Here is a 576,716-nt window from a genome sequence, read left to right as displayed (position 1 = left end):
ACTTTCGCGCTTGGCCAGGTGTTGGATCTCGTCAAGCCCTCAGAAACGCGTTACGTGTTCCAAACGGCATCCTCACACACACAAATTGCAGTGGTGTGTACAACCAAAATGCCATGCAAACATAAGTGTGTGTGTGAATCCCGGAAAGTGGAACAGACCGTAGAGTTCTGGGGGCACCTCAGAGAAAATGGATTTGTCACGTGATCTGGCTGCTCGCTAGCACCCTGCGCAGCGGTTACGGCATAGATGCCACGTTCGCAACCGCACAAGCTTAAACCGGTTAAACAGCCCTCTTAGGACAGCTGCCAGGAACCAGCAGTGCAGAAATGGAGCAATCAGGGTTGATCAAAGTACTCTGCGCCACACCTATTCACGTGAACCCCTGAAAAGCACCCTCCAATTAATACCAGAGAAGCACTATCCAATCAGTGGTAATAAATATTACACAAGGTTCATTTCGACAGTTTGATTTTTTCCCTTTCGAAGGAATATGATATGGTCTCATTGGATCCAGGGAGACTTAGTCAGCACTCACCTGACTGATAAGGATGCCCGTGACGATGGCCAGCTGGTGGAGCGTTCCCAGTGCGCCTCGATACTCCACGGGCGCGATCTCCCCAATGTACAAGGGCACCAGCCCAGAGGACAGGCCTGGGACACAATGCTCCAGTTGAACAGGGCCAATCGCGATGTCATGATTCACAGCAATACTGCAGGGAAATTAAGTTAAAGGGGAATTGCACTTCATAACACTTCTGCTTCTCGTGACTGATATTGTCCTTCTAATGAATGTGTCGTCCTTCATTTTTCGATTAGTTATTTCATTTTAAATGTCTAACGTTAGAAAGAAAGACCTTTTTTTAGCGCAAGTCCACATAGTACGGTTTCCGGGTTTTTCTTCTTGTTCAATTTAGTTTTGCAGCAAAATCAAGAAGAAGCAAAGCAAAACATTCCGTTAACTTAGCGTTGGAATCGAACAAATCAACATTCTTTTGTTTGATGCGATTATCGGTGTAATAATGAGGTGCATTGTACCCGGTTGTTATAATGCCCCCGTTAAACTTGCCTTGAAAGCACATTTTCATAGTTTTCCACGCGATGCAACTTTGTGCCAGACATGGCTGGATGTAATCAGACACCCCAACATAACAGCTGAAGAAGTTCGCAAACGAAATGCAGTGACCACTTGAAGCCACCGACTACCAATACGACCGTCTGAAGCCTGGAGCTGTACCCACCGTTGGTCGAACCGCTCAAGGTAGGTACTAAGCGGGCTGGCTAACGCTATAGCGTCTGTCTGTGATATAGGATGTCTACGGTAACAGACAGCTTGCTGGCTGTTGTTATAGGGTTGCCACCATCCATTTATTTCGTCCTCAGACATTTTCGCTTCGCTAGCTGGCAGTAATACAACACTTTTTCTACGACCAACCCAATGTTATTGTCTGCAGGTACGCCCACATCAGAAGTCGCGCAATGATATGCATCCTCGAGTTCGACACTAAACTGCCTGGGTCTACTTCCTGCATTTGTAAAGGAAACCAACAAAACAGCATAAAATATTAACATAATGAAATAACTAATCGAGAAATGAAGGGTGACATATTCATTAGAAGGACAATATCAGTCATGAGAAGCAGAAGTGTTATAAAGTGCAATTCCCCTTTAAGAGCTGGCCTATTCACACTGGCAACCGTCACAATTCAGATAGCATTAGTGCAAAATGTTCCATTGTGGTTTTTTGAAGTACCTTGCACTCACCAGAGGAGTCACATATAAGACTTCATAGGGATTTCTCAGAACCCACTAGAATCTAATCTTCAACAACTTTGGTTACAATTTATTGTATCATGTACTTGTGGAGAGTTCCCCCAAAAATGCAACCTAATTCACTGAAATCGAAGAGCAGAAAAACGTATTTGATTTTTATTTTTTATTTTAAAGGGATGAGTTTCTGAATTATGTGTGAATCTGTCCAGATTCCTTACCGCAGTAAAGTCCCATCACGGCGCGGCCTGAGATCACCATGAGGTGAGGCTTTCCCAGTATGGACAGGCCCATGAGCAGGCCTCCGGCAATGGCCAGGACATTCACCATCAGCATCCCTTTTACCCTGCAAAGGCAAACCAATATCAGCACTCCCTCAGACTGGCTGCCAATAATCACCAGACACAGTTCTCCCCATGAACGCAATGAGCAAACCTTTTCCCGCCCATTATAAAATAGTCATGAAATGTAACTATTTTATATAAAATTAATACCCATAATACGCCATCGCTGTTCGATAAATACCATTTAATTAGTGTTTCTGGTGGTGAACTAACTGTTCTTAGACTGGTATTGCTATCTCATTGTCTACCCTTGTTAATATTGTAAATATATAGCATTTAAAAACCCAACCATATTTTACTGTTGTACATTCCCACCCTTGTGTATCTGGATGCATATCTTTCTTTCAAATAAATAAAAAAAACATTAAAAAGAAATATGTAGAACAAATTGTTTGAAATATATTAATATATTGCAGGTTGTATGAAATACAAAAGAATTACATATTATGTCAATTACTGCCATACATAAGGGACGGAAGCAAGGTAGTCCCTGCCTGCTCATCCAACAATGACTCCTCTTGTCAGTTGGGTGTCTGCAGCCTTCCTACACTAGCTGTGTACAATACAATATATTATACAATATATTATATGCTTATATTGTATTCCACATTAAAGGCTTCAAATTTCACTTAATAATAAAGAGATGTAGAGTTATATACATAGGCATAGGGAAGGATCAAATGTATCTTACTTGAATATGAAATGGGCTCAGCTCAGATCATAAAAAAATAAGCTTAACTCTAATGCATCTGCATAGCACAGAAGAAAAATTGAACAAGCTCCTTTAACCATTGTGTTGAATGCCTGTCAGCCCTCCACATACAATGGTCAAGGCACAAATGATAATCCATTGCTAAACCTTGCAGGGCACCTACTATTGGACCGTTCAAGCTTGCAATCATATGTTTTTCTGAAAGAGCCAAAACAGAAAATACAAGCCCCAGGGAAAGTGTTTAGCCTGACATACCATACACATTTCAGATGCTGAGTTCAAAATTTTGAAAAGTGTCAGTCGAAGAGCTATTCAATATGTACTGAAAGTCCATAAGAGAACTGAAAACATTGGACTGAACCTACCATCCTGTATGCTTAATTTCTGAGGTTTAGCTATTCAACGAATCCTGAAGTTGGTCCAGTTTTTCTCCAAGAATTTTAAAAAGCTCTCACTCAGCTCCTTTGATAATGGGGCAGTGCTGTCCTTACCTGCCCCGTAGGTCTCCCACAAAACCCACCAGGAAGGAAGAGCACACGCCCCCAATGGAAAAGATTGCCACGGAGAGGGACCAATACATGACAACTAAAGGATGGGGCTCCTCATCTTCAGTGCTATTGAGGGAGCGAGTGAAGTTCTGTGGTAGGACACCAAGTGAGCGCCCATAATGCTTCTCTATGACCTGCAACCAAAGGGCAAATGGAAATGCTTTTAGAGACGTAATAATAATAATAATAATAATAATAATAGTAATACTACTACTACTACTACTACTAATAATAATAATAATAATAATAATAATAATAATAATAGGAGACCCAAATTCACTTTATAGGAAAATCAGGATAAGCCACACAGTACATAGGACTAAATAATAGTAAAAAATAATAAATAAATAAATAAATAAATAGATAAAATGAGTAAATAATACAAAATATTAGGTTATACAGAGAAACAGTAAGAAAAGAAACTATGTAAAAATGTAAAATTTTTTAGTTAAAAACGATAATGTATGCATGTGTGCGTGTGTGTGTGGTTAAACGTCTTGCATGTATGCTTGTCTAAATGAGTGCGTCTTGAGTGGATTATTCTCAATGTAATTGAATTCTATTTTTATCTTTGTCAACTGAAATAAAGACCAAATACATATTTAGTGTGCTACAATTCTCAAAGCTAATGTGATTAATAAATGGCATTATCTGGGGGAATACCATTTCATATTCAAAGTTACAAAAATTTTACATATTTTCAGATACATGCAATATGATTTACTCATATCAGTTACAGTCGCTTTTACATTTTATTTTACATACATATATTAATTGAAATTCTGTACTCACACTTTTCAACATGGCTTTCAAATTATGTATGACTACCCGTGCGAATGCTTACCTTCTGGGGCGCGTTGATGACGCCAAGGCCATATCCATACTGCAAGGACCCAAGCGTAGCGGTGAACACCGCCAATGCTAGGGTTCCGGAAAGCTTCTACATGACACAAGCACAACACAAGCCTGTCAACGGATATACATCATCATCACCCAGACGAATAGTCATGGATATGCTGAACACTGACTAATCTTGCCCTTGAAGATTGATTTTAGCTGGAGTGGAGAGGGAGGGAACGGGCAGATAGCTAGTTACGGGTTCTTCTGCTGCACAGAGAATGTCGTGCCTTGTTTACCAGCATTTAGCCACATGCTCAATTGCCAGAGGTCTCAATATATCCCAGGCACAATGCAACAGGAGATTCATGTGGATATATCACTGCTGTACGAAAGGCTTTGGATTTGGCATTTTATTTGACATCATGTCAACAAAGAATTCTGAAAAAGCAGCAATGTATCAGCTGTAGACTAGCCTATAATAGTTAGGTGCATTTTTGGAAATAAAATATTTAGTAATGTTTATTATTTAGACATATATTTACTTTAAGTGCTGAAAACACACACAACTTTGTTTCATTGATTGATTAAATGATTTTAAAATAAGTGCTGTTGAACAGCGGATGTAGTTGCTGCATCAGCTCAGTATCTTTTACAACAAAGTATTTGATGAAATATCAATGAATTCTCTGTATTATATCAAATATTCACAGCTCAAAAATTGCACTTCAAGATATTCATTTTGTTATCAATTTATTTTATCCTAAAGCTTAACCAAAACACCAGGTAGTTACAGAAAAGAAGTACTTTTCTTGGCTTTGTTAACCAGTAACATTTTCTGCAAGCAAATAAAGAAATCCATTTACCTTTCCAGAATCCATTTCTGTGGCTAGGAGCTTAAATCCACCTGTCGTGCTAATAGCAGTTCCAAGGTTCTCTGGAGGGACAGATTACGGACCCCTTAGCTCAGATATTTTGGATAATCATCAATCCGGCTGATCACGCCGCATCCACGCTATGGCCGTGTGCACCTGGCGGGGTCTGCCTTCCCTACCTTCAGCCTCACGCACAGAGAAAGCCTACAATTACAGCCATCTACAAACATTCATTTCATTAGCTAATCAATCATCACAAATAATGCGATTTGCTGGACTATGCTTATTTGTAGTCCATTATGTTTGTATCCTCTAGTTTCTTTTCTTTCCTGAAAGATTTTAAAAGACAGCCACAGCCACACTGCTGCACCTTGTGGGAAAACTGAGAATGAATGCACTATAGCAGATTAACAGAAAAAAGAACTTACTACTGAACGAACATTCACAGTGAATGAATTGATTTGAACCAAATCAGCATTCCTCCCACACCCCGCCGTCCAAAAGTCCTGGGTAAAAAGTTTTTAAAAGCTGACAAATGCAGTCAGTGAAGGTGTACAGGGGGCATGGATTTCTTATAGAGTTAATAATACACTGTTAGGGGCCAAAGTCCTAGGGTCAGCTTAATCAACATGTTGCTTCAGAACAACAACATCAGAGCCCTTGTAACATCACTGCATCACAGGCACGAGGGGGAAGGCATCCACATTTAAAAAAAAAAAAACCAACACCAAAAATGAAAAGAGAAAATTCAGGTACCACAGCAGTTTTTTATTATTCTTTTTTTAGAAAACAAAACAAAAACAGGACGATACTAATGCTTGTCATCTGAAAACAAACTGTGACACCGCTTGAAATAAGTCAACAGATGTGAGTCCAAGTGTAAAGTAAGCTACAACCATCGACCATGTTCTGTTTCAAAGCCTGCGCTGTCTTTATAAAAGTATCATCGCCCCAAAGCAAAGGCCAGTGAATTGTGAAGTGCCCGTTGATTTTCTCCACTGGCTCACACTGTATTCCCACCAGGACAAAACAAACAAACAAAAAGAAATCAATTTAGACAGCAGTAGTTTATTGCTAAAACCCTGTTTTGAAGGTCGCACCCACCCCACCCTCCCTTCCCCCGAGAGAACAATATCTGAATTAATCGTTTATTTATTTACGTCTCAAATATAAATATCTATACTGTGCAAACATTACCAGTGACCCATCATAAAATGCCTCTATTAGCATTAAAATGATTTTTCCTTCCCAAACTCTTACTACAAACGTTGACAGGAAATAAACCTACACAAAAACCCTAAACATAAAAAAATACAAAATCATGATACATAAGTATGGCACAGCACTTATTTTTAGACAACCATGATGTGCTCTACATTTAATAGCGTTCAGAAACTTTCAAACCCCAGGAGGTCCAACAAGAGTGCTTTTGTAAACCAAACAAACTGTCTTCGGGTTTCTTTTTTTTAACACACCAGAAGTACACAATGACAAAATTAAAGGTGTGAATAAAACCATTGGCAGCAGGGAGATATGGTCTTGTGGAATCCTGTCTGTTTTGGCAACAAGGGATTCTGGGATTTGTAGGCCTCAAGTACACAGGACAGTAATTTTTCTTAGGGGTGTGACAGTGGATCCCCATTGGTTGCCAGCTGATCCTGGGAATGTACAGGCGATTTCTTTTCCCACAGGTGCAAGCACTGATGAACGTGTAGTGCTTTGTGCACAAGGTAGGAATCAAAATGTTCTGTTGTGTTCTCATTAAATTTAAAATTTTTGATTAAAACAAAATGGTCGAACCTTCTGCCCCCTCTGTCTAAAGGAATTCACTAATCAAACAACTGATTTCAGGAAGTGTCAGTGTCACAAATGTAAGAAAATGTAACATTCAGCACAAGACAAACACATATGGAGAAATACACAGGCAATTTTTTTCATAAATTTCTCACCAGCGAACATCATGTTAGCTCTTCTAGATGTTAGCTAGTCTGGAGACTCATGTTTCTCAGTAGTTTTAAGTAAAATCCTGCATCTCACAGAAGAGAGATATGGTGTAACACAGTGTTGACATCCAATGATAAAACTAAATATTCAAAGCTGCTGAATTAATAATTGAATATCAATTGGTCTCCGTCTCATCTTACAACATGCTATACTCTGTACAAGAAACATCCTTAACTGTTAGGAGACTGGAAAATGGGTGGAAATAGAAAGAAACAAAATAATCTTAAATGTTATTCTTAAAACTGTACAATGGAATTTACACTTATCGATTCTGCACAAAAAGTATCTGAAGTTCAAGAACTGGACATTTGTCTCGTTGGACATCCTGGCTTCAGTTGCTCCATAGAAAAACAGAGCACACTCCATTGTCACATAATCCACTATTACCAGTCAAGCATACAACCCTCACACCTCTCTTCAGCTTTCAAACCATTGTACAAATCAGATTAGTTTTGAAACTACAAAACCAAGTAATTCTCACAAAATAACGATTTAGACAGACAGCAACAGTGTGGAAGATGTACTCAGGACAATTCAAGGTGTTTCTAATATTGTTTTATCATTCGTCCAGTTTAACTGATACAGCACCCTTAGTGTTTAAAGGCTTAACAGTGAAGAAGGGGTTGGCGCTGTTCACAGTAAAATTGACTAGCCTAAGCCCTGATCTCGTCTCTTGCTTTGCAAAGTAGCCTTTCTGGGCTGTCCTGTTTCCATGACCTGCCAGCCTGAAAGGGACCCAAATTTATCCGACATGCATGAGGGCCTGGCTAAAGTGACATTATCTCATCAAACTGAGGCACACATTTACTAAATAATGCAAAGCACGATTCAAATTACCCCGGCAAAGAAAAAAAACAAAAAACGAGGTAGGTTAATAATAGGAAGAGCGACAAAGAATTTAAGTCAGGTTTTTTGTCCTTGTTGTTGCAACAACCAGGTGGCCACGTCTGTAGCTAATCTTAGCAAAACATGAAATCCTCAAAAAAAGAAAAATAAAAGACATGAATGTTACAAAGATTTTCTGACCGGTTTATGTAAACCAGGGTTGAAACTATTTTACAGAGCCTAGTAGATATCTACAGGTGACACTGGGGAAGACATCATGGGGGGTGGGGGTGGGGAGTGGGGGCCAAAATTACCATCAGCAGTGACCACCTGGGCTGCTGTTCACAACAAAGACTGAGCACCCAGCACAAAAGCCATTGAACTCTAAGGTTCCATGTTGACCTCCATGTTGTTACATTGGTAATATTGGTAATGATCTGACCTCTCCTCCAACCAAAGGGTATGACTGATGACTGAACCCAAAACACCCCTCTACGAAACAAAGACGTTTTGCTGGTAAGACCTGGTGCTGTGAATGAAAACCACTGAGTTCCTGGCTGCAATGGCTGTGGACTTCAGTCTGGATGACTGGGGTTCTCCATAACAGTCTAAAGACATCTACGACGTCTGGCGGTGGTCAGGTCAGGCTCAGTCAGAGAGAGGGACAAAAAAAAAGTACAGGTTGATTCACAGATTGTATCAGGTGAGGTTCTGCTGCGTTGCGCAGTCATTATTAAGTCCCACAGGGTGACGTCTGTGGTTTGTGACTGGAAACGGCCAAGTCTGCGGGCAGACGGTGTGATTGCAGGCCGGCCAATCCCGGCCGCCGTAACAGATGCCGCAACAGAAGGTGACAAAGAAAAAGCGAAGCGCCTCTTCGGAAGCCCTTGTGAAAAGCCCAGGCCCGCAGGGAAGGGCGTGGCTGGTCTCTCGGCCCCTCCTCCCCAACCCCCCCTCTCTAAGGAGCGTTTCCACAGTGGAGAATGGCGTGTCACTCCATCTGGCTGCTTCCCCGACTCTCCAGACGGTAGAGGGTGGTGACCTCTCCTCCTCTACACAAGCTCCAGGTCTGGATCTAAAGAGCTTCTTTCTTTGTTTTCTTTTTTTTCCCCTCCTTGTTCTTTTCATCAGTGTCAAATTGTACCATAGGTTTGCATGTGTAACTCTGAAAGGACCACGCACTGGGATGAGTTGCCCTGGAACATTACCAGTTCATCATAGAGTTCCTGTTGAGGGTCATGAAGAAGACTTGGCTGCTGCCCCCGGATCGAACGGAGGCAAAGAAGACCTGAAAGGACACAGAGCATTGCATTGAGGTTAGTGCCCTTCTCCTTCTGAAGCTTTCCCACTGAGGACTGTGGAGCATGACAACCACCAGCACATGATGTCATCTTAGTACAAGAGAAGACAAAATCATAGCAATGAAAGGAAGTAAGACAAAACATATATTTCATGAGAATATCACAGATGCAGAATATTGCTTAAATAGATCATTTTTGTTCTGGGTTTTAAAATATGACTTCAGTTTTAGTGTGTTTTTAATGGGCCCGGACATTTTTCATGCGCAATAAAAGGTATTTACAGTTTTTGATAACCTGACGAGCAAAACATTCTCTTCAACTAACACATGAGCAGCTTTTACAGTGAAGAGGCAGTAGCATTAATTTTCAAATAATGAACACAGACATCCATTTTTATGTTCCAGTACTTCTTTCCTCGAGTGTCAGGCTGCATGTTCCATAAGAAACATAATGTGACTGTACAAGCTGCTTTGGAGTTACATTCTTGCTTTAGACCACAACCCCATAATGCCGCTGTACCAGCAGTTTGTGAGGAAGGCGGAGCTAAGGGAAGGTGAAAGGAGGGTGTTGTCAGAGGAAAGAGGCCAGTAGGTGACGATCCTGTCCTGTCCTCTTACCTTGTCGTTCCTCTCACAGAGGAATTTCAGTCGCTGAGCCCGCTTGTGCATGAAAACTCCGTCGAGGTGTCCCGTCTCCACGGACCGGATCTCAATGGCCTTCTCTCCCCACCCCATGATCTGGTTGGAGTGAATGTAAGCTGCAAAGAAAAGGAGGGAGCCCTGATTATGGTGCCCAAAGGTGAGCGAACCACCACTCCTCAACGATTTCTGACAGCAACCTTGAAAACTGACTCAGCAAAGCAAGCGACTTGGAGAACGTGGCATATTATTACAACAGTTTCTAAGTGCATAAAAACACCCTGTCCTGACCCAGCCATGGTCATTCTCTCTTCGATTTAGATCAGGAGAAAGAACCGGGAACGATGTAAAATACACAAGACCACCTAAGTGCTTGGCTCCCCTTTCTTCTGGGACTTCACAAGAGAGATTTACATTATATATCAAGACCTTCATTACCAGCTACAATGACTTGATAGTGATAGTTTCATGTTTTTTTTTTACCCTGCACAAAGACCCAGATAATAAAACTGGATCCTTCAGAAAATTACCATTCTCAAGATGTTGTAGTGCCCGACTACACCATTAGGTGGCAATAGATTACTGTCCTTGTTTTAGCTAATGAATCAATAAAGATCCCAAGCTTTATATTTGAGCCTTTAGTGCCTGTCATGGCCATGGGGCATACTGTGTTAGCCAGAGAGAAGATTTGAGACTTTAGTTTGCCATTCCTGGTCTTTGTCCAACAGACGAGTAACCTTACTTCACCTTGCCTGGCTTAATATAAGAGATAACAAAAAGACATCGGGCTGCTTCGTTCCCAAAGTACACAAACAGAAAACATTAAATTAACTTTTTGCCTCAAGGTCCCTTCTTTAGATTTTCTATAAGAAAATCTAAAAAGAAATACATGCAATATGAAAACATCCACAATAAGATTATATTACTTGCAAGGTGACCACGATTAAATAAACATATTTCTTAACTTGAATATAAATGAAAGTGAAATATTCATTCTTCGAGCACAAGATAACGGTGAGATCATAATGCTAACTAGTCACAAGACTCATTAAACTGTGGCAAAAAAGTTTCATATATCACAGTGAACTGAAGTTAAAGATGAATGGCGATTGAATCCAGGCCGATAACAGCGAATGCCAGAGGGAAACAATCGAAGGTGCTCGATAACCCGTCGTAATACGCAAAGTAATCTCCCGTAATACTCCTCTCCTCCCCTATATCTTATTTGCAGTCCTCAGGGTCCAATAGAATCTGCTTGCCTTCACAACTCAGCAGCACATTAAGGCCTTTAATTGGGTATGCAGAAGAGATGGGGACACAAACCGGTCCGGGAATTAATTGCAAAAGGGGACGTTAAATTACCACGAGGATGAAGGACAGAGGCCTGCTACACTCCATATATCTCCTCGTCCATCTATCAAAGGGTAATGACAATGCGGCCTAAATCATTAATCAGTCGGCTAATTAGCCGAACTCCTGGGGGGGATTCCCAAAAATGGAATGACCCCCAAATCCCGGGAGAGATGCGAATCCACCGGCCCTGCTAACAAGGCTCTGCCAGTGTTCTGATGAACTGCTCTTGAACGCGACTGCTTCACAGAAACTCTCAAAGAATCAAATCTAAGGCCTCCAGCAACAGTAGCCATGTGATATGCTCTTTTTCACTTCTAAGAGCATCCGTGCATCTTGCATGGATCTCTCCCCTTGAGTACGTTACTGCTTGAATACTATTAAACTCTCCCTGAACTTGAGAATCAGTATTCCTCATGGCATCATTTATTATTCCTAGTTGACTTGAGCTCGCAGTCTTTATGAGGTATAGAGACTCTGTAGAATACTCGCATGCAAAGGGAAATTGATGGTTTCAACTGCTTTGTGCAGCTTATGTTAAAAAATTAATCGCAGCAAAATGGGTGCAAACAAAAAGGACCATACATAACAGGGGAAATTAGATAAAATGGAAGCTGTCAACATGGTAGACGAGGGAAGCTGCATTGAATTTAGGATCTGGTCAAAACACTTCACAAAGAATACTAATTCAAAAAAACTCATTCAGAAGAACAGAATACAAATGGCAGGGTTAGGTTTGACCGGGTGGCAGTGGGGTTTGAGAGTATTGGGGAGCGGTGGGTGGGGCGTTGTGTAGAGGAGCTTGAGGGGTCACACTGTGCGAAAGAAAATGGGGGCGGAAAGGAGTGGGAGGAGCGTTATCAAACCTACCGACAGAGGTGGGCATCTCCCCCCACTGGAGCACCACGTCTTTGGTGATTCTGCCATACGTGTTCACGTAGACCCCTTCATCTTCGTAACACAGAAGCATCTCCATCCCATCGGTCTTGGGGAGCACCACAATGGCGTGCGGGGTGATATTGCTCTGAATCTGGGGGGAGGGGGATGGGAAGGGAAATACGTACGATGACCCTTTTAAATCGTGAAGCATGCCGTCAGGTGGCACTCAACCCCCCCCCAGCACATTCTTCTCAATGTCATCTCCCACTCTACCACAGCTACGTAGCATGAAGCCTGTCCACTCACTGCCGGCACTGAAAACATTCTGGTCTCTTTGTTGCATTTGCCTGTCTTTCTGCCACCCCCCACATTTTTCTGTGGTACAGGCTTGCCAAAGGTCATATTGGGGAGAAACAAGTATCACTGGTCCTTTATTTTCTGTTTTTGAATGTAGCCAAATGTCTGTACCATAAATATGCAAGGTAGCAACACTGACAGCCATTACCAGCTAGGACCACACTATGAAAGCTGTTCCATTTTTTGCCACTTACATGGGATGGGATGTAGATGTCGTATGGGTTTCCGGAATCCACGTCAATCACGTGAAAACCGATGCTGGACCCGAAGATCACCTTTAACCTTTGCCCTTCCTCCACTGTCAGGTCCACCAGCTGGGGTCTGTGTTGGAGATCTGTGAAAGACTTGAGAGTAGAAGGCGACATATTGAGTTCCCTAACCACACCAGAGACTTCCACACACACCCGATAACATGAATGTTACACAACCTCCAAATGTCATTTGGGTTGCCAACTTTTCTTCAATGAACACTACTCATACTCAGTTCTGATTGGCACAGAATCCACATTTAACCGCTTTAATTAAGATAAGATCAGATGTGTTGCAAGTTTGGTACCAAGCAGTGAAGAAGATACAATAATACCTACGTATGGTTGACAGACAGAAACCTTGTTTGACATTTTTATTATCAAAATTGTTAAGCAGTTTACTGTAATGTATTTTGGCAGTAGGCTTTCTTCGATGCAAATAAATATTAGCTATTTTTCGATACATGTGAAAAAAAGCTTTTTTTTTCTGGCAACTATCCAGATTAAACTATCTCAGACTAAAGGTTTCTTGTGCTTCTATAATTTTCTTGAACTTTAGAACCATCCACCCGTACTAATCACGCTCAGAAACTGATAAGAAAACAGCATTCGACTGTTGAGAATATCTGGCATAAAATGCTCATAAAAAGCATTTCCCTTCCAATTATAAAGCACTAAACTCTCTGGAACAGACAGGGTGAGGTCTGAACAAGCCTCAGTTCTAAAAAAGTGGAAGCACATTTGGCCTAGCCTTCTTGAATGCATAACTGGGAAATAATATTCCATGAATTATTTTAGTGAGCGCAATCAAAAATCAGAGAAGACATGAAAGATCTGTCCAGCTGTCATAAATGTGTCTTGGAACCTTTCCAACAATAACTATTGCACATATTCATATCTTTAGGATCGCTCGAATAAATGCTGTGGAGCACAAAGCAAATAAACCTTGACATCCGCATGCGGTTATTGCGGCAGACAGCACAAACCCCGAGCTACAGCCTCGTACCTTGAAAGCCATGAATTTGTGGTACGGCTTTGGCGCCCACGCGTAAATTTCCACAGAGTTCTTCAGGGCGATCACCAAGAATTTGATTCTCTCGTATTTCACTGGAACAAAAGTGAATCAATATTTCTGTTACCTGAAATGCGAGGGCGAAGATTTATAAGCACAATTCATTTGCTTTATCGCCCCGCCCCGCCCTCGAATACTTTGCCGAATGCTTTTAGTTGTCGCTCGGTCTCCCTCGCTGTCTCTCTTGGGGTGAGGGGGCATTAAATCCATGAGAATGGAACACCCAGGCGATGTGTTTGGCAGGACAGGGCAGGCATGTGTAATATCAGTCCTATAAAGCCTATTTGTTTCGCAAATGTTCATTCTTTCCAACTAAACATATCACCTGTAATGCTAATAGATCTTTTCCCATAAATCTTCAGCTTGGTTTCAAACTCAGATTACAACACAAATATATACACATATACATACATATATATACACACTAGGGCTTTTGAGTGGCTCAGCCATTGTATACATTAATCACAAGCGCAGGCCCAGACCGATGCCCTAGACAAAATGGGCTTACGTTGGTGAGGGCCCTTTAGAATGTAGTAAAGTACCCGCCAGGCATATGCAGGTCACCAATTTTCTTCAGTGACACCAATTTTCATCAGTTGTACCTCGCCAGAAATCTGTGTGGTTTTTAGTGAGGACATCAATAACTGGATTTTGCAGATGTACTGGAGCAGTGCACTTGCAGCTGCAGTACTGGATGGGCACAGGCAACATGATACCACAGTAACAAAAAAAAAATCTAATAAAAAAAGTGACTAATTACTGCACAGAGAGTTCCCGTAGTGCCCTTTCAGTACAGCCAATAGTATGTATGTCAGCCAATGTAAATGGGTTGCCTCGTCTATGGTTGGGTCTAAACCTGATGTTTCTAGACCAATCCAAAACAGGAGCTTACCATTAGATTGTGGCTATAGATTGTACAGGCAGGAGTTTCCCCGGGCGGACATACCGACTTTGTAGTGGACGCAGCCTTCCAGCTCTCCCACAGTGATCCAGCCTTGCTTCTTCTCCACCTCTGGGTCATTGTGCAATATCCTGTTCCGCAGCCAGGAGAGGTAGTACACCCTCAGTTTGTTTTTCTTTCCTGGGAAGAAACGGTTTCTGTGATGAATCAGTAACGAGAAAGGGAAACCAAAATGAGAAGGAAAGACATAGCCTCTTCTGGATTGTTCAGCAAAGGCAGCTGAATCATAGGGTGGATTTTCAACAGGATCACATCAGGTCAGGCCTGGCTGGTGCCATTGGACAGCAAGCCGTAGAGGTAGCTTGTTCCAGGTTTGGCCCTTGTTTTGGTCCTTTTCCACATGCCTAGCATTCATTGGTGAGCACACCAAGTTGCCCGGTCATCCGGCGGTCAGACCTACCTGATATGGTGACCAGGACATTAAGGCCTTCCAGGACGTCCATCTGCTGGAAGCGCCTCCTGGTGATGAGGTTGTAGACCTTCCCCTGACCGCTACGGTCCAGCAGCATCAGCCCGTTTTCTGTCCCCACCAGCAGGTTCACCCCTGGACATTCAGGAGGAAGAAACGCGTGAGTGTTACTGCAAGCCTCCACCAGGAGGCGCAACTCACACTTCTTTCAGAGGGTGGCTCAGTCAGCAAGACTTATTTCAGAATTACTACACTGAAGGACCGAGATCTGAAATAGTTAATGTTGAAAACTTTGGCTCATATGCTGTAAATAAATGCTACCTGAACTGAGAATAGTTTGAAGACACTTAAGACTTGAAATGATAACTGATGTATCCATTGGGTCTATGCACCATAGTTTTTATTTCCAGTTTTCACACACGCTGTGTTTCATGTCATTTGATTTCAATGTATTTTGTGAGGGAACACAGCGAGTCCTTTGCTCTTCCCTTAGCTACAGAGTGAACAGGAAACGGGTAAGAGGAAAGAGGTCTCACCCCAGAGAGCGGCACAGAGGATCTCCGAGTTGAAGCGCTTCTTGTACTTGCGGATCTCTGGTGTGTCGCTGTGGGGCCGGATGTTGGTGGGGTTGACGTTGACCACCGAGATCTTGCGTGCCTCGTTCAGCTTGGCCTGCTCCTGCCTCAGCAACTCGTTGGCAAAAAGGGCTGAGGAGGGGAGGGGAGTGGTGAGAGGCAAAGGCACCATCAGCCTGGAATGTCCTCTGTATGCATTGTTCTCTGAAAACTGAATGGCACCCTGGGCTGTTTTGTGAAAAGCAATGTGTATTCACCCGACTGTCCTGGAGGGCAGCAGAATGTTTGTTTTTTATTTCTATACACTGCTGACCCAAAAAAACAACCGAGTTAACAATGTAAAAAAAATGTTTAACTGATCACTTGAGAGCTGAACAATTACAAAATCCAACAGATTTTGCAGCCCTACCTACAGGACCAAAACTGAGGACACCCTTTTAGTGGGGTTTAAGGAGGCCTTTCAACCTTAATCAAGCTCTTATGTGCAAAGATACAGAGTGTATCCTTGGGTGCAGTCCTCCAAACAAGCAGGACATGACGCAGGGGTGTGAAGTCACTGGTGTTGTCGTCCCTGGCCTCCTCCCTCACCTGCAGCTGAGTTCTCATCATCATCATCCGTGGGAGAGGTTTGGTACACTCGGGGGTCTACAAATGGCGTGAAGGAGGCTTTCGAGCCACTTCCCATCCCGTACTGTCAGACAGGACAAGACAAGGTAAGCATAAGTTGACACTGCCCAGAAACCCAATGCACCCCCTCTGATCTTACAGAAATACATCCTTGCGACACTGCCAGTGAACATATGAAGGCATGGGCTTCTAAAAAAACACAGAATTCCCTTGCCTTCCTGGCATCCACATGTTTTCTGAACGCATGTACATTACCCGAATACTCTTCAAAATATATCTTATTTTTGTTTGAAATCAACAATGCATGAGACCACAGCGCTCAAGCAAAGTATTTGAACAATTCGACAACTGTTGTTTAAGTTTATAATTGTGAATAAACCGTATAAAATTAAATAAGTTCATTTATTTAGCCTCTGGAAACAACATCCTGGTACAAGCTGCTTTGGAGTAAGGTGAAGTGTATTTTCCTGCTTTAGACCACAAAGCCCCAAATACCCCAATATACCAGCCATTGTAAAGCCGACCAGTCATCAGAAGCTTCTGTAAAATACCCTTTATTGCCCATAAAAACTGTCTGGGCCAGTCAAAACATACAGTAAAACTGAAAAAATATCAAAAGGCTCAGAATGTGAACTATCCCTCTAAGTACTCTAAGTAACTGTAATGAGAGCCTTTATTGACACACAATATTCCAGTTCACAATCTTGCTATCTGCATGCCGTCCGTGTATGTGTTCTGCACCTTATGATATTCTCTTTGAGGTTTGTTGAAAAGAGTATTATTGAAATAAACTGACACATGGAGCGTGAGGCAGGGTAGGGATATTTGAAGTTGAAGGCAAGCATGAAAACAGCCCTCATTCAGTAAATTGCCAATAAGGAGTAAAAGAAGCAGCACACAAATAAAGAGAAGATCTGGATGGGCAATAAACAGAGGACAGGGAAGATAAGGACTTCTTAGAGGTTAGTTGGTCATTCAGAAATGTGCGTGGTTGGGGCTGCTGGGCAGGTCATTTGCTGAGCACCACGCTGGTGAAAGAATGAGCCTCGCGGTCTCGGATGGAATTCAGACCGTGCCGGCAGCACCAAAGTGATGACAGTTGCTGACCACGGTTAGCAGTCCACATTTTATTGCTCTCTAGCGACCCTCGCTGGTTGATCGGACACCTGTGAACTGCACGTCCATAGTTGCATATGAAAGGTGTTCCTCTGACTCAATTCTATGCAAGCTTGGTTGCGGGCTGCGATGTGAAAAGAAATGAAGTCACACGGCTACTGACCTCGCCGATGGAGTCCATGTCCTGCGCGTGCAGGCTGGAGAGCCGTCCCAGGCCCTCGGTGGGAGTTCCGGAGGGGGAGTGGCTCTGCTGCACCAGGTCCGGCAGGTTGCCGTGGCCGGCGAAGCCGTTGCTCTCCGCGTGGCCCGAGCGCTTCCTCTCAGCGAGCGTCTGTGGAGTGAACACAGGAATGGGGTTTAGACGGTGACCGCCTCCTCCACGACCACACCCGGACCACATTCACACGCGCAGCCGCACCAGTGACTGTACCTCTCTCATCATCAGGGTGCCGTCCTTGGATCCGTTTCCATAGGAGTCACCTTGGGAGTCGTCATGGCTGCCTATCAAGCCATACGACTCGTTGCCTCCCTGGACGGAGGGCCTGCGTGAGGTAAAAAAAATAGAAACAGTCTTGTTAGCTTGTCCTTGTGGTGAGGGTGCAGATTAACTAGTGGGAATGATTGCGTGGCCCTGGTCACGGGCGCACAAGGGAAGGGGGCTTGCGCGCTCACATGATTCGCGGGATGTCGCTGACGGGCACCGTGCCGTCCTGCGCCTCGTTCTCGCCGTCATCGTCCTCGCTGCTCTCCGAGTCCTCGCTGGAGGAGGAGTAGTCTGTCACCTTGATGGGCGGGCGGTTCGTCTCGTCGATCCGTAACTCCCTCAGCTCTTTGGCTAAGGCGGTCAGATCCTAAGAGTGAGAGAGCGAGAGAGAGAGAGAGAGAGAAATAAGACAGAAAGGCAAGGAGAGGCAGGGATACAGATTGATAGAAGAGTAAGAAAGTGGACAGGGAGAGAGAGATATTGGGAAAGAAAAGAGATAAAAAGAGAAAGAGGTACATTCTGTTAGATAAACGGTTAGCCTGTGGAGTAGCAGCATGGACACTGGATGTGCTCAAATCCTTAATCTGTGCACAGCAAGAACACACTCATCTCTATCCAGAGACCAGCAAACAGTGACTGCTGGTAAGGAAAAGAGACCACTGGTACCACAAACAATGCGGATCAGTAAGCACAAGTCACAGTCTATGTCTCTGAGGGTGGCAGATTCACTCACAGGAGGTAGAAAGAGGAAAGTCACAGTCATGATTATGGTAGTTCTTTTTTACAAGTGGTATTTTGCTGTATTTTTTGATGGTTCTGTAATTTAAGTATAATTTTTGTAATGTGCTTTATTTTACTGCCTCCACTGGTAAATATTTAAAATGAGCCTTTTATTTAATTTTGGTGGGGAAAAGAGGCGAGAGCACTAGATACTGGATACAAATGACCTCTTTCATTTAGTATCCCACTGGAATATTTTTTCCATTGAACAGTGGAAAAATAGAATATGTGTTACATTTAAATTTATGGTAAAGTGTTTGCTCCAGAGCTGAAATTAATTCTGGAGTTCTGTTAATGACTGTAAATGACTCATACTTTCTGTTTTCTTCAGTTCAGAAATGCACAAACACTCATGCAGGTTTGAGCTCTTCATAATCATAGATGATTCAAGTGGCCACAAACAACAAAGGCCTTCTACTCCTAGTGAATGATTCTTACACTACGCTGATTTAGTGTAGATTAGATTACACTATAATAATTTACGTTACAAAGACTTTCACATTTTTTGATAATTTGCATCTCTCTGTTCTTGGAAATGCACTTCTTGCGCAAATGTGTAGCAGGGACAATATTACCCCTTTGTAGCAGGAGGACCTGATCAATCCCACAAGACCTCCAGTTATCTGATCAACCATGATCATGACCAGGGGAGTTCTGATGTATTCTTTAAAATAAAGGATTACTTAAAGAAACAAGGTACTAGCTCACATCTGGCCAGGAGGGAGTTTGGGTCATGGACATAATGGGACAGCGGCCCTGATCTCTCAGGGCTTGCCCCACTACAACATAGCATGCTGGGATTGAAGGAGGTAGGAGGGAGGGTGGACTCTCTTACCAGTTCCTCCTATCAGTGACCAGTGCAGCCAGCAGAGGAGCAGTGGCCAGGAAGAAAGAAACCCCATTTAGAAAACAGAGCAGTTACCCGTATACAGATCTTAAATGTAAATATGAATTTGCATCTTGCATTATGCTACTGGCTCTAAATGCTGCTTTCACTACTTGTTAAAATACCTCCGCAGTTTTGCACATTAAATTTAAATCTAAGTAAATATTTTTTGCATCTATTTTTACATGACGTTGTCTGAAATGACCCAAAATGACCCATTTTGGAACACAAGAATTTTAGGTTGTAAATCTGACCTTACAGTGTCTTTATTTTTCGATGTATTTGCTTTTTATATTTTTATATATTTACATTTATTTTTTAATTAATGAATTAAACAAGTGTGAAAGTATTACGTGTGAATATGACAAATATAAGAGACATTTTCACACATTTTTAAAGCTTTCAGAGACAACAGTAGGATTTGGGGATTCGAGGAGGCCTAATGCATAACAAGAGGGAGGCCTCCATACAACGCCGAGGCAAATTATGCGAGAAAGAACTGTGCCAGCCGTGTCAAATAGAAGCCATTCAGAAGCCAATAACAGGCCAGCACAAAACAAAACATGCCACCACTTCGGACCTGTGAGGAAGTCTGAAGGGGGGTGAAAAGGCGACAGGCATTTCTTCAACCAGCCCAGAGAGTGGGACTGCTTTTCAAGGACCCAACATCATTTTGCCCAGCATAGAAGCCTCGGCAAGGTTAGACAGAGAGAGCGAGAGAGAAAGAGATAGAAAGAGAGATAGATAGACAGACAGACAGAGAGAGAATGTGTCCCTTTATCTGAGACCTCAAAAGAAACCTCTGAGCCCAAGAAAAACAAAGATTGTAAACAGCTAAAAGCTGACAAAATCCCACCCCCCACCCCAAAACAAACAAACAAAAAAACTAGAAATTTTAAGCACATACAAAATAAAAAATGCAGAGAAATACAAAAAGTAAATAAGAGAGAGGGGAGAGAGACCGATAGAGAAAGAGAGAGAGGGACAATGTCACTACTAACCTCATCTATGGCTTTCTTATAGCTCTGAGGGAGGGTGGGAGTCGACAGCAGAAGGAATGGAGGAGAAGAAAGCCAGAGGAAAGAGAAGAGAAAGTTAGAGAGAAATGAGAAATGGTTAGTTCAGAACGGTAGGTCAGATTTTTGCAGTGAACCACTGAAGCAGAAAGTACTGCTTCTCCTGTTCAGATGCTGCACTAGCCTGAATTCCAGCCTCACAGGTGGATCCTCAGTCTTTATATATATTACAAAGAATAGGTGTAGAGAGTGAATGGATCAATATTCAGATCCAGGTCAGAGAGGGGGAATACTTTTTATTATACCAGGCAAGTACTTCACTCTGGTGCTGTGACTCTGAGGTCAGCTAGAATCACCCGTAGCCCCTCCGCAACTCTGAGCTGTTCCCTGAGTTCAGCGTACAGCATCAGTTGGTTTTTAGTTTGCCAAGAAATGCACTGCCGTTGAGTCTTCAGCAGCTGAAAGTAGCAGGTTTGACTTGCCATAACTTTACAGACTTGGCCTAGACTTGCTGCATGAACTAGACTTGATTTTCCTGGCCATGGATAACTGATACTTAATGAGAACTGTATCTGATTAGACCTGTGTTCTGTAGTTGTTCCAATGACCTTCAATATACTTACTGCCGCTTTGGATAAATAAAACTTTATGTAAAATGTAATGTGAAAAAAGAGAGGTCATGCACAGTGTATTTGAATGAGAGAGAAGAGTGGAGAGATCGGACGTGCTCTTGTGCCATGATACAGTGACCTCAGTCGTACACCCCAGAGGCACTGTTAGCCTGTTGCTGAAGAGCTATGCCTCCACATTATTTGATTTGATTATATAATTCAAAATACATGCACACTCACAGAATCTTGTGATTTGTTCAAAGGTGACACTGAAGTCCACATACTGACAATTGGAGGATGATGAACACAAAAAAGGCCAATTTTCATTTTCTGCTTTCAGGACAATAGAGGCAATTACTTCCTAAATGGGCCAAATGTTTCCATCAAGAGAAATCCACTTTGTGCTCTCTGTACAAAGACACATCATTTCTCCATGTCACCCTTCAAAGCCTGCACCACCGGCAAGTCGGTAAATGTCCATAAAAAAATGGATTTAAATAAATACCCACAATCCTTTGCCATGTAGCTATCTTGAGACATGCAGGGGAGTGACAGTTCCACTGAGTTAAAAGCAGCCTTTCTGTCGGTCTCTAAAAGCCTGCTGTCACGCTCTGAGCTCCTACAGCAACCTCTGCAGAGCAGTGCTGACCCAGACAGCCTAGGTCCCAAAATGGAGGAGGCTGAGTACTGAGTGAGTCACCCTCAGCCTGCAGCACAGAATCCAGGGAAGCAAGCAAGTGGGGGGGATGGGTGCTTTGCAGTCTGGCTGGTTCGTGTCCCTGCCTCACCCCAAGTTTTCACAGGACTGATGCAGTTGGTCACGTTCCTAATGTCCTTGGTGTCTAGCCCTCAAGCTACTTTTAAATTAACCAGAATCAGACAAAACTTGCCTTTTCTGAGGTCATCATTATGCATTCATGCAGAGGTATTACAATAATAACGGAGAAAACAACATAGGAACAGATGACTGAGGACACTGCTGTTTTCTCTTAGCCTTGTGTTGACTCAATATGATAAATTAGATCTAAAGTGGTAATAATAACAGGAAACTGGAACTGAGAAAATAAGAATACAGTTTTCTTCCAAGAGCACTGCCATTTCATATTTTTACATAAAAATGTCCAGAGACACAGAAATTAGTCAGTTCAAACCGTAATGGTTTATAACTCAGTTCTAAATCAGGGAGATATTATCAACACTGTTCACCGCACAATGAGACAAAGCACAACAGGCAACATAACATCTCACTGAGGACATTCGAAATTTGAAATCTGATTGACCTGAAAGTGAACCTGAAGCTTCCAGCAGTTCTTTTCTAATGGTGATAATCCAAAGGGGGGTAAATTCAACTGTCACTGTATCTCAAAACACTGCAGTGAAATATATGAAATATATGACGCTCAACTCAGAATTAAGACAGCTTGCCAAAATGAAGCTCTTTAGGTGCAGGGTCAGATGTACACATAATTGAAGAATTTAAACCTGCTTACCAGAAGCATATTGGAGCCACTGTTTATGAGGGCTGTCACTTTTTGTTTAATAATCGAACTAGTTTGAATCCCTCTGAAATGTAAAATCTTTTTAATATTTAGGGTTTGAACTTGTAGTCCTATCGCCTAGGTGAAATTAGGAGCCTTGTTACACTCTGCACTCATCCATGTTGTACTTACGGTAGCTCTCAATATCAAAGAGACCGATAAACAACAAGCCCTGTTATTGTTCCGTCTGGAGGGTATATCATTAAGTAGCCTAAACATAAAGTTCATGTGCGGTTCATGGCACCCAGGTAGCCTGTAAGATATACATTCTAAATGAAGGAGCCAAGAAAAATTATAACTCCACTGTGCCTCAGAGACGCAGTCTGGAAATACTGTGTGTTCAGTGCTTGCATTAACGCAGGATTCAGAATTTTTTACTCAGAAAAAAAGAGCCAATGGGCAGGGAATACATACAATGTGTCCTATAAATGGAGATATTCCAAGGTCCTTTTTAAAGATTACAATGGGAGATGACCCAGACTTCAAAGAGAAAGCACTTAATTTCAATGAAAAGTGGAAAACAAGACATCACACTCTAGCTATTTTGCTCACCATGAGTAAATTAAAAGATAAATTACAACTAGGTTTGTTATTAATATTAATAGCCTGTATGGAAAAAACTATTTTTGATCAGAAACTAAAACATTATTTGTATCTTATTGCATCCTGCTAATCCCACTATTTCATCCCGAATCTGTCTGAATAAAATTTGAATGACATAGCCTACATTTATTGTATTATTGAGCTGGCATATTAAGGCAAACATAGTTATTCTTATCAGAAAGCAAGAGAATTAAGGTTAAAAAAATAGCACCATAATAATGATACATTTAGGCATTGTTTTATTGAAAATTTGAAAGTAGAAAATTCAAACAAATGTATCTTATTTATCAGATTAATTCAGACTGACAGTCCTGCTACAAACCATTTCCCTCCCAAAGGGCTTAACAAAGAATTCTTGAAAAAAATGTTTTTGAAAATCAAAAAAGGGATGTTATTGTCAATCAAATAAGTAAAATGATTTTTTGTATTTTAAAAATTGTCATTGTACAACTGTATTTGTATCCAGGGTTTCTTAGTTCAGTGCCCAAAGTCAGTGTCTATTTAGAAGTATCCATCTGTGACTAACAAATCGTGACATTATGCATTTATATTGTCTACTGAATAACCGTTTATCACACACTGATGAAGGCATGGCTGAAATGCATTTGTCTGTGACACCACAGGGGACTGTACCCTCTCTCTTTCTCTCTCTCACACACACACACACACACACACACACTCAAACAGGACAACAGCTTCACTGTATTCCAAAAATCACAGGGGACGATAGGGTCACTGAATCTTAAACAGGACTACAGCTTCACTGAATCTCAAACAAGACTACAGGTTTACTTTCACTGTATCCCAAACACAACGGACTGTAACTTCACTGAATCCTAATCAGGACTACAGCTCCACTGTATCTTAATAAGAACAACAGCTTCACTGTGTCCTAAACAGGACTACAGCTTCACTGTGATTGCCTACAAAACACAACAGGGCAGCCTCACTGTGGTACAAGGCAAGGCCCCACTGGTAAGACAGTGATATCAGATGGATGGTTCTTGACTGGATGCTGGTGAGGGTGTGTGCCATTTGACTGGGTGGGATTTTGGTGTAGGCATAGGTGGGGTGGGGGCCGGAGGAGGCCAGCTGAGAGAAGGGGGTAAGGGTGTGTGCTGCAGGTTCAGAAAGTAGAAGTCCTCCCAAGTATTCTGTTCCAATCACCCGGATTTGCTAATGAGCACAATTCGGAGATACAACTGATTTGTTAAGCTGGCTGATTTAGAGTTCATGGGTGGGAGAAACACGTGGCAAGACTTTTACTTTCTAACCCCTGGGCTGTACAATACAGTAGGGGGAAAAGGACGTGGACTTTACTTGAGGGGGTTACTCACCGCGGGCCGGCTAGGCCGAGGGGCCTCTCTGCCCTCCTCCTGCTTGGGTTTGGGGAGCTCCTGGGGCACCGTGGGGGACCCCTCACCCTTACTGGACCCTGCCAATGACAAAGGGGTGGGGGGAGGGAGTTTAACCGTGCTCTAAAAAAACAAGGAGACCGCTGGCCGGCTTTTTCAAAAACAAACCGAGCTCTTCCATTAGATTTCTCCACACGGTCACAAGCGATTAAAAATGCATTGCGATTTCCATATAAACTGAGCGTGACACAGTGCACTGCGGTTAAATTCTCTCCGGGAGCCGCCACGCTCGTTAGCAAATGTGCTACTGAGACGGCGGGAGCAACGGCGTCCCTGAATCCGCAATGATTTGCGACAGAACCCCTTAAAAAAAAAAAAAACTCCAGGAAACCCAGCCGAACCTTCATTCTCTTGTACACGGTGTGCGTCTGTTTATAAACGCATCATTTGCATTCTGCCCGTCGTCGGTACGCTTCCTCCTAGGAGGTTCTGAGAGGTCGGGGGGCCGATGAGGCGGCACCGGCTTGGCAGAATGCGACGCGCTTCGCCCCCCTGCGGCTCGGTGAAAATGGAAAACCCCCGACAGCGCATCGCGGCCTCCTGACGTGACGCGGCCGGCGGTGAGGAGCCGTCGCCAGTCTGTCAGACTCAATAATGCAGGAGAGCAGCTGTGAATTGGCAACATCTCAGCCGTCACAAGGGGCCTGATGAAATCTGAACACGCGTGCAGGGGAATGAAATTTGATTCCTGAAGAGACGAGCGGAGACAGAAAAAGGAAGCCTCTCCGTGGTTTCCCCCAGTCGAATGAAGGAGACGGGAGGCTGCTTATGCTTCTGTTTGTTTCTGTGCTTCTTCTGGACAAGGGAACTTGGTGCGACAGAACTATCTTGGCGTGGGCATGGTAGTATGTCTTTACACATGTTTTCTCAACTCGGACACACAGGCCTTAGGCACTTACATTTTTTTAGGAAGACTGCCCAGCCCTGCACCTGGGCTGGTGCAGCCACCACATCAATATTAACACATATTCAAAATGAACACACACAGACACACACGCACAGACAGGGACACACACACACACACACTGCATTTTTTACTTCAGTTTCAGTGAGGGATATGAAATATAATAAGGTTTTTTGCCTTTCAGACGTGCTGGCAATCAGTAAATTATAAAAGCCTAGAATTGTAAGCCATGTAAGTCATTCAGGATACAGATATGGGCATCTGAAAACTATAACTAACACATAAAGACACACATACATACACACACTTACCTATCATATATATTATGCATCATATATATTAAGTATCAATATATGATTATAAATAAATCCTCGGTTTTATTATATTTTGCATTTTCTTTGTATTATTTTACAATAATAATCCCTTCCTCCCTGCCTGCACACCTGTTTCTGACTCAACTTGATTTCTGTGATATTTTTAGCCTCTCCATAGGGGCCTGAGGCAGAGGTGTTGTTCCTCTGGGCTACAGGATGTGTTGTATGGTGGCTAAGGGAGGGGGAACAGAGACTGGCACACAGGCTGGTGCTGAAGAGATGCTTGTGGAAGCCATGTTTGGCCCATCGGCCTCTAACCAGGGTGCGGGGTGCCTCACCTCGGACCCGTGTCCTCTCGCTGGACCCCGCCTGTGAGCTGGGCTGGGACCCCCCCTGGGAGCTGGGCGTGCTGGAGCTGGAAGACCCCCCGCTGCTGGTCCTCTGGAGCACCGTCTCCATGGAGACGTCCGTCTTGCGCAGGTCCGGGTTACTGAGGTAACACAAAGGCGGGAGGAGAGGTTGGCGGGAGAATGCTATCCGTCTCACTGTTTTCCACAGGAGTTATGTTGTACATTACAAAACGCAACTGCTGGCTTGTGTACAGCACACTAATATTTAGTACTGTCCCTTAGCTTCAACCTTTCCAGACCACGGGTGCAGATGTAAGAGATGCACCTCAAAATCTAAGGTAGTGTCACCGTACATAACAGTGGACCTCCAGCCCTACAGTAGAGGGCAGTAGATCTGGGCTGCTGAGAGTTCCCACCTGGCTCGGATGAGCTGAGAGCCCGTAATGGGCCCCAGGCCTCCGCCGTTCCCCGGAGAGTTCTTCCTTACCAGGGCTGGGGAGATGGAGGTGGTCCGCTGCGGTACCTGAGAAGAGAAAAGCTCCTTCAGCAAGGGTCCAGTGCAGACCCAGTCCGTAACCCAGTCACTGCTGCTCTCATCATACAGCACACTCATGAAAAATGACTGGGTCTGACAATCACAGCCAGACCCAAATCTGCCTTGTGTAGACCAGGTCAGCTTTGTGGGTAACACGCACATCCTGACCGAACGCTTCCCTTGGTATTCACTTTTTATTTTAAGGAAAATTCTATTGTTCTAGAGCAGGGGTCTCAAATTCCAGTCCTGGAGACCCACAGCCTCCGGTTGGTTTTTGTGATTTCCTTTCAATATGCGGCCAATTTACCCCTTGGAAACGAGGTGTGCAGACTCCTTAGCCAATCAATGACTTAAATTAGGCATTAAGATCAGGAACACATCACAAACCAGCAGACACAGCAACCTTCCAGGATTTGAATTTGAGATCCCTGTTCTAGAAAAACTTTATGAACTGACTCTAGCTCCTGTAAGCTCATAGAAGCAAAATAATAACCATGTAAGTACCTGGTGCTCTCTAAAGTTAAAGAGCCCCTAGAGTGGGCCAGTCCCAGTTATTCCTGCCTAATTCTCACTTTGGGGGGAATGTCATCCTCCTGTCTCAGCCAGGAGCTGCGCTCAAACTTGTCCTCGCGGCTGGTGATGCGGGGCGGTGGCGTGGGTGTCTCCGAGGTGGGGTCCGAGTTTTGGCGAGGCATCTCCGGCCGATGGGATGCCAGGCCCTCCTGGAAGGCAGACACGCCCTTGGCGGACTGGTCATGTAGGGACTGCGAGCCTGACATGGAGGGGCTGTGAGATTTCACTGGGACCAGATGGGCCATCTGAGCCGGGGGTAAAAACAACACATGGGGGGGGGGGGGTGGGGGAAGCATGGTCACCCGTTTGGTTCATTTATCAGAGGATAATCACATATCAATACGAGTTCTAACATGAATAATTGAAACTCTTCATTAATTAATTAATTAATTTATTTATTTTAACATTTTTCCTGCATTTTCCCCAAAATTGGAAGGCCCAATCATGCTTGTGCTACACTGCTCACTGTAACCTGTCCAGTCTGTACGGAAGATCACATGCAGCTCAGCAGGTGGACTTGCAAGTTCCCGATCGACCAGCAGGGGTCGCTGTCGTGCAATTTGATGCTGTCATCCCAGCTGCCCAAAACCCTCTGACCCCTGGGTGATGCCAGAGCCAATCACATGTTGCTTTTTTGATTGCTATAGATGTAGCCTTATGCACTGCTGCAGCCGAAATCACCATGCTGGAACACCAGGTGACAAAGGATAGTAGGTCTATTCTTCTATTTCTGTCTCTAGCACAAGATAACCTGGGGCAAGAGGCTCAGAAACTGGAGCCCAGGAACCCCTGAGGTCCAGAAGGGTAAATACGGGGTGGGTCCTGACCAAGCAGCCAAAACCTGGGTTTTGTTTTTGAAGCTCACTTTCCTGGTCTTGTTGAGTGATGTTGCTCACTACCACCAGTGCACTAGCTGTTGGCTCCAGTATAGGTGTTTCAACCACTAATTTCAATGGTAACAATACCATCAAAATATGAAGTCAATAATTTTTTTCCCACAAGAAAATGTAGTCGCAATGTGTTTTTCCTTTGTGTACTGTCTCCCCAAGATATTGTGTTATTTGGACAAAACTGTAATATTTAGTGGATGAATCAGGGGCAGTTTGCATTACTGCCTAGTCACTATGTCACGTGCTTAGTGAATGCCAGAATTCATACCCATATAAGGGTTCCACTTTTTCCAACAATCTCTGGCTCCAATTTATACAACATGGAGGTGCCCACAAACTGCACTGCCCAGGCTTCAAAGTGGAGAGTCAACGGGTGATGTCACAGTGACTTTCACCATATTTTACCAACAGTCTATGGCCCTGACAAACAATTTAGCATTAGCATCTAAACAGGCGTGGGGAAGGTGTTGCGACTGCAGTGCTGCTCCTCCTCAGCCAGATGAGGGAAAAATACAGCATAACATAAAAATATCTGGTGGTCTCAAAATAGTGAGGAAAACAGCAGAGGGAGAAAGCAGGGGAGAAGAGGAGTGGGGGAGGAAGTGATGAGGGTGGAGCCCTGGGTGGGCAGTACCTGTGGCTCCACGGGACGGTGCATGGGTGGGGTGCGGGCCGGCTGGATCCCACCGCTGCTAAAAGACTCGGACCGCGGAGGTAGGGATGGGTCCGATATCCGGTTGGCGACTTTGTGCTGGAGCGCCGGGGAGCTCTGCCGATTCAGTTTGGATCGCTCTTCCACCTGGCCAGGCAAATGGGCATCAGAACCAGACCCGGGCACCCTTCTACAGTCTTACATTCCCACAGAGACAGCTTCTCCAGGCTCATAGAGGACCAGCAGAGTAAACCACTTCCGGTTAGGCTCAAGGGCACAGCACAGTATTTTACTCTCTCCATATTTCTCCCCAATTTTGAACACTCAGTCATGTGGGCTACATTCACGCTTATTCTGTGGTCCCACAGCCAATGTGAGATATTATAGACAAGTGCACACTCTCCTGCAAAGCATGTGATGTCGCCAGCTACTTCTTTTTGCACGACGTCCCACTATACACTTCATGAGTAGTTTTGGCAAGAAGACCGCATAAGCCCAATCAATCAGCGGGGATCGCTAGAGAGCGATGGGGTGCGGATCCTGGAAAACGAATCCCTCCACAGCCCTGGGTGACTCTGCTGCCAACAATTAGTCGACCAGCAGGACTACCGGCCACAGTCAGCACTGCACTGGCATGGCAGGGATTTGATCCCAGACTGTGGAGCCCATCCATGCACTAGGGCAGTGTCCTAACAGGATGAGCCACCCAGCAGCCCTGGCACCGCATTTCTCATCTTTCTAAAGGGAAACTGGTTAAGTCTAACGATAGTGAGAATATGTGATCCACACATCTTTGCCTACTTGTGCACAATGCTTAATAATGACTAATACATTACTGACTTTTAGATCACACAACAAAAAGAAACAGGACAGTTTTCAAAATATTTCTAAAATAATTTTGAAAATGAACCTATGATTAAGCGGTGTGTGACAAGGACTGACAAATATTAAATAAACAAACAAGAATCCAGATGTTTTAAGGACTCCCAATTTGAATCAAGTGCATCCCACATTGAGCTGGAAAAGCTGTCTGCTGTGCCCCACAGTGTATTCATTTGGTGCCTGATTTAAAGGCATCCATGGAATCCCCAGTTAGCCAGCGAGAGGAAACTTTTAACCAGATCATTCAGCTCAGACAGAACACCAGGAAGACCGCAGACCACCCTGACTTCACTGAGCCGCCGTTATGAGACAGAGAGACGGTTTCATGGCTCCAGAACTGCTTGGCATCATAAAATGAGAGCCAGGTAGGGACTTTCAGACCGATGCCACTCGGAGTGGCTTGGTAGAGACAAACCCACATCTGCAGAAAGTGCTGACTTACGCGGGACTAAATAAGAAGGCCCTTAATTACTCCGTCGGTCAATCCTCGCAAGGAAACATCAAAAGGCACTGGTGTGTTTTGAAAACAGAAAGATGGATCTATGTCATGAAAAAGAAGAATCAATAGCAGTGATTTCAGCAAACGGCAGCAATTTCGAGCATTTCATTTTGCTCGACAGTGCTGCGCTACTACTGCATCAAGCCCGTAATTGCACGATGAAGCCGTCTGTGATTCATGTAGCTTCCAGTGAGAATCAACCGTGACTCTGATAGAAGCTACCAATGAAACAGACTCAGATTATGCAGAGTGAGGCCCAGTACCTATTGAGGAGAGAAAACTGCAGTTAAGTGTTATATGAGCAAGCGCCTCCCTTCAACATGGAAAAGGATCTGGGTGTATCAACCAATGTCAAGCCTGAACCAACAACAGAATGTGGAGCAGGCACTGCAGATTACAGTGCTCCTAAATGGCTCTGCTTTTTCAGATCTTTTAGACCATTTCTAAGAAATGGGTTTTGTATTTTTTAAAGACTTGTTTTGATTGATGTCATCAATTCCTGCCCAATATCCTGTGCGGCATTTAATATATGCATATTCACGGAGCAAGATTCCAGTTTTACTGCTTCTGCCGCCACAACTAATCTCCAAACAAATGAGCTAGCTGGCTAGTGATACCACTCCAGCTTGCCCCAGTTGTTTTCTGTGGATCAATGATGCATGCAAAAATCAAGCACTTTTGCTGATGGCCTTTGGCAAACCTGCACACCCAACACCCTTTCCACAGAAGGAGGCTCTCCCTCATGCACAAGCAAGGAGAAAAAAGGGACAGACGTCCAAGTGAGACATGGCCTGGATTCTGAGGAAAAAGAATCCCCTACCCAACAAAAAGATGGAATCAACAGACAGACACAATGCGTAAGTTAAGACTCCGATTCTCATGAGGGGCGGGGTTAAATCTGACCGCTAAAGCAGGGATCAAAAAGGGAGAAATACATCCTCATCCACAGGCCCCCCCAGGACTTGCCGATTAGTACGAACATGGCAGCAAGAAGGACATTGTCAGGGAGTGCAGAGTGTGGATGCAATCCTAAGGACTGCTAATGCACCTAACCGTGTTAAGTGAAAATGGTCCGACATTTGCCTACAAATGTGAAGCCATCCAAGATTCATGGTGTTATGCGTAACTGCCGTCGAGTGCTCGTAACTCTACTTGGGTTAGGAAAAGTCTACCTGGGGGATACATCATTGACTGGGACCCCAGCAAATCAAACAGCCACATCACAGTGAATATTTAGGATAAATGTTTCTTGGAGGGAATCTGCACAGTTACATGTGCCTCAGAGTTGCTTCTGCATTGGCCCCTGCATTTGACAAAAATCACTTCTCCCATACATGGTACCAAGAGAGGAATTCTGGGAAACTCTCATTCACAGAAAAAAGTGGCAATACATTGACACCTCAAATCAGTTTTGTACATCCCTGTTGGGGTTTGCTTTGATTATCAAGTTAAATGATAACTTTGCAAGACAATATTCATCACTTGTACATGTGGCCGTTTGCTAGGGTCCCACCTTCTCGCATCAGGGGGCAAATTAGATGGCTGAGCTAATTTGCTGTTAGTTAGGTGGAGCTCAGGACGAATGATGACAAAAGGTGTGTCGAACTGCCCCCACCCCCTTCCCCCTAACTGCTTGCTGCCACAGGAGACCCACAGGAAGCTCCTCCACCAGCGAAGGTTCGGAAGTAAAACCATAAATGACAACCTCACAGGAGCCGGTCGGAAGGGATCTGGTCTGTCGTCATACTCAGAGTCGATCTATCCTGGTGATGGCTGGAAGCTGATGTGGTAGGCAATGGTTGGAAGGGAAGGAGGGGTGCATCCATGGAACACTGGGATTTCAGCAAAGATCACCATAGTGGGCATTGTGGGGATTGTGAGAGGACCACAAGGGTGCTGACAGTATAGATGCGGAGGCACCAGTGCGGGTCGGGGTGGGCAGGTGGGATAGTTGGGGTAGGATGTACCAGTGGGTATTATGATACAGCTGTACAGCCTAACTGCCAGTAGAACTTGAATATGCAAGCAGATATGCATATGTGCAGCACCTTATACAGTTTGTGCAAGCACAATATGAACAATATTTACATATTTATATATTTATCAAACATAGAAGCTTCATTGGTTATATGGAATGGCATGTACACTAGCTCATAGATATGTACAGTACCAGTCAAAAGTTTGGACACACCTGACTGAATGTATGTTTCTCATGATCTTAAAGACATTTTGATCAAAAGGCTTAAGCCGAAATTCTCTAAATTAGTTTCTTAGACAAATATAAATAGTGAAGTTGATGCCTATGTATGAATGTCTTCACAAAACTAAAAAAAAATTAAAAAATATTTTTTGAAATGCACCCCCAACAAGTAGTTTTCATTTAGAAATTCAGTGAAATTTAGGGGTGGAGAATGTTGAAGCACAATGATTAAATCATCATTTTAAAGGCACACAGTTAATTAAAAAAAGTTAATTTGTGGAATGTATTTCCTCATTAATGCCTAATGCCTACCAATTGTGTTATGACAAGGTAGGGTGGGTGTTAAATAGCCCTATTGGGTAGAAGGCCATCATTTCTGGTTGTAGTAGTCCGTAATATGGCAAAAACAGCTCAACTTAGCAAAGAGGAACGACAGTCCATCATTACTTTAAGAAATGAAGGTCAGTCAATTCGGAAAATTACAAGAACTTTGAAAGTTTTTTCAAGTGCAGTGGCAAAAACCATGAAGCACTATGATGAAACAGGCTCTCATGAGGATCACCACAGGAAAGGCAGACCAAGAGGTACCTCTGCTGCACAGGATACATTTATCAGAGTCACCTGTCTCAGAAATCGGAAATCTCAGAAAGACTTTCTTGGGCCAAGGAACACAGGCAGTGGACATCAGACCAATGGAAATCTGTCCTTGGTCTGATTAGTCCAAATTTGAGATTTTTGGTTCCAACCGCTGTGTCTCCATGAGACACAGAGAAGGTGAACGGATGATGTCTGGATGTGTGGTTCCCACCGTGAAGCATGTGGGAGGAGGTGTGATGGTGTGGGGGTGCTTTGCTGGTGACACTCTTGGAGATTTATTTAGAATTGAAGGCACAATTAACCAGCATGGCTACCACAGCATTCTGCAGCGACACACCTTTACATCTGGTTTGCTTAGTTGGGCCGTCATTTGTTTTTCAACAGGACAATGACCTAAAACACACCTCCAGGCTGTGTAAGAGCTATCTGACAAAGAGGAAGAGTGATGCCTCCACAATCACCTGACCTAAACCCAATAGAGATGGTTTGTGAGGAGTTGAACCGGAGAGTGAAGGAAAAGCAGCCAACAATTGCTCAGCATATATGGGAACTCCTTCAAGACTGCTGGAAAAGCATCCCAGGTGGCTACCTCATGAAGTTGAGATATTGCCAAGAGTATACCACGCTGTTTTGAAGGCAAAGGGTGGCTATTTTGAATAATGTAAAATATAAGATAGTTTTGATTTGTTATACCTTTTTTTGGTCACTGCATAATTCAATTTGTGTTATTTCATAGTTTTGATGACTTGACTATTATTCTAAAATGTGGAAATTAGTAAAAATAAGGAAAACCCCTTCTGTGAGTAGGTGTGGCCAAACTTTTGAGTGGTACTGCATATACTGTTATTTATAAATGAAGCTGTCCTCCGTCCAGGGAAGGGTGGGTGGGGGGGGGGGGGTGGTGGCGAGCAAAAATATTGAATAAAATAAAAATCCATGACGAAAACACCACTTTGCCAGTGTGACGGCTCGCAACATGCTAAGTGCCAGCCGGAAAACAGAGCACATAATATTTTTAATTCAACTCCAGCTTTCATTTTCAAATGTTGTTGAGGAAGAAACTGGAAAAGGGAACACTTGATTAAATTTGGTATTTAAATCTTGGGGATTAAATGGAATGCGGTAGTGAAACTACAGAAGGAAAGGACTAACAGATGTCCTTTACAAAAACAATTTTTAGGACAGGCCTGCTCAATCCCTGGCTAAAATGACAACAGGGACAGCTGACGCATAAATTTGTGGGTTTGTGGGCAGTAGGAAAATACTCTGCAAATGCTAAAGTAAGTGAAAGGTAGTTCAATGTGAATGGAAACAAATTTCGTTATCAGGTTTAGTATTTCTAAAACGCCTATACATGAAGTAAGCACAAAGGTCTATGTACAATGCAGGGAGAGGGGGAAGGGAGTTTATTTTCTAGTATAACGAATAGTGAGGTCTGTCTGGGAGGAGAAATAGGACTTGCTGGATAAGCCTATGGGGGAGCTGGACCTGGAGCGGCACGGCGACTGCGCATGGGAGCCCCTGGGGGACAGACCAATCCACTGCACGTCGTGGAGGTCTTGGTTGGACATACTTCTACGCCCCCCGCTGAAGCCAACCTGAGGGACATTCAACAGCACCTCCTGCCCGCAGGAGGACCCAGAGCAGCCTACTGACTGCACGCATGGCTCCCCCATGAAGCTAGAGCATTTTGGAGACTGGCAGTTCTCCTCTTCAAACACGTCCCTGTGCAGCCCGGGATTGACCAATGGCGGCCTCAGGAAGCCTCCGGCCGACTCGGAGCACGAGCGCCTCTCCTGCGGGAACATCTCCTTCAGGCTCTGCTCTGGGGCCGAGCTGGAGAGACTGAACTGGTAGGACCCAAAGGGCCCCAGGTCCCACGGTTCAGCCAGGTTGCTATAACTCGACGCACCCTTCAGGTTGGGCTGAGGGTACCTTGCGCCCTCGTCCACGTCCACGTCTACCCTAGCAGTGGGCGAGTGGGATTTAGCCCGCAGGATGGGGGCGCACTGTCGACTAACCGCTTCGTGGGCTTTTGTGAGGTTGCGTCCCCGTGCGTCGGCCTGGGCCCGCTCGGCCTTCAGCTCCAGGACGTGCTCGTTGATCTTGCGGGACAGTTCCTGCACGTCCAGCTCGGAGGAGACGTGTATTTTTGGGATGCTGCAGGAGGAAGGCAGTTTAGTGGGGTGGGAGCCTGCCCTGCGGGGGGCGTGCTGGCGGGGGAGGAGATGGGATGGGGGGGCCTGCCTGCGCTCCTGGAAGGAGGAATGCTTCTGCACCGAAGGGCGAGGGCAGTTACTTTGGGGCTGCCTCATGACCTGAAACGTGGATCATAAAGGGCATTAAAAACATGGTCCAGACCAAGACAAGACGGCAGCAAACATATATCTGACAGTACCCACATCACACAAAGAGGACACACAGGCATATACGACACACAGTACAAGATGCAGGACATACAACCCGTCTTCACCATACCCAGGTGGTGCTGAGAAATGGCGTGCAGTTTTGTAACAAAATCAAGAACGCGGCACTGTCGGAGAAAAGTTTCCGTTAATCGGTGTGACTCCCACTGATGATGACAGAGCCTCCACAGACGTGCCCGTCCCACTCTGTCTCAGGACTCGAAGACTGGTCGTGCCACTCATCTGCCAAACCTCCGACACCCAGCCCTGCATGGACGACTGACGGGAGCAGATACTAGCATTAGAGCATTGCCTCCTACCTCCTTGGCCCAGGCTGGCTTGTCATTGGGGTTGACAGCGTCCTTGTAGTGGTAGAGCTGTTTCTTGTCTGTTGGGCGGGAGTCCTGCTGCTGCTGCTGCTGCTGCTGCTGGAGAGACACCAGGTACGCCCGCTCCTGCTGGAGTTGCCTCTGGAGCCGCTCTGCCTGCCTCTGCTCCTCCAGCTGCTTCCGCTTGTACTCCTGTACACACATACACATGCACGCACACACACACACATAGACAGACACAGACACACACGCACGCACGTACGGACACACACAGACAAGTACACACATACATAAACACACAGACAAGTACACACACACACATACGTACGCACGCACACACACACACACACACAGACACAGACACAGACACACACACAGACACACGCACACACACACACACAGACAGACACAGACACACGCACGCACGTACGCACACACACAGACAAGTACACACACACATAAACACACAGACAAGTACACACACACACACGCACACGGACAGAGTGGAGGGCGATCAGCAACTCAGTAACATTATTGGCACACAACACAGAAGCGTAAAGAAGACACAACACAACGCGAGCCATGCACTGGAACATGCGCATGGGCACATGACATGCACAGAACCAATAGCAGAGGGATCTCCGGGTCATGTGAAACAGGCCAAACAAACATGGAGGGCTAGGAAGGTAGTAAGAGTCACACCAAAAAGGTTCTGCATCTGTCAGTTAAAGAGAGAGGCAGATCATTTTGTGCGACTCCTACCATGTGGGGTTGCCACACCAGAAAACAGGCCCAGCCTCCAGGTTTGGCTCTGGCGCCTGAGCTGACCCAGACCGGAAACAGCGCACAGAGGGTCCATTCAGCGTGAGTGGAAATGAAATGAAAGCTCTGAAGTCGGTTTCTGGCAGTCCTGCTAAGTAAAACGAATCTCCCCTCTGAAGTGCCAAAATGGGGCTAGCGGCAGTGGTGACAAAACCTTGTCCTGGACAGGAAGCGAAGCCCAGGGGCTGATCTGAATACAATTAGATCAGCTAGCATTTGCATCTGCGCCGCGACAGCTGAATAAGTAGATTTAAGACACCCGAGGAGAAAGAAGGGCGGCAGCAACATATGGGGGCTTCGGGGATGAAGGGAGGGAAGGAGGAGGTGTCGTTCTTCAGCAGTTCCCACAGGAAGCGAAATGCTGAAGAAAAAAAAAACAACCTCAAACAACCTGAGGACGAGGGTCAGACCACGAGCAAGTCAGCAGACGGCCAGGGCAGAGATATCGTCCCCGGCTGAATTTAATGCGGACTGCGTTACTGTGCATATCAGAATCTGACACCGCAACATTCTATCCTGACAGCCAGCACGGCGCTTTTCAGTTTAAAAAAAAAGAAAAAAAAAGGGCCACACGAGAAAAAGAATGCTTAAGGGGAAAGGGGTGATATGTGGCAGAGGCCTCTCTGGCTCCGATTTGCGCACTATTTAGTAAAACTAAACAAAGGGGCAGGGTGCCCTGGGGGCTGACACAGGCAGTGTGCTAATACACTACCTGAGAGCGGCCCCTTTTGTCATTCTCACCTGACACCGGCTTAATTAAAGGAGAGTTTTATAGCCCCGCTGCCGATTGAGCGCAAACCGCTCTGTGCCCGGAAGGCTGGCGGTTACCGGATGAATTGGGGGGGGGCGGAGAGAAACACCTTCATGTCGCCTTGGCACGCGAACCGCCGGCGGCAAAGTTTTGGCTGCAAATCACCTCAGCGTCGTACTCCCACTGAACCCGGGACATAACAGCTGAATAAATCAGCCCTCTCCGTCTTAACGCCGCCGGCCGTAAAGAAGTATAGATGGATCCCGTCAAAAGCCTTTAAAAGGTGATTCGGCGCTTCAGAGAGAGTGGTAAATAGATGTAGAGGTGTGTATGTTTTGACGCTTGCTACCAAAGCACACGCAGTACCTGTGGCTGGCTTACTTCAGCTACTTTTTCAGCATGTGCCCAACGGCCAAATACACAGGTGTTTTAGGCTTAGCCCCTGTAGACTGATAGTGATCGAAAGGGGGTGAAATTTATCATGAACGGGGGGAGGGCTGGGAATGAGCAGGAAGTTACACACACACACACACACATATATCTATCTATCTACATTTATATACATTTATATATATTTTTTATTTTGCTTGATTAACAGGTGTGACAACTATGTGAATAATCCATTGGCAAGTCTACACTGTAGCAAAAATGCAAGTAAATGGTACAGTATTGCACAATAATGGCAAGGGAACTGGGCTTGAAACCTAAAGGTTTCCGGGTGCGACACTGCGATTGTACCCTCAAGGCAGGGTACTTAACCTCAATCGGTACAGTATACTGTATATCCAGCTGTATAAACGGATATCAGGCCTATGTAGAAATTCAAATGCTGTGCAAGTCGCATTGGACTTGGGCAAATACTGCACAATTTAATAATGCAAAGAAAAATAACCCTACCGTAAAATGAAATTGAGAAGAATTAGCTATATCAATTTGACTTGATTTCACATCATGAATTGCCTGATTGTTAATCAAGGAAAATAAACAGAAACAGGCCGAGGGCAATTAGTTTACATTTAAGAATTCTGCCTCCTCCATTTATAGCTCACCAGGCATCACTGATACATTATTATAGACACACAGCCATTGATACATCATTGTCATTACAGCACTGCTAACTTCATATTGGTCAATCAGCCTCTGCTTGCTCCTCATTCTAGTGGGGTGAACACACAGGCACAGGGAACAAGCGCAACACAAAATGGGCGAAATCACAAGGTCGGACGGGGGGCGGAGTCATGAGGTTGAGAGAGGCATGGCCCTGCTCCTTTACCAGAAGAAGAGCCTGCTCCTGTAGGAGCTGCTGCTGCAGGATCTCTAACTGCCTCTGCTCCTCCTCCAGCTGCCGCCTGATATACTCCTGCAGCCCCGGCCAGCGTGCGAGGGAGAGGGGAGAGAGACGGCAGTGATTCACACTGACAGAACCACCCAGAGGGAGAGAGAGAGAGAGAGAGACAGAGAGAGAGAGAGACAGAGAGAGAGAGAGAGGACAGAGAACGAGAGACAAAGGGAGGGAGGAAGAAGGAACGAGGAATACAGGCACATCTCAACAGACTTTTTTCCCCTTTCCATCGAACCATCTCGTGACGTGAGAGAAGCTGTAGGTGTGGAGGTAAAAGTCAGACAGAGAGGAGGGAGAGAGGTGCATTTTAAAAGCCTTTTTCCACCACTTCCTTTTACGGCATCTTAGGGAGGGACAGACAGCGAGAGAGCAAGGGGCGAGAGAGAAGACGGAGAGAGAGGCACACAGAGCTTCTCCTTCCATTAGGGAGAGAGAGAGAAAGAGACAGAGAGACCGAGAGAGATACGGCATACAGCAAGGTATTCGCCCCCACGGCCCAGGAATGCAAGAAGTAGTGAAGGACAACAAGGTCAGGCCGGTGACACTCCCGTACCGCTTTTTTGAAGGCTGTGCCAAATTAGAGAGCGGTGAGCCGGCGGCAGAGACTATGAGAAAAACAAGAACCTTTAGCCCTGAGGTTGCCACACTGCTACGGCAGCGCTCCTGGGGGGTGGGGCTGGGGCCAGAAGACGAGCCACTTTGACCATTTCACGGCTGCAGCGGCTAAAAATCAGCGGTCAGGCCCCTCGGTGAGAGCCATTGCCATGGTTCGCAGTGTTAAGGCAAGCGTTAAATGACCCGGGGCTCCGTGTGATTAGTCACCCATAAAGTGCTGTGGCAGTCGTGCCATCTCAGCGCACGTATTTATTCTGGGATGGAAGGGATCTGTATAAACGGAGACAGTCAGAGGCCGCCTCTACAGCTATTTTTAAAAAACCTATTCACAATTCTGTGCTGAAGAGCACAGAGCTAAATAACCATCTGCAGGGGGGTGGGGGGTATACCTGAAAAAACTGAGGACGTAGGTTAAAGAGAGAGAGAGACAGACAGAGCGCGAGAAAGAGAGAGAACACTTTAGCAGCACAATTTCTTTAAGGTTGTGCCAAAAAAGTGCTCAATTTCAGTGGTCGCGATAATGCAGGATTCAGCGTTTTTTACGCAGAAAAAAAGGCGGAATGCAGGGAAAATACACTATGTTCTATAAATGCTGATATTCCAAGGTGTTTTTTTTTTTTAAGATCAAGACAAAATCTGGCAATGACCCGACCCGAACCACAACAAAATAATTGCACCCGTTTCTTTGAGCCAATCATCTTTTGGCGTCCGACATTCGTGTTATTTATTGATCATTATATGTACACAGCCACTGCTAGCATTGCGAGATTCAAAAAGAAAGCACTTAATTTGAGTGACAACCCAAAAAACGAGATTAATTAAATGTATTATTGAATAAACTGCGACACGTGACAATATATGGGCAAGCAAACAAATTATTTCCGCTTCCAGATATTGCAATACATTAAGCCCCTGTGGAACAAAGTTGACACATTTGCGGTTGCAGCATATTCCATTTTCGTGAGGGTTTCTCCCTTCATTTCGCTTTCCCTCCCCTCCGTCCCTTCTCCCCCACGCTCCGTTCCTGACCCCTCCCTCTCTGGAAGCAGCGGGTTATTAAAGCCCGGTGACTCAGCACGTGGCGGGAGGTTGCGCCAATAAACCCCGTCCACAGCCAGGGGCTTATCGCAGGAAATGGACAGCGGAAAGGGCTTATGTGGCGAGCACTGGCAGGGCAGATAGGAGCGGGCTATCGCCAGAGGCCTTCGCTCGACTTCCGTCTCCACTCTACAGCGACCGGGCCCGGGAGCCTCATCTCTCCCGGTAGGAGTTACAACTGCACTCTAAGCCCGGCGTCGTTGCTAACGGTATCTGATGATTATGACATCATAGACACGTCCTGAAATGCCTCCTGGTTGTGAATGGTTGGTGAATTTAAAAAAACTTTATTTTAACAACTGTTCAGAAAAAGAAAAAGTTGGCCTGAAAGGGCACATTGTACAATAGTCATGATATATTTTTTATTTTTCAACGCCAACCCGCCATTTTCATACTCTGACGAGGAACACAACGGGAGAACTGCAGCATTTCAACACCGAGATTCAGATTAAAAATCTAATAGTTAATAACAAATAATGAACAGAATATTTGTCTTCAAACACTCATTAAACTCAACATGTCAATATCGCAAGATTAAAAGCAGAGCTGTATTTTATTTTTCGTGTTTACTCCCAAGTGCATGTGTACTGAAATTCTCTGGGGGAATGCAATAATGTCTTTGTGCTTTATAAAACCAGGAATGAGTTACCGTGGGGCATTCTGCTCAGCAGTGCGGAGCGCTTTATTGGCTGTTGCAGATCTGTAATAGAGCTGTGAATTCAAGGGAGTGACTAAAGCTCTCCACCAGGGCAGATCGCATCACAGAGAGGAGGATGTTGGGCTGTGTGTTTTTGTGTGTGCGCGTGCGTGCATGTGTGTATGAGACACTATTTATGTGTAAGAGAGACTACATATGTATCTGCATGTTGTGATGACTCTGGTGTTCCCCGATCAGTAGGCGGAGTTAAAGTCGTCATTGTCGACGGGGTGCACCTGGCCTGGCGCATCCCAGGTAATAAAACCCAATTTTCCTTTGCCAGGGCTCCTCCATTCCTGTGCCTGTGTTTGGAGCTGGGGGCTACGTTTTCGCTGTCTGGTTTGTGCTCTTTGTCTTACCCCTACAACACCTCACACGTGTACGCTCATTTACATCCAAGAATCCACATGCACTGCTGACAATACTGACTGCCCCACTCCACTCTGTTTGTCTTCTTTCATTAATGAATTTGTGTATTATTATTTTGGCAACATTCAGTGTGAGGTCTCCCTCTTTTGCCATGGCTTACAAGCCGCCCAAGACAATGTCTGTATTAAGTGTGTGTATGAGAGACTATGTACGTATGTATGCATGTAACTATGTATCTACTGTATTTACGTGTCTGTGTTATGTGTGTATGAGAGACTATATGCATGTATATATGCATGTATGTACGTGTCTGTTATGTGTGTGTGTGTGTGTGTGAGAGAGACTGTATAAATGTGTATGTATGTGTCTGTGTTGTGTGTGTGTGTGTATCAGAGACTGTAGATGTGTGTATGTATGCGTTTGTGTTATGTGTGTGTCTGTGTTATGTGTGCATGTGTGAGAGACTGTAGATGTCTGTATGTATGCGTCTGTGTTATGTGTGTGTGTATGAGAGACTTTAGATGTGTGTATGTGTGTGTCTGTGTTTTGTGTGTGTGTGTATCAGAGACTGCAGTTGTGTGTATGTGTGTGTCTGTGTTTTGTGTGTATCAGAGACTGCAGTTGTGTGTACCTGCTCACGCTCTGCCTGTCTCCTCTCCTCCTCCCTCCTGAGCTGCTCCATCTCTTCATATCGCCGGCGCTGCTCCCGCTCCTGCTGCTTCCTCAGCTCGCGCTCCCGACGCTGTTGCTGTGGGAGAGGAGGAGGAGGAGGAGGAGGAGGGAGTCCGTTAATAAAAACATCCACACCCTCTGCATCTGCTGCACCACTCAGGAGAACTCCAGTGCAGATGTAACCAAGAGCTACAAAGTGGCCTGTCTGGGAAGGGACCAGCATGGTGGCATGTAGTTGTGTTCCCACAACAACACATGAAACACGCACCCGCATGTACGCTTGTACGCTTGCACGCACGCACGCACGCACGCACGCAAGCACGCACATACACACGCGTGCTCATGTGCCCACAAACGCACGTGCAGGCACACCTGCCCATTTCAGAGAGAGAAGAGAGAGGCTACGTGACCACTGGCCCAGCTGAGGTGATTGACAGGAAGGTCTCTCCAGCCAAATTTAACCAGGATTTTACAGCCAATAATATACAATAAAAACACAATAAATGTCATTCATAATTTAAATATGACACCTATACAAATGATGCGTCAGTGTTGTGATCAAAACAAATTTTGCCAGATTAAAAAAAACCTAGGAGCGATTTCGGTCTTAATTTACTCAAGCTGAGCAAGCTAGCTAGAGCATGACATCTCGTTTTGTACTTCTCACTCAAAATAACTGTTTTTTTTTTCACTTTTGCAATGCTACCAACGGCTGTGTGAGTATTACGATCAATAAACAACGCAAATGTCAGACACTGAAAGATGACCGGCTCAAAGAAGCAGGAGTAATTATTTTTTGTTGTGGTTCAAGTCTGGGACTCCCAGGCCCAGGGAATAGACTTCCGAGCAGGGAGGGCGCGATGGCAGGATGATGCGAGGAGGCTTGTGGGAGACGTGTGAAGGGCGGGCGTTTTCCTCCGCCCCCCCCGCGCTCCTGTGCTGAGCGGAATACCAATGGCGCCGGCGATCCAAAGGGCACGCGGCGCTTAAGGCGAAGGAGCCACGCCCAGTACCGAAGCCACGACCGACAGGCCGCAGCCGCTTTCGAGCGACCCAGAGAGATTTAAAAAGCGGAAGCTTTTTAAATGTCCTTAGATTCAGAGCCAGATTCAGTCAAACACACTTAGACAGTGTAAGGGCGTACGCAGCTCAGTCAAACCGGTCGTATGCTGTTTCATATGAAATAAGATTTTAAAAAATCCTCAAAGCTCTTTTAAAACAGTTAAAATCCAAGAAACAGGAAAAGGCACAGCCAGACGATTGTGGTGCCCAGACAGGAGGTAGGAGCTTTTTTTTCAAGAAGCAAGTGAGCTTATCCTTTGTAAAAATTCTTTGCCCATCTCCAACTTCACAGTTCTCAGTTTTTTATACAGTTAAGGAAATATAATCAAAGCAGTTTAAAAATAATTGAGTGAATCGAGGAATATCATCACACTTGATTCATGCAACATCTCATCAAAGATATAAAAAGCAACGAAATATGAGTCGTGTCCCAGTTTTTCTTTGAATATTTTGGACATTAGTAGATATTAAAATTGTTTTTATAGTAATGATGAGGATGGAAGCAAAAAAAGGTCATTCAAAATAAGTTCTTCATAGTGAAAGGTGCTGTTCACAGTAGAATTAAATATTCAAATGTTATTAGCGGACTACAGTATTCTATACAATAACTTGAATTAATATCAGGTATTAGGTGATATTCTGTGATAAATGATGATTAAGGAGTTCACCTTTTGTGCATACATATGGTACATGTATTGACGCATATGCCCGGTTAAAATGGTTAGCCACGCTGTGTCTACGTCTTGAACATTCACAACAGACCAGAAGTTCATCCTGACTTTCAGCATGAAATGGTGGGTTTTCCAAACATGGTCTGAGCAATAAATTACCACCAGGAGTGCCATTCAATGAAGAAATTAATTGGCACAAACCTCAAACTTCCTCAATACCATAAGCAAAGTAGACTTTGTTGAGATATGGTGCTCGAATAATCCAGAGGGTTTGACCGAACCGCTTATGTACCTATAAAGCCTTGACTGAAAAGACAAACTGTCAGAGCAAGGAAACAGATTTTCAGTGACATCATTCATCAGGGTCAGATAAGGCTTTTTGTTACAACCATGAAAAACCCCCAGCTCATGAACGACCCCCCCATCTCTCCAGGAAGACATGACAACAGTGGCGGGTGACTGTGGGCATAAACACGGCCATGCGCGGTGCCTTGAAACGAATCATCTGGAAACACCTGCAGGCAGCGGCCTGGATGCCTTGTCGGCTGGTGAAATCCAGTTGTTTTGTTCCCTTTGATCGTCGCTGGCAGGTCGTTCTGCTTTTTTTTGGCGGAGGTTTCCGGCTCTTTTGCATGGGTACAGCCGTCCCTTTCTGACTTCTTCCTCCTTCCTTTTGAAGGGCGTTTCTGCTGAGAACCCAGACTGGCCTCGCCGTTGTGTTCTTGGGTCTTGAACTCTGTGAACTTTTACACTGTACTTCAAGGAGACCGGCCAGTCAGTGAATTGAGGTTTTTCCTGTCTAAACCAGGCTGGGGCTGTGCATGGTTTCTTTGTGTGTATGCGTGTGCGTGTGCGCGTGTGCGTGCCCGCATATGGTTGTAAGGAGCTAGGATGCTTTGGCTGTCTACGGAAAATTAAATTGTTATGCTGAATCAACTGCACAATCTAATCAGACAAATTGTACAGTGGAATATGATTACATGTGTGTGTGTGATGATAATCATTTAAATCTGATTTCATATTTCCCTGTCCGTATTCCTTAGAAGTGGCTAATTGTCCTGGCTTTCTAACAGGTAAATGGACTGCATTTAGCAGGTAGCACTCAGCGGGCTCGATTCAATCAAATGTACTTAGACTGTTCAAAGGTATATGCAATTCAGTCAAACCCTCCGGATTAATCCAGTGTTTTATCTCCATAAATACTACTTGGCATGCCCAACTGAGAAACAGAGACCAGAAGGAAGATATCTGTGCCAACGATTTTAGTCTGAATGAAGTAACCTCTGCCAGCATGCATTATGCACAGTGCATCAGGAAGGAGCAGTAATGTGGCTAGCCATTTTAACCAGGCATCCGCTTTAGTGCATATAGCCTATGTACCATTTCTGCTAAAAAGCTGAACTCATAATTCAATATTGCGAATCATCATTCAACACATTAGAATACCGCCAAACACATTATTCATTAACAGCAAGGCACACTGTCACTAAATAACATTTGAATGGTTAATTCCTCAGTTAGATTTCAAAAAGCATTTACTCTAAATAACTCATAAGACTTACCAATGTTTGTTTTCCTTTGCTTTATTATTACATAAAATGATTTAATATATACCATATGCCAGAAGTATAAAAGATAAAACTGGGAAATGAACACCGTATTTCGTATCTTTAATACTTTTAGTCCTAAAATGTTATTCCTCTATTCAGCAAATTATTCAACTTCTGTCTTTAATTATATTTTATTAATTGCATTCCAATTCACATTTCCATGAATTTTCAGTCTTAAATGTTTGTTGGACTGAATATCAAACAACTAGATTCTAATTTGATTGAATCGCACGTGCCCTTAAACAGGCTAAGTGCATTTAATTGAATCTAGAGGAATAGGTTTCACACCATTGGTCTAAATCTGTCAAAACTGAATTGTGTGCAATACAAACAGGATATTAAATCTTGACCTGGTGATATTATTACACATATTCAGAGAACATGTCCTGTTGAGTAACTAAAAGTGCCCACAGTGAGCACTGTGAAATAACATCCCATCAACGTCTGGAGAATATTAGAACGTGCACTGTAACGCATGTAAGAAAACACCTAGAGAGATTTGCTGTTACAGTCATGTTCAGGATTTTCCCCATTTAAGCCTTTGGTTTATGGTGGAAAATTTGTGCTAATATTTAATAAAAAAATAAATAATGAAATGTCAACATAAATAATTAAATAAAAATGTGTGTCCACATTTAATTATGTACATGCTAATTTTATTTTTTATTTACATATTTAATGATGTAATTATTTTTTAAATAAATAGTGTTTATTATTTAGTTATTTCCACAGTTAATTATTTCAGGATTGTTGGCTAATGTGTGCACTAAAAAATAATTAAATCTGTCAATATCACCAATCAAAGCTGGTGGGCAGAAGGTAATATTGTATAGGCTGAATTTTATAGACCCACTCTTGAAAAAACCCCTTCAGCCTGAATCAGTCGATTACCGAGATTGAGAGCTGGTGATTAGAGACAAGCTCGATATTTATCCTTAGCTTGTTGCTTATGACTACCAAAGTAGTAACCTGCCCAAGTTGAATAACATAAATACATTTGAACGTAACATAAATTATTTAGGTACCTAGCAAGATTATAATGTCTGACATTTATCAATGCTACCTAACGTTGGTCAACCCATAGTCTACCACAGTCATAACGTAACGTTGGCAGGCTCGCTATCAACAGCTGCTCACATAATAGACTATTTTACTATGATGGTGTGATTAGTATTAATCATCTCATATATAAGAAAATAAACCACAACAGGCAGTCTTATTACTGGAAATTAATGTAAAGTATGACAAGGGTGGTGATTCTTGACCACCCCCAAACCACATTATTTTCCAGTAACAGAACAGACAGCCTGGAATGGTTTATTCCGCTTTTACAATGGTCACCAAAAATAATTATGTATTAGTTACTTTTATCTTTATTGATTTTTATTGACTTAATCAGCTGAAATTGAAATTTTCTTCCACGGCCCTTTGGACATATTTTTTTTACCATTGTCAAGCAAACCTCTAGTCGCAACGGTCCAAACAGAACTATCAACCACAGTTTTGCTTGACAACGGTAAAACCTCATCCAACTTGGCAAATGCCTTATTGTTAATATCGCAGTCCGGCTGGTGACTGTTGAAATTATTTCAATGTACTGCTTAACCTCGTAACTAAGTTGAGGTTTGTAGCATTAGCTTCTATAAAAAAATATCTCTCGCTATAAAGCAAGAAAATACACTAATCGCATCAACATCCATAGCTGGGTCAGTCGCAGACGATGCAATTCAAAATACACCGGCAAAAGCAGGCAGGACGAATCAACCAACCAATTGGATATTAGACTCTGCCCACCGGTTTTGATTGATGATGTTGACAGATTTAATTATTTCTCAGTCAATTATTTCACATAAGCCAACAATCCTGAAATAATTAAATGTGGAAATAATCAAATAATTAAATGTGGAAATAAATAATTTAAGGTAAAAACAAATTTAGCATTTAATAATGTATGTACTCATTTCACTTTTTATTTATTCATGTATCTATTTAATTAACTATTTGCTTATTTTGAAATTAATATTGACAAATTGTCCTCCGTATCTGTTTTCCCCCACTTGCCCAAAGGCAAAGGAATAATGTTTCACTTTGTGAAAAAAAGCTCAGTTTTATATGTAAAAGAATAGCATTTGTGACCACTGGCAACAATTCACTGAGAACGAATAAGCCAGGAGACTTTCAGCCTCCCCTTAAACAACACGATTATTATGGCTTTTTGTGCACCAGCCCCAGCTGCAATAGGTACAGACTAGTCTGTAATAATGGAAACTAAGCTCCCCTTTATAATTGTGAAAATATAAAAGACATTTGTTCCACAATAATAAAGCTGCTTTCTGGATGAATTTGGATGTAATCAAAATGGTTGCAAGATGGGGACGCCAAACTAAGCGGAGGGTTTCGATAAATGTGGTTTGTTTGTTTTATCCATAGTCTACAGCACAACCAGACACACACACACACACACACACACACACACACACACCCAAAGACACAGACCCAAACATATATTCATATACACAAGACACAAGCGTACACACACACACACACACACAAATATCCAGGCTTTTGTGAGTCTTATATTGTTCCAGAAACAGTCAGACCTTAAAGCAGAGATGCAGTGACCAGTACGCAACGCTCAGCAGCGGTGGGTTACTTCGCCCTGACTCACCTCCTCCAGTCTCCGCCTCTGCTCCTTCTGCTCCTCGATGCGCTTCTGCCTCTCGGCCAGTAGTTGGCGCTTGTGCTCCTCGTTCTGCTGCTGCTCCAGCTGCTGCCTACGCAGGGCCTCGGACCGCTCCTTATTGGCCAGCTGCAGGCGCAGGAAGTCCCGCCTCAGAGTGGACTCCCCAGGGATGTTGATCAGGGAGCTGAGGGAAGGCATGACAGGACGATGGGCGACCCCAGCGCGCTTTCTCAATTTTAAAATAACCTCAAAACCTCACCCTCATGTCCTTAATCTAAGGCCTGGATTCAAATGACGGACTGGCAGCAACACAATAAGGGAACAGAACATTTCTTCCAAATCAGGTGATCTGATGATGTCACACTATTAGTGACCAAATTGTTCTCTCAAATGTAATGGAGAAAACATTCAACAAATATGTACAAGAGTTGCCTGCAAAGCATAGTTAGGCAAAACTAGATTATCGAAAATGAAAGGGAGATCAAACTAATTGTAATCGGGTACATATAACTTTCTTGACGTGGCTTTTTTTGACCCCAGTGCCCCTTACAGTCATACTCATAGTGTTCTGCTATCCTGGACAGAGACGGAATTAAAACCCCAGGCTTTTTGCCTTTTACTCTTTGTGTAGGGTCCCTGGCATGCACTGGAGGTGGAACCGTACCTGGGCTCCCCCATATCGCCCCCGTCCTCCTCTTCCTCACTCCCACTGTACTCGTACTCAGTCTCATCTGCAACAGAGAAGGGACGCACCCTGTGAAACTGGGCTCAGGATGCTTCTGACCTTCACGGACCGCCACATCTGGTGTTCCTCAGAGGAAGAGCTTCATGTCAGTGCAAGAACACGCAGGCGACTCGGAAACATCAACAAATTAATCTACAAATACGAGGTCACTGAGGCAACTGTATTTTAAACTGTGTTACGCCGATTGTCTTTAGGGATGAAACGTGTCAGTGAGCCACATTAATCATTACTGGCCTTTTTGGCCGCGGGTATAGCCATTAATGATGCAGAGGGCTACAAAAGAGCAAAAAAAACACATCTGCTTCAATAAGCGCTTTATTGGAAGTTCGCCAACTGTCCATTATACTCAGAAAGTACACTAAAAATACAGAACCGTGTCGTTTTAAAGCTGCATTTATCTTGTCTTGATAAAAAACCACAGAACAGCCTGTCAGTACCGGTTAAACTGAACATGGAGACTAACTGCAGTGCAGCTACTGAGCTAAGTGAAAGGCTTCTGGGGAGTGTGAAAGTTTTGGCACAACACTTGACAGGGTGTATTTACTTCTTGCTGATATTTACAATTTCTAGCCTGTTTCTTGTTGGTAAAGACCAGCCTTGGACTTTCAACTGTGTGAAATACCTCCCTATCCTCAGGTCTTGGCATGGTGCAAATGGTCTCAAAGCTGTGTGATACACTCACCCTTCTCCCCCCCTTCTTCTTGGAATGATCCAGGTGGGCTCAATGCCATGGGAAACACTAACCCTTCCCACCTTCCTCTTGGTATGATCCAAGCAGTCTCAAAGCTGCGTGAAACACTCACCCTTCTCCCCCCTCCTCTTCTTAGTGCGGTCGATGTGGTCCTTGAGCTGGATGCGGACCTGCCTCTCGTTGGTCTGCTCCCAGATGAAAGGGTGCTTAATGAGTTGCTCGGTGCTGGGCCGCTGCCCGTGGTTCTTCACCAGGCAGCTGTCGATGAAGGACTGGAACTTCTTGGACCTGTCAGGTGTAGGATGCAATGTAGCCCGGAACTCAGACACACTGAAAACACACCGGCTCTCACTCTCACCATCTCCCTCTCTCTCTTTCTCACTCGCTCTCTCTCTCCCTTTCCAAAGCAACAGAAAAGATTCAAGCAAATGTGTTTTTTTCTTTTTCTTTTTTTTTTTACACGTAAATGCCCTTCTATAATAACACAACAAATCACAGGATTATTATTATCATTCACAAGACACTCTGCAATCTGTCTGGTAGGTCTGACAGCCAAATTCTCTGGAACCAATTTAAAAGAAGTGTTTCACAGTGATATCAATCACAGCTTGCTGAAGATACCAAGCCACCGAGCCACCAGCCATGACGACATCTGTAAGAGAAATCCGGCACATCTATAAGAGACGGTCAGTAGGTCAGTAGTGGGCTCACCATTTCTTGGACTTGAGTCTGGGCGCTGGATTTCGGGGGATCAGAAACAGGGCCCTCATTGGGTGCATGTCACAGAGGGCTAAAGGGAAGAGGGGAGACACACTTGGTCTAAAACTTTCCCAGGAGATTAGAGCCAGCTGTCCAGGTCAGGTTTTTTGAAAAAAGGAAACAATATCTGTGAATCCTGAGGAAATAAATATGCTTGGAACCCCAGAAGGATGTTTTTAATGACGTGCCAACTGGAGAAACAGCAGCAGTGGTTCGATACCCTCGAAGTCCAACTTTCAGAGTAGGATACCACACCTCCCTCCATTAGTGTTTTTTGTAGCAGACAGCTATTTCACATCTTTTCTTTTTTTTTTTTTTTACAGTTGGGACACTAAGGTAAAATAACACAGGCAATAAGGGTGAAGTACATGATTATGCATTCACACAATGTTTATTTTGTTTGTGACCACAAATATTTTCTCTCAGTATGCAAATCCAAATCAATCCATTTATACAACTATGAAATAAACGTACTTTAAAAACAGGGCGTGGGAGTGGACGGCGGCAGTTGAGGGAGACCAGCTACGATTAACGGGTGAATTCCAAAGCTGTTAATCTGTATAGAGACCGCCATTCCTCGCTATTGTCTGGGCTCTAATGGGATTCTATTCGCCATTTAAATGGTTGAAATCAAAGTGTACTAGTGAGAGAACTTCTGGACTCAACAATACAGGGTTCAGAATTTTCTAAGCGCTGTTACGCATCTTGCTTAGTCTAACATTACTGTGCATTACATTACAGGCATTTAGCAGACGCTCTTATTCAGAGTGACTTACACAACCTTTTTTTTTACATTGCATCCATTTATACAGCTGGATATATACTGAAACAATGCAGGTCAAATACCTCGCTCAAGGGTAAAACAGCAGAGTCTTACCCTGGAATCGAGCCTTTCGGTTGCAAGCTCAGCTCCTTACCCACTATGCTATGCTATCGCCCCAACATCTTGCATGTGATTTATAGAACATCTGTGCTGACACAGGGGCTGGAAACTCTATGTCTCATTCCTGCGGTGGAGGTAGCTGTGGCTCGATGGCAGGTGACACGACTCTTGTCGCCTTCAGAATTTATTACTTTGTTCTGTGACTCCTGTACAGGCTCAACACCGAGACCAAATTGCAGCACAAAGTATTATTTGGGGCCCGCTATCATAAACAGCAGGCCTGATCACAATTGATGCTGCATTATGGGATTTGTTTCCCGCGGGCTGGGTTTCTACAGAAACACTGCATCACAGCAGCGGGACGCACCTGACTCTCCACAGAAAGCTACTGAAAAAGCAACACCTCGCCCCCGTGCGCCATTGGCTCCCTTTAGCACGAAAGGAAGCAAGTCGGACGTGTTCTGCGCCCGCGCTTCCTGCTGAGCGGCTCTCTCCACGCGCTCTCTGGCGGTTCCGGGGAAAAGCTGCGGTTGTGCTCCACGCCGTTGGGCCCCCACATTTCATGAGAGCTCACGAGTGTATGTTCCAAGCCAGCCAGCCGGCTGTCAAACACGTCAGTGCACCTGGAAGGCGGCCAGGCCTGGAGGGAAGGGTGCCTGGCCCCCGAGGGCAGGCAGGTTCCACAGAAATGGCCGAGGGAGGGGGCCGGGGTGGGGATGGGGGGGGGGGGGCGGGGACGTCTGTCAGTTTTGATGCATTTATTTACTTTATCAGCGGTGTTGATTTGGAGATTAATTTGGATGGAGAAACGAGCACGGAAAGCAATTTAAAAATCAACGAACCCAGGTGACGCCCCAGCTCTGACATATGCACACACACACACACCCCAACACACACAGAGCCAACACAGACATGCATGGTGAAGGGGTACCGAAACAGCCACGTTTCACATCAATATACAAAATCCAGTCAGAGAGGAAAAACCTAAATACATCCACCCAGATACTCAAAAGAAGGACAAAAAAAGGTGCAAAGCAGCCAGGACAGTGATCAAAAAGAATTTCTTTACCCAGACAATGTCTCCAAAGGATAAGACTAACTGAGTAAAACTGGAGTGTGTAGATATATGAGTAGCTGTATAAAACTTAATTTCATGGAACAGGGACAAATAATCCAGACTGACATTTTGTCTTCAGAGTCTAAACATTGTCTTATACCAACACCCCAAACCCGCTTTCACTACTGTGGCCTTTGTGTAAACTACAATAGTTTAGACTACATGCTGAAGTGTCAATGAGGTCTTGTGCACGTTGGACAGACAAACAAAGCCTTAACGTTATGCATTACAGAACACAAGATTTCCTTCTGTAATAATAAAGTGTAATATGCCATTTCGTGGCCAATTCAGTTCTGCCTCTACCTTTACATTTTGGAGCACTGAGAAGGGCACACAAACACAAACACACACACACACACAAACATGCGCATACACAAGCACACACACACACACACACAGCACAAACTCTGTCTATTAAGCTGTCTATTAATCTCTTGCAGCCTGTTGAACCATTATATAACTGTAACTGAAAGTCAGACGTACTCTAGTATGAACATAAATTCAGTTACACAACAACTTCATGAAAAACCTGTTGCACCAACTTCTTGAGCTTTTTGAAAGATTGGAAACTCCATGCAGGACCCTAAGAATATAATTCAGTGCGGTATACGTCAGCAGCGTATTGATATTAACATGCACTCACATAAACTTTAATATTACCCAAGATAAGAACAGAAAATAATAATAATAATAATAATAATAAATTGATTTTATATAGCGCTTTTCATGAACGCAAAGACGACTACAATAAGTGGTACATAACAGAGGTTATAATACAAATTACTTTATTTCATACTACGTCAATGGTTGGAGAGCAGTACAAATCAAAGAAACAAAACCACTGTTAAGGAAGTCAAAAATACACTACATTTCCAAAAGTATGTGGACACCTGAACATCACACCTGTATGTACTTGTTGAACATTGCAAAACCATGGGCATTAATATGGAGTTGGACCTCGTCCTTTGCTGCTGTAACAGCCTCCACTCTTCTGGGAAGGGATTCACTTCCATTCAGCGACGAGAGAATTAGTGAGTTTTAAAGGTGTTTGATGGGGTAGAGGTGCTCTGTGCAGGCCAGTCAAGTTCTTCCCACCAAACTCAGCAAACCATTTATTTATGGAACTTGCTTTGTGCATGGGGGCATTACCATGCTGAAACAGGACTTCCCCATACTGTTACCAAATTGGCAAATTTGGAAGCGAATGGTAAATGGTAACTGCATTTATATAGCGCTTTTATCCAAAGCGCTTTAAAATTGATGCCTCTCGTTCACCAGAGAAGTTAGGGGTTAGGTGTCTTGCTCAGGGACACTTCGACACGCCCAGGGCGGGGATCGAACCGGCAACCCTCCAACTGCCAGACAACCGCTCTTACCTCCTGAGCTATGTCGCCAATCTAGAATGTCATTGTATGCTGTAGCATTAAGATTTCCCTTCACTAGAACTAAGGGCCCAAGCCCAAACCATGAAGAAACTGCCCCAGACCATTATCTATTACCCATTATGGGTGTGTCCTCTACCAAAAGTTACAGTTGGCATTATTTGGGCCAGTACAGTTGGTACTATGCATTCCGCCAAACCCAGAGTTGTGCATCATACTGCCAGATACTGAAGCGTGATTCATCACTCCAGAGAACGTGTTCCACTGCCCCAGAGTCCAAAGGCGGTGTGCTTTACACCACTACAGCCGACACTTGGCATCAGGGGTGTAGGAGTGAGTTTGACATTGGAGGGACATATTTGCTCCCAGCCCCTACCCCTGCCCACCACCACAATAAATATTATAGTCAGTGGAAAAGTTCATTGGTTCCACCAGAGCCAGCTATGGGTATTAAAGATGTAGACACATGCTGGTCTCATCCATTCTCACCTGCAAGAGCTGGCTTTGTTGTTTGTTTATTGTTCTGTATGTATGTGAGATATCTCCTAGTTAGGGTTATGGTTAACAAGCTAACAGTAGACACCCTCAAGAATGACCCTCACCTCTCCTTCACCTCTCTATCCATCTATTCAAACCCTCTGACATCAGAAATGATCAATTCTATCAAAACATATTTATTTACATATCTGAGAAGTATGACATAGAGAAAGACAAAAAGATAAGATAAGTCTTCAAGTGTCAAACAGTTATTTGAACAATGCAAGCGATGTGTCTGAACAAATCATTTGCGAACAGTAAAGCCAGTTCTGAACGAGAATCACAACACTTCATTTGCCCATATGGGGGTTCCTATGTCCTTTGGGGAAGTGAGAATTACTGAATCGAGTGAACAAACTGAAAGGCGAGTTATTTTCACCGAACAAACCGTGCGCAAAACAGTCAGGAAAAGAAACAAAGTTCCCATCACTACTGCAAACTTCCTCGCGAAATCTTGAGGTGCACGATTTGAATGGGGTGATTTTTAAAGACTGATACTGTACCATTCAATTATCCGATCGCAACGTACAGAGCCTACTTTTTTTCTTCTTTTAAACAAGCACCATTGCCCTGAATATCACGCGGCAATGTTTTGGTTTGGAATTATTTATGGTCGACTTAGTTAATATGTAGCCTAAGTATCCACATGGAACTGAACAAAGACACAGCTTTAGTTAAAAATCAACTAGTTACAATGTAACATGTAGTGTTGACTTTAAATTGTGATCAACCTTCAGTTATACAGGTGCAATATGATGCTGGCCTTTTTCCTCTGTACAGCAGAGTGGCATAGCCACTGGACAGGTGCTCATTTTCAGAACACACACTGCCCTGTGCCACCAGACCATGCGGCGCAAATGGCCACAGCTGTCATTCATGCTGGAGCAGCCAGCCTGCAATGGCTGCCATGACAACAGCTGCTTTCATCTCCCCTTCAGGCTGTAACCCACTGGGAACAGGTGTCTAATTTGGGGTCACCCACAAACACACTTACAGACAGACACAGACAGAGACGGTCAAACCGACAGACAGACAGTCAGACACACACACACACACATATGCTCTCTCTCTCTCTCATCTCAGTTTCGGACATCTTAAAACCACCAGGGACTGTTCTCTGAAAAGTTACCCATAGTTTACATCAGTGTAGACTAGAACATTGCTACTCACGTGGAGCTCCTTCTGCCATTTCGATGGCTGTGATTCCTAAGGACCACAGATCGCTCTGAAACAGAAGACAGAGAGGGAGAAAGAAGACAGAGGGTCAGGACTCATTCAGCTAGCACAGTAAAGTGGCTTTGCGCACGCACACACACACACACGCACACACGCACACACACACACACACACACACACACCAAAGGCCAACACAATGAAGTCCGTAAGCCAGCACAATGAAGTCGGTCTAACACAGGGCAGTGTCTTCATTCAAGCCAGGCTTTGAGGATTCACGCGGAGCGTTTCACATCTCCTCAGAGCGCCAGATCGTCCCTTAACACCCGCGCGGTCCCGTAATAAAAGCTCGGACCTGCGGCGGCCTCGTTAAAAGCCGCGCAGACACAGGGCAGGCCCGCGCCGGGGCCGGCTCCAATTACTTGGCACACTGACGGAGGGCTGAACGCCGCCATCTTGCTAATTTGATTCTCGGGAGATCTGAGCCAGCTGCCCCGAAGTGCCCTTTGTGAGAAAGAGACAATCACTCAGACTGCTTCGGTTCAATCTCTGCCGGGCGTCCAGGAGCCTGTTCATTTGCGCTGCACACCCAACGCCCTGCTACGCAGTGCCCCTGCATGCTAAAATATTCTGTTAGCACACCAAAGCATGGCTCTCTTTCCCCCCTCTGTGACACTCCCCCCGTGGGATGAGAAAGTTAATCTGACTCAGACGTGATAAGAATTGACCTGGTAACGATGGCATGAGCCAATGGAGAGCCAGGCCTCGCAGACTGTCTCAGGAGTAACGTGCGAGTGACCTGGGGGTGACCTTTGAGCGATGACACGGGTGCGTCAGCGTTCCTCTCAGTGTTCCTCTCAATGCCAGCTACCCCACGCCACTAATCCCCTGGTCTAGACAAAGACACTAGTGCTTTGTCCCCACTCTGTTCCAACAGGTCCATTAAGCACGAATCTAGCGCTGCGCCATCAATCTTTGCCCCACCTCCTGTCCCACACTATGAGCTCTGAGGCTATTCCACTGAATAAGACTCTATCCGTGCCAAACTCCTCCCACTGATCAGTACACTCATGTGAAAATGTGGTTTTCAGAAATGCGCTGCAGAGAGTCCACTGTAAAACACTGTAAATGCAACGGCCGGGCTTCCACAATGACTGTTAGGAAACCAGAGCAAAAACTGTCAATATATGCGATCTTCACGTGTGATGAACAGAATCAAGCACACATTTCCTAATGTTCACTACAAGCTATTCATGAAAAAGGCCAAAAAAGAAACCAGAACATGAAACTGAACAAGCGTCAGCCAATCACAGAGCAAATCCGGTCATTGGTTATTCGACGCACAGCACGTTACAGCAGATGAAATAATTGTGATGGAACTCAGGAGCTGGCTGACATTCCGCAAAGGTCGGCCGTTAGCTTGGGCTGCGACGGCCGCGCGGTCGACGCCCTCTCGTTTCAGAGTTATTGGTTTTTGCATTACCTCGTCGTAAAGTGCGGCTAATGAGGTTACAGCCCTGATTCGACATTCCGAGGTTCAGATTCTCCTGGTAGGGTACGGCGAACGTAAAAAGCTGGTACGACTGGCAAAACAGGAATGGGGAAGCGACCTAAATGACCACGCCTTTGGCAGGCCAAAGCCTTTCAGGGAGGGCCGTCGCTCAAATGGGCCCGAGATGAAACGTGAAAACAGAAATGAAGTTTTTTTACTTTAATCACAGTTTATTGTTTAACCAGATCTCCTGAATAAAATACTGGCTGATGGGAAATTCATAGCATGTGAACGGGGGTGAGCGCCTCAATAATTTTGCCTTATCACATTAAAATGAACAGTTGCCTCCGCCCTCTTTGTCAACATCCCTATATACTTATTAAATGAAACCAGAAGAGACAGTTGGAGGGAAATGAACAGAAAGCCGTGAGTTCGGCGTGACAATAACAGCTTTCACCATTAAAAATGTAGTTGTGGGATCTGGCTCTAGACTGTGGGGGGTATTAATATTTAAAGAGCTGGGAAGGGATTGGGGCCTATTTCAGCATGGTGGGTGGAGGGGGTTGCGTGAGTAAGGTACAGTGGTGTTGAGTGTGAGTAGTGGGGTGGCTGGGGCGGGGGTGGAACTGCTACTCATGTTTGCGTGTCAAACATCCTAGAAGAGGGCGTTAGAGAAAATGATACGCAGATTTCACATGTGATTTATCAAGTGCGCCCTTTCTTAGCCAACATCCTAACGCCCTTGCAGTTAGCTGGGAGACCAAATGAGTATGTTTAAAGTCAATAACATTAAATGGGACATAAGAAGTCCTCGTTACTAGACCTCACATGGCAGCCAATACAGGAAGTGATATCACACCAAACCAATTAATAGCATGTGTCCTTATCCAGGGAGATCTGTACGTTAGACATCATCCATTTAAAAATCATTCATCTTGCTAAGCGGTACAACAGTGGTACCCTATCGCCACTTATCTGATCGCTATTCTACTGTCCACTTTACTGACATGGGCCTCAGTGCTGGTTTACAAATAGAATGCCCATATATGGATATGTCCTTGGCCGCATTCACCTCGCTAACGCTACCCAAGCACTCCTGATATTGACACCACTCTCCCCTACCTCCTCTTGGTACAGTCCACATCTTTAAGCTGTGCGACACGCTCCCACTTATTACTATTAGTACTACACGATCGCGTTGAGTAGCAGTCGCACCCAGGTCTTTGCACTTCACGCTTTCCCTGGGGGACGCTGGTTAGCGGTGAAGGGCCGCTCGGTGAGAGGTGTGCACGGACGCCGCTTCGCGACGGCGGCCTCGGACAGCCCCTCTCCAGAGCACAAGGGCTCTTCTATCAGGGAGCCACTCGAAAAGCGGAGGCATCCGGTCATCGAGAGACAATCGTGCGGTTACGATGAGGAGGGGGGAGGGGCGGGGTGGAGGGGTTCGTGAAAGTCACAGGCAGAGGAAAGTGTATCGCACAAGAGGCGGCACTTACGCAAAGTGCTTGGAGAGAGAAAGGCACACTGTATCGTCATGCTGGAAGCGGTAGTATTTCAAGCCCAAAATCTCTACCTGCAAAGACCGCAATCAAATTTCAAAGTGGGGTTTCTGCCAGGCGAGGGGTTTCAGGGGCCGTTAATTGCGCTAATTTCGGGAGCTCTGGACTCTCCATTTTTGGGAGAGGCCGCGTTCATCTGAGCGAGCGGCCAGACTGCAGGGCCGAGGACTGCGGTGCGGTGCTAGGGCCCGGCTCGCTCAGGCCTGTATTTCAGTGACCTCCAAACGGAGACGCGATCGCAAAGAGGCGCCGGTCCGAGCGGACGTTCACCTTGAAGTCGTACGTGGCGTCCGGGTTCTCGTCGCAGGCGATGACTTCGGGCGCCATCCAGTACGGCGTGCCGATGAACGTGTTCCTGCGGCCGACGGTCCGGTCCAGCTGGGCGCTCACCCCGAAATCCACTGCAGACCGAAAACGCACACGCAGATTAGCAGGACACTTATTTACTCATTCTGCAACAGCTGGATGATTCATGTAAGCAGCGATGAGGACGGAAGTTATTATTTAAGCATTCAAGTAGGCCGCCTCAAGTTGTTTTTTTTGTTTTTTTTTTTTACCATGAAGATTACCATAGCAACAACAAAAAAGTAAAGAAAACCAGCAATTAGTTCACACGTTCACATTCAGCGAGGGACTAGCAGGCTGTTGAACAATTAACAGCTCAAACCTGCTGTATTGAACGCTTGCACCAGCTCTAGAAAGTGTGGCTAATGACGACTGTGTACTCGGAGAATAGCGCGTTCACCCTTTATACAATACATCTGTGGCTTTCACACGCAGACACATAACTTAACAAAGCAATATGTACTTTTCCCCCAAAGATATGAAAGGAAAAATAGTTTAAAATGAGCATCAAAATAAAGCTAGACCCTGGGCCAACCGGGAATTATTTTATTCTTCAGTTAACACGCTAATCCCAGTAAAAAAATAAAGGTCTCTTTTCCAAGGGGAACACTAGAATTCACCACAAATACAAAGACCAACACTGGCCCGCAAAGCAATAAATAGTATCAAATGAATTTCAGTCTGTTGTTTTTTTTTTTTGTGTATAAAACCTAAAGCCAAAGTATTCACCAGAGATATCATCAATAATCACGCTTCTAAAATCTGTCAGAGGCTGAACCTCGAACAACGCTACAGCGATGGCTTCATTCCGCTTTGTGCGTCTTTAGCGAGCGTCCAAAGAACGGCGCACAATGCAGCCGCCTGTTATTTTAAGCGAGGCCTCTCCTCGTAAACTGGTGCAGGAGCAACGAGCCACGGCCTCCCCAGCGTCCTCATAAAGGAAAAATCTCAGACCCTGCCGTCTCCTAGAAATTGACAATTGTTTGGTGGAAAAGAGCGAGTTTCAGCAAAAACAGCCCCCCCCACCCCACCCCACCATCACATGAAAGCAGTTAAAACCAGCAAAAGATAAGTACTGCAGCAAGTGAAGACTTCAATCTCTTCTGTTCAGTGCCACCTATCAATATTAGTCGATATCAGCCACATTCCTGGAACAATACCAGGATTTATTAGATGAATCTTTTACCTTGACCATAACAGACACTAATTAAAAAAAGGAAAGAGGACTCTCTCTCTCTTTCCTTGCCCCTCAAAGGTGATTTATCTGCTGAGTAATGAAAGGAAAACTAACTAAATAACTGCATAAGCAGTAAAATAACAGCCGTAAAATCTACAGCAGAAGAAAATCACCTGATAATTCTGAGGAAGCTGTTTTATAACAGAATGGAGTTGCAAGGGTTAGGCCTGCGGGTTTTCCAGGGGGAAATTTAGCTATTCTCCGCAGGTGTCCTGTGGTACTGTAGGTTTTTATTATTTTTTTAATCTGTGCCTTTTTATCTAGATGCTTTCATTTCTTTTGAGGGGATAGTATGAGATTGCGGGTTCATCTGTAACTGCTAAAGATAACCAGCTGCAGTATATCAAGCCGTGATGAGTGGCTTATAATCATATTCTCACCATCACGTATAGCAGTGATTATGAATGCTGTGCATCTCATTATCTAAAATCGTAACTGTGCAAAATACTTATGACCATTATAAAGCACTATGGCCCTTGTCACAAAATAATTGCAAAGACCATATTGAAAGCACTACACTACTTGACCTTATAAGTAATTAAATTAACACCTGAAAGCATCATGAGTGTTTGTAAAGGTCATCATAGGTGATTATATTAAGAAATATGATTATACTGAATTAAAATATATTTATAAATATGTTCATAATGCATTATGGAAACTGGCTTTAGAAAAAACGTTAGCAGAAAGCCTGTCCCCTTTTTCTTGCTGGGCCACCTGTCCCAGAAGGCCTCACCTAATTTGACTTCTGCATTTTCTGTGAGCAGGACATTCTGGCCCTTGATGTCTCGGTGGATAACTTTGTGGTGGTGGAGGTGCGTCAGACCCTGCAGGGGAGGACAATTTCAGAATGAGGACAGAGTCTCTAAGGGTACACAGACAGAGTCCATAGAGAGGAGACAGAGTGAGTGAGTCAGTAAGGGGACACAGAGTGAATTAGTAATGGGACACAGAGTGACTTGGTAAGGGGACACGGAGAGAGTCAGTTAGAGGACGCAGAGAGACGAATACAGTCAGTAACGGGACAGGGAGAGAGTGAGTGAGTCAGTAAGAGGACACAGAGAGAAGAAAACAGTCAGTGAGGGGACACAGAGAGAAGAATACAGTCAGTGAGGGGACACAGAGAGAAGAAAACAGTCAGTGAGGGGACACAGAGAGAAGAATACAGTCAGTGAGGGGACACAGAGAGAAGAACACAGTCAGTGAGGGGACACAGAGAGAAGAATACAGTCAGTGAGGGGACACAGAGAGAAGAACACAGTCAGTAACAGGACACAGAGAGAAGAATACACTCAGTAAGGGGACAGAGAAAGAGAGCAATACAGTCAGTAAGGGGACACAGAGAGGAGGATACTGCAGTAATGGGACAGAGAGAGAGAGAGAGAGAGAGCGAGACAGAGTGTGTGTGTAAGGGGACAGAGAAAGAGGGCAATACAGTCAGTAAGGGGACACAGAGAGGAGGACACTGCAGTAATGGGACAGAGAGAGAGAGAGAGAGAGAGAGACAGAGTGTGTGTGTAAGGGGACAGAGAAAGAGGGCAATACAGTCAGTAAGGGGACACAGAGAGGAGGACACTGCAGTAAGTACAGGCCTGCAGGGTCAGACCCACCTTGAGTATCTCCCGGCAGATGTAGGCTGTCCACTCCTCCTTCAGCGAGTTCCCCTTGGTGTTCTTGATCAGATCTGTCACAGAGCCAGCGCCACAGAATTCCATCACCAGCTGTGCGGGGAGGGGAGGGAGAGCATCAGTCTAAATCCCTATATGTGTGTGTGTGTGTGCGCGCGCGCAAGAGAGAGGCGTGAGATACAACACACTGACAAAGACTCAGTGGTGTGTCCAGGTAAAGCATCAGTCCATTATTTAGTGAATGACATGCCCAACAGGCACGTACACCAGGACAGCACAAAGAACACAAATAACAAAAATATGGATTTGGGATTGCAGCCGGCTGTTGGGAGGCTTAGTGTAGCTCAAACCTGTGGCTAATACTCATCTGAGCTTCTTTTTTAAAAGGCAGTCATAAAGACAGTGTCAATGGCTGTCTTTGCTTGGGCTGCTTCTCCAATAAATGATCGGTATCCTACAGTTTCTCCTACACTTGTAGTTTAATATGTCTACGCATCATTTAAAGTTACCTGAAAACAAAATCAATGGAGTGTATAGGAATGAACCTGGGGAAAGTTTTTATTTGGACATGGAAACCAAAGCTGATTCCCAGAAGCTGTGCTCGTCCAGCCAAACACTTTCCGTCGGTTCCTCCATCTTCACTTAGAACCACCCTGGGTTCTCCATAAGGCAAAAGAAGCCTGCTTTACATATCATTCATAATCAGGACACACAAAAAGCTCCACAGTACCTCAAACCGACCTCACAAAGTGTCCCCACAAAACCGCCTCTCCTTCATTCACTTTCATTTTCACAGAAAAGTAAAAATCAGAAGGTCAGGAGAGTACTCAGAAATGTGCTCTGCAGAAATTGTGTCAGAGAGTGAAAAAAGCGGTCAAGAATGAATTCCAAAAAAACCTGTGAAAATGGACAACATCCGAACAGCGAAATCCAACAGAAGACATCCTCTCTCATGGCCAAGAGCACCTGAGAAATGGATTGTTTTGAACAATGCCAGACAGTTTAAAAGCAAGGACCTTTTACAACCAATTTAAAGTTGCGGCGTACAGTCTAGTTTCCCAGAAAGATAAAAGAAGTAAGAAATATCTCCACCTTCGACAGCCTCCCGGTACTGTATGTGGAATATCTACAGAGAAAAACACACCTCGGCCCTGAGTATTATTCATTATTATGGAACAGATCCTGGAGTTGTTAAAAGATGAAAACAATTGTAGTGTTTCACACTGTCCCCAGCACAATGGGGGGGGGACTGGGGAGAAGAGAGTAGATAAATCTACAGGGAAAAATAAATCTCTTTTCCAAACAGTGCTCATCACAGATGCGCATCACAGTTCTTCGCATTTGCATATACTCCAGGATGTATGGATGAATTTCCTCGATACATAAAAACATGAGATATGATTTTTTTTTTATCAGTCGGATCCCGGAGCGGAGCGCGATTCGTGCGGCGGGCAGAATTTCAAGGGGAAAAGTCTGGAAGCTACCGGCGCGTCTCCCCGGCGACGGCCTTCCGGCAAATGGGAGTCACCTGCGATGTCGCGTAATTGAATAAGCATGACGGACGAGGCCCCGTCCCCTCGAACAATCGCGGGGGGAAAAAAATGAATCCACTTACCCTTTCACGTAAAGGTCGGCCATGTCATAAACGGCGTCCGTCTGACGGGGGGGCGGGAAATGACTGAAAGGCCAAAATCTTATTGCCCCAGACCACCTTGCGTCGCGCGGTAAATGAAATGTAAATGAAAGAAACCCAAAAATATTGTGACAGCCACGTCCGCCTGAAGGCTATCAAAATGAATGAAAGAACGTAAGAGGCATTACAGGATTTAATTTTCCGTATAAATATGCCTTTTCTCATCGATATAATCACTTGTGCATATTAAAACGGTAATCACGTTATTTTGCTAAAAGCATATTACGGTTTAGTATGGCCATGTAATAGCAGAAGAGTTATTCACCTGTCAACACTTTGCGTGGGAATATTTCACAAGTCCAATAGTACGACAATAAAAAAATAAATAAAACTAGGCTGCAATATAAACAGACATTGTGCGCTTGCCTGTGGCAATTCATTTTTAGAATTTGTTTTGTTTTGGCAGCATTGAACCATGACTGGATTTGGTAATATAACCTTCTGCAAGACCTTTTGCGAACGTCTCCTGCTTCAGAGGAAATTCTTCCACCTCTTCCTTAGATTGACTGGTAGAGCTGCAGATTGCTGACTCCAATCCCAAGCCCCCTCCCCCCAAGAAAAAAGACCTATAACTCCGTCTTGCTTTATGGATGAATTCCTGAGCCATCACAAAGCCCGTTTTGTGATGGCCCCATCCCACCACCCCCCACCCCTGCAGCCTGCATACGTCGGTCTGTCTGTCTGTCTGTCTGTCATTATGGCAGTGGCATACTGCCAGCTGCACTAACGGAAAGTGGTCTCCGATAACGTTTTGGCGATTCATGCTACTCCCGCCGGCGCTGCCGTGAATGTTTCCACTGTGCCACAGACGCCGCCCGCCTTTGCACTTTTTCACCAATCCGCCTTCAACCGAGCCGCTTCCTGCTCTTTCAAGATAAGACTCTTGGTATTACTAAGAATATAAAAAAAGAAGTGGGCAAAGAGTGGGTGATGGAGGAATTTTCCTGGTTAATATGTAATTGAGCAATTTTGTCACCCCCCCCCCCCCCCTCCCCTTTTCCCCTTTACAGCCAGGGAGCCTTTTGGTGAAAAATGGCCTTTGATAAATAACTCAGGAATGCTCCATTATTAAAATCCATTTTCCTCGCTGTCGCTGGACGCACTTAAAGCAGGAAAGTGCCACAGAAAATGTGTAATTGGGGGCGCGGGCAGACGGATCTTTTGGCACGTAATGAAAATAAATTAGGAGAAAGAAAGCCATTTCGGAGCGGCGCGGAGAATCCGGGGAGGCATTGAAACGTGCGCTAACGTGATTCAGTACCGCGCCCCGGCCCCGTGAAACAGCCCAAGACAGGCCAGGGAGAAGGCCGTGCGCACGCAAGGAACATTACGAACGCGAACCGCCATAAATAAACCAGTGCTTTGACCGTCTAGCACGTTTCTTTTATCCGTGTATGCATTACCACGCAGACTTGGGAATGTAATCGAATAGGCCCTGGCCCCCGCCTCACTGTACAATACCGCAGCGCGCCGCTGTATAATAGCACCATTAGCTCTTTGTATGAGTACTGCGCCAGGGTCAGCCGCTCTCTCTTTAGCGGGGCACAGTAAAGCCAGTATTCGCTTTTCACTGACCACAGCAGGAACCTCAAGGCCGCCGGGATGCCGAAGACCAATCAGAGGCGATCTCTTCCCGTTGTGTGTCAGAGTCGGCTCAGAAAGGCAAAGAAGACTGAAGTCTGAAGAAGGGCCTCCTTTTACCCCTCTGTGTTTTTAATGGGGATGGAGAGTTCTGTGATGCACAGCTTTTTAATTAGCATATGAATGAGCCTGTACCAATGACCCTAACAGCACTGTGCTGCCGCTCTTGGTATCCAGCTTTGTAGTTCCTGTGCGCCGCAATCGAACTGGATTTTTGTCTGTAAAATGGGCTGAGGAGACAGCAGAAGGGGAGGGTGTGAGGAAAGCATATTACATCTAAATCTTTCTTATTTCCAAGTTGAACTATGCGGTTGTTCCCTGCACTTGGACCGGTACTTCTCTCTAGGGTTCTCGTCATACTTGTTCCTGGTTATGGTTATGGTTATACACTTTGTCGTACGTTGCTCTGGATGAGAGCGTCTGCCAAATGCCTGTAATGTCACGTCTTATTCTGTTGTGTATTCACTGCAAAAGGCGTGGCTGAGAATTTAACCCCCCCCCCCCGGCAAGTTCGGCTGCCCAGACTGGTGTAACCCGCGGTGCCACTGGAAGGGCGACGGCACCTGCGCCTTACTCACTACGCCACCTACTCCTCTACCCGCTGGAGGAATTGTGGGATATGCCAGGGCAGTCCACTGCATGTCCTTTCTGTCCTATTGTTATTCTCATTCGAGGGGCTAATCTTGGAAAGTGACTCATTTTCTTAGAGGGGCCCTGCTGTACGGGGGGGTGACCTGCAGACAGAGGAATGGTGCCAAAGTCCCATGATGCACTTCAGCACATCTCGTGGAACAGGACCGCTGAGGCACAGAGCAGCCAGCGTCAGGGAAAGGAGGTTTGAGAGAGTGTGTGTGTCTGTGTGTTTTTTTGTGTGTGTGTGTGTGTGTGTGTGTGTGTGTGTGTATCCGTGCGCATTTGTGCGCTGTCAGCTCTCTGTGGCAGTTACAGTTATCATTGCTTTATTATTAATCTAAGCAGATGCCCTTTCCCTGGGTGGCTTACAGTAAGCAGTATAATTTACATGTTGTATAATACCCCTTTATATGACCACATTAGAGGGGCCAAAATAGGCAATTAAATCTGCTGCCTTCTGATTACTGTTGCAGATCCTTTATCACCACTCACACCAGCACCATGGAGGGAAGAGTGGGAATTCACAAATTAAACAGCACGCAGACACGCACACATGCACATACACACATATACACGCACACACACGCGCGTACACACACATATGCGTATACACACGCACACAGGCACGCACAAACACACACACACACACACACACACACACACGCACACGCAGACACGCACACATGCACATACACACATATACACGCACACACACGCGCGTACACACACATATGCGTATACACACGCACACAGGCACGCACAAACACACACACACACACACACACAGGCACGCACAACACACACACACACACATATGCGTATACACACACACACACAGGCACGCACACACACACACACACACACGCGCGCACATACAGTGCTGAGTGCACAGCCTCAGCAGGAGGCTGATTGGAGGGTAGCGGCTGTGGTAAACGGGCATATTTTAAAGCCCTTCCCCCGCCACCTCCTCACCGTTTCACCGTCTCTGTCCGCGAGCTGGGCTGGCAGAGGACCGCAAAGCCGAAACGAACCGCTCCTGAATCTCCAAACCGGCAGAACGACGCCGGAGCGCCCCGAATAAATCACCCGGAGCTTAATTAAACCTCACGGCGGGATCCGGACGCGCGCGTCGTTTTTTTAAAGCGCGCTTTTAAAACGGGCGGCCGTGAAGAAAGCGCTGATGCCGGGCGGTGCGGGGGGGCTCGCCGTTCCGACCGAGCGTCGCCGCGGCGATCTCTCCCGTCAACACTCCGGACGCGGGATAAATGCCGCCGTCAAGTCCTTGAGCCTGAAAGCACTTACGGGCCCCTCAATCACGCAGATGTAATTATCCCCAAAGACGGGGGCGGGCTTCGAGTGGCCCTGTCCGCGCCCACCCGGTCCCTGCGTCTCCTCAGATCCCACCGCAGTCCCTCGGCTTAGTAAAGCAAGCGCGAATGCGGAGGCGTTAAGGGAAGTTCTGCATGTGTTTCAGTACCTGCATGCGTTCATTACACTGCTTTAAAGGCCACCTTGGGCTTTCCTGTGGGACAAACAAGCCAGGCGCAGACTTCGGTTAGACGAGCTCGTGAAACTGCATTGCGCAGGTCAATGAATAGCATTCCCGGGGGTTCATTTCAAGTAATGCAAAAACGGAAATCACACAAGCGTTTCAAATGAGAACTGTAAGGTAAACTAAATAAGGGCAGATTGCCGGTGAGTAACAGTGTGCTCTGTGTGAGAGAAAGAAAGACAGAGGCAGAGTGAGAGAGAGAGACAGTGAGAGAGTTAGACAGAGAGAGAGAGAGAGAGCAAGAACGAGACAGAGAGAGCGAGATAGCAAGAAACAGTGAGAGGCAGAGTGAGAGAGAGCAAGGGAGAGTGAGACAGAGAGAGTGAGAGAGAGTGAGGCAGAGAGAGCAAGAGCGAGCCAGAGAGAACATGACAGCAAGAAACAGTGAGGCAGAGTGAGAGAGAGCGAGAGTGAAAACGAGAGAGAGAGAGAGAGAGAGAGTGAGTGAGAGGTCCTGTGACACGACCAAATAGGACTGAATCCAGAACAGCGCCCTTCATCAGAAAGGTACACAGCGCACAGCGACCGCGGCCACTCGCCGGAATGTCACAGACGAGCTTCCCGTCCTCCCGATCCCTGCCTATGTCGGAGGAGACTCTGCTCCCCCTCCACGCTAACCGCCATCAGCCACGCTCCAAGGGCTGGTAAGCAAAAACCGCGGGGAGGGGAGAACAGACGTAAAACTGCACCGGGACGATAGAAAAAGCCAGAGAGGGAGAGGAGTGGGAAGCGGGACAACAGCAAGAAAGAAAGAGAGCGGCAGAGTGAGGGACAGGATAGGAGAGAGAGAGAGAGAGAGGGAGTGAGAGACAGAAAGGTGCGGGCGCAGGTGCGGGCAGAACAGAGCCCCCTTCCGGCACCTTTGGCGCTTCACACCCCGCGGGCAGCGCCAGACGGTGCCCGTCACCGAAATGGGAGTTTAAAGGACAGCCTGGGCCTCAATAAAACCTCACAGACACCAGCCCGCGGAGGTCTTTTACCAGCTCGCCTTTAAAAAAACGGACAGGCTCCTCGTTTGAGGGAATTATGGGATTGGTTTGTCCACTGTGCTCCTTACGAACTCTCCCCTGAAACTCACAGGAGACCAGGACACACGAGCAAGCTTGGAAGAGGAACTGCGAGCTGTGAGCGCGTGGAGAGGAACAAGTGCGGAAATTTACGGAGGGTGACTACAGGAAATGCGGAACCGCGTACGAGTCACGCTTCCTGTCCGATCTGCGGTGCGGATGACACCGAGGCGTGTCCCGTTTCCACGGCAGCGGCGGCGGGGGCGGAGCGGGAAACGAGCGGGGGACTCACCCACAGCTGGTCGTCGATTCCCGGCGGGTTCTTCTTGATGAAAGCGCCGTAGTAGGTGGCGATGTTGGGGTGGTGCGAGTACTTCTTCAGCATGTTGATCTCCTGTTTGATCTCCTCTTCCTCGTCCTGCGGAGGGACACGGGTGTCATAATTAACAGCCCCCTCGACCCCCCCACCCCCACCACCACCACCCCACCCGCTGAGATGCCTCCATCCACACACCCCACCCCCCCACCCCGCCCCCTTCGCGACCGAACCGCCCGCTGCTCCCCTGGTGCTCTGGGTCTCTGAGGCTCTGACGATGCTCAACCTGGAGCTGCAATCCCGCAGGCCTCGTGGGCGGTGCATCGGAGACCACAGCGACATGTCAAGCGCGACGTTGACCTCAATCACAGCCCCCGACAGGGGAGCCATCATACTGCAGAGCTACCGGTGGGCCCCTCAGCGAGGATGTAACATGGATTTTAACCTTCCATTGAGTCGTCACCCGTCATGCCACCCCCCCCCCCGCCCCGAACCAGATCAGAACGCTGCAGCGCAGGACGGGGGCAGAGAGAGCTCTGAGAAATCGCCCATATGAGCGCTAAATTCGCCTCCTGCCAAACACACGCATTCTCTCAAGCATCTTGGAAAAGGGTGGGATAAATCTGTCCCCCCCCCCACCCCCCCCACCCCCTCCTTTTCCCAGGAATTGACAAGCCAGCCGCTGCAGGAGGCCGATATCCCCGCAGCGGACAGATGCAATTAGCGCGGTCCGCCGCGGAGACAGAGGGATGCTGGGATAGCGGGCGATCGCGCCCCGATCGATACCCAGCCTTTCTTCCTCTGCGGCAGCCCTCCCCGGCGGTTCCAGGGTCACCAAACATCGGCTCCCCCATTACCCCCACACCCCCCCCCCCCCCCCCCGAAAACCCTCAGCTCACATAAGGCCGTCTCGAAAAGGGGAGGGTGCCCCATTAGCCGCGGTAAGCTGGGGGGGGGGGGGGCGTCGGCATTTTTGGCAGGGCGCGGCACTTCGCTTCCGAAAGAGGATTTGGGGTTTTAATGATTATCTGCGGGGAGGACGAGCACAAAGCAGGCAGCGGGATTCCGCGAGGCGCGGAGCGGGCGGATAAACAAGCTCCGCCCCCACGCGGGCACCGAGCGGACTCATCCCTCCCGCGCGCCGGAGAGAGCCTTAATTGAGACGGGGCCGCGAGGGCAGCGCTCGGGACTTTCGGCGCGCTGCGCGTCGCGATAAAGCGGAAGGGGGGGCGTACTGCGAAGCGACGCCGGGCGGCGTTACGGCTGCCTCTCCCGCCGCGCGGCGCCGTGACCCCGCTCGCCGACGTTCCCTTCGGCCCGGCGAGCCTGCCGCAGAAGGGTGAAGGACACAGGCAGCGCGTACGCGGCGAGCGTGTAATCTGCGGCTGTGGGAAGGGGGGGTGGGCTGGGGGGTGGGGGGAGGGGCTGGCGGCAGTAATGTTATCGCTGATTCGTCTGAGTGCGCTAAACCCTTTCGGGCTGACGGGAACTCTCAAAGCTGCGCCCGGACCGCAGCCCCGTGGAATGTGCGTGTTCAACCGAGGATGTGACAGAATGTGACGCGTGTGTGTCCGCTGTGTGGTGTGGGTGTCTGTTGTATGTGCATGTATATTACGTGTGTTCACCTGTGTATTTCATGTGTGTGTGTGTGCGCATGTTTTGCATCATATGTTTGTGCCGTGTGTATGCGTGTGAGTGTGTTTAATTGTGTGTGCTGCATCGTAAGTGTCTGCTAAAAAAGGGAAAGAAGAAGCCTCCTCACCCCGGCGACATCCATGACCTTGATGGCGGCGAGCTGGCCTGTCTTGACATGGCGGCCCTGCAGAGGGACAGAGATCAGAGAACAGGGTCAGACCTCAGAACCGAAGCCTCGGGCTGAGGAAGAGGCATTCAGAGACGCGCTGCTCCCTTCATCCTCCTACACCAGTGAAACAGAGCTACACCAGTGAAACAGAGCTACATCAGTGAAACAGAGCTACACCAGTGAAACAGATTCCAGTGAAACAGAGCTACACCAGTGAAACAGAGCTACATCAGTGAAACAGAGCTACACCAGTGAAACAGATTCCAGTGAAACAGAGCTACACCAGTGAAACAGAGCTACACCAGTGAAACAGATTCCAGTGAAACAGAGCTATACCAGTAAAACAGAGCTACACCAGTGAAACAGAGCTACACCAGTGAAACAGATTCCAGTGAAACAGAGCTACACCAGTGAAACAGAGCTACACCAGTGAAACAGATTCCAGTGAAACAGAGCTACACCAGTGAAACAGATTCCAGTAAAACAGAGCTACACCAGTGAATCAGAAGCTATACCAGTCAAACAGAGCTACACCAGTAAAACAGAGCTATACCAGTCAAACAGATTCCAGTGAATCAGAAGCTATACCAGTGAAACAGAGCTACACCAGTAAAACAGAGCTATACCAGTGAATCAGAAGCTATACCAGTCAAACAGAGCTACACCAGTAAAACAGAGCTATACCAGTCAAACAGATTCCAGTGAATCAGAAGCTATACCAGTCAAACAGATTCCAGTGAATCAGAAGCTATACCAGTGAAACAGAAGCTATACCAGTGAAACAGAGCTACACCAGTAAAACAGAGCTATACCAGTGAATCAGAAGCTATACCAGTGAAACAGAGCTACACCAGTGAAACTGAGCTACAGCACTGAAACAGATTCCAGTGAAACAGTGCTATACCAGTGCCTGCACAACATACTCAAACAACACCCATCTTCTCCAAATTTGAGATAACACCTGGCTCGCAAACATTTTATCTTTAGCTTAATTAAAATCATTCTGAACTTGAAAAGGGTGAAGAAACACACGCACAAAGCTAAAAAAAAAAAAGCATGACTGTGCAAAGAGAGGCTAATGTTCTCATTCCCGTGCACAGGAAATGTGACAAATTACTGGCAGGGATTACACACAGCATTATTCAAATGCTTCTGTAACCTTTCAGCAACGTTTCCAGGTTGCAGAGGAGCCATTGTTGAACAGGGAACTGGCCAGTTAACGCAGGACTCCCTAATTTAGCTGGCCAAGCTGACAAATTGGGAGATTTGTGGCACGAAAAGCTCGCTGCGTGCGTCGTTTCGGTTTTCTTAGTCCGAGAGCATCTTGGCATCTTTTTAAAAACTCATTGTGGAAGAATAGAGTCTAAAAAAGGGCCCATTGACAGTCTAGTGCTGTAGGCGGGCAGACTGTGTGCGATGACTAACGATTGTGAGAGAGACAGGAAAAAAAAAAAAAAAAACCATTCACACGGAACAGCCGCAGAGGACAACTCATTGCAGATCGCGCAAAGGGGGAGAACAAAGGAGAACAAAGTGATAACCCTCATACTCACAAAAGGAGCAGCGACAAGAGTCGCTTCGCAAATTTCACACGCTACTGTATACGCGGTTTTGAGCACAGCAGAATAACTGCACCGATCACACTTTACTGGCGTTAACATGACAACAGAAACATAATTATATCCACCGTCCGCATTCGATAGGGCGAGGCTTCACAAAAAGATGATTTCAATGTTTATTCCGTGCAACAGAGCTGCTAATTTATAAATGAAATGAGGACACAACCCCCTCCTTGGACAGAATGCTAATTTGTCACAATGCCATAACCCACAAGCAGCTTTAATACTGGGAGCCAAACACGGAGACAGCTGGTGCCTTTTTTAATGTTTTCATTTATGCATTTTAAGCATGTTAATTACAGGGAGATCAGAGAGCCGATTCCCATTCAGGGGGCCAATTCCATCACGCACGCTGCAGCAGAAAACTCATCTGGGTAGACAGGAGCTGTGCTGGCAGGATCAGCCATGAATCAGCGCTTAACCAGGAGTCACAAGACCCGTTTTCTTTCTCTGCAGTCTCAGTCAGCGATGGAATCAGAAGACCAGCCAGCCCACGAAAGCTACAAACCCCAGCTTTTGACGTGAACAATAGAGCCCTTTGACACGGAGCGGCAAGTCACTGGTGAGACGGTGCAGGGCCGACGAACAGGCCTCGGCCATCATGTGACATTGCCGGGATTACCGCAGCTCGCTCGCTCGCTCGCTGTTCTTCCCTCGACACCGTCATGCGAGGGCCTGAACGAGAGCGCGTCACCGCTTCTTCTTTCACGCGCCTCCCTCCCTCCCTCCCATCCCCCGTTCCGCCCTGCGGCTCGCAAAGGTCCTCGCTGACATCACATCCTGTCCCCTCGTTTCGCTCGTTCGAGCAAGGCCCCAGCCGAGAGCCGGGTCGCTGGGAGATGGGTAACAGGCGGCTCGACGCGCGGGCCGCCGCGCCGCCGAAAGCGCTCGGATTAATTAGAGCGCGCGGGGGCGGCGCGGGCGGGCCCCAACCTCGGCCCTGTCAGGCGCACGTCAGCTCCGCACCTCTTCGCCCGAAAGGGGAGAAATCCTGACAGTTTAATGCAAACCGGAAAATCGCCCTTGTATAATTGTGTCCTCAGACATGTCTGGTGTCACCGAAAAGAAAAACAGCGCTGCCCTTGCGCTGTTCGGGGCCTCGGAAGACCTTGTCGGCGTGGCAACGGACAGATCCGTCCCAATTATTACCGGCCAACCTAAAAACAGCAGTCGGCTTACCACGTTCCATCATTCAGTACAGCGCCTCAATGGACGGTTCAGACCATATTCATTTGAACAGTGGGTAAATCCACTTGCCATGGCCGTAATTCATTAAAACCTTGACTGGTAAAGAAGACTGAGAACTGGGCTTCCGTGATCCACCAAAACTAGGACTGGGATCTGTTCTCCACTTTAATTTGAAGTTCCACATTCCACTTGGAAGTTCTTATCGGTTCTTGATGGTGGTGTTTCTAAAGCGGTTTCTTGAGTCCCATGACGCTCCCACAAGTCAAAGACATGAAAGACACTGATTCAAGACAGTTATTTGACAGCTGCCTTTAAATGTTCTTGAATTAACATCTGAAGACACAAAATACTGTAATCCATTGGATAATGCCCCTTTAGGAGGACACAGTGGGGATTTAGAAGAAATGACAGTAAAGTCTGTCAGAGCGTCACTAGTACAGTGTCTCAACAGTCACTGGATATATTCATCCAAACACAACCCAGATGCTGACATCCCACAGTCCCACTGTGGATCAAAGCCCAGCCTGTGATAAGCCCCCAGTAATACAGAGAAAGATCTCCATAAATGAAGCATATTGTCTCTTCATCCTAAAGCCGTGAATGGGAACGAGAGGACTCAGAGGACCTCTGTCTGAGTCAAAGCCGTCCTTGAGACACCGGAACGGGAGCAGAGCGCATCCGGCGAACGTAATCTCCGCGAGTCCATAACTCTGGCAGTGCCGAAACAATGAACAGAGGGGAGAGGGTAAGATTAATGGCACCATCTTCCAGTTTCCTGTAATATATGCTCCTTCCTCTTCACACTACCTTCAGAGAGAGAGAGAGCAGATAAGAACGCGGATGGCCTCTTATTTTCATTAGCATTATTTACCTCCCCCTTATCCGGGGGAGGCTCGCGGTGCCGAGCGATGCTTTTGGTGATGCCTCAGCCGAAGTATCTAAGCAGCCGAAGATTCGCTGGACCGTTACGGGTAAATGACCCTGGTCAAGGGCGCTGCACCAGCCACGGACAAAGCACAGCCATCGCCAAGCCAATCACCGGCCTGGCGACTTGCAGATTCAGTTTGCCGAGCAATTTAATGGACCTTTTCAACAAGGCTAGTTTTTTCGTTTGGGTTTCGCTTTTTGGCAGCTTCCTAACGTGCGCCTTGGAAAGCGTCCTTCATTAATATATCCAAACATATTTCCACAAACTCTGCCAATTTCTCGATGGCAGCTAAACAATACACGACAGCAGGACGGTCAGGGGTGAGGATTCTGGATTTTGTCCTTTTTCCTTTTTTTATGACGTGACCGTATTTGGTCGCTTCGAGGTCTCGTTCCTGGGCCTGGGAAAGTCTGAGCTAAGCAAAGGAAGCCGGGAGTGAGGTAGGGACCGCGCCAAATTAGACCACACAGCGACAAGAGCACAGAGGCTGAGCACGCACTCCTGAGCCCGGGTTCCCACCAGCCGCAACCAAATCAATGGAAGCGTTAACCAAAACCTCCGTAGACTGACAGCTAACGAGGGGCACAAAATTTAGCTTCCCCTCTTATGGTCTGTGAAAAGCGAGCCAACCTTCAACGGTGGGAAACTCTCCTCTCCTGGCTTCTGGTTGCTACGCTGAGCCGCCTCGCCACGACCTGAAACGCTCATTACGCTAAGTGTCAGAGCGAGCGCAATCTTGCCTCAGCAGCCAGTGCAATCTTGCCTCACCGGCGTCAGGTGACAGGGAGCGGCTCCCGGTTGTTAGTGAGAAACTGCCTGCGTCACAGAGGCGGCGGGGCCGCTCGCCGCGTCACAGCCGCCGGCTCTTCCCTTCCTCGCGGCAGCGGACAGGAGTCACGCGCGCGCGGGCGGACCTTTAAGATAAGCGCCTGTTCGGCAGCCGCTCGCGAACGGGCGCCCCGTGTCCTGGAAGCGCCGGGCTGAGGCGTCCTCAAGATGGCCGCCCGCCAGGACGCAGATTACGCTTACATAACCTTGCTTCTCTGCAAGACATGTAAAGCTGTATTTCACAGAGCTGGAAGACCAAAAAAAAGAAAAAGAATGGAAAACAGCACATAAAAAAGTGAATAAAAGAGGAATTACAAAAGCTAGCGCGGTAAACTCTGCCGCCCAAGAACAAGGCTCCCGTCGAGAGCACCACCTTGATATGTGACTTTTTAAGATTTACCTGCGGGTAAAAGTGCTGAGTGCAAGGAAATAAAGGGCTTTTCTGCAGACTGAGGAACGCCAAAGCCTTCCTCCATTACACACTTATCAGCAAATGCGGTGACAGTGCACTGAAGGACAGTAAGAGGCCTGCTTAAAACCCATGAAATGTGTAACCCGGGCCCTTCTGAGGGAGCCGGGCCTGAGACTCAGCTCATTTGAAGGACAGAAGATTTGCACAGCTTGGCTATAGAGCACGCTGCTCAACATCCTGAGAATTTAGCCTCTTCTGTCGCCAGAACGCTTTTCAAGCGCTCATATTATGTAACAAGCTTTTGCGAGAGTACCCAATAGGCCACTCTCCAAAAAGCTGTAACTCTCCAAAAAATTAGTAACTTCAAAAATCTGGGGCAAGTCTCTACTGAGTTATCATTTAACATGCAGAACTAACAGGGGTGTAAAATGATTTAGGTACACATTTGAAAAAAAGCCCCGGGGTAAGATAGACAAGCCAGGAACACATCCGCTAAGTGGCCTATAAAGAGAAGGTAAATATAAGTAATATAAGATAAATATCCAAACCTATACGTTCCCTCTTCTTTCACTCAAGACCACCCAGGATTACATGATGATAAAAAACAATCAGAAAAATCTCCCTTCCTAAAGGGTCAGACCAACAGATCAAAGGCTGGTGTGACAAGAACGGTGCACAATGCAAAGCATGCTGGGAGAAAAGGCCAGAGTGCTACAATAATAACTACCATCATAAAGGCAATCAGTTTGACTGTACTGGCAAACACGAGAACACCAAACACACAAAAGAAAGCACCTTCCAGGAGAACACAGCATAAATGAAGGAAGATCATTTTAACTGGTCTGGCAGGACCAAGGGCCATATCAGTTAAGTGAGTTCTCTTCCCCTGAGCACAGTGCAAATAACGAACATATCAGAAAGGATCCATTCACTTCAGAGAACTGGTAAACACTAAGATGGAGAAAGAGGTGTAAGCAAAGGTAACGCATAAACAGAGCTTCACACAGACAGCCTTTCTCAAATGAGTGCGGAATACCAGCAGATCTATGGGTGATTAACAACATCCAAGCAAACTTTGATAAAAATACAATGGAGGTGATTTTCCTTCAACTACCTCTGGTTATACACTATCCTATGCTGTGATTAAAAAGTAAGACTCTTAAGTCCTCACTTTTCTTCTTTGTTCAGTCACCTCTAAATATTCTGAATCAAGGTTCAATTCATCAATAAGCCCTCAGGGGGGCTTAAACCGGAGTCTTTACATATAACCGTTTCCATTTGTTTCCGAAACATGTATATCAGAGCTGTGCATGATAGGAAATGTAGTGTGCTTTCCTGGTGAAAGAATGATGGATAGACTGGTGTTTGCTGCTGAAAGTGTGATTCTCTCTAGCAGGACACAAGGACAAGAGCAGAGGCTACCACCTTCATGCTGTAAACATCTGTCTGTGACATTCTCAGCACAAACAAATACACACACACACACACACACACACACACGCACACATATACAGTGGCCATGTTTTTCAGTTTGGCTATGGCTACACAGCTGCACCTCTCAGCCCTCAGGCTAGATATTTTATTTGCCTGGATTGTATGGAGGCAAATTTTACCACTTCCAAAACATAATTTATGTTAACATATTCTGTTGCCGGCATCTCTTACGGAATAAATTTTTACATTTGCCAAGAACGTAACCAGGGAGACATGACGCTAATGAAGAGCACTGACTTGTAGTTCCTCTCCCTGCTGTCAAGTTTTTGACTTCAAGCAAGAAACTGTTGCAGCATGCTGATGGTTCACAACACAGCTTCATAAGCACCACGAGGCTGAGTCAACAGCAAAGCAGCTGAGTGAGCTCCATGCTTTTCCTGTCAGCACCCTGCAGGTGCCTGGAAAGCTTGGAGGGCGTGAGGCTCTTTCTGTGCTTGCTTTGCCCCCCCCAAATAGATTTCTGCCACTGTCATATCTGCCCTGATGAGGTCAGTCCACTGTGTCAGAAGGGCATGTTAGAACTTCTTGCTCGATAAATTCCCAAATCCTGGTCCATCTCTGTGGCTTGTGTTCCCCACACTGCTCATTTTTACAGCTAGATACCCCACTGAGCTTGAGAGCAAGCCAGGTTACATAGTACACCTTGCTCAATGGCAGTGCTCAAGAGAAACCTTCCCTTGTTGCCTAATCATTACACCTCGTCAACATTCTGCAGCGGATTCTGCTCAGTAACTACCCTGAACAGCCGTTAGTAATGGCGGTACCATGGAGTGCCCTTGAGAGTCAGAGCGCACGGATCCCAGCAGGTGAGCTGCGCACACTGCGCCAGGGGGCTAAATTAGCTTTAGCATTCAGAGAGTATCACCATTAACGCATGCATCTTTCTGCATAATTAAAACCCAGCCGGCAGACCCCGGCCATTAGCGCAGCGCGTCAGTAGCTCTGCGGACCCCTCAAAAGTAGGTCAGGCAGGAGCGTGGGCCGACGGGAGCCGAGATCTGGCGGAAAATGCCAGCCCAGCTGGAAAGAGCCGGGCCGGGGGCCAAAGGCGCAGACCGTCCCAACCTCTTTGCAGTGGGAACTGGACGCGTGACCCAGATATTGGGGAGCCGCCCTCCAAACAAGGGACCGAGCTAAAAGCGGTGGATTTGGATCCGTTCCCGCCGTTTCCTCAGTGAACCGCGTAGTCTGGGACTCTGCCACGCCGTGTCCCTGTGATGCAGGGCGGTCCTCGGGGGGGCCGGCTCACGTTCCGACCCCGATCCAATCACAGGATTCACCCTATCTCACTGCGCGGCTGGACCCTCCGGGGGCGGGGCCATTTCTTCCCCCCGTTGATGGACAGTTCTCAATGTCACTGCCATGCTCCACTTTTCAGCGATGTCTACAGAAAGCCCAGTGAAATGCAGCTCCGCCGTGCCTCTAGACTTGGGCGCTTTTCTTCCTTTTATTGCTTTGTGTGCTGTGGGGTTGCAAAGGCGACGCTCATCTTTTCACCTGCTCCTTTCACCGCATAAAAGTCCTGAGCTGAAAAACGCCACAGCCGCCCCGACACAGCCTTGCTTTTCATTACCTGAGGCATGAGATTCACCGGTGAGAGGATCATGTGACCGCCCACACATGCCTGTCTGCTTATCTTATCTTATCTTCCGTTTCCAGGTAAAGATGAAATGGATGATCTGGATAATACTTGTTGGGACTGGTAAAGTTTGCATGGTCTGGTAAGGTTTAAGGGGTTCATTTGAACCCACACAAAGCCAAGTCAGTGAATTGTTGGAAGACACCAGTCAAAATATATATATTTTTTAAATGTATATATATATAAAAAACATATTATTTAAATTCAGCCAGCTAAACAACAGTTGCACCCCTTGATGCTGATATTAATAATAGGTGAGAAAAGCCAAGCGCAATAAACAAAAACATATTTTCTCCAGCTATCATACAATAATTGGGAAAGCAGTCTGGGACGGCCATATCTTGTCTGCATACCAATTTAATTGTGTAGAGGGTGGAAGAACATTAAAATGCATGGTACTTCCTTACAGTAGCTTAGCAACAATTGTAGCGGGGTTTTTTTATTTACAGTAGCCAACATGAAGTCGCGTGTTCTTGTCTTTCTCACACTTGACCAGCCTGACCAATTGCTTGGTCAGCTCAAGGCATATATCTGGAACCTTCTGTTACAGCCCTGCAGCTGAACATGTATATTTAAAGATGCTCAAGACTCCCAAACAAGTTCATTAAACTACATAGCAGGGGCAATTACAGTGGAAGGAGTGGTCCCTGAATTCTTCATGGTCAACATGAGATGAGATCAGAGTAGCTTGGATCAGGCCTGAAATTGAACCCTAAGTCTGACCCCGACCGATCTCACTTCTGATCCGGAGCAACCCTGTGAACTGCAGACCAAAGCCTGACCAAAAAATTTTGACACTGACAATCAATCAACACACATGCTATCATATCCCCCAAATCTCTTTTTGAATTTTTCCATTTTCACAGTTCTCTTTGGTCATGGGCAATTCCCAATTCCAATAGGACTACCACTCATCTACATCACCCAAACAGCCATAACAATCCTGGAGGGCGGAGCCTAGCACTAGCCTCCTCCGGTGCTAGCAAAAACCAGCCACTTCAACCGGTTTGTTGCGACTAGTTACTAGGCAACGTGACACACTCGGAGCAGAGTGCCACTTTGCTTGTTAGGCGTAACTTCCGCAGGCACTGCACTGCCAGCAGGTGTTGCTACAGATTGAAGAGAGGGAGAGAACAACCTTGACAGTCTGTGGGGAAGAGGCAGGATAGTTGCGGGGGGGGGGGGGGGGGGGGGGGGGGGGGGGGGGGGGGGGGGTGGGGGGCATTCCAAGCAAACATATGATCCATTGAGACTCAAACCTGCGATTGAGTCTAGACCTAGGGAGCAAGAAAATCTGCTGCCGTCAGTGGGGAGCCTCCCAGACTTAATACTTTTGCAATGAGGTTCAGCTTACTGTGTGCAAAAAATAAACTCCAGTGCAATTCAGCCAATTTTTCATTCTCTGTCGTTCTGGCTCCATTTCAAGCAAAATCATTATTAGCAAGAATTACTTCTGATCAATGGACACCTCACTCGTAAATATGTCATCATAGTCTTCACAATTTCTTAAAACAAATCCTTCTAGCCAAACCACAAACGTGGCTTAATTAAGCATTTTCAAGGGGTCCATTTTATCACGCAGTCAAAATAAAACAGACCCAAAGAGGTCTGGCGTGTTCTCATCAAATTAAACTAAGCATGGCAAGCAACAGTATGCATTATAACATATTTCACAAAAAAATGTTGAGAGCCGTTGTGCCAAGTGATATTAAGTGTATATGAGGCAATGCTGTTCTCAAACACTGCCTGCCCTGATCTGATTTCTGGTTCAGAATCTCAGATCTCATCAAGGAGGCTTGTGCCAAAGCTCAATTTGTCACCACTTCTCCTGAATTCCATTAATTTAATCCACCTCAACCGAACTGCGTGGGTCGTTGAGAGAAAATGACCTTTTATTCTCCAATTTCAAAAGTGGATTGAAAGGACTACGTGAAAGAGCACAATCTTGGAGCTAGTTAAAACACAAACCTGTCCCAAACTGTCTTATTAATCATCCAGACTTGAATGTGTAATTTGTAACTTCATCTAAATTAAAATTAGAGGGCTTCCAACTGCTGAACTTTAACACTACGCATTGAGGAAATGTCGTTATACAGAGGAAATAAGCTTTGCCTGCCTGCTCATCCTAAGAACACTTAGTATCCATAGGAAACACACAAACACACAGAAGTGGATCTGTGTGCTTGTGTGTTTCCTATCATATGTGTACTAGCATTGTACTGAAAGGATGTCAGTATGTATGTGGCAGTGAGGTTGTGCGGGGGGTGCTGCTTAATAGACAAAATAACAGGAAGTTCCTGCTCAATTCACTTTGTACAATGCTGCGTAATGGTGACTGGCTGCACTGGCTGACCAAAGAGAACAAGAGACAGGGAGAGGAAATCAGCAGGCTGAAGATATTTGCAGAGGACCTGGCCCTTACTTTACGTGTGTGACAGAGATGCTGAAGTTGATGATGTGGCTTCTCTGTTTCAAAGGGTTGCATCAGAAACGCTGACAGCTCTGGAAAAGGGGCGGAGAGCCAGCCAGCGTCAGCCAGCAACAGCCTGCGTCCTATCCTGGACCGCACATGACCGTGAGGGCTCTGAGCCCCGCCCTGGAACTGGTGACCCAGAATCCCGTCGCTCTCCGATTCCTTTAACCGCAGACCTCGCGTGGACGGTGATGAGAGTCACGCATCTCAGAGTGACACCCGGCCTCGCCAGGGAATGCTCCGGTTCGGGGCTAGAAATCCCCGCGGGCTTTTAAAATTGCCAAAGCGGAGCGTTGACCGGTGAGAGCCTGGCTTTTCTGCCCTAGTTCATCTCATCAATCCCCCACAGGACCCAATTCTTTCACTTCAATATGGACAGCTAAGATAGGTACCGAGCGTAAAAGATACTAACCATATACACCGTGTGACCCGTGATGTCTGGGGAAAGAATATCATGTGTGTGCGTGCCTGGCTGTGTGCATGCCTGTGTGTGCAAAAACAGCACACGCTCTCCTTTCAGAAATATATGCACAACTGAACCTTTCCCGCTGCCAAACAGAATTTGTGAGACAGACACTGGTAAAGTTTTATTATACAATGCCGAACCCGTAGAAATATTCTCCTGAAGTATGTTGTCTGAGTCTAAAGTTCGCTGTCGAATCGTCACTGCCCTTCTCTGTGCTGCCACCGCACTCAGGCTTGCTCATACCGAGGGGATATTTTCACAGTTTTCAGCAGGGAAATCAAAATGATATTCACACCTTCTCACAAGACGCAGTGGCAAAACGAGCCTCTCGCTTTTTCTGTGTGCACTGAATCTGACGCCGCTGCTTTTCGGTCTGTGAGAAAGTACAGAAAATTCACTACTATTCGCTACACTGTCTCTGCTACCTGAACAAGCCAAAATCAAGGTCCTTTAAAACACATTCTTTCAAGTAATACCCAATAACACAGATGTGAAAATATGTAATTGCATATAACCTATTAAACAGAACTGCAGTAATATCACTATTCATACCTGCCTGCAAGCTTAGTTCATAGCTGAAATACACACCATTCAAATGGCACTGACAATAGTAAGAGCGAATGTTTCTTTTGAGCAAAAGCTAGGCAGGGTAACTGGGTTTAAGTGCAAACTTGTCGTTTTTTATTAGCGAGAGGGCATAAGATGGGAACACACAAGAAAAGACATGTGTGCTTTTGTTTGCCAGTCTTAATTAGCTAAAGGAGGTTTCAGGGAAAAAAACGAACAAACGCAGTACAGAACGTCCCATTTCTACACTGGACCCAGAACCACAGCGGTCTATCCGGGGGGCTGTTTCTGTGCCAGTCTTGTCATCGGGGTCACAGAGGGGGCAAGGGAAAGAGGACGGCTATGCGACGAGCGAGAAACAAGAATAAAAAAAACATCCATTCCCTCTTTTCTCATTTCAAATCAGCTGCTGTGGGCTGCGGTTCCAGAAAATCAGCACGAGCGAGTATTGATAGTGTGATTCATAACCACCTGCAGCTCTTCTCCATTTAATGGAACAAAAGCAGTCAAGCTTGCAAAGTAATTACTGTAGAGGCAGAAAAGGACATGGGGGCCAAACCAGTGACACAGCACTTTAAGGGCAGTCACACAGGAAGTCACTTTGGGACAGGAAGTCATCATGAGACAGGAAGTCGCTGATAAGGAGGCATTTCTGTGAAAATGGTGGCAGAAACCTGCTGAGCTTATTGATTGAGACACAGAACGTAAAACATTTAAAACAAATTAAAATGAGAAGGAAATGAACTCTTTTTCATATGTCTGAAGACTGATTTGTTATTGTTACTCAAAAATAATTATAATTTACTTTTTAATTTAGGTGTCATTCTTTCACATTTTATCAATTTTGGGCAATACAACATGTGTTCACCGCATCAGTGCAGCTCATTTGAATTTGACTAAGCTAAAGGCAACATCGTCAGATTAAGCTTTGTTCCTACACATACCGCATGACTACAATGACATAACCAACATCCATGTGAACCATGGATTGCCATGTCTGTGTGTCACGCCCATTGTTCCTTCCAGGGAATCATACCTGGGGAACAATTACCTGGGTAGGTTCATCATAAATAAAATCAGGGCGTGACATATCCATGCATTGGTGTCAGATTGAATTGAAAGATGAAGTGAATTCCATTTAGCACCAATGCTTGGGAACTGTACAGTCTGTGCTACAGGCATTTTTAAGGCTCCACCATCCACGGTCAGATTTTTGGATGAAAAACGTCAGTGTGGCCAAGCCCAGTTTCAACCAAGCTGCATCTAAAGTTAAACAAAGCACCGACTGTCAAAGGAACAACATTCTCCAGTAACAATAAAATCAGTATGATGAACAGAACTCAGGCTTGACCTCCATAAAGATTGTCGGTCACAATCATACTGTACACTTCCCTAGGTAAAGATGGACAGTGCGGTACTCTGCCTGTCCAGCATCACAATGAGATGCTACACACGACCTTGCCGGGAAAGAGAGATTAAAGACATGGGGCTCAGCAGACGACTGCTGCAAATCTTGATGTGAAAGTTGTGAGCACCTTTATATAGCTTAAAAGACAAAAGCAGAATCCTCTGAGAATAGCAAGAATAAAGACAAGTGTCGGAAGCAACTGCAGTGAAACCAAGCGGAAACACCTGCCTCATTTCAACATTTAAAACTGCACATTCAAAAAGGTCCTTAAAGGTAACTACAAACAAAGCAGTTATAAATAATTAGCTGTTTTTCATACTACTGCTGATTTTTATCACCATTACAATTTATTTTATTTATCTAGTGCAGGGGTGTCAAACTGAATCCCAAGGGGGCCAACTGCTGCCAATTAAGGTCTTGAGAAGAAGGTGTGTGAATTTCTTAGCCAACCAATGACTTGTGGAACATTTGTGACGAGAGCACCCCAAAAACAGCAGACATTTAGCCCTCTAGAAGACCCAAACTGGAGTTTGACACCTCTGATGTAGTGTCTCCACGATTTACCCATGATTGGTAGAACAGCAGGTTCTATTCCACATTCCATACTATAGTCATAATTTCTTTTTTCACACCAGGACTGTCATGTATTGTTCCACCGTATGTCTAACATGGAAGTGACATCGTGCATGTTTTTGCTTATGTATGGGTATTCATCCAGTGTACTTCATGTCTAGTTTGCATTATGGATGCACATATTTTCTGTACATGCTGTGCCAACTGTGATTGTGAAGGTGATGGCAACTGTGAATTTTTCCGCACTGTTGGAAATATTTCGATATGAATTTTAATTTCTGACATCAATAAAAATTAATTTGAATCAGACATAGCTAAAGGTAGCGGCATCCCACAATGCTTTTTTTAACCCGCAGGTTTGTAGCTTCTGCTCTGTAGCAGGCTTGGGTATGGAAGAGCAGGTCCCTCAGAGGCGGTGGTCCCAGCTGGAGCGTACGGGGGACGGGAAACACAAGCGCGCACTGGCAGCTTAATTACCGCCGACTCTCTTTCCAAATATCCGCAAACCAAGCCGACGCCTGCCTGAGCCAGCTGTGGAGCAGACAGCCCGGAGGACAGCGGAGATTTTCACTCTCAATCCGCTCTCGTCACGCTCCCGTGCGTCTACCTGCTCCACTCTTCTCTCTGTCTGTTCCTCCTTCCCCCTCTTCTCTCTTTTCCTGTTCTGACTTTCTTTCTCTAATTCACTGTCTTCTCTGCATTCCTCCTCTCCTTCCGGGCATTCTTCTCTTGATCACCACCCTCTCTCCCCCCCTCTCCTTTCTCTATTTCTCATTCTCTCTTAACTACACTCCTTTCTCCTGCTGGTCTGTTTCCTTCTCTTCCCTTTCCATTGCTCACGCCTTTAGGAAGCAGCTCTGTCACTCCGTCTCCAGAGCAGAATCGATAATTATGGGATTTGTAGTGTCGTACAGGAAGCTGGATGCCCTCCCCATCCCCAGCTCAGACCAGCTGCAGTACCCATGATGACTTTCAGTCAGAGCTCACAGCCACTGGTAATGCAGGCACCATGATCCTCTTAGGTTTCAAAAAGGCTAATCAGATGAAGGAATTCAATTTGAATTGGAAGGAAGGAAGAAAAAAACACAATAGCCCATCTAATCCCTAAAGATTCAGCACAATATAACCATACTTTTTTTGTCCCCTCAAACCGTAATGGGAAGGCGTCCCTCCAAAACTGATAATCACTAAAACAGCAGATCGTTCTCATGGCGCGGGTTTCGCCGAATCACGCGGCGGTGCAAATGGACAATCCAAAATGATACCATAAGGAGGCACGAATCGATTCAGACACTGGCAGGAATAAACAATCCTCATGGCAGCCCCCTCGCTGGAACGCGTTGCCCCGGCAACAGTCATGTTTGCATCGATTCGCGGGCTGGGCCCCGGCGTAGGTGAGGCATGACAAAGACTGTCTGGGGCTTTAGGTTTTTTTCCTCTTCGTTTATTCACTCTGTCGATTCCTGTCTGAACACGTCGGGGCTGCACGCAGAAAACAGGCCAGAGCGGCCGTGGCCTGCAACACGCCTATAACATGCTTTCCACGTCCGCCTCACAGCCTTCAGCATCCTTCCAGCCCTATTTTACCTAACAGAAATAAACAAAATGCACTACCAATGAATATCTACCAATGTTTATCGAAACCAAAAAAGTTTACCTTTCAGATTTGACCTACTTTATCCAATAGAGCTTACTTCACTATCCCTTGTAAAATGCTTAATAATAATAATAATAATAATAATAATAATAATAATAATAATGATAATAATAATAGTGGGTGTATGGTGCATTCCTTTATTATTATTATTATTATTATTATAATGACAATAATAAAAAAAAGGAATAATACTTTGTCACTCCCAAGCCACGAACAAACAGAACAACACAAACAGCAGGCTTCAGCGGGACTCCATTCACACCTCCTTTTCTTTCTGCGCCTGGCAGCAGGGCTCCGCACCCTGTGGCAGAGCCATTTTCTTCTGCTGCAGCACGCGTCCATTCGGCCCTGCTCCCGGGGCCCCGGAGCCCCAGAGCTCCAGCAGGAGCGCGCGGTCGCTAGGCAGACTTCAGCGACGCTTTGAGGGGACGTCTGGCCTTCCCAACCCCACAAACCGCCACCGTCACCGACACTTCAAAGATTTTTGTTGCTACTTTGTTCACGGTAACCGACAGTTCATCTTAAAATAAAATAGGCATACATATGTACAGTAATAGGCGACGAGAACAGAAAGGGGAACACTGAGTAGGTAGGCTCTAAATACCGCAACAAACAAAAAATAACAGGCCGGGGTGATGGATGCCCCTCCCCCCCCCCCCCCCCCCCCCCACCAGTCAAGCCCAATCCTCTTTTCTGGTCAGGAGACGGTGTTGTTGAATGGGGCCGTATGGCACACACCCCTAATCCCCCAAACAGAATGAAGCGGCAGCCCGTGGGCCTCTGGGTGAATTCCACCTCCCGCAGACCAGCTCAGACCCACGGCCTGCCCGGGGGTGGGGTTGGGGGATGGGGGGGGGGGGAGGGAGGCACACTGTAATCCACGTTAGCAGGACACAGAGCATCAGATGGCGGGATGGAAAGTGAGAAAGTGGAAAATGAGCGGTAAGTGCGTCTGTTCCGTTCAAGAAGGCCCATCCAGAAAAACACACACGGATGAGAGATGGAGTGGGACGGAATAAAAGAAAGCACTTAATAGGTTTCTTTTAAAGGACACCAGAAGGAGCAGAGACAGAGAAATGCTTTGACAAAAGCAATTTCAAATGGAGCCCTTGTGTTCTGTGTGTCATTTCAAGTACCCGCACAAACTAACACCTCTTTCCTCCCCGGCACGCATAACCCTCCCCACAGCATTACCCACTCACTCTTCTGTCCAAGATCACACTTTCATACTTTTATATAAAAACCATTATTTTGGTATTATTCGCTGCATTCCAGAACCCCCAGCTAAATGGGGGGGGGGCTCAGAGGCTCTTTGAGGCCACATACATAAACTCAAAGTCACAGCATTGGACGCTGGAGCACCATCGATGTTCTGCACCGTGCAGGGTAGCCGAAGGCTCACAACACCAGGGCCCACACAGGGACGGCTACACACACGACATGCCAGATTTGCTCACAGTCGGAGGAAACTGAGAGGGCGCCAGACAGTGGGCCGTCCTTCGTCAATTGACTGGCCGCTTGTTTGCACAAGCTAGGCGGTTATTTCAAGACTCTTCAGTTGATTTCTAAGTAGGTCTTTAGAGACAGCTGGTATTGATGGAACTATTGACATCAGGCATGGGATAATTGACCCTCTGCTAGCGATCACAGCGCGGGGATTGCATCATGCCTAAGTGGGGTGAGGGCCTGGAGGGGAGCCGGGCACAGAAATGGGTTAATGAGGGGACCTCTGCCATACAGGCATCTGCCTGCCATGAGGGAGACATCTGTTGTTACTACGGTGACATGAAATGATTTTCAGATAGGTCAGTTGCCAACCCTCATAGTTTGTACCCGTTTTTAAATGTTTATGGCTGTCTTTATACTGTGGTCCCGGTGGTGCTGTATTTTGTTCTTTATCTTGGAGCCGTCTGTAATAAGAAGAATGACAATAAACGCAACTTAAACAATCTTTTCGTTTTATTTAAAGTGACTGTAGTTAAAATGATAGCTACTGCACCGGCACAAATTGTGAATAGACTGCATTTATAGTTTGATGATTAATGCAATATTTTGAGACAATTTCTCTTTTAATCATAACACTACCCTATATTTATTAGTCATAGTAACATAACTGAGCAGTCTAATGTATCTTACTGCTGAAAATGTTTTAATCAGCTGGAACATGTATTTCTCTGTACACTATTTTTCTACATAAAATGACACTATTCGTGCAAAGAAAGAAAAATGTTTTTTGCCCCACGGAATGTTAGGACTACTCGTGGCCAAGAAGACAACTGTTTCAAATACATTTTACAGATGAAAATGGCTCAGAAAAACAACAACAGAAGAAAGGGCACAAATAAATGTTTTAAGAGAACTAAACTGCACAGTGTTTCTTGCATATACAATTTGTGCCAAAATTGTATATGCAAGAAACATGCATTAACTGCATTAGTTATCTCCGCCAAAGTTTTAATTTAACATCATTTGGTAGTGCTCAATATCAAAGAGACCGATAAACAACAAGCCTATCTATTATTGTTTTGTCTGGAGGGTATACAGTTAGGTAGCCTAAAAATAAAGTTGAAATATGTGGGTCATGCTATCCACAGAGACTAAAATAATAGTCAAGGAGAAAGTTGCCAGCAATGCCTGTTTTTTTCCCTCTAAAGGAAATTGCTCAGGTCAGTTAAAGGAATCCATGCCATTTCTGTGAATTAATGAATTATTTCACAACATAATATTTAAATAATTTTTTCTTTCATTTGGGCAACAGTTCATAGCAAGTCATTTTACTGCCGTGAACAGGATCACAGGCACTGTCACGACCTTCTCTTCCTACGATCTTTTGTTTAATAAAACTTCAAGACACGGTTGTCATTATTAGTTGTAGCATAGTGTCTTTAGGTTATTTAGCTATAGGTTTAATGGGGAACTGGCCCACAATAAACATTTAGGCAATGTTTTATAAAAATTCTGATGGAAGAAAATTCAACCAAATTCAAACATACATTACTATTTATGAAATTAGTTTCAATTCTCAATTTTTGAAAAAAAAATCCCACAATTTAGAATTTCAAAAACTCAATTTTTGAAAAAGTGACAACGTTGCATCTCCCACCAAAGAGCATCTTGTGAGAAACATGTGATTAGTATATCCTTATCCTAGTCTTCCACTGCAGTCGTAGATTGTGGAACTTAGTAGTACAACTTGCGCAAAGTGTGCAGCGCCCAACGGGAATGAAAAGGCGTCATTTGATTGGCTATGAATGCATCCAAGCTGCAACACACCCACTTATAATACATTCAGGATAATCCAGCCCATTTCCCACCTGTGCCGTGTGCTGTGAGCTGTGCCTTCCTCGCCTCTGGTCATAAAAATAGCAGCATTCACTAGCCACGGCCAGTGTGCCATGAGAAAAGATTCCGAAAAATACAGCCCTAAGTGTGCACGTGTATGCGTTAGTGTAGCTTTATGTATGTGTATCTGTGTGCACACTGTGTGTGTGTGTGTGTGTGTGTGTGTGTGTGTGTGTGTGTGCACGTGGCAGGGCTCTATCGATTCACTGTTCAAGGTCTTAAACATTTGTCTGGACTAGCTAGGCTCATTTATGTCTTTACCTTCCACACAATGCACAAAAACCACGGGTATAACACAGGCTTATAAACAGGGATCATAGATAAGCCTCCTTTAGTATTGACTGGAAAGAGCATTCAGCACAAACATTCAGCTGCACAACAGTGAGGTGAAGCTGGGTCAGCCGCGAAATATCTATTGTGTCTGGAAAGTGCCCTTTATTAAGATTTGCACCTTTACCGTAATGAAAAAGCAAACAGCCTCAATGGCAAGAAAAACCCATGCCCTACACTGTATGCAGGTACCGTCTGAATCAGGCAGTTAACTGGAGGATGACCTTGAGCAAATATGCATTTCATATAAATTTGCTTACGCTGACATACTTGTTTATACAGCTATATCCACTCTGAATAGAGCCTTTTAGGAAAAAGGTGTGAAAGATCGACTGAGAGGAGAACACAAGACATAAATCACCCATAAATTGAGTGAAATCATATCCAGTGACTAATTTCCGTAACTGCTCCCTTTCCAAAAAAAAAAAAAGTAGGCTCTCTGCCTTCTCCTTTCTTTATATACCGCACTCACTCTCATTTTGTTTCATTTAGAAAATTCTGAAACCAATTCATCATATATATTGCACTGCATCCATGAACGCTGAAAAGTACAAATTACGTGTGAAATTAAAAAGCGGGTGATTGAAGGGCTTTGGAATGTGCTGTACTGTTCGTGAAGGTATTGATGAGGCTAAGGACGAGGCGAAAGCAGCAGCAGTTTGGGGACGGAAAGTGCTGACGCAGTCCCGGGCTTCAATCAGGTCCTTGTCTCAACCTGCTGATGAAAGGCCAAGCAAATCCCTGGACTCGGTTCAACCGGACACCCGGTGATCTGAGGGAACGTGGCAAACCTCCATTCCCGAGGCTCCCGTGCCACAGCCGCTATTATCGTCCGCGACATCGTCGCCACCGCCTTTCACCAGCGTATCATTCATCACTATTGATCACATGTATCATCTTTGTAGTGATCCTCCTCGCACTGCCATCTCCGGATTGGCAGCAAACTACAGCGACGGGCTGGCTCAGGACTTTGCTGGTGCAGGCTGGATTATTATCTTCCAGGGGAGGAGTCTAGGGCTGGGTGCTTTATGGCCCTTCAAAGTGAATAAATCGAGCCTGTGCAGTCCATTAAAAAATACTGATTTAGTGCACATTCCAGCCCGGAGGCACCTCTGCCCTGCTCCAGGACAAAGCTTCCCAAAGCCCGCTCCGCTAGGGGAGAACGAATGGACTCCATCCCACGGAATCATTCAGACGGGGCGCCACGGCCAAAAACCATGGAAACGCCGCGCCGCGAGGAGGGAATTCGGGGCTGGAAAAGGACCCGAAGCGAGCAGCCTTGTGTCCTCCAGTCCCTTCAGCTCATAGTTCAATCACCATGGCGACCACGTCAACTTGTGTGTCATTCATCTTTGTGAGTTACAATCAGTGACGCGAATGTGTTCTTCCTCCCTGTTATGTTCTTCCATGTGGCTGCTTAAAAAAGTACATAAAATAAACATGTAAACTCCAAGTTATATATACCTATTTACTAACACAACACAAACCTGACAAAATCACTTTTATGTCAACATACCGGTACAGACTGATGAAAGTATGTAAATGCATGTCATTAATTCACCCCAGCTGGATGTTTAATGACCTTAAACAGGAAAACCTCAACATATGCGTACACAATATCCATTTTTGCCATAAATAAGCTGGTAATCCAATGTCCTTCCCTTAGTCGAATTTGGATATTTTTGCCCTGATAAGAGTACAGAGCAGTGTTAAAGAAAACAAAATTGTTTTCCCCTACAAGAAGATGGACACTATGGCAGAGGTGTTCAACAAAACCAGACACACTTGGTCACGCTACACAAGTGTCACCCACCAAAGGGCAGACAACAGGCCAGCCCCTCCATTTCTGTGGTACATGATTCCTTGCCAGCTGAAAATGCTTCTGTAAATGGATCTTACCCTTCCAGGGGTTTGAGACATATAGATTTGACACACACACACACACACACACACAAGACACAAGACACAAGACAGAATAAAAATAATGCACAGCAGGGCAGGAAAGAAGACAGAAACAAGCATTAAGAAATAATAATAAAATGAATGAATGAAAAATGGGTCGATGAACGATAATTACATAATCAGAACAAGAGTTCATCAAAATCTTACTTCACATAACAAAAATTGAATTAATTCACAAATTAGTAAAATGAAATTAATATAGTAAAAATGATAAAAGGTTACAAAAACACAAAGTTCAAAAAAATTCATCCTACAACATTCAGTATTAGCAAGCCTATAAAAGTGTTTAAAAAACATATATATATATATATATATATATATACACACACGCACATGCACACGCACACACATACAGTTCCTCTTACAAGTTCACGGTAAGAAGCCTTAATCTCCACTTTGTTTATGATCTGTTCCTGAAACGTGTGTTAATGAGATTACTACAGCACGGTGGATTGATCATTGTGGCAAAACACTATGATCTAAGCTTTGGTTCCCATGAGGGAAGGGAACTGCCCGGTAGCAAGGGGATGCTTGTAGCTCCGTGGGAAAAAAACATCACTAGAGGCATTTAGGGTGCTTAAAGGCTTACATGAACTGGGTGTGGTGCAAAACAAGCATGCAAATGACCCAGCATACTTTCTGGATTAGCACATAAATCTGCTTTGAAAGTTTCTGAGGTAACCTAACACATACCAAGGTTACACTTCAAAAACATTGTGCTTTTGGTGGTTGACCTTTCCAGTGAGATGTGAAATGCAACCGGAAAAGACCTGAAATGTTTTACAATAAATATGCAGGAAAAAAGGTACTACTGATGCTTCATAAACTGTTCGCATGACTTGACATTACAACTCTGAAACAGCAGGCGCAAGCCAGTCACAGATGCATAAAACACAGGTGTATTTATCCAGGGGCGGACGTGGTGGCTGCAGTAACCAGCATAGCCCTGGGCTGTTATAAGAGAGGGAGCACTGATACTGCAGAACAGATATTTTCTCCCACAAATGTATTCAGCGTCATTGAAATGGAGGCAGCAAGTCATCTTTGTCTCAGCAGCTCGACTGAGAGACCACAGCAGGGGGGAAAAGCCATTTTCCCCACGAAAAGCTGTGCCTTCGAGCAGACAGCCGTTTATCTGCTAAAAAAGTACAACACGGCCGACAAGAGAAAGGAGTGGAGGATGGGCGACTTTCCAGAACGTTCTACTTTTTTTCCTCCCAAATGCCTCCGCTTGGGCTCAACTGAGGACACAGCAGCCTTAATAAACCTAAAACCTACTCTATGAAGGCACAGGTTAGACTAGCGGTACCCAAGCTGGCCCATTTATCAAGCAACGGTTTCAGTGACTGACTCCTTATTAAAATACAGTCTAACACATGATCAAATATAGGACTGCAATGCTTTTTAGATATTTTAAAACAACTGACCGTAGACTATGCACCATTTATTTGGACCAGTGTGAATGTCATTGGAAAGTGACGATAGTTACTTGTATCTCAGAAGCCATCTCAACCCCTACCACAATCCACGAGTCCTGACCCACAGTTTGGGAACCGGCAAGTTACCCTGACAGACCCATCATCAAGATTTTGCCATGTACATCTCAGAGATGTCAAGATGTTGGTACCGATTCCTGCTGCTAGAATCTGTTATAATCGTTTCAATTTCTCAATAGAGATTAAATAAAAACTCAAAAGGTCAAAAGTTTGATTTGACATTTTGATCATTTATAAATCAGCTTACACGGGGCCATGTGCACTGTACGTCCAACTAAGCATGTCCTTTGGGCTTGTTTTCAAGTAATTATTGGCTCGTGTCAGAAAACTTCAAACTGAATTTGAGGTTGAATTTGACATTCACAATTAATGACGACTGTAATGGTGACGCACAGATCTAAGAACAGCCTGATATCCCTTTAGCGCTAGATACCGGAACCCTGAGGAAACGTAAGCAAGCTAATGTGAAAAATGGATTATGCTGCTGACTGAATGCAACACTCTGTCCGCTCTGATGCTAATGATTTCTCATGACACAAATTAAGAAAAATTAAAGTCCACAAGTTCCATTCCAGGAAGAATCTGAGGAGCCACATTTTGCCAATACACGAGCACAGCCGAAACCCTTGTTCCTCTGCGGTGTTGTCACCGATTTGTACGTCAGCTTGCCTGCCGTTAAACTCTTCTCCTAAATATTTACAGTTTGGGGCTGGGACCCAGCAGGCTGTCATGTAATGTTATTAAAACCAAAAAATAAATTCAAATAAAAACAAATATGCACAACGACAATAGGGCGTCTATGTACTTGGCTCCATTTAGCAAACCAAGTATGGGACTGGCTTTCTTTGTAAGGCTTCCCTCTGCTTTGGTGTCACTGCAGGCGATTTGCCTGGCCAAAAGAACTTGAATACAGTGCATGCTATGGCGCATTACTGCCTCTCAGCTGAAAAGCACTGTTGTGTAGAAACCATCTGTTGAAAAAGCCTGTCAGTAGGCCTGCGGACAATTGCTCTACCTCAAGCCCCCGAGAAATCTTTGGCGTGGCATTTTCTTTATGTTACTTCAGCCACGTATACGTTTCAGTGATTTAGCAAACAAAAGGCCAGTAAATTTAAGGGGAGATGGAGACGGGAAGCAAGGGAACTATTTAATTGCTTTAGCGGCAGGGCAAACAGGGATGATTTGTTGTGTAGTCTTTTCACATTATCTGCTTTGTTTAACCAGTGTCGGCAGGGCCGTGAAGATACACACAGAGACAAGCGGGCACACAAACACACACACACACACACACAAATGTGTAGACACAAATGAATTCAAACTGTGAACACAAACACCCTTAAAGCATAACTGCATTCACACTAGGAAGACTCAAACAATTCTACCAGATTTTTCATTTCTTAAATGAAATACTCCACAACGACATTCGTTTATGGGAACGGAACAAGAAAGAGCTGTATGGCACCGAGGCCAGTGGAACCAGGCTAACCAAAAACAGGCCCCTAACCCCACCAAGATCCTGAATTTATAAAACAAGAGACGTAGCAAGAGGTTTCAATCGACAAGCCAGAGTGGTCCTTTTTAAATCTGCTCCAGAAACCCTTTTCACACATGCAGACATACGCATTCATGTTCTAGAATTTTGCCATGATGGGGTCATGTGTGAACAGGAGCTGGAGTTTTAATTAGATTCCAAATGATTAGCTAGGCCTCCAAGTTTTTTCCCAGTCTTTTTTAGCAAGGTACTAGGCAAATTTTAGCTAACTTCTCAGGCTAGTAATCCAAAATACAAAATTATACCGCACTGGGCTTGCTCAGACAACATTTAGCCAACTAGAACCATCATGTGTACATGCTATCAAGCAGGTAAAATACAACGGCAAAATAAAATGTGTTGCAAAAGCCTCTTGTGGTGGCCATTTTGAGACAGCGGGGCCCACAAGGCCTTGGTCTGTCACATTCCAGTGGACACTCCCTGTATAAATGCATGACTTTTTAAAAAGAGGCCTTCAACACAGGAGGCTGCATCAAATATTCAGAGGGAGAGAGGAAAAAATGTTCAATAATTAATGTTGAACAATGTTTTTCTATTTTAAGAATTTTCATGAAATCTTCAAGGCGATATAAAAAAAAAAGTCTAACCTGCCTCTCGCCCCAAAGTGCATAGGACCTGAATCAGGAAAAACACCTTGATTGCAGGGTAACTCCATGTCAACAAACTATATGCATAAATAAATAAATAAATAAATATATAAATAAATAAATAAACAAAGCAGGGACAAGTTACACGGGTGGATTTTCTGACGGGCGGGGCTAGGGGAGACCCAAGTTACTTGTGCGTGTATGGGTGTGTTTGTGTATTCGCCTGTTGTTATAGCCCAGGACATGTTTGGGCTTTATCTTCCCCCCAGTTGCCACAAGGTGAAGCAGAACCTAGGTGGCTACCTCACATGTGGAATTTGAGACAGTGTTTCATGTGATACAGTAGGGATACAAGGCACTGCTGTACTGCACATCACAGTTAGTGGGTAGTTATTACAATGCAGCATGTGCTCTGCATTCAGTCTAAATAAAGGAATAATCAAGAGTGGGTGGGGGATGATCTTAACCTCTAATTTGACACACGTGGGAGCTACAGCCATACATATCTTCAAACAAAATTCATACAAAACGAAATATAAAAAAATCCCAAACAAACAAGACAAACACCTCTGGTTTTCAGATACACCATTTTGGTAAAGACTGTAATTCCCCTACTGCCCATTACCCAGAACAGTAGCAGAGCTTCAGGTGCCTTTAAACAAATATTTTGTCATTTAAAGGTACAGTATATACGTTTGGAGAAACAAGCAAGAGATAGCTAGTTTTTGAAAAAAACATTCTGCCATCACAAACCCATCCCCTCAGCTCTCCCATCCAAAGCCCCTCCCGGGAGTGCAGCGCATCATGTCTCATTCATACGTAGAAAACACAACATCATCACAATGAACATAGCTTTCCCTTATTGGAAAATGTAGTATTTTGATGCATTAGTGGTAGAGTTAGCGTTAGCTGGTGCGATATGCCATAACAAAGCTTAAAAAGCAAGAAAGTTAGCAATACTGCACAGCCAAACATTATTATTAAATTAATTATTATTTTTGCTACAGCGCATTTAATCCATATTATTTGCCGACAAAGCAACTAGATAACCATCTAGCTAGCAGCTACCTGGCTACTTGACACACACACGTACAACAATATAAATGAATCCATAACCCTTTCACACCTTCAGAATCATACAATTGAACCAATAGTATTTACACATTGTAAGCTTTGAAGTTCTTTTTCCCTTTGCCCTCTTTAGAAACACTCGCACGAATTTGGGAATACACAAAACTTTTTCTTCTTTACAGCCTCATTCATATTTCATACCCCTTTGCCCCTTCCACTGCTTCCAAATCAAGTAACCTCCAGTGCCTGTAGTATTTACAAACTGTAAGCTTTGAAGTGCCTTGTACTGTCTGCGCTCTGGTCTATTACCCTTTTGCCCTCTGTGCAGAAATACACACTCAGTATTAACATTTGATGTCTTTATACTCATTGTGTGTGTGTGTGTGTGTGTGTGTGTGTGTGCATTAGGGTTGTCACAATAAGAAAAAATGTGTACACACAGTAACACGAACACGCACACACTAAAATAAGGCAGAAAAAGAATTGGTGGGGAAGTCCTTTGAGGGAACACGGAGCTGAGGGAACATGGGGCTGAGGGAACACAGGGCTCTAAACTGGTGAAATTGCATTGAAGGAACTTGGAGCCAAGGGAACATAGAATTGACCCCCTCCAAAGCCTTGGGGATTGGGGGTGACGGTGTATTATTTTGAAGTGCATGAGCAGTACATCCAGGAGCCTCTCAGTCTATCACCCACGGCAACTTAAATTTGATCATTCTGCTTAGGGACCAAGTACCAGGGTCCAATCACCATGATATGCACTTTTGTACGTCACTTTGGATAAAAGCGTCTGCTAAATAAATGTAATGTAATGTAATGCAATGCAAGTACATCAGACATACATGGCCACGACATATGCAACATAGCCCATCTTTGTTTGTAAACCACATGAAGTCCTTTAATAACAGCTTTCACTTTTTCTGATGTGAGGGATGAACAAGAGAACTTCAGACAGTTCTAATTCTGGTTTTAAGTTTATCTAAAATGCTGATGAGTTATCTCAATGTCTTTTTGTCACATCGACACGATGAACGTCTCGAGCCAAATGGTATTGCTCTCTGCATTCGAAGAAACACCAGAATGGTGATAATGGTCGGGATCGTCCCCATGCCCAACAGTGACGGTTCAAGCGAACACACGCCTTTCTCAAAAGATTTCGGCTCTAATGCGATGCTGCGATTCTTGCAAACATTCTTGCAAACTCGCGGCTATATTCTGTGGATGCTATCTCTCACACGGACATGGCGGCAGCTCTGCCAAGACTGAAAAAAAAACAGTAAAATCACTTCTGGGAGTCTGTTCTACTTTATGTGAGTTTTATTAGCTGTAATTCACATGCGAGATAATCCCTTGACTTGAACAACATTGTTTTTACAACTGACTGGTGTAGTTCCTTTCTGGGGAAATACTGGCAGTCAGTACAATTAAACCATCATCCAGAGAGGATTTTCTCAACTGCTGTATGTTTGCTAAAGAATTTAAATGAAAAACGACATTTCTGATGAATTAATCTAAGTGAAATGGGTGGAAACATCTGATGAGGTCCAAAGGACATTACTACAGAATTTGTGCAACACTAAACAACAAAAGAAATTGGGTGCAATGACATGTCAGAATTAAGTCCACATTTATGTGGCTCAATTTATCCCTCAGCTCACAGAATGTGAACCGCATTTGCTCAGTGACACAGCGCGAAAATAGGTCAATGTCATCTAAAATAACTTCAAAACCACACCGCTCTTTTGTCAACCACAATATCGTCACTGAGCAGTTTCTACGGAAACCACGTCCCTCTCCTATTCTGAATCCCTTGAGGGAGAGGGAACTGTAATAACATTAGTAACAAGAAAAAACAGAGCATGACCTTGTTTAATAACCAGCAGAGTTATCACAAAGGAAGACGTTTTATTAGGTGAATGATTTAAGGAGCAATGTGTCTCAGTCCAAGGGGTTGTATTCAGTGATCAAAAACCACCTTGAGGGTGGTTCTATCAGAACATAGCACTCAGAAAGATTATATGGTTGAGTGTACCTCATACCAGCCTCATATTATACATACTATTTGAACTTAAGAGAGTATACATAGTACAGTAGCTGACATCTAACCTCCCAAAGGTTAATTTCTAAATGCATAAAAACAAACTCCAATTAAGATATTTATGTTCAAATATTACAACAAAGACACTGCAGAAACAAGCCCGCAGTCCCACTGAAGTTTCACTTTTATTTGAGTCAAATTAACTATATTAGTCTCTTTTTCATTCTCCTGGTCTAATTTCATTGGCTGTGACATTGTTGCTTGGACAAGAGAGATGAAGGCCTCCCCTTCTCATATTCCCATCTACATCTCTGTCTCTCTCTTTCTCTGACTCTCAGATTCTTGCCGCCTTGCCATTCTCCCTAATTCAAGTCCATTGCATAGAATACAGATTCTGATCTGGGATCAGCTTTGAAGTGTATACTTTATATAGCCTAAAGCATGGATATGAAGCATTTCAAGACAATCACCATTAGCACTTAAATACACACTCTATCAAACTTTTTTGACTTTCAAAATTGTTCAAGTACCTGATTTGAATATTTTAAATTTGGGGACTGGGGTTTTCAAGGAGCATATGGAACATGTTCAGAGTGGACACTGAAGGCCAAATTAAAGCCCGATATCTTTTGACATTTTGAACCCATCTTTTAACCATTCCACACGTCCACTAGAGCTGGTGCTAACCAAACCATGTGTGCCCTACAGGTGGTTCTAATCAATCCACACATCCACTAGAGCTGGTGCTAACCAAAACATGCGTCTACTTCAGCCAGCGTCAACCGTTCCCTGGGTCCTTCCGCATGCACTTGGCGCTCTGTGGACCATTTGAACCCCAGCAGTAGCAGAAGAAAGGACAGGCCCTTGGCACAGACACAAAGTGAGCGCAGTCGAAGCCATACCACCGGGCTGCCGCGCACACGGTCTGCGGCTATCGGGGCTGCTTCGCCAAACCCTGTCGTTTCCCCTGGCCCTTTTCCCATGAACAGCAAATCTTATTGGCAGCTGCCTTCAGAGAGGCGGGATCAGAAGGACGGCCTCAGCGACCCATCCGACTGGCCCGACACCAGACCGGAAGCACCCGCCGTTCCCGCTGTTAGTTTCTTAGCCCGGCGCCGTTCCTCGTTCTTCGCCCGCCGCGCCGCGGCCGGCAGTAAACAACCCGAGGACGTCCCCTTTCCCTTAATCATTCGGAACGCCCCGCCTGATCAATCCAGCTCGGAGCCGGGCCACGTCCCCGCTGTCATGAATAATTACAGAACCGGTTAGCGCCTCGTTCCGTTAACGGCGTCCTGGGATACATCGCGCGGGATCGGGAGATTGTAAATTTCTTAAAAGGCGCGCACCGCACTGCGGGCCCCGTCAGTGGGCAAGGGCACCCTGGGACACGGCGGCAGCTGCAGGCTGAGGTGAAGCGGTGCGACTGCTCGCTCGGTAGCTCAGCGCTGCGTCCTCCTTATGTCTGCACCTCCACGTCTCTAGAGCACTCGGTGACGTGAGGCAACCCTGCCATAACAACACGGGCTCATTAAACGCTGGCTGGATAACCCCAGCTGAACAACAACACCGACAGGGAAGTGGAGCATTTAGTCACGGAAGAGGGATTTTCAACCTTGGTCCAACCTTGGTCCAATTCATCTACTGTATTAATTGCTCTTGATTAGATGCTTTTAATGTCTAATGAGGGATGATTTATAATCTTGCATTGTTTTAATACGAAATAACAAAAAAACGTAAAATACATTTTCAACAACCTTAATTGATCAATAAATCAGAATACACCAGAAGTGCCCCTGGACAGAGTTTGAGAACCCTAGCACTGGTCCTGGACTCCCTCATAACTTCACAAGCAGGGCCGCAGGACCACCAGACGCACTGTGCTTCTGCCGACACACTTTCAGGGAAATGATCAAGAGCCACACAATTCCCTGTATCGGTTTAATGTAGACTGAAAAACATGTTCCAGTCACCCTGTTCTGCCAGCGACACCGCTGGTGGCTACAGTATCTACAAAGAGAGAACAGAGACAAAGGGACTTAATGAGAAAAGTGAGATAGCGAGCGGAGGGGGTGTGGTGGGGGATTGCGGGGTGGCAGAGCAGGAACTAGAATAACCGAAAGTGCTCTATCTGACCCCTCCCACCGCAACAAGCTTTGAGACAGAGGGACAAGACATCTGAGGTTCCCTTATCACATTATTCACACTAAAGAGTTCATTTTCAGCCCTATCTAACAGCTCCTCCGGCAGGCTGGCAGGCCGGCCCCACCGTCACCCCCCCCCCCCCCCCTTTTTGTCTGAACAAAATGAAATTGAAGGCTGCCTGGATCCCGCAGGAATGCAACAAAAGCTGCTTTGCGACTTCTGGAGCCTTCTGGAGCGTAAACGGGCCAAAAAAAAAAACCAGATCGACTCTCTTCCTCACGTTAAAGAACGCGTCAGTTCACCCCGGCTGAACGCTCCCTCTGCCTCCGCAAACTGGACCCTGGATTCCACCACGTTTTTTTAATTGCGTCTGGCTGCCTCCTCATAATGGGCAGATTCTAATCATACCGAAGCAAAAAAAAGAAAAAAAAAAGACAAAGGTCTCTATTAAGCATTAACGGATCGTGACTTAATTTTCGAGAGGCAAAGAACAATTATTAAAGCTGTATTTTTTTAATCTATTATTATTTTTTTTTTTTTTAAACATTATTATTCATGGGAGTAATCTGACGATAATTTCCCGGACAAATGCTAAGGTAACGGCATGCATTAAAAACTGTAAAGCTATTAGGGGAAACTTGGGAGCGTGGGATGCGGAAGTCAATATATTGAAGACGTCTTAGGACTGCAACACGAGAATTTTGAAGCGGGGCCCCCATGAGGAGGACAGGCTAGCAGATGTGAGGTGAACAACTTCTTTTGAACAACAAAGAGGAGCGAAGCCCCTTGGGTGGGACCAGTTTAAAGAGGCCTGGCTGATGCCTACTGTCAGAATCCCTTCGCATATCAACTCGATAAAAAAACCTTTTTGCCTTTGAAAGGCAACTTTGCCCATAGTAAACTTTTTCAGTGGCGTTAGGGCATGGGAGAGTTTTTCTTTTTTTTGGGGGGGGGGGGGGGGGAAGGGGGGCAGTGGCATTGGCAGGTGGTGAGAAACCCCAGGATGTTTCGAAAGCTTTGAAGCCCAGGACCCCCCCCCCGCCCCCCGCTCATTTCCGAAAGAATGGCTGACTTTGAAAGTGGCGGTAGGGGCCCGGATCCGAGCGGCCAGGAACACGGCCAGTGAGAGCCCCTTGGAAGGACGCCATTAAAACCCAAAGCAAAGCTAAGCATAAGTTTAAAAAAAAAACAAACAAAAAAAAAAAAACTGAGAGCTTTCAGCCAATGCGCTCTGAGGCCTCGAAGGACAATGACGGTGGAGAGGCGACAACTTACCTTGTACACCTGTCCATATGTCCCGTTACCCACTAGCTCCACCAGCTCAAAGATCCCAGCAGGGTCCTGAGAGAAAGGGACAAAGGTAAAAAAAATAAATTAAAAAAAACGGTATGAGAACAGAGCATCGCAAAAACACACCGCTGGCAACAGAGCAGAAAAACAGGTCAAACGTCCCCCAAATGAAACTCAGTAAGAACACAGTGCACACATGAAACAGACAGGGAAATTATGTGTAATAAGAGCACGTACTGTACAGCAATTTCGTGCAGTTCATGTGATGCCGTGGCAGTAAGTGGGAGAGAGCAGGGGCTCAACACGGATGTTCAAACTGTTCCTTGCTCCACCGATAATCCCCCGGCATGTTAAACTTATCCTTGGTAGCAATGTCATGCAAAACAAGATTTGATTATGCTCACTGTAAACAGATCCTGGGAGTGCTTCCAAATCGACCGGTCCTCTCTTTGAGTTTGCACTAACTCATCACAGCTAATACCTTACATTACAAAGTCATACCACTGCCAGACTATCATTAGATACACTGTTCTGTTGGTACCACATTATATCTATTATGTTGCCTACCCATTCACACTGCTTTAAAGATGCAGTTCTGAGGCACTACTTCTCCACTTTTTCCACACAGTGTATTCACCAAAATATGTCAAGTGCCTTGCCTGATAGTCCTCTTCTGCCTACTGAATAGACCAAAGTGAACTGGGTTGCTGCTGTTATGAGTAGAACTGCCATTCTGAAGGTTTTGCAATATGCTGAAATGACTTTTTGTAGCTCAACACTTCTCAGGCTTCCATTGTGACATTAAGATAGGCAGCTGTTTCTGTGCAGCGGAGTTAGCCAAATCGGTAGTAGGCTATTTTCGTTCTGACCGCCTACATCAAAAATGGGTCACAGCAAAAACTGCATTCAGGTGTGCCATTAACTAGATCCCTACAAAGGGGCTACAGAACAGACCATGACTGAGTTTAGTGGGGAACGCAGTGCTCCAATGTAACCTAATCAAAAACCCCCTACTGAAGGAGATTCATCAGCGTTCAGAGAGGTACAGGCATGCAATGGAGGAAAGCCAACCCCTTCACCCGTCACCATACAAGCTGGATCTTATCTGTAGTTCACTGGAATAAAATTTCTAAAGAGCTCATGACTCACGCTTCACATGGAATTTAGTAACAGCAGCATACGGATCCAAAAATCTGCCATGGAAGATTAAACAGTACACCGTGACAATGCAACGAACAACAGCAGTTATTGTCACCATAATTCAGCTCCCCGAAAGTTGTTTAGTAACGCCCATGCCAGACCAGACAAAACACACTGGGAAAAACAAAACAAAACATTCATGTATTATTTGTATGTATTCCAATGTGCATTTTATAAACAGCATTTTGTGAACTCAATTAAAAGTGAAACTCCAGGAAATTTGTCAACAACCTGTTCAAACCCAAAACATCAAGTAATCATTAGTTTTATATTAATTACTAATTTATAACTGCAGGAAATATACTATTTTTTCGTCAAAATGCTACTGAGTGGTTCATAGAGGAACAGGGAGAAGCTCCACCACTGGGGAGCTAGGGTGGAGAAGCTCCTTCTTAAAACATATTCAAACAAAGTGAAATTCAGAAAAATATCACCACAGTTTTTTGCATTTCAAATTATTTGCAGAAGACCCTCCGTGATATTCTGCAAAAGCAGAGAAATAGTACTAACCAATTCAAGCTAAATTGAACCAAACTACAAGTCACTACTGATCAGACTGGCTTAATCAAACTAAGAGCAACAGCACATTTCCAATGACATTCAAAAAGGGGCCTGGGTCGATGTTTCAAACTCTTTGAGCAATGCAAAGTGCAGGAATTTCGAAAGTAAGTGAGAGTGCAGCTTAAGTGCCACTGGGATTTCCGTTTTTTTAAACACTTGCGTTGGGTATCTGCAGCTAAATGGGAAATCCCAGAATCCCGCTGAAAGACTGCCCAGCCATACACACGCTTATCTCCCTGTATGCTCCAGAGACAGGAGCTCACATGCAGGCGGTTTCTCTGTTCTTGTGCTCGAGGTCTGCAGACCTGCCGACCCAACAGAAACACAACATATTTTTATTTTCTAAAACAAAAGAAAATGGCCCCCTGGCGTTTAACATGTGCCAGACCATTTTTTGATTCAGCACAGCACAGCGGGTTTAGCTCCACAACAATGGCAATGGCCAAAAGAATTATGAAAGATTTAGATTTAGTATGTAGCTCCTTACATTACATTACAGCTTAACAAGATTTGCACATTGAAAAGCAGGGAACCCGTTCAGCAGTGAAATTTCCCCCGGTGATGAGAACGCACGCCATCTCCGAATTCCGCAATGGGTGAGTCGTAACAGACCCTTTCATGACTCCATGAATCCAAGCAGTCCAAGTACTATTCTCCCAAGTCCTTTTCTCCTCATATATGCTTTGACGGCACCCAATCAGACGGTTGCTCCAAAGCATCCAAGTGATTAAAACTTTTTACTGAATATTGATGTATGTTAAAACTGTTTGTAGAAAGTGAGTGTACTTGACTGACTTCCCTGTTGCCCCAGTCCCCAGATACATTTTTGAAGCTCATAATCATGACAATATCACCTGTTAGCATCAGACTGGTAGCAATCTGCTAAAAAGTAACACATTCAAATCCTTCATGGTAAGATATCTTAAAGGTTAAAGACTATCTACAAGATAACCCAGAGCCTGCATTTATGTGAATGATAATGGTGGAACGAGTAACAATCATGTGATTTGTCAATGTACACTAATGCAATAAAGGCACGGCAGAAAATATTCTATTTTTGAAGTAACCATTTAGCATTACAGAATTCCGTTTCAGAACAGGGACCGGAGTAGCATTCCATACCAAAACGCAGAATGCAAGGTGACAAATGACTGAAGTTCCTGCTTCCTGCTGCAGCATTCCAACAGTAACTGCCAAACGAACATATCCAAGGAGCAGAGTCACTTTCCCTTTGCTCCTATTGTCAAACAGGCCCTCATAAAACACAACCCCATTCTCCTGGACCGTGTCCCAGGATTCACAAGAGGCACAGGCTGAATTGTTATATTAAAAAAACAAAAAGGCCGTTCATCTTTCAGCAGGCTAGCATAAACATTAACGCCAGCGAAAGGCTGACTTCTGTTAAACGCTATTGGAGCCTGGCAAAAAACACACAGAGGTGTCACAAAGTCTTCCCACTCTAATTTGAATTGAACCACAAAATTCAATCGCACAGTCAGGAAACTCAATGAAGGTAAAAACAGTTTAGACGGCTGTCTCAACTGGTGGTAAATGAGGAGGAAGGTGCTGCTTGCCCTAAGCTGGGCTTTAAAACCAGCTGCGGCATCTTGTGCTCCCTCAGTGTAAACGCTGAAACCCGGGTCAGACAGAGGCGAGGCGTGGCCTGACGCCATTGTGGCCTGTCGGCGGAGAGCCGGGGACCGCCGGTGACATCAGGTGTGACTAAGCGGTCGTGAGGGCGGGGATGCTTCCAAAAGACCAGCTCTCCGCACAGAACAGACATGCGAACGCTAGGTTGTTGGAGTATGTTTTTCCCAAGTGCCCGCATCTCTGTCCACCTTATATACATAGTCCACCTCTTCATTTCTTCTTTTACTTTCTACACAGTATTTGAGTGAATACGCATATGCATGTATACTGCATGTCTGTGTACGTGCATACACGCATGCGTAAATACATCTCCGTTCTTCTCTCGGTCTTTCCCTCTCTCTCTCCGCCCGTCTCTCCCTCTCTCTCCCGGGCCATGCCAGGCCTCTCCCTTGTCGTGACTGTCGGGGCTGTCAGAGGAGCCGTGTTCTCCGCAGCGGGCCCCCGTGTTAACGGAACGTGCCGCTGTAAGAGAGCGAGCGGTGCGTGTCCTCTGCGCGCTGCTCACTGACGCGAGGCCCCAGCTCTAGCTGTCAGGCTGCGCGGCGCGACCGCGCGCGGGGCTAATGGAGGGCGAGGGCCTCAGGAACGCGCGCCGGTGACTCGACGCGCGTTAGCTACAGCGAATGCCACGGAAGCCGAGACCTGCCGCGCCGACCTTCGCCGGCTGCTTTCAGTTTGCCGCAATGCCTGGGCCTCGCGAAACCTGTGGCGCCTGATGGGAATCGCGGTTTTCTGAGCCGTCAGCACGGGAAGTGGTATTTAAAATGGAGCCGTGTCATATGTTCAGGTCGGTGTGTCCTGGCTGAAATATCCAACGATCTACACGCTTCCATTTCGTACTCTACCCAGTTACAACCGCTTGGTGATTGGCTTTTCCTGCTAAATTCTGCAGAATCAGCTGCAGAATCAGCTGGTCAAACAATATGAAGGCCCGGTGGAACCCGCCATTGGCCCTCGTTGAATAATATTTGCATTCGCTGACATTCCAGCCACCGCTCTCCTACTCCAGCAGTGTCTTTGATTGAAGATCCAATATGAAAGGCTGACATAAACTGATCCCTAAGAAAGAGCTTCTCCAAACAAAGAAAATGGTATCCCGCCGATAAAGACTACAGCGCCCAGACAATCTCAGAAACTGAACCCTTCTTCCAACACCGATGTCAGCCCGACGTTTCCCTGCTTGTGGGGGAAGTCACTGGCCAGGTCCCCCAACATTACAGCAGCGCTGGATGGGGCGGGGGGGGCGGGGGGGTCAGTAATCACAGAGCTCAGCTGGCATGGAGGGGCCGGGATTACAGGAAGCGTAATGGCATTGGCGATGCCCTACTTCCAATAATGACCCAAAGGCTCAGGGATAAAAATATCACTATACTCATTCATTCTTTATGGGCTGGAATGAAGAATGGATTTTATAGAGATGGTTTTGTGTGTGTGTGTGTGTGTGTGTGTGTGTGTGTGTGCGTGTGCGTATGGACATTGGGTCTGATGGGGCTTATTCATTTTGCACAGAAGGGTACTGACAGTCTGGGTTTCAGTCTTATGCAGACAGAATCCCAGACCGATAGGACTGCATAAATGCACAACGCGTGATACATTATGCAGGTTTCCTTTGGACTTGACCGCACGGACATGACTTCCTATGACTGCGCGGGCTACAGCAAGCCAGAGACGGAGTCTAATTTCCAATAACCGTCCAGAGTCGACTTAGCCACCCATGCATTAAACCACCCTAATCCCACGTATCAAAACCACCTTTCATCTCCTCACAGGGAAGTGACATCATTACTTTTATCTGCCTGCTGATAATGAGCTTCAGTCCTGCTTATGATTTCAAGGTGTGTGCCAACCACAGAAGGACCATGGTGGCACCCTAATCACTGGCAGCCGGACAGGACAGGACCTTATGTGTTTGGCAGGTGGGGTACATTATGTTAAATGGTGGCCCTTCCTGAACAAACCGTTTCAGAATGACTGGTGTACAGAGCCCTTCTATTATTTTTTTGGAGCTCCTTTCAGAATTGCAAACAGGGTGGCCTGGCTCCATTTCCTAAAGGTAAGCCGCGAGCTCTCAAACACATGCACGCATGCAGACAGATGTGCATGCACTATGCTGATTTATCATAGTGCAGGCACATGCCACAGTTCAGGTTGTACAGATTTGGAATTTGTCGTGTTTTCGGCTGCCTCAGCTGATGGCGACTCGCTCCCATTAGACAGACAGAAGGGGAACATCCCGGCAAGACATCAGATGAGGTATCAGGTGGGACCTGTCCCTCATCGCAACCCTCCCCAATAAACCCAATGAGACCTGTGCAGTCAGTACTCAGCTGCGCCTTCCCTGGTAACTGCCTAACCTCAGGGGCTGCAGACCTAACAGGAGCAGCTAAAGTCAGTGCAATTAAAATGGCACTGGCTACACGGAGCATTCCATTTCTGACATGTAATTACAAGGGGTTCCCAGTGATGGAAAATAATTTGGATAAATGCGACCCCAAACTCTGCGAACATCATCGGTGCTCTTCCGTACCTGCAGCAGATTCTCCACAGTGCCTCGACTGCGAAAGCAGTAACCAATTATTTTTATTACGGTAGTAAAATATGCTGCGGAGGAAGGATCTGGCAGAAATATGTATCAGAATATACGCCGTATCTGTGTCGGCAGCAGAAATGGATTTTTTTGGAATTTAACTGAGCACATTTTCAATTCTAAGAGTGCTTAATTTTCCCTTATTTATCAGATGAATCTCCAGTGAAAAATATGTCACTCAGTAAATTTCACGCATGCCAAGATTCCTCTACTATTCTAGAAACTTACAAAATTCCCCAATAAAAGGGGATGTCCCCCCCCCAAACGCTGCCAGCGATTTAGAACAGCCGGGGTTAATTAGGAGTGGCCCAGGGGAGCGGGGCGGTGGGGGTTTTTCTGGGTTCATTTTGTACCGTGCGAAGCAACTGACCCTCGCACGCCGCGATGTAAAATAACACACGCTAAAGGCGCACGAATTAGGAAAGCTCCCTCTGTATTAAAGCGACGGCAGAAACGGTTAAAGTTTGGTGACGGGTAACGGAATATTTCTAAGGGGGGGGGGGGGGGGGGGGGGGGGGAGCCTGATCCCGCTCCAGAAAGAGGCTCCGTAAATAAATCAAAGCCGGGCCTGATTAGAGCCGCAGCTGCGGAGCGAGCGCACGGTTACCGTATGTCTTCCCTGGCAAGAGCCAGGAGCTCACAGTCACTGTGCAGGTGAACACGCGACCCACTTCACTCACTCCTCACTCTTTACTTCAAGTTTACCGCATATACCATGATATGGGTCTAGTGCATTCTTCCCGTCAACACACAGACAAAGGTTAGGATACGCTGGAAAAGCACTGCATTAAATATGACGCAAAGCGACGCGGACAAAGACAGAAGTAGGCAGAAGTACTTGAATTAGCCTACGCGTTTCCTTTTAACGGTTGATGGATGAGTGCCACCTTTGCCCAGAGCAGTTATTTCTGAAATTCAGATTTTCCTCATTCTGCGTTGCCTTCTTTCACAGACACTCTCTCCATTACTGAGTGTAGACACGCACTCACACACACATACACACACACACAGACGCACACACGCACACACACACACACATACACACACAGAGACACACACACACGCACACACACACACACACACACACAGTGACAAACAGTGTTCCCTGCCGGGACACCGAGATATACCTCCCTCTTTGATGCAATAATCTCAAAAATAAAGAAAGACTTATAGCTTTATCCATCATGTGACTCCAGGGTTTTACAAAAAATGACAATACTTCATCACCCAAGGTCACACCGGAAAATAAAAAATAAAAGAGAATGAATATAATCCTCTACGTTATCCACAGAAAAATATTACCGTCAGACAAACAGAGAAGAGGATACACACTACAAACAGAGAAGAGGATACACACTACAAACAGGGAAGAGGATACACACTACAAACAGAGAAGAGGATACAACCACTGCAGTTTACTGCAGGTATAACACAACCGCCTGGTGCACATATTAGCAATGAAGTCTTTAAATAAAGTACACTCACCTCATACACATATCATATCACAATGAAAGTATGCAGATTCAGCTTCATACAAGATATCACCACAGTTATCAAATGTAATATCATAAATATCATTGTGAAATTGTGTCAGATGAGATAGGCCTATCTGAAGATAAACAGGCCAGAAGAACATATTGTTCAGTAGGAACCATTCTGTTCTGAAAATATGTAGCCTTCAGGACAGGTACCCAATACCCACAATCCTCTGCAGCTGCACAATATTTTTTCACTAGATCGGTCCCTGTAATCTCAAGTGTTGTAAAAGCAAAATGGCTGCTGCCGGGGTGTCTTTTACAGCACGGGGCTGGACCTACACTTATCACTGTGTCATTTAGGCAGACGTGCTCCAGAACAGTCTTTAAGGACAACTAAATCCAGGCTTTATGCAGCTATCCTTCTCTGTTCATCTAATTAGGCAATGGACTACAAAAAAATCTCAACCGCACAGGAAGTGGGTCAGTCATTGTCAGCCCCAGGCAAATGGGAGGAAGAGGGGGGGGGGGTGGTAGAGAGAGAGGAGAGTACCGGGGGTAAATTCAGTCCTTTCTGAATGGTCCACCTTCTCCGCCTTAGCCAGACACAGCCCCCAGGAGCAGGAAATGGGTCAAAATTGGTTTAAGCCCGTGACAGAACGTCCTTTCCTCCGTGAAGCTGCACGGAGAGCACGGCGTGCGTGCGGCCCGCTTCGCTGACCGACCTCCGCTCAGCCACGGATAAACCGATGGCTCTCCGGAACCTTCTCCCGACTGTTCATCACAATTAACAAGCGTAATGAATGAATGCTGATTCACAATCAGCAGGTCCCCCCTTTATGCTCCGGGCACCTAATGGTGTTGTTTAATGTCAGTGCCCAAGTGCACTTCACGTTTAATAATTTCAATAACAATAAAGCAGTTCATTCATATTAATTATTTCTCATTAGGGTATATAAAAAAACAGAGCCTGGCTGGCATTACCTTAAAATGAGTTGTGCTTCAGTTGATTTAATTTGACAAAATATCACAGATTCAGACCAGTAATAAAAGACAGCTGGTAACTGGTGATTTGTTTTTTTTAATGACATCGATGACAAACAGACCTGTTGTTACTGCCAACCGATCAGGATCCTGATAAACAGTTGGCCCTGACCACACCCCAGAAGGTCACACTAGCAGAACCTGCCTCTTGTTCTCCCCCTCCCTCCCTTCACCCAACAAGAGCATTGGCCCAACAAACACAGCCCTGCCTGCCTCTGTAACGCCATAGTTTGCTCTTCCTGTATTACACCTGCCTGAAATTAGGAAAGTGCCATAACTGCAGCTGCAAAGGCAGTTTTTCAGTTTACAGCTGAAAATGGCTGCAGGCCCAAATGGTGCCCTCAAGGGCCAACCTATACGTCTTTAGAAGTCTGCACTTACGCGTCTCTTCATTCCTTGCAGGTTTCTTTCCACGGCTCCCAAGATCTAGAATTTTCATGGCTCACGATTTCTGTTTTTGCTTTGCGTTCAGCACGGAGCACTGAATTAAATTCCAGATCCGTCTCTATGAATACGGAATCGCTGTGAAAACATCTTCATTCAGTCACACTGGGGCAAGCAAATGAGAATCATGGTGACAAATAATCGCTTACAAAATTTTTTTCCTTTTTCATGGATTTCACACATTTCTTGCGCTTGTAAAAAGAACAGAACTTGGGGGTTCTTCATAGTTTTTTAGTGAAGAAGGTCTTATTAAAACTGACTCAAGAAATAAATAAATAAATAAATAAATAAATAAAAGAGTGAGCCTCATAACAGGGCTTCAAACCACACGCACTACACGCTCACTTAAACGTCAGGCGAGCCCGAATCCGTGCAAGGGCACCGCCAAGGGAGAGACCGACCGTCCGACCGAGGAGGGCGAACGAGCGGGGGCGAGGATAACCCACGGCGGCCTCCGGAGCGCAGTGCGGACCTTCTGTGCGTTAGCCGTTAGCGTGGGGGCGCCGGGCGCTCGGCTAGCCCGCTGTGAAAGCGGGTGGGAGATACCTGGCAAACACGGGATGGGGGTGGGGGTTGGGGCGGTGTCACGCACTCGATGGGCTGAATAGGGGGTGGGGAGGGGGCGGCCGGGGCGAGGCTCGGGCCCCAAGCGGAGCGACGTGCTGTCGCGTCTCGCGGGTTCGGCCCCGGCGCGCGCGGCTGAAAGGCTGTCACCGGCGCCTGGGCGGGACGATGACGAATGGGAGGCGGGAGCGGCGGGGATGTTAATGGCCGATCTCTCGTTATCGGTGAGGAGAGAGCCTGGACGGGGCTCGTGCCAATCAGAGTGCCAGACCCCTCTCCCACACAAACACGCACATGGGACTGCTCTGACGTGGGCTGAACGCAGGTTAACATAGAGGTCTAAACACACATGCACTAACACACTGATGCATACTCACACTAACACATGCAGATTCATGCAGGAAAATAACCATTGGACACAAGCACACTATCACAGATGCAGAATACCTATTAGTGGAAGGACACACACACACAGAGACACACAGACACACACACAGAGCTACAGCTTATAGTTTATCCATACAATTTCACACATACACACACATTATAGGCCCATTCATTTATGCACACAGTATGTAGGTGAACTCCAGCATTTAGTGTGCACTGGCACCATGAAGATGCGCTACGATCCAAAACGCTCACTCTCTTCATCGCTGTCTGACCTGTTTTATCCAAGCTGTATTCTAAAAAATGGATAAACAGAGGGAACCAGTCAGTGCAACTACAACTGTCCTTTCCACACAGGGCGACTTTCCATTTGCATTAAATTTCCCAGTTACATAACTAGGGGTCTACGCAAGACCACTTCTTCAACCAAGCTGATAATTGACTAAACAATTGGACACGCTGCTCTTGAGCTTGTATTTGCTACCCCTGAAAATCTGCATCTCGCATCTGTGATAAGAAGCGACTTCATAGTTGAGTTAACAGTGCACGTCTTATCGATTTGAGGATTCAGTTTTTTCTTTCTCGCGACCGTGCCTACAGTCTCCGGCCAGCTCAGCCCTGGCACCTGGCAGAGCTGGCGAAGGTCGCCAAAACCAGAAGACCGGCGCTTCGCAACCGTGGGTAGCCTGTCGGAGACACGCCGAGCAAACATGTCGAGCCTCTAGGACTTCTGAGGATGGAGTCGCTTGTTTGAGAAGTCAACCTCCCTGCAACAGGCCAAGATCGATCCCTCGCTCTGCTCTCGTCGTGACGTGAATATCCGTACGCCAAACAACAGAACACCGTTAAACTCAGCGCTGTGGTCGATGCCACTCCAATATGAGCAGCTTAATGCTGTAAATATCCATTTCATCAAGGTGATATCAGTTTGACTAGCCTACAGTATGTGTGTGGGCGCATCTTCCTGAAGCTAAGGTCACCTAATGGAGTGTATGCAAGCATGTCTGTCGTCATTCTGGGGTGGCCAAAACTTCATTCAGAGGGTCAGCTAGATAGGCAACAGCCAGAGTAATATCAGTGTTACATTCACAAATCACAAATTTGACATAAATTCAAAGTCTGCACAGACTCATAGGAGAGAGACATTGTAAGCTTTAGTGGCAGTGCAGTATAATGGGTAGGGAACTGGTCTTGTAACCAAAGGTTCACAGGTTCGATTCCCTGGTAGGACACTGGTATTGTACCCTTGATAATGTAAAAAAAAAATGCAATGTCAAGTCGCTCTTGACAAGAGTGTCTGCTAAATGCCTGTAATGTAATGTCTTTACTGCAGAAACACTAAATCGTGTCCTCGAAACCCCAGCCATCATGTGTGAAAATGTGAGCCAGAGTGAACATACAGATTATCTGAGTATTCAGCCATGAGGTCAGTCATTTACTGGGAGCTAAAAATCTTACTTTTTCTTAATTCTGCCTCATCAATATTCATGAAGCACAGCCCAAGTACCCTGCACATAATAGATAATTAATTGGTATTATTAATTACCCAGCCTGAGAGTGTGAATTCAGGTCATTTCTACACTGAAACAGAATGGGTTTCATCCAGTGCTTTGTTTTGGAAGGTGTACGTGTAACAAGGTTTGATTATTATACAGTTCAGTGTCGGAATCGTAGAACGGTAGAACATTAAAACGCACATCCCAGCTCAGACAGACAGAGCCCCAGCCTCCCCCGGGGGCCGGCACCAGACAGAGAGTGTCCCGTAAATGACGCATCTGTGCTGTGGGTAGGGAGTGTGCTGGGCCACCGTGCCCCCCTACCCTGCACAAGTACCGCACGCGCTCCGTTTCTGGGTGACCTATTTTCCCCATGTGCGTTTTAGGATACTGGGAACATAGTAGGCTGACCTCATGAACACACACACACACAGGCACGCACGCACACACACACACACACCTTTACATGGACATAAACACAGGCAGACATACACACGGTCGAACCCGCAAAAAAAAACATTAAAATATACACAAATACTCGCCCAACATGAGGCAATGTTTATGCAGGAAATGTGAACCAGCCTACATAAAGCCCCAAGCGGAATGTATTATTCATGACAGAAATTCATAGGAAATAGAACATGAAAAAGAACAACAAAGCAACATGAAAGCTCTGATTAAGATACATGCTTAATAGCGCATTTAAATAGACCAATTAGGAAGTTGAGATTTCCCACAAAAAGAATGAGAGAAAGGCTGGAAGCCTACTTTGGTTACCATGCCTCAGAGTGACCATAGGTCAAAATCACCATCTCCATCCCCACCAAACCCAGATCAGCATCACAAATAATCTTACATCTTGACTTTCTGGTCACTGAAGTAGGGTTAGTGGGAGGAACCATTTCAGAGTGTGGACAAGAAGCTGTCCTGTGACACCACTGGCATCTACATCTCCGGCCTGGTTGATGACGCCGTGTGCAGCGCTACTGCTTGGCCACGTGTCTATGACACCAAAAACAACACCGTCCACATTCCATGTGTCTATGATGGCAAAAACAACACAGTCTATATTTCCGCAAAAGGCCCTGATAACAAATGCACATAAGGACACAAACAGCTGCCCAAACTCGGAAGTGTGAAGAAAATAATGCATGCAAATAATCCCTGCTTATCGATTGATGAAAAGATTGCTTTGAGGTTTATCTGGTGCTCCATCCAGAAAGGAACGCTAATTTCTTGAGTCATTCTAGCATCTGTGCTGACTCGGTGACGTAAGCAAAACAGAGCAAGACAGGGGAACATCTCAGTTCTTCAGTACACTCTCAGAAGAAAGGGCTTCAAAAAGCTCCTCTGTGTCTCCATAGAGGAACTCTATCTAGCTCAAGGGTTCTCTATCAGGCAAAATGGTTCAAACTGGGAGCTTTCACACTTTTCCCACCTACCATAGAGGGGTCCATAAACAACTAGAAAAGGGTTCCTCAATAAGGACCCCTTTTTCTGCAAGTCCACTTAGGATCCGTTTTTGGATGTCAACAGAAGTATTCCACTCAATGAGCGTAAACTGAGTGACTGAGTGTAAAACACCCAAGGATAAAGCGCATGCTGGGACAAGGACATGCTGCACACCTACTTTCCCTGGACGAGTACGTCTCAAGCACTGATTCATAACATCACAGGCATCTGCCACAGTACATTTCAGTGAAGGTTTAGGGACCTGGGAGGACACACAGTGTTCTTTAACATCCGTTTCCACTTCAAAGAAAATACCAAGACAACAGGCACAATAGATAGCAAACAATAATAATAATATAATGCAAGGTTATCAAGTGGTAATTTTACCGTCCTTGGTTTTGTCATCTAGCCAAATTATCTTCACTCACTCATTCACATCACCTTAACCTATTCAGGAAAACTGCACAGCTAAGAGGTAATTAGTTTAGAGAGGGCCACACAGCTCAAGGGGGTTACAGACGGGCTTCCTATCACAGGCCGTCGGGTAACAATCTAAACTGCCACGGGGTAACCTAGCTCTTCCTGACTGTAGCAGTTTACCTTTCCCTGATCTGAGGCGTAGCGTGAACACACCTGTCCCTCATACTCAAAGAAACCATGCACAGCCCCAAAAACCCAATCACATACAGTTCCCCTACACTGAAAACAACACTATCTAAGCAGCTGGAGACTGCTCATTAATATTTTCTAACGTTTCCTGTACTGAGACATACACATGCAAAGAAACCTAATTATATATTTATAATGAAAATGTCTGTACCTCTTAAAACTGTAAAATTGTCTCTGCAATCCCACACGAACGTCTACAAAATACTTGAAGCCGTCCTTTAAATTGTCTGTAAAATTGTTACAGGTTCCTGTTGGGCTGCAAAGCACTGTAATTCTCATTGCCTAAAGAAACACTCCTTACAAGTGACATTCATTCAAAGAAAATGAAGAAAAACACTCTTGCTTTACAGCAAATCAGAAAACCTTGCACCTTTTAAGCTGAAGTATTTTATTTTATTTGATGGAATGAAAATTCAGCCCTCAACCAAATCTTGTTCATAAATCTTGTGTGCTTTTCTATTACACGCATCAACCATTCAACTTTTTAATTGTCATCACATCACAATCCACCCACATCAATGAGAGGTGATAGGTCTAATGCTGCATAACGTCTGTTCTGAATAAGACCAATAAGTTGTCATAGAGCTGCCATGCAGTAATCATCACTCATTGCTGCCAGGACTGAGCACTGCATCTAGCTGCAGATCAGAATCCCATCAAAGACTTGACAGTGAATTGCACAGCTAGTGCATTACGGAGCAGTCTTTTCACACTGTGCAAACAAAAGAACCGCACTTCATAACAGATTGGTACAGTAAGGGCATCGGTGCAGTGGAGAAGCAGAGGGGTTACACAAATCCATAGTATGTGTAAACGTGTGAACAGGACAAAGTGAACATTTCACATTTCAATTAAAAAAGAACACATAAACGTAGACCGAGGATAAACAAAATAAAATAAATATTAAAGTTTGAGTCTTAACAATCGGTTAGTAATACAAAAAATATTTAATTCGGAAAATATCTATTAGAGCTCATTCGTTTGAAAGTATATGTGATGGAATTAGTATAAAATAAATAAATAACTACTACTGCCTGAGTATGACAACAAATGTAGCTAGAAATTCGGCTTTGCTTGCCAGCGCATTGGACGTACTGCGCTGATGCATGGACAGCAACATCACACAATTCCCTCCTTACATTGGGAGAACACCGAACAAAACCATTATAAGCTTCTCGTAATCAGGGTTGGGAAGTGAGGTTTACGGATTAAAAACTGTAGCTTTATCTGACGGCATCGGATTAAATTCAATTCAGCAGTTAAAAAATAACTTAAACGTGCCCCGCAGGTAACCAACACTTACAATACAATTACACAGCTACAGTTTCTACTGACTGATGTTTAATGTTAGTTACAAAGGAACATAAATTTCACACACATAAACATTCCTTTCGTTTCTAGAGTTTGTATTCTTACATGGCTTCTTACAATAAATTCAAAGCTTAGAAAGCAAAAAATATGCACAAAATAATACTTTTTTCTGGATAATTGTGCTGTATTCCATTTTTATTATTAACATGTGAATCGATATATTTAGCCTTTATGCTACGATTTTTGCCATCAGTTCCTCTAGCGCGTGCATCTGAGTCGGAGTGGGTTGCACAAGCTTGGTCAGGTGCACAGCATTCACACATCAGCCCCATTTTCTTTCTCCTCACAGGGAGTCTGGGGGGAAAAAATCACGGACAATTTTGTCGGCTTCTCGTCTCAACTTACCCTCAGTGCAGAGAGATCTATTTCATCCAGACTTCGAGCCGGAGAGTCGCTTGCCATGTTTTAGTATACAAATTGTACACAGTATAAAAGAAATAGCTAGACACAAAAAGATGGACCAGACCAAAATCCCCTTTGGCCACTGGTCTGGATGCCCTCGGTAGTAACAAATCCCACCGAATGGTGTATATGAGGACTGAGAGACAATAAAAGAAAATCCCTCCCGATATCTGACAATCTCAATAAAATGCAACGGCACTGCAACACTAACGGTGTTTCATTGATGTATGTAGGAAGAACATGTTCTGCACCGTACACATACCGCTTGCACTAAGCGTATGCTAGGATGACTTAGGGCATCTCAAGCACACACGCAAACATAACAGATCTGCAAAATAGTGTCAATCAGAGTTTTCTGGGAGTGGTTATGCCGAGGGGCGGGCACATGCCAACAGACACGCCCATAACCCTCGCCCCTGTCTGAACAGAACAGTGGGGCATTGTGGAAATTCCTTAGAACAAACTTAGGCTCGGCATTGTGTGTGATATTAATCTCAGTAAATACATTTGAATGTAGAAAAATGGCATTTAGCTACATGTAGCGTGCACGTAAGCTACAGCGTTAATATTCTCGATTAGTCAGGAAATGGACATCAAAACATTATCGAAGAAAGCATTATTCCAAAGTGAAGCTATTCAAAGATTCCATTGTGTCTTGTAACTTGGGACAGATATCAAACTATTTTTAACCAGGGCATTTATTTGAGATATAGAATAAATTTACAAGGGAGACCTCACCAATAAATAAATGCAAAAATACACTATAGCAGATACCAATCTTACACTATAACGCAAAAAAAATAACGATTGTAAAAAAATAAATACAAAGACACTCCTTCCATTGCTTTATGATTTTTTTCCAATCCATTGACCTCAGGACTTTGAGAAGGTTACTGGCTCATTAGTAACTGGTCCAACCGCTAAAGATTCATGATACTTGTCGATTGAAGAAGGTGGAAGATTTATAGTTGCATTGGAAAAATAATTCACATTAGATTTTTTTTTTTTTAATCACCTTTAATTAATTATAAGTTGGCAGTTGCCACAACCTGTCATTCATTTTGATCACTGAGACTGTGGGAATGGCTGATTTACAATTATTTTGTGACTTCAAAAACTGTATGGGATTATTTCTATGCTCAGGTGTGGTTTTAAACAAAATTCTGACTTTGACATCTGAAAGCGAGACATGCTTTTATTTGGATAAAATAAAATGGTCCTACTTTTTATGAATTCATGCACATTTTAAAGACACTCTTTATCACCAATTGTGGCTTATGAGACGCCATTACACGACATTCTGTGACAGAGCACAGCACAGCAGAGGACAGAGTGTGCTGCTACAAACACCCAGAAACCATTTTTATCAGAAACATAATCCCATCCCAGTCAGGATTCCGTCTGGAGTGCCATGAGTACGAGATGCATAAATCTGCTGGGAACTAATGTTTCATCTCATGTCACCCAAGAGCCTATTTATACAAGGATTTCAGGAGCTTAATTACAAGCCAGCTTTTTCATTTAACAGCCTTTCAAGTCTTCTGACCAGGTTACCGAATTACCTGCCTCTTCTTCAGTTACCAACATATAGAAAAAAAGACCATTTAGACAGCTGCTTCTAGGTCCAAGGTGAGCCCTGGTTCATCAAGCAGGATGCAAATTGTGGCTAGTTGTTTCCCAAGGTTTTCCCATCAAATGTCTTGTCCTGTCATGAAATTATTTGAATCAATGTACCTGATCTGATTTTAAAAATAAGACAACTGCAAAGTACAAGCCACTGTATTGTAGATGACCTTTAAAAAGAATCAACCCAAAGCTGGTGTGCTCACACCTCAGTAGTGTAACCATGCCTCAGCAGTCAGCACAGTTCCTCTCTTCCTTGTCAGACCCTCCTTAAGCTGCCCATTGTGGAAATGTGTAATGATAGATGCCCTCTGATTCATATTCATTGTCATTACGAGTCGACACAGGCAGACTGCCACTGCTTAGCGCTAAGTGTGAATCACTTTTCAACCCTTCTTCAGAAGAGGAAAAGAGTGTAAGGCTTAATAACTGCTCCCACGAGAGGTGGCTTTGACAGGAACAGCCAGTGGAGTCATGTGGTCATTTAGTCTCTCTCTCTCTCTCTCTCTCTCTCTCTCTCTCTCTCTCTCTCTCTCTCTCTCTCTCTCTCTCTCTCTCTCTCTCTCTCTCTCTCTCTCCTCTCTCTCTCTCTCTCTCTCTCTCTCTCTCTCTCTCTCTCTCTCTCTCTCTCTCTCTCTCTCTCTCTCTCTCTCTCTCTCTCTCTCTCTTTCTCTCCCCCCCCCCTCCCTGCCCCACAGAAATAGATTTCACACACACACACACACACACACACCCTATATGTAATTCGTTCTCACAGTGCCAGCATGATTTATTCCAGGTAAATCCCGAAGCACCACGCTGGCACTGAAGGGAAGGGGTTGTTCACATAAGGTCAGAGACAGCGCTTTATTGAACCATGATTAGGCTGGGCTTTATTGAGCCTTAAGTTAGCCTCAGCCATTTATATCAGCAATCACTTTTGATCGCTCTGCTCAAATTAAAAAGTACCATATAGCGGCAGAACAGAAACTGGTGTATGTATAGAAACAGTAAAATAAATGTATTGGGGCCTCAGGGGTCATATATCTAATCAACGCCCTAATGAAGTTGATGGTGGTGATGAACAGAAAAGTATTTATTGTGTCCATCATGAACTGTGCGGCTTATGATATAAGCTATAAGATACACAATGTGCTACTAGATTGACCACTCCCTAATTCATAAAGTGGATTGAATTCATAAAGTCCCCTCTGCAATGTGTGAGTGCATGAGGTCTGACTCGGGCACTATAAATCTTTCCTCTTAATTTGTATTCCAGAGAGGAACACATGCCATGATTACCCCATGGTTAGGTGAACATAGAATATCCTGTCAGCATTTTCACCCCACTCTCCTCCTCCAGTTCTTGTGGCTATTTCTGCAAAATATTTGGAAATAAATACGATGTCATATATTGGATGATGAATTTGGTGAACGGTGAATTTTACCAGAGTATGATTTTTTCAATGATCGTATTACAAACAGAACTTAGTTCTAATTACCAACGTGTAATGGTGAGAAGAATTAGCTGAATTTTGATCTCAAGTTCAAAATTCATCTCATGGTCAAAATTCATCTTCATTTTAAGACAGAAAAACTACCTCAAGCTCATGGCGTTAGGTAATGGTGCATTATTACACATTCCTTTCATTGTCCAATTGTCAATCCGAGGAGCAGCAATGCAAAAACATTTGTTCTGTAAGACCCCCTTTAATCTCTTCCTCTCTTTTTGTTCAGACTAGACGCTTTGTTTTTTCTGTGCATGTCTGGCAGCTTTCCACCAGTTCTCTGCACCTGTCCCGTTGCAGGGGAACAGATGACGACCCTTGTTCGCACCATGACGAGGTGAAGCAGCAAGGGAGCTGCATGCTCGGTTAGTGTTATGTAATTCCAAGGGAAGCAATCATCCGAAAGAGTTAAAACAATAGAAAAAGTAATCTTCTAGCAAAACTGACCAAGTGCCATCTAGTGGTGAAGGGTCAAGTAGCAACCAAAGAACTGACTTGGCGAATTAGAGATTCAATATCAGAATGAGGCAGTTTTGAGGTAATGTGAGGTCAGGTTCTTATCAACTGTGCCATTTAGTTACACTCAGGATAGTGTTTTCAGGGAAACTGATATTAAAACCCAGAGTGCTCATTCAAATAAAATTAATTGAGAGCTGAGGGCTCAGAGCTCAAACACTAGAATGCATGAGATTTTAGGAATTGTGACGGACATTCACAAGAAAAAGCACATCCATGTTGAGTGTGCTCCTGTGTGTGCGTGTGTTTGTGAGTGTGTGTGTGTGTGTGTGTGTTTGTGTGTGTGTGCGCACACGTACATGGGTGTGTGTGCGCATGGTCTTCAGCCCTACACTTTGGCCTTATACTATACATTGTTGTTCAAGCAGGACAGAATTTTGTTGCAGTAAGCTTCACTCAGACCTCAAAATGTACAAATGGTCCAGCAGAGTCAGCACACTACCAACAGCTGTGACAGCTGGGATGTTCATAGCACAGAGGCTGAGTGTGGGTTGCCAGTGTGAGCATAAACACCCAGGGGTTGTTTGACGTATGGATGATATGTAAATATATTGACGTCAGCAAATCAGTGTAGGCAACAGCAAGGATGTCATCACAACATGTGGGTCAGATGACCTCTGATTACCTTCTGTGGTACAACAGAGGCCCCAACAAAAACTTCAAAGGTATGAGAGGGTTCAGGGTACAGAATCTGAAGAGGAAGAGATCCTTATCTTGTCTATAAAGGCAGATGAATAAAGGCACTCCTGTTGAGGGACTCCTGTTTCCTGCTACGGTAAATATTTTTAAAAGGTTTTTTAAAAGTTCATGAATACCATTTATTTTTAGAAACAACCAATATAATAGTGGCAACCAATTTTTAAGCCTGTTATTCTCCTCTCTTCTCAATTTGGACTGTCAAAAAATGAAATTCGTAGGCACATCAAATGGCTCCTGTGAATTTGGACAAGCCTATCCTCTCTTCCAAATCACTTCCTTTCCCTACACCGTCCACAAGCTGAGATGTGCCATCACAGCAGCAGTCCATTTCACCAGAGAAGTTGTCCTTGTGCAATGCCAAGAAATATGCCAACTAAAAACGTGCTTCTCTGGGCTACAGGCCACAGTTGATACTGGCATGGACAAGGGTCGATACCAGACCGTTGGACGCACCATATATTGGCTTGAACTTGGACTTGGATTATTTTAACAACTAGTTCATACTTCAGGCTACAGTCTGCACAGTGACTCTGTCAATTTGCTCTGATGGACCCCCATTACCTGGGTATTACCACTTGGCTTATCTTCAGCTATTCACACCGGGCGGGCCAGAGAAGGATAGGCCTCCTCTCTTATATACAGGTTTCTCTCAAGATTTTGTAAAACTGAGAAGTTCGCTCTTCCCACAGTGGAGTTTTTTTTTACCTCACTCGCTGGATTTTCAGGTGTCATTGGTTGGGTGTTCAGGCTCAGAATTTTTCCTATTTCCTGTTTCTGTAAATTGTCTTTGTAACAGTAAAAACCATGATACAAATTAAATGGAATTGAATTGAATTGAATTGAAAAGGTTGCAGGACGAAAACAGCAGTACTCTTTTTACCTTTGTCAGAACACATGGCTTTCCATGGAAGTTGATATTAAAGTTCAGAAGTGCTGTGCTCATCCATAATTATATAGTGCTGTTGCTATTCTAATGGGAAGAACAACACTGGCATTCAGGTTTTAAATTTTTTTACCGTCACAGATATGTGCCTTTCTGATTTGAGGAATCAGAATTTACAAGGAAGTTCACACACCTGAGTACACAGCCCTCAGGGAAGGGTAGATTCTCTCATTTGTGAGAAAGACAAAGAACCTCCATGCTCGGCAATTCCAGGGAAGTAACGCGACAAGTCGCGGTTCAGCTGGCAATTCCAGCGACTTTTGGCTGCCAATCCTTTCGCACTCACAAGCAATCACATCCGACTTATTAAAAATGCATGTGAGAGAAAAAACAGTTAGAGCATCTTTATGTGATTCATCTATTCTGTACCAGTAAATGTCGCCTGAGCCTGGGGTTTAATAGTGTAGGGCTTGGGTGAGATGTAGTTTGTGCTACAGTACCTAATGGTTTCAGCAATGCCTCTCTTCTATAATGCATGCATCACAGGGGCATAAAGTATTCTGTGAGCCAGAAGGGACTGAATACACTCAAAGAAATGGGACTTGAGAGATGAATCAACAGGGAACAGGGTGGAGACAAATAGCACTTGTGGTGGCAACAAGAATGCCTTTCAGTATGGGAATGACCATTAGAATAAATCACACACACACACACACACACACACACACACACACACAAACTGAGACCTCTGCACCTCTACATATGAATATGCATATACAATGCACAGTTTTATGGGAACAAAATTAAGATTTGTTTTGATTGTGTCTGGATGGGAGTTTCCCTTTCGTATCCCATAATGAGTGTAAACAGTCCTATGAGTGACAGACTAAACAGCTGTCCCAGTCTTCACCCACTATCTAATGTTATTCTCTCTCTCTCTCTCTCTCTCTCTCTCTCCCTCCCTCTCTCCCTGCACCACAGAAATAGATTTCAAAGTGCTGCATTCCTTTATTTATTGATTCATTTTGGACGGAGCCTTTGCCAGACATGCTATCTGGAGAGCTCTGTGAATGTGTTCGCTTGCACTCATCTTGTCAGCAGAGCCTGTATGCCCTCTAGCCTCTTCCCACGGATTTCACTAAGGCTAAGGCAAAAGTAACCCAACCGTCCCATGCAATGAAAACATCCACCTAATAACTACTGGGAGACAGTTTTTTTATTTAGAAAACTATGGATTCATCTCTGCCTTATTTTAATCACCCAAGATTAATTTGTTACATTCTACTATGCAGTCAGGTCACGAATTCCACAGCACAGCAACACGGCACGCAATTCCCAGCTAATGCCCTGGGGTCATTTTCATGAAGGCCAGCCACTGTACATAGCATGCAGTATGAATGCATTTATTCTTCTCAGACAGGCTTGTCCCCGCCCCCTGCTCGTCGTTCAGTGTATTCGAGAGTGACAGTGAAGAATGGCTGCAGAACAGACCCCGGGGTGCTGTGTGCATCCCCGCTGGACACATGGAGACCAGCCAGCAGACACCAAGGTCCCTGCCTGAGTCAGCCTCAGCAGCGATAGGGGAGATTCATCTAAAAACCAACCAAAGGACAAATGACTCATGGGAAATGCGGTTTCAGTTTCAACACAAATCTGTCGCAGGTCTTTTGTGAATTAAAATTTTTTTGGCAATAGACTCGGGTGTCCGATTCATGCCACGTTCCAAGGTTTGGTATGAAATTAACACCACTCTTACCGCAAATGAAAAATGTATTTTTGTGCCACCCATACATTTCTCCGCAATGTCGGCTCCATTAGCACCGTGTGACCTAAAATGTGCTTCCAGACGATCTTCCATTTCCCGTGAGCTGAATCTGGCTGGGATTGTTCAAAAAAAAAAAAAAAAAAGGCTGCCATCTCGGCAGGTCTTGTGCTCTCCAGAGGGTTGACGTTTGCACAATGTGAGTACAAAACACAACATTCCCGGCAGCCGTGAAGCATGAAATGGTGTCAGTTGTTTTGGGACTCAGGGTAGCAGTGATCGGTTTTGGTGCCGAGCAATTAAAGCCCCACACAGACTTGTAGAGATGTAGTATGCTGATTTCTCTGCAAAATAAAAATGCATCCCTCAACTAAAAGTTTGTACTTGTCATAATGAATTTCACACAGACTATACTCTCATATTTTTAAATGTGGGGTCATAATATCTTTCTAAAACCCATAATTAATTCCCTTATTTCCCCTCTGACTTTGCCAGCTCTCTGGCAACGGGAAATACAGTAATTAGAAGCATAGGCACATCTTAGTGCTGAAAATGACTGAACTCCATAGATATTTAGTGCTGTGTTGTCACTCGCACTGTACTGCGCTGAAAGAAAGCCGAAGGTAGTGTGGCTCACTTCTCTCTGACTCACGATTTGAATGCACTGTATCGCCACAGAATGGGCTGAATGATGGCAGGCCTCCGCAGAAACAAAAAAAAAGAACACTTCCCTTTTTTTTCTTTTGCCACAGCCCTCCCTTACAGAGGCTATAAAAAGCCTTATCCAAAAAAAGAGGGGTTTGTCATGCAGATTACCCATTCACTGGGAAACCGTCCTAAAAGTGCCGAACTATTTCACCGCAACAATGCCAGTTCCTACCGATTGTCTGACACCGGCGACTCGAGGAGCGTGACGGAAATGTAAGGAGGCGGCCATGCTGTTTCCATGGCAGTTTTTTTCCCCCCCTCTGTCGCTCTGTGAAGTGAGAGCCTGATTAGCCGTGACCCTCTCTGACATCACAGCGAAAGGTCACAATGCTCATTCATTCATGTGACCACTCAGCTCGAGGAGGCTTTCAGGAGAAATTTCCAAAGGAGGCACTAAGAATCTAGAAACTCTGATGCCTCCACCTTTGGTGTGCATTTTCCTGGGTAAAAAGCATGTACGTTGCTGAGAAGGAAGCACAAGAGCACACCCGTAAATACTCACTCCAGACAGCATGCTGAAAGCAGAAAAGACCGTCTGTCTCACTTCATCTTGGAAATCCTTCCCCTCTATTCCTCCTTAATCGTTGTGCTGAAAAAAAAAACATAGAAAACACTGGTTTTGTATTTTTTTCCAGAGCAGATCCAACAACTCAAAGAGAGCTATAACCACACAGCATCAACATCATTTGAGTTATAGGAATTAACTAAAATGATTTTTTTTTTTCAAATAAGCCTGCAGATCTATAGATCAGTTACACCACAGTGCAGGAAGACACTCCTGTACAGTGTATCAGTCGGATACACTGATGTGATGGCCATGATGTGATGACCCTAACTGTCCGGGGGGGGGGGGGGGGGTGGTAACTTGGTTGCCCAGGTATCCTCGTACACAGCACCTATGACCCCCCCGCCCTCCGTACTCCGCACACATCCCCAGAACCCCATTTGAACCCATCGTCACCGTGGAAACCTCGCACATCTGCTCCCGAGAAACAAGGGTAATTGGGGAGGCAGCGCATCATGTTGTTCTCTCTTGTCGGATCAACAGAGTCACTGAAAGAAAGGAGACTTCCGGGAGGGGAGTTCACATTAATCGGCCCTCTTCCACCCAGCTAATACACACCACTTATCAACATGCTTAAATGACTTTGGTCAGATTGATTTATATTTCAGTGTGATGGTTTCAGTTCTCATACATACACATGCACTCTTCACCCAATGAAATTAACACTGTAAGCATGCTGTGCATGTGTGCGATTAGACTAATGTGCAAAGTCATGTGGAAACATATGGAAAAGAGTCCCCCCCAAATATGTTAATGCATGCTTGATTAATTTATGGAATTTGCTTTCATGCGCAGAGGAATGGTTCATTAGATAATGAAACGTGGTAAATACGCAGCATTCACAATCAGTTAGGTGGAGGGTTAATTGTTATACGACTTATACCAATACAAACATGCATCCGTAACATATGGTTAAAAATTGTCTGCATTCCCCTTTCATCAAGTCACTGTAGTTCCTGTGGGACCATCACTGAGGTCCAAGATTCTTTAGAAAAGGGAGGATTGTCCCAAGAGATCTGAAGCATTTCACAGAGGAGAACAGGGGGTCACAGGTTAAGTTCAAGCATTCCAGCCACTTGGTGGGACTTGTCTAAGCCCAGATGTTGGATGTTGAGCTTGGCACCCCCTTGTGGCGCCCTCTGGAAGCTTGAAAATGTAATGGAGGAGGAAGATCCTCTTTGAGTTAATCTCCACTGAATTGCCCTTATACAGTTTGACTCACTTCCCATTGTTTGATAATCCACTTTGGCCAAGCAGCCTGCATTTACCCTTGTAGTTCCTGGCAGTCATTCACTAGTGTATCATTCACAACACAACTCACCACCCATGTAAAAAAGAGTAGACTAAGCCTACTTGATATAAACTTTAATTAAACTTCAAGTATTCTTAAGTATAAAATAGTATACTTCAGCATACTACAGCTAATTTAACTTCGCAGGCAACACACAAAGCCAAACAAATCTCTGCTGTGCTACGTTACATTTGTAATGTGTTCATTATGGAACGGGAGATTGCCTGTATTTACAGATTCACAATCGGATTGCGACAGGTCATGATTCAGTCATGTTTACAACAAGTTTTACACAGATGAGTGGAAAAGTAATTGGCCTGAAAAAACTTATTTATATAGCAACATTCCCCCATGGCATAAGATGCGGGAAAACGTTAACACTGGAAAAGTTCCCAATTTGGGTAGAGCCCAGGTGCAAGTGCGCCCCCTTCTGGCACTTGTATATGGAGCTAAATGGTAAATGGTAGAGCAGGGCTTCATTCCTGGGGGACCCCTGTACATGCTGGTTTCCATTCTAACCACAACAGTAACACCTGAATTGTAACAAGCATTTAATTGCTCTGACTAACAATTAGAAATGTTTAATGTCTATTGTGGGATGGTTTCATCTCTTACATTACATTACATTACATTCATTTGGCAGACGCTTTTATCCAAAGCGACGTACAAAAAAAGTGCATTTCATGGTCGTAGACAACTGCTAAACACGGGTTCAGTAAGGTACAATACTTATTTTGTACAGCTATTTCTAGCCGAGAACAGTGAACACTATTCTGGCCTAACATCTGCATAGCCAACTAGGCAGAAGAATAAGCTACAGTATTAGGACAAATACAAAGCCTCTTAAAGCCACATTATGTCAATGACTAGGGTGGACACCTGATCACTGAAACTGAACGGTTTGTGGAAATTAAGATTTCAAAGACAAGGCAAATGGCAATGAGCCAAGCCTGCACTGCATTCATACATTTACAAAAAAAGAAGAAAGGTGGCTGTAACAAGAAGCATACACCGGCACCCCAGAGCCAAGTGAGAAGAACAGCTAAAATACATGAAATAAGCATTTATCCAAGCCATTGCATTAATATATATGGATGATACATACATGTACACACAGACACATACATAAAATAAATACTGACCCACAGCAAAGTATGCAAATTATTTTAGTGACTGGGCATCAATTGATTCCGGTGTATTAGATGGCATCATCAGAAGGCAAATTTCACTGCAAGTGATGGGCAGAGGAGGAAAGGTCAGGGGTCAGAAAGTAAAGTAAAAGTCCTGCCATGTGTTTCTCTACCCAGGATCTCATCCAGCTGATTTCACTAACTAGTTGTACCTCCTGGCTGAAGAACTGTGGCAATTATCAAATACAAGTAATAGGAACAAAGTACAGGGGAGAACTTACTTTCCGAACATGGATTTTCCACCTCTGGTGATGGGAGATGAGGGATCCATTATGCAAGGAATAACTACATTCTTTCAATCACTGAGCTGTTAAAACTAACCAAATGACTTGACCATTGGGGTGATAACACATAGAGGAAATCCCATTTCCCCTTCACTAGCCTCCAGAACCATATGTAAGGCCTGTGTGACTATAGCACAATTAGGGTTAGGAATCTGTGCTTATAGTAGTCAACTGCCATGTGGTATGATTTACTGAACAAGGCAGGTCTGATGCCAGTTAGAGCCTTAGATGATGGAAACTAAAATCTGGACCTTGAATCCAAACCCATCCCTGGTTTTCTTTTCCCCCAGGTAATTAACTGAACAATCAGTGCTACCGATTGGCCAGACCGCATTCACACCTGACTCCCAGGTAAAGGGAGGGTGGAAAACCAGCAGTGCTTGGATCCTGAGGGCTGTGATTTGAGTAACGGGGATCTGGACTATCCGCAGCTCTAGTGTGGTTTGCTTTCCATGTTAAATGCACTTCTTGGGAGTTTCTGAGGCTAAAAGCAGCTGCCGAATGAATAAGTGTAAATTGCAGAAAAGCACACACACTCTATGGTGGCAATATAGAGACCCAGGCGGATAATGAATAATTAGCATTGATGCAGTGAGAAGTTTCTATGTTTAGATAGAGAGGGCACAAGTTCTCAGGAAAGTGGGACAGCGTGAATGGTGCCGATCTGAATCGAGCACTAATGTTCCCGTTCGGAGATGGATGAGGCTAATTCCGAAAGTGTGTCAGCCAGTTCAGAACCGGAGACGCCAGCCCAGCCCCATCCCTCTGACACTCTCCGATGAGTCCTCCAAATTATGCCATTCAGTCACATTATGCATTTAAATAAATTACACATGACAGGGAGGAAGGCGATAAGATTTGTTTACCCTAATGACGAGAAACAAAAACAGATTATATAACGTAATGTTTGAATGTACTTGAATAATAAACTTGCACCATATTAAATGATTAGAAACAAAGTACAACAGCAAGCGGTTACTAACGAGATTATGTAAATTAAACAAAACTCCTTTATCTCCCTCATTTATAACAGGTTGCTCACTACCACACAAAGTGATGATGTGTTTAATAAATAGCACAGCACTCATCCTCCTCTGTATTTATTTCACCATCGACAAATTTCTGCCAAAATGACAGCCTTTGAAGAGAAAGTTATTCTCTGATTATGCACAGTAATTGCTCTCAGATGTTTGTTTGACTGCTGATGTGAAGATGTATGAGTGATTTGCATATCTATATAAACAGGCATACATTTCTGATGGCTGTAATTGAGACCATTAAAGATATAAAGCTATTAGGGGTTACAGAGATAATCTATCAGACCAGACAGCCCCATTAATTTCTGTATTTATTGTGCAATATTTTGTTCCAAGAAGATTTTGAGCATGATTTCTATTCATTATCATGTATGGTCTGTAGGGAAGGGCATACAAAGCATGGCTGACTTTTCGCATAAATAATAAAGACTTTTCATTTCCCTAAAGTCGACCACAACTAATGTGACATTAGGTGAAAGATAGTCTTGAAAAAGCCAACCGCTGTGAGATTCAATCTGTGGCAACAGAGTCAAGTCTGAATAAGAACAGCAGCCGCCTCACCTCCACTCTCAATTAACCTCTTCTACCTTCTGTGTGACCCATTTCTTCATAAAACCTGAACACTCTGGACCAATGGTGTTTTACCATTTCCTGTGCTCAGGACAACAGCGGTTAACACTCAGTAGCTGGCATAACAAAGCTACATCAATTTAAATAAGAATGGTCTTCCAGTAAAAGCACACAAAAGGATGTGCAGGTTCTGCCTTTCATCAAACAATTTTACATTGCTCACAAGCACCCACAATAGATTCAATGTTCATCATGAATTCAATTAATAGTCTCACAAAACCTGCAATATATCACATAATAGCAATGGCCAAAGGCTGTCAACACTGATTAAATCATATTGGCTTTATTTCTTGGAAAAATGTCAATACATTTTGTTTTACATGAATGAGATTCCCAGAGAGCTGGATGACTACTTGGTTGTGAAGGTGAATTGGGATGCTATTTTGGGACAGAATAAAAATATAATCTGTGTTGTGTATACTACCAAGGGGCAAAAATGTGTTTACTGTTAAGAAAGGAGGACAAAAAAGGCTGAGAGCATATCTGAATCAGCTAATTACTAATGTGAGTATGAGGCAAACACAAGCAATATTAGAGCTGTGTACATTTAACAAAATTGTTAACATTAAACAGAATCTTGTACTGAAACAATGGCTTGCCAATCATAGAAGGCATACACTCAAATGTTGACACATATTGCTGTCAAAGGCATTATGGGAAATATATTTTTTGACAAGAGAGCATGTTGCATGGGACCCCATCTGAAAATTCACACACAGCTTGTCGAAGAGAGCGGTAAAAACCCTTAACAGGAAATGACACGCATGTGATGAAACTGCTGAAGCCATTTTGCAGAGATGACAATATTAATACCGGCAGTTTTTCTTCCTGTAAGCAAAGGAGCCTTCATGTTATTGAGACAGGGCTATTATCCCACTACTGTAGGACAGAGTCCACAGATTGTCAAAGCAAGATGTAAAAAAAGAGAATGCAAGGAACATTGCGACGGAACAGACGGCAATGTGTTCTGAGTACTGCATCAATATCATGGATGATTAAAAAGTACTGATGATTATATAAAAATATGTGCTGTTATGTTACTGTCAGGTTCACTGACAATAATAAAACTTGCTAAAAAAAAAAAGAAGTGGTTGGTATAAAATGCAGCCCATTAAAAATGGATGATCACGTGATAGGTTTGAGATATATCAAATGACAGCATTATATAATTACTGTAGGTCCAAACACCAGCATAACAACATTCAACCCCATACGTCACAGCACAGTTACCCATCCATAGCATAGAAAGTTAAGAGTATCACAAAGCAAGAACTGTACTTTTTAAAGAAACAACATTGGCTTGAATTATTCTTAGCTTTAAGTCTTGATTCTCTTTGTATCCACCAATGCTATAATTCACTCGCTGAAAATCAGAAATCATGTTTCTCCACAAGATACATTGCTGCCTGAACAACGTAAAAGTCAATTGAGCTTCAGTGTCCCTTTTTGTCTTGTACTTTTGTCTTGTTCTGAATCAGCCAGATAGGAATTGCCAGCTGACCTGGAACATTCCTCTGCTCATTCAAGGACATCATCACTTCAGGGAGTGGGTAGCAAAATATCTACCTTCTGCAGGGTATCACACCTGATAGTTTTTAACTGATGCTTTCTTGTCACTGCTGATTTCAGGCACCCGCACGCATTTGGGATTTGGGAATCCAGAGGAGCTTCCATAGGACTTTTCGAATTTATACACCATCTTCAATATTCTTAAAGAAACTCAATGTTTTTTCCCCTCAGAGGTAGGTCACAGCACACCGTTAGAGAACATCTATGCTGCAGTGTGATACCTCAGCAACACAGATTGACAACTATCACTTTCCCACCTCAGGAAAAAGATTAATTTCATCTTCCAATGACACAGTGAAAAAAAATCTCTCCCAGACTTCTCGACATTCATAATCCAAACATGGGAAATTGTATACATGGGGAAAAAGACAGAACTATCGACTTCTGGTTCTGCCTTCAATGTATGTGTAGTGGTAGGCTTTGTCAAACTGAAATCAAAGGCACTATACAGACGTCAAAATGTTTGTGGTGCATTTCACAGGTTAGTTTTTCTTCATTACTTCAATTGTACAGAGACTGCAATCCAGGATAAATGATTCAGGGTCTCAATGATTCTGGTCTCAGGTCCAGACATCAGTGGGCACCATAGCCTCTTTCGTCCCGACGGAAGGCATGAGGTTCTGTTCGCTCAAGAAGTAGAGGGGGAACTGGACCAGGAACCCCCGGATCTTCTTCAGTTCTTCTTGAGCTCGAGCGGGGTCCTCTTTGTCCAGGCCCGGTTTGGAGATGAACTCCTCCAGCTCCAGTCGGTTCCTCACGTGGCTGGATGGCAGGCAACGGAACACCTAGAGAGGACACAGAGAGGCCCGAGATCGAGGCGGTCTTTACAAAAGGAAACAGTAATAACATCTTAATTTTGGCGCTTCTGGAAAATTCTCCGTTTTATTTTTATACAGGGAAAACACAATCCGTAACAGCACAGCAGAAGTATAGTAGGACGATAAAAAAGAGGGCAGGTTGATTGAAATCAAAACATGAACGACAATTTGTCTTCTAAATAAAATTGTCGGTTCAAAATGATTATTGATCGGCGCGGTGCAGACCGGGGCAGGGTGACATCCGAAGGGGATGCAGCACGATGGAGACGAGCCTTTCGCCCCAGCGGGCTGTATTTGGGGCACCGCTGGTCTGCGACGGGGATAGGGACGGCTGCCAGCAGAACATTACTGAAAACGTCGGCCCCTGATGGGTTCGGAAGAGATGAATAGCTCGCTCTATTTAGGCTCATTAGTATTTCGTTCCACGTGCTAGCTGCCAGCCTAGTTTTCAAATTTAGCACTTATAGGAGACATTGATCCCGAACACGATGCTCCACTGGAACAGGAGAGGACAACGACTGTACATGTTCTAATTCACGTTATTTCCTTCATGAAATAAGGCATGAGACCCGATTGGCTTCCACATTTTTATAGTTATTTTAAACCCTTTAAAGCTGAGAGACAAGGGAATACCTTTTCATAAATAGTGGCATTTCGCGCAGCCGTTGTCATCCACACCTCCTTGTAAAAACGGTCGCTGATGGGGTCCGACACATCCACGGTGGGATCTGAGAAGGCTCCAAGAATGGCTCTGTAGTGAAAAAAAATCATTAAAGTGTATTGTTTACAGGGAAATTGGACTTCTTAAAAATTGCTTTTGTTGTCATTCTCTTACTTGAAGCACTCTAGCCTCAGCTGCAGTGCAAACTTCCCTGCCTGGTACTCTACTCCATCCATCATTGAAGGGACCGTCTCGGAGTCCTCCACGATGACCGCCATCTCGCTGTCTCTCTTTCCCAGCATGCTCCGGTCGTTGATGTTGGCTGAGCCTGAAATGACAGGAAATAATACAGATCCTCACTGAGACTATGCCATGGAAGAGGGAGCCCACACAGGGGGCACTAAGCATTATTCTAGGACACAAACCACTGCTCCAGGAACTGCTTGACTGGCAGTGCCAGGGCACCAAAACACATCCGACAGAGGATACCATTCCTAAGCCACAGTAAGGGTGACAAATGAACCAGGTCACCCCCCCCCCCCTTTTCATCTCCGGCCTTCTCTGTAAAGCACAGGCTTAACCCTCTGAGATTGAGCATAGCATGGAAAGCACTTTAATGCTTAAAGACAAAGATTCTGGCTGAGCCATCGGTCAACTTGTCACATTACTCCAGTAAACACATCTGGATTCAAAAGGGGGTGGGATTTATCATAAATCTACCAATAAAACCTGAAAAGTGAAAAAGAACTTGGGTCAGTAACTTTGATGGACAATGTTATGGAATAAAATTGTGAAGTCCCGCAGCTACATGTAGATATATTGTCCGGGTTTTGAGACCAATCAGCTCAAGATATTCCATTACACACAACGTAAAAAACCTCCTTCCAACTCCATGTTGAGTAGCTTTGACAGACAGCATTATTTACATTATTATTACTATGATGCTTTCTGAATTTAATATTTACAGCTTGTTGACTTCTGGCACATGATTATTGATGCCTAGCACAATTTTGTTTTCTAATTTGGCCTGCTTGGATTTATGCAAATACTTTATGCTTTGTGTGATGTTTTTTTATTGTTCCCATGCTTTGGTGTGACAGAAACATAAACAAAAAGTCTTGCAACACATTGTGTATTGACTGTGTGTAATAAAATACAAGATTTTTACTTGTTTTTTTTTTTTCTTTTTTGTGTCTCATTGCAGTTTGCATATAATACAATAAAACTTTAGTACACATAAAATACAATAACATTATTTTATGGTTTGTTTGTGTAGCTGAGACTGTTGAGCTATGGCATGATAGTAAAGGCAAAGGTAGACTAAAGTTATGTTAAAAAGTAAAAGGAGGGAAAATCAGCCGAAATGTTTTTAGTTCTCTGAGGGTTAAGCAGCATTTTGGTAGATGAAAAAAATTCTAACAACCACATGGGGAAAAGCAACATAATAAAGTCAAAAAATGCTTATTAATTTCCAGCGATTAAATCCAGAATCAGGCTGATCACGCCTTCCACTTTAAAAGACCCACACTAATTCCACTCCCACCAGACATTACTGGTTACGGCAGCCTTAAAAGTTTAAAATGACCATAATTGTAGCTTCAATGGGAGTGTGAATTCAGATAAAATGCGACAATCCATTTTGTCCTTGTGTTTTCACACTCGTCAGTTACTTATCAGAAGTACATGACATTCAGCAAGCCCTGTTTGCCAAAACAAGTGTAAAACAAGGCCCAGTCAAAGACTCAAAGGCCCAGACAAAGACAGAGAACTGATACAGGGCTGGCAAACCTCCAGAAGCACCACACTTTTCAGTGCTAGAGAAGGAAGAGGCAGAGGGACAGTCACTGGCAGTGAGAGAGAAAGGAAAGAATGGGATGATGACTGAGACACAAAGAGAAGGAAAGGAAGGGTGCAAAGAACAGAAGAGAGAGGAACTTATTGAGTGGGTTGCCAGAAAAGATAGGTGGTGTCTCATACTTTGACATCTGATTCTGAAAACCTCTCAGAGGTGGACAGGCTGCCACACCTCTTGGGGCAAAGAACAGAATCAGAGACTTTGCAAGCACAGTATATCACGTGGATGGTCTTTGATACAAATACCAAGAAATAAAGTCTTAACTGACTATTTTCTTAAGTAAATGCACTGGCAACATAAGTGTGTATATGTGTTCCTGTATAAATACAAATAAATCCCGTTTGTATTTATACAGGAACTTGAGAGAATTTCAGAGAGAAAGAAACAGACAGATTGAAGGACAGACTGAAAGAGACAGACAGACAGACCAATTCAAGGGCTGCTGGAGGAACTGAGAAATACAGTCAGATCTGGGCAACGGCAGTATATATGTAGAAAAAATTCCTATGTTTGGAAAAGAAATGCATATCAGTGAATCTGAACATTTTGATACATATGTATGTGTCATATGTATAGTACAAATGCATGTCTGTCACTGCCAATAAAGAGAATCACAACTGAAATTTAACTGAGAGCAATCATCTCTGGCTAAGGCTGACTACGCCTCTCACTCTAATGACATCACACAACAGGCTGTCTGTCACCCAGGCTAAGAGGGAGGTGATGCAGGACAGCAGCCTGCCAGAGGTGTGAGTGAGGAGGCACAGAGGCAGAGATGGGGACACGCCCCACTGTCTGACATCATCTGACACTGAACCCTCAGTGCGGGCACAAGCCTTGACCTTCCATGAACACACTTCCAGTTGATAAGCGCACTTGTCATCACTGTGCTCATTTTCCGTTATCTCAATCTCGCTGAAGAGCTGACAGTCAAGAGACCGAAGGCTGATGTTCCCTGATCTGCAGCTCACTCCTATGAATCATTAGAAACTCAAAGCCTCATATAAAATTCTGTGGTGCATAACTTTCCTAAGCATGAATCTGAAAAATTGCCCCAGCCTGCAAAACCAAGAACTGTCACCAGGGGGAGCAGAACAATCACAGTCAGGGATTTGTGAAGAGTACTGTAAGTGGTTATACTATAGAAATATGGTACAAATTTGACTTCTCATTTAAACTTGACAATTTCACAAAATAGGGAAGATTTTTTTTTTTAATTCTACAACTCTAGGCACAAGTGATAGAACCTACTGCTGTGCATACAGTCAATCTCAATGTTGGTGCATTTATCACAGTTATGTTAGATGGCTCCCGCTAAAATGCTCAGTTGGGGGTCTCGTGATGAGGGGAATGAAAACAGGAAATCACAGCTGAGCACAAGCAGGGGGAAAATGACTAAAAATAAAAAATAAAAAAAAAAGGAAGCTGACTTATGAGAGCTCAAACCTGACGTGACGATGCAAAGAAATATGGCATAATGAAGAAGAACTTAAAAATTAAAGAAAAAGTTCACATTCATTAAATGCACATATTGTTACATTTATTATGATTGTAATATTGACATTATTGACATAAAATAATAAGGCTGTAATACCAAGGCCTAAGTCTAGTATGGATTGCTGACTTACATAGTTCTTTACACTACTTTAAATGGCAGGTGCCATAATGCCTGTATGAACAGCAGGCTGGGAGGGGCATTGACTGATTTTGAAATGGTAGAATCTCCTTGCACCTTTTTCAGGGGCTGCTAACAGCCAGACTACCCTGTTTCTTTCAGTTACCGCCAATGGGGTATCCCCACATAGTGGGCTGATTGTGAATATAAGAGATTGCAAAAAAAAAAAAAAAAAAACTGATCATATAAAACTATGAAGAATCCTGGAAAGCGTATTTGCAGTTGAAAGGATGGTTTACTTTCTGGGGTTTTCTTGATATTATTTCATTTTAAGTGCATGTTTTCCATTGGCCCAGAGAGTGTTTTTGCGATTAGGGATATTTTATTTAGCCGCATACAGAAATTTCTCGACTAACTGGCCTCATAATGGCTGAAATAGGATCGTTCGGGGGTTCATGGTCTAAAGCAAGAAAATGCACTTACACTAAAGCAGCTTGAATAGCACCATTATGTTGCTATCTGTACATATTAACAGATTAATCTTAAAGTGTTTATTCATAATTATAAACGTAAATATGTAATGTACATTGTGCTGGTACCTCTTCCCTTGAGTACTGCTGTGTCTAAGGTTGCAGACATCATAGGAAATAGTTCCAAACAAAAATAAAATTAAACTTAATTGAAAGATAATTGGCTAATATATACATGTACAAGTACAACCTCTGGAGACATAATTACTATACACACAGCTTTGCAGTTACTTGGAAGTGTATTTCCTTGTTTTAGACCACAGACCCTACACCAGCTATTGTAAATCTGGCAGGTCACCAGAAACTTGTGTTAATATCTAAAATATCCATCATCGCACACAATAGCCGACTCAAAACCACTCTAAAAACAGAAATATCAAAAACCAAGAAAACTGAACTATCCCTTACACACTGCCTTAACACTGCAGTTCTCTCTCTCAAAAAAAGAAAAAGGTTATAGCTCCAGCACGCTCGCGCGCTCACTCACCAATGATGACAGTGTTGTCGTCGGCAATCAGCATCTTGCTGTGGACGTAGATGAGCTCAGTCACCAGTCGGCCCTCCAGATCCGCGTGGGTCCGCAGGCCCGCGAAGGAGATGTAGTTCATCCACTGGTCTTCCACTGTTAGAGGAGGACACAGGAGTCAGGCAAGTATAAAGACCTGAGGCACAACCATCCCACCAGTGTCCGTGGATACAGGCTAAAGGCAACCATACAACCATCCCACCAGTGTCCGTGGATACAGGCTAAAGGCAACCATACAACCATCCCACCAGTGTCCGTGGATACAGGCTAAAGGCAACCATACAACCATCCCACCAGTGTCCGTGGATACAGGCTAAAGGCAACCATACAACCATCCCACCAGCCTCCATGGATACAGGCTAAAGGCAACCATACAACCATCCCAACAGTCTCCTTGGATACAGGCCAAAGACAACCATGCCACCAGTGTCCTTGGATAGAGGCGAAAGACAACATTCATACTAGTTTCCCGGGATGCTTGTGACACAAGTCACATAACAGAAGTAAAAGCATAAAGCAAAGGTTCTGCTCAACAGTGAATGTTCAATGAGGGATTTCAGTGCCAGGCTTTGATGTGAATTATCTCAGCTTTAAAAAATATATATATTTTATCAGTATTGCACATTCTTTGAGAAAGGTGTCTGACAGGGTGCATTTGTGGAAAGTGAGAAGGTGTTGCTCATCGGTAAAGGATGAACACAGCCCCAGGGTGGGGCTTGAGAAGGAAGCATTTCCCAGAACTGCGATTCTCCAGAGGGCTCACTCATCGCACAAAGTAGAAACTCCATAGCTGTCATTGTTTTATTGTTGATAGCATACACACATACACACCCACTCCAACAGACACACAGGTGCACACACAAAAACACACATGCATACGTGCACGCACACACATACACATTAATATATCTTCTCCTGTACACACAAGGCTGTTCACCACAGTACTTGGCTCAGTTCAGGAGCATCAGAAGCTACATCACACCCTGTGGCTTGGCCATGCGTGCACTGGTAAGGTCAACCAGAAGTCCAGGACCCATTAGCCCTGAGCGTGTGATGCAGAAACTCACTTACACCAGCCTGACCTCGCCCAGCAGGGAACAGCATGCCGCTACCAGAGCGCTCGAGCGGAGACTACCACCTCCCTCCTGGTAAATGAAAAGCCAAGGTCAAATACCCTCTCCTCCTTCTACTCCTTCTCTTCTCCTCAGCCTCACTGCACACAGAGGAAACCAGGCTCTCCGTTCAAGGGCTTCAGTCCCGTAACCATCTTCTGAAGGTTGAGCTCCAATGCGTCTACTGACAGGAAGCTGGAGATGATCTACTATCGACTTTGCTGGCGGTTCAGCTATCTCTCATTTTGACAGGGGCCTTTTTTCCTCTGCCTCACAATCTGCTTTGCGCAGACTTAGGGGGAGCAGACTTCAAACGGCTCCACCTGTCACTGTTTAAGCTCGCTCTCATGCAATCGGGCAGCTCATTAAGGACACCATAAGGAGATATGATAACACGCAGTATAGCCCGGGGAGCCTGTAAATGTGATCTAAGGAACCCAAAGGTAGCATTATCATGGAAACGTGGGTAAGTTTCTAATAATACATGTAGCACCGTAAGAACCATGAGGATGACAGCAGAGTAATGACAGGTTCAGGGACTGGCCTGACTGTTGGATTGCACTAGAGCAGCTGCCACAAATACTAGAGCCGCACCCATATTATAATGAAACAAAGACAACTGTCATAGTTTATGGCACGAGACATCAAATGTCCCTTTTCTAACCAAATTCTTTCACTTATTCCCATTTCTGTCCTTTTAAATCAGAAGGCCTAATTACATTCATAGTTGGCCCCATCACTACAGAGTAATCTTTAAATTCAGGAGAACCACAGACAATTATGTGCCATCCCATAAGGCCAGAAGGTACAGTCTGCTAACTGCACGGTCAGGATTCAGCATCAGACTGTGTGAACCGTTTCAGCCAAACGTGTCGTACGACTGTCTTGTAAAGATCGCATTTAAATGAAGAAGAGACTGTCAGGAGCAAAGGCATTTGGTATAACTGAGCAGTGATGACAATGATCGCGTTTTATCGCTTCCTGTGGAAGACCCTCTCGCTCTCGCCAGTGTTAAAGCAATAGTCCAGATATCCCCCTTCAGGGACATGGGGCTTTACACTGTACATCTGGGTGAAATAAATACAGAAGCCAGCCCATGTGAGATTACATGAAGATCAGCCCTAATGAGGGCCTGACAATGACGGCGCCCTGCTGGTTTAGGAGCGCATAATAAGAGGATGCATATCTGCAGTTTTCCTGGCTAGAGAACAGAGAGATTCAGCTAACAGCATGCACACACACACACACACACACATACGCACCTCAAGTTTTCTTGGACATAGGAGAGAGGAATTTAACCTACAGTACACAATCACCCAAAACACACGCATGCATGCGCGCAAACACACACATACACAGCAAGGATAGCTCAATTCTTGGACACAGAACAGAGGAATTTAACCTACCATACACACTCATTCAGTTACTCAGATGCACACACTCATACCTGGCAGTACACTCAGAGTCAAAAAGACTTACTCGCTTTCTTCAGTTGTGAAATTATAGAGTGTTCCCCTCTGATCATTGTCCTGAAAGAAGAAAGAGAGACAGGCATCTTATATTTTACGGTACAGAGCAAATCCAATCCCGCAAAGGGATCTTAAACTTAAACATCAAGATTATTTGATTTATGGGAATTGAATAACAGCAACCACATAAATCTGAGTACAGAAACATTTAAGTTCAAAATCTTCGTACCCTCGCTGGAATGTTTCGGAAGTACATCAAAGTAATTCCACACAGGGATAAAAAAACAAAACAATGGACATCAAACCAGTCAGAGAGCAAGCTGACAGGAGCAAAAGGCAATATTTTACACCCTACAGCGGGTTTATTTTTGAAGGTAGAGAAAAGAATTTGCTGATAAAAAGAAGAACACATTTCAGTTTTATACTGCTATCAGATGGGACAGCAGCATTGTTCTGCAATTCTATTTCTTCAGAATGCCACGAACACAGAAGGCGTTTTCAGTGGCTATGTAGTGGAGGTGTTGGAAAACTTCACTCATAACTCGAGGGATGCGAGGTTCTAAGAATTACCTAAGAACTTGCAGAAGTCCAATTAAATCAAGATATACCTAAGCTCATGCTCACTGTTTTGGCAAGCAGACCTGTATTTTAATATGGCATGCTAAAATCATAGCACAAGACCAAGTCTCCCACTGAGCAAGTAAAGCCAGTTCGTTTCTGAAAATGAAGCACGGAGAGGTGAGAGAGAGAAAGACAAAGACGTTCATTACTAACCTGTTAATGGTGAAATTTATTTATTTTTTTTGGATAGGAGATTCACTTCGCTTTTACTCATTAATAAAAATTGAGAGCGTTGTTTACCCAGAAAAAAAACACCATAACACAACCTTGAGACTCCCGTAAAAACATGATCAACCCACTCTGGGTTTGTTTTTAGAACACTGGGCTCTGATCCAGAGGCTCATGGGTGTGAATCCCAGATGCCGATGCCGATGCACAGCAACTCTTAAACAAGGTAGTCGACCAATAACTTCACAATAATAAAAGCAACAACAGCGCTATTGTGACTCACAACCAGCAGACAGACAGTCAGAGAAACATTGCCACATACTGTAGGTGGGTTATGAGTCAGGATTCCACAGCAGGGCAGGGCTATGAGATTTTTATTGTAACACGTCTACACAAACACGGTTTCATTAGCCCTAACCAAACAACTGACAGGGCAGACGTCGATATGTGAACGACCTTGTAAATTCCTTGCTTGGCTCCTGCCTGTTCCTTGACACATGAAGACAGGTAAACTGATAAGGACTGATGGTAAGCACAGATACGAGTAAACAGGCCCAGCCCTTCCAAAGTATCCTGTTCACTTAAACTAATCTTTCCTGTTAAACAGCGAGCTGTGATAGGAATAAATCACTGTGGATGCATTCACATTTTTTTTTACCCAAACCAACAAAAAGACATGGCCTGAAAAAAAGCAGCTTGCAGATTCAGAATAGAGGTCATAAAAAGGCTAATGTTTACACATCTACAAAGACTAATATCCGTAGTTATTAACAATCCCCCGTGTGGACATTCTCTCGCAATGTTCTCTCTTTCAATTGCTCTCTCGCTCTCTCGCTCATAACAATAATAGTGTAAATGAGAATCAGTAAAAAGACAGTTTCTCTCTCATCTCTCTTGCTCTCAGTGTTTCCACAAGAATTGTGTTCTTGTGTTTAAGATATTAAGAGACATTTAGAGACTTAATAGCTGCATTGCATGTTCACTGCCCCTGTCTGAGAACTGTTGACTGCCAGTTCTCTAACCTTCACCATCATCCTCATCCTCACCTGTAGTTAAAGTGCATGACGGCCTGGATGGCATTGCCTCCTCCAGTGCTGATGTCTCCCTCGAACCCAGGCATAAGCGGTGTCACAACATAAACCCGGTACTTCTTATTCTCCCTTTCAAGAGAGAAACAAGAGTGAGATCACCCATTCCACTAAAACACACTCCTCAAACCAATTCAATGTTTAAGCTATTCCATCCATATTAAATACCACAGTGCCACAAGCCCTTTGGAATGCATGCAGCTACGAGGAAACGTATGCAATGAACATTATTGTATGCAAAATAGCCTAACAGCCATGCTGCACAGCCAATGGACTTAATGTTTGACCCAACATAATGCTGTAGCCATGTGATTCTCTACAAGATACAACTGGTGTGTGTGTGTGTGTGTGTGTGTGCCTGCGTGTGTGCAGGTACAGCGGCTATAAGGATGAGTACACAGCAGTATATGCTTTTAATTACAATGTTCTGCAAGACAGATTACAAAGTACAGTATAGAATACAGCGACAAATACTGATTGAAGTATATTTTCACAGGCAATTGCTGGCGATTTATTTTTCCTGAAACCTGAATACCACTCCAAACCACAATGGGTCAGGGCTCTCATAATCACCGTAATGTGAAATGCAACTGAAGGGAAACCACAGGGGATGGCAGGTCTAACCAACCAAGTCCAGTTTGTTAATCTGACTGAAACAGAAAGTGTCTAACTTGCATTCTCCTGTGGGTGAACTCAAGATAAACACACTGCAGCCATGCCTCCAGACCTAATCTGGGTGTGATTATTTTCCCTGACCCATTTACAAAATTTGGTGGTATAATACAACAACAAAGCATGGAATCTTTAACCAATCTTGACTGTCCATTTGGAAGAGCAAGATATGCTGTGTGATTATTATCATAGTAAGGCTTTGATGAACACTGGTTTGATGAAGTCTGAATTGGGCAAAGCCATTGTACCCCTGAGAAGAAATACTATTATTGAATTCATGCGACAAGTATACAATTAATAATGCAGGGTAATATTTTTGTACTGTAGGTGATGCAAATACAGAGACAAATATATATATTTTTGTGTGACATATGCAAGCAGTTTCACTCGGGTCAAACTGTCCATGACAAAAAATATCAAGTTCATTCCTAAGCTTGGGGATGTGTGACATCATAAAGTCACAGTATGAACTGATGTCACAATGTGGGAAAAAAGGAAGTGGTAAACCTACTTGTGAGCCCTGATGATTCTCTCAATGATTGCGTCTCCAATCTTGTTGTAGACCTGCCTGTTATCGGCACAGCTAATGAAAAACTGATTCTGAAAGACAAACCAACAATCCAACAATGTGAACCAGTGTGAACATCCAAATAATATTTTCATTGTACATGTAAAAAAAAAAACCCAGTCCTGTACATGGGGACCCCAAGACCCAATGAGCTTCAGCTAACCTCAATGTAGATGAAGTGCTTGCTTTTGACGATCACTTGGATGTAGGCGTTGTGGATGGACTCCTCATGGTACTTGATGCCAGCAGACCAATCGGACGCAGAGCGCAGAACCTACAAAAAAGACGATGGTAGCGGTGGTGATATATGAATGCACTCCATTATGACTAAGATCATACTGAAGATAAGTGGGTCAAGTGTAAATGTAACTATGCCCATGATTGTGAGCAGGTTTCCACTCTTGGGGAAAATGGTTTTGTGACTGCACATGTGAGTCTGTGTACAGCAGTGTAACGTCACTGTTCAAATCTGTAACATGTCTGTTTTCGGGGCTGCCCAACCCTGTTCCTGGAGAGCAACCGACCTGTAGGTTTTCACTCTAACCCTAAAAAAAGTGCATCTCATTCAAAAGCTAGTGCTCTCACTGAGCTGTGAATTAGGGTTGAAATGAAAACCTACAGGACGGTAGATCTCCAGGAACAGGATTGGACAGTCCTGAAGAATGAGTGAATGCATACATGTGTACACGTGTGAAATGGGAGTGACAGTGTGAACAGTGTGGTTCTCTAGACAGTATGTCTGTACATGAGTGACTCATATAGTGAGCATGTATGAGTGCCTGAGGGTATTACCTGAACTTTGGCGTTGACGCTGTCAGGGACCTGGTACCTGAGCTCATTGGCTGAGGTGTGGGATTTGGGCAGGAGGAATGGATAAGAGAGAGAACGGTACTTTGGCTTCATGATCTGAGAAAGGAAGAGGGCGACAGACAGAAACAGACAGAGGAAGAGAGAGAATAAGGATAAAATAATTTTACATAATGCTTCTATATTTCAAGTGGTCAAAGCTTGTGAATACTAAGTCATTTCAGAAAATTTCTGATGGGTGTATTCAAGCAACATGGGAAACTAAAGCTCCCGTGCTTGGAGTCATGATTAATTAATTCCCTTAGAACCGTGTTGCCTGCAGGCATCTGGTCTACATTGAAGGTCATGAGCAGGTGGGGTCTCACCTTGGTGAAGTTCCAGCGCTGGATGAAGTGCCTCGCCACGTCTCTGGCTGCTCTCCCATGAACCACAGAGGCAATGTCATGCCAGGGCATTCTGGGGGTTGTGTACCGGTCAATGAAGTCTGGAGAAGTAGCAAGAGTTAGCTCACTGCCAAAGCACCATTACACTTCAGCTTTCAGAACATAGTGATATACTGAAATGTCTTTAATGATGAAAAAGATCATTATTTAACTGTAAATGAATGCCCTAAAAGACAAATACAGCAAGAAGATCAAACTTCATGTATCTTTTGATCAAGACATACATATAGTACAAATAAAGGAAGCTATGAAATGATGCAGAAATTGTAAACATTCTACATTCCATGCTATATATGCTGAAATTCATAGTTTGCTACATGCTGCCTTACAACTTCTATTTTAAGGTTGTTTTTTTCTGAAAAACCATTCCATCCTTTCTGGTCCATTCCAAACCAGTTACTTCTGGGACCAGGGCCCGACCTACCATCGAAAGGCTTGTCCAGCTGAATCCAGTCTTTGTAGACGAAATTGCAGTAGTCCTTGCCATGCCAGAAACGAGTGTTCCCCAGCAGCTCACCCACACCTGACTGCGCATTCTGCATGGACACCGGCTCTAGAGAGTGACAACAGGGCGCGGTTACACGGGAACACTCTCTTTCCTAGCATGGTTTCGGTGAAATCACACCCTTAAAAAGGCCTGGTTGTGACCATTGTAACTATATGCTGAAGCATTCCTGCAAGGAGAAAGGTCTTTCAGGACAACCTAGCCCTTGGCCAGAGAAAACAAGTAGTCAGCCATTGGTTTGAGGAGCATGTCACAAACATAATGCAGGTAGCATGGCCTCTCAGTCACGAGATCTGAACCAAACTGAGCATGTGCGAGATATCACGGAACAACTCAGACAACTGAGACAGCACTTTCTACAGCTATTAACTCAGCAGGAAATGATTGACATCCCCATGGAGAGGTGGAGTTGTGTTTCTCCTGCGGAATTCCAAACACTGGTAGAGGCTATGTTGTAGTGCAGACAGGCTGTATTGGCTACACATGATGGCCCAAGACCATATTGACAACACCACTTTACATCAGTGGTTCCACTTTTTGGCATGCTACCCGTTGGTCTAGCAGACTAGTGCCCACAGTTGCAGCTGGCAAGCTCAACACTGATTCCAGACCAGGCTAATCGCTGAATAGAGAAAGCATGCCTTGGTAGAGAACCCCCAAGCTCTCCTATACTTCAACAGCAACTGGGAAATAGACAAAATCATTCACACGTCACCGACGATGTCGCATAAGACACAGAAGGCAGATGTATGACATCTGAACGCCATGTGCAACACAGGGGGAAGGACTGGTCAGACCAGAATAGATACAAACACCATCACTTTGGCTTCATGACTGAAATGCACGTTAGTTATTTCAGACACAGAAGCTCGGCGAAATGCCACCCTGTCGCGATGAGCTCTGCTGGACTGTCAGTCTCCCACATTCCTCCGTGTTTACTCAGCTGTAACCCGACCTGGCTTCGCTGCATCCCAGTGCTCGGCTGAAGCCACCTCCTTGTTCTCATTATTCTCCTCCCAGCCCGCGGTTCCCCAAACTTTTTAACAAAATGTCCGACCGGCAAAGTAACATCGATAAAAGATTAAAAAGTTTAAAATGTGTGTACAAAGTGGAATGTGCTTTGTATCCTGCAAATTGTGTATTTCCACTTCCTCCGCTAACTCAGAATTTTTCATTTCCTCTTGCCTGGAAAGAAATTGAATACATCCCGTCTTACAGAGTTCATAATAATTATCAGTAAGAATATCATTTCATCAGTATCGTTTTTGTTGTATAACTGATTCTTAATATTGGTAAAGAAAACACGAGTGATGTAGGAAGTGAGAGTTTGGTTCAGAGTTCATCTGGTTTAGTCTGACAATTTAAGCACTCCTTTGCCACTCCTGAAGATATGTTTGAGCATCTGCTAAACCAAAACAGTTAAAATTCCCATCCGTTCCCCTCCTGTGGAACCTGCTATAGGTCCACATCGTTCAGGCAGCTCACGAATGCGCAACCTTTAACGCTCTTTTATGTGTAGAGCACCGCAGAAACACACCAGACCGATGCCCTCAATTTCAAGGTCGGGGAACGAGATGGGCCAAAAGCATCACTCAAGATGCTTAACGCTTAAAATGGCCTGTCAAATGGATTCGTAAATGCCTTTTGTTTTGTATTTACCTTTCCGACATGGCCCAGAATGCCAATATCCACACACGCGCGAAGGTGTTTTTTCCGTCATGACCCGTATGCTTACAGATCACCTGGGGCAATTGCTTGGCTGCCCATATAGAGCATTTTAATGATGTTTTAAAATGGTCACTTATCTGGTATGTGCTCTGAATGCTCAATTACACACCTTCCCAGGGGTTTACTCTGGGTTTCAAATATAGACTTTTTTCCCCGCACAGGTAACAAATCTCAAACCAACTGCTAATTACAGATTTATATTTAACAATACAGATGAGGTAAACTACTGCTCATTTTACAGGGCAGGGGTGCTACTGGACACGACCATCAAAACAGTTGCATGGACACACATCCAATATATGCGCAATCACACAGAGCCTTACTCAGTTACCCATAATCCTCTGCAGAACGGCCCTGCCTCCAGCTGCTTCAAAGACAAAGACCCAATTAGTGACCTTTTACTGGAGGCAATCCCACTGCCATGGCTGTGGAGACAGTCGTGTTCTTTCAACCAATTTTCTCAGTAATTCCCCCTCGGGGGGTCAGAATCGACCAGTGCACAAGAAACTACGAGTGAAAATGAAGAGATTTTCCACAGCCCCTCGGTGATACTGTGGGGCCAGACACGTCCCGCAGGGCACCAGCGTAACGCGACAAGCTTGCCGTGCGGACTGCGGTGTGAAGATGGAGCTTGTGACATTACGTGCTGCAGTGTCTACACTCTTCCACATTGATTGCAAAGACTGCAGCAAGTGTGGCTGCATGACTGGGCATTCCAAATTTGGGTGAAGATGGAGGGAAAGCACAAAAATGCTTGATTTGCAGGATGTAATCTGCATCAAAACATCCTAAAAAAATACCCATTTAAAATATTTTAAATGCCCCCCCCTATTTTCTCCCAAATTTGGAATGCCCCATCACATACAGCAGCACTAATGCGGTCAATGCAGAACAGTGAAGACAAGCATGTCCTCTGCTCCAAAACACATGATGTCACCAGGCGTGAGTCTGCTTTTGCTCTCAATCAAGACATCAAGCCGTAATGCACAGTGCCATGCGAGCACAGATAAAAACCACTGTAGAGGCTGTTTAACCCCACAATTACCACAGTTATTTTATTTGGATATTTCCTTTATGACTGAAAAAAGATTAATAAACTAGTTATCTGGAAACTAAAACATACAAAGGTTTAATAATGGATTCCCAGTCAGGGTGTGATCATTTGACTACTGTGCCAGAAAAGTAACTGCTGCTTCATACCAAACCAACTAGGGAAGATTAAAAAAAAAAAAAAAAAAAAACTTGGGTGGCAAGATAGCCTAGTGGTAGGGTGTGCAACTGGCAACTGTAGAGCTGTTGGTTTCAGCCCCTGGTGGGCATATAGGGATACTTGTGTCTGGACAGATGAAGTTGGGTCTCTACACAAAAAGAAAGAACTCTGTTATTGGAACCTTGAGCAAGGCCCTTAACCCCCCCACCCCAAAAAAAGAACTCTGCCATTTTCTCCCAGGGCGTCTTTGAAAAAAAGAGAAGGATGTTCTCAAGAGACCTTCAATAAAGGATTAAAAAGAAAATGACAGTAATGCACTGTGACGTGATGGAAAGCTGGTTTTGATCTATTTTAAAAGGCATTTACTACCAGTGTTTACTACCATGAGCAGTTAATGCAGACATTACATCACAGTCTAAACCATGCGTCGCTGTAATACACTGTCACACCTGTTAACAATCAACATTTTCTGGCCTACTGTCAAGTACAAAGCCTCCTTGCACTTAGTAAATAAAGCAGACTTGTCTGCAGAGCTTTACCAGCATGCAGAATGCAACATGACCCAAAAGGTCATATAAGGAAGAGCCAGAGGCCATTTTATCGTAGGGTGGACTACACAGGCTACCTGCCTTCCTGGACCACAGGAAGAGTACCAGACACTGTTAAAATGGTTGAGCCCGGGGGGTGGTTTGTGGCTCATCTGGTTAAGACACCATTCTAATTCTAGCGGATGGGTGGTCAGAGAAGTCCGGGATTGAAACCAATGGTGCTAGTGCTGACTGTGGCCGCTAGCCCTGCAGGGCAATGCATAGTTGGCAGTTGCATTGTCCAGGGTTAGTGAGGGCTCAGGTGGCAGGTATCTGGGTCTCATCATTCTTTACTGACCCCTGCTGGTCGATTAAGCACCTGCAAGTCCGCCTGTTAAGCTGTTCGAAAAATATTTTCCTCAGACTCATCTCCGTGTCAGGCTGACTTACAAGCTGTGATGTGATGTGATAAACAGCACACTTGGCATTGCATACATTGGAGGGAAACACGTGCTCGTCTGTGCTCACCCAAATTGACAGCAAAGGATCTAGTAAGCACTGATGTGTGATTGCGCATTCCAAATTTGGGAGGGGGGGGGCGGGGGGACTATTAGTGGAAAAAAAATGGGTGTCCAAAGTCTTTGCTTATACAGTGTCTTCGGAACAGCTGCTTGAAATTCTTGTCATACAGGGAAGCCCATGTGCTGGAACAGTTATTGCTGATATAAAACAAAATTAAACTATTGCTTTAATGGGAAGATCAAATGTAACCTTCTATATCTATGCACTGTGAAAACAGAGGATTGTGGGACTGAACACAGCACGGCGTCTCACGGCACAGGGAGCCGCACTCACTCTCCGCGCTCTCCACGCTGTCCAGGCTGCTGACGCTGTCGGCGCGGTGCAGGCCGTGGCGGTGGAGGTGCTTGTAGATGCTGAAGCGCGCCTTGCGGCTGCGGCCGATCCCTTTCAGTTTGGGCAGGTCCAGAGAATCGTCGCTTCCGGCCTTCAGGTTGCTGGGGGCGGCGCCATCGACCGAGGACGCGCCCACACCGGCCGGGGCGGCCGCCGCGTCGGGCTGCTGAGGTAAGAGGTAATGCGCACAGAGAGTCACCTACAGATGACCCAAGCCTTTTCCAAAACAATACCAGCAATACTGCCTGATCCCCTACCTCAGAAAACCACCAAAACCTTCCATTCAATCTAATTATAATGCACAGCAGAGAACTTAGGCTACTATTCAATCTAACTACAATGCGCTGTAGAGAACTTAGGCTACTATTCAATCTTACTACAATATGCTGCAGAGAATTTAGGTTTCAGTTCAATCCAATACACTAATTATTTTCATGAAATGAACATTCTATGGATTTAGCTTGAAGCATCATTTTTTAGTTGACGTATGAGGTAATGAGGTAATGGCGCATGAGGTAATGAGCAGGATGGGAAAGAAGGGGATAAAGAGCTTGCTTTTACCTGCTCGCTTGTCATGGCCAGAGAGCGAGTGACACTGCCCACGTCCGTCAGGCGGTGCTCCCTGTCGTCCCATCGGCCGTACGCCAAGTCAATGCCGCCCACGAAGGCCACGGACTGGTCAATGACGATGATTTTCTCGTGGTGCGCCCACAGGTAGACGGTGGAGGAGACGTGGTCAGGGTGTCTCATCACCTGGCAGGCGAAGGAATTAGAAAAGGGCAATCCACACACATGCGCAGGCACACAGCACAGGAGCAGAATGTGTCAGATCCACATACATACGCACGTACGTACGCACGCACGCACACACGCGCCTTCAGTAAGGTCAGTACCTTAATGTTTGGGTGAAGACGCATTAGAGTTCTCTTGCTGTATTCGCTGTTGATTCCCAAGGCCAGCTCCACCTCCTTGTACAGCATCACATAGATACGCACACCTTGTTGCTACAAAAAGCAAAGAACTGAAGTTAAAACACTAGCAGGACACCAGCATGGCCATTCGCTGGAATCGCCATAAATAGCATATAATACTAGTGAAGACAGCATTGAAGATCAATAAAATCAGATTCATTCAGTAACAATGGTTTTGCTGTTGATGAGGTCACAAAGCCTTCATTTCTTTTCGAATCTGAATTAGCTACAGCACAACATGCCATTCTGCACAAATTCTACATCATTCAGCAATGTTCTTTGCTCATTTTACCTGAAGACTGGCTAAAACTGAATGGATACAGTCCGATGTCCGATAGCCTGCCCATATAGACCCAGACCAAGTTGACCGGGTGATGTTTTAGTGAAGATTGACAATAGTTCTTAGAGTTATGAATCAGCATAACCCAGCACATTGCTAACTTTCCACCGTCTCTGTTTACGAGCAGCTTCCCCTCTCTCAACCTTGTCCCCCCAAAACCAAACCCGTTACAGTTATCAGAACTTGCAGACTTCCTGAACTGTTCCTATTAAAACGTACAAGTATTGCACATGTAATTTAATGCACTGTGTTGCTAAGATTTATTTTAAAATATTCACTGCCTGAAGAGTCTACTAATGCCAGACACTAATGCTACGTCCGTTTATTTTCAACACAATAAATTAGGTAAAAGCGATTTAAAAAGTTTTCATTTTCAATTTCACCACCATGGTCACGGCACATACATTTGCAAGTAGCAGTATGACATTTGAGTTTGAAATAAGTTTTATACTTCAGTTGAGTGGAGTGTGTCACCGTACATGCATGATACATTTACTTGGAGTTCAGTTGCAAGACTGCATTTTAGTTAGTGCATGAGAAATTCTCATTCCTAAAAAGCAGATTATATGCAACTCTCACAAGTGTGTCAGACGGTATTATGGTTGACACCCTTCCCTGTGAAAAACAGTATGCACTGGATTTGTTTAGAGTACAATTTCGACACACAGAAGAGCTGTGGCTAACTGCCTTTTATTTGCAACTCATTGAGGTATGAGGCAACAAGTAAAGAACTTACATGCCCAGAAACTAAGCCATTTGCACATGAAAAACTAATTTTAATCCCCAGCGAAGAGCCACCACTTCCAAGCCAGCCAAAATGCATCCAGAGGGCTAAAGTGCGAGAACACACCGTGGCTGCATTACAAAAGGTTCTCTGCCCCCCAGGCCTAAGAGTTAGTTGCAGAGTTTATGCAGTCTAATAATTAGGCAAGCTGTAACAGCTGCCCTGACTTGCAGGGAGCCACACCTGCTACCGTGTCATGTAACTGAGGACACTGTCCGTGGTTCTGCAGCGCTCCCAGGTATCCGAAAATCACCTGAGGTGCTGAAGGGGCCAGAGCATTACAAGATAAAGGAGCACAACTTCCTGCTTGTGTACCACCCTCCATGATCTACGTACTCAGAAAAAGACGGTCAAGAGATAACTATGTAAACTGAGTGAGAAACATGTGCCCCACATGCAAGTTAAATGTATTGTTATTTATTATGTTTCTTGAACACAAAATGAAAAATACAGAGTAAAATGAAAGCAAAATTCACTCATTTTTTTAAATGGGTATGAAAAGGTACACTGCCTCAGCCACCACAATTAGGACTACACATTTCAAGAACAATCCAGGCACACAAACACATATCCTTAATATCCCTTTTTCCACTGCAGAGCTGGAGCAAGGTAAGCTCTCATGGTTAAAATGTTCAGAGGTACTTCCATGAGTCACCTCATCATGCTAACATTACTGGTGCTGGTTTAATGACTAGGCTGAAGGCAGTCCTCTCAACCTGGACAGACACCAGCATTCACTGACATTGTGAGTCACTGTTCTGGCTGACCAGTGAAATGGAACAAACAGCTCTAACCTCCCTCAAGGTCTACAAAGTGGAAAAGCGTAAACCGTAGGTCTGGGCCATTTAATAATTAATCGCTTGCTGTAATGGCCATCATCACCTTGTGGCGCATAGGCTTTCTTTTATTCTTTTTTTCTTTAATTGTACCTGACATGGTAGGAAATGTAAACTTCAGAGGCCGTGTGAAATACTTCCATGGGAAAAAAACGTCACTGCAAGACCTTGCAGTCTCCATTTTGACAACCTTGTTGCTCATGTTTTAATCAACGCCCAATACATAGCCAGTGGAGTATTTAACGAATCCAAGGCATCAGGTATAATTAAAGAGAAAAAAAAATGAAAGAAAAAAATACACCACATGGTGGCGATTACAGCAATAATATGTTGTTGCAGTACATCGCCGAGCCCTAGTAGACCTCTCACCAGTCAGTATACCCCAAAACATTTTGGCTCTTTCAATTGCTGGCGGGCGGGGCAACTCACCGCCTTTCGTTTGAGAATGCAGTCCAGGCGCCAGCGGTTACCCTCGACAACAGGCCTTTTCAGGAAGATTTCCGGACTCAGCCTGCAAAAACGAACATCACCCTTGACATCACCAAATGAGATCATCCTTCTTGTGCTTAGCCTAAACACCAGCAGTTCCACCCCCCACACCACTCTTTTAAAGGAGCCTCTGACTGGACTGCTCCTATGAACATGATTGCAGTAGCTGATGTACCCTCGTCTGCTTCTTACATTCAGATTTCTGGCACCTACTTATAGGAAAGGCAGGCTTCAAGAAACTAAAAACCATTCATTGTGATTTGCTGTGGAGAGCTAAGCCTTTTTATTGTTACAAACGAGCTGGTGATTGACAGCTCGTTGTAGCTCCAACAGACTAATGAGTTTAACGGAACCTAAACTCTCCCATCAGTCCTGACGCCTGGCTCCAGTTACAGGTGACTGTAGGTGAGCGCCATTACAGCCACTTTCCTCAGGTGATGTATGGCTTCCCAGCTGTATTGTTCACAAAGATAAATGTATCATCTTCCCAGAGGAGCCATCCATTCAACCCGCCTTTCCAAACACAGCCCATTACGGGGGGGGGGGGGGGGGGGGGGGGGGTGACTTACCTCCACTCTGCTCCCTTTTGAAATCAATACCACTTTTGACAAATTCATTATATTGAAGAGTGTTTACTGGTTTATATGTTGCAGCCTCTCGCTGGAAGCTTCCCTTTGAAAATGGCATGCAATTCCCTCCAACACAATCCTGTGAGTTTGTTAAAACTATAAGCTCACAAGGGACCGGGTGGGGATGAGAAATTGAGACTCTCAGGCAAAGGACCATATTAAAAACTGTGCTACACTGCACCTTGGCCTTTCAGAGTTTTCAGAAAGGGGACAAAACACCTATGAACAATTAAAGGTCTTTTCATAGAGAAATATGATAAGGAAAACATTTTAAATATATCAAAATATATTTGAAAACACCGAAAGACTAGTGAAAAAAGGCAACTTTCATCCATTAAATTTATTACACATACTGGATATGTTTTATTGCACAGTACTTGTACTCTATATTCAATTCTATACATTTAATTAATTAATATAATGCATTATAAATAAGTTACGCCCTCACAAAGGTACATTTATACATTTTCCATCATGGAGTTTCTTGCCTAACTTGGAAACTGAAGCTGATTCAGCCGAGGTTTTCTGCTGAATCCTCTCTTAGCTGAAAATAAACTTTAATTCCTTTGCAGGCTTAGTTTCCTGGCACCCTGGCCAAGCGGAGCAATGCAGAGCTCGTGGAGAAAGCAGCATTTAAAACAGCCTTCAAGCAGAGACAGCAACTAACAAAAGAAGACTTGTCTCTATTTTTGGTTTCAGGGCCCGAGCGTGGGACTAGCTTTTGGATGCTTCCCTGTTTAATACACAGTACACACAGCTGTGAGTTTGCTATGAAAGACCCCAATATATTTCACAAGAGGCTGGTAATGCAAGCATTCCATGGTTTATATGCAGCAATTTATGAATAACAAAGACAAAATAGGTCAGCTGGGCTTGAATATTAAAATCAAATATGAAATATTAAATATTTGCGTTGTGTTTAAAACACCTCAAACAGTGGAGGCTCAAGAACATGACCTTGTGGTGTGAAGGCAGTGTGAACATAGTGTGAACACACAGAGGAAGACCAACGTCTTGTCACAACACACACAAATCGTCTCATGAAGTTGTGATCGTAATTCTGATACGTACCACCAGTCTGTGATGAAGATTTCCTCTTTGGCTTCTTCGAGAGCGTTCGCGACATCCTCCATGTAGTACCTCCCATTAACATACCTGTGTAAAGACAAGTTAAAAAATACATCATTATATGTATCAGCATTCAGGAGTCACTCTTATTTTCATCCCATAAAAAAGAGCTTTGCCAACCACCGATTCCTAATGCTGTCAAAATCGAGGTTACAGTTTTTGGATGGAGGATTTTTTTTAAATGCCAATGTTCTGCAATAGAACTTAGCAGAGCCCTTCCTATGAAGGAAGCATCCTAGGAGGCAGTTTAGGCAAGTTAATAGTTTCGGACCCAACACCTACATTGTACTTTTGAGAATTTGACAAGCATTAAACATTTTTGACACTTCAAAGAAACACTCTTTGACAAACAGCCCACGTCTTTACAACAACCACAGTTATAAAAAAAAAAAAAAACAATGTGTACTTTGCAACGTACGAGTTCAAAGAATAACGGCTGTCACTGCTGCCATGGGAACACATGCAGAGCTAATCGCAGTGCAGATAAAAATGGGAGGGTGGTCGAATTGGAGGAACAACGGTCGGCATGGATACCATTTGGCTGGGATGTTCTCCTGCTCGCGGGCGAAGGAACCGAAGCGGTGGTCGCGGAGGAAGGCCTTCCCGTGTTTCCGCACAAAGTCCTCGATGGCCTGACCCCACCAGCGGGCGTGTCGGTAGCTGGTGCACTTCAGCACAAGTGATCTAGAGGGCAGAGATTGGGGACGTTCAACAGCTTTCAGGGTAGCGAGGTGGAGGCTTCTGACAGAAAAGCCGTCTGGAATGGTCTTTCTCCTTCCCTCTTTCAAAATCCATATCAGAGCTATGCAACTATGCATGGCATCTCTCCATGGTATCCACAGAAACAAAAATCTCCATATTTATCTGCCTATCAGATCTTGTGAAATTGCCCACATAAAAAGACCTCCATCAGATTGCTGTAAAAATAAAGCATTGTATGAGAGGCACACAGTTCAGTGCATGATGGAACATTCATTCAATTGTGCTATCAATATATCTTGGTGTTCTCTCAAGCAATTAGCTTACAGTGAACAGTGCTCTACGGTACAAATCATATTTTTCTTGGTACAATTTCCCAGTGTTCTTTAAATGTTTTGAGCTGAGGTGCTAACCCTGAGGAACACACTTAATGTGCCCTTTGAAATCATGCGACTACTTTGTAAAATTGAATTTCACGGGTATGGACGATTTAAATGGCTTCAATGTTCAATGAACAGACAGCCCACTCATATTCTGCATGCATTCTGAGGAAGGCATCAACCGAAATTCAGGAGCAGGGGTGTGCTTAATAAAAGCCTGAACTAAATTCACTATTGCATGACTGCTTGGTGCAGTAATGTTTCGGTCCAGGCCAGGTAAAAAATAAAAATAAAAATAAAGCCTGAGCCTCCGAAGACAAGTATCACTTATTACTGACATAGACCAAGAAGGCAGGGTTTTCAGGACAGTTAGGAGAATACACAGCCACTGAAATCCTCCATAGACCACACCCATGTTTTAAACCAAGAGTATCAACGTCTGCTTTCCAACAGGTGTTTTAGAGTGCCCAGGTGCAAACTGAAGAGGTACAAAAATCATTTGTTCCATCCTCAGTTAAACTACCAAATAGCTGACATGTTTTCTCTGCATATTAACAGTATATATACTCCCTCGCCCCCCAATAGATTCTCTGTTAAGGGATTTACTTATTGACTGTTAAGTACTAATGAGTAAAATTGTAATCACGCAGACTCTGCACACAGTTTGGATGACACTGGCTTTGGACAGGGCTGAATGAGATAGTGAAACAGGTAATGATTATGTTCATACACCGACCACCTTGTCTTTTCTAACGTGTTTTTTTCCATTATTGCAACTATTGCGCAGATGTAAGCTGTGATGCAAAGAAAATTTTGGTGTACAACGGACAATAAAGATCTATTGTTTTTTTTTTTTGTTTGTTTGTTTGTTTTTTACAGAAATAAACCTTCTAAGATCATATTCAGTCCAGCACTGTGAGGTGCAAGAAAACGTGAGCCGCCCGACAGGAGAGTACCTGGAGAGGCTGTCAATTCGAACGCCGTGTTTGGTCTCCGTGTATTTGGAGTCCATGTTGATGGTGAACTCCTTATCGACCAGCATGACGAAGGAAATGGACCCCGTGTCCGGCTTCATGTAAAGCAGAAAAGAGTCTTTGACTACCAGCCACCTGTAACGGGAGAGGGCCACAGGGCCATTCAACGTGATCATGCAGAGTCTGGGTGACAATATCAGAATCCTCAGGAATCATAAATCACAACATAATTTTTTAAAAACACAAACATATCAAAACCAGATCAGCCATTCATCATCACAGTTGAGCAGCGTTGATCAATATATTAAAAAGAAAACCTGAAATCTATGTTAATATGTGAAAGTGTGCATGTTGGAATATTTTTCGTAATATGCGCAACTTTATTTAACACCCTGCAAAATGAAACGCTTGTTACATTATGTGCAGTTTCCAAGTAGGAGTACAGTTCAGTAGCTGCTGTCCAAAAACAGATGGAAAATCACCCTCATCCTCTGGCCATGATCCCAGAGGGAAAATAAAAGCCAATAGCAGGCAGTATTAAACTATTAAATCTATCCTCTACTGTATTGCAATCAATTTCTTGAATTTTAAGGCCTAATCATTTTATATAAAGGTACAATTACACTATATTTTCATGCTTATGTTACACATTAATACTTTCCTCATACATGTGCTCTACTTTTTAACTTCAAGAAAAACCCCTGCAAAAAATATTTATATATATATAATATTTAATATAAAAATAGTATTTAAACTATATCCCTTAAATTTAGGGATTTTTTTTTTTTACTTAGAGTACACTTTATTCTTTCAAAGTGGATTTACTGTAATAGCAGGGTTTCCAGTGTCATTTAAGACAGAAAGAACAGAGCTGGGTGAATTGGCAAAGCTTTGAAACTTGTGGCAGGTTCCAGAGAGACGTTAATAACAGTGTTTAAGGATTGTGGTGTGTGTGTGCCTGCTTGAAGGAAGATAACAGATGGTCCCCCCATCTCAATGCCAGGGTGTTCTGGCAGTCAAACCACACCCCCCCCCCCCAGGCCCCCCAACCCCCACCTTCACCCTCCAGGGAGAACTGAGGCAATGGGAATTCATGACTGTGCCGGTTAGCCAAACCACACATGCCCCTCCCCCCGCCCCCTCTCAACTCCGCCCTCCAGTGAGAACTGAAGCTATGGGAGTTCACAGCCATGAATGCAAAGCAGGCAGGAGGCGTAACAGACTGACCGTTTGGACCAGCGGTAGCAGACTTGGGTGTGACCGCAGCAGTTCATTCCTGGGATGCGATGGCCGCCCGACCGCTTTTGGACCATGCCTTCCCTGAGAAAAAGACACAGACACAGGATGGTTTCATCAGCCATTTCTAACAACACGCCAACTGAAGTTGCCCTTATAGATGATTATCAGACCCCGCATGCACATTAGTGTAAATATATCGCTATAAAGCGGCAACTTCCTAACTGGCTTTTTCAACACTGCTGCAATAAGTCAATGAACTTTCAATGGTTGTGGCAAAACTTCATATAAATCCCATACAGCACTAGCTCAGTAAAAACACATGGTGGCACTGTAGAGCTCCAAATATAAACCAGTCCCTTCATGCTCAAAAACAGTGATAGCCAACAAATGCGAAAAAAACAAATGTGCCACAAATTTGCCAAAACCAGTCATTTAAAACTGCAAATTTAAACAATCATAATTTGTGCCTTACTTGAGCTCAAAATGCAAAACCAAAGCCCTTAAGTCTCCTCACAGACAAGATATTTGCCTCAAAGACCCGTGAGTCTAACATACTGGATTACCCACAGTTTAGAATTTTAAAACAATGTGAACTAAAAATGACATTTCCTCTGAGACCATTTGAGATGTCAATAGGCCACTTCCCCCACCCCCAACTCTTTCTCAATATCTCTTAAGGAAAGCCTCAAATATTCTCTTAAGATAACAAAAGCCAGGACAAAAGGCTACTTCCCAAGGTACAGTATAGCAAAAAAGGAAAAAACATCAGAACAAGAAACAGGATGCATGTCTTACAGGCCCTTTGGTCCCAGATCCTGGATGAAGGAAAGTTGGCTCACATCTATAAACTCCATCTGAATGAAAGGAAGCCATCATTACTTTCGACCACTGATCACGGTTTATCCTCCACATGTTTGCCAGCACCAAATGCAGATGAAAATAACACCCCTAATGCAGTTGAAACAAGGAAGCTATTTAGTAGTCTGGAGAGATAATTAAGATGTCCTTGATAACTGAATTATGAAGACCACTTCAGTACGAGCACGAGGGAGCGTGAATTATACCTCACAATGTAATTTCCCCCAACCGCGGCGTCTCATTTAGAATACTGATCTGTGCACAGAGGGCTCGTTACAGATTAGTCAATATGCGCTAATCGCTATTTAACATTTTACTGATTGCTATTTATTCAGATGCACGTTGTTCTGCGATAAAAATGACTTACCGTGGCAAGGTAGTTCCTGTATACAGACATCTTTAGGAGGTTATTCAAGTATTCCTCTAGCTGTTTCTGGAAATGGACGACAAAAGAGATTTAGGAAGTTCAGACAAGTGATGGGTTTTTAGAGGCAAGTAGCTTCAGGAAAGAGCTCTAGATAGGTGTCTGATTGATATATTAGGCCTTGGATTGGAGTTTGAACTGTGGATTTATTCAGGTGGCTGAGTAGGCTTCTCATTGGTGAACTAGGCCCTGGACCAGTGTTTGGTTAGTGGGTTTATTCTAGAACAGTGTTTAGTGGGTATCAATTCTGAAAGAGTGACTACAGAAGCAATGAAATACCAGAAAACATGGCACCTCTGAACCTGTATAAAAATACTAAGCGCAAGATCAAATGTTGACAATGAAAATAAGGTTTCAAATTCAACCGTAGCAGACGCTTACGGCCACAGACTGACCTTTCGGCTCGACACTTGATCCACTCTGACCAGCTCATCCTCTCCACCCCGAGGCAGGCTGGGCATCTCCCTCGCCTCACTCTTCTTAATGCTCTTCCTCCTCGCTGTATGACTGAGGGGGAGGGAGGGAGGCAGAGGGGGAGAGAGAGAGAGGGAGAGAGAGAGAGCGAGAGAGAGAGACAGAGAGAGAGACATCCATTATCTTGCAGTTGAATCAGTTTCATCAATAATCTATATTGTACATTCCTGTAATTCTGTAAAATTTGAAAATTTGAGAGAAAGAGAGAGAGCCAGGAGAGGGAGGAGGGAGAATGGGTGAAAGAGGCAGAAGGAAGGACGAAGAGACAGAAGTGGAAGGGTACCCAACAGAGTGAGGGGGAGGGAGAGAGGTAGGAGAGAAAGAGACAAAGGGAAGACAGCGTAGGACAGGGAGAGGAGGAGAGGAAGGTAACAGTAAAGAAGCAGGGGAGGGGAAGAGGAAGGATGAGAGAAAATATATAAAGGGACAGAAAAGGGGGCAGAGAGATTATCTACAACATCCTAATTACAACCTTTCCTAGGAAAAGTTGATGATTTTCAAAATAGAACTTTTTGATGTCCACAGCACCCATCCATGACAGACAGGCTTGCGATGTCCAACCAGAAACGCTGTTCTCCCAAATGAAGCGAGGGTGCCTTGGGGGAGAGGCGGCGGGCGCGGCTCACCTGCGTGAGGGCAGGGGGATCCGCAGGAAGGTTTTGTAGCGCAGGAGCTCCCGGTGGAGCTCCAGAAAGTGCTTCTCCTTTCTCTTCACTATCCAGGTGAAGTTCCCATGCCTCATCTCGATCTTGAAGACAGCCGGGAGCGTCTGTGGGGAAAGCGACACGTTCCCATCACTCGCTGGAGGCCCTCTGGATTTTCCCACCATTCGCAACAAAGCCGTTCCTCAAGACGCACAGATTTCTTGTCAGCGAGCCAAAGCAAATATTATACAAATAAACTATAACACAATTGTGCTTTTTGGGCCGTCTGACTAGTTGGGACACCTATGTGTTCTACTGTGGCAGGGACACACAGGTTTGAACTAACCTGCAATATTATAGCTTTGCAAACCTGTGTCTCTATTCATACTATACAAAATCCTCCAATACACTGAGTTGAGGGTGTTACCACTTTCTCGACCAGAATAAATCAACCTCAAAAAATAATTGGCCATCTCGAGCTGCCGAACTAAAATGAGAAGAATGCATAACATGTCCTTGACCAGATCTTTTCCTGTAGATGTTTATTCAGAAAGTCAGCCTGTCTTGACTGCTTTAATGAGAGCAGTTCTCCTGATGACTCTCGGCCACCCTGACCTTTGACATGCTCCTCTGAGCGGAGATTTGGAATCGGTTCTGGGCAGCGTTGAAGCGCTCCACATCCAGGATTTTGGCAGTAACTGGGGCGGAGGTGAGGTAGACCAGGGCGTCCGTCTCCTTGAAGCCTTTGGTGTTGTACACAGCGGAGAACGGGATCCGGGCATCACCTGAAGCGGAGGGAAAGGCACGTCACAACCTGTCCGGGTGCACTTAAGCGAGTGTGCGGGGGGTGGGGGGTTGGGGGGGGGGCGTGGGGAGGTAGCCGCTATCTGTAGCTTGGGTATCTCAGAGCGTGTTTCTTGAAGCATGACACACTGCATGTCTACGCATGCTGGAGTCACCCGTGTCATTCTTTCAGGGACTGTAACCTGATCCCCCACCCATGTAGGTTTCATTCCGCAGCTAAGGCCTCCAGCAGGACAGCCATCACGCGACCCTATCCTCCCCCAATCCCCCACCCCTCCTCCACCCCCGAGCTGAACCGGTGCCTTTCTTCCCCCCCTCCCCCCCCGTACCGTTGTGGTTGGTGTCGAAGTCCACCTCCTCCTCGTCCTCGAAGTCCAGTTCCCGGGTGTCCAGGTTCTCCACGACGTCGCTCATGGTTGCGGTTGTTAAATTCTGGGTGCTGGGTGTGGCTTCGGTCTGACGTAGCATGCTCAGTGCTCAGCCCGCGGGGCAGGCGTTGCCTGCAGGGGGGAGAAGAGTGGGATGACAACACAACAAACGTCATTTAAATCCCTCCAGCCTCCGCACAGCATTTACAAAGGTGCTAGCTGTAGCAGACAAGCCCCCGTGCCAATTTGCTACCTGCATTTCCTGTGCCAAGTTCCCTTTGGGAGAGTTTAACAGCACCCAACATGATGTGTCACTGCATAAATAAAAAAAAACCTCTTTGTCTGGGTCATTCATTGGAAATGGATTTCCACATTCATGTCTAATCCACATTGTTGGATAATTATTATAACAGTGGCTTTAAAAACCTGACACCTGATCATAACAGGCTCTCTTCCAGGTTGGCACAATGGAATCCTTTATGGAATCCAATTGGCTCACATGCATCCAGTCCAACATATAGAATGCAATCAATTTGTAAATAATATAGAACAGGGGTGAATTAGTAAATGAGAGACTGTAAACAGCAGGAACCAGACGGATGCTGCATATCTACAGGGACAGTGCACTAGTCTGAACTCGCCCCCAAAGTCCTTCAAAGCATCCTGAGAATTTGATGAGAAATCCAAACAGCGAGGGACAGCAAGATTAGAGGACGACACCCTTATCTGCCACATGGAAAATGTTGGGGCCTGCTGGGGTCACAAGAGCCAGAAAGCAAAGGTCCACAACTCCACATCCAAAAATCACGATTCAAATTAGAACAGAATTCCCACAGTAGAAGGCAGTCTAGGGGTCGCGTATCCTGCACGCTGTTCATGTTGTTGAGCAAGCCCATAGTTCTGGGGTAGGGGTTACGCACGAGAGGTTTCCAAACTTCCACATCCACGACGCACTTAAGAAGCGAATACATGTTTATTCATTAAAGAGTTGCAGTATGCACAGTACATTACACAAACCAGGACAATATTAAACTCAGTTAGATTGAATTGGCTGTAATCATTTATTTTATTTTTTTAATACCGCAGGGTCTTATGAACAGCCTTCACATATCAACACAGACCCACAATCAGGGGCCAGGCCAGAGTCACATGACCATCAAACTGCAGTCCCAGAGATATCCTCAGTAAAATGAATTAAAAAAATTCCTGCACTTCATGTCCACCTGAGCTGGTGTAACAGCCAGTGGAGTGCGTCAGGCACACAATGTAAGCAGAGCAGTGACATGTTAACAGTACACTGCCTTCAGTCTCAGAAGATTTCAGACCTCACACCATTTATAACTTGGTACCTGGCCCTGGTAAAGTAAGCATGATAGAATAAAGCTGAGATTTTTATTTCAAGGTTATTATCAAGTGCTCACTTTGACACATTTTTTTTGTTATTTACAAACCATCATAACTTAATTTTTCCATTATTATTCCCCCACAGCTCCTACAAGGCCTAGAATAAAGTCTGATATTTACAAAGCAAACAAGTCAAATAATGCCAGTTATATGATGGTAAGACAAAAAAATACAGTATATAAGCAGAGAGCTCTCAAAGGGTCTCTCCCTTTCTGGTTTTCCAGAACTTCCAATTTTAATTAGTCAATGTGCTAATTAATTTAGTCAGTTGAACATTTTATAATACTTCTGCAAAGATAAAAAGCAAACGCACGTGGAATCCAAGGCCTACACTGAAATAGTTTGCAGCAATGAACAATGAGCCATCCGCACTTGTAAATCCACACGGCTAACTATCTGGACAAATTAGCAAGGAGAACTGGTGGGGAAGAATATTTGCACACTGCCTCTGCCTGAAGCAATATTACAATGGTGAGTAATGGGTTCTGAGGCAAGATGGCTGGCGCAAACTCAATTTAACAGGAATTTAAAGAAACATTTATTGCCTCTGTCAAGCTCTGGGGACTCGATACCTAGATCAAATGCCTAAAAAGCTGAAAGGCCATTAATCAGACTGAGCTCTTGATCAAAGCTCTTGCATACACGGCTGAAAGTGCAGGCTGTGAGGCGGCGTTTCCGGTGAATGCACCGGCCCTCCATGCAGGGGCACGCGCCCTGGATTCGAATCCTGACGTCGCCAACGGCAACGATTGTTGGCAGCCCAACAATTGTTGGGTGGCGCACGATTGGTCAAAGGGCCGCCAGAGAGGGAGGGCTCGAGTCGGTGCCTTCCCATTGCACGGCGGCCCCTCCCTCTGGTCGAATGGGTGCCCGCGAATAGCCAGCGCCACCTGCGTGAGTAGCGCAGTCCTCCTCTGTGACTGTGCTAGCTACATGCATAGCAGATGACAGACAAGCCAGCCTGAGCCTTCCCAATTTGACCAACTGACTGTGAAGGAGGATGGGACAGTCTTCCATTGCAGCTATACAGACCATGGAACATAAAAACATAATACATAATGATGAAAACTCAGCCCATTTAATCCTAACAGTCACGTACAAATGACAATCCTAGATCTATAAAGAAAATGGGGGATGAAAAAAACAAGAACAAAAAAACAACAAAAAGGCCGTCGCGCAACAGCGCTAGGCTAGCAGGAGAATGGCAGCTCAAGGTCACTAATGCTCCACCTGCGCTGATTCGGCTCGATAAGTTCGTGCCAAACTGGACGAGACGTCTTGCCATGTCATGCTCACTCGGAATCCCCACCCGTTTTGTCTGAAGCAGTAAAAGTCTAAAACCGTAAACCTGCGCGTGATGCAGTGCCAGGATAGCCGTATCAGGCACCGCCAGCCTTAGCCACGCACACGGCTGCTATTACAGGAACGGTTCAATGAAAGGGCCTCTACGCAATGCATAACCACATCAGTCACAGATACTCTCGGTGGATACCAGGAGTACCAAGGGATCTATCTTTAAACTATCTATCGCTGCTTAATTTAGCAGGGTTCACGAACCTCCTTCTTAACGCACGACCACCTTTTGGTGTACAAGGAGTGCGCACAAACGCACATACAGGCACACAGCTGGCCGGTTGAATAACGGCTGCATGTGAAGCACATGCTTACACGGTGCAGGTCAACAGCCAGTTGGAACAGTAGCTTGAACTAATGTTGACAGAGATGGTTACTCTCTGTATCCTGTGCACTACTTGGAAACAAAGGGACTTGGTTTCCAAGTTGAAAGAGAGAAGAGAGAGAAAGGAAGGTGAAGAGAGGAGGGAAAGAAAGTGAATGACTGATAACAATAACAGACAGAGAGAAAGACAGACGGGGGGAGGGGGTTGGGTGTCAGCCTGTGATTCTAAACTCTTGGTCAGACGCTCTCTCTGAGTTAATGATCCAATGCAACCTCACCGCACTTCTGTAACATATCGAAGAAGAGCACAGGAACTTGTCATCAGGCCTATGTACATGACAGGCATTCAACACTTTGCTCCTTCTCTTCCCCTCAATTTCTCACACAGTACCATCATCACAGGGCTTGGCTTTCTGGGTAAAATTTGACAGTCAGCATGGCCCTGAATTGCAGTCTTAGGAATTAATGACAGTGTAGGAATGGAACAGAACGCTCACTGCTGAGGAGGAAGAGTGGTGATGGATAAAAGTGTGAAGCCATTGCGTAGAAGTGTGAAGTTTCTTGTGTTGTTCACACATCGCCGTCGCCTGCTCTTCAAATGGCCAGAAAAAGGCAATAGAGCCAGTCATAGACAAACAGCAGTCTACCAAGCCCTGAGCTCACCACACACAGCTCTGCTACTTATAATCCATACACAGCTCTGCTATTCCTATGCTACACGCAGCTCCCCTGCTCCTATGCTACATGCAGCTCCCCTGCTCCTATGCCACACACAGCTCACCTGCTCCTATGCCACACACAGCTCACCTGCTCCTGTGCTACACACAGCTCCCCTGCTCCTATGCCACACACAGCTCACCTGCTCCTGTGCTACACACTGGTCCCCTGCTCCTATGCTACACGCAGCTCCCCTGCTGCTATGCTACACACTGGTCCCCTGCTCCTATGCTACACGCAGCTCCCCTGCTGCTATGCTACACACCGGTCCCCTGCTCCTATGCAACACACAGCTCCCCTGCTACACACAGCTCTGCTGCACTAAGCTACACACAGTTCCCCTGCTCCTGTGCTACACACAGCTCCCCTGCTCCTATGCAACACACAGCTCCCCTGCTACACACAGCTCTGCTGCACTAAGCTACACACAGCTCCCCTGCTCCTTTGCTACACACAGCTCCCCTGCTCCTATGCTACACACAGTAATGCTGCTCCTGTGCTACACACAGCTCGCCTACTCCTTTGCTACACACAGCTCCCCTGCTCCTATGCTACGCACAGTAATGCTGCTCCTATGCAACACACAGTTCCCCTGCTCCTATGCTACACACAGTAATGCTGCTCCGGCTCCACCCACAACACAGTAATCCGCACACTTTTCCTGACATACACAGTCAAACTACTCCCTCTTCATTATAGATGTTATTTAGCACTATATGCATGATTTACATGCAGTACATGAATGAGGAACATATTGATGCTGTTAAAACAACAGTTCTTTCAAGGGTGAATGACATGATAATAAAAGTACATGTTATATTATGTACATTAAATGTAGATAAACATATAATATGCATATCCTCCTGTACAGGAATCCATCTTGCATTAATATATTGTATATTCCTATATATAAATACACATATATTCCTTTTGTCCTCAGATGCCACGTCTACAAGTGTGTGCAAGTGTGAAGGAAGCACACCATTTCCATAACAACCCGATATAAGAATAAACTCAGTTCAGACTCAGACTGCAAGTAACCAATCCCAGATGGCTGGATTCTATGCGGAGCACTGAGAGCATTTGAATGCCTGTCACCATCAGTCGAAAGGAAATATTTCCAGTGGTTTGAATTAACCAGCCCATGCCTGCTTCCCAAAGACACGATGGAGGCTGTTTCAGGAGTTGGTTTGCTCATAGTACATGTTTTGAGAGAACTGGCTAGCGACAATGCTGAATAATAATTAGGCAAGGGTATTACAGACAGAAGTTGACTGAAGCCTTCAAACTTGTCCAAGTCACTGTACTTCAGACGCCGCAGCCGTTTCATTTCCTCTGTGCTTGTACATACTCTTCCTCTGTGTCACTGCAGGCCACTGAGGGAGTAGTATTTGCTGGCTAATTAATGCTGTTCCTGCCTTGCAACTTTTGTATTTTAAACTGCACTCTACACTTTTGTTTTAAAAGCAAATTAATTATAGCAACATATTTTTTATTTATATTTACAAACTTTTGAAACATTGAAAGTGTTTTTTATGTCATTATGTTCTGTTGATTACCCTGGTACGACATTCTCAAACAACAAATAATATTCATGTGGCATTCCGTGCCATATCACGCAACGGAAAGTTCTGGATGACGGTGAAACCTGCTTTTGTTGGCAAAACATCCGAAAATCCCTCTCCTGTTTCCTGCCACACAGGAACAGCCAAGCCCTGAAGATGGGAGTGGCACCATGGAAGCATTCTCTCTCTCTATGGTGACATCTCATGTGGTCAAGCCAATCCTGGAGAAACTCACTGGGGTAAAAAATAAGAAAACGCTCAAAAACCATGCCTGAACAGGGCTCTCAGCAGGTACCCTGTTATCTTCCAGTAGGGGTTACGTGAGAAATCGTAACGGACATCTTATTGGGTGGTGGCAACTGTCACTGAGGAAATGCTGCTGGGGAATGTGTTTAAAGGGGCAACTGAGGCTTCTCTACACTAAACCTATCCAAATGGGGGGGCAGGGAGGGGGGTGGTCCAGGCCCAGAAGGGGTCATGGTGTGTAAAGGGGGCTGACTCTGACCATTCACCCCCGAGAATCTGACCCACTTCGTTTTGCAGCTTTGGAATTTCGCGAGGTCCAGGCGAAAATTCCTCCCGATCGCCGTCCTCTCATGGCATTAGGACACAAAAATGTGAAACATTCTGATGCTAGAATTCCGACGACAGGAACGGCTGCTTCTCAAGGGTTTCTAGGGACAGCTGTATGTGACCAAAGCCCCACGGACACAAACCCAGTTCCTGTAGTAGTGTAATCATTACACAGTTCATTACAGAGTCTAATTTCTTTCAAATGAACCCATGACCTTTCAAAAACACCCCAAGAAAGCAATTAGGATCTTCAATAAGATACAGGGACTGTAAATACAGCTGTACCGTTTGCAAAAGCATAAGCCCGAAAGAATGGATCTGCTACGAAACTAAATTTGGAGGCATGAATGGGTGAAGACAAGAGAAAGAACACGTGACTTGGATCAGCTCCCTTACACCACACTGCGCTTTGAATTAAATACAGTTACTTCCAGTCTCTGAAGTCATGCCCAAAACAGCTGAAGGCATTACAACAGAGATGCCGGCAATACTCAGGTCCCACCGAACCGGTTCCCCCAGTCAGACTCGGCCCCACCTTTCCACCCGGAGGATTGAGGGCCCGCCGCAGAGCCTTCCCAAAGACCCAGACTGCTCCTCTAAAAGTTCTGGAAAAAACCCTGGAATTTATGGCTAATTTCTCCAAAATCTAAAGCTGAAAGTTGACTTATGTACCTGGTACTGTATATAGGAGTGGTCATGACCTCTCCTTACAGGTTGACAATAGTCATTAGGTGGACAGCTTGTATGTTTTGAGGCTAAATAATGTTTTGGAATCCAGCAAATCAGAGGTACTTCAACTGAATGCATATTGTTTTTGTTGACATTTACTAACAGATTACTTTTCATTTTGACTTTAATACGTCTGTCAATGCCTGAGTTTATTTTTCATAACGCTCTGTGTTAACATTATTTGATGTGTTCCTTTGTAAAAAGTTGGATTTGAGTTCATGTGGTGTGAGGGTAGAAAAGTGGATGTAATAAGGTCTGAGAGTCTGTAGTAATTGTAGTTTTTCCTTTAGGAAACCCTAAAATTGTCACAAAGGCATAGGGCATGCCCTGCCAACCAATAGCTTGGAAGATGGCAAACCTGCATCGCAATACGGTATGAACCAGTTTACAGTAATTTTGGCATATGATTTTCATAACAGCAGCAATAGTTGGATAGCAGTGATCTCTGGTTCTGCTTTAGAGAAACGCTGTAGAAACCTAAGATCCATACTGTAATGTACAAAGGACAGCAGCATTAGTCCCATCTGCCATCTCCCCATTTATCCAAGGCACACCAACATCGCCCTTGCATTGTTCTCACTTTCCTACGCCTCCACAAACTCTGTGAGCAGTTTGCTCTTGGCTGTGCTACCTTCTTTTGGACAACGTGGCGTGTACACGAGTTTGAAAAGTTAGGAGTCTCCGTTCCATCACATAACCATGACACGTGCAACTTTCATGTGAGAATCTTCCCCCTACTGTCTCCTGTCCTGGGTTTTAGAAACACGAACACACTCAAATAGAACAGTCCAAACGCCACGCACAAAAACACAGCAAGCTGAAACACTCTTCTGTGACAGCAAGTATGACACAGTGTGCCTTGGCAGAGACGGTTACAGGCGCGTGTTCTGACATGCCTTCCATCCTGACCCCACCTCAGCCCTGCGTTTCCACAGCACTTCTCGTAACGGTTTGTTGTAGCCTAACCTGCTCACATAAAACAATGCGGTAAGACAGGAGTGAGGCCCTTATTTGCTGGAGGTGTAAGCAATCACTGATACGAACCTGTGGTTTGCTACAGTAAACATCTTTTCCAAAGGTTCTTATCAGTCTATGAATTAGCAACTGAGTGCACAAGCCATTAAGCGGTTGAACAAACCTCGCTTTCCCATCACCAAAGATATCCTTTGCTGAGAGTACCCAAACATGGTTCTTGTGACCACTTGACCAGTATTTGACCTGACCCACATGCCAAAAGCAGCCCTGGGTCAGAGGACCAGGAATGGACAGTAGACGGAGACTGTTCAGCCCGGAACACCAAACAGGCACATTGCATGACACCACATGAGACTACACCCAGCTCAGTCACCCAATCATCAGCAGTTTACCTTGCAGTTAGCATTTAAAATGAATTATGTTGGAGCCTGAAGCTGTGTGAAAAGTATCTTCTCTTTGAAAGCAGACCCCCGGGGCAGTGTTCAACCGGATGTGCAGTAGACCATCTTGTGCAACTCAAGTCTAGGTCCATTTCAAAAACAGGTTTTTAAGTGCCTGGCTCATACAAACACATTTCTGGGTATTTTTTTTCCCCCTCAGGAATCCACCCATGGTCACTTGTGACTGCTGCACCCCCACAACCCTATAAAAAATTGATTCGCCCAGAAACAAGCCTCTTACAGTTCAAACGAATGATGACATTAAAACAGTGAAATCATTTAGAACCAGGTTTTGTACAGCTTTTGTGCAACGATAAACCAGCCAGTTAACGACCACAACATCATGTTATCACATCGCAGCAAAACAGATTTAAGATTAAAATCAGGATATTTCTTATCTCTAATCAATAAATATTTTATTTTGCATTTTATTACTGCAATCCTTGCTATGGCACAGACTCTGTGTTTTTCAACAATGTTCCATGTCAACAGGTGTATTGTGGGTGGCTGAGAATCCGAGCCACATAAAAATTGCAGTACATTGGCAGAAGGTTCAGATTTTGGACGTCATTCACGCAAAGCAACACATGAATTAAGATATTCAGACTGCTCATTACACAAAATGAATGTTGCTCATAACATTTGCTTCACACTCACGCACTGGAGGCGTGTAAGCACAGCGCCAAGGAAACACAAATATAACTCCTCGTCCTTCCCGATGACAGCATTTTATATTTGCATTCTCTTTGATAATTCAATACTAATTCAAACATTTTTCACACTTGCTACCACACGATAGCACACTGCCACTTGAGACGTTTCCCCAGTTTGAGCAGAAATTTGTTTAGACGACCGTTTTTAAAAGCTTTTACAACTGTTAACATGCAAAGAGTTAAAACAGGTACAGTTTTCAGTTCATTTAACTGCAATATAGTATGTTTACTTCCTATTAGCCTCACATAAACACTGTCAGAGTTAAAATAACTCAGTCAGAGATGATTTGACCCTAAGCATTGTGGTGTACATCAAAAACAGGATTTTAAAATTGTTAGTACTGAAGTTCTTTCTATACTGTACTCAACAATTCCAGTCGCAGAGACCTCACATTCTCTGCAATTACTGATTAATACACCAAAAATAGCAGCAGAAGCCATGTGCTACAATATGAATCCAAATTCAACGGCCCCCTTTGCCCAGAGCTGTAAAAGCAGAGGAGGCTCTCTGGTTAGCAGGACAGTAAATTAACCAGTTAAAAGTCAAAAGTCAAAAGGGAGACATATGGGTGATATTTGGGTGGACGTGCACACTGAAGCTAAGGAAAAACATGGGAGTTGAACAGAGCAGGAAAGTTGCTGCGTGTGAACAGAGGTAGTTCCAGCGGCAACTTTCACACCGGCCAGAACGATGACCCATGCCAAGACACACACACACACACACACAAAATACACACACCTCAGAAAGAAACAGCCTGAAAGAACCTGCAGTCTTCCCATGCACCCTTCTGCGGTTACCCCCGCCCTCTCACACAACCCCTTTCTGACCCACCCCCCCATGACCACCAACTTTAGCTCCAATAATAAGAAACAAATTTAGAACAGTAAAGAGACATGCCAGGGCTGGCAGGGACGTGGAAGCGGTCCGTTACTGACCTGTTCCCTCCGCAAAATTAGGCTCCACATTGTGCCGTCTTTGGTATCTTGTCGTTTTTTTTCGGCTCGACTCCGCACACGGAAAGCACACACGGCGCAATGAACTCTTTCCCCCTCGGCTCGGAGAAACTGTTGACTGTTGCCAGCCCGGCTGAGCGAGTTGTGGGAAGTGGAAGCGGTGGGGGCCGGCCCAACTCCTTCGGGGGGGGGGGGGGGGCGGGTTCTTCTGTCAGCTTTGCCCCGTCTCTCACACCCACTAGACCAATCAGACGGAAAGGGGGAGGGACAAAGCTGCTGCCCCGGCTCCTAAGACATGGCCCTGGCCAAGGGGGATGAGGGGGAAGGGGAAAGAGGGTGGTCAAGAACGAGGGGAGTCAGATGTCTCCCAGAGGGAGGAGCTATTGACTGCATTTACACCAGATCAAGGCTGCACAAATGCCTATTTAAAATGGATGGTCTGGATACAGAATTAGGCAGAGAGTTGAACCTATCCAGGTTGTGAAACCCTGCACAAAATAGACCCTGGAGGAAAGGGGCTATTCTTTTTCCCTCTCCCCCATTCTCGAAAAGGGCTGAGGGCCAGTCTAGCACTTCTGTGAGAACAGATTACTTCCATTTCAAAAACACTGAGGGGAAAAAGGCAGAGACTGCAAAATAGCTGCAGCACTTTTATAGGCTCTGTTCAGAATGTAATGAAGCTTAACACTTGAGCCCCATGATAATTTGAAATGCAATATTACACATAGTTCACGCCAGAGTTGTGCACTGTGACATTAATGACATAAACCCTGTTAAAAACACTACTCAATCTACTTGACAGGCCAGCAGATTCATTATAAATAGCACACGTTACTCAGCAGGTGCACTGCAGGCAGACTGATCAGCAAGTGTACACACAACTTTATGTTCCAGAGAATAAGAAAAGTCCCACGAAAGAGGAAATGCACACAAACACACATGCACACAAGAAGGCAGGTTGGCATACACACATGTAAGGATGTACACATACACAAATGCACACATGCACAAGCACACCTCCACTTTTATACACAGTTAGCTCTTGACAATACAGATATGCCTGTTACCTACAATAAAGCAGTCTGACATGGAAGTCACGGTGAACTGGGCTTGTAGATTGTAGATTACATGAACTGAAACCGCTTTAGTATAATAATCAAACTTTATGAATGGATTCTATGCAGAAAAAATTAATTACATGAAATTATGTAATAACACAATATTGCTATCATAATCCTTGAACAAGACTTGGGTCAAATAATTCATCCGAAACTCATCAGTTTAAAAATTTCTAAGTAAAATCTATTTTCACCAATATTCAAAACAAAATTCTTCTTTAAAATAATTGTATTTTTTCATTAGCAATATGCTTCTTTGAAAATTCTAAAGGATCTACAGAAATATTTTCCAATGTTCCCAGCATCAAAAGTATAAGCGTTTCAAAAACGTATAAGACGCTGGTCTTGTCAGCCCCTTAGGTTATGTGGCTCCATCAGATGCTGTGTCTGGGTGTAAAAGAAGAACACATACCAACAATGACAATACAGAGCAACAACACTACAGCCATGGCTGTCTAATCCACCCACACTTCCCGAATAAGCTACTCACGTCTCATGCTCAGAGAGATATGGCTTCTGAACGTCCACTGAAAGCATCGCTTTGCCAAGTGACATTAATATCCGGCCCAGCATAGATTTATGGGCCAACAGGTAGTTCTTGCACCGTTTAGAAAGAATCTTGTTCCATAATAGCAAATGTCATTTCCTACCCTATTCCATCTGTCACCCCAACACCTCCTTTCTGTCATTACCTTGCTTCACTTGATTTCTGTCCAACGTTTTATATTTCAACCCTACGGTGGTGGAAACTCGTCAGCACTTCTGCTGACGACCTAAAAACATCAGTGTGGGTCTAAATGCTGACCGTGACCGCACTCAATAAAAAAATAAAAAACATCACACTTGGGATCAGCCGCATGATGCATTTCTGCTTATCTCTTTATCTTTTTGTACTTTTGGATCATCATGAAGCCGAAGAAATGCATCAATGCCCAGGAATGCATCTCATAAATACTTCTGTTCGTGGGGTATGATAAGAATACACAACAGTACAAGGGCTTCAACTGCAAACACGCATCTGCTGATATATTTTTAGGATCTGTTCAGTGTTAATAGCCCAGTGATTCCCAAGCTGGTATAAGAGAACAAAGGGAGCCCATGAAGAAATCCAAGGAGCAGTATATCCAGAAGCATATTTTTTTTGTTTATATTTCTATCGTACAAATTATGGAAAGTTGCATTTATAAACATGGCCTGACAATTAAAGCAATATTTTGCAACAGTTTCTATTTTTAGCTAAATAAATGTAAAATGCAATAAATCCTTAGTGAATTTAAAAAAATGAATAAATAATTAGTATGTGTCAAACAAGTAATAATCTTTACACCTTCCTATATGTATTAGTCAGAAATGTTATAATCAGCTTGTACATGCATTTCTGCGTCCAGTATTTTTCGACAATATTCATGCAAAGAAAATGTTTTTGTTTTTTTTTGGCTTGTATACTTTATTCCAAATTACTGATCGTCCCATAATATCGTTACCACTCATTTTGTCAAGAAGACTGCTTCATGAAACAACAGAAAAAAGAGAACGGAAAAGTTTCAAGAGTTCAAAACTTCCTTAAAGCACAGTGTTGCCATAATTTATGCCAGTTCTGCATACACATTTTGGATTTTGTGATAAAATAAACCTCGTCAGGTTTAAATGTCAATGTCAACATTGTGTTTAATGTACTGTTGTGCTTATGGCTACTACAGATCCCTGACATAATGACTTATTTATTCAGATAAATTTATTCAGAACATGTTATTGCACGTACTAGCAGATGCTGGGAAAAAGGTGCCAAGAGTTAATCGTTCGACTGAAACAGCGTCCACAGTCACCATGGTCCTTTTGGGAGCCTTACGATAGAAGGCCTAGAGAATCCTTGTTGCAGCTCAGCGGTAGCTGTTTATAGCACAAGGTAACACTCGGGTCATCTTACAGTTCACAGTTTGCACATCAGTCCCCCCTACACACAATGCACCACGCCTGCCAACAGCAAGCACCTCCTCTCACAGTGCCCGGGAAACCATCTAGGCCTGTTTATCATTACCACCTAAGTTATTGCAATAGGTGTAGATGATTTACGATCATCAGTTAAGTCAAGAAATTCCACTGCTGAAAAAGGGAAAGTTGCTACAAGTTAAATCTAGCGATTGTACAAACAGCTACAACCTTAACAGGATTTGAAAAAAAAACATTTTAAAAACCAATTCATAAGTAGCAGAATACCTTATAATACCATGCAACACTGAGTCATATACCAGTGCCATTTTGGTCCTGTGAAGGGATCAAGGGGAAAGGGATAGACCAGGCCAGACCAGACACAGAAGGTTCTGGGTTCTGAACAGGTCGTCAGCTTGCACACGTCTGCTGTGTAGTGGGGCCTCCACACCCGGCGGAGTCACAGTGACCGAACACAGAAGACACAACGCCAACATAAGAGGCCATAAATCATTTTTTTCCCCAATTTTCCGCCTTGTCCACCACACACGCCGCAAGCCGTGGAGCCTGCCACAATTACTTTGCTGAGACGTACAATAGTAGACCACCATTCTCTTGAATATCCCAGAGATTCGAACAAATGACAGGGAAAACAAAGCATTGTCTTTTCCCCAATAAAAATCATGACAGTGCCTTGGAAGTATTAAAGGATCAATCGATGGTGCAATAGATGCCTATAGAAATAACATCAGTGTACACTACAACAATTCATGAGAGATTTTTTATTTTTATTTTCTAAAGGCACTACACAGGGTACAGGACTCCCAGTGAATAAAAGCTCCCAAGATATTTTTCCATGAACACAGCTAACTCCAGGTTATTGCAGTGACAGAGGACAGGAAACAGGCCTCGTTATAGTGATAAACAGCGTAATGAAGAGGCAATGAAATGACCAGACCATCAAATATTTCATTTCCTTGCCATAAGTGATAAGAGCGGTTGCCACAGGCGATCAGAAGTGGGGGACGCACCTGAGGGGGGACGCACCTCTTCGGTAAAAACAGTCAGACTGCGAAAAGGGCTTGTGAGAGTAACACTGGCTCACATCTACAGTACCCCCAATGCCCCAATGGTGGACGAGCTGGTTAGACAGTGAGCCAATGAGACGACAGCACAGTACCCTGACGGACACGGCTAAGCTGTGGTCACTTTTCTGTGGGCAAGTCATGTGATTTTTACAGATATACGACCCTCTCTCACAGGCCATCTGGAAAAATCAAGAAAGCAGAAATCATGAGCTTAGGGGGGGAAGGAACAGTACCTTCCCTGCTAGCCATACCTTTCTCTACACAGGCTACATGGAGGCAAACTGTTAGCGCTCTTTCTCCAGCTGTGCCTCCCATTCATTCTATAGACACTTTTCACATACAGTCCCCTTTGTGATGAGTGTGCCTGGGTGCCACAAAAGTTAATGAGTCGCTAAAGGTTGTAGCACTATCCTGGGTCCAAACACAGATAACATAGAACCCAGTGGGAACATTCAGGCACATAAAGTGCAGGAATTCAATAAGAAGGTATCCTTGTATTGATTTCATAATCTCACAGCTAGCGCCAGGCATTGTATTCTGAGGAATAAGCTGCAGATTTGGCTAAGGATTTGTCGCTAGCTGATTTTTGGGGCCAAGTAAACAGAGAGGTGCAGACATTGTAATGTTAGTCATATCCTGGGCTGGTATTGAATGCTGGCTGCTCGACAGCTCTGTGGTAAAAATTCCTTACGTAACCAAGGAATGCGGTGGAGGTTTGATCGCGAGTTTGTGTTATCTCACAAACCAAAAAAATAAGATGCATATAGGAAACATCAACTGAACCACAGCCTGCAGCATAACAGAGATGGACAAGCCCAACAATAATGTAAGTGGTGGTACATTATAAATTAAATTTTATATCACAATTTTATATCACGGGTACTGTGCTGTATTACTGAGTGAATAAAGTAGCTCCTGCAAAATTATGAAATCCAAAATACAATCACAAAAATATGCGGAGGAGGAGCACCTGACTTCCAAACGAAGTACTTACAGTGGACTTAGCCCTTGATATTTTGAGCAATGGGAATCTAACCTACAGACAACTTCTACCATCATTCAATCAAATCAGCATATTTTCAATTAAACCCCATAAATGAGTGCACTTTGATCCCTGACAACTAGGCTATGTTGCAGCCTTGTTCTACACAAAAATGTTTTTTTGTTTTCCAAATCATCCATCAGAGAATAGCTTTAAATGGCACTTCTGCAACTTAAGAGCCTTTTCAATTACATAAATTAAACCTCTCCTCCCCCTTGTGGCCACACATGTAAATTGCACACCAGTCCAACAAGTGAAGCAACTTTAGTGAACAGGTCTTAAATATGCAAAGCAAGGGGAAAAAGACTTTCAGAACCTTTGCTGTTGTTCATTTACTACAGTTTATTGCTCACTATGGTGGTTTTGTTTAAAACTGAACCTTTTTTGCACTTCAATCCCTGATCTTTGCACTTTCGTTTGCACTGCAAGTTGCTCTGGATAGGCGTGTCTTCTAAATGCTAGGAAAGTTAATACAAGTACATAATGTTCATTACAGTCACAAAATCACAATTTTCACAAATGGCACCATGAGGTGTGAGAGCCAGACCTGAAGCTTGACCATATCTTTTGTTTTGTGCATTTGTGAGGAGAGTGTATTCTTCTGAACCAGAATTTCTGTACTAGATGTTATTTTAATAATGTTTTCATCCAATGAGTGGAAAACTCATTTCCTGGCATGGTCTGGTCACAAGCAAACACAAGAGCTGTATAAGATAACAGCTATTAGCCAAACTATTCTTGTCGCAGAAGTGTGAGATTGTCACCTTATAGTTCAGGTACCCACTCCTTCATGGCCATTTATGACATCCAAATTGCACATAGTGCCACAAAATCCCAGAGACTAAATACCTTTTTCCACTCAACCAGCAGAAAGTAAAACTCACCGTTAAACCAGCAGATACCCACTTTCCTAAATTTCACCTTTTAGAAGAGTAAAAAACTAAAGACACAAGGCACACATCTTTCAAATATTACATATTGTCATCAGGCAGTTGATGAGTGTACACAAACTACATATTTCTATATAAACTAGAAAAGCACTCCATTCAGATTGCTTGTGTGTTGTCAGCTTGTTTATGACTTTTTGTACAGTTACAAATATGCACTTTAACATTCTGACCATACTTAGGTATGCATACAAGTTTAAAATTCACAACTCATTGGGCCTCATTCACGAAACATGCGTATGATCACATTTGATTGAAAACTGTGTGTAGGAACATTTCAGCATTCATCTTTTTTTTTTCTTATCTGCATATGATAATGGCCGTTTCCTTATGCCAATCACATGAAAAGGATTGTGCATAAAATTTACAAACAGTCAGCACTCATTATCTCATACACCTGGGATATGCAACAAAAAAAGGTCTGCACATGCACTATGAATCCCATATCCCATAGGCATGAAACATAGACCACCCCAGAACACATAAACCACTTAACAGCGCTGAAGTACACAAGGACACTCTGGATAGTTCCAAGGACAACACTTCCTACTTCTCATTTTTTGACCAGGAGTTTTGCTTTTGATGTAACCCCCTGCTCGGAATTAACGGGTTTATGCATTTGATCATGAATCACAATGACTTAGTAGATAAGAAACAATGTGAAGGACAGTCTAACAAGACCAGGTTAAAACCTAGTATATGGCTGGACCGAACCGGCCAACATCACAGACACGCGCGGTGTAACTTTATCACTCACTCACTCAGTCAGTCAGTCAGTCAGTCACAGACATTCGTGTTTGTAAGGCTGGCCCTGCTGTTGCGGTCCAGCCAAAAAGTGATAGTTAAAAACATCATGCTGTAGACTCAAGATAAGGCAGCACAAAATAGCCTATTGCCATACATCTGTAGGTGCTTCTCCTTCCTGTGTTTGAACAGCTAACTATAAAGTCTAATATAATTCCCTCTACCAGTATTTACATACAATAGTCAGAGCGTCATGGTGGACATAAATAATTGTCAATCACAGTCTTTGTTTAAACAAAGCCTAAAAACACCTTAAAGGCTCATATGTGCATATACTTCATTCTGGTGAAAACAAAACAATGACTCTGGACACACCGCATCCATTCATGTGGTTAGAAACGCAGCTAACTTTATATGCGATTAACAGCATTTACTATTTAGAGAAACATGCCTGACGACCAAATATCAGATTTTACATCAAGCAATGAAGTATTAAGGATAAAACAAGGAAGTGTTTTCGAGGCCTACATACCCGCTTCGAACTGAATTGGACGCATCCTAGAGATCTATGCTGCCGGCAAAGTCAATAATACAACAATATTACAACGGGGTTCATTCGGATTAATAGACGGATACCCTACTTTTCATTAAACTATTAACCTAATTTGGACCAGGTAACAATTCACTTTCATTGGTCGTGTTGAGACGACATTTTCAAAGCAATTTAAATGCAATTCACGATCCATACTTGAAGACGATTAAGAGACATTACCTCATTGACGAAAACGGCGTTTTTCAGACCACTCCAATCGTGCGTTTGGGACAGTAAAAGGTAAAACAGATCTAACAGTTACCCGATTGTAGGGCGTAGGGCGCAGTGACGCCCATTTTAAGCATGATAGCCTCTAACCATTAAATGACTTGATGCGGGATCGGTTTACGACCACACAGATTAGTAAAGGGCAAAGATCAATGGGTGAAGCACGACATAAAAACACCGTAGCTCTTGTTTCTCAAGATGAGTCAGTTTCAGTATAATACTTGAACCACTCTCCTCTATGTCAATGCAATGGTTCCCAAACTCGGTCCTAGTTATCATTCCAAAAACGACCACAATCCCATAATTTTAACAAGTTGCAATTAAAAAATATATATTATTAGGTTATTTTCCTGTTTAGAGAAATTACTTAGCATCTCAAGCCATATTATGGGGTAAATAGCTTGCTTTCCACGAATAATACAATTCCCAAGTTGATATTGTGGTTGTCTTACGTTTCAAAAAAATACATAAAATAAGTAACTTTTTTTTTTTGGATCAAATTAAAGACAGAGGTAAACCAATCTAATTTGATGGTTGAACACGTGTTCAATTATTTTCATAATTATTTTCCTTAAGCGTATTGACACAATGCAGATTTGACTCATTGTCATTTTCTTTGTCTTTGAATTCTTCATTATCTTCCAGATGATTAGTTTTAGTGGCCAGGTGTCCACACATTCACCAGTTAGGACCCTACTGATTAAATTCAGGTTTCATTTGAAATTTTACCTCTTTTAAACAATTGTTTTGCAATATAACACAATAAGCACAATATGAAAATGGGAATTTTATTCTTTATGGAATGCATAGCTATTTATCACAAAATGTGGCTTAAAGTGGTAAATAGTAAATAATCCCTCTAAACTTGAAAAGTACATGTTACAGCCTGGCTCACAGTCACAGTACCTAATTAAGAAAGAAAAAAACAGTTAAAATTCTGGTATTGCGACTGGTTAGAGCGAAAACCAGCATACATGGGAGCCCCAGGACTGAGTTTGGGACCCCCTTCTCTATGGTAATAAAGCGATTCAAACGTCATAGCTACTTCAGGTGTATGTAACTTTTTTCACGCGAGGATTTTGAAGTCATCTGCACCGTATCCGAATCAACGCACTTACGTTTCCGCCTTACTACAGATTCTGCCATGACAAATTAGGAACAGGCCTAGTCCCTCCGCTTTTTGTACGGCTCTGTATTAACGTGTTATTTATCTTAACTATTCTTGTAAATGTATTTCTACATTTCTAATTTACTAAAGAATAATATCAGTGGCCATCTAATTATGCTTTATTTAATCACTATTTACCTAGGTATGATCAAATGCGATTCTTTTATTTTTTTTTTTGCAATGGCGACACGTTTCAATCGCAGCAAGATTGATTTCGCATGTCTCAATGCGCTTAATGGGATTTTGCAACCATTCATTTATGGAGCTATGGCTTGAGGAATATGAATAATTAAATAAAATTAAATTAAAATCAATGCTTTTTCAGATTTAAATCTGTATGCTATTAATCTCTGAATCCATCTTCTGCATAGGCCAATTTATCGTATTTTGAGAACGACTTTGAGAATGAGAACAACTCATTCTCTTGCTTTAATGGATTCTTCTAACAGGGATGTGCGACTGCGGAGGTTCGAAAACCTAAGATATATATAATCAGTTATTTCACGTTTTATTGAATTTTAATATTGATTCAAACGGGAAAAAGTAGTCTTATACCTTTCAGCACCCAGGACAGCGGTAGATATAGACAGCGTGTGATTTCAGTCTATTTTTATTTTCTCTAAATTGATACGTCCAGATTCCAGCATGTTCTCATATTTATGTGTGTTATTACGATTCAACCCTGTTTCCAGTCGTGACGAGCTCATTGTTAGTCTGTGAAAACTTAAAAACTCCACATACGCGGATTAAAAAAAAAAGATTAGTTTAGTTAGAATGCACAAATATGACACTGTCGTTCAAATGTGGTCTAACATAACTCATGTTACCACTAGGTGGTAGACAAAGACAAGATGCGGATGTGACTGTTATTGCTTTAGAACTTGAATGTCCACTGTTTATGTTAAATAAGTATCTAAATTTTAATTTTATATTATTTTCTCCGATATATTTTGCCAGTAGTCAACGAGTTCTGATTGGCGTGAAGAGGTTATTAAAGTGACTTGCTTGTTTCGTAAAGAGTCTTTCGTCATTTGGGTCAGTGGTATTTCCATGCACCTTCTTTTTAACTGCGAACGAAATTCAATTGCATTATTATGTACAAATTGCATGCATCACCAGTGCCCACCCACACCACAACTCTTGCGGATTACATTCACAGAATTCCGCGCATGTACCATCTTCATGGTGTCCAGGCGTTCACCCCAGACCTGCTCGAGAGGGCACTCTGACAGCAAAGGGAAGAGACGCTCACTAAATCATAGGCTTGCTTCAGTTCTTCTTTATCTGCTTTGACGTTTACAGGCAATCAATGGAGTGGAATATAATGGACGATGGGAAATAACCAATTACATTTAGGACCGCTGAAGAAAGGTTTCATGAATGAACATTTGGGAAAACAACTCTGAAACTGCGAATTACACAGCTTTTTTTTTACAGAGAAGCAAATTTCTACTTTTATTTTTTCCATCATCCCATTATTATTATTATTATTATTATTATTATTATTAATAAATAATAATAATCGTTGTTGTTGTACTTTTCTAGTATTTTAATAAACCTGAAAATGTGAGATTTCAGATCAAACTGAAACAGGACCAAAACGCACAAATAATTTTATGCATGAAACCAATGGCAATTTAAAATCCTGTCATAGGGTTGTGAACAACTGGATTTAGCCATCACTAAAGAGTACAGGCGCGTTCATACAGGTGTTACCTCTGACAAAACCTGTCATCTGGTGAATCTTTGCATGTGAAAGTGCAGAATAATTGCATCAAATGTATAATTTAGGGGAAATTCTTTCAACGACGGATATGAGGAGTCACCGACGCGACTGGGGTCCACAGGTCTTTCAAACTGGGGGGCTGAAGTCCGGCTCGTCCCGATCCAGTTTTTAACCACCAGGATGCATAACTGGACAAATCATTCAATCTGCCCATTTAACTGCACAACGGACGACAACACAACTAATGGAAGAAATGACTTTCCTGTTACCCTTTTTCCAGTACCGATACTGACTGGGATAACCGTTACATGCACGCTACTTTTTCTCATTGGAGTTACGGGGAATTTAATGACGATTATGGTGGTCACCAAATATAAGGACATGAGGACGACCACCAATCTGTACCTATCCAGCATGGCGCTTTCCGATCTTCTGATTTTCCTCTGCATGCCCCTCGACCTGTACAGAGTCTGGCGGTATCGTCCGTGGAATTTCGGGGACTTGCTTTGTAAACTCTTTCAGTTCGTCAGTGAGAGCTGTACTTACTCCACCATCCTCAACATTACCGCTCTCAGTGTGGAGAGGTACTTCGCTATTTGTTTTCCTCTCAGGGCAAAGGTAGTGGTGACAAAAGGACGAGTTAGAGGTGTTATCCTCGTACTCTGGATGGTGGCATTCTTCAGCGCTGGACCCATATTTGTCCTTGTTGGTGTGGAGCACGAGAGCGGAACAGATTCCTGGGAGACGAACGAATGCAAGGCAACGGAGTATGCCATCAGATCCGGTCTCCTGACCATTATGGTGTGGGTTTCCAGCATCTTTTTCTTCTTGCCCGTGTTTTGTCTTACTGTCCTGTACAGTCTAATTGGGAGAAAGTTATGGAAGAGAAAGAAAGAGACTATAGGACCCAACATCTCAAGTCGGGACAAGAATAATAAGCAAACTGTAAAAATGCTGGGTAAGAGCTAATCTTCTAAATGTCCTATTTATATATAATAAATAATAGTGATATATCAATAACAGATACATCTCTTGAAACGTTTTCTTTGATATAGCCTACGCCGCCCCCTGTTCTCTAAAGCATGTATCATTTACACACACGACAAACAATGGCAAGCTGAATAGTGCGTGTTGAATTCGGACTATACAGTAGTACATAAAAAATCCCGAGAGCTGAGTAGGTTTTCGTATAGTATCATTTTTATATAACGGTTGGTAAATTAATTTATGGCACGTGAGGAAGAAGTATTAGTATGGGTATTTTCTGTTGTGATTTATATCTTGAGGCGTTACTTTCTCTTTTGCGCAAAACAGCCATTAGGACAAGACATGCGTTTCCAAATGGCTTTGAAAACTGATTTCACGTGATTTAGCCGTCCTACAAGGTGCATTTGCAATGTTTTAATAATTGGCATGGGGGAACTTAAAATTGTTTTTATGTCAGAGTGAATTCGAGGCTATTGGCGCGTTTTCATGCGAAAACACTATTGTCATAGTCATTTCCACCAGGGTCCATCAAGGTGATTTAATGTGCGCACGTCATTGATCAACAATTGTGGTTTGAAATTGTATTGTTTGTTCCTTTTTTTTTCTTGCATGCTCCGATAGCATAGTTACAGAAACATTCTTGCACTTGACCTTAACAGTTTTGGGTTCACTTCCTGGTGTAGGTCTTATTATTGTGCATTGCCCTTCCCTAGACCATTTTTTCGGTCCACGCATACACGCGCGCGCGCGCACACACGTACACAGATAGAAAGGAAGAAAACCCTGCTGATGAAATGAGTTTCCCACTTAAGTTAAAAAATGGAATATTGGAATATTGATTATTATGATTTCATATTGTGTGCTTTACACTAAGTAAATATAATCTAAATAATCTTGTGATTTCAGTTTCTGATGTGGCTCTTAGGTACAGGGTTCTACTTGTCCACACCCACACCAATGACTACCCTGATTACAACATGCAACATAAATAAATAAATAAATAAATAAATAAATGTCATTTTTTTAAAATTATTCAAAGACATTTAATGACTGGAGACAAAACTACTGGACTTCCAATTCACAGACTCTTTACAGTAACCAGACTGTTTACAATAACATCTGTATAGCGCTCAGCTCCTGAATTCTACCTGTTCTCTATATTTCCTAGAAGACAGAGCTAGTAAAATAGGATTAAGAAAAACTGTAGTGTTGCACAGGTGGCAAGCTCGCCATGTAAACAAATGGGTCTGTTTAGTACATGGCTTGTTGGTTTCCAGTTTGACGACAATAATGGGTTACTACTCAGCCTGTCTTTGGCCTCAATCTATGAGGTACTGACAACAGCGTTCCTGGTGCTACATGTACAGAATAGTAATGTTAATGAATATTCCGGGACACATGAGCTCCAGGACAGATCAGCTATCATCACCAGCATTGTTCCTGACCACACCACTTCATGATTATTGACAACACAGTTCTAACTGTCTGGTTTGCATATACAGTTTGTGGTCATGTGCTGCTGGAGCACAGGAAGCTCAGAGGTGGACTGGAGGCTGGCCTGATGCAGCCTGGAAACAATGCTAATGCATCTTGGTCCATTCAGAACTGTCACCAGAAAAATCCTTTAGCCATGTGTACTCCATTATTGCATTTCATATTCACAAATTCCATCAGGGATCTCAAATTAGCCACTGTGCTCTCACCCCAAATCTCCACTAAACGTGTAAAATATTTTGGCATAATATTATGCAAAATAGGTGGTTAAGGATACACAATGAACGAACTCCACTGGCATTATTTCCATTTGCACAACAAGCAGTAGAATATATAAACGAACATGCATGGAGTATGCTGCAGTTATTGATCCACAGAGTAAAACAAAGTCATATCTAAAATGCCACCTATACCATGTGATTGATAAATAAAACCAGATAATATCATTAGGGCTCATTTTCTTTTAGGATACTATAACAGAAATTTCAGCCCCCTGTCAATCCTGACATATAAAATACGACAGAAGGTTTAATCTAAGAAAAATAACCCAGGGACATGCATGCATAATAGCAAGGACATGTGTTTTCCAAATTCATGACGCAAATTCAATCTTAAGCGATTTCCCTTTGAGGACAATGTATCTTATTGAAGACATAACCATTAACAACAGTAGCATTTGAAAGTTCAGTTTTGTAAGTCATAAACATTAACAAAAATCATATTACACCTCTTTAGGCAGTAATAAGAGATGTGAAAATGACCTCCTTAAAAAGCTATTCAAGCCTTGGGGGGGTGGGGGGGGGGGGGTGGTGGTGGTGGGGGGGGGGGCAGGGCATCAGCTCAACAAATTTATTTACAGCTCTTGTTTACGAACTAATACTGTCATAACTGAAAGCAAAACAGTTCAATCACGGCTGTGATTTGTTTAATCAAGATGGCAAAATGCCCGAAATAAAGCTTGTTGACACTTTTGCACTCGAGGTTGAGTTGCATTGCAAACAGACCCACTAATCTTCATTAGCCTACATCATACACAGCCCTGCCAAATAATATATTAATGCGCCTATTTGGTTTATTGACGCAGATAAAAAGGCAATCATACAGGCGCTTATGATGACAATACATTACAATAATTAAGATGAAATGTTCATTTTTTTCTCTTCTTTCTTCTTCGCAGCTGTGGTGGTGTTCGCCTTTGTGCTGTGTTGGCTGCCGTTTCACGTGGGACGCTATTTGATTTCCAAATCATCCGAAGCTGGCTCCCCTCTAATGTCGCTTATAAGCGAGTACTGCAACCTGGTCTCCTTTGTGCTTTTTTACCTCAGCGCCGCCATCAATCCCATCCTTTACAACATCATGTCCAAGAAATACAGGATTGCCGCTTGCAGACTTTTCGGATTGAAGCAGGCCCCGCGAAGGACTGCATCCGCCATCAAAAGCGAAAGCTCCCCCGGGTGGACTGAGTCGAGCGTGAGCATGTGATTTCTGAAAAAAAGATGCCGCCCATAATTGTGCTTTTTGCGCACCTTGAGCTGCTCGAACATGCAACGCTCCGTCTGAACCGAACTGTTTTCTTGGCGGGTGAATTAACGTACTGTAGGCTACTGAGAAAAAAAGATGGATCTGAGATTTTTGGGAAGATAACGTATGGTAAGGGACAATGCAGCCAAATGGACTGGGTGTACCAAAAAATCTCCTGAATAACTTTATATTTGGGGGAGGCGGAGGCGGGGGCGGGGGCGGGGGGCGGGGGGTGTTTACTGTATCTGTATATACTTGGAGAAACAATATGGGAGAACACAATGATATCGAAAAAGCATCGCTGTCAGACAACTTATATTTTTATATCATTTGACATTTGATACCAAGTCATCACTTTAATGATCTGTGAAACTATCACTATCTATTACAATTAAAATCATGCTGTTTGACTGTACATTCACAAGACTGATCATAATCAATCAATTATCATTCCATACATATTGATATAAGCATGAAAAAACAGAAAGCAAAAAGAATACAGAAAGCAAAACTTTATCGTAGACGATTGTATTCCACAAGTAAAATGCCCTTCTCGCTTTAACTACCAACCATTGACATTTAATAACTGCATTTAATAAATCATGTTCAAAAGTTTCTAATTCCATGGTCCTTTTAAGTGAAAAATATAATCAGTTATGAAGACTGCCTTAAATATAACTCAATACTGGATGACCAGGCATGCACTGTAGATTCTGCAGAATTCTCCTTTGTTTCCTTACAGAGATGTACAAAGGCACTGCAGGTTTGAATTTAATTGTTTGCTTATTGTAATTTTGCATGCCAGTTGGTCTGTTTTGCTTTGTTTTATATGTGCAGTAGTCGATGAGATAAGATTCCAAGCAATATGATGCATGGTATTCACAAAAAGTGCAAATGTGCATTTTCTTTTCTCCTATGGAAACAACTTACCCACAAGTGGCTGCTTTGAAGATTGCATTCATTAAATGTGGTATTTTTCAAGGATACAATTTGAATTTGTATTTAATTATTTTTGGTCATTGCGGGCTAAGATGTATGCACCAACAGAAAACAAACGACGGTGCGTCATGCATTTATGAATAAAGTATATCTTCGTTCTTTCCATCACCACGTTAGCTAATGAGAGTTGAGTGTTTTGCCACAAAATGGCTGCTGTGCATCATCCAGGTGGGTGCGACACATTGGTGCGAGGGTGAGGTGAGTTCTCACTCATCACTGTAAAGCATTTGGAAAAAAGTGCTATATATAAGCACCAATTCATGAATTCATCTTATAATGAACTCTGAATCCCGAGACTTACAAATATTGACACTACCTCTAAAGGTTTCTGTACATCTTATTCTGGATAGAGGTTTTGTGTAAAAATGAATCTGCAACTCATACAGATGGTCATTTTGTGCCAAAATGATATCAAGATATCTTAAATGAAATACAGTCATATAAAAAGCATGAAAGAGAAACACATTTTTTAAAGGAAATATGACATTAAATGCAGGGAAAGGATTAACTGTTAAACAAAAGGTTTTTTGCTTTGTTTTAAACCACCCATTCTAGTTTGCCATAACTTTACCTCGTTTGACATTCATGTTTGTTGAAATAGGTTTTTTATTTTCATCCACATTTTGACAGCAAAGGACCTTATTCTGTGGGCAGCCATTTTCAAGAGAGAATACAGTTTATGCTGCAAGGAACATCCTAGTATATTACTCATGGAGGTGGGTGGTTAGCAAAAACATAAGAAGTTTGAATCAGTTGTAATACATTATTTGACAAATTAACCATGGCAGTCTGCCATAAAGACAGAATAAACTGCAAGGACCACTAAATCCGATGCCAGAACTCAAACATTTCTTGGCTTACAGTTAGAATATCCCAATTCAAAGACATCAGTTTATAACAGGGGCCGGCATAGATTCACTTTACTTCTCATTTGCTTATTGTCATAGGTACGGTCAAGCAGAAGGGGAAGGCTTCAGTTGACAGGGTATCCCCCGGCCCCGTTGCTCAACTGCAACTTCTGTGGAAGACTAAGCATCTGCAATCTACCTGTGGCAGGTGTGTTAGTTCTGCAGTCCTCTGGTACAAGAATTGCAGCAGCTCAGCCAGTGAACTCCAAAATGGAGTTAAGTCGCAGCTCACTTCACACGTTTAAGAGCAGTGCCTCTCAAACTCGGTCTTGGGGGACCCCTGTGTATGCTGGTTTTCATTCCAGCAAGGGCCAGTGCGGGTGCACAAACCTGATCCTGATTCGACTAATCAAGGTGCTTAGCAATGACTCTAGTGATTGATTAGTAGAATCAGGTGTGTGCACTCACACTGGCCCTTTCTGGATAACACTGGGGACCTGAGCTCTAAAACATGAAAAGAACCTAATTAAGAAAATTTAACAGCTTGTTAAAATTTGGGGATTGCTGTTGAGGTTGGAATGAAAACCAGCATACACAGGGGTCCCCCAGGACCGAGTTTGAGAGCCACTGTTTTAGAGGACGTACAGCCACGTACGCGCCCTCTTGCCATTTGTTCTGGCTAGAGTGACAATAAGCAATACTGGAATCCATGAAATATGCAGCTTCATAAACATAGCAAAATCCACAGATATATGAATATTTGTACTTGATATTTGCAGATCTCATCATGACCTATACGTAAATATCAGTGGGAGGTTTCAAAACACCCGCAAGCATTGTAAGTTGACTTTGCCTGGGGACTTAAAAGTGATTTAGGGGTTTGAGAATGTTTTCGTTCCCGAAAATCCAATGTATTATAAATGAATAAAAAATTAATGTTACACGTGAATGCAGTACCTAACTTGAGCAAAGGCTGTGGTCAGGTCACAAAATCTGAGAGGGTTGGGGAATGGCTCTGGCTGAGTAGGTAAAAACTGTTTGCTAATAAAGCTTCAATTGTATTTGAATCAGAATGTATTTATAGGAGACATAACGCACCAGCTGGGCAAAGAGTGGGTCCTTTCAAGCGTTCCATTCAGTTCAGCAGGATTTCAAGGAACTAATCCGTTTAGGGTGAACTTTAATATGGATGTTTTTGGCTCAGCAAGCATACAAAACGAGGGATAAGACTCATAATTTAAAAAAAGAACCAAACAAAACAACCTGTTCTTTTTTTTAGGGCGTTTCTATGCTGTTATTTTGTTCTTCCCCACCTCAAGCCCCTGAATGATTTCCAAGAACCTTAGGGGAAGGCATCGATGGAGGACATTTTTAAAATCACATTTGTAAGGGTGACATTAGAATTTCACCCAACCTGTAGCAAACATTAAAAAGATATTTTTGGTTTTTGGAAAGGCTTGGCTTTTGTACACCCTTACCTATTGAAAAGGGTCCATCATCTCTGCAAAAAGCAAAGCCTTGTCTAATTTAATAAGAGAGCGGGGCAGTCCCGGTTATATATTTCTCTATCCCTTGATTCATCCTGGGAACACAGAGAGGGTTACAGAGGTGGGATCACAGTACAGAGGGTGCCATGACCAGGAATGGAACCCTAGTCATACACAACTCATTCTATAAACCATGCCACAGTCTCGGCCTAAGAGGACTGTTTTAATGTTGGAATAAAAACTAACAACAAGGGTGTCAGTAAAATGGAGTAAGTATCTTCTATTTATTTATTTTTTATTTATTTTGTGCTGAGAAACTCTTAAGTCTGTACTCAAGTTGATTCCAAAAAGCGTACTTGATATAAACCCTTTTGTGTTTTTATTTTTCATTAAGTCTGTGTTCACATCACTGGCAAGAACATCCTTTCTGTGTTTACTGTGTCTGAACTCACACAGTGCAATCCTGCGAAGCAAGACAACAGATGCTGGTATTACAATTTTTCCATCAGGCAACATTTCACTTAACCCTAATACAATTTCATCAGATGTTGAGGCCCAATAATTGCCTGCACCTACATCCCCCTTATACACTCATTTCTGACCACATGCTGTATCTCCAGGATTAAAAGTGTTCCTCATCTGTTGAATCAGCATGTACTGTCTGGAAATCTGTCAAGGACCACAATGAATATCAGCGCACTTGAGACTCACGGCACTTGAGTCTGACTGCTTGAGCCACAGGGCTTCCCACTCATTAACTCCCGTCTGATGCCACACATATTGATTTTAAATTGAAAATGGCCCACACCACAGCCCTTCTCACCTCACAGACCCAAGACAAGAAAGTCACATTACATTTTCTTCTTGTTGGTAAAGTGAAATGCTTTCTGAAGGACATTATCAATATTACTGGGACTGGCTTACACCCAAACGCATCTTGGCAGGGTGAAGCCAATGGTGTCCTGCAGCAACAAAAACTTCATAGCTAATAAACATAGTACTGAAGCAAAACCCAGACTGAAACTAACAACAAGAACTAACATTAGAGGAGCTCTTTATAGACCCCATCATCCACCCTGATGTAAAACATGCCAGTGGTGCCAAGCCTGGGAAGTGCAGCTCCAATGCCATTTATCACACATTTGATTCAAGTGCCAGGGAATCACCCAACCAGCTTGCGCCAAAACCTTATGGCATAAATGCGCTGCAGATTAAGGTTCTAAAAACTGCCATTGGTTGCCACCAATGCAGACCCACAGCAACTTTTTCCTTCAGTTCTAAAGCTATCATTGTGATACAGTGGAAGGGTGCTGTCCTGGCAACAACTCACTAGTGCTGCCGGTTAAAATATGGTAAGGTCTAGAGTGACTCATGAAAAAAAGTCAATGATCAAAATTAAAGATCAAAATCACCTAGATATTTACGGCAGCGTTCTTTCAAAAATCACAAACCTCAAAATTACTTTTCCATTGCAGCATAGTGTTTTAGTTAATAATACACTGCAAACAGAAGAAGAACAGAAACTCAACTCAACTCCAGCAACACAGTATTAAAACAAATACCTGAACATGTCAGTTTACTTTCTCACTATTAACTTAGGGAAAATTAAAGTTCACTGTGTGCTAAACTGGCACAGGACATCCATGTTCTCAAACTGAAGTTAACTTAAGAATATTTTCACAGCCAATTCAATATTGAATTATTAATATTTGCCACACACCAAAAATTATTTAAAACTATATTGTACATAGTTAGGGTTCAGGCTTTGTTCTGGGATATTTTCTTTCTTCTATGAAGCTTTGGCATTAAAATCTATCAAATGGACAGGATTTCAGAATTCTTGTTTGGTTACTTCTTGTTATTTGCTATCAAGTACATATAAACACAAAATACAAAGTATATCAGAGACCAAGCAATATCAGAAAAAAATTAAACATTTATTGGGCATAAATATATTACATATACGCTACAGATACAGTTTAGTCTTACATACATAGGGTAGTATTTGCAAAATCTATACATTAAAATTGATATGGCAGTTTCTTTTATATATGCATATGAAATCGTCTAAAATTTACAATACAAGAAGAAATGAATGATTTTAAATTGGAAAATCATGGAAAGCTTGGAATGTTTGTTTTTCCTAACTGTGAGGTAAAATATGCTTTTATTTCAGGTTTAAATGATTGAAAACATTTTGTGTCTCTACACAGTTACCTGGGATTACTTCTGGAGCAGTGCTGATTAATTGCCAAACTACTGTTTTCCCACACTCGCGGTTAAAAACGACGACGACGAAGAAAAAAGGAATATCTTTTTAAACCTTCAAAGTTCAGTCAGACGAATGGTTAGCTCTTCTCGGAATATGTTCTGACGCAACTTGGAGGCATTAAATTTAATTAAATGTGGAGTCTATTCAGTTGAACATCGCCTCAGACCTCCTTGACATTAGAAATGTGGGCGCCAGGGTCTTTGAAAGAATAAATATTCACTAGAGACACAACATACACACATTTGAAGATATCTTTGTGCCAAATGTGATCATGGTTGCCAAGGACCACTGAACAGACTCCTTGTTGCTTTTGAGAAAATTTTGAAACAGCAATGACAATTCTCTGTTCAATAACCAATGAAGTTGCTTAATCAAGCATTACAGTTCAATGATATATTTCTTATAAAGACTAATGTTTTGCTTTAAAAAGTGCTTCATTTCAGTTAGTTGTATTTTTTTTTATTACCATCATACTATATAGCTATCTATATATATATGTCATTATCAAAATACTGGATATGTTCACTATTGCGCTATGACATACTGTATCTGAAAAAAAATCATTTGTCGCAAAACATAATTTGATTGTTTTTCTCACGTTTAAGAATGAAATAGTTTTTTAAAAAGTTCATTTCAAAAGGGTTATACAATTAAATGGCACATTTCGTTTTACAAGAAAAAAGTATTCTTGCCAAACAGTTTAAAATTTTCCGTTTCAAGATAGTAGGCTACTGGTCAATTTTCACAAAGGATTTGTTTGCGTAAACCCTTCAAATAAACAGAGTAAAATAGAGTGGGCAAGCCTTAGCTTTGGCAAACAATACGATATTACAAGCTTTATAACACTATTTAGCAATGCCAAATATAGCTAATTATAACCCATTAAAGAAACCATAACCTGGCTAAACATTTGCCACATCTCTAAAGACAAATTAAATAGGCTGTAAGTTCAGCACTTGCTTTGAAAGGAGATGAACAGGCTTTTTGATATATGTAAAACTTAACTGATATTGGCATTGTACTGTACGTGCTACAATGTTTCCAATTACTGAAAAAAAAAAATACTTAAAGGGTTACGGATATTAGGAATGCTGGCCTGTATTTATAAATCTAAAATACATCAATACAAAAACAGAAAAAAATAACATGCTACAAGGGAAAAATTAGTACATAACTACACTTGTCTCTTAATTTTTAAAAAATAAATAAATGAAGATTGCACTGTAATTGGCATTTAAAGTACTGTATGCAATATATAGTATAAATAAACCTAAAAAATTATACCTTACTTTCCCATTAACTTTGGCAAAAGGTATTTTTGAGCTAGTAAACGATTTTGCTTATGGACACTGCAGAGCAAGGCACAGCTTAGGCAATGAAAAAAAAAAAAACATTGAATAAGGCGAATGAGGGAAAGGAGGCCACAAAAAAAAGAAAGGAAAAAAAAGGCAACGATGACAGCTTGGGCAAAATCACAATCTAAAACGTAGTGTTTGCAGCACCCTCTTGGAAATGTAGCATTCATTTCTTCACCTCCTGAAAGTCCGTGTTCCCTGAGGCACAATACAGGCTTGTCAGTCAGAGAATGGGAGGGGCTTGCTGCCAGTCACCGAGCCCCCCAACCCCCGCCACCAGTAAAAACTTCAAAAGGATCTGAAAGTGTAACATTTCAAGAAACTCTTTGGATTAATAAGATCTGCTGGTTTGTACCATGACGTGGCTAAAAGGATTATGGGTAACTTTCCCATGATGTTTGACATGGACACATTCTTATGCTTCACCGTTAGTGTCAAAGGAGGTGAAAAAAAAGGGAAGAACTGCCTCAGCTTCGGCAATTCTTTGTTTGTCATTCCAATAAAGCACCGTTTTTCTTCAATTAGGACTATGGAGAAAGACAGAATAGAGGAAGAGAGAGCATGACTGATTTTTGAGAAACTGAGAGGAGTGAATGAAGAGAAGAGAAGAGAAGAGAAAAAAAATGATAGAAAAGGAGAGAGGCAGTAAGAAAGATCGAGAGACAGAGAGAGAGAGAGAGAGAGAGAGAGAGAGAGAGAGAGAGAGAGAGAGATGGCCTGATGACTCAGGTATTAATTCACAGAGTGATTAAGCAGTATACACTACTATTTCACAGCACAGCACTGGCTTCGATCACAGAAGTCTCCCCCCCCTCGCTCGACCCCCCTACATGCACGGGGTCACTAACCAGGACGAGCGCAGGCACAGTATTGTCCCGGGGCCGATAAAAAAAGCGAAAGATTAAAGGACGAATATCAGCGGAGGCGACGGCTACAGACGGTGGGCGGCAGCGTTAGAGAAAACCGGGAAAAAAAAAAAAAACGAAAGGCGGAATGAACGACGGGCAGGCGGGCCCGGTCAGCGGGTCCGTGGGTCAGGCGCCAGGGCGTCCGCGCGCCGGCGAAGCGTCCTGGCGCCCCGCCCGACGCGGACTTTCGCGGGCCGCGGCGGAATGGCGGACGGCAGTGTTTTTTTCCTGCCCCGGACACAAGGTCGGCTTCACGGCCCGAGCCCGCCGAGCTACGGTACTGACCACGGAATTTCAATCTTAGAAGCACCATTGTACGCACGCTGACTCATGCTCACTTAATTTGAGACTTCAAACCCAATGTCATTTTATATTACATTACCTCTATAGAATTTATATATTTTGATATATATGTGTATATATTAGGTTACTGGTTTCATTCTTTAAAAAAAAAACAGGATAGCAGCATTCACTTAAACCACACTTGGATTGCAATTTGCTTTGGCAGCTTAATGCTGGTGGCTTTGACTCGCCCTACTGATGAAATGGTGATGATTCCACATTGGTTTCTTCTGAGCACAAAGACAGCTATCTAGCACACTGAAATCCGGAAGAACTGACAAAACACTGCAAATTACTTGACCTCGAAAGACATTAGATGTTGCAAGTTAAAAGCTTAAGGGTTAAAGCTATGATGTTCTACAGAGAATATGGCTGTAAAGAAAAAAATGAATGAAAAAAATTATGCCGAAGTAAATTCAGATAAAACAAAGTAAGGCCATCAATGTAAAGAAAAAATACATTTTTTTTTAGTCATATACATTTAAAACGATACAAAAAACATGCAAATCAGCCTGTAGAAACTGGTTTTGCCCACGACTCCTTTTAAGGCTTGTTAATCAGAATTTTCTTTCCCAAGCAAGCTGTGGCAAAGGCGTAAGGCTCCTCTCAAGGTAAATCCATACGGCACAACAGAGAGAGGGAGACGGCAATGAAGGGGAGGAACGGAGAGAAAAAGACCAGGAAGAGAAAAGCCTGAATACACACTGGAACTACAATGCGTAGCAGTTATTTAAAAAATATATCTCAAGTTTGTTTTTCATCTTGTTCTCTCTTTTTTTCCCTTGCCCTCTGTTTTCGTGTTGCGTTCTCTCACTTCATGAAGAAGTACTGTAAGATGAAGGCCATGAGGATGGAGAGGGTGGCGAACCCCAGGACTATTAGGGCGGCGAACTGTTCGTCGGAGGCCATCATGCCCAGGGCCGCGTCGGCGTTGGCGGCGCCTGGCTCTCCGGGCAGCGCCAGCTCAGTGCGTCGCAGGGTGAAGAGGGAGGAGGGGCTGAGGGGCCCGCACAGCTCCTGGGCTGTGTCCGCGCACCGGCGGCACGCGCACACGCGGAAGCGGTAGTCCATGTTGTTCTGAAGCCCCGAGATCTGGAATGTGGTCTCCTCTCCCTTAAACACCTGGAAGGGGAAAAAGACAACGTCATCTTTAGCGTCCTCTGCACAGACCCTGGGCTGGACTACATTACCCAGCATGCCTTTCACTGAGCTCCACCAACTAAGCTGATCTGTCAGCAGTTGCAGGTGGCTCGCCCACGTTTCAGTTTGAAGATAGTGGGTTTAAAATGAATAGATAAATGTCCCATGAACCCCATGTGTTTGGTAATATTTTCGATCTTCTGTAAATTAACTGCACACCTTTGCCCACACACCCGTGTCCCAGACAAATTCCTACAGTAGTTCTACCGCTGAAACAAGGATTTAAAGGGTTAACAGGTGCTGGCTGTAAGCAGTAAGCAAGTAACATTTGGATCCCATTTGTCTACGACTCCACAGCCCTTTGGAGTGAATGATCAAATAACAATGACCTTTAAATCCTGAGCCAGAAGACAGAGAACAAAGGAGAGTTACTGATACTGAAATGAAGGATAGTTTCAATTCTGGATATCCTGACAGTATATTTCTTGCAACCACATCACCTACCCAACAATTCAATCTTCAAAATAATTGAAACACACCAGCTCATATCGTAAATGTAGTACACAGCTTTTTTCCACAAAACCTTCCCCAGAAGAAAAGGGCTTTCTTCTGTGTTATGAATGCTATTGTCCATCACAGAATCACAATCAGGAAAAAAGAAGATTTCTCCACATTCCCAGCATCAAAGGAAAGATCAGACGAAGGCTGTTTGCCGTCCTATTCTCCTCATCTTCTGATGAATCCACCGACACAACAGCCCCAATGCCTCCACTTACATGCACAAAGGTTAGCCACGATGATTCTAATGCAAATGTGAAATTGACTCTACCGCATCACCACTGTGCGACAAGCACCCAATCCTAAATTAAAAGTTGCTGATGCATTTTAAGTGCCTTAAACAAAAGCTTAACTGTACATGCAAATGCATCAAAAACAACTAGCTCAGAATTTCAGCGAGAATTTTTAAAAGGCGTATAGCTTTGCTTGTCCATCCGGGAAATGACTACAGCCCCCATGATTGACACAGTTTACCTGGAAATGCGAGTAACAGGAATATGCATTACTGAGAACAGGAAGTCTGAGGCCTGCCGGCGAATGCGGACCTCTTCATTAAGACACAACAGAAGCAGCTGCAAATTGCTGCAGTAATTACCGCCGCATAAAGCCATTACATTCCTCACGGTACGCAACGCGTTCGCAAATTCACACATTTCGATTCATAAAACCACAAAAAATAATACACAAACAGACTTCTATTGTGAGAACCCCATTAGCACAATGGGTCAGCAGGAACATTCTGGGACAGGTATGTATACATTCATCTAGTCTGCCATTAACTGGCAATTCATGGTTGGCTTGAGCAGAATCCACATATTACATCTAGCTATGCAATGAGCCAATGAGCCAATTAGAGTACTTAAACTTCAATAAAATCTAATGTATGTTAAAATTAATGTTCCCAAAGTATAACACAAGATTGCAAGATTACACAAGTCTGGAACATTTCCATGAATTTATTCTACTGCCAACTACAATTCAGATAATTAACAGCAGAGCTTGTCATTTCAGATAATAGCTTGACATGAATAATGCACTGTGTGCGCGAGTCGTTAAAAGAAGACACTCAGCTGGGCTTTAACACTGCTAAAATAAACTTTTTATAATCACAGTGAGTGAGATGATCTAATTGGTTTCATCTTTGGTGTTCATTTAAAAAACTGGCATATTTAAAGGTAGGGCACATTTCAAAATGAGCATCCAAATACTTCTGACCTACAATATTTGTAAACCTGGAGACCAACCAATTGTTATATGAAGAGTGGTAACTTCAACCATAATTTGGCACACCTGACTCGACTAATTATCAGCTCAGTGAGATCTCTAGCTGTTGAATGAGGTGTGCTTTGTTAGGGATGGAGTGAAAACCCACAGGACCACAGATCTCCAGGAACAGGGTTGGTTACCACTGCCTTAGACTACACCACATACCAGATCAATGTTCTTTGAATGACCATCTTAAGTGATTCTATATTAAAATTAACCCAGGAAATAAGTCTCCTGCGTGACATCTGTGTCAGTGAAATTTCCGTTATCTTTTACTGTAATCATTTTAAGGAACAAACTGGAGGTTTACTGATAACCTCCTGATACTGTAACTGACAGGGAAAACTGACCATTGTTCAGCCAACAGTCTTGATAAACGGAGAAAAAGCGAAAAGAATGGTTTGTGAAAATAGGCAGGAATGTGGTTTTGGGTCCAGATTCAGCACAGAGCATTAACCTGGTAGTTTTAGCAGTAGAGCTTGCGTCTGGGTTTTCCGTGGGAGAGAGTTTAGCGTGATGGGCAGAATGAAGTTGAGGACCACTGTGGGAGGGAAAGCCTCTCAGCACAGTGTACACCCAGACATTCCTGGAGGACAGAAACCAGGAAGTGCCCCCTGACAATCTTCTTGCCCTTCTGACATCCCAATCAGGTCATTTTCTCTACTCAGTTACAATAAAAAAACAACAACTGAGCAAGTAGAACCACCCCCCACCCCCCAAAAGAAAAAAAATGTCATTCTGATCTGACATGTGCACAGATGCAGAAATTGAATTTCATTTAATTCTTCCTTCGATTATATTTTTTTCAGGCACATGAAAAGTAGGTTTTCGACTGATGAAAAAACAATCTATCCGTGAAATTATTCCATTAATCAACATTCATGTGTAAAATCTAAACCAAAATCTTTTGAAAAAATTTTTAATCACGTTTTGAAAGCTACTTCAATGCCTTATCAGTAGACATCAGTAAAACATACTCTTATGATTTTCTTATGCATTTTTGCAAAGGCCATTGTCATATCCACTAATTCCATTAGAATAACTATGTTAAAAAGGTTAATGTATATATATGCTTCAGAATTTGTGAACTTATGGTGCTTAGGGAACTTACGAAACTCACACTTCTGAGCCAAAGGTAACTGAAAGAAATGTAAACTTAATGGTTCCATCCCACAGTAGGACAGAAGGGAGGAGTATTATTATTATGACTACTGCTATTATGACTATCGTAGCCTTATTTCAGGTTAATGGGGGAAATCTGATTTCTTAAATGCCATGCATCATGCCATGTGTCTGTAACACATAATAGACAGGGAGATATGTGTAAAAATGTAGAGTATGATGTGTACGATGGCTTACACATCACACTTAAGTCCAGGTAAAGAGACAATAAAAATGATTACAAAAAAAAAGACAGTATTCAAGACTGGGTGTACCAGCCTGTAATACGTGAAGCAGAAGTAGATGAACCAACAAACAAGTCAATCAAGTCCAAGAATTTTCTAAATCTCAGGGGCAGGCTTCTGAAATGGGGCTCTTTGAGTAAAACGGCAGCCGAAGGCTGTTAAGGACATTAAGTGCTCTGGAGGGACAAAGACGACACTGGCTGTGCAGCTGAGGGAGCAATTTTGTGCATCTCGAGCAACTGTGAGCTGAGATTGCTGCATCAATCTCAAATTGGGACAACGTGCGAGAGAGCCCAAGTACCCAAGTACATCACCTTAAAAACGGCTCTCTTGATCTCGAAGCAAACGCCACAACACAAAGGAGAAAAACACTGCACCCCATTTCTTGAAACCAAAAAAAAAACAGCACGTTCCCAGAAGCATCGTGAGTAAGAGGGCGTATTTAGGCATTTTTCTGTCTGAACAAATTGAATTCAATTTGTAGTTTTCTCTCTATGGTGATTATTTGAATCTCTGGGAGAGTTAATGTGCAGTACTATGAGTACAACACTAATCCATGATTACAGCACAATTAAAATCATGTAAAAATTGTTTACCTGCATCGTGAAAACATGATAATATTACTGGCCTTGTGCAAACAGTTCTAAAAATGTCAAATATAGCATTTTAGTCAAGAGGTAAACAATGTAGCAATATTCAGAGTGAATACTGGCAACAGGGAAAGGATCTGCTTCTCCTCCCTGGTTCAAACACAAACAATATTGAAGTTGACTCTGAAGCCTGAGGAAATGTCACGCGACTCGGCTGTTGTGCCATCAGAACAACGCAGAGTCTGGGAAAGAATCCCGAAAACTAATTAAAAAAGATGACATTTTACCTCAGAATGCCACAGATGTTGATAAACATATCCGTGGAATCATAAACGCTTCTTCCAAGATAGAGTTCCCATCAAGGGTAACGTGTCATCTGCACTGAACGCACGCTATCATAAATTCACGTTTGATGTTTAAACGAAGGAAACCGCGATGCGACCAACTTCAAATGTTTTGGTCGGTAACCGAGGCTAATCAGGCAGACGTTGTCATGGCGCCCTGAATCCTACATTCTCGTGGGGAATTATTTCTGGTCGCACGTCAGCAGGAGGAACGACCGCGCCACCCACAGGACATCTGGTGACTCGCAGCGGCACCTGCAGCAACTTCCCAGGCATGGCGCGACATTCTGGAACGTTCAAATACATCGCCGAAACTCAAGCCTGGTGCATGATGACCATTGTCGACCAATCACCAAAACTACAGTTTAGGTAAATGAATTATTTGCATTGCTTTTGCACCGTGCAATGTTTACACGCTCAGACTGTAAATGGTAAATGGACTGCATTTATATAGGGCTTTTATCCAAAGCGCTTTACAATTGATGCCTCTCATTCGCCAGAGCAGTTAGGGGTTAGGTGTCTTGCTCAAGGACACTTCGACACTCCCAGGGCGGGGTCTTACCTCCTGAGCTATGTCGCCCCCCATAATTACAGCCATAATGCATCCTCCTGCCTTCATATATTTCAGTATGGGATATACTGGGCCAGCGATCCTCAGTCCTGGCCCTAGAAATCCAGGCTGGTTTTTGTTTTTTCCTTAAGATCAGCAACCGATTCAGACTGAAGAAACCAGGCGCCCTGAATTAGCTGTGTAATCAACAGCATTAACTGATTAATTACTATGCTACTCAAGTGCTGAATAACCAAAGAAACATACGCGGTGACACTCCAGGAGCGGGATTGAGGACCACTGAATTAGTCAATAAATTAAGCGCAAATTATTTTCCTTCCAACCCTTGTTCTATGTAGTTAGAACTGGCCCATGCAGGTACTCCAAGTCGTAAAAGTGGGAGAAAAAGCAGTAAGCACGATTTCCTGCAGTGAGGAGGACGTACCCCGCACAAGACAGCTGGCGCTCAGACGCTCGCGAAGCAGCCAGGGACAGGAGCTCACCTGCTTGTACTCAGACTCCCGCCCAACCAGAATCTGGAGGATGTAGCAGACCGGGTCTCCCCTCATTGGTGAAACGGCCTCCCACGTCACCTCGCACACGTTACCGTCCAGCTGCGCGACCCTGGGGGCTGCGGAGCGAGAGAACGGGGACACGGTGAAGCAGCGATGCGACGTCCTGCGCGACGTCGCTAACGCCCCACGCGCAGCCCGCACCCCCTTCCATGTCCTGTGGACCTGCCACAGCTCAACACACCGACATGCAGGCATGCAGGCACGCACACGCAGATGCGTTTAATTGTGAGAAGCTCACAGAAAAGCCAAATGCGAACACGTACGTACTGAAACACATTTGAGTACCTTTGAGGGCGGGCGGTACAGATTTGGTGGTGGTGAAGGTGTAGACGTCAGAAAATGGCCCCTCTCCCGCCTCGCTCAGGGCCTGTATCCTGAAGCTGTAGCTGCTGGACTCCGTCAGTCTCTGTACCTTGTAGGTGTGGCTTGGTCCGCGGTAGATGGTCACAAACCTGAAACGAACGGGGACAGGGGGGGGGTAAGAGTCACAGGAGGGCAACTAACGCCAGTTGAGGAACGCTGCAGGTGGTGTGATACAATGTCATTTGGAATTGGGAGAATAAAACTGTTGTAATTCTTCCAACAGCCTTACTGTGCTAATAAAAGAAATCTCCTTTTACGGTGCTTTATTCCGCACAGAAGTGCAAAAGTGCAAAGAGGACAGTATGCTTCGTCTGCCATTTGTGTATGCTTGTTTGATACTTATGCTCAAAAAATAGTAGCAGACACAAACAAGGCAAGGCTAAACACCTTCAGTGAAAACTAATGTCAAACAGTGCAATGCCATGGTACTCCTTCTTAAGATAACAGAGCTTGACCATTCCCAACCTGATCTGAATTTCAGCAGTCCTTTAAAAGTGACGATTTTCTCAGGGTGGCAAGAGCTTTTATCCCCAAGCACCGCAGTGGTCCTGTTGCCATGGCGACAATCAAAACGCTATCAAATATCAATAACAACTGCCACCATAATGCTCTTCTCTAACTGGTCATGGGACAGGCCGAGACACTAAAAGCCATCTGATCAGGGTCATGTTGTCCTGCCCTCTTAATCATGAATTATGACTATGTCCTGCATTAGCAAGGGACACGCGGCATAGCAATCAACACAATCAGGTGCAAAATATTGGGTAAACAAGCAGTGCTGCAAAAAAATGTCCAGACCTCAAAAACACAGCAACAGATGTATACAGATTGGGAAAAAAGTGCCCTGTCACATTGCCAAGAAATCTATCCCAACTTTATTCACTCCTTTCATTGCTAATATACAGAACAGACGTAAAATTACTTCTTCTTTTTTAAAGTTGGTGAGACAGTCGCACAGTGTCATTTTGAAAAAAAATCCAGTAAGTTTTTCAAAGGCAGAAAAGATCCATTTTTTGAGAGCGGGGAAGGGAAAGCAATGGTCAGTGTCAAACACATTCTTGAGTGTGAACCAAGGTCCTTGGCTCATGTTGCTATAGCATCAGTGACTAAGATCTGCCTTGGAAGAAGGTGACTGGAATAGCTTTAAGAACAAAGAGGTAATGGGCTTTGTATAGAACAAGAAATGCACTGCTTACAGAGAGGCAGGGAACAGAGTAGGGTTTCAACAGAGGAGGACATATATATTTAAAAAAATAAAATCCAAATAGGAGGGAGGTTTTTGTTTTAAGTTAATCCTTTCTTGACGATTTCACACTCATGCAACAATATTTTTTTTAATTCCCATGGAAAAACGATAAATGTTCAGATAATTACAACAGTTGTGTAAAAATATCGCAACTACTTAAAAATGCATTAAGTTTCAGCATGGCTTCCTTTTCTGGGAATTCAACAGTAACGAGACATCAAGAGAAATCCAGCATTGCCTAGGGTGCCTTCCAATAAACAAGAGACACAAACGAAATTCAACGGATATAATTCAATCAGCAGATACCCAATAACAACCTTTTTTTCAGTTTCAGAAAACATCAATACACCTCTAACCGTATGAGGAAAGCTGAGGAACTGAGGACCACCCAAGTTGTTTCAGTTTGATGACACCACCCGATTTAAAGACCCTTCCCAATCGGCTGGCCTGGTTGCCTACGCCTGCCGTGATTTTCTTAAACGGACAGAAGGGTCTCGGCTGCGGACGGAGACGCTGCACGCCACATTGCATCCCACAATTTCTGGATTCGGTCCCCAGTGCGGTTTCACCTTTCTGGTTAATATTGATAGCCTGCTTTGACAGGTGCTTTTATCCAGACAATACGAGAGGTTCAGAACATCCAGCATCCAGGCAAATTAACACCTAGCGTACAAAAAGCAATAATGTTTAAGGAAACAGAAATTCTATTAGTGTACACACAATGCCAAACAATTACCTTAAGAGGAATATATCGACAACAGTGCACCATGCACACACTGACTGATAATTCTCTGTGAGAACAACATTAATAGTTGCTATGGCAATTTATCCACTACTGCTAATTAGCGCATTCAGCATAGATTCCTTTTTACACTAATGGGGATTAGAAATGCAGAGCTACACAATTACTCTAAAACCATATGAAATAATTGCAAATAGTTATCTGCCACATGTTCACACAACAACTACAGCTGGTGCACTACAGCAAATGTGCTTTGAATGTGTAGGTAAAAAGAGGCTCGACAGTTCAAACACATTATCAGCGACAGTGCCATTTCCTAACACCGTTGTCTCATTTTTGGACTGCACATCAGCAGGAGAATGAAAGCCTTAATGCCCTCATGGATGAGGACTGCAGCTGTGACATGGACACCCATGGAAAATATGTGTTGTGTTCAACAGGCCATTCATTGTTCCATTGCCCGAATGCTGGCATTTTGGATTAATTAACTGTTGTCCTTGTACGCAATGCATCTTGCGTGGATGCAGGGGGAGGATTTCTTGCTATCTTTTTCATCTTTTTACATAGCGTGGTGGCTTGGGGGTAATTTCCTGTTCTCAGAGCAGGAATGAGGGCCTGGGAGTCCATGAACATGAGTTGTGACCCTCAGTCCGTGGGATCTACACAGAATGTTCCTCTGTGCAGAAAGGAGGAGACTTCAGGCAGCCACAATGCCTGGGAGTGGGGAATTTCCTATGAACATCTAACTTTGTGTCAGGCGTAGTGCAGTGGTAACCAATCCTGATCCTGGAGATCTACCATCCTGTAGGTTTTCATTCCAACCCAAACAAAGAACAGCACCTGCCAAGCAATAGAGTCAGGTGTGCCAAATTAAAGTTGAAATGAAAACCAACAGGATGACAGATCTCCACAAACAGGGTTGGTTACCACTGGTGTTGTTTGTTGAGCAATGCCGTGGTCCTTGCTCCTGCTCCGGGAGAACAAGGTCTGCTGGTAACAGTGCAGTCGACTGCCATAATTGATCAATTAAGTGGTAATAACAACAGAAACCAGGAGGCCCTGCAGACCCCCAGAACCAGGGTTATAGAACACTGGTCTGTAGAGTAAAAAAAACAAGAACACTTTGCAAGTTGCTCTGGTGAAAAGCATCTGACCAAAAATGGAACGTGTGGAGAACACCACCACCGCCATATGTGATGAAAGTTAAGAAGTAAGGCTGTGTTTCTCTTGTCATCACAAGAAAGCAAACAGAATTTCAACTCCTTCTGAGACTGGATCAGCACCGAGGAGAGCTGGGCACTGCTTAACCGTGACAGGTCTCGTAGGGTTGCAAGGGGAGCTAAGAAATGAGAATTTAAAAACAGGTGGCGATTGAGAGCGCTTCTGCGGGTGGCAGGTACAGTATTGGCACCCATCTGGACCAGCAGCATTCCCAAACACAGTCAGGAAAACCAGCTGCTCTGATTGAGTTTGCGGACTGATCGAGCGCGTGGTCTGATTGATCTGGGGAATGATCGAGTTTGGGGACTGATCGAGTTTGTGGACTGACTGAGTCTGGCGACTGATCGAGTTTGCGGACTGATTGAGTCCGGGGGACTGATCGAGTTTGTGGACTGACTGAGTCTGGCGACTGATCGAGTTTGCGGATTGATTGAGTCCGGGGGACTGATCGAGTTTGCGGACTGATCGAGTTTGCGGACTGATTGAGTTTTGTCAGTCCGGCGCTATGGCGGAGGGAGTCTAACGTGGGATCCGCGCTTCTTGTTTGCGAGCACCCTCTGCATCGCGGGCGGGTCCCTGGGAGCTTTCGGCACTCGGCGGAGATAAACTGCGGTTTAATCGATGGCTGCCGGCGACTGTCAGGCCTGACCTTAAGTCAAGAGTTATTTTAGCCGGAGAGCCCGTCTGCGCGCCGGAGCCCGGAAACGACGAGACGGGATGAGACGGGGCTGAGCGGCGGTGATTTGGATTCCGGGAGCGACGCCCGTTCGGCCCTCATCGATCAGCGCGCTCCGAGCCGATGAGGGCGACGCGCCGGGGGGGACAGATTGATGGAGGGCGCGAGCCGGATGCCAAGTCACCGCGCTATTCCGCATCTGTGTTATTCCGTGTCTGTGTTTGTGTGTGTGTATGCATGTGTGTGTGTGTGTGTGTGTGTGTGTCTGTGTGTATGCGCGCTTGTGTGTGTGTGTGTGTGCGTGTGTGTATGCATGTGTGTGTGTGTGTGTGCGCGCTTGTGTGTGTGTGTGTGTGTGTGTGTCTGTGTGTATGCGCGCTTGTGTGTGTGTGTGTGTGTGTGCGTGTGTGTATGCATGTGTGTGTGTGTGTGTGTGTGTATATGCGTGCTTGTGTGTGTGTGTGTGTGTGTCCCCGTGTGAGTGTGTGTTCATGTATACACGCCTGTTACAGTTACAGGTTGGGGTTGGTGGGGTATATATCCCATATCAATATAGAGGGGTTGCAAGCAGCTAGAAAGTTAAAGAGGTTCACCTATGTGAAACAGTACTAAACGAATAATGCTCCAGTACCCTTTCGTACTGCATTATAACCAAGTATGACTTTAAATGACCCTGGTCATTTCGTTTCAGAATGTGGGAAGTTTTAAGATCTCCCAGATGGCTCTGTGTGCTTTCTTTTTTTTAACAATATAATATTTGGTTATCTTCACAGTGCACTTTTGCTATCGTGCTCCAGAGAAGAAAAAATGACTGTGGACAGGTGCCAAGAACAGCAGCTCCGGGGCCTGGAATGGACCTTTACACAAGCTAGACAAGACTGATGTCTGTTGGGATGAAGGATCGGCCCTGATCCCTGCATGGGCGTGTGTGGGTGGGGCTTGATAGTAGTGGATAGCGTGTGGTTGGTTTAGGGGTTAGGGGGGAGGGAGGATTTATACAGAATGGGTCAGTGAAGGTGTAGCAGGTAGGGTGCGGTGGGGGCAGTTTGAGAGGGGCTAGAGTGTAGCAAGGAGTAAGACGGTGCAGGTGGAGGTTGTAGGTCTCACCTCTGGTTCTTGTCCTCCATCTGCAGGGCGTAGGATAGGTCGTCGCTCAGCAGGACTTTGGCGTTGCCGTTGGCGTCCCCCCACTTCAGCTTCAGGCTCTGAGGCCCAGCCGCTGAGCACTCCAGGCGAGGCGGGGCCGGAGGCAGGGGGAGGGTCCGCACCTGCAGGGGCGGGCAGAAGGGGCCGGCCCCAATCTCGTTCACGGCCTGGATTCGCAGGCTGTTGGGGGGGGGGGGGGGGGGGAGGACACAAAGCAGGGGGCAGTGGTCAGACGGGTGAGAATTTGCGGACTAATCTCTAAAGCAAGGTGCTAAACATGAGCTGAATGATACAGCTAAGTAGTAAATTAAAAATGCAATTGAAGTCCTCCTAGGAAAATGGAACTTCAAAGCAAGTGAACCTGACTCCAAGGGCAGATGAGGGTGTTACAAGGTTTCGGTGGAAAAATGGCGGTGAGCTGGTTTACATTCTAATGCACAGAACAGAGCACCGTGAGCCGCGAAGGCCTAATCTGACCCGCGAGCTCTAATGCCTCGGCCCGGGAAAAAGGCAGGAAGCGGGCACACTGAGTCATTTGAAAGCCCAAGAATAACACGGGCAATTATTAAACCTGTTTTCTTTCTCCTCCAGGACGTGGAAAGCGAATTTTTGCCTCAATGAAAACGCGAACGGGTCTGACCTCGGCGTGCGGGGAAGCACAGAGCGCTCGCTATAGCCTCGTGCTAACGAAGGGGCCGTCCTGCCCGCTCATTCCACCCCGTTTTCTCAGGAAGGCGCTTCGGAGTCGCTACATTATTTCGCAGAATTGATTCCCCTGGGCCAACTCCTTACAATAAGCGCCTCCGCACCGCGGACAATGCCACTAAAGGTGCAGCTCATTGACCTGCGCGTGTTCCTCACACTCAATTGTTTGTGAGCTTCTTGCGGTGAACTTGCGAAATGTGTCCCATAATCAACATTTATTTATTTTTTAAAAAACTTTTGTTTAACATTTTCAAAGCAATGAAACATTTTCAGTATGTAGATCCTTCGGGATTATACTGCAGCACTGGGGGGCATAACCAGGGATCAGGTGACGCTAACTCAGTAAACATTTATTCCTAGTACACCACCGTGAAAAGCCTTTGTCATGATACGGCCGCGTCACTAATGCTAGTGACCGACACCGGGACTTCCAGGAAGGTGGCGGCTAAAGCTACATATTGTTCGTTCAGCAGGCTGTTGCTTGTTGTGATATCACGCACGTGATATCCGTCACAAACAGCTCGGCGGCGCGCGGGTGCAGTTAAGTCGGACGGATTTGCAGGGGGCTCGACGCGCGATTACTAAACATGTGGGAGCAGATGGGTGCGCCGGGAGCTGAACGTTTCCTCATCGGTCACATACGGCGCTCCCGCGACGCCCTTCTGGAAACTTCCCTCAGAACGCGGCGGCCAAATACAACAGAAAAACCCGCGAAACCCAGATGGCGGCAACATCTGGACCCTCGCCGCCAAATATGCGTTTACGAAGCGCGCAGGACCGAGCGTTATGGCGAAGCCGCGCCAGAAGCCATGCCAACCGCCATGACGTTCGCAGCCACGGCCTCAAATTAAACCCATTACCGCCATTTCTCCTTTTCACCCTTCATACGACTTCATGGAGATTTGCATAATTGCAGGGGAATTACTGTATGTGTAAACCCCTGGATCTTATACTTCATAAGATGAAGGTGCTTCATAAAATAAATTAAAAGGAAATTATTGTGTGCTTAGATGTAGCAATTAAATTACTTGGTAACTGATAATCTCTACGAAATGCCTCAATATAATCGTTCCCTACATCTATGTAAGTCTGTACTTATTCCTTTAAATTTCCCTAAAATCTTCACACTTTTCTCCTTTAGTCTTCTGGGCAGTTGCACTGTAATTTGCTCAGAGATCAGACCACACCCCAGTTGCACCCTCGCTTCACTTTAACCCTTCTATGACCAGAAACATTATTCAATGTATTACTATATAACATTATATTACTGGGGTCCAATGATAATTAACGGTAGTGCTCTTGGCAGCATTCCTTGATGAATGGAGCGCACTATATCCATCCCCATCAAGGTGAAGCTTCTGCATTTTCATGTTGCCATTCCCTACTTCCTCTCTGCTGTCTATCTCAAAACTCCGCAAGCGACTTGTTTACTGCTGGTGGAACTGGCGCCTTCCAATCGCACCTTAATATGACGGTACTCGTCATTATTGGCCACACAAACAGACAATTTACCGTTCTAAAATCTGCTGTTACTATACATGACTCATGAAAAATGTGCAATGGTCAATGGAAGATGCCATGCACATTTTACACGCAGCACCAGATGCAACACCCACTAAATGCTTTAAAGAGTTTCAGTGGAAATGGATATTATGTACAGGTGTGCTTCACGAGGGCGAGGGGTATAGGGATATCACAGAATTTGTCGCAGACTTTTCTCTAAACTGAAATCCGCTCGCAGGGAGCTTCATCTGCCAGGAGAATACTTATACTCATCACATCAGAGGCCTCCAAATGATCTGTGTCAACAGTGAGAAATGAAAACCCACAGTGATGAACAGCATCAAACTTGACGGTACTTTCGAGAGCACAGACCGTTTCTTATCATTACTTGAGATCCGATCGGGCGTAAAAACAGCATATATCATGGACTGACGGTGCATAAACATAAACAGTGCATTTTGGGCCAGGCTAGCACATCAATCATATTCCGTTGGTAAAAGCACACGACTGGCTATGGGGTGACCTGGTACCTTCTGGTAGGATTGCTAAGACTAAGGTAAGCAGAAATCCCAGGACAGTCCTCATTCTGCATATCCAATATGACATGACAGTTACACAATCAGGATCCTAAATTGACATGACATTTAAGGCTAAATAGGAAAATATTAAAAATTTATTATGCGGTCACTTTTCAACGAACTTTTCACCAGCCAATTTAAACCGGGTTGATTGATATCTTGCAGATAATGTATAAGGCAGTGGTTCCCAACCCTGTTCCTGGAGGTCTACTGTCCTGTAGGTTTTCACTTCAAGCCTAACAAAACACACCTCATTCAACAGCTAGAGATCTCATTGAACTGCTCATGAGTAGAATCAGATGTGCCAAATTAGGGTTGAAATGAAAAACTACAGTACGGTAGACCTCCAGGACCAGGGTTAGGAACCAGCGGTATACGGTGAAGTGGTTTGATCTGACCTCTTGGGCCTTCTCCGCTGGGCATTGGCGTCAACTGCTTTCTGAATATATTTGGCATCCGATACTCCGAGGCAGGGCCGTGAATCACGGGTGACACGCGGTGACTGATCTAGCCCGTGTTTGATATGCGCTTCCTTTCTCACCTTGAAAAATGACAACATAAAATATAACGGGGAGGGGAGAAAAAAAAGGCAAAAGCAGACTCCGAGCCAACGCTGTCGGTCGATTCGGAAGATAAAGATGGCAGAGCCTTCAGCTGTGCTTTATATCAGAAAATGGAATCTATCAAGCAACTCCTACCCGCGAAACTATTTTCTTTTTAATAAAGAACGAGATGGAAAAACCTTTTTTTAAACTTCACCACTGACTGAGTTCCATTAAAGAATTCTGTCACCATTCTTTGCTTCATAAAAGCTGACCACTGAACACCAACCTACCAGCAGGGGTAATCATTCTCACAAAGAAGAGTATCATTCTGGCCTGCAATGCAAATGGTGACTGAAAAAAAGACTCAAGAGTTGATAAATTGGGTCTAAAAAATGGCTCTTTGATTTAAAAGCTTCACTAAGCCTTTATACCAAGGAACTAAAAGGAATTAAGGCTGCTGGGATATAAAGCAAAAATCTCATCATTCAATCAAACATTTTCTAAATATTAACCTTATTTAGGTATTCTAATAATTGACAGATGGGAATCTATGTAGGACAAACATTAAAGCTCAACCAAACACTAAAGACTGTATTAATGAAGAGGTAAAAAAATAAATGCTTACGCCCTTTAATTCATGCCAGTATTCAAGTGTAACTGTTTCCAGAAAAGTCATGTCATGAATCTAGTCTTTGACAGATGACTCTGGCTTGCATAACCTCTGGGGTCAACGGCAGAGTCCACAGACAAAATGATTTATGGCACATGAACTGTAACCGACAAAGGGAACGGCGAGTAAAGAATCCGATCAGTGTTTTATTGGGAATGGTGGTAAAATGCCCCTGCTGCCACAGAATAGGCGAATGCCCAGCGACCAGTGTCTACAGTCTGATCATGCCATGAACAGACAGCTCAAGCAAAAGCCCTGCCTTGTGAAAGTGAATTACAGATCCTGTGTATCAAGAAGTGTCCCACTCACAGTTGAGTGTTGCTAAAAGTCACCATCTCACAAAGCAGTCGTAAAGAGCTACTCCAACGCAGCCTGCGACTGATTTTGGCCTCAGGATTAATTAACACTCATTGCCAGCAGTTCCCCATTAAATCCCAGTATGCAATGGGCTTTCGCAGTGTGTTAGCCTGATGGGAGTTATACAATTAAGTGCGGCAGTACAGCATGATGGTTAGGTAACTGGGCCTGCGGTTGTACATTTGAATCCCAAGTGAGACACTGCTGTTGTACCCTTGAACATGGTACTTTCACTGAATCACTTCAATACGTACCTAGCTGCGTAACATACTATATACTGTATATTATATATTATATAGCTATAATATAGCTGCATCATACTGAAGGGAGGAGAATAGTGTAGGGTTGTGCAGAGACGATACTATCTAAATCGTTATCTGTAACTGTATTCAGACATAAAACCAGAATGGGCCACAACATACAGTGGAAATTGTGTAAACAAGAGACAATTGCAATTTTGTAGCCGAATCTAGATTGGCTGAGTCGGTTAAGGCACTTCCCCAAGAGGAAAGGTAGAGACATGGCACATTTGAGCCTCATCACCTCAGGTTCATCACTTGACTGACTGTGACCAGAAACCGCCTGAGAAAATCTGCATGACTCTACACATTTAGAGAGAGACATTCTTATTGCTGCCAGCACTAGGAAAAACAGGGACAACCTTGGGGAGTTACAACTCCCTGCACCCCACATGAAGAACATACCCAGTACTGTCATCAGATACCGGATTTAGGTAGAGGCAGGAGGAGAGCATGCCCATATTCTCAACATTCTCAACAGCACATCAACCAAATTCCTATCATGAGGTGGAAAAAGACTCAACATCAAGCCCTAAAATACAGGCTTGTAAAAATTCAGGGAAATTAAACCCCACGTAGATGAAAGGCAATCTTGCTTTGCCCACGTAGAGATACACGATAAACAACAACTCGGTGGTAATGAACAGGAAGGTTGAATGGGGCTGGTCTAAAAAGACTGTGTAAAGGTGACCCTACAGTGGGCGTCCAGTTTATTGCTATTATTACCATTATGTAACATTCATTATTTTGATTAGCACATTTATAGAAGTGTTTTTTTTCAATGTCACTATTGATAGCGGCTGTAAAACAGTGTCTGGAGGAAGGAAAAGCGGGGGAGGTAGAAGTGGTCACGGAATATAGAAACATGTGAATACAGATATTTGAGAGTTTCTAGAGAAGTTTTTGGATGAAATTATTTTTATCATTTGTCAGTATAAGTACAGAAACTTTTAAAAGTCTGATATGACTTGATAATTATTACATTTCACTTTGTGTCTGTGTGACAAGCCAAGATTTAGGGGGAAGTCAACTGCAACTTAATACATTTACAGTTATTAGCCCTGTCACCTGAGCTGTAAAGTGCAACCCAGAAAACACCATGTACTCCCATGATGAGGCTGCTAGAAAATGACATTATGATGTTAATTTTGGTGGATTGTGGGTAGTGCATTTCAGATACCCATGGCGCATGCAGGTAACAGTAAACATACACAACCTTTTTTTAGTTTGTTACAAGAATAGCCATGTAAACAAATAATTTCCTGATTCAAGCCTTTACCACGTAATTGCGTTTCCGCAGTGTTCTGTAATTTTGTCTCGTACGTTCTCTCGCAATGAGGTCTTGGTGACCTGAGGTTTTGGCAGCGGCCCAGTAATGAGTGCGCACTCTCATGCAGTCTCAGATTCATTAAGGAGAGCAGGGGAGGCAGAAAGGGACTCAAAGGACTCAAAATAATTTTCCCGCTTGTTTAAGCCTTGGGGGTCACGGGTTACTTCAGCTGCACCCCTACATTAGGCTGTCATACGCATGACTTTACAACATCACATTATGACAGTGATACGAGCTTCAACAAAAGCTGTAACAAGGTCAATGGCTGGTTAGAACAGCTGTTATGTGATGGTTATGACATTTATGGCATTACGGCATGTCGTTTGAGTTTGACTGCTACCACAATCCCTTTGGATTGGCGGTCATGTGCAAGCCGCAGACAGCGAGCCTGTCGGCAGCTGCCTTACGTGTACTCGCTGTCCGGCTGCAGGCCCTCGATCACGTAGCAGGTCGCGCGGTCCACGGCGATCAGGCTCTCCCCCATCACGATGTTGTAGGCGGTGACCTCAGCCCCGTTGTCGCAGGGCTCCTCCCACTTCAGGGCAAGGCACGTGGACGGCGAGAACGGGCGGCCATCCGCGTGGTCGCAGTCCGCCAGGTAAAAGGTGGACACCGCGTCGGGCGTGGTGGCGGGGGTCTGGCAGCTCACCAGTTCGCTGTAGGGCCCCGCTCCCGCCTGATTGGCAGCCTGGGAAAACAGAACTGGTAGGTTAGGAATGACAACAGACTACTCAGACCGCACTGCTATAAAACAAAGCACATTTGGTTGACGAGGAAGAAAAATAAACACTGTTTATTAGCTCAGGACCAAAGCCAGACCGAGGAAAGGCCAGACAACAGGGCTACAAAATGCAGAGTCTTCAGCTAACATCAAAGAATGAAAAGCAATGATTTTCAAGGAGTAGCAGGAAACAAATATTGAACCTTATGTCACAGAGCAGGCATAGTGACAATGCACAATACACAGTTAAGAACAAAAGCACACAGTATGGCGCTTATTACAGAAACTGAATGAAAGAAAGGGGGAGGGGAAAGAACTTAGGAAGGAAGGGCAAAGAGTGAGAGAGACAGGGACGCGGTATTGCTATCACAAAATGAAAATAACAGCAAAATAAGTAGCAGCACATTAGCATAGGCTTTTCAGAGCCCCCCTCTACTCTGGAGAAAATGAAAAACATACTGCGCGTTTCGACAGTGCTTTTCATATTCACTGCTGCCTTTCCACTTTCAGTGCAGTCTTTCAAGCCTTTTCAAACGAACATATCAGGGATGGCGTAAAGGCCACCGCATCTTCAGACAAAACAAGACCAAAATCAATCCCAGATCCCGGTCCATGAAGCGACGAGGCTGTCTGTGTCCTTAAGGGACTTTCTGATGGAGTCTTAAAGCCCCGTTCTCCGCGCGGACCATTCGCGGCTAGCAGACTGAAAGCCTCGCAGCGTTTGCAATTACGGCATAAAGAATCTCCATCATGTACACAGCCACTTTAAAACAGACCTCCCCTGCCCGCTTGGTTTAAATAAATAAATGGCTTGTGTAAAAGCATCATGACAGATGGCTCGTTTAGAAGAAAAGAGTAACACTTAAAGATGCTTACATTATCTCCTTGCCGTGCATACACTATGATCTGGAGACTTGAATAGCTTACACTTATTTGTTGGCATAAGCAGGACTAGAAAAAATAAGTCACGCACTCACTGAGTGGCTCCCAGCAAATAATCGGTAGTACCTTGGTTTCCCCAGTAGATGGCCCTAATAAAGCAATTTTCTTGCTAAAGGCTCAATCACTGAAATTAACCTTCATTTCTTTGTTTCATATGATCCAATTAAGAACCTTTATTTACACAGGGAAATCACACTGTCTCTAACAGACAAAAGCTAAAGGCCCCAAGAGATAAAATGAATATATAAAAATTAACAAAAAATCATTAAAATAAATAATAAAATGCAATAATAATAATAATAATAATCAAACAGTGCACTTCAGTCAGAACATTTACATTCAAAGGTAGCCAGGCTCCTGAATTGGCCCATGGTAATCAAAGGGTTCAGCTTTAATATCCACCGTAACTCATTCCAGGCATGAAGAGGCAATTACATGGCATAACGTTCATCTGTGTAGTGTTTCCTAGGACAAACTGTCTCAGAGCACACGGTATTGTCTCAGCGATTCCCTTTTGTTTGTGGATGATGTCATATATTTTCCAGGTAACCTGATTGCGGAGAATGGGAGGAAGTTGCATAGGTTGGACGTAAGCTGTCATGTAATTCAGTTCTGACTCTCGACGCACAATGCTCCTCATTACTTAAATGTTCCCGTGTGTTCAACAATTAACAACGAAAGCAATTCCCTCAGTCATACGCCTCACACGAAAATATCTACTCTGAGCTTCCTCATATCACAGTTCTCTTTTAAGGTGTCCCCAATGCGTGCACGCATACTCGCACACAGACATGGGACATGGTTTACCAGGTTAAAAAAGCAATTCGTAGTGTCCTGTGTTTGAGGAGCAGAGCTCTTCTTATTTTTATTCATGGTGCCCGTTCAGTTCAGTTGTCCTTTCCGTGACTTTGCCTTTCAAAGAAATACACACATTACACAGCAGCCCTTCCGTATGTCAGAGATGCGATCATTGTCCTCGCAAATAATGAGCACCATGCTGCCAGCTGCTATGACTGTATTTGGATGGCTGTGTGTGCGTGTCTGTCTGTGTGTGTGTGTGTCTGTCTGTGTGTGATAAATAAGAGTAGACGAGAACTGCATTTTAAAAATAATTGGGTGTTATTTTCATGCCCAGATGCCCTTGAAATTGAGGGATCCATTGTTTGTGATCAAGCAGCATTATTATTCAGACGCGGACTGGCACTGTGCGTTTCGGGAAGCGACGGACGTCACATTATACCATGGGAAAACGACAAGTCTGGACAGAGAAGGTGACTCGACGTGTCAGACTGCTCAGTGAGGAAAATCTGGACAGAAAAATCTGTGTTTCTCAGGGCTTACCAACATTAGCAGTACCGTAATTGTTTTGCGCTTGTCCACTTGGCAGTGCGTGGTTGTCTGCAGCCATTAGAAAATGCGATTTACGACCCAAACTTTGCTATTTATTCAATGTAAACTACAGCAGTATCACTTCATTATCTGTAGTCAAGAGCAATGGTAACTGGGTAACACCAGTCCCGAACGATTAGCTTTGATCAATGCAGCAAACAGGAAGTGGTAGCTAGTGCTCACCTGCAGACGGCAGCAGTAGCGCGTGGCGGCTGCAAGGTCAGAGATCTCACACTGGGTGTCGGTACCGGAGTAGATGAGCTCCAGGGATTCCTCGTCTCGGCTCCACTCCAGGCGGTACTCTGAGATGTCAGCACCAGAGTTCTCTGGGCTCTGGGGAGGGAGGGGACAGGGGGATTGGATCAGAACCGTGCCACTGGGCTGTCAAAAACAACTTTTTAGAATTTTCTTACCCCATTCCGGTGTGACCGTGAGAACCTTAAACAAGAAACGTGGATGGAACTGGACGCTTTTCTATTGAGCCTGCACTTACCTCCCAGCTCACGAGAACACAGGTACTTGATGTGAGTGTCAAAGAGGGCGCCCCACACTGGCCTGGAGGACCAGCTGCAGTCGTCACCTCTGTGGCTTCAGAGTAATCTCCATACTGCGGAGACACGAGCGTGGCACAGAGGCCAGGAACCAGTGAGCAAAATGTAAATCAGAAAGAAAATATGGACTAGAATAAACTTGTCATAACCATTATTATGACCATAAATCAGCGCACGGGTTTCTGGTCTCCCGCTCTGGTTCATTCAAGGAGCCTCATCCTGCTTTATGGTTGTAAACATCGGTGGGTTTACAGTAGAAACAAACCTAAATGAGATTAAAATCAGACATTAACCATGACAGCAGTTTCGACCACAGATACATCACCAAAAGCAGACCGTGACAGCATAAACAAGTTACTGTTATTGTAACCTTTGCGCAAAACTTATTATATGAACTCTCTGCAGTTCACGCCTGAAAAGGACACTGCCGTGACTTAAGAAGGAAGCGTATACTCAAGGAAAGCTTACCATCAACAGTAAATTACGGTTCAATGCGCGCCTCTATTTCTTTTTTGTACAAACTGTAAAACACAGAAACTTTAAGTCTCAGGCACCTATGAATTTTAACAAAAGAGCAGACGTGCGATTAACGTCCAATACAGTGCAAAACTGAGCTGATGCAACACACAGGCCTGGATTCAATGAAGTTAGTAATAATTGATCATATTTGTAATACTGGTGACCAAGAAATAACCAAGAGAGAATCTAACTTGCAAATATATTGTGAGTCAAAGTTCGGAAGAAATATTTGCTAAATCCGGGCCAGACTAAAACGCATTCCAAGAAAACTATATAAGTAAAGGCAGAGACCCAGCAGTGAAGATAATGGATGACTAATCCACGGTGCTGCCGCATGGTCTGCCATGATTTGAGCGCATTTACAGGGTATTGGTATGACATTTACAGGGTACCGGTGCCATACATTGAAAGACCACACACTGACATATTCGCCCTCAAAAGGTGTTAATGCACATTTCAAACGAACGGTTTAATGTCCCCACCCCCCACTTATCCGCAAACCCGAGAACTGGCAGAAGCCGGATGAGTCAGGTTTAATTGCCTTGCATTGTGTTGCCTGTGATTCAGACAAGACAACAGGTGTGAGCCCCAGAGAGAAGGCAGCTCATTACTGCTGGCCCGGCCCATTACACCAAGAACAAACAGGAATGTTTCTTCTTCACTGCAACGCGCTCTGAGTAAACATTACCGAAATGTCACGACTGACATTCGCCAAATTTTAGGAAACTGCAATAAAAGTTGAAAGAAAAGAGTAGTGAAGCTACATAAACAAAATAATGACTCCCCCTGCGGCCAATCACAGCACGTCTTTGCGCTTCATCAACCCTGCATCGCCATCGGCAGTCTACCCTCCCCGTTCCCCCCCCCCCCCCCCCCCCCCCCGGGGTTTGAGATTTCGAGAGGAGGTGTCACCGACCCCGGCGTCGTTGGCGGCGCGCACGCGGAAGCTGTAGGTGGCGCCAGGGAGCAGGCTGCCCACGGTGCACTCCAGGCTGGGTCCGTGGTAGACCTCGGCGGGCTCGGCGTCCGCCTGGCTCATCTCCACGCTGTACTCCGTCACCTCGCACGAGCCTTCAGAGGAGGGGCAGTCTGGGGAGAGAGAAAAGGTTTTAAAGGGAGTGTCTCTGTGACTCCCCCACCCATCGAGCCCCCCGCCCCCTCGAGCACACGGGACAACCGCACATGCTAGTTTGCGCGGAGCTAAATTCCCCAGCTAAAGAAACCTTTATTTAAAGCTCCGTGGGATGATGTCACCACTGTCTCTGAACTACATTAGTATACCCATGAGGCTCACGGCCTTGCTGTTGGGTTTGGTAAAACAAATTAGATTAAACTTTTGCTGTAGGTCAATTCTCTTACTTCATTTGAGTTTTTACTTCCAGAAAGTTCAATAGGAAATCATCAGTAGATAGACACTGGTAAATTAATGAATGACTCCTGAAACAATCATGAATGACTTCTCTTCATTGTGTTTTTATATAATGTAATAAAATGTTTTTTTTAAATGCCACATTTTATATGACTCAAAGAAAAGCATATTTTTATAAGGAAAGTATTACGCCCAATTTTATCCTTATCATCTACATTTTATTACATTGTAGCTAATATGTAAAGATATGTAATCCTTTTTATTATTTTCAAAGTTTAACATAGTTTTATGTTTCACATAATTATGTTCTTGAACCCTTCCCCTCAACCTAATATAACTCCCACATGTGAAGAAAACACCAATTATTATCTAACAGAGCAAGGTACCCAATAGTGCAATTACGCAGGCCGAATTGCGTACACTAACAAGCGTCTGTCCCGCAATTTTGAAACCTGGCTCGATAAAACAGTGCACATCGGGTGAGAAAACACGATTGTGTGGAACTGAATAGGATATTTATGCCCGTAGGACTGAGGGTACTGTTCCCACTGCTCATGGCTGCGTTCACAGACACACAAGCCCTTCCCCGCTGTGCCACTTTCTGGTTAATTCCAGAAATTGCACCTCTAAGCGAAGGTCCTCCTCCCTAAGGTATTATCAAGAGGGAGCCGGAAAGCACAGAAACTATAACAGTCAGACACAATCAAAATAATTAAAAAGCTACAAAGATAGCAGAACATGGTGTTCCACTAGGAGGACTTTTTATAGCTACACATCAATATGACAAGAAACAAAACACATTAGTTGGAAAAAAAAAAAAAATCATAGTCCAATGGAAAAGTGCTTTATTAAGTATAAAAAGCAGGAGAATAATGTTTTTTACGTAAAAAGCAACATTTTATGTCAAGGGGGCAGCTTACCCCATGTTCCTGTAATGGCTGGGTCACTGCACTGAGAAAAAAGGCATAGCTCCATAGTCAATGGGAGGGTTTGCGATCCTCTGCCCAGCTAGGGCTGTGTGTACGCATGTCACACGTCTTCTCAATTTTACACAAAATTGTAAAATTGCAATTGTAAAATTTTACACGTCCTATGCTGTGAAATAAGATTAGCAACCCCCAGTATCCCGTGTCCCATTTTGGGACTGCTTAAGTGATTGACGCATCATGCTTGAACTTCACTGAGCTTTAGACAAGATGAGGTCCGCACAGGGTGCTGCAGCCGAACAACATATCAGCCAATCAAAATGAATCCCATATGCACCGCGACCAAAACTGTACCTGTAAATCTATCAATCTGCATGTACGCAGATTAATAGGTGTCATCAAAAACGTAGTCGTGGCTATTAAACTCCATTGACCTTCATAAATTTTTTGTCCATTTTTAATAGGATGTAAAAAGTTACAGGCACCCACTTGATGACCTTTAAAATCATAGAATTTTACAGTACTGAAGGAGCGAGACAATGAATCGGCTTTAATGGGCCAAAATTAGACAAATTCAGTCTAAGCTCATCAACAGTTTCTTCCCTGTTTCACAAGAGCTTTAAAATAATCTTTATGACCATAAACAAAGAGTAAAATGTCCATGGACCATCCTAATTGGAGTTCGGTTATCATTTAATACCGAACTGTAAATCCCCACATGGCTAAAAAAATACTTCTATTTTTGGTTAAAAAAAAGGCCACAAACAAACAATTACCTTAGAAAGACACAACATAAAATATTTGTGATGACTGCGAAAGAGATAACAGTAAAGATATGGGGAGGGAGGCTTACCCCACTGTAGTTGTACTTCCTTGTGTTTGGCTTTACCCACAATTCTCGGGGGCTGGCAGGGCCCTGGGGCCACACTTAGCGTACGGACCGGCAGGCTTTCAGAACACTGCAGGAACACAGAAATAAGTTGGGAGAGTGCACTGTTGTACAGATTTACATCAACTGTTTACTGGACTTTTTCCATTCCATTTTATTCTCTATCCTATATTTGTTGTCATTTTGTCATGTTGGGAACTTACTCTAATAGCAAGTAAGAACTGTATAAAAATAAACTATAAAATCATTAAAATCATTATTATTGTTGTTATGATTACAAGAAACCCTCCAAGAGATTCCAAGAGTAATGAACTGACCAGTCAACCAAATAGTTATGAAACCTGAAGTAGCACTCATGAAGCACGCAAAGTTACAGAAGATAAAAATTAAACGGAAATGAGTGTTCCACAGAGAAAAAAACTCAGCTGATAAAACAACTGCTAAAGAAGGGAATGTGCTAAAGTCATCCATTTCTGAGAAAAGATGCAAAAAAAAAATTCCAAGATGCCAAAGATAGAGGGTCACTGAAAAAGAGATTGAAAAGGAGTACTGTTCAAAAAGCTAAAGTGCTAAAGTGCTTTCTAATGACATCTCAATTAAGGTTGTTTTAATAATGGTTTTATAGCTACAAAATGGCAGGACCCTTATAAAAATATGGCTACAGTAATGTAATCATACAATTGACTCAAATTCCTTAAAAAGATGTTTTTTTCATGCCAGTTTCAATGTGTTAATTTATCAGAGGTACTACTGTATTATATTTTTATTATAATAATTATTATTACATTGTATGAGTGTATTTAATAATCTTCCCATTAATGTAGCTTTCCCTTTTTGGCATAGTTTCCCATCATGCATCTGGGCTCATACCTGACTGTGTCCGCCGGTGCTAATGCAGCAGATCCGCAGTCTGTACAAAGTGCCAGGTTTCAAGTGATCACATTCACACTCCGTGGCCGGTCCACTATATGCAACATCCCACTGATTGGCTACGGGGACAAAAGTAGCATATTGAGTTTTCATGATACTTTTTTTATTTTTTATATTTTGGGGGGCTTTTTCAGTGTAGAGAGACGGGAAGAACATGGGAGGAGAGAGGGAGAAACGTGCGACAAAGGGCACGCGGTCGGGATTCGAACCGCCGACGTCGCGGCTCGTAATGAGCATGTGGGCAGTGCTCTGCAGGCTTTGGCCACGAGACACCCCAGAGTTTTCATGACATTTTAATGCATGCTTTGTAAATGAAGTAAAACTAGAGTGCTTGTGACCTCTTCTAAACAAGCATACGATAAATGGTACAAGCCAGGGGTGGTGGGGGTAGTGGGGAGGGGGGGGGGTGCTTCGCAGGAATTGTGCAGGTTAAGCAGCAGTGGATCGATTCACAAATCAATGAAACGCCAAACAAAATCCTTTTAAGAACAAGAACCAATTACATGAGAGAACATCATGTGCTGTGCTTTGTGGTATTAGGCGAGAAGTGTGTCAGTGGACAAAAACAAACGTAAATCACAAGGCAGTGAGCGGCGCTTTAGCAGAGAAGACTGACAGAGGAAATACATTTTAAAAAATGACTGTACCGTCAGAATTTCCTTCTGAAATCTCCAAGAGGTATGTCAAAATTTCTGAGCCGCCATTGTCTTGAGGAGGGTCTGCAACAGGAAGGGAGGGAGAACGTGAAATGTTTCAACAAGCCTCGTTCAGAGTGAAATTGCACGCCACAGTGAGTCAGGACCTCAGCCCCAGCTAATGGAAGAGACCTCCTACAGCACAGTGTCCCCATTACAGTGTCGGGTCATTCTATTGGTCCAGAGTGAACAGCGCCCCTTACTGGCCTACCGACACCACTTCCAGCTGCAACTCCACACTCCCAGGAGGTCTCCTACTCAAATGCTTACAAAGTCCAACCCTGCCTACATAACAGTAGTGAACTGAAGACACCCTCAAGGTTGTTACAGATAAACGATCGATTTTTGACTCGCGTCATGACAAACCTTTCAAGATCAGCTCTAATTGGAGGAACGCTCTAATTGGCAACGCTCTTTGCAGAAAAGCACCTTTTCACATTTCTTTGTGGCAAAAAGAGAGAGAGAGAGAGAGAGTGGAGACAGAGAGGGTGGAGGCATAAAGAGAGGTGGAGGCAGACAGCCGGCGTACCCCATTTCACGCAGAAGCTGTGGGGCGTCACGGCGCCCTTGACGCACGGTTTGGAGGGTGGTCCCGGCTTGTCTGGACTTGTGTTACAAACCAGGATTTCACTGGGGCTGCTCCTTCCTTCCATGCTGGAAGCTATGAGCTGTGAGAGAGAGAGAGAGAGAGAGAGAGAGAGAGAGAGAGAGAGAGTCTGTAAGTATGTATAAGTACAAACAGGACTATACAATCCGACTAAAGGAGTCTCTCTACTGCAATTCCAAAACAAAAGCCTCTATTGACGACAGAGAAAAGAGACCTTGGAGCTGAGTGAGAGAGGAGAACATTCGTCAGGGTGCTTGTTGAGTCCTACATTTTCTATATATGAAAAACACCGACAAACTTGCCGTGCTTGACGGGGAGGAGAGGAACTTCATAACACCTGAAGTGAAGCTCATAGCTACTGCTCACAACACAAAGAAAATGGCTGCAAACATACATTCTACTGTGATCGCATTTGTTCTACTGCAAATATAATCTTCAATGCTGCATTTTTCCTGTGTTGTTATTATAGTACTGTACGTTGATGTGTTGCATGAGTAGTTGCTTTTAAGTGACAGTGCAGCCATTGCATATAAATACTTGTTTGAATACATCAAGCTGAATTCAGAGAATGTGAAGGGGGCAGAGAGAAAGAATGCTGGAGGTATGGTTGCCAGTCTGGAAATCTAAAAGTAGTGACAGGCCTGAAAAAGCAATGTCAATTTCTGAGGCAAAATGTAATTGTGTTTGTGGTAGATGAGAAATTTCCCACGGACATGGGGGAGTCCATTAAAGTTCTGTGGGAGCCAACGAAAGACTGGTGGGAAATGTTCATCAAGTTGTTTTTGACAGAGAAAGCCATAAACATCTGGCACCCCTGTGGAGGAGTGAAGAGAGGGAAAAGGAAAAAGCAAAAGACATGCATAGCGCTGCTTTTCAATTATAAGCTTCGACCATGAACACAGGGGGCTTTATTGTGTGTGTGAAGCTCAAAACAACCAGAGTGGGGTTATTTGAAAACTTCCTGTACAAATTCTGTTCAGTTGACTTTAGAGCAACATGAATCTCCTGCACTTTCTCTAAACCTGAGGGGAACTTTAAATGCCTCAAAATTAAATTTGGATGGGTCCACCAGCCAGCCTCATTGTTATAAAACACTTGCTTTTGGTTTTCGCTTCCCATTTAAATGTCTCAATTACCTATTAGAGGAATTATAATGGACAACAAAATTCAAATATATAAAATCTAATACCTTTAGGCAATATCCAGAAAGGTCACCCTTAATCAAATAATGCACTGCAACAGGGCCTACGTACAGCATGTGAACACTGTCACAGAGTCAAGAATAAGAATACTCAAATGCCTTTTTACAAAGTAAAAAAAAAAATTCTACAGAGATCTAGCTGACTTTACCTTTTATATAAGCTCGACACAATAGTGGCCACACTTTTGTCCACACTTCCTATCAACTGTATGCTCATGGCAACCGTTTAATTAAACTACATGACTAAGTCTACAGAATGCTGCCACAGGCATGTCATAAGACTGTCATAATGCATGCAGAAATCATTTTGAATCTGAAGTTTTGAATGCTTTCTAACAATTTCTTATTACAGTTTCATTACTCTTGTTATAAGCTGTAATACATGGTCAAGACTTGTTAGGAGTTACTTGTTGCTAAGTTACTCGTTTCTGACTGCATTTCGCAGGGCTTTGTTTCCTCAAACAACCTCCTTGGACCGGCCTCAGGGAAAACCAATGACCAACCACAAAAAAGGTGGTTTATAAATTTCCATTTATAAGCCTACCTTTGATCTTAGAGAGAGAGAGAGGCTGAAATGGTGTGGCTGGCATTTAATGACAGTAAATTTCGGTTTTGTGAAGTCTCTGGAACTAAGAAGACCAAGGCAATCTCCTCCTCCTCTTTCCCGGCTCACTTACCCTGAATTTATACTGCGTGCTCCTCTTCAGTCCCCCCACAGTACAAGTCAAGTTTTCTCCAGTGTACTTTGGATTAAACTCAGTTCCCTGTGGAGGAATGACAGGCGGGAAACAAAGGGCACGCAGTCAAGCACAGGTACACGGCGGGCGGGGAAAGCGGGCGCAGGGCGACGGACCACGCCCGACGCAGTCACTGTCTGTCGCCCGGGGGTGATTCATTTTAAAGGGTGGCAACAGCAAACGAAGAGGTATAGATAACCGGCCTATGGGAATCTCCGGTCGTCTATTGCACAGCAGCGCCAGAGCACAGTGGACAGGAAAATTCCAGACCCAGGACATTTAACCACTGACTTAATGTATCTTTTTACATCAGAAGGGCTGAAGTGCCATTGGAGAGTCAATAGGAAGCCTGCCAGTATCTGTTATGAGCTCATTTAAATGATTAACAGTATCAGTAATGAGGCTATTGAGGTAGCTGACAATACCAGCAGCGTGATCTTAAATCAACTTGTAGCATCAATAATGGAGTGTCAGGAAGAGTGGTGTTTAAATCAAAAGTGCGGCCAGTAGTGAGCTGGCTAACAGGGTACAGGAGTACAGAGGATGAAAAGGTAAACATTTATTTTCACAGTACAGCTGTTAGGGAACTGGGCCAGTACAGCTGAGTGAAAGGGGTCTTAGGATCACAATTTTCTATCACAAGTTTCATTTAGCTGACTGACAGTAGCTATAACGGATGCTTTGTTTGCAGGTGTTAAAGCAAAGTAGTCATTACTGTACACAAAGAGCTTTGATTTTAATGGTCATGTTCACACCTCATTTAACTTGCATCCAAAATGTCCATGTAAATTCCCCTTCAGGGTCTGATATTCCTCCTTTTGAAGAGCGCACCCACCACCATGCTAGCATATTTTACAGCCCACACATTATTACAAATTTGTGCTTCTTCCTTTTCTGCAGACGACGACGACTGCGACACATATTCAAAAAATTTGTATTTCACAATAAAAGACGGTCACTTTTCATTATTTTCTGGTTATAGCATTAGCTGATTAATCGGAGGGATTAATAGGCTAATCGGTCCAACCCTAGCCAGTACTGATTTCAAAGAGGTATAATTCAGGGTCAATAAAGAGCTTGTGGAGCTGACAGTGTCAGTAGTGACATTAGACAGGCTAGGTCAGGCGGAGGGTCCCAGTGACGCTCACATTGTTCTCCTCCTGGATCTCCAGGGTGTAGGTGATGACCTCCTCGGCCGTGCAGCCGTCGGGTCTGCTCCACTCCAGTGTGATCCAGGTGATTCCGGCGCGCACCAGCCGCGGCGCCAGGGGGAGCTGGGGGAGGTTTCCAGTCGTGTAGAAGACCACTTCTGCGCTGAAGCCGCTGCGGGGACCAATCAGAGCCTGTTACCGCGCGAACGAACCAATGAGAGCACAGGAGACAGTGAATGGGCCAATGCGCCTATCACACACACAATACAAGCAATTTGGTCCGCAATCCACAAGCAGAGACGCCTAGCCACTGTAGCCATTGCAAAAAAAGCTAATCTGGTATTACCGCGAACGGTCCAAGCATACTGAAAAATTCTCGCTGGCTTTATTGCGTCACACTTTGACTGGGGCTCAGGGCTGTTTAATATCGAAGCAGGCTACGTACTAAAGGCTGCACCTCATTTCCCTGAAAATGCTCCTACCTGCCTTCGGCCGCCCCTCTTATTTATGTTCCATTAGTTCAACTTGTGCTGTGCAGTGAAACTCTGGCCCTGTCTAAATGAAGAGGGAAGCGGAGGCTCACTCGGCACTCAAGTCTACAAAACGAGACTGCGCTCTCGGAGCCCTGGACCTGACTTTTACGACCGGCCGACTGTAATGATCAATTTAAAGGCTGTTTGCCCATTAAATTCTGGCTTCAAATTATGCAGGGGGGTCGGCTGTGAGGGTGTGGGTACGTGAGTGTGAATATGTGCGTTTGATAGGAGTGAGAGTGTTTGTTTGGTACTATTGTTATCACTACGATTTAATATTTGTTACATACATAGACATTAGACCTTAAATTGCCATGTTCTGCAGATAAAGGATCATATTAACCTGAGTGTAGGGGAGGAAAAGGGAGAGAAAGAAGAGAAAGAGAGAGATCATTAACAAAAAATAGAAACCGCACTCCACAGTTATCATGAGCCAGCTTTACAGACTACGATAAACGAGCTCTACAATGTGGCTACCCCTAGAGGCTTTGAACCAATCAGTCTGTTGAAGAGAATAGGCTCTTCCCACAGCTGTGGCCCCAGGTCCTTCTTGCGGGGAGTTTGCGACAGCCAGTAGGCCTTCAACACCTTCCGCAGAACTCTTGTGAGGCCTCTGTTCTCATCAGGAGCAGCTGTCCATCCAGCCCCATGCTACCCGCCTGCCTCGCTCTAACACCGCTCTGGTTGGTATGGAAGCCTAAAGGTTGCCACCCTGCTATTCGGGGTTCTACCAACCCCTACCGCCCTCATGCTCAGGGAGGGACAGTACTGGACCACGGAGCCTGTGGTGACCTGACCAAAAAAAGCCCTCCAGCATCTGCTGGATCTCACAGAAGTAGGGGACTGAAGAAACAGGAGTAGTATTGTTCTTACACTGTAAAAATTTTCTGCAGACAATTCCATTAGTGTGCACCTCATCCAGTGGTATTGAGGCTGACGTTAACAGATTGCAGTGAGGCTTTGCTGTCTCAAATTGACTTTCACTGTGCATTCTTCATAACAGGCTCAAGCAGGCCACTTTGTCTAAAATGGCAACATTACAGATGGATCCATTCAGAAATGCTGGCAGAAATCTTGCGATGCCTGATATTGCGCTCTGCTTTGGAGTGCGGTGGTGTCAGGTGACAGAAGCCAAATTAAGATGAAATACAGCGTCCCATCATTGTAGGGAACTTGGGGCAGGGTGGGGGTCAACAAATGTATTGTGAAACTTTCAAGACCATTAAATTCTCACAAGCACCAGAAAAAACAGGTTTGATTCACAAAGCACCCACAGTGGGTGGCACACGTATGCAACGCCACTGCTAATTAAATGGGGACACAGCGCACCATATGGGTCGTGCATATTTATCTTTGTTATCTACATGAATTTCACAGCCAAAGTGACTCATTTCTATACAAATGAGGGTCAATACAAGGTGTGGTGGACACAAAGACGAGCGCAATTTATCACTCACAATAAATATGGATTTTTGTAAGACGACTAGAAAACAGGCAGTAATGCCTTTGTAAATGTCGACGGAACGTGTTGTAATTGCAAGGGGAAGAGACATGTCTGGGGTGCGAGAGAGTGAATCTTCCATACACAAGTAACAAGAGCATCCGTCCTTGGGTTAACAGACAGAAATGAGTCATGAGAGGGCAGTAATAGTAGAATTATGACAAATAAGACTAACTCTGGAACATTAAATTTGTTTGGTGGTATAATTTAAGTAGGCTATTTCACTGTATGGAACTATTTACAGTATGGAGACAAATATTCGGGTAACTCCAATAACCATGTTACTTAAATTTTAAAAAATCATTGATTTGAAATCCAAGAAAAAGAGGACCATTGACCAGTCCATCAACTGATCTTGTCTGTTGCCTTTTGTAGTCATTATTAGTCCTGCACCATTATTAGTGCTCCAAATTAAAATGGATTCCTATTAAAATGACGAGTTTTAAATTAGTGGCATTTACTCTGCGCTTGCTCAACATGAAAAACAGGCGTGAGAGAAACCAGCATTTTACTATATTTATTCATTCTGAGATGTGTTTTTAAAGTGAGATGAGGCACAGCCTCAATCATAGACTAATGCATCGAAGCTAAAACCTGGCACAACTCCAGCTCAAAAAATAGGCCGACCCGAAAGAGAAAATGTCACGTCATTTAACTCGTTACGGAGTTTCTGAGCTTGTGTCGCGCCTCTTCCTGCCGCAAGACCCAACTGTTGCAAGAGGCCAGTTAAAATCATGGGCTGTAGCCGACAAAGCAGCAGAATACATAGAACGCACAGCGCTCAGATTCAGCCCATTAGACGGCTCCTCTCAAAACAGCCTGAAAGCCAGTCGCAGTGGAATTCCCCAAGGAGCTAAAGCAGATGGATGCTGTGTTTATGCCATTGCAAATGAGGCCCATTAGACCTAGGCTATATAAAACAACCCCTTAAAATGTGCACGATGAACAGAACCAAATGACAGTGCTTGTGAAAGGGTGTCGTTTAATTAGCCTGCCTTGAGCGTACGACTCAGTGTCAGTAGCACACTGTGTCAAGTACTTGCTCACTTAATAACGTCTTCCAGATCAGAGTTCAATACAAGATATCATTGAGTCACCGCTCAACTGCAGGACCTCTCGCTACGAACTGAAGCCAATTTTTTATCTGGCACTCCTTGGAGCTTTTCTTTAAATCCGCTCCATCGTGTTGCGGAACTCCCACTGATATTATGTATGACCGAGTCCCATATAGGTCATAAGTTGCAGTTAAATTAAATTTATCAAATTTGGTCTTGGCCAATTAACCCTGGCCCACGTCATGAAGATCCAAAGCCCCTGTTCATAAAATCTGATGTTTCTCGGTTTGTCATTGTTTTTTACTCATTTGCACATGCTCTCACCAGCTATTTTGGAGTGGTTGCGCAGTTAGCTGATTTGCATAAATACTTCAGTGACTAAGTGATTAAAGTGGCCTGGATACGATTCACAGCAATAAAGAGCACAAGCACCATTGAATGAAGTTCAATACAGAAACATTTAAGACCTCTTCTGAAATTCCATCCACATAATCTGTAAAAATTTTAATTTAATGAAATGGTTTGTTGAAATGTTAGGCTGCTTTGTTGTAGGTAGGGAAACCAAAACAGGCAGTTAATGTAGATAAAGTCTAAAAAACAATGTATTTCTCAAAAAAGGATGTGCATCCCTCTACTTGTGTCTGTATGTCTGTGTAACTGTAAGGTTTAAATTTCATGTCACCTCATGGTTTCTCTTGAACAAAAAGGGAAACCTTTGTGAGGCCTTTTGGTGTAATCTGGTACAAAGTAGTGGTTCCCAAACCGGAAAACTGAATCAGGATGGCCGATTGGTTAAGCTGTTGGACTTAAGAGCCAACGAATGTATGCCCACGTATGTCCACTCCTGATATGAGTTACCATTTTAATAGGAACAAATTTATATTGAGTGTTTATTTGAATCCAGCATCGCTACAGTAATATCAGTTCATTGATGAGCATACCACACACTCTCCATAATTACCAACCAGTAAATACTGTGCCTTTTACATGCACTGAACTAGTTACAGTTTACATGTACGTGCTTTTAGATATGTTAAAAACAATCTTATTATACATTTGAGCATATGTTATGCTATATATCAATAAAGTGGAAATTCTTTTCATTAAGTGGACATTTTGAGAACCACCGCTAAAGCATTGCCAGCTTCAGCATTCAGAATGGTTTCAACTGCAAGGGTTTGGCCACAGGTTACCTCAGCGTTCCATACCTAGTGCCGATGTCATTCCTCGCCGCTAACCGAAATGTGTACCCCATGGCTGGACACAGTCTCGTGAGTTTACAGTGCCTTTGGCTCCCAAAATAGCATTCTCTGAAAACATTGTTCTTTTTCCCCTGAGGGAGAAAAACAGGAAAAGAGGAGAGTGTCAGGACATATCAGGACAGACAGAATTCATGATGCAACAATCTGCACAGCCAAGTTGAAACAAAAGGCACCGGTCACTCTCGGCCCTGAAAACCCACATACAGAAAGACAAACAGAAATCTAACATACTGTGCGCGACTGTCTGTCTGCCTGTCTGTCTTTTTATTTTATTTATCAGGACACTGTTAGTTTTGTTATTGGCAAATTTCATCACTCAACTCTGGCTCCCCAATAAAACTGATACTTTGAAAGACCCTACAATTTCCAGCTGTGCAGCAGAATGACTGGCAATATGTGTGGTCTCATCTCATTCACTCCAGAATCTGATTTACTCCAAAAGCAATACTGCCTATTTGTAGCTCAAAGACTTTGACCGACTTTAACCTTTACTCTTAACAGCCATTTCCTCTGAACATGCCTTGGATTGAATACTCTGGCCTGCCATGTACAGTACATCGCTCACGGAAAACTGTTTCAAATATTCATATAAAGTTCAATTGCCTTTTCCTACGCACGGGAAAATAACCTTCTGATGTGCTAACATGGCTGTGGTCTAGCTGCTGGGGTAAAAACAGATACTGAATTAGCAAGGAGGGACTTATTTCACTTTGCTAGGAGAATTTTTAAAAAGGGGACGCTCGAATCCAATCTGAACTGACTGCTGCAATCTCAGCAAGAGAGCAAGACAGAGTGAGAGAGAGAGACGATGAGAGAGAGAGAGAGAGAGAGAGAGCCAATGAGCAAGAGAGAGTAACAGAGAGAAAGACAGCCAAAGAGCAAGAGAGAGAGACTGAAACACAGTGAGAGAAAGAGTGAGAGAGAGAAAGACAGTAAGAGAGAGAGAGTGAGAAAGACAGTGAGAGAGAGAGAGAGGGAGAGAGAATGCACACAGCAGAAGGGCAGAGGACACCGCTGACGGATGAGAATGCTAATGAGCCAGAGAGGTGACATGGGTCCCGGTGCCGTAATTTAAAAGAGAGACGGACCAAAAAATCATCAACAGCCTCTGGAAGCAGGCCCACCTCTCCAGTCTAGTGCTGAGGCCAAAACTATAAAACAAAAGGCAGACTATGCAGCGGGACTGTTTAACTGCACTGCAGAAGTGCCTTTTATTCAGTGCTATTTATTTATTTTTCACTAGAGCAAGCAAAGTAAAACAGGGTTGACTGGGTTTTTATGTCTTGATTGAGTTTAAAAAGAAAATGGCTGTTTGCTTTAATACTCTAATTTAAAAGTCCATTACTGTCCATTGCTGTTTATTGGCATGGTGAGCGTAAACGTAAAGCTTAGCTAGCTAGCTGCGTGCACCTAAATCAGGATTTCCAAAATGTGGTCCTGGAACCTCCCAGGAAATTCTGCTTTAACCAAAATTTTTGTGCAACAAACTGCCAGATGATCTGAATGATCAATTTACCATTCCCTACCCTCACCTCAAAGGCCAAATTTTGTTGGAAACATACATGTCTGCAGCTGAGAATGGATAAGCTGCATTTTGTCCAATGACCACCAGATAAGTTGGGTCAGACAGCTGTGACAGTACATTAGTTTCCTGTGATTAGGTTCTGTGGCTGCTGCTTTTAAAATAGTAATACAGTACATTCAGTGATGCTTCACTGTAAGACAGTCAGGAAGAACCATCCTGCAGAACTGGTCACTGAAACCCAGCTCCTGCCCCCATTAAACAAAGATTTCAGAGGCAAAAACATGAGCCAAACATTTGTTTAAAGGACAAATTTTGGAAGCAGTTAAACACATAAATGTATATTGCTGCCTTAATCAAGAGCAGGGATTTGGTGGAACAGTAGCTGGAGTACCCCGAGGGGCAGAGTGTGTTCAGTTTCAGAAGCTCTGTTCAAAATCAGATTTCTTCCTGGGTTAGGTCTTGGATCATTTTTTATAGTCTGCCTATTTTTTTTGTTTTGTTGCTGTATTCAGACAGGTAGAAATCAGAGATGGCAGCAGAGGAGAAGGGATCACAGCTCAGAAGATGCCATGTTGGAACCCCGTCCACGCGGGGGGACTATATGTCACAAGAGACGTATCGCCAGGTTTGGGGCTCTAATTAAAGTTAAGGGGGCACAAGGTAATTCTGCTACAGTACAATAGGTTGTCAAATTTAATAATATTAATTGAACGTTATTACATTAAGGTAATATAAGCCAAAAAGTGGCTTGTAAAGAGCAGATTACAGGTCAGGTCAATCCTAAACTGTACTAATCTGTAACATATGAATCCATACCTGCTTTAGTAATTGTCCAGCTGAATGAATGGGAAACTGGATAAAATGTGAACTTTGTAATGCTTGATGGACAAGGTCTGCTAAGCTATCAAATCCAGCCCAAGAACTAAACTCAAGGGAACACCGGTGAAGAATTTATAGGTGAGATCTGAACCCATACGCTATGGTCTGTCTATGCTGTCATAAATTCAGTCCCAGAAAAACATGAGCAAGCCTACCAATGGTGCAGTCAACACAAAGCCTGCGGGTGCCGCGGACATCTATTTCTGTTCATTTCGTATAATGGACTGTCTCCCCGCCAGCACCATTAAATTCATCACAGTCAGACGGAGAAGTGAAAGGTTGCAAAATGAGTTACCTCATCCCACTCTAACAGGTAGCTGGTGATTTTTGAGCCATTGTCTACCGGCGGCTGAAACTGAGGAGAGAGAGGGAGAGTGAGAATTTGTTGTACGAGATGACATTTTAGCAATTGTTAAGGATTCCTAAAGTGAATGTACCTTGTGTGGAAGCAGTGAGAATAATATTTTAGTAAAAGGAGGCGAGCGGCATTCGTGGCGGCCATTTTGCTATACCTTCCACTGCAGAGTGAGGGTGCTCTTCGTCCGGTGGGACAGTTTCGGGGGGAAGGGGCAGTCAGGAGCGCTGCTGTGGGTGGTGAAGGTCCCCGCCTCTGAGCAGGGCCCCTTCACCGAATTGCACAGGGCATTCACCCTAAAAAACACACGTATACACATTCGGTCAGAGGCTGTCTGCGTCATGTGACATATAAGCCCCAGTCGACAAACACGAGGAACATCGCTGATGTTGTTTCAATATGGAAATTTCTGTTCCTAAACCCTTGAACATTATCAGCTTTTAGTTGGGGGCAGAAGGTACACACAGCCATTCTAACTCCTCGGTATACATAAACAGAACCAGGTCACAGTAGGGCACTCCCAATGCAAGGCAGTATCAGCCATCCAAGTTCCTACTAGAAGCAGGTGTACCACATGGAATCTCTCTGTTAGCAGCATATTAAAGTGCTTGTTTTGAGACCTGGTATGGCTTAAGGGCCTGACCTTGCCCAAGCCCTTTAGCACATGCAAAACCTTCTAGCACATCCCAAACGACTAACAAGACCAATGATTGGTCACTATTTTTTTTTAGCACCAATCATTGGCGGCGTTATTAGTTTTGCGTGTGCTAAAAGTTTTTTGCACGGGCTGAAGGCACCAAGAGCGCTACTCCCATTCCTGCAGTGAACACAGACCCCGCCCCACACCCACAGTCACGTCACCCGGCTTGGTACAAAGGCGGACGCTCGTCTGCCTCCAACACGCTTCATCCACCCGCGGCCTTTAAAAGGCAATGTCACCCAGGACACCCGAAGTTCATCGGCTGGAACATAATCTAAGCCATTAGCCTAATAAAAATTGGCACGGCAGAATTCATTGAACAGACTGAGAGCGCAAAACAAGATTAATGGCAATACACGTTTATGTTCTCGTCCGGCCATCTGCACACTGTGACACGAGGATGAAAACAAAATCGATAAGACTGCATATACGGGACAGCGTACAAAGTTCAACAGACGCTTTGACCCGTGGGTGGGTAAATACATCTGGGTTCAAAAAGGGGGCGGGGGGTAATTAATTTAAGCTAATAAGGGCGCCCTCACACAAATTGACCCATTGCTTCATTTCCGTGGCAAGCTTTCAACATGACGGAGCGCGCATTTCCCCATGGATCTTCCCCCATCGACTTCCAAAGGGCAAAACTCACAGTGTCATCTGTTGTGAAATGACACTGACCTCTGAGGATGCATAGCTGTTTGGAAACCCCGCGGCTGATATCTGTTCTGAGAGAATCACGAATCTCTTTTTTTTTTTCCCTTCTCCCAGAACCATTTTAAAGGCTACGCGCAGAATGACACTTTTACGGCCAGGAGAAACTGAATGGAGATTACGACGGAGGTGCGAGCTGTGAAGGTCTACAGGTGACAAAGAAAATATAATACATAATGGACACTCTGCCTTACCTTACATGATAGTCTGTTGCGGGTCTTAGATCTTTCAAATTACACTCCAATTCCTCTCCACTGGGGGGGGGGGGAAATGAGCAAAAGAACAAAGTTAAACACAGATGGTATTAGAGAAAATGCACCTGAGGATCAAACATCTCCAACATCACTTTTAAAGTCCACCTCTAAGCTCACCGAATGGCCAAATGTAGTCAATTTCATCCGAAAAGCTAACCAGAAATATCTTCAATTTCAACTAATGAGCCATTACAAAATGGGTTCAATTTTATCCATAGTACCAGCCCAAAATGTAATCTTTTTTAGTATCAGTCTTGTCCAAGGCTGATGTGGCTTTTGATCATCACAATGACTCACCCAAATTGCAGTCGTGAACTATTCTCACAGCAGCCATTCCGCAAGCTCGTGAAGTAAATAAGATAAACAGTCTGAAGCCCGCTGTGCCGCGTCTGAGCGGAAACTTCAAACATTTCCCAAGTTTCTATTTTAATAAATACGGGTAAGCGCAGACTTCGCGGCAGGATTTCGAGGCCCGGGCTCACCTGTAGACCACGCGGTACTTCCCGTCGCGTCCCTTGTCCGAGAGCGTGACCTCGTAGCTGCAGGAGTAGGGCAGGTCGCTGTTGTGCCTGTCCCTGCTCAGGAGACCGGCCGGAGGGGTCCAGCTCAGCACGGCCGTCCGGGCTTGGATGTTGGAAACCTTCAGGAAACACACAGCACATAAAGCCCATGTTTTTATAAATAACTCATGCAAACAGCCAAGTGACTGACAGCGCTGCTTTGGATAGTCAGACGTGTTTGTGACAAAACGATAAAAACTGGGAGACTTCATCAATTCTTAGGTTGCCCTCTAGTAATACCTTGTTTTGACTTCAACCCCGCCCCCCCGCCTTTCGAAAAATCAACAACAACAACAACAACAACAACAACAACAACAACAACAACAACAACAACAACAACAACAACAACAACAACAACAACAACAACAACAACAACAACAAAGAAATAAATAAATAGCTAAATAAATAAATAATTAAATAAATAAATGAATGAATGAATGAATGAATGAAAGCCTGCATTTAACTGTGCCAGCTCTCACAACTGCAAGAACTTCCAAGAAAATGAACACAATATATTTCTGCCAGAATGTAATTCAGTTAGCAATAAAATAATGACAATGTATTGATTGCTTCCGAACTAAAGTCTCATCAGACACAGAAGATTGAACTTTGAGTATAAAAATGTTTTTAAAAATCTAAATTAAACCATAAACAAACTAAACAATGAAAAGTGACATACTGGTTGACTAATTTCACACTTTATAAAGACGGAGACCAGTAAACCCAGACGCAGTCTCAAATGTGGGCTTTTCGCAAAAATTACTTTTGAGCATGTTGGTCTTTTCTCAAGTTGACACAACCTACTCTTTCCCTTTTGGAATATTTTCCAACATTCTTCAAACTGCGTTGGTTCTACATAGAATATTAATTGAGTTTGTCTGACTTCACTGCTGCTACTTAGCAAGTGAGACTAATTCGATGCCTCGGTAAAGAAACATTGACGCCGGCTCTTGGCGCATGGTCAGTGGGAGGGCTTGTGGCTTTAAATGGAAGGCACATCGGGAGAGGCGGGTTTAATGGCCTGTGCTCGTCTCCTGCAGTGAGAAGCAGCCTCAGCTAGGCGCTACGCTTACGACTCGATCTGTCTGAATGCGCTTGTTAAAAAATATATAAATAAAAAATCGCAAGCAGCAAGGCTGAGAGAAAGAGCAGTAAGTTAACAGCTACTGATCTTAAAGACGAGAATATGCAGCGCAGGGAAGACGCGGGGCTTCTCATTGGCTGACAGGTGACATGAGTCAAGTCAAACCGTGGGCCGCGTGTTTGAGGAATCGATCGTCTCCCATTCAGACTCCCTTTGTTGTATGAATGGCAAACAGACAATTTACTGACCTTACTTTGAGCGCTTCACAATAAATGCCGTTATACTTTTATTACACTGTAAAATTTTAAATGGCTAATGATCGCAGGCCTGGCCCTGCTAAGTCCTGGTGATCTCGGCAAAAACAGCATTTCTGCTTCCTGAAATTCAGGGAGGGATCATTGTGGACTCGAAGGACGTAAATAAACTGAAGGAAAAACCGTGCTCATTTGGTTTATACAGCTAGCAGTTTCAGCACTGAATATCAGTGAATATAACACATCTGTTTATAATTCGATGTTCGAACACCTGAGTCTGCGGTTTAGGCCGGGAACAAACCAACTGCTGTGGCGGCAAAAGCCTCTTTGAAGGGCCGGTTCATTTTCAGCACCCTGCTGGACATTCAACAACATGCTACCAATGTGTTCCCTCTCATATTATCACAGTAAAACTGCCACAGGAGTCTTGTTTTTCTGCACGGGGGGGTGTCCGATACGACATGAGAAGCTCGTTGTGGGCGTCTGTTTTTCTTCGTCCCAGCAATGAAAAAACAGCCTGATTCTACAAGCGGATTGAAGGCCACGATCAGCTGACCTGTTGGATCATGTGTTTTAGTGCCGGGTTAGAAAGTAACCTGTGGCCACACCAGCCCTTCTTCCCAGGTTGGGACAACCCTGAGCTGTAACACAATAAGGTCACATGAACTGGCATTAACTACTCAAAAGTTAACAACTATATTAATGTTCAAGTTCAACTTTATTGTCATGTGTATTGAAAATACAATGACATACTTATGCTCTGGCTCTCTCTGCCTTAACACAAGGGAGACACGATAACCTTACATACACACGATAATATTACATACAACAGCAACGTGCAATATGTGCAGTGCATATGGGAGCATCAGTTCATCTGTTCAGCAACCTGACTGCCCGTGGAAAGAAACTGTTGTTGCTGAGACGGGTGGTGTGTGATTTGATGCTCCGGTAACGTTTTTTAGACGGAAGGAGCGTGAACAGAACATGAGCGGGGTGACTGGTGTCCTCAATGATGTTTTGGGCTTTCCTTCTGCAGCGAGTGGTGTAAACGTTATGAAGTTGTGTTAGTTCTGCGCCAATGTTTTTTGCTGCTGTCAGTTCAGTTCATTAAATGTATTTGTACATCATTCATTCATGTTAACAAACTACACCAGTTATTGCCGATACATGTGACCTCTGAGCAAACCAAATTGGCTCGCTGTTGTTTTAAATTAAAGTTTTAAATTGGTTTTTATTTACATTAATGAATCAAGAGCCACGTGAATGGCTTAAGGTGAACTCCAAAAAAGTAAAATGGAAAATAAAAACATTTTAAACGTCAATTTTACATTAACTTCCTCGACATTAATTCAATTTGCTCCAAGATGTGTACAGGAAACCAACAGCAGGTTTGGCATAAATGGGACTGAGAAACGAATGCAGTATGGTTGAGCAGCAGCTGGGAGCTGCGCTAGCTGCCGCTGTACCTACCAGCTGCTTGTGCTTAACTTGAACTTGCTTGAGTAAACAACGTAGATATCCTCCTGGAAATCAGGAGGATACTGGGGCGAGTGGGATTTTCTGAGGAGATCAGGTTTCCAGAATACAGCGAGATTTCCGCATTTATCTCTCCAAGGCATCTCTGCCAGGCTAAAGCATTCCGCTCTCAGACTCCTCTTAGTGATGTCACCGGATGGCAGACACGACTGTTACAATGTCATACGATGTTACCGTTACTGATGAGGCAGCATCGGCAATGCACGTAAAAAGAGACTGCATTATTTAAATGATTGATCCTTGTACATAAGACTTGCAGACCGTCTTATTTCCAAGGAGCCCAATTCAGTTTTTTTGCTGTGCAAATCAAATTCGACCATCTTGTTCTCCACTGTAATAAAATCAGGCTCTAAACGGCATTGACCACAGAGGGATAATTTATGTTCCACCTTCTGTCCGCCAGTGCGTCTGTAATGTGCAGCATGGGTGCACATTTGTCTGCCTGCGTGTCTAAGTGTATATTCAGGTGCACGTCTCTTAGTCTGTCGGTGTGTGTGTGTGCGTACGTATGTGTCCGAGCGTGCGTGCCTGCGTGTTTGTGGGAATATGTGGGCGTCTACGTGCGTCTGCATGTGTCAGAGAGGCATCCTCAGGACGGCCGTCACTCTGGTCACGTGGAACTCTCGCCGCCACACGAGGTGCCTCCCTCTCCGCGCGAAAACGGAAACGCCTTCCGTTTCCTGCACCCCTCTCGCTCATTCAGGCTGAAACACTGGAGCGGGGAACAATCTGAGGCTCTGCTTCGGGAACCTCTCCAATCCGCTCTTAGGTAAAAGGGGATTTCCATTACAGTGAGACATGCAGGCTGGGGCCTTCCTGTGTGAAGTCTGGCACACTATCCACAGTATTTTCCTGCCTCTCGCCCAGGGCATGCTGGGATAGGCTCCAGGATTTTTCCCCGCGTGCAGATGATGGATGTACAGATGGATGGGGAAAATTTGCACGCAGTTCAGTTCAGGGAGTGGGAGCAAAGGAAGGATTGATGGAGGGATGCACTGACGGACATGTGGTGTGAACACGGACTCTATACCCGCCTCTAACTCAGAATGAGTCGTAATGCGAATATGGGAACGCACTCGTTTGTGAGCACAGCAACCGTGGCCATTACCACCGGGGGGCAGCACTGCACTCTTACAGATGGACATTTCTGTTGAAGCTCCTCACTGCAAATCCGCTCGTACAGACAGGTCTGACTGGATACGATTCACTGCTTCTTTTAAAAAAATTGCCAGATTGAGAGTTCTCTAAATATTGAACAGACCGTGTCCCAAGATAACCTCAACGGAGAAAACTGAAAAATTTTTTGCTGTGAAGAAGAACGTACAGGGATCTAATTATAAGGGATTTCGCCACGGCAGTTGAAGGAAGTATTGAGTACTGGGTGACAGTACAGAAGGGTAAACCACTTATTGGCAAGAGTCGATACAAAAACAGAATTATCCCCTCCCTCCATTCATTAACGTCTGAACCGAGACACAAATCAGTCTATTTACTCCGTTAGTCCGGTTGTCCAATCAATATGAACTCACTGAGGCTGACAGACCACTAGGAAAGCCTGCATTCGCAAGCTGTGCAAAGACCTACATTATCACCATCAATCTAACTAAAGCCGCAATCTTCATGACAGATAAAAGTCTGTACAAGTACCATCAGAGGAACACTGTGTAAATTAGATGCGCCAAGTACTGTGTGCGGTTCATTATTATTTTTATGGTTACTCTTACATGCCAGTCTATGACTGACCGACACACTGAAACTGCAAGGTGATATAATGCTGCCACCTTGTGGAAATGTATGGAAAAATACAAACTAAGTCTTTATCTGAGGAAACCTATACAGTGCTGATTCGGCCCCTGATCGCTGGGTCCCATTAAACACATAAGACAGTAAACTGTGTTTGCTGGGCAGGTAACAAAAAGAGGGGGAGTAAACTTAAATATAAACACACCTCATGAAGAACATGACATTACATCTCACACAGGAAAAATGCACTGAATTTCTTCTAGAAATTTTACTGTATATCTATTAACAGTTTCTGGGAAGAATATTTGTTACACCTTCTCCTTTCCAAATTTACTCATTATTTAAAGTATCTGAACCTGCAGTTTGAAAAAATATTACTAGTTATTGCCAAGTGCCTATTGCTTTAGAATAAAAATGTATTTTGCTTTCTGACTGAGAACCATGATTTGCAATTTGCAATTTGAGATGTCAGTTTGAATTAATTAAAATTTTTGTCCATGATCGATAAAATTCAGTTACTTACTCACTTTCTGATTACAAAAATTGAACAGGCCAAAACAGTTAAGTCATATATAAGTAGTATTATATTTCAGTACAAGGGAATTATAAAGGATAAAAATGTGAACAAAGTAAAAAAAAATGACATCTGAATTCCAGGAAACATCTGGATGTTTGCACGTGACAAAGACTGACCTGTGGTTTGTCGATTCCTGAAAGCACATCTTGAACTCTTTTTGCCTCCGTGTCATGGTCTGTAACGAGAAATGGAGAGAAAAAAAAGTGTTATGTCCTTCGCATTCCAGCAGAGGGCAGGATTTTGTCTGCCAATGCAAAACACAGAAAAGAAAAAGAAAAATGTCAGGAATGGGGTTAGAACAACAAAGAACATCTGGTCAGTAAAATAACTGTAATATGTTAAGAATAACTTGAAAACAAAGAGCGAGTACGTGTCACGATGAAACAGAGACAAAAATTCACATTCAAATACCAAGCAAATTGAAGACAAAAAAAAAAGGATCTGACTGACATAACATTTGAATTCAGGTCAGAGAACCACACAAAACAGACTCGCACCAGCTCAAGTTGCATTTAAGAGGAACTGGCGCGTCAACGTGTTTGGATAGATTCATATTTCCAGGAGAGACTTAATTGTAATTCTCCCCAGTCTCCGTTTCTCCCTTTGGCAATATGCTATGACTGTCCACGGTCACAGGAAAACAGTAAATTATCAAAAGTTCCAAAGAATGAGATTAGTAGTTCTCTTGAATAACCAGACTCGGGCGGGGGGGGGGGGGGGGGGGGGGTCAGTACCTGGAGAAAGCCCTGACAACATTTAAATCATTACGACTGTGTGCATCTTCTGCCTTTTACGACTGCTGTTTCCAGTACCTCACAAAATGCTACGTTCCGATTAGCCGCACGTAGTCCATAACTGTGAATAGCAAACTTAAGAGTGTGTTACATTCTCCTGCTCTTTACAGAACTCAAGAAACAGCAAAAAAGCAAAAATAAATCAAAAGCAAGGGCCTTCAATCTGTTTTTTCCAAGTTAAGACCAAAGTGCGCTGTTTTCGTACTGGATCTCAGTCTGGGAAGACGACCACCGCTAATGAGAAAAGCTGGAGGATCATGGGAGGCTTTAGACGGCTGAGGGATAGCAGCGCAGGGAAATGGGCTTGAGGCGGGGGGGGGGGGGGGGGGGGGGGGGAGGTTGGGGGTCTTGTTTTGGTGTGTGCACACACTCCATCGTCATCTTCCTCCAAGCTTCCTTCTCTACAACCTCTACTCTGCTGGCCCCCCCTCCACCCCACCCCCGGCCCTCCCCCAACCCTACAAACCCCCCCCCCCCCCCCCCTCCCAGGCGTCCCCCAAATCCCTCGCAGGTGCCATCAAATCGCACATCTTGAAATGATTTAGGATTTCAAAACAACCCCGGTTCGGGGCTCTTAATAGAAGCCTTCCCCGGCGCACTCCAGAAACCCGCCGTTTCCGGGTGGGGGGTGGAGGGGGGGGTGGCTGCTTTGGCCATTAGGGCCCGCGCGGGGCAGGCCTGCGGCGGGCGAGGAGACGTCTGGCCGCGTAAATCACCGCCGCGAGCCGTCTCCTCTGGATACCGCTTCAGGGCAGGGTCGGGTTCCGGGTTCCGGGGCCCGGGCCCCGCGGCGGGTCCTCGGGCGACTGACCGGGGTTTAACGGGTTTCGGCTCGCCGAGGACGCGTGGCTGACGGCCGCGTGAACGCCCGCGGGCACGACCCCCCCCCCCTTCCTACCGCCGCCCCTTTTCCACATCCTGACGCCAAAGGCCTTCCCGCCAAGGGGCCTTCGGGGGATGGGAGAATGGGTTTTACAGCCCCTGCAGGTCTGACTGTGAATCATCCCTGCGATGATGTCATGACTGCACGACCCTCAGGTGACCCTTCGAGAAGGAGGGCTTTTTTCCTCGAGGGCTGGGGGTGCGCTACACGTGGCTGGTCCTTCCGGAACACGGGCACGAAAACCAGCATGTGGGCGTAGTTTTATCAATGAAAGTTTACTTCAGAAATAAGCAGTGCTTTTGCATTTGAACGTTATGGTGTCACCACTCGATTGCAAAATGGAAACCTAGTTTATAGCAATCAATTAAAAAGATTATCATCTGTCTATGAAACAAGAAAAATGAAAAGGTTTAATGAGTGGTACATATCAAGATTACACATGCGTGTTGTTCATTTCCTGTCCGCGGAAGATAGCTCCAAATGCTTTTTCCTTTTCCATCTTTTCAAAGTGTTTTTCCCCCTTTTTCTACCCAATCAGGAATGCCTAATAATGCTCAAACTGCAGCACTCATGACAATGTCTACTGTAGACTGGCATGTCTGCCCCAAAGCATGCAAGCAGCCAACTCTTCATATCACACCAGATTCTGCAAGCCGGGCTCACACAGACATGAGTCAGAGGAAGTCCTTTCATCTGCAGCCCAACAGGTGAACTCGCGAGCACTCAGCAGGGGTCGCTGGCACACAACAAAATTCTGACTGCAACCTTCGCCAGAGGAAATGAAGGAGTGTCAGCGCTGACCTCCCTATGGAGAACCTTTGCTAAGGGGCAGATACAGCTGCTCCTGGCACAGCACCTTCAAACGTCACCAGAGAAGAGAAGGGAGCTTAGAAATACAGAGAGGTGAAGAGTCACTAGTCCTCTCGATAAAAAGATCAGAGTGACAGCTTTAATGGTGCACATTCTCTCTCTCTCTCCCCCTCATGGAAGAAACACACACTGACCAAAATCAGTGACCTGTGCAGGTGGCTACGTGCAGATCTGACTAACAGAACAACACCTCCTGTTCTGTCTACAGGTCAATCAGTGCGACGACAGACTAAAAAGCACCGCAGATATCATACTGCCATCTGCCGCAGAGGATGACCAAGAAATGCATGTCACCAACACCCTACAGTACCACTGCTGGGAAGCCCAACTGCCACCCGTACCAGAAAACATTCGACAGAGTCAAGATTTCCTGACTACTGCAAAGTATATGTGAAATCTCCACAAAATCCTTGTTGGTACTGAATGAACTTGGGTTACCCCTGTTTATTTTGTGGCTTTGTGGCCTTCGCTTGTCAGAGAACCATGTGAGAAAAACAAAAACCATTCAAGTCCTTTTGCCAGGTCGCTTCCAAGCTTTTCACTTAACAAAGAACATTCTCCTAATAGACCACTTGCCTTCCAGAACCTTCTGCACCATTCTCATGCAAACAGGACGTTGGGGGTGCAAACGGCTTGCCGTTTGGCCGGTCACTTGGACGTGCTCTGGCTGACTGACGTGCTCCGAGCTGCTGCCACAGTAAAACGGATGTATTTTTTTTCTCCCCCTTCCCCCTTCCCCCCCAATCTTTTTTACTTGCTGGCCCCTACAGCCCATGCACATGTCCCCTTTTTCTCTCCCTCAAGAAAGAGAGGAAAGCGTCTGAGTTTAATTACAGAGTGAGGTCACAGGGACAGATGGAGATGGAGAAAGAAAAGGAGTGGTGATGCGAATGAGAAGGGACGGAGAAGGACGGGGAAGGAAAGGGGAGAGGGGCACGTTGAGGAGGGCTGACAAGCAAGCGGGGTGGAGGGAGCGGGGTCAGAAAAAACAAAAAAACAAAATGGCCTCTGAAAAGGCAGCGGCTCCGGTGAGACGGAGGCCTTGTAGGACACAGAGGCCCGAAACGGTCGCGGTCTAAGCGGAGTCTGCGCGGCCTCGCCGTCGTCATCATCATCCCCATCGCCATCGGTGACGCGGCTCCGAAGCGCTCCTCTCTCGCCGAGAGAGCCCCGGCGTCCACGGGCGAGAGCCGCTCCCCCGCGCGCTAGCCGCAAATCAGCATCCTCGCTGCGCTCGACGGCGCCCGCCGCGGTCGGCCTCGACAGCGCTTCGCGGAAACGCCACTCCGGCGGAACTGTCCTCGTTGTGGAAAAACGCGTCCCGTGTCGGAGCGGCGCTATTCTCGTCTCTCGTTTCTTTTTTTCGCCTTTCCCTCTCCGTCCGGGCGGGCGCGTGAGGTCACCCCGAATTCCGCTGGCCGCGCAAATCCGAAGCGCTGCCTGGACTTCCTCCACGGTCCCCCCCCCCCCAAAAGCTACGAGGCGATCGACTCGAAGCGGCCCCCAACTCCAAACCGGAAAGAAAATGTGGTTAATTAAGTTAAATAATGAATAATTAAGCTAATTATGAGTGAGTGAGAGGAAACCAGCACGGTGCTCTGGCTATGCGAGCCAGCCGGGCTCCAGCAGTGTGGTGCTGACCCTCGGTGCGCAGCAGGTAAACCCGGAACATTCTCTCAGCCCTCGCAGCTTACACACAAGGCCGCTTGTTTCGATGGTCGCTTCCCCCCTGCTTCAAAGCACAGGTACACAGTGCCCGTTCCCAGGCCCTGCTGGAACCACAGTCCGGTTCAATCCGGTTTAATGCGGTTTAATCTGAACAGGTGGCTTCCGAGTGCCGGGAGATGGAGGGGAGAAATTGTGGGGGGGGAGAGTTTTTCTGAAAGAATTTCTTAGCCTAAAAAAAAAAAACAACAAAAAAAAAACTTTACAAACACAGCACAGCTAGATGCAATCCCCAGCTGCAGCCTAGCGGAGTCCAGGGACACGCTGGAGAGCGTCTGCCGGATGGTCTCGCTCTGGAAAAACAACCCGGCAGGGGGGGTGTGCGGGGGCGGGGGCGGGGGCGGTGGTGTGCGGATGACACCCTGAGGGTCGCACAGACCGGGGGGTTGGTGAGGGAAGTTGTTGGCGTAGTTCACCAAAGGGCTGCCCCCACATCACATAAGATGTCATTAAAACAGCCCGACCTAAGAATTTCCACATCTGTGCGCACTGGTCACATGGTGGTGAGCTACGCAGGAACACCCGGGTGCCCAACATCAACAGCTGTGATGAGGCCAGGAAAAAAAAAAAAGAAAAAGAAAAAAAAAAGCAGATTTCACAATCCAAACACACTGAAAGGGATCTCTTGGGAGGGACAATGTGTTTTCGCCTCAAAGCTCAAAGCCTGTTCAACAATGCAAACGCAGGCCTCGGAATACAAAAGACCCTACAGTGACACACCCTTCCAGCAGCTCAACGCTGACCCCTGATGGGGAGAGACGAACATCTCACATTCCCGATTAGTGACGCTTCACGCATTCAGGCCGACCCCCAACTCCAACGCCCCACTGAAGCCCACTGGAAACGGAGAGAGACTTTAACTGAACGTGAAAAGAGTGTGACGATGGGAAGACGAGTGCACATGTGCGCTGCCCTTTGACCTTTTCTGATCAAAACAACAAATTTGAGCACAAAGAACAATTAGGCTGGGTCCTGTCTGAGTAGGGGGGGGGGGGGGGTGCAATGCAATGCCCCAATTATACTGGGGACTGACTACCAATACCAACAACGTTCTTGGCCGGGAGCGTCTCGGTAATCCACTTCAGCTCACTGTGCCAGCTTGAGGCTTGTGCTGGCCTGTTGTCAGGGATACTGCATGAGACAAACAGCCTAATTGCATAAAACTAAAAGATTGACATTAACAAGCACGTTTTATTACCTACTTCCTAATTATTTGTAGAAAGGGCTCGACTAAGCAGTGATCTATGCCTTTAAAGAGCGGAATTCCAGTTTGGGAAGCGTTCAACGATGCCGTAGACTTTTCCCAAAGCGCGCGGGTTATGACAGCGCAGCGAGGAGCTTCCCGAGGACCGACCGGAGAGAAAGGGGCAAAAAAAAAGGGGGGGGGGGGGGGGGGGAGGGAAGAGAAATCGGCAGGCTCTGGAGTTCCAGTGTTTTTATCTCCAAATAGCGAGGATTCCATCTGCTTAACAGCTGGGCTGCTCAAATCCCCTTTTCAATGCCAGGGAGCTCAGTTCCATGAGAACGAGAGCGGTGCACCTCCCCTCCCCAGCCTCTGCTCCTGCCGGCACTTTCTGCCCGGAGGGAGACCTCGATCTGAATAAATGCTTCCTAAGAAATTGCCGCAACCGAAAACAACGATTTTCAAAGAATAACTGGGTGATATAATAATAACAACAACAATAATAATAATAATAATAATAATAATAATAATAATAACAAATTTTATTTATATAGCGCTTTACCCTACCCAAAGACACTTTACTATATATATATATATATATATATATTTAACACACAAAAAAAACCCCAGAAAATTCATAAACAACAGTAAGACAATACAACAGTAATATAGACTTGTACAACCTCTGGAAGCATAAAGTCTCCATAAAAGCTACTTTGGAGTCACTTGAAGTGCAATTTCTAGCTTTAAACCACAAATGTCTGAATGCAACAACATTGTAAAGCCAATAGGTTGTCTTAAACATAGGCAAATATCTAAAATATCCTTCATCGAACAAAAAACCATCTGGGCCACTCAAAAACATACACTAAATATACACTGAAGCAATATCAAAACAAAAACCCAGAAAGTGCGCTATCCCTTTAAGAGCTTTGGTTTTTGGGGAAATCAAGGATGCTGATGTGCCCTTCTGGTTCAGAGAGCTTTGTTAAGGAATGACAGAGATTAAACAAATGCTTCTCCTGGCATCGAGATTTCCTTTTGGGATCTGCACATCTGTTAAAAAAATTCTAAACTGGACGAGAGTTTGACAGCGACAAAAACGAAACAATAGCAGTCTTTCTGAGGGAGACGCATGCCCAACAGAGGGGACGGGAGAAAAACGCACAAAGCAATCAAAGCACCTTCCCTGAATCCTCACAATACGAATACACATTCTAGCCAATTAACACGTCAAACATGACACGAATGTACAACTCTCAGCTGGGCAGATTTACAGCCCTGCCTACGAGGCAGAGAGAGGTAAAGAGAGGTCACTCTCAGCTGACTCTGATTACTCGGTGACAGGGCACTCTATTGGCTCGGCATCACACCACACCAAATTCCATTGGGCGACTGCGAGGGAGTGGAATCCAGGCCCCTCTTCAGGAGACCTTGGAGCCCTTTGAGTGGCTGAGCCCTTACTGGAAGGAGAGGAGGAGAAGGGGGAGAGGGGCTGGCAGGAAGTGAAGGGAGATCAGAATGCAGCTCCAGGGGTAAAACCAGACCAACACGGGTCGACCTGTAACAGCGGGGACCGGCAACAAGGCTGGGCAACCAAAGGGAGCAGGAACCAGGCCGAGACAAGCCGACTCGAGGCGGCTCGACACAGAGAGGGGCGGGGCGCTAAACCAGGGGAACAGCTGCGAAGCTCGCGCTGTCACTCCCCTTAAGCTCTGTTTATCATACCCGGGCCGGTCCTGGACTGCCACCAGGTTGTGACTGGCACGGTTTCTCCGCCGTTTGCTGGAACGGGTCCGGCATGGCGGGAAGAGGAGGGGAGGGGTCGAGGCGGAAAGGACAGCGCGGACGTCAGTCAGTACAAGGCTTTCCATTGTTTCCAGGTGGTGACTGCGGCTCCTATCAACACAGATTAGTTAAAAGGGCGAGCGTGGGACGAGACCTCGCCCCGGTGAACATGACCAGACAGAATGGGGGGGAAGGTTTTCCCCCGGCGCTGGCGAGGCGCTGCCCAATCCAAATCACCACTGACGAACCGCAGCAGAATGTTTGGCACAGCTGCCAGTCATAAGGATACAGCATTCCTTCTTAATCACAGGCAGAAGTGCCCAGCGCTACTTACAACAGGGGTGTCCAGTCTTACCCGAAAAGGGCCGGTATGGGTGCAGGTTTTTGTTTTTGCCCAGCACCAAGACACCTGATTCCACTTATCAAGGTCTTGACTGAATTCCATGATTAGTTAAATAGTTAAATCAAATGTTGTAGTGTTGGGCTAAAACCAAAACTTGCACTACACACTGGCTCTTTCCGGATACGATTGGACAACCCAGACTTATAATATCACACTTTAAGTTAAGTGTCACATCACCACACCCCTAAACAGCTGACTCCTAAAATTGAGTCACATAATTGATTTGGACACGGCGACAGAACGGGGGGCAAACACGCTCCCTAAATCTAGAGACAACACGGGGGCGACGCTGGAACAGAACGTCTTCTCCTTCGTTACACAACATCGCAGAGGGGAAGCCAGAGCAACGACCCGCACTTTGAGCCCTGGACACGCGACGTGTTTACCGAAAGCGTGGAAGATAATGCCGAGCAATGTTTGTCTTCTATAGGTAATGAACATCTTCAGTGGTCAACCACCGCGCTCACCCAACTTTCAAGTTGCTGAAGTAGTGCGTTCACCCAGGAAATATGTCATTCTAAAATAAACAAGTGATTCAAACTCAAAGATGAATTGAACCGCTTTTTAGTTTCATCGAGCAGAAGGGTACAAATGAGCAAAAGTGTTCCAGTAGGAGCTTTCTTCAGAGTGGTTCAGTGGATCCACTTCTCTGTAGCTAATTTCTTTTAAAAATTGAAAGTTTTTTTTGGAATATCACAAAAAAAAAACTTACTTTAGTATCCAAAGGGAGCTGAATCAATCATTGCCAGGAAGCCGCCTCACAATCTGGTACTGGACCCAGACTGTGGCGAGCACAGACTGTGGCAGGCAGCCCCATAGGGCGGAATGGAATTGGCCATCGCCTTGTCCAGGGGGGGAGGGTTTAGGTTGGCAGGCTGACTCCAGCTTCATTGCTCCAACAGGCGTCTCTCTGGTCGACCAGACGCGTGTGGTCTGCCAGCACCAGACCCATCAGTACAGCAGTGGACCGTAGATCGGCAGAGAGCTACGTCCATTTTGCCTGACCGCTGCCCCCGTCTGCTCTCAATCTTACAAAGCTCATGAACGTAATGTCCACCGAAAGATTTTCCCCTGGAACTTATTTTCAAATCGAACGTGTGGTGATGCGGCGACTTCATCGGCCAATCAGCCACTGCTGACAGCTCCCTGACAATGGCTTAAAACAGGAAACGAAGAGGGGACAAATGTGCATCGATACTCAGCAGGCCCCATGATGCCACCCCTGCACACAGGTGACTGGTTACCGAAGTGTGTTCTTCCAGGCCTGTACCTCTCTAAAGGCCAGCCAGAGTGCTGGGTGAGCGTGCTGGGTGAGCGTGCTGGGTGAGCGTGCTGGGTGAGCGTGCTGGGTGAGCGTGCTGGGACCTCCTCCTTGGCAGGAATGTGCATTCGCAGGTCCAGACGGGAGTGGGCTGCTTGTTTTCTTAGAGCGAGCCCTGTCTGGTATTCCAGACTCGGGCTGGGCCCGGATTCCAGGCAGCCGAACCCCAGCGCCAGGCGCTCCACGTCTGTCCCGGTTTGGGCAATTTGGAGTTATGGTGAAGCGAAAGGAAGAAGGACCATAACTGCGCTGGTGCTATCACCAGTCCGCCCGCACGCACACAAATTCGGACACACACCCAGACACACACACACACACACAAACATTTCCCCAACCGCACGTATCAGCATGGTCAAACCTATTACTACTCTCACACTACATTTTTAACTCAGACGCAACTGCTAGAGCACGCAGGCTTTATGTATGTGTGTGCACGTGTGTGTGTGTGTATGATACTATGTATATATGCGTATGTGTGCGTGTGTGTGTGCATGTGTATGTGTATGATACTATGTATATATGCGTATGTGTGCGTGTGTGTGTGCATGTGAGGAGAGAGGAGGGTGCGCTCATGATGCAGATAGGCCCTGCTTGTTCCCCTCTCTATGCCTGACACTCTGGGCAGGCCTGTGAGTCTGCAGACACTGCTGTGCTTGTTACACTTCCTCCATTACCCAGAATCACCAGATCACCCCGCAGAGCGCTCGGTCCCCCCGAGCGGGGCGTTCTCATTTACCCTCGTATAAGAGCGGTGGAATAAACGCAGTCTCTAAAGGCCAGGACGCCTGGACATTTACCCACAATTCCCCTGGTGTCCACAGCCCTATCTATCTGCCATTGCTTCATTTGTTCAAAGAAACCACCACAAACTTGACGATAGGAAGCGTTTCTCTCCACACCATTAGCTTTCCCACTCTCCTGAACGTGTCTGAAGCAGGTACGCTTCAATTGGATCCAGCGGGGAGGTGAAGAGGCAGGGGGGGGGGTTCCTTACGTCCTGCCGATTACGTACGCCCCTTCAGCGAGCACCGGACGGAGACCTGGGACCGTTTTGGAGATCTGACTTCTGGGGTCAACCGATTACAGATGGAGGGGGGCGGGGGGGGGGGGAAGACAAAAGAGGAAAAACTCCCAGGGGCCCCGCAGCGCATGCTGGACTGATTGCCGTGTGACATGACGGCTGACGCCCTTGACGGATTTGTCGTTTGATTAAAAGCAGCGAGAGCGAAAGCGGGGCCTCCGGGTTTCAAACGCGGGCGGGACCGGGGCCCCCCTTTGATCTGGGCCGCGCTCGCGCTCACACGCAGCTCAAAGGACCATATGGGCCGCGGCAGCGGAGAACGCGGCGGGTTTGGCGAACCCTTCGCGGGATCTACGCGAGCCGCTCGTAAACCGGCGGGGGGGCGGGCGGGTGGGGGAGGGCACAGGCGGCGACGCAGAAGAAGAGCATCGAAAACCTCGCTGTCTTACGAAGCCGCGGACGGCCGGCGCTCGGCAGGTGCGCCCTCCGAAACGCGGCGTTCCGGTGAGGGTCAGCAAGCGCCCGAGGGCGGGGCCACCCCTTGTTATATATATATTTTTTGTTGTAGCAAGCTGGGATCCCAGCGCACAGTGGAACGTTCTAGCGTCCGGGGGGGGAGGGGGGGCTCGGAAAACGCGGAGCCTGATCCGCTAGGAAAACCGCGCGCCCAGGCCCGCCTCTCTAAAACAGCAGAGCGCAGGTGGCGGTACGCTTCGGCGGCCTCGCCGTTTTTAATAGGGTCGTTCCCGCGCCCCCCCCCCCCCCCCCACCTGTCAGCACTTTTAAATGCCGGCGGGGGCCGATAATGACCGAGTCTGCGGGGCCCATGAGAGCCCTTATCGCTTTTTACTTTTCGAGGCCTATCCTACCGTGCGATTAAAAAAAAAAAAAAACCACCCTTTACGCCGCCGGCCTCCGGTCTCACAGGCGGGCCTCTGTTTCACTACGCTCGCGCAGGTGTGCGTGGGGCACGGAGCGGCTGACGGGGTGGATGACGACGGCCTGAAAGGGCTCGTTTAAAACCCGCCCCCCCCCCCCCCCCCCCCCGGCGCCCCCCCCCCCGCCTCCAGCCCCCCCTGGAACGATGGCCCCCTTCGGGGAGAAAAGAGGCCCTGTTGAGAGCGTCGGCGGTGATGAGCCCGTGCGTGCGGGCCGTGTGCACACTGCACGTCGCTGTGCGGTAAGGAAAGGAGGGGGGCTCTGACCGCCGCTTCGTGGGGGGGGAGAGCGAAGAAGGCCGCGCCCGCCGCACAAGGGCCGCTTTGTGGGGGTGAGGAAAACGATAGCGCCGCGGAACTCCCCCGGCTACGCAGGTTCCTATGACTACGCCCCCTCTCATTCCGCCCCTCTCTCCCCCCCGTACAAGCTAGAGATTTCGGATGCAGGAATACTCGCCTGCCCCACCAGCAATGGGCTTGTGTAAGCGGCCAGAACCCCTCGACAGGGGGGGGGCCAAACGAGTTAAATAAACAAGCATACCGAGAACAGGAACAAAAGACAAAAAAAAATGATCCAAAGACAAGTCATTCCACCACACATGGACAAATATCTAACCTCAGAGCTATTTGCATTCCTAACTTCGTTAGCCTCTGAGCCAACTTCATTGCAACACACTGGACACTCTAATATCCATATGAAAAACTTTCGACTGCCCCTGTCCAATGAATAAGCAAATTTTAAAAAACAATAGATGCGACTGGGAGATACGTTTGTGATGTTCAACTGATTCGAGGTCACCTGCGGCAGTTTCCAGAATATATTAATAAGCCGAATGCATACAAATACTGTTCAACATGTGGACCAAAATGGGGCTTGAAATCAATTTGAGGTTTCCTGGAACACTATCTAAAAACAAGCCTGGGGGAATGTGTTGAGTTGGACATACAGAGCACACAGAAGTCAATGGCCCTTGCAAAGCTGATTTACAAAGGCTTGGCATATCCAACCAAACACTTACCCTCCTTTAAAAGTGCCTTTTAAAATCCAATTTTTTTTCTCGTGGATTACACTAATGTGGGAAGGCTCTAAAGACAGCGTGGAGCGATGGAGGTGATTATAAAAACGGTGGTCAATAATGATTTTTCAATCAGCAATAACTGTTCAAGCGCAGGCCTCTTCAGTTCACCGCTCCTTTAGCTCTCTCCTTCCTTAGAACAAAGTTCCTCCTGTCACAAAGTGCGAGAAAGTATCAAATTTGGGCACCGCAAGAAACCTTAATGCGTGATTGCAGCACTGGAGCCTGGCTGTGAAATTGCGACCATTAAAATTCTTAGCGGGACGCTCCTCGATGCTACAAACTTTCTCGGAGACAAACTGTCGACACCCCGCGCGCCGGCGTTCCCCCTGCGCCGTGGCATCGAACTGAAGACGCGGTGCGCCAGCAATCACTACCAATCAGCGGCGTGTAGGGGGATAGGAACTGAGGCAGCGCTAAACTGTGTGTACACCCGCTGCCTTTCATAAGTATCAGAGACAAAGTTTGCCTTCTGGAGGCAGGCGGTCGCTGCAGGCCCGTCTCTCCAGTTGGACCCGCGGGGCCTGATAGGTCTTCTGCGTGGTGACGGTTGCCAGGACGGTGCACAGCGACGGCAGTGAGGTTTTGTGAACCCCTCAATTGTGGAACCATCGCTGTGCTGCCGATCAGATTCTTAGGGCATGATTTTATTTCACAATCACATGGCTTCACACCGCACTGCAGAGCACATGATAGATCCACCCATTTTAGTGGTGGCTGACACAGGTTTCCCCCCTCATAAATGTAAACTGATGATGATGATGATGATGATAATTATTATTATTATTATTATTATTATTATTATTAATAAGACAGAACACTCTCTGAGGGGTATTTCAGAGGATAGCCCAGGCAGTGGAGACCTTACCTTGCAGGTCTGGCTCGCTGGCTCTGGGGCTGCTTCGCGCCCGCCTGTCCGTCTTCTTGATGCCGGGGCTGCCGCCGCCGCCGCCCCCTCCCCCGCCCCCGACGCCGCCGTGGCTCTTGCCGTAGCCGTTGTGCGTGGCGGTGCAGCCGCCGCCGCCGCCGCCGCCGCCGCTCTTGTAAACGGAGGAGGGCGGGCTGTTGAGCCGGTTCTGCCTGTCCAGCTGCCTCTCCTTGATCTTCTTGGGCTGCGGCTTGCTGTACTGCTCCTCCCGCCCGATGTAGCTGGACATCCCGTACACCGGGATGATTTCTGCAAGGCCAGGGGGAGACGGGGAGAGAGGAGGAGGGCGGGCGTGAGTGGCAGAGCCGATCCGTCTGAGCCGGCTCTGAGCCGGCTCGTGCAGTCGCCCACAGCTCTCACTGGATTTGCTTAATCCCCAAGGCGACTGAGTTCTCAGCTGATATGACTTCCTCTGATAAAGCCGTTTGAGTTGGTTATAGTCTGTCGTACGCCTGGTAGCCTAACATATGCTCAAATATGGAATAAAAACGACGGCATCATGTCAAAACAGCTGCACTGTCGAACGTGAATTTAGAATTAACGCCAATGTGGTGTGCTGGCGCTCTCTTACCTTCGCTGTACATAGGAGGAAGGTGATGCTGGTAGTACTGATGGGGGGACATGTCGCCTGGGCTGACTGGCGGATAGAAGGCGGTGTGAGAGTTGGGGATGAAGTGGGGGTGGGTCAGGTATGGGGGCAAGTGGTGAGTGGGGGAGATGGCCGGGGAGTAGCTGGGAGGGTAACATTCTGGAGACTGAGGGGTAACCACGACTCTCCGGACCCCAGTGTTGTCCTCCAAAACCTGTAGAAAGAGAGAGGAGAGTGAGTTGAGAGAGAGTGAGTGCGCGTGCATGCGTGTGTGGCTGTGTGTGTGTGTGTGTGTGTGTGTGTGTGTGTGTGTGTGGAGGGGGTTCTGCCGGTGAGAGCAAGACTACATGCTGTGTGAGCACCACTGTCTCGTACACACCTGAGAAATATGCCCCATTAATTTCTGTCACACATTTTTTCCCTCATTAATAAGGACAAATTACTGAGCTTCCACATACTTGGCAAAATTGTAATAGCAATAATGGAGAAAAAAAAAATCACCATCTGCCTGAACTTGTAACCCTGTTTTTTTTTTTCGACAAAGTGCATCAATCTGCATGCAGCCGTGTTATGAGAATGTCAGGTCTGCTTATCGGAGACTTGGATCATGTTTGGGCTTGGTTGGCATTCGCGGCCTGAATGGAGAAACTCGGGCTGAATTTGTTTTCGTCACTCGCCTCTCGTTAGGCCAAGGCTGACGGAAGGCCTGGAATGTTCCGGGGGCCCCCACCGCCTCCATTCCCTGCCGTCGTAAAAAACTTCAGCATAAAAACGGCACTCTCAAGGCTGGCGGATTTCGATATATCCAAGCAGGTCTAGTTGGTTAACCATCCATTTTTTCCCCCCATGTCTCCTTTGTGTTCAATGGTTCAATGTTTTTTTTTAACAAAAAAGATGATGAAAAGTCAACTTAGTACTTCAAAGCATTGAGAAATAGTGGTGATCAAGAGACAATCAAAAACACAAGTCAAGCAAAAACTAAAAATAGCAGTAAGACCATCATTAGTCAGTCCGAGTTTCAAATATTGAGAAAGCTACTAATCAATGCTACTGACATCAAGTATCATGAATATAACGGCATAAATTCCCAAAAACGCAATACCACTATGTTACATCTGTGTACATTCTGCCATGAAAGTAACTTTGAATTGCTTGTAGGTCATTATAAAAAAAAGTAAAGTAACAGCACACACGCACGACAACACACATTTAATTCATTAGTTTATCTGACAGGGAGACTGTACATGAACAAAATTTTCTGTAAATGCGCCAGAGTCAGCCAGGAGGGGCTCATTTTCATCTGTAGTCCCTGGGCTATATGTCTGTGGAAGGAAACCGGAGTACCTGGAGGAACCCACGTGAACACGGGGAGAATATGCAAATTCCACAGAGAGAGAGAGAGATCAACCGGGACTCAAACCCGGAACCTCCTTCTGGCAAGGTAACCGCTGCATTACGGTGCATTTATTGCCTGAGCGCTGCATTTATTGCCCATTCCTAATCACAGAGGTCTAGTACGTAATTCAGAACGTATGAACGGTGTACATTAACTGCATTGCTAAGTACTTAGCACTAAATTAGATACTAAGTATCAATGATCTCAGTATTTGGATATGGGTTATCCAGTAAGCCTCCCTAGAAAGAAGCCGTCTCGCAGGATTACGTCTTTGACAGACCCTCTGTACTCACAGAATGCAAAGTGAGAGGGAAGGAGCCTTGCCCTGACATGCTACAGGGAAATTCTATAAATTTACTCCTGCTGAATTACAAATGTACAGAGCCCCCTGGAGATCAGGGGGAGAACATTTTGATAAATCGTTCCCTCAAATTAATAAATAGTTCCCCCTCGAATTAGCAATCCGCACCCTCTCATAACTAACTGATGCCCTGGAATGAGCAATCATTCAAATCGTTTAATCAATCAAACTATTCAATTGGTCACCACAAGTCTGCACTCCACGCCCTCATATCAATAATTGGAGCTCTGAAATGACTTATTCGTTCCCTCGTTTAAACTTTGACACTCATAAAATGCCTTTCCTTTCCGTCTCTCTGACTGCGGTGACAGCTCATGTTCGTGTGTCCTGAACATGCAGAGTGGCCAAGAAGTGCTTTGCTCAAAAAGTGTAATTTGAGGGCACAAATTCCAAATTGGTAATTTGAGGACACCAATTAGTAATTCAAGGGAGTGATTTATAATTTGAAGGAAAGGATTACTCATTTGAGGGAACGGATAACTAATTGGGGGGAACAGTTTATCAAGTCGTTCTCCTTCGAGACCAAGGGGGCTTGGTACAAACGAAGCAGCTGTTTATTCGAATTTCCTGGACGGAGTGTTGACGGCAGAAGAATTTACTGTTTAAAAGTAACCATCAGGGAGATTAGGAGCTCAAGATGTTGGCCCGGGTCCGGAGCAAAGAGAGGTGGGCTAACTTATCGTCAAGACGACCGCCCCTCCTGAGAAACAGGCCCTGTGGGTTACCTCTCGCCAGTCGAGGTGAAACGCATAACCATTCGAGTTTACACACCAAAACCAAAGGTCCACTACTTCCTCCGAGACACAAGCCGGCACCATAAAAAAAAAAGAGAAAACTTTCCCGATTCTCATATTCACAGAACCATGTGATGGGGAGAGTTAAAGTCAGCAGATTAAAAACAGAATGTGCGAGTGGAATTCGTTCCAGAGAAAGGGGAGGACTCATTTTCCGAAAGGGCTTCTTTAAACGACCCCTGTAGACCCCCTCCCCCTCCCTCCCTTATCCCCACCACCCCCGCATGGCTAAGTTGCACAAACCATACAAAAAAGCGTACTTCTGTTTACATGCAAATAAGGCCAGAGTCTAAGCTTCTATGTATTTAGATACTGGACATACACCAGGTTGGCACATCTTCAAAGTGCTCTTTGATCAACACATATGCTGACACAAATAGGCCAGAAGAACTTACATAACACTCAGAGCTCAGTGGATGAAACAGCAGTCCATCGCTATGCTCACTGGCTTTTCCAAAGGGTTCGTGATTAAAGGGCATCAAGGGCATTTTTGTTCATAGAAACCTACACTTAATAATGTACACCATTGAATACATGGGCATCACATTTGCCAAAATCTAAAAGCATCTGAAAACACAACCCAGGGAAAGTGACTGGACATCCCAAGCATGCACTGAGTATGTTGTAAACAGGATATGTGATAACTACCCGTTTTGACCAACCTTTTCAGGGCTTTTTCCACCAGTAATAATGAGAACAATCACTATAAAATTCTAGTACCTGTACCAATTCAAATTCATTTTTTGCCTAAAACGGTAACAATAAACATGAACTGGAATGGTAACGACAGCCAGTGTCCAGATCACTCTCAGTGATTTTTTGAGTACATTATAAAATGATTTTTTTTTAAACGCGTACCCAATCACAGTTGTGTACTGTATGCACTACAGGTACTGATGATGATGCAATGAAATGTTCCCCGGTTACGGATGCTAGTGAACGGCTTAGAGTTCATCATTACGGATGCAGCTACCAAAAATGTGCCTAAGGTTTCCCGAGGTTTGACTTGGCCAGATTTCTGTTTTACCCTAAGCCTGAAAAATCCAGATTTCCCTAGCGCAAGCTCGCGGCGCCGCAAACATCGAGCGTCTCATTTTGTGGGAAGGGGGTGGGCGGCGTGACCAAAGTCTGGAGGGAAGAGTCATGTACGCACCCGGCCAAAAAAACCAAAAAAAAACGCTCTCCCGCTCCCAAAAAGCGCTGCTCCCCCCCACACAGGCCCTGATCCCTGCTGGCGCTGCTCCCCCCCACACAGGCCCTGATCCCTGCTGGCTCCCGGAGACGGCCAGCCGCTTCTCGGGGGGCTTCGGCAGCGCTTACGTAACGCTGACTCCATTTCCCGCTCGGCGCTGGCACGCTCCGCTGTTTGCCTCCGAGCGGCCGCGCGTCCAGCCAGCCTAACCCCCCCCCCCACCACTCCCCCCCCAACCCCCCCCCCCACACCCGGACAGCCGGCGGGGCCCGGCGGGGCCCGGCGGGAACCCGCGGGGACCGGTCGCACCGGGGGACGGGGGAAGCAAACAAACGCCATCGCCTCAGAGTTTCCCCTCGTTCTGAGCCTCTGGCTCCGCCGGTCCGTGCAGGAGCTAAATCTCACAGCGCCTCAGCAGAAGCTAAAGCAAAGGGAAAAAAAAGAAATCTGACTGCCCTTGTTTTCACAGGAGGGGTGATGAGGAGACTGGGGGGGGGAGGGGGGGGGGGGTGAGGGGTGGTTGGGGGTGGTAAAAAACTTCAGCTTGCCATGTCCGCTCTTATCCCAGATAGTTTCGTTCGTATCTGCTCTGACCTTTCCTGGAAATATCAGCGCTGGGCCTGACCTTTTCCCGAAGCGCGGCGGATTGTCAGGGCTGAAAGGCGGGCGGGACCCCGCCCCCCTCCCCTCCGTGTCAGACGGGGCGCGTTGTTGCGGGAGACCGCGCGGCGTGATGCGAGTGCTCGGACAGCGGCTGTCCTTTCTCCTAAAATCAGCCGGCCTGCCCGTCTACGACGCCCGGCTCCGGCTGAGCCCGAAAGAATAGTCTGCGTCTAAATCAGGGGCGAACGCTTTATAAACAATGCAAAATACGGATTTTTCCCCCCCCCAAGGGTTCAATGCCTCCAGCCTGTGCTTTCACAGTAAAAACGAAGGAGGAACGGACCATTTCCACAGCAAACTGTTGAAGTCTAAGCCTCATGCCAGTCAACGGGATTAAAAACTTTCATTACCCTAAGAGCCTTGTGAAAGGGGGTGGGACCGATGCCAGACATGCCACTGTTTGCTTGTTCATTAAGCTCATCATTTTATCGTCACTCAAGGCCTGAGAGATTTCAGTGAATTATAACAGCCCACATCTGTAGTTAGTGGTAGGCGGAAGCACCATGGTGTTCTTGGAACGGGCGACTGTAAACAAGATTTCTGGATAGGATGGCTGTGTGACCAACTCCGAGATACACCCTTTGTTTCCAGTGTTTTGTGGAGTGAGAATAAAAAACAAAACAGTTTAAAAGCTGTTTTCTTATAACCAGATTTTTTTAAAAATAAAACAGAGTCCCAATAATTTATTTGACATCAATTTGGATATTTAGTAAAGGACACAAAATACACTGAAAACTGAAGAGGTCAATTACAAAGCGACGCTCACTTGAAATGTTCTGGAAAACTAAGCAAGTACCCACAGACAGAGATGAACATACTGAAAAGCATTTACTTGAGCAAATAACGACCGAGCCAAATGTAAAAAGGTGGCCCTAAATGAGCCGATTCATCCATGCGTGTCACTACAAACCAAAAGAATATTTTTTCTCACTTCCTCACTTCAGTGTCCACTGCCTTTATTGAATGATCTTTGGGAAAGCGAGGCAGTGTGCCAAAATGTTGTAAAAATAAATTTTCTCGATATTTGGAATGTTTCTCTTGGCCTTGTATGTGAGTGGGGGGGGGGGTGGCTGGACTTTCTTGTAAAAAAAAAAAAAGAAAAAAAGTAGGAGGCTTTAAGGCATCTTGGCATTGAAGGCAAGCTACCATGTCATGAAACACCTTCGTCACTCTTTATATAGGCTTGCATTACTTCACCGTATACCAGATGTGGAGACAGACTTACAGCAAGCCATTTCCAATGCCAGGTTTCAATAGCTGACTCAGCAAAGTCTTTGAGGAAACAGACAACGGCAAATACGTAAAAATCGTGGTGATGGTTATTGCACAAAGTACAAGTAACAATAAAATACTGCCCCAAAAGGACAATGTGAAAAGAAGAATCGTCCTGAGGAAAGAAAGCAAGGATAATAACTTTGGGAGCAGACGTGTGCAGAATTTATAGGATAGAGGATCAAAGGAAGGTTGCTCGAAAGCACTTTTATGGGAGGCAGGCCTACGGTAGCCATGGCCCTGGCGTAATCTTCCACAGACCAACGGCTGGAGCTGCTCCATTCACACTGCTGTTCCAGATCATTCTACGGGGCCTGGTCTACCTCGCGAGAAACCTGGAGAGACAATGATCAACGGTGTTCGCCCCTGTGTACAAGATGGCAGAACTGGACTGGCATGCGGATGATCTATTGCATCTTCTCTTGACTAGAATTTTGGGATTATGTTGAACATGCAAGCTGAAAACTACGTGTGCTGCACGGCTCCTGCAATTATAACTACTTTGGACAAATACACGCACACACAGTCGATTGAGTGATCCACCGCTTGGGTGGTCATCTTACCATTTTACCAAATCTTTTCCAGGAATCCACTTCACTTAAAATTCACTGTACCTCTTACCATATCATTCGACTACATAAAGACGGACAATCCAGCTGTTGCATGGCACAGAAACTGAAAAATTTTAGGCATCATGCAGGGCGGACACCTCAATGCAGATAACATAGGCTAGTATCAGGAATTCTGCCACAACAACCCACCAGATCCAGAAGGCCATAAACTTATTTTATCACACCCTAGTGTACCTCAACATTCCATTTAAAAAACCTCTTCACTCATTCAGCTATGGTGCCATCTTTGTGACTATATCGCATTCCCAACTCTTCAAAAAGAATGTCATATCCCAGTATGAATACTGAAATAGCATCTTGAGTCACCATTTCTCTCTCACTTACTGTATAGACAGAGCCTGTCAAGCCTATCAAAATGAACTTTTTTCCAAAATTCCTATACTTTTTTTTTCCCAAAAAACAATGGTGTCCACTTCCCAAACATGTTCCATATACATGTCATATGACCAAATGGCTCAGTCATTTAAGGGTCATTTACGTGTAAAGGTTATGCACAAAGACCTAAGGAGGTTGGGGGTCTTTCACTTCTATATCTACAAACAAACTGCTGGGTAGAAAACACAAACACATTGCATCTGTGGCTACATGACTAGAGTGGAAATCCTCCTGATTGGCTGAACACTGAAGCTCACATGTACCAGCCCCAGTCACTACTTACATTTCTTTGTTCCTCTTTGACAAAACTAGGAATGCATTTTTAACAGCTTAACAACTACTTCATAAACTAATGCAAACTTACATTAAAAAAAAAACTTATCAAAAAGTTAATATGGTTCAAATAGCTTTCAGAAATGAATGCTTCTCCTAACAAAATGAGTAAAACAAAGTAGGCTTAAGTACAATTGAAAGGGGATTTGTGGTGCTTCCCATGAATTTTCATGAGTGCATTTTTCTCCCATTCTTAATATTTTCCGATGCTTGTGCTCGACTTCTTTTGTTTGACTCTTGCTCCATTACAAAATATTGGAAACCCATAACAAACAAAAGAATGCTCGGATTATTCCGGAAGAATTTCGCAGTTCTGTCTGTACGCGACTCAGAAAGCGGCTGCTGGCGGAGACAGCGATCGGGCCTGTGCCGGCACGCTCGGCTGAGCCTCGCGCGCGGCGACTCACCTGGGAGATGTACCCCGGGGGCACGTGGATCGGCGGAATGGAGCCGTTGGGTGACATCATCGGGACCTCGGCGGGGCCTGTGGGAAGAAAGCGGCCGATTGTTAGAGCGGCGAAACTCGGTCCCGTCCCCTCAACCTCCACCCAAATAACCGCACATGGTCTACGGCTGAGGTGAAGACTGGTCCGTTGGCTGCAACAGCCCCCGAAGCAGAGGGCACTGGATTCAAGGGAAGAGCCTTGCTAGCTAGCGCTAGACTCTCAGCGACTTGAGGGAAGCTCTACGCAGCATGGGCTAGCTCCCTGTGGAGATCTGGCAAAAGTCCGCTGCCCCAAATCTGCAGTTTGGTCACAAAGGACACCTCATACACAGCAGCCGTATCCTCCTCCATTCCCTTCCTGAGTCGGGTTCTCTGGATAAAAGTGACTATAGTGGTGGAGAAGTAGCATTACTGGAAGGTTTCAAATCCTAGGTAGGGCACTGCTGTTGTAAGGTGACAACAAGGCAGCAGAAATGCAAACAGTCAAAATGCAGGTCAACCATAATGATTTTGTTGACATTGTGGGATGGGACCATGGGAACATAAAAAAATCTGGAGGTGATGACGATAACATGGGGGGGGGGGGGGGGGGGGGCACTCTTCAGGGCTCTGTTGCCACCGCTGGCCCCATGACCTACTTATGGAGCCATCACACATTTTTTCCATCACTACTGCCCTGTTCACCTATGGAGGTGAAATGAGAAACGTAAAGGCAAGAAAGGGCACTTTTATACAGTGAAGCACTTCCTTGTTTTTTAGGCATACTTTCAGTTGTGCACACAGAAGCCAACACACAGAAGGCAGTGGGGGCTTGGTTGGGCACATGGCACAAAAAACCAAAGTAAAAACGAAATAAAAGAAATAAATCAATAAAACCAACAGATATACCAGTGATCTGAGTAGTACCACTGACCACTGCCAAGAGGCAAAGTACCAGTTTTCATTTATTATTTGTTCATTTATTGTTGCAAGAGCAAGCCACGATCCAAACTGCTAATGTAAGATGGGTGTGACGGCATGTTCATAAAGAAGGAAAGTGGAGTGGACATGGCTGGGTATAGCATCATTTGTGTGAAAACTTCACTACCAGATTTCTTCACAAATAACCAGCTGGGTAAACGCAAACCCACTAAAAACAAAAGGTCTGCAAGTTGGCCAGGATCAGGGTGCGTGGTGCGTACATGCATAATGCAATCTAAATTAAATAATGCCCTGTTGTATAATGGTGTGCTATTTGCTCTACCTGTATGTCTGAACAAACACTGGGATCTACCAGGTGAAAGTATCCAAGTGCCCTGTAGATGAAATAATATTCTTAATAAAGAGCAATTTGAGCCATTCCTGGTTTTACCAGGCTAGCCTAGAAGTGTCAGGCATTTGCTTCTAAGGGCACTGGCCGACTAACCACTAAATCCTGGACTGGCTCAAACAGCAATGGAATGGGAATGTCATTTCCGACCCTGAATCAGAGGTTCATACGTGAACCTTTTCCGGGCATTTCCGAGTTCAAAGTCCGTATCGCCATACTTCCCACAGCCCGGAATCACACAGCCACGGGCAAAACCAACATTCGAGGTCCAGCGGATGTCGGGAGGTCCGGACGCAAGTCAGGCAGGTCGGAAAATATCCGGGCCCCTCCGCGCGATCAAGGCGCAGGCTTTCCTCGGGCGTTCCCCGCGCCGCGAGGCGGCGATCCCGCGCGGCGGCGGCTAATGGGTTCGCCATGCGGGCCCTCTGTTTACCTGCAGCAAATCATGCCTTTTCCGCTGGCAACCAGAGCCCCGCATTTCCCTGTAGCCCCATCCCAGTGTTTAATGTAAATACGGTAAGATGCTTTGCGTGGGTGTGTGTGTGTGTGTGTGTGTGTGTGTGTGTGTGTGTGCTTTTCGCCTCTGGTTTTCCACTCTCTCTTTTCCTCCATTTGACTCCGCTCGCCTCCTTCACTCCAGCCGGGAGGAGGAACCTCCAGACGCGCGCCTGGCCGCCACCGCGGCGGAGGCGTGGACTCGGACGGGAGGGCGGCCTCGCCTCAAGGCCAGCCGGTTTCCTCGTCACGTCAGGGCGGCGTTTGCCGTAAGCGGCCCGCTAGTCTGCCTCAGACCTCCCGCACTCACCACCTGTGCCACCGATAGCCAAACGAGTGCCTTCACAATTCCTTTCAAGGTCTCGTTTCCCCGAAAAGGAAGGAGCCATAAAAGCCGTACAGTAGGCTGTATGTAGGGAATTTTACATTGCAGGCCATAAACGAAGCCATAAAAAATGACCGCAACGACCCCGAAATTGAACGCTCCCCCAGTACTTGCACTTTCAACCCCAATCAAAACCTCAAACCATTTTGAGCAGAATTTCGACTGAGATGCAAAAAAAAATGTATTCCCAAGGGAATATTTCACAGAAAACATGGACAAAATCTGGCAACAAAACCTTCAGGCACTATCAAAAGTACCTGTCATGTCTTTCATTTTATTATTCTACACTTAAATTGTAATCGTTAATAAAATCTAAAAAAATTTAAGAATGATTATAAAATGACAGTCGTTCATCAATTTTGAGACTGAACCCAAAAGGGATACAGACAGCTCTGGTCTGGCTTCCGGCAGTTTCCGCAACTGAAGCCTTGGTCTGAAACGGCTCTGCTGGAAAACGGAAAACAGACCGGACACCCACATTCTCGCCCCCTTTTTTTTTTGTTTGTCAAAAAAATCAGATAATGCAGAAAGATTCTGTTAACTTTTCCATTCCGGTCCGACCTTTACCGAGGCTCACGTCCGAGCTGCTAAAGACATTTGACGTCCCCGGAGAGCTGTCCAGTCAAGTTTCGGTTAACTACACCGTTATAAATCAACGTGATCGCCATAATGAATTTTACAGTTAATGCTTCATTTCAAAGGCACAACCTCCTCTCAATAACAACTATGTCATATCCTGAGGCTGCATACCAGACCTGCCAGGGGCCCTGCATGCTCACTCAAGGATACACGGCGGAATAATTAAGAGCGTTTAACAGATTTGTCTCTCATCACCCAAGTAAATGAGGCGGAATTCTGACGGGGAAGAATACGCGTCCACAAACGAGTCGCAGGCTGCACTTTTTCAAAAATAACCGTGTAAAAGTTGGAAGATAGCCAAAACTGAAATTAAAAAAAAAAAAGAATTGTAAAAAACAACGGAAAATAAATTCGACATAAACACCAACCAACAGACACGACCTATTACCTTACAGTGACTGGGGCTAACGCGGTCACAAAACCACCCTCCTGGGATTCGTGCTCATATAGCAACTCTCTGAATCAGCAGAGTGTCACAGACCAGAACGCGGCACACTGAAGTTCTCCAGCGTGGTAACGGCTCGGTGGCGAGGGAACACGGCGTGCTCGCGTCCTCCATCTCAGCCTGTTCCGATACACGGAAGCGCGCACGGTCTCAGCCAACCGCGCCGCGGCAAAGGAGTCAGAACGGCAGAAACCGAAGCTACCCCCGGGGACCTCTGCCCACATTTTGGGAAAGCACGACGCGATCCCGGATCCCAACCTGCGCGGCACATCGCGGTGAAGAGCTAAAAACACCACAATCTACACCCCCCCCCACCCGCCCCCCCCAAGCCTCCCGCCTCCCCATCTCTGCGTCTCGGGGAATCGCTTCTTCGCGTAAACAGGAAACCTGGCGCTGGCTGCCGACGGACGGCCAAGCCGGAGGCGCTATTTTTCCACTTTTTTATTTTTTGCATTTGGCTGGAGGAGCGGCGGGAGTGGATTTGGATGAGGCTCGCGCGCCGAGCGCAGGCCCGAGGGATCCCCGCCTCGCCCCCTCCGCCCGACAGCGGGGCCGGAAGAGGACCACGCCGGGAACGACACCTTCAGAAATACATCAGCCCTTCCTGGAGAGCGCTGCAGTTACCACGCCCCAAAAAAACATGACCCAAGTCTTTCGTCTCCTTCACGACAGTCTAGCCAACCGGTACGACCGCCTTCGGTCACCAGGCTGGGCTTCAGGATCACCTGAAGCAGCCACTATGATATAAGACACAGAGGAAGGCTTTACAGTAATCATTACTTTCGCACTCAACTATGTAACTGAATACAAAATAAAACTTAACATTCAACTTAATTGCCGTAGCCTCACGCCACCACTTAAGGACTTCAAACTAGCACAGGGCAGTGTGGCAAAATAGCTTTCATTTCAAAGCGAATTTCAGCACGTCCCCAAAAAAAGGCAGACGTTCCAGTCAATGAGTTTGGGGTTAGCGTTCAGAGAACCGGCAGTATTTACCTAAGGTTACGTAAATGCTGTTGAAATGTCTGGGCCAGATACTGAGGGGCGCTAGCTCACGAGGGAGTATGAGTGAGTGCAAGTATGCAGCCTTGAGTAAAAATACTTTTTTCGGTGTCTAAAACTTAATGTAGGCCCCACACAGTTCTCTGGCTAGCAACCCAGGAGATTTCCGGAAATTTCAGACACCTCAGATTCATTGCAGCTTGCACGGAGACACCGTGTTCTCCTCACAGTCAAGTTAGTCAGCGCGTCATTACTTAAAACAACATAAATTGTGATTTTATTGAAACAGTTTGTCTCCCTTTTTTTTACTTGCCTGAGAAAACTGCGACTGAACCAAGGGGTAAAATTCAGCGAGTGTCGACCTGAGCTATCAACACCCTGCCGACATTTCCTCGATTTGCCCCGAGCAATTAAAGAATGATTAATCGCGGTGGCGCTCGTGCCGGGGTGAGGGGGAGTGCAGACCTTGGCGTGCCACAATCCCCATTTGCGACTCTAGTGGGCGTAAATATACGAACCGCATGCAACATCTCTCCCCTGAGGAAATCCGCTAGACCCGGTCGAACGAACCGGTCGGTCAGACAGCAAAGGCAGGCGTACTCGCGACACCGGGCGAAGTCTGAGCCCGTGGGTGGGTGGGTGTGTGTGTGGGTGGACGGCGCGTGTGCGCTTAGCATTTCCAACGAAGTGAGGCAAGAAAATAAAGGTCGAAAATACACTGGAAGAAAAAAAAAATGTACACACTTGATGCAGCGTAATGATGCTGGGTTTGCTGTAATTATAAAGCTTAAGAGAGAAAGAAAAAAAAGCGTTGGCTGGTGTGAGGAATGCTAACATCCACTTGGGTGGGGTGAAGGCATGAGGGGCATTCCGTTTAACGGGATCAGAGAAGAGTTTAAACGAGGACTTAGGCAGAGCAGCGAGCTGAGATTTCAAATGTGAAATCGGCAGTCAAGGGCATAATTAGATGCTAGAGAAGTGATTCTTTTTCGGGGCGATGGCGGAGGGTTCAGAGATGAGGGCCACCGAATTGCAGTCTCGTTGACTTCTCTTCTGGGCAACACGCTGATTGGGGTGGTGGTGGTGGTGGTGGTGGGGGGGGGGGCGTTCTGACTCAGATCTTAAACCAGAATCTGCCATTTCCAGCGAGAGGGAAGAGAATCAGCACCATGTGTGCGCACATCTTGAACCAATAAATGTATGATATAATTTCTGCGCAGGGCACTATCCCTTTATTAAAGAACTTGGACAAAACCGGGTGGAAAAAGCGAAATGGTGCTGAGCGAAGCCTTTTCCTGGAGACTTGTGTGCTCCGAGGTTCTAAAAAAAAAATACTTTCGGTAGCGCCGGAAGGTGGAAACATTTCTGGCGATCTGGCGGTGGTCAACTGTGCGGCAGCTCCTCGGCAAACCGACAGCAAACTCCGCCTACAGATGGAGGAGGGGCGTCGCCGCTCTCACCGATGGCAGAGCGGCGGCGGCGGCGGCGAGAGCGGTCGGGCCGCAGGGCAGACGCGGGACCTCCGGCTGGAGGTCTCGCCGTTTTCCGCGCAGCTTATGTAAACGTCGCCGCCGTGATCAGATCACATCACGTTAACATATCTCATCTCAAAACCAGAATGGACTTATTCATCGGTATTTGCCCTGTGAGGTCATGTACGGGGGACTTCGCATACACCGTCTAGCCTCGTTCATCAGGGCCGTAACCTCGCTGAATTATGAGCTTATCCACGCTGACACTGATGTAGAGTGTGCGTTCAATAAGCCAGCAGTCAGTTCTGTCTGTGCTGGCAAAAGCGCTCGACGATGATATAAGAACAGAGGGCTGTTTCAGTCTGATCCCAGCTAGGTCTGATAGGCAGGCACAAGGTCTCTTTTGAGAACCACTGAAAGGAAGGAGAGGGTCGTGTCCACATCGAGCGCTTTCTTCTTTCCAAGGCCGCGGCACCGGGGCTCACAACAGACACACACACGCGCGCGCGTCTGCCGCGAAGCTGCAGTCGTGGAAGTTTCAGGAAACAACTTGGCTCGAGCGTCAATTCCAGACAGATTCGCCACCCCATTCCTCCAGCGAGTCGGAATAACTTGAAGATATGATCTGTCTTGTTGGAGAGACTCCAAAAAAACAATGTCTTGTTTCAGGAAAATTTACTAGCAGAATTTCTGCAGAAAAGAGAAACAGTCCTTCAAAGTTCACCGCGAGACCAAAGCTTGCACTTTAACGACACAACAACTGATTAATGCCGTAATGTTTGCCAAAAGCAAGGTAAAATTAAATGGAAATTTCTCAGTCATACTTCAGTTTAACAAAAATGGAACGGCCTCCAAGTCAGTGTTCCAGCACTAGAGAACAATTACGACCACCATAACATGCCCAAAAAGCTCGCAATTTTAACAATGGAAAACATGACCTTATTTCAACATTGGTTCCAATGTTACCTTTTTTAAAAACTACATACCAGGGGAGACAGGACACTTGAATTTAGCCGTAGGGCAGAATGCAGAAGTAGTGTTGAAAGGTTGAGCAGTGGAAAGGTTGGGAAGGAGTTGGAGATGGGGGGGCGGGGTGAGGTAAATTTAAAGGGACAAGAGCAGAGGGGAAAACAACCCAAAAAGATTTTTAAATTCCTGAGGGTTTTCCAAAGGGTCAAATGGGACGGATGTCTAAATCTTCAAAGGCATGTGCTGTCCCCGATCGTGTTGGTCTGCAAGACCTATAAATCTGTCGCTCTCGTTTCATCTGGCAGGTTTTACAAAGGTACGCCATTGAGGCAAGGGAAACCCCCCAGCCCACCTAAAGCCCCTTCAATATGAAGCCTTCTCCTCCTAGACACCCTTTTTGGAATGAGGGACCTGGGGGGAGGGGGGAGGCGGGTTTAGGGGGGGGTTTGGGTGACACGCATCCAGGGAGACTTGAGAGGGCACTGGCCGACAGGACTGTTGTCTTTTCAGCCTTAGCACCCCTCCCCCCCCTCCTTCCTTCACCCCCTCCTCCCCACGCCAGCACAAGGCCCCATTCAAAACCTTGTCCAGCAGCTCCCAGCACAGAGACAGCAATATGCTCACAGTTGGCAAACAGACGTCTGTTTGGACAGTCTAAGCAGCCTTCTGCTCGGCAAACATCAGCATTCCTCGTACTCCGCGGCGAGGGGGGAACGGACGGCCTGTTCCCGCACCGGGCCTCAGAGGCCCGATGGGTCTGGGGCCCCCAAAAAACAAGACGCCCTTTGTCTCCCCGCCCCCCCGGCCGCCAGCTCCAGGAGGGCGGCCCGGCTATAGGCTTTCACAGGACATGAAAAAAAATTAGCGAAGAACCCTATGCCGAACAACGCAATCGCTAACCTGCTGAAATGCGGCGTGCACGACGTTTGGTGCAGTGCGTTTCCCTCAGACAGAGCCTTAGATTTGTTTTTCTTTTTTTTTTTTGGCCAAAAATGGTCTTGGAAAATGGATGCCGTTGAATTTCGTCTCACGGGAAAGTCCTGAGAGGTGGCGGGGGAGGCACCGGTGGGGGGGGGGGGGGGGTTAGGGCTCTGCTGAGGCTCCAGGAATGGTTCTTTCTGTGTGGAGCTCTAAACGTGATTGACGCTCTGACGGGGAAGCAGAGGAGACCCTCAGAAATATGCACACAGAGGGACCAGGTAAACCCATCCTTCACTGTGCTTCAAAGAGCCTGCTTTCCATTTTACAAATGACGGTGAAGAACATTCTGGAAAAGAGGAAAGTACCCTGCTCACAAACTGCGCCGCTGCACCTCGCAGACAAAACGGCACTTCAAAGGCAAACGTTTTTTTTTTTACAGAACAGGTGTTACGCAATGAAAAAAGCGCATTCCTGTTTTATTTTAGCGCCCAGGGAATGCTGTCGTTAGAGATGGCCGACTCCCTCCTGAGGAAGGTCATCGTTGCAGTTTTGTCCCGTGACAGTAACGTTCATCTGAAGGACCCCGCGGCACTGGCCGCACGCCCACACGGGTCAACAGCACTGCGGCCTTCCTCTTTCTCCGAGACCGGTCTCACATCCAGACCACAGGGGCCCAGGCTGGGGTCCCATCACAGAGGAACATGGGAATCTCTAATAAAAGTTGCATCTGAATCGCACACTAATAACATGATGGTGCTTTAGCACTAATGAGACACCCCCCCCTCCCCTCCCCCAAACCCCCCCCCCCCCCCCACCTTCTCCAAACGAGCACTTATGCAGCTGCACTGGAAAGTCATCCCATAGGACAGCACACTCCTGCCATACCTTTCCAACAATTTATTGGACTTTTTAAGAACTTTCAAGGAATGAGCTTTCAGGAGATGAGGTTAGTTAGGGGATCTGCTAAGGGAAGGTTCTGCCCACAGCGGAAGATGGCCTCTCTGAGGTACTGAGTGATCTCAGGCAATGCTGCGCAAACCATTCTTCCTCTCCAAGTTAACAACATTCTCAACGAGTCATACGTCATAAGACATGGAAAAACAGTCCACGAAAAACGAAATCGGAAACTATTACAATAATCGCCACCAAGACAATAGGCATCAACAATAAATCATTACGGGAAGATAGTTTTCGTTTCTGCTATTGTCACAAACACGAGCATCTGTTAGCGCACACCGGAAAACAACAGCGAAAATAAGGAATTAACACGCGGGCGTGTTCGTGAAACAAAGAAATTATGGGCTGCACAGTATTCTTTTCAAGGTGACACCCTCAAATGAGACTGTACTCTTTTGTGACTGGCCATTATGGTTTTGGGAAAGCTGGGCCATATCGTATATGGGTAGCCAACCCTGCTAAGTTAGGCAGAAGGGTCAGGACAAGGTGTTCTTTGCTTGTGCAGTCACACTCAATGACAGAAAATTGTCTTTCACGGCCTTTGACTCAACCAACCGAAGGACAGCGCGGACGGCAACGGGTGCGAGGCTGTGCTGCCGCAGCTCACATATTCAGACTGGAGCGTCACGAACAAGCATTTAAACGCCGCTTTGTGTTCTCCGTCTGTTAGCACCGAACAACGACGGCAAAAAATGTTTTCCAGAGACGCTAACTGGCACGGCGGTTCTACGCCACCTGCATACGGCCCGCCGCGTCCAGGTGCCAAGAGCGGACGTCTCCAGGAGCCGGGGCGTTTGAACCGCGCGTGCCGGGGCGAACAGCGAAAGCCCGACCGCTGACAGGCACCTTTTAAAAATGATCGCGAGGCAATTTCGTGAGTTTACAGGGCCGTAAAAGCGAATGCCTTCCCCATTAGACCGCCATTCTTTTATGAAGTCGTTAAGCGGGCCTTTCGCGTGGCCTGGAGCGGACTGGGCTGATCCTCGTTGTGAAGCAACAGCCGAAAATACCAAGTCCCGTCTGCTCGGTGTAACTCCTCCGCGTGCCGCAAGGAGCGACAAGCTATCCGGGCTTGTTTTCTACAGCTGTGTGCTGTTGTTCCCTGTCACTTAAACTGTTTTGTCAAGGATGAGTGCATATTCAGACCAGTGCTACCGTAGTACCATCACACTCCTATCAAGACAATCTGTTGCTTGCGTGAGTGTATACAGGCATGCGTGTGTGCATGTGTGATTGTGTGTCACAGAGAGAGAATAAAATCTGTTGAGGTGTGTGTGTGTGCGCACATGTGTGTGTATGCGCTTGTGTGTCTGAGACAGACAGAGAGAGAGAGAGAGAGAGAAAATAACATCTGTTTGTGATTGCATGTTCTGTCGGGTGTCTCTGCTTTAAGTGCAATTGGTCTCCATCGCTTTCACGCACTGTGAAACCCCGTCAGAATTCACACTGGAGAACGGGACGTTGCTTATTGGACAACGTGACCGATCAGAAGCGGGCTGGCGGGGAGGGCACGCGTTCGCGTGGCACGGAAACCGCCTGCGATGCTCAGCGGGCCCCGCAAGAACCACACCACTCAGACGCAACATAATCACCTCGACTCAGACGGCTTTCTGAGAGAAAGTCTGAGTGAAGTCTGAGAGAAAATGCTAGTGCTTGAAGTCTAATAATCATGTCCCAGTCAGCACTGAATTCACTCTCCCTGGACCACATATACTGTACAGTGTTGATTTAAAAAAAAAACTTTAATAACAGTAATGCAAGTGTGTAAACCAAGCCTGTAAGAAGAGAAAGAATGCTAACCACAAAAGACCAGTATAAACGCCCATGACCAATTTTCCAGTTTAATGTGCCCCCTACACACACCTACTGCTTCACAAACCTACCGTCAGGGTTCGGAATTGCAAGCTGAAGGCTGCAGGCGTTGAATGCTGCACCACTAACCTGTCCCTCTGTGTGTGTGTGTGTGTGTGTGTGTGTGTGTGTAAGAAATATAGCACAAATGCAGACTCACAGGAAGCGTGCCTGTATGTATGTCAAACACATCTTACAAATGACAGACCTCTAGTCTGACTATAGAGAGCATGGAGAGGAGACAGAATACCTCAGATGCTGGCATCACAGTAGATGCCTCCCGTCATGTTTCTTGTGGCGGGACAGGAAGGAAGCGACAGGAAGCGAGCGAGCCGTGCGTTATCTGTCCGATCTCACTGCGCGAGTCATGGCATGTTAACCGCAGCAGAGAGCAGCATAGAGAGCGTCACAGCTGAACGTTTAAATTCCACAATGGCTGGTTAGTGCCGACAAAAGGACTCAGACAAACAGACCAGACTTTTAAACCTGATGATAACAGACTGACTTATTTATGAACAAAGCTTACATCTATTTTCCGCACGTACCTTGGGCACATCTTGTCCTTAAGGCTGGCAGGAGCCGAAGCTATAAGTCAACAAAGACCTTTTAATCTCGGAAAAAATATGACCTCTGTCGAAACGCCAACGCATCACCCATCTACCGCCTGCCGCCAGCCCAGCCCTTATTACTGGCTGCGTGCTTCTGAGAGAAATGTCCTCAAGTGGACACGATCTGCACTGGCCTTGTGCTTGTGCTACTGTATGAAATATGGCTATTATTTGGCGTATTCATTGCGGACATCCTGCTCCCTTTTCAAACACAGCTCAGCACAATGGAAGGCACTGAAGCATATTTTTACGATACAGAACGATTATGAGCCATGAGGCAAACACACAAAGCTCACGTTTCAATAGGAGGGATGTGATAACTGTGAGATAATGAGTCCGCAACCGTCTGTTCGTCTAGCAGCACAGTAAGAGATGTGAACTGGGGTCCCGATGACTGGACAGATCTTCACGCTGCTTCTGTATCCGTGACTAAAAAAGGCAGCCATTTTGGATCAAATGCGCAAAAAAGCTACGCTCATCTAAAACAAAGATGTAAAAAGCAGCTTGTAATTAAACTGCCAGCTGGGACCAAGACAGCATAGGCCTAGCCTGCATCCAGTAGGGTGACTGGCAGCAGCACAAAACATTATCATATTCATCGTACATATTAACCATGATGCATATGAATATTAATATAAATACAATTAACACAATGAAGGCTCTCAAACCCAAATCACCTTGCATAACGTTTGAAGCAGTGAGAAGTATAACAACAAACGTTAAATCGTGTTGGTCTCCAAAGCCGAACCTTAGACACAGGGGCGAAGAGAGCCCTTAAATGACATCAGGTCTCCTCCGCAATTGGGCTGCTTTGCACTCTGAGGGGTTGTTATGGTGACCGCCACGAGATATAAAGACTGCAGACCATTACACCGTACAGAGGGAACCCGAGGGAGGGGTACGCAGAATGGAAAATTACGGCATCACTGCATGCTGAGCGGTTAACGTAGCACAGTTATCTACGTTTACGATGGTTAAACACTGCAAGCTGTCTCATGAATTTGAACCTGTTTCTTACGCGATGGGGTTACACAGTCGTTATGGGTACAGGATCTCTCACGGAGCGATGAACTACAGTCTTGTACAGGATTTCACAGAGAGAAATGAACTACAGTCTTGTACAGGATCTCACACAGAGGGATGGGCTACAGTCTTGCACAGGATCTCACAGAGGGATGGGCTACAGTCTTGTACAGGATCTCACACAGAGAAATGAACCACAGCCTTGTACAGGATCTCACACACAGGGATGAACTACAGTCTTGTACAGGATCTCACACAGAGGGATGGGCTACAGTCTTGCACAGGATCTCACAGAGGGATGAACTACAGTCTTGTACAGGATCTCACACACAGGGATGAACTACAGTCTTGTACAGGATCTCACACAGGGGGATGGGCTACAGTCTCGCACAGGATCTCACACAGGGGGATGGGCTACAGTCTTGTACAGGATCTCACACAGAGAAATGAACCACAGCCTTGTACAGGATCTCACACACAGGGATGAACTACAGTCTTGTACAGGATCTCACACAGAGGGATGGGCTACAGTCTTGCACAGGATCTCACACAGAGGGATGGGCTACAGTCTTACACAGGATCTCACACAGAGGGATGGGCTACAGTCTTGCACAGGATCTCACACAGAGGGATGGGCTACAGTCCGGGTGAGGCAGAGTCTGAGCTGAAGCGCTACACACAAGCGTTGCATGCATTTAAGGCCGTAGCCAAGCTGTCCGGTCCAACAGAGAGCTACCGTTCGAACCGCAACTCGACGGTTCCCGATCCAGTCTGACTGCCGGCCCACCTTGGCTGGAGAGGTGCTGTGGCGAGCGGTAAGACGGGAATATCCGCGAGGCCGCGCCGCCGAGGGATGATGCAATGTTTCATCAGACGCGTCAGCGGCAGCTGGGAAGGGGCCCTGAGGCGTAAGCAAATTCCGGCTCTGTGATCCTGCGACCCGTTCCTTCATCGTCACCGCTTTACGCAACCCGTGTTTAACCAGGAAGGTCAGCACGGAACTCCATTCTCCTTATGCCAACTTGGGAGGGACAAGGCAGACAGGAGGCAATGCGTGGGATTCTGGAGTCCGCCAACTGCGCGGGGAAGACAATTTGGTGGCCGGACTGTGAATTTAATCTCTAACCAAACCCATCTCCACTTAGCTTTTGCGGGAGAATGCTACAGAGGGAAATACATAGCTCCAGCTGCATTGTTAGCATGTTAGCACTGTCCGAGCGGTAATAAAAGCAGACTTATTTCGCATAAAACTTTTCCAAATAAATCTTTGGAAAAGCCCCTGTGGGCTCATCGACTGGGCCTCATAAGAACTGCCCTCGATAAGCAAGAAAATACACTGCGGCTTTCCTGACAGAATCCTATAGAGCCTGTCAAGCTTTCCTCCCTAGTGAAATTGCTGTTTCTGCAGAAGCCTAAATAGAAAAGGCAAACAAATTAACTCTGTAAAGTACGAGGGGGAGATTCTATGGGAATCGTGTGCCTGGACTGCGAATCATGAACTCTACTGTGCCATTCAAATTCAGTATTTCTTCCAGTCTTTATTTCGATGACTGACTCTGGGTTACCCCTGACAGGCCCTCAGTCAGTGGCAGGTAAATGGGTAGTGCTCATTGCATTTGCCTTAGCACTCAAAGTGCGCTTCATGTAAATCCCCGGTAAATCTCCCCTTGTATTAATTCACTGAATCCAGCTGCTGAAAGCTCGTGAGAGCTCAGCTACCTCGCAGAGTCCGTAAAAGCGTTCCGGCCGACGGCTGCGTCATTATGTCAGAATTTCAGTCAGCTGTCCTGTAAACCAGCTGTATGGATTCAGACAGGGTCGTCAATTAAGGAGAACAAAAGTTCACAGGCAAATTCCAAATGAAATACAGCTGGTGCTTTTTTAACACGCCACCATATATCTACAAGTGAATCATACTCTACTGAGGGCTTTTCTATGGAAAACGATCAGCAGTTATCTTTAAAGCCATCATTTGACATGTAAATCTAAGGAGTGAAGCGGGGTGGGTTGTGGGTAACAGGCCAAGTGTCTTTCCTAGGAAAAGACTTCAGTTAGCAGAGTTGCTTCACTGAGCAATAGGGGCTCTTCTGCTTCATCAAATCCCTGCGGTCCCACCTACTCCAGCTAAACAGCTCAGCTACTGGCCTGCAGATAAATTCAGAAGTTTCAACTGACACCTTAAGGATACAGTGTCCACAGACCTACATTTCTGAACAAGAGTTTCAAATTGGGCAAATAGTAAAATATCTGCCAATAAAAAGATATTTACCCTCCAAAACCAACTTATTCGTTATTATTTTTCTTGTTTCATCACCACACCAACTCTTACTAAGAAGGGCCTTCATGAAACCTGTGAGAAAAACATCACAGGCTCACTTCGTCCCAATGCCCAATTCACCAAGGAAAAAAACATGCCACAAAAAACCCAAGATTCTCCCATCTGAACTGCGATGGATGGTCACACATGGAAAACCAATCCAGTAAGATGCCGGAAGCGCCACCTGGCCAGTAAATTTTCGAGCCATTCCCCAATTAAGGATATTACGTTGGCGCTGGAGGCTCAGACAAATTACAGACAAATGACACCAGCGGAGGAAACCATCGCGGTGCGGCGCGGTAGGGAGGCCGTTCCATCCGGCGAGCCTCGTTGGCGTTCTTCAGCTGAGTGTCAGCTTTCCACTGGCCCTCCCTCTTTCCAGATGTATCTTGTTCCCTGTTCCACATGTGTCTTGTTCCCTATGACCATAATGACAGAACCGGGAGTGGAGGCAATGGAGAGCAGGTGGCGGAGGCCGCCCTTCCTGGGGCTCCATTTGGCGTGTCACTACTCTCTCCTTTAACTCCACTAAGTCTCTACCCCAATAAAACTGCGCTACTCTACCGACTACACCACATACAGAACAGCCCGCAGACACTTAGATTTTTCTAAGGAAATAACTTTCAATCTGCCGACAACCTCCCCTGTAGTCTTCTCTCCTTGCCTTGATAAATCACCATAATACGTCTGCCTCAGGGATGACTTCCCTTCTACTCCGGTCTCTGTTTGATGCACACGTGCACACTAAATTACCGCGATATGACCTGCGCGTTCCTCACACATGTAAATATTTCATACGAGCGGTACGTGCACTTCGGGAGTGGGTGTCGTTGGCCTGAGCTCGAAGCATACAGACCGTAAATCAACGCCACCGCCACCCACCCCCGTAGCTCCACGCACCCCACCCAACGCAGACCACCCAGTGTGAGGTCAAAAGGTCACATGCCCTCTTCCATAGAGCTGGCTCCCGTAGGTGCGCATCAGCTAAGCGTAGCGCATTCGGGGGGGCCGTGGGGGCTTCCTGGCGTTGTGGTTGATGTCAGTGCTGATGTCAGGAAGCGGGGCGTCCGTTGAAGGCCACCCTCGACCGCACTGTACCCCACGCGTCTGTTTTTATAATTCTGAGATGTCAATCTGAATGACATTAAAAACACAAACTGTTCAGGTTAGAGGCCCCCAGTCCGCAGTTAAATGGAAAGTGGAAACAATATGGTAACAATTTAAGCATGATTTGGATGATATTACGTTCCATTTTAAGATTTCCGCAGAATAAATAAAGACTCCTCTGCCTGCTCCTCCCCCACATCTCCAATCACTCTCTGAGAAGAAGAAACCATCACATCAGCATTTTAATTGGCTTTTTGGTCTTGTGTGGGGGGACAGTTCCTGTTCTTTTCCTCTTGATATGCATGCAAGAGCAGCTGGTCCATCAAAATCATGACCGCAGATACACGTACAACGAAAACGAAAAATGTTTGCAGTACCTAAAATGCAAATATAACAGCTCTAAATTCTCAAAATCGAAATCTCTATTCTAAATTTATTTAACCTCCCGCAGGTGGGAGGATGTTATAAAAAGTTTCAAATATGTACCCATATAGCTTATACTGTATACAAGTTAGTTCATAAATAAATGCAAATGTGTGCACAATATAATAATCATAATCTTCCCATATATTCAAAACATTTCATACACTTAAATGTGTGAAGTGCAGTATAAACCAAGAAAGATGATACAAAAAACAATAATTGTTCATTTATAACACTATTTTGGAATACATTCAGTAAATGCATTTATCATTTACTTAAATGTGTGGATTGTATGTTCACATGCACGTATTCTTCATAAAGTTCTGGGACATGTGAGCACAGTGTCCCAGTATCAAAACCAGGTGAGTTCTGATTGGATCGCTGAGAACATCGCCGTGCGGGACCCTGCGGTGCCCATGTGGTCAGCACGCCGCACAGGGATATTAAACCTCCTGCGAAAGCGGCCGTATCGAACAACCCGAGAGACTGCGAAGGCTGACCCAGATGCAGAACAATACCAGAAAGCCTTAACGCCGCGGTCTGTTTTCATTACGGCAGACACGCTTCTCGGTCAGGGCCGGCTCGCGTTTGGCCAGCCGGCCGGCCCGTCTCGCGCCGGCGTCCTGTCCGTCAGGGCCCGCTGATCAAATCTGGGATGGGGGATGTCGTGACGCCCTGCCACGGGTCCAAATCTGCACGGCTGTGGAGGTGGCGGGGGGGGGCGGGGGGGAAGGGGGGGGGGGGGCGTGGGCAATACACGTTGCCCTGAAAACCTGACCCGCCGCGGCTCTTTTACCAACCACGCCTCGACCCAATTCCTCCCAGCGCCGCAAGAATGGAAGGTTAGCGAACGGCTCACTTCCCCGTCGTATTAATGTCCTATTGTGGCATTATGCTAGCCGGGTTCTGCCGTCATGTTTCGTCACTGTTCCTCATTCAGCGAGAGAGGGAGGGAGAGAAAGAAGTGCAGAGAGAAAGAGAGCAAGCCGGCGAGGGAGGGGGAGGAGGGGAGACTGAGAACAGAGAGGGGAAAGAGGGACAGGGAAAGAGAGAGAGAGATATGCGTTGGCTGAGTGAGTGTGTATTTGCAAACACACCGAAATCCGCCTGCACAGGAACTGAGGGAGACGGCACATCTAAAATAGCAGCAATGCAGACAGTCCTAGTGTTGTGTGCCAAATCCTCCACCACACACACACACACAGTATAGGCAAACACACACACACACACACACACACACACACAGTATAGGCAAACACACACACACACGCACGCACACACACCGGCTGATTCACGTCCTGCATTTCCTGGGATGCCGGATGCTGACTGTACCACCCATTATTGGCCAATACGTCCTCAACAGGGAGCCCTCTCAGACCAGGTGGACCAACAGGAACCAAATTCAGAGCGCACTCTTTCTGGAAGGGGGCGGGGCTGGAAGTGAGTCAAAGAAGCGCAAGGGCCAAGTTCGACGTAAATTGTGCCCCAAAAAAAAAAAAAAAGGATTTGCTTGTAGCAAATGCGGAAGTCCATTTCTCCTGTAGCCCACGTTCGGTGAAGAGGTCAAAAGGCCATAAAAAAAAATCTAGCCATGCGCTTGAAGTCTCTGAGCACATTCTGATGTCAGATTAAATGCCTTCCTATTGCAGCTATGACAGGAACAGACTGATTTACCTTCTTATGAGAATAGATATAAGCACAGTAACAGAGGGCCAGTCAGAAGTAACACACCGTCCTCTCCTCCTGGATAAGTCACCCACTCCTGGGGGGGTGGGGGGGGGGGGGGGGGCTAGTCTGAAAGTAAGGGAGCTGTAGGGGGTCAGAATCATAACACGGGTCGGCCAACGAAACAAGCTTCAAGTGCACAGGGGCAGGTCTGACACCCGAAATAACAGACAAGGTTCACCCTGATGCTGCGCTCCGACAGGAACAGACCCCACAGACCAAAGGCTTCTGCACTTCACACAGGAAACACCCGCTACGTCGCACCGTCATCCACAATGTACTATGAGTCCCACAGACAGTTTTCCCATTTCCCCTTGATGCAACTTCCAGTCTTCCTCTTCAGCTGCTTAGATCACCATTTCCTATTTTTTTTTTTGGTGGAGATCTTTGATGTTAAACGCATTCACCCTAGAATTCTGGGTAAAATAGTAACGTCACTATGCTGCAGCTCAGTAGTCTGATAGTTCACCAGAATCGTTTGTAATGCACAACCACATGAGGCTGCACTGCAGAAAATAAGGAGCAACACAAGAGTATTCATTTAAAATGGAACAGGGGAATGGAAAAAAGAACAGCAAAGCAAACGAGGAGTTAAAATCAGTCCCTTGGCTGAAAAGGTTTTCTGTGTAGAGAATGATAAGTTGGGTGGGGGGGGCGGCGTATTCACAGAGACATTATCAAACACTCCTTTCAGAGACAGCACCTTCAGAAGGCGACGTGTATGCTATCCAGCAAATCACCGCTCTTCCTTGAAAACTGCAGTGTGTGGCTTCAACAAAAAAAATCAGGAAAGGGAGCTGGTGGAGCTAAGAGGGAGTTTGGCAGAGTGGGTGGGGTCCAGGGGGGGGGGGGCAATCAGGAAGGGAAAAGTGCTGAAAGCAAAAAGGGAAAACCCAACAGGCTAAACGCCGCAGAGCAGCGAAGACCTCGGAATGCTGTTACCGCCGTTACCTAGCGACCGCTCCGACAGTACCCTCGGCCTACGCGTCTGCTCTGACGCCTCCCCCCCTTCCCCTCGCTACAATGCTGCCGTCTGTCCGGCGAAGGCGACATTTCCACCTGCGATAGACGGGCCTCTTGTTCTCACAGCGCTCCTGGGCAAATGACTGGATGCTCACTTCACTCCAGGCTCTTTGTCATGAGCGAGTGTAGAGGACAGAGAAAAACAGACAGCACTCGCTAGAACACTTATGAACTATTGTCTTACTCCATTACTTGCGTGTATATGCGCAGACGTTTTGGAGTAAGCTTTCTTTGTGCATATCGCGCTTCGTACAAGCTATGGAATACAACAATGGTCTAGAAGTTATCAAGTGAGTGCTGCCTGTATTTCTCTACCATTTATATTTTCCGAAATTTAGCACCTAGTTATTATTCATTATTAGTTCAGCACATTTCATTTTCTATTGATTCTCCAATTTCACAAAGTCCAGGAGGCTTGGAACAGGCATCTGAAAGTATCTGTAAGAAGTCAACTCAACGTTTGGCCAGGAAAACATCTCAGCCTTTTGGTGCGATGATGGGTGAAGAAATGTGCGCTTGGAGCGCCAGTCAGGTTATGTGAGTGTGTGTGTATTTGAGTGAGGATTGGGAGGGAGGGGGGTGGGGTTGTGAGGCACTTATTAACTAGTGTTTGTAATGCAACTTCCTTACTACCTTAATGGGGTCACTGATTACATTATGTGACCGTCATATTAAAGTGCAATTACACGCAACCCTTGACCAACGGAAAAAAGGACAGATAAGGGCAGTACCACCCACAATGCCATCATCATAGTGACTCATTCCCAGAGTGGCAAAGCCCACTCATCTTCACCAAACGAAAAGTCCACTCTGAGCCTCCCAGAGAGCCTCCGCATAGCAGCGGAGTGACGTCGCGAGATTCCCTCAGGCAGCATTCTCTCCAAACATTCAAACTGAAGGGGAAAGTTCCACGTGGCAGCCGTGACTCTGAAAAGGGTGGAAAAGAAAAAAAAAGAAAAGAAGAGGGGGAAAAAAAAGAGAAAAAGGCACAGGAGAGCATCGGCGCTAGCGCTGACTTCCAGACCCCGGACTCAGGGAGCCTATTTTTACTGGGCTGACCTATTTCTGAGCTGGACCGTGTCCAGAAATCCACTGCTAACGTAACGTCTAGATGGGTGGCGAGTTAATGCTTTGTTTGTACCCTGGAAAGACCAAGTACACCCTTCCTAAAATGTCCCGTCGGGTGGAAAGGTCATGATTTACTGGCTGTTGGGGCAGCGGGCGCGAGGTTCGAGTCCTGCTATAATCACGCTCGTTGCCATTTGTGTCAAAGTGCTTGTTTGCCGGTAATCAAAGAGTTAATTAACATTCAAGACAAAAAAATGAGGAGAGAGAAGTGGGTCAAAGAAATCAAATGATTTGTTACCTTTTTCATAATACTATTAAAAAACCAGATAACCAATGGGGCAATTAGAATGATCTGAAACTGAAAAATGTTGCTGGCAAAGGATCAAATGCCTGAACTATGCATCGACATTTAACATTTAACCACAGTAGGAAGAAAGAACATGGACGTAGCCATAGTACAAACAGTTGTAAAATGTGTTGGGGGTGGGGGGAGGGGGGGGGGGTGAGGGGGATGGTATCTCTGCCTGGGCTTGGATGACTGAGGTTCCATCAAGAGAAACTCCAAATGCGTGCAACCCAATAACTCCAAGACAGCTTTGCAAGGATGTAAACCATGAAAGTAAGCAAGGGCGTCGTTATCTTCACTCTCATAAATGCTTTTACAATTTATAATTCAGTCACTTACCACATGCTTTTAGCCAAAGTGCATTTTATACAGTGAAAGAAATTCTGTACTGTTGTCAAGAATGCCTTGGATTCCTGATGAAGCTAAAGTGACATAATATTTTTTTTTAGCTAGTTTCTTTAAAATCATACCCTCCTATAAAAGGATTGTGGTTCGTTATGTATTACTTTTTTCTTTTTTTTTTTACTTCTTTGAGCAGTTCAGCATTTAGCCATTTTATTTTCAATTTTTTGTTTGTTTTCCAGGTACACTTTGACAGAAAACTGCTGAGTGCCAAGGCGGGCATCCCGCACCAGAACGCTCTGACCCTGCTGTGCCACTGCGGAACACTGCGGCATGTGTGATGTCACCACTGGGGTGGGGGGGGGGGGGGGGGGGGGGGGGGGGGCAGTGGAGTGGTGAGCAGACATACAGATTTATCCAGAAGAAGAGACGTGTTCTATTTTGTCCATGACATTACATCATTATTACATTGCCTTTAGCAGACGCTCTTATGCAGAGCAACTTACACAACTTTTTACATAGCATTTACATTGCATCCGTTTATTCAGCTGGATATATACAGAAGCAATGCAGGTTAAGTACTTTGCCCAAAGGTACAACAGCAGTGTCCTACCCAGAAACTGAACCAATGAACTTTCGGATACAAGCCCAGTTCCTTACCCACTATGCTACACTGCCCCCATGACCATAATGTCCACAACCATAACCCTGACCAAAATCATACTCATAATCCCTATCCCTGGCCATAACTAAGGCCAGGAATAGGGACAAGACTATAAGCCAAAAACAGAAGGCAGCAGTCCAAAAGCACCAGAGCAAAAGAACACAGGAAATGCCACAGAGAGCATCATTCACTTCTCTGGAACCAAGCCCTAACTGACTTAGCATAGACTGGAAAGGAGGAAATGGCATAAATATGAGATAACTTTGGGAACGTTGATTTTGACACACATGCCAGTGCTATCTACAGTGTAAGCACTGCCCACCACCGTGTCTGCGCCATCTACAACTTAACCACCGCCCACCACCGTGCCCCAATTCCCAGAATCCTCTGCACAAGGGATCCAGAGGCATGACGTTGTTTTTAAGTACATAGCCGCATTTCGTCTCAGTTTAATAACCCAGATCCTGGTGACTCATTGTTCCCATAGCTCACATACACACAGAGTCTGAGAAGTGTCACAGCTGTGAGTGTGTAAACAAGCCAGGCTCGTTAATAACGCAGCCGAGCATTTCCTGTCCCTCCCCCTGTCCAATCGCACCTGCCCAATTCCACTTCCGAACTGCGGCCGGGTAACATCGATGTCCCTTCTCAAGCTCCTTATGACCCTGAACCACAAACACAGCAGAACAGTTCAAAGTTGACCTTCCCAAGAGTCGAGGACACTATGGTCCACTTTCCCAGCAAAACTAGGGTATTTAAGTCTGTGTTAGCGTCCACTTCACAGCTAAGTTCTGCCAGGCAATCTCGTCCACTTGAGTCCTGCTCTCAAAATGCTGTTCCCAGGACAGACTGAGCAGGAATGATGCCAGAGATGGTAGGGTAACGGCTTTAAGAAAGAGACTCTCAGACACCCCCCACCCCCCAAAAAAAGATGTGGGCGAGACGCTTAGATGTTTCCCAGAGTTTCCTTCCTCTTTGTTATCACTTTCTTTTCTCTTTGTGATGGGTACAAATAAGCCGCTGTTGCGTGGAGAGTGACTCAGAGGGAAGGAATTCCTCCCGTCATTAAGATGTGTGGAGTGACTGTCGGAGAGGGGGTGGGGGGAGCGGGGGGGAGCGCCTTGCAAAGCAGTGAACGGGGGACTAGGAAAGGAGAGGAGAGACAGGACATCCAGGGCTATCTTGAGGCTAGGGATTCGCTCAGGACTGCAAGCTAATCATTTGCCCCTGCATTGCCTTCTGCAAAACAACAACAGCGTCCTCAACATGAACAGAACTTGCACAGACAGCAGACGCATGCTGCTCTGCCCTCACGCCCCTGCTCTCAATTGAAACCTTGCGCAGGATGTTCATTAAGTCTGACACACTTCAATTGGGTGGGACCGAAGCTTCTTTTATAGGCGGCCATAAAGATGGTCAGCAAAGTGTTCGCTGCCAATCCCTTCATCATCTCAAATGCTCCATTACCTAATAAAACATGAAACAAAACAATAGCAAAGGTGCGTCTGTGTTTTGTCAGCATGAAGGCAGTTTATATGGCTAAGTTTGTAATCGGCACAGTCTGGGCCTGCACTCTGGATGTGTAGGCCTATCCAACTAAATCTAGGTCAACCAGGTATTCAAATTGAAGCCTCTCTCTCCTTTTTCATGTATGCTATCAATCCCTTTAAACAGGGGGACTGCCAGAACTTGCAGATTCTCCGCAGATTCAGTGATTTATATTTGCAGTGGAAGGAAGCAGGAAGTGCCACACAGTGATGGCCACTCCCTTTTACCCTCCTATATTAAACCTTCCAGCAGAAGGAGTGGCCCTCCCCCACTACCCCAAATGTGCTGTACAATCAGACCCTTTCTACCCCAACAATAGGCTATTTTACACTGCTTCATATGTTCTAATGTTCTAGAACATACAGTACCAGAACAGTTGTACTCAATGCCCCCTAAAGCTATGCAAGAGCGAGTAGGACAACACCATGGTGGTTTTCGATTAGGCTATTTGGACTGCACCCCTCTCCTTGCGACACACAGGCCAAAAGTCATCAGGTGAAAAAGATAAAAGAAAGTCTGAAGGAAAAGCATGCTATCCACCTCCATGCGAGCACATTACCCTCAGCACTGATGCAGAGCTGCAAGTGTCAGGGCTGCCAGAGCTGCTGGAATAGCCGCTCAGCCTGGGAGGTGAGGGGGGGGGTGAGGGGGGATGCCACATCAGCTGCTTCCTTCCTGAGCTTTGATCTTCCACCCAATCAGGTGGAGGAGGAAGGAAAGCCTCTCCCTTGGTGTGCTGCCTGTGCAAAACATACCCCGGTTCCTTTCAGCGATGGACCTCTGGGGAGCACAGGGTGGGTGGTGGGTGGGGGCACTCCAGAGTTGGGTGTGAACCTTGCTGAAGTCCTACTGAAGCTCCTAATACACTGTCCAGTGTTTTGCTATCACATACGAATCGCCTTTGCCAAGACTTGACGAAGGAATCTTTACCGTCTGTGGTCTCGAGCGGACAGGTGGTCTAAAATGCATACAGCTGTGCGTCTTAACTGTCCCGGCACATGCCTCTCTGAAACAGCACTGTATTGGGAAGGGGGGGTTTCACGAGGCTGTGGGGAAGAGGCCTGCTGCAAGGGGTCTCCGGGCACCCCGCCTCCTCCTTATCAAAAGGCAGGATGCTGCCAGCTCCCCTAATGGCAGATTTCCCAGCTTGGACGGCTCCAGCTGAGAGGCCCAAAGAGCAGGCCGCAGCTCGTCTGGCTGTCAGCAGGGGGACGCCTGCTTGGACAGTCGTGTTTTATAGGGGTTTAACAGTGCTTTTTAATAGTGTCACGGGGCGGGAAAGGCGCACATGAACATTTCCGCCTTTTCTTAAAGACAGCATCCGCAAACGCCTCCTAAAACCGTATCCTTTCGGTCAACGGGACGCAACTCCAGATCATCGTTTTCTGCAGTGCGTCGAAAGAACTTACAAAGAAGCGATTGGCGGCAAGTATACCGCTTGTGCTGCGTGTGCATCTGGACGCAAAGTGAAGATTAACTGCCGCAGCACGTTCTTTGGAGGATAAGGCGGAGTACCTAGCACAAAGAAAACTGCTCGCATGCGGAGCGGTGCATTCGTAGTAGACCTGAACTGGGGGGGGGGGAGGGGTTAACAACTGTTCTGCATCAAAGTGCGATGCGGCGGCCTGTATCTCCTCAGGTGTAGGGAGGGGGAGATGCCGTGTCTGGCTGGAAGAAATCCCTATTGTCCATGTGCCACGCAGATGATCGGGTTGTCTAGCCTGACCCTATTGGCCGTAAATCAGATGCCTGGGGCATACAGAGGGTAGAGGTTTTTTTTTTGGGGGGGGGGGGGGGGGAGGTCCTACTTCTGCCTGCTAGGCTGCAACAGGGTGGAGGAATCGGGTCACCGGCTTCATGAGGAGGATAATAACGCTCCGTGCGCGTGAAACCTCGCATAAAAACTGTTATCGGACGTCTGGTGTTACTCCCCGGCGTAACCGTATATCTCCGAGGAGTCAACCCGCCGGGCTGTGGGAAAGGAGCGAGCCCTTTGTTGCGAGCTGCTCGGCGTGCTCTGGGCAAACGCATCGCCCCCCCAGCGAAAGCGCTTACTGGGCTGGCGAGATAAAGCCCCGACGCCGTGTTTCCACAGCTGCCCCCAAGGCGGGTTTCGTCCTTGGGAGGGTTCCTTTTTCTCGCCGAGCACCTGGCTCGCGAAACGACGTCAAAGTCTTTCTTCGTTTCTTCACCGGTCTCTGACCTTCCAGGGTGGGAACTGGCTGGGACGCGTGGACTCAGAACTTTGGATATTCGCAGCAAGACGAGAGGTCTCAGAGCTTTTTTTTTTCCGGTATGGTACAGTAACAGGGTAATCACTGTCCCCCTCACTTCTGCTGAATGTCTCAGGTCTTCGTGGCAATTACTAAAGCCAGGTCACTCATTCACCAGCTGCCATGGAAACCATTATCCGCTCCTGAAAGAACATACGAGTGCAGTATACTGTGGTCGTGAGTAAGGAGATGGGAGTTGCTGGGTGCAGGGAGGCGAACCACAGTCTGGCACAGTTACGTCATGTTTCAGAGCACTGTTTCAGTCGCCGGAATACGTCCCCCACAAACAATGAGAAGCACTTCCGAACAAGTAAGCCAAATGAAGACAAAACAAAATGATCCAAATGGCCCTAGGCCTTTTCAACAGAGGTGATAAAAAACTGGCCCCCTGAGAGCTACAGTAACCTCTCCCACTGCTGAAACAGAAAACTTTTTGGTCAACAAATAAATATCATAAAGAAAGAAACGGAACTGAACTGCTCTCGATGTCTGGCAGTTTCCGCTATGATGAAATGATTTATGGGTTGTGGGGCGGTTGCCGACGGCAGCTGCTGCAAACGAGCAAGGCTGCGACTGGTCGTTTCTGCCACACCCACTGAGGGCAGCCTCATCACTCAACCCAGCAATAAAGGGACCCGTTTACATTGGGCCAGGCCCAGTTTTACTGCACCCCTGCTCCATGCAAGACCGCTTAATGGGCTTACTGAACTTAAGAGACTTTGCATACTCATTCCTCACTCGGGGTTGACGAAGCAACGTTCACTTGGAATTTTTACGCTGGGAGGGGGGCAACCTTGAGTGACGTCTCGGTCTGCCGGCGACACCCTTCAGCGCCAAGAAGAATTCGAGGGACTGAAGGATAAGCCTCGTCTGGGTGAATGTCATAACTCCCCCCCCCCCAAGTCTGGAAAGTGACAGGATGCTAGGCGAATAATGGTATCCATGGCACCCAATGAATGTCAGCCATTTCCTTCAGAATTTCAATTGTTTGTGAAGTGACATGCTTTGAATGCTGTTGTTCCTGCAAGCAGAGTGGTCTCAGCCTTGTTTCATAATAATAATAATAATAATAATAACAATAATAATAATAAATGTGCACTACAGGGCATCTTAAACAATATAATGCTATGCAGGCAGAAATGTATCCTTCTCCAAAAAACCCACAAGGAAGTGAAATTGGACTCAATTAGGCAAACGCAAAATGTGGCCCACCAGCAAATGAGTTCCATGTGAGCGGACAAACTGCGGCTCCTCTTCCTCCTCCCATCTCTAACATGTGCAAGCAATCGCAAACACACACTCGCGTCCAGCACTGGGACACCCGGACCCTAGCAACCAGCTTAGCCGTGCCCTCCATCCCACAACCCCACAAGCCTGAAGGCGCTGCCCAAGATATCATATCATATCACATCATATCATATACACTGCTCGAGGACACGCCGTGAACGCTGAAACCACCTGTTGCGTTTCCTGGCACCTCACCGTCTAATCCCAAACTGCACCGGGTTGCGTTTTCCAGCTGGACATCCTCAACTGGTAAATTGCCATTTGTCAAGCAAAAGACATTTCCTCCAGTCACCCCCGAGGACCCAGGGTCGATTTAAAGAGAGGGAGGGCAAGAGAGAAGAGACAGAGAGAGAGAGAGAGAGAGGGGAGAGTAAAATGAAGAGAGAGGGAGAGAGACAGGGAGAGTGGGGGGAGGGGGGGGAAGGCAGGAGGAGGGATGGAAGAAGGAGAGACGAAGAGGGCAGGAAGAGAGAGAGAGCTTCACTGCAGACGACCGCTCGGCTTCTCTCGTGCGCTGGACCGAAATCAATCTTCACAGCCGGGCCTCTGCGAGACATCTGAAGAGCCTTTATCTACGCGAGGCCTACGTGGCGAGCGGCGCTCCAGGACTCGTCTTCTGGTCGTTTCAACAGCGACCGCAGGACATCGCGGCGTTTCCTCTCCCCCCCGTTTGAATCAATCTTCGCCAGCCAAAAAAGATAGCACGTAGCGCAGCTTGGAGCAATTCGTCATTCACGCGTCTTAGATGTTTCAGCGTGTTAAAATGTCAGACAAACGCACTCAGAAGCTGACACACAGACACAAACAGACACACACACTCGTGCACACACACACATTCATACACACACACACACACACACACACACACACACACACACTCCCTTTCTCCCGCAATTAAATTTGCTTTAGTGACATGACAAAACAGTACATTTTGTATAGCCAAAGCATACAGTATTAAGAAACCATACATTTAACACTGAAAAATACTAAAAAAAAAAACAAATGAACAGTAACCACACATGAAAACAAGAACCTTTCTTAGATAGAGGAGTTAGAAATGCTAATGGAAAATAATCATTAATAAAGCACATAAACAATAAATCTAGATTAATGACAGTAATGATAAAAATGCTGATGATAACAAAAAATGATCATATAATAACGCATAATAAAGAAAACGAAATAAAAATCAATCACTATGGTAGTGATCAGGTGATCCGTGTCACTCACTGTCCTTAAGACATTGGCAGGCAGCTATGCATCCCCTCTCCTCTCCTTTTATTTTTTGGAAAAGTCAGTGTTCCAGAACTCCATTGCTTTCAACTGCTGATTGCTGCATCAGCATTAAAATGTTCAGTTAAGAACATTCTGAGCACATTTGTGATCTCACAACATTAGGGGTTAATAAAGCAAAGACATAAATCAGGATTTTCAAAAGTTTAATTCCCCCCCCCATCAAAGCGACCGCGTCTGCATGGTGTTTTATATCCACCCCGACGGGAACAAAAGGCCCGGGTCACAGGGGGGTCAGGGGGGTGAGGACAGAGGCGGCGTTTGAGCGAGGTTTTGGCTACAGAGCACTACTTTGTTGTACAAGCCCCAGTCTGCCCTCTCCGACTGACACCAGCCGCCCAGACTGGGCCTGGCCCTTCAGCCCCTGCCAGCTGACACATTTTACACCCTCTCTCCCGCCGCTGCGGAGGAAGTCGCACCGCCCGGAGCCGGCTGGGGGTGCCGAGGGGCGGGGGGCGGGGGGCGGGCAGGGGGGGGGCGTTCGCAGGGCAACGAGAGGGGGCCAAATTCAGCACGGTGCTGTGAAAGCCCCATCACTGCTCGGCCCCTCCCCACCCCCTGCTGTAAATTATAATCCCACACCTCCCCCCCCTTGCTCTCCCCCGCCCGCTCACCGCGTTTAGCGGCTACCCAGGCTAACTTCGGCGGCCCTGGGGATCGTTCCTCGCATCTCGCGACGCATCGGAGCAGATCTCCATCTCGCCATCACAAAAGCAGCCTCGCCGCTGCCTTTGAGCGACGTTCCCCCTCGCCCCCCCCCCCCCTCCCGCCACCCACCCACCCTCGAGACGCCCTCGGCCGCGTCGAGACCAGACGCGGCACGCCACCGCGCGGGGGACAGGCTGACCTCAGGCTGAACGAGAGGCCTTCGCTGATTACCGGGATGGAATGGGGATAATTTCAGAAGCCCCCCCCCCCGGCGCCCTAGATTAGACCAAGGGGCTGATGTAACCTCGCATTCGAACGGCAGTTAGGATTCAGAAGCTGACAGACGGAATGCGTAATTGCAGCGAGGGGAAGGCGCACGTCGTGAATGATAAGGTCATCTTCAACAGCCCAATTGGAGGGAGAAAAAAAAGGAGGAAAAAAAAAAAAGTCCACCGCATTCCGTTCATTAAGCTTTCATCGCAAACCAGAATTGGGATACCGGACTGGCGCATCACCCTGCTTTTCAAAACACAGGCCTTTTTTGTGCGAGTGTGTGCGAGTACGTGCCTGTGCGTGTGGGGCTCCCAAGGTTCGGTATTCCATCGTGACCAAGTCACTGCCGACTGTGGGCAAGCAGCCTGGCAGGACAGAGCGTAATTGTATGTCCAGGGAGGGAGGGAGGGAGGGAGGGATTCAGTTTTTTGGGATCATCCTCATCTCAGTGCACAGCAGCGCTTCCTCTGGTCAAGTGGACACTATAAACAGGCCAGCTGCGCGTCAAGCGTCCTGCTCCGATACGCTGACTGAGCGAAAAGTGGCGATGGGTGAGGTGGAGTTTTGGAGGACAGCTAGTGCTTTTCAGTGCTCTCTAGAACTCACGCAGCAGTCAGACAGAACCAAGTGTCTGACTCAGCATTACAAATCCGGAGAAAGACAGCACGCACCTGGAGGCTACCCAACATGCCAACGGGAATTGTGTGACTATAAGAGGTTATATTGACTTTTTAGAAGGAAATATTGCTTTATCCAGAAAATCTTTGGATATTGTCTGCAAAAAAACTACTAACTTGCCAAAAAGGCACCTGCTGGCTGTAACATAAGGGGTGCGATTCCTCGCTATCCTTCCTGTGAAAGTGGGAAGCGAGCAGCATGCTCTCTCACGACTCGACTGTCATATAAAAGAGGGAGGGGCTTAAGGGGCGTGCTGGAATGCATCTACTTCCAATACTGTTCCCTCTAATGGGAGGTCGTCCTGATCGGTGAGGTAGTCAGGAGGGCGGGTCCCCGGCCACCTTCGCTAACCCCGACCGCTCCCGTTTTATCTGACCCCCGAACCCCTCCCCGCTCCCCACCACAAATGGCTTCACAGCACATCCATTTTGCCACACCCATTCTCCAAAGTAACACGCACAAAAATGAAATGGCCCAGTGATGCGGCCAGATCACTAAATACTGGCAGCCTAACAAGCTTTAAAAGTGCATTTTCATCGGTTGCCGTAATGGGTCGACAGCAATGCGAATTCCACCGCCCGCTCAGACACAACAGGGTTATCGTGAAACGTAATCTCATAAATCCTCGCTGGAACTGTAAACAAGTTGTCAGGCAGAAACACCGCAGAACGGCTGACAAGTTTGTCGCGTTTTGTCATAAACGTCATCGAAAATTTACGCGAGAAACGGCGGAAGGGAAATCGCCAGCAACACTGAAGTTACGGACGGCCAGCCCGATTTTCTGACCGCTGACCACAACCACTGCTTTAGTCACATCTGGAAAAAAGCCCCCCCCCCCCCAAAAAAAAACATCAAATAAAGGCGGCACGTTCCCTTTGAAGGTCCACCAACACGGCTGCCGCGGGTTTAAAACCAAGCCCTGCAATTATTAACATCAGCTGTTTATCTCTCGTCATGCAACGAACGGCTCTCCGAATCATACCCTAAGGGAAAGATCTTCTCCTGTTACAAATCCCCCCCCCTCCCCGCCAATCAGATAAAAAAAACATCCAGCTGTAGACACGGGAGGGAGGACAAGCAGACAGCCCGGCCGATCGGATCAAGATGCATTACTAAATAAAGTAAAAGAAAAGCAAGTTCGAAAACGCGTTCAGCGGTGTCTGTGTGACAGAGACAGAAAACGAAGAAGACGCCCCTCTCCAGACAGGCTATACTGGGACGGAGCATTATGAAATCGAGTCTGACACACACTGCCACACTCCAGAATAACCAACAAACAAAAGACCGACGTACAGACGTACACAGTGGACAAGCAGCCAGACAGACGGAGCTCCGAGAGTAAAAAACAAAACAACAGCAAAGGGACAGAAACTGCATCAAGAAGTCTATTTCTGCAACGTTAAGGCAAAAAAAAGCACAAAATCTAAATATATGGAGACTCCGGCAAGTAAATATTTAATGGCAGAAGAATATTTGAATGATGATTCATTGTTTTAGGCTGGCTGAGCCTGGCAGCCGACGGAGGAGGAGCTGAGCAGGAGAGAGAGAGGGAGCGAGAGAGCCTTCAGCTGCACTGATACAGAGAAAAGCCACGTCAGCAGGAAACCAAGGCTGTCAGGGAACAGTCTGACTGTCTGGAGCAGGGAGAGACGGAGTGAGAGAGAGAGAGAGAGAGGGAGGGAGGGAGGGAGGAAGGTAGAGAGACGTGGAGAGGAGGGACTGCGAGAGAGCGAGGGAAGAAGGGGCAGGAGAGAGGAAAAGAGGAAGGGAATAAAAGACGAAGAGAGGGGAAGGGAATGAAATGGAGGGACTGAGAGGGGGAAAGCGGGAGAGGGGAACCGAATCCCCTTGCAGGGGGGATTCCTGCCGACGCAGGGAAAGTGGGCTGCCTAAATGAGGCAGCAAAAAAAACACGCTCTGGCGCTCCGGCATTGAACTCCCCCACCGGCGTTTCTGCAAGCCCTATCTAACACCCCAACCCCCCCCCTGCCCTCTTCCCCACCCTCCTGCTGCCCTTTCCCTTTTAGGAAAGCCTCCGTAGAGCTGCACTGGCCCTCCTGGGCAAGTGGGCGGGAAAATCTCCACCGCCCCCCAAGCCCCCCCCCACCACCCCCTCTCCTTCAGCCGGGAAGGAGGAGGAGGAGGAGGAGGAGGAATGAGCCATGAGCACCCAGGGCAACTTCACAAATACTGAGCACCCAGGGCAACTTCACAAATACTGAGCACCCAGGGCAACTTCACAAATACTGAGCACCCAGGGCAACTTCACAAATACTGAGCACCCACGGCAACTTCACAAATACTGAGCACCCAGGGCAACTTCACAAATACTGAGCACCCACGGCAACTTCACAAATACTGACCACCCAGGGCAACTTCACAAATACTGACCACCCAGGGCAACTTCACAAATACTGAGCACCCAAGGCAACTTCACAAATACTGAGCACCCAGGGCAACTTCACAAATACTGAGCACCCAGGGCAACTTCCTGAATACTGAGCACCCACGGCAACTTCACAAATACTGAGCACCCAGGGCAACTTCACAAATACTGACCACCCAGGGCAACTTCACGAATACTGAGCACCCAGGGCAACTTCACGAATACTGAGCACCCAAGGAAACTTCCTGAATACTCAGCACCCAGGGCAACTTCACAAATACTGAGCAACCAGGGCAACTTCACAAATACTGAGCACCCAGGGCAACTTCCTGAATACTGAGCACCCACGGCAACTTCACAAATACTGAGCACCCAAGGCAACTTCTTGCATACTGAGCACCCAGGGCAACTTCACAAACACTAAAACCCAGGGCCTCTTGCTAAGTACTGAAAACACAGGGCCTCTTCCCCAGGATGGAGCAAACAGGGAGGTTTCCCCCGCACTGAGTGTGTTATATGCTGCTAAAAGGAGGTCAAGTCACCACTGCCCCTTTCTCATAGCACAGCTGGAAGCGGGCTGACTTAGGGCCACTTCCCGTTCTGAATATTTTATTAGTCTGTGGTGCGGGCGGCGACCGACGCAGGTCGTGCTGCACACTGATGTGGCTGGCACTGACCTAAGCACACGCATCAGCTAGAAAGCTGTGCAGATGGTCAGAGAGGGGTGTAGTACGCTCACACCCATCAGCATTGACGCTGAAAACCGCAGAGATGCAGAGAAGGAGAGAGAAGCACACTGCCACAGTCCATTACAGGGACAACTAGAGCAGCATTAACATAATATTGCCCGTGTTTCTAATCTCTGGAAGACCAGGGCTGAACACACAAGCAAACATCACAATGTCATTCAAATACGATTTCATTTGCTGCGATGTCCTTCAGTGAGACACCGTTCCACCGATAAGCATTTTACGAATTGCACTATTGGCTGAAGGCGCTACACCGGATAGCTCTTGCGCTCCCTGTGCTTGCGGGTCAGAGCGAAATCATTTCACGGAGAGTGCGAACCGTCTCCTAAGCCTGCCCCAAACAAACATGGCGGGGCACGTTTTGTCCGCCGTGACCTCAATCGGGGGAGAAGTGGCGAAAAATTCGGCTGGCCGCCGGGCTCCGGATCGGCGCCGTCCGTGCACGCGAAACGAGGGCCAGCCCTGGGGGGCGTTTACCCCGCCCCGGTCCGGTCCCTGCAAGCATCAGCTTTCCCTGCCTGAGATCCAGTCAAAACACAGCCTGGCTACGACCGCCACGGAAGGGGGCGGGGACGGCGCGCGGAGCACGTAGCCCCGGAAACGCCGGCCACACCAGGGGGCGCAATTTAGGAGCGGGGGGGGGGGGAAGGGGCAGTGTCTGCGCTTTCATCCGCTGCCGGGCCTCGTCTGGAACGCCGAGGGGCGGCGGCCGGGTTCGAGGCCGCCGCCTCCCGCCCGCCCGCCTGCCGCCAGGCAACCTAACGCCCGCCAGGCCGCCGCTGTCCCCGCTCCAGACGCACTCTCTCACCCCGCGAAGCGTTCTCGCCATTTGAACGCCGGCCAGTAGATGGAGGAGGAATTTCTGGTCCGGGGCTGGGAGAAGGAGGAGGAGGAGGAGGGAGGAGAAAAAGGGATGGGCTTTCTTTTCTTTCTTTTTTTTCCCCTCCCCCTGCTGTTTTCTTTTTTTTCCTTCCCTCCACGGCCCGGCGCCGAGGCCAAGTGAAACAGCGACGCAGGAATATTCAGCAGACCCGACGGCACGAGCGGCCTTTCAGGAGGGCCTGGCCAGTCACAGGGGCCCTTGTTCGGGAATGACCCGCACCCGGCGCGAGTTTCCTTCTGAACTCGCGTCCCGCGTCCAGAGCGAGGGGGGGGGGGGAAACAAAACGGCTCTCAACCTCCTAAGTACCGACATATTTTTCCTCCACTGAAAAACTGCTCCTATGCAACAAGCAGACCTTTATGTTGCCAATGTCCGTGTGTCCAAATTTCGTTTGATTTGTTTGCTAAATAAAAAATACTTCATGTTGGAAACCCGGTGAAATCCACCGATGAGGCAATGGGATTTCAAGGGCGGGAAAAAATATGAATTTGATTAATGAGTTAAGAATTTCTAATGCGTTAAATTTGAAACACTGTGTAAATGTGCAGCCACTCTCAACAGAGTTCTCTCTCAGTGCAGTAGTCTGAGCATGCTCAGTCTGAACCAGGTCCCAGGGCTCCACTGGAGTTCTGGCAACTTTCTTAAGCCTTCAACAGGCAGTCTGACTGACACTTGCTTTCAAACACACATGAACACAGAAAAACTAAGATGGATATGAACAACCATACTCACAAATGCATGTACACACACATATACGCACATACACACACTCTTGTGCCACTTGCTGTTCCCCTCTCTCATCCATACAAAAAAAGAAATAAGTCACTCACACACACGTCAACACTGACACACAAGTGGACAGACAGATCAATAAGTCACTCAACCAACCAATTAATGAATCCTTCAATCAATGCAACACTGTTCGATGCTGACGAACCAGTGCCTGTGGAATGTTTTATACACAGGAGGTGCAAATATCAAAATCTGAAAAATCTGCTGCTGCGTGAAAAACGCAGGGAGACAGACAGGGCCATTCTGCAGGAATGCAAGGTAATTAGCGACGTTACTTCATCTTTCGGTTGCAAGCCTCAACTCAGAGGCGTTCCACAACGATGAAGCGCAGCTCACGTCAAATTATTAGCGAGCCGCTAGCGAACGGCAAATAGCAACTAGACAGGCCGCTGAAAGCGTTAAGCTACAGCAACTCCAGCAGGAACCTGAAAACCATCTCAAATAAAGAGTTCTTTCAGTATACAGACTCAGAGCAATTCAGCCTGCGATGATTATCCCCTAAAGCAAAGATAACTGCAGCAAGTCGTTTGCTTATGCTCTCGTTAAAATAATATCATAACCTCAAATAAATCATTCATGTTTGTGTGATCATTTCAGTAAATGTCTATGTATAATTTACTATCAACTTGCCAATTTCATTTTTACACATAATCAACATTATATTTTTAACAGGCTCCTGGAAACAGTGATCACAGAGGGGGGGGAGCAGTCAGAGAAGGACTACCAAAATAAGCAAGAACATGAAAACTTCTTGGCTAAAAATCCCTCTTTATGTAACAGTAGGAGATAAGTTTTTTTTATCATTTTCCATTTTTCCAGGTCCTAGCCATAGCTCAGATTTTATGAAGCTAAAATGACTTTTTTACATTGGTATGAAAAATATACACTGTCTGAATCGTAAACAACACTTTGAATTCTTTCAAGCTCATCTTTTCGTACTTGTGAGGAAAAAAACAGAAAATAGGATGATTTGTATGAAAATGGGAAAGAGGTAGCCTAACTACATAGCACACACGTGCACACAGGCGCACACACAAACATGTACACACGCACACACAAACATGTACACACGCACACACACACACACACACACACACAGTCAGCAGGGTATTGGCAGCACACACTCCAGGCCTTGTGTTCTACAAAGCCGTAGCTGAGGACAGGAGCCGGCAGATTAAAGGCCAGTGCTGCTCAGTATCTCGCATCAGAACAATAGCCGAGGGTGTTATTTATGTCTGTGTGATCCTCTCAGTCCGCAATGCTCAACAATGCCCTTCTATTGCCAAAGGCCCGCGATCCTCCGGGAACAGAGATGGCCGTCTCCCAAGGTTAGCGTGGCCAAAGCGGACGGCTCCACCTCCGTCCTGAGACTCAGAGGTTTACAGGGAAGGTCTGCGTCTGCCACTACAGGCCAAACACGTAGTAAAGAAATTAACAGAGGCTTCTTCTTGCCTGCTACAAAGGTAACAAGGACATTTTTTACAGAAGACGTAAGCTGTGTTTTGTTTGATTTGTCGTTTAGTGGCAATAGTTTTTTTTTTGTCCAGAAAGAACGAACTCTGCAGACGACCAGCTGGTAAGAACAGAGAACCGGTGATGAAAGTACATATAAAAAGAGTAGCATACTATTCTTGTACAACAGTTCTATGGTGCTGCAGGAGGGAAATTAGAGTACGAAGCACGCCAGAGAAATGTTAAGCCATAACCATTAAAGAGGAACGTGTCACGAGACGCACACCCATAAATAGAGACACCGCCAGAAAATATAAACACACAAGGACACAGCAATACTGTCTGGCTGCTACTGCACCTACTCGAATTAGTCATTATTGGGAACAGATTTACAAACCCCTTGAGAATGAAACTGTGGATACTGTAAACTGTGAAAAATAAGCACACATACAAAACTGTGGGGGGGGGGTGGGGGGCAGTTGGTGTAAATAACTACATATTGGCTGGATACATTTTGTGAAAAATGCGCAAACTGATTCAATGTGACATTTATGACAGAAAAACAAATAGCTGATTCTATCGAAAATGCTTTGTCTACTTCTCTCCCTTGGGACGACATTTCCTTTCCTTTCAGTCAATTACGGAGGCTTCATTCTACACCGCCCAGACCCAGTTTGCTAGTTCTATTGAAAGAATATGATCCACTTGAAAGAACATGCACAGTCCTAGTATAGATATATTCCGCAAGTTTCCTGGAAGATATATAGCACAAGTTTCCCGAAAGCAAAAGCGTTTAAAAATACCATCAGACCCAAATGAAACCTCTACTACCATAGAGACAAATCGCAAATCGCATTTTGCGCAGGCTGCCAGTGATGCGATTTGGTGCGCTGCAGCTAAATTACTGTTTGCACGGAGAATGTGTCCCCCTCAGCAAAACATGCAATTAGAACGAACGAAGCGCTCCTCTCACGCTCGTCTCTCGGAAAAAAGACAATGAAATCCGCAAAATTACATATAAACAATATAAATGTGTCAGGTTCCCCTCCCCCCAGCCGGGGCGAAAGGAATATTTCTCATCGTCGGGTGACGGAGGGATGAAGGAGCGTTGAGAAACGGCACGAGGCTTCATTACGTGCTGAACACGCGGGACCCCGTGCTCAGTAACGCACTGCTGCTTGGGAGCTCTCTGCAGCTCTTCGAACGCTCAGGCGTTCCTAAAGGCGTCGTACGATTCGCGTCACCACGTGCGGCGGCTCTGCGGTTTAACTGTTAGGGAACTGGAGGCCGCGGGTTCGATTCCCAAGCAAGGCACTGCTGTACCCGTGAGCAAGGTGCTCGACCTGAATTGCTTCAGTATATATCCAGCTCTATAAACGGATACTATGGAACAATGCTAAAGTTGTGCGAGCCGTTCTGGAAAAAAGAGTGTCTGCTAAATGCTTGCAATATAACATGCATGGCATAGCATAGATGGCACAAACAGAATTCCAGACGGGAAGCCACACCTAAGAGCTCAGAGAACACTGGTGCACAACATTCTACACACTCCACGTGGATACCATGCCCCTCTGGTTACTATATTCAAAGGATCTTTGTAAAAAATGTGCTGTACATTTCTAATTTGATCATGGGAAAATAAAGCATTGAGCCTAATACAAAAAAACTAGCCTACATCACGGAAAATGCATCCAAACCACTTGGAGTTCCCCAAGCAATACATCCAAGAGCTACAAGGGGTTTCAATATTCCAGTATATGAGCTAATGGCAGTGAGCTACATGGCCAAGTGGAACAAATCCCAAGAATCGGCCATTTTTAAAACTGGTCCAAAAAACGAAATAAAACTAAATGGAAATAGGACGGCAAAGAGATCGCTCCGTGGGGAGGAGACGTTTCCCAAACATCCTGCACGGGGGGAAAAAAAAAAACCTACCGCCTTTATCAGCACAAAAGAGAAAGAAAAGAAAAAAGAAAGCAAATCGCCAACATCTGTCTGAATGCGGGTGACATGAAAGGGCTTCTCGCTTGATAAACCCGACGAGCGCTGACCAGATGATGCAAACAGGAAGTGGCGAACATCTGGCCGGGAGAACCACATGAATGGCGCCGAGCACCGGAGCCCTCCATTACCGCCGCGTCCGCGGCGAATACCTTAGCGTGGCGGAGATGAAACACACCTCGGGGGGCGGGGTTTAGGTTACCTGCCTTTTCGACTGGACCGGTGATTCTCCTTCTGAAGCTGCCTGTGCCTTAACTTAGAGGTGCAGAAACAAAAGGCTTCTTTGCTGATCTCCCATTGAAATGTCCACACCAGCTCTGCAAACATCACGCGTCTCCCCTTTCAAACTGTAATGGTGTAAAGGCAGCTGGAGCACTTCAATGAAACCGAAAACTCAGGGAAATTGTCTGGTTGGAAATTTTCTAACTGGCCTCAGGCAAACTACTGGTGGTCTGGAAGTTGGCTAGCATTATAATAGGAATATGCCATTTTTCCGGTTCCAGTATTTATATTTAATTTCACATTTCAAAGGGGCGGCAGAAGATTCCTATTGGCATTGATCAAATATTTTCGCAGTTTCAGACACAAGCATGCAAATTTTCTTCACAAATAAAAAAAACGGCGGGGGCAAATTGCAAATATTGCCCGCGGCTAGTGCAAACGTGCAAACAACAAACACAGCCTGCCCCCCTCTTTGATGCAAGTGTGGGAAAACGGGAGAGCATTCCTCCACGGCGAGCGAAGGACGGCGGGGCGGGGCTGCTAAACCCTCAGCTAAAGAGGGTCGCCCTGTTTAAACACGGCAGAGATTACGGCTCCCGGCTTCCACTCTAATTAGCACGCAGATACAACAGGCCGGGGGGCGAGTGTAAACACAGGCCCCGGGCCCCGGGCCCCGTCCCGTCCCGTCCAGCGCCCGCGAGCTGCCCCTCGGGCCGGGACGGGGGGCTTCCATGCTCGCGCTGGTGGGGTGGTAGGGGTGGGGGGGGTGGGGGTGGGGGGGGGGGTGACCGGGACGAGTGGGAACCGTGGGTGATCAAAATGGAGCGGAGGGGGTGTCGCTGGGCCCAGGCTGGGAAACCTACACAGGGGCTCAAAGGGGGGGGTGGGGGGGTAGAATCAGGCTGAGATAATAGTCTGAGAGAAGCCCCCGTGAGTCCGCCTGAGGAACGGAGAGTTTTTTTTAAAAATTTGTTTACAATCAGCCGTTTAGAGAAGGCTCCTATCTAGACGGGCTTTCGAAGCACGTGCAAAAAGGTCGGAGCGGGTACAGAAAATCTCCGCCGCGCACAAACTACACACCGACGAACCCGACGCGTTCTGCTGACACGATGCTCGATGTTTCAAGTGATCAGGGAACTGAGGACAAAAAGCGTTTTTGTGTTTTTCACATTTCGCTGCACTCGTTGACCCGAAGGACGAATCGTGTCGTTGTACCGCAGGGGAGCGGGTCATTGGGTCGCCGTTGGTTACCAGATCATTTCGACCCACTCGGTCTCCACCAAATCACACGATACGTATCATTAAAAAGTTAAACGTTTCATATTTTACTGAATTTATTGTTCATTTTGGCATTCGTGAGTAATGAGACACAAAAATGGTTTCTTGTGTGTTCTGCTCAAACTCAAGTAAAAAAAATTCTAAAACATTTATAGAGACTTAAAACCTCCGCAAACCTCAAGCAATATAGATCGCTTATTCCTTTCCGGCATCATGTCAAGTGCAGGTAAAAAAGTTTTTTAAAATACATAATTATCTGAACTAAAACAGAATCTAAATAAAAATCTTTTTTGACCAAATATCACCCCTGCCAACCCCAGCTAGTTGAGGTCTCACAGAGAGAGTTCTGCTCTGCACTGTGCAAAAGCCAACAGGCCAAGACCTAAACAGCAGTTACTTTATATAAAATCTTAAATCCAGGGTACTGCCTTGAGGTTAGGATAATGACAAAGAGGCTCCTTTCTTAAAAGCCGTTTCTGTTCGCCTACAGGATGCCTGCCTCAGCGGTCTTCGCTGCAGACTCCAACCCGGTGACCTTCAGCATACACATGCCTGCTTGCAGTCAGTGCGTTTGTACGACACATACACGAATGAACCTGGATGCAAGTTTGATTGAGAAGGCAGTTGCTTGAGGGGGAAATTAGTGTAACAACTAGTCAAATGGTTTTAGCTATCAGCCTTATGCGCAGACATTCATTAATGAATCTGTAAAAAACAAAGCACAATGGATTTACCCTGAGAGGGGTATTTCCAGTGGAAAACGTGGCTCTGTGTGGTTTAGGAGGCCTATGAAACCCTACCGGGATAAAACACTGTACCTTGCTTGTGTCAGCATACCCTGAAGCTATTTTTTCCTTATTAAATTACAGCAGTTGACATTGACTAACAAGGGGAGTGTGTGTGTGTGTGTGTGTGTGTGTTTGTGTGTGTGAGCGTGTGTGTGCCTGTGTATGTGTAAACAATACAAGGTGTAAACATCCAGGTATGAATATTTTAGTCCCAAATTAATTTTTAGATTTAATAGTGCATTCATAAAACATTTTTTAAAATTCCACGTGCGTGCATTCTTCTCCTGCCCAGGACACAACAGCAGTTTTTCCAGGCATCTTTTAACAGACGTCAGACAGTTTGGGTCATTCGAAATCAGAAGCGGAAGCCATTCCCCACAAATCCACTGATGCCCTGAACCCTTATCGGACCCGTGTTTTGCAGTTGCTCCAGTGACCTTCGATATGCACTTATTGTACGTCGCTTTGGATAAAAGCGTCTGCCAAACAAATGTAATGTAAGGTAATGTAATGTAACCCGTCGAATGGAAGCGGGTGGGGTCGAGTTCTGTGTCCCCTGCTTCTCTGAGCCCGGCATGTTCCATGGGCCAGGCCAGCTGGTGGCAGGGTGCAGAACCATACGGCCCCGCCCTGGTCCTCTTTAACTCCGGGAGGACGGAGAAACAGCCACGGGCCCTGTGTTATTCTTCCCTCCAGACTAAAGCAAACACTGCTGCGGACAGAACTTTCAGAGGCATTCCAGCCGGTCGGACCCTTATCCCAACAACAAGCCTTTCGGGGGGCAAGCGGGATGTCAGAGTGCACCTAGGGGTTTCGACTGGAAAATCTATCGGTAGTTTCCCTTATAGTAACCAGCTAAACGTGTACATACGCATTTTGTGGCATAAAATAAGTGAACACGACCAGCTGTTATAAAACCCAACAGAGGGTGTAGCAGGTCATCCAGTACGCGTCATGCCTCAGTAGCCCTAACAACGAATCTGACTGCGGAAAGCGCGGAGGGCCAATCAAAACCTTTACCTTTGTTTTACTCTCTCATCAAGCAGCTCTTGAGGACTGAGCTCGGAGCGTTCATCTAGACCAGCGCCCCCAGGTTCTGAGCGCTGCAGTGCAAACAATGACCCGAGACCAGAAGTCGAGAACCCAAGCCACGCCGATTGACCGTAACATCAGTTCCCCGTCATGTTCCATTCTGGCTTTTAGCGAGATCATCGCCGCCTGCAAACAAAGATTCTGTTCAGGGCCCCGGAGTGCGCTCCCTTACATGACCCCGAGTGCGGCTGCGACCAGAGAAATGTGCCAAATTTGATGTGGCAGCTAACAAGCTGTTGGCTCCCGTGACTGCGAGTTTAGCCACGGACGACAGTCCTCGGAAACCTAAAAGTGCAGAGAGGTCGGGCCCACGGGCTTGGCAGCGGTGGAGTTTACTGCCCTCTTTGGCACACATGACCCTCCTCTTTATGCCACTAATTAGAGTCTCTAAAGACCGCCTTGGCCGGATGTCCCCCCCCCCCCCCCCACCCCACCGGCGCCCATATCTCCGCTCTTGGCACGGTGGCTTAGGGACTTTACAGGTAGTCTCAGGAATGCCCCTGGGGAGGAGGACGGGGAGCCGGAGGCCCCCTCCACCGCACCCCCCCCACCCCCCACCCCGCCTGTGCCGCAGGGCCTCAGATGGTCCGAGAGAGTGGGAGGCAACAGCCAGAGGAAGATTGGTGCACTCTCTTCAAAGCATTCCATAGCCCTGCCTGTCCCTGCCAGCGAATCACTGGTGTTAACTCTTCCTTCAACGGCTCTCTCTCTCTCTCACACACACACACACACACACACACACACATTAAATCACTTTCCGTCTTTAAAAGCAGGGCCTGTCGTCATCACTCTACCCCCCAAAGTCACACCAGATGATGAAGGTGGAGGAAGGCCCCTGGGGGTGGGGGGGGGGGAGGGGGGACCACATGAAAAGCACAGCGGGGGACGAAGAGAGCATTACCACCAGCGCGAGCTCTTCAGCAGAGCCACGTCTCTCAACACTGCCACACACACACACCACACACACACACACAGCCAAATAAAAAGAGGGACCCAGCATGCATTAAACCCCACACGCCAACCCCAGGAAAAACCACACACAGATATTCCGCAGCGCAAAGATGGCTTGAAGGGCCTGGTCGCGAAGGGAAGCTTCGTCCTCGCAGCCGGACGGCCATCTGCACACAATCTTCCCTCGCACCCTGATCGATCCGGTTCCCATTCTCAAAATCACACCTCTCACAGTTCTGAGAGCCTATTCAATAACCGGATGCAAATGAACCGTCCTGTTTTTCGCCAGCTAGTCTGCTCCCAAGAAAAGCGACATATGCAATGTTTGTCTCCTGTCTGCAAACCCGGAACACGTCTGTTGTTTCTTACATAGTAGAGATATCAGCGTACCAAATGGCCAACGGAAGCTCGATCTCCAGTGGAAAAGATGTTTAAATTTGAAAGATAAACAGGGTGACGAAGTGCCCTCTCTCCTCCAGCCTTGAAAATAAATATTTGTCCTGTAGCTTTACATAGTTAAAAACAAACATTGGACTTCTGATAAATGCAACAAAGTGGGCCTTGCATAAACAGAACGCTAAAGTTAGCAGGAATTCAATTTCGGGTTACTGAAGTGAACACAACAAAGCAAATGTTTCTCATTACAAAACTGTCCAGTTTATTCAGAATAATACACAGGTCTTAACATGTCTAGGGCTGTTCTGTTTAAAAATATTGGTGGTATAGGGTGGAATTCAGGAAGAGATTGATAGCAATCACATTTTGTATTTGCCATCACTTACAGTAATTACAAATATATATACTATATATATATATATATATATATAAAAGCAATTCAGGCAAGAAACTTCTCACCTGGGATTTGAACCAGCAATAAACTGCCTAAACTGCCAATACTTTAAACTACTTCAGGTAGCAAAACATCACGATGCATGCATCAATCAATCAATCAATCAATAGGCTCAAACAGAGCTCACGTAATGAAGGCACCAGATGTTAGCAGGGCCACATAATACCTTCCCTTTGAAGTTCATTATCTACAGAGCTACACCACAGCTTAAACACATAGGAACAAAGCAGCAAACCTCTCCTCCTCCCCTGGCTCCTGCTGTCCACACACACAGGAGGGATTTTTCCGTTCAGACCGCTGCGTAAAAAAAAGGCTTTCGCCGCAATTTTTCGTCGCTCAAAATCAAATTACACGCAAGCCCCGCGTTTCCGTTTAGCTGTAAAAACAACATGGATACGCGAAGCGGGGGCGCGCGCGCTCGCATTTCACGGTAACTCGACGCGCCGCGTAATCGCTCGCCGAGCCCCGAGAGCGCCCGGGTGCTGATCCAGAGGGCCGCTCGCCGTGCGGCCGCAGCGCCGCTCGCTCCCTCGCACAAAGCGGTCCATTCATGCCGCGACTCCGACTGCCGCGAGCCTCTGGAAATTTCTATCGGGCTTTAATCTCATTTAATGTGGTGGAGGGCTACAGTTGCAGCGGAGGATCCGTCAAATTGGTTTGATCTTTCAGGCCGAGGGGAAAAGGCCCCGCGCCCAAAATCCAGTGCCTTGGCGGGGTTTTTGATGATGTCACCGAACGAAACTCGGAAAAGAAACACAGGAGGAAACCAAGGGGGAGGGAAGGAGGGGCACGTTGTTTTGACATACCTTGAATGCACTGCAGAGATCCATCTTCTGCCCGTATGGTAAACGTTTCTCCCGGGTTGACTTGAACCAGGATGACCTGTAGGAGGAGAGGGACCATCAATCAGGTGACTAAAAAGAGTGGGGGGGGGGGGGGGGGGGGCATTAACACAGCTGAGACCCACGTCACTGCAGCATCTCAACGACCAAACGGAGGAACCAGAAATTTAACCGACAATTTTCAGGGGACAGGACCTAAAAGTGACCAGAACAAGAGCTCTCCCTGCCCCATAAACGCAACCGTTAGGACTGTACGAAACAGGAAAAGTTTGAGGCTTCTGACACAATTCACAGTCATCTCCGGTCGGTTTCCCTGCACGTCTGAACAAAGCCCACCACGTCCTTGCCTTGACGGGCGACACAAAGACGTTCTTGTAGTTCGGTTCACAACAGTTCTTCTGTGGTCGTTGAAAGCGATTAAATTTTCCGGGCTTTTCTAAATATGCGCAGAAAGGAACAAAAACAGCCTTATTTTCACACACCTCAGCCTGTCTACGAAGCCCCCGGGCTCACGACTCACGACCACAAGACGACACCCGCATCGTCCTATCGCGTTGACACCCTCACCTTTCCCAGCAACTGGGAATAAAACCACTTAAGAGTGGCCCTGCTCGCACAGAAGGGTCCGCGGAGCGACGCGCAGATCCTTACCGCCATGTCCTCAGAGCACACGTTGTTGACGGTGTATATCTGCTGGTATATGTGGAAAAGTTGCGCGGCCATTGCGGAGGGCTGTGCGAAAAGCTCTACAGGTGCGCTGCGATCGTCTCTGCCACCATTCCCCCGATGGCCGCGTCGCTCGCAGTCCTCCCCATCTCAGCGCTCCAGAGCCAAGCCAGCCAACTACTTCCTGCAGAACTGTCTGCTGCCGGGGGTTGCTATGGGAACCTGAACGTGTTCTACAGAGTCAGGCCAGGTTTAAAGAAGAAGGTTGAGAAAGGGAGGTGTGTGGGGGGGGGGGGGGAGCGGAAAAAAAAATTCCTACAGCATAGGCACCGGTTCCTTCCGTCAGACACATGCTGTCTCGAAATTGCCACTCCTCCGCACGCCCCCCCCCCCACCACCTCAACCCAACCCAACCCACCGCACCGACCCCCCACCCCCTCGACCTCACAAATCTCTGACATGGTGCCCAGCTCCTCAGAGACAGATACGAAGAGGAAGCGGGCGACATCATTTCCTGTCAGCTCCAGCCCTGCGGATATTTGTGGTTTTGACTTGAACGGGGGCCGGGGCCGGCAGCGGAAAAGCAAGGCTACAGTCAGCAGGGGGAGGAGGAGCAGGGCCTCCAGTTCAAGTGGCGGCTGAAGCAGACGGCAACAAAGTCGTCTGGGCGCGCGCCCCGTTTGGAGGACAGGTTGGGCGGTGGCGGCGGCGGCGGCAGGCATCCCTTAACGGCGGCAGACCTTTCTCCTTCGGACGCTATCTCGCGCCGCGACGGGCCGAGGTCGCCATCGACCGCTCCCGGCATCGCGCGGAACGCGCCGCGTTCAGCTTCGCTTCAGGGCTCAAAGAGCACCGCTCTCATTTAAAGCGATACGGACTGGCTGGAGCTCAGATACACCTGATCTGCTGATCGGATGGGGAATTGAAGAAAAAGCCTGCATTTCCTAGAGTCCATCCCATAAACTGAAGGTACTTTTTGCAATCTTTGCTGGGCGTATGATAACACCATAAAAAGGCCTGCTCATAAGATGTACAGACTCGGGGGAACTCTCCGAGCACAACAATTGAATGAGGGGAGAGAAAATATTCAAATTCAACCGTTAAGCTTTCCGAATTTGAGCCTCGGTGGAAAGCCTGGACCTGCCCCACCCTCACCCCCATTCCCACAATCCCCTGCTCACCTGTTGCGATCCATCCCCGTTAACCATGTGCGGCATCATGGGAACCTCTCCGTTCAGTAAGGGCGGAGGCAGGTCCAGTGGTATCTGGTCTGTCATCATCATTGTGACGTACATTCATGGAGAACTTTCCTGGACTGCCTTTCTGGAAGAGAAGGAGAGTTCGAATTGAATGAAGCTGAACTGAGAGAGTAAGGGTTAGAGAGAAAGGGAGAGACAGGCATTCTCCTGTTACAACCATAACGTACTAACACAGATTTATTTACATACTCAAAGTTAAACAGAAAACTAGCAGTTCAGAACTTCCTTTGACATAGGGATGAACTATTAACATACCATAAAGCAGCTCAGAATATTAAAGGGCCTAGATTGGAACATCTGTAACCTCAGAAAGAATCTTTGTTAACGCTTCGCTGCTCACAGAACTCGAAACATACAGTTTGAAATGATAAGATCACAAATATATTTAGGTCCTGTGCGTGGGAAAACAAAATCTTCTCTTCGGGTCGAGGGTAAAAAAAAATTTTTTTTTTTAAAACTCAATAAATTAAACCGGTCGCAGACTCTCGTGTTTCGAAACACCTAAAAGCCATCCAGGTTCTCAGCTGAAAGTTCCTTTGGGAGAAAGCGAGCCACGAAATATCAGACCACAGATCCGAGCGTCGCACGGACGACTGACTCCAGTCTTCTACTGCTCCACTGAGCGTACTCTGGTAGTGTTATTTTTTTTGCCACTGGCTTCTTGGACATGACTCCGTAATGAAGTGCTGAGCGTCCTTCGTCCCTGAAGAGGAGAGGCTGAGTCACGGGCTGAGGCCCAGACGTCATTAGCAGCTCCTCAACAGCTGTCACTGAGACGGACCCCTTCAGAAGGGAAGGCAACGGTCCGTTCTCTCTCTCACGAAAATAAAACATTAGCAGTTTCATAACCGCCGCTTTGTGTGACTCATGTTTTTTTGGAGCCAGGCCCGCGAGAAGCTTTCGGCCGGACGCGCCAGGCGGAGGTCCGCAAATAGATTTGCGCGCTCCTGTCAGCGTGCGTTCGATCAAACACCTCACCGGAGGTTCGATGTTCACACGAGTCTGCCCACAGCGCTGCGTGCGCGTTTCAGACCGAAGGTGGGATCGCTGCGCGGAGGCAGGAAGCGGCTTTAACGGAAAACGAGCGGCGCGGGGCAGGAGGGGTCACACGGCGGGCCCAACGGCACTCTCAAGGGGACACGTGGGGCACCGCCGAGAAGAGAGCCGGTGGAGGAACACGACGATCCCACTGTTCCGCCAGGCATTAAAACGGACGCCGCTTTGCTGGCAAATGCGACAGGGCTGTTAACCCCATCCCTGTGACACCACGTGACTGTGGGTAAGGAGGCAGGCAGGTAGCTAAGAGGATGTGGGTTTAGGCAGTGATGCAGCAATTTCCTTGAAGGCACCAAAGCAGGTTCTCCACATATAGAACGACGTGTAACGATCTGCAAAGTATGCGAGGTCTGCTAGGGAAATGTATGCATAACAGCAATAACCATACATAAAGAAATAGTTAAGAAATAATTATGAGGTTTAAGCACAATTAAACAGCTGCAAATGGTAAGAAAGATAAAAAAAAATACTGTGGACAAGCATCGCTTTACACTAGACACTAGACACTAAAGCTATAAAACGATGAGTGAATCTGAAAATACACATTGAACCTTGGACATTGTGGGCTGAATGCAGCAGCCCACATTAAGACATTGGAAGAACAGATCAAAGCATCAACTGCAAATGAACAATAGTGAAAAAGAGAACAGCCTTTCCACGTAAACCAATACTGACAGCCTCCAGTGGGGCAATATTAAGCAGTCGCGACTTCGCATAGTAGCTTATGGGTTCCTGACATTTTCATGTGAGATACCTGCATCTCAGTCAGATTAACATTGCGTAATTTAATTGGATAAACATGTTTTCTGAGTAGCATTGACTACATAGCTACGGTTCATTACTGTTCAGGAAACAGTGCACATCACCAAATTAAGACTTTAACTTCATTTTTGTTCAAATGTTTTTAATGTTAAAAAATCATGTTCTAATGTTATGATGTTCAGTAGGTTTGTCCATGTTTATAATCCCCAATTCAGAGAATCACGCACAAGAGAAGCCAACAGAGGTGAGGGCATAAACTCTGCGTAACTAGAGTTATGGATTGGGATAACCACTAAGCCAGTATTGACAAGGGAGGCCAGGGTGACCACGGCACATCGCGCCGGTATACCCAGCCCGCAGCTAACTGCCACATCACCACCCACTAAATAATTACCGGACAGAACAGGAGAGGGGGACCGAGAGAAAGAGAGAGAGAGAGTCGTTCCTGCTCTTGGGGGGTTTATTGCTCTGTTTTCTTTAGAGAGGAGGATACGAGCTCGCCGGTCACTGGGAAGCCTCCCCCTGCCCTGCGGGCTTCCCAAACCCCGGCCCGTTTGAGTGCCGCAGATGAAAGGGGGCCGAGAGGGGCCCCCGGGGGGTCGCTGCGGACCCGGGTCTCTCAACTTCCTCACTCGGCCCCTTTCCCTTCCTTCCTGATCTGCCTTTTCACCCCCCCCCCGCCCCGTGTCCTCCACATTGCGCTCCATATGGTTTTCCCCTCCCTCCATCTTTCTCTCTATCCATCTTCACATTACTCCTCACATTTTTCTTTCACGGAGTTTATGTATCTTTCTCTCCCCCGACCCCCCCCCCCCCCTTTACAGGTAGGGAGTAAAAGAAAGATCCCTTTGATCTCCTACAGTAAGGATCATTAAGGGTTAACAGGTACAGACTGATGCAGACAGCCGTCAGCCAGATCCTTCCTTTGGTCAGAAGCCATCAATCAACGCAGGACGAGCGCGTTCCAAAAAACACTGCAGCTTCGCCTCCGCCCCGCCCAGTAATCCCAGCTCAGACACACATGTTCCCAATCCAACGCCGCCGCCGCCCCTAGGGGGGGACGTTCCGCGGATCACCCAGAGCGACATCCGAGTCGTCCCACCGAGCGGGCAGCGTCTCAGGGCAGGGCGCAATCACACAGAACTTCCCCCCCCCCCCCCCCTTGATTGGAAACCAGGGCTCATTAGGTTTCCATACCCGGGTCATCCTGGCGTAGCAGGTAAGGCACCTTCGGGGGTTTACATTCCCAGGGTGCTCCTGCACTTCTGGGTCAAGGCGTCCCTCGCTTGAATGGCCACAGAATACGGAGAGCCCCCTAAGCCAAACGTTCACCAGGAACGTAACCCGACCCGAGAGGAGCCGGCCCGTCTCTTTCCCTCATCCAGCATTGTTCCGGAGCGGCAAAGCAGCCTCTTTTTCTCCCCCGGCCAATCTGGGCGCATTCCTCATGCCGGCGCCTCTCTGGTTACAGCCCGCTACACTTCAGCCGGAGGAAGAGAAGTCCCCCTCCTTTTGTAGGGGAGCGAGTTTGAGAGAGAGAGAGAGAGAGAGAGAGAGAGAGAGAGCCATTATGGCGAGGCGGGGTGGGTGGCGGATCGCGTATCGCCCGCTATAGACGCTATTTATCCACTTGCCCTTCTCGTCTCTCAGCCCTTTTCTCTTCACGCACGGAACGATCTGAATGAACGATCAAATGTGACCCGCGCGGTGAAAAACCGGTAAAGCTAGCCTTTCTGAATCCAATTTCAATTCTGATTCAGATCTCGTCTCGGCCCGGCCCAGTCAAACCACTGCCCTCAAGAGTTCACGAAGGGTGAGGCGAGGGTGATCCCAGGACCTTCCCCGGTAGGGGAGGGGCGGGGGCCGGGGTGAAAGCGGGTCAGCTCTGCCTCTCTCTCTCTCTCTCCGATGATCAGCTGTCGCGGCCTGGCGTCTGCCCCTCGGGACAAGCCAGGCACTGTTCTGACTCATCCGCCAGAGAGGAACAAGCTGCAGAGCGACCGCGACGGAGGGGCGCTCAGCGGCGCGGAAAACGGCAGGAAGACGGAAAGTTCCCCTCGCGGGGGGCGGGGGACGGGGGACGGGGGGGGCGGGGGGGGCGAGCCGCCTCCGCCCGCACCAAAGCAGAAGTAATTAATGACCTTCGAGGATCGCGCTCCGCGAATCGGGCGGAAGGCCTCCGAGCGGGGGTTAGGAGGAGGGGGGCGGGGGGGGGGGGGGGGATGAAGTCATCGTGAGGTCATCGCTATTCCGGGGCGGCTATCGAAAAGCCTGCAACGCCTTGCCGGCGAGGCGGAGATTAGGGTGTGAAAGGGAGAGCGTTCGGCGGGGGCTGAGCTGCCCCTCTTTGATGACTCAATCCCCCCTTCTGTAGGGGCTAATGAGGATGTGGAGGCCACGTAAGCCCCCAGAGCCCCCCCCCCCCCGCTAAGTGGCTATAATTAGAGATTCTATTTAAACCTGATCCAGGGTGTATTTTTAGGATTTGCAAATCTTCAATGGAAATAGATTATTTCAAATGAAGACACTACAACAGGGAGAAAACAGCAGGGGGGAGGGCGGGGGGTGGTTGGTGAAAAAGGGGGTGGAGGAGAGAGGGAGGGGGCGGCGCCGGCTCAGGGTCTACACATGAGCAAAAAAAAAGGTGTCAGGATCGCTTCAGAGGGCTTTGCTCCCAATTTATTTAACGAGTCAAGTTCACCCACCGACGCATTATCTCCTGCACCCTTTCAGTGTGCTTTCTCTCCTGCTAGGTCCTCTGGGAACCCCCAAGAGTAACACCGTCTGCAGACACTCGAGGTTTTCATCACTCCGCGCGGACATCTCATTTAAATCGAGTGTCACTTCACAGCTCTCCGAGAAAGAGCCGAGTCATAATTCTGAAGGCGCTTTTCAGGGCACTCCTCGCGCCGCTGAGAGGAGGACCCTGGGAACCCCTGCCAGGCGACTGGAGGACTGGAATTCATCTGCAGAAGAAGCAGCCAGGGGGGAAGGGTGGGGGAGCACACACAGAGGGGTAATTCATTTACGGCCTCTCCTCGTTCGTCAGCCGCGGACCGTTCCCCAAGAGGGGCCCCGGTAGCCGCGCCCACCCTCGCCCTGCCCGGCGACGCCGCCGCCGCCTGCCTGCGATTCATTCTCCGGCCGTCGTGGCTTCGCACGTCCGTGACAGACCGTCTGCCCCACTTTCACCGCAGCCCCGCCCCCTCCCCTCCCCCCGGGCCTACACCACGTCCAGAGCAGCCCATCGATCAAACGCCGCGCCGGCCCCGACTCGCGTCAATGGCGGCACTGTCGCGCCGCGGCTGCGCCGCTTCGAGCGGAAGCTCGGGCGCGGCCTGCTCCGGGCCGTCCTCTTCCCTCGTTATCTCATTTTCACGCCAATTCCGCTCCCTCCGACCAAGACAAGGGCCCTTCTGTCCGCCGGCCCCTCGCCGCGTTAACTGGGTTTCACGCAGTCTGCTCGTGCACTCAGTCCAGGGCCAAATCGATCCGACGGCCCACCGTCCAAAATAAACTGTTATTCCAGGGCTATTCTGGGCGTTAGACCCACTGGAGGCTGTCAAGCCACCTACAACCATTTCATCACTGGCTCACCAGGCTAATGGATGGACAATCTTCGACCAAAGATTTGATTAATTGTGTAGGATTGACATAACACCGTTCTTTGGTTAAGGTACCATTGCTCTCCCCTTGCTGAAGCCTCAAAACAGAGCAACATTTAGGCTACCCTAGAGAGCACCTTTTTCCAAAAGTATTACTGTGTCACTACGCGCAACTGAGAAACAATGGCAAGCATTGTATCTGACCAAGGAAAATGGCTGGTTTTGGGGGTTACAGAACCCCCCCACCCCCCACCCCCCTTTCTCGAAGGAAGCCATCAGCTCCAAGAACATGCCCAATCCACCGCCACCATTAGAGAAGACTCCGCTGCTAACAGCCCTGAGCGAGGAGATGTACGTGTCATCACGCACACGCACAGGCTGCACCACATCAATGGCTATTTATTATTCCTGCCCGGGGGGACGCGATACGGCCCCGTCGTTCGAAAGCGCTTCGAGTCTTCACCTCCTCTTCCTCAAAGAGCTGCTCTGGCCAGCAGACAGCTGGAGGAGCTCTGCTGTCAGTACGCAGTGCCCCCCCCCCCCCCCCCCCACCCCACCGCACCCACCCCCTCCCGTTTCTCCCTCTGGAGTGAAGCCCGGGACACCGCCACCCGCGGCGGAGCGGAACGCAGGTGGTCCCGTCCCCAAAACGGGGCCGCTCGACAGCCCGACAGCCCCGGGTCAGACGCCAGGACCGTCTGAGTACGATAGTTCAGCAGAAAAAAAACGTAACAATTATTTTTCTTTCCCTCCCTGGAGAATTTCCTCCATCACTTCATCAATCATGTGTAAAGTAATAAGTACTTTTGCATGGTGGTACCGTTAGTTTTGTTTTCGTTGCTAGGGTATGAGGCTCTGGTTTGTCACGTCTCCTCCCTTTGACGATAATATGAAAAATAAACTCGCTTTGATATAAACAGCAGTTGATATCTTCAGACCGATGTAGGGAATACCTTACAGTACTAAGTCAATGGTGTATAGGATTGCCAACACTGAACGTCTAACCTGCATTAACAGCAATAAACACTATTAAGCCACTGGAGCTGGCTGCCAATAAGGAACATTCCATACAGTACTACGGGTCCATGAAAGTAATAAAAAAGTTATGTTCAAATATGTTTTACATTACCCTTAATAAGCATTATAAAGCAATAATGAAAAATGTTCCTTATAAACAATGAGCACTGTTGCACAAGCAGTAGTCCTAATTACAACATAACAACGACCGCAGTTATTGCATGTGACGTTTCGCATTTCGGGTGAGTGGCGATTCGCCACGGACCTCCACGGACACGCCCTCCATTTCCTCTTTCCTGTCAGCAGGCCGTCGAGACAGCCGGCTGCCTGTCCCCGTTCCGCGGGTAATGTCAGGCAGCCGGCTGCCTGTCCCCGTTCCGTGGGTAATGTCAGGCAGCTGGGAGCTGCTGTTGACCACGGGGGAGAGGGGATGGGAGCGGGCCAAGGCGCATAATCGGCTCCGCCTCGGTCACGTCGCCGGAACCGGGCGTGTCCGCGGCCCGGCCTGGTTAACACTGGAGAGGATTCACGGAGTCCTGGCCCGACGGCGAGGACGAGAGCCAGACGAGCTGGCCGTCCGATGAATCATGGGATTTTTTCCTCTCTCTCTCTCCCAGCTGTCTGCCAGGCCTACCTTTTCAAGGACCTTCCAAAATAAAGAGGCTTCTGGTGAGCTCTCTCGCTCCCCAGACTGGAAAAACATGGCAACACCCTCCTCCCCTTGTTTCTGCGTAAATACTGCGATCGCTAATTGAGCCGTTGGAAGTTTGAACAGGAGGCTGTGTCCACCAGGCTTCAGCAGAGCCCTTCCTGTCGCTCGCCCCTCCCCTCCCCTCCCTGGACGAAGACCGTGCCAAAACCGTTTGGCCAGCACAGACAGGCGGAGAGACCCTTAACATCCCAGACAAAAGCGGCCGGCCATGTTCTACCGGATAAGACGGGCATTCAGGGGGACGGGCCGGACTACAGGGCAGTACAGGCCGACGCAAAAGCCTTTCTGAAGTACGATTACCAAGTTAGTGTGAGTGCAAGGCAATATCAACCTGAACTTGTGTCTTTCTCCTAGCACAATCTAACATTTACAGTTCTTCAACCACTTCTCTGATACTGGTGCTCTTTGCAATTAATGTTGAAGCACTTGAGATTAGTATATTCGATATTCTTGTCTCCTTTGCCAGATATTCGCATTAACTTTATAAATGCAAGAAAATGTAGGGGGTATATGTATGAGGTCACCTCTTGTGAATTCAAGGATTATTACTGTAGTGATTGACTGGCTGGAAAAAGATCTTCAAGAGCCCTCGTACTCAATGACCTCATTTTGCTTATATTCGAATGCAGCTTAAAGGATGTGACTCCCTGAAAACAGGAAAATGAGTCCAGGTGAGCTGCCTCTGTCTGCCAGCCAAGGTGCACACCACACAGAACAGATGACGGGGAGGAGAGAGAGAAGGTCGGGGGGGGGGGGGGGGGGGGGGCAGAGAGCTAGAGCAAGACAGAGAGGGGGTGAGTGAGAGAGGGTGAGCGAGAACAGGAGACAGTGTGAAACAATCAATCAATCAATCACTCACTCACTCTGTCACAAAGAGATCAGGGATCAGATGAACCCTCCCCCCTCTCTGTTGTCACAATACTGCGCTTCCTCCACACAAGATGGGTTTCACAGGGCCTGGGCTGTCAGTGAGCCCGCCGGGTCTGGAGAAGGCGTTAGGGACGGCGCTGTACTGACTGGTGAGGGAGAGGAGCACCCAACTTAATGCGCTTTTTGTTCATCAGCCTCTCCGGGGGGGGAGAAGGGGGGGGGGTCTTGCCCAGGCGCCTGGAGAAACAGGCTTCGCTGGTGAAGCCCCCTCCTTCTCCCCCCAGGTCCTGGGAGTCGACGGACGGATTCCTCGGCAGGACCGGAGCACGCTCTAATGACAGGGTCTGAAAGCGTCTGCTTTGATCCAGTCCACGCAGAGGGCTTCCTACATTCAGAGGAAGACCCATATACCTCAAATAAGCAGCAAAAAAATAATCTACCAGGCGAACGTCCTGGAGGCGTGTTCACGGGGGTCGTGCGCGAGCAGCCTCTGACCGCCCGGACGAATCGGGACAGGCACGCGGAGCAGATTCTTAACGCGTAGTCATCAGCCCCGCGATGCAGGCAAGGCAAACACCCGACAGATCTGACGCCTGTAGCCTCTTCCAAATACGATACTCCCCACTGGCCTCCTGTTAAAACTTCGGATAAACAACAAATCTTGCGAAATATGGAGGAATCAATTCCATTTGGACACAGATGGATAAGAGCGAGGCAAAACAACAACAACGACGGTCTGAGGCTCGTTCGGCTCGTAAATGCCGAGCCGACTTCGGCGCAACGCCGAGTTCCATTAGCAACGCCACAGCACCACCGCTCCGATTCGCCAAAGACCCTCCTGGGGGGGGGGGGGGGGGGGGGGGGGGTTTACAGGGACTGTAAATCCAGCCGCGAATAAAGATGCCCACCGGCTGCAAGGGGCGGCCCACAGACCGCAGAGCGGCGTATAAGGAGAAGCGGTAACATCGCATCCCGAGTTCTTTCCTTTTTCCACCCCCCCCCCCCCCTCCCCCTTTTTTTTTTTTTTTTTAAGAAAAAGAACCTCCGGAGACATGAGCTCTACCTGCAGGTATGCGCACGGCTGGCCGACGGCCGCGCAGACCGCGATTATGTCACGCTGTCTGATATCTGCTTATTAGCGGCCCTTAATCACAGCCTGCCCGCGGGCCTCACTGACCCGTGCCGCCGCACACCCATTCCATTTCCCAACACGACAACACGCGACAATTAGGCAGGCTGGAGACAAGGCCGACTAATTATCCTTCCCCCGTTTCAAATTAAACGCTCCCATTAATGGATTAGTGTCTTTCTTTTTTTCTCTTTGCATGCAGACAATGCAGAGCCTTCTGACAAGAGGCTCGGCAGCAAAATCCTCAAAAGCTTCCAGAATATTCCGGAAATATTTGCAATGAAATAGTTCAATTTTGCCAGCAGGCTGCCCCCCCCCCCTTCCACATACAGTGGGCACACAATTAAATAAACTGTGTTTAATCTTATCTCTTGTGGGGGGGGGGGGCAGACCAACAGCCAAAGTTTCACATTCCTGTGACAAAGCACTCTGGGTAAGGGGAGCAAACCCTTTGCTGCAAATAGCCTAACGCATTCCAGCCTGTTGCAATACACTGCAGGCAGATGTGCCTGCATTGAATAGTCTGTTGCTTCATGGTTGATTTTAACTCATTATAGTGCATCTGCCAAACCTATAGGCCCTAAGTGGATCCATGTCTGCCAAACATGTCTATTTAATCTGCCACAGACACAGAACTCGCAAAGCACGTTACCGGGAAACGAAAGTGGTTAGGACAGCGTTTTCCTCTTCGAAGAAAAAAGGAAAAATGCTTAAAGCCAGGGCTCGTGACATTTATGTTCACCATTACTGGACACGCACCCAAATCTGAAAGTTCAGCAGAAAAGTGCTCTGGTTTGCTTCAGACGCCATCGACTTGGCGCACAGAAGCAGCTCTTCTCGGCTCGAGCCTGGACTCGTCTCAACGGAGGCACACAAATGATGCGTTTCAGCTTTCAGAGGGTTTAAACTGTAAGCGCTGGGAGGCTCTGGTCACTCTGTGTCACAAACTGTCAAATGACCAGAGTTGTTGCAGATGGGGGGGGGGGGGGGCCCAGAGGGGCATTCAATCAACAGGATGATTTTACTGAGCCGTTACTGCAGCGTCGTACCTCGTTAGCGCCCTGCCGGCACCCCCTCGCCAGGCGGGCAGGAATGCAGTGCCTCATGAAGGCGATGCCAGCCAAAAAAATCCAGAGAGACGTTTGCTCACAAATCAAAAATGCTTCTTTCCACCACCTCCCCGCTCGTCTGTGTCACGCTCCACAGCACTTCTGTCGACGTTATTTCTCAGGGAATTCTTTCACCTCCTTTTGTCTTTTAAGAGCGCGCGGTGCTTTAACATGAGGTACAATCTATGTTAGAGACTTGAAGCCGGCACTGACACTCATAAGACTCAGGCTGACCCTGAAGAGACTGCTCCTTCAAGGTGAATCACGCAGAACTCCTTGTCGTGTTCTGTTATGTTGCATTGAAATGAGTCTTTGGCTGGCTTTTTCTGAGCTTCATTCTCCCTCCTCAATGTGACCACACGACCACAAAATGGCAATCAATTATTTTCCCGGGATGAGAATAAAACTATGGCAACTGTTCCCCCTGGCAACAGCATCTCTTTATGCCTCAAACTTACCTTTGCAAGAGGCGAGCTTAATTTTGCACAATGGTGCCACGTTGAAGCGAGCATGAGCAGAACATGAGCTTAGCCCCTTGAAAAAGCACTTTCTACTAACCCCATAATTTTGTCTTTAAATGCAGATCATTTTTCAATTGTTCACTTCCATTTCATCACAACTGGCAGGGATGTTATTCCGTCAGTGTACCAGAAAGCACAACCAAATAAAAATGATAAGTCGCTGTTTGCACATTTGTGGCCACAATATCGGGGACATTTGTTTTGGGGGAGGCTTGCAAACAGGAAGTGAGATGCAATAATCAGCTACCCACAGGAGGACCGTGACAATCTCCCGGGGCCCATTCAGGCAACGGGCTGGCTGGCGCGAACAGCGGGAGCCCGCCCTCCCCGCACGAAACAGCCGGGAGAACGTCCCGCTAGCGATCGAGACCGCGGCGCGCCGATGCCCGGTACACCCCCCCCCCACCGGCAGTTTGGTGACAAAGAAAGAAATGCAATGTTGACGTGCTAGGTGGGGGGGGGCTACTGGAGGGGGGGGGGGGGCTGGGAAGAAGACAAGTCGTCAAAATGCAAGATGAAATATTATCACCGTATCGTGTGAAAGAAAGAATCTGCAGACCTCCTGTGTGTCGCTGGCTGGCACCGCACAGTGAATGCTGTTACAGTGACTGTCAGACAGTATCTTGGCACGATGTGGCCAAAATGGCCACCCGCCGCAGTACATAATAAAAATGGGCAGGAATGCTCTCAGTTATCCAAGCAAAAACATGCTCGAGGGCCTTAATCTAAAAGCCCGCGTTGGATTACTAAGCCAGCGTTATGATGGCCAGATATCCAGCACAAGCGACACTGGAGCGTGCAGCTAATCAAAACTGGCTAAACGCTTGCCCACAGCTGATGCGTCACGACCGGGAAAACGCACGCGGCGAGATTTAGCGACAAGCTGAGAAGTTCGACCCCCCCCCCCCCCCCCCCCCCCCCCCGCCGTCGTCCCCAAACAGCACACCTGCTTGCCTTTTCTCGGAAAGTCATTTCATGCTAACCGGAGCCCGAGCGAGAGGATTAATTGCCAGAGAGTCCTTTAATGTTGTGGGAAACTGTTACGCGCACACACCTCCCATTCAGACCCCTTGCCTTTAACAATAGGCGCTCGCAAAAGGAGCTCAAAGCCAGGCCACAGAAAGGAACACCTTTGTCAATGCAGGAGGAGGGAGGGGGAGGAGAAGGAAGCAGACTTCTGCTAACTTCATGATGAGAGTGCATTGTGTGTTGGATTAATGATTTATTTATTTATTTATTTTTTACAGGATTACACCAAAGGTTCAGGGAAATCTCAACCTGGTGCTTCACTTCAACAGATGTGTGTGCACGTGAGCACACGTGTGTGTGTGTGTGTGTGTGTGTGTTTGTGTGCGTGTGCGTGAATGTGAGTGTGTGTAAGTGTGTGAGTGTGTGAGTGAGTGCGACTTTGTATATGCGTGTACGTGTCTGCGAGAGTGTGTGAGTGCAATTTTTACAAACAAAGAACCAGATAGCATCTCGCGCAGTTATTCTTAAACTGGCTCATTTCCCACCTATCAGGAGCTGCAATTAAGAATCAGGTTTCTCAAAAGTTCTTTATTCGCCGCGGAGTCTCCGGCAGGGAGTCCGTCTGGCACGGCCCCTGTAATTGAAGTAATGACATGTAATAAGGCAGAGGAAACGGAGAGAGAGAGAGGCAGGTAGAACTGCTGGAATTCCTCTCAGCGCTGTAAAACACGTCGCAATGAAAGAGAAGGTCCCGGCCGTTCGCTTCTCTCTGAACCGTGCCTGAACAGGCTTCCTCGCTCATAAAACAGCTGCCTGTTGGGTGAGGGGTGCGAGGAGTCAGCCCCTAAAAAAAAAAAAAAGGAACACTTTCCGTTCCTCTCGTCCGTTAAAAGTTTTTCCCTTTTTTTTACCATTTCTTTTCCTTTCTCGCAAAGCCGCGACTTTATGCCGCGCCGCGGAGAGGGATTGGACCACCCCTGTTCTGAATTTACTCTGAGTTCACCTCGCCGTGGCGATTGGCCATTCACCAGGACGGTTTATGGCCAGGGAACTACATTAAGCGCCCGTCAGTGACATAATATCGATAGCCCTTTTTTTCCCCTCCCTTTTACGTAACCGCGGTGATTAATGGTCTTCGCTTGCAGTCGAGCCTCTGTCTGGGATGTTTATCTCCCTGGCTCGGTGCCAGCATGTGCCAGCGGAACCTCCGCGCCGCGCAGACGGCTAAAATGCCCGTTAGAGCGGACGCAAGGGCCCTCCTCGTCCGTTTGAAAAAGCCACGCAGCAGCAACTCTCCGGCCACAGTGGGCAAATCAACACAGGGCTTAGGAAGCAATGCCCATCAGGCAAGTTCAACTGAGCTAAAAAAAAAAAAAACATTTTTATTGATATTAAAAGATCTGTATTTGTTTTAAGTATTTACAGCCAAAATGTCTGTTCCTGTACGTTTACTTGCAGACATTTATAAATGGCTTATTTAAACATAATAAGAATACATTAATTTGAATTAACACTGCATTGCTCTCTCCCTTAAGCAATCGTGTTTTCCCACACAAGCAGTGTTTCTTCCGTATATCCAACTGGAACATAAACTGCTATCTAAATGCCCACTATGTCCAACTTGAACACTTTCTCTGAGCTTCACTCATTCACAAGTGCACCCTAGGCGCCCTCAAAATACACTCATTGCCCTCAACTTGGAAGGAGTTCGGTGAAGCCAACCGTAGAGGTGCTCCTCCACACAAAGCCTTGCGTCATGTCGGTCACCTTACGTTCACAAGACCAGTGCGAAGACTGCAGTGATCCCGCTCGACCTGGCCTGGTGGAGGGGGAGAGGCAGAGGCGGGGCGGGGTCACCGGAGGCTTTAACCGGCCCAGTCAGTCGGAACCCCGCCCGAAACCAGACGCCGTGACGACCAGACTCTCCCACGAGCCGGGACAGCCAACCGGATCTCCGGTCAGACACCAGGCTGGGCAGGCATGCCTTCGGAAGCGACAGACCCAGGTAAAATAACTGGCTGGCTGTACATCTCACGACACACACTCCAGACACACCACCATCCATGTGTGTGTGTGTTGGTATTCTGTATGATGCCTCAGTCTACAGTTTTGGGGGCAAGGTTGAATTCAATGCACTTTAATTGGAAGACCTTCCAAACCCCATCGACTGGCAACCATAGGGACTGAGCACTTACATTAGGGACCCTTCCCCACACACACACACACACACACACAGAAACATCTGTTAGGACCAATTACAATAGGCAATCGGTTGTTGCTGAATTCCTGTGACAAGCACAAACACAGCTCATCGAGTGTGTTCAGTCAGCAGCTCAGGAAAATTGTCATCCCTGAGGCCTGCTTGTCAAGCATTATGTCAGAGAGATTTCCTGACACATAAAAAGCTCTGCCAGTGAAGGGACAGAGATTTAAACTCATGCGGCGACACGTCATGACGTCTGACTGACGAGGAGCAGCGCTCGCGTGGTGAAGGAATGTTCTTCCAAAAGTGAACCGAGGGCACCTGGCACCTGCTGGAAACACTGCTCACTCCTGATCAGTGCTCCCCACTGCTACTGCTCACCCCTGATCAGTGCTCCCCACTGCTACTGTTCACCCCTGATCAGTGCTCCCCACTGCTACTGTTCACCCCTGATCAGTGCTCCCCACTGCTACTGTTCACCCCTGATCAGGCCTCTCCATTGCTACTGTTCACCCCTGATCAGTGCTCCCCACTGCTACTGTTCACCCCTGATCAGGCCTCTCCATTGCTACTGTTCACCCCTGATCAGTGCTCCCCACTGCTACTGTTCACCCCTGATCAGTGCTCCCCACTGCTACTGTTCACCCCTGATCAATGCTCCCCATTACTAATGTTCACCCCTGATAAGTGCCCCCATTGCTACTGTTCACCCATGATCAGAGTTCCCCACTGCTACAGTCACTATTCCCCACCACTGCGTTTCCTTAACGACTGCACACGTGCAGATGTGACTGGACGCATGACGTAATCGGTGAAAAACTGTACCGGGTTAAAAAAAGAAAGAAAGAAGCCGAAGGTATGGAGATGGCGATATCTGCAGAGCGAACATGACTCCTAATTGAGGACATAGCTCCTCCATCTCCCAGCAAATACCAGTCATTCCTCAGCCCATTTCCCCGGCAGCACCAACATTTTCCCCCGGCCAATGCGCTCCGACACGTCGAGACTCGGGCTGAGAACGGCGGGATCAGCGCTTTTCTCTCTCACACTTTTCCGCGGGGGAATGCGCTCCCAACCCCAGCGGATGGCTGACCTCCATCGCTCTTTCCCTTTTTGTTCCCCTCTTATCTTTCTCTGAAGAGAAAGACCTGCGTGAGAATATGCGACTGAGCCGCGCTATCTCGGTTCCGAGGAGAACAGAGAGACTTTTGTGAATGTAAGTGTTCCTTACGTACCGGGTGGGGGAGGAGGGGGGGAGGGGGGGGAAGGGGTACAGACTGAGTGACATTGGGAGTATTGTGTTGCTTTTAAAGATGCGGGCTATGTGAAAGGACTGTTTTTTTTGAGACGCGCCTTCGACGAATCGCAGAAGCGTAGGAACGAAAGGCTATACCTGCTGCTTTGTGAGATCTGAGGCCTGAGGCTCTCGCTAATGGCCATCAGCCCAGACACCCCACACGAATGCAAGTCAGCAAATAAGAAAATCGCTCCCATCTGCAGATAAGAGAAGAATAAGGACCGCGGTGACAGGTTACATGCGAGGTTAGCGCGACGCGGGCTAATCTCTGGAAACAGAGCGCATTTACCCCCATGCCAAAAACCCCCGACAGAGCTAAATGCTACACCCCTGAAGCAACAGCCCGGTGCTTGGACCCCCCCACGCACGGCTACCCAGAAGCCCCAGGTATGCAGAGAGGGGTGCCTTTGTATGGGGCCTGAGGAGGAAGATACCATTTCTCTCAGAACATAGGGGAGGACCTTCACACTTTTTTTCCGTAGATGAGGAGGGGAGAGAGGGGAGCGGAGCGAATCGAGTGACAGCTGAGCTTCTCCGGGGCTGCGGGCCCCCAGCGACTGAGGAATCTCTGTTCCGCCTAAAGCCTGCGAAATCACAACGCAGCGCCGGCAGGAAATATTAAACCTTTCACATAAAACACCGCGTTCCCTGCCGCTCGAGCACCAGCAACTGCAAACGTCTTGTTTCTGAGGGATGGGGCGGGCGAACAGAGATGAAGAGAGGGAAAATGGGAAAGAGAGAAAGACAGAGAGCCTAGCACAGGTCAGGGAGATTAAACCATGTAGCCTAGCGACTGCCCACATTAGAGTTCATTACGGTGATAGAACCCCCCCCCATTCCCAAAGTGAACTGGCCCATATTACACGTCCCCATGCAGTAGGCTACTCCCAAATAATGCGCAATGTTCCCACACTTTTGCAGTGAGGAGACGCACTATTTTACTTCCAAATAATACATTCTGTTCCCAATACGTTGCTTTGATGAAATTTACTAGTCCCAAGTAACCAATAACATTCCCATAATGCAGTGAGATTCCGCTCCTCCAAATGGCATGCAAGGTTCCCATAAATCTGCCGCATCACCAGACTGCCCCTGCTTACTATGCAAAGAAACGGCTACGCAACAGGGCAGCGCGTCGACCGGCGAGATGCTCACTCCGCCCACAGAGCGGCAGGGGCGACCAGCGCCCGACCCTCCAACGCTTCCCCGGTAACAGATTCTGAGAAACAGTCCGGAATCTTCTGTGAAGAAGAACAGCTGGACATAAGACAGGAGTGCAGTTCAAAACAAGAACGGGCGCGTTCACAGACGCACGCACGCACGCAAGCACGCACGCACGCACGCACGCACGCACGTCACACTAGGGCTGTCAAACGATGGTTCGATTACGAAATGCTATTTGAAGTGTATAAAAATTTGAGCGTGAAAATTTATATTCGAATGTGAAAGACAAAAAATTCAGCACGTCTTTATTGCAGCCAGCTCCCTTTCCAACCTTCGGTTGTGTTAAACCAAAAATAAATCTCGCATTTTTGCACCTCCTCTGCTGAAAACGGAAGTCACGGGGGTCATACGGGTCGCGGGTTACTCGACAGACAGGCCACTTTCATTTCATCCCAGGTGTGACTGGAACACGTCTTTCCCTCCACTGGATCATTTTTAGCCACATTTCTCAAAATTGTGTGCCTTAAAGCTATTTCAGTTCATGTTAATATTTGTTTACCCCAACTTATTTTTTTGTTCAAATAAAATGTACCTATGGTAGCTGTTTCTCTCGTTGTATTGGTTTGCTGTCTCGTGGAAATAATGCGCAAGTTCAAAAGTTGGTCAAATTCTGACATGGAATACAACATTTAAAATTGAAGAATACTTTTTTAATATATTCAAATTTAATTGTTTTCTTAAGGAATATTTGAAGCTCATTTTGGCCATTGTTAACAGCCCTACATCACACACACACATCTTGACAACCCCACACACATGTACACACTGGAGCACACACCAGAACACAGTAGTACACACATCTAACACGTACGTGCACAAAAATCACATGCACAAATCACAACAATCGAACAAACAAGTGTACAATTTCTAAAACACAGGGCGTAGTCACCAGTTGTAGTGCTGGCAGAGAATTATTTATGATGAAGCAGCTGTTTGGACTCCTCCTATTGACACTGTTATATTCTGTGCTTCTTTAATAAACAGCATGGGCCAGATGTTGTCATGTGGGACTAACAGTACAGTGATTCACCCCACAATTATTCCAGCCAAGAAAATGCTCTCTCCCTCTCTCACAGTCTCCCTCTCTCACAGTCTCTCACACTCCCAGTCTTTCTCTCCCTCTCTCACGGTCTTTCTCTCACAGTCTCTCACACTCTAAGTCTCTCTCTCTCTCTCCCTCTCTCAAAGTCTTTCTCTCAGTCTCTCAGTCTCTCTCACAGTCTCTCTCTCTCTCTCTTATGACATAGTCTACCTTGCACCTAAATTTGAATCTGTAAAAACATTCTGCTTGACCATCACCGTTATGCTCTACCGTATGCCGATAAAGAATACCATGAAATATGATAAACATGATCGTTTGCCTGCCGGACATCGTTACTCTGGACGACTTGCTTAGCTTATGTTTCACATACTGCGCATATACACAGCTGGACAGCGACTGAATCGGTTTCGGTTCGCTAGCCAGCTCTGGGATACAAACAGCTGAGCGCAACATCCTCTGCACCTGGGGCTGCGCAGCGGATGACGCGTCACTGCCCGGGGGGGGGGGGGGGGGGAGCGGGCATGGGAGAGAGACTGAGACAAACTGGGGTGCAACAGGGGCGGAAAGCAAAGAGATGGGGGGAAAAGGTGGTGAGGTTAGACGAAAAGGGGGCTGAGGGGTCATTAGTAAGAGGGGAGGAGAGGGACTCAGAAAAAGATGTTGGGTGAGAGTCACAGAGAGGGTGCATGAGTGTGAAAGTGTGAGAGGGGTGATGGTTCTCTGGCCACAAGGGTTAAGCAGCTGAAATATCCCAGGCTGAGATCCTTGTATTACATCACTGGTCCTGATGTTGGAACAACACTGTTAATGCACCGGTCTGCATTACTCATCCTGATGCTGTAATGACACGGTTAGTGCACTGTGCAGCAACACTGCTCCTGGTGCAACACTTAATGTGGTCCCCTTAACCACTGTTCCTGTGCAGACGAAGTCAAGCCAATAGGGCTAACAGAATACCGATCAGTAAGTCCACCCCCCCCCCCTTCCTTTTTGATATCCCGAGCGCATGGGTACCCGGTCCCCCTCCACACCAAAACATTACACCTCACCCCCCCCCAACCCCCCCCCCACCCGCACACTCGCACAGCCGGGTAGCCGCGCTCGAGCAAAACAACATTTCTAAAAACCGACCCCGTCGTCTCAAACACAGCCGTCAGTGCCTTGGCAACGGGCTGGTTCTGGGATTCTGTCTCTCTGGTAAACATATTTTCTCCCTCCCCCCACGTTTCAGCTGCAGCCGAGAGCCCATTTTCCACTGCTCCTACGGCTGTTCTCCGAAAACAATTAGCAATTTTCACGAGGCACACATGTCTCATTGGACCTTTAAAGTGTTTGTGCAGAAACCCACACTAAGTCAGAAGCCCTTATGAGACTCAGTTATAAACACAGTATGTATTAATAAAGCATATAGTATGTTCGCACGGAGTGCAATTTTCCTACGGAATTATACCATTACAGTAAAAAAAAATCATTATTTTTTTGCCTTCGCCATCAGAGAACCACGTGAAATCAGGTCAATGACCCACCGAAAACCTATTCCAGCACGGAGGAAGCTGCTGGACATCATCATGAGATCATTCCAGACTAAACAGAATTCTCATCAGTTTTACTGCCGCGACTTCAGCTGCGCTCCACACACTCGCCGGTGCGCGCGAGGACACGCGAGGCTCGCCTGTTTTTCCCTCTCGTTAAACGACGTGACGAGGCCGCGGCGAATCAGAGGGGCCGGCAGTTTGCAACCGCGTCCAGCTGCGGCGAAAAAAAATATTCGCCACTTCCAGTTTTTTTCCGTCTTTCCGCACGACTTCCAGCCGGCTGTTCAGCAAAACCGAGGAACGTCGACGTAACGGCGCCCTCGTTGCTGAAGCGCACGACGGCCTGATTTAACTAGCCACGGTCGGCGGCGTTTAATTGGGAGAATGGCTGATGGGTAACGAGCAGCGCCGCGCTCCGCGGTTTCCCCTTGTCTCCTTGTCGCTTCGGTTTTAACAACATCTTAATCGTGGCATCAGAGCCCAAATGGCGGCACGCGCAGGCTCTGCGATTCCCATTTATTTCAGCATTTTGAAACGGTGACAAAACACTGCAGGTCCTCTATAGGAAAGTGCTGACGTTGCATAACAACCACACTCCTGCATCGCTGCAGGCTACTTATTTCAAGCACGCAAATACAAAATAAAACATTCACCCCATTTTGACTCGTATTCCCCCGAAGACACACGGACGCTACAAAGCTGAATACAAAAAAACATCTATTTGGGACAAGGAAGCATATTCCCAGGATCAAACTTCACGATTACGCAATGGGCGTCAAAACATGACACCGCCACTGACAATTCTCATTACAGACGAGCGTACTCATTTCAATTCGGGTCAAAAAGGTCGCCGTCGAACGCATCGTGTTTCCTGTGAAACGGGCGTGAAAGACAAAGGCTGCAGCCATTAAGCACGCACCCAAGAGCCGGGATATCAGGCCACGCGTTTCGCCCGAGAGCGGGAGCGGGACAGAGGGGGGCGGTCGTAAAATCAGGACGGCCGCGGTAGCGACGGACCCCGTCGAACCCGCTGGGAAAGCAGCGGAGGAAGAGAGTTCCCAACCGAGAGCTTGCTGTGGGCCCCGTCGTCAGCAAGCGGCAGCAGAACGACCGCCCCCTTCAGGAGCTGGCCAGCAGACGACACACAGGGTCTCTGGGTTCGCTGCGGAGGGGAGAGGTTCTGTCCACAATACGTCATTCAGAAGCCCCGGATTATTTTTACCCCACCCCCCTCACTCCCCTTCAAACTTTCTCCAACAAGGCCTTTGTTCAGGTTCGAGTCTGCGCGGGCCGACCTCTCCCTCAAGCTGCTGTTCGCGTATTTCCCCAAAAGCCCGGGTAAGGCGATACTCCCCCCCCGTGCGTGAGACGCTCTATGGAGGTCAGGCCAGCGCGGCACCATGGGCGTAGACCGGCCCCGATCGCCGCCAGCGGCCTCCGCGCGTATTAGCCGCCGTGGCCCGGATTCCTAAAAGAGGAGGCGCAAACAAACCCCCCCTTTTTTTTTTTTTTTAAACGTAACCCGGCAACCCAGTTTCGGTCCGGGCGCTCCCATAGACGCCCTCGTCAGAGCCGGGGTGACGCAGCAGGCGGTTCGCCTGCAGGAAGTGCTCCCCAACCTCTGCTAACGGTGAGAAAGGTGACCCCTCCTGTTCTCTCCCCCCACCCCTCCAGAGATGCAGCTGGAATTTCTGTGTCCGGCAGGTCCCAACTCGCAGTCGATAAAACCAGGAGGGCTGAACGCTTGGCTCGGCGCGGCGGTGCCTCGACAGCATTCGCGCCGTCCCCTTCTCATTGGAAGAGGGCAGACGACGCAATTTGTTGTTGAAGGACATCGCGCTATTCTGCTGCATCTCAATTATCAATGGACCACGCGCCATTTTGCTCTGGATTTGCTACATAATTAGAATTCCTTACCAGTCTTTTCTCATATGTTTCTATGTGTTTTTCTGCCAGGGAGGTGCTTGCCCAGGATGGCTTCCACAAGTCAAATCGTAGGACATCGACACATCCCATCGAACATACTGCCTGAATGTCACGTAGTCATACGCATTGGTATAATCCCCAAACCCTTCCACATCCATCCCCACGCCCCCCCCTTCCATTGGGTACCGTTCTAGAAACTTCTCCACAGTGCTCGGGCTACTAAGAGCACCGACCCTTATCGAGAGCCCCAAATTGACCCTCGCGGTGTTATCGGAGAGGCACGACCGGCAGGCCGTCTCTCGGCCCAGCAGGGGAGGGGCACGGGGGGGGGGGGGGGGCCCGTAGGCCAAACCCACGGGGCCCCACCCGGAGGAGGGTTCTTCTTAACAAGAACACGCCAGTCACCGCCGCCTTCCGAAACTAAACAAAAGGTGTTCGCTTTAAATCCCTGGAGAAGCATTCTCGCTCCCATTATATGAAAATTAAGCCATGGCGGACCCCTGAACAATGCGATTCTTTCAAACAAAACATCTCCAAGGCCTGGGAAGCTGCAGACTCTGCTTCGGAAAGAAGTTGGCAGGAAGACTGCGGGCAGAGCCATTGTGCTCTGGATGTGGCACGGCTCCAGTGTCCATCGCCAGCTTGAGCTGGGACCGCTTATTTCTGTACCTAAAGCGGCTTTCTGTGAAAACAACCTCCAGCACCCCAGGAACAAGGGCGAACAAAAAAAAAAAGGGGGGCCGGCATTACTCGTTTCCAGCCAATAACAGTGCGGCTTGAAGCGCAGAAGCTCTGAATCAGTGCTATCACTGAAGGGGGGGGGGGGGGGGGGGAAGAAACCTCACAGGCAGAGACTGAAAAAAAGCAGAAGACTGAAGCCAGCTGATAGGGCAAGCAGCGATGGCACAGAGGACGTCTGCAATCAAAGGGCCCTGCCCTCTAATTTCGGCGCGCTCAGCTCAGATTGCAGGCTTAAATTAAGAATAAATTCCAGGCTTACTGCACAATGGGCTTGCGCTCTGCGCACATGCACTCAATAAAACGTTGATTGGTTGCACTCCGCATCGACAAATCATGTTAACAATTACGGAAAACTGAGATTTAAAATATAAAAAAAGTTTTGAGTCCTCGATCCATTATCAGGCTATTAGCCTATTCGAAGGAAACTTTGGTTTCACCGCCAGTTCCTGAATACCTTTCAAAGCTACCGTTAAAATAAATGAGAAAATAAAATGTTCCCTCAGTCTCTTCCAAACTCACGGACTGTGCAATTCCCATGAACGTCCTCTCTGGTTCATCCTGGCCCACCTCGGCCCCTGCTCCGCCAGCTCATATAACACTGTGAAAGCATGGGAACGCACAGCGACAGGGCCCCCAGTCTCTCTTTCCTACGGGCTCCCAAAGTGTGCAGCCTCCATGGCAACAGCAAGGGTTTTTTTTTTTTTTTTTAATCAGCAGGAGGGGAGAGGTGAACGGCGAGGTCACGGAGCGACACATCGGCGCTCCGACCCAACGGCCTCCCGACCCACCCCCACCCCCCCACCCCCCCACTCCCAGCTTCAGCTGGAGCCAGCAGCAGCGGGCGGTGGTGCAGGAGGCTCAGTGACATCGCCAAAAGTCCCATCCAAGCATCTGGAGCCAGACCGGGCGAGGGGCCAGAGGCAGGAAAACCCACTGCGAGCCAGGGACAGATCAGTGACTGCCACGTAGCCACTGCACGGGCTGCAGAGAGGACCCCGCAGCCTCCGGGAGGAAGGCAAGGCTGCTGCTTGCGCTTTTCCCAGAGTGCAATGGGACACGTACAACCGAATAGCAGAGTGTGCAGCGGTCATGTTGTGCAACAACAAGGCCAACCTGCCCACACAATGTAAACATTGCCACTTTATAATGTTCTTTAAAAGACGTGCTGACCGGTCTGGGCGCCCTGAAAAGACAATGTAATTCAGGGCTCCAGCGTGGCTCACACAGTCCAAGCGATCACCAGGAGTACAGGCTGGGTCCTAGAGTCTCAGGTTAAACCCAACTACGACCAGGGGTCCACAGTAGTGCCAACAGCTTGCTTTGCCCCACAAGCACTTTCACTACAATCCTACAAGAATACCACGTGACACAGAATTCCCAGTTTAGCTGGCATGTGCTGTTTGTGACTTCATTCACTCATTAACAGCGAAGAGCCGCAGGGATGCCTAAAAATACACTCAAAAAGAGACATGCCGTATTTTTAGGCTACTGGGAATTTACACTTCCGGTGGTCAGTGCGTTCGCTTTTCTGGCCCTTACGCAAAGGATCAGCTTCACAAGGAGCAGCCAAACCCGCCCCCCCCGCCCCCAGCACGTGAAACTTGCTCGCTGCATACCTATGGCTTTGCTTCCAGAATTTTCCTCTTCTTTTGTTTTCCTTTAATTTGGCCAGTGCTCCATTCCCCGTCCCCTTGAGCTCGACTGCAGCCAGTCAACCCATGGCTCCCATCCAGCAGCTCAAGCCACAGAGGATTTTCACAGGCCAATTTCAAAATCCCAACAGAGCCGGCTCATACTTGATACCGCTGTCAAAATGGCCACTAAATCCACTACTCAGAAAGCTCTCCTTGGATCTGGACCTGAGCAATACAGGTTCTCCCTGACTTATCTTTGCATTATAGGTCTACTAAAGGGGTCAAGAAATGCAATAAGGAAGGCAGACATCAGCGTGAACAAAACCTTGACATCCACAGGATGTTTTAGCATCCACTCACCATCCAACTCCACATACAAACAGGTCTTGCAGGCCCTGAAGAAAGAGGTTTTGCTTTGCATAAGGAGGACACAAATTAGGTTTATTCACATTGCTTCTCCCAGCCCACCACCCAACCATCCATCAACAGCAGCCTGTGATTGTTCAGTTTACCTCAAAACTCAGATTCTGGATGTTCTTAAAACTGTGACTTGAATAAAAAGCCCCTTTGATACCTCTGCTCTTGGAAAATCCCAAAATGAGCATCTTGGGGGAAAAAAACTAGAATAATACATTCAATAATTCAAAACAAAGTTACAAAGGATAGAGAGAGAGAAAATATATTTGGAAGAGATCAGGGTGTTTTTGGAGAGGGGGGTCACAAACAGGCTAATGCTCAATCCAATGCTTGATCCATTTGTCACTCGCTTTCAAACCACATTCAAGTTATGATACAACACTTGAAGAGGGAACAAATGCGCCTCGCCTCACCCCGGACTATTAAGGTTCACACGAGGAGACAGGAGCTCGGAGAACCAATTGCTTCAATCACAAACTACATGTCCCATCATGTCCTGAAGGAAATGAACCATCACAAAGGTGAACAGCCCATTAAAGGAGCCCCTTTATACTTGGCAGCTTAAATCAGCTTATAAATGTAAGTAGCACTAAACATCCTGCAAACCCTGCTGAGACTGGACTTTAACAGGAGCAACTAAGGTGAAACACCTTGCTCAGAGAAACAGCCAAGTACTAACTGGGATATGCACCCACCATTCTGCAGAACAAATTACTGTGAAAGATGCAGACAACTATGGATGAAGGGTGCCATGCAAAATGATGAAAACAAATAAAAACTGAGAACTGTAGTTATGCTACTCAGAAACAGCACCGTTTTATCCTTGTGCCCCAAACTGACCATTTACCATGAGCACTACACAGCTCTCTACTGAGCTTGGCACGTGAAAAAATCCTGAATTCTGTTGCTAAGGACTGAAGGAGGCAAGAGATGCATAATAATTGAAGATTCAACATTAATTATTTTCACACTTGCCCAGCTGGGCAATTAGTAAGAAATTGACTTTATACTTGCCAGCCAGGATATGGCAAAGTTCAAAGCCCAGTAACCAATGTGGCTTCTGCCTTGTAACCTCTTAAAAAAAAAATTCTGACACACAACTCGGCTTCAGTGCTAGTTACGTGGAGACAAATTTGAATGAATTGAATTGAGAATTAGCCGGGACTCTTCACTTAGCCAATCAGGCTAGAGGTTGCATAGTTTTACTTACACCTGGTTTTACTTGGGAGAGTGAGACCAATATCAGTTTTATTCATGGCATAGCCAAACTTTGGTTGAGCATCAAATAAAGAGGCAATGGTCTTTAGTTCAAATAAAAATTGGATAATAAACAGTTTTCAATGTCCTAATTTCTCTTCTGTTGAAAAATCTTCAAAAGAATGCTAATCGTAAAGTGACACTGATGTTAGCTGTAACTGCAACAAAGGTTCAGCCCTTTGTGATCATGGCGCAACCTTCAGCTCAGGAATGTGTGTTCTACACTGATGAAAAGGTCAGGCATTTAACCCTTTGTTGACATCTCGGCAGGCTATTGACGTGCTATCCCCAGTGTTTGCCCAGGCTCTATTCAGGCCACAGGGCGACTGTGTAACACTTGGCTTTTCCCACTCGGAGTCCATGTGAACAAGTCACTGCCTGGTCAGGAGCTGCTCTGTGAAATGGCTCCTGAAATGCCCAACAGGCACACAGCCCCCAAAAGCCAGAAGGCTATTCGAGTGGAGGCACAGGCGCTTAAATCCTTTCCAAACCAACAGGTTAAGAAAAAGAAATTCCAAAGACAACTGTGTTGGAAGCAGAGACCCTTGGGGTGCTCAGGTCCAGGACTGACAGTGCGTTAGAGCAGCGATGTCAAACCCAGGCCCTGGAGGGGCCGCAGTATCTGCACGCTTTTGTGGTGTCTTCTGAACCAGCAGCCACCTTAGGCCTTGAAAATGAGAAGACTCTTCAGCTGATTGACGACTTAAATTAAGCACTTGGGCCCCAAAACAAACCAAGAACCAGCAAGCACTGTGGTCCTCCAGGACTGCAGTCTGACATTCCTGCTGCAGACAGCAGACAAGGCGCCAAGCTTCGGTGCCTGGAAAGCCTATTCTCGTCGACAACAAACAACCTTATATTCACATGTCATCTGCGCTGACCCTGCCGTCGCCGCGAGTCTTGCTCGTTCTGCTGCCGGGCTCCGCTCGTCGTGTCACCGGACCGGCCTCGAGGTCTCGCGAGCTGCGCGAACCGGCCCGGTCGACAGCCCATCGCAAGCAAATTGTCTGGTGCAATCTTGGGATCGGGAGCTAGCCCGCTAGCCCGTTCCCGCTAAATTGTCCCACATGGCTGCACGCCGTCAAAGAGGGCAGCTCAGTTTAAACAAACAGAACGACTTCCTCCTGGCTGCACACAAAGCCTTTAAACAGAGCCAGCCCCTCCTCCTGAGGTCACTCAGGGGAAAGTCAGGAGACCGCAAACACAAGCCCTCTCTCCCTCTCCCTCTCTCTCTCTCTCTGTCCCTCTCTCCCTCTCCCTCTCCCCCTCTCTCTGTCCGTCTGAGCCCGCTCCCACACATCAGAACCCTGAAGCCCTGCCGGACTGTGGGCTACCTGTCCTCTGTCATTTCAAAGAACAACATTTACTTTTACTGCCTGCAGAACGGTTGAGTCTAAATTATTATTTTTTTGCTTTTCACAGACAGGGGCATCCAAGAAAATTGAGGCCTATAGGCTTATATATTGTTTTGAAGTCCACAAACACACATACACACACGCATATATACATTGTTTTTTTTTTCCCGTTTATTGGGTCAGATCATCTCAAATAGACTCTGCAATTGTTGCCATTTTGGTATTTTTCTTTGTATTCCTAAAAGGTTCGCACTAGGTCGACAAGCTGGTTGTGCTCTGACTAATAAAGAGCTGAAAGGGGGAGGTGCTGGAGGACTGTGGGGTTCCTGGACTCTTTCTGCAATGACTGTAAACAACTTCTCCCAAAATCAAAAATGGTCTTCTTTAAAAACCCAGGGCTGTATTTTGAAGGTCCACACTTGCGGCACAACAGAACATATAATCTTGACTATTTTCTGCAGCATTTATTTCAAAACTGTCACGTCACAAGTGCAACGCAACAGTTATGTGGCTCCAAGGGTTATCCAGACTGCTATACAATTGATGTTGCACTTGCACAGATGAAACACAAATCTGGGTTTGCAAATAAAAATAGCCAGAACACAAATCATATTATACAATAATTCTTCCCACCACAAGCTTAGACCATTAAAACAGAGCCCCCAGTGAGTAAATCTCACCTGTGGTTCAGTTACTTCTTCCTGCTTGGCAGAAAAATTCAAAAAAACACGGCAGGACTATGCAGGCTATTTGGCCAATGGCCCCCTCCTCCGTTTAGTAGCCCCCATGGATGCACAGAAAATAGCTACACCATAGTACACCACAGCACACTGTCAGCCACCAGGAAAATGGGATTCATTCAGTTATCGCTTCCCTTCACTGAGAGCCCTTCTACCTTTCCCATGACCCAAGTGTGTACTTTATTCGCCAGCTCCACGCATTATAAATGCCACAGACGCCGAGAGAGAGATCAGCGTTTCAAATGCTAAAGAATAACATGATTTAGCCACCAATGCAGAGCGGTAAGACACATTTCTGTGTGGAGAATGGATAGTCCCCCCCACCCGCTTCCAAAGGGGTCACCGGGTCAAATTCCTCATCCTCATTCAGGCCTCGAGATTTCACACACAGGGTGGAAGGGGGGTGTGTGTGGGGGTGGGTTGGGGGGGGGGGGGGGGGGGGGGGGGGGGGGGGGGGGGGGGGGGGGGGGGGTAGGGAGGGTGGGCAGGGTGTTGGAGCTTAACGATTTGTGGGAGGTCCACTTTCAAGGCAAAGAGCAGGGGAGAAGGAAAAACAGGAAGCTGCTGATGAGAAAGGCTGTGAAGGCAAGGTATGCATGACTGCATTCCTGTCACTGCCAAGGGGAGTGAGGGTCATTCACCATTAGGGGGCAGCATAGAGCGCCCCCCCCCCCAGGAAGGCTGATTGACGTGGTGAGACGGCCTTAAGATAGATTTTAAATCGCCAGAAGGGGGAGGAAAGCAATAAAGAAGGGAACTTTGCATGAAAGTAAACACTTCCTCTCGGGCCCAGGGCTGTGCCCCCTTCTCGGGGGTTCATTCCACATGCACGCCTGCAGTCAGGGCTAAAATTGTCCCACCCAAGGAAATAAAAAGGGCCATTAACTGGCGGAGCGGGCGTCAGGAGTTTCCATTCGCCGAGCGGCGGCCGCGTTTTTTCCCCTCTTCCTGTTTCGCGCCGCGCATGCTAATGCGAGCGTCCGTGTTTTTCGGAAGGCCACCTGACCAAACATTCAGCGTCTCCCCCCATCCCCCCCCCCCCCCCCCCCCAAGCCCAGCCCCTCGGACGATGACATACCATGCGACGAAGTGGATACATTAACGGGGTTTTTTTTTTTGTTTTTTTTGTGTAGCTGCAGGTCAATGGTCTGCGGAACGGTCGAGGCTGGACGCCTGCAGGCAGCCTCTTATCTGAGCCCGTGTATCTCTTCCCCAGGACGGAATTCAAGAGGAACCACCACAACAATACGGGAGCCTGCTGTTACGCGGGCTCCGCTTTTTAACCCCCCGTCGTTTCCGAGTGGCCGCCAGACGAGGTATTGTGACAGGTCGACGGCCGGGGGGGGGGGTTAAAGGTTGAAAGGGCTCTTTTATCACGCTTTAATCAACCGTCAACGTTCGAACGAATCACAGAGCACGCCCAACAACAAGTAAATATTGCGGTTACGCGCCGAGCAAACAAGGAACACCTTCTTGCAGGATGTCCTTGGCACCCGGCTACCGGAAAAACAAAGATGTGCGTATTTGGAGAGACCTCTGTCGAGTGTTATGCGCGGAACAACATTAGGAATGGTTCGTTTTAATATGACCACAAAAAGAAGTTTACACAGGCAGTGGGAGATAAGGCCGCTTCTCTATCGGTTCTCAAGGGAAATCTTTACTGCCTTCCAGTAGTTTAATAACCACAGATACCATTCAGGAGCTCTGGCCTTCTGGGCCAGACATGGTCAAATGCAGCACGTCTGCAACCGCACTGCGATTAGCATAGCCTACATAAACCAAAACCTCCAGCTAAAATGGAATTCAGAACTATGGCTATTTTAAACAATGACATCATATCCCGAGTCCCTGCTGAATGTTCCAGAGTCAGCATTTGATCTGTCCATGTGAAATCTTTTGCAAGACCAAAAAGGATGATTCAGAGTCTAAGCTAATTATGATGTAAAAGTACAAACAAACACACAGGAAGAAACTGACATTCCCAGTACAAAAGGTTCTCAAAACATAGGCCAACATCCTGCTTGTTCAAAAATGTTGGTTTATGGTTAAATGTAGGCTGATACAATATTCTGTAAACATACATGCAATGCCATTAAACACAGATATAGATTAGTGAGAACTGAAAGGGAGGCTGTGGGTTGGAAAGTGACAACATACGCACAGAATCCCAATTTCCTATCAAACGCCCTGCAGAGATTCCTTCTCTCGTTTATTCCAGGCGTTTCTTTCCCTGCCCTTTGAGAAAGCCACATCGGCAGAAAGCTTTTCCCCCACAATTCCTGCAGCGTTTCTCAAGGAATGCTTAACGCCCAGCTGCTCCTAATAAGGTTAAGGTTCCGTGAAGGGCTCAAGGGCTCAGATAAGATGGAGGTGCAAAGGTCAGACGGTTTATGAATGCCACTCGAACCCCTGGACACGAACCGCATCCTTCCCCACGCTCTCTCTCTCTCCTGCACACTGAACACACTTCATCCCTACCCCTACTGGAGTCTGTATTTCGTCCTAGTCCAACAAGTGAGTGGCACAGTCACTTGAAGGACATATACATTGTAATTTGATAAATATGTCTGATTTGATGGCGATTTGGTAGCACCAGGCTCACTCTATAAAAAACAGAACAATTGCTTGTTGGACAGAGAGGTTAAACAGTGTCCTGCCAAAATCTAAATGGCTTATACCTCCTCTTTGGTCTAGTTTTCCTATGTTTATTACTGACTTTAACTGGAAACTGTTAATTACTTCATTTCAAAGGTTGCCATTCAGCTGTGGCAAAGTTTCAGTGGAATAATTTCCCAATTAGTGCACTGAACGAGGCTAATTCTTTCATGAGTCACCAACAGACAGAGGTCGTATTTTCATACTGTTGGGGAATCAGTAAGCTCCTCATAACCATCGGCGCCGGGTCTGAGAACAGGCTGGGGAGAAGACGGAGAGCAGGGGGCAGCGGCGGCAGCCAGATTCACTCCAGACCGCACCGACGAGCACACGCCTGCACCCGCACGCACGCAAATCAGAATCAGAACGGAGCCAGACGAGGGCTCCGAGTCTGCTTTGTTCATGCGAAGAGGGGAGAGGGGGCTGCAGAGGAGATAAGGCTCTCCTTGTTCCCACCCATCGCTGGCCCTCATGAGCCTTGAACAGACATCATTAGGAAATGTGTTATGAAAATGTTATCACAGGCCTTTCTTTAATCGGCTGGAGGTTATGGGGGGTGGGGCCAAAACTGTGGAAAGAGAGAATATCAAATAGGCAGTTGTTTTTTCTGTTTTAATGTTTTTTTCCCCTCTGTACTGTAATAATGAATATATATCCCTGCTTCACAGACAGAGCCAGACAGATCATTGAGCTGGGAAAGCCAATCACAATAGACAAGACTTACTTCCACAAAAAAACATGCAACAAGTATTTCAGTCCTAACCTTAGCAACCAAAAATGATTGCCTTTTGGGGGTATTGACAATTACATGAACTGCTTCATGCACTAATAACAATAATAATAGCCTCAAACTTAAATTCCCAGAAAACATGTAGACAAGCATAGACCTCTGTTCAACCCCTCATCAATCAAGAGAGGCGGGGAAAGAAGTTCTTGACGGGACTGGCTTTCAGGGCTGCAATTATAAAAATCACTAAAGATTTTTATCATTGCATTCCGGATAACATCATTGCACATCAAAGAAAGTAGCCACTCCTGGGGAATCTGCAAAACCGCACCCCCACCCCCCACCCAACACCCCAGGAGGAAACCTCCACCAAAACCAGGTGCAAACTCCTTGTCCTCACAGGGAGCAAATACCTTGTGAGCTTCAGCCAATCAGAAAGCACGTCCCCAGGGACTCAGGTAAGTACCAATTCACATGGCAGGCTCCCATCGCACAGCCACTAAAGACAGAAGTGGCCATTTTCGCACAAAGAATTGCTCTGAAAGTGCCTACAGTTGCATGGAAGAAATGGAGATCACATCCCAGAAATAACATGCACAAACATATCAGTGCTTTCCCCCCCCGATCCTGCAATCTGTCCATGGAAATATGGTTCTTATGAGAAAAGTAACACAATATCAGAGAGCCATTTCCCAGGAGCAGTAGATTGGCAAAACGCCACTACCACAGAGCTTTAGGTAGTATCTCTCTAACAGTGTGAAATCAGTACCTGCTCAAGAACTATTTTTATTGTTGTTGCTTGGAGACACGGGACTCTATTTTAATCAAAGGAACACACACTCAACGTCAGTCAACTTTCCGCCATTGGCCGATTGCCTGCATTCCTTCCAGAATAGTCTCTTTTATTCAAAAGACAGGCTCGGATTTCACTTTAACACACAAATTTACTCTATAGGCTAATCTTTACCCAGTAACTAAACATGACATCTTTTTGTCATGACACGTAACATTTGGTTGGGAACACGATTCTCCTGATAACATGGTCATAACAACAGAGCCAAATAACGAAAAAATGTGATGTCTGCCATCTAGTTTTCCACTAGGTATAAGAGGTAAAAACAGGGCCTGCATTATGCTAGGGGAACTGTAACTAAGTTGAATGTTATGGAAACAATACGCTGAGCTAACGTGGTGGTTTTCAGATAATCTGCAAGCTGAAAATAGCCCCTTAAGGCATGCTCCTGCAACAAGGTATGTCCAATTAAACTTCCAGATTTTACTTCCAAGAGCAGCCAGGGACAGAAACTTTAATTATAGGTGTACCTGAGAGACCAATTCACCCCTGTGAACATGCCCCTGGGCCACAAATTGGATTGGCTTTTGTTTTTTTTTTCTTGTATGAAACGAGAGTGACAAGAGAGAAATTGAGTGTGTGTGTTTGTGTGTGTGCATGTCTACATGGGTCCTCACAAGAAAAGGTTCAATCATATTGCAATGTTCATGTGCATAAAACAGGAGAGGGAAAAAAAGTGATTTTTCAGCTATAATTATCTCCACATAAATAACTCAACTAGATGTTATGGGAGCTGCTCTTCCTAACTCTTGATGATAGCTTGAGTAAAACCCATTGTAAGTCAAACTCTGTGCACTGCTCAGTTACACAGTAGTTCAAATGCCCCCGACACCACCTCCCATTTAAAGTACACTGGACCCTTCACAGCTGGAGAACAAGAGAATCTCTCCGTGGCGGGGATCTGTATTTTAAATGTGCATAGTCACCAAATAATGCATCTATATCCCAATTACCCAGAACACGTCCCGACAGGTCATAACAACAGTAACAATCGGGAAACACCGACCAGAAAAACGGTCTGGTTCATAGGAATGTGGGTTGAACAAAACTTGCAGATCCATAGGCCTAAAGAAAAACACTTATGCCCCAGGCTAAGGGCAAAAGAGAAAAATACTTAAGAATGAGAGATCAGATCATGAATGTAGTTGACACCCTGGCATGCAGCTTTATTTTAACATTTATTTCGTTAAAAGTCTAAGAAGTTTTCTGATCTTGCTAACGACGTGATGCTCATTTGCAAAGGAGTGTATGTGCGTTGGAACATTGGGACTTTTACGGCACACAAAATTGTCCACCAGTAAGGTGATCGCTAACAAAAAGCATTAAGTAGCCTACTAAATTACAATATAAGTATCACAGCAATACACATCAATAGACATTCCACAGGTTAAAACAATATTGATATCAAATATGAGTTCCTTCATCGTTTACTGCCCCACTTACGAAAAACCAATTCGCACAAAAAATTAGGCTACATCGAACTCATTTTAAAAAGTAGGCTAAGACTTCTTTCTTCTCGTTCCCGCTGTGGTATTCATCTGACGTCATTTATTTAGGATCGAATTTCTCTTGCCTGCGATGTTTCTTTTTCTCCGATGTGCCCCCTGGATCCAGGCAAAGTTTTCTAACAAACCTCGGGGCTACGCATTCCATTACAAATGTGTCTTTCACACCTGAATGACACAATGGCAAACTCCAAAAAAGTTTCTTAAGCTTAAGGCTACACTGATTTTCACCAACTACCACCAGTGCCCGTAACCACAACTATAATTAAAATAAAATAGTATTGATCTAATTACAGCCTTTCTTATAGAAAGCAAAGCGAAGAGTAAATCTAACAGAATCGTGGTGCATTTCGAAAAAAAAAATATCAAGAGTAAAGCTACGCATAGGCTAGTGAGCTATTTGCATTTGTTCCGGGGGCTCCAAAACTCCGATCTCGCACTATAAAACTTAAGCTGAGACCGTTTAACACTTCCCACAGACAACAGACACGTAGTTCTTTTCAGCTGTATCTGGCCAACTTGACACAGGCTCTCTGGAATACTAGGGTATGATGGAGTTTAAACACCTCTGTTCAACATTACCGCACTCAGTTAACTGCTGTGTCAGAAAAAATTCACATCTGTATCAATTACTGAAATATTTCGAGTTGTTACATTACATTGATACACCTGAGTATTCGCATTCTCTAAAACAAATTCCTCAATCGGATCTAATCAAAGAGGTCATTATTAAATATGAGCCAATTCCATAACGCCTATGCACAATCGCTGCATTCTCCGTTCCCGAATTTTCTTCAAAAAAAAAAAAAAACTGCTGCCATTATACCACAGCTGAAGTACCCGAAATAAAAGTTAAAACGACGCGATTTCAAAGTTCTAACTTGATTCAAATAACGTGCATTTTCACGATAACAAATGTAAACTGAGAGCAGTTTTTTAAAAACAATTCTCTACGCACTCCTTTTATGTCTCCTCCAAATACAAAACAAATCTTTTCACTGCCAGAAATTCTGCGCACCACACAGACAAGTAGCCTACCGAGAAACCAAGATTTTACTTTTAAACGAAATCGAAACGAATAGGCGTTATCTCACGTTGATTATAATATTCAACCACAAGCCATTTTTGTATGTTGATAATCTGTTTCAAACTTTCGTTTCCACCACAGCCAAGTTTTCGTTTTTCCTCTAGGCTCCCTGGTTGGTTGCTAGTTCAGTCTACCGGCGTCATCTCGCTCCAGACAGTAAATTTAGTAAGTTCATAACTTAAAAAAAGACATATTTTATGGCAACATAACTGAAGACCGCCGTGCTATGTTGAACGTGTACATGTAAAACTAGTTTACTTACCTTGCTGCAATAAAAATAATCTTCAAAGAACAACAGCCCTCCACTTTTTCCCCAGTTATGATTTTGGCAATCCCCAGCTTGTCTGCCCACTGAGAAAACGTTCTGACGGAGATTCCGCCATGTCAATTATGTCTGAACGCACATGTGAGCGAAGACCTGCCCATTTCTACCGTATAATATAGAGTAGACGATCATATAGGGAAAAAAACGTAACTTGTTTTACATTTTGAATATTTCACAAGAATAATGATCAAATAAAAGACACACAGATAAGACACAACCAAAAAAAAAAAAAAAAAACTCTAGAAAAACAACTAAACAAGTATTTTAATTCCCAGGCCATTTATTTACTCTTTACGTGGACGTATAGTTTTTGTTGTTTGTAAACATATGTAGTAGTATTTTAGCAGCTACAATAGGCCTAATATTTATTTTCCTACAATTATCCCTACTCATGCAGCTTTTTTTGCTTGTATCAGTTGTCCATCCAAAGGGCGGACATAGCTTACACTCTTGCATATTATCCTTCAGGGTTCCTAAAAACTATTCAGCTCCAATCGGCCAACCTTGAAATAACAGCATCTTACCAGAAATCAAACCTGCAATATATAAATACAATATACAGCAATTCTCTCTATATATAAAATAGGATTTGTATTTCGATAGTTTTATTGATAGTCTACAATGTATAGTGGTATGGGTTCTTTTTCGTGTGGAAAAGGTGAAACCACGGACTACGTTTGCTTAAAAAAGTTTAAACTTTGACTTCAACTTTTGTCAAGAAATTCGGGACAGAAACTGCACACACTGACAAAGACAAACAAAAGTTGTCAGTCCAAACATGTACTTTGAATTCTAAGTTTGAGACCTCAAACAGCAAGACTGTTTCTAGGTCACTTGAATAATACTCCTAAAAATGGTTTTCTAAAAAAGTTTTCATCTGTCTCATATGATTGCCAAAAAGGTTTTACAAAGAACCATATAGGGTGATTTAAGACCATGCAATGTAGCGTGTTGTTTATGAAACAGCAGTGTGCAGTTAGGGTTTTATATATAAAGTCTTATATAGGGCTTTACATTAGGGCTCAACTTCTAAAGTCAACTTCTAATTCATGCATCCCCAAAGACAGATTTATTAGAATAATCTATTTTAAGAAAAACCTTGCTGTATTGCAGTTCCATACAATAGCTAACTGCCATTATATTAAACTCATCACAGGCATGTCACTTATAATTAACAGAGGTTTTACTGCCAGTATTGTTCACTATATATCCACTATAACTAGTTTTCATAAAAGCCATTTGTATGCAAAAATGTGAACATGAAAAACAAAGTTTCAGCAAGATTCTTCGCAGCCTGGAGTTTGTTTGGAGGTATAATAAGCAAATTATTTTCTCCTGTATTAAACATTTCTTCACGTATGCAAACTAATTATAGATTTCAATAATAAATATTGAAGGCCACCTTGAATTAAATGCCTGTAAGGAATCTCAAAGCAGAGGCAATATACATTAAGAGTTACTTGTGCAGTAAATATTAACTAGGTAGATATTCATGTGGAAGAGCCTGACCCACTTCTAATCTGTAAGCTACCAAGCAGTATTTTAGCAAATGAATGATTTACATTTTACATTTACACATTTAGCTCTCTTATCCAGGGCAACATAGGTAAGTCCATAAATACAGATTTAGGCACCACACAGTGCTGTTACTGGGTCTGAGATGTAGCTGATAGTTGTGGTCAATGCATAATTTTACAACATAAAGTAGTTGTTGAGAAACAGAGAATGTAGTGTTATAAGGAAGCACTGGGGTTTGGTGATATAGTGGGCAGGCAAGCGTGTAAAGTTTGATTATAGATTGCAGGTAAGATGGTGCTGTTCCTATCGCTGCACCATAGAACAGGACAAGAAATGTAATTGTATTTTAATTACATTTAATGTAACTTTGGCAGCAATTACATTAAATGACATAAAGTGTTAATTTAAACCTCAAAAGCCACAATTATATTTAAAGTTTATGATGATCAGTGATGTTTGATAACATTGCATGAATTGTGTAGATAAAAATAAATAAATAATACATAATTTTCAATAAAGCAGCATTCCGAGCTAATTGTTGCAAAAGATCAATACAGAATCTCAAAGAAACATTGTTACATTGCCAATATAAAAGTACATGCTGTGATCTCCTAGGAATCTGCCTGAGCAGCTTATTTGCTTGTTTGTTTCTGAATGAAGAGTCAGAATTGATTACTAAAAGATATCAGGCCCTTATAAGGTTCTCCTTGTGATGCCCCGGCCACCTCTAACAGTGAGCACCTGGCATTCTCTCAACAGAAGATGAGACAGGAAAGCTGGACTTGGCCTGGCAAAGAACAGCAGGTCTATCATTAGATCAAATGCTAGACATCCAGAGGTTGTCCCACGGATGGGTCTACCTACGGAAGAGAGGGAAACAAAGGGCAATGAGCAGACAGAGAGCAGACAGAGCAGTAAAACGTCACCAGTGATATTTAACCCCAGCAGCAATGCTGAAAAGCTCCTTTTCCACAGAAGCTTGTCTGTTTTCCGCATTTATGTTAACTTGCTTCTGAAATCTGAAATGCACATCTCCACACATACATTAGGCATTGGCCTCACTTTACACATTTCCTGATCATTCCCATTTTGGATATCAATAGGAAGGTGCACCATTATGAACATTACTGACCCTCAACATACTGACTATAATTTAAAGATAGCACTGGTTGCCTTTCATTAACAGAAAGCAAAAATGGCAGTAAAAGAGACCTGGCTGATAAAACAATGCTTTGCTGTTTTTTTTGTTGAGGAACATGCTGAATTTGTTCTTAACCAGAGTGGTAATCTGGATATTTGGGATATCATTTTTGTGCCAATAAAACAGCTTTGCATGGGCCTATATTAAAAAAAAATTTAAGATCAATAGTTTTTTTGTTTAAACTAGACAAAAAAAACTATTTGAATAAAACAAACCACACTTAGACAATCGTAAAAAAAAAAAAACTATAGAAAAATGACTGGGAAAGCATAGTACGGGAAAATTTCCCCTGTAGAGCAAATACCTCAAAAATGAAGATAAAACTAAAAAAGTGTGCAATTTTATACAACAAAGGGCAATATCACAAGGGTAATTGGAAACACTTTCTTCACTGAATGCATGAGAGGACAGTAAAATCAATGGCTCATGCAATATCATTGAGTCTGGATAGTGGTAGAAAACTTTGGGCGCATTGTGTGGAAAGATCATTTATCCTAAGGGTATTTCCATGATTTTCAGCCCAACCCAAGTGCTTCTTGTCCACCTTCAATCCTCCTGACAAAGCAAGCCAGCCCCCCCCCCCCCCCCCCCCCCCCCCCCCCACCCCACCCCCCCAGCCCCAGCAAACAGCCAGCGCAGGCATTGTTGCACGCATACATTCAAGACTAAAGCCATGTAATGCCGAGCATTTAGGGAGTAATTACTGTTTCCTGCAGTTTGCTTTTTTTGACAAGTACAAAAGGCTAACAGGAAGCAATAAGGGGTCAGGCTTGTATGAAGAGAGCAACCCTAAAATAGGACTGGTGGCAGTTCATTATATTTCAAAGATGTGGCATGTGTGCAGTGCAAGCATGCTGTTGCATTTTGTAGTTAATTACTTTTTTGGACTTGAGGTTGTGCCTCTACACCAGGTGCATGATGTAGGTGTGTGTAAAAGACAGAGGGAGAGAGCAACAGAGGTAAGACACATGGACATATGTATAGGGTTTATAATAATAATAATAATAATAATAATAATAATAATAATAATAATAATAATAAAATACATTTTGAATGAATGGAATTTCAAACTTGATATATTTGCAACTGTCAACTGCACTGTCAAGTTATTTGTAGTTGTTCCAATGACCATGATATGCACTTTTGTACGTCGCTTTGGATAAAAGCGTCTGCTAAATAAATGTAATGTAATGTAATGGAATGTAATTGTGACAAATGCAAATATACTCTGAAGGTATTTTATTTTGTAAGAATATAACCTGAAGTAGTCATTATATTACTTGTTAAAAATGTGAAACAGTCACCATCTCTAAATCAATGCAGATGTACTGATAATTTCCCGGAGAAACTAAAAACCACAGGACCGCCGCAATGACACCCAAATGAGCTCTATGCCTTCAGACAAGTTTTTGTAGGCAGCCGATTCGCCGAACACTGTGACCGGCAATAAACGTGACGTGCTGCCACCAACAGGATGTGGCCTGTAATGAGAACGTCACATTCCACAGATGTCTGTGTCTCCCCTGTATGAAAATGTACTGTACCCCAGACAGTTACTCATATAAACCCCTCGTTTTGGGGAGAGAACCCACTGGAGATCTTTTCCATGGTCATTCAAACAAAATTAACAACACAAATGTTTTTATATATATATATATATATATATATATCTGCGCACATGTGTTTTAAACAGCTCAGAGGAGGGGATTAGGGAAAATGTTCCAGTATGACTCCTTGTTGCGTGTAATTAGGCTGGACGGTATGCTGATGACTAAGCAGGGAAACATTTGTGGCCCTGAGATGACGGTGGCGCTGAGATTTTCCATTTTTTCATCAGACATTTTTCATCACAATTATTCGTTTTACAAGGATTTCTTCTGTTATCAAAGAGAGATGCAGGGAGAAGGAGAGGGGGATTGATGGTCAAATGGTCAATTGCCACGGTCAATTACAGTCCCTTCAATGAAATGAATGTTGTTGTCTGGCACGGTTGTTCTCATCGTTGACTCTTGCCCAAACCATATGTTTTGGATTTTCCAAGTCCCAGCTGCTCTCTCTCTCTCTCTCTCTCTCTCTCAATTTCAAAATTGACTTTCCCACTTTTGCAGTATTTACACTCCACTGAAGACCTTTGATCTTGGAAAAATGGAAAAACTCCAGAATGTAATTGCATTATATGCATTTCTTTTTGCTGGCAATGTTCAGGCAGAGGATCTTCTGGTGGTGGAAGATTTGTGCTTTGTTTTTCCGGAATAGTCTGTACCAAATCTCCCTTCTTTACCCTAATTGGATTTCTCACCCTGGATATGAATTGTTCTGCGGGGTTTATTTGGTCCCGTTCTCTGGTGTGGGAGCCTTTCTATGCTGTATTACTGTTGATGCTACCCCTCAGCTGTGTGCTGGGCCCTCCCCCATGTGGCCACACCCCCTCCCAACACCGGAGAGCTGCCAAAGAAAACTCTGATAGAGTACATTTTACACTGAGAGTGTTCCTTTCCTCCAGTGCAGACTCATATAAACTCTGCTTGAGCTGTATTAACACTGACAGTTTTACTGTGTGGGTTAACATTATTTATAGCAAATAAACAGTGGTACAGAAAAGCCAATGAGAAGAGAAGAGCTCAGTGGCTTGGTTGCTAGGCGTGTTCACCAAGAGAGCAGATAGCTAGCTTGAAACTGGGGATATTGGCCAACTATGACCAAGGGTTCTGCAGCTGTAGAACATGATGCAGATGTTCTATATACAAACCAGATGGTCAGCTTCTGAGCTGCTTTGGTCCTACTTCTGGATTCCAGGAGGGTTTCAGCCCTCCTCATGAATATTCAGCAAGCAACTCAATGAAGAACATGAGCAAACTTCAAGATTACAAAAGCTGTATTACCACCTCAGGTATGTGTAAATATCATGTGAACTGTGCAGCGTGTGATTTATTCCTTACATATATTTGTTTTAATATATATTTTAACCTGGGTTGGTAAAAACCCAATGGGATTAGCAGAAAATCCTGTCTACCAGCCAGACGGGCCTGTGCCAAAAATTCTCATGTTGTATGTTGATCCGTTAGCATCCTTAAAAACTAATCTGTACCAGTCACTCTAAATCAGTCAGCCAAAGATTAGGCAGTGGATCCCATTGGGGCATTAGTATGGACTGCAGTAACAGGTTCTTTGACCAGGATGAAATTTAGCTTGTGTCATTGCGAACTGTGGCTAGGAATCGTGTGGTCCAGCAAATAATTGGTCATAATGTCACCCAGGGTTTTCCCTGCCTCGTTGCTTAATAGCAACTCCTGTGATCAGTCGGGTCAAGCATTGCTCAGTGAACTCTTGAGGAATCTCATTGTCTATTTTGATGTTGACCCTGGGAAAAAAGATCAAAGGTTGGACTGCTGGCAATCACTATGCAGTCTACGAGAGAGTGCTAATGGCATCCCACTGTCCTCAGTCCATTAGGGGTACCACTGCCAAGAGACCTCAGCTAGGAATTCATACCTGAAGGCATCCAACACTATCAGTCTGGGAGAAGAGTGACTGGATAATGGGGCTGGGAATGGGATAATTTCACTTTTGGTACTTAGTTAAATTTTAAAGCAGATACTTTACTCAAGTCATATTATATGGGAGACTTTTTAATTTTACTGTAGTTGTTTGAATTATAATAATAAAACTTTAAAAACATAAATAAAACGTTTAACTACTTTTTATATTCATTTATTTACATTACATCTCACTGTTGACTTATAAAATGCCTTAGGTAGTAGTAACCAATCATACGCACAGCCTTATGAAGGTCTGCTTAGGTTTAAAGTAAGTCTTCTGTTGAGAGCATCAAACATTATGCACGTCCTCACACGGACTGCAGTGGAACTCTCCGCCTCTGAGGTTTCACAGGCATTCAAACGCAAGTCAGTAGACTAGACAAGAAGATGCAGGTCTGTCTCTCTCTCGGCCCCTCCCTCCCTCCCTCCTTCCCTCCCCGACTCTCTCGTTAGAGCTCAACACGAGCGTGACACGATGAGAACAGACTTCATTAAGGACCGGCTGAACACGCGGCGAGCCGCGCCGGAGGTACAGGGCGCCCTCGCCTGGCCCAGTTTCTGGGCGGCTTCATCAAGGCGTGACGTCTGCGCGGATATATGCCTTGCTCCAGGATGGAAAAACCGCAGCAGACTTCTAATGGCCTAATCACAGCCAGCCAGCAGCCACCGCACGGATCAGGGCCCCGTCCGCCCGCACGGGGCGCACCGGAGAGGCTTCGGTGGAAAAATGAAACCTACGTTCCGCTGTTTCGTTTTCCCTCCGGAGGAAACGCAACCATTTCAAACCGTCTGCTGCAAACTACGATTATATCCACTGAGGGGAATATACCAACGTTTGCTTTTGTATTTTTTTTTTTTACCGCTCCCTTTCTAGTGTAACTGTTGCACTTTAAAAAGATGCTTGATAAAATTCTTCATGAAAAGTATTAAGCTTAGAGGAAAAGGGCAGGGAATAGACATGTTCTCAGAACAGCTCAGAGATTGATTACCAAGTCCTGTTTGAAATAAATGAGTTGAATGTGCAACAGTAAAATGTGCGCCCTCTGTTGATGATAGTGGAAATGACAAAAAAACAAACATCACTTTTGTTGAACCCTTGACCAAGGTACTTCATCTGCATTGCTTCAGTAAATATCCAGCTGCATGAATTAATTGTATTAAAATAATATAAGCTGTGTAATCACTCTGGGAAAAAAACAACTGCTAATGCCTAAAATAAATAAATGTAAAAAATAAAAATAAATCAAGGATCCTGAAATCTGGCTCTCATGGCCAGTAACCCTGTTGATGTTCAGTTCTGCCCTCTAATCAGAGACTGATTTAAACCTGACACACCAGGTGAGGGTAATCTCTCTGGCCAATCAGTGACTATTGACTATTAGGCAGAAGAGAAAGCCAGTAGTCACCTTGAGGGCCAGATCTGAGCATCTGTGATGTAAATGTTTCAGAGTGTTTTCAATTGCTCCCGTAGAAACAATTCTAGTGGGGCTGTGCGAGATAAGATGCTTTAAGCTGCACTTAATATTCCAGTTTTCTAATTATCAATCATTTCCCATGTAAAATCCAACTTACTAAATGCAGTGGCTGGATAAATGAAGCTTTTTTTGTTTTGAGATTATTCTGTGAGCTTTGATACGTTAGGCTACCTTTATGAAGCTTTTATATGAAGGAAATAAAAAAATGCTAATTCTGTTACAAAAATGGCTGGACTGCAGAACTGAAAGATGTGCAACAGATGGGCCTCTGTTTAGACCAAGTTTATTTTCAGATTTTTAAATACCATCCAAGATCATCCATACAGTATCCCAGTGATTATTTTCTCCAAATGTCAGCTATTTCTTGCATCAGAAATTCCCCTCCATGAATATGGGCAGTCCAGCCCCAATGAGGAGATCTTTCCCTAGCAGACTGATAGCAAAGAGCTAGAGGCCCGCAATGGGAGGCTAGGTTTTCTGTGAAAACATAAAGAGAATTATATCAATCATGAAATCTGAATATTCTCAAATTGACTACAGAACCACTGTCTATTCTCAATGGCAATCCATAGTAGATTTATCATTTCCCAAACATAAAGAACATATGCACAACGCTTATATTGAATAACAGTGGATTAGTTACTACTGAATTAGAGGAAGGGGGAAGAAAGTATAACTAGGACCACAATCAAAAGCAAGCACACACACACGCGCGCGCGCGCACACACACACACACACACGGCACAATGCTGAAGTCATACAGCCCTTACATTAACATGTCCTGAGCGGAGCAGCCTGAGGGTCAGCATGATGACAATGGTGAGGGAGAGGATGAAGATAGCAGTGCTGCAGAGCAGATCTGCTGCCTGTAGGCCAACGTGGTACCACTCATAGTGCAGCGGGTCCAGGCACAGGCCTGGGAACCTCAGGTACGGGAAGGGGAACTCCACCGCATGGCCCAGGTATTCGGTCCCCACGGCACCAAAGAACGAGTAGTAGCAGCGAGGCCCGATCATTATGGATGCCACGGCAACCGCAAAATGCATGGGGCAGGTCACGGTACACAGGATGGAAAACATGTAGCACAGTTCCCACTGAAACACACACAACAGAGGCAGAATCACAGAATCTCATGGCTGGGACCTGTGATCACCAGGCCAAGCCTTAATGCCTTTACCCTTCTGATGCAACAACATCAATAGTCCCCACCCCACCCACCCCCGCACCCCCCAAAGAATGCTGTGCACTTCATATTCATACTCAGAACACACAGTGACTGTATGTCGATCATCCTTGAAGGTCACTTGTACTATACTATACAGCTTGCTAATACAGTTTGATTTCTGTGAGAGGAACAGAACTATGCTCATGAGTGCTTATTGGGCTTGTGTATGGCCAACAAAGTAACCATCAACCTGCAAGTGAGGGGGGGGGGGGGGGTGTCTACTGAAATGTAGTTTTGTACAGAGAAATTATAACTTCATAAGCTGTTAATAAGACATTCATGACATGCTAGGATACCATTACTAATTTATAAAGCGTTTATAAGAAATTGAGATGCTTTAGAATTGAAAATGTCAGCACTTATGATGCTTTATGAATGCCTTATTAAGTGAGAAATTGGTTTTGGAAAATGAAATGGTTATATGTACGTACATGTATGGCCATGCTTATCAGTGTTTACCATTGACTTTTTCTTTTGTTCTCTATTTGCCACCAGTAGACATGTTCCAGCAATGACTACCTGGAAAAAAAGAGTAGAATTAAGGCTGGTTTATTTTTATTTGAATACTAGACAGCAAGTAACACGTTCAAATACAGTAATAGATTACATTCCCTCAATATATTTTTATGATTTTTTCCATATAACACATGGGATATTCGTTAATGTTATTGCATAATTCAGAAAGTACACTCGTTTACATAACAGGTACTGCATTATATACCGAATTCATTTTATTGAGGCAAACATTAAGGGTTGTTACTAAATCCTGTAAACCTGGAACACTGGATCTAATTTATGACATCTGACGCAACTATGGTTATTATATCAGAATTGTGTTTTGAAAGTGTACATGTTCTGATTAAAAAAGTAAGAGTTCTTCATAACATTTTATTAATATATTATTCTAATTGTTATTTAATTGATCTGCCTTCGACAATCAGTACAACTGGACTATATCATCTGTTTAGTGTTATTGATACTCCATCATATTTTAAAAAGCAAAAGTGGTAGGGAAGCGAAATTAACTTGAATGAAAAACATATTTTACCGTTTAGGTTCACAAACAAACATGATTTGTACAGAGGATTTACAGAACACGAACAGATTCGTTAAATCGCATTCCTTGAGCACAACTAGAGCCGAAGCCACTGTAGGTCAGCAGCAGGACAGCACTTCGCACCTGGTCATTTAATCACTTAGATTCATTCAATACCCACCAGCAATCCTGTCCAAACTGGAGCGGCAATTTTGGTGCTCCATCCTACATACCACGGCTTGTAGCTGACCACGGGAAAGAAAGCAAAGATTCCCGACATCAAACTAATAGTGCCGAAAGCCAACTGACTTCGCCCAACGCAGCGGAATAAGTCCACCATTGTAGCCAAATTCCTCCACTTTAAGTAAAAAATATGTAGCGTTTCCGTGTGTGACCGCGAGTTTCGCGGCCTCCGGGTTCCTCGGAAACAGTCGTCAGCACACACTCTGTAATCGCCGTGTACACACAAGAACTTCATGATAAGATCTATGGACTGCCTCTTCGCTGTTTGCTGGCATATAGGTGTGGGAGGCTAAAAACAAAGACGCTTTTACCCCGCTCTGCAAGAGCTATAAACGGCCAATTAAACAGACTCAGTCTGGTCAAGCAGGGAAAGGTCCGCCTTGTGTAGCCTACCAGGTCCAAAGGACCGCGACTGACCCTCATCTACCAATTTACCTTGCAATTGCCTAATTCTTCAAATGTGCTTTAATTTAGTCGTTATTTCCGGTCGATAACTTTCAGCACAGTCTATGTTAGGCTTGTGCTTCGCGTTACGCTACCTGCGTGGAAAATATTTTTCATTTTTAGATGTAGGAGGCAATGTATCCTGAAATTTCAGGCTGTCCTGATACCTTTTTACAACGAAGGCCTTCTATTAAGCCGGTACCGCTTCGCACTAAATCACAACCCAGTGAGTTAAATAAATAGGCTAAAACATTATTTAAAGTGACAAGGTAGACTATAGCTTTAAAATGTCTTTATTTTCGAATTTCAAAGAAAAAAAGCCATGCGAAACACAAGCACAGTATAGTTAGGATATGACCTGGTGGGAAAACCCTCAACTCCTTATCATCTGCAATAAAAGAAAAAAAGAAGAAAAGAAAAAGACATAGGCCTACATGAATTAGAAATAGGCTACACTTGGGAGAATTCAAAGGGACATGAGTGAAATGAAAGGTTCCCGGTTTCAGCAGTCAGTTCATCTTATTCACAGCTGCCTTTTCTGTAGACCTGGAGTTGCATAGAACTAGAATATTAGTGGTACAAATCACATATTTTAAAACGTAAATATCAAGTTTTGATTGAGGCTTTTTTTTTTTGTAAAATATCTCCTCGATACGTTATCATCATTACAGCAGTTTTATTGCTTCGAAAGTTACCTCAGCTAAACAACAAGTGCTACTTCAACATCAAACATCCTCGTAAAACGTCCAGTTGATTGTCTTCGTACAGTGAATTCAGATAGAACCCAGTAAAATTCCACCCTTTAAGCTTGATGTACATATAACACTGGCAGTAATAGAATAATTATAATTTTAAAATCCTCTGCCACTCAGTGGCAGAGAAGTTCACTTGGGAAATAAAATACATAGAGATTTACAGTGGCTTTTTAGAAAAAATCTTGATAGGAAAATTAAAAACGTTTGTACTAGCTAAAGCAACGTGCATATAGGCATGTTACAACGTCCTTGCAATAGCCTATATCTTACACTAATTACAAAAACTTGTGAACAGTAATAAGTGGGGTTGGACTGGACGGGAAACAGTTTCACTGACACCTGATGTTAGATTAAAAGTTGTTCACGGGAGATGAAGTGGTGTGAGAAAGCAGAGGCCACCAGTTGGTCGCTGGTTACCGAGAAAACACACCACACACACACACACACACAAAAAGACCGTGGAGTGTTGAATCTAAAGGGAGTGCGCACCCAAGAACTACAGAGCGTGCTCAGAGATCTATCCTCTCTATGTCACAGTGTGAGCGCGCATCGCGGAATTAAGGCAGTGATAAAATACAGACACATTTATTTATGATTTGTATGTATATAATCCGACGTGTGATTCGCTGTGACAGGCTACTCCTGAGGCAGGGGCCACATTATTGACAGAAGACGGAGTACAGGTACCGTAAATAATATTATCAAACTGAGGTTTCCACCAGCAATGCGCACTACATTCTGTAAACTAAACACAGTGCAATACTCTGGTTTGACAGTATCTACCAGGCTTAATTATCAGCAAGTCAGAGCGGAGGGTTTTGCAACATACAGGGAAATAAATAGTACCTTAAAACAATGATGATCTATTTACGTCTTATTTACATGTGAGCTTTCAGGATGTACCTGTACAACAAACTATAAAAATTACTTGGCTTCATTCGGACCTTGACTATGACTATGCATAGAAAAAAATATTTGAAAATTGATGCCGTCTTCCTCTTAACCACACGTTTTTGTTGGCAATGTCTGATGATAATTATAACGTCTTCATTTCCGCTACACGTGTAGCTATGTTTTACAGATCCATTTTCTAAAAAATTGTTTTTAAAAGTGATCTTCAAATATTTCACTCTTCAAGCCACATAAGACCACAAAATGTTAACACTGATTTTAAATCAGGATTTGTTTTACATATTGGCTAATCTTTTGACAACCGATATAAGCTATACTAGCTTTTTTTGTCAGATATAATCAAATATATTAAGATAACTGATTTTAAAAAATCACTGAAACAAAGACTGAAATGGTGTCTGGAACTGTGTGTAATGAAAGTTTCGCAATTTCTATAAAAATATCTGCTTTGCTAAACTGTAACATATGAGTTTTGTGTACATAATACAGGCAGTTCATTAAACTGACTACACTTTTCAGATTTGTGAAAAATTATTCCTCTTCTGAGATACACATACTGTGCCTTGGCCAGCTTCACCACGATACCACATATGACCACAGGGTGGCAGAAAAGAACAAGTTATTTGTGACATTGAATTGAAACCATTTTGATGCAGCGAGAGCATTCATGTGTTCACATTTCACACCCCGTGTCCCATGCGTATATAATAACAAACAAAACAAAACCCACTTTACAGTAGAGATCATACTATAATGACCTGGATGAGGTTGAAACTGATTACCATCAAAAACTAATGTACTAGGACAGAGTTGAAATGTCTTGAAACACCATTGTTAAAAAAAAAAAAAAAAACTTCAAAAACAACAAAACATAAATATTGTACAGAATCTGGGAACATAAAAAAAAACTTCACAATCACAGCTGGGAGATGCAGATATTTCTCAGGCATAATGCAGCTTTCAATCCAGAAGATCCACAGCTGTTAAACAGGTAATAATTTAACCCCCGATTACAAAAAATGAAGAAGAAAAAAAAAAAGAAATCTGCCGGCAGTTTATGATGAATGGAAAGAGAAAAAAACAGATAAAGAAAAAAAACTGATACTAACAGATGCTCTAAATCTACATGTTAAGACATATTACACAACACAAAAAAGCCTTTTGGTTTAGAAGCCGTTCTATTGCACACACAGTCTTTTCAAAGTGTAGAAAAAAGCGTAATTCCCTTCGAAAGAGTAATGGAGTCATAGCTTAAAAGGTGATGTTTTTTTCCCTTTTTGTAATCACAAGGACCATAGGCAGTGGCTTATGGGTAGGATGAGGGCGTATCACGCCGACAAGTCTGATATGACCAGTTTGTCCATCTTATTTCCAATTTCTGATGGGACAGTGAGCTCATCAGATTCATAGTCATCCTCAAAGGACCTAGAAACACGAACGGGGAGAAATAAAAAATCTCAGTCACCACTGAGTAATGTATTTCTATAATTATCATGTTGCTAATAATCAAGGTAAATCCTCCAAAGGCCCAGCAATTAATTTTTGTCCACTGTAGGGGACACAAGTCTCTGGGCTTCATTTCAATAAACAATATTTTAGAAACTATTGACACTGCAAAATGTTTTAGTCATCCAAGACACATTATGTAAAAAAAAAAAATCAAATATTCAAAAACAAAATTCACATAATTTTGCATATTTCGCTTATGTAATGGCCCTGACATTTTCATGGTTGCAATGCTGGAAAAGCCCCAGTAAGATCTTGGAACCACGGCAACTGTCCCTCCATGAGAGAATCATGCATGACGGTTAGGCAGAGACACGCCTCCTCACCCCTCCTGCAGCTGCTCATTGGCTGTCTCTTCTGCCACCAGAATCTCATACTCCTCCGCTGCGTACTTGTCCCAGTCGGAGGGCTCCGGACACTCGCTGTCCAAATCCTGCCAGACAGAGAATGCCAAATATTTCAAGGCTCTATGAAGTGAGTATCCTGTGGCTAAGGATTTGTCCTTTATCTGATGCCCAATACAGGCTGCAACACAGAGGCTAATTCATGGAAGCACGTCCAGTATGATAGATCATGAATCATGCAGATATTTAACACAACATGATTCATAATTACTGACTGATGGTAACAATATTACCAAGGATGTACAAAGCAGGTGTTCATTCTATCTGACAGCGTGAAACATTTTTTTCATGTAATATAATAAAGCAAAGCAAAATATTTTTCAGGGACCGATTAGATGGGAATTATGAAGATGGCCGATACCTTTTGCACTGCAAAGGGATCTCTCTGCTCATGGTCCAGGTACTTCTCCAGGTTAAAGAACGTGTCGTAGAATATGTGAGCCATCCTGCACCGTTTCAGGTCATGAAGGGTTATTTTCCCTGTGGGGAGAGGCATGGTCCGAACATGGTCAGAACACAATCAGAAAACGGTCACCTCTTTTTCTTAACCTGACACATACACACAAAAAGCGTTATACCTAATGCTTCTCCTAGTAGATAGATACAAAAGATTTGGTCAAGTAAAACTAGAAAATGTCCTGTAAACAAGGGGTTCCAATTGTCATGACCTTAATGACTTGAAGCAAAATGGAATGACAACCCATGTTACGTCAAGAATATTGGCACAGCTAGGGGTTGCTGGCTAAAAATAACCGCTAGCCATGGTGACATTCATGACAAAATATAAGTTTGAGTTCCATAGGACTTTCATAAAATGGATCCATCCCTATAGATTCACATGATTTACTGGCTACTGGCTATTCTCTAGAAGAAATGAGCACAGCTATTATTCAATACTGTAATACTATACAATCCTATAATAGTTATTATTCTAGATACCGATATTAGGTTTTGAAGTATTTGAAAATGAATCTGAGGGCCAAAAAGCTTTTGGACAAATGTGTAAGCCAAGCCTGCGGCCTTTGCAAGAAAATGTAAATGCTATGTCCAGCCAAGTTTCCTGTGTTTTCATTTCATACAGTTTTGTCTTAGGTGTTTAAAAAATTCCACAGCTCAAAGCGGCATAAAGTGTCTGCAAAAAGCAGGCCTTGCCACACATTCCTCTCGGGAGGAGAGAGAGAAAGGGAGCGAAAGGGAGAGAAAGGGATGGGCATTGGACTACGATCCGCCCAGCTGCCATTGCCTCACCTTGGCACTCGGGCTTGACCAGGTCCAGCATCTGGCACAGCAGATCGTGGAAGGGCAGCGGTTCGATTCCCATGCCCTCCATGCGCTCACACTGCTCCTCGTAGAAGTACTCCAGCTCAAACATGGACAGGACCCCGTCCCCATCCAGGTCCATGCATCGAAACCAGTACTCCACACTTATGAGGGGGAGAGACAAACAGCGAGTGAGAAACACTGATGGTGGTAGTATGTGAGTGTGTATGAATGTTACGGACGCTGATGGTGGTAGCGTGTAGGTATATGTGAGTAGCACCTTGTGAGGTTCTTCTTATCCTCTTCTGAGATGAGGAACCAAACAAAGTCTGCGTAGCTCATCCTTCCCTCCTTCTGCACTGAGTTTCCTCTGAGCACCAGGAGGGAGAGAGAGGGATAGTGTGAAGGACAGACAGTTAGAGACCACAACCCTCAAATCTCCATGACGATAGCCTTTTACACATGTCTCACGTTCAACTTAGAGCCTATGTTAACAAACAAGCAAACGGATAATACTTAGAATTTCATAGATATATTATGAGCTATTTCGCTGTACAATCACATCATGAAGTTATGTTTAAAAATTTCCCATCTAATGAAGGGTTCTCATTTTATGGTGGGGAAGTATCTTCTAAACAGAAAGCAGTGCCAGTAATAAATGCTTTGGAGCAAGGTCAGTTTCTGTTTTCCATCTTTCAACATAGTAAGAAAGCCACCATGGATATTATATCTCACCTGGTGACTGCTCCAGAAAACAGACGCTCTATTATCCTGTTGGATGAGGCTGGAAAAGAGGGGAAAATACATCACAAAAAACGTCATGACAGCTTCCCTGCATGTCCAGGTCCTCAAAAAGCTAGTTTTTGTATTGGGGTAGTATCAGTGGGCAGAACTGCAGTATCACGGGTAGGGAACTGGGCTTTTAACCCAAAGGCTTTAGGTTCAGTATCCAGGCAGAGCACTCCTGTTGCACCTTTCAGCAAGGTACTTAACCTGAAGTGTTTCAGTACATATCCATCTGTACAAATGGATACTGTCTTTAAAAAAAGTTCAAGCTGATCAGTATAAGAATGTTAGTGCTCAACAGCATTATCACAGCATTCATGTTTCATGGTTTAAGAGCCATAAAAAACATCAACATACAATGTGACCTATTCTGCTTTAATATAGCTGTGATTTGAAGTAATGTCATTTATTCAAGGGTATGCGTAAAGAAAATCTGAACTTCCGCAAACCAGCGCTACTTACCGTGGTCATTATATCTCGCCAGGTCCTTATGATCAATGAAGAGGTCATGATCAGTGTCCAGCTCCCAGAACTTACAGTAAATGACATAGAAGTGTTCATAGGAGAAGTAGTCTGTGATCTGATTAATATCGTCCTCTTCCTCCAGCAGGGCTAAGGTCTGGCGGGTACAGAGAAACACTTTATTACTTTACTATTTCATGTTCATGTTCAACATACTGTACGCATGTACAGGAAGTGGGCGGTCTCACCTGCAGGAAGTTGCTCTTCCGCAGCTCAGTCATGGTGATCCTCCCTGTCCAGGAGCGGTTGACTGTGTAGAATATCCTCTGAATCACCTGTCAGACGGGAAAAGGTTATGGTAGGTTCCTGAAGAGTCATGCCAGTCATGGGAGATGCACCATGGGAATCTTCCCTCCATACACAGTGGTAGCATTGCTGCCCCTGTTTGATAAGGCCATGCCAGGCATACGCACTGTCATCAGGGTGTTACACAGCCTGGGGACGTAGAGTGGATGAGGACTGCCTCTTCCTGGTATGCCCACAATCCCCAGCTATCAGCAAGGCATCAGCTTCTAACAATAGGCCTGTGACATTTTCATAATTTAAAAAGCCACCTGATGTCACCGATGTTATATCACCTGCCGTGTTTAATGTCACATGCCACATTAGTCTGGAAAACTGCTTTGGGTACCAACTAACCAACCAAACAGCCAAAAAACAATTAAATAAATAAATACTTAGCATAATAATATAATAAAATAATAGAAGAAGAAGAAGAAAATAATAATAATAATAATAACAATAATAATAAGACACAAAAATGACAATGAAAATATGAATAATTACAATGAAGCAGATTTATAGATGCATGCATTATTATGCATGTATTTTATATATTTATATTGATGTATTTTATATATTTTATAAGGTAATAATTGTCTGTCCCTCAGCGGTATTTTGAGTGAGTGGTGTTAAACTGTGGCTGAAATTAAATAAGATGAGGTAGACTGCGGTGACAGTAGGCCTTGGGACCAGATGTCAGACGTGGTCTGAATAAAGCTACTCTGCCTGGTAGTCCGTAAACCCGCCCAAGGGCCCAGTAAGAGAGGTGCCACGGCTAAAGGAAGTGGCTAAATATGGGCGCTTATGGGGATGGCTATCCTTGTGTGCCGCTAGCGTCATTCTTTCCATGGTATCTGCGATGCTGATATCCCCAGCAGGAGTTATGGCAGGCCCACAGGCTATCAGGTGCTCAGTTTTCTAGTAAGCTTTCCTAGTAAGCTAGTAAGCTTTTCTGCTAGCTTTACTTTGACCGCACATCATTTTTTATTTTGTGTACATTTTAAATAATTAAATTGACCAGTCTATGAACTCACAATATTGAAAGAGAAAAAAGAGAGGCGAAATAGCTAATTAAAGTTTCAATACGTCACCTGAAAAAATAAGGAGAAAGAGACATGGGGATTCAGCCTTGATACAGTTTTTCGATACTTACAAAAGAAAGAATATAGAGCCAATATAGAAACACAAGTCAAAATGTGTTCTGAGACACCAGTACAATGCTATATAATTCACCTGTGTAAGATTGTGCAATAATTATTGGGGAAAAACATTGTACAGTCAATTACAATATGCTAACCTTGATGTTCTTTCCTCTTTCAAGATTCCAATGAACACTGTTTTGACCTCCTTGACTAGACACCAAGTGACCTACATCAAGTGAGAGGCTCTGACAGGCCAGCGCGGTGCTCCCTACCCGCCGCCGCAGCTTGGCGAAGAAGTGCGCCGCTTACCGTGGTAATGTACCGGGAATGGAATTCAGGGGCGTCCTTCAAAAACGTCAGCCCTGGATGCGTGTCCACGATGTCCTGAAATGACAGACAAACGACAGGGCGGGTGACGCTCGTAACATTACCCATCACAAAATATATTCAGTAAGAAAACTAACAGCTCCAGTGGTTTGTAGGGCGACTGACTATTCTTCTGTGAATGACTGACTATTCTTCTCCACTCTTTTGTGCACTTTTTTAAACTTTCATTTTCAGCCTGGGGCCAGTGCTGCCATGTGTTTCTACCACCCATGAACGCAGACAGCTGATTTCGCTAATTAGTTCTACCTCCTGCCTGCACTAATTACCAGATCCAGGTGACTGGAACAAAATACTGGGGAGGACTTTTATTTTCTGAACCTGGATTTTCCACCTCTGCTCATTAAGGTGGCAGGGAATAATTTTACTGTTTTTTCCCAAATAGTGTCCAGTGGGTTTTTCAATTACCCCTGGAAAATGTCAAATGTCAAGTGCTGTTCGACAACCCAAGTGAAAATGGTGATGTAAAAAATACAGACTAACCTTTAGACTGTGAACAATCAAGTGATGCAGAGATAGTCATATTTGATATAACATTGACGGAAACAAGCAGGGTCATCTTTTCTTTGTATTTCATAAAACAGATTTGATGATTTGAGAGACACTTCTAAGAAAACAGCCGGATTAAAAATTGATTTAGTACACCATGTGGAATGGTGGACAAAAAGTCCAGGCTCCAGATGTTTTAATAATCTCAGGACGCTTGTGATGTTCTGAATTTAAGAGCCGGGTATATGCATAACAGAACTCGGTAAAGCCGGTGTCTTTGAAATCGGTCCTGCTGGCTTATTCCAATTCATATTTCAAGCACACTACCAGAAGTTTAACTTAGAATGACAATGAAGCCGCGTACCCCTTAGAAACACCTTTGGCATGACAAATAGTGAAAGAGGAACTTAACAGTTACAATGTAACATGTTTTCATATAATGTAACATTTTAGCTAAATACAATTACAAATGAATGAACTGTTGCTTCAAATCTAAGAGATATTTAGATAGGCAATGAGTGATGAAGACAGACTGATGTTTGAACTTTTTTCATTCAAAAATTGGAGAACAGATCTTTGTCATAAATTGGTTTATAAATGGAATGTAAAATGAGAGTGTTCAGACGTACATGCCAAGCATTCTCCAGTCAGTGTTTTTTTTTTATACCTGTAACAGTGGGATGAAGTCCTCCTGCTCCAGGTAGTCGCAGCCTGGCTTTGCTAGCAAGTAAACAAACTTGGAAGCGTCATCGTAGCAGCTGTGTAACAACCTGCAACAGGAAGTAGACAGGATCCGTTCAGTAAACCCTCTCCCCCCGTGACTGTAACAGAAAAACCAGCGTTCAGTTGTTGGTCTGCAGTGATGAGCGAGGGCTCCTTACTTCCTCCACATCGCAATAAACGAGTGAACGGAGACGAATCCCGTTCTCTCCCCCCCAGCGCTGTTGAACAATGGGGCCTTCCAGTAGAGTGGGCAGCCACATGCCTGCGGAGGGGAGAGACAGAGAGCTCACAGCAAAGCGCTTCAGCCTGCCCTGTGTCCAGATCCTAGCACCGAAGGCTTGCAGCTACTGCTACCACAGATGTTTTATTGCAACCAGATGGTCAGCTCCTGAGTTCTCTCCTATTTCAACCCTCTGGGAGATTACGGTTGGGCAAACCTTCTGTTTCTATCCAAGTAATTATTATTAGTATTATTATTATTATTATTACTATTAATAATATTTTTTGTTTTGTAGCTCAACACAATATTATGAGTTCAGTGGTCACTGAAATTTGAAAACATTGTGTGGGTAACAAAAAAGTTAGCCTGGATCCAGACCCTGAATCTCTGTCATGCCCACTATAGAGAAATGTTGTTGGGGGATTCAGGGTCTGGATTTTCCCCCATTCTAGCCAATTTCTGTTGGTCAAAACTGGGCTGGCCAATCACCACATTTGTCGGTGGGGCTAATGTTGGTGACATCATCAAGCTCTGCCAGAGCCATGCAGACCATTACAGCAATGGCAGTGGTCGTGGATAATATAGATGCTTCTACCGAGGCTGTTTTAAATAATTTGTCAACGGTAACTTAAATTGGAACAAAATTGTGCATTGAAGGCATTTCTTCAAAGGGGAGATGTTTTTGAAGTTCCCCCCCACAGGATTTGGTGAAAGTTTAAAATATCAGTTAGCCGGGTACGTCAGTCACTTTTGCCAAAACAAATTCAAACTCTCTTCCCACAGAAATCGGATAGAATGAGAGCAATCCCAGACCCTGAATCCCCCGACAACATTTCTCAATAGTGGGCGGGATCCAGGCTACAAAAAAGTAACAATAGATTCAATGTCTAGAGCAAAATCAATGGGGCACCCAGGAGCTATACTGGTCAATCTCTGTGGCCCTTTTACAGGAAGTGTTAAGTGGACTTTTTCACACACGTCCACACATCAGGAAGGTTACAGGCTGAAAGAAAGAGGTGTGAATTTACAGGAGAGTGAATTCAGCTGGAAACACAAACCTGAGACTCCCCTGGTGGCCACTACTGCTGAAGCGGGGTTCTGAACTCCTCTGACAATGCTAATGCGTTTTAGCGGATTTCTCCAAACTTTAAATCTCCGCCTTCCACTTAATTCTGTCGTCCGTGCCCGGGGGGAGCGACCTACCTTCGCAATCTTTCCCATTTCGTAAATATCGGCCTTCTCTTCCTCGAACTCCGTGAAAGCCGTTTCCACTTTGCTGATGGCTTCGTCAAAGTTGGCGCTGCCGTTCGGAAGTCCTTTGGGAAAATAGAAGCGTGGAATGTGTATGGAGCTGGGAGGGGGTGCGACCACTATTTTGCTGGCAGGCGGCGGTGTGGGTGGACGGGGGGTAGGGGTGGACGGCGCTGGGACAGGGGCTGGAGGCGGGGTTCCCGGTTTCTTTTCAGGCTTGTTCTGGACCTGTGGGAAAGGGAGAGAAGGAGGGAGGGGAGAGGGGGGTTGAGGAAACAGAAGCTGACAGGTTGATTTCTCAAGCTTCCTTCAACAGGAAGTCTTCATTTTAATGAACATACCAGGACTTACACAATAAAACTCTCAAGACACCATATGGAACAGAGAAGCTCTAACTGACTTATCTTTCTCCAGGGCTGGGTACCATCCCAAACACAGCTCTACAAATACTTACCATATGCCATTCACAGGAGGGTTCATCTTAGGATCCCATATTAGACAGCAACAAATTACAGCATGAAATATCATATTCAAGATACATTTTTAATATTCAACTCATGTTACATGAATGAATGATGTATTACTTTGATCCACACACATATAGGCAATGTGCACTGTAATATGCTATGTAAAAAGTGTGAGTCGCTCTGGATAAGAGCGTCTGCTAAATGCCTGTAACGTAATGTAAAGTGCACTAAAAAACATATGTGGTACGAAATACTGTATGATGTCATTTTACGCTATATATGACAAAAACAATTACATGAACCCAGCAACAGTTGATGAACTTTAAAATATGCATAAACATGCTGTTCTCATATATATGTATATAGACAATGCATAATTATAATATTACATATGTACATACATAATAATATAATTATTTACATTCTTATATATTTTATTAAATCTCTATTTTTTCACAGTAGGTACAGAGACCAAATCCCATTTTAAACAATATGCCTTGGAGACTGTGTGTCTGCATTAGAGGTTCAATTAAATACAGAATAGTTCTATATTTTGGATTGGACAGGAGGCTAATATGTCAAGTTACAAATAACTAGCCAGGCTTATGTCATGCAGCTACAGAACTGAGAGTAAGGTCCATTGTATCCGATAAATATGAAGGTTCTGCAACAGCATGTGTAGTCATGAGCTGAACACTAGCTCTGGAATACATGAACATTTCCACATGTAATGTCACTCATGTATACCTCATCACTTGGCGACCTACTCCATGGTGACATAATACATCATCACTGTGCGCTGGCAGCTGAATAAACACAGTCATGGTGCCTGACATGCAAAAATCCCTGAACAGACCACTCAACGCAAAAAGTGATGTGCAAATAAGAACTAATGGAAGATGATCTGTAATGTTACACAATCAGGTAAAAATGGCCATCCTGAAAAAAACTCAGTCCTAACTAGCATTATTCAACCACTCAAAATGAAAACCAATGTACAGCTAAAGGTATCCTGCAAATGTCTTGAATTTCAATGAGTAAGAGCATTAATACTCTTATAAGCAATTTATGTTAATATAAAACCCACAGCCACAGCCACATGAAAAAATGAGCGTATTAAAAAATATAAAAAATATTATTACAGTACCATAAAGAAATACCAGGCATCAAATAGAACTACAACTATGCTTGACCAAAAAACACATTTGCTGGATGATATAGCCACAATCCTGGCTGGATGTGAGCAGTCGGTTAAAGGACCCCTGGAGATCTATGAGACCCCAAGTGTAGTCCAGTGAGAAGCGCTGACTTGGATGGTATGGCACTTTGTGCATATTCAGCTCAACTATTCATTCTTTCTCTGAAGCTTGTTCTTGAACACTGATATTTTGTCTCAAGTTCCAAACAAATATGCCTACATTCAGAGAGTGCCCCCCAGGTACATATATCCAGGAAAAGCCCCCCAGGTGCCCATATTCAGAGAATGGCTCCTAAGCGCACATATTCAGGAACAGCCCCCAGATGTATATATTCAGAAAGTGACCCCAGGTACACATATTCTTAGAAACGGCCTCCCCAGTTGCATAAAGTTGGAGCAAGGCCCCAGGCCTCATATACAACCAGAGGAGCCTGCCCAGGCCTGTGGAGGGGGAAGATGTGATGGGTTCGAGTTTGGGTTAGGGTGAATTTAGCGAGGGCACGGAGAGAAAACAAGCTCCTCTCGCAGAGCAATCCTGTTCCTCTCAGATATCTGCGAGAACGGGGGAGCACTGGATTATCGGCGAGCCGATCCTCTCTTGGATGAAACGACACAACGATGAGAGCCTTTAATGAGAGCATTCCAAAACTCAATCCAACTTGTTGGCATCCTATCACTCCACATACATTTCAAAGTCACCCAAAACAATCCTAAATTCTTAATAAAAAATTATTGCTTTCTTTGAAAAACTTTAAGAAGAGATCAACCGGACAGTGAAATCGATAAAATGATGTGACTGTGACTAGGCCTTAAAATCAAGGAAAAAAAAAGCTAGTCTTTTCAAATTAAATCTGTGTCACAGAGTTTAGGCACTGTAGCATGACAGGGCCGCAGACACAATGGCAGCCACGCGCCGATCGCGCGGTGCCTGCGTAGCAAAAATGCAGCAGGAACGAATACACCTTGAAGAAGCCCTTGTAAACATTGTTTGAAGGTTATTAAACTCATTTGCCCATTTGGAACAATCTAAAAGCTGATAATTCTAACCTAAATTCCTTTCTCTACTATGCGGACGCCATGCTTCGCTCATGACGCATTCTCCTTTAAGTCAAAGAAACCGATTCATTTCACGGAGAAATGAAAACAAATCTGAGATTGAAATGACGCACAAAAAGACTGAAAGTTGTACACCGAGCCTGTGATGCGCGCATCGCTGGATTGCCGAAATGAGTACATTCTGATATTGTGCTTAAAATCAAAGAGAAAAGCCCATGCGTACAGTACGTATTGAACACAACAGCTGTAGAAGAGGTCCAAACCCCCCCCCCCACCCCCCGACCGGCTCTCCCCCCCCTTTCTCCAGCCTCCCAGCCAGATTCATTCTGACACTGTATTCCTGGCGCTCTGCGCTATTAATAGAGCTGTTGGTATCTGCTTGCAAATAGTTTGTCTTCAATGGCATGTGAGCGCTCGCGGCGGCGGCGGCGGCCTCGACCGGAGAGAAGGCACCGGGGCGAAATGTGACTGACCTGCGCCTGCTGGAAGGACTTGAGCCTCTTCTTGAAGCGCGAGGGGAGGACGAAATCGCAGCCGCGGGCCAGGAAGGCCAGCTCCCCCCGCAGGTCGGGGTCCCTCCGCAAAGAGGTCTCCTTAATCATCATATTGGGACGGCGATTCAGAGCGACAGCGAGAGAGCCTCGCTCTCCAAGCTCCCCGCTTCAGACGGGCTAGTCCTCGGAACGGCTGTCCCCACCCGGCGCTCCCCGCCCCCCCCACCACTCCTTCCCTCCCTCCGGCCGCCAGACCCGAGCCAAGACCTCTTCACTCTCGGAGCGCTTCCTGGGTCCCGGAGCCGGACGCGTCTTGGCACAAAGGCGAATTCCCGGTGCTTTCCCTTCGGAGTCTGCCTCCGGAGCGCTGGAGCATTGTACCTCGACTGTGGGAGGCCCTGTCGAGCCCCCCTCAAGTTCTCCGAAAATCCAAACAATCTACCTCCTCAGCCGCTGACTCCCTGCGCCTCTCTGGTGCACTGCTCTCTGAAACATGACCCCTCCCTTCTCAGATCTGGCTCTGGGACGTTCCACGGCACGCACACGCTGTCCTGACGACCAGGTTGGGGGGGGGGGGGGGGGGTGTCAACTTGTGCGTGTGTCCATGTGTGGGCGAGTGTCGGTGCGCGTGTGTCTGGTGCATTGTGGGGGAGCAACCACCACTCTAGCCCCCCACACCCCCCCCCCCCCCCACACACACACACACACTTTCAGAGATGCTATACTTAGAAGCCACACAGATGAAGCACTAATTTGTGTCAGTCAAGTTACTGAGAGAAAAGGAAGCGCTAGCTGCAGAGAGAGCACTAAACCCCTGGGTACATGATGCCAGGGGCATTACCTCACTACAGACCATTCTGGCTTTTACCTTTATGGTAAGAACTGATTCCATTTCATTTTAACCAAGCGACTTTGATTATAACCAGATTATATGATTCATACGATGTCTTTGGCTATTTGCCATATTCATTTTGTTTCCAATGCTGGAACAACATCTAAGGCATAATTCTCCTGGTTAGATATCATGTCATGGCTTTGTGTGTGGGGTGTCCATATGTGTGACAGATTAAGGAAGGGCAATAGGGGAATTCTGGAACATGTGCAAGCACCTCAAATGTCAGCTAAGTCACCTGTGCCTGCTGCTTTTAGACCTCAAAAACAAAGCTTGGGTTCCGCTCAGAGAAAGCCTTGCTTCAAAATCAGGGACTTCTCACAGCAGCCATTTACCAGAACCGTACAATACTCCAAATGACTGAAATGTTTTGAATAATCACAGGTAAAAGCATTCGCCAAAGCCTGAATTTCTGAGAAAATCTTCATTCAATTTGATGTTATTCAGTTGTGTCACAGACAAAAAAGGAGACCAAATCACATAATTGTATTGAATGTCAGAACAGGTCATGTAATAAATAAGTACATTGAAAATAGCTTTCACATGAAACCAATTTCGTAAATGAGCTTGGTATTATCTGGAAAGGTCCAGAAACTCTGAATGTACTCCACTCACAATATAAACACAGGTTCAAGGCTGGGTGTGAAACCACCAGAAGGGATTTACAGTGCCCTCCAGTGTCCAGATGGGAGTACTGCCCCAGAGGCAGTCTATTCTGACTGATTTTTTCTCCAGAAACAAAGAAAACACATACGCGCACGCACACACACACACACACACCCACATACAAACTACAATAGCCTTACTGAAATAAAGTTTTCCTGTAATAAAGGTCCAGAAAAAGCGGTCTCTTTAAAATTTTATAGGAGCAGAATGGAGCAGGTTATTTCTTTCTGTCTCAACCCTGATAATGTCCCCCCCATATAAATAACAGACGCAGTCTATTGGAGGAGGCCTCCTGACATTTCAGCTGCACATAGCAATCCCAGAATTCCTTGCCCTGGCTCTGGCAGCTGTTTGGAGAATATCAAACACATCAAGATTCCACAGCGGTCCAGGCCGCCCAGGCTGAGTCCTGGGTCCCAGTGTCCGATCTCTCCTGAACTCAGAGCGGGGAAAACTCGACCCTCGCTCAGCTTGTCCGGTCAGCGACTTGTGTAAAACACAAAAGCACAAACACTCCTAAGTGACAGTGTCCCTTTCCAGGTGAAGCAGAGTTCCCTCTTAGTCTCGATGAATTTTTTGGTTAGCGTAAGTTGGGCTGCTTTCAGGTAGCAGGGAACAACTACTCCCTCCTCCCCCATCCAATTGTTTACATGGGGTTTGCAAGCGTGGAATCACCATACCCTCCACTTTAACCATAAGGAGTCATAATGCCTAAGACAAAATGAAATACCATCTGTGGCTGAATGAGTTATTAATAGCGCTGTGGACAGTCCCTGCTCTTTCTTTCTGCCTACGAGGACGTTCTGAAAGGGCACATGTGTTAAAACAAGCCGTTTCCCCCCGGGCTTCCACAGAGAGCAGTATTAATCCGCCTTCTGAATGCATTCCAACCCCTAGGCTAACATACATGTAGCAGTATTCTCACCGGCACAATATCTCCCCCCCTCCCCCCCAAAAAAAAGGAACAGGCACCATCCAATTGTTTTATTACATTATTGCGTTCATGGACATTGTACTGTCTGTTGATCCTACTGGTAATTGCCTTTGGGGCAAATCCAATAAAATTAGGATTAATGGGATATATCACATTACAGGCATTTAGCAGACACTCTTGCCCAGACGACTTAAACAGCTCTTGCATTATATGCAAGTATATGTGACGACAAGATGAATGGCTCCATCCACTTTCCTTAAAATCTCCTAAATGTGAGCTGACACTGGCATACAGGAGTGACCATGGGCTTGTCTGAATTGGGTTTCCCCCAATAAGGTGTCAGAGGAGCAACACTAGGATGAAGGGTCACCTTGCCACCGCTCGGTCCCAGGAGTAGATGCTGCGTCTTGGGCACTTGGAGCGAGTTCAAAAACACTATGAATCACTCATCTGCCTCCTACCACAAAACGACCCATCTGTCAGCCCATTTCGTACATGTTTCTGACCCTCCCTCCAACCAATTAATTCACCGTCAGTCACTCTCAGTTGCCATAAATTCTTGAGAACTACAGCTCTCCCAATTTTTCCTGGTAGAAACGAGAGAGAAGGGCTTGTCGTGATCTGTTCTTGCCATGCTCTGTGTCATTGGCAGAGAACATTTTAGAGTACTCTACTTGTCCCTGACTCAGAGTGGAGGGTCCGGTTAATGGGAGGGGCTTTTGTAGACAGCAGTGCCATGTCATTCATACCTTTCCCCTCTGTGGGCTTCCAGGAACCACTAAGCTGACGCAGCCAGAAAAAAATAGCCTATTAAGAAGCAATACACACACACACACACACACACACACACACAACTATGAGTTTTAGAAATTATATACATTGGTGATACTTCACACACACATGCATCCACACACACATATGGACACACAGACACATTAAAAAAAGAAATTAATAACTGTATGCATACGTTATAGATTGTATTCTATTTTAGAATATGCAATTTTACAATAGAAATATATTTTCATGTTTATAATTTACATTTGTCACAGGGATAAAGACTGAGCAGGTCTCAACTGTGAACTGTAATCACTCCGGTTCTACTTCAGTTATGTGTTCCAAAATATTTTGCAGAAGTTAGATATTTGCAGGAGTTGGACATAAATTAATTCCATTTTCTTACACCGCTTTCTAGCAGGCACTGAGGCAAGCACAAAAACGTACGCTACAAACGCGTGCCGAGCTTCCTGTATACGCGTTGCACGCACCGTAAAGTGAACATAAAGCTGTCACACAATGATGAGGTCATACTCCTTGGACACTAAACCGAGAGGGGAATGCTTTAGGAGAAGGCTAATGTGTGGGGTATATGTGCGTGTGGCTGTGATTACGGGACGAAGGCGGGGGAGAAGCGTAAGTTATGGCGTTCTTCTCGCTCAGCGTTCCTCAGCTGTTTCGCCGCCGCCCGTAATCCCCGCCCGGACCGGCTTCATTACCGCCATGGCCCCGGCCACCGCGGGGCAGCTGCAGGGTGTATAAATAGGAGACGGGTCACCCTCGCCCGTCCCCGACACCCACCCTTTCTCACAACCGTTCCCTCTCCCAGCCCGGCCAAACTGTCGCTCTCGGCCTCGCTGCCGGGAAATCATTTCACGTCAGTTTCTATAATCGGAGACTTACAGGACAGGTGCAATTAATTTCACCAATGTCTTACAGTTGTAAATTCTTAAGTACACTAACTTTTTTTTCCTTTTACCTTTTTCCTCCACTTCTTTGAGTGTGTAATATTTTACTGTGATATTCTGTCATGCTCATGTACTTTGGTATTACAAACCAATTTTTGTCACGGCAGTACAGCGAACTGAAACTGACGTCGGCGATTCATAAGAATTCTACGTTAAATAATGTTTGTGCGATTTAAGGACAGCGCGTCTAAAGATTCCGGCGGGGATGAAGTGAGGTCACTCTCCGGCCCACTCCCACTTCCAATGCCAATCCCAGCATTTTCAGATGAGCCTTCGGGGCTAGCGCTAGTGTTCCTAGCTCACGCACTTGTTATACCATAAATCACAAGTTAAGTATGGATTCAGGAGCTGAAATCCAACTCTAAGCAGCTGTTAGTTATCTGAGAGTCATGTAGAATCCCTGCTGGTGATGTCCAGTGAACTGCGTGTCGGTCTCAAACTGGTGACGCGCAGGGCTTTACATGATCGTTACCGTTTGATCTTACATGGCAGCACATGCCGTATCTTTAGCGCAGGGGATATTCGGCAGAATAATTATCGTGCTGTGACTTCGCGCCAGAGGAACCTGTGTTCATTGTGCAAAGTGAACTACAGAAAAAAAAAATATGATTAAACTAAATAATCAAACCGTAATAATCTCTCAACGAAGTCACAGTAACAATCACCTGAGAAAAAATTCAATTTTAGGCCAGGAGGCCACGTCAGAGGGCTACATTTAGAAAGCATGGGGTGTGGGTAGGTGGATTGGCAAATGTCTTCCTGAGAGACACACTAGTAGGCTTAAAGACCCATTTCTGGTTGCCTGCCCCTTCTTCCCACTCCTCTCCTGGATCCGGAAACTCCCAGCATGCATTGCCCAACACAGCAGGTGTACTGATATGAGGAGAGGGTATCTAGGCGCGACTCTCCTGAAGAAGAGATGTGCGTGAGCCGCTCGAGTAACTGGGTTTCCCAGCAGTGTTAACACAAAATGGGGGACATTAACACGGTTTCATAATGAGGACCTACGGTCCGAGGAACTCAAAGTCAGAAGAGGGCCGTTTCATCTATTCGGGTCAGGTCCAGTTCCACTCGGCTGTGACCAAAAAGCAGGCTTAAAGATACAGGTACAAAGTGAAAGCCAAGGATATAGAAGAATAGGAGAAATGTGCGATTGACTAAAATGAATTGGACTCTGTCTGGCACAGCACCCCTTCTGTCAGATCATAACGGTGATAATTACTATTAGTGCTCATCAACACTTTTGGTCCCTCACTTCTGTGAACAAAAACCCTTGAAAGAGAGAAAGGGTACATGAATTATATGTAACGGAATAAACTTAAGTTTTTAAAAGAAAGATTCATTTGGTTCCCAACGTAGAGCTGAGTATATCCAATTCCCACCCCAGTTTGGAATGGCCAATCGTCTGCAACCGCAGCCACGTTCATGTGTGAACCCCACTGCCAATTCGGGAGAGTGTAGACATCCACGGTTCTCCTCTGACACGCACGGTGTCACCAGCTGCTTCACCAGCGCCACAGACTACAGCCAAGCTCAAACTTTACTTTGTTACCTTAAAACATTCTGGTCTCAGTTTGTAGCAACTCCAAAAAAAAGAGAATTGTGGGCCTGATCCCGGGTTTGCAGAGCGGTCGGAGAGCAACAAAGAATATTCTCAGCGTCGGCTCGAATGTGGCCAGGGTTAGTGACCACAAAAGGAGAGATTTAAGGAGCGAGACCACGGTTCGTTGAGTCAACTGTGAGACTATCACAGGTTCGAGCAGTGCCGTCAGTTTTAATCAAAGAGCCTGGCCACTGTCGCCACTGCGGTGACACTCTGCGCGAACTTATTCACACAGAGTCCTCCTGCCTCTCCCTGTAATCTTTTCAGTAGCTGCTCTGGTTGTGCTCAGCGGTGTTGTAAAATGATCCACGCAGATATGGCTTCTAATTGCAGTTTATTTCTGCAGCAGGCACCGGGCAGATTTTAGACACACGCTCACACACATGCACACACAGACACACACGAGCCTTTTGGCGTGCTCATTCGAAAATAGAAATGGGTAATGCCATCACCATAGCGATAACCCTTCACCTGGATTATAAGAGGCTCTATGGAATGTGGAGCTAAAAATGCATTCTCATTTCATCACATGGATTATGTCATTGCTAAATGACAATTTCCTAAATACGGTCCAATCTATTTATATTTTTTTTTCTCACAGGACACCCAAGGTTTGATAAAGGATTATGAATTCTGAATTACACCTTCAGAATGGGGCCTTAGCTACAGCTATCACTAATCACATATTCTAATAATTCCAGGACACTCTACAGAGCTTGTAAATAATGTTGGAAATGCTCCACTGACTAACATTCTGCATTTACAGTAAACATCCAGTAGAGGGAGCCACAATTTTTGAGGTGAATGTCTCTATACAATGTTATGGAGTATGAGCTCTCTAATTCCTCCCATCTTGGCCAGGAACTAAAGATGTAGTGTCAAACATGTGGAGTCCTACCTGCACATTACATATCTTCCTTCTCCACAAATGTGCTTTACTGCAGCTAGAACTCTTAAAAAATGTATTTATTTATTTAGTTGAGAAGTATGTAAAGTCTATACTTTTAAATTTCATATTAGACAAACAAATGTATATGTGTGTTTGTTCAAGGATGCCTGGATAATTAAGGGCTTGCCACATCCTCCTCTCACTCGCTTCCTTTAACATTCTCTGCTTCCCTCAATCTCTCTCTACCCATCCTTCTTTGTCAACCTCTGTCTCTCTCTTTCTCTTCCTCGTTCCTTCTCTTTCTCCTCTTCTGTGTTTCTCTGCTCATGGTCTCCAGTGGTCTTGTTTACCACTCTGCTGTCTGTCTATTTCAGGGACCCTGCTCTGGCTCAGAGCTGTTGTCGGTCATGCCGACACTTCACAAACAATCTAGGCTGGCAGCGTGCCGACCGGCGAGGCAATGCCCGTGCTCTGGGGGCTACCGGGCATCAGGTCTGCCCCTGCCGGGCCTCCCCCGGCACAGCAAGGGGCCGCATTACACCTCCGACCTCTCCCCCGCAACCACAGCAACAGATTACCACATCACTGAGACAGGAACAATGCAGGACCCCATCTGCACTCAGTGCCACCCCTCTGCGATATCAGCTCATCTGCTGATGTCATTCAGTGCGTCTGAAGCTGGCTGACTTTTATATTGTCTGAATGAGACCCACAGCCAATGACAACCCGCACAGACAGTGAACCTCTTGACTGTATGGTGCACTGACACAGTTTCACCTCTAGATGGGGACACAGACCAAATCTACAATTGTGTTTAACTGGAGAGCAGTATAACTTGGAGCCACAGGATAACTGTCTTTCTATTACGGGGCAAGTACAAAAATTATGATAGTTTCATTATAGATTATGGTTTTATTAACAACCATAGCACAAACTTACTCATTTCAGCTAACTCTGGATTGCATTTCATCTGCAATTATCCAGTGACTGATCCATCAAACGATCTTATCTTCCACATCACACATCAGTACAGTGTCAATCAGACATTTGAACCCATCAATCTAGTTCACGTGGAGATCAGGAGAGACCTACAGGTATTAAAGAGAACATCTGACACAGGAAGAGCAACAGTGCGTGACAACTGCTAAGAAACATGTTCCCCTCGTCAGTGTGACCGCGCCCTGGCCGCGGCGGGACTCTCTCCGCGGCCGTTTGAAATGAGACTCCGCGGCACCTGTCCTCGTCAGTGGACCTGGTTGGAAAGGGGGGGGGGGCGGGGTGGTCAAGCCTCGCCACTTCCTGCCGAGCTAACGAGAGCCGGGGTCGCGACCCCCCTGTGGGGCCTCTCGGGAAAGACTGGGGTCAGCGGCGCTGGGCGGGAGGGTGCAAACCGTGTCGCGGAAAAAGCCTCTCTCCCATGTGCCGAGCGGGGCTACGAGCACCCCGTCCTCCAGCGCTTTCGGCGCGATGCGTTTCTTCTCCACTCCCTCTCTCTCGTGAGATAGGAAGATGCCACTTGAAGCTGAGTGGGGTTAAGTGCAAACCGCAAGGTGGAAGTCGTGCCGCGGCAAACACATTCCCCGTTAAAAGGGTTAGTCTCCTAAATGGAAGACCACTTAAACCATGGGAAAAGAAAACCATGTGGAGAACCATGGTTAAAAAAAAAAAAATGGAAAGAAGGCCTGTGTCAAGCTGAAAGATGCACTGCATGTCATTCATATTACCACGTTTTGATGTTTACCTAGATTGGACCATGCAGTTCATACTGCTGAACACTAGGTGGCTTCAGAATATATTATTTTAATATTAAATGCAATATGTTATTACATTATACATCTCGACTCCTGAGTAGGCAAAAGTAGTCTTTCTATGTTCTATCAGAGAGCCAGAACTTGTTGAAAGACTGTTCTGTTTTGCTTCAATTATTATATAATACCTTAAATAATTCAAGACCTTCACAAGACATTGCATTCCAGTAAAAGACAGAAACTCTATGACAAGGTCTGTTTATTATTTCTAGGACTTTACAGATGTTCTTACCCATGTTATTCATTACACTGTATCCATTTATGCAACTGGATATTTACTGGAGTAATTCAGTGTTTGCCAAAGGTACGAACAGCACATCCCCACTTGGGAATTAAACCATCAAACCAAGGTCCCTCACCGCTAAGCCACACTAGGTTACAAACATAACTCTTTTACCACTGTGCCATACCAAACGAGGTCACAGCAGAGCTGAAGTCAGTTCACTCCTTCTATAGCATCTCCATTACCAGCCACATTATTGACTGACAGGGTCCTGAGTAACTGGGGTCTAAGAACTGGCCAACAATTTTTGTTTGAGACCCGGGGGTTGCTACCGTGTCCCGGGTGCGTGAATATCCCCTCCTAAGAGACAGCTGAAACAACAGCCCCCCCCAAGGCCCGTCTGACCACTGCGCAACATGGTGACAGGATCACGGGATCACGGTGTTCCGGAGGCATAGCAGAGTTCTATTTTGAGGCTGTTGCCAAGGTCTGCCACTAAGACGACCTGGGCACCTTCTGTGATGTCACAATTAAAGGCTCTTCACGAAAGCTGAAGGTCCGCGCACGCGTATGTGCTTCCTCCTTCACCTACAAAATGAAGCTGAGGGCAGACCGAAGGGCTATCTGTTCAAATCCCAGGTGAAGGTGTGAGAAAAATTATCTTGTATGACTTTTAAGAAAAAAGTATCTCCTGTAAATCCAGCAGTACAAAAGTCTCAGGAATACATACAGTGTGAGAGAACAACAAGGAAAGTCACTAATTTCAAGGGAATCAACTGTTCCAACAAATACTGTAATGATGATGCGGAAAGTGTATTCTGTTCATGCTCCGGTGCTCAGGTTGAAACCAAGGAAAGCTCTTAGGACCTCTAATTAAAAAGAAAGAAAGAGAGAGCATGACAAGCTTTCCCTTCTCCTCTGAATAATGCAAGGAATTCATTGAGGCCTTTGGTTCACTCAAAGGAGGGGTTGATGGGAAATCCTCCCAGTTAAACACTTCCAGACATCCTCCACAGCGTGTCTGCCCTCTCGCCATGGGATACACCTTTCTGCTTCCTGCAGGGTCTACGTGCACATGAACTGCAGGCAATTACATACATACAAGCGCCTACACACACAAATCGAAGCACTGATGTGCACACATCTTTGTGTATCCAGCAGGGTCCACACACATTCACACAAAACATGCACACAAATGCAACACGCAAACACACACACACACACACACACACACACACACATATATATATATATGCAGCGAACTCCATAATGTTTGGGACAAATATTGATTTGGTTGTGTACTCCACAATTTTAGATTTGTAATAAAAATTTCACATGTGGTTAAAGTGCAGATTCTTAGCTTATTAAAGGGCATTTTAGCTTCACAATGTAGAAATTGCAGCACTTCTTATACACAGCCCCCACAGTTCAGGGTACCATAATGTTTGGGACAAATGACTTCACAGGTGTTTCTGATTTGTCAGGTGTGTTCAATTGCTTCTTCAGTGCAGATATAAGAGCTTTCAGTGTCTACTCATGATTGTAGGCTTTTGATTACCTTTATAGTCTGTTATTGGCATTTGTCAACATGAGGACCAGAGTTCTGCCAATGAAAGACAAAGAAACCATTATAAGGCTGAAAAATATGAAAAAAAGTCAGAGACATAGGCCAAACCTTAGGCTAACCACAAACAACTGTTTGGAACATCATTAAGAAGAAAGAGCACTGGTGCGCTCAGTGATCGCAAAAGGCCTGGTAGGCCAAAGAAGACTTCTAAAGTTGATGACCGAATAATTCTCAACATAATGAAAAAACCCCAAACACCAGCCTGACAGATCGAAAATTCTCCACAGGAGGCAGGGGTGGATGTGCCAGTGAATACTGCCTGCAGAACATACCACAAACAGAACTACAGAGGCTACACTGCAAGATGCATCCACTAGTTAGCAACAATAACACGATGGCCAGGTCACAGTTTGCTCTGATACAAGTGAATCTTGGTCTGGAAAAAGTTATTGTGATGAAATGAGACCTGTATTAGAGTGATGGCAAGAGCAAAGTGTGGAGGCGAAAAGAACTCCCCAAGATCCTTCATCTGTGAAACATGGTGGTGGGGGTGTTATGGTTTGGGCATGTATGACTGCCTAATGTATTGGCTCAGTTGCCTTCTCTGATGATGCAACTGCTGATGGCAACAGCAAAATGAGTACTGAAGTGTACGAAAGCATTTTATCTGTTCTAGCAAATGCCTCCAAACTCAATGAACAGCACGGCATCCTACAGCAAGACAATGATCCCAAAAATACTGCAACAAAAAGGTTTTTAAAAGCTTTAAAACTGGTCAAGTCATTCATCTGATCTGAATTCAATTGAACATGCATTTCATATTCTGAAGAGAAAACTTAAGGGAACTATCCCCCAAAACAAGCAGGCGGTGAAGATGGCTGCCGTTCAGGCCAGGCAGTGCATCACCAGAGAAGATACTCAGCACCTGGTGATGTCTATAGGTCACAGACTTCAAGCAGTTATCGCATGCAAAGGATATGTGAGAAAGTACTAAACACGACTACTTCATTTACATGACATTCAATGTGCTACATATAAAAAGTGCTGCAATTTCTATATGGTGAAACCAAAATGTATAACATACCCTTAAATAAAAGCTGAGAGTGTGTACTTTAAAGATGTGAATTGTTTCATTACAAATCTAAATTTGTGGAGTACACAGCCAAATCTAGAGAAAACATGTTTGTTCCAAACATCATGGAGCTCACTGTATGTTCTATGGTGTCCTTATACACACGCATGTGCGCACACATGCACACACAGGCCTTTCATCTTGCCGGAGATTTAAAGGACTGACTTCATGTCTGGCAAAACTGTATAGCACTTAAAATCAAAGACCTGTCAGGCTGAGTCGTGACATTTTTGGACACACACACACATGTATGCATAAACAATCACCTACACACGTGCACACATATTCACATATACTCCCCTTTTAATACACACACACACGCACACACACACACACACACACATGCAAGCATACTAACACTTCAGAAATGTCACTGGCCTCCAAGGGCAGTTCTGCGTGAGAGTCACGCGTCTCAAGTGCTGTTGAGCTGTTAAAGATGATAAAGTAAAACAGATGACCCTCAGCACCAAAACCAGGATACAGTGCAGTCCTGGATTTTAGCCGTGCTGCTTGTGCACCTAACTGAACTTGTGGTTGACCAGCGCTGTCAGATGCTGGGAGGCCGAAGGAACAGAATTTGTGACCAGCATTTGTACCACCCCCCCCCAGGCAGAAATGCCGCTGCCGAGCCAAATGGTTTCATTTTTGCACAACGAAATAAACTGGATCATTTTCTGTGAATTTTGATTATCAGATTACAGTCCTTACATAATATATGCTTAACAAGCACAAAAGCCTTTTACATTGTTTTGGACATACAGTACCAATGCGCTCCCTCTCTTGTCACACCCCATAAGTTTGTTCATGCAAGCAGGCATATAAAAGCACTGTATAACGATGAAGTACTCAGGTCAGGCCACACTGAGGTCAATTAGAACCCGTTGTCACTTAACCTAGCTCAGTATATCCCTGGGTTCATTCAAAGTGGACTAAAGTAAAGGGGATGTATTCTGAAATGCAGCCTTGAATTCTGGGGAAGTGCTCCCCATCAGAACGCCATTAGGCGGGAGGAAGGGGAGTCTCAGGGTGTCGGCGTGGGGGACGTGAGAACACCTTTCCGGTGCTTTATCGGCATTTTTAATGTTTTGAACAGGTTGTTGCCCTGTTGCCATTAGCTGCACATCATTTTATTATGACAATTCCATGTTGACCATTGTTTTTGTTTTGGAAACCTCACAAATAGCAACAGGGCTCCCACAGACGGGGGCCAAAGTGGTTGGGGGGGGGGGTTCTTTGGCCAGAGTTTTTGGTGTGACTTCATTTCCTCTTGGCACACGACTACAGCGGCGATGATGTAATTCTCGATTGACCTAAAGTAAACAGCTACAGTCCCTACCTACCCACACATTTCTCCTTCTGTATCTCTCTCCCTCTCCATCCTTTTGAGGTTGTTTTTGGCTCTTCAGGATGCAGGTGCAGTAATTAGACGGGCTCACGGAGGTTCCCCTCACTGCACTCCAATCAGGAATGACGCATTATTTTGGAAGCCCACCACGTTATGAACAAAGGCAGAGAAAAGAATAAAAGAGGGATTACTACTGCACTCATCTAATGAGGACCATATTTAACCATATTTAAGAGATAGCTTTCCCAACATAAAACTAGGTATTCTATTCTCCTGAGCATTTTGGGAAAAAAAACTTCTGGCTAGAGAGGTGTTCTTTTTTATTCTGAATAGAGTTTTATGTTAACTAATGCTTGTCACAAATCAAATTTATTTCAAGACATTTAGAGCCAGAGACCCAAAAAAGAACCTCATCCACCAGGAGGACAGCCTAGAAGATTGACTCTTTCTGGAGCAGTAATGAAGCCATCAACATGAATGCTGCTGGGCATGGAGGAAAGGTTGTGTTAATTATGTCACCACTGCAGCTACATCAGCCACACTTGTCACATGGTAGTGGCTTGAACGTCACTAAGATAATATTAAGAAAATCCTCTGTAAACTGCTGCTGCAAATGAAATACAACTGCAAAATCACAGGACATGTCCACGGCTGTGAATTTTCCATCAACATTTTTGGGGAATATTTTCCTGCTATTGTTTTACATGCCATTCACATCGACTTCCCTCCCCTAAATTCCCAGGGGACCCTGGGTTCTGGTCTCGGGCCAGTGTGCCAGAACCCGGCAGGAATTTGCCTGATTTATATCGGCCACGGTGCTTCTACGGGCCAAGCCAGAGCTCCCTGTCACCATGGAAATTAATGGGCCACTCTGACAGGTGCAGAAAGGACATGGTGTCTCAGCAGAAGCCACAGTGGGCTCTGTTAGCCAATGGGGGCCTCGAGACCAGGATGTTTGGAGTGGGAGTGGTCTTTGGGGGAGAGGCCCACAGCTGAGCTTTATGCAAAGCCATGGACCCTCCAAGGTGAAGACGTATTTTATGTACATTTGGATTTTATTTATCTGCAACTGCCTTTCTAAATTACCAGCAGTCATAGGCCCCAGGCAAAATCAATGCTGAGTATTTTCCATTCAAGCCAGCAAGCCCTGTCTTTAGTACATGTGGGGTCAGGCTAGGAAACAGCGGGATGTCAAGCTACATATCCTCTGTCAGTAGCAATTAAGGAAGCCAGGATGCCAGACCCAATGACCTTTTGTTTTTTGTTTTGATTTTGTTCCCTCTTACAGTTTCACCTGCTGCTGCTGTTTAGTCTAGTTGGGAAACAAAACACACTGGAAGAGCCCACTATGTTCTGCTGCTAGGTCAACCCTTCCTGCCCACTGCTTGTCAGACACCAAACATCTTGATTCCTTCAGTGCCTGTGAACAGCACAGAGCACACAAGGGTGTGGCTGGGAGTGGAGGGTCTTTGAAAAATGCAGGTTTTTCCCTATGGCTCCAGTTACAAATGCAATCCTTCAGGCAAAAGGGAAGCTGTTGCTTGTGGGGGAAACCTCAAGAGAAAACACTTCCTGTTAACCTTGGAGGCTGCGTGAACTGGGAAGTAATTTTGAGTGAAATGCCTTGTGGAATGACTACCACACAACCCCCACCACCCTTCCCCTCTCGCCTAGAAACTCAAGTAAGTAAATTCCCGCTCCTCACAGTTCTTTGCTCCCCTGATTGTCAGGATGTGTTTTAATTAGGGCAGTGGGCGGAGCTCTTGGGCCAAGAGGGTCTTATTTGCATAGTTGCTGAGTGCTAGGGCAGATCGGGTTTTAGGGAGCTATTCCCGAACTTAGATGTGACCCCCACCGCACACCAGGGTCTGTTTTCCCTGTGGCGACAGCAAGTCTCCAACAGAATGCCATAGTAGGGGAGGAGCAACTCTGATTTAGGCCTGTCTCATGACACCTTTGTCTCTGGCTGACAAGAGGGTAAGCTGGGCGAAAAGGACACCCGGTTGACACGGGCAGTGCCAACAGTCTCTTACTGCTCCTGCAGGGGCACCCTGTAAAAGGACGCCAGGATTGAAGCTGCCTGGGTACAGCGGGCCCATCTGTCCCAAAATACACACAATCAGGAGAAGGCTTTCTGGACTGGCTAAGGAGCCCCATACGGGTATAGGAGAAATGAGCTGTTTTAATGTTAGTGAATGTCGAGATGACTTTCTTATGAAAGTGACAAGCTTTGGGCCTATCATTACAGTGTGGAACCCCTTGGCCACGCCTCCTTGTCACATGAACTAACACTATGCTGCCAGGCTTTATCTCTAGACTTGGATTCGTTTTGCATGAAAGCCCACAGAGAGCTAATTCACAGCTGACAGGAATAGCACTCTCTTGTCCTGGGTCTTATAAAAGTCTGTGACAATTAATCCTCACCTACTTCATCCTGGCTGAACATGTAGATCCTAGTAAAGCTGTGAGCCAGAAAGTTGAAAAGGTCTGCAATTATAATTAGTGAGATAAGATGGAGCCGTGGCTATCTGGAAACAGGCCTCTCTCCGGTCACAGTAGTTTCCTGTCATTTGCACTTCACTGACATCTCGGGAGCTGCTGATGGGAGCCAGGCTGCCACCTGCTACTTCCGTCAAGGTGCCATTGAGTAGCTGGGCAGCACCTGCGGGGTGCGCTGTGGGACCTGGTGTCCGGTTCCCATTTACACAGCTGTCAAGCCGCTGCTCGGACCAGGGGCCGCAGCCAAACACAGCTTGGGTTGAGGTGGAAAAAGAATAAAAGAAAGAAAGAAAAAAGGCAAGAAGAAGGAGTCTTCTTCATATGGCTTGAGATTTCTCCTCTGACAGGTGTCATGGCGGTGCCATTAATATCACGCGCTGCATAGCTGCCTGGCTTCAGGTTACAGAGTCCAGTAAATAAACAAGTCATGGTTTACCCAAAGAGGGAGAATGAGGGAGTTGGGGTAAGGGTTACAGGAGGGAAGGTCGGAGTCATCTCAGTTATGGCATTTACGGGGTTAACATGGGCCTACCAAGGGGCCCATCGGGGTTCTGTGGATGGTTCCAGGAGACCTATGACCCCAGTGGCAAGACAAATCCTAGGATGCCGGAGATCAGCCATGTTAAAATACAAGCCCTCAACCCATATGCACATGTGCCCGAACACACACGCACACACACGCACATGCACACACACACACATCTGAACTATGCATCGTTGCAGACTTGGGGCCTCCTACTTATAGTAACTCCCAGCGATCTGCGACACCATCTATTTTGTTTTCACTTGGTACTCAGTCCTGTGATGGATGTTCAGAAAATGGGTCCATGTTGACAGCCAGCCCCTGAGTGTAACATAATCCCAGCGGGTCTCCACTCCCCCACTGCCAAAAGTCACTGCGTAATCTGCTAACTTCCCCAGAGTCAGGTGCTAAGGCTGGCTACTGTACACCCTGACATCCTCTACAATCATCCAATGCATTTTTTTAAACAGACAAAGTGAAGTTTAAAAACAATACTGGGAATGGACATTAAAGCATAGCCTGTTGTATAGTGGACAAAGAAGTAAATATGAATACTATGCCTTTTGAAAACTGTTTATGAGTCAAAGAAAGCATTTGGCGAGCAGAAGCCATTTTTACGCATTTCCTGAAAAATATTCAGCACAGATTGCTGATTTGTTCCACAAATCATGTGTCAAGGGTTGCTTCCATCAGCTGCCCAAATACTTGCATTCCTGATAAGACATATGGCTCGCAGACTGCTTTAAATTTTCCAAATGATGATGGCACACAAGATACTCAATTTGAGGAAAAAAGCGTCCCAACAGTGGCGAACCCCATAACTTCAGCTGGCATGCCACAGAACTGTAGAACCATAGGACCCATTAGTCCTCTTACGGTCATGCTGAATCGAGTGGGACGACCCAGCCGGTTTCACAAGCACCGCCGCATCCCGCTGCCAGATTACCCTGCCGGCTCATTTGCATCACAGAGGCGACAGTGCGACAAATGGCCTCCATACCGCATTAACACACAGTTTCGAATACTTTAAAGGTCAGCCGGGCCCTACTTCCGCCAAGCACAAAGCCCCAGTGTTCAGGAGAAAGAGCATCCTCCTGAATAGTGTTTTCACCAGGTTTCATTCCTTTCTGCTCAGCTATAAAGGAGCGCTTAGCGGGGCAGATCTGAAATCGTGACAGGGCTTGGCTAGGATACAGAGTGAAGGGAGAACCTGGGGCAGTTTGTCATAGACATTCATGCATGGAACCATAAGGCCTATTAATACATAGCAGAAGCTGTCTTTGAAAATGTCACACAATGTCTTGATACGGCTATGTCTTAAGCAATCTTAAAATCTGTGACTTGTGGTTCAGAACAGAGAATGAGACAATGTAAATAACATAAATATTGTAGCCTATATGGCTGTACAATTACTACAACTACTACATGTCTCTTGTTTCCTATTGCAATGTACTTATTACTGATAGTACAAATATGCAAATATGCAACAGGTTGTGATGCCTGGGGTGACATATGGAAAGGGACTGCATCATTTTACTCACCCTGATAACTTCTGGAGTCTGTTGGATCAACAGCGTGGAGCCAGTGTCACTCATGGTGATAGGGGCAGGGCTAGGGGTGAGGCTGTGGACAGGGTCAGGGCTTGAGCCAGTCGTCTCTGCCTTGCTGGGGGTAGACAGTGTGTCCTGCAGGAGACGCATAACTTCCTTTTCCTTAGACTGAGTTCCTGTACCTGCCCCACTCTCTACTAGCTCCTGGGCAAAACTCTCAATGCTCTCCAGGATCCGGAGCAGCAGCACCCCATCATCCTCCACACTTTCACCTGTGCCCTTGTCTGTTGCCCCCCCACCAGTCTCCTGGTCCTTCATAGGCAGGGTTGGGGATGGGGTTACATGAAGGGCAGCCAAGCTTTTTCTTCCTGAGGTCACTGGCTGAGGAGGGGCCATCACTTGGTTGCAGTTCCTGTGGTCAGGGCCTGTGGACAGTTTATCGGGAGTCTCTTTGTCTATGTTTTGAGACAGACTTTCCAAGTCCATCAGCAGCTTATCGATGTCGTCATCCTTGCCACTCTGTGCTGGGGAACTGAAGGGCCTTGGCTCTGGGCTCACTATGTTCCTCAGAGAGACATGTGTCTTGCTGGCTCCCTTTAGCAAAAAGGGTTCCGTCTTTGGCTTGCACGAGGCCCCATTCCAACTGCTCTCAGGTAGCTTGTCTGAGACACTGGCCCCAGGTTCATTAAGAATGCTGGGCCTTTTGGTGAACTGCCTCCCCTCTCCCCTGATCTCCCGGTCCAATGCCCTGCCCACATCTACATCCTCCTCTATGTACAGTGCCTCCATGGAGTCCTTGCAGATACTGTCACTGCTGCAAGAAAGCAGGGAAGTGGTGGAGGAGAAGTTGTCACAACTGCTGACTGGGATATGGTGAGGTAAGGCTGTGGGTGGTGTGGCAGACACTGCAATTCCATGTTGTGGCCCATTAGCAGGGGAGGAGGTGTGAGAGGACAGGCGCAAGAGGCTCTGGACTGGAGCGGGTTTCCCGGTGCCACCCGGCTCCCGAGGGGCATCTTGGGATTCAGACTGGGATGAGGAGGGAGGCAGAGATTTGGTCAGGGGAGGAGAGTGGACGACATCCTCATACCTGGGAGGCTGCTCATTGCCAAAGATTGGGGAAAAGGGTCCCTGCTGTAGGCCATGCAGGCTGTTGACCAGCTCCGCCAAATCACTCTGCTCCTGCCTCCCTGACTGCCCTGTCTCTAGTTCCAGAGGGAGCTTCTTCAGGTAGCTAGACAGCCTGGTCATCACACTCTTGTAGAGGACCTCGGGGTTGCTGGACTCATCACTGTCTCCCCTCCCCGACTTCCTCTTGATGCACTGTTTGATGATATCGGTGCATTTCTTCAGGTCCTCTGAACACTTGAGGAGGATGTCCAGGCAGGCCTTGATGTCCTCCCCAGAGGCATTGCTGTCAGTCTTAGTCTTCTCCAAGATGCGGGCAATGAGGTTCTCCTCAGTCAAGTTGTTTAGGTACAATGTAGCCACGCTGTTGAGATTCTGCTCCAATGAGGCGCTACGGCTTAGCTTGTGCTCCTCCAGGACTGACTTCTGCAGCAGGCCAAAGGGGGGGCAATTCTCGTCATTACCACTAAAGTGTCCGTAAATGATGTCCAGGTCAGTAGACCTACGGCTGAAGGAGTCTGGACGAACCTTCCGGCCCTTCCGGAAGGTGACGTGGCTGGTGGAGTACTTGATCTTCTCAAAGGAGAACTCCTTGATTTTCCCACTTGCCAAGTTGATAGCCTCCCCAGTGATATCCTTGAGGCTCGCAGAACTCTGGACAGACAGTCCCTTTTTGACCCTGGGAGCTCCCGGGAGAGCCTGGTGATAATCCTCACCGGCGGCGGCTCCAGGGCCAGCAAATCCATTTTCAACAGCTGAGAATTTACCGGCCAGCTCGTGGATGCTGGAAGGGCGGGAGCCAGAGGCAGGGGTGGCAGGAGCCTCCAGCAGCTCGGCGCAGGTGCTGCGATGGGCCACGGTGCAGTCAAGCCCATGTCTCAGTGCCTGGCACGGTCCGTTGCAGTAGTGCACTGCATGCTGAAGACGCCGGTCCACCATCACGCTGTTGTAGCAGTTGATGCTGCTGACAACAATGCGGTATGTTGCTGCCATGACCTCTTCCCTCTGCTACCCTCTGGGCCAAAAGAGTTCTCACCACAAAGAAAGTTTTATTTGTTTTTCTTGTTTTCCTTTTTTTCAGAAAATCATTTCAGTGACCAAAAAAAACAATCAAGTCTTAAGAAGACAAAATAAACACTTTTCTACACAATGGCTCAACAAAAGCTGGCAACAGACAAAAAACAAAAAACAGCAAAAGAAACAAGAAACTAGCTTTAGCTCACAGGCTCCGCAGTTAAAGATGGATGTTCCGACTGATCTCTGCTTTGCTTCTGCAAGAGCTTGCAGGGCTCCAGGGCTTCACACGCCAGTGATTAACCTGTTTTCCATGGTTAAGAAGGCAATTACACCTTTTGCTGGGGTGATGCCACTATCCATTCCTCAGTGCTGGGCCCAGTGGCCTAATGATAGGCCTGGCTCTCCCGTACATCCCCCTGTCTGTAGCAGAAGCCTCCAGGCAACAAGACACACTCTGCTCCACTTCACTTGGGACAGCCTGCCCTGGGACAGCTGGCTTGATACTTTTCACAGATGTGGTCTCTCTCTCTCACACTCACTCTCTGTCCCTTGAGTTCTCAGGCTTCTGTATGTCCGAAGAGAAGGAGGCACCACCTGTGAGTCAACAGAACAAAAGAAAGAGAGAGAAAAACATCATTCATTTCAAACAATCATCAGACAGCGGATTTGTTTGGCTGTACAGTAGGCGTGCGTCATTCATTGACAGAGCCAGATGACAGAAGATATAAAAAGTCCCAGAACCCTTTATTATGTAAGCTATAAACCACATTGAACTTCCTGTCTAAATACACTCAAACATCCCCTAGCCACACACATGTAGCGCTGTTCAACAAATCAAAGAACACAGACAAGAGGGGGGGGAAAAACTCCTCAAGAAAGAAACAAGAGGCCCAGAAGATTCGCCTCCCCATTCATAGCAGTCACTCTATTAGGAAGGGTCACCCAGAAATAATAAATTATATTCTGGTATTTTAATGGAACTGCACTCCTCCAGTCGCAGCTTGAGAAGGTTCTTTTGAAAAGACACCTGCGCTTTCAAAATTTCATAAGTGTTTCTCTTCAATTAGAGAACATATCAGAGCTTATGTTTTGCACTATAAAACCAAGAAAACATGATTAATATTATATTTTATTAATCTGAGAACTTCGATGAGCCACATAAATTAAAAATTGCTCACCAAAATGCTTAAGAAGAAAAGCATGCAATAAGCAGGTCTGCATTAAATAGGAAGCCCTGTTCTAGAACGAGTGAGATGACAGCTAGTCTGGGGCCTGGCTCACTGCTTAGCAAAGACAGTATCGGAACCAATATCTGACTGAACCTCACTTCCATAACTATCTTCAAAAAGGAACTGCCAGCTCAGTGCAGCAAAAGACAGGCAGATCAGGATTTGTAAGAACACACACAAACACACACAGACACGCACACACATACACGCACACAGACATGCACACACACACACACACACATACACCAAACCTGGAACATTCAGACATACTGTATACACAAATGCCTATGTGCATGAGTGTGTATAAATACATCTTGGAAAACAAAATATATACAGTTACCCAGAGTAAATGACATTGTCATGCTGAAGCCAATAAGGTCAGTGTAACACACTAGATCTGCACAGGAGAGCACACTGAATACTTTGTCTTCCCTTAATTGTCTCTGAAACTTTCATTCTTTACTCTTTGCCGCCACATCAGCCACGTGTGTTAACTTAATACGAGCAGAACAAGTCTCCAGTGATTTTTTCTGTCTCAGAGAATATTCCATTACATATACAGAACTTTCAATGAACTTTACATTACTGTTTCAATAGTAAAAGAAAATCGTAAGCATGAAACTACCTATAAAACTTGAGGCTAAAACACACTAGCTGTGACAGACGTATAAACTGCAGGAGGGCTATTCGATTTACTGCGGGGAGCTTCAAGACAAGATGTTACGCAGAGGAAAATCACAGGCTTCGACATAAACGTGATTGCCTGTTGAGGGCGGATGGGCGTCCTCATGAGGATCTCCACGCGCTCCATAAAATAAAGAAAACTGTAGAAGATTGGATCAGAAAAACTAAGAAGACTGGAGAACCCTGAAACAAATGGAGCGACGTTCACTGCACATGCAGAGGACGCTACACGTCGAGATTTCAGACAGGAAAATGTACGACCGATGCAAGCAGATACACTTCACCAAAATGCCCTCTGCTTTTCAGGGGTGTCGTGAATAGTGAGGGTGGGTGTGAATGATTAAACCAGACTTTGCAGCCTGTCGTCCATGGAAATGTCAGTCAGAAAGTGTAATTGAGCAAACATGCAGTGCAAGCTTCCATTTTCTTGGAATGGCAGGCCTGCGGAAACAGCTGTTACTCTAACTTTTAGCAGACGATCTAAGTGACGTAAAAGTGCCTCATTAATCCACACGGACCTGAAAGGACAATGAGGAGGCAATGAGATCTGCCGGCACAAAATTCAGAAAACTGCTCTTGAAGAAATTTTCTCTCATTACTTCTCTCTTTCCCTATTTGCCTCTCTCTCTCTCTCTCTCTCTCGTAACCTTGTCACCGTGAAGGTAAAATGGTCACATCCGTTATAGCTCCTGTTCGCCACAGTGGATTTATCGTGCCCGTCAGCGAGCGTGAAGAATTGTGCGACTCAAACACTGGACACAGTGTCTTCTTTTCCTTCTCTCTCCCGCCCTTCCTCCCTCCCTCTCTCTCTTTCCCGCGGCTGAATACATTCGAGGCTCTGTTTTCACACTCCACAGCTCCATGGGAGCTGGTGCATTCCAGCTGGCTCCACCAGCCGCTCTCTGCTACACCGCATACCCCATATAACCCTTTGCTGCTGGCTGCTAATAGCAGCCGTTGCAGGATTACAGAGGCTGGGATGGGGCCGGCCTACCGAGGCTTCTCAATGGCTCCGCTCAAGAGTCGGTCTGAGCAAAGCTCGGTCCCCACAATGTGAACGGACACGAGTCTTTAAGCAAGCAGAGCCACCGCCGACTCGATTCACTTCAGCTCCCGCCGGCAAGCAGGACCCCAAGGAGTTCCGAGATGAGCGGTTTTCTTCTTTTTTTGGTTTTTTTTTTAACCGCACAGAAGAAAAAATCTAAAGTTAAAAACCAGGGTCGGGCAGACAGATGAAATAAACAGAGGTGTGCGTTTTTTTGCCCCGCGACCGTGACTAAACCGGTCCGCGTATGGGGGGAGCGGGCACCTGGAAAAAGCGGGCAATGAGCGCGGTTTACGAGAGAACCGCGTTCCCCCGTAAACCCAGCCGATGGAAAGGGCATCCCGGAGGACTGCGCAAAGCACGGGGCCCACCGCAGGGCCCTCCAGAGGGACCCTCCTCTGGGGCAAACAGCCAGGGCTTTTTTAGCGTGGGGTTGTAAAAACTGGCCACCGCTGTTATGTTAATGTTAAAAATGCAGGAGAAAGCCCCCGCCCCCCCCCAGCCCGTGTTCAGCCTCCATGTCTGGCTTCGCTGAGACACTCGAGAAGCCCACGCAGTTTTTGCCCATTCAATGAATATCATTTCTGCAGAAAATGACCCGATTTCCCGAGCGTCTCCCAGAAATGGTCAGAGGATAATAAAAATGTTCTAAATATGGGGGAGACGGAGAATAAAACCAGAAGACTCGCATATTTCATTATAAAATAAACCAATAAATAACAGGTTATGGAATTGCATTTATGGGTGGGGGTTTGCAGTTTAAAAATTCCATTTGGGACACTGCTGTTATACCCTCCAGCAAGGTACTTAACCTGAATTGGCACAGTAATTGACCACTTGACAAAATGAAATGGCTTATGAAATGTACAAACTCAAAGGCTGGCTGCTAAGCATACACGTTCAGCCCATATACAGTAATTCATTCAGTATTTCTCATTTCTTACAAACCAACTTCTATTACGTTTTTTTTACCTTTTCCCTGAGGAAACTCAGCCAATGGAAACCATCCCCTCCTACATGGCCCAATGGCTAATTGTGTGTCGCTTGTCGGGTAAAGCTGGCCACGGTCAGCGTTCAATACATACGTCACTGAACCAATAAATAGTATTTCAGCTGGATTTGTCACTCAGGAGACCATAACCAATTCATTTTAATGTTATTGGTTAACAAACCAGTGCAATCTCTAGGAAGCTAAATTAACTCAGATGACCGGTTGATAGTTGCCGACTGAGCCAATAACCATGTAAACCTGTGCACCCTTTCAAATTGGTTGACACCAGGCAGAAACACAATGCAATGTAGTGCTGGTGGCACGAAACATCATTTCTCTCCTGTTACCAGAGAAAGCATTGGAGGGATGTGAAAAGCACATCACTGCCTGCTCTCTGAAGAATTATTTACCATCTACTCAAACAAAACCCTAACAAACCTCTTCCCTGTTAAGTATTAATGCATTACAGCAGAGCTGAATAAACAATGTGGAAGGCTGAGAGGCTGTAAACCTCATAGCCCCTTCTACGCTCGCTCTGGCTTGCAGGAGGGACCTGCGGATTAGAAGAGAAGTGCTGCTTACCTCGGTCCTGAGGTGTGCTTGTGTGTCCTCAGCTCTGCTTAACACCGCACGCACAATAGACGCATGCCAGCTCGTCTGTAAAGGGGTCATCAATGTTGAATTTGATCCCAAAGGACGAGTGCAAGGCATAGCAAATGCGTGACTTTATAATGGCATTTTAATGGGCTGCTCCCCCTCTCTGCCGCGCTGTGTGTACATCAGAGGTCTGGACTGGGGTAGCAGAGCCAAGCCAAGGGTAGCTGCAAAGTGCCAGATTCACACCATCTATACAACATCTAACCTGAAGAGAGCCTGCCCCAAAGACTATCACGAGAAAAAAAAGCTCATATAAACTCACTCGTTGTCTCAAGTATGGTAAGTATTTGGCTTGATTTACATTTACTGAAGTATGTATAAATTAGTATTACGAGGACAATTGAGAGCAAATACATGTGCGTGTGTGTGGGCGGTAGCTTGACATGGCCCTCTTAACTCTTTCCCTGAGGTGCATTTTCAAATACTTATCAAGGTCCTGATCAGTCAAATTAATCTAATAGCTATATAGGATACACAAAATAGGCGTATAACATAAAAATAGTGGAAACAGATATTTGCTAATCAAGCCAACTTATCTGTTATTCAGTAATTACCCAGGTTGCTCAGAGGGACTGACACAAGTAGAGGAAGCATTTGTGGTGTCTTAAGCCCTCTAAAAAAACAGAGACATTCCTGAAGAGGAGTAACAGGGCCTTGCTTTGTATCTGTTTACATCATTAGTACATGTAGTGCATTCCCATAAGCCTAGCAGCCACACACGCGCACATGCACACACACACACACACACACACACACACACAGACGGACAGCCACTCACACACACACACACACAAACACACACACCCACACGCACACACATGCACAGACACACACACAGACAGGCAGACTGACAGACACACACACGCACACACATGCACAGACACAGACAGACACAGACACAGACACACACACATACGCAGATGGACAGCCACTCACACACACACACACACACCTACACAAACACACACACACAGACACACACACAAGCACAGACACACACACAGACAGGCAGACAGACACAGAAACACACACACACGCACACACACAGACACACACACACGCGCACACAGGAATAATCTGGTCCAGAGAGACAGAGCTCCCCGGGGGCCTGCAGTCCTTCCTCATCCACAGCAGCATTCAGTTATCCACGCACACCCACCGGCCGCCACCTTCGCCCCTTATTTCCTCATCCATTTCTCATTTTGCTCCCAATTTGTTCCGGCTTTAATTACAGCCTTTAAATCAATCCACAGCCTTTTCATCTTGTCAGTGGCGCATGTGTTCCGCGGCTCACGGCACGGCGTTTGGTTTCCATTCGCCGGGCCGGCTTCAGCCGCCGGGTCTCCAGCGCCGGGGCTGGTAAAACAATCTTTCCGGCCCTCACACCAAATTATGTAGAAACGACGTCTCAGTACACGGGCGAAACGGACCTCGTTGCTATTAAAACTAAAAATATGTCATCATGTCCACTTCATATCTGAAATAGCTCAAAGGGGTGGGGGGGGGGGTAAAGCGAGGGTTAACGCCGGTCGGGTCAAACGTGGCCCCCGCGGGGGGGACCGGAAGCGGACGGGAGCGGAGAGAGGATCCTACAAAAACACGGCGAACAATAAAAGAGGGCGGGGCAGGGGCCCGGGTCAGGGGCCGGGAATCAAGGCCCTCTCCGTGCAGAGCCATGCCCCATCTTGTTATTTTGCGGGGCCTGCCAAGGAGGTCCTGCCACTGGCTTTGTTTGTCTCTGCTTGAGTAATGACTTTTAAAGACCTTCCCACAAGGGGGAACTTGGCTTGTGAAACAACAATAAGTTAATAAAAGAGGGATTACAGGCACTCTGGATACTCTTTTTTTTCTTGTTTAAAAAAAAACAAAAAACTTTAACCATTTGGGCTCTAGGTGGGAGATGAAAAAGGTTGGCCTGGATTCAACAAACATTTGTCCTTAACGTGGACTTACATTTAAATGAAAATCTGCATTCTTCACAAGCACGGTGTGGCGAGTAAAGGAATCAGTACAGTTTTACTTTGAAAGCGAAAGTTAAGAACGAATGTTGATTGAATGCAGGCCCTTTGTCACTGGTGGGAAAAAAATAAAATTGGGTCAATAAAAAAAAGCTTGAAACTGGAATACTTTAGCTGTTGGTTCGTAAACTCTGGTTTAGCAGCAATGGTGCAGATGTGTCTGTGGTTCAGCCTGATTTCTACGGACCAGCGTGTCGGCAATGACTGACAGACCCCTCCTTTACGATACTTCACAGAACAACACCTTCCCTACTCCCAAATTGAATTGACAGGTGGGGGGATCCTCTTTGCACTAAGAGTACTACATGTGCCAAACCTTGTGACCTTATGTTCCCCACCTCCCCTCTTCCACACATAGCTGGGTTTAGTTCCCAATTAAACCAGATGACTTGGAAAATCGACTTGTAGATTGAGGATTCAGCTGGATTGTCGCCTAGGGTTCATTCACAAATTGTCCTTAACTTTGTAAATAAATAAATAAACCGCTAGTTTAATATGTATTTTAATATATATTTTTTTCCATTTTTAAAATGAATTTAAAAAAAAATCATTTTGGACAATCACTCTGCAAACTGTTGCACTGAAGTATAAAAAAAAAAATCAAACACCGCATTTAATCGCGAGTCACGGCAAATTGAATCCTGACCTGTGTGTCCGCAAGGGGCGGAGGGTGAAATTGACCGAAACAAGTCTGAGACAAGCAACAGGGAAAACATAATGGCCACCTTCCCCCGCCCCCACGAGCCTGGCCTCTCTGACCCGGCTCATTCACACTGAGCCACTTCAGTCCTGCCTCTGGCTACACGCCGGCTCTGGCACTTCTCCGGCTTTCCGGCGCGTTCTTTACCCGCGTTCCGCTTTCTCACAAAGAAATGCATCCAGCTCTTCGCAGCGCTCCATTTCACTGCTAAATATCGCACTCAGCCTTCAAAAACAAGCATTCCAAGATGAAAAAGGGGCAGGGATCCAGGCAAAAAATACATCTGGTAAAACTCATTTTGCCATGTTAGCAAACTACTTAAGCCTACAGCAGAAGGCATTACATATTCAAATGGGCAAAAGAACATGCTCCCCGTTCCCACAAAAAAAGAATGTAAGGGTTATATAGCAAAAGGCAGATGACTCATGGCATTTGGTATTCAAATGTGAAACATAATATGCTCCCCACCAATCTCAAATAATATAAGGATTATATTCTTTTTCTGAGCATTGTTTTCTGAACATACCAGCAGCAAGTATTTTACCATAGCTCAAGACAATAAGTATTCAAAAGAAGAATATGCCTCCTTAAAAAAGAGAATATGAGGACACATTTTTGATCCAATTCCATGACCTTTTTTTCCTTTATTAATTTCCTCAGTGGGTAGCCGCATTCTCATTGAATACTGCCCGCAGTTCATAAAAGCTGCTTTCCTCCATTTGTCCAATGTCGCAGGCAGCTTTCAAATCAAGATTCAGAGTGAGGGCAAATTGAAATTTAATCAGTTACTTTCACCTTTCGCTTGTAATAAATGAATGGGCCAATTAACGGATAAGCGCAGAAATTAATTACTTTTAAAAATCTGGAATGGGAGAGGGAAGAGGAAGAAGCGCTCGTCACATTTTAATCAAGCCAGTCTCTGGCAGAGCAAACGGAATGCGTAATTTAGCCTGCAGACAGGAGCCTTAGTACAGACTACAGAGGCCCCAGCCACAACAAATGGGGCACTGAATTCTACCGCGGCTGAAGACGCACAGCAGGCTGGAAGCGCGGCCGCTGTACACGCCATCTTATCGGGCGCAGATCCACATCGCCCGGCCGTCCCGTCTGGCCGCCCCCCTTCGGCCGCGGATCAAAGCGGCGGCGTACTGAGACGCGATCCCGTCGCCGGGGGTAGAGACGGACACGACTCCTCACGCGAGGGCACTTGTGCCAGCATCCTTTCACGAGGCCTCGGTCCGGCGCCCTTTCCCAGCCGGCGACCTGGAAGACGAGGAATCCGGGCCTTCTCCGGGAAAACAGATGTGCCAGATCACTCGCTAAACCCCCCATAACCCCCCCCACCCGTCTCCGTCTCTGGTTTTTCCCCGCTAAGACTCCCTCCGGACTTAGAGGTTTCAGCAAATTACTGCTGAGCCAAGCCGTGGATTCTCAACAGAGCGACGGCTGGGCCCCCGGGGGCGACCGACGCCGCTAGGAAAAGCCGAAACCCCGAGCTCTGGCCCCTGCGGAACCCCGGGCTTTCACGGGTGGCGCGATGCCGCGGAGCACGGGCGGCGGCCGGACGTTCGCGCAGACGGTGAAAAGCCACGTCCAGCCCGACCACAGCGACGCCGGCCGTGCACCCCTTTAATCTCCCCCCCCCCTTCGGGACCCGCTGAAGTCTGGACTGAGCTTATTACTGCTTTACAAAAAAAAAAAAACCCCGACACAGTTTCCACATTTCTACGGCTCAATCTGCCAAGCAGCACTCGCTGCTGCAAGGGTTGCTATGGAACAGAAACCCAGGCCAGCTATTGAGCAACGCGGGCGTCTCTATCCACAGCACGCTCTTTATCCTCACCACAGGGCCAGAGCGGCCATAACCGTGATTGTAGCTATTTTTGGGATGTTCCTACAAGGAAACCTTCCACATTGTTCCACTTCCTATGCTAAAGAGTAAAAGGCAGTTAGCTCCTATAAGCGGCACGACTGTCAGAGGATTTGCTATGCAAGACCAGAACACCATTGTCCGCACAAGTGGAAATTTGCATTCGGCTGCAATAAGTGGGTTAAAAGAAAAAAGAATGCTGCAGCACTTATATGTATAAACAAAACACAGCCTCTCAAGCCCAGAGAATCTGATAGGCAGCTCTCTGGCAGGGCAGACACGTTGTCCAGATCCCTGAAACAGACGGCCAGAGCAGAGCGGCACTTCCAGGCCATTTCCCGACAGAAAGGTGGTAACATCGGAATTCACCCCGGGAATTCACCTCACTGCTGAGTCACTCAGGCCTTCCTCCCCCCTGTTCATCTTCCTCACCGTGCTCTGGCCAGCCTGAGACCTCCTGCTGGCTGCGGGGGAGAGGGGCCCGCGGAGTCGGGCGGGTGATTCACACGGTACAGGGGGTCGAGCGAGAGGCCAGCTGTTCCCAGCTCTTCACGCTCGCTCAGAGACACAGCCTGACTGTCCCTGCCAGACCCCCCTCACTCACCAGAGCTGACTCATTCACACACACACACGAATACACACACACAGACACTCGCATATACACATGCGCGCACACTCACACACACACACACACACTCGCATACACACATACGCACACACACACACACACACTCACATACACACACATGCAGACACACACACACATACCCAAATCTCACACGCGCATGCAAACACATGCACACAAACACACACTCTTGCATGCACACACCTACACACACATGCACACACATACAGGCATACATACTTATGATGTGCAACTACTTTAATTCCCTACTTCTACCTATTCAACTTTCACAAGAAGCAGAATCTATCATATCCTCTTGTTTGGTCTTCCTGGCCGAAGAAGCTCAGCAGTAAACTATTCTCTCCTTGTTAGCGGAGCTAAACGTTCCCAAGCCAAGCACAAGCAAGGGGGTCAACGACCTCGACTTAGCTATCCTACGGAGGGCGAGGAAGCTGGCAGCTCTGAATCTAGTCTCTTCATTACCCACATGCAAACTCCCGCCCCCCAGCAATTCCTCAACATCGGACATGTACACAGCATGTACTGCTCTCATCTGACCTGAACCTGTTAGATGCATCCGTGTTTGGAAAAGTTTGTTTTTTTAGCTGCGGCTTCTCTGGAAAATCAGATGGGAGCAACCGTTCAGGATTCCATCCCGGGTCACACCACAATAAAAATAACAAACCGACCAGCGGTTTTTACTCATATCGTTTTTCAGTAATAATGAAACATGGATATATGCATTTGATACAGTGATGAAAATTCCTAACTTTGGCCTCTGCGCACCAGAAAAGTACTTACTCGGAGTCTTAACCAAAAAAAAAAAAATCTCAACCATAAAAAAACAACCATCAATGGAACACCAAGTTTTTAGAGCAGAGCGCCCTTCACAGCAGTGTCTAGAATTCTGTGTTTAAAAAATTGTTAACCTGCAAATGACAAGGAAACAGAAGGTGAGAAACCTCAGTGAGCACTAAAGCGTCACTCTGTGGCTCTGGAGCTTCAGATGTGAGAGCACGCGTGGTCATGTGATGTCAGGCCGCAGAATTTCTCCCGAAGGCGCTGGCTCGCTCCAATTCATGTGCTGCCCAAAACCGAGCTCCATCAGACCAGCACCTCATAAATATTTCTCTCCGCAAGCCCCCTTCCAGTGAAATAAATAACACAAAAAACAGGCCGTCGCATTCGCTCATGCTGTCAAAGCAAAAAAATATGTGACAGGGAGAATTTTCTTTTTTCATTTTTTGATGCATTTTTTTCAGATGTATTCAATGAAGCAGTTTTAATGACCTCTCACCTGGATTTCATTGGGGTCCTCTGTGGTATAGATATACCTGTCTTTTAGTGAAAATAAAGTTTTTTCACTTTGTAAAAAGTGGTCCCCTCCCCTCCTGCAACAATGTTTTAAGGCTATTAGAAATGGAAATTAAATTATGCCTAAATACGGACGGCTTACGCCTACATTGAAAATGTAGCAGAATAGCACAGGACCTGCCTAAGCTACAGTAAGGCTGCACGCATGCTAAAGAACACCTCATCCTTTAAAAAAATTACCGGACCACCAGCCAGTGGGTCTGCGGCGCGTCGCGAAATTGACTAAATGCTTGACTAAGGGTTACAGCAAGGAAAGTCATCGTTTCCAAAGCCGCGCTTTCCGAAGGACCGGGACGCGGCAATCATCAGGTGATTATACCCTACAAGAGCGTTTTCACAAATAAGGCCCCTCCCCCCTCCCCCAAAGGCATTTCCTCCGGTGAAAGAGAGACGTCTCCAGTTTCAGGGACATTCCATTAAACGGGTCCGCGCGGAAGAGAAAACAACCGCGGCTACGCAAGTAAAGAGCTCCCGCTTCCCTGCTCCCTCTCTCCGCTGCAGTCATCCCCGTCACGCATGTGATCACAGCTGCCCAATGCGACGGCTCGATATGTAGAGCTCTACCCACAGACTTTACTCAAAACACGATTACAACAAGGGGTCCGGTTTTGGGAAAGGGAGGGGGCCTTCCCGCCAGACACAGTAACCCGAGGAGCTCCTGCAGGAAACTGCCTACTGTGTGAGGCACACTGGACAGGCGGCAGCACGTGAGCATGCGCCTGCTTGGCTGCATTCGCGTTGCGCTCTGAATGATGCACTCCAAAGCACTCTGCATGCATGTACAAATGCATGTGAGTACGCGCATGCTCTGTTCACGCCTGTGCTTGTGTCTAAGTGTCGTTATGTGTGTACATACGTCTCTTTGTGTGTTTGCGTGTCTACGTGTGTTTGTGTGTGCGAGTGTCTGTGTGTGTGTGCACGCGTGTAGGTGTGTGTGTGTGTGTTTGTGTGTCTGTGTATGTATGTGAGTTTGCGTATGTGTGCGTGTGTTTGTGTGCGTGTGTTTGTGTGTGTGTGGGCATGTGTGTGTGTGGTTGCGTGTGTGTGTAGGCGTGTCTGTTTTTGGGCGCATGTATGCATGTGTGCGTGTGTGTGTTTGTGTGTGTATGTGTGTGTGCGCGTATCTGTTTTTGGGCGCATGTATACGTGTGTGTGTGTGTGTAGATGTCGGTTGCTGATGAAGCCTCTCTGAGACCCCCCATATCGAAGTCCCAGGTGCATCAGCGCTCAGGGTCAGTGCTGGTGTAGTGGGAGCTCTACGGCTGAAACTTTGCTCTTGTTTCAGCTCTATCTGATGTGGCGAGTACACACAGGGCCTGGCTTTGATCTGGCTCCTCTCAAGTCGACCGCCTTATCTCCCCGTCACCACAGGCAACGGCCTGGAAGCCTTGTTCCCAGGCTTACTCCAAAGGCTAAAGGTACAGTCTTCCCCTTTGTCCCTTGCTATTGTACCCCGTCTCCTAGCGACCTGACCTCATCACAAACCACCTAGACTTCCCCTCCATCTCAGATAGCAGATTACTTCACAGGCTGGGGAACTCACTTGATTGTGGCCCTTAAGGATACGCTGCCCTAACCCAGCCTCCATGTATCTGATGAACCGTGCCGTCAGCTGGCATGGCGTCCTGTTCTCGGAACCACAAATGGACCACTGGCACATCGGTTGCCATCATGCCACAGGCCGTCTTTGTCAAGATCCCAAACAAGCCCAGAAATAGACTTTTTAAAAGGCTCTGGTTTTCAGGGGGGAAGGGGGGGGGGCAGGCTGCGTGCAGTTAAAAGCCATCGAACCCACACTACAGCGCACAGCTACCACACTGTGGTACCACAGTACTCCTTCTCCATCGACAATTTATTGATCTTTTTAATGGACTTTGGCGGAGCAGTAAAAACAGCACAGAAAGAGGTCACGCCAGAGTGGCTGCTTCCAAAAGGCACAAAACAAAGTTTAGAGACGTTCCAGCTCGGTCTTCCAGAGAAACGAAAAGGAAGACCGCACAGGCTCACCACTTCCACAGATACAGAGTTGCTCAGTGGCAAATGGATATGTGATCTGAATCTGAATTACGCAGGGTACAGTCTGTTAGTTTGCCTCAGCTAGCAGGCTCTCTGTTCGTGTGCACTCTTCAGGGAGGCAGATCCGTCACCCCCGCTGCTAGCACCCTTCGAAATGCGGGGATAAACCTTAATTCCTTCAAAATTACAGTTCTAGCCAGAGATATGAAACTGGAACCCGGTGTCTTCTTGAAAAAAGGATTCCAATAAAGCTGCACAACGTAGACCGATAAAATCTATATATTTTTTTACTGAATATACCTTTCATCGAGGCAATTTTTCCAGCCAGACAAAAATGCGTATGATGTTCAGTCCAAAGTATGACGAGTGCGTGGCGGGCAGGGGAATGGGCATGGACGTGTAAACCGTAACGCACCTCATTAGCAGCAAATGACACACTGCGGTCAGAGGCGGGGGATCGAGCGTTCACTTGCCCTCTGGGAATGATGTGGAAAACAGTGTCTAATTTTCAGCAATGCTCCGTTCAAAGGAAAAAGAATGAGTCACGTATTTTCTTATCCAAAGCTTCCCGAATCGCTTACACTGTTTGACCTTACAAATTTGGCAGAGAAGGCCTTTCTTCCTGAACAGAAGGGATACTAAAATGGTGGTACAATAACCCTCTTTGGCTTCATGTCTGAAAGGTCCGAAATCCGTTGGTCGGTAACTTGGACAGCTACTTTGTTCACTTCTAGCAACCTATGGACATGCTGTCAAAAATGATCAATTTAGAAGATAGTTTACCTTAAAATTTGTATTTAACTGTAAAAGTGCATATTTCGACTGCTACGGCAAAAGAAGCCAATACGGATTTCAAAAACTGTGCAAATAGTAATGATTATTTGAATGTACCAAGCACATTCACCAAGTCACTAGCCCATTTTAAAATACAGCATCCAACTGAATGCTAGAAGTATTTCTCTTTGGTAGAAAAACCAAAGGCCCTTTCACACAGAAAGTTTTCCACTTGCTCAGATCAAAACAGACTAAAAATTACAACTGAGAGAAAAAACAAAGCACCAATTAAGGCTCCTCATTGAGCACCATGAGAGCATGTTCACATTTGCATTTTCTGAGATTCCAGCCTTTAAAAAAAGAAATGCATCCCTGTAATTTCACCATTTGGGTTTTTTAGAAATCAGAATGTCTTCACGTGATCTTTGGGAAAACTCTTGAAGGCTGGAGGGTGGGGTTGGGTGGGGTTGGGCGGGGTGGGAGGCTGGCGTGAGTGTGAAGGGTGTAACGGGTGGGGTCAGACGCTGTCTCGGAGTCAGGGTTCGGCGTTGGCCTGGCCACAGCGGAATATTGCTCATAGGCCTATACCATTTCCATCCCTTCCGTGCGGAGCCAAATCCTCTCCAGGTGCGAGGTAATTAATGAAGTTGTTACGTCACACAGAGACCCGCTGCTTTTCGAGCGTCCCTGGAGGACAGCGGGAGGCTACGACCAGCGCTGGGGAAACGAGTGAGTCAGGACAACCGCATCGGCCAGAGGCTGGTGGTAACAGGGGCCGGAAGGACAGGCCTCTGGGCCTGGACACAGAGAAAGAGGCCCCCTTTACACGACTTCAGGAACCCCTGGCTGTAAAGATACAGACACAGGCCAGCTGCAGGAGAGGGGAGTTAACTGACGGAATTCACTTCAAGGTGTAAACAGTGCTGTGAGCCATATATAGATGGACCTTTTCACGCACCTTTCTCAAACGCACAGGATTTACATTCATTCAGTGCACACACGCAAAGGCAGCCTGATATAAACTTGACAATTTCTGGACGAGGTTACAAAGCATCTGAAAATGAACACCAGAGCAAAAGTGTTCAGTTGGGCATTCAGCAGAGTGCAGAAGACATATGTCACACATATCACATATCACATAAGGTAGATTATGTCCAACCAAATGGTTTCCCTGGATCACGTTTCCCTCACTGAACCACCCTCAGCACCTTTTAAAAGCAAACATTTTGGTTTCATGTTTAATAGACAGTTGCTGGCACGCACAGGAAGTTCCAGCTCTGAAGGTACCTGTGCCAGGGCCAGTATAGAGCAGCTTCTCGGGTCATTAGTTCTACTCATGACCGCAAACTCTTTACAAGGGAAGGCTGGCTAATAATAAACTGCAACTGCACGCAAGTCATGTACTTACTTTTTTTGCCCATTTTCTCTTCCAATTGAATGTCCAACAGCAGATGTGGCCCATTCCAACACTGCAAAATCGTCCATTTTTGAAACACAAAAGACTTCTGGACTGACCAGTCCAAGTGACCAGTGTCCAACTGACCAGACAAACTCTATAATGAGCTGAGGAGGGGTTTACTCTGCCATCTCATACCTTCCCACCCTAGGACCAAGGATAATCACGATAAACACGACAGACACAGAATGTCACGATTTTCATTTAAGTTCAGAGTATTGTTATAGCGCTCCAAAAAACCTTCTATCGAGTTACTGAGCATTGACCATAGGCCAAATCTGGTGGATTTTGGTGGAAATTACAGGAAAAGGAAGAAAAGAAGGGATTGGGGATTGGTGCACTAATAATAATAATACTGGGAGTAACAATAGTCGAGGAAATGAACGAGTCCCTCAGTATCGGCTCCCTTGTGAAACCAAGAAGACGGCTAGTTGAAACAACTGAGATTTCATCCAGGACCCGTTCTCCCTATTATCCCTGTTAATCTTGTCCGACAGCTGACCTGAATTTGTCTGGATCCCTTGGCTTTCGTAGCCTGGCGCGCTACGAGACGGAGCAGGGATCTTAACTGCTTCACCGCCGCTCTACCAAACATCTGAGATTGTACCGATGGTGATTAATGGCCTCCTTCTCTGTTAATTAGCCCCCAAATTCATTTGGGACATTCCCCAGATAACAGAAAGGCTAACAGACGCCCTTGGCTCATCCCCAAAGGGTTTTGGAGCTTTGTTTATAAGGAAAAGAAAAAACCCAAGTAAGAAGTTACACATGGAACACTTCATGTTCCTGCCTTATATGATCACGAACAGACCAACATAAAACTAAACAACAGTCATCTAAAGCTAAGGAAATCTCGGAGTCCAAATAAACCCTTTACATTGTCCTATGCCAGACTATAGAGGGGTTAAATCAATTCAGAAATTAAGGTATTTTAATTCCTCAGAAACTAATCTTCATATTTGGAAGCCAGGACCTGACAGGAGAAGGACAGGTCAGGGACAGTATTATCAGGTCAGGTCAGGCCCACGTGTTCTCAACATCTGCCTAGGTTTGCCTCCAGCAAATGGTATGTCCTCCAAATGGTGCTGCAACCACTTGTTATCTAGGATTATGACCCAGTTCACACTTCAAAGCCAAGAGTGCTGGCTGGAGATCAGGACCTTCCAGCAGCCTCTCAAACAATGACAATTAAAAATATATAATAATGTCACCTTACTATTATGTAATCTATATCAAAATTAAGCCTCAGAACAGCAACAAGGGAAACTAAGTCTGTCCTGGAGGAGGGGCAGACATGGATAACACGTGTGAAAGTAATGCATTCATGCCTACCTCCCACAGAATCACCTGAAAAACCCTGTCAGCTGCAGTGGATAGTTGGCTGCACTTGACGGGGCTTCTTCCAATGCCAAGAGTGATCATCTCAAGGCAGTCATTATCAGAGGAGGGCAGAGGCTGGAAGGGTGCCCGCAGTTTGCGGATAATGTGTTGCTAAAATAAGGAACCGTGAAAGATCTATTCAAACTCAAAAGGTCCTACATCCACTTCAAGTAAAAATACCAGTTTCATATTATATCTGAAAATAAATGAGCCATGACAAGTAAATAATATATATGCAAAGGCTGGAACAAAGTGTCCAGCACCTTGGACAGCACAGTGCAAAAACACACTAGAACCCAAGCATCTGTAACTGTGAAAATGTGCAGAAGCAAAGAAATGTAAAGTTAAGAACAACTTCACCATAGCTGGAAGGGAATTTGACTTTGGGTGTGTGGCCAACTCTGTCAATGATATCCTGCAGTTATGTGATTATTGTGTAGCTGTGCAACCTGTATCTTAAAGAGGTTTATTCTCCGAGAAAAGACCATCTCCTGACTTAATTCTGTTTTTCCTTTGTCCTCTTCTCCTGACTCTGATGACTGCTGCCATGTTTGCAAGAGGGCTGAAATTCCTACATGGTTCACCTGATATGGATGTAAATACCCACAAATTAAAGCTGACAGCCTGCACTTCAACCTCATATTCATTGTTTCATTTCAAATCCAATGTGCCGGAGTACAGAGCCAAAACAACATAAATTATGTCACTGTCCAAATGCTAAGGACAATACTGTATGCAGAACATTTGATTCCCCTGCCCATTCCCTCCCCACCCCCACCCCACCCCTTTTCCATTTTTGGAAATTTCATGGGAAGGTATCTTAATCCTGGAAATTAAAATAATACGTTTTCATGAAACTATGAAGCCATTGTCCTACTCCAGAGTCATTTATAAATATTACAGTACACCTCACAGTCCGCATACACAGATTTCCAGAAGCACTTGAGGTTAAGTACCTTTCTCAAGGGTACGGTCTCATTCAGGATTTAAGCATAGAGCCACCCAGGAAAAAAAAAACCTCAACAGCAACTATTCCACTCTGCTGCTCAAGTGGAATTAAGAATGGGAAGATTGGAGCCCTAGCTTCGATAGAGAAGCTTCTACTGTTTCAGGATGTTACACAAGAGAAAAAAAAATGAACCAGAGTGTTGAGACTATAAAGTTAGCATTTGAAATACAAGGGCTTATTGAGACAAGCTGCGCAGCCCATAGGAGTGGAGGGAGTTTACTGGAACCGAAGGGCAAAGTGTCCCGGCGGGGAAAATGTGGAGGCACTCACTCAGCAGGAGCCAAGGAGCGCAGCTTCCAAAAATGGCAGTTTTTGGGGCCCGCGAGGGTGCGTGAGGCCACCCCCCAGCATCCTGAACTGCTGTCCCCGTCCATCACCGGGTCCCCCAACACCGGATCTCCAGGGTTAAGTGAGAGCACCGGAATCTCCCAGGATCCCACTTGATCCGAAGCCGTCCCCTTTCAGGAGAGGCAGATGCCGAGAAGGGGCCTGGCCAGCCTGACTCAAAGGCTCCTCGCAGCAAAAAAACCCTCTCAGAAAGATTCTGGGAAAGGCAGTGAGATAGCCAACAACTTACGCAATAAGAATTAGTCAAATACTGCCTTGGTGGGCTTTCCGTACTTTCATTTTCACTTAAGAAAGCACCAAGAGGGTCACAATGCTAGCAAAAATTTTTATGATTCTTTAATTTACAGAGATAACTACATTTGATTGTAAAATTATTTAGGGCTCCTCTCTCACAGCACAGAATTATATTCATTTGCACATAAAAAATGTTCAGATGTCGGCTTGTACTGGCAAAATGTCACTCAGTTCAGAAAAGTGGTCTTTTTGGGGAAAATAAAGACCTCTGAACAATGTTAGTCAGGCTGTGATTGTTGTTACATCTGACTACCCAGAAATCCCTAGGGAAAGGCTTACTTACTGGAAGGGCCTGCTCACGGAAGTGGACAAGAAAGGCCACGTCTTTAAGGATGCCTTTAAAAGCTTCAGCTTATTTACGACCAATGTGGAAGCGACCGTGAAAGTCTGTGAGCGATCGATTTCTGTCAGGCCAGTCTCTGGGATTTGCCCAGCAACCAGGGGATGGACTCTTCTTCGATATCTCCACAAGTGGAGGAAAAGGTTCCACTTTTGTGTGCTTCCACTTGGAAAAGCACATGTGGCTTCCCCAGTCACTTTCCGGGGCTTTCATTTTCGCGTCAGAAGGCTGTTTACAAGGCTGGAACGGCAATCATAAAATTTTCACTTTCACCCATCCATAATTGATTCCATTGACACACTAATTCAAATCCCAACAGCACCGATGCTATAGGGAACGGGGACAAGAATAATAGGAGTTAAACAGGGCTGTTTCACTTGCATTCCCCCTTTTGTTTCTGATTCTCCTTGTAAACAAGAGAGAATATAACAGAGGGATTCTTCAGGAATAAACTAACAGAAATCTTTCTACTTTCTACACAGAAATTGGCCGGGGTGCAATCAACAGATTAAAGACTGACTTGTACTTAAATGCAAGTTTGAGTTTCTTCTTCACAAACACAGCTTGGCAAGTTTAGTGGTCACCAAAATGAGCAGACCACTTGGTAACCTGTTAGGCAAGGTTTATTTGGCAAAATGTTAGCTTACTATTCCTTTTGATATCTTACCTGACAAGTGAGTGATGAGTTAATTTTGAAGAATGAAACATGGAAGGCAAAAGATGAACACGAAAGTAGCATTAGTAGTATCAGTCGGACACATATTTTAAATCATAATTTTTTGTCTTGAGGTACTTTTCATGGGTATCCTTATCGCTACTTTTATTTGGACTGTATTATAGTATCAAATCTTCATCTTTTTGCTCATTGTAATGCATTAGAATTTTAGCAGCAAACAAAATTAATGAGTGGGCAATTAACTGAAATGATCTGGATGGGGTCTGTGCTCAATGGGACAGGCCAAAAAATCCTGGAAAAATCCCCAAACACACTGAAAATGGGTCAGTGCTCACGTCGCATGCTCTCTGGTTTCTTACTGAGGGTTTTTTGTCTCCATGGTTCAGGGTGCATGTGACCACAGCCAAATTAGCGGCTACTTGCATCCTTGGGGGTCACGTTAGCCATTTGCTACTACTGTGTGGAAGAATTCAGTCGACGGATCCCGCTACCTTACGATTGTTTGATGGTCCACAGCTGACTCCCAAGTCAAAATATTATCACTGCAAACAGGAAGCTCTGTCCAGACGTTCTAAATATGCTGGATATAATTAGGCAGGTTCACGGTGGAGTTCTTTTGTCGCGCTCTTATTTTCCACGCATGGTCTGGATTTATGATTCGAGAATTCTTATCATTATAAGTAGATTTATATTGTCTTCATTACAGATGTGTGTGTCATACAGCAAATGCAAAAGTCAGATCTTTTAATGGAATAAACTTTCACTGACTTATGTTAAAATTACTGTATTGCATATTTTTTACTGATGATGTAAGGCTGCCCCCTCGACATCAATCCATTAATGAGTACAGTGCGTGCCTGGAGTAGGACAAAGTTTTCCGAATCATTTTTATTTATACGTTCCTTTTGTCGAAATCTGAAACAATCAGATACAGTCAAATAGGATTTTCTTAGAGGGGATCAGAGCACACTTCTTGGAAGAGGTACAGGGAGACCCAGGCCTTTGATATATAGCAAGAGAATAGAAGCTTTTCATTCATCATAACAAAGATGGAATAAGTTGAGTCAGCTGGTGTGAGTCATTCGGTCCCCGATCCTTGTCTCTAACAATGAGGAACTGCAGGGAGAGACACGGCAGGAGTGTGATCTCTTCCACGGTCGGAGGAACGTCTTTGAAATCAAACTGATTAATGCGACCACGGCTTTGGCCTCCCGCCACAAAAGAGGAAGCCGAACTATCGCTTGAGTTCACAGGGCCGCAGTAATGCTATGACATATTAACCAATGAAGACGGTCTAAATGAGACCAGCACTGTGACAAATCTAACTCGGGGGCACTGAAACAGCATGCAGATATACATTATATCCACGCATGTGTTCTTGGAGAATATCACATTTCAGTGGAAGTGAGCCTGTAGGCGCATGTCTGTAATCATGTGAATGTGAACCGGGTGGGGAGGGGGGGTCATTCCTTTCGAACAGGGAAAACCCAGTTGCCCTTGTCCACCACCCCCCCCCCAACCCCCCTCCTTTCTTTGGAGCCACAGTGGAGAGATGGGTTCTACATATAGGAGACAGCAGTTGGATCTCCCTGGCTACTAAAAGGAAGAAAAGAGTCACAGGCTCCAGAGAAGCTCCAGGTCGGTCATGGACTGATGACAACAGCGGTGAAAGAGGGTTAATTCCATCCCCTCCCCCGGGGTTCCAAAGTCAAGTTTCAAGCCCTCGTACTGAGGACCTGAGAGAGTCACAAATGTATTAAGTAAAGTAGTTTCCTTTTAAGGGCGAACAGGCTTTGGCTGAGCAGTAGAGCATTTAATGAGAGGGGATAATAGTGGTAGAGGATTACTTTGAGCTGCAGACATAATTATCGACTAACGCGAACATGTACAGGCAGAAAATAGGAAAATGTTTCAATAGCTGTACAATAAGCAAAGCATAGCTGGTATGAAACATCTGTATGACATGTCTTCAGGCAAGCACAGGGCTACACTCCCCACTACAGTGAGGGAGACTCTGGCATTAATGTGAATGGACCTAAACTCCTTAATGTGACAGTGGAAAGAGGAAATATATCCACTTCCACACAGGCCCTCAACAATGGCTCCCTCCAATATCCCAGGCCCCATCCACAGTAAACAGTGCAGTGCAGCCTTTTACTTTCATTCTCCCATACAATCCCTGTCACACAGGCACACATGCACTCTGTCTCTCTCTTGGTCACTCTCTTCTGCCTTCTCGCTCTCTCTCACTCTTTCTCTCCCTCGCTGTCTCTCGCTGTCTCTCGCTCTCTCTCACTAGGTGGGATAAAAGAGACCACACCTTTACTTGACATCTGCCTGTGATAATTCCACATCATTAACAACTGCATTACTGTGTCACCCAGTCCTGAGTACTTTATGGAGAGGCATTGGAAGATCTCCAAGAGGAACACCACGTCCTTTATAACCGTGTTCGGCATGCAAGTGCACACCTGCCTTTCTGAATCAGAGTCTGACGAGCGATGCGCACTCACAAAACACTGCAACACGTGCAGCATTTTGCGCAAGGTCGCCGTGAATTCGATCCAAGAACCTGGACTCGCAACTAATTGCAAAGGCTTAATGACTTAAAAAATTGTGCCCGACTTTAGCATGACCAAAACTCAGTCGGAAACATAATTTTCTCTTTCTCTGTCTCTTTTGTACCGTAAATTATGTAAATGACTGGATTCACAGCTGGGATGCACAATCTCTGCAGATGTTCAAATGAAGGGGTGGGGGGAAACCATCTCTAACAAAATCTCCACTCCCTGTTTGTGCCATGTGAGCAGACCCTGAGCTTTCCAAAAACTTCCCCCTGTCCAATCTGGTCCCGCAGCCTCCTGAAAGGCTACCCCATTTAAGAGCACTAACGCGAGCAGTAACGAGGCAGATTTAAACAAGAGCCGACGTATACAGCAGAGTAACAAGCTGGAGGTAGCGTCATGATGAGTATCATGTATCACAGACCGTTATAATGGGCTCGTGACGCTCACGGAAGTTATTTGAAGCGGACGTCAAAAATGACGCAAGGGGGTTTTCTACAGACACGCTCGACTGGCTGTCAGCAACTTGGCAAAATGGCAGGGATCTCCTGGGCCTCAAATCAACCTTAAGGTGACCGATGTATTCAAAATACCGTTCGTGCCTTCCACCAAACAAGCGTGAGCAAAATAGTTTCCGACAAAAAAACTGGAAAGCAACAGCCCCTATTTTAATTTGAAGTCCAAAGTCCAAGTGCTAAGGAGCCTGCCTAGGCATTAATGGAGATAAAGATACAAAGGCCTAATTTGCAGCTGGGTGCTTCTAAAACCATTTGCGTGCAGCATGTGGGTCACTAGGGGTAACCGTGGAGCAATAAGACCCAACAGAGGCTCCTGGCAGCTCAGTGAGCAAGTTGGCATTGCAGGCTCCCTGTCGCCCGGCCAGTTATTTTTGCTGGCCCCCTAAGTTTTACGAAAGCCATCATGTTTATAATCTATTTTGAGTTTGTGTTTATACATGTGACCCCCCCTCCCATTTTGGCCAGCCAGCCAACCAGCCAGTGGCAGGGAAGGAGGTGGCGGAAGGCGAGTGTGTTATGTGCCCCTCAGCTGACAGAGGTAGACAGAGTGTCTCCTAGCTCAGAGACTCCATCGGACCTTCTGAAAGGAATATCGCCCCATCCAGCCGCTTCTGTTACCTCAGTCGCCAATCAGGGGTAACTGGAACACTGCAAACTCCAAAAGCGAAAGGGTGTGTGGAGCAAGATGAGGGTCTGGGAGGTAATAAAACCTGACCACACCAACCATCAGCATGGTGACCAACTATGATCATCACACGTCACCCTTATGTGGCTTCCTCCCAAAGGTGTTGCCATGGGAAGATCCAAGGGAGGAAGGCACATAGGGATCACGTACGCTCCTTAAACATTGTGTTCATACAGCCCAGTTGGTGGCCAACAGTACACACTATAAGGAACACAGTAGGATGAGGTAAAAATATGATTGGGCATATCACATTTGGAAATTTTAAAAAATGTATTACACTGACAGCCACAAGAGCAGTTTTTTTCCATCCTTACAGCATTATGTCACTGTACACCAGCTCACCCCTCAACTTTCCACACATCAGACCAGGGTTAAAGAAACCTTATGCGAGATGGGTTTAATGTATCTGTATTGCATTTCATTTGGAAATGTAGGACCAGGCAAGCATGTGCCAAGGGCTACAGTCTCCAATTGTCCAGCCACAACTGCAGGCCTTGAAGGCTCATTTCAGTGGCATCACATTGAGGGGGACAACGTTACCGGTACCTAAAATGCCCATATGAAGCAAAGATCCTGCATGCATCTGCCTATCATTTTAAATGCGCCAGCCGCCTAATGTGGCAGCATGCCCATGCAGACACACGCTGTAGCATTCATCTCAGAAAGGCTCTCCCTCGTTGTCCCCGTAGGACCGTGCGCCAGAGCAGTCGAAAACATCAGCTGTGGCACTGCCGCTGTTAAGCCCCCGGATTGAAGTCTAGACCCTCATAATTGAAAACACCCCCCACTTTGCTATAACAGAGCTTATGGCACAAAGCCTTTGCCATCTATCAAGCATGTACGCAATTGGCTCCCATACAGACTTATACAAATGCCGGGTTTGGCTTCGCTCAGAGACCAGGGAGGTGCTGTAACGCGAGCAGTCAGGCCCGTACAAATCACACACGTGCTTCCCAACCAACCAATCGTTTACCATTGGTTAAAATTACAATAGATGCATGAACAGTTGAGAGCTACAAATGTCTGACAGTGCTTTGTTTTTTTTTTTTGTTTTTTTAAGTACAGATTAAAACAAAAAATGATTTGAATCTGTGAAATTAAATTGGACGGAGGTCGTGTGAGTGTAAAAGAGAAATAACCAGAGATTGTTTGTCTGCATGTGTGACAATAAGTGTGTGTACAGTGGAATACCGTATTCAGACATCTGCTTTTAATTCAACAATGGAAAAGATTTATAATGCTGGAGGTTACATTTTCATATTTATGCACAGTATGTGTCCAGGAGTTCTTGGAGCTAAACAAAGAAAAAGAAAAAACAGACTTACAGTACAAAAACCTAATCCCTCTAATGCCTGTCACATTAAAGAATTAATGAAATGAGAAATATAATCTTCTTTGTGAGTGACCAGAAGTGAAATCAATTATATTAAAAAGACCAGTGGGTGGTTGCTATTCGCTTTAACAAGCGTTGCCAGCAACTGACACGTGCACTTAAGAGTTACTGCTTGACTTTACAGACTAGAGCAGCAGTTGGCCACATCATTTTGGGAGGATTTATTTCATAGTCTTGATAAATTGACGGAGGGTGTTGCAGCAATGGGAGGCAATGCAGGCTTACCATTTTGATTGGGCATAAACATTCTTTTTTTAAAAATTCCATTCCAAATGTTGGTACAGACTGGTCACATGCCTGGTGACAGGGAAGGAATCCACAAGCTATTTTGCCTTTGTTCTTCATTTAAGTAATGCGATTTTGCAATTACACTGACTAGCACGACAGTCTGGATCAGACAGACACGCACTCACTCATGGAGGTGCCACATTGTCAGTAGAAGTCAATGAAGAGTCATGAGAGGGAGAGAACAACCTACTTGACTGCCTCTCCCCCAGGGAAGCGGCCAATTACATCCCATCACTAGCCGACAAATGATCCAGTGAAATTCAAACCTGCGCTGGAGTGGTCAGTTCTGTCACCGGGGAGTTCTCAGTATTGGTCTGATCTGATGCTGGAGAGAGACCACAAGTATCAGCATTGCTTGAATACCTATTAGGGAAATGTCCCCTATTCACTTTCTGTTTCACTGGAGTCTAATTGGCCCCAATCCAATGACAGACAAATCATTTATTCTCACAGCTGACGCTGCTGCATTTTCTAAAGGAACCATGACTAATTATACAGTCAAAATCAGGGGGGCCCAAATGATCATAAATTCCCTGTGGCATTAAGGAGACTCCACTGTATCTGGGGATATTGAAGAGTCCCCTGTTGGGTTTCCAGGCTGACACTGCCAGGGGGATTTTTTTAAAAGCCCAATGGAAATCTACCAATATTCTGTGGACGCCTACCAGCACACTTTACAATGAAGGTGACTTTGGCACCTAGCAAAACTTACAACAGCATTGTATGGTCATTACATGCTAAGATTGGAATAATTGTAAGTTTTAACACTCACAAAGTGTTCTCAAACCCAATAGCTCAGCCTGTGACAAAATCAAAAAGTAAAATAACAAACACAATAAAATTAAATCTAAATACTTAATCTAAAAAAGTCCCCAATTCAGGGAGCATTAATATTGAATATTAACTACAACACATACTGCCCTTAACTTCAAGCAAGTCATCACCACTCTCAACACTTAATATTAGATTTTAGATTGTGTGCCTTCCTTAAGCGGAGATACAGTGAACTAGACAGTGTATTAACAGGCTTGAGGGCAACACACATCTACTGTACACCTAAACACACACACGCACACATACGTACACACATGCAGACGCATACACACACACACACATGCGAGCGCACACACACACGTGCACACACATACAGATGCATACACACACACACACACACACGCATGAACATTTTCCTAAAAACACACTTTCCACACAAACACTTTCCTAAAAACACATACACGTATTTTTTCAAAAATAGCATCCAATTTATTGCAGTTATTTCAGGAAATAATTTCAGCAGATTCAAATCTCCGCATGCTCGGCCTCTTCCTTCAGAAAAAGGGAGCGGCCATGTTAACTCCCTCTTTAAAACATACAGTCAGGAGAGAGGAAAAAAAAAAAAAAAGAAGCCGAAAGGTTCCCCGAATCGGATTTACCTCACTTCTCAAATATGTCCCGCGAGACTGAGGGGAAACTTTGCTAGTCTCGCCATTACGACACGCGCGACTCCCACACACTTTTTCTCTGACGGCCTGAGCAGAACGGCCGCACTCTGTCATGCCCCGGTCACGTCCGAACCCAGAGGCTCCCTCCGAGAGCTTCGCAGAAACGCCGCGCGAGCGTGATTTACGGGCGCGGGCTACGGCGCCGGACGGCCTGTTTGCCGCCGAGCGTCTGAACCCGAGCCCCCCCCCCCGGCGAGAGGGCGCTGAGGTGAACCCGAAGCGGCCGCGCGACCCGGTGCCGCGAAACGCCGCCTGCTGCAGAGGAAGACCGGCCGCAGAGCCACGCGACGTACGCAGAGGAGCGCGTGCCTTTCCGCGGTGACCGCCGATCGCGGCGGAGGGGGGGGGGGAGCCTTTTTTCGGTTCGAGTATCTCACCTATTCGCCAGACGGCTCCATAACGAGGCATCCGAAAATCCTTTCTTCACTCCCGTCAAGCATTCCCATTCATTCCTGAAAAAAAAAAAAGACAGAACAGTTGGCTTTTTTTTTTTTATCTATCCGGTCAAATATTTAATATTTCGGGCTGAAATCTGACACGACTTTGCTTGCCTCTCCCTCGGCAGCAGTCGCGTGTTCCTGCTCAGCTCCGACGCCGTGACGGTGACTGTAATTGCCTCTTGGTAGCAACACTCATAATCATGGCTTCCTAAGCATAGGCTATTACCACTGAATGGAGAAACTCTCATTTGCCTCTCTCTCTCCTCCTTCTCCTTCCCTGCACTTACCGGCATATCTGACGCGTGACCCCTTCCCGGGGAAGGGTGAGGCGCGCGTGAGGCAGCCTCCATATTGTTTATCTTGAAACCAGATGAAGGTGCCCACCTCGCAGTGGGAAGGGTGCACATTACTCCCACCTAATACCGGTGTCACCTCCCAACACCCAATCCCGGGGGGACGACGCCACATGTTACACTTTCGCTGCCGTGAACGAATCGCAGAGCGCTTACCGTGAGTCCAGAAATAAGAGGAACCCTCTGCGTAATCGCCTTAGAGGTGGAGTGTCTAAGAATAACTTCTCAAAGAAGGGGGAGATTTAAAAACTTACGCAAAATGGAAGCATACTATTTATCATTAGAGATTCGTGCTAATGAATTTGTGCTAAGTACTGAGACCGGAAATTAGCAACGTCAAGTTGAACCTTTGAAGTACCTAAGACACCAATATGCTATGAATTGAATAGTCTTATCAAGGCCCTGGCCAAGCTGCACTGCACATTCAGTAGTAATTACATGCGTAAACAAGTCTGAGTTTGGCTTCAGGAGCCCGCCTAGTTTCAGCTGTGCACTGGCTGTAAAATGCAAAGCACTTACTCCAAGAATGTGTCGTAGATGTACATTTTCTTTCATTAAACATGTCTTGAGGGTTCCTTTTCAGTGCTTCACTGACATATTTGGGACATAAATGTACGTGAGGGAAAGGCAGGTCTTTTTGACCAGGCTGTGTTCTGGCTTGCAGATACACAGTGTATAAAAAAGAAAAACCCACATACACATACCAACAAAGGAAATATTAACCTCTGCCATTATAACAGATAAGAAAGGGGGGCCTATCATCACTCTGACAGCCTTGCTTTAGTGGAAGCAAGAAAACACTACTTTAAAAATAAACAGATCTTTCATCTTTGAACATTAGGGACCTCAATGCTTTCCCGGTTCCCATCTCAGCCTATTTTTGAAAAGTTCCCTAAAACGCACCCTTGAGGCCGTACATACTGTACGTGTAAATACACAACTGAAATTGTCCTTTCACTTTAAGGAGTTTGCAAGCACAATTCATGACCTCCATTTTTGAGTGACAGAATGATGTTAACTAATCTCAATGCTCCTGCAGGCCGTAACACAGACAATCTGCAGAGTAAACACGCCCCTTTTTCCTTCATATAAAATGTGTCAGCAGAAGGATAAATATTCAATAAATAACACTGAGAAAATGAGGTGTGACACCAGACCTTTTACGATCATGAGAGCCCTTGAAAAATCATTTAGAATAATTTTAGAAATGATATGTCCGTTCATAAAGAATATGAGTGCCCTACATGCTAAGTAGGAATGTCAAGCTGGCTATCAGTATGTACTCTTGCATAGGCATACACTTTCTGCTAGAGAAAGAAAATCTCATTGTGTTGTTTTTGTGTAAATACATTTTTTAATTGATTGATTGTGTTTATTTTAGTCTAAGTGAACACAGGCTTTGCCTTTGAGTCATTAGATTTCCCTCGTATTGTGCATTCATCCTTCATTAGTAAATCTCAATTAATGCAATTAACACAGGAAGTCTGTGTTTACACGCATTCCCTTTGAGGGGGAAAAAAGTGGGTCAAGCGATCATTTACATTCTGTAAGAAAGTACCTTGAACTGTGGAATGATACTTCGTACGGGGACATAAAATCGATAAATATAGCTCCGGGTTTGCATATTCCGAATTCCGAGAATTCAGTTGGGATGCCTTCAGCAGGCACCCCTGGAAAAACTCTCACAGTCGTGCAGATACAGAAGCCTCTCCAACTCGAAAAACATGGAAAAATGATCGACTGGGTGCCAGACTTGTGTGCTCCATCAGATATTTTTCCTGGTCTGGGTCCAGACCTTGGAACGCTCTAAGGTTTGTTTTTCTTGGCCGCTTGTCCCCGTCTTATTTATCAACAGAAGTGCCGACTGTGATCATGGCCACTCCGCGTTAAGAAGATACGTCCTCTAATCCTTTGCTTCAGCCTTGGTGTTAGTAGATCCGCTATCAGTAATGATAAAATAATTTTCAGCACTTTTAGAACTCACTATGTTTTATTAAAAGTCTTTCCAATCAAAGGTTTCTGCGTTTTAACAACTTTACAGGAAATATAACTGGTTTAGAATCATAAATGGCATAGCCTACATATTTCCAGATTATTTCAAATTCCCAGTATTCCCACACTGGTTCCAAAACTGTGATTCAGATAGGGAAAGTACCAGTACAATACAAGTAAAATATTGTATCATATTGAATCCAGTACAATATTAATCCATATTTATTTATAATTTTCCCTAATATGCTGTTCAGCTTTAGAACTTCCATGAGTAGCCCACATTTAAAACATAGGCTACAAACAAAAAGACATTGAGATTCATTCAAATGTTATGCATACCACATCAATGAAGTGATTTCAGATTAGATCATTGCATTGCATTTTAAAATGCTTTTTCATTACTGCAACACCCCTTCTGAATAAAAATGACACCTGGAGGACTTTTTAAATTTTGGGCTCCAAATTTCCACCGTACGACAAATTTCCCCATCGGGCATAATCTATCCAGAGAGATACTATTTCAATGTGGTATCGTGTTGAATAGGGAAATGCAATAAAAGTCTGGAACCCACAGCAAAGTTAGATTAGGGCTGCTTTCATTTAAAAAGCCTCACGCCGTTGGATGGAGGAATGTTTCAGTCTCCTAAATCATCGGACTGATCGAGTCTATCTTGTTGAAGCGTGCAATTAGCAACAAACTCACAGCTCAACGATCCCCAGCAGGCACTGAAAGTGATGCCCAGACAGCGATCTCTTAATCTTCATCAGCCACGCCTCAGTCACACCTTTCCTTCAGACTTCCTACAGACGTGACTCATATCACTTGCCGTTCCGAAGAACCGGCGAAGGAACACCAAGGAGCTCATGGCAAAACCACAAATGGGTGCTACCGGTGTGGGTTCTTAGGCGAGCCAGTTAATTGGGTGTGACTGCATCGTTTATTTACACGCATTTCAAAGCTATGGTGAGACGGGCCAATTCGCCAAGCCATGTAGAGTTTGTGATTGGAAAGGCCTTGCTGAGGGCTAGGACATTCCTGTAGAAATCGTCCCACACCAAGCGTGAAGCCAATTCATTAACAAGAAAATAATCAAATCAAGAGGGTAATTAATCATGTAGGCCTAAATGTTTCGAGAAATGAAAAAAATTAATAGGCTGTCAGTACATGCTCAAAGAGGTGGCATCTGGAACGTGTGGCCATTCAAACATTTCATTTTGAAACGTTTCAATTAAATACCATGACAATTAAGGTTTGAGCAAGGAAATCTTTCTCTCTGATGTGATTTATTAGCTCATTAGGTAAATGCAGAATGGCTCTTCTTTGGCTCTGTAGGGGTATGTATAGAAATAGCACTGGAATATTTTCTTTTACTTGAAGTTAAATCAAATTCAAGTATATCTGAGAGTTTCAAACTTCAGATACCAGAAAATGAATCTTTTCACTGTCAAAGAAGTAGTTTTAGTACCTTACTTTTCCACTAAACTTCCAACGATCTAAATAAACCCTTATAGAAATGGAATTCACTGCAAATATATTTAAATTAAAAATACACATTGCTGTGAAATACACATACCATTATACTACAGTATCATTAGGTATGATACTTTTAAAAAGTGAATAAACTGCTAATTAATTTGAATAAATCTGCAATGCATTTCAATATATGCGATTTGGAAAGGAATGCTCAAAACAGCCCTTGTTTGCTCGAATACCTGCATTTTTTTCAACTAGCAAATAAATAAATAGCAATGACAACCATGAAAACATTTTCGCCAATAAGCCTAAAGCAATTTTATAGTGAAGGACATAACATGTTCTTTTCCATATTATGGTTGATTACAAGGTCACTGTAATAAGTACAGAAAACAAACAGTGACAAATGTACAATTTGAGTTTCCCGAATTTAAGCCTTGCACGCCTGCAAATGATATGAATCTCCAAAAGAATAAATGGTTTAACCTCATGGAACATGGATGGATCTCTTATCTCTTGTGCTGAAAGATTCTTCTTTCTCTTGTGGACTATTGGACATCTCCCTGAAATACTCCCCTATGTCTCCTGAAAGTAAATCTCCCTAGGTTGGGCTTCCTGTGCATGACAGGTCCAAATTCTGACAGCCTTCCAGAGGGAACAAGTAAATAGGTCTCTGGATGCATAGGTGAAAACACACAACCCGAGACTTCAAAGAGAGATCCTCCAGCAGGGAGCCTACACTATTCTCTCATCCAGTTCTGTTGGGTTTTTATGCGGGGGAATTATTACTGAGGTCAATGATTCCCACCCCCACAACTGGACGCAGCCCATGATATTACTGCCTTCTGCTGTTTCTTGGAGCCAGCGCCTGCTCCAAGAACTCCAATTTTATTATAACTTTCTGTGATCACTTACAGACTTTCATTTGTTCTGCATATGAACTCCCAGGCACTGCCGGCAAGAATATCCATGAATTGCCACTCCACAAATAATGGAACATTAGAAGTCGACCATTCCATGAAGTCCTGACTGCAGACAACCGGTAAGATACGTACATGAGGACTGACTGAGGAAAGCCTATTTTGAAGGCCTGAAGGTGTTCCTTCAAAACACACTCCAGAAGGCATTCCATTTAGAAACTTGGCTCCGTCATTTTGCGTGGCTCGCCCGATTTTCTACTCGCGGCGCCATTGATCTCACGTCAGACAAACCACCGCGAGAAAAGAAAAAGTTTCCGACCTTACCTCCCAGCATCCCCTTCCACGGGGTCACCCCCTGCTTTAATTTTATCCGTGACGCCGAGGGTCTGTCTCCCCCACGGCTCGACAGGAGAGAGGGCGGAGGGATGGAGAGCAGAATCGCTCAGACGCGGATTACTTCCCTCTCCACTTTACGCTAAGCCGCTCTGCTCTGCTCGGCTTGCACTTCCCAGCTCACACTGGGCTCCGTGATCCAGCTGCGAGCAGCGTGCGTAACCATGGCAACAACTAAAACGCCGCTCGCTGCCTGATCTTTCTGGAGCAGCCCAGGAGGAAATATGTCATTTTGTTTTTGTAATGCAGCGGGCTTAATTAAAAGGAAAATAAGTACGTGGGAAAAACAAAACGCTGAGGCAAAGGCTGAGAGAAGTACTGCAGTAATGTCACGGGCACCTCAGTCTGAACCCAGCAATAGTCTGACAACAGAATGTATTTGAGTACGAGGAAGAGGGGTGCCACAGTAGACACTGACAGAAAAAAAAATGCTATCCTTGGGCTGCCTGAGCTGCTTCAGGTGGCAGAACTCACTCGTCTGTCTGGCACAGTGCTGATATGTTTCACCCTTTCCCCCACATCTCTGTTACTCCCTTTTTCCACCCAGAACCCCACCCAAAAACAGGTTGTTTTCCTCACACAGTTATGAAGTCATCTATCCAGCAGAAAACCTTTACTCACTCCATCTTCATACAAGCTACCTTCCAGTCTTCAATGCCTAACTAGGAGCTTCTTTGTACACTGTAGTAATTCCACAGCAATACCTGTTGCTATATGTTAAGGATGCTTGAAAAGGTTTACTATGTATTGGCATACAACATATATCATTGTAGCTTTTGAAGGTAATCCTCTTTGAAGCTAATCTTCTGATGGATTTCCTTTCATTATTTCTCTGCTTATTATTATTTACTGCTCTTCAAATCCTCGTTTACAGGAAAAACTGTCTATATTTTGGCCTTTTTTGTACATAAAAGAACCTTAAAAATGAAGCTTCATTTTGAACCAATTGAAGGAGATACAAATGGTACAACAGTTGGAGATCTTCAGAAGGTTGTAAGAATCGACTTCCCCACCACAGTTCAGTTGCTGAAAAGCAAAATACCATCCTTTTCCGCTGATTCTGTATTTTTCACCATGTCTGTAAAAACACTCCAATTTAGTAAAAAGGTTTGTAAAACCAAGTTGTGGTTTTCTGAAAGTTTGCTTTCCTCTATCTAATCAGAGGAGATTCATCATTCCTTAGAGGTGATTCACGTATACCATTGAATTTGAAAGTACGTTGTGGCACAACGAATGGTGGGAAGAATTTGGATAACTGGACAGCATCAAATATTCCAATGGTTGCGGGAAACAATTTCTGAGATTAACAAAGGTCGGTTGTCGCCACTTGCAAAAATACTTCTCATCACTGCATCGCATATTCAGAACATGCCACAAAGCATAAACTGATGTTAGGACATTTTTGTATGCATAAAATGAAAGTCATGAGTGTGAAAATCCAATGGCATGCTTTCACAGGATTTCAGACCACGATCAAAGCTGTCAACATATATTACGGAATTGAGTCTGCCTTGCTTAATTACAGAGAGAGAAGATTGCCATTGGCTGAAGTTCTGCGGCCACCACGAGCAGACCACCGAAAACAGAAATCATCATAATACATTCCTGCTGGCTGAAGGAGAACCACTTCAGTAATGCAGTGTATAACAAATGAGCGTGGCTAAAAATATTTAAATCCCACTTCTATCCAAAAAGAGCTTAAAAAAATACAAACCAAATTCTTGGCTTTCGACAGCACTGCATCAAATGTCGAAGCAGCCTCGTTAACAGTGCTGAAAACCCATTAACTTAGCAAATGAGTCTGACAGCCTTTTCAGCACAGTGAGTACTCACGTGTCTTTGGGGCAGGCTGTTTTGGTTCCCTTTAATTTACTCTCTGTAAATCTGTTTTAATTTGATGGCATTGCTGTCTTTCCTCCACTTTATCTACAGGCCTTCGAACTACCCTCCAACTCTGTGTTGCTATGCAAATATACTGACCTGGAACCATCTTCCACTCTACTGCCCTGCTGAACCTCCTCCAACTCTACTGCCATTGGAACCCTCCTCCAACTCTGCTGCCCTGTAGAACCACCCCCCCCCCCCCCACCAATTTCACTTCCCTGGGAATACAACGTCACAGTTGGCTTGAGTACTGTGACACATCAAAGACCTTGCCTGTGGTGGAAGATATCATCAGTAACCCTTCTGAGCTCCAAAAACAAGCAAATCTACACTCATACACTAATTTAGGGTACATAGGATGCATTTATGGACCATATTAAAGCTGTCCATCAATACATACACACACATACACATGCGCATGCACAAGCACACTCACACTCACACACACACACACCCTGAGGTTCCATGTAAATTTATGATCTCTGCACTCCCCACAGATAGGCCATTAAGAAAGAGATGGAAAGGCCTGATACATTCTTTCCCACTGGAAAAGAGGGAAAGTTCCAAACCCCCAGCTGTTGGATGAGTCTAAACAACAGGACTTTCACATGTCCTCCACAGCCTGACACCGAGGAGTGTTTCCGGGCAACCTTGAGGGGAGGGGGGAGGGGGGTCTGTATAGAGGAGGAACAGGGAGGGGGCCTGAGGAGGGAGCACAGCGAGAGATTCTGGCCCCGCCCCACACATGGGAGGAGGGAGGCATCAAGTCACATTTGCCTTAGGAGACGCACCGCCTCCCTCGCTGTGTGTTAAAGCTATTACTGCCAAAAACCCGCCCATTCATTGTGTTCTGCGGGGGTAGTAACATCCACAAAGAAAACAGCCAGAGAAAACAGGGCTGTCCGATCCCATAAGCCCAACACGCTGCACAGGCAGTCCCACTTTCCTTCTCAGTCCCAACACCTTAGCCTGCAGGCTAAACGCAAATTTTCGTCTTACAAGACGGCCCAGTTTATTGAAAAGATTTAACGGGCCATGAAATCCAACATGATTCCACTGGCTTTCATCGAACAGATATAAAAGAAAAATCTGAAAAAAAAACAGTAATAACTTTTTCAGTTCAGGAAAAAATTTAAAATGAAAAAAAAAATAGATCCCATCAATTACTTTCTCATTCATCTCCAGCATGGTGCCAATAAGGGAAACACGCTACTAAGGCCGGACAACGGCTTTGTTCTTTTCTGTTCGCTCCCTCTCGTTTTTGTTTTGCCCTTTTTGGAATTTTTTCTGGAAGGCTTGGCACCCTTCCTGGCACTGCAAGAATGTTTGAGCCCCTCTGTGCGCCCGCGAGGCAGACAAAGGGGGCCAGTGTTGCAGCGGAGGGCCGCGGACGGGCCGGTCCGCAGACCGCCATTTACTCGTTCAGCCGCATTCCAGCGGTGCGGACTTGAACTGTGACATTCAAGGCTCCCGGGGACGGCGGACTGCGACTCGTCGCGGTTCTGACAAAGGGCTCCAGTCAAGGGGCCCCAGCTCCTCCGGGGGGGGGGGGGGGGGGGGGCCCGCGAGCCTCGTTCTGGGGGTTCACAATGCCTTCCGCACGGAGAAACGAGATTTTGAGTCTGTTTGAGGATGGGAGTGGGGGGGGGGGGCACCTCCTGGGCTTCAGACTTAACTCGGGGGCGACCACCCACAGCAGCGCTGCAGGGACCGACAGCTGGGTTTAAGATGTTTCATCGGCGAACGGCGAGCCAATGCGAATCGCTATGGTGCCAGAAAACTCCAGAAACGCGGCGATGCGACATAATAAAGGCTATTGTATGAGTGCCGTGCGTGCAGATGTGTGGGCCTCCGCGAGACAGAGGGCGACGCAAGCGGCTTATGTCATCACCATCGCTACGCGGGAATCGCTACAAGTCATAACAGCACTTTTACTTGCAAAATTACAATGCCTAGGTTCACTTTCTGAAGTCAAGTGTTACTCTGAAGAGAACAATGCAAACATTCAGACTATAGAAATAAACAAAGAAGATGATGAAAGATTAGCTGCAGATGAGCTAATTCTCATTCAGGTTTTCACTTTATGCCTCAACTCTAACTCAGGAATATTTACAAAACTAAAATAAAGCAAAGTTCTAGTCACATTAGTGTCAATGTAACAGCATACATGCTTTATGTGTTTTTGTGTGTATAGCTTGTAGCAGGGACCTGGTTTTGTGCAATCTGGAAGGTACAGACCGCCAATCCAGCAAAGAACCCTTATCAGATGTGCAAACATGAACTTCACACGTCTTCAAAGGAGGCCACAAGGCCCTGGAAGTTTACACAAGCAGACCGTGAAGGTGAATTGTTTCAGGAAGAGCTCAGTCTTACTCTGACATTGCCACAGGGCACAGGTGGCGCTGACTGGACAAGTGCAGTGTTTATTTAGTGTGTGTACAAGTAGGCTACATGTTTGTGTGATTTTGTGTCTGTCTCTGCATGCGTATCTGCGTGCATCTGCATATACGTGCACAAATGCGTACATTGTGTTAGTGTGCATGCCTTGTGACCGTGTGTGGTTGTGTTTACAAGCGCCTGTTTGTGAGCATAGTGTGTGCTTGCATGCATGTGCATAAGCACATATTTGTGTGCATGGGAATATGTGCTGACATATCCGTGTGTGTGTGTGTGTGTGTTTGTGTCGTCATGCGTATATGTCCATGTGTGTTCGTGAAGGCGTGCATTCCTCCACGAGTTGCACTCTGACATCTTTTGCCCTTCAGGGATTGGCTGCTTCTCACGTCCCTATGGAGACAAGGTGCAGCTGGTGGGCAGGCCCAGTGGGACGCATGCTCTCAGGCTGAAAGAAGTAGCTTGAAGGAGGGACCTGGATACAGGCCTCAGGTGGTGATGGGGCTTAATCGGATGTTGAGTCTCTCTGTTGTTCCTCTCATTGAACGGGGATGTTACAGTCCCATTTTTGTTACAGGCAATCAAGGTTTCCAACTGTGAAGAGAAAATCTTGCGTGCATATCACCATGTCCAAAGCCAAGACCTTCATATAAATATCCTCCCAAGGAAAATGCTATAAAATGGATGAACAGTGGGAAGATAAATCATAAAATACGACCATCTCTCACGTAGAGTATGAGAGATTTATGGATTTAAAGAAAACACACTACCGTGCTCTGGCAATGACCCTGCTTAATGATGATAAATATGCTGATAATGATGATAACAGCAATTCCACAAGCACACGCACTACAGGTACTGAGTTATGTTGCACTAACAATAAAAATAATACAAAGCTAAAAAGTTGAATAATCTTCTGAAAATAATCATTCATTTTCAAACCTTGTTTTACATCACACACTCAGCAGATGCTGCTGCAAGACCACTGCATACAAAGGTGTGATTCATTATCATCTGAAGAAACATCTTCAAGGACCATGATATCTAATAATAGACTACATTCCTAGGTTATGCACAGAAAATCAGTTTCTATGGCAATGCTGGGTCTTTAAACAAGTTCCTTGAGTAGTTTCAAATTATATTGACTCTAAGCAGAACCTGAAACCTGATATTTATACATTCAGAGTGTTTGCTTATCAGACTGGGAGATCTTTCCAGGCTGCAATACCATTGCCAAATAAAGGAAGATGACAGAATTTAAGTGAGGCACATCTCACAAATTGTTGATCCACCTGAGGGTGCAACCACAAAGACAAACCTGTGGAATCCTCTCACAGCAGTGAGGTATTGTTCACAGTCACAAGCCAAAAGAGCAGTGTCATTCTGGTGAAAACACTTCCCGGGAAAATTAATTCCGAAACCACACACTGTCCTTAGGATATGCTTTCATAATACGGGAAACGCAATGCTTTCTTGAATCTGGAGGATAAAACAATTCTTACATATTTTGCCTGTTGCCCGTTGTTAAACCCCTGATGGAATAAAAAAAAAAAAAAAACAATTGACCCTTTCATTCAAATGAACTTTTGACTAGCCAGCCACCACACCACACCACACCACATAGGGGAAAACCTGAAGGAAGACACCATGTATGGAAGCACTGCTTGGAGCTTGGATCTCAAGTTACATTTTGACAGAGTGGGCCAACAGCTTTCCAGCCCACTGGATCAAACCCTTTATGTGATGATTTCTCATAGAATAAATTCTCAATTCACCACGGATGACTGTTTCCTGTGCTGGCATTTCTGGCTTAGAAGCAGACACACGCTTATTGAGAAATGAAGTAAAACGGCACAATTTCTTCCCGCTTCCATTATCAAAAATCTATCCGAATATTAACTCAACCCAAAAAAAAAAAAAAACTCAGCCCTTTCCCTGAGGCAGGCAAGTGGGATTTCTTTAAATGCTCTTCCCGGAGCAGTACAGCAGGTGAGCTCAGGACTTTCAGTCATCCCTTTCAATCGTTTCTTTTATGAGTTGCCGCGGAGACGCCCAGATGACACATAACGTTCCTGTGCCGGGTATGCAGCGTTGCAACGATGTCAGCACTTTGCGGCAGCATCCCAGAAATGGGGCTGCAGCGCTGTGTGCAAGCTTAGGGGGGTATTGCATTGCCCCCCTTTTGCCGTTAAGTGACATGAGTTATGACACCAACAGGCACGCACAGCCACATGTAAAACATATCAAACTGGGACATATCCCGTTTCTTTCACTGGTTCCCCTTCACTTTTAGCCAAGTTCGTTGGTTTACGTCCTTTGCCTGTAAAGATTTAAGGAGCTCTTTTTCTGGAGCGTTCGGGTGAATGACTCGTATAGGCTGGGCTTTTGTTCGGACCAGGGCAACGGAGACGGAAGACTCCCATTCAACACATTAATCCGTTGGCAAACAGCTTTTCTGTGATGTGCCACGGTACCCGGCTAGAATATTGAGCCCATAGGCACAAAACATGTTCAGCCAGTCCCAGGCTTTAATTGAGATCTTTGATTTCCAGAGAGTTGGCGTTTATAGAGAACTCAAGCTTGGACGTGACTTTGTACTGCTTTAGTACTGTGGCACTGCTTCACAGATTTTTGGAAGACACTCTTATCCAGGACAGCTTGCATAACTCGCAATTTATACATATTTAACAAACGCGAATGCCCATGCAGGAATAAAAAGCTACTAGCCTGACCAAACGGCTGCTATATAAATCACGACAAGCCAAAGGGGGAAATATAATACTGGGTAACGGGTTAAGGCAATGGCTAGAGAGGAAAGCTCATAATATTTTAAGTATTAGGTATGAGAACTATTTTCTGTTCAGTCAGCCTAAGCATTATGCAACAGGTTCTGTTTCGAGCAGAAAGGCTTCTCTGAACACCACCCCTAACAGGTTGCCTTTTTAAAAATAAAATTCTAACCCCATAAAATCCTATTTCAGTCAGTTTCAGGGACCTCTCGGAGCACTGTCAGCTATGATTTACCTCGACCAGCGCGCACTGCCACATTCAAAGCCTTGGGCAGTGCAGGGGAGATCTTTCAGTCCGGGGTGAAATGATGGATGTCCTCAGGCTAAAAGTGCCTCTGGCCCTGCCAACAAGGAGCCATACTTTACATATATATGTGCATATGTCTCTGTGTGTATTACATATATATATATATATCAACTTTTTAAGTTGGTGCCAGAGATGCAAGTTCACAAGGTGCAGAAAGAAGTTGCAGTCACCTCGATTCACTGTCACCTGACCTCAGCTTTCTCTGACATCTAACTTTCCCCCCACCCCCCACGAGACCTGGTCTTACCTCGCCTGCCCCACCAGAGCTCATGGAGTCCCCAAGACCCATGCTCGCATTTTAGGGAAGCTTGTTTGAACGGGAGGGAATTACAGACCACAGCCCCCTGGTAGTGCCCAGAAAGGCGATTCCTTTCCTGTGGTCATGCAAGGCCCTTAAAAAGCCACCACAGCTCACAAGGCTGCCTGCTTCTAATAAGGACTCCACCGTGCCTGATCCTGAGGCCCCAATACATATGCAGTACATTTTTATGTATGATCCACCCAAAATGAGAAAAAAACACCAATTTGACAACATAGAAATCCTGGTGGAGGCTTCTTGGGGGAGTAGATGAAAAACGAGGAGTGACAAACGACTAGTGACAGTAAAAATGTCAAGAGGCGGAAAAATAGGTCTCCTCGGACACACCCTATTTGAGGGGAATGCGGGGAGGCTTCTACTCGCTCATTTCCTCTGGGAGCCATATGAATGGCCGTTCTGCACTCCCCACGAGCACCGGGAGAAAACTGCAGTGACCTCTGACCCCTCCCCACCTTGTGAGCCCTGGTGATTCGCAGACACTACCACACACACTGACTCAGGAGGAGGACACAAAGAAGGCGGATCGACTTGAGCACAGGCAGCTGTTTTTGCTGCACGATGGAGGACAAAAAAACCTAAAGAACTGGCTCCCACTATTTCTGTATCTGGGCGAGAACCACGTTACAGCCCCACCTTGACATCCTCCTTTGACCTTTGACCCCATATAACCTTTGACCCCATTTTTATGGTCTTCAAAGTAAAGAAAACCGGCGTGCTTCCTTCAAGCCGCACAATTGAAATTGCAAATTCAAGCCCCGGTGGTAAAGCCCAAACTCTAAGAAGACTTTCCGAGTAATCAGTTCCACTATTTTTTTTTTGTCCATATGGCACACACCGTTCACCCTCACGCTTACCTCAGTGTCTCGATCATTCACAGTGAAAAACGCTGCAGTTCGTGGGCCTTGTTCACCTGAGAACTCAGCCCTGAATGGGGGTGAAGAGGCCAGAGCCAAACAAATGGCAAACTGCCCAGGCGACTCATCAAAAAAAAAAACAGACACAAATCCAGTCACGGGCTGAGAAGAGATGTTATCGACAGATCCGTGTCTCTCTTACGCCAGCCTGGGGGTACGTCTTCAGCTCTACCGCCAGATCTGTGCCGCTGCATCGGTAATCAATCTCTCTGTGGAAAGGCAGACATTCTGAGATGGGGAAAACTGGACGAATCTGGAACCGTACAAAGAAATTCTCCAAAGCCCTGCAGATTCACTTTATAAAAGAATTGACCGGCAAAGACTCTTAGTACTTTGCGACGTAAAAAAGTCAAATGTGTTTTAAGTTTATGCTTCGACAGAACCTGCACTTGTCAAATTCATTCCAGAAGCCAACCTCCAATTAAGATTTAAAAGTGTATAAAATGCTGATCTATATCCAAATGATGTGTCACAATGGGGGCTCCAAATGATGCTAGCAATAGCAGAAGGATATTATCGAACATCATTTAAGTTTTTGAGGTTTTTTTTCTTCTTTTTTTAAAGCTCTGTTATTTTTCTATTTGGAACATAATCTGTGGTACTATCCTCTGACTTGACACTCTCCAGGGTAGGGCACACCTTCAAATTTTAATAAGATTTTACAAATCGCGATCCATGATCCAATTAGGCTAATAAACACAGATAAGGGAGAAAACATTCTGCCAAGATCTTACCACAGTCACTAAATCATTCAGGCCATAAATCTGTGATTGCATGATTTTAGCATCTTTTTCCCTCAAACATCATTTCTATTAATGCACTCACATGTAATGCTCATTTGTTCCTAATATCATGATGGTTGTCAATTTGAAGACTGTCTGCTATATTCATATTTAGGGGTCCAAGCACAAAGTGCTGGGACCCTATTGTTTTTCTTTGGATTTTATATTTGCTTTTGTTATTTTGTGTCAAAAAAGGTCTACTGTAGACACTGAGAACCAAATATAAGATGTCAAACAGATCTGCAGCATTAGCCTTTTTTACAGTTGTGCTATTCTGAAACTTGTGGTTTGGAAGTGCATTTAACAAGCTCCAGACTCCATCTCCCATCAGCCCTTTGGTGAAATGTCCTGTGGCATTTTGCCCAAGTGCACCTACAGTAAGTACTGGTGGATGATTGTATCCATCCATATACCAGCTGTCCATGACACTGCAGTCAAAGAGATTTACTCTCTGAACTTTTGTAAATTAAATGAATGCATTTCTAAAGAGAGGCTAATGTCTCTAAGCCATAAAATGGATATGACCAAAGGCCTGAAAATAATTGCATCACACCAAAACATACTGTAAGTATACCTAATGCAGGCTGTTATACACTCCACAAAAGCAACAAAATGCAAGCTTAACATTCCAGGATCCTGCTTGGTTGACATGAAGCCAAGTTTTATATAGTGTTTGCTCTTCCCCTGCAGTTTAAATGCAGTGCTTCACAAGAGTTCCCATGATGAACAAAGAACATAATGTGAGTAGTAAATACAGAAATAGCCTGTGTAGGCTTATATGAGTAAATACAGTAATTACAAGGCGAAGAGTCTGCTTGTCTAAATCAAGCACAGTAGAAGAGACTTCTCCATATAAACAGAAAATCTACTTTACAGAGTCCACAGAGACTGATCAGATTGTTTCTCTGTGTGTGTGTTTGGCGTGGGTGTGTGTGTTTGGCATCAAAAATAAAACAATGATAGCTATGGAGTTTCTACTTTGTAAAATAAGTGAGCCCTCTGGAGAATCACAGTTCTGGGAAATTCTTCCTTCTCAAGCCCCACCCTGGGGCTGTGTTCATCCTTTACCGATGAGCAACACCTTCTCACTTTCCACAAATGCACCCTGTCAGACACCTTGCTCACTGTCCAAGAATGGAGTGTACAATGCTGCTAAAATACCCTGTTCAAAGCTTTGCATCAAAACTTGCCACTGATATCTCTCATTGAACATTGACTGTTGAGCAGAATCTTGATTTAGATGGACTTCATCAGCAATATTGACAATAACTGGACTTGGGTTCGCAGTCAGACATTAGTGGCGGGGGGGGAGTGGGTGGGGGTTGGGGGGGGGGCAAGGACGGACTGGGTGGGTGGGAAACATTAACAGTACACAGCCACCAACAGTTGTGGCAAGGCAGTGTGCCTAGCAGTCAGAGCACATGCTAACAAGAGACCCACAAAGACCGACATGCGCCTTTGTGTCAGAGCACAAGCATCCCACAAGCTGACGGGCGCACAGAAAGCACTAAAAGCCAGCCTCCCTGTGTCAAAGATGCAGGGCTGGCACGTTCGTTCTCAGCAACCCGGGAGCCATTCAGACAGCTCTGAGGGATGCTGGCTGCGTGGTCTATGAATTCGGGAAAAGTGGGAAAGCACGCAGAGTTTTTATAAAACAACAAATTCATCATCATTCCTTTCAGAAGGAAAATGGCTGCAGGTGTGCAGAATGGATGCTAATTGAGGAGACTCTGGGAGCATTTCCCGCAATCCTATCAATTTACTTAATTGCAAATACATAGATGAATGAATGATACACATACACAGATGTGCATACAAGGCAATAAAAGCTTTGATTGACTTAAATGAATCGATTTGTCCGCCTAATGGGCAGTTACCCCGAGGTCTCCCAGCACAGATCCGGTTCTACTTTGGGTTAATTACAGAGGAAACAACCGCGTTACCATTCCGCTCTTCAGTGTCTGTCAAGATAGCAGTGAAAGATACCAGAGGTTCAACATCCTATGCCGAGTACTTCTAATTACTAACAAAATAAAATCCACAAAACATATGATTATTTTTGTATATGTGAAATGCAGTGGGAATGAACAAGTGCCATGCTGACAAAACCTTGGTAACAATTTTTTGACAAATAAGCAGTCTTCGAGTCTAAACTACTGTGCTGAGGAAACGCACTGTAGACTTCATAACACAGAAATAACATGGGATTCCCGTAGATAATTTAAACCATTTGGCCTCTGCCATTGACTGCGAATTGTTATTTGAACGAGCCCAAACGATGGAAGACACGAGTTTGACACCATAAACTGAAAAAACTTAAACGCCATAATAAATAAATAAATAAAAATAATTAACGTACTGACAGGTTTGTTAGAGATATGCATGCAAATATTCTCTGAGCTCACTGGTAGCGGATTTAGACCCTTTTTTTAAACGACGACCACAGTTCTTATTAAGAAAAAAGCAAATCCGGTTTTATCTGTATTATACTACATCCCAGTGAACATTTTGTGGTGAAAAGTCGGTGAAACGCCATCTAGGTGTTCAGGTAAAAAACCGGCAACATTTCGTTGAAAAGTGAAAGTTTCCAAGCCGACTGGGACGTAGTCAGGCTACATACAGGTAAAACCTGAGCTATATTGGGTTTAGCATAGTCTGTTTGTGCGAAAACATCGCTCAGTCTAGATTTCCAGCCCTCTGGACGTATAGATTCCGGCTTTTGCTCATTGGGATACGACAAGTTGCTTACAAAATGCGCGAGTCAGTTTTAACCACGCTCAAACAGTCTGGTCCGAAATTCAGAGCGGTTATTAGGAGCGTATAGCTTTGAACACTATATTTGCAGCTAACTAGATATTTTGAAGAGAATCAATTCTCAACAACAAAATGCAAATGAAGTCACTGACGCGTCAATACAACCCGGCCAGTACGGTGATTTACTTTCATCTTAGCCACGCACTGATTTTATAAACACCGCGTTTGTTTTGTATGCAGTCAACGTACAATAGCATAAACTGCGTAGCCTACATTTAAGCATTTTACACTACCACCACATGTTACTGCAAATTTAAGTAGGCAACATCAATTCTCAACTGCACACAGTATTGAAAGTTCGAAAAAAATCGAATAGGGTACACCTTGCTAGCACTACAAACTCAGTGCAACTCTCCGGATTATACCAACTTCATTTATACGAGCCAGAAAGAGAAACCGTAAATACGGAGAGTGGGAAAGCCCGGGTATTACACAAATAAACCCATTTACGTACCCTTTCTTCTTAGATTCCACTCTTGTCATAGACGAACCGATGTTGACAGAAATCCACGAGTGAAACCTTCACTCTTCGGGGAGACTGTCAAATGATAGCATGTGGGAAGTTCTCCGTATTTTGGGAGCTCCAGAGTAGGAACGCCTCTACCGCGAGTACGCTTTCCTGTGCTGTGCTGACAGCTCGTGGAGAACAAGAACAGCGAACGGGGGCCTGCAGGGGAGCTCCTGACAGCCAAATTGGGGCGGGAATTTCTAGAGTGACATTTAGCACATGACTGCAGCTACACAGTCACTCAATAATCTGCACAATGTTCTGCTCCTAAGGTTAAGGTGAAACTGGCCTTTTATTATATGAGCACCCAGGGCCATGACTTACGGAGCACTTCTGGCACTCTGTGCCAAAATAGAATAAAATTTTGCATCGCATTGTTGGTAAATCCAGTGAAAATTATATATCTAATTAATCAACTCTCAAATGTAAATAATTGCATGCTCTCTCAAGTACTTTATGACACTTTTAATATTAATGATTACTGACAGGGTGCTGTGAGTGCCCTGTTTACTTTCAGGTTACCGACCGTGCTCAAAATTATGCAAGGTTTATACACAACATGGCCAAAAGTATGTGGACACCTGAACATCACACCCATATGTGCTTGTTGAACATCTCATTCCAAAACCATGGGCATTAATATGGAGTTGGTCGCCCTTTTGCTGCTAAAACAGTCTCTGTTCTTCTGGGAAGGTTTGCCACTAGATTTTGGAACATAGCACCAGGGATGTGCTTCCATTCAGCCACAAGAGCATTAGTGAGGTTGGGCACTAATGTTGGGTGGTAAGGCCTGGCTCGCCGTTGACAATGCCACGTTGAAAGTCACTGAGCTCTTCAGAATGACCCATTCTACTGCCAATGTTTGTCTGTGGAGATTGTATGGCTGTTTTTTTGATTTTATGCACCTGTTAGAAAATTAGTGTGGCTGAAGTAGCCAAACCCACTAATTAGAAGGGGTGTCCATATACTTTTGGCCTTGTAATGTATGTAATTACAGAATACGATTTTGCTAAATCTCAGGTTTTCTTTAGTTTTTTTCTTCTCTACCTTAGTTTGGTAAATAATTGAATGGCTCCAAATATTCCACGCAATATAGCCAAGCTCTCTTGCACATTCTCACTCTTACCATAATAGCTCTTACAGTGTGTTTGTTTTCCAGAACTGGGCATTCTTTTATTACAGGGGAAGGATTAAAAAGAACAACACGCATTTGAAATGGGGGCTGCTGGGTGGTTCATCGTGTTAAAGCAGTGTTCTAGTGTAGTGCATGGATGGGCCCCTCAGCTTGGTACCTAATCTGTGCCAGTGCCGACTGTGGCCAGCAGCCTTGCAGGGAGATGTGCAACTGGCTCTCTCATCACACTGGCATGGGAGGGTTTTAGTACGCCAGGAGCACAACGTCTCGTCATGCACCAGCAACCCCGGTGCTCAGTCACACACTCGCCAGTCTGCCTGTTTAGCTGCACACAAAGTGTCTTCCTCTGTCCCAACACGCCAACTGTGGTATGATAAGAAATACCGACATGACATGGCTGCTTTGGAGAGGAACTCTTTCTCAAATTGATAGAAGAGGTTGCTGCAATGAATGCTGATGAATTCTGTCACTGGCACTGCCACTCCAAACCAGCAATAGGGCTTAGGACTCAGTCTGCACTAACAATGAGTGACTTTACCCAAATGAGCCACTCGGGAGAACTAAAATCTTACAATTTGCACATTTTTGATTATATTGCATTAGTGTGGTGATATCCATTTCACAGGACAACCAAAGGCATGCACACCGTGCTTTCTTCTGTTGTATTGAGATTTTCTGAGTTTCTTGCTATAGTAAGCTTTGTGGTGTAGGCCTGGACTAGGTTCCTGTGACATGTCATCAAGTGAGTAACTATTATAGTGTTGCCATAGGAATGAATAATACCAACTGGCCACTAATGCATAACAATAACAGTACAGACCTTTTCCATTAAATGCCTTTCCAAAGGCTTTTTCATCTTATCACAATTGTATCTGAAAAGGATCCTTAAAAGATATATTTAGAGCTGCTCAGCAGTCCCCGACCTGCAAGGCTATATATATATTTTTTATGAAACTGACTTTCGATTTTAAACAAAAAAAAATCCTTCTACTGAAATAAAAGAGTGCCCAGTTCCGTAAAAGCACCCTGCAATACGTATTAAAGTAGCAGGGAGTATGTGCTAATGAGCTTGGCTTTAATGCTTTGTATATCTAAAGGGATTACTTTTTTTACCAAAGACATTTGGTGAAAGCACAAAAAAAAACCCTGAAACTTAACAAAACTCTGCACTGTAATTTCATATGAACCTAACATGCCCTCTATCCTTGCACACCATCTATAACCTGAAAGCAAATAGGGTACTCATTTGCGGAATATAACTGTGAGTCTGGAACAGAGACACCCATTCCTCCCAGCAGGGTAGAACAGGCTTAAATCAGCTAGGGTTCCTCGAGTGTCTGCTGCATTAGTACATACCAGCCTCCAAGTTACACACCACTGGACTCTGGATTTCCTTGTTGCAAAGACGAGCAGGTACCTCAGCTGCTCTCTTTCCTGGACACAAATGTAAGCATGGAGTAATTGGTAAGCAAACCCTGGAGGAAGAAATGGGGGAAAAGCTTTGACTGTGATTCAATGAAGTCTGTAGTTTGAGGTGGGGGAAGGGGCTGACGGGTTGAGTGAAAACAGGCAGAAAGCCTCTAATAAGTTGAATTTCTATTAAACCACATTTAACCAAACATCACTGAGCAGGCCTCAGAAGAACAGCTTTCGCCACTCAAAAGTTTTTTTTTCTCCTTTTACATTTTGCATGGCTTGCCAGATGATGTCTACAACAGCTAAACAAGTGCAGACAGCAAAAACATTGTGATGGGGAACAGGGAGAAGTCCTTGCAACGCCTTCGCTAAACATTTGATCATTCGATACCGTTAGTCCGTTTAGGCCATTTTCTGAAGCGTCATCATTGTGGACAACGTAATCGATACAATGCTGGGCCTGTTGCCAGGATACACCCACAACCACAAGATAAATGTAACTGTTGTGATGACAGCAGTGGACACAAGAGGTGTCACATGACAAATAAGAAATATGTTTAACTTTCAGTCTGCTAGCCGGCCAGTACAACTCTGCAGAAAGTACCACCAAGCTCTGTCTTTACAAAACAGTGTCAGAAACCAAAAATGTAAATAAAATGTGCTTATGTTTCTTATTCCGAGTTTAAGTACAAAGCACGCTGTGGTCAAATTGCGCAGAGGGCTAAAGCTACAAAGAGCGTACTGTGGGCAAACTGCAGGGAAGCACCCTCATCTTCAGTCTAGTCTAATCCACTCAAGCACAGTTGCTGACCTGCAGTCTGTCTGTGCTTGTTGCTCACTAACTTCCTCTTGTGAGCCATGTCTTTGTGAAAGGTACATTCCTAAGATTCCTAAAAAAAAGAACAGAATAATTCGGAATGAAAATTTGTTCACATAAAAATTTTGACAATGGTACTACCTTTATTCCCATATTGTGAAATAAGGATTTGAAATAAAGATATGAATCTATATTCAACAAAAACACAATATTCAATGTACAGTGTTATCACATTTAGGTTCTTTTTACACTAAGCTTGATGCTGGATATATGCTTTTCAGGTTTCACATTTAAGCAGAGCCTTCTCTCAATGGGGGGTACTGGTCAATGGGAACAGCGCTTAAATGCATTCTATGATGTGAAACGGAGAAACAGTGGAAGCCATTAGCACACATGGTACAGGTCATTATTGCACAAACACCTAAAGGCATCACACAGTTCTGCACTGGGCACAGCCAGAAAGCAATAAAGCAGACAAATGGGCGCTTTGGGCAAAACAGACTGCACATCACTGCGAAAAGCAATTAATGGGATAAAGTCATTGGTGCTAATAATTTCTCAATCTGTTCTCTCTTTGCGGGCTTTTAGTTTGTTGATTTGAATTAGTTATGAATCAGCAAACAGCCTTTGTGCGCTTTCGGCTCTGCCCGCGCATTTGGATTACGTCCTAAAATGCGTGTTGTTTGTTTGGTGTGCCGGTGCTCGTGTGTGTTTCAGCATGATTAATGTGCTAGTATTTATGTCAGTGTGTCTGTAATACCGTGTTCGTTGTTTTGTTTCTGTGACATTACTGTGTTAGTCTTTCTGTGTTTCTGCATGTGTGTTAGTGTTTCTGTGTGTGTGTGTGTGTGGTGTGTGCATGCGTGAGTGTGTGTGTGCTTGTGTACATGTTTCTCTGTTTATGTATGTGTATGCATGCGTGTATACTACTGTTTGTGTATTAGTAATTTTGTTTTACTGTTTTAGTGTTTTCCATATCAGTGCTGTAAATCTCCCCCTCTGGGACTACAGCAATCCACAATCATGTGCAGTGCTGCCTCTGAGGCTGTGGCTGCAGTGTGGCTGAATTATAATCCAGAGGCCCAATGGCATTATGCTGTTTGTTCCCCACGACGACAGAGCAATCCCTCCTCAGAGACCATGAGAGGGAGCCACTGGCAGACAGCTGGCGAACCTCTGCATTTCCCACTGACCTCATTCCCATTGTTCCTGCTATCAGATTGTTATTACATTTCACTCGCATCCAAAGCTATGCAGAGGAAATAAAATATACACGCTTTTCAGCAGTCCTTTTATTTAAAATTGATTCATGTTAAAGGGTCAAAAGGGCAGTTCTCTCAAAAAGGAAAGCCCAGTGAAAGCAGTTCCTTGGCTTTGCCAAGTCTTTATGTCTTCAATATATGCAACTGAATTTGTTGGTACATAATGTAGTATATATTTATTATTCTCCTGTGTTTGCTTTCAATAGTGGCTGCTGTTAGTGTTTAAAATAAATTTCCAAGCATAAACATGTCTTAAATGTATATTGGTTTGGTTAACTACTGATACATTCAGCTTTCGATTGTCTTCAGCTTTTAATGATTTATTTTTTGTCTCCCTCAACCTGAAGAAGGGCGTGGAGATAGAGGACCAGCCCATAGGTAAGCAGATACCTGCAAAGGTGAGCATATTTTGGTTCTATGTTTAGCATGGGTTTGGTTGAGTTGGCCGTACATCCTCTCACAATCATTGGTATTGAGTGAGACCACCCTCCCCAAAAGTCACCCCCACCACCTGCACACGTGACCTGTATGGGGGTGGATCATATCCCAGCTGTGGCTGACACTTGACCCTCTGTGTTGACGGAGCTGGAGCTTGTGTCCCTCAGCACCTCTCCTACCAGGATGGATGGACGGATTGGACTCCTCCGCCAGTCTGCCCCACAGCTATGTGCCTACCCACTCACCCACCCCAGTGTCTGGGGCAAAGCCTCAGCATTAGCAAAGCCTCCCCCCCCCCAACTGCGACTGACCCGACACAACAGCTAAAAATACGCCAACAATAACACGCAGCGAGTAAGCTAAAGCAAGGCCGCCAATGTCACAGCCTCCAGAGCTTGAAACTGTGAGGAGGTGATTTTAAGGGAGGACAGTAGTGTGTTCTATAAGTGTATCACCGAGTCAAAATTCATTGTCTTTCAAATTATCTCTTTGAATCATCCTAATACGAGCAAGACTCCTGTGTTTCTGTCATCATAGGCAGCAGCAAAAACATGGCTCTGTCCCAGCTACAGTAGCAGCGGACCAAATTAACACATCACACTACCAAATGCCGGGGTGTCAGGTGACTTCCTGCACTGGAAGCGTGTCTTTGTGTCACAACGTGAATAGCAGACAGAGTGCCGCTGAGCACCAAAAAAACCTGATGACAGGATCATTTGAGTTTGGGTCCATTCCATTTCAGTTCAGTCTATTCAGGAAATCAATTGCAACTCAAGTCAGTAATTGAGAAATCCTCAGAGAATATTATGGACTTTTATCGGTTCACTGAGTCATTGCCAGAAGCGATTTAATTTAAATGGTATTGTCACCAACCCTGGTTAGGAGGGGAGTCCCTCTCTAGATGTCTATTCATGAGGTCTTGCCAAATAGTGGAACCTGGACGTTTTCAAAACCAGAATTAATATGCTCACCTAGTCTCAGCCAGACACTATTATCCTTTTTTGGGACTAGCCCTGTTTTTGAACTGGGTGGGTTTGGCAGTGATATCTCACCCCCACCTCCAATCTGACAATTTCTGAGGAGCGAAACTTTCTTTAATCTGGACACCTCCGACAACACCTCTGTGTTTGAACCCTGTGTGTTCATAATCTGCCAGACCCAGTTACTGTAAAGCCCCTGACAGGTCATTCCCGGGGCAGGTCTGCCCCCCCCCCCCCCACCCAGCTGCTTTATGGGCTAATTTCCTCTCAGTTAACTGAGGCAAAGTTAGATTTCTCCATCTGGCGGGTGGGAATCCTAATTACGGAAGGGGACCAGGCCACTCTGTACCTAATGACGGTTATTGTGAGAAGTTCCGCTGGCTGCCATGGCCAACCCTGATTGGGTTCTCAGCCAGATTCCTGCATAGACTTCAAGCAAGCTTTCCCTGACTTGGCACTTGCACAGTGCCTTTCTCAGCGGGGTCAGGACATATTATTCAGGAGGCCTAGGTTGTTTGTCTTTGAATTTCTTCTTTTGAGAGATGTGGGTTTAGGATCCTGCCCACATTAAGCCCCAGCTGCAGATCACTGCTTGAGTTTCCTTCCTTTTTGCTGAACCACAGCAGTCAAAACTAGACCTGAACAGATTTTCTTAAACAAATAATTACTCTGCCACTTTGACTTATTCGATTCAATTTTGTAGTGGGATATTTTATGACAAGTCCGGAACCATATTATTAAGATTATAAATGACTGTTCAGGATCAAAATCTGATTAGACAGTTAACTTGCCTGGATTCTTGGGTCTGAATTGGTTGCCAGGTGAAAGCAAAAATCAGCAGACCCTATCGTTCTCTGGGACCAGGGTTGAGGACCCCTGCACTACTTGGTCTCCATAGAACCAGCATATTATGTAGCATTATAGAGCAGAAGATTGCCTTGTGAGCTACTCCTATACTCTTGGCACTTGAGCTTCAGATCTTCAGTTTAAGCAAACTGTGTAAATACCATGTACAATGTATAACAACTGGAGAGTCTGTTCATCATCCAGATAATGCAACCCTTGCTCACCACATGTTCAAAACAGCTCTTGGTCCATGCACTGATCATCTCCTGTCTGGACTAATGCAACTCCCTATTCACTCATCTCCCTACCCCAGCCAGCAGACTTATACAGCTTATCCAGAAATCTGCTGCTCACCTGATCTACAGCCTCCCCAGGCTCAGCCATGTTACTCCTCTTCTCATTTCTCTTCACTGGCTAGTGTATTTAGTGACTAAAACTGTTCAATCATATGCTTTTAAGTTCATCATACATTACAGCCAGACCTCTACACTCTGGTTACTAATTCTAGAATTTCCATTCTAATTTTAATCTAAGCATGTTCAAGCAAATGAATACTTTAAAAACATGCATTACCCCAGACAGTAAGCCACAGAATGTAATACTTCTCATTCATCAGAGAGGAAGACCCCCAGAAAAGAAAGATCAATCCAGAATATATCGGCAGGTGGAACCGACTGGGGATATTTCCAATCCCTTCAAAGGTGAGCTCAGAGGCAGCCAAAGGACTGAAATGAGAATAATTTGCTTAAGTTAAAGCAATGTCAGTAGGTTTCTTTGGCCTCAGGTGTAACATGATGTCAAATGAAATTGGGAAAGTGATCTCTGACAGACAAGGTAATTCCTCATTTGTTATCACAGCTGCAGAAGCACCATTAATATGAACGTGTCCAGTTATAGTTATGGCAAAATGACTAGTAACAGCCTGTGGGTAAATCAAGGATCGTACAATGAACTACCATGTAGAATCTCCAAATGAATGTTTAGAATGCCATTAGCCAGTGTATATTTTATTAACCCCATGGGAGTACAATAGAACCAAATATCTATGGCTATTCGGTCTGTGTATAAATAGCCCGCAGAAATTAAACTTCTCTTAACCTTCTGTGGTCTGAAGCAGATTGACATGCACTAACACTTCCTCGAAAGGATATCAGTCTATTGCAGGATCATTGCCTACAATCCATATTTGCAACACGCAGAAAGTGGGCAAGAAAGGCCTTCATGAGAACCCATGAAGGGTTGAATTTTCATTGAATTTTCTGTCTCATGCCACAGCACTTGATTTACAGTGAGCCATACTTTCCTTGGGAGAGCCTAGAAAATGTAGTTGAAATTCAGAGTAGTTCAGAGTAACTTTCAGTTCATGTCCTGTGACACACTCCAAAATGGCTGATCACAGGTACTGTTTAAAAAAAGTTTAACCCTCAAGATGGGAAGTATACAGCAAATTTATGTGAAAATTGTGAATGGTCAGCTCAGGAAATGTTTGCATGGCTTTCCAACAAATGTCCACCATTGTGTATAGTCTAAAAATGCAGCAAAATACTTTCCCATTTTCAAATATTGATACATTTTTCTGGTTATATATTTATTACGTAGTTCTTGTGTGGCAGACTGCTGGTAATGTTTTAGGGCAGCTCCTGATGCCATTTAAACACAAAAGATTTTATACATTGCATTGTGGCTGTGTTGTATATCAGATTTCACTAGTTTACCCCCTAACCTTCAAAACTCCAATGAATCAAAACACTGTTCTGAGAGGTGAGAACAGCAAATCCTGAGAAATGATTTATGCTGCACCAGCATGTGAGCCATGCTATAGTTGCGGCACGCACAAGGGACAAGGGCAGTATCTGCTGCTTCATGCTAGCGGCATAGTGTAGCTCAACATTGTTCACAGTGAATAACTGAGCCTGGGATTGTAGGTCTCCCCTGTCCCGTTGTCCTTGTTTACTTTTTCTGAGGTGGGGGCTCTCATGTCCCCCCCCCCCCCTTGTTTTATTCACAGAGTTACTCTGTCCCCATCAACAGCTGCCTGGACGGTCTGCCTGGACTCCCCTGGCAGCAGGAAGGCGGGAAAATGAGGCCCTTTTAAAGCCATCCTCCTGAAGGAGGGTGAGAGACTTCGGGACGTCTGGGCGTTTTCCCCCTGCTGAGGGAAAAAAAACAGTCAAATGTCTGGAGCCAATTAAATCCTAGAAGGGCCAATCCCGGTGTTGTGAGGGGGAGGGGTTTGTGAAGGAAGGTGGTGGGGTGGTAGCTGGCAGAGAGGGAGGAAGTGAAAGGTCGGCTTTTGAAGGAAGCAGACTGAGGTCACAGGTCAAAGGAAGCTTCCCCACCTCCCCTGTTTCTGAGGGCGGTGCACAGAGTTACGGCTGCTGGCGGCTACACACAGACTCCTTTGTGAGGGGAGGGTCATAGTTTAAATGCAGAGCTCCTGTCCCTCCAGATCAGGGAAGCGTGTCTGACCTCCAAAAAGGTGACTATATCTGCATGTGGTGGTTGCCCTGCCTGTGGTGGCTGCCCTGTCTGTGGTAGTGGTTGCTCAGCCTGGAGAGAAAAATGGATGCAAACTCTGGACTGATTATGGGACATATGAGCATAAGTGAAGAGCATTAAAAAAGCAACAAAAGTAAACCACAATGGATGGACAGGAAAGACACTTAAGAGACATGCTTAGATAACATTAACCCTGTAGTCATCATACTCCTTCTGTAGCATACTCTGCACTCTACAGTAGCAATAATACAGTGAGAATAATTTAAAAGTGAAAGAGAAAACCACATCATTTCTAGGCTGTTCCTTCTCCCGTGGGATTATATCCTCAATGGCAACCTAATTAGAATGATTTGAATTATTGAATGTTGTTGGAGCTCCTGCCTGCTCTGTATCCTCCCCCCCCCAGCACCTCCCTTCTGCTGTGGGACTTCCTGCTTAGAGAGAGGAACAGCACAGCCATCTCTGAAAGCCAAACAGACCTGATTTCCCTACCACTGTTAAGCCATTGAGTCGCTGATATGTTCAATTAATAACTCTGCCTGAATTAAATGGATTCTCATGAAAAGCAGCCAATGAAAACCTCTATTCACCAACTCGCATGTGTCTATTCCCCACTCAGGCTCTGTATCATAGTTAGATGGGGAATATGAGCAGCTTTGCTGCACCCTGCATACCATCGACTGATGCCTGAGAATGATGATGTTTTTAGAAATGCACCTTTCTGATGTGTGACTTACTGGGATTTCAAAGGTCGAAGCCCACTTCTCCCACTTCTCTCCTCGAGATGATCTAAAACCACAAAAATACTGTCATGTGCAGAACATCTCTGACCAGAAATGACTTTCTGAGCCTCGTTCAATAAAAAAAGGGTCCTCAATCTACACGTACAGATCAGTAAAACTCATTTTCCCAGAGAGTGTAGGTGTGTTTCAGGACTGCGGGATTGTCATCCCCACAAAACCTATTTGAAGTTGCAGTAATTTAAAAAAAAAAAAATTATTTTGTGGATACACATCAAGTATATGCCATCAAATAATGTCAAAATAAATTGGGGGCACAGTATACATAAAGTATTGTCTTCATATTCACCCAAACATTCCAGTCATTTTTATATTCAATTTCTCAATGTATTAAGCATCACTCCCAATAATCCATGTAAAAAAAACATATATAATTTAATGCGCTCTCAGAGGGACTTATAAAAGTAGGGAACATCAGTGTTCACACAGGAATGAGATTTCACCGAAGGCACAGAAGACCTATTCAATAATCAATAACTGTAAACAAACAGTTGATATTGTAAAACAAAATACTTTTGACTATACAAGAGATTATTTTGTTTTTTCTTCTCATACAGGCATAACGTGTAGATATGCATGAATGTCAAAACCAGCTAACAACATTGAACATGGACTGGATAGTGCAGTATTTACACCATTTTTTTTAACAAGACAGTTTGCCCATCAGGCAGGGGAGTCTGGAGAGGGATAAAGGGGAGTTTCGCGATCTCCCCTGAAGGTCAGAGTGTGTAATATTTCTAACCAGCTCCCACATTGTGAGGGATATAAAAGGATACCATTGCCCAGCTTTTTTGTCTCAAGTGTTGAGTTTCTTACGCTACTCTATGCCATTGTACTCTGCACCTGCTTAAAGCCTTTGATATTATTTGGCATGGCGAAGAGAGGGAGGAATGAAGTCCATCACTGTGGAATTCAAAAAAGGAATAAAAATGGTGGTTTGGTTACCCAAAGAATAATAGAGGCATTGTCATGTGTAGTTCTGCTCACCCCCTGTCTCCTTGAGAACGTGACCAGGTCAAGATTTACTGCACTGTCAGAAGGAACCTGGAGTTTTATGCGAAAATAAGTTTTTGGTTGGACATACAGTACCAGGCACTGATGAATAATTCCACCTGTGAGGTCTATCTTGGCCTTTTTGTGCTGTTTCATGGTTTGTATTGACCTCTTTCTTCAGGGTTCACCTTCCTTTCCCGCTCCCCATAAACTTTCAAAATTAATATTCAACTCTGCTGACATCCAGATGTTTAACGATAAGCGAAATGTAAACTGCTGATGGTTCTTCGGGGCACAAACCGAGGAATGCTTTAAAAGCACTTAATTTGTGTGTGTGTGTGTAGTATGTGAACCATTCCCCATCAGCATGATCCCGGGTCTTGCAGGCATCACTTCTGCGGCTCTAACCCAGTAGATTTATGGGGTGAGTTCAGGCAACTGCCAAATTGTTTCACATGTAACCTCAGTTGAATCTTTGAAGGGTGGCGATGTGGGGGAGAAGGGATGGGGGGGGGGGGGGTGCTAAAACCTAAGTTTGTGTGAAGGGTTTTACAACTGTCAGCCTGAAAAGATGTGAGCTTTTCGTGAGCGTGTTTTTCAGCTATTTGACCTTTTCGCGACTGTGGCTAACGTTTCCACGAAGTTAAAAATACTAAGACAAAAAGCAGACAAAGAGTGGATGAACTTGTACACTTCATTTTTTTAAGCAGTTGGATTTTGACACGCACGCAGAGTAATTGCGAGTTTAATTACCTGCTTTCAGACTGAGGGAAATTTGTCCCAGTACCATTTTTTTATAACCACTTATCGCGGTGCGTGGCAGTCTAAATGTTAACCATAATGGGGATTCCAAGCATTTTAGGGTAGGCTGTTGTTGCCAATTAGTGAGACTGACAGAATTATACTCTGAGATTTCTTAGATTTCAATAGAAACCAGACCCTTGAGGTCTTCTTGTTTTGTTAACCAGGTTAAAAATATGGATGAAAATGAATCAATAAATAATTGCTCGTTTAAAGTGTTGAATCACCTGCGTTTCATCTGCGATAAACAGCGATTTCTTTATGCCTTAATGCTATTGAATCTGTAATTTCTGACAAGCTAACAATTTTATGGTTTAAGGACATTCCTGGAAAGTTAGGGTAATATTTTCCAAAAATTGTATTGGGTTATCTTTATGAATTTCAGTAGCTGATAATATGTGAAAATTTGTCAGCACTATTCCCAAGTTCATTTGGATTATTCTTCAAATAATAGTAACAAAGTTATATGCCCTTCAAGATGTTTTTCATGACTAAACAATACCCATCAGGGGATATTATCAGCAAATTTCCCTGCAACATTCCTGGAATATATTTTAAACTTTAACAGAACTTTGGAATGATAAATGTGTTCTTTGACAGTTTAGTGAACCATTTTCATTCTAACTTTATGTCACAACCAAATGCAATCTCACCGGAATGTTCTATTATGGAAACTTTTTTGTTAGTTGGGTAGACAGAATGGCATCTATTGATTAAAGCTTAATTTCTGTGAGTAACACGGGTCCAGGGGCCAAAACTGTGACTCTGTGAACTGTGACTAGAATTGCCATATAGTCAGTGTAAAATAAACAAGGGGGGGGGGGGGCGGCTATCGCTCTTCCTGGTCCCTGTGACTCAGAGTTGGCTAGTAGGGTGGCAGCCGTGTACCCCTAACAGCCCAGCCCCCAACAGCTACCAGATTATTAATAAAGGCTTGACAACACGTAAATAAAATCCCCGGAACGCTAGGGTGGGGATGCCTGCCAAAACGGGGGCAGGATGGACAGCGACAGAGAGAATGGAAACTATGGCCCTACAGGGCAGAGGGCACCTCTCTGAACTTTTCACAATACGGACGCCATGCTTATGCAATGCCAGCTGGGCTGTAGCTGTTGAGAGCTCTTGCATATACAAAATTCTGGTTCAGCTCACAGATTCTCAGACAAGATGGATGGACGCTGAGCTTCACATTAAAAGCTGGAATTCGGGACAATCCTTTAAGTCGTATGTCTAAGCTATAATAAAATTTGCAGCCAGTCATAGTTTCTTTGCACCCTGCAATCTATCAGCTGAGCCAATAGTTACTGTGCAAAGCGGCCTGCACAAATGAAGCCAATGGAGACTGGAGATGACCAGAGTTAGATGGACCAGAACGTTCGGTACTGCACAGTGAGGTAGGGGGTAGCAGACCGAATAAAACTCTGCTTCCCTGTGTCGTGCTGGTACGCCAGTGTTGTGGGGGACTCTCAGCCACAGCAGTCAGGGTCTGAACCAGACCACGGGGCGCATTGCTACGCTGAGGGCTAGAGCCCTAGCTGAATGTGTCCCTGAGGAGTGCACGTTCACTTTGAAATTTAGCATGCTCGCTTAGCACTTTTAAGATTTCCCTTTGCTACCTACTAGCATAGCCTATAAAGTAGATCACTCTTCAAAAGTTGACTTTTAATGGTGATATTTTTTCACTACTTTTCTTTGCTCTGTGTTCAAAAAAATATTCTATGGTGATACTATCAGAAAAAGACATCACAAAAGAAATATGTTTTGCTGACTCATTAATCGAAAGATTTATTGGTTAATTGGCTTGGGCGGGCATAGTTTAGTAGTGTGTTATTCTCATAAGCAATGCAGTGCCCTTTTATAGAATGGCAGTCATCCTAGGACGTGTCTTATGTTGCTTTTTATTAAGCATGACCTAAAAAAATAGCAGTCCAGCAGAGAGCCTCGTAGATACATCTTTTTATGGGCCTTGTGTGTTTGTCGTGTCATTGGGACTCCCTAGCTCCAGCCACCCAGTCTGACTCACTCTTTGGCGGGTGTCAGAGGCGATGACTCACTTGAACAAAAAGAGCGCTTCGTCTCGCACACCCGCGATCCCTTCCCATAGGCCCCAAATAACCCTTCCCATCTGTTTATACCCCTTGGGGTCAAGTGCAATAAGACTCAGCAGCCAGCGGAAGCGTGCATAATTCACAGCAATTCGCATTTGTGGGCCGTTGGCTTGTCGAGCCGTCCGTCGGATTCTTGGCGGGACTGGAACTCGCGATGCGAACTGCCCCTGTTGCCACTGGGAGTCGATCCCAGCAGACGGACCGGTGCAAGCTCACGTCAGACAGCACGGTCTAGAACTACCAGGCGACGTGAAGTCATTAGTCTAGACGTGAGGTGCTCCAGAGGACACGGGGTGGTTCGTGCGCTCTGTTTTTTTAGCCGCGGATGCGGCATGTGGAGATAACCCATGGCTGAGGATAATGTGGGAGGAGACCAGTGCAGAAAAAGCACTTATCCTAAAAATGAAGAAATGAGTAATGTTCTGAAACGGTCATCAATGAAGCCACTTCATTGGAGGGTGAGAGACAGAGAGAACAGGAGGAAGTTGTGTACATGTAATGTTTACATGTATTGTCGCACACATTGGCAATAAGGATGAATGTATTCTCTGCCAATGAAGCATCTTGAATCTGAAGCAGAATTTAAGAGCGAGACAAAAAAGAAGGGAGTGTTTGATTTGGATAGACTGGGGCCAATTTGACCCACTCCTTCATGCTGATGGATGTGTCTTGGTGGCTGTTTGATACACCCAAGCCCGACAGCCAGCAAAGAGGTGTCGCCAAGAGTCATAAATACAACCCCTGGCCTGCTAATACTCAAGCCACTGCTAATGTTTCCTCGTCTGCTGGAGAGCTGGATCTTCCACAGCAGCTTCCCAGTGGCTCAGAGCATGCCAGTACTTCTTATTTAATAAAAAACACTAGCACTGTAGGCCTTTATTTAGACACCATTCTGTCACAGCATTTGACAGAAATGTCTAGACAAACTGCCACACTATCTAATAAATGGGGGTGGGGAATCTAAGGAATTCCACCTGAATTATAGGTTATTTATCAAAGCACTTTTTGAGTTTCTTTAAAGTCGAGTTGTGTAAGCTTTGATTTTGGAGGGAAGCGGCAAGATTTTGACACCACAAAGAGGAGAGCTAGCTGAAGGGCATCTTTCTCCTGGAATTTTCTGGAATTCAATCAGGACAATCCCACCTTTCTCTCATGAGAACAATCCTTTGTGGGGCTTTCCATGAGAGGGAACTTACTGTGGCACCCCCTGGCCCCCTGCCAAAAACATACAAGCGTGCATACCCCCTCCCCCACTCCCAATCACCACCATTCCTGTCTCCCCCGTGCCTTCACGTCAGAAGCTACATTCCTGCTTGGGGGGAGGGAGAGGTGAACATGTAACTCTGCAGTATTCCACGAATTAGCACGCAACCACTCTTCACACTTCGGATGTCCACCATTAAACACTGCATTGTCTGATGGCGGGAAAAAAAACGGCAACTCGATGTCTACTCTGCGTGTTGGAATGAGGGTGTCTTGCTGCATCTGCGTAATGTAACTCACCCATCTCTCCGTTTCTACTGAGATAAGGGGATCACATGCCATGTGTCTACCTCTGTCAACAGTAAGACTGATGGGCTTTTCCTATGGCAGATAAGCTTAACATGTCCTTTGAAGCATACTAACATATACAAAAGCTGACACAACACAGGTTGAAGAGCACTTCTTGATAAATAGGAGCAGATACTCACCAGATCCAGTGATACAGTGGCTGATAATAATTCATATCCTTAAGTATGACTTTTCCTGCAATGACTTTTTCCTTTCTTTCTTTCTTTTTTCTTTCCTATTCTTTTACAAAATCCAGGATGGGAAAGGCCTAAGCCCTGTTTTGTATATGTGCGTGCATATAAACACACATACTACACACCCTCCCGAATCAGCACAATTACCTCTACATCCAAAAAGTACACGCTCCCACCCACTGCTCCCTATCACCTGGTCACTGTGGAGTCAAATCTGAGCCACGCCTTGAGCACGTCATGTGAATGGCATACAGCCATGGGGCCCAGGCACTGGAAGCATTGCCAGCAGTGAGTCACTGCTTCTTAACTTATTTTTTTTTTCTGTGGAGACAATGCCAGCAGCCATATCACCCTGTGATTTTCTCCTGCCTTGATAGATAGTTGAGGCTAAGCAGGGCTGAGCTTGTCTAGTAGTACCTGGATGGGAGACCTCCTGGGCAAACTTGAATCTCTTCCAGTAGTACCAATACTGCACTGCAAAAAGGGGTACTGAATGCTTCCTTCTAAATGAGATGCTAAACTGAGCTTCTGACTCACTATGGCTATTAAAGATTACATCATTAATAGGCCTTATCATAAACAATTGTTGGGTTTCCCAGAGGTCTAGACAAATTCTTGGTCACCTAATCATCCCACAATTAACTGGTTTAAATTGATTTCAGCTTACCCCCTTCCCATGTACTAATAACACTACCACTACCACTACCTCTACTACTACTACTACCACCACTAATAATAATAATAATAATAATAATAATAATAATATTTCTCCTACTGTTGTGTCTACATGCTGTCATGAAGTCGCTGTTCCTTGGAATGGCAGGTATTATAAAAAATGAAATCAATAAATACTGCTGATGTTGCAGATCGCATCAACCCCAGGCAACGCTCGGATGATGGACCTGATGGTTTGGCGGCAGACCTAGTGGCAGGAGAGCTGGTCACTGGGGGAATTTCACACATGAATAATAATCTCTTCAGCTACAGAGAGCTTACTCAGCACCTACTCTCAGCAGAGGTCTTGAATCAGGACTGTGAAAGTACCTCAGTTTTCGCACGTTCCACAAAATAAAGTGCACCCTGGAGCGAGCATTGCGAGCTGTTGAAATGTATATTGGATATCAGATATATTTCCACTGTGTTTCTGCCTGACAGACAGAATGTTACTTGAATTTATGAGAATTAACCTCCACATGGTACCACTGCCACATTACTGTAACTATAATATACACTAACTTACTATAATTTCAGTGGTGGTAATTAACAATGCAATAGAAAGGGTTACATCTTCTTGAATAAAAAGTGGATCTTAGTTATCCATGCTACTGAAGGCTCAAATGCCACTTCCAGGAACTACAATTATTATTGTGGCGACCGAGCACATATTTCCGTTCTATCTGGCCAGTTAGCAAAATACACGCAAGCAAAACATCTCACAAAATAATATATATTTACTGGGTTCTGTTTCCAAGATATGGTATCAATAATAAAAAGCAGGAGCAGTAAAGTATTGTGAACACAATGGACATATCTTTAAGCTAAGCAAGTAAACTGTGATTACACCAGAGTAACATGGTTACTGTGAAACATATACACCCAAGTAATAACACAGAGTAAAAGGCTTGCTTGGGTTTGAGCTTAGATTTATGGTTAGCATTTAAGGCTGGAGTAGGATATGGGGCAAAGTTAATAGGTGTAATAATGTTATGTTATGTCAGTCATGTTATATGAATTTACATAAAGCAATCTTGATTTACACATACGGATTGCACCAACAAATGATCTAAAAGAGTAAAATTACTGTTTTAAAACCTATTTTTGTCATATGCTGAAACAGCAACTCAGCCTTTGAAAAGCAGTGGCTGTTCACTCACCAGCTTGGAGGTAACTGACGAGATCAGCTCTAAGCAGGCAAGCTGGTGACCTTGGATTCAAAAAGCACCCATGCTACGTGAGGACAAGTTCTGACTGCTGCTGGAAAAGCTAAGGGCAGGTGAGTATAGCGTTGTTTCCCTCTTCAGCCTCTAGCTTCTAGCATAAGATCATGGGTGCGGCTTAACATCACTCACCTCAGCGCGCCTCCAAATTTCATTTTGGCACACGGGCGGGTGCCAGACATTAGCAATTCTTATTCCGCTAAGGTTAAAATACAACGTGGTGTGTTTTTAAGGTAGTGCATCCCATAGACTGTGTTTACAGAGAAAGCCCTCTGGCAGCAGTGTAATTCCTGCATTTGACATAACCATGTCATTTTGTGGCAGGCTTTGTCACTCCCTGTCAAACTCTAAACTATACACAGGCCAAGAGTTTCTTGTGTACTTGTGTTTTACTCTTAAGATTTTGGGATAATATGTCTGCTGTCAGTTAACCTGGAACACTATGAGATTGTTGGGTTTTCTGTCATAGTTACTCCAAAAAAATAAATAAAATTAAAAAAAACTCTAAAAAAACCATAATGTCAAGTCATTTTCCCCTACTCTATTCCTCATCCTAACCCACAGGGGAGAAATCTATTGCTCTATAGCTCAGGCAGTGATTATCAGCCCTGGGCCTTTAAAATCACAGGGTCTCTTAGTTCTGTTTTCACCTTAAAATCAGCAAACAATGGAGAACCATTCAGCCATGGGTTTCTTTGAAGAATTTAAGCTTGACGTAGCGCAGGAACTGTTCCGGATCATCCGTGACTGATTTGTGGGCTTACAAACTGAGCGAAATGATGTAATTAAACAGTTCCATGAATACCCCCCACCTCCCCCTACAACTTTTTTTTTCATGTCCATTTTTCTAAATTTGCCAGTCATTTCCATTACCGATTTGTCAAGAGCTCAGCACACCCTGGCACCATGGAAACCAGCTGTCCAAACGCACCCCCGACAGAGTGACTGTTTGCCCAGCGTCTCGTGCCTCGCTACAAGAAGGCTCCTGTGTCCGGCTAACTATGCTGAGTGGCGCCACCATCAAATTGTTGCTCAAACATCTCACATTCCACCTTAAACAATGGAGAACGGAGACGTGGAAAATACAGGCGTTTCTCCTGTTTGCACCACTCTCAGACAGTAACAGGATGGCTAAGATAAACAGACTAAAGTTGTTCTGCTTCTCAGTCAATGGTGGCTGTTGTGCTGTTATTTGCTGAATGTAATTCTCTGGAGCTGTCTGGCTGTTTTACAATATCCTTACTTGTGAGGGGTTGACGTGCTAATTTCATGATACTTTTATTCTATAATGATTTTCAAATTTCATTACTGTTTTCTGTCATTACTTTCATTACTACATACTTGTTTCTATTTACACCACCGCCTTTTCCTGGACTCTGGGAAATACAGTTTTTCCCCAATGGCTGTTTTTTACAACTCCTGTACAGCGCTTTCTATCCACAGAACTGTCAGAATGTGCAATAACAAATACAGATTACATTTCAACAGATTGCATGATTTGTTGCTTCTAATAAAAAATCAAACTTTTACTACCGCAATCAAAAATGAATCCTTTGCATTATGCTGAATTCTGGAAGTCTCATTTGGCGCTCAAAGAGGAGAAACAGAAAAGGCAATGAGCTCATTCATCCCACAACCCCGGAGCCAGGGGTGCAGGGAGCTGGGATGGGGAGGGATGGAGTGGCGGCCAGAACACCCCCAACCCCCCCGAAACATGGAAGGGCCTTGACCGGTCCTCTTCACCCGGGGGAGCACTCGATGGGAGATGAGATCACCACGGTGCTGTCTGAAAACGGCTGTCCAGGTCGTTCACAGCTGGTCCAAAAGGAGCGATTCTTCTGTATTAGTTCTGCTGGCCCTAGTTGCTCTTAATGCTAAGCAGAGCCAAACCATGACATTTCTCTCTCTCTCTCTCTCTCTCTCTCTCTCTCTCTCCACATGGGTGTTGCCTTGGAATAGCTCACTGCATCTTTTCCAAACTGCATTAGCTGCGATTATGAAACTGGAGGGAAAAAGAATTAACTGCTTCGGTCTCTGTACAGTCTACAGTTTCTTGGGTGGTTCCAGGGCTTTTCACCAAAAAAAAAAGCAAGAAAGCCGGCAACACTAACAAAACAATCATTTCAGTCTTGAACCAATTAGGGTTAAATTATTTTTTAATGTGTTACATATGAATAAACATCTCGTGTGGAAAATGTTAGCAGAGCTTTAAACGACATCGTCGCCTTTTAAAAATAGTTTATTTTTGTTTCGTAAAGCCACCAACACCCCTCACAGATATTAAATTACAACGATTCTCACAACATAAAAAATACATTGTAGCAGTGTAGCTATTTATATGAATTTTCCTTCAATTCACATAACCTTCCCTGAAACTCTCTAAGTATATAACCGAAGGTAGAGTAAAATCATATGAAATCAAAATACATTCACTCATAGCTTTGACTTTTCATAAGTGGCACGTAATTTATCATTCTTACCGTGCATTATGCAAGTAGTAACTTGTAATTTAATTGAGAAAAACAACAACAACAACAACTCAAAACAAAGTAATTACAGTGAATAAGATAAACATGCATCTGTTTAAATACACATCAGTACCTTGCTTTCAGATCCAGCCATTGGACAGTATTCATCTGAGGAAAAGTGTGTAATTTAGAACTGTTTGTCATCTGGTGAAAGAGCAGGTTCTACTCCCCCCCAGCGCCCCCCACCCCCTGCCCCACATTAACCTCTGGCGTGCAGCATAAACACTGCCTCAGCTCAGGAACCGTCCACCCCAAGAAACCTGTCTTTTCAAGGTCCACAAAATCCTCTGGGGAGAGAGGTCATTTAGGGGTATAGTTTTTGTCTTCATTTTTCTGTGCAAGTCGGAGCCGTGATCAGAGTTGCTGAAAGGGCCTGCCTTTGTGACTGTTAAAAGAGGGGAATGTGCAAAATGCTGACGCAAGAAACTTAGGCTTATCTCCAACTCTCTTCATAATCAGAGATGGCTGTGGTTGAATCTTTTGTTTGTCTTTTCAGACAATGCAGAGGTTCTGTGAGATCATTTCACACCGTTTTATTCCAATAAAGCATATTATCTTGGCCACAAACTGAAGCGTAACAAATTCTTAAACTGAATGTATTTTTATCCTACAAACAAGAAATCTCATGAAGTGCAACTTCTGAATCTTTTATCCCAAAACAGCTATTCTTAAACTGCCCAACACAGCAACACTGATGCTCAAATAGAGGACGGACGACCAATCACAGTTGAGCGAGAGAAACGTGAGGTTCTTTTCCAGCCTATTGTGGTGGTTTGTGCATAAAGCACCAAGTTATTTTTAGTGGCAGCTAGTCCCTGAGGATCACCTGACCACTCTGAGATCCTAAAGCTGATCGGCGAGATCTGAGCTTCTCTGCCCCCCCACCCAAATCTCCCCCAAGAGAGACTGGTCACCCTGTCAACGCACAGACAGGCCTGGAGATGAGGGGTGACCCCCAGGGGCATCAGTTCTCACCCCCTGCCATTCTTCACACCAGCCTGAACCTTGTGAACTCACAAGAAAGAGGAGGGAAGAAAGGAGAAGAGCAGGAGAGAGACAGGAACAGAAAGAGAGGTTAAAACAAGTAAAGAAGAGAAAGAGACACTTTGGGGGCGGGGCTGGGGGTGGGGGAGCCAAGGGGGAACCAGAAGGCCAACACTCCTAATCTTGCAGAAACACTACCCAGCAACAACTTCAGACAGAAATGTGGGTGCTGACGTTGTCCACTGCCATCATACCTGTATACCATGTCCCAGCACTCAGGGAACAGCGGCTTGCCCTGACCCCGTGTCACTGCGGGAGATAAAATTTTGCTGAGTTTAGGTCCACCTAACTCCCCTATTCCCCCCCCACCCCCCAACTGCCGGCCTTGACACTTCAAACGCCCTCAACGGTCCCCTCTCCTTTCCCACTCTTGCTGCTTCCCTTTACCGAAACCCTATCTCAGCGACTACAGCCTGGACTGTCAGCCAGACTGTCAGCGCAGAGCGCAAACGGCTCCACTCCTGCACGACAACGCGGTGCTGAAAAAGGGCGGACTGGCTAAAAAAAAAAACAACACCACCTTCTCCTTTCGTTCTTCGTCTGCAAGTGAAGCCGTGACGCCTCTGTCAAGGGCAGGTCGGCCGGCACTGGGCTTACCTGTGTCGCATTAACGTGGATGCCATGCATCGCGCTAGCGTCCATTTGTCACATATTTTCCACGTGACATGTTTGGGTCATTAACGCGGGGATGAAGGGGGATCAGAGGGCATTACGACGACGGCGGGGCAGCCTACCGTCCTTGGAGCGCACAAGTGGCCCCTCTAGATAACGCTCCTCACATATGCACACAGCAGCACAGCCAGCTCTCCCCTCTCTGAAGGGCATTTTCATTCATTAGACTTCATTTAGATTGAAAACTATTTCAATACAATGTGATACAGAGCACTGTCGCGGTGTACTGTGCCCTATAAATCTCATCCGTTTTAATGTGCGCCTTGAGCAGTTCTGTGAAGGATTATCAGTGGCGACATTCTCTCAATGTTTTCCAAGAAAAGTCAGGGAGTGAAAAAGTTGCCAGGGAAGATTTGCAGCTGGATATACAGAGGACACATCAGGTCTGAGTTCAGGTACTCCTGCTGTTTTTGTCATCTGCACAGATTTATGAGGTAAAAAAGTATTTACATTTCTTCCTGTTCTACTTTCCTCAATAGACCTGGACTCACAACCCTCTGGTTTCAGTGTGTGAAAAATAGAGACAGATTTCTGCATTTACGAGTGAAAGATCTGTGCGTGGGTGTAGAATTTTGGAAACTGTATAGCAGCGATACAGCGAGCATATGCGCTTTCCTTATCGCTCTCTCTCATCCTTTCTAATTACCTCCAATATTGCCGTTCACAGGAAACACTCGGTCTCACTCTGGCCACTGTTACAGAGCAGATGGATTCATTGCACGCCGGCCCCCACTCATATCTCTCTCAGATTCACAGACCAGGGAGCAGTGGTGTCTTTACAGTGCTGTGGCTGCCAAGCATGGCTGTTTTCCTCATTTTTCATTTAACAATTTCACCTCCAATCGCTCCAGAGTACAAAACTAATTAATAAACGTAGAAAAATCACCACCAATATTTATGGCTGAAATGTCTGAACTGATATCAAAATGATATTTGCCCATAACTTGTGGCCCAAAGGAAGATATAATCATGGGCAGGTAATTGATGACACGTCACCCTTTGACTGTAGTTGCCATGAGGCATACGCTGTGATAAAACAAAATGCTTGTGCATTACATTCTACAGGGGCTGATGTCATAGATATCAGAAGAACAGTAATTCAAATCAGACAAACGAGTAGTTATGATGGGAATCAGAATGACATGCTTTGGGTGTCACAGTGTATACAAACTGGACAGAACAGGAGTATTTTGGAAAAAAATGTTCTCCATCAACATTTCACGATAACTCATTTTCTTTCTCTTAACTACATCAGATTTAGTTACTGATGTAGTTAGTTACCCGGTTACTTTCAGTCACAGTCTCAATCTCATTGGCTGTCTTTCCTTCCCTCTCCTTCTCTCTTTCCCATCTGCTTTGCTTTCCCAACCCATAACCCCTTATACCCACTGCATCTTACAAGTTTGAAAAGGTTCACGAGGGACTCATGTGGTCTTCTGTGGAAAATGTGCAATGCTGCTGCATTTTATTTTAAGCAGTACTCACATCCTGTGCTGATTGTCTTCCATTTGCGATTCCCTCTGCTTGCTTCTTGTCTTTCTGTCTGCCACTTCATAAACAGGTGAAAACTGACTACAGGCGTCCCACACCCTAATCCTGGACTGCCACAGGGTCAGCTGGTTAGTATTCTAATTAATTGACCAATTAATTAGTTCATTAATTACAATTAATTACTTCTACTCTAATTGATTGATCAATTAAAGCAGTTGATGACATAGATAGCTCACCTCACCTGGTTTCTTGGGTCTAAACTGGTTTCTGATTTTAAGGTGAAAGCATATGTAGCAGGTCTCATTGCTCTCCAGGACCAGGGTTTGGGGCTCTTGCCATAATACATGGCCTATTGCTAGGGTTGGAGACTAAAAAATATTATCTTGTTAGGAAATATATAATAATTAAAAAAGGTAATTACATCACCCCCACCATGTGCTGAACTTGCTGACCTTGGGAGCATTTAACACAAGTTTTCAACCGATTCTCCATTTTAAAAAGCCCATTAGTAATTGAAAAATCAGGGTTCCATGACTAAAGCAAATAGCTTGGAGGCATACAGTCTCATCTACTCCCATATTAAAAACAGTCAAGGTTGACCGATAAAGCAGAAACACAGCTTATGCTGCAAATGTACACAGCCAAGTGCAAGCAGAAAAAACAAAAAACGTGTGGCCCATCTATCGGAAATGACAAAATGTTTCCCACGGAAGAGATGGCAGCTCCCTCTGCTATGGACAAATGAGATCTTTGACACACGTAAAATGCTCTTTTATACATTTGTGAAACAATCAAGATGCCGAGAAACAGTCAGGACCACTGGCAAACTCAGACTCTAGCCATGTAGCATTCACACTGTGTTGCTGCATGCAGCAATACTATTCACTGAAAGCATCCGTCAGGGTGATTGCTTAACATGTTTTAATCAAATATTCATTAGGTGCCTGACAGGCTCGGCTGTTTCTTTTTCTTTTTTTCACAGATCTTTTCCAGCGTAATACAGAATATGGCTTCATTAATATACGTGCATGAATGCAGAAAAATGCTAGGAAGGATCATGTAGCATCACCATATAAATCCATGCAATAAAAGATTTTGAAAAAGCAATAATTTCTAGTAATACAATACAGTGTCAAGAATACAATTCCCAGGGAGGCCCCAACTGAAAATATCAGTGGCTGTGATTACACTCACTCATTATGACTAAGAATCCACAGCTGTATTTTTTTTCAGGAAATATGCTATAGACTCCCCGTTTTTTTTTTTTTGTTTTTTTTTTTTAAGCAGCCAGGAGTTTCACAACAGACCTGTACGAGGAAAAACAGGTACATGAAAGAGGCCAGAACCCATTTTGACCCAGGAATAAAAAAAGGACGGCAACACACACGCAAAAAACTTTAGATGCTAATTTTCATGCTCTCTGGACAATTAGTCATGGTCACTATACAGTGCACACTGACTATTGCCTTGTCCCAAGGCTCATAGACCCACTCTGATCCATTCAGTTTGTGAGCATTGCAGTTATTACTCCACTCCTTATAGCAAAGTTACTCCTGTGCTTTCGTGCAACAGTCTGGAGCATGTATGTGCCTGAAATCTCAATTTGGTGCACAGCCCCAAGGAAGAGAAGGTGATAGCATAATAATGAAAAAAAAATTAATTGAAGCTTATTAGCTATGTTTCCATAACACAGAGGGCAGCTGCTCTGTTCTCACCTCAAATTATGGGTAGCATATGGGGACAAAAAGTAGCAGCGCACATTCCACACGACTGAGTCTTGTTTTCAAGTACTACATGAAAGAGTGTAGATATTTAGATCTATATCACCTCGTCTCTGGGGAATTGGCGGGCCAAACTTTGAAAGGGGAAGCCTGGGGAGAGTGATTTGTCAAAGTCACAGGAGAACGACACAAGGCAACCTATCCCCCCAGAAAAGGGGTAGTATGGGTGTTAACCTTGTCTTCAACAGGAAGTCCGAGGAGGGACTTTTTTTTTTTTTTTTTAACCACTGATGGATATTACATATACCTGAAACAACATGAAGAACTGCAGTTAAGGTTAATGGCACATAGTTGTTGAGAAGCCTGAACTAAACTGACCTCACTTATAGCTGCTTATTTTCATCTTGTGAAAATAAATCATATCCGTACCAAACTTCTTTCGACAAGTTCTTCTGTACGAGTTGCAAAATCCCTGGTTGGGTTGATGGCATCTATAAAGCTTTGGGCCTGCCTGGCACCTGGACCATTTCCATGGTAAATGTAGAAAGGCCCGTTCGATGAACTCTGATGTGGAGTCGTTTGGATAGGCCCTGTGCCTTGTGCCCTGAAGGCCGTGACTAACTCAGAAACATGTGCTGAGCACAGTAATTCTGTCTACTTTAAAACCATGGAAATGCACTTTGACATGCACCAAGGGATATATCCCACTGCAAAATTACATTGTAGTTCTGAAATAATAGATAACCTTATGGAGTGGTACAAAAGTGTTTTCCTTTATCACTGTTTGATATACACAAACACTTATTCTTTTATATTTATGATATTTTGACAAATGTATGTATGGCTTCCACAGCCATATTATTTGTAGTGTACAACAAATTCTCCCATCAATGATTTCGTCAATTATGAAATAAAAAAATAAAAAATGATTGGAGAATAACAACAATCAAAGGTATTATGGAATATTATGGAACATCACCTGTATTTCAAAATAATAATTAAAAAAAACTGGTTAACAGTTGGCAGTAAATGAATAATGAGTGATATACAGTATATATATGTATATATAGTTATTTGTACAATACCCATGTCAAGACGCTAACAAACATAAGCAAACTCTAAGTATTAGTCTATAAATATGATATTAATTCTAAATCACAAATGTGAAAGCATAACTGAGAAATTGTGAGCATTAGCAGATGAAATACTGAATATTTAAAACTACCGATTTAGTTTTCCACTATAAGTTTACCATGTGTTTGCTTGGAGTCATAAATAATAGTTACTTCTTACACAGCAATATATGTACTACTGTCTAATCAGTTGTATGAACAGGCTGATAGAAAGAACCATGAGGAAATTAGTTGTACTGCACAGATGCTTCTCTGAATGAATGCACACATCATTTGAATAAATTCACCTTCACAACATATAATGACTTTATGTATTTTTAATATGACATTTGCAGAAATTACCTGCACATAAATTACAGCTGACATTTATTTTTCTCAAGTATATTGCGTCATATATAATAATCTCTCCTGTAAAAATGTATATTTTACAAATTAGGACTTGCACTTACTCTACAATCTAAAACAAGGTTGTGAATGCATTAGTAATGTGACATTCCCATGCTTTGTAAGTGGAAATAAGCAAAACACCCCCCCCCCCCCAAGCCCCCCCCCCCCCCACACCAACAAAAAAAAAATCCTTCATGCCAGGTGAGTGAGTCACATAATGATCTATAGGCTGTAGTTCACTGGTACCGTCAAAATTTCCCCACTGTAGAATCCCATCTTCCATTCAAGAAGACCTCTCCAGTTACTGTTTGCACACATTACACAAATATAGATTGAGGGCATACAGCCAATCTTGCTAAATTACGCTTTCCCCTCATTTAAACCCTCACATAAACAGTCTCTTGTAATCAAAATGGAGAATCTCACAGAAAATGTTTAGCCAGATGTGTTGACGTGTGTATTTCCAAGAAACTTTAGCCTGAAGTAATTTAGATAAGGTTTTGTGCATTTGTCAAATAGATTATGTTACCCAAGAAAATGTATTTAAATAAGCTTTATTGAATTTATAAACAAAAGAAGTTCTAAATTTTAAAAATGTAAAAAAAAAATAATTAAAATAAAAAATTGCAATTCACAGAGGCCCTCTTGTGGGATATCTATGCCACTGCTCACTAGAGTGGACATGCAACTTCAGCTGATGGGAATATATGTGTTATTTGACAAGACAAACTTGTAAAAGATATTTTTACTTTGTGCTGACAGGTCTGCAGTCATGATGCCTGACATCATTCATATAAAAGGGGACAATAACTGGGGGCTAGGTCTTATTTGACAATCAAAGCAGAATTACCAACTGCAACCAAGCATGCATCTTGATGTTCTCAGAAACCTTACATTGAAACGATTCAATGCAGAGCAGAAGTGCTAAAGATTTCTGATAATGTAACAACAATATATATTAATGTACAGTAGGTTTATGTGAGATTTCTAAACCGACAGGCTTGAAAAAGATCTGGACAAACCTGAAAAGATTATTTAAAAATCCAAGTGAAGACATTTTTAAAGTGAGCAACCCCTTTAATTCTTAAAGTCAATTAACAAGACAATGGGTTTTAAAACGAGAATTCTTTCAAGTTAAATTTTATACACATTAATGTCGGGCACAGTCCCAGATATCTAATAAATCTAATAAATTGATCTAGGTATTTAATGCACATTAGTTTGCTTAGAATCATTTTGAACTAGCAGCTAAGCTTGAGATTCGCAGTCTGGCGCACTACATCTGAATAGACGGCTAATTTATCACTATCCTACAGTTCTTCAAACTTTTCAAGACAGGCGGCAACAACCTGTCAGGCCTGTCAATCTTGAACTTTTCAGGACCTGTAAGCTTTCACCAACACTGGCTATTTAGCTCTTTATATCCAGACCACTCTGAACCACCACTACACCCGCTTGATTAGTTTTACATTTCCTGAAACAATAGTCTGCATTTATGAAAATACACGTAGCCTACATGTTATTCAGAAAAAGATCCTTGTGGAATATAATTACAAAAAATATATATTACTTGATAAATTTTAGTAATTCGTTATTAGTTATGGAGTTCCTCGCATAATTTCAGTTTTTTGGACACAACTGCGGTATTTCAGGGACAACAGTGACGCCTAGCGCCAAAGCAATGGAATATGAAAAATGGGTACATCACAAAGGCTACAGTTTTAGTCTATGGTTTTAAGTGTGACGACGCAAGGGGGTCTGAATATTTCGCCGATTTAAAATGCACTTAATCGCATACACAAACTGTCTGCGCCAATCTAGAAAATACACAAAACATGAAAACAAAAACATTTAAATTCAGAAAGTGAATCTCTTTCATTCATATGTTCATTGAGACAAAGGGTCTTAAAATCTTGAATTTATTCACTGCTAAATTTTATCTATGTTACTGAAAAACATTTCTATGATATCCAGTTTGGAAAAAGTGTTTTTAATAAAGTTAAACCACAGTTACATTCTGTATTACATTTTTACTCTTGTTTACATTGACGTGTTTTGTACCTACCCAATGGAAAGTAAACAAAAGCAGCGTATGCAATATTCTTATCTCTGCCAATTACAATAGCAATTGTGTCGGTCAATAAACAAGCTGTGTCTGTAATATTAAACTTCTGCTTCACCTGCGTCTTGTCGATTTGTCCCACAGTAGGCTACTGTCGAAAGACAGTGAGATACGTCACAGATTATGAAACTTCATCTCCCATGCCTCTAGGTTCAGAGTTGACCAACCGCACCCGTATATTATCGATTAGCGTGCAGTACGACAGTTTACCCGATCTTCTGAAAGGTCCTGTCATCGTCGCAGACATAACGCAGTAATGAAGGGGGCTTTCGCGTTTACTGTTTTACTTGCGGCTGCAACCGCTTATTACTTCTACCTTCCGCTGCCAAATACAGTTTCCGAACCATGGAAACTTATGATTTTTGATGGAGTGCTCCGGGGTATGTTGCATGCGGTGAGTTATCACTTCACTTTACTGTGCAGTAAAACATAAAGCTTAGTCTATCTGGCGTAGCCTATTTGTAAACAGACATTTTCCTGGTTGTTCTGCCACTTGTGAAGTTATTCATTTACAGGCTGGGCAACCTTTAAATTGTTATAGCACCTGCAGTGCCTTCGAGAATGTTAAATAATTGCGTCAAATTATCACAGAATTGCAACCACTGTAAAGTAATAAACGAGCAAGTTTATGCAGCAGGCTACATGCAGTATTACTTCAAACGGCCATTTTGCATTTTCAGTTGTTGTGACATTTCTTCCAATCATTTTCATAGCCTTATTGTAGGCTAATGGTTCCACTAGCTTTGAGTTTCGTTCCGCTTTATCAGTTATTTATTAACTTTCTATTAGTTTTCGCGAAGGCTTCAGTTTCGTCCTTATACAACTTACCTGTAGCTTACATATCGATCATGTACAGTAAAGAACACTGGTCTTGACGTTATTTAAGTTATTTTAGGGCCAGTCGTGTTCAGTTTTATCACACTATATAACTTTCGTTCTGGCATAAATCTCTGAATAAAGTAGTGGCTGTCATAGCTCATGGGGATTTATGGGATAGCTACGGCAAGAAATGGATTTCTTTAGAAGTGCAAACATCCTACAATAAGTTTCGTTATGGGTTAATGGAATTTTCAAAGGCTGAGCTGACATTGCCTGTGCTGGTGAACTTTTCCCAAGCTGGCATTCAAAGGTTCCCATCTGAGAGAATGCACTCTGTGTTCCATTTTTTGTCTGTACATTAACCGGATTTCACATTTTTGTGCCAGTGTGCCGGAGTGGGAGGTGGGAATAGGGAGGGGAGAAGCGGGTCTGTCACTGTGCCCAAGCGGTTACTTAGTAGCCCTTCTTCTCACAGGGACGGCTGGCCGACAGCCTGGGTATCTGCCACTTCCTCCAAGTGCTCAACTACACCATGAACCTTGCCACGCTGGACTCGATGTCCGGTGAGAACCTGCTGGTCACCGACACCACCATGGGCGGCGTCGAGGTCCGGATATGCCAGTGGACGGGAGGTGCAGAGCACGAGCTGAAGAGGGGCGTGGTGTATTTCCATGGAGGTGGCTGGGCCCTGGGCAGTGCCAGTGAGTGAAGCTTGTGCTAAAGTAGGGATTCTCACAAGGGTTCCCAGACTATTTCACCTCAAGGCCTCCTAAAACCATACTGTACTTCAGGTTGTACTACACTGGTTATCTCAGCACTTTTATACAACACTCAATACAGGAATGTATATAACGGATCTACATAAGCTGTGTAGTACTGTATACATATAGTGTGTGCGCATGTGTGTGTGTACACACACACACACATATATATATGCACACACACACATATGTACACAAACACGTGCACACACACACACACACACATATCCAGGATGTGTAAACTCAGCAAAGTTTATTTTAGAGGTGTCTGGGTGGTTCATCCTGTTAAGGCACTGTTCCAGCATGTCCCAGGTGTATGTGTGTGAAAATGTTTAACTGAATTGGCTTTATATGGTCTTTACATTGAATGTTTACAGAGACTGCAAATGCAACACAAATTCTTAAACATGCAATAAAGTAATGTTGTAAGAATGATCTCACACAAATCCTTTTTACCCCCCCCCCCCTTCTAAAAAAATAAAAACAGAGAAGGGATCCTATTACCTCCTTTGCAGGAAGATGGCAGAAGATCTGAAGGCGGTCGTTCTATCTGTTGAGTAAGTGCGAGTATCTTCAAGCCATTTTTAAATTGAGTTTAATTTTACATTTTTAATTATCGTAATTCGACCTCAGTCACGCATCTTTTTATTTGTTGTGGTTGTTTTTGTCTCCAGTTACCGCTTAGCCCCGGAGTCTCACTTCCCAGATCAGTTTGAGGATGCCTTCCGGGCCTCTAAACACTTCCTGCAGCCCGAGGTTCTGGCCCACTATTCTGTGGACCCGGAGCGTGTTGGGGTGTCAGGTGACAGTGCTGGGGGGAACTTGGCTGCAGCCGTAGCTCAACAGGTACATCCAAACCGCCCTGTAGAAAAACAGTGAAGTGTCATTAACATTTCTCAGTGGCATACAGTTCGCTTTATTTTAGAATTGTAGGGCTTCATCTATTTTTGTTTCGGAATCAATATAGAAATTCTCTTTTTGTTATCTTTTTTATAGGACAAACAAAGCACCTGAAATTGCTACCATAGATGCAAAACAAAATAATAATGTTCTGTTTTGATATATGAAGATGATAAAATCTAAACCAAAACTACACAACCTGCAGATGGAGCCATATAACACAGCATAATAATGCTGTTGAACAGACACTCTGAACTTTATGCTGGTAGGCTTTGTTGTTTCATGGCCTGGATCCAGATTCACTTGGGAGATAATGAAAGCTCAGCAAAAACCACACTCCCTTTTTAAAACGGCAGCCAGAGCTAGGCTCGCATGAACACGTTATACCTGAATACACAAACAACTTGGAATAGAACCCCTCTGTCCTGGATACACTTCTTAACTGACAGCTATATGCTCAGTATCTCACCTCTCCATCCACAAACCAAGCAGCATGATCACAGATGACAGCCAATGAACATAAAATCTGTCAAATTTAAGCTTGTGATTGTGTAATACTTACGTTTAAGTATTACAAATAAACAAAACGTCTGCACTGTTGTGCCTACTCGTTGTTCTTATATTACAAATTTGTCTTTTTGCAATATTAACAAAAGGGTCTTCTGAAGGTATACCTTCTTTAACATGTAACACTGTGTATTTTTTCATGATTATTTAAAATTAGCATTTTTTACACCTCATTTGTCAATTAAACAAACAACTGGGTGCAGTTGAACCCGTCTTTTATTGTGTTTTTTTTTTACCTGGTTCCAGGTGGCCACGGACAGCAGCATTTCCGTTAAGTTCAAGGTGCAGTCTCTGGTCTATCCAGCGCTGCAGGCCCTGGACTTTAACACGCCCTCGTACCAGCAGAACCAGAACGCGCCGGTCCTCCAGCGATGGCTCGTGGTCTGGTTCTGGCTGGAGTACCTCAACGCGGATCACAGTTTCAGCGACTCGGCGACGATAAACAACCACAGCGCTCTGGACCTGCACCGAGTCGACCCGTTCCGGTCCAAGGTCGACTGGACCGCTCTGCTCCCTCCCCGGTTCCGGGAGGGGTACGAACCGGTGGTGCAGGCCCACGGGACGCCCCGGATGGCGGACGAGGTGCCGGGGCTGCTGGACGCGCGTGCCTTTCCCCTGCTGGCGGAGCGGGAGGTCCTCGCCCGGACGCCTCGCGCGTATGTCCTCACCTGCGAGCACGACGTGCTGCGGGACGACGGGCTGATGTATGTGCGGCGGCTGGAGGAGGCCGGCGTCGCGGTAACCAGCGACTACTACGAGGACGGTTTCCATGGCTGCCTGACCTTCGGCTTCTGGCCCACCATCTTCTCGGTCGGCAACCGGACTTTGACGAACTACATCGCGTGGCTCGATCGAAACCTGTAGCCCTTCTCCTCTTCCTGTCTGCTCTTAGCTCAGGTTAGGTGCTGTCATCAAAGTCTCTAATGGAAACCATGCTTTAAAAAATGAAAATAAACAGGCCACTGCTTAAATGTAGTTGAATGTTAAAATCGCATTTTTGCTTTTACACGTTTTAATAGACTTTGTTTTATCGTGACTGGATTTGATACCGTGACTTTTCGACTTCACTGAGCCAAAAAGCTTCTTTGTTTGTACTAAACTTTTATTATTACAAACATGTCTTAGTGTTTGAGCTCTGAAAGACTGTATTGAAAGATGATGGTAGGAAAACGACTCCATGCAGCCAAAATACTAGTCTCTTGTTAAATACTACTGACATACAGTACCCTCAAAACAATTGCCATCCTCCATAAAGATAAGTATAAAGATAAGTAAGACTTTAAACCAAGGTAATGACCTACATATGCTTGAAAGTCATTGTGAAAACTGTTGAGAGCCGTTTTTGTGGAAATAAATGTGAAGTAGCTGATTACTGAAGCTCAAGACAAGATATAAATAGGGGCCATCCCTCATTTTTTGTTTTTAGTTTTTAATCGTTTTTCATTACTGATAATGGCTACCACGTTTGCTGTTTGACTGACTTCTTCACTTGCTTATCACTGGTACAAGATACACTGTCTCCCTGTGCAATGTATCGAAAGTACATTCTCTACAACTCATAATACAAGCCCATGCATGTCAATAAAAAATGCAGCAAATACTGCCCCCTTCTGGAAGAATAAAAATTAATGTAGTCCTTTGCAGCGTCTTTAAAGTCTTGAGGGGAGTTCCTCAATATACCCACTCCAGCACTTCCTCTATGAGGTTGAATAACTTGTGCTACTTCTTTCTCAATGGGTAAGCCTAATAAGCATAATCACAAGCATAGGCATAGTCACACGTTTGCATGTTTAAATTTGTTTACATCAGTTAACTGAGGCGTGTTACATCAGTTAACCCAGTAAAGTGTCTGCCCTACAGTGTAAACATTGTGTAGGTTCAAACATGGGCTATATCATTAGCTAACTATGACCAGCAGCCCACAGTAGCAGGACTCGTCCTGCAAGGGAAAATATGGGTCTAAGTCACTTCATTTCAGTTCACGGCATGATTTTACATTCAACTGATTAAAAAATCCTCGTAAAATATTAACAGAATTTTTCAATTCAATGCATGAATTTCAGTTCATAATAAATGAAATCAAAGTGACCCTCACTCTGCTCACCACTGCATTATCTCCTACCAGCAATATATTTGACACCAGAAAAAACCTGTTGGTTGGTGGATAGAAAAGAAAAGGTGCTTTTGGTCTCCTGTAGTAATGCGTAACCTGTAGTGTGGAACATGCTGCAATCAGCGTCTTGCAAGTAAGCACATGTGCTTCAGCTGTAATGCATGAGTATTTTTATATTACTTCAGTTTAAGTGTGTTTTTGTTTGATTTTGTAAGCAATGATGTATATATTAGATACGATTCTGCAAGCAGCTTGTACATTTCCAGGGGCTGCATATGCCTGCAGGTTCATTTTTTTCACGTGTTCAAAATTATAAACAAAAAACAGTTTTAATATTTTGCTGGCACTTCTTTCCTTCTCAGTTCTCAAGCAGTTCACTCGCAAGGTAATGTTGATACAAGTAACCGCACCATTTTTTTCATGAGAGCAGGTTGCATGGACATAGGAAATAGTTCCAACTGAAAATATGGTTAAACAGAATTTAGTGAAGAATAGTAGAGTAATGCACATACAGTACAATCTCTGGAGGTATAATTACACTGTACAAGCTGCTTTGGAGTTACTAAAAGCATTTAGAATTTCATGGTCTTGCTTTAGACCATGAAACCCTAAATGCTCCGATACGTGCAGTTGTAAAGCTGACAGGTCATCAAACCTTCTGCAAGTATCTAAAATATCCTTCATTGGACACAGAAAATATCTGGGCGAATTAAAAACATACACTAAATTTGAAATTATATTTTAAATCCGAGAAAGTAAACTATGCCTTTAAGTAGGAAAGGAATCTTGCCAGACAGGATTCTTTATTTATAAAGCAGGAAGGTAAAACAACTAACTTCAGAATGGTATGATAAGGGGAACTTAGGCTCATTTAAAGGAAAGGAAAGCAAAGTCATCTACTTTGGCTTGAAAACACGGGATACACATTGCACGTGTGGCTGTAAATTAATTATAAAACAGATCAATGGTGCCCATTGTGACATTAAATATATATAATTTTATACATATGGTGCAGATTATATTTTATAGTATGTGCTCAGCCTCACATAACATCATGAACAGAATACATTAAAATATTTCAAAGTGCATAGATCATACTGTACATAAAATCATAGATGAAATATATTTGCATGTTTCACATATACACATTCACAATCAAAACTGTGGATTTAATGTAGTACATGTTTTGTGTTCTGTATTTAAATTTTTCACCAAGGGATAGTCTCTTGTCCTTGTGGCTTAAATGAGATAGCAAACATATTGAACTTCTGCCCTTACAATGAATTTATTTTAAAAAGGGCAGAGATTTTAAAGAAGGCAGACCTCTGGTGAAGGGTGTAAACTGCTACAAATATTTGCTGAGGAATGCAAGCAAAAGAAAATTTTTACAGTGCTTTATGGGACCCTGGACAGCAATGTGCTTCTTTAACATTCCACAGTGAGAGGAATATACTCCTCTTATTCTCAGAATTAATGTTGACCTGAGGCCTAAATTGCCCTTTTCTTCCATCCATAAATTCATGGTTGGATTAAACAAACATGTCTCCAGTATTTAATTGTACAAATATGTATGCTTGTTTGAATAGAGACTGCTGCAGTTTCAACCCCTGTTCTGTTCTTTTCAAATGATATATTGTTCTCTCTTTAACATTTATAATCATTCACTTAGCAGACACTTATCCTGAACAACTGACTGTGTGTACAATAAGGTTAAGTGAAAAGCAGTATTGGCAGGGAAGTTGTAAAATGATCCCAACCAAGTGTCATTGTATAAAACAATGGTGCAAATGATGCAAAACAGAAACATGGAACGTGTTAAACATTGACACACACAAGTTTTATAATAAAAGTTATGAAGTAAAACAACCAGTCAGGAGAAGTGCAGTGACAGCAATCTCAGAAATCAGGGATGGCCTAGCTTATAGTATTTATCATTACTGGTGCAAGGGCAGAGAACTGTTTGACTTAAAACCACTCCAAGATTTGGTGTTTGGTTTGCAGCCAAGATACAGAGGCACATGAATCACATTTAATTTAAAAACTACTAAAAAGTTCACACACAAAGCAAAAACTAGGGGAATGTTTTGTAACTTATACATACATGTGTAATTATGTATTATGCTTTGCAGTACTTTGTAAACTAAATAAATCAGTATAAAACAAATAAAACATTTTTAATCAGAACATCATTAGTAAAGCACAAAACCACTGTATTTAAGTACTGGTCAAGTAGTGTGTGCCAATGTACGAATGCATATTCTGACTTCAGTTGGTTGTGTTTTTCAACAAGCTGTCCAATGTACATAAATTCTTGTTTGAATATTTGTCTGAAGATGAAGTCTGAACATGCCTGGAGTTGATGTTCTGCATTTCTAGTTAATTGTGCATAAGCACAGATTTGTTGTTGTGTTTTCTGCTGCTCTTCTAGTCAAGTGTGCTGCAACCAAAACCAAAACAGAATTACACCCATGTGATTTTATTCTCTGCATAGGGCAAAGGAATGATAAATATTTCAAGCAGTACTCCAATGGTAGCGTTTTCAGCAAATGATTTGCAGACTGAAGATTTACAAGTTCTGAACATTTAATAAGTCACTAGCTTTTTTTTTTAGCTTGAAGTTAAATATTTTACCATGAGATTGAGGGTGTGCCTCATGGTTTGTCTTGCGTGGGTCAGGTAAAGATAAGCATTGGTCTGTTAGTCTGAAAAGGAACGAAACCTCTAGTCAGTCTGTTTGCCTTTGTATGTTTTCTTTTAACTACAAAGTGAGTTTTAAATTTGGATAAGCATTTTTGGAACATAACTTGAGCTAAAGCTCCCATGCTGCCAGGCTCCAACATGCTGGAAACTGTTAATACCGTGTTCTCTGTGTAAACATGTTATCACCTGCCCCACATGCAGACGTGTATCGTGTAACACTGATACTGCAGAAATATTATGTTATTTATTTGTTCAGCAGATTTTCTCATGCATGCATTCTGCTGGGATTGCTCACATTTGTCATTTAAGCCAATTATACAGTAAGATATTTACTGAAGTGCTTCGGGGCTAAAAACCTTGATCCGGCCCTGCTCCTCTCAGATTTCAAACCAACATCTGTCTTATTATAACTTAAGGTTTCAAAACCCATATCCCTCTTACTCTAAACCCAGGGTTTAATACAGCAACCCTATTGTGACAAACCCAGATCCAAACCCACAGCCCAGTTGTCTTAGACCCAGGAATCCCATGCTACCCCCTCTTGCTAGTTACATGTTTCCACACTGCCAGGCCTGAACGCAGACCTGAAATACAGCTTGTTGTTGATTGTGACAGCGGCAAGGACTTGTATAACCAGTCACCAGCAGAAAGCAAAGATAATAACATATGAGAGGTTTTAGGTTGTCAGAGCTCAGACCCAACTTCAAGGGGGAGGGGGTTCCACATATAAGGCCTGGACAAACTACAACAGGACAAGAGGAATTTCATGTGTGTATACTGTACATGATTGTGACATTTGCTGCTTGCAAACATATGTCCATATAATAAAACCTGTACCTGATGTTTGATTTTCAGTAAAAAGGGCATTCCAGAAGGTGTGGCACTTTGGCTTCCCAGACCAACTGCAGAATGAAAGCTTGCCAATGTTTTTAAGCTTAACAGATTAAGCATACATTTCAGGTAAACCGAAACCTAAATTATCAACTTGAATGTGAAAGAGTACAATTACGCTTGGTAGAATGTTATCCATGTAATTACGTAAGGCTAAGGTTCACACTTTGGATTTTACGTGTCAAAACTTTCAAATGGTAATCCCTTCCTTAAGAATCAAACACTGCTGTGAAAAAGTATTTCCCCCTTCCTGATTTCTTCTATTATTTCATGTTTGTCATGTTGAATAGATTCCAATATGCAGACAAAACATAATATTAGACTAAGGGAAACTGAGTAAATAGAAAGCACATCTTTTTTAACTACTTCACTTATTTCATGAACAAAGTTATCAAACACCCGTATTACCCATGTGAAAAAGTAATTTTCCCTCAGTAACCAATTAACTAAATTTAACTAATATTTAGATTCAGCTAATCAAACACAGCCAGACTTGATTACAGCCAGCCCTTTTGAATGCCACGATCAAAGATGAGATGAGAAATAAAAATGTGTTGAAATATATCAGTCTAGAAAGGGTTACAAAGCCATTCCTATGGTTCTGGGACTCCAACGAACCAGAGTGACAGCAATAATCTCCAAATGGAGAATACTTGGGACAGTGGTGAATCTTCCAGGAATGGCCAGCTTGCCATAACTTCTCTAGGGGTACAGCAACAACTCATCCAGCAAGTCACAAAAGATGCCAGAAGAACATCCAAAGAATGGCAGGCCTCTCTAGCTTCACCTAAGGTTGGTTTTCATGACCCCACAATAAGAAAGAGACTGGGCAAAGATGGGCTTCATGGGAGAGAAGCCAGGTGGAAACCACTGCAGAGAAACAACAACGCTCCTCTCACATAAAAGCAAACAATTACCTAGAATGGATGATCCCCAAGCCTTTTGAGGCAATGTTTGTGTTCCCTCAGGTTCCCTTTGTCTAATATTACATTTTGTCTAAAGATCTTAAACCATTCAGTGTGACAAATGTGCAATAATAGAGGGAATCAGCACAGCACAGCATTGTATTCAGTAAAGTTTATGTCAGACAAAAAAAATTGTTCCAGTTTGTTTCAAAGACAAGAACAGCCTTGCATCTCATAAAGCAGATTAATATAATAAAAGATGTTTTTTTTTCCTTGACAGTGGAAAACTAGACTCTGACTCACAGTCTGGTGTGTCTGACAAATACTGAGATATATTTATCCTAAAGCAGTCTTTTACTGTGAATCAGCATTGCCACTTATGAGCCTAGAAGAAAATAGAACTAGAAAAGGACTTTATTGAAGACGAACAGATTTTTATCAGTGTAGATTGTGCTAGTTGGTGTCTGCATTTTTCGGACAGTGAAAGGTGTGAGTTGTGTCTTTGTATAAATAAAACTCCCATTGATATCCTCTCATAAACAGCTACATTTTTGGTTCAGACACCACTCTAATTTTGAAAAAGGCTAATTTAATATGATCTTTAAATGAACCACATGATGGATTTCAGGTTGTATCAACATACTCTACTGTATATATGCTTGAATCTGTTTATGGGTTGTATTGCTGTGCACAATTTTATTTTAATGTCAGATAGAATTAATTTGATTGTATTTGAGGATACATGCAATTGTTATATGCTACTTAGAAGTTTTCACATTTTGCATCATGCACTGAAGTTGACCTTAACATGAGTGTCAGCTAAACTGAAGAGTAATAATAAATAATCCATAACCAGATCCATAACCAGACATTGTTTATTGTGGTTTAATACGTACTTTTAACACTAACGAAATGTTATGACAGTGGATTTTTTTTTGTTCCAAGTCTGATAATACTGTTTTAGCTGTGATTTCACTTGGCAAGGCAAGCTGTAATCTTTGATTTGGAGGGGGGCTAAAGCATTGATTAATTAGACAAAATAATTATTTCTTATTCTGTGAATCTTGCAGACAATTTACTTAAATTTACAGCCAGAAATGAGCAGACTTTCCTAGTGTGTTTTCTCTCCTGTATTACCAACACCGGTAGAGAAACTGTGGCAGTCATACCCCTTTCCCAGCAAAAAGCTATTTGTGGAATCTCCCTTTTGCCTTCTGTCATTTTGAGTGACGTTACATCTTGCAATATATCAATGCGTGTTACCTTCTCTTCCTCCTTTACAATGTGGCAAATACAAGCTATCATGTGTTCAACAGGTCCGTAGGCATGGGTGTCCCATTTCAGATGACGGAGTAAGTCTCAGTGTTCTCGCGTATCTAATATTTCATAACCGTCACACGTTTTGGTTTGTATAACGATGCATTTGACCTAAACCGAGAAGGGCATGTGAATGGATGCTTGGTCTTCAGCTGCAATACGAATGAGATCTAAGAATTTAACATAGGCAGAGCAAACAGAACTAGGTACAGAGAATTTAAAGAAAGGCTGTTAGGCAAGGTATTCATTTACACTTCCACATTTGAGCAATCCTGTTCACAACCTTCCTTGAATCTGCTACCCATCACCCCCTTCTCTTGTTCGTCTTTATTTGGGTTTAAAGGAACGTATTGTTCTATGTGGAACATATATGAGACCACATAAAGGTTACACAGAGCCAGTGTAAAATTCCCCCACCCCCACAGCCAGTTTAAAAAAGATGCAAACTGTCCACCTTGACAGATGTGTTTCCCCATCTATTCCTTTAGGCAGTCAAAGCAATTCATTCACAGCAGTTAGAGCCAGTGAAGCTGAACAACCTCTATACTTTGGAAAAGTCCCACATTCCAAGCCACCTGATTGGTTGCTTTGATTACTCTTTGGTCGCTTTGACTGCTGTCCCTCCCCCATTTCACTTTGAACAGCCACAACCCTGAACCAATATTTCTTGTGTTATTGTCCCTGACATTAAACTACTGTGATATTACAATTGTAACATTAATGCCAGAACCTAGAATCAAAGACCAACTAAGCATTGTTGTTAATGAGAAAATAGATTATCTGAGTGATTGCAACTAAAACTGGGTGAACCAGCAACTGTTACTGATACTCAGCTCTATGGCAATCAGATCAAACCTAGACAACAAAACAGCGTTCCTTTCTCTGCTGTACACCTGGGGTTTATTAATAGCTGACACTTCAATAAACTTAATTTCTTATTTCCTTGTTCTTGCTAATAGTTTAAGGCAAACACATTAAAGGTACATTAAAGGTTGAGGTAAACAGCTACTGGGTGACTTAATGAGTATTGACCTGGAAAAACCTGCACAAAAAATCTAATTACAAAACAAAGTAAACTATAAATGAAATAATAATAAAAAACAATAACAAAACAAAGAAATATAACCAGGTAAATGTGAAGGGAATTGCATTGGTATCGAACCAATCCATTTAGTAACTGTAGTACCAACGTCTTTTATGTTTTATGTTCCCCATGTCATCATAACATTCAAATACATACAAAAGAAGACTATCCTAAGTAATAATCTGGCTAGAAACGAAACCTAACATTTATCGTAAGTGCCAATCGTGTTTCCTTGAACAGTGAGCACTCCTCCTCCAACTCCGCCTCTGTGTTTTTATATTTAGTCCTGTGGAACCCGATTGCAGATTTGCGCCCTGAACATTTCGACTAATGGTCGCCATGCCTAGCTCGCACATCATGCAGTGGTTGGGACTTTTGCTTCTCGCAGCAATCCTGTTGCAAACTGTTGGATTTGCGGTCACCTTTTTGTACTTCAGCAACGTTTTGTCCACGGTAAGGAATGAAAATGATCAATTAACCACACAATTACATGGGCAAGCGCGCATTGTTTTCTGCAGAGTAATAATAATAACAATAATAATAATAATAATAATAATAATAACAGTAAATAGAACATTTACGAGCGAATAATTACTGTTGGATAATACTGAAATGATTGCAGCATTTGATGGAATACGTGGAGTTGGAACAAATACTGTACAGTAGACTGTTGACGTTTTACGTGCAGTAACTGATAGTTAATTTAACACAATTGCAGATTAGGCAGTGTTGTGTTCACGAGAAAGCAAAGTTCATTAATTGTTTGGGTGAAAATACAGTCAGGCAATTTAAATAACTTGCTTTTAAGACAGACAATAGTAAGCTAATACTTTCACTTTCGAATTTATTCCTACGAGCTAAAATATACAAGTAACCAATATAATTACCATTGGATTCATTTAAGTAGTAGTGGACGTTTGCTTATTCAGCACTGCAGTACTAACTATTGTACCAAATAAATACATCTCAGATGAAGGAAACGTTTTCGAGGGGCGGCGTTTCGTGTCTGATGAAGGAAAATCTCAGAAACTTGGACGTAGGCACGGAGGAAAGAAAAGACGGCCCCTGCTGGCAAATAAGGCAACAGTTCCATTTTCTGGTTGAACAGGTATGGCTTGCGCCAATATTTTCATACGGTCTATGGTTGCGCCTGTATCAGTGGAAGTACCGAAGTCAAGTCAACATTGAGTTGAAAATTGTATTAATGGAATGAATTTTACAGTATGCAACATCCTTTATGCAACCTTCATAAATGTTTCATTTTATTTATCTAATGGAACATACTTAATGTCTCCACAGACTATGTCAAATCGCTTTGAGAAGGAAATATCTTCAGCAGTGAAAGGTATCCTGCAATAATTGTTATAAAATAAATTTGCTAAAGTTTTCCTGTCAGTAATCCATGTGTTCTTTTAATAGCAGTAGCTACTTAGTAGCATTTTTGATAATGGTGCTATGCATTCATGTATTACAGATGAGGTATCAAGGTTTATGCCAACCTTGACTATGGAAAATCATGATTCACTCCCACGGCCTGAAATTGCAGCCCACATCACTGGAAATGACTTGGCCACTGCAGACAGAGTTAAGAGTAAGTCTGACTCCGTCTTTAGTGTCAGACCCTGGCTTAAAGATGCAGTCAAGTCCCTTTATTAGAAGGCTTTTTGGAAAGGTCTGTTTCACATCTTTGATTACATTACATCACATTACAGGCATTTAGCAGACGCTCTTATCCAGAGTGACTGGCACAACTTTTCACATAGCATTTACATTGCATCCATTTATACAGCTGGATATATCCTGAAGCAATGCAGGTTAAGTACCTTACTACAATAGCAGTGTCCTACTTGTGACCTTTAGGTTACAAGACCAGCTCCTTAACCATTATACTACACCGAACACCCAGTTGTCGAGCAGCATGTGTTTAGCACAGTCACAGCAAAAATGCTTTTCATTTTGTGTTTAGTTTAAAAGGAGTCAATATTTGTTTATGAGAAAGTAAAATGGGGCATGTGTGGGTTCCTTTAAGCATTTGTTTCTTTTTTTGTGTGTTTCCTGTTGCTGCAGGACCACCCACCAGGAAAGTTCTTGGCCAAAAGATTGAGTCTTGGGAGACAGATAGAGGCCTGGCTTTCCTTCGCAACATGAAAATGAGCAATGGGGAACTTATCATTCCCCAGGCCGGACTTTACTATGTGTACGCTCAGACCTACTTCAGACACACCCATTCCCTTGAGGACAAGCTCTCAGCCAGGAATGAACAGATGCTACAATATATTTACAAAAAAGCGGTATCCTATCCTGAGCCCATCCTGCTGATGAAAAATGCTCGGACCACCTGCTGGTCCGAAAATGCTGAGTATGACCTATACTCCATCTACCAGGCTGGGGTGGTTCAGCTCAGTGCTGGGGACCGCGTCTTTGTGACGGTCAGCAACGTCAGTACTGTAGACATGGACGAGAAGTCAAGTTTCTTCGGCGCCTTCTTGGTCACCTAGTGGTGGGCTTTGAAGCTGGTTTTAAGAAACAAAGACTAAGTACACCCCAGGTGGGAATAGGTCAGTTGTGAAGGGGTACTGGTCCAGTGAGCACCTTGCTCCAAATTTTTCACAAATTTGTCTTCCTGGCACCGATCTCGAGGAAGGATGCAAAGAGCAAGGCCAGTTTATCTCTGTGTTCTCAGGATCAGCAGTTGGGGCTCGCCCCTCAGGTCCTTGAGGGTGAACAACTGGCCAGTCAGAGATCCAGTGATGGGGCTTCACAGTAAGTGGAGGGGAAATGCTGGACAAAAGACCAGGCCATGGCCATGGTCCATCTTGGTTACAAAGTAGCAGTGCGATGCACTGCTGGAGGAGATATTAACAGCAACATCTTTTCTATATGAATATAAGAATATAGCTATGGCAACATATGTAAGAACATATTACCTCAATATAATTCTTATTAATTTGTTCAGTGAGCATTTTTAAGACACAACATGTGATATTTAAAGTATTTTTAAACCATACGATGGCAAAAAGTCATGGTGACTATTAGCCATGAACAGCTGAACATTTTCTTTGTGAAACCTAAAGATATAATATTAATAGAAATCATTAAAATTTATATATTTCAGTTTCACAAAAAAATATTCAGTTGTCACCAAGCATGCCTTAATAACTTTTGTGTATGTTGTGATTTTATGTTTAATACTGCAAGAATTGTAGTTGTAGAAATAGCACCACCACTCGGAAAGCAGAAGAAGGGCAGCCTTCAGCAGGGAGCAGCCAGAAGCACAGTAAATTGTGGAAGGCACAGAAACACGAGGAACTGGAGTGGTTGTATTGTATTAAACAGTTTAAATGGATATTTCACTTAGGTATAACACAAGTAATTTTGTGGAGCTTGCTCCATTGTATTTCCGTAAACGGCGGCGCTGATCCACTCGGTTTTCCGGTTCCAATTCACTCACTCCCGTTCATTTTTGCGACCTCGCCGAAATGAATCATTTTAAAATACAAAATAACCGGAACCGGAAAGCCGGGGGAACGGCGCTGCAGTTAACAGAAGAAAACGGACATCTGTTGTTGCAAGTATTCACGCTATGCAAATACAACGGGTAAGCTCCACATAATTACTTGTGTTATACCAGAGTGAAATATCCCTTTAACTTGTTTCAGTACTTGTATACAACTTAATACCCATGAGGTAAGTCTCAACTTGTAACTATTAAATAAATAAATCTTACACATTAAGTGCATTGAGAAAAAACTTGACCTGTTTAGAATATATTACTGCCTAGTTATTTGTATCCATAAGCATTTTGCGGACTGTGAAGTAATTGAATGCACTTTATTGAATGCACTGATTGTATTTTTTTGTATATATATTTTCTAACTGGGAGGGCAAAGCCATAAGAAATAAAAGTCTCTGATCAAAAAGTGTAATATTGTTTTGATTGGTAAGACATTCCAGTGAGAAGTATGATTGAAAGACATGAATATCTGCAAATATTTATATAAAATATATGTCGGTCTTATCATGGGTATGCACGATCAGCCCATCCACGTGATATGAAGACGTGTGCCTGTACATGGGTATGCACGATCAGCCCATCCACATGATATGAAGACGTGTGCCTGTACATGGGTATGCACGATCAGCCCATCCACACGATATGAAGACGTGTGCCTGTACATGGGTATGCACGATCAGCCCATCCACACGATATGAAGACGTGTGCCTGTACAGTGCTCTAAACTGAGGTCCTTGAAAAAATAGCCAGATCGACCATCGGAGAGGAAGGTTATTCTCATGCACAGATGCCAGCTGTAAGATTAGACATGCTCAATAGAGTCACAGCACCACAGCTACCTGTACACATATTACTGATTTCTCAGTGAAAGTAAAGGTTGTGTTACTTAGTGGTCCATATTACAGTTGAATCGGTATGTAAATGCTGTATCATTTACATAGTCAATTAGAGCTGCTATTTATAGGTGGCGGGTCTTCTCAGATATCCTACACATGGCACATTATGTACAGCGCCAGTTTAATTCCTCCATCTTCATCATTTTCATCTCGTGTTTGCAGTCAGTGCATGACTTGACTTAAAATAATGTAGCAAGTGAAAAGGAAGGGTCCAGACATTAAGGTTGTTTGTCAAAGAAATGCCTAATGACAACAAAGTTGCATTTACTTTATGATTAAATAATTCTAGGTCATAGGGGAATTACTGTTATTGATTTATCAATGATAGCATTATCAATTATGACTTTTTTTAGTGTTTCTTGGCTATGTAATAAAATCAGAGAATGAAAGATATTTTTGTTGCAACAAAGAATGCACCACCTATAATTCACTGGTAAACTGAACAATAACAATTCCTGATAATACAGATAGAGCGATGCTCTTTTTCACCTGGAGGTGTCCTATAGAATAGCACTCAGGTCAGGAAAACACGTTAGTCAAGTTTACTTCTCAGGGTGTATCATAAAAGTTTTTGCACAGTGATTAGTATATTCCTTCCTCAGAAATGAGTGCTTTATTTCAAAAAGAAATTTCCTGGGGGGGCCATGCCGCTGGACCCCCTACCATTTAGGTGTCCCCCCTCAGGTTCAAAATCAATCCTACCCTGGCTCAACCCAAATTGATTTGATTATCCAGTTATGTCAAAAATAAAATAAAAAATAGGTCAGCCGTCATGTCCGCTTAGCCAATAACTAAACACTGCTAACAATGCAGCAATCAATTAAAGGTTTCTTTACAGCCAGGTACCATCATAAGAGTGCAGCAGTAAAGTGCCACAGCACTGAATTTCATAAACACAATGCTTTTTCCATAATGAAAGGCAGACTACTCTGAAAATGACACTCTGCACCATGTGGATGTATGCTTTTCTCTTCATATGCACTCTGCTGACCACACCATGTGACACACTTGGGCCAGTCATAGACAAGGTGCCATTATCCATGAGGAGAATTCTCACATCCAACACCTCACTCGTGCAGAACACTTATTTACATCCAGCTGCTTTACAGCTTTACAGGGTAAAAATACCATGCACAAGAGTGCAAATGCTCTACCCCTATTAAGATTTATAACAAAACCCCCCAAAGAACAGACTGGCGCCCTTATGTACACTGATCTCTAAGAAAATTGTTTTCATCTTTATGGAAAGCCATAATTTATACTGTTTTGGGGAATCCCACCTAGCACAATTCAGTTAGGGCAGCCTTCCAACAACATGACTCACGGCCATTAAGGTGGAACATAGCTGGGTGTAGTCACCCAGGGAGCACAAGCAAGAGTCAAAGTCAGCAGGATATCCCCTGCCTTCCTGACCAACAGTGATTCCTCTGGACAGCTGGGAGCCTGCCTATTGCCTGCGCCAGCTTTAGTCATCCCAAAGGCACAAAATTCTGTCAAACAGGCTCACTTAACACGGCATATAAATGAGACCCTTAAACAGGGCCTTAGCTGTCATGGGCCCAAGGCAGCAAAAGCCACTTTTATCATCCCCTTCTGGGTAATAGCAGTTATGGTAGACATATTTTCAGTCCCACCAAATCCCCTAAATTCTCAGTGAATATGTACACATTTTCCATACAGTGGAGTTCCCTCTGGCTGCACATGAAGTCCCTTCCTGTCCAAGGACTTTGCTTCAAGTACTGAACACTTTCCAATTATGCAAAACACCCATCTGTAAACACTCACCGTGTTCAAGTCAGGCCATATTTATTCATAACGAAATGTATCACAATTGCTGGCTTCCATTGCCCCCTTGTGGTTAAAATACACAGAAGCAGCACTATAATCATGCATAATCCTTATTTCCAATGATTCAACACACCTGGATTTTCTGCAAGTATAATACCATAAATGTTAAGTATTTTTAATGAGACCGACCACTGTTGACCATCTGGTCACAATGTTTTAGCCTGTTCTGATTTCTAGTCAACTGGAGCCCAAACAAGGAAACTTTTTAACCAATGGTCAGCCATTTCACAAATTAAACAAGATTTTGAAGGTTTACAAAAATAATCCAAGAAAACAAAGTATTTTAAAATGTTTACTTTTTATCAAAAATAGTTTTTCTGCCATCTCTTACAAATTAAACAAGAAAAAGTACATACTGGACTCAAATCACATTGTTTCTCAAGGGTTTCAAAAGAACATTCACTGGAAATGACACCAGATAAAACTATAGAGCAGTGTGTGCCATTAGATCATTCTGGGAATACCTGCACATTCTTCAATTTTAAAAGATTTCTGTACACAAGGTGAAGATCTGTGATGCATGCAGTGTGTGAAATTGAACAAACATAAGTCTAGATGAACAAATAACATACAGAAATGCACTTGCAGAGGCTTGCAAAAATTCAGGTAGAAAAGACTTTTATACATTTTGTTGTTTTTCGTAAAAAGCCCTAAACAAAAATGGATGGTTACTTGTCAGCGATGCACTGAAAACAAAAGGACCACTTAGAAGTGTTGTTGCTCTCGATTTATCAGACAATTTGGGGTAGATCTAAAATGCACACCCCCACCAATCCCCCATCTCATACCCTGGATCCTAAAATGATGAAATTAGTTTACCCTGGATACAGAAATGCAAGCGAATTTTGAACAAAAATAATCCTTTCAATTTCCCTACCCCACAAACTCCATCAAGATTCCTGTTAATTGTCAACAAACTGATATTGTATTCCAAAAAATGGCTGTTGATGCATGACATTGCTTTATTGTTTTCTTTTTTGCATTTCAGTGAAAATGAAGACAAGCCTGGGGATTGTGTGCGCTGTGTGCTTACCTTTACTGATGCGTGGCAATACTGTTATGGTGACAAAGTAAGTGTGGTCATTATTCAGCCTGTTAATCCTGTTAAGTGCTAAAACTAGAGCCCCTGCCTAAAAGAGATGGAGAAGTCAGATGCCCACCATAAGTGACAGACTAGTCCACTCTTTCCCAGAATGCAACAAGACATTCATTCCAGACCTGGGTCAAATACATATTTGTTTTGGATTCAAATACTTTTCTACGCTTTACTGATATTGTCTGGTGTATTGGAACCAATTAAATGCTCTAAAAAAGTGAAAACCCCACCCTCTGGTCATATTGGCAGGCTCAATTACACCAGGCAAGATCAATAGAGCACAGAAAAGTATTTGAATCTAAAAAAAATACGTATATGACCCAGGCCTGCTTCATGCTTATGTTTAAAAAAATATATATATTAAAAACATGGGTTTGACCATCTTGCACTGTGTGCTGTACTACATAAAAACATTTCACACTTGGAGGGAGGGGGAGTGTACAGTAGATGGATTGACTGTGGTTATTTTTGCATTCTAGATGTTACAACAGATTTTTCAAAGCCACAAGAGGAAACGGACATTGCTCTCCAGACAGCAGAATCTGTTACCAATAACACAAGGATTTAAGACATTGCACAAACTGAATTTCTCCTACCCTGTATCTGCAGAAATGGTATCTGTTTAAACCAATAAGGCTTCCACATTAGAGAAAAAAACATATTGCTGATGTTGTCAATGCAGTATTTCATGAAAATGTACTTTCAAATGCAATTTGATAGCGTAAACAAGATTATAAATACAACTGGCCTTTAAGAACATTCCAGATACCACTTCTTCAATGTGTTAAACCTTTATGTTGATGCAGAGTATGACCCACAACAATGAGGTCAAGATTACTTGGCCAAATATCATGATGTATAAACCACCTGCAGGAAAAAAAAACACCTGACAGTAGCAATGTGCTCTAATTTAAACCTTGCAACAGCATTCAAGTCAAAACACATACAGACAGGAGCTTTGGCAATTACTGTTCATTTGCACTGGACCAGAACCATAGCTGCCATATTGTAGTGAATGCCCCATTTTCATAGCCCTCCTAAAGCATAACAAAAATTATGGTGGAGGAGGGTGAACTTGTAGGCTGAGCTCAGTAGTTAAAACCTCATGTCCAGATTCTCATCGAAAATGCTGCCCTCTCGCGAGCTGGCGGCTAGGAAGGCTGTGACGGGCGAGCTGGCCGACATGTTGAGAACGCTGCCGTTCGCGCCCGCGTTCCGCACCGCTATACTGGTGACGTTGATGCCCAGGGTGAGCCGGGTCTGCTCCAGGGCCTTCTCGGGCACGGCGAAGGCCTCAAGCTTCTTCTCACCGTTTGCCATGTAGGAGTTCTGGCAGCCCCGGCAGATGCAGTCCAGGCAGGCCTTGCGGTTGGAGTAGCATGGGCACCGCTGGCCGCGGCACGTAAGAACACTTGGGTTTTGGGTGGCCCGGCCGCACTTGCAGCCCTTCTTCTCCGGGGGCTTCTTGCATACCGCTTTGTTGGCGCTCCCCGACTCAAAACTGTTGCCGGGGTGACGATCTTTCGACTTGTCCTTTGTCTTGGGAACGGTCTGTCTGGACTTTGTGTAAAGCTTCTTGGCCCCATGGTCATTGTTCTTCCTAATGCACTTGCTGGACACCAGCAACAACTTGCTAACGTTGGGCATGCTCCCATTGGTAACTGTCGCTGTTGGCTGCGCCTGGATACTGGGTTCCTGTTTAACCATCACAGGTGCCACTTCCGCCATTTTTGGAGGCCCCTGGATAATGTTGGCGATGGGCAGGGGCTGGACCTTCTCGCTGTCACTCTCAGACCGGGACCGCTTGCGGTTTGGCCATGCGGTCTTGGGCGTGGCCGCTGAGCAGGAAATCCTGGAGGAGGGGGGCGGCTGAGGGTGGCAGGGAGCGAGCGCCTTGGGGTCTGGGGCAGGGGAGGGGTGAAAAAAGCTGTTACCGAGTCCCCCCGGGAGGGTTTCGGGTCCTTCTGCAACCGTAGGGCTGGGGTCGAGGCTCTGCAGCACCTCCTCCACGGTCAGTAGGAGGCTTCCGCCACAGCACCCAACATCCTCTCCACACGCATTGATGTCAACCGGCAAACTGCTGGGGAAGCTCTGTGGCTCCAGGCCCTCTCGGGTGGAGACGCTCTCTGGGGAAGGCACACTGCTGGCTGCCGACTGGTCTTCGCCAATCCCAAAGCAGTCATCCAGCCTGTCGGGGCTGGTCGGGAGAACCCGCGTCTCAGAAAGAGGCTCCAGGAGATCTGCAGACGCCTCCGGCTGAGTGCCGCAGTCCGTCTCGGAGGCTGAAGGTGACGGAGAATGCGACAGACTGGAAGGCAGCGAGACGCAGGGCTCGTCCGGCCCTTTTTCAGTCAACGACAACCCCTCTTTCAGCAGTTCCAAGACCTCTGGACAGTTTTCAGCAGAACTAGTGATATGATGCGCCAAGGAAGACTCTGCAATGTACTCAAAGAGCTTCTTGTAACATTCCACCAGAATAGAAAGCTGCTTATTCTCTTCAAACTGCTCATAGTCCTTACACCAGCTGCATGACTGCCTCAAATTCATCTTTTTGCCTTTACAAGCTTTACAAACACAGTGCTGGCAAGATGAGTTGGTTGGAGCCATTGGATCTTTTAGTAAATTCCCTAAAAAAGTCAATGAGAAATAAGCGTGATTACATTTGGCTGGTACAAACCTCAATATAGAGCCATACCTACAAGTGTGGCAAATTGAATAAAAATTGTTGCATTAAGCAATGAGATTAGCCAATCTATTGGTGGCACATGCTAAGAAGTCCTTGCCTGATTAGGCGCACAAACCGGATACATTAACAACCAAAAATCAGTATATCATCAGAAAAGATACTGTATAAGCATTATATCATACATTTAATCAAATTAACGCCGATGAGTTGAGGTTTTTTTCCCCCAAGCCGTTTCATTATAGGTCAGATAAGACTATGTTATACAAGTCCTATTCTGACCGTGCATTGATATTGGCTTCCTAAGCAACGCCGGATAGTAGCAAAAGCGGCTGACATGCACTTGATTTGCTCCAGAGAGGATGGCTTTTTCAGGATTCGTGACTCGGGTTTCCTTGGAGATGTTAACAAAAAGCCTGCCCCAGCTCCAGTGGCAATATAGTCATCTAACGTTTCTGCTATCCAGCTGTCGGTCGGAAGATAGTGTAGCTTTAAGTCGCGATCTGAATTTAACGAGCGTTTAGTACACACAAAGCAGTCTAATATTCACAGACTACCTTCTATGAGCACGCAAACATGCCGATGAAACGACTACCTTATGCTTGATACATAATGCTAGCGTTAAAAAAGACATGCACTGCATCAAATAATAGAACACGAGAACTCTGTACGCGGTTTTTCCAATAACCGTGCATAACACGAAAAAGAAAAAAAATGAACGAAATATTTGTATTTGACCCAGAGAGCGGCCAAGTAGCCTACAGGATCCATGCAAAAATAAACAAAAAATAGTGCAATGTTTACTTTTTAGTGCGATGAGATTAGGCTACTTAAACCAGCCTAAATACATTCTGAAAAATATCCAAAGAGTAAAATAATTGCTTAAGTTAGCAGCATAGAAAACGGATAGTTTCTCAACTTATTTGTAGGTCCAACATATTAGATCTAGTTGGAAAATACCACGGAAAGTATACTTTAATTGTTTTTTTTCTTTTCTCTCAGCAATGAGTATTTTTAAGACGCTGCACTTCTCCAGAAAAAACAACACAATGTCGATATAGTTTACAAAACGTGGGGTCGGGCAGACGAGCATAGTTTTACATTCATTTCAAATTAACGATTTATCTTTGGGATATAAAAAAAACTCACCGCAAACAAGGCAGGACAGGGACTGCTTGAAGAAAGGCAAGAGCTTAAACAGCTCGCCAAAGGACTGTGGGTCCTGAGGGTCGCACTGCAGCACCGAACGAAAAACGGAAACATACAGTGCGGTGGCATTCACCGGGTTCATCGCAGCAACTTACGCCAGGTAGTTGGCTAGCCAGGTGTAGATGTGGGGGGAAAGTACCGTTACGCAAAATTTCCAGTTTGAACCAAAAGCGAAAGAGCCAAGTCGTGGTGGTGAATACGTGGTTCAGCAAGCCGTCAACAGAAACCAAGGGCGGGAAGCATTCGATTTTTGCAAAAGACATTAATGAATATAGATAAGTGAAGGAACCAGCTACAGCTCCGGGAATACAATCGAGGGTATCGTTTCCACACAGCAAAGGAAAACAGGATATGCTATCGGAACTGAGCGGAACTGGGAAGCAGCACAAAGCTCACTCGCTAGGCTAGCCTAGCTAAAGTCTTCACTCGAGAGCATCGGTCATCACCAATTTTGACTCAGCGTTATCCCACTTTAACCCGTGGCACGAAATACGCCCACTTTACCATTAGACTAGTCAAAACTGTTCAAAATGTGTAAACTGATCAAAGCGACCGCATTGTTGCTAACCACGAGGGAAAACACAATGGATATGTAGCTAGCATTATAGCTGGCGTGAATGCTACTTCCTCCTGGAAAATATCTTGGCCGTCTTCCACAGCAGATGGGTTTGAACGTTAGTCCGTTTGCTAGTCACAAGCACGCTTCTAGCGTTCATACACGAGTCAAAGCTGGTTTCAAGTTAAGCCTGCAGCAGCTCCGCTAAGTTACAGCGAAATTTAAACGGAACATGTTGGCTTAATTCCGGTCGATTTTAAACTCCACTTCCCTCGTGGACTTCTGGCTTCAATTCATGGGGTCAACAAAGTAATCCCTCCTCCCTCCAACAATGCTCTGTTCCGATTCATTTAGGTAATTAGGGAAAAATCCTAAACACTATTATGTTTTCCACCACTTCTCATGGAAGTGTCTGTACAGAAACAAAAGAGGCTGCCTCAAATCATCTTCGCTTATTTACCCCCATACTGTTTAACGTTAAAGTCATAACAGGAAGTCTACCTGAGAACTTTTTTCAAGCAGGACATAAGGAAAATAAACGCAAGAAAGTAGAATGTTTTCCAGTCCACGAGTCTCCGTCAGTGGCTCCCGAATATCCTGAACGAAAATAGGCCGTTCTATCCCTTTCTTCTGGATTTATCCCATTTCAGCTCCTCACCGATGAGTTTCGAGAAGCTCGATTTCGTGTTCGAGCAACACTGCACTTGCATTTGATGCCTGGCTTCATTAATTTCACTCGTTTACATACCAGGATAAGTCTTAGGTTGTACTAGCATTTATTTATGTGAAAATATAATTCAACAGTCTGGCACAACTAACTGGCAATCTTGCGATGCAGGTTCTCCACAGCTTCACCCACAGTAACTGAAGTAGGAAGGTGCACGCTGGTCCCCTCTCGCGATAATTTACGTAGAAATCTCACGATAACCCTGGTTACCTTGGGTACGCAACGTAGAGCGTGGTACGTTTCGTTGAAGCCACAGAATCGTATCTTTCGTTTCAAACCAGGAGATGATGGAAAATGAAAATACGAGGTTTTCATGCTCTGATTATAAGCAAGCTTACCTCTATAGTATAATCTCCCACCTTAAATGTTTAGTAATTTCCAAACTACACGAAATACACAATTGTACAATAATCAACCAAGGCAGACAACTCAGAGCAGCATCTGAAGAAAAATCTCAATGGAATAACATGGTTAGCTATCTAGGTACATGCTACTATTTCTATGCAGTCTATGGCTACTAGCCAGGGTTAACATTACACCCCAGCGTTAGCCCTCTGTCAAATAACTAGCAACAACTATCAAGACCAGACAGATTTTATGCTCCCAATGAACCATACCATTATAATGAACTTTGTTAACGTTAGCAATAACAGCTTAAGCTACTTTTCTAACTAGCACTCAACGTTTTTTTTTTTTTGTTGCATTGATTCTTGAAATGACGAGTATACACACACACACACCAGTTAACAATCCAAAGAGCTGCAAATATGAAGAATAAACGACGTAATTATAACATTATATAACTGCAAGTTATGTTGCGATCCGCTAAGAGAATTAGCTGATGTTCCATTCCACTGCTAACGGGTATATTCTAAATTCTAAAACGTGGGTGTGGTGTGGGCGTTGTTGGGATGGTCCACTCACGCAGAACCAAGAATATTTTAAAGCTGCGGTTTCTGGGAGTTATAGTTCTTGCGGATTGACATTCAAGAAAGGCAAGGCAGACACAAGTTAGTCAAGTTTCTTAGTCCGCACAGCCATTTAAACCCGCCCCATCATAAAAGGCTGCTTTAGATTGGTCTCACGATAGTAAGCAAAATCGTTGATTGGCCACGTAAGGATAGCAATCATCCATTTTTGTCAGGCTATCGACGGAGTGTCACGGAGCCATGGCGGCTTTTACTGTAGCGAAATGCAGCAGATTTCTTTGCAGACTGAGATCACCCTACAAAAGCCTGGTACCGGTTAATAACGCAGCTGCCTTTGCGGTGTCACAGCGGGACCTTCAGCGACATGCACGGTGGTATAGTATCAGCCATCTCTCCGTCGAGGAACGCATAGACCAGAAACGGAGGGCGGCGCTTATTGGAGGTGGTCAGAACCGAATAGATGCACAACACAAAAGGGTAAAGAACGTAAAAGAACAGGACGTTTTTGACCTCGTCACTAACTTAAACTGAATGACAGAAAAAAATTACAGAAAACTTAACGTTAGCTTGGAAACCTCAAACTCAGTTTCAGACTATAACGTTTTATACCTTTGACATTCATTTTACGGGTTGCATATGCTATAGCAGCTACTGGAGTTGGCTGAATTCAACGTTAATAAGTTTTTAAAATTATTAATTGGAAGCTAAGGTAGTGTTCTATGCAGGCAAGATAGATATTTTGCGTTTATGTCGGTCAAAGATGTATTTTATTCATGACATTATTTTAAATATATTTTTTAATAGGGGAAGCTGACTGCCAGAGAGAGGATTGAACTATTGCTGGATCCTGACTCCTTCGTAGAGTATGACATGTTTGTGGAACACCGGTGTTCAGATTTTGGGATGGAGGCAGATCACAATAAGGTATCGTATTGTTTCTCTCACACAGACTCTCTGGGCATGTGCGAACAGGATTGTCATGTAGGAGTTTAATGCTTTACTAACAATCTACCAATGGGTATCATGTACAGGTGTGTAAATATCCTGTTTTCTGTTTAAACAGAACATGGAAAGGCTAACCTTTGGGAACACAAGTCCTACAGGTTTTCAGTTTACCTGATCTGAAAACATCTAATCAGAATAGTCTGAAGCACATTACATTTTTGCCATTTAGGAGATACTCTTGCCCAGAATGATTTACTCAGTACATTATTCCATTTATACAGCTGGGTATTTTACTGAAGCAATTCAGGTTTAAAGCAATTGGAATTACAGGCCTAGCTCCCCAAACTATTATTCTACACTCCTGCCCTGTAGTAGTGCCTTCCCTCTTTTAGGTTCTAGCTCACTGCTTTCATCTCTGCAGGTTAGGTGAAGTAGGTCTTCTATTAAGCAATTTTTGATTCAGAGCAAACTGCAACCCTACAGACTGGAGTTCTTTTGGTTTTGAATTTGAGTACGGTCTGGTAAAGTATTTCTGTAAAGCCACAACTGCCGCTGGAACTGAACCACACTGTTCCCGATTCCTAACACGCCAAAGCATTGAGTGACACATTCTGGTAATAAAAGTTATGTTAGGGATTTTTTTTGTTATGCATCCATGGCAACTGACTTTTCATTACTGGACTAAAATGAGATTCAGTTACTCTTCTTCATTTATATATATATACTATTCAGGGATGCTCAAAATGTACAGCATTCCGTGTGAAATCTGTGGCAGTGTAATCCCTGAATCTCTCAATGCGACTGTTTTTGCAGTTTCCTGGTGACAGTGTGGTGACAGGGCAGGGCCGAATCAATGGGAGGCTGGTGTACGTCTTCAGCCAGGTAGGCAGCTGCCGAGACAGTCCGATTGACAGTGCAGCTGACAGCTAATGCAGTTTCGCAGCTCTGAGGACTCCCTCATCATTTCTGTTCCCTCCTCAGGATTTCACAGTATTTGGAGGGAGTCTTTCCGGAGCTCACGCACAGAAGATCTGCAAGGTACAGATTAAGAGAGCCAGAAATGGCAAGAGAGATTATGTCGCTGATGAGAAATTTCAGATGTCGCTGCAATGAACTAACCTGCAACAGTGTTTGAATTGAACAAGCGAGCTAAGGTGTGAAAGTTTACAGCCTCTGCTTTGTTTTTCTTCACAGGTCATGGACCAGGCAATGCTTGTGGGAGCTCCAGTAATCGGTCTCAATGATTCTGGTGGTGCCCGCATCCAGGAAGGGGTGGAGTCCCTGGCAGGATACGCGGACATCTTCCTGGTAATGGGAACAGATGCAGTGAATAGGGGCGTGGCCACATAACATGTAACAGGTGCTGTTCAGACGATCCGCCTCTAACCGGGTTGTCTCTCTCACCTCTTTCCCGGTGCTCAGAGGAATGTGCTGGCCTCAGGGGTGGTCCCACAGATCTCCCTAGTTATGGGACCTTGCGCTGGAGGGGCCGTCTACTCCCCTGCCTTAACAGATTTCACGTTCATGGTCAAGGTGAGAAACATGCTCTCCTTCCCTGGAAGCAATTGTTGCTAGCATGTGGCAAACCACTGAAAGAGAAATAGAAATTAAAGCCACAGCAGGGCTTATTAGAAGCATGCCTGACAGGTGCACATCAGTGGGTTTTACCATATGTACTGAGTCCTCCTCCATAAGCTCTCTCCTGGCAATTAATCAGGAAGTGACATCACACATCCAGTGGTGGGGGCGGGGGGCGGGGGCTGGGGGGGGGGGGCGGGGATGCGGGCAGGGCGGGCGTTATTTCCAGTCCATGCACTAACATGCTCCTTGTAAGACCTGGAATGGCACAAACTGATAGGCACAATGTACATCCCTGAGTCAGCATATTTAACAAATGTTTTTGGCTACGGACTTTTGACTCTGGGTTTGTTACATTTACAGGACACCTCCTACCTTTTCATCACTGGACCGGATGTGGTCAAGTCTGTCACCAACGAGGACGTGACCCAGGAGGAGCTGGGAGGGGCGAAGACCCACACGGCCGTATCCGGTGTGCACCACAAATACGAATACAAATACGAGACTTTGTACTACTGTCCAAAATACAGTAAACCTTTTTAAGGACAACACTCCAGACAAGACACTCGCCCTAGCACCAGTGCACAAGAGCAGCTCTCCATGGTCCCCACACCAGACAGTGGATCCCACAGCCCCTTTTTAATTTAGCTTTTGCCATCAAATGGCTGCCGTAATGGATTCATGCAGCAGAGATTATGCAAATCCTTTCAAAGGGGTTTTGCCTACTGTGAAGCATTAACCCGGCACATAGGCCATCTTCTGGCCTTGGAGGGCGTAGTGACATGACAGTTTTATAATGCGGTGAAATTAATTGGATGCAAGCAATGGCTTTATGTACAGGACCCTCAAAAGAAAACACTGTTTAATTAAGAGGATAAGATGTCATGTTTCTGACTGCTCTACGTTTAACAGCCTCAGAAGCTCTTGAACTGTATGAGTCACTGCTATTGGCACTGGGGCTCCTGTGTGGAATTCTGTCAGCTCTGCTTGTTTTCTTTGCATAATTGAGTTGATGAGAAACTCCGTGGCCTCAATCTGTAGGTGTCCAAAGCTCTTTCAGCAGATATCACAAAACAAGTGCAGTATAATATCAAATGAACCATTAATTCAAGTTATTGCAAAGCCCTGAGGCATTTTGGGGCTTGTTAATGGCTGGTAGTCACATGAGGGCAGGCTGGAATTGAAGCAATGGGGTATCCCAAAGCCAGCACGTCTTATATTTAAGTGATTATAATGGTGTTTCAAACAATTATCATGCAATTAATGTTTGCTTTCATTCCTTCAGGTGTTGCACACAGAGCATTTGAGAATGACATTGATGCCCTGCTGAACCTCAGAGAATTTTTCAACTTCCTACCACTCAGTAATAAGGACCCAGCTCCTGTTACCGAGTGTCATGACCCCGGGTAAGTAATTTATTTATCTATTTTAATCCAAGGAATGGTAAAGTTGTATGGTAAAACTATGCCCTCTAGTGGCACTTCAGCCTCATTGCTGTTAGTCTTTACTGTGTGGTCTCTTTGCTGGCTTTGTGGTGCTGAAAACCTAACTTATATCATATATGTACCTTTTTGTTTATTTTAGTATAAGTGTTTTTATTAATATTCCACATCTCGTCATAGAACATTTTTGCTGCACTTATAGGACTGCAAACTGCAGGTGGAAATTTGACTTGACTGACACCTTGTGGTCCAATGAGGGAATGGCAGTTTTAAAAAGCAAGGTGTTCACTTTAGAATACTTAAATCACTTGTTGAACATTACAGTGATCGCCTGGTACCTGGTTTGGACACTGTTGTCCCTTTGGAGACCACCAAAGCCTATGACATGTTGGACATTATTCAAGGGGTAAGTTGTGGCCTGTCTCATGCTAAAATATATATTTAATATAAATATTAAGGGGAATATATTTTATTACATATTTTAGCTGTATTTTTTGGTATAATTTACAGTGAATAATTGCCCGACTGCTGTCTCATCCCAGATTGCAGATGAGCGGGAGTTTTTTGAAATCATGCCAAACTACGCCAAGAACATCGTGGTCGGCTTCGCGAGGATGAACGGGCGCACTGTGGGGATTGTGGGAAACCAGCCCAAAGTGGCATCGGGTGAGCGCGGTGTGACCTGCGGCGAGATGGTGCCCTGTGGCTTCGGCGCAGTGCTGTTTTGGTCCAGCGCAGACGCGAGCGCCGTTGTTTAGACGCTGACGTTTTCTCTCCCGTCTCTCAGGCTGCCTGGACATTAATTCCTCGGTGAAAGGGGCTCGCTTCGTGCGCTTCTGTGACGCCTTCAACATTCCCATTATCACCTTCGTTGACGTTCCCGGATTTCTGCCAGGTAAGAGGGAATTGTGTGTGGAGAAACTGACGCGGGTAGTGCTTTTTGTGCTGAGATGAGGCTAGTCACACTAGTCCGGACTAAGTTTGACTGTAAATCACTTCTCTTGTAAAGACTGTAGAAGTGAAGTGGGAATTTTACATTCCAACTCTGCAGTACTTCTGGCACAAAATATGATTACTAAGTTTTCGAGGACATTATTTTTTAATGAATGGAATTATATTAGTCTTTAGTAAAATGTAAAATTCTGCCCTAGCACTGTAACCTGCTAAAGGCTGCTGCTTGAACAAAATGCTGAACTCTTTGTTCACGTCCTCCAAAATCACTGAATTCACAAGTTTCCTCATAGAGGAACTGCAGCATACTGCTGCAGTATACGAGTGTTTAAAAAAATGCTCATACTTAATTAAATTCAAGCATATTCTAGTGCTGTGTGCAAAATCTAAGCACCTTCACACCCTTGAATTGGCCATGCTCAGATCCAAGCAGTTTTAAGGACCTGTGGGGACCCAACCCCTGAATTCCACCAGTTTCTTCACATGCTGGCCTATTCTGGGGAAACAGATGTGTACTAGATAGAATAGTTGTATCATTCCTTGTGGGGAAACTTGTTGTACAGCAGTATTAAAGACAAATATGAAAGCAAACCACAGCACAATTGAATATGAATTGGAAAACATGGAACACGTGAGCGCCTCTAGCTGCAATGACACGCAGTGGACCGAGGACCGAAGAACTCTGTGCCGTGATTGGGAGAGAGACAGGCACTGAGGCCGCGGCGGTGCAGGTTTGAGCGGCGTTCAAACGGGATTTTGTTTGCTCAGGGACCTCTCAGGAGTACGGCGGCATCATCAGACACGGGGCCAAGCTGCTGTTCGCCTTCGCCGAGGCCACCGTTCCCAAAATCACCATCATCACCAGAAAGGTACGCCACAGCCACACATGCAGTCAGGATGGTCCTTGGCAAAATGGAAAAGCTAATTTCCGTATTTTTCTGTGGAAGTGACTGTCTGAACAATTAACCTTACCTGATGTATGCGTCCTTGGTAATAATGTGATTGTTGACATTTTTAAAACGGGTCTAATATAGGTCCGTAATACCCACTGCATTTGTAGCCTGCAGCGGGTGTTGGGTAAAACTGTAAAACGGACCATTTGCTGGGATGGAGATCCTCCGCCTGTGGTAATGAATTTTTTTTGTGCCTTAATGTTTTTCAGGCCTATGGGGGCGCATACGACGTGATGAGCTCCAAGCACCTCAGAGGAGACGTGAACTACGCATGGCCGTCAGCCGAGGTCGCCGTGATGGGCGCCAAGGTAACCGCACTTGACAACGCAATTAATTTGTTGAAACTGGGGGTCAGATAAGTAAAATTCACAGATGGCAATTTTCTTTGTGAAATTAGTATCAGCAACAATGGCTTCTGTGATGTCAACAGAAATGCATCAACTTATTTAATTCAGTGGACTGATACATTTATGTAGGCAACTGTAGCTATGGTTGACATTGTATCTCCGTGAAGTATGATCCCCCTAGTTTCTATTCTTTGATCTTGAGGAAAAAAAAAAGCAAAAAACGTATGTGCGTGTGCTTTTTGTTAAAGAAATAAATAAAATACTAAATGGTAATGGATAGAAACTGGAGGGAGTTGACTCAAGGGTCTCTCCGCACACTGTCCCAGGGCGCAGTCCAGATCATCTTCAGAGGGAAGGCGAACCAGGCGGAGGCCGAGGCGGAGTACGTCGAGAAGTTTGCGAACCCCTTCCCTGCGGCAGTGCGAGGTAAGGCAACTCAGACGCTACTCCGGTGAGCAGTGCGGAAGTAGCCTAGCGCCGTCGCTGAGCCGCGTTCTCTCTTACCGCCAGGCTTCGTGGACGACATCATCCAGCCTTCCACCACGCGGAAGAGGATCTGCCGGGACCTTGAAGTCTTGGCCAGCAAGAAGCAGACAAACCCGTGGAAAAAACATGCCAACATCCCTCTCTAAAACGGGTCTTCCGGAAGGGTGTTTCAGAAGAGCTCTTGGCGCACTTACCTACTGTAATATTTTCAAAAGCTCAAAATTAATTTTGGGCACATGTAGAATGATCTGCAGTGACTTTTTTAACATGAGAGAATTGCAGCTTTGGCCCCTCTTGTCCCTTAGGGAAAACATTGCTAACACTGACTGGGTAGCTTGCTGTATGTCCTCTCAACTGTAAAATCATTGGAGTTTATTAAATACTTTTTCCGGAGTCCCATGGTTTTTCCTGCAATCTGGAAGATGCTACTGAGTTGTGAATGCATGCTGCTTTGTGGAATGGATTTGAGACCAAGTAGTGATGCCATGTGTGATTTTATAGTGCCTTTAAGGATCATTGCTTCCTTCAATCCTGATGCCATTTACCAGTGAAGCAGGGTCATTAATTCCACACTGCAATGATTAAATGACAGGCAATTTAACCCCACACATCAAGATTACAGATTTTATTTAATTAAAAAAAAAAAAATCAAAACAAATTTGTGTTCACAGAAAAAAGATTTAGAACAGTTTATTAAAGGGAAGGGGATACATCCGCATTAGGTTGTACAAAAGAAAAAAAAACGTCTTAATATTGAAAATGTACAATTTACAGGATTACTAACAAAACCAATCAAGGAGACACTGGGAATATAAAAGCTATCGCGTTGAACTGAATTTGAGACCCACCCACATGAAAAGTACCTAAGATATGAAAACGGTCATTGTGCAGTCTACGATATAACTTGTTTTTTTTTGACAACATGATGACTGTGAAGCACAAGGTTCGCTGTGGCCGGACTCTACCATGCTGCATCTATTATGCCCACAGAACTACACGGGTGACGTGATAATCCCACCACTTTATATCCAGCTATTGACCGCCGTCGCTAAATCCTGGCTTCCCGTGATTACTGTCCAGATTGGAGCTGGTGGTAGGGTAAAGCGCGTTGTCCACAATTTGGCAACAGATCTTTCGAAATAGAACTGTACAAACATTTGAACAAAAACCTCACTTGATTCAAAACTTCATACTAAACTACTAAAATTCAAAATATGCTTTTTTTTTTTTTTTAAACTATTAATTTGTTTTAAAAACTCCTGATTACATTATTTGTGTTGCTGACTGGAAAAAACACTCGAGACCTAAATTTGAACTGTACACAGTAATACGGTTTCGGACCTAGACTAAAATGAGACCTAGACAGTTTACCGTTATGGGTGTGTAAAGAAAAATGTTAAAATCGCCGTTCCAAGAAATGGGTTGAGCTTCAGGGCCTCGGCACCCTTGCACACAGATGCAGCCACCGAAGGCAAGTACAGTAACAGAGAAGACGACTCGTTACCAGAAACCATAATGCACCTGTGTATTAATCGCTTACCACCACAGAATGACCTTTTCCGTTTCTGTAGCGGCGAGGGGGCCAGTGTGCGTGGTTAACATGAGTGTTTCTGCGTACGATGTACATCATACGGATATTTCTGCCTAATAAACAAACAAAACAAAACAAAAAAAACCCAAATACCCAAAAACAAAACAGCCTTCTGACCAGACACAACACTGAACTAATGACCTGTACAGTGGCCTAGCCAGCGGTGGAGGACACCACAAATAAATGTACACCTTCAAACTAGGGGGGGTAGTGGCACCTGGCACATGACCTTCCTCCAGAGAATAAAAAGTGTACCACAAGGTTAACCAAATCCAGTGCTAATCCATACATGGAGTACTGCTGCAATTCTAACAGGCATGAATCTTTTAAAGTTTTTTTTTTTTTTTTTTTTTTTTTTTTTAGTAATTATTTTTTTTTTTTAAACATACAATTTTTTTTTTTTGTAATTAGAAATGTAAAGTTTAAAATTGATCCTTGAGGGAGTTTACTGGGCGGGTGGCACCGGCACGGTCTGCTCGAGGGGGGGGGGAAGACGAGCACACTATAGCCATGGCGTCGCTGAGCCACCGGGCTCAACGAAAGGGCAGCGAGGACGATCCTCTTTATCCTCCACTGGAGCGATGATCGACTGACAAGTCTTTTTTGTTCAAAAAGTCCACCCCCCCCCCCCCCACACCCCCCTCAAATACATTTCACAAACAATCACAGTTAGAAGGCCCCATTGCTCCAAACAAAACCTAATTTTTCTCTTTTTTCAGTCAACATTCCCCCCCTCCTCTTCGCATCTTCTCAGAACATGGGCATGGTGAATCCCTGTCGAGACAGAAAACCATTGCATTCCCTTGAACACGAGCAATAACTTTTTAAATCCCCCTCTCCACAATTTCACAGGGAAAAAAAAATAAAGATTTGCCAAGGGAGAAGGTTTGGCAGTGGAATAACCGAGTTTCCCTACTCACCGATTCATCCTCTATCATGGCTGCCGAGTCGAAAAAGTCTGGTCTCAGTTCTGCTCTCTCTCGTCTGTTCCTGGATGGAGGCTGGCGGACAGACAAAACCAAATGGAACATTATGAATGGCTGTATTTATATCAAACACTTTTTATTCTGCTTTGCCCAATTTGATGCCCTCCCGATTTTCCCTAGTCCCCCATGAAGAAATGATCCTCTCCTTGTACGAACCAGATTGACCAGAGGAGTTGTTGTAAAACCTGTATTTCTGAAACTGTCCCTCATTGGCATAGAAAAAAGTCTGGTTATCTGGCATTATCATAATCATTTTGAAGGAAAAAAAGAAAAAAAAAAGAATAATAATGTCTCTGCATGAAGGGTTCAAACATTTTAAATGAACAGAATGAACAAAATGTATAAAATGTGTAACTTGCAGCTGACGTTCAGCCTGCTGGCTAGAAAGCTGATGCTCACCAGATCGATCACCATGGTGTCCTCAAACTCCTCGTTCATGTCCTCCAGCTGGCCGCGAGACGACATCATCACGTCCTCGAAGATGGGCTCTGCGTCATCCTCCATCAGACCCCGGCTGCAATGTGAAGATTTCCTTTCATACCGTATCTCCCTACACCTCTCTTCCCTGTGCTACACAGCCTTCAATCTCTTCTTTTACCATTTATCACCCCCACAGCCTTCAGTCTCTCTTCCTGCTATATACCCCCCACTGCTTTGTTTCCCTCTGCCTGCTATAAAAATCACCCCATAACCTTTATCGTGCCATATATCCTTGTCACAACCTGCCCTTTCTTCTCTCAGCTAATTTCCATTGAGTGTTAAATGCTAATTAAAATCCTTGCAGAGGTCCAGTCCGGCTGCATGACTGTCTGGTTTATAAGTGCTTATAAGTGCTGAACCGAGCTGGAGAGCTAACGCTCGGGGATGCGAGACTAGTGTCTAATGTTTTCCTGGTCCTCGCTTACACGGTCTGCCGCACCCCTCCACTCCGGGCCTTCATGTAGTTCATCCCCGTCCGGTCCTTCCGGTTCACCTCCTCCAGCTTCTGCTGCCCGAGCCAGGACATCTGCATCTGGGGGCTGCAGGGAGAAGCGCGGCGTCTCAGTCCACATCGCGCTCTCGCTCCGGTCTCCTGTGCTCGGACCGTACAGGCTAACCGTACGCTAGCCCTCTATTCTTAATGCTCGAATATCTGCTCTCTTTTCTATTTGAGCTGTGAAATGCTCCAGTTTATTGCACCGTATGAATATTCATGAAGGGGCATGATCAAGGACAATGCCAATGGCGATGGACGTTCAGTGCCCAGACACGCCTCTTCATGAATATGCATAAGCCGTTACGTCACCAGCTGGAAGCTCAGAGAGCGAGGGAGCAGGGGGAAGGACGGCGCCGCGGGCCCTTACTTGTGGACGTAGTCGGACTCGGAGCCCGGCTCGGAGTCCTGGTCGGGGATGTGCTCGGCCGCCTGCCGGGGGTTCTCCCGCAGGACGGTGGAGGTGAGCTGGGGCGTGGGCAGGGTGTCGTTCCGCATCAGCCAGGACCCCTCCACGCTCTCCTCTGCAGGACGGCACAGCACGGCGTCAGAGGAAAGGCTTCATATACATTACATTACATTCATTTGGCAGACGCTTTTATCCAAAGCGACGTACAAAAAAGTGCATTTCATGGTCATAGACAACTGCTAAACACAGGTTCAGTAAGGTACAATACTTATTTTGTACAGCTATTTCTAGCCAAGAACACAGTTCACACAGTGAACACTATTCTGACCTAACCTCTACAAAACAAACTAGGCAGAAGAATAAGCTACAGTATTAGGACAAATACAAATTACGAAAAAGTGCTGGGATGGGGCAACATGTAACAAGTGACATGAAAGGGCCCCTACACCCCCTCCCCTCCACCACAGAGACCGCACCCTCCGTGTTCCTTCTACGTTTAGCTCAGGGCGAATAAAATTAGCGTAACACGGACTTTAAAGTGTCCACTTACGGGTGCTAAACGGATCTAAACGTCCATGAAAATGAACGCAATCGTTTCGTTCCGGCAAGTAACAAATAAATCCGACATCCCAGTCGCAACCCAATTTAGTACCCTCGGTTAGGCCGAGGAGCTCTGGTCTCTACCGAAAACACAGAGCAGTTCTCGTTCTAATGTTTTAACTGCAAAAACGAAGAGAGTGTAGTAGCTTGTCGCGGCGCAGTGCTCTTTACCCTCACCGTCTATCCTCTTCTTGTGCAGGGGCGGCCGGCCCTTCTTGCTGCGGACCGAGCCGGCCTTGCTGCTGCTGCTGCCGCTGGTGACGGACATGCGGTCCTCGTCCCCGCCCGTCAGCAGGGAGTTCCTGTAGGAGATGAGCGGCAGCCACACGTCCTCCCGCCGCTCCATCATCTGCTCCGTCATGAACTTCTCCAGGTACGAGTGGCTGCGGGGGGGTTCACACGGGACCGGTGAGATATATACCTTCACGCTTACAGTGGACACTTATCCAGAGCCACTTCCAGTTTCATTATACAGTCCATTTGTACTGAAGCAGTTCAGGTTATGTGCTTTGCTCAAGGGTACAACAGCGGTGCTCCAACCTGGGAATCAAACCTGCAGCCTTGGCATCACAAGCCCAGTTCCCTAACCACTGTACTACAAACTCCTGCCCAATAAGCACGGAAGCACCCAAGCACTCTAAGTACAAATGGCTGTGGGGTTATCAGGACAGGTTAGACATACATACACACACTCCTCAGGTTCTCTATGCACAGTGTATGTGGTCCCATACCCTGTGGTGTCATCACAGGACATATAAAACCGAGGGCTGGACAGAGACAGGCACTTCTCTAGGTGCCAGAGGCTGTGGTGTCACAGCACAGTCGGGCTCACACACCTCTTAACCTTCAGGTGGCAGCAGAACACAACGGAAAGGCTAAAGCTCGGACACCTCGAGCTTTTCTCACTCGTACGGAGACGCACCCACACACACACAAACACAAGCGCAAACACACATGTGCATACACACGTGCGCACACACTGGGGAAAGGCGCAGTACATGTGCTTACACAGTCTTTTTATCCTGACGGAGCAGCTTGGAGGAGAACTCGCTCAGGACTTCCAGGAAGGCCAGATTCGGAGGGGGGAACTCCACCCCTTTCGGGTTCTGGTACTTGAAGGCAAACTCGATTCCATCCCTTGGGGAGGGGGGAAGAAATAACATAAGATAAAACCTATGACTATCTCCACATTAAGTGACCACTGAGTTACATTAGCGACCCCCCATATTACAGCAGTGACCACAAAGTTACATTAGCGATCCCCATGTTACATTAGCAACTGCTGCGCTGCATTAGCGATCCCCATGTTACATTAGCAACTGCTGCGCTGCATTAGCGATCCCCATGTTACATTAGCAACTGCTGCGCTGCATTAGCACTCCCCATGTTACATTAGCAACTGCTGCGCTGCATTAGCGCTCCCCATGTTACATTAGCAACTGCTGCGCTGCATTAGCACTCCCCATGTTACATTAGCAACTGCTGCGCTGCATTAGCGCTCCCCATGTTACATTAGCAACTGCTGCGCTGCATTAGCGCTCCCCATGTTACATTAGCAACTGCCGCGCTGCATTAGCGCTCCCCATGTTACATTAGCAACTGCTGCGCTGCATTAGCACTCCCCATGTTACATTAGCGACCACTGCGCTGCGTTAGCGATCCCCATGTTACATTAGCGACCACTGCGCTGCGTTAGCGATCCCCATGTTACACCCGCGTGTGTCCCTGAGGCGCGGGTGCTCACTTGTGCAGCGTGGCCACGGCCTCGCGGGTTTTGATCTGGTCCAGGCCGAAGGTGAGGGCAAAGCGGCGAGCCAGCTCCTTGATGCCGCTCACGTGGGACGAGGTGCGGTCCAGGTTGGGGCCCTGGTCCTGCAGAAGCTCATTGAAGAGCTGGAGAAAGGTGACGGAACAGGAACGTGTTACTCTGACCTATTCTTTTGCCAATTATTGGGATGCGCGCACCTGTCCCCTCCCCTAGGGGGAGCAGCAGCCATACCTGCTGAAGACTCAGAATGAGGGTCTTGGCGCACTGGATCTTGTCCGTCTGTCTCGTCTTGCTCAGCGTCTCCTTGATGATGTCACCGTAATCGTTGTAGTACTGAAAGCGGGCACGGCAAAGAAACAAAAAATTTAAAACTTGACTGCAGAACAGTTGGGCATGCACTGCAATTCACCTGATTGATTTATACATCCAAACATGACAATAGGCCAACTTAAATACATATATAAAAAAACATCTGGGGTGGTTACTTGGCTCAAGGTGAAATACTTTTGGGTATGCAACTGTGTCTTAGTTTATGCTCAATTCTATCTGGTTGACAGTTGTGCAATAAACACATGGCAAAGTGCCTAAATTGCAATGAGGCGTTTTGCCACGTGTATATGCAGTGCAGCAGTCAGCCAATTGCAACTGAGTGTAAGCATAGCCATAGAACAAACCTTTATACACCTGCCTTACTCTGCCAACAGAACAAAGACCTGAGGCTCAACTGACACTGGTTGACAACCAATTACATTTAGACTGATTAAGCTTAGGGGATCCTAATTGGAGGTTTCCCTGCAGATGTAGTTACGCTACACACTGTAATGTCGTGCGTCTATGCTGGGAGACGCAGGTCGGCGATGCGGTCGCACCTTCATGTAGTGCTTGAAGATGTCAGCGGCGGCCGGCATGTCCACGATGTCGTAGATGATGAGCTTGCTGAAGGCCGCCAGCAGGTTCCTCCTCTTGTGCAAGGCCTCGATCTTATTGGCTTCGTCTTCCTCGTCGCCCTCTGCGGACCGGGAAAAAGGGTCAGTTTCCATGGCAACTGTGACTTCTTAAATGGTTGCCTTGTTAAGGAACGGGAAGCATGATTTATAAGGCAATTATATGCTATGGAAGACTCACAGACCTAAGGCAATGGCAGCACTATTGCTATGGAATGCAGTCTCTTCATTGGTTCAGTCGCTCTACCCATTACAGAGTTACATTACATTACAGGCTTTTTACCAGGTGCTCTTATCCAGGGAGCACAACCTTTTTTACAAAAGATTTACATTGGATATATACTGAAGCAATGCAGGTACAACGGTTCAATAAGATAACAAGATCACAGTTCTCTCTGCATAAACTCCAGCTTAGCGCCTTCAGTCTACAAAAAGCCACTTTTGGGGGTGATCTAGAGCATCTTATGGGCCAGGGCCACGCAATCCGCCCTGCCAGGCTCACCGATGCTCTGGTTCTCCTCGTCCTGGTCGATGAAGACGTGGTCGAGGACGAAGGTGAGCAGCTCGTTCTGCAGCTGCCCGTCGGGGTTGAAGACCAGCGGCTGCAGGCCCTCGCGGGCCCCCGAGGTCAGCTGGTGGCTGAAGATCATCAGGAGGTCGCAGAGCAGCATGAACGCCTGCAGGGGGGGGGGCGGGGCGGAGTGGGTGCTGTCAGTGCTGTCCTTGTACCCCCATCCACACAAACACTACCATCTCAAAACTGCCATGGAAAGTAAACCCCCTGGGAAAGAATCCTTACTGGGCCAAGGTACTGGGCGGAAAATTAGTTTGCCAAAACCACCAACACTGTCCAGGTGTTCAGTCTGTATGTCTGACTAGAAATAAAGCGGTAAAACTTCTCTGGGACGTGTCTTCAAAAAAACAAGCTCGCAGTTAGATAAATACGTCAAGATTACTTAAGAAATCTCCTTGGTAAACTATTGATAATAACACCTTTCCCAAGTGACCCTGAACACACAGTAAGTTCACTCGGTTCTTAAAGATCCCTTACTGGCAGGCCCACCATTTTCTCCATGGAGTCTCTCCTCCAACACAAACATCATTTCAGTGTCTTAAAAGGATGATGTGGCTTAGAACTCCAGCTCACCTGCTCCTTTACAGGGGTGTTGACATTGGACAGGCACTGCTGACACACGGCCAAGAAAGACTTGACAACTCTCCTTAGTGCAATGAGGTCATCCTGTCAGAAGGCAATGTGAGCATCAGTCAGGGTTCCCACTCAAATGACATCCATTTTTTCAGATATGTTTAAAGAATAAATGTACGATTTTTAATTTGCCGGTGTAAGAACCTAAGTTTAGGCTTAGCTGCAGGGATACATTTGAAAAGGGGATATACATTTTGAGACTTGCAAGCATAGTATATATTTTTGCAGATTAATTCATGTACAAGCCAGTGAGCCATACAATTTGTTAGCATTATTAGCACGTGGATATTGTACTTAGTAGCAAGTGACTTTAAGCTTGTGGAGTGCATAAAAAACAGATGTATTTTGTCTGCATACCTCACAAATTTCCTTTGCATTTCTGTGACTCTCCAGGATGAAAGTCCATGTTAAAATCGTTAAAGGACTTCTTGAACCCTGGTCTGTGTGACGCTGTGCTTTACACAGGAAAGGTGCTGGCTTTGGCTACCTTTACTCTGCGGTTCTAAAGCTGAGGAACCGTACGGGGACGCGCCGCGTACCTTAGACGGAGAACCCTCTGTGATCTTCACCAGCTGCCACAGGATGGCGTAATGCGAGCACTGAAGAGCCTGCACTGCAATCTGCAGATATGAGAAAGGGAAGAGAGGTGCATGAGATAAAAAAAGAGCAAGAGGACATGAAGAGGGGAGGAAAGATTGGGAGAAACAAGGATAGAGAATGTATGAGGGAGAAGGAGGGGGATGAGAGAGAGGGAAGAGAAATAAAAAATTATTGAAAAGAGGAAGATTAAGAGAAACGGGGATACAGAAAGTGCAAGGATGAGGGAGGGAAAAAAGAAGGGAGAAGTAAGGGTTCAAGAGGCATGCGGCAGAGAGAAGACAAAAGAAGACAAAAGAAAAACCAGCAATTGTAGAAGAAACAATTGAAGAGGAAGCGAGAGAGGGAGAGAACGAGCGAGAGAGCAAATGTCAGGCAGTAATTCAACCCGTTTGTCCGAATCTTTCATCTTGACTTTCCAGTGTGCCTTAAAGATACCTTCACGTGCGCACAAAAGAACAGAACAAAATGCACAAATCACTTGGAGTCCAAATCGAATGCAGTTCTCGAGAGACCTTGGAGAGTACAGACTGTTCTAAGGCACCTCACCTGCTCGGGCATGGACCCTTGCTCGATTCCGGTCTTCAGCAGCCGGTAGCAGTTTCCAAACAGGTCCCACCGGGTGAGGTCATGGGCACTGGAGAAAGAGAGGGGAAGGACTGTGTGTTAAACCGCTGAGCAGCCTGACCTCCGGCCAGCACCCATCACCGAGAGCCTGTGCACCTTAAAGGCAAAGAGTGACAGTAAAACGGGGCTCACGCAGTCTCCTCCTTTTTGTTTTCACCTTAAGACCAGCAAGCAATTCATAAAGAGGTGAGGCGAGTCAGCCGTGCAATCAACAGCTTTAATTACGTGCTGAGTAACATCAAAATCCAGCAGACCCTACTGCTCTCTGGGGCAAGGTTTAACAGGACAGAAATAAGAAGTTAATGAATTTTAAGGGAGTTATTTCATTTGACCGAATCCAAGTAATTGGATACAACGCAACGTGACTGGTAGGGCACAGATTGGAGTCGCTCCCTGCAATGAAACCCTATGCCTTCCCCCAGCCTTGTGTCAAGCTCAGGAAGAATTCTGAACGGAAAAATAATCAAAAAGAACACTCGCTTTTTGGTAATTCAATTGCGGATGAACTGACATGTTATCCATTTACTTTATTACATCCACTTTTAGTTCTGTATTGGTTTGCTGCACATTTCCTGTCCAGAATCTTATTTTGGTGCATTTTTGCTTCCTGGCACTGTGCATAGGTGTCTCTTTCGGAGGTCCAGAAAAAGAGCTGTTCTAATTTTATCATCTCATCAACGTCAAAGCAGCCCTAAAACACAAACTGTAAGAAACCAACCCCTGTCCAATCACAGTAGATGTTACAATGCTCAAAGTTTCAAAAAACTAAACAAAATAAATGTATTGTAAGGGAGACACAGAAATGGCAAGAGAAACCAAAAAAAGGCTTCTGGGACGTACTTGTGGAACGCGGTGAGCCTCTTGAGGGTGGAGAGCACGTTGTAAATGTCGTCATCGTCCGCCTCCTCGCCCTGCAGAAGGACATTAACCACGTTTAAAATTTCATTTTTTATTCTGAAAGCAAGAAAGATCTTAAACAGCCCACTATGGGATGATCTGGTACTGGTTATCTGGACACCGTGTTTCCTGCTTCAATAACACAGCATTTACATGTTCACCAAACTAACAGTTAGAGGACTGTCAGAAGTGAAGATTAAGTGAAAATCCATACAGGACAGACACACAGCATTAGACTTCTAGCACTTAAATTTGGCAGTGGAATACTATACATCAAAAGAAATTCTGTTCATTTCCTGCTCATAAATTTGAAAAAGCATTGCGCGTATTCATATTGAGGCTGAACAAACACACACGAATCCAAGGGGAAACAAGCGATTGCGGAAGGTCTTACGCAAAGTGTTTATTCTGGGCCACCGCGAGTCATGGCGGGGCTTTGCTATTCGTGAGTGTTACTCCGTGGTGTAAAAACAGAAGAGAGAGATTCGCCGAGGAGCTAATTCTGCCCTTTCATGTGAACAGGTTGTACCCCTGCCTCACTGATGACCGCACGCTCGGAACGGTTGTTCATTCACAACCGAGGTTCTGCGGCTTGCTGCCGCTCCCCCGTTCACAAATCCACCCGTCACATTCACACACCAGCGATAACCATTCAACGCATATGCGGGAATGGCTTTTTGGAGGCATGATGTGTAATTCCGTGTAAAATGCTTACCGGAATGAATGCAAAAATCACGGTGAACATTTATTAATTTTTTTTATGCGACGTGTCAAGTTTGCTCATTTGGAGCTGGGGGAGAGGAGCTTTGTGAGATGCTTTTAAAACAATTGCTGTGGCTAAAACAATTCTCACTTGCTCTCTGCCTCCATACCAGTTGGTATTCGCTGAGCATTCAGATTCAAAATGGCTGCTGTGTGTCACCCAGATGGGTGCTACACATGTCTGGTGGCCGAGATGAGCCTCCCCTTTCTCTGTGAAGTGCTTTGAGATTGCGAATGGTGAGAACCACCGAGTTCACTGTTTAAAATCGCGTGCGCGTGCAACGGGGCCTACCTCCTGCAGCAGGTCCTCCACGGAGTGGCAGAAGCGGTCGACCATCTCGTCCACCAGCTGGCTGCGGGCGATGTCCACGCGGTTCATGATGGTGTACTCCTCGCTGCACAGGGTGCTGTAGGTGCGGCTGCAGGCCTCCAGCACCTCCGTCTCCGTGTGCTTCTCCACCACAAACTTGATCTGCTTCAGCAGGGCGTCCAAGTGCTGCGGGTTTGGGAAGGGGTTCATACACCTGGTCACATGGTGTGCCCACTCTGGGGACGGGCCGGCCCGAGGGGGGCAAGGCCACTCCCACTCGTAGGGCTCACGGGTCTAACAACTGCGCTTGGTGGAATTGGGTCGGTTCCATTTACATCCAGTCAGTTCCGGAAATGGATTGAAATTCAGTTCACAATCAAAAATCTCTATTAAGCATTTGTTGATAAATACGCGTCTAACTTTATAAATGAATGCACTGAATTTCAGTTCATGAATGAACTGAATTGAAATGGAAGTGACCCCATTCACTTTGGTGGAAGGAACTAAGGGACGTCTCCAATACACATACTGAAGACATCCCTCCCAGGGGAGCCACCTTTACTTCACTGCGCAAAAGATGGCCGAATCAAGCCGAGACTCCTGAGGTCGCGGTCTGAGTCGTATACAGACTGAGCTCCACTCAGGGCTTCCTCTCAAACGTTAGGACACAGCCAGAGTCCAGTCAGGTACAGCGGCGCATTAGCGCCACAGGCCTCAGAGCCGCACCCTCACCTTCTCCATCCTGCCAGCGCTGTACACGTCCAGGTCGAAGAACTGGGGGATCTGCAGCAGGTTAGCCACCTTCTCAGAGTCCGCCTGGTACTGCAACCGCACAGAGACAGCCAGGGTCAGCACGGAGGAGGCAGGCATATACACAGCTGCACAACAGAGAGTGTGTGTGCGTGTGCGAGAGTGTGTGAGTGTGTGTGTGTCTGTCTGTGTGTGTGTGTGTGTGGTAGCGAAGACCGCACCCTGGAGTCTGACTGCGGCTCGTACCTTCGACAGCAGCATGGGCAGGGCCATGATGAAGTGCTCTGTCAGTTTGTTTTTATCGTCGATCTGCATCTTCCTCTCCTTCGCCGTCAGCACCTGAAGACATGAAGGAGATTCAACAACGGCTCTACAATGCAGCTCAGCATATGGACGATTTTATCCTCCTGAAAAGCGCTCTAAAATATAACGAGTGCCCCTGGACATGCAGGCAGTGGGCGCAATTTCACAAAGAGCCTCTCAGAATGAGGATGTGTCCCCGTTAGCCCTGGGAGCCACTCGTCTGGATTAGCGTTAGCCTGGCTAGCCCGGGCTGGCCAGACGGACGGACGACGACCCCTCACCCTCTTCCCCGTCCCGCGCCCCACGGGCGGGTGCGCCTCGGCCGCCTGCCGAATGGTGCAGACGGTCAGCTCGATCAGCGCGCTCTCCTGCCTGTCCGACAGCACTGCGGGGAGAGCGAGGGAGGGAAAAGAATGAGAGAGAGAGACATTTTATCCATTATTTTTCTCCTCATGATTTGCAATGGCTATAAGCTACACAAACGAATAATGTGCGTTGTGTTGGCCTCTGGGGAGAGTGGAATAGGACAAAATGAATAAAGCAGCACATGTATCTCTACGGTTTGAAATGCCTAATGTTATTTTCCCAGACGAACTGCGCAGTAAGTCAACCAAAGTGACACAGATTTGAAGATGCCAGCAAAAGCCCTCTTTTCACAGTAATGAAGAGTCAATCAACGAGAGGGAGAAAGGGGTACGTTCCCAAATCCCAATCAGACCCGGCGAGCGGAGTTCTGATTGATTACACGCAGTCTGAGGTAGGTAGACGGTGGGTGGGGTCTGAAACAGTGCAGTACCTTCCTCTCCCTGCACGGGCTCCTCCAGCAGAAGCTCCGTCATGCACTCCCAGTCCTTCAGCAGCTCCTGGGAGCTCTCCCACAGGCTGTCCACCAGGTAGGCCGCGTGCTCGTGCAGCTGTCACACAGACACACACACAGAGACACACATCACACATTTATATAGCTCTATTAATTACAAACCAATCTCGGGTTATAGACTTTGAGGCCTTGAACTTGTAACCTTCTGTTCTGTACTAATCCTGTTCTTTATATAGCCTCTGCTGTACTGAAGTCTAATGTTGAAAAACATTAATAGTGTGGTACATATCACATTTTACCCTAATGTATATGCACATTAAACAGAGCCTAGCACATTATATTAAGGCAGGTTCCCCCTTCATCCTCACGTAGACGTATATTAAACACGCAGTGTAGCACATTATATTAACCCCTTCGTGCAAGCTGCCTAGTGGCCAGGATGACAGTGTCCTGCAATTGCTCATATCAAGACATCCAGCGCTCCTGCAACAAACTATGAGTGGAAACAACGAACTCTGTGTCCTAGCTTTTCTAAAGACTCCGTGATGCTCACATCTAGAATTATAAAGCCTTAAATAGAACACGACTAAATTGGCATCTGCATGAAGGGGTTAAGTCCAGGTCCTCTGTAATCCTAATGCAGATGTATGATAAAGATGCACTGCAGTAAGTTATTACTGTCCCTGTGTTCTAAGTGTAAATGTGTGACTCACCTCGCTCTCCAGGAAGAAGAGCACCAGCATTCTGATCAGGTTTCCGTTGGGGCTGTTTCTGCCCCTGCGTTTGGCCAGGGCCTCCTCCGCCTGGGGGTCATGCCTGCTGAACAGCCTGGGGAGAGAGCATGACCGTAACTTCAGCGAACCGCAACCTGACCACCCACTCAAAACCTAAAACTGTGCAGAGAACCGTAAGCTGACCAAAAAAAAAACAGGGCTGACAATCATAGCCTGAGCAGTCGTTGCAACCAAAAACAGAATTTACAACCACAACCGTTCTCTATCTATACGCGAACATCCCTTGGCATCAAATATAAGCTTATTAATCAACACATTCCTCTCTACATTAAAACTTTCAAAACAAAAACATATTTGTATTTGACCAACCGCTGCTTGCTAACGGAGCTCTTTTAAAGCTTCAAGAGACATTTTAATATAAGTTTACCAGTATCACAGAATGACCCTGTAAAATGCCACGTTTATCCTTATTAAGAGCAAAGAAAAAAATTAAAGAAAAAATAAAGTGGCACGGTGCTGCCGCCATCTGGACATTAGTGATAATGCACAATTCACCTCCTTTATACATTCATTATACAACCAGAAAATGTTCTGAAGCATTTGGAAGATGAAAGGAAGTTTCGTACGGCAGAACTACTTAAAAACAAACATAAAATTATTCATTTAAAAACAAACAGCCAAAATCAATTACTCCGAAGGTACGAAAATCCTTACGGCCGTGAACTCAAATCATAATTTGCACTCGGCACGACAAACACCGGAACCTCCGAAAAACCAATTTACATTCTTGCTACATCAAAACAAACCCCAGGGCAAGTTAAATGTGCACAAATATTTATGGAGACATTAAAGCCCCTCTAATCTGCTTTGTTTGCACTCAATTTTGTGATCTGAGGCCATTTCGCAAGCGGGGAGGCACCTAAAAAATAATGAGGCCTTAAAAAAAGGTCGTCTCAGCAGTTCGTGGCGGGGGGGGGGGGGGCACAACAGGAGCGGCGGGGTGCGGAAAGACTGAGGGATGAAAGGGAGAGCTGACTGGGACCGCATGGACCAATGGCAGGCCGGAGGGGCGGAGCCGCGAGGGAGGGAACTCACTTCCGGTGGAGGAACTCTCCCGCGGCCACGGCGACGGGCCGGTGGGCGGAGTACACCAGGTGGTAGACGTTCTCGCAGTCCTCGTTGGACAGGGCGTCCTCGCTCCCCCTGAAACAGCCGACCAATCGGATCAGGGCAAAGACTTAACAGGACGTGACACGGGGAGCAGTCACAGGCAGAAGGATTAGCAGAAGCAAGGGAACACAGGCAGGTTTACCACAATGCCAACTCTGAGAGAGATTGAATAATAATAATAATAATAATAATAATCACTTTTGGTACAGAGCCTCTCAAACCCAAGGTTGTTTCACAGTGAATATACAAAAATAGTACATAACAGAAATAAACAGAAACCGTACTAACACAACTGTGACATACACAAACAGATGCAGTATTAACACAATGGGACTGAAATCATTACTGCCTTATTCTCTAGGGAAACGCCAGAGAAGCACATCTTGGGCATGAAAGTGTGGATGATACTCACTGCAGGATTAGTGTCACCAGTCTTATGGCCTCCACTGCTACATCATACTCTTTGTCCAGGGTCATCGACACAATACGATCCTTAATGAAAGAACACGTCAAGACTTTTAGCAAAACAGCAATGCTAACCGACCTCACTAATACAAAAAATAATATTTCAGTAACTACATTGAGGTCTGCACTCAATGTTTTTAGTTAAGGCCAAAAGTTTCAAATGTTCACACATCGTGTTACATCCTCAGTTTATCTAATTTACCCAATTCAATAACATCACTACAAATGTCAAAGTTAGTTATTAAGGAGCTACCCAATCAGAGCCTCTATTTTCAGGTAGGATTCAATGAGTACTGCCCAATAAGTGTTATGTGTAAAACAAAAGGAGACGAAGAAAACTTTTCAGGTCTCACGTGAGCATCGCTAACTCTATGTGGTCCGCGTTTCGTACCTTGAACCTGTTGGTGAAGAGCTCCAGCTTTGGGAAGAGCTCTCTGTTCGTGTAGAGGTTCTGGAGGGCTTTCAAGCACTTCAATCGCACTTCACCTTGCTGTGGAGGAACAACGACCATTAACTAAACCCAATCACCATTCCACTCAACCTGAAACTGTGATCCCACCAGATTCTGGAGTTCGAAACAGTAATCCCATCAGATACAAAACACTGCCCCAACTAGATTAATGAATTTGTGGGGCAGAGAGGACAGCCTACTTTCCAACTCCAGTGCTCCCCCTTGTTGCTTGTTTGCCACATCTTGGCTCTTGGTTATTTTGCTTGTGTTGTAAAATGCTTGGTTTTTCTCATTACCCATACCCTTATTGACCCATTTACACTTCAATATTTCACTAAAGGAACTGAGGTAGGGCGATAGCCAATAGTTCATCAAGTCATGCCAAAGCTTATGAAGTAATGTCAGTTCATTAAGTCAGTTTATAAGCTCTCATGGCCTTATGGGGGCCTCCCAGCAGACGGCACCACTAAGTGCGAACCATGCGCGAAGCAGCAAGCTCTACGGGGAGGAGCCGTGGAAAACTCACCCGGTCGTGCAGGGTCCACCCGACGTACTTCAGGTAGCTGTCGTTCAGGAAGGCGTCGCTGTACATCTTCATCCACATGCCGATCTCCTCTATGCAGATGGCTCGGATTTCCGCGATCGCGTCCCTGGCAAAGACGGGGAGAGAGAGAGAGAGAGAGAGAGGGAGAGAGAGACAGATTTGAGCCGGGGACCTGAGTGTGCTGGAACGCGAAACCCGTCGTTGGGGGGCGCCTCTGCGTACCTGTACCGGTGGACGAAAATGCCCTTGAAGATGGAGTTCATCATGTTTTCGATCTCATCCTGGTTTTCCTGAAGCTGTGAAGAGGAACAACAGCAGCGTTAAGTAAACTCAAGCCACCACTGCATGCACATAGTCCACAAAAAACACAATAAACATAAAACTACTAACACTATCAGCACCAAAATCACAAATCGCATGTTTATCAGACTGGGGGAACCAATCAGAAGAGACGCATGTTTATCAGACTGAGGGAACCGATCGGAAGAGTCACATGTTTATCAGACTGAGGGAACCGATCGGAAGAGTCACATGTTTATCAGACTGAGGGAACCGATCGGAAGAGTCACATGTTTATCAGACTGAGGGAACCGATCGGAAGAGTCACATGTTTATCAGACTGAGGGAACCGATCGGAAGAGTCACATGTTTATCAGACTGAGGGAACCGATCGGAAGAGTCACATGTTTATCAGACTGAGGGAACCGATCGGAAGAGTCACGAGTTTATCAGACTGACTGGGGGAACCGATCGGAAGAGTTACATGTTCATCAGACTGAGGGAACCGATCGGAAGAGTCACGTTTATCAGACTGAGGGAACCGATCGGAAGAGTCACACGTTTATCAGACTGACTGGGGGAACCGATCGGAAGAGTTACATGTTCATCAGACTGGGGAACCCGATCAGAAGAGTCACGAGTTTATCAGACTGGAGAACCCGATCGTTCTGCCTCTGCTCACCTCCTTCCTCTTCTGCAGCAGCAGCTCCAGCTTCTCGTTGGCCCTCTTGCCCACGATCTTGTTGCGCTCGGCCTCGTACTGCCTCTGCGTGTTGTCCTGGTTGATGCTCAGGTTCAGGGCCACGTTCACCAGGGCCGTCATCAGCTTCATGGCTGCGCACGCGAGGGAGACAAAAAACGTGGAGCGGCCTTTTTGAGTGTGCGACACGTACAACATCAACATGCAGCCCGTTATCCAAGTGATACCAAAGTCGCAGTTCATAAGACCTAAAGGTCAAAGAGTGAAAGCAGGTCCTTTTTTGGGGACTGCAGGGTTTAGAATAAAAAAATTAATAAATAAACACTACACAGACAGTACAAAGGATGTCAAAAACCCACACTTGAGTTATTCAGAACAGTGGTTCCGGAGCTCTGTCTTAAAAATCAACAACCTACTTCATGAGGAAATTCAATTAAGTGGGCCATGACTGCTTAAAATGTACCTGAAGTTATGGACGTGACCAAAATTACAATTACAAATTTTCCAACACACGCCAAAACAACTGCAAGTACATGACACTGTAATTTGGGCAGAACATGTACAAAAAAATAAAATTAAGGCATTTCATTTGACTGCTATTACTGTCAATATGAAAGTGGCTTCACATCAGGCTGTAAACTGGGGGTGATTCACAGAAAATGCACATTAGACGGGTCATGGGCTCAGACCAATAGGGAACCTCTGCTCTAAGGTGACCGTGCACTGTGCCCAACCAATCAGAACCACACACAGAACAGCAGGACCGGGCACATGGTCGAGGCGCGGTTCTGCGGTCGCATTCTCGGTCTCCTACCTGCCAGGGTGCTGGTGTGCCGGAAGGCTCGGACCTGGGAGTCGGAGAGCCCGGTGAGCAGCGAGATGACCGTGTCCATCATGTACTCGTCGTAGATGATGCTGTACTGGCACTGCCGGATCAGGACGCCGATGAACTCGCAGAAGTTGTAGCGGAACTTCTTCCACTGCGGCCCGGGCATGGTGAGCGGGTAGTCGCCGCTGTCCTGGATTCACAATTAAAACACAGAATGAATCATTCACCGAGTGAATCATTCACCAAATGAATCATTCACCGAATGAATCATTCACCAAATGAATCATTCACCAAATGAATCATTCACCAAATGAATCATTCACCGAGATGGGTCAGGTGGGAAAACATTTAGTGCGATAAACCACCGTTTCAGATATGAAATGGCTCAACTGTGATGACATGACAGCAAACAACTTGGAAACCATGATATTGGATCCACATAGCGACGGGTGCCAGAATCGCACCCTCTACTGATGATTAAGGCTGAGTGTTTGTCACGGAATATTAATTAACAGATGTCATGTGCAGGAGTGGGGAAACGACTTACACAACTGCAGCAACGGTAACACGTGCTCGAAGTTTAAATATTGAATATTGAACTTTGCAATATTGTTAAAATGTGTATGCCTATACAAATAATACTGTAGGTTACTTTAAGGCTGAGCTACCAACCAAAACGTGACAAATACCCAGCCTTGCTTATGATAACGTGGCACATTCTCAAATAAAGCTTCAACGTTAAATGAGACTGAGGAAATCCTCGCCCCCGGCTGCACTCGAAAGGCTATTTGCGTCAAACGCTTCACTACTGAATTATCGATTACTCTCAAGATTAATTACCAGAGACGGCCTCTCTCCATTCAGGAGTCAAATGTTCACAAGAGAGCTCACCCAATCCATAAAACACATCAGCGGATATGATGAATTCTCAATTAAAGAGTATCAATCAATTATTTTCTATGCGAAAGCTTTAACAAGGCAAAACGAGGCTCTTGACCGCCCTATTAGCAATACCCTTGGACAACTGTATTGCGCAGTATATAATCGATGCATTTAACGAAATAGCAGCCGAGGTCACATTTAGTGAATTATGAAATGACAGCTGCTATAAATCTATTACTTTCAAACCATGCATTCTTTTCATCCTAAGATTGAAAGAACATCGCACTGACGGCAAACTGCATGACAAGTCAGTCTCTGTGAAAAAATAGCAAAAGATTTAACTTGGAAGTGGACAGATTACTGCCATCACACACCGGCCAACCAGATCGTGCCACATCATAACCAAGAAATTACCTCGTCAAACTCCTCGGTCATTTTCCGGATAATCTCGGCATTCTGCATGTTGCGAAACATCTCGATTCTTACAGTGCCTGCAAGCGAAATGACACACGTCAGTATTTTAGTGTATGATTCAAGTAAGGCAGGATAAAGCAATAAATTCTACTTCCAGAAACCCCAATCGATTTTACTTCTCTTCCTGCAGAACCCTCCATAACTTAAAAAAATATATATACAGTTGGTAATTTAAAAAAGAATTACCTTTGCACCCAGAGCACTGAATGAAGAAGTTGATTAGGTCGAGAAGTGCTATATCTCTGTCCTGCTTGTAGGACTCAATCCAGTCATCGACGACAGACTGCAGAGAGAGGAGACGTATAAATGTTGTACTTCAGATATGACAGACTGTAGCACTGTAACTAACATGTATCCTTGCTCACCAAACCTATGAAAGATGTACTGCAGACATAACAAAATGTATCAATGTATAGTGCGTACAACATTAGACTGCTATGAAATATAACAAACCAAACTTATTTGCGTGCTTTGTAGAAAATCACAATTTAAAAATTCTGATGTGTGCATCTACACTAAATGCTTTACAGCAGAGTTAACCTCTTGCTCTTAAACTGTTTCTTATTATTTTCAGTGTTCATACTGCAGTAGTGCTTTAATTCAGCAGCATGTTCCTGTGATTTGCTGTGATGTTGAGGCGCAGTATTTAATATGCACGGGACCAGTCTGGCGACTGTGTGGAGGAAGGGGCGGAGCCTGGCACGGCAGTGTGACGGCGACGGCAGCGGGCGCTAAAATGGGCACCTGCATGGCACTCTTTCCGAGCTTGACCACCTCGAACAGGGTGACGGGGTCGCCCTCGCCGTTCTGCTGGGGCAGGCCGTTGGCCTTGCGCCCCCGCGGGGGCCCCATCTGGGACTTCTCCTGGGGGGCCTTCCTAGGCTTCTTATTCGCCGTCTAGGGATGGGGGGGGGGTGGCGGGGTGACAGAGTTAATAGCACACGTTTATGAACCTTGCGTGTCCAAACACACAAACCTTACGTGTCCAAACACACAAACACACACACACACACACACACACTCTTCAACCACCACAACGGCCTTCCATTTCCTGCAGTTCCGGTCGGCTCTGGTTTGGAATGAATTTCGCTGCCAGCAGGAAGCTGCTGATAAAGAATCTCCCCCACCGCCATGTCAGTGGGGGGGACAAGAGCAGACCAGCGACTTCTGAGCGCAAAGCAGACACCGTTTCCTGTTGGGCCCCATGCTTTTACAGCCGTTTAACCAGGGCTGCATGCAAAGGCATATGCGCTCTGTAACCCGATGAATGAGGCCCACTTCCTACACACTAATGTCTTCAAAATGGTGGATAATTAAGGTCTTATGGGCGGCTTTAGTTGCTGACCACTCGGACCCCATAAATACCCCGCGCCCCTCCAGGCCTGCGTGATGCATGCTGGGTACAACTCCACCAGCCCCCAGCACAGCCCAATCAGGGTTTGACCTCCCTGGAAGACAGTGGATGAAATCCGGGGACACGCCCCACCCCAGCGGTGTAGCGGGGTCATAGCGGGGGGGGGGGGGGGGGGGGGGGGGGGTCATACCGGCGGTCTCCCGGGCCTCCCCCTCTTCTTCTTGCCCTTGAGCTCTCCGCTGTCGTCCAGCTCGCTGACGCTCACGCTGAGGCTGACCGTCTCCGCCTGGCCCGACTCATTACTGGGGTCCCTGTGGGAGACAAGCGGAATCAGACACAGTCCAGACACAGGCCCCGCGGCCAGAACACTCCCAGCCAACACAACGTGTCCTCACAATGTAACTAGAAAGTTCTGTCAGTGCTATAATATCGCCACAACATTGCAGCAACATTGTGATGATGTTTTGTGTTGGCTGGGTTGAGGGTCTAGATACACACATGCACATGGAACTCCACACACACCCACGAACACACACACACACACACACACGCAAAGTAGAAAAAGGAAGGGGAACAGAGGTTGTATCCAACCAACTCCACACCATGATCTCAAAATCATGTGTGTGTGTGCATACTGCGCGTGTATCACTGCAGAAGGCTAGCATCGGTGTGCAGCCACACGCATACAGAGTTGGGAAAGGAACAGCAAACTTTTAAGAGACCGAGGACCACTCTCGCCCAACCCGGACCACAGAACTTGCACTCGCTCGCCGGCAGACGACGCGTACGGGCAGGACTGGTACTCACTGCAAAACTGGCAGCTCTGAGGTAATCATGGCGAGGCGATGTCAGCAGCCTCCCCACCGCGGGACTGTGGCAGCGTGCAGCGAGGTCTCTCTCTCTCTCTCCGAAGCTCTCCGACGAGCCTGGCCTGTCTCTGGCGAACGCGGGCGGGTTACAGGAAGGGCTTCTCTTCTGGTGCTCTAGCGCGGTCTCGGCGTGGTCATACCCCGCAGCCTGAAAACGACGGCGAAACGCACACTTTACTTTCAGCGCTCACTGCGCCGGAGCAGGTGCCCCAACACAGAGCCCACTCAACTCAGTTTCACTTGTGAGGCTGACATTTATAAAACTACATGCAGCGACAATTCAAAAGTTGTTTTTTTAAATTTATTTAAAGAAATACATTTTAAATGTTTGCTTTATTTTTTAGAATTTCCGTAGAATCAACACTAAAGACGGATAAGTGAACATATTGATGAATGTGTGTGTTTTCATTAGACTGACAGGAGAAAGCGCATGGTGAGATCTTGCAGAAAGCGTACAGAGACACCAACTGGCCATTTCATGAACTGCAACGAGGAAAATTAGGCAAGAAGGGCACACGGACCCACGCAAAGGTGGATATTTAATAAAGTATGAGATTTTTTTAAATGTCATATCTTTCATATTTAAAAAACAAAAAAAATTTCACAACTCTAAAAGCATTTTAAAAATCGTAGGATTGGTAGAAACTGACATTTAGAAATTGTTTCATCTCACAAAATCATTTCAGAACAAACATTCATTTTTTTATTTTTTTAAACAAAAAAAATAACAATATTATACAAATAATAATTGTTTTAACATTTTTTAACAAATAAACTTTCGAGAAAAAAGACAAATTTGATGCCTAACAGAAACCTATAGCTACCATCTAGGTGTATTTTTAATATTTGCCCTTAAATAACGAGAACACCTGTTCTCTTGTTATATAACTGATGATTAATTTGGGCCAATAGGGAGTATCTATGGCAGGAATGATGAGTGATTAGGTCTGTGATTAAATTTTGTAATGAAAAATATATTATAAATAGCATTGAAATGATATTTGAACCAATCAAGTACTCCATGGTGACTTATAACCTTCCCCTGTAGATGCAATCAAACAGAAAATTATGTGAGGCTATAAAAATGCTTAATGCAAATTATTAGTAATTCACAATTAAGTTTTGGAAACAATATAAAAGTAGTACTCTGCAACGCCACTGGGGGCAGTGTGAACCAAAGTATTTTAACAAAAGTGAATCAAGAATGGTCAATTTAATTGGGCTAATCCGTATTTTCGAGCTTTAAAACTTGCATGAGGACTTAATCAAAATTCAGTGGACTTAATATGCATTTTTATTTGTTGTCAAGTTTATTTCAGCCACTTTTTCCTCATCAGAAGTGATAAAAACTGAGACACAGGTTTACAATGTTCCCTCAGCAACAGTAGGGGGCAGGCTAAGAAAGTCTTAATTTAAATGTTATCAGCCCATACAGCCTTTGCAAAGAACTACATCAAGGACCAAGTCTGATACAAACTTCAGAGCGAGGATACAGAAGTGAACACACATGTATGAGTGAGTGAGTGAGCGAGCGAGAATTTGTGTGCGTGCGTGCATACATGTGTGCGGTGTGCTGTGAAAAATGCATGTGACTTAGACCTGCAGTGGCCAAATACCTGAAATCACACTAAAGCCATGTGTTAAATTCTGAAAGTAAAACAGCAAGTTGACCGGTGCTGTAAACAGCAGAGCACTGGGAGATATTAACATGCTGTCACTTCACCGGGCCACTGGGCCACTGCACGCTACGCGACCCGACGGGTGCAAACGTTCCAATATCTATTTTCAATTTTTATTTTTCAATATTTGGGGGTGAAAGCTCAGTGTTTGCACGGAGGAGACAGATAATGCTGTCGGTGGGGTTATAGCCTAACCTGTCTGGCCTGCCACTAGATGGCTGTACACTGTTGGGGAAGTTTGGCTTGCTTTATTTTGCAGGTGCAGAAGTCTCTGCACGTTCAGCTGTAGCACGCAAGCTTCTGCTGCAGAGCGTGAAATGTACTCTGTCTCTTTCTCTCAGTCACACACAAACGCGCGCGCACACACACACGCGCACGCACGACTGCTTTTGCAAAAGGGGAGGCCTTCATTTCTCTGCCGAAAAGATGAGAAAGGACAAGAGAAAAAGGAGAGAACCGCAGAATTGACTGACACTGAGAAAAAATGTTGAGGAGGTGGAGAGCGAGAGCTAAAATAGTGCTGAAGGTAACAGACCCCTCAGTTTTATTCCTACTCCCGCTCCACAATCACTATTAACCCAAGGAGAAGAAGAAATCTAAGCTGCCTAAGCTCATTCATTCAGTCACCCCCATCGACCCAAGTATCCCCACACAATGGCTAAGCTACCATGGCGACCTCTCTCACTCCCCTCCTCACACACCCCCCCCTCCCCCCATCCCCCTCATGCAGCCAATGCTATGGTGATGACAACTCAGTCAGGAGAAAGCTAGACTGTGATGACTTCACTACGCACTCCTCTAGCTAACCCCTCCCCCCTTGCCCTAGGGGCCAGTGTCATGACGATGATGACATCACAAAGATGATTCAAATATGCAGGTGGCTCTGAGCAGGCCCTAGTGGTTATGTAGAGCTGAGGCTAAAGGCAAGAGCTCCTTTATATGTAAGTTTGAAGTGTAGCCTAAACTGGAGAGCAGCATTCCCCTTCATCCCTTTGTTTGAGTATGAGAGTTGCTCCCTTTCCCTGAAATACTATTTTCAGGTTTTTTTTCTCCCTTTGCACTTGTTCAGCAACGTTTTGCTACCAAATCTACCCATAATACCCAACCTTGCAGAAAATATAGCGACGACTTTAATGAGCGTTTCAAAATGGGCCTGAAAGAATGGCATAAATGCCTGGGCTGGGAGCCCTGGGAGAGAGCTTCCAAGAACAGCAAACTCGAGCAGGCTCCTGCAGTCTTCACGGCCAAGCCTCAGCCGCACGCTACGCTGCGTGAATTCGGGGGGGGAATGACGTCTTAGCGGCTAACGGCTGCAGCAGTAAACGACACCGGTACCTTTACAGACCAGGCCGCAAGGAACTGCAGGCCGCAGTCCTGGTCCGGTATGCTTCATAGGTTCCAAGTGTGGGTGCGAAAACAAAAATGATGATGAACTCGAGACCTGCGTTAGACGTTCTGGTGCATCAGTGGAAAGCGTGACCTTCTACCCTGTGCTCACCGCTGGGTTGCAATCATTTTAAAGAGGAGAATCCCAACATGAAGGCCTGCGGAGAGACCTCAGCATAAATAGCTACTGGTGTCGCCTCAAAATGGCTGCAATGAGAGCAAACAAGCTGCAATCAGTCCCTACGAATTGGTGGTTTCAAGGTTTACAAAACAGCTTTGACCGCGTCATCACTGGTTTGCACCATCTCCCCCATTCCTCCCCGGTTCTGTGCCATGACTGCCGGCGAGACTCAGCATGAAAGCAATGACACTCTTCCATTGAGGTGCAGGACCCAGGGGCCAACAATTCTTGGGCTGTGGGAAATTGGGACTTGTGGGAAGAGGTCAATACATGTAGGCTAACCTTGGAGGGGTCAAGCAAAGGAGATACAGGGACCGTCATTAGTCACAATCTTCCTACAATGGCGGCAGCTGTGCCCTCAGGAGAACCGCCCCGTGGGGCAGAGCCATCTGAGCATGCCCCGATCTTTCCCTGTCAGAATGCCGGTCAAAGCAGGAGATGCATCAGTGCGTGGGGTACCCATGCGTTGTGATGCAAAAGAGCTACGCGTTCAAACTACGGGGTTTCCTCACTGGGTCAGTACACAGCTGGGGGTGATGCAACCGTGATCTCAAACTGCTGATAACTGAAGGGCTTAATGGTACCATGGAGGAAAATAGGATTCAGTCGATCTTCAATCTGATTGGACACCATTTCCTTAGTCAAAGAACTGACAAGAACACTAATGCAGTACGTGTTTCAGATCGACAAATCTCTTCCTATTGCTGATACCTATTGGTCATTGCCCCTTAGACCCAATACCATTGACAGGTTAAAAAGGACATGCAACCATCCAGCCAATCAGGAGCACTGACTCAACCAGATGTTATCCGAGGTATATCCCAGAGGTCTCCGAACAAACGCGAACATTCCGCTGCAGAAGAACTCGGATGCCTGGGACAGACATCGTCTCTCTTCCCCGCTCTGAATTCCTTTTTGCAAGCATCATTAATTTTTCACCATCCCACTTTCTGCCCCGCACTCCTCCTGACAAGCCCGCTCTTTTCTCTTTTAAAGCGGCAAGTCTCATTTCAGATGATTACAGACCTCGGAGCTGACGGGGTCGGCAGTTATGAATCCTCACAGTAATAGTGTAAACATATCTGTGCGTGTGCATTCCTGACATGGAAAAGAGCGAGGAGGGAAACATTCGGAGACGACTCACAGAGGGCCCGTTAAAACGGAGGAAAAGCATTTCAGTGGTAACAGTAAAAAATCAATGCTGGACTCGGCGTTTAAAATTTGTACGAACTAATCAGGCGTCCATAATGACGCTGGAACAAAGGCCGGAACGCTGCTGGAAATGCTCCTTGGGTACGCTGTTGCTGGAGACTAGTTTTTAATTAGTGTCTTGGCAAACGGTCTGGACGGCAACGTGGCGGTAAATGTTGCAGTCTTCAAAACGACTGGAAAAACGACAAACCGGCAGCTCCTGCCAAAAAAATAAATAAATAAAAAATGCTTGGGCTACGGCTGAGATAGTAAAATAACTAGCATTTCGACTTCCACTCTGCTCAGAACGTTCCGCATTCTCTTCCGCAAGGACACAAATGGCCAGCTGTATGAGATCATACCACTGCTAAGAAAGCAATAGTTTAAAGGTAGTATATTCCCAAATCATCAGAGAGATCTCTGCTGGACTGAATGAACCCTTCAGCCTCAGGATGCTCTGATGTGCGTTGGCCGACACCCCGGCCAGCGCAAAGCCAAGCCCACATCATTGATTTTCAACCGAATTACGCCGCATTATATGTATCGAACAAAGCAGGGATTCCCGGCCAACAAACAAAGAAAATCTGTAAAGACACAGAAGGATCCAAGGTCCCCGCCAAAAGAAGAATACTTTCACTGCCATTGCCCATTGATACATTTACCTTTCCAGCCAGTCTCGTCTTTGCCACAGAGTGATATTTATATGTCTGCACAGGCTGACAGTGGATACGGAAAATTAAACTATTGCATTTTATGCACAGATCATAAAGGGAGTGTGCACCAAACAAATAGGTGTGAATGGGCAGGTGAGTTTTACTGAGCTGATACTCTAACTGCACCATTAGAATTTAATTCCATTTGGATGGGGATGATTTTTTTTACCATCCCATTCACATAAGGTGCAGATAAAATGCGCAGTGAATTCACTCCTAAATCATGCATATGAATATGAAAGGTAGTCTGACTATGCTTGTAAATACAGGTTCTCCATTTTAACAGTGTCAAGAGCCAAAATGGTTCTCCTGTTGGTGCCATCACCGTAGGCTGGTAGGAGGAAATGGCAGCAAGATAAAAAAGCAAGCAACCCGTTATGAGGTTGCACCTTGGCGTTTCGTCTGAGCCTTAATGAGCGGAGATGTGCAGACATACCGGAGAAACCCTCAAGGGTGAAACGACTGGGCTGCTCTTCGAAGTCCCGAGCGGTGAGGTCAAAGACGCCCCCCCCCCCCCCCCCTGCTGGGACCAGCCTTTTCACCCTCCTGCTGCTCGGTGGATACTGGACCGGAAGAGTGGGAACAGATCTGAGTTCTGCTTTCGATCCAGGAGCCAGTCGTTTATGGGCGTGGCTTGGGTCCAAGCGGGAAAAGGCACGGTCGGACTCCCTCCTCATTAACACGAGCTGGCTGCCCCTGGGCCTTGTACACACAGCGCGGGACAATTACCGGGCTCTTAATGAGCAGCGCAATGCTTCAGCTGTCAGGATGCAGCTCAGGGGCTCTGAGGATGACAAAGCACACAGCACAAGGACTGTGCCTTTTAATGGCTAATGCGGGGAATAATGCCGAAGATGGTGAATCCGGATGAGAGATGATGAGCCGTCCAGGCTGGAAAATAATCTCTAACAGAACTGCAGAGCAGTGCGGTGGTTAGGGAGCCAAACGCGCATCCATTCGGCTGTAATCTTGAATCCAGACACCTCCAAGTTTGAATCCTTGAACCTACATCCAAACAGCTGCGAGTCTGAATCCCAATTGGGCATGAATCCAAACAGCTCTGAGTTTGAATCCTGGTTTGGCTTGCATCCAGACAACTCAGAGTTTGAATCCTTAGATCTACAACAGCTGCAATCTGCAAGTGTGAATCTCGTTTAGACTTGCATTCAGACGGCTGCTAGTTGCAAATCTATTCCGGTGGCAGTAACCCTGAGGGATGAGCTTAATCCGAGCTGCCCTCAGAAAACTGTAAACTGACTACATGTGAAATGTAGGCCATGCCAGTAGGCCCAAAGATGAGAATCCTCAAAGCAAACAAGCTGAATACTGCAACAGGACGATGCACGGGCCAGACATCTGAGGGTTCCGAGCTGACGGGCAAAGCCAGCCTCGAATCATTTCAGTTGATCCTGGCGAAAGGCAGGATTTTTAAAACAGCAGCAGGGTTGTAGAATAATTCCAGTACTCGTACACTCAACCCAATAGAGTGCAAATTTAATATGCAGGTCTACAATACTAATTTATTTTTCTTTCATTATTTCCTTAGTGTACCTTGGGACAGTTAGAAATGAGCCTTCGGCTATACACACTTGCAATGCATCCAATATATCCTTGGACACCAAAATGCTTTTTGGCATGTCATTAGTGAACAAACAAACTATAAATCAACAAATAAATTGTATGCAACTCTCTTGTTGGAAATTAGACAGTGGCATTAACAATCATTAAGAACTATTCATTTTTTTGGCACAGGTCGACTATAGGCAGGGCTCCTGAGAATCATTCATTAAGATATAGCCTAGTCTACTTCCAGCTTTTTTCCCCCCAATCAATTTCTGCATTTGCATTCCCCAGCTATGCCAAGCAGTCACTGAAAAGAGATTGGTTCTTAGGCATCCATCGTTATGGCCAGCAGATGACAAACTTCTCATATTCTCAATAAAAATCAACATTTGTTGTTTTTGCTGCCAGAGAAAAATGGACAGTAGAGGCTGATTCTGCACCAGCCTCCTCTTTAGCGATTCATTTGAAAAGCATCCTTTTCCCTATTGCCATCTATTGCAGTGAGATCAGTGAGGCCTACCAAAAACCCATACCCTCTAATACCCCTGGGTTTCTCTTCAGAGGAGATTCTTCAGGCTCAATTGCTAATACGTGGAGTTGACAAGGGATCTCACAGTCGTGATCCACACTACCTCACTAAATTATACATCAAGTCCTGTCTGAAAGCATCAGTGTGATTTGATACATTTATCCCAGCCCTGTGTCCTAATGTACAGGCAAGTGATAAGGACAATGCACACGTAAAATTTTGCAGCACCACAGTATTTTCCAATGAAGGGAAAACTTGATTGATGGACGTTACGTATTTTAGCTCAAACTAAACACAGTAACTTTAAATGCCTGCCTCGAAATAACCGAAAATCATTTACGTTAAAATTCAGCATTTTAAGAATGCAACAAGTCACACAAGGTCAGCAGCAGATTTTGTCATGAAGGCCCCCCAGAAGCCAAAAGCACTGAAAGACACCAATCTGAAGTCCACTTTCATTTCTAAAATGCCCATTTTTGAGAATTTTCTGAGAAGGGAAAGCGTTAATTTAGGCGCACGAATCCTATCCAACCAAAACAATTTCCATGGGTTCAAAAACCAGAGTGTCAATTTTATAAGTGCACCCCAGATTCCGGCCACAATGCAGAGAAAGAGTGATGCGCTAAGATCAATTAGGTACTACATTTACAAATAAAGGTCCATTTCCCCCCATGGGTTATTACTGCATAAAGCTCAAGATAAATGGCAGCCTTCCCCTTTCTGAAAATGAGAAGGAAAAGGCCAATAAAGCTCTGAAACAGGATGAGCGTGCTTCTCCTTTGGAGCCGGCTAATTTAATTGTGCAAGATGGATGGCTCGGAGCGGTTTTTGTGTCGCGCGGATCGCGGATAAGATGCTGCAGCAGGAACAAATCTCCCGGCTCTAGTTAACAGCCGCCGAGGTGTTCCAATAACGACGTTCACGCCGCTCTGGAAAGCTCACCTGAGGCTCAGATACCTTCCCCCCCCCTCCCCAGTCAATCCTCTTCTAATGCCACAAAGTGAACCCTCCCGACATCCCCCACAAGTCAGAACCCATCAAAACAGCTTCTGCGTAGTCGCGAGCGTATGTGACCGCCATTCCGATTCCTCATTAGATCTTAGTGTTACAGAGACACATGGTTTACAGATGTGTGCAGCGCTGCATTTAACACAAAAATGACCCCTAGGCCTACTTGTGGCAGAAAAGACATAAGTACTGCAATAAAATAACTGGCAGCCATTAGATATCACACACTCGTTATTTGGCAATATGTCAAAGAGGCAAAAACATACACCAACTAGCGTATCACTCGGCATACTTTTGTGGAATAAATAAGAAAAGTCCCTCTCGTTACGAAGGGTGAGTGTGGACTGGGTCCAGACCGGTCTGGATCCAGTAGACATGGAGAATGCCAAGTAGTCTAATCCCAAGAACAGTGGTGAATGACACGAATAAACGCATGATCTCATCCTGGCTCAGGATGTGCGGTTCGATTTAAGGCATCCGTTTCAAAAACAAAGACGCGCTGCCTCCTCGCACGGTCTCGGTTTCCTGAAATCAGACTGCCAGCGTCTGACGTCCAGACAGAGTTCTCTCTCTGCTCTGGAAGCAAGCTATACTGCCGTGATGAAAAAAATGAAAAAATAAAAAAGGAGAAGAAGAATGGCTTGCCCGGTTTAATAACGCACTGACCTGCGCGTTTAATGCAAGGCCTACACAACCCACAGGAGCTGCAACCTCATCAGCACGCTCTGCTGCAGACCGCCCCATCCTCTGCTTTGCAGATGCACTCTCTGAGCAATAAATTATTTGCAGCCATCTCGCTGCCGCGTTTCATTTCTCCCGACAGGAGGAAGCTGAAAGGGCGAAGACACGGCTGCAGAGTGCACAGACAGCCAGAAGGGCGGCGCTGAGGCGTGCTACAACTGCGACTGGGAAGTAATTTGCTTTGTTTTTTTTTAATTTGGCCCTTTAAGCCAAATATTGATATAGTTCAACTAACACATTTCAGACCAGCCGGGGGCAAGGCCATTAGTCCTCGGTGGAAGCTATTCAGAGGTTGAGCGATCCTAAATGTGACATGATTAATTTTTTTTGTTCGGCTGTAATATCTGTCGAGAGACTGGCGGTGTCCTCCAAGTGACTTCTGACGCGGGAGTTCCTGAACGGCAGCTTCTATAAAAGGGACAGCATCCTTAATAACGGCTCTAATCGGCTGGCTGGGTGTAAATGTTCTCAGGAAAGTGCAGAGGCTTTGTCAAAGAAAGCAAATGAGAACTGGCCCAGATACGCTTCTCTTCCTGCCATTTTTAAAATGGCTTGCAGTGGCGAAATGGGACGCACTGATTGGTGGACGTACCATGAGACTGCCATTCCAGTTCTCACATCTGATTCGACACAAGGCAGCTACTTATAAGGGGAGATGTAAATGTGCTCAACACCAAAATAAATTATTTTAATGAATAAAAGAGAGACAAGCAACAGAACTGAAGGTAGAATAAGCCCCGACGAGACCGTCTTTCAACATCAGGGCTGCAATCGAGACTGAGAGCCACGGTGTTAAAACTGTAGAATGAAAATTGTAACGGCTACGTTTCCACCAGGTAATAAATCACACGCCTCAATGCAAAGCCTGTGCTGCTGCACAACAACCAAAGAGAAGGGTGAAGACAGTAAGATGGAAACGATTTCCTTAAAATTATAAATAGGTATTTTCCCAATGATTCCCTGGGCAGCATGCCCTGGCACTGTAAATGATACAAACGCCAGAAACTCTGAGAATTCACATTGATTCATTGTTGAGGTTACGTGGAGGAAAAAAAAATGGAGGAATGGTGTAAAGCTGTGGATTAAAAAAATAATAACACACATTACAAAATGGATTGCAAGGTCGGAGATGCAAAGATCTTCTTCTCAAATGTTACTTGCTGTCTTTTGTGCACACTGATCTCTCCAGTGTGCTATTCTCCGCAGCCAGCCAATCAAATCCGATGTGGGGCTTATGACCTACAAGAGTTGCCGTGGCAACGCCTGCCTTCTGGAATACATGTCATGCATGTTAAGTGCCTTCCAGAAACACACACACACACACACACACACACACACATATTCACACCGGTGTAGACACACTCAGTTTTTCAAATTCATACAAAAAAACAAATTATTTTAGCCTTGGAATATACCATTTGAGACCACAACCTGGGAATAAAAACACATGAAACAGAACTCTAAACCTTTTGCATATTTCAAGATTCAAAACAAGATGAAAAAGTAATGGCTAATATCTGCCCTGGAATATTAAGCTCTTTATAACTAATGTGTATGTGAGGGTGTTGTGTTAGGGGTGTCATTTCTTTCCAAAAAATGAGTTAGAACAAATTTTATAAGAGAAATTCGGTTGAATTTGTTCAAATCTTCTGCCGTCAAAATTTCAGTAAAATATTGTATAATTATCATTATGGCCCACAATTAATGAATTAATTATTATGCCCAGTTTTTTTTTTTCCATAAAACCTGTAGCTAAATAGCCTAAACATGCTATGCTATAGCTAAAAAATAACAGCATAGTGAAAGCTTTATTGAACAAAATAAAACCAGGGAAGGTCATAACAATGCCAATGATGCCATCCACAGCAATGAAATTACAGTTGCTAAAACAAAACAAAAAAATATTGTATGAATCCATCATTAATTCATAACAGCGGCATGGCTTAAACCGAACTTAAACTGACCAATCTCCCTGGAGGGGTTGGAGGGCAATTGCTGCCTACATACCTCACAGACGACTTTCTGCTTGGTTTTTATTTTGTCTCCAGGGGCATAGAAGCCCCAATATTTACAAATGGCACTCCTGAGGTGTGGTGGAGTTACAGTTTTGACCCAAACATGAACTTTATGTTTAGGCTACAGTATACCCTCCAGACAAAACAATAACAGGGCTTGTTGTCCATCGGTCTCTTTGATATAGAACGCTACCATGAGCATAACACAGATCAGTGCAGAGTGCAACTGGGTTCCTTATTTCGCTCAGGCAAAAGGATTACAGGTTCGAACGCTTAAGCATACATTCAAAATTTTAATTTCCTTGAGAGTCAAACAAGTTTTATTATCGAACATAAAAGTGACATCTCTATTGTGCGTGTGTTCATCAAGAGCAAGGAAGCATGCTCACAAACAGCTCATAATGGTGACCAGACGACTGAAAGGACAGCCAAACTTTAACCCAGATGAGTGTACAGAATTGTGTTAGGAATAATCCACGATGACTAAGGAGTGCGTTAAAGGGTTTCAATGCACACTTCAGAGTGGATTATTCCCGCTTACACCATAGTCATTTGCCAAAAGATTAAAATACAAGGACGGGTCGTTAATATTTTGGGGCGATTTGCCCTCAAAATTCAACCTTTTTTTTTTGGACTCTAACTACTTACAAAGTTTTTACGAGGCTACTGTTCTGACATGTTGCTGTAGTACATAGGTTGGTTAGCTGGCCAGGCAGTGTGCAAACTCCTTGTGCGTTACACCGCACTTCTAATCTGATCAAGGAGTTGCACATGTTCCTCCACTCCAGCTAGCAGTAAACTGTGAAACACGCACATCACTGAGAGCAGGAATGTCCAAGAGAGCAGCCGAACCACAGCAAAGCCAACTGGCCGTGTCTCCATAGCTGCGGTGACCCAGGGCCTGACCTCACACACAAACACACACACACACACACACACACACACACACATACACAGAGACACAGACACAGACAGACAGACAGACACACACACAGACATTTTGGCGATACACGGTACATCACAGTATTAATATGGTTAATAAACAAGTTTTCGTTGTTTTATTTAATTCTACCATATTTCATCATACTCGGGGAACACTTGAGAACGTGATATCAAAGGCAAGGGTGTATACCCGCTGACATTAATTCTATTCATTCGAAGCAGTGCATTTATGTTACTCGCTGATGCCACAAGACCGTGGTTACGCTACAATTATTCATACTGACCGTCACTCATGTCATGACATGCCTAGTTGCAAGCAATCAAAAGGGACAACACAAGCAGGGGACAATACTATGCATCGCAACTGCAGTTTCTACCTCACCATAGCAACAATATCTATCACCACAGGTTGAAATACCACTATGGCTAATTGAGACTTCTCAAAGGAAGCAACTCTGGTGGTTAGCACTGGTTAAGTACGATGGATGAAATGTACCAGTGATATAAAAATGTCCATACCTACCCCCCCACCCCGACTCCTAGCGGTAGGGTGTGTGCATGGGGAGTGTCCATGTGTGTGTGTGGGGAGTGCCTGCATGAGTGCATGCGTTCATGCGGGAAATGCCCGTGCATGTATAAGTATATGTGTGTGAGCGCATGTGTGAGTGTGGGGAGTGCCAGTGTATGTGTGGGGAGCGCCCGTGTGTGGGGAGCACCCGTGTGTGTGGGGAGTGCCCGGGCGTGTGTGTGGGCTGTGTAGCTAGTGTAGCTAGGCTGCTGGGCCCTGCTCAGCTCCTGTGACCCTACCCTAGGGAACAGCTGGGACAGGGAGGCCACTGTTGAACAGGCCCATTTAAAGCCATGAGAATGCGCTCCCATCAGGGGCTGTAATCAGCGCCTGAGAGCAGGGGGCTGCTGCCTGTGCCCTTCAGCTGGGAGGAACCGGCAACAACGATGAGCAAAGCAGCGCTCAGAGACTCAGGAGCATTGCTCCACACCCGCCATTTCAGGTGGGGAATGCAACGGACACTTCCCAGCCAGCACGCAAAAGCATGCTAAACGGATCAAGCAGTGGGCCTACCGGACCGAGCGACTAACTTACAGTTCATTACGAGGAAGGACGGAAGCAAGGAGGAAACAATCTTTTCTGCAGATGAGATTCCTCTGGTTAAAAGTTTGCATTATAGTTGTAATGCAAGGCAAGGCAAATTTTATTTACATAGCATACATTTCACACACAAGAAAAATTCCAATATGCTTCACAAAAAGACATTATGAGACATTGTGTTCCCCACAAAGGGAAGTGAACACACACACACTTACTTAAAATTAATAAATAAATTAAGGCAGCCAGGGTATCGAGAAGTCTGAACTGAATGACCTTGAGCACGCGGCTCTCTCTCTCCTGTGGATCGTGGCGAGCGCTCGTCCCTCCAGCGTCCGCCGGCTCGAGGGTTATAAAGCACCCCGGCGAAGGATAAAACCGTGTAAAGTTCGATCGACTGTCACCGCTGCTCAAGGGCGCCGCGGGCTAAAGTTAATGAGCTTTCAGTCCGCGAGCCTCAGAGGTAACTGAGGCCCAGCGTACAATGCCCGAATCTCAGCACCTCTGCTTTCTACCGTCAGGTTTTCTTCGAAACCTCGTCGGTATTAAAATGTCAAGAGCCGTGTTGGAAACGAATAAGTCTGAAAGACTGAAAGCGAAACCCCCCGCTCCCCCCGCGGAACGAGCAGAGGATTTTTGGCGCGCTAAGGGCAACCGAACGCGGGTCCCGGGTTCGCGCGGAGCTGCCGCCGCCGCCGCCGGTGCCTTAATAAAACCCGCCGAGCGCGATACGACCGGCCCCGCGCCGCCGTGCGTTACCGCTCCCTCTCCGCACGTCAGACAGGGCCGCGCAGACGAGCGGCTCACAGCCGCGCTCCCCGGGGAAAGCAGCCGCGCGGTGCGCAAATCGCCGTTGCCGTGAAACAGGCAGGACCAAACGAGCTCCGAGGACGAGTCAGGTGACAGAAAGCAGGTGGAAATCGCTGCTTGTATAAACGGATCCTAGAGAAAGACTGTCTGTTTGTGTACGTGTGTGCATGCAGGTAAAAAAAACACCAGTGATACCCTGAATGAAGGCATTCGTCTACAGCTATGTGACAAGCCTCTTGAAGCCAGAGTCATTAGCTACTCCGTATAATAACCAAAAAACAAAAGCAACGATCATTAAGCAGTGAGCAGCCATTCTGTGTATTCACTTTGGCCTTTTTTTTTCCCTTTCAGCCGAGGCAACCTTGCACAAAGACATAAACGCACGCCTGGCACGCACAGGAGGAAGTGGATTAAGGAGGCCATTGTGCTAGCTGAAGCCCAGCGTCCGGGCGAAACTGACCAGGGGGGGAACTCTGAGACTGAGGCAGGTGGGGAGATGATGGCCGATGCTACAGAGAAAGCTGGGCTGAACCGGACTGAACCGGATCTCCCCCATTCAGGCCAGGTCATTCATCAATGGAGGAGTAGCTACCTGGCACCGGGCTTTCCAAAGCACACTGGCATAATAACAATAACAATAATAAACAGACCTTCCGTATATCTATTATTAGCATTATTTTTTAAAATTATTATTAACATTATTATTCTTGCCCCTTTATTATTTTAAGCCCAGGTTGGTTGTGTACGGGTGTTGGCGTGTGTCCATGATAGAGAGAGAGAGAGAGAGAGAGAGAGAGAGAAAGAGAGTGAAAGAGGGAGATAAATATACATCATGGCCTGTCAACACAGATGACGCAACATCTATATGAACAGGAAGCCCCATCCCTTCCCTGTGCTCCCAGTCGCCCTGTTGAGCCAGTGATGGGCGCGATGGTGAGCCAGTGATGGGCGCGATGGCGGGCCAGTGATGAGCACGATGGCGGGCCAGTGATGGGCGCGATGGCGGGCGACCGTCCCCAGGCAGCCGTTAACGCGGGCGAGAGCCCGGCGCTACGTGACCCGGGCAGCACGCGGCGAGATGACGGATGCGATCATTAACGCGGCCCGAGCGTCGAGGGCCCGCCTTCCCCCCCTGGGTCGCTGCGGCGTCCGTCCTGGACGAGAGAGGACCCGTCTTCGGGATTCACCCGGGCCCGTTACCAATGGCAACGAAGAGCCGGAACGAGCGCTCTCCATCCCGCGCGAGGATGCGACCGAGGAACAGCTTTCCTTTTTGGGGCCGGATCCAGGAACAGAGGAAAGTAATCACCTTAAAAACTGCGCTGTGCCTGATGCGGTGTGAGCTGGGGGAGACCGTCTGGGACGGGGCTCTGCTAAATAACCAGCCGAAACACTCCCCTCGTGAGAGCAGGGGAAAGGGAAGAGAGGAGAAAAAAGAGACAGAGGGAGGGAGGGAGGGAGAAAGAGAGAGAGACGGAGAACAAGAATTCTTAACAATGTTAATGGAATTAAGAATGGAATTATGGTGACATATGTGATTAGAATGTTCTTAACTGAACATTCTAATGCTGATGTAACAATCACTACTGGTAATAGAAAGCAACTGAGTTCTAAAATACGGACTTAGAATTCTGGGGGAAAACATTGTCTTCAAAGGGTTAAGCTATTATTCTATCCTATACCCTGATGGACCAGTCCACAACAACCGTCAGGCCTGTGGACTCAGGCTCAGCCAAGGGGCAGATCTGGGGAAATGGCGCTGCAAGTGAAGGCACCAGCCGCAGGGTTCTGACTGCTAACTGACCCAGAGGGTCCCATTTAAACGGTGACGCGCCACCGTGATGAGATTAAACCTGCCCTTATCGGCTTCCCCACACTCTCTCCAGGGTCCGCCCATGGAGGAGAGCTCTGCTCTGCCGCGGAGCTGCTGGGCCTTCCCCTGTTAATCTCCGCTAAGGCCCCGCATCCTCTTAAACGCTGACGCCCCGGTCGCCCCGGTGACGTAGCTTCAGAGAAGGCCCGCTTGGCTGGGGGTGTGTCGGGCACATGCGTCGTCCTTTAATGCCGGTTCCTGAACGGCCAATCGGATGCTGCCCACGAGTGAACACACGCCTGGCCTGACCCCGCTCACGGTAAAGGGACGGCGTGAAGCGGAGCTCCGCAGGACAGGAAGGAAGCTCAAAGCCGAGGCCCAAAAGGCCAACAGTGCAGCATGGCCCACTCAAAATGGCGGCTACATGAGGAAGAGAGAAAAAAAAGACACAAAGAAGATGGAGAAGAGTAAAGGCTGGGGGGGGGCATACTTTAAAAAAGCAGAATGGAGGCTGAAAAAAGACAGGAGAAAGCAGTGAGAGAGAGAGGAAGGGAAACTAACACAGCCCAACGGTAAAGAGAAGAGCAGACGGGACAGTGAGATGACAGCCGCTAAATCAAACGGTGATGCGGGAGCCCAGCTCTGCTAACCCAGCCCAGCACTCACATCTGCTCCGTGTTACCAGAGATAAAAGCAACTCCCAACTGCTGCTCATTATCAGGAATTAAAATCCACTGTGCACGTGCGCACACTCACACATGCACATGTACACACAAACAGACACGCGCACACAGTCACTCTCTCTCACACACAAACACACACTCATGCACATAGGCACTCGCATGCATGCACACAGACACGCACGCACACACACTCAAACACTCACGTACATATGCACATACAGACACACGTGTACACACAAACAGACAGACACACACACACAGGCACACAGTCACTCTTTCACAGAAACACTTGCGCGCACACATGCTCACTCACGTGTGCATGCACAGACATACAGGAAACACACACAGGCACGCACACACATACATACACACACACACATACACAGGCACACACAGAGGCACAGAAACAGACCGACACACACACCCCGACACACACACGCACCCCCCCACACACACACGCACACGCGCACACACGCACACACACACACACACACACCTCCACACACGCACACGCACACACACGCACACACACACAGACACAGACACACACACACACACACACACACACACACACACACACACACACAGGCACAGAAACAGACTGACACAAACACAGACACACACACACACACACAGACACACACACAGACAGACACACACACACACACACCCACACACACACACACTCTGCTGTGCCGTTCTCAGAGGGGCATCCCAGCAGTGTCAGGGACAGAAGGGCATTTTCCGCCTTGTTAGTGGGACAGTAAATCCCCCCCTCTTCGGCCGGATCAGGGCGGATTTGATCACTCCGTCCGCGCCCCTAAGCCCGCGCGCGGCGGAGACGGGCCGAGCTGCTGACGATCTCTCGGAAGATACCGGAGAGGACAATACGGCACGCGCCATTTCACCGGCTCGACACACCGAGGCGTTCATCACCCGGCTTGTTACCCGCAATGTTTACAGAGGGGAGAAACCTGGCGTCTCGCAAACCCAGAGCACTGCCGCTCTGCCTGCGGGACAATAAGAACACCTGCCCGATGTTAACAGACACGCATTCACCAACACTGATTTACATACTGCATCCGCGTAAAATAACCTCATATATTACATCCTGCATTCATTTCAACAATAAGCTCCCTGTTTCTACGCATAGCCGCGATTAGCGCTATAATGCAGGAAATCTGAGGCTGTGCAGACCGTCCCTTCATAGGTGTGTTTTCTGACCATTGTGATTCAGTTGCAGGCGTTCATGCCTCTGAATAGCACACAGTCTGTTTCCCAGTGCCGTACACTGTTAAGCTGTGCTTCATCTGGGACTGAATGCAACATCAAATCAATAATATAAAAACAGCCCTTATCTTAATAATGCGACTGTGTGTGTGTGTGTGTCTATGCGTGTGTCTGTGTGTGTGAGATGGATCATGTGCATGCTACGTTTGAACTTATGAATCCTGTGTGTGTGTATAAGTGTGTGGGTAAGTATGCATGTTGTGTGCCTGTGCACACATGTATAACATGCACTGTCTGTGTCTGTGGGTGAGACCGTGTGTGTATATGTGTGGGTGAGACCGTGTGAGTGGGTGTATGTGTCTCTGTGTGCGTGTGTGTGCGCGCATACCCAGCAGGCTGCCCCGAGACCTGCCCCATAATCCATCTGTGCGCGCTGCGCCGCGTGCCACGAGGCGGTGGTGCTGTTCCCCTCCCCCACTCAGCGAGCGAGTCCCGCCCTGCCCGCGCTGCTCCTGCCAGAGCCCCGCCTACCTGCCTCAGTCTGGGCCCGGCGCGCCGCGCCGCTCGCCGTGTCACACGCACCTCCGGCCCCGGAGCCTCCGAACGCGAACCCCTCTCGTACCGCCGCCTCGACCGGAGGGCCGGGCCCCGCTGCCTGCCGCCACTCACCCGAGCGCAAAGGCAATCTGCTGATGAAAATCTCTTTGGTGCTATTCAGCCAACGCCTGCAATTTGTCTCTGAACGTCTACCTACCTTACACACTTAATTACACGCAATTAGAACTGTGATGCGATCGGTCACTGCAACATATAACCGCTGCTTTATGCCAACTGGCAAGCCGGTGATAATTAACTATTGATACGTTTTATTTAAGAAAACGGTTTCTTTGCCAATACTGTGGTTGTGCCATCAAAGCATATTTGAATTTAGTGTCCGCCCCTATACCTGTCCCATATTTAACTGTAATGTTTAGCACCGGTGCCCCACTGGTACAGTGCCATGTCGATGATGGCTGCCTGTGTCACAGACCACTTTCATTACAACTAAAATGAGAGCCTGGCTGGCGGCCTAAACGGGCACAGTGTTGGGCGGTGAGACTTGGTAAAATTTACAAAATGCAGGAACTTGGCCTGGTACCCAACACTGGGGTTAGGTTCACACCGAACGCTGTCATCTCGAGTAGTGCACCCACGGCTGTATCTCAGGGCAGAGTGACCACTCTGGACCGCACCTCCTGCACGAGCCTGTCAGTGTGCCGTTAACCCCATCTGTTTGTCCCGCTCCGAAAACCACCAACCGTCTTTTCCCCCAAGCGCCGCCCGGCGCCCGAGGCGCAGCTGGGGCGGTGTGGCCACAGCTCTGCTGAGGTTTTCCGCCCCGTCCCTGCAGGAATACAGACCCCCCCCCAAGGGACGAACCAAACCAAACCAAACCACAGAGGCCAGATGGATGGAGAATAAACCAGAACTTCTCCATTTCTGGCTTTAACCACAAATCTGGCAGTTCTGGCACTGAACGGGACAGACTGGGCCCTCTACTGTAGAAGCTCTGCGCTCCCCTCCCCCGACAATTAATAGCAATGACACGGGAGAAGGCTTTTCACATTGACTGTCAAATAGGAGGACATCAGAAATAGCGCTCTACAAAGCTAAAGGCTGCTCCGCTGCATGCTCTTGAACCTCAGGTGGAATGCGAGAAACTGATGCCTTCCAAACCACATTACCCAGAATCCTCAGCCGAGTTCTTACCAGCTACTGCCCTTGCCAAAATGACTTTGAAAAAACAGACTATACGCAACCCTAACCCCTGCATGAAAATGCACCCCCCCCCATTCGACATAAAATAACCAACCCCTCCATTCCATACTAAAATAATCCATTATTTTCCAAATAAAATCACAATAAAACACAAACAAATAATGCAATAATACAAATAAAACATAACAACAGTAGATGCTGGACTGGAGGCAGGAAGAGCCCTTTAAGAATAATCGGAGGTGATGTGAGTGTGCGCCTTTGTGTTCGCAGAAAGGAACAGACCGTTCTCATTACAGCGCCTCAGCTCCACAGAAGGCCTGTAAAGAGTGCTGACCCCCCCCCCCCCCCCCCACCACCACCATCACCACCTCAACTATTGCAACCCCCCCCCCAATGCTGTCCACGCCGTGGTCATTTTCCTCGCAGGAAGCGAGCGAGCGTCAGTTGGCGCCCACAGGCGGCCGGCGCGGTTGGCGATGGAGCCGCCGATAAGGCCCGCTGTGTAAACACAGAGTAAGGCCACGCCGGGGGTGACCCAGTTTACACAGCGGCTCAGCGAGTCAGCGCCCGGTCCCTCCTGAGCTACGCACCGGTCACCTAATCGCCCCTGACACCGGGCAGAAGAGAAAACAGCCTCCCGTGCACCTTCCGAGCTGGAAGGCACCTCAAGGAGCCGCGGGAGACGAGCGCTTTGGAAATTTCCGACACGGCTGTCTCTAATAAACGCTCTCGTTTGGTGGCATTCCAGGGATTTTTGTTCTCTCTTTTTATTAAACCAGATTTATTTATTCCCCGCTGACATTTTTCCATAGCAACTCCAAAAGACGAATAGCCAATACATGCTAAAATGCTTCTTCCTCTGTGTGTTAACGGCACAGATACAAAGCGGCATATATTACCACTTTGTCTCTCATTCTGTTGACCTGTCGACACTCTAATTATGCATATTTCGCCATGGCAACCTGTGACAAGGTTCATTAAGCGAGGGTAATGGATTTGACATCCCTGGAATGAATGCAAATCAGACTCCGGGAACTGAGGGCGCTCTCGCAGATAATAAAAATGATTCAGACTAATCATTTCAACAACACAAGTTTCTCCACCTTAGGGGTACACCGACATTTCCACAAGCTTCTGCCGCCTTCTGAAAGGTCGGATTGAGTTCTAGGCGGTGCGCTGCTGTTGTAATCCATATGAACTGGGTGCCTTGCCATGAACCAGTTGGTCTAAAGCACTGCAAACTGGTTACGTGTCTAAGAAATAAAGTTCTAGCCAACAAAGTTAATCAACAGACAGGTATGGACATAAGGACCCAGTGGCACCTGCTCCCAAAATCAAAATGCTCTTAGTACAAGGGAATGTTTAAGCCTCTCCCCATTGGTAAATAAGTTCACCAGCTGTGCCGAGACCCACAACGACCAATGATGCAGTCCCGTTTTCCCCCACGGAGCTGGAACCGGGCCAGATCACCAAGTACCAGTCCTGGCGCAGCTTGCCATGGTCACGTCTGACGCGCTGACCCACGTCAGCTCAGACCGCCAACGCTGGATTCGCTCACGAGCCAGCAGTGGGCGGAGCCGGGCGTAAATTGAAAAAACAGGCGATGACGTGCGGAATGGAGAGAGGAGCATGCCCCCATTACGGATTACAGCTCGAACCACGATGAGGGAGGGAGGCAGAGTTCAGGTAATCGTGCTCTGAGCAGACACCGGCATTCATTGTGATGTCATTCAATGTGTTGAACAGCACTCTCTCTCTCTAACAGTACTGCCAACAATACAGTGCTGGGCCCAGTACTACAGTGATAAAGAGAACAAAAAAGGCAGAATCTCAAACATCAGCCAGCTGAATGGGCAAATACAAATGCGCCCGTTCTAATTGGAGAAAGATCCGTGGTCCCTAATTAACATGACTCCTGTCTCCTTTTACACGATACAAGGTGTGAAGTGCGGAGACTATGGAATGTTTTAAAAGTTTAAAACTGTACGAATTTTGCAGCCCAAACAAATTTCCCCTGAATCATTCAAGACTGGTTAATCATTCAAACCGGTTTTATCTTACAACAACCACTTTTACACAATGCGAATCATAATTCCACTTCATAACACTGCCAGGCTAAAATGACACCTGGACTTTTAATTTGTTTTTTTTCCCCCTCCCCCTTATTCATAATTTCATTAACACATGCCAACTGCCATTTTATATGGACTCTGATTCAAGCGCAATTTTTAATTTATTTGTTTTTAATAGATGGCCGTGGGGTGGTATGCCGCCAGGCACTGCATTTTAAGCAGCTCGCTTCTGACGTTGTTTGACTTGCCGACTGTATGGGGAGGCAGAACGGTGTTCTGAGCTGGCTGTGTTCCAAGCCTGCCTTCAGATTTGCGCGGTGACATTGAAAGGTAGAAGTCTTTACAAAGCAGGAGTATCTCAGCAACCTATAATTCTCTGAACTCCACTCAGGTTGTCAAGTGCTGTCAGTTGACAGGTGAGCTCCACTTGCGTAAACAAGTTTAGTGGCAGTCGGTGAGCTGTGACTGTTTCAGACTCAAGCTATGTAATTCACTGCAGTTAAAATGTTGGCTATGCAATTAATTTCCATCCGGTTGAGCAACGTTACAAACAACATGGCAAAAAGTACATGGACACCCCTACTAATTAGTGGGTTTGACTACACCAGCCAAACCAATTGCTTACCGATGCATAAAATCAAACAGCCATACAATCTCCATAGACAAATATCGGCAGTACGATGGGTCACACTGAATATATCAGTTACTTTCGACGTGGCACAGCCATAGGATGCTACCTTTCCAGCAAGTCAGTTAGTCAAATTTCTGCCCTGCTACCACAGTCAACTGTAAGTGCTGTTATTGTGGAAACGTTTAAGAGCAACAACAGTTCAGCCTCAAAGCAGTAGGCTCACAGAACAGGACATCAACTGCAACACTCACTACTGAGTTCCAGGTTGCCTCTGGAAGCAAAACCAGCACAAGTACCGTTCGTTGGAAGGTTCATGAAATGGAATTCCATGGCCAAGCACCTACACAGAAGCCAAAGAACACCATGTGTAATGCCAAGCGTCGACTTGAGTGGTGTAAAGCACACCGCCATTGGACTCTGGAGCAGTGAAAATATGTTCCTTGGAGTGATGAATCATGCTTCACAATCTGGCAGTCTGACGGACAAATCTGTGTTAGGCGATTGCCAGGAGAACGCTACCTGCCAGAATACAGTGCCAACTGTAAAGTTTGGTGGAGGAGGAATAATGGTCTGGGGCTGTTTTTCATGATTTGGGCTAGGCCCCTTAGTTGCAGTGAAGGGAAAACCTAATGCTACAGCATACTATGACAATCTCGAGAATAGTGTGCTTTCAATTTTGTGGCAAAAGTTTGCGGAAGGCCCCTTCTTGTTTCAGCATGACAATGCCCCCCTGCACAAAGCAGGGCCCATAAAGGAATGATTTGCTGAGTTTGGTGTGGAAGAACTTGACTGGCCTGCACAGAGCCCAGACCTCAACCCCATCAAACACCTTTTGGATGAACTAAAAGGCCGACTGCGAGCCAGGCCTTATGCCCAACATGAGTGCCCAACCTCACAAATGCTCTCGTGGCTGAATGGAAGCAAATCCCCACAGGCATGATGCAAAATCTGCTGGAAGCTGTTACTGCAGCAAAGGGGGACCAACTCCATAATAATGCCCATAAGTTCAACAAGCACATATTGGTGTGATGTCCGGATGTCCACATACTTTTGGCCATGTAGTGTAGCTTTGTACTGGAGATACTGAGCAACTGATGCTTATTTTTTAACTAGCTGAAAGCAAGTGCTTTCTGGGTGACATTAGCTACAGTGGTCATCATTATTCAAGGCACCATGCAAGAACAAGCATTTCAAAAGGATTTTAACTGTTCTCATCCAAATGGTTATAAATCACCTGCCCAAATTTTACTCATTTTGTTCATGTTTGACATCCAAGTGGAACCACTGGTGTTAGGCTATCACTGTCTCAACTGTGAACACTAAGAGAGATGCTTTTCCATTTATGCTATCTAACATGTTCATACTCAAACAGACCGGATGACATTAATTTTTAAAGTTAACTATGGCATTGTGCCTTTTTCACTTTCAGCTGAATGGCACTGAAGAAAAGTCATTCCAAGATTTACTCTACTTTCTGTACGAGCCCTGTCAGCTTGTAGTTTTGCTTTGCTGTATCTAGGCTTCTTAGCATCTGCAATTGCAGCCAACAAGCAACAACACTTCATAGGAATCTGATCTCAAACCACAGGCTCTGGAGCCACGCCCAGCCCTCCCCATACAGAAAAAGCATCACGCCCAGAAACATCCCAAACACATTTCAGAAGAACAAATACAGGTAAAACGTGCACAAATTCAGGAAAACTAAGTACAGACATAGATTGCCAGTGCATCATAGATATTCATTAGCATGGTTATTTCATAATATTTTCAAATCCTTCATAGCCTGCCTTTAACAAAGGCATTTTCGCACCCAACAATTTAAGCACAAGCGCAAAAATGCGTTCAAATATGCACTGTGCTGTTCTCCAACTTACCTACAAGTCTGAGCTCTCATGAATCAAAAATAGTGTTTTTTTTTTTGTTTACTCTGATGTTTGTGCTCATTAAACCAAAACAGAACATTTTGTTCATTGTTCTCCTGGTTTCAAGTCAGCATAGGTTTGACTTGTATTTCTCAGACATCAATAAGCAACAAAACAGCAAATCTATCTCCATGTGGCACAGCTATAAGGCAGACCTGCCAACCTTAGGAAAATATTTTGAGTACCACAATAGTCAGTGTAACGCTTAGTTCACATGCTTTCGCACCACTTCGCTTTGCACGCACGCACGCACACACAAGCCTTTCTTCATAATTCTAGTTTTGACTGTTGATCGGTGATCAGGCAAAATTATATAATTTGACCTGATTCTATAATATCACTTGCACTGGGCTATATTATGATATACTTGCAAGTCAAAAGTTTGAGTACACCTGCTTAAAACAATTTTTTCATGATTAATATTTCATTATATGATATGTGTGCTTATACAAACTGATAACCATAAGTGAACTGCATTCAATTATATAATAAAAATGGAAATAATTTATTCTGTATATTGTAACATATGTTTTCGTTTTCAAGTATTTACAGAAACTGATGTTGTAATGTAAAAAAAAAAACTTGTTGCGATGTAAAACACTGTCAATTATGAATAAAACCAAGTTTCTGTTCATGATTTCCATTTTTATTTAATAATTAAATAATTGAATCAGCTTATATAGGCACACATCATATAGTCTAGGCCTAATGAGAAAAAAAAGTATTCAATTGAAAAATTATCTAGGAATGTAAGCTTTTGTAACTACAGCTTTAGCTAAATTATTACCTGAAGCTCCTTGGTGGCTAATGTCAAAATCATAATTGCACAATGTGCAAAATGCATGGTGCGGAAGTTTTGAGGGGTGGAGGCACAGCCATTGCTCCTGATATTTTGCGAGGAACTTCTGGGGGGCAAGGACTCGCTTCTTTTTAGTAGGTCTGCTGCTCTCTCTCCTTGTCAGTATCCTCGTCATCTGAGGTCATGATTATTTTCTAACTGCAAGGCTGGTCGGGTGGCTGGCTGCAATAATAGGAATTATTTGCTACGTTAGCAGTCTATAGTCACACATCTTTGCAATGGTCACCTTGCTCCAACAGAGCGTGCGCGATTCAAAGTTTGAACAGGGAGTCTCCGTAGTGTTTGAGTTAGGCTACTGCAGCTAAATTACTCCATCAGTTATTCACACGTCTCGTAACAAGGCTAAATCGCATGCGAGCTACTACTACGGCTAACTATATACACAAATTTATCTCATTAGGATACACCCCTTGAAATGCATCATCTCGTAAAGTTACCGAACATGCTTTAACGTTTTATATGTTAACATTACGGTCACATTTTTGTGCTTGATTATTATTCCCCACTTCCAATTTTACATCAGCAATGCAGCGTTACGCCTCGGTGGATAATAAAGTACCGCTGCGTATCAGTGGATGTTGAGTGGGTCGGGGAGGGGTTACAGAACCACAAGCACAAGGTCGTAGCATCTGGTTCAATCCGAGGGATGTAGTTTAAATACCGAATAAATGTACGGCATTGTTTTGTATTAATTGATTGCTTTCCGTAATTAAATTACAATAATATATATTTTTTTGTTGTTGCGTAGTTTCAGCTGGCATTTTGTACCTGCGTATTTTGACCAAGAATTGCGTGGTTGGTACACAAAATGCATGCAGGTTGGCAGGTCTGTATAATGTGTTACAACTGTGCCGCATGGGGATCTTCAAAGCATATGTTAACTACAATAGGCTACTGTAACACATGTAGTAAATCAGGTTCACTAGCATGCAGGTTGTTTGAATTAACAACATGGACATTTAAATCATGATTACATTTTGTGTCTATTTGCACACAACTGAGAAACAGTTTTAAATAGATTTATGGATTTCTTTATAACAGGTGCATTTTTGTCTCTTGTGCACAGAATAAATGACCTTCCTAAACTGGCTGCTGCTTTAAACATCCATGCAGAATATAGCTTACTCTTATGAACAAAGAGTGTTTTGCCCTGGAAAATATTGCAGATATTAACAATTCATGCAGGTATTTTCCATTGTTACAGTTGTACCACACCTGTTACGACCATCCCGCACATACTTTACAATTGTAACATTGGACAATGTTTACAGACTGTTTGGTTAAATTGTAAGCAAACCATTTGTGACCACCCCAGACATAATGTGATTTATTGTAGCAAACACACTCTTTGAAGTTAAATTTCACAGCTTTTGATTGCACTACCTGTGTAATTAAGAAGTGAACAATATTACAATTGCGCTGGTTCTACCCTACATTTCAGCTTAGCTCTAACATTGTGTGTCCGCCATTGCTCTCAATGAGTGGCAATACTACTAGAAACGTAGGTAGCTGGCTAGCTAGCACCCATTAATTACGATCATACTAAAAATTAATTGAAACTGGTAACTTTGGCAGGACTCAGCAACCAGTTAGCAAAGAAATGTAGCCAAAACTGCTCATTTGCAATGGATCGGTAGCCTGGGGCTACCGTTGATGTCAAGCCCTGTAGTAATGCATGTTTATGTTCTATGACTATGTTGCTAGCTATACATTTCATGAAGAAAAACTGTACAACCAGTAAACTTTAAGAGCTAGCAATGAAGCAATTTGCTTATGATTATTACATATTCTTAGCCAACCAGTTGGCAAATACAAGTAGGAAGCAAACTTGTTACCCATCACACAAACAATTCACATTGAGTCTGGTGATAAAAATGCTTTCCATTCAATTGGCCAACCAGAAGAAATACACTTCCCTGAGGCAGCCGTTAGATATTCTCCACTTAAATTGACACAAAAATATCACGTTTGTCTCTAGTTAATCGTTTGCAGTTTTATGTTGATTGAGGAAAACAGGACCTGCTCAACTTGTCACTTTAATTCAGGGATGTCAAACTGAATCCCAAGTGGGCCACAGTGTCGGCGTGTTTTTGCGTTTTCCTTTCTATCAGTTGCTAATTAAGGCCTTGAGGGAAAAGGTGTGTGGATTAATTAGCCAATCAATGACTTGAGTGAAACACTTTGGCCAAGAAGACCCCAAAAACCAGCAGACACTGCAGCCCTGCAGGACTGGAGTTTGACACCGGTGATATAATGAAATAGAGACAGAAGGTATGCGGGTCTGAGAAATCAATTTGCAGTATTAACAGTTAAAATATAGGTTTTAGTCATTTCACATGTACTACCATCTACACTGTTAGGGTCAATTAGGCTACATGAATTTGAACAGCTCTATTGCAATGCAAGCATGAACTTAATGCTTTCAGTCAAGAGTTTGTTAATCAAGTTTCTGTGTTGTTCTTTTAAAACATGCTTCTGATGCTTGAGCAGTCATCACGCAAAGCCTTTAAACAGCCCAGCGTTTATTGTAGTCATTAGTTAGGCTATGTACTAAGGAATACTTCATTTTTGAAACTGAATAGGCCTATCGTGTTGGCTGTTATCGAACCAACTCCGCTACACTCAACCATCAATGTTCCAACGAGAGGGGGCCCCTTGACGGAGGACTGCTACAGCTGATTTCACAATGACCGAGCAGAATCAGAACATCTTCTAAGATTGTTAGACCACCATACTTTGATCACAATATGGGCTAGATTATGGGAAATCTTTTAGGTGTATAGTTGGCAAATTTCGTAAGCAGATGGGTTACTAATGTCGACACCGTCAAAGTCTACGTGGCAGTGCAAGCTCAGGATTTAGGGGCCCCTTTTCAGGGCCTAAAGGGGTGGAGCCCTGGTGCCGCTGCACCCCCTACACCCCGCCAAGCTCTGTTTATGAATGAGATTAAAGGTGGATGGGGTTAAGTCTTTAGCAAGCATCTGTTGTGTAAACTGAAAAAGAGATGTCCATTTTATTTAATGCGCACAATAAAGTAGGGCTGAGGGAGAGCGAGGCATATCCTTGTGTAATCAAAAGCCTGCATCTCAAATTAAGCTATATTTGTCAGCCAAGCCCGTATGCCCAGTATAGCCTGCCCCTTAGCAATGACACATCAATCCAACACGTCACCAACACAGTTGCACAACAGCTATTCCTGCTATCCATACGTGGAATGGACTGGGGACACCATATCACCACGTCCCCTCACAAGGTCAGGCGCCATGTTAAAAACACCCTTGCTTAGACCACCACTTTCCTAAAGTACCCCAAAATCCACATTTTAGAAGCAACAAAGTAAAACAGACTGAGAAAAAAGCTCAGAATGCAGCTGGTAATCCCTGCATATCCCCCAGTTTGGAATCTTATCATGACTTCATCAAGTTTGACTGCGCCACAGAGACAGCAGCTGGTGAGTTAATGCACCCCAAAAAATATTGGGTTTCACTCCCCCGTTGGGAAAAGGAAAGGGACACCACGGGTCACCCCAAGTCGCTTCAGGGTTTCAAAATTGACAGGTGGCTTTTTGGGAACAGCCTGTCTGGAGAGAATCTGGCCGCACTGCGGGCGGCAGCGAAGCGGGGACTGAGCACGTCTCTGACAGACGGCACCAGAGGAGAGCTTATTCAGCCAGCCAACACCGCCCAGGCCCACATGACAACCACGAGAGAAAAGACAGGCCCGACACTCTACTCTGTCACATGTCCAGCTGACTGTGCGAGATGGCACGCTCGTGTGTTAGGCCATATAGGCTAAGGGTGCTTAAAACTCACTTCAGAACACAGCACTGCTAATGGTTTTCATTCTTCCACTCTAATCCAAGGAATGACTTAGGCTAGATCCCGGACATCAGGTGAGGGGAACATCTGGCCAGTCAGTGAGATTAATCAATTAACTATAAGGTAGGACAAAATAGTAGCACTACAAGCCTTAAGGGCCATGTTTGAGTATCCCTGACACAGGCTACAAGCGCTTGTGAGAGAATGTTAACAGGGTGAGCGTGTCAGCTGAATGTGGCCTTGTTTACACCTGGCAGTAACAAGCATCTCAAATCAAGATTATGGCCATTAATCAGTTAACCGCACTGCATTTACATCTGGCATTCACATGCGTCTTGTGCACCTATTGAGACCAGATTGACTTTTCCCTCTCAAAATCCAGATAATCGGGCACGTCATTTCCCCATTTAGCTTTCCAAAGATGGCAAGCGCCAGATAAATTTTGTTGTATGCATTTTTGCAACTCAAAACTGAGGCAGAAGCTGCCTTAGACAAGTCATGCCATGAAAGGCAACAGAGGGGAGGGCTGGTTCCACCCACGAACATCCTGAATATCCAGTCGTTTAACTGCTAAATGCTCCAATATTTTCAAAAATTAGGGCTCAAAACTGTGTATATTTCATGATGAAATATATATTTTTAAAGAATAATTGTGAGCTACCACAGTGTGCAAGTTATTTTTAACCCTGTGAAGTATAAATTGGTTTTGCGATGTTTTTTGTCCAAACTTCTAAGTCAGTGTTCTAGAACTCCATGCTTTCAACTGCTTTACTAGTAGGGGTTACATCAGCACAAGAATGTTCCGTTAAGAGAATTCTAATTACATATAGGTGATCTCACACCTTGACCCTATGAAGACTAGGTTTTTTATTTTTTTATTTATTTTAAGTCAGTATTCTAGAACTCCATTGCTTTCCATTACCAGTAGTGATTGTTACATCAGCATTAGCATGTTTAGTTAAGAACATTCTAATCACGTGTGATTGTACACCTTAAAGGAGGCTACAAAAAAGCCCATGTGAAAGAAGTATGCATATTCAATGTGACAAAATGAATCTCTGACAACCACCCAAAGTGGTTTGGGAGGTCAGATCTTTAATGCATCTTGGGTGTGCTTACACCTTTTTTTATGTGGTTGAGCCCAATCTGTATCAAATCCAATCATGCGGGACACATGTTAATGCCAGGTGTAAACAGGGCTGGTGTGTGTGTGTGTGTGCGCGCGCGTTAAGACAGAATGAATGTAAGCATGACCAAAAGCCTTTCAAGCCAAAGCCCACTTTCCTCACCAAGACAACAAACCAGCCCAGACCTACCTCACTTTGTACCAAACAACTAACACTCCAAACATCAGAAAAGATTCTTGACTTTGCAGAGTAATATTCCACTGCACAAAGCTAACCTTGAAAGACCTGGATACTCTATTCCCACATTATAACGGCTGTAACAGGGAACCAGTTTGGTTCTCAACCTCGAGGCCACGCAAATGAGAGGAATACTTTTACAACGGAAAACATACAAGAACAGCCACGCAACCCACCAGTCACTTCATTGCCAAGGCCAAAAGAGAAAAACCTGTGGCCCAGACTGTTTTGCATTCAGTGAAAATAACACTATAGTGCAGACAATCTACTAATGCACAACACGTCATGGCGACCACACAGACGAGTCTAGATCTCCTTTTGTCCGCACTGCACTTGCAGAATTAGAAACGGACGTACCCTACATGTGCGTCACCCTACACAGAGAAGGACACCCACAGCAACGTACAACGCTTGTGAATGATTTTTGAATTGCGTGGTCTGCCTGTATCTGCCCTGTAGCACATGTTACAGTTCAATCTCAAGAGGTTTAGACCCACGAAGTGATCGGGACTACGTCTGACATCAATAAGGATTGAACACTTGTACTTATTTGCGTGTCATGGCTGGTTGGTAGATACACAGTAAGCAAATAACCCGCCCACAGGGTAGGATTGTAGCTAGCTTGTTAGCTTTGCAACCCCAACCCCCCTTACACATTTTCGAACTGGCGTTAGAAAACTAATTTTCCACGAATGCAGACCGCTTTGGGGAAGAAAAAAAGGAAAGAACCATACGTATGTCGTCATCTGATACCACTTACAACACGGTGAGGTTGGATCAACAGATTTTGGCACCCCCCTCCCCTTAGAAAACAGTTCAATCATTCGAATGAAATCCCCATCAAAGTATTTGGTACCATTCTCCGGACAGCACGTCCTAAAAGCCCCTTTTCAAATGGACCGTGGAAGGTATATGGTACAGCGAATTAAACTATCCGCATATCCAACTACGTGGGAAAAAAACAATCACAACAAATCTGCCAACAATCGTTAGCTACTGCTAACTAGGTAGCTAATGAGCTAACTAACTCCAGAGCTAAGAAAAGAACTGTACAAAGAGATCTTGTTTCTGTACGTCCGCCGTTCCGAGGCAAAGGAAGAATTCATTGCATAAATGGTAATATAATAGCGTAGGATGCGGTCAGTGATGTAGCTTGCTCGCTACATAATGTCTTTGAACCAATAGTTTTGTGGAACCAAGTACGTAGGTCGCGACTCTATGAGCCTAAATATCGAGAAATTGTAGCTAATACTCCTCAATAGCGTAAGCAGAGTAAAGAAAGCACATTCCCCCTTCTCGCCTAAACGTTCCCATCCCCCACCTGCAGTCTCTCCCTCTCCCGTCCTCCATCTTTAATCTGTGCCCCGTCTCCCTTTCCACCGCCCGAAAAAAGCCCAAAACCAACACAACTTACCTTTGCTGTCCATTGCGGTACCGTTTACAACTTTCCGAAATAAAAAAATCGAAAATATTTTTAAAAGCTTAAAGATTTTTTATTGTAAATTGGACCGCGAGTGGAACCGCGCCTTTCAGAAGAGCAGCAATCCTAAGCCGCCATCTGGTGGCATTTTACACAATCGAATGGCGCAACTGCAGACCGGAACCAGAGTGCCCTCTGGCGGACACAAAGCAGCACAGCAGCGGCGCGCCTAGGGGCTAAAGGCAGGGCTTGAAAGACCCCGCCAACACAGAGCACGCATGTACGTGAACAGAGGCGGGGATACGTTGGGGGTAGGGGGAAGTCAAGATGGTTCTTTTGTTGTTGTGACTATCTTTTGTTGTTCTCGGTTTTTTTTTAATAGCGGCTTTTTGTTTGTAATACATCTGGGCTGGTAATGCACACGTGCATTTGGCGTAATGTATTAACCTTATAAATTCCCTTTTGATAAACCTTTAAGTGTCAGTCACCTGTTATGGGGGGAAACAACCTGCAGGATGTGCGGTAACCATGTCATTGATGAGGCAAGCACAAAACAACTGAACTTTGAGCATTATTTTGTTTGGGTTCAGTATTCCTTTCTGCACTTAAAAAATTTTTTTTTTTTTTTTTTACAACCGAATATGGTCTAAGTGTGAATCATGACAGTAAAACTCAAAGCACTGCTTAGAAAATACTCACCTTAGTCCCTCCTGATAAACAAGAACCACACAATTGTGGTTAAGCATTCAGAACAGTGTGGTTTTGAGTTTTGGGTGTCTAGTGCACTGCAAGCCAGATCCAGCTTGTTAATCGAACATGCCTTGGGCAAGGAGAACATTCCCTGGTTATAATGTTACTTGGAATGATAGCCCATGTACAGGTAGGGATAATGTTAAACAAAACATTTGATGCATACTGACGTCTAACTGTAGTGCTTGGTCTTTGGGGGTTTGGGATGGGGGTTGGGCAGCCTAATGCAATAAGTTTCTGGCCTGACGAGAATTGTTTCCTACTCCTGTAAAGGTGTGGCAATGCTGGATAGTGATTTTTAAATTGACAAATAATTGGAAAAGACAACTAAAAGGGCCTTCATATTCACACTGTTGCATATCTGTACATGTCTAAGAACCAGCTGCACACCATTTATCATGGTCTAGCGGTTGGTTTCCCTGGGCTAGGTATGGCTTGGTTATATTTAGAACCCTGTAAGATGAATACATGCTCAAAGATTCAACAGAAGCAGACTGCAAGCATTACAAACGAAACAGGAGCTGCTTGGTACGCATCAAAATGACGGGTTAGGAGCTATGCATAACTGACTTTGATGAGGCAATTTTAGCTGTTCAGAAAAAGCGCAAGTAATTATCATGATCTGCGGATAATGGAGCTCGTTTGCCTCGTTAAGGTGGCGTGACTCATCAGAGATGCGTTGGAGGGCTCAGGATGTGAGCAAAATGGCAGGCCAGAGGGCATTGGGGAAGGGAGGTGATTTTGGTGCTGATGGGCAAGCGAACGAGTATATGAATCAGAGGAGGCATTATTAATTAATGTGCTTCTCCCTCCCTGATATGGGGTTTTCCAGCACTTAACCGATGAAGCAAATGGAGCCATGACAAAATTTACGAGATTTTTATTGATATGTTACCATTTATATATATACACACACATTACCAATGGCCAAAAGTATGTGGACAGCTGACATCCAAAATCTCATCCAAAATTATGGGTATTAATATGGAGCTAGTCCAACCCTTTGCTGCTATAACAACCTCCACTCTTCTGGGTAGGCTTTATACTAGATGTTGCAGCGGTGTTGCAGGGATTTGCTTCCATTTAGCGAGAAGAGCATATGTAAGGTCGGGCACTAATTGGACAATTAGGTCTGGCTTGCAGTTGGCTTTCCAATTGATCCCAAAGTTGTTGGATTAGGTTGGGCTTGGTGCAGGTCAGTCAAGTTCTTACACACCATTCTTGACAAAATAATTTCTATATGGACCTTGCTGTGTGCCCCAGGGGCATTGTCATGCTGAAACAGTGCCTTCCCAAACTGTTAGGGAAGTACAGAATCGCCTAGAATGTGATTTTATGCTGTAGCATTAAGATTTGCTTTCATTGGAGCTAAAGGGCATAGCCCAAACCATAAAAGACCACACCAAGGGGTGTCCAGATATTTTTGATCATATATATATTATCGGAGGTTGATTAACTATGACATAAATTACCAATACCTTTATTTGCTTTATTTTTGTAATGTATGTCTCTTGGCATATGACAGTCTTGATATATCTTGATATAATGTCAGCATTAGTACATTTTTATGTCACTTTGCAGAGCTTTTTATGGAGAGTAAATAGGAAACGTGTTTTATTTGTCCAGTACCTGGGAAGACAACATTCATCATTTGAAATTTAACAGACTTTTCATCAGAGATAATGGCTCCTTAAAGGTACTTAAAGCCTGTTTTTACTGTCTTGATGGGCATAAGTGTGGCAATTACCGTGACTCTGCCATTATCGTTCTTTGAAAAGGATAATGTACATATCATCATATTCTCTGACAAGCATTTCACACAGAGCCTGAAACAGCTAGGACTGAAAAGAGAGCAGTCTGTGGGGTTTGTCAACCTCGTTCAACAAGCTGGCATGTGTGGAACATCCTTGCATTGTCCCTTTAATGTCGCAACAGTGCCCTGACATCAAATGAGAATCGCTGGTCTTTATGTTCAGCCGGGGCCTAGGTGACGGTGTGTGGGTGGCCTGTGTCGGGGTTGTCTCCTCCCCCTTGTTTCATCCTTTCCTGTCCCTGCACTAGCCCTGGGGGAGGGGTGAGTCAACATTTGTGTGGATAACAATGAGGGGACTCTGTAGCTCATGGGTCCAGGCAATCCCCACCACCACCACAGACACACATATCTTCCTGCTTACTAGTGAGAAATGCAAATATTCATTTTCAAGTACTGTTATCCTGTTAATAATATTGTGGATTTTGGAAGGTCTGGGGTATTATAGAAATTCTATGTGAGGATGTTATGTTGTATTCCTGTTAATATCTTGATATTCTGGCATAAACCATGCATTTTTCCCACATGGGTGATCATGTGATGCTCTTTTCTCGCCATAATACATCACAATACTACATTGTTGTTATCATTGCTAATTGGATGATTTTTGTTGCTAAAGGTGGCTCAATAAATTTTGCTTCAAATTCAATTCTCTCTCTTTTTTTCTCTTGCTACTCATTACACTATTCATTAGCTGGGATGTCAGCGTCTCCTGGCAGCACTCCCAACAGAGTTTAATTTCCATGAATAAAGTGGTGAACAGACCACATAAATACCTTTCAGCGAACCGGCAATAACATTAGAAATGAGGGTAGTTTGGGTCAGTCACTAGAAACCAAAGGAATTCAAAGTTTAATGCATGCAGCCTTTTGGCATTATTTACTATTCATATTTAATTGAACCTCCACAAATACTGAAATTGCGCATGAGGCAACCAAGTATCCTTTTTTTGCAGGAATTTGAGAATGTTGTGCTCACTTCGGTGAAAGGAAAAGAACGATCCATATTTTAGCTACCTGCGCTGGTGATGATTCCGTGGCCCCCCCGCAGGTTTACATGCGGTGTGCAGGAGGAGTTTGCTCAGGCGGGGCTCATTTGCTCATTGGCCAACACCAAAAAATGATTTAAACAATACACAAATTTAGGAGGCCACTGGGATGAGACCACAATGTTCACTGGGTGCTTCAAATTTGAGAATGTGGACTGAAAAAAGGAAGCACTAAAACAATAGAGGGGGGTGCAGTAGAAAAAAAAAGTCTTTCCTTTCGGGGGTGGGGGTGGGGGTGGGGGAGGCGGGTGGCAGCTTCTGCTCCACGATGCATGGCCTGGTAGCTGAGCGGAAGTGCTTGTTGGGTGCTAGTCTGTTTGGCCTTTGTGTGCTGCGATTGTCCACCATAAAGGAAGAGGAGTATCCCAGAAGAGGAGACAGACATTTATTGCCTTCAGAAAGACCTAATTGTGAACACAGCCGCCACTAAGCCTTGAAAAGAGGCAGCCTCATCCAAGTGTCCCCGTTTACCCAGCAACCAGACAACACCCGGAGCGAGAAGATCAGACTCTACATGAAATAAATTTCTCTTCTGTCTTGTTCATGAAAAATGAAACTCTCACAATTGCAGGCAGAGCTGCTCAGTGGGAAAATCAGAACAAATCAAAAACCTCTTCTCCTGTAGAATGCGGAAGGTCACCAGGACCCAAAGTGAGGAATTTAGTCTGGTTTGGTCTCAGCTGGCACGTCCATGCTAACTGTGAGGTTCCCGCTGGTTCCATACTGAGCTGCATGTTTCCTGTCGACACCTCTCTGGAGTGGCAGGCTTCTGCGGTCTGATAGGGCGTGAGGAACTCCGCCCAACGTTGTCTATGCAGGATCCAGAGACAATGGAGGCCCAAGCTGCAGTTATGCCCTGGGTGAGCTGATCAGCTCCAATAATGTTCCAGGGATAAATATGCCAGGGAAAAGAGGGAACAGATGCAAGGAGAGTGGGGGAAAGGGGGGAAAAGATGGGTGTGGGTCAGAGCAGCCCCTCAGTGATAGGGGGGCCTAGGGGCCTAGAAGGAAGAGACAGCCCCCCCTCCCCCCGCCCTCCTCTTCTTGAAGGTAGGAGACAGTAATAATAGCCCATTTACCTCCTTGCTCTGCTGGAGTCGCCACATTAAACATCTCTCCTTAAAACCCAGGCTATTGTGGCCATAAATTCCAAAGCAGGGCAATGCAGACTTCTGGGATCTGCAGAGACTCCCTGGGCTGCGATCTCTCAGGCTGGCTCTCTCTCTCCCTTCTCAAAAATGGCTTGTTACATAACAGCATCTTCCTCCAGCTTATTTCCCATTTCAAGGGCAGGAAATACATGAACGCGGCCGCTACGTTTCAGCTTTTTTGACAGGTCTGCCTTTGCAGAGGCATCCTTGATTTCATATGCGGTGCGATGGTTATTCTAGGAGCACGCGTCTGGGTCGGCGTATCTGTTGAGAAGCAGTGCACGGGCGTCGAAATGCTGCAGCAGCTGCTGCAGCCCCAGCTGCCACCCCGGGGGAGGTAACCTGATGTGTCCTGGCTCACTGGGCCAAATTACATGTCAGAGCAGTGTTGTGTTTAACAAGCATAGAGTATTCTACGGTTGCCATGCTGGCTGTCACTGGAGATGGTGGAGTGGCATTGCAGTATGAGAAGCTGCAAGATGACAACGTGGAAATGAGCCAGCATGCCATGCCTTCGGGCCAGCCTATGGTGGCTGGACTTTTTCCCCACTGGGTGATGGGCTACCATCAGGACACAGTAAGTCAGAGTATGCAGGAAAATCGCAGCACCTCAGCTGTCTGCTGCTAGTCTGACTCAAACTCCCATAATCCCTACAGGTCAGCCACCCCCCTATTTCCAAATGCCTTCAGTAAGTTTTCATCCTCCATTAATTATTCCAAAAATCTATTCAAAATTCCAAAATTTAATTGTGCAAAGCTCATACATACCTGGAGCCTAGAGCTCCAGATATATCACCCGGCTTCTCTAAACTGCAATATACTAAACTATACCATTTGGTCTTCTATTATTCCTGCTTGCCATCACCTGAACTATAACCTGCCTAATCCATTTTATTTGCTGTGATAGATCCCTTGTGGCATTTCTGCTACATTACATTCTACTGCTATTTTACACAAGGCTGGCCAGTGGAGGATGGGCTACCCTTTTATAGCTGGATTCTCTCGAGATTTCTTCCCATTGGGGAGTTTTTTCTCGCCACCGTTTCAGGGTTTTCTCCCCACTGGGAGTTTGTTTTACCTCCTGTACTTGCTATTTGGGGGTTCAAGCCTGATGTTTGCTCTATTTGCTCTGTTTCTTGCCTTGCTATTTTGTAAAGTGTCTTTGTGACAGTTCTCTGTAAAAAGCACTATACAAAAAAATTGAATTGAATTGAAAAATAAAGACATACACAAGAAGACTGAGAGCTGTAGAACTGTAATTTCTGCTGAGAAAGGCAGAGCATTTCTCAATCACATGGGCTGTAGTTCCATTTAAAACCCACCTGCAGAATGTAATTATGGTGTTTTTGTATTTGAGAGCCACACAATACTCAAACGAGTGTACAATACCTGGGTATAACAATAGCATTGCTAAATTAACTGAAAAATTGATTTGAGGCAAGCGTGCTTTCAAGGCCGATGGTATGAAACCTATTGTGCGCTATTATTGCGTGCTTTTTTTATAATGTGAATGCAACATACAGCTGCGGCTTTATTTACCAAACCCATGCACCTTGGGTTGATGGAATAGCATGAATAGAAGGCCTGTTGTGAAAATAAATAGCTGTATAAAAACAAAAAGCCAGAGCAGGCTCCTTATGTAATTGTCACTCTGAATAGGGAATGACGCTAAATCTTTGCCATATCCTCGCATTGCAGCCTCTCCGCAGCATCACCCCTCACTACTGACGTCATTGGCTTGGCTTGCCTTTTGTCAGCCATCTGATGGATTTGTGATGCCTCTCGCTGAATGTACGTAGGATACTGTGAATTGCATACAGAAAATGCACAGCTTCGCTGTCACCTCCCGGGAGATGATACAAAGGGGGGGGGGGGGGGTATGATTCTGGGGGAATGGTTCAGGATTCAACCCACATGCGCTCCTTATGGACTAGCACCTGACAGAAATGAACAGGTTGCTCTGTTTTGCAGTAGGGAGCTAAATTTAAAAATGCAGGGTTAATGTGACATTTTAAATGTGGCCTGCATGCACAAAGGGAACCCAACATTGATACAATATGCCATTTCAAAATTAAGTATGATTTATTGTTCACAGAATGTATTTCATCATTATGGATACAATATGGAGTTTAATAGTACTCATTCTGAAGAAACCATTACTGCATGTCACGCATACAGTATTTATTCAGACCTACTTTTCCAAAGAAGAGAGAAAGGAGGAGAAGCCTCAGACTGAGACCTTCATGTCTGTTCACTTAATTGTATGAGTCATTTTTCATGTAGTTCCATTGCTCTCTGAACATGGTATGAGGATACGAGCTGAACCTCGCTTCATTTCTCTCAGCCCTCATTTGAATTCTCTCAGGAGATGTCTCGTACTACACAAAGCTTGTGTTTCTCTGGTGTCAAAATGTTATGGGAATTGTCCATCAACAAACCATCAGCAGGTCGTCTACGAAAGATGCTGCTGCTGTGTGCTCTGTAGTGGCAAAGATAAGCTATGATTCTTATTGTTTCAAGGAAATGTTGCACGTGCAACATTTGCCTTCAGATGATGTCTCTTGTTTTTAACAAAGTGAAACAGATGGGAACATATTTAAAAATTACTCAGAACCCCGAGTGAGTTGTGTGAAGTCACACATACAGTACATGAATCACAGATGCATAATCACTTGAAATTTCTGTTTGATTCTATTCAGTGGTGGCAATAGGCGAAACTGCCGGGGAAACAATGTGCACACACTTTCCTTACTGACTCCATCCTGCCGAACAGGGATGCCAAGCTCTTGCATTCATTTGAGAAGCTGCTTGCAATTTGCTGAACTATTCAAGTATAGCAATTCTATGTTTGCGGTTGTCACCGCAGTGATTACCCACGATGCACGGCTTTCCTTGCTGAGGAACAGGAGGGGGAAGTCAGGCGGCATGTGCGAGAGCGATGACTCTGGGATGCTAGTGTGCCAGATAAAAGTCTCGCTGAGGGACTCATTAGCGTTGTGGACTGTCAGAGTGGAGGAGGTGAGAGCGTTGAGGTGCCAGCGGGGTGGCGGTGCAGTCGGTATATTGCGCTACATTCATTTTGTCAATGTTATTATCCAGATCAACTTACAAAACGAAGCACATGAAGACAGGTAATAGGATTTTCAGGAGCAACACTAACCACAGAAAAGCCTTGTAAAACTCTGAGACCCTGTACCATTGTGAAAAGAAGCTCTAGAATCATACTATAGTGCTATAATAAAACTATACTGTAAGCATAATCAACTGTCCTGTCAGTCATAATCAGATAATGACCACTAATTTTGCATGGGGTTCAATTATGGAGGAATTAAGGAATCATCTCCTGGTACCCTTCATTACCAAGTCAGTGAACATGTACCTCACACCAGGCCACCAAGTGTAGATCTGCAACTGGTTGTGCCCTAAGCAATGTCCCATGCTCTGCACTTTGTAACTCTAGATAAGAGTGTCTGCTGGGTAAATGACTATATAAATACCCAAGAGGCCAATATAATCCTGTATGTATGATCAGGGAAATGGGTCTTTCCGACAATATTGATGGCGCCATTTGTGCAAGAGAGAATCTCTTTGACGCATGAAGAGTGTAGTGTCTGAACAATTTAGGACATTTTTTTCCAGGAGCAAGCAATCAAATCTGATATTTTACAAAGTAACTACTTAAAGCTGGAGAATATTATTTCAATCCACTTCTCTCAGCTCATATGGGCTAGCTAGCTATCATTAGCTAGGTAATAGGGGTGAGTCCACCAGTTGCAAATTCCACCTATCCCATATAAGTTATGTATTTGTTTTCCAGATGTGACTGCAGTTCAACTACTACAGCCTAATATCTGTGGTCAGAGAGACATATTGCATTTTTCACTAAATTCATATCTTAGGTGAATGTACGGGTTTTGTGCCTTTGTTGCCACAGGAGTTGGCTGGTTGGCTGCAGCCTGGAGGTCTTCTGGCCGCTTTCCCGATCTGCTGAAGGGGGAAGGTGGCCTCTCATTTAGCAATGTGGCAGGAGAGACATTTGCTGCAAGAGATACTTGAAACTAGCAGACTGAAACCCAATGGTGCTGTGCTAGCAGGGGCTAGCATAGGTCCGTTTTCACCACTAAGCTAAAGCTAGTTACCCCGTAACATTTTTGAATATGACAGCGAAGTGAGAGTTTTTAGTAACCAATATGTCAGCTGAGCATTTTGGTATACTTGTGACTGCCTGACAGGTATAAATGCAGCTATTTCTGTATTTTTGAAAGGCACGTGATTCCAGCAGTCTGCAATAGGATGGTACAAAGCTACTGACTAGCATTGCTAGTCAGTGGCAGATATGTAGTTGTTTTGTAGGTGCATGAGCTTTATCATCTTGGGGGTGTGGGTGGGGCTGAGAATGGAGGAGGAGAGATTTTTGATTGTAAACACAGGAGCGTAGAAATCCTGCATAGTATGCCTTTAACACTGAATAAATGGCAGAGATAGAGAGATCCAGCAGTTGAAACTGTGCAGAACTAATTTACTTTGCGGCAGGGGGCTGGATAGCCAAGGTGACTCAGCCCCAGTATCAGAATGAATCAAGAGGTGAATCATCACCCAGGTCTTGCCAGCGTAGCCTCAAATAATAGTGTTCTGAATCAAAGATGGCTGCCGTGGAGGGGTGAGTGTGTGTGTGTGTGCCGGAAGTTGTGGTGCGCAAGGAGTCAAGGGTTACACTATATTTTGCTCTGATACAGCTGTGGCTTATTCCACAACCACATTGCTGTCCCTATATGAGCTTCTGTGTGGCATATCTGAAACAGAAGGGATTTGGGAGCACATTAGTGCCACAGTCCTTACAGCTTCAAGGGTTGTTAACCAGGCCTATATTGTGGGGGAAATGTGCCGCGCTTTACTGATTCTGTTCTTGTAGAAACCCTGATGTACCATGCCCAGGAGTGCACTTTTATACAACAGTTTTACATTATCACTGATGAGATTTTATAAGCTCTTGTGTATTGGAAACAAAGACCCACATTTTTCTGCTGATTGAGTCTTCCAAACCCATCAAAAAAAACAAAACTGTTCTCTTCTGGAACCTGTCATTAAAGGCATCTATTTGAGCCCAGAGGAAGTGTTTGTGTTTGAAATTCTAAATACTTGCTAATTAGCAAACCAATGGACCACATACTTGGTGTGTGCCTAGTATGGCAACCATAGCCTTTCCTTTCCCTAGACTTCATTTGAAAATATCAGTTGACTTCAAATGCATTTCAAGGACCTGACAGGCATAAGATACTGTATTTATTTATTTTCTTAGCAACCAGCACTAAACTGTCTTTTGAGTTGGTAATTTATGTTTTTGTGGGAACAACTCTTATCATTCTTGAGACATCATTGATTTTGTACTAGTAGCATAAGCCACAAAAATAAAAGGCCACAAAAATAAAATTACACTGACTAATTCAATCAGAAAATTTTGAAAATAAGCAGCATGTCCTTTACCATGGAATTAAGAGTTCAAAAGAACAGGTCTAATTTCCGGACAAACCACAGGCCTTCTGTTTTGTGCTCTGCCTCATAGATTTTATCATTTGTCATTTCTTCAAGAGGCAAAATGGATTTCAGATAAACTCAGGAGCCGTCTGGACATTAACTTCCAGTATGTCTAACTTCACCTTCAGTGCAAATCCCTATAAACAACACGGACTGACAAATTATCTAAATGAAGTATGACAATAATGCTTTTTTATTTTGTTTTTATTGCCCTGAATCATCAAATCAGGTCTCCCCCAAAGGCTACTGAGTTTGTCTACACATATTGTTGTTTGACAGTCTCCATGGCAACCTGAAAGAACCTGTGTAGGATATAATTACTGCTAAAAGACACCAATATAGAGTGTCCCTGGAGGCTGTTTTAACATAAAGGTTAAAGCAAATACAGTTGAACAAATATGATTTGCTTAACAGTTTAATCTCCCAGACTCCCATGGCCCAGTGTAGCCGTGCTGTATACTAGCCCAGCAATAAACGGCAAGAGAGTAGTTTTCTTGAAGAGGGTATGATTTCGCGGCTTGGCACATCTTGAATTTCCAAAATAATGTTCCCATCTGTCCCTGCACAAGCTCACTCAGTATTCTGACAAATGATTCATAGACAGGTGGCTATGCAAGACGGGCAGGTGTGTTAATTAGTTTGGCCAGCACACAAATTGTTTGTCCCTAAACTGATGTTTATCATGCCTCTTTCTTCAGTTGATCTTATTTGTTTGTTTCATGGTGACGTCACGTTAGAGGCAGCAATATGGCATTTTCTTTTTCATCTAATTTTCATCTCCCTGTGTTTGATTTTTGCTCAATTTTAGTTCCACACGTGGGCTTTAGGTGGTTTAAAAAAGAAAAGAAAAAAAAAACATGCCTGTGTACTTTTCGTTTAGCTTATTGGTTAACCTAAGTGCTCTGTACATTTCTGTATTCTGGGCCTTGTGATGGATTGGCATCCTGTCCAGGGTGTTTTCCTACCTTTCACCCAATGTATGCTCTCACCAGGAGTAAGCAGTTTAGAAAATTGATGGATGGATTTCTGTATTCCTTGTGTCAACCACTGAACCAGTTTCACCTGCAAGTATGGCTTGCAAGCGTTCCTAGCTCAGCTTAACCTTGTATAGATTCTTCAGCTGTTTTGGCTAAGAGTTCATTTCTGCACCTGCCTGTACAGTATTTCCTCACACTGCGCCTCCTCACACTGACCTGTCCCCAGGTCTCTGAACCTGCAGTTTAGAGCATTTATTATAGTATTGATCCGCGTCTCTGAGCAATTTTGCTTCTGGACTTAACTTTCCTCTGAGATGTGCTCCTTTTGCACAGAGGCATATTTATGTACTGAAGCAATGCGGGCTGGAGCTGGGGCTTGTGTGGGGCAGTCTACTGGTTTATGCTTTCAGTTCCCTGAGTGCAGTGCAGTTCTGCTGGGGTGGAGAAGTAGCTTTTTTTTACCTTGTTTATGACAGTACTTTGTAATGTGAGTTTCTGGTGCGATATAACAATACGAACACACACACACACACACACACACACGCATGCAAGCAGAATGCCACAGTGTACATTTGCGGTTGAGGAGATGCAGTTGTAATCAACGAGTCAGAGGTTTCAATCCCAGGTGGGGTGAGGTGTTGTTTGCCTCCCTGAGATAAGCCGCTTCAGCAAACAGCCAGTTGAAGGAAATGGAGAATACGTCAAACTGCTCGCAGGCAACAGTGAGTGAGAATCCATGGGACAAGGCCTGTATTCTAAGCAATTAAGCCGTATGGACCTCTGTTAGAGATGTTCTCCTGCACAATTCGATCATGCTTGCATTAATAAGGGTGCATGTTGCATCCCCTAATTTAGACCAAGGCTAGCTTCCTGTTCTTTATGCATGTAAACCCTCCAAGTCATTTGTTAAATTTTATTCATTAGTTCTGCTTGGGGTTAAGCACCAGACATCCTGCAGCCAATCGTAATCATGTATTCTGATTATGCCTTACCAGGGGTGGCTACAGGGTCTGCTGGTTTGTGTTTCACCTTAAAATCAGAAATCAGTTTCGACCCATGAAAACAGATTAGCTTGGATAACTGTGTAATCAACCACTTTAATTGGTCAATGAAGCACTGAGTGAAAAAGAAGCCCAACAGACCTTGTGGGGAATGAGAACCCTGGTGCATACGAAGGTCAAGGAGGTGTAAGGATTGGATAAGGTCAAGGATTGGTCTTGTCTCTCTATGACAAAAACCTAAAACAGCCTTAAAAAAGGCTAAAAAACAAGCTCTGGTTCCATTGCATGCATTTGCCTTTCTGCTACCTGTGCCCAGAGTAGCTTAAAACATGTATAAGAATGGGCTGTAAGCTATTTATGTAGCTGAGTGTTTGTAAATGTCATTCAAAGTGAATTTTCTAATTTAACAAGGATTTGAAAAGGGATTCTAATATAACAAGAGACTGAACAAGCATTAAATGTCAGGTATAATTCACTATAGCAGTAGTACCCAATGGTGCTTGCACAAAATTAATTAACCACATTCCTGACTCATTTTCATTCATTTTTGTTATTTTAATGGTGGTACGATGAAGATCGGGAATCTGTGTCCTGCCCAGGAATAAAACTCACAACCTTCATGTGCTGTTACGCCACCTGCGATAGCAGATGTAATAAACAACTAGGACCAAAAGTTCATTAGCCTCTGCTGCACTCAAAACATTTAAAGTTACGTTTAGCTTTAAAAATTCCTAAAAATAAAAAATTAAAAAAATAATCATTTTGCTCTTAGTTCTTTCATTTTTGCTTGAAATTAATTGAGACAAATCTACCGCCCTCCGTGGGTGCTTGACGCTCACGTCCAATCTATCCCTCCACGTTATTCGGATGACAATGCGCCATTCAGCTTGGATAGTCCCCTACTGCGTGATGGATGACCTGGCATTTTGCACCAAAACTATCTATCTCTACATCTTCTTGTGAGGAGAAGCAAGATTTCACCAATGAAACTGGGGACATTTACTGGAGGCTAGACTGTGAGAGCCGGATTGTGAATCTGGCAGGGCACCCAGGGGAACGCCCTCCCAGTTTACGATAACAACCTTGGCATTTTGAATATCCACAGTGACCCTAGACCCCTTAGCATCAGATTGTTCCACGGCACCCTAACTTTATTTTTCTTGGATCAATGCTCTACAGGCACTGCACAGATAATTTAATCACCAAGATCGCTTGTCTTTTACTCTGAGTCTATAGAATCAGCCCTTCCAAATGCTGTATTATATAAAGATAACAAAATATGCACAGCGCTGGCCCTTTAAAAAGCCTACTGTCCCTGTAATTCCAGCATTGGGTTGGTATTTAATATTACTGTAATAGTTCCAGCAGCAATCCCAAGCTAGAAAAATAAATGGTGACATGACTGCTGACTCAGCGTTGTGGAAGACCATTTAGCATGTATGTGTGTTGAGTGTGCATGTGTGTGCAGGTGTGCTTGCAGAAGAGCATGTGCGTACGTGTGTGTGTGTCTACAGAACAGCATGTGTGTATGTGTGTGTGTCTATATGTTTGTGTGTGTGTGCCTGCAGGAGAGCATGTGTGTATGTGTGTGCACGTTTGTGTGTGCATGTGTGTGTGTGTGCCTGCAGAAGAGCATGTGTGTGTGCGTGTGTGTGTGTATGCGTGCAGCAGAGCATGTGCGTATGTGTGTGTGTGGCTGCAGAAGAGCATGTGCGTGTGTGTATGCGTGCAGAAGAGCATGTGTGTGTGTGTGTGTGCGTGTGCCTGCAGAAGAGCATGTGTGTGTGCGTGTGTGTGTATGCGTGCAGCAGAGCATGTGCGTATGTGTGTGTGTGGCTGCAGAAGAGCATGTGCGTGTGTGTATGCGTGCAGAAGAGCATGTGTGTGTGTGTGTGTGCGTGTGCCTGCAGAAGAGCATGTGTGTGTGCGTGTGTGTGTGTATGCGTGCAGCAGAGCATGTGCGTATGTGTGTGTGTGGCTGCAGAAGAGCATGTGCGTGTGTGTATGCGTGCAGGAGAGCATGTGTGTGTGTGTGTGTGCGTGTGCCTGCAGAAGAGCATGTGTGTGTGCGTGTGTGTGTGTATGCGTGCAGCAGAGCATGTGCGTATGTGTGTGTGTGGCTGCAGAAGAGCATGTGCGTGTGTGTATGCGTGCAGAAGAGCATGTGTGTGTGTGTGTGTGTGCGTGTGCCTGCAGAAGAGCATGTGTGTGTGCGTGCATGTGCCTGCAGAAGAGCATGTGTGTATGTGGGTGCATCCTCTGCGGTATCCATTGACCACCATTCAATCTCAGTGTGTTTTCATAGACTGGCGTCCTTCCTCTTCTCCAGTGAAGGAGATATGTGCAGCCTGTACAGCAATAAAAAATGTATGAGGAGAAAGTGCCTTTTTCACAGGAAAGGACTCAGATGGTAAATAACCCAGCACTCATCTTCCCAGCGTCTTAGCCAAAGCCTCTTTCAGACTTTCTTAGGGAAGAGCCACTTTTCAGTCACAATGAGAGTACTTTCTCACATCACATCTGACAAGCCGGCTTTTTTCATACACTGTAGATAGTTGCATGGATATTTCCAGAAAAGCTCCATAAGAAAATATTCATTTGCTGAAGGTTCAAGGGCCGTATTTAAAATGTCATCCCCACCCTGAGAGGTATGTTTAATGAGAGTATGATAGCAATTTTTGGATAGAAATGTTTTGTATGTCAAAAAGAGAATGAAAGACAGGAAATGCCCCTGGAATGGTCTAACCGCTCTGTTCTATACCAGTCAGTGACTGTTCTACGGATCCCATTGACCTGAACCAAAATAAATGACTCAGTTCCAAGGGCTGGGATATATGCCTCAATATGCAGTGTTCTTCTTTTTTTACCTTAAAGCTAATGAGTCACTTAGTCATGGTTAAAATATGTCCCACATATTTTTCTCAAATGTCTTTTATCTCTTTAATGAATTATATAATCAATAATATTTTAATTTTTGAACAACAGCACAGGCCAAAAAAGATAGCATGTACAACCAAAGGAAGAAAGGGGAACAGAAATAGAGAGACACCAAACAAAAGAAACAAGCTCTAGATTCCAAGCCACACAAATAAACCATGCATTTCTTCCCTAATCTCCTTTTATAACTGGCCCACTTGAAAACCTGGCTCAATGTACTGCTGGTTGGAGGACTCAGCAGGGCTTGGTCAGACAGATAGTAATAGAACATTGTACAATGGATGAGCTGGAAGAGTCTCCACAAAGCTAAGCTGAGTGAGAGTCAGCTATCGTAGGTTTGTGGGTAGGCTTTCACACATGCTTGGAGTTCAGGTAACACTAGAGTGATTAGCTTCATGTCTTTTTCAAATTCTGTGGTGTTTGTGAATGTCTCTGTGGAGCATGGCATGTACGGTTTCTGTAAGAGACTCAATTTTCCATTCTAAATCTGGTCTCTTTGCTGGCAATGCTAGTCCGTAACTACAAGCACAAAGGATTCTGGGCCTGTTGTGATAATTTGAGAAAGATCAGTAGCCCTGAAAATAAACTCCTTGAGCAGAAATTCCCTGCTGATGTTCTCATATTACAGGCTCATTGATCTTCAGATCATTTCTCTGAAAATTACACTGTGCCTGTCATATCAACCGGTCGACATGTTGGCTTCCTGGATCTCACCAGGGTCTACCCAGTGCTTGTGTGGAGTGTTATGGAGATTGCAGTGCTGGTGGAGGTCTGTGTGAAAGGAAACACAAGCAGGTGTATTTGCCTTCCACCTTAAGAATTTCCAAAAAATTTTGGCAGTATCCTCTCACTACTCAAGAAGCGGGGGCTCTTTACACAAAAGCTCTTTCATCAAACTGCCTTGAGCATAAAACCCCCGTTGTGGTTGTGATTGTGGTTGTACTCATCAATAATGCAAAATGAGAATTCACACGTGTATTAACTTCAGTATTCTAAGAAGGAGTGTGAATATATCCTTAAGACCAGGTGTTTAACTTGGGGCAATATCACTTTATCTACAGGCTTCTATTTACTTGGATCTTATGACAAGTGTAATAATTTTTTAATTCAAGTGTTTAGAGGAACATAGCAAGCATACACTACAGCAACATCCATTAAATGACAGACTTGCTTGGCTGGCCTAGTCTACAAGTTCTCCTGCTATTTATTTCCTAATAAAATAATAGAATAAATGCAAATCACAAATACAATTAACCACAGCTAGAGGCCTTTTAGACAATGGTAACTGAATCACCCACTTAACCTTCTTGCAAAACATAGCAGCTGAATCTCTACCAAGCTGTTGCCATCAATATTCACTGCAGTTAATGAAATGACGGTATAAGAATGAAATAATGGGATGAATGGCACTTCCAGGGACCCTGCTGGACGGCCTAGGGGGTTCGGCTACTCCCACACGTGTCAGCACCCCCGAACAGCCCCAGGCCTGGGCAGAGCTCCGACAACACTCAGAACCATCACTGTCCTCCACGATTCAAGCTAACAACAAAGGGACTGAGCTGCCAGAAAACTGCTTGCTCTAGTACAGTGGTGTCAAACTCGTTGCCATGGAGGGCCGTGTGCATGCAGGTTTTCATTCCAGCCTCAGATCTTGATTATATAATTAGTTAAATTATTTGCTGAATTAGGGATGCAGGTTTGTGCACAATGGTGACCCGACGTCTATGGTGACCCGCATTGTCTAAATAAAAATTTTCTTATATTCTGTGCTTCAATGCAGTTAAACGCATATGGCTGAATGAGTAATTGGACTCAATTAAGGCAGCATTAATTGGTTGGAATGAAAATCTGCATACACACGGCCCTCCATGGCAACGAGTTTGACACCACTGCTCTAGTATATTAGTACTGGATAATTTCTATGCTCATTTTGTGAACAACACAAGTGCAACTGGCCCATTAATACAGGCAAACTATAATCCTTTATCCCAACTGATGAATTCTCAGAGCCGTAAAACAAATACCCTCGTCTCTAGCTTCTACCAAAAAGCAAATAGTCCTTCAGCAATCCAGCAGCCCCTAAATTCACAGAAATTTATCACTGTGTTATGCATCATCAACAGTCATATTATAATCCAACTGTGGATTTAAAGAAACCCTGCCATTGCATCCACACCCAACAGCCAGAGTTTTTTGTGAATCCATAAAAGCACATCAGCAGTAGTCAAGCTAAAGCAGAGGCACTGATTAAAAATGTGCTTGCACAGCTCTTTTCTGACAAGGCCATTGTGCAAGGCCCCAACAAGCAAGCCTACTTTTCAGTGGTAACCAGATACTTCCAACAAAGGCGATGTAAACATTTTACCTCTATCAACAAGATGCTGGATCGCTGAACTTTTTGAAGTTGTATGTCTATATACAAACAAAACGGCTTCTTGGATTATACCTAAATAATGAGGCAAGGATCCAGCAGCAGAATGAATTAGGGTGTCCATGCAGGACTCTGGATTATGGTTTTGAATAGCCCTGATGTGTTGATCCAAATTAATCTACTGAGGAATGGCCTGTGGGCCAATTCCGCACCAAATTGGCTCCCTACTGGTTCCAGGTGTTCACTGTGTCACAGACAGATGACTATCCAGACAGCACTTACTATAAATCTTACCATTAAGGGGGCAAAACCTTGGGAAACAGGCCCTTTAATGACCATGTTTGTAGCTACAACTAGTAGCTTAGCTCCTTTTGTTTCAGCCACAAAAGAGAAAAAATCATATCATGTACTCATGACAGAAATGAATTAATAAATGTAAACCTGTAATGAAAGCTTTTCCCAGCTTTCTTCATTCTATTAGGACTCTTCAAAGCTCACAGATGGAGGGGCCTTGCTACATAACAAGAGACAAGGCTGCAGTCTTGTACCAGAACGCCAGCTTCCTGTCAATTTTAATAATGTCGAATGGAGGCAAGACACCTCCGGTGCTCTGTGGTTTAACATTATTACTCATTAGCTGTTTGAAAGTTCGAGCCCGAAGATTCAGAGCGTGTCCTTTGTGAAGGAAGAGCATGTGAAGCAGTCAGAGGATAGCTCAGTCTACCCACCCAACAGAACAAAAGGAGGAAGAAATCATGAAACCCAATATTTAACAAAAAAACAACATAAAAAATTTCATAAAACATTCCAATGTGTCAAAATAAACTGCATACATTAAACATTATAGTGATCAACTATTTCTTCAGTATGACAAGGTTCATATCTGTAAGTCACATATTAAATGTACATATGAAGCACATATGAATCGGCCATTCCTGCAGTAAGACAATGTTATTACCGTCTTGTATATTAAGTGTACATAAGACGTCTTTGTGTTATAAAATTAAAGGTATGGGAAACAGTGTTTGCTGTGTATCGTTTACACATTTAAAAACCATGTCAGTATTTAAAATGTCATATTGAATGGTGTTATGTTATGAATGTCTCATAACTATGGAAAAAGAGAGTCAATAACAATCTGGTGCCAGATCAGCACGACACTGATGTTAACTCTTTTCTGTTGACTCTTGCTGTGATGTCCATGTAAATTTTTGATGTTTATACACTACCGATTCCTCACATTTACACATCATTTTGCAATTAATTCAACTTGGATTGAAATACAACAAAAATGTAAAAACACTGTACGAAACATTGTGGGATGAGACATGTAGTATTAGGGGACTTCAATGAATAAAAGTACGTAGAAAAAACTTTGATGTAGTCTGTTTAAATGCAGATGTTTTCCCCATTCATGCCCTAAACTGCAAAAATAACTGATTTCATTTCCTCAGAATCTTTTCCATATAATGGCAAATAAAGCATTAGTCCAGACCTGTGTCAGACTCTGAAGATGCGGGAGGTGTTTACTCTGCCGTACAGTCAAGGCTGCTGTGAGGATGCAATATCACAGCGGACACATGTTGCTCAGCTTTGATGCGATGTCTTGTGGCAGAGCGGCTCCCCGTGAGCCCGTGGATAACGGGCCCGAGGACGACAGCCCGCCGCTGGGAAGGATTCCCAGTCTCTCCCGCTGGCTGCTCACCACCTCTGGGCCTGCGTTATGTTCGTCTCTAATTTTAATGGCCGGAGATTTAATCTGCGTTGACGATGCGACCGCCGCCGGGCACGCACGTGCGATTTTCAATTTCCACAGGAGCGGCTGCCTCGGTTTCAGCTATACACGGCAGCCCGTGTTCGTTTCCCCCGAGTTCCAGTTTCTTTCGTTACGGCTCTGGCATTTACTGCTGCTTGGTAATCTGCTTCTCGCCTGCCCCTCCCCTAGTCTTCTGCCCGTGAGCATTGAAGGCTAATGTCAGCGTCGCGTGTGTACAGAATACAAGTCTTTGAGCGGGGAGGAGGGGGGACGAACAAGTTTTGTGTCACTCTTATTTTATCAGCCTGGAGACTGTGAGGAGATAACCCTATTCACAGAGGCTTCTCTGACTGCCGGGAAATGTGAGAAATGTGTCACCTCTGTACGTACTTGCGGCAAAGATAACAGCAGAATTGGGTTTCCTTGCCTCACTCTGTCACCTTTATTACACACTGCATGGAGGTCACACCGCTACCGTGGATGGGACTGGCTGGCTCCTAATGGGTCTATTTGTGTGCTCTGTGCTCTGTGGTCTGCTGCTGTTCTTCACAGTAAAAAAAAATGGCCTCGTGACAACTTGCTGTGCTTTCATCTCAATTACTTATTTTTACCTTCCCCCCGTCTGTCTACCCCTGAGTCTTTTCTTCCATCGCTAAACGCAAAGGATCAATCCCGTCTTCTAGCTATGTGTGGACACGCTCCACAGCCTTTCATGGGTTGACCCTGAAAATGAAAATGGCAATCATATCTTTATTACGTGTTTTTCATCCATCCCACTCACCCATCTGTCTCTCTTATTCTGTGTATGTGTGTGTGGATTGCCACATGTGACCCTAAGTGCAGACTCCAATGTACGGGTGGAATTGAACGGTTGATAGTGCTACGTGACAAACTGGAGGAGGGTTCGAAAGTCACAACACAATGTGCTGGTTGAGTGCAGTTATAGTTTTGCCTGCGATACAAGCGTTTTAGCATTCAGGTCTACACTTCGGTCTTCACAACACAAGCACTTGACAGCGTGGCACACAATTCTGTCTCCTTTTTAAATTATTAGATAATTTATTTCCTGGGGTTTTTGAAAAACATCATTTCAGGTTTTAATTATGTTTTTTAATAGCCCGGTTTTTTGTGCACGATGAATGTTGTTAAGATATAGAGAAGTTTCTGATGAACTGTCAGCTTTACAAGGGCTGCAGTATACATATACAAAATCTGACATAATATTAAAAAAACAGAAAACAAACTATGCCTTTATCTCTGGGTTGAAACAATGGCCTTGACTCTTCAACGTGAAAACAACATTATGCACAATGCTTAAGGTCTGTTTTTGTGCTCAGAGATGGAATGGAATTGTTCTAGGTTCACCACAGGCTCTTCGAGAATGTCTCATTTGGAAAAATGAAAAGGGCCCGAGAGATTTAACACCCTTTCTAAATAATTCAGCCTGTTCGCAGTACAGAACAGAGACAGTCGTTGATCCATATGTTTGCTATGAGGGCAACCCTAGAAGTGTACTACTACAACCACTGTAGATGCTTCTCAAATATACGAAGCACATCCTTGAATGACAGTTATAATTTCAGCAGAAACTTTCAGTTTGTCCATAATGCATCACATATCTTTATTATTTTCTTCTTCTTATTATTATTATTATTAGCCCTTATGAGTGAGAAGCCTGAATGATTTTCTGTTTTGGTTTGTTGGTTAAAGGCACAAAGTGGAAAACCTGGATTGTGAAGCACTCTTATGTGCAAGTGTCTGGGCTCCACTGACTGATATGTTACCAGGTTTTTATTTTTATTATCGCATCCCAGTTGTCTGTCATTTCTGACATGCGGCAGTAATCGATTTTCCTCGTTATTCAGTAAATTGCCCACGTTTCTCTTTTGATTGGTGTTGATGTATTTCACCTCTATAATATGAGCGTGTGTAAAACAAATCAAACGGTCTAGCAGGTTCATCAATCTTCGTGCCTGTGGAGAGATGGGATTTACAGTACTTCTGCACAAACTAAGGACTAACAGTTTGTCATAGACGGAGGGTGCCCAAGAGTAAAAGCGCATTTCACAGCTTTTGGCTCTAGACTGCTAAATCAGTCTCAGCACATCTCCACAGTTTTATTTGTGTCTGTAGTGTTCCTGTACAGTTATAACGTTCTTCCGTATAACATCTTCTCCCACGCCACAAGTTATCATCTAATATAGGTAAGATATATACATGTTTATATGTAATTTAAACAGGACATAAAGTGGATTTGTGGTATTTAACTTTCCTGCAGTAATGCCTGAATTTAGGTCAATGTTAGTAGCTCAATGTCTATTTAGTGCCCGTTTATTATGATATGATTCACACAAAGCATTGAGCCGAACACTGGGGCAGATGAATTAGCACAGCAGCAATTGCTATGAGATCACAACAGAAACATTGGAATATTTTGTCTTTGTTAGCATTAACAATACCATTAGTGGTCTGGACAAAGGTTATTGGAATTCGCATTGATTTTTTGCCAGTGGCATTTTAGAAACACTTTCCTTTTGTTGTAGACCTATTTTAGTGGATTACCCTGTTGCTATAGATACACATTCATTATTCTATATCCGTCTTTGATTTCATGGCCACAACTGAGCTCACCAATTTATTCCTGTTTTAATTGGTTCAGTTTATGAAATTGGACTGCCAATGTGCCAAGCGTTACTGCAAAGGTGTCAAAGTATGTTTGTTCTGTGGTTTTGAAATTGACACATGGAAAAAAAAGGTTCTTCTAGTATTAAAATAAAAGAAAAAATTTTTTTTTTTCAGTATATCTTTTCAGTTTAGCTATTATTCAGAGTTTCACACTGAGTGAAACACATCACTTTAAGCTGAATTCTCCATGATGTTTCACAGAGTCCTACCTCTGAGCACAGCTGATAGTCACTCTATTGGAGTGGAAATGTGAATCCCGCCCTTATCATCGCAGGTGTATTTGCAGACTGTCAAGAAATCTCTTTCACTTTTTTCACCTCTCTCCAGGCTTAGATTAGTAACAATAGTTAGTAAGTCACAATAATTAGTTATTCTTCTTCTTCTTCTTCTTCTTCTTCTTCTTCTTCTTCTTATTATTATTATTATTAATAATAATAATAATAATAATAATAATAATAATAATAATAATAATAATTAAAATGCTTGAGAAATTTCAACACAACAGGAACTCCATTTCAGACAAACTGGCTCTGTCCTCACACAGGTTTTTAGTTTGATGGTTTAGTTCTAGTATATTGTCAAAATACAGTATGTACACGGACAAGCTTTTACAATTTGGAATGTCAGACATGTAAAAGCAGTAGGCTTGTATGCAGTGGCATCACTAGGGTTGGTGAGACCTGGTGCGATCGATCGTTGGTGTCAACTGCTTCAGAGGAATTCAACTCGTCACTACACAAAACACTGCACAAAAAAATTTATTGGCAGTCATTTCGGTGTCACCTTCCTCTGATGGTGTCACCCGGTGCGGTCCGCACCCCCCGCACCCCCCTAGTGACGCCTCTATTTATATGTTAAGATTCCAAAGAACATGGAAAGGAATCAAAAGAGTACCGCTGAACAGAGAGAAGTAAATAAAAAAAACTATAGAGTCCACACAGTGAAATATTTATTGCTCCCAAGGTGTTGAAGTGTATTAAGTAGTTTATTTGGTGTTAATAAATGCACACGTGCTGGGAACAGTATATTTCAGCGTGCCGACGACACTTGTTTGCCCCAACAACAGTGAAAAAACAGCTATCTTGCAGAGAAGCCCGGGCCCTGATCACTGAATGCAAAGCAATTTAAATAAGCTGCAGAAGTGTGAGATTGATTTTTACAGCTCGTCTTTGTGACTGCCCACCGCAGCAGGCTGTGTCTACAGACAGGCTGTAAAATAGGAAAATCACATCGACCCATTCAGGACACTCCCTCGCCAGCCTGCCCGTTTATGCTTTGTCGCATTTGCCCCCTCCCCCCAACCACCACCCACCCCCCCCTCAACCACCACCCCCCCCCCCCCACAACCACCACCCCGCCCCAGCCCCTGCGATCTACGATCGCTGCCTCGGAGCCGTTGATTTTCCATAAGCATTTTATCGTCTCCGTGACACTTGTCTCCAGATGCTCAGCTCAGCTCAGCATCACCCGCGCACACGTATCGTTTATCCAGGATGAGGTGACGGCCCACTCGACACCCCCTCATGTCTTGTCTTCAGACGGTAATGGAGCCATGGAGCCTATTTTGCACTCCTCCAATTAAGTACCAGCTGTGCACTGAGATTACACTGAGTCTTATAGCTGTCTTTGATACAATGCTGGCCTCTGATTCTCAATGGAACACATACTGGTGAAAAAGGGAACAAAATTTCATTTAAAAAATGTCATTCATTCTGTTTTTGACTTTTGCTGCTCATTAATAAGGAAGTTATGCAATTATTTTTCTATTCAATTTTACCAACACAGAGGGTGTAGATTCAAATACTTAAATGAAACATAAAGCATTCAAAGCACTTTAAATGACCATTCATGATAAGCACAGCTTGGAACAGTCATGAAACAGTCATAGTGAATTATGATTTATGAGGAACATATTGGGTGGGGTCAAGAGGGCATGACACTTTATACAGGCCATGATTGACTGCTGTGAATGGTTATGTACGTGTGCCAGCTGCTACAGTATACTTGAAGTATATGCATTTCTGTATGCTAAACATCAAGTGCTATGATTATCATTTCCTAATGTTACTATGGTGATTGTACATCACTGTTGTCATGCTCGAATGGTATGGCAGAAATCTTCATTCAATGCACAACCATGTTAAATGCAGCCAATCAACTCATATTCAGGAAAAGTATTGATCTGGCGAATGAAACAGACTAATCAGGCTGTGAGTGTTGTTTAATTACATGCTGCATAGTTTCTAGGGAGTGCTTCAGAGAACTGGACTAATCTCCTTCACAGAGTAACCATCTATCTCCCTACACAGACAGGCTGGACCTGCTTAATGTTCTTGGTCAATGTGAACCATTTATCAGGAAGGATCTTCTGCTGCATCCAGACAAATTAAGGGGGAAGGAGAAACCTCAAATATTGGTATTCACTTGACGTCTTGCCTATGCACACAACACAAATGGGTGAAACAGGGCCTTTGTTTGACTGGATTTGGTGAATGAAATATACCATGAGCTCCATAATGTTTGCAACAAAAAATATATTTTTCTTGATCTGGCTCTGTACTCCACAATTTTAGATTTGTAGTCAAACATTTCAAATTTGGTCCAAGTGCAGATTCTCAGCTTTTATTAAAGGGTATTTTTATTCACTTTGGTTTCATTATGTAGAAAGTACAGTACTTTTTATACATAGCCCCCTCTCCAATCCCCCCCCCCCCTCCCCCGCCACCCCCTCCCCAATTTCAGGGAACCATAATGTTTGTGATATATTAATGTTATCTAACTTAAAGTGGCCATGTTTAGTACTTTATTGCATATTCTTTGCATGCGATGACTGCTTGACATCTGTGACCCTGCCATTGCCAGTGCTGAGTATCTTCTCTGGTGATACTTTTCCAGGCGTGTGCAGCCACCTTCAGCTCTTGCTTTGTTTCGGGGGCTCGGTGGCTTAAAGCTTCTCTTCAGCATAAGAAACACGTGTTCAGTTGGATTCATGTCAGGCATAAGAAACACGTGTTCAGTTGGATTCATGTCAGGCATAAGAAACACGTGTTCAGTTGGATTCATGTCAGGCATAAGAAACACGTGTTCAGTTGGATTCATGTCCGTAGTCAAGAATTTTCCAATTTTTTGCTTTAGCAATATGCTTGGGATCACTGTCTTACTGTAGGATGAAGCACCGTCCAATTAATTTATAGACATTTGGTTAAGCTTGCGCGGGTAAGATGCTTCTGTACATTTCAGAATTAATTCTACCATCAATGAATTCAAGTGAGCCGGTACCTGTGGTAGCCATGTATGCCCAAACCATACCACTCCCACCACTATGTTTCACAGATGAGGGGGTGCTTCGGATCTTGGACAGTTCCTCTTGGCCTCCACACTTCGCTCTTTCCATTACGTTTATACGTGTCTCAAATCGAAAATTGTGGAGCGCAGAGCCAAATCAAGAAAAAATATGTCTTCATCCTAAACGTTATGGAGCACACTACAGTTTGGCTGTTGTTCTACACAGGCACTAAACATACTGTATATAAACATCAGGAGTATGGGAAAGTACGTTTTTTTTACACCTGTGGGAAGAATGGCTCACAGTTATGTAGTGTTCAGCACCTGCATGCTCCCACCACAAATCATATGTCATTCACCAAATGACAAAGAACAAAGACACTATGCTGATAAACAAGTTGCATTGTGAGCTTTATGTCAATGTTTTCTTTGCGTGGCATGAAGGCACCCTGCTCAGCTACATTTGAGCTACACTTCAGCTCTGTTAATTAAGATTTACTGAGTGGCTAATGTGGATTTGACATGCCTCTATAAGCTTCTGCTTTTAGATATTCATTGCAGATACAGGCTGTTCCATTACCAAAAATAATTACATTTCAAAAATATGTGCTTAATTATTTATTAAAATAAAATCAATTTGTAGTGCAGTACATTTAATTTCTGCAAATGTATTGTATAATATTGTACAGTTTATTACTCAAAACACATGTAATACATATGATCATAATAATGCAGTTCAATTAAAATATACATATTATAATTAATATACATTTTGCATGCATGGACCACACATTTTTCAGCTTTTCACAAACTTTCTTTACTAAACTTCTTGTATTAAAAGTGTGCCACAATGATTTTGGATTTGGATCTTTGCACTGGCACATGCACCTCAGTGCAGTACATTTCATTCACAAAAAAATATGTTCATAACAAATAAATAGAGATATCAAATAAAAACAAAGGTGTTCAATGAACTGTTGAGTTAAAGCTGATACAACTGGGTGCTTTACAATAATGAAAACCAGTGAACTGGATATGCCTACATAGTGTGTGTGTTAGGTAGCACTGCTTTCTGAAATAGCAATGTGAATATTTGCACACACTGCTAGTAAACATTAAACAACTGGTTAATATTGCTTAAATTTGGTTCTTGGTTAAAAGACTGGCAGTGGCAGTGCGTTAAAGAGACAAATGTATTGGTTCTACAGGGAATTCTGTGATGAATGCATTTTCATCAGACTAAAAAAGGAGAAAATTATGAGGTGATAGAAGAAGAAACATAACAGGCGAGCTGTATGCGGTAGAGTGGCTATTTTAATCAAGAGATCATATACATTATGAATGATCACGTCTCCTCCTCTGGGGACTCAGACATGCTGTCAGGCGTAAGGCAAGGGTATGAAGTTCAAATGAAATGCAGACAGGCGTAATTATTCACACTAGGCTAATATAATGAAGGCTGACATTCATGCATCTTTATTTGGCAGAATCACTGAGTTGTAGGACTCTGAGAACCACATCCGTTCTTCGAGAAACCAGAGCTCTGACACATTTTAACAGGCCCAATATCAAATGATATGCATTTTTACCAGTATATAAAACATTGCAAGCAATGAAGCATTCACAGGCTGGAGCAGAGAGTATGGTGGCCAACAAGATTGTCATGCCCCATGCTGTCATTGGGAGTTACGAAGGCTTATGAATACTTACGGCAAGTCGCAGGGGTAATAATCATCAGTAGAATCCTAAAACATTTCACCAGAGTATTGGAAAGCACAAAAAAACCTTTGGAGAGGAATTTTTATGAGGGGGAGATTTATGTTAGGATAAAGGCAAGTCTTCTGAAGGTTAGTTCAAATCAATATATTAGATGTCTTGTACTTGTGCATTTTCGTAGCTGCCATGAAAATACTAATCCGAACAGCATCTAAAAAGGCAAAAAAAATTTAGGAATGAGTAAAACTGTTTTAATACTGCATTACATTGCATGGTTTTTACTACAGTATTTTGCTTTATTTGTCACAGATGATTTGAATAAACAAACTTTATTTGTTAACTGAACACAAAGGGGAATGCAAGCTTTCTATTTCCCTTGGGTATTAAACTCAGAAATGGCACATATGCAGGTGCAAGGTTTTGTTATGATGCTGAGGAAATGTTCCTTTATGAGACCAATGTTTTGTATTCTAAAGATTTGTATATATTATATACTAATTTTTTTATGCAAGCATGTTTATTTTTCTGTAAAACACAAAAAACTGTTAATCTTTAGCACAGAAAAAACTTAAATTTATCAACACAATATTATTTTTCAGTCACAATGGAGACTGAACTAATTTTGTACCACAAGGTCTGTTCTTTAGAATCATGAGACATGTATAATATATAGTGCATGATGGACCTTCTCAATTCAAACCCACAACCATCATGGCTAGAATCTAATTTAACCTTTACTCCCCTACCTTCCTTACTGCAGTCCCCACTAACAGCTGTGGCAATGGCAGATACATTATTCACTTGTGTGATTGCCAAGACATGAATCCAGGATGACTTATAGCTTAAAAATATCTCTTCCAATTTTGGCACTATTGCCATTCAAAGAAATCTCCCAGGCTAATCTCTCAACAGCCACAATAAAATGTCACAAAAGGGACTGTACAGGCTGTTCAGAGTGATGATTCATCAGCAGGCACCGAGTTACTGCGTTGCCAGGAAACTTTTAAGAGGCAGACGTGGCACTGAAGCCGACCAATGCAACTACCCCTGATCCCACGATGTCATGGTTACATGCCATATAATCACTGGTGCAGTCAGATAGTAGATAGGATCCTACTGAAGCAGCCATGTTGGGTTGTTTCCAACATTTTCTCCTTTTTATTTCTTATTTGGTAAATTGAGAATTCCAGATCCTGTTAAATAAATAAAGTGACAAGATGGGGTTTGGCCAGAGTACCAATCTGCACAAGAGGGAATTAAATTATGCTAAAGTACAACGAGCTACTGCCTTCCATTTTGCTCTATTATATCCTGAGAACAGACAGTAGCTTAAAAACATCCATTTGAATGGAAAAAGGGATGTTAATTGGATTTTCATCAGCAAAAAAGTGAATTGTTAATCTCAGGCTCTTTGGATACAAAGAATTTTAGACTGGCCTTGATTTGATGTCTACCTACGCTTTCAAATGCCTCCTTTAAGATTCACAGTTTTATTAGTGGAAAAAGGGCTTCACTTTTTCTCTACTGGCTCATTGCTCTTATCAGCAAAATTATTAATGCCTGTGACCTTTGCAGAACGGAATTAAGAATGTTTCCCCGGCCACGCAAATTGCTCATTGTTTTGAGTTTCACTTATGTGTGACAGCGGTGCCTGGCAAAGGGAGCGATTCTGCTGAACTGAAGCCGCTGGTTGGGACTGATTCTTCAAAATCCATTAAAATGTCTGCGAAAAAACCTGTGCACGCTTGATAAAGTTCGCTGATCTGCAGCAGGCTTTGATAATACAGCCATGAATTCTAATAAGCTGCCTGAACTTACAGAAGGTTCGGAATGTGACAGAGCAGTTTTGCAGGAATTAGTTCAGCTCGTGGAAAGGTCTGGTGAGGCAAACCAACAGGCACCTTGCAGTTGAAGTGCAATTTCCTATGACTTAAAGATCCCTGCTATTTTATTAGTTTAGAAAAACAATACTATTTTATATAATTTCGGAGTAAAATCATAAATTGAGCATAAATTCACATATTTTTGACCTGTCTGGCTTTCCATACTAGGAAAAGTTGCAAGGAAAGGAAGCAATGAGTTAAAAAAAATAAGCGATTGTAATGCACCCCAGGTCTCGGAACATCTGGCTACCTACAACTCTGCTCCTGTCTTAACTATGAAAACCATATATTTTTGCATATTTATGGAATTCTTCCCACAGGTTTCCAGAGACTTTTCCCCATGATTGACACTTTGGGAAGACCCAAAAAAAGGCCTACCTCCCATCCATGTCAGGATGGGCCTGAAAACTATATATAACAGGACATGTCCACTGTGTATCTGATCATGTACAACAGAGATCAATGCTGTATTAAATCACTGTGGCAGCACAGCAGAAACACAGAGGGATACAAGAATTTGTCTTTCTTTTTGATTAAAGATGAGATTGAGAAGAATGAGATTTCTAATTTTATTGAATCTTTTCATTGCAATGTTTGATGGACTCTGTAAATCCAATATTGCTGTGGAGCTCTGTTCCCTCTTGTCTTACTGTTGCATTTCTGTCCACAGAAATGAAGAGAGTGCTGTATCTCACTGTCAGACTGGTAACGCCTGAACTGTGGCCATCTTCCAATGAAAGAGAGAAAATTCAATTTCAGAAGCTGGTGAAATTAAATGAAAGCTGTTACCTTAAAAATAAATAAAAGTTAAAGCGTTAGGCAGCTAGCAATTATGTTTAAAAGCATGCTATTTTTACATAGATGTACTGGGACTTCACATCTTTACTTCTACTATGTAGTACTCCAATTGCTCAAAGCCTTGAAAGACCTCTACCACAGGGCAAGGCCATCTGGGTCTGTTTAAGGTCAGCTACCCAACCCCACCCGTACCCAGAAACAGAAGTCACATCTGTAACTCAAACAGATATACTTACACTGTACTTACTTCCTGTTGATTGAGTGTGAATTTATTTAGCATAATTGTTCCACTATATTTAACATGGCATTAACGTTGCTAATAATGAAGTGAATTAACCAGTAGGCCTATCTGTCTGATAACCGATGGCAGATTATTTATGTGGCTTTATGTTCATTTAGAAAATGAAGAAAGTTTTCATTGCTACTTATACTGTACAGAATAAGGCCAGCAATGATCACACAAAAGAATGCTTTCAATACCATTCAGAACATATAAATAATCACTTTAAAAAGGCCACCCAAGTGATTCACACCCAAGGGAATGAGATCATAAGATTATCCGCGGTCTGTTAGGCTGAGGCGAAGGTAATCACACTACGTTTAAACGGTTTTCTGTTTGGCGTGTAGGCTAAAGTGCGCCACCCTGAACACTATTAGTCTGACAAACGTATTGTTAAATCAAAATTTACTTTTTTCTTCTATCAGTTTCTTATGTTCGTAAAGCATAAAAACACATTTAAACGGAGCCACGCGGAGATCAAAAAGGCGCAGAGGTAATGGTAGCTCTGAACTTCATAAATCTTCCATCGATTAAACTGTGTTATCCGGGATGATGAACGGACGATTATTAAATGTTTTTAAATAAGCACACCTGCGATTTTCTGTTAGCGTCCCACCGGAACTTTCGTCGGCACCATCTCCGATTAAGGTCAACAGACCGCCAGCAGGTGCTCCTCGCGGCATAGATCTCTTTTCCCACGAGCGCAGGTCCTCGAGTCGAGACAGGGCAATGATGCATTAATTGTTTGCCTTGACGTGCGAGGGGCCAAACAGAGCAGAAGGTATAACTCAATTAGCCTGGGCGGTGATATCATCATCGCTACAGGGCACGGTAATGGACAGAGCTGACGAAATAGGGAACGTGATCTGAATGGACGTAGGGATCTTAAGAGTGGTAGGGGGACATTGTCTGGCCATGAACGTTGGGCACAAAAGGAGGGGAAGCATTGTGGTCCATGTATTGTAAAAAATAAAAATCAATAACAATAATGATAATTGTGTACCACAAAAGGACTCAGTGAAGGCAAGAAATTCAATGTTTTTGAACAAAGATCTTTTTATTACTCACTATCTATCATAAGAAAATGGTGGAACTGACAAATTTAAGAACACCAGTAAACATTTTCTTCAACAGTTTCCCAGTAACGGCACTGTGGCATTTGTATTCTGTTTGGTCCAGAGGGTAGATTGCTTGCCTACTGCCACACTAACACCACCTCCAGAAGCAGCTTTGTTTTCCCAGGAGGTCTCCCGTCCAAGCACTAAACAATTTCAGCTCGGCTCAGCTTATATCATCAGGCAGAGGATGAAAGTCATAGGGCTGTTTGTGAGAATATTATGCTATGAGCACTAGTATGAGAAATCTGAGTCATATCCTTCTGTATTGCTAAATCTGATAATTGCATCTGACAGTCAGGCTTCTAAAAGGACATACAGGACCTGATTTAGCTCATGCAAAACTAATAACACAACCAATGATAGGTGCAAAACAAATACCATGACCAATCATTGGTCATGTTATTGGTTTTGAATGTGCTAAATGGTTTTGCATATGCTAAAGATAAATCAGGCCCACAGTCTGGTTTTACAAATTTCTCATTAATTCATACACATGCCCTGTAGTACTGGGAGGAGAGGGAGGGGGTCCTTTGGGGAATGTTTGGGGAAGTGTTTGGTTTGGTATCAGCTTGGCTTAGAAATAACCGTCTCCTATAAATATAGTCGATATGCGAACATTTGTTGATGTTTGTGTTCAAAATAACTGCCTCACAAATTTAGTTGCCTTCCATTTAGTTGCTTCCCTGGTCTGAGTAAGCACATGTAAAATTTTAATGAATTAAGCATGCGTTAATGTGAAGTTAAAGCCACATAAAACAAGGAAAACTGCATAGATAGAGATCTGCCCTGGGGCTGTAACACAGGATTAAATTAAAGAACCTTTACAGCACCAGTCTCCATAAGAAATCATGAATACATCCCAACTGTTTCCTTGAATACCAACCATTTCAACCTCAAGCTTCTTGCGCATATTCATATCACAGCAGGTATGGTATAGAATATTTGAATGCAAAGGTGTTAAAAGAAAAAAAAAAAGACTTTTATTTCTAATGAAAATAGAGCAGAGGGTTTTCTGGCATGATGCAGGACATTCTGGCCTTTGTCAATAATGTATTCCTTTTCTGTACCTCAACAAACAAGTTCTCCAGCCCTGGGTATTAAGTGGTTGACTGACTGATTGTTTTATTTTTACTGTATTTAATTTGTTTAAGTTTGCTGCCTTGCCACCCAATGTCACGCTCTAAACATGTAACATGTTTCATTTCCCTAATTAAACTCAACAAATTTAGTATGAGGACGGTGCATTAGGACCCAGTTTTCAAGATCAGGAGTCCATCATGGTTGATATGACAATCCATATAATACTGTATAGAGCAGTGGTGGGGAAGGAAGGCCATATCTGTTTCTGGATTTCATGTCAACTTCTGCTATTAATTATGGTCCAATCATTTAGTAATTGATATTTTAGCTTACATTTCCTGATAAGTTCTTGAATGACAACTGAAGACTTTTCCTGTGTCCCATCATTAAACATTTCATTGTGGTCTAGTCTACGTTTAAACCTGCATAAGTGTATTGAGCTAATTAACAAATTTGGCCAGTGTAATTGGTGACAACAAAAACCCTTATACTGTACACTCAGGTCCGACAGAAATGGAATTGCTCACATTTGTTTATGGTGTTTGGAGGGGTGAAGCAATATATAATGACAGAGGCAAGGGGTTTTGTTATGATATAGGCTCAGGCTGTGGATATTCTTTTACGTAACCTCTGGTGAAGGGTTGCCATGGAAACACAGTCCTGCTTTCCCCACCTCACAATCAAACCTAAGGAAACTCTCCTCTCAACGACACATGAATTGCTGTTGTGTGGCTTCGCACTAATGCAGGGCTCTTATGAAACTGGTAGATGGGCTTTGATGCTAATGTGCACATGATAGGTTGTTGTGGTAAAGGTCCAACCAGGTCTGTCAGTAAGTAAAGCCATCTGTTTTATCCATGTACTTACTGTGAGCTCGTCACAGAGGTACGACTTATAGCTTTCAGATATACACAATCAATGTTGCATGTGGTGCAATTTGGTCTGCCGCCTCAGTGTTTGAATTTCAGTTCTTCTTGTTGCCTTTGACAAATACTGTATATTCATGATAGCGTAGTTTTTGGGCCTTACAGAGATAGTGGTACGACAATACCTTGACATTTTTCTCAGTTCCACATTCTTTATGCAGTTTGAAGATATGATGCTTGTTCTATTGCTGTCTGTATTGATTTAGATTACACACCCCCTTTGAGCTGTTTCATGCTTGTGTTATTTTGCCAGGGCCTGAGTAACCAACTGACTCAACATCTGATATTATGGGTAGCACTTCATCAGTTAGCAAGGTGTGAGCTCTGTTTAACAGCTAATTTATTCTCCTAAATGGCAAATAAAGGTTTTCATTAAAGAAAAGGATAACTGTTGCCACAGTCAAATTTCATCAGAAATTAAATCTTTTTTGTCAAAAGTCATGTGTTTGTATTTTTTATAGGCAAAGGCCTTTATGTTTAGAGGTTTTCACAAATTATTTGTATCTATGCATCAGTATGACACTCCCATTCTAGTGGAGGGGTGCAAAGTTAAATTGAAGTTTCTTTTATGAATTATAAATGAAAATTAAGGAAAAAATGTATTTAAAAATGGAGGCAAAATTGCGTAAAGTCCTTTCTTTCCAGTAAAACAGCCCCCGACAGAATGGACCTGACCCCTGTCTTTCACTTAGTGTCGCTCTTCCATGAGGCTGACTGACCCATAGCAAACCAAGCTCTCCCTATGTCTGTTTTGGCATAGAGTTCCAACCCAAGTAACCATAGTGATATCAGATATTGATCGAGTCTGACAAACTCTTGCGCAGGACCATGCCAGGAAAGGATGCTTTATGGTGCAGGTTCAACTGGACCCATCACCCTGAGTTAATTTTGGAAGGTTATTGTGATTAAATATGACTTTCCCTTGAGGTAACCTTTTGATTGAATCCAGGGTCATTCTCAAAGTGCAACATCACTGGAT

General features: G+C 45.0%; 12 protein-coding genes across 30 annotated transcripts in view; 4 read left to right on the top strand and 8 right to left on the bottom strand.

Annotated features, from left to right (window-relative positions):
- slc2a2 (solute carrier family 2 member 2) overlaps positions 1-5,671 on the bottom strand; it is an 11,457-nt gene extending 5,786 nt beyond the window's left edge. The window contains exons 1-6 of the mRNA XM_035421393.1: positions 5,512-5,671; positions 5,075-5,145; positions 4,216-4,311; positions 3,315-3,505; positions 1,989-2,113; positions 536-651 (exon numbers count right to left, since the gene is read on the bottom strand). Of these exons, the coding sequence (XP_035277284.1) occupies positions 536-651; positions 1,989-2,113; positions 3,315-3,505; positions 4,216-4,311; positions 5,075-5,089 (543 nt within the window). The 5' untranslated portion in view covers positions 5,090-5,145; positions 5,512-5,671. The remainder of the gene's footprint in view (positions 1-535; positions 652-1,988; positions 2,114-3,314; positions 3,506-4,215; positions 4,312-5,074; positions 5,146-5,511) is intronic.
- Positions 5,672-5,817: 146 nt separating this feature from the next.
- LOC118229435 (TRAF2 and NCK-interacting protein kinase-like) lies at positions 5,818-117,178 on the bottom strand. 10 transcript variants are annotated; one of them, XM_035421382.1, is made up of 35 exons: positions 116,802-117,178; positions 101,542-101,607; positions 70,453-70,509; positions 68,667-68,792; positions 61,831-61,941; positions 60,957-61,047; positions 58,909-59,039; positions 55,585-55,639; positions 50,448-50,526; positions 49,849-50,024; positions 48,965-49,031; positions 48,286-48,484; positions 42,234-42,350; positions 38,755-38,841; positions 35,900-36,100; positions 35,196-35,492; positions 28,979-29,143; positions 27,454-27,699; positions 26,763-26,869; positions 26,335-26,486; positions 24,701-24,798; positions 20,597-20,620; positions 19,545-19,553; positions 18,118-18,296; positions 17,876-17,987; positions 17,609-17,776; positions 16,291-16,393; positions 15,664-15,834; positions 15,119-15,262; positions 14,704-14,838; positions 13,692-13,792; positions 12,632-12,781; positions 12,072-12,231; positions 9,831-9,970; positions 5,818-9,200 (listed from the first exon to the last, which is right to left on the bottom strand). In XM_035421382.1, exons 1-35 carry the CDS (start codon positions 116,856-116,858, stop codon positions 9,117-9,119), a joined length of 4,365 nt encoding a protein of 1,454 aa, XP_035277273.1. In that variant the 5' UTR covers positions 116,859-117,178; the 3' UTR covers positions 5,818-9,116. The 10 variants fall into 10 exon arrangements, with proteins under 10 accessions (XP_035277273.1, XP_035277274.1, XP_035277277.1 ...); XM_035421383.1 differs by lacking the exon at positions 19,545-19,553; XM_035421386.1 differs by lacking the exon at positions 35,196-35,492.
- A 12,616-nt stretch (positions 117,179-129,794) lies between these two features.
- On the bottom strand, positions 129,795-178,483 carry pld1a (phospholipase D1a). Of its 4 annotated transcripts, none has more exons than XM_035422407.1 (26): positions 178,370-178,483; positions 160,943-161,113; positions 160,425-160,594; positions 159,792-159,934; positions 159,087-159,198; positions 158,635-158,700; positions 158,205-158,263; positions 157,398-157,490; positions 156,153-156,305; positions 154,652-154,801; positions 154,061-154,144; positions 152,301-152,382; positions 149,834-149,944; positions 149,502-149,693; positions 148,881-149,106; positions 144,480-144,608; positions 143,978-144,096; positions 143,598-143,711; positions 142,969-143,079; positions 142,749-142,837; positions 141,524-141,637; positions 139,699-139,748; positions 137,069-137,203; positions 132,756-132,909; positions 132,554-132,671; positions 131,663-131,887 (listed from the first exon to the last, which is right to left on the bottom strand). In XM_035422407.1, exons 2-26 carry the CDS (start codon positions 161,079-161,081, stop codon positions 131,663-131,665), a joined length of 3,138 nt encoding a protein of 1,045 aa, XP_035278298.1. In that variant the 5' UTR covers positions 161,082-161,113; positions 178,370-178,483. The 4 variants fall into 4 exon arrangements, with proteins under 4 accessions (XP_035278299.1, XP_035278298.1, XP_035278296.1 ...); XM_035422405.1 differs by lacking the exon at positions 178,370-178,483 and adding an exon at positions 170,712-170,868; XM_035422409.1 differs by lacking the exon at positions 178,370-178,483 and adding an exon at positions 170,712-170,868 and having other exon boundaries at positions 148,881-149,103.
- Positions 178,484-181,187: 2,704 nt separating this feature from the next.
- ghsra (growth hormone secretagogue receptor a) lies at positions 181,188-185,486 on the top strand. Its single transcript, XM_035422410.1, has 2 exons — positions 181,188-182,269; positions 184,970-185,486. Exons 1-2 carry the CDS (start codon positions 181,492-181,494, stop codon positions 185,272-185,274), a joined length of 1,083 nt encoding a protein of 360 aa, XP_035278301.1. The 5' UTR covers positions 181,188-181,491; the 3' UTR covers positions 185,275-185,486.
- Positions 185,487-190,563: 5,077 nt separating this feature from the next.
- fndc3ba (fibronectin type III domain containing 3Ba) lies at positions 190,564-339,092 on the bottom strand. Of its 3 annotated transcripts, none has more exons than XM_035422631.1 (26): positions 338,982-339,092; positions 304,694-304,835; positions 302,811-302,886; positions 259,432-259,508; positions 251,989-252,220; positions 251,358-251,666; positions 238,604-238,662; positions 233,216-233,373; positions 232,674-232,733; positions 231,229-231,367; positions 231,012-231,071; positions 228,259-228,383; positions 223,959-224,133; positions 222,751-222,837; positions 220,795-220,933; positions 220,218-220,289; positions 219,511-219,629; positions 218,605-218,710; positions 216,373-216,545; positions 214,880-214,993; positions 214,570-214,719; positions 211,742-212,022; positions 205,309-205,527; positions 200,239-200,405; positions 199,882-200,009; positions 190,564-194,646 (listed from the first exon to the last, which is right to left on the bottom strand). In XM_035422631.1, the coding sequence occupies exons 2-26, from the start codon at positions 304,805-304,807 to the stop codon at positions 194,335-194,337; spliced, it is 3,651 nt and encodes a 1,216-aa protein (XP_035278522.1). In that variant the 5' UTR covers positions 304,808-304,835; positions 338,982-339,092; the 3' UTR covers positions 190,564-194,334. The 3 variants fall into 3 exon arrangements, with proteins under 3 accessions (XP_035278522.1, XP_035278523.1, XP_035278524.1); XM_035422632.1 differs by having other exon boundaries at positions 304,694-304,831; XM_035422633.1 differs by lacking the exons at positions 304,694-304,835; positions 338,982-339,092 and adding an exon at positions 303,498-303,654.
- Positions 339,093-347,046: 7,954 nt separating this feature from the next.
- On the bottom strand, positions 347,047-349,924 carry LOC118230617 (transmembrane protein 212-like). Its single transcript, XM_035423779.1, has 4 exons — positions 349,220-349,924; positions 348,462-348,521; positions 347,548-347,871; positions 347,047-347,254 (listed from the first exon to the last, which is right to left on the bottom strand). The coding sequence occupies exons 1-4, from the start codon at positions 349,514-349,516 to the stop codon at positions 347,246-347,248; spliced, it is 690 nt and encodes a 229-aa protein (XP_035279670.1). The 5' UTR covers positions 349,517-349,924; the 3' UTR covers positions 347,047-347,245.
- A 78-nt stretch (positions 349,925-350,002) lies between these two features.
- On the bottom strand, positions 350,003-427,947 carry ppp2r3a (protein phosphatase 2, regulatory subunit B'', alpha). Of its 3 annotated transcripts, none has more exons than XM_035423775.1 (15): positions 427,760-427,947; positions 409,908-409,982; positions 380,941-383,688; positions 360,314-360,589; positions 359,049-359,152; positions 358,835-358,937; positions 357,604-357,678; positions 356,059-356,145; positions 355,811-355,967; positions 355,298-355,346; positions 354,843-354,932; positions 354,551-354,726; positions 353,664-353,782; positions 353,225-353,331; positions 350,003-352,817 (listed from the first exon to the last, which is right to left on the bottom strand). In XM_035423775.1, the coding sequence occupies exons 3-15, from the start codon at positions 383,068-383,070 to the stop codon at positions 352,721-352,723; spliced, it is 3,570 nt and encodes a 1,189-aa protein (XP_035279666.1). In that variant the 5' UTR covers positions 383,071-383,688; positions 409,908-409,982; positions 427,760-427,947; the 3' UTR covers positions 350,003-352,720. The 3 variants fall into 3 exon arrangements, with proteins under 3 accessions (XP_035279666.1, XP_035279668.1, XP_035279669.1); XM_035423777.1 differs by lacking the exon at positions 427,760-427,947 and adding an exon at positions 415,034-415,179; XM_035423778.1 differs by lacking the exons at positions 380,941-383,688; positions 409,908-409,982; positions 427,760-427,947 and adding an exon at positions 363,556-363,776.
- Positions 427,948-456,811: 28,864 nt separating this feature from the next.
- LOC118230683 (neutral cholesterol ester hydrolase 1-like) lies at positions 456,812-461,383 on the top strand. Its single transcript, XM_035423900.1, has 5 exons — positions 456,812-457,082; positions 457,983-458,208; positions 458,756-458,825; positions 458,943-459,114; positions 459,982-461,383. The coding sequence occupies exons 1-5, from the start codon at positions 456,945-456,947 to the stop codon at positions 460,597-460,599; spliced, it is 1,224 nt and encodes a 407-aa protein (XP_035279791.1). The 5' UTR covers positions 456,812-456,944; the 3' UTR covers positions 460,600-461,383.
- Positions 461,384-469,039: 7,656 nt separating this feature from the next.
- LOC118229086 (tumor necrosis factor ligand superfamily member 10-like) lies at positions 469,040-472,665 on the top strand. The gene is made up of 5 exons (XM_035420773.1): positions 469,040-469,198; positions 469,716-469,853; positions 470,045-470,090; positions 470,220-470,336; positions 470,813-472,665. The coding sequence occupies exons 1-5, from the start codon at positions 469,076-469,078 to the stop codon at positions 471,241-471,243; spliced, it is 855 nt and encodes a 284-aa protein (XP_035276664.1). The 5' UTR covers positions 469,040-469,075; the 3' UTR covers positions 471,244-472,665.
- Positions 472,666-474,944: 2,279 nt separating this feature from the next.
- On the bottom strand, positions 474,945-482,165 carry msl2a (MSL complex subunit 2a). 2 transcript variants are annotated; one of them, XM_035424316.1, is made up of 2 exons: positions 479,932-482,165; positions 474,945-478,726 (listed from the first exon to the last, which is right to left on the bottom strand). In XM_035424316.1, the coding sequence occupies exons 1-2, from the start codon at positions 480,071-480,073 to the stop codon at positions 477,195-477,197; spliced, it is 1,674 nt and encodes a 557-aa protein (XP_035280207.1). In that variant the 5' UTR covers positions 480,074-482,165; the 3' UTR covers positions 474,945-477,194. The 2 variants fall into 2 exon arrangements, with proteins under 2 accessions (XP_035280207.1, XP_035280208.1); XM_035424317.1 differs by having other exon boundaries at positions 481,049-482,165.
- A 232-nt stretch (positions 482,166-482,397) lies between these two features.
- On the top strand, positions 482,398-489,299 carry pccb (propionyl-CoA carboxylase subunit beta). Its single transcript, XM_035424314.1, has 15 exons — positions 482,398-482,680; positions 483,008-483,127; positions 483,962-484,030; positions 484,130-484,186; positions 484,343-484,456; positions 484,571-484,681; positions 485,090-485,198; positions 486,012-486,132; positions 486,493-486,574; positions 486,711-486,834; positions 486,956-487,063; positions 487,888-487,988; positions 488,282-488,380; positions 488,746-488,845; positions 488,930-489,299. Exons 1-15 carry the CDS (start codon positions 482,444-482,446, stop codon positions 489,049-489,051), a joined length of 1,674 nt encoding a protein of 557 aa, XP_035280205.1. The 5' UTR covers positions 482,398-482,443; the 3' UTR covers positions 489,052-489,299.
- Positions 489,300-491,206: 1,907 nt separating this feature from the next.
- Positions 491,207-542,801, bottom strand: LOC118230889 (cohesin subunit SA-1). Of its 2 annotated transcripts, none has more exons than XM_035424312.1 (34): positions 542,625-542,801; positions 511,136-511,345; positions 510,519-510,639; positions 509,719-509,871; positions 509,161-509,257; positions 508,915-508,991; positions 507,604-507,808; positions 506,772-506,923; positions 506,033-506,106; positions 505,793-505,916; positions 505,207-505,305; positions 504,763-504,842; positions 504,276-504,383; positions 503,160-503,274; positions 502,426-502,543; positions 501,911-502,014; positions 501,573-501,665; positions 501,309-501,398; positions 500,559-500,762; positions 499,448-499,518; positions 498,530-498,617; positions 497,923-498,003; positions 497,324-497,416; positions 496,679-496,853; positions 496,102-496,241; positions 495,464-495,565; positions 495,209-495,357; positions 494,473-494,601; positions 493,636-493,847; positions 492,826-492,979; positions 492,388-492,501; positions 491,882-491,996; positions 491,417-491,497; positions 491,207-491,270 (listed from the first exon to the last, which is right to left on the bottom strand). In XM_035424312.1, exons 2-34 carry the CDS (start codon positions 511,162-511,164, stop codon positions 491,247-491,249), a joined length of 3,771 nt encoding a protein of 1,256 aa, XP_035280203.1. In that variant the 5' UTR covers positions 511,165-511,345; positions 542,625-542,801; the 3' UTR covers positions 491,207-491,246. The 2 variants fall into 2 exon arrangements, with proteins under 2 accessions (XP_035280203.1, XP_035280204.1); XM_035424313.1 differs by having other exon boundaries at positions 493,642-493,847.
- Between the last annotated feature and the right edge of the window lie 33,915 nt (positions 542,802-576,716).

Source organism: Anguilla anguilla, chromosome 6 (assembly GCF_013347855.1).
Source record: "Anguilla anguilla isolate fAngAng1 chromosome 6, fAngAng1.pri, whole genome shotgun sequence".
Taxonomy (NCBI): domain Eukaryota; kingdom Metazoa; phylum Chordata; class Actinopteri; order Anguilliformes; family Anguillidae; genus Anguilla; species Anguilla anguilla.
The sequence above is the reverse complement of the archived record's forward strand: the minus strand, read 5'-3'. Positions and strand labels throughout refer to the sequence as shown.

Coding starts and splice junctions, on each gene's coding strand:
- LOC118229435 (XM_035421382.1), bottom strand. CDS start 116,858: ATGGCAAGCGACTCTCCGGCTCGAAGTCTGGATGAAATAGATCTCTCT. Junction 68,793..70,452: donor AGGTCATGGATGTCGCCGGG/GTGAGGAGGCTT, acceptor GTCCCTCCGCAG/GACGAGGAAGAGGAGATCAA. Junction 36,101..38,754: donor AGGAGCAGGCTCTTCTTCTG/GTAAAGGAGCAG, acceptor ATGTGTGTACAG/GAGTACAAGCGGAAGCAGCT.
- pld1a (XM_035422407.1), bottom strand. CDS start 161,081: ATGCTACGTCAGACCGAAGCCACACCCAGCACCCAGAATTTAACAACC. Junction 158,701..159,086: donor ATCAAGTGTCGAGCCGAAAG/GTCAGTCTGTGG, acceptor GTCCATTTCCAG/AAACAGCTAGAGGAATACTT. Junction 132,910..137,068: donor CGACAACACTGTCATCATTG/GTGAGTGAGCGC, acceptor CTGTCATTTCAG/GCTCAGCCAACATCAACGAC.
- ghsra (XM_035422410.1), top strand. CDS start 181,492: ATGCATAACTGGACAAATCATTCAATCTGCCCATTTAACTGCACAACG. Junction 182,270..184,969: donor GCAAACTGTAAAAATGCTGG/GTAAGAGCTAAT, acceptor TCTTCTTCGCAG/CTGTGGTGGTGTTCGCCTTT.
- fndc3ba (XM_035422631.1), bottom strand. CDS start 304,807: ATGTACGTCACAATGATGATGACAGACCAGATACCACTGGACCTGCCT. Junction 302,887..304,693: donor ACGGGGATGGATCGCAACAG/GTGAGCAGGGGA, acceptor CTCCTCCTACAG/GTCATCCTGGTTCAAGTCAA. Junction 220,290..220,794: donor CAGCTTCTGCGTGAAATGGG/GTACGCCGGCTG, acceptor TTCCTGTTGCAG/ACCCTCCTCAAGACAATGGC.
- LOC118230617 (XM_035423779.1), bottom strand. CDS start 349,516: ATGAAGTTCTTGTGTGTACACGGCGATTACAGAGTGTGTGCTGACGAC. Junction 348,522..349,219: donor CAGTTTGGACAGGATTGCTG/GTGGGTATTGAA, acceptor CTTTTTTTCCAG/GTAGTCATTGCTGGAACATG. Junction 347,872..348,461: donor AACAAAAGAAAAAGTCAATG/GTAAACACTGAT, acceptor TGTGTGTTTCAG/TGGGAACTGTGCTACATGTT.
- ppp2r3a (XM_035423775.1), bottom strand. CDS start 383,070: ATGGCAGCAACATACCGCATTGTTGTCAGCAGCATCAACTGCTACAAC. Junction 359,153..360,313: donor AAATGGGAAAGATTGCGAAG/GTAGGTCGCTCC, acceptor TCCCCTCCGCAG/GCATGTGGCTGCCCACTCTA. Junction 352,818..353,224: donor AATGAGCAGCTGCAGGAGGG/GTGAGGAGGCGT, acceptor TCGTGTTTCTAG/GTCCTTTGAGGATGACTATG.
- LOC118230683 (XM_035423900.1), top strand. CDS start 456,945: ATGAAGGGGGCTTTCGCGTTTACTGTTTTACTTGCGGCTGCAACCGCT. Junction 457,083..457,982: donor TCCGGGGTATGTTGCATGCG/GTGAGTTATCAC, acceptor TTCTTCTCACAG/GGACGGCTGGCCGACAGCCT. Junction 459,115..459,981: donor CTGCAGCCGTAGCTCAACAG/GTACATCCAAAC, acceptor ACCTGGTTCCAG/GTGGCCACGGACAGCAGCAT.
- LOC118229086 (XM_035420773.1), top strand. CDS start 469,076: ATGGTCGCCATGCCTAGCTCGCACATCATGCAGTGGTTGGGACTTTTG. Junction 470,091..470,219: donor AATATCTTCAGCAGTGAAAG/GTATCCTGCAAT, acceptor CATGTATTACAG/ATGAGGTATCAAGGTTTATG. Junction 470,337..470,812: donor CACTGCAGACAGAGTTAAGA/GTAAGTCTGACT, acceptor CTGTTGCTGCAG/GACCACCCACCAGGAAAGTT.
- msl2a (XM_035424316.1), bottom strand. CDS start 480,073: ATGAACCCGGTGAATGCCACCGCACTGTATGTTTCCGTTTTTCGTTCG. Junction 478,727..479,931: donor CCTGTCCTGCCTTGTTTGCG/GTGAGTTTTTTT, acceptor TGACTTTTTTAG/GGAATTTACTAAAAGATCCA.
- pccb (XM_035424314.1), top strand. CDS start 482,444: ATGGCGGCTTTTACTGTAGCGAAATGCAGCAGATTTCTTTGCAGACTG. Junction 484,457..484,570: donor GATACGCGGACATCTTCCTG/GTAATGGGAACA, acceptor CCCGGTGCTCAG/AGGAATGTGCTGGCCTCAGG. Junction 486,835..486,955: donor CCAGCCCAAAGTGGCATCGG/GTGAGCGCGGTG, acceptor CCCGTCTCTCAG/GCTGCCTGGACATTAATTCC.
- LOC118230889 (XM_035424312.1), bottom strand. CDS start 511,164: ATGATTACCTCAGAGCTGCCAGTTTTGCA. Junction 505,306..505,792: donor GGTGGACCCTGCACGACCGG/GTGAGTTTTCCA, acceptor GTTCCTCCACAG/CAAGGTGAAGTGCGATTGAA. Junction 492,980..493,635: donor GAAGAGGATAGACGGTGAGG/GTAAAGAGCACT, acceptor GCCGTCCTGCAG/AGGAGAGCGTGGAGGGGTCC.